The 422,199-nt window shown below is 34.6% G+C and overlaps 24 protein-coding genes across 31 annotated transcripts; 10 read left to right on the top strand and 14 right to left on the bottom strand.

Moving 5' to 3' along the window:
* Positions 1–4,375: 4,375 nt before the first annotated feature.
* LOC106133885 (G-protein coupled receptor 52) lies at positions 4,376–26,056 on the bottom strand. The gene is made up of 5 exons (XM_060953756.1): positions 25,983–26,056; positions 12,769–12,853; positions 9,076–9,252; positions 5,336–5,592; positions 4,376–4,980 (listed from the first exon to the last, which is right to left on the bottom strand). The coding sequence occupies exons 3-5, from the start codon at positions 9,248–9,250 to the stop codon at positions 4,384–4,386; spliced, it is 1,029 nt and encodes a 342-aa protein (XP_060809739.1). The 5' UTR covers positions 9,251–9,252; positions 12,769–12,853; positions 25,983–26,056; the 3' UTR covers positions 4,376–4,383.
* Positions 26,057–29,707: 3,651 nt separating this feature from the next.
* LOC106133832 (ras-specific guanine nucleotide-releasing factor RalGPS1) lies at positions 29,708–51,131 on the bottom strand. Of its 3 annotated transcripts, none has more exons than XM_060953519.1 (12): positions 51,079–51,131; positions 50,432–50,527; positions 50,014–50,150; positions 49,346–49,625; positions 48,998–49,161; positions 48,769–48,911; positions 48,260–48,470; positions 47,762–47,971; positions 42,237–42,374; positions 41,048–41,212; positions 38,888–39,022; positions 29,708–38,372 (listed from the first exon to the last, which is right to left on the bottom strand). In XM_060953519.1, exons 2-12 carry the CDS (start codon positions 50,480–50,482, stop codon positions 38,270–38,272), a joined length of 1,737 nt encoding a protein of 578 aa, XP_060809502.1. In that variant the 5' UTR covers positions 50,483–50,527; positions 51,079–51,131; the 3' UTR covers positions 29,708–38,269. The 3 variants fall into 3 exon arrangements, with proteins under 3 accessions (XP_060809502.1, XP_013189125.1, XP_060809503.1); XM_013333671.2 differs by having other exon boundaries at positions 50,983–51,107; XM_060953520.1 differs by lacking the exon at positions 51,079–51,131 and adding an exon at positions 50,628–50,774.
* A 726-nt stretch (positions 51,132–51,857) lies between these two features.
* On the top strand, positions 51,858–65,296 carry LOC106134010 (uncharacterized). Of its 2 annotated transcripts, none has more exons than XM_060953533.1 (10): positions 51,858–51,936; positions 52,336–52,424; positions 52,514–52,639; positions 52,856–53,061; positions 53,265–53,600; positions 56,224–56,394; positions 57,717–57,980; positions 59,099–59,361; positions 59,562–59,759; positions 59,889–65,296. In XM_060953533.1, the coding sequence occupies exons 1-10, from the start codon at positions 51,930–51,932 to the stop codon at positions 64,238–64,240; spliced, it is 6,012 nt and encodes a 2,003-aa protein (XP_060809516.1). In that variant the 5' UTR covers positions 51,858–51,929; the 3' UTR covers positions 64,241–65,296. The 2 variants fall into 2 exon arrangements, with proteins under 2 accessions (XP_060809516.1, XP_013189404.2); XM_013333950.2 differs by lacking the exon at positions 51,858–51,936 and adding an exon at positions 52,039–52,233.
* Positions 65,297–66,638: 1,342 nt separating this feature from the next.
* LOC106135618 (prefoldin subunit 1) lies at positions 66,639–67,236 on the bottom strand. The gene has a single exon (XM_013336007.2). It carries the CDS (start codon positions 67,147–67,149, stop codon positions 66,763–66,765), a length of 387 nt encoding a protein of 128 aa, XP_013191461.1. The 5' UTR covers positions 67,150–67,236; the 3' UTR covers positions 66,639–66,762.
* A 1,505-nt stretch (positions 67,237–68,741) lies between these two features.
* On the top strand, positions 68,742–93,290 carry LOC106134069 (WW domain-containing adapter protein with coiled-coil homolog). Of its 2 annotated transcripts, none has more exons than XM_013334025.2 (10): positions 68,742–68,936; positions 69,045–69,078; positions 69,612–69,852; positions 71,334–71,648; positions 83,853–84,017; positions 84,448–84,605; positions 85,191–85,383; positions 86,982–87,127; positions 90,379–90,506; positions 91,147–93,290. In XM_013334025.2, the coding sequence occupies exons 1-10, from the start codon at positions 68,896–68,898 to the stop codon at positions 91,220–91,222; spliced, it is 1,497 nt and encodes a 498-aa protein (XP_013189479.1). In that variant the 5' UTR covers positions 68,742–68,895; the 3' UTR covers positions 91,223–93,290. The 2 variants fall into 2 exon arrangements, with proteins under 2 accessions (XP_013189479.1, XP_060809535.1); XM_060953552.1 differs by having other exon boundaries at positions 69,615–69,852.
* A 2,276-nt stretch (positions 93,291–95,566) lies between these two features.
* Positions 95,567–146,922, bottom strand: LOC106133762 (dynein axonemal heavy chain 6). The gene is made up of 66 exons (XM_060953773.1): positions 146,822–146,922; positions 146,435–146,519; positions 145,487–145,571; positions 144,463–144,688; positions 143,757–143,898; positions 142,821–143,060; positions 142,238–142,455; positions 141,798–141,981; positions 141,021–141,592; positions 140,677–140,909; positions 139,316–139,464; positions 138,643–138,771; positions 138,087–138,193; positions 137,846–137,996; positions 137,125–137,334; positions 136,646–136,858; positions 136,259–136,405; positions 135,783–135,959; positions 135,352–135,606; positions 135,026–135,172; positions 134,539–134,792; positions 134,193–134,311; positions 133,783–133,956; positions 133,212–133,371; positions 132,853–132,998; positions 132,275–132,426; positions 130,817–131,009; positions 130,349–130,488; positions 129,768–129,953; positions 129,064–129,219; positions 128,578–128,805; positions 128,124–128,344; positions 127,720–127,931; positions 127,236–127,348; positions 127,000–127,142; positions 126,526–126,718; positions 125,741–125,964; positions 125,403–125,658; positions 124,900–125,090; positions 124,471–124,643; positions 122,943–123,126; positions 121,610–121,775; positions 120,854–121,015; positions 118,681–118,857; positions 117,537–117,733; positions 116,507–116,669; positions 115,927–116,009; positions 115,497–115,608; positions 114,963–115,088; positions 114,150–114,310; positions 113,637–113,778; positions 113,218–113,403; positions 111,621–111,793; positions 110,394–110,574; positions 109,804–109,983; positions 108,743–108,976; positions 108,031–108,177; positions 107,135–107,325; positions 102,607–103,049; positions 102,278–102,478; positions 101,517–101,758; positions 100,993–101,283; positions 100,604–100,756; positions 96,727–96,924; positions 96,251–96,374; positions 95,567–95,915 (listed from the first exon to the last, which is right to left on the bottom strand). Exons 1-66 carry the CDS (start codon positions 146,920–146,922, stop codon positions 95,686–95,688), a joined length of 12,252 nt encoding a protein of 4,083 aa, XP_060809756.1. The 3' UTR covers positions 95,567–95,685.
* LOC106133940 (uncharacterized oxidoreductase YtbE) lies at positions 103,598–107,021 on the top strand. Its single transcript, XM_013333829.2, has 6 exons — positions 103,598–103,885; positions 104,034–104,149; positions 104,394–104,474; positions 104,715–104,822; positions 105,004–105,290; positions 105,769–107,021. The coding sequence occupies exons 2-6, from the start codon at positions 104,071–104,073 to the stop codon at positions 106,120–106,122; spliced, it is 909 nt and encodes a 302-aa protein (XP_013189283.2). The 5' UTR covers positions 103,598–103,885; positions 104,034–104,070; the 3' UTR covers positions 106,123–107,021.
* Positions 146,923–148,145: 1,223 nt separating the features above from the next.
* Positions 148,146–160,571, top strand: LOC106134060 (ras-GEF domain-containing family member 1B). The gene is made up of 12 exons (XM_013334016.2): positions 148,146–148,490; positions 150,667–150,923; positions 151,164–151,283; positions 151,361–151,615; positions 151,783–151,928; positions 152,605–152,749; positions 153,018–153,275; positions 154,229–154,372; positions 154,667–154,746; positions 154,984–155,085; positions 155,753–155,925; positions 156,046–160,571. Exons 2-12 carry the CDS (start codon positions 150,750–150,752, stop codon positions 156,129–156,131), a joined length of 1,683 nt encoding a protein of 560 aa, XP_013189470.2. The 5' UTR covers positions 148,146–148,490; positions 150,667–150,749; the 3' UTR covers positions 156,132–160,571.
* Positions 160,572–160,955: 384 nt separating this feature from the next.
* On the bottom strand, positions 160,956–170,559 carry LOC106133763 (uncharacterized PE-PGRS family protein PE_PGRS54). The gene is made up of 6 exons (XM_060953774.1): positions 170,419–170,559; positions 170,102–170,269; positions 166,662–166,923; positions 163,177–166,097; positions 162,994–163,021; positions 160,956–162,770 (listed from the first exon to the last, which is right to left on the bottom strand). The coding sequence occupies exons 1-6, from the start codon at positions 170,557–170,559 to the stop codon at positions 161,065–161,067; spliced, it is 5,226 nt and encodes a 1,741-aa protein (XP_060809757.1). The 3' UTR covers positions 160,956–161,064.
* Positions 170,560–171,389: 830 nt separating this feature from the next.
* LOC106133764 (uncharacterized) lies at positions 171,390–174,784 on the bottom strand. The gene is made up of 3 exons (XM_060953619.1): positions 174,236–174,784; positions 174,018–174,149; positions 171,390–173,503 (listed from the first exon to the last, which is right to left on the bottom strand). The coding sequence occupies exons 1-3, from the start codon at positions 174,332–174,334 to the stop codon at positions 171,863–171,865; spliced, it is 1,872 nt and encodes a 623-aa protein (XP_060809602.1). The 5' UTR covers positions 174,335–174,784; the 3' UTR covers positions 171,390–171,862.
* Positions 174,785–174,876: 92 nt separating this feature from the next.
* Positions 174,877–189,900, bottom strand: LOC106133765 (uncharacterized). The gene is made up of 5 exons (XM_060953903.1): positions 189,859–189,900; positions 177,664–177,758; positions 177,421–177,498; positions 177,095–177,294; positions 174,877–175,225 (listed from the first exon to the last, which is right to left on the bottom strand). The coding sequence occupies exons 2-5, from the start codon at positions 177,750–177,752 to the stop codon at positions 174,915–174,917; spliced, it is 678 nt and encodes a 225-aa protein (XP_060809886.1). The 5' UTR covers positions 177,753–177,758; positions 189,859–189,900; the 3' UTR covers positions 174,877–174,914.
* LOC106133848 (uncharacterized) lies at positions 178,978–188,919 on the top strand. Its single transcript, XM_013333689.2, has 11 exons — positions 178,978–179,150; positions 184,089–184,206; positions 184,611–184,784; positions 184,871–184,995; positions 185,217–185,417; positions 185,840–186,045; positions 186,477–186,582; positions 186,858–186,964; positions 187,337–187,491; positions 187,628–187,696; positions 187,868–188,919. The coding sequence occupies exons 1-11, from the start codon at positions 179,106–179,108 to the stop codon at positions 187,897–187,899; spliced, it is 1,338 nt and encodes a 445-aa protein (XP_013189143.2). The 5' UTR covers positions 178,978–179,105; the 3' UTR covers positions 187,900–188,919.
* Positions 189,654–194,527, top strand: LOC106133971 (uncharacterized). The gene is made up of 10 exons (XM_013333896.2): positions 189,654–189,834; positions 190,810–190,945; positions 191,324–191,452; positions 191,807–191,946; positions 192,188–192,364; positions 192,650–192,687; positions 192,970–193,023; positions 193,200–193,265; positions 193,802–193,885; positions 194,262–194,527. Exons 1-10 carry the CDS (start codon positions 189,751–189,753, stop codon positions 194,497–194,499), a joined length of 1,146 nt encoding a protein of 381 aa, XP_013189350.2. The 5' UTR covers positions 189,654–189,750; the 3' UTR covers positions 194,500–194,527.
* A 321-nt stretch (positions 194,528–194,848) lies between these two features.
* On the bottom strand, positions 194,849–206,599 carry LOC106133970 (ER degradation-enhancing alpha-mannosidase-like protein 3). The gene is made up of 11 exons (XM_060953901.1): positions 206,237–206,599; positions 205,615–205,761; positions 201,804–201,956; positions 200,938–201,091; positions 200,047–200,216; positions 199,482–199,703; positions 198,751–198,916; positions 198,242–198,414; positions 197,594–197,809; positions 196,349–196,550; positions 194,849–196,165 (listed from the first exon to the last, which is right to left on the bottom strand). Exons 1-11 carry the CDS (start codon positions 206,350–206,352, stop codon positions 195,326–195,328), a joined length of 2,559 nt encoding a protein of 852 aa, XP_060809884.1. The 5' UTR covers positions 206,353–206,599; the 3' UTR covers positions 194,849–195,325.
* Positions 206,600–209,731: 3,132 nt separating this feature from the next.
* LOC106133767 (myb-like protein X) lies at positions 209,732–223,380 on the top strand. Its single transcript, XM_060953801.1, has 9 exons — positions 209,732–210,011; positions 210,577–211,085; positions 212,189–213,260; positions 213,575–214,320; positions 214,599–214,829; positions 215,095–215,348; positions 215,480–215,600; positions 215,828–216,122; positions 218,641–223,380. Exons 2-8 carry the CDS (start codon positions 210,609–210,611, stop codon positions 216,119–216,121), a joined length of 3,195 nt encoding a protein of 1,064 aa, XP_060809784.1. The 5' UTR covers positions 209,732–210,011; positions 210,577–210,608; the 3' UTR covers position 216,122; positions 218,641–223,380.
* Positions 222,033–228,414, top strand: LOC106133920 (uncharacterized). Its single transcript, XM_060953776.1, has 4 exons — positions 222,033–222,090; positions 225,188–225,401; positions 227,320–227,380; positions 227,469–228,414. The coding sequence occupies exons 2-4, from the start codon at positions 225,300–225,302 to the stop codon at positions 228,029–228,031; spliced, it is 726 nt and encodes a 241-aa protein (XP_060809759.1). The 5' UTR covers positions 222,033–222,090; positions 225,188–225,299; the 3' UTR covers positions 228,032–228,414.
* Positions 228,415–230,044: 1,630 nt separating this feature from the next.
* On the bottom strand, positions 230,045–239,099 carry LOC106133918 (sodium/potassium/calcium exchanger 4). 2 transcript variants are annotated; one of them, XM_013333786.2, is made up of 11 exons: positions 238,974–239,099; positions 238,032–238,153; positions 236,477–236,579; positions 235,680–235,867; positions 234,944–235,091; positions 234,423–234,524; positions 233,428–233,535; positions 232,564–232,782; positions 231,974–232,075; positions 231,340–231,461; positions 230,045–230,866 (listed from the first exon to the last, which is right to left on the bottom strand). In XM_013333786.2, the coding sequence occupies exons 3-11, from the start codon at positions 236,487–236,489 to the stop codon at positions 230,654–230,656; spliced, it is 1,215 nt and encodes a 404-aa protein (XP_013189240.1). In that variant the 5' UTR covers positions 236,490–236,579; positions 238,032–238,153; positions 238,974–239,099; the 3' UTR covers positions 230,045–230,653. The 2 variants fall into 2 exon arrangements, with proteins under 2 accessions (XP_013189240.1, XP_013189238.2); XM_013333784.2 differs by having other exon boundaries at positions 238,660–239,004.
* A 2,306-nt stretch (positions 239,100–241,405) lies between these two features.
* LOC106133919 (sodium/potassium/calcium exchanger 5) lies at positions 241,406–249,542 on the top strand. The gene is made up of 10 exons (XM_013333787.2): positions 241,406–241,496; positions 244,756–244,938; positions 246,329–246,516; positions 246,869–247,055; positions 247,139–247,198; positions 247,292–247,635; positions 247,875–248,037; positions 248,197–248,298; positions 248,477–248,598; positions 248,892–249,542. Exons 1-10 carry the CDS (start codon positions 241,478–241,480, stop codon positions 249,117–249,119), a joined length of 1,596 nt encoding a protein of 531 aa, XP_013189241.2. The 5' UTR covers positions 241,406–241,477; the 3' UTR covers positions 249,120–249,542.
* Positions 249,543–250,642: 1,100 nt separating this feature from the next.
* Positions 250,643–256,400, bottom strand: LOC106133768 (sodium-coupled monocarboxylate transporter 1-like). The gene is made up of 13 exons (XM_060953778.1): positions 256,219–256,400; positions 255,982–256,141; positions 255,515–255,632; positions 255,365–255,432; positions 254,792–254,946; positions 254,563–254,703; positions 254,201–254,419; positions 253,991–254,118; positions 253,444–253,586; positions 252,894–253,081; positions 252,475–252,595; positions 251,900–252,046; positions 250,643–250,699 (listed from the first exon to the last, which is right to left on the bottom strand). Exons 1-13 carry the CDS (start codon positions 256,398–256,400, stop codon positions 250,643–250,645), a joined length of 1,827 nt encoding a protein of 608 aa, XP_060809761.1.
* A 1,231-nt stretch (positions 256,401–257,631) lies between these two features.
* Positions 257,632–274,658, bottom strand: LOC106134058 (voltage-gated potassium channel subunit beta-2). 3 transcript variants are annotated; one of them, XM_060953721.1, is made up of 19 exons: positions 274,455–274,658; positions 274,012–274,106; positions 273,560–273,661; positions 272,775–272,909; positions 270,979–271,093; positions 270,461–270,590; positions 266,313–266,386; positions 265,244–265,477; positions 265,063–265,156; positions 264,199–264,347; positions 264,035–264,114; positions 263,822–263,954; positions 263,604–263,758; positions 262,900–262,996; positions 262,473–262,588; positions 261,964–262,100; positions 261,338–261,512; positions 260,773–260,839; positions 257,632–260,487 (listed from the first exon to the last, which is right to left on the bottom strand). In XM_060953721.1, the coding sequence occupies exons 2-17, from the start codon at positions 274,018–274,020 to the stop codon at positions 261,398–261,400; spliced, it is 1,875 nt and encodes a 624-aa protein (XP_060809704.1). In that variant the 5' UTR covers positions 274,021–274,106; positions 274,455–274,658; the 3' UTR covers positions 257,632–260,487; positions 260,773–260,839; positions 261,338–261,397. The 3 variants fall into 3 exon arrangements, with proteins under 3 accessions (XP_060809704.1, XP_060809705.1, XP_013189466.1); XM_060953722.1 differs by having other exon boundaries at positions 264,199–264,326; positions 274,455–274,657; XM_013334012.2 differs by having other exon boundaries at positions 263,604–263,740; positions 264,199–264,326; positions 274,455–274,656.
* Positions 274,659–277,056: 2,398 nt separating this feature from the next.
* On the top strand, positions 277,057–288,878 carry LOC106134034 (uncharacterized). The gene is made up of 11 exons (XM_013333982.2): positions 277,057–277,917; positions 281,026–281,160; positions 281,399–281,531; positions 281,851–282,007; positions 282,169–282,284; positions 282,431–283,146; positions 283,721–283,871; positions 284,007–284,170; positions 284,468–284,592; positions 284,764–284,967; positions 285,175–288,878. Exons 1-11 carry the CDS (start codon positions 277,516–277,518, stop codon positions 285,245–285,247), a joined length of 2,376 nt encoding a protein of 791 aa, XP_013189436.1. The 5' UTR covers positions 277,057–277,515; the 3' UTR covers positions 285,248–288,878.
* On the bottom strand, positions 288,872–296,609 carry LOC106133847 (secernin-3). The gene is made up of 6 exons (XM_013333688.2): positions 296,224–296,609; positions 295,721–295,917; positions 295,078–295,384; positions 294,356–294,547; positions 293,755–293,889; positions 288,872–293,492 (listed from the first exon to the last, which is right to left on the bottom strand). Exons 1-6 carry the CDS (start codon positions 296,374–296,376, stop codon positions 293,277–293,279), a joined length of 1,200 nt encoding a protein of 399 aa, XP_013189142.2. The 5' UTR covers positions 296,377–296,609; the 3' UTR covers positions 288,872–293,276.
* Positions 296,610–351,938: 55,329 nt separating this feature from the next.
* LOC106133770 (NADH dehydrogenase (ubiquinone) 23 kDa subunit-like) lies at positions 351,939–354,488 on the bottom strand. Its single transcript, XM_013333604.2, has 2 exons — positions 354,176–354,488; positions 351,939–352,372 (listed from the first exon to the last, which is right to left on the bottom strand). The coding sequence occupies exons 1-2, from the start codon at positions 354,486–354,488 to the stop codon at positions 351,939–351,941; spliced, it is 747 nt and encodes a 248-aa protein (XP_013189058.1).
* Positions 354,489–362,900: 8,412 nt separating this feature from the next.
* LOC106133893 (chondroadherin-like) lies at positions 362,901–364,574 on the bottom strand. The gene is made up of 2 exons (XM_013333746.2): positions 364,002–364,574; positions 362,901–363,392 (listed from the first exon to the last, which is right to left on the bottom strand). The coding sequence occupies exons 1-2, from the start codon at positions 364,572–364,574 to the stop codon at positions 362,901–362,903; spliced, it is 1,065 nt and encodes a 354-aa protein (XP_013189200.1).
* Between the last annotated feature and the right edge of the window lie 57,625 nt (positions 364,575–422,199).

The following is a 422,199-nucleotide window of genomic DNA, read 5'->3' on the forward strand; positions in this document are numbered from 1 at the left end:
AACTGTTTGATTAAACGTTAAAAAATCAGTTATTTCTTGTATTTTATAAGTATGCTTATGTTGCTCTTATCACATTAATCCTGATTAACATTGTTATGTAATGAAATTGTTTGTAGTGCCATTTTAAACATGAATGTATTGTATTAACAGTAATAGGGTCTAGGAGTGGTGTAGGGAATGAAATTTCTTAAATGTATTACAGATACCCTTTCTCACGAAGGCATTAGACCACAACTTCCGGTATCTCTATCGCATAAATATCCAAATATGTAAACCCAATGGAGCTCTTTGATTTTAAATCACGCTTTAATCACTGCTGTGTGATGGCTTCGTGGGAAAACATATCTGATCAGTAAATTTATATTACTTTAACAACTACTAACAAACTTAGCGCTAGTACAAAAAATAAACTGTCAAGTTTATGTACCAAATATCACCTTATAAATGTCATCATTATTTTAGTTCTAAAGTTTAAAATACATTAATGTTACTAAAATAAATGCTTTTATTTGTTTGATAAGTATTCTAGCGAGGAAATTGACTAGAGCAAAACTGGGGTAAATTCGGATAATTAAAGTTAAAAAAGCGAAACATTAACATAATTTGTGCAAGATTTTTACAATAAATCAATACACATAATAAAAACAATGAGCATAATAAATTTATTAAAGAAAGCAGAAAAGGCTCCAGTGATATTTTCTCTCGTTCGTAGTAAATTACAAAGTAACAACTTAGATAGATATTTTATCTTAATTAGATTTATATAAAAATCTGATGAATTGAAATAGAGTAACATAATCAGATGATCGTATTTTCGTGTGAATTTCATGTTCACTGGAGCGTCTGCTACATTTCAGTTTACAATATTCTATTAATTTATTTTTGATTATTCACAACCATAATGGGATGGTATATCAGTCAAATCATTTTATGATCACAACATCATTGCAGAATAATGCAATTATAATTTAAAACATTGATATATTTTCAAGTAAGTACATGGGTATTGTATTAGGATTTCGTAATTGCAATCATAAATAGGGAATGTAGATATTTATCTTTAGAATGATGTAGACTGAATGGTATTTACTTTTCAGTTTTCGAATACGTAAGGTAAGTAAGTAAGACCATGTTAATCGTAGTGTAGGTACTAATTTTAATGTGTTTGGAATATTTGCCTTTAACATCCCGTAAAGGTAAACGAGCTGCTAACTGTAGCAAGATTGTTAATTCAACTTATTATCATAATGAAACAAGATCAAAACTTCACCTGTTTGGCAGCATTTATGGACGAATTTAATTACAACAAAATTAGTATGCCTACAGCTTACTCAAATATTTCCAACAAACCTAATCCGAAACTTACAAAAACACACGTAGTAGACAAACTTCGACTAGAAAACTAAACCCTATAAAAAAAATTTCGTTGTTAACTAAAGTGCCGATTATGAAGACATAGACATGTGAGAAATTTTATTTTCAGGTTCTATTTAGACACCCAGTCGAGATTTAGATTTAAGGAAAAGCGCAAATTGAAGCTACCTCTATCGATTCCCAAAACCTAGCGTAACGTATTTTTATTTTTGTTGTAGGTTTAACGTACACAAATACACTTATGTATTCTCTCAGCACGTTAAAAATTTAATCAATATCTAAATATTATTTAACACACAAATTCGACTCATACATTGACAAGATTTGATTCATACCAATGATTTATACTTTTATATTACGTATTGTCTGATAGATAATAACTTTAATATTACTTAATAATCAAAACCTAGAAATATAATAAAAACTATACGTGTAACTTACTAATTATTGAAGTGATGTGCAATCGTTAACGCAAACAAAACAATTTCCGGATTTACCTCAGTTTTCTTACCTAACCAAGTAGATCTAATATTAGAAAAAACATAACTAAGGTTAAACATTATATTATGTTCTCTTTCTCAATAGAGTTTTTTTAATTTTATTCCATCTTTTGGTGTCAAAGCTCGAGGTCACAACTTTCTTTTGTGTGATACTTTACATGCCGTGAGTATTTGTCGTTTGACATTTACAATGAGATGGAAAAGTCTTTTTCTACCTAAAAGTACCTGGTTCTAGTACCCACATACCATCTAGTATATACCTACAGATTACTAGTTCGTACTCATCTTTAATGATGAAAATGATGAAAGCATATTTGAATATTTTTTGTATTATGTAGATATATTTTGTTCGCGAATTTTATAATACATAACAAATAACTAACAATACTAAGATACTTACATATGTTTAGCATTAAGATTTAAAGTATTTTTAAATAAAAACAGCAAATCTATGGTCGTGAATTTCATGCCTTATATACTTATTTAATTATTTATGTTACGGTATAATTTGAAATAATAATTATAACAGTGTACAACAGGAACTTGAATAATTTATTTGTATATTTCTGTAAGCTATTGCAGTACTTGTCACGTGCATTCATCAAACTATAGGTAACTTATTCATTGTAAAGTATTGAAAAAGGCATTTTTCTTCGAGCCAATCTGAGGTAAGTACATATATGTATGTATAGGTTACTTATTTGTTATTTCCAGGCTTTTAACCACATAAAATATTAGGATCCCGCAGTACTTACTATGTGCGTATTTTATCTCAATCTTTACTACTCGTAAGATCATGATCCTACTTATAGATGATTTAATGGCGATAAATCTCAGGTCAGGCAGTCAGCAGTATAAGCTACATAACAAACCAAAAACATGGTTCCTTTTTTTGATGTATATGAACAATTTAACTTCAAAGTACTTATATCAATACCGAAAAAAATGCACACGTTTATTGCAATTTTACTCAACAGAACAGATCAAACTATAAAACTAACGATTTAAATTAAATCACGGTTATTCCCTCGAACGCTATGCAATAACATTTATATAGAAAATATTATAACTAAAATATTCAACATGTGTAATTTAAATCTAACACACCAAATATGATAAGCACAGCCTTTAATTTGAGAAAACAGTTTGAACACTCCTAGCCATCTCGTGAACTTAGATAATACATAACACCATACAACACATTCCCTAACAACATATGCTCTTGCCCTTAGCACGAATTATACATTTTACAGACATAAAGAAGTTCATTTATATGTCTTATTTATATGTTTTTCGAAAAAGGCTGCAAGAAAACAAAGTAACAAACATCTACAAAACCTCAAAAGGCATTCATACTCGTACTAAGGGAATGCTCTATATCAAATCATCTACTACTTTAAAAAAGTACTAATAAAATGCATTTCATTGCGAACTTTGTTTGACCTATACCTACCTAATATTCTACACATTTAAAAAAACTACACTATTGTACTTATAAACCGAAATAGTCATAAAATGTAGGTAGTGAAATTGGCTTTCTACTATGGTTGCTTTCAAATGTAGGAAATTTTTATCAATCATGCAATGCACAGCTTTTTATATGCAAACATTTTCACAATAGTCTACAATTATAAATTGTTACAATGCATTTGTTAGTAAATAAATATTTATCGGTAATAATGGCATTATGGCACATTGAATTTAATTAAGAATTAAGTTTACAGTATTAAAAACACGGTATGGCTAATCCAAAAATTTGTTTATCAGAAGTACTTTTTAACATAGGAATAAATCATAATTTTTACTACAAGTTTAACTACACTATCCGACCCTGATTTACTTAATATACACAAATAGAAACATAACACTCATAGCTAAATGATATGATGAGAATTATTGCAAATGTGACGCCTCAAACATGAACGTACACATTATTGTCAGTACGATGATATTATTTTTTGCGTTTAACAAAAATTTCTTATACACAATAATTTAGAACACTAAGTTACAAAAAATCACACTTTGCAAAACCACAAAAACATTGCTGCTTACTACTATTGTAATTCTAACAGCAAGGATCAACCAAAATCTATTATTTAATATCAAACCTGCATTCCTCAGACAAGGTAGGCGAAAAGTTTATTCAGAGTCTCAACATAAATGTTTATAAAGAAATGCTTATCCAATTATTTGAAATCATTGACAAAGAACTTGAATATAAAAGTTTACTGGTTAACCCTTTACAAATGTTAAACTTACTATTTATTGATCAACCTTGCATATTATCATAAATCAAAAATAAATTCTCCATTGCTTAAGAAAAAATGATATTACTGCAAAGTTATTGTTAAAATGTAGGTATGCTTATAAAAACATTCGGAGAAAAATCTATTTGTATTTTCTTACATCAATTGTATTATCTTAAGGGTATAATATAGGTTGAAAAAAAGTGGAAATTAAAATATTTTTTGCAAAAAATATATAAGGAGGTACTTAGCATACAATAAACCTAATCATCGTTATCCATGCCTATGAGTTCGGCTTGCAGGCGTCCCTTGGTGCGGCAGCAAGCGGTGAGGCACAGAATTCTGAGCGCGAGGCGGAATTGAGGACTCAACGATATCAAAATGACAATTTTCCAAAACGAGTTCAGTATCCCGAGCCACACAACCCCAAAGTGCAACATGGGAATTTTGAGCTCTTGGTCAGTGATATACTCATAGAACCTAACACCTGCGTAGGGAGCCCAACTCAACCAAAAAGCACAAACAAGTATAAAGCTCATCCAATGACTGGGATTGGCGAGGTTTTCCGCTAACGCAGTTGCGTACTCCTTGTCATGAATAGGCGCTCCACTGTTCAGTTTTCGTTTCATTGAAAATATGTAAAAATAGTTATATACGATCGATATGACACTGGGACCAAGAACTAAAATTCCCAAGGTAGCAGTATAGGCATACGTAGTGCCCCAGTCCAGCATGCAAATAAAAGTTTCCTTGTCGAAGTTAGCTTCCTTTTTGTATCCGAGCAGAGGCGGGCAGCACAGCATAGCGGCGGAGATCCAAGTAAACACCATCCAGCATTGGCTTCTAGTACGAGTTTGAACCTGATCATTCGCAAATTATGTTATACAAAATGTTAAAACAATAGCAGACCTACCAGAGACTTTCAAGGAGGATTATTTGTTATTTCCAAAATTGTTTGCAAAATTGGTGTAAATTTAAAAAAATATGAATCAAAATCTAAGAATACCTGTGCTAGTATAAAAAATAGCGACTCATAAACTATTTTATTTAATCTACTTTTAATGCAATCAAGCCTTTCGGTACAAGTTTGTATTGTAATTTAATAAACTACGTATCGTTTAATTCTACAGGAAACTAGATAAATGAACAAGGCTGAGTGTGGGGGCATTCAATGCTGCTTAAAATATAAGTAGAAAAATATAAAAGGATAACTACCGTTGCACTAACCGTCTCATAACGCAGTGGCTTTCGGACTGCGAGGTATCTGTCCACTGATATCCACATGAACGTATATACTGAGACGGACCACAAAGTGACTTCCACGTATCCGGCCAGGCGGCACATAAGGTCCCCGAACATCCAGCGGCCCGTGATCGCGGGATACACCGACAGGGGCACCACGAACAAGCCGCAAAGTAAATCTGCCACAGCTAGGGATAGTAGGTAGTAGTTGATCACTTCGTTGGATAGACCTGAAATAAATAAATAACTGTAAAAGTGGATTGTACTCGTATAAAAACATTCCAATACACTCCCTCTAAATAGATTATTTAAAAAGCAGTATTTATTACTCTCTGGCTCCGTAAGCAGCTTAGTCTGCGACGAGTCATATTTTCTTGTTAAAAAGCCTGCTACATCGGAAAATATGAAAATATTTTCTAGATTTGTTGAAAATGTCGGGGAAAAATTTATTAGCAGATACATCACAGCGCACCTTGGAAAGAAATATAGAGTTATTTGAAAAGTTTTAGATTTTTGATATATTTTAGCATTGGCCGTTTCGTAATAGAAACTGTAAACCGTTATTAAACTCTATATAGCTATTTTTCTTTAAACATAGATTTATTCCTGATCCTATAATTAAAATCAAATATTAGTATTTATTATTTAAAGTTGTTTTTTGATGTAAAATATACTGCAAAATAAGATGATGAAGCCGGCGGCCGACCGTTCTCCTTTTCCCGCTCCCAGCGAGTAAAGTATCACGTGCATGTTGACATCTTTAACGGTGCCCGATATTATACTGACAGCTGAGATTGCAGTCTAGAATACGCTGCTTGATAAAATAAACTAGATTTTTCAACGGGCTCCTTACATGGGATCTCGTCTATCTCTGTGCCACTTTTATCAAAATCAGTTCAGACTTTGTTCAATTTAGACTGTATTTTATAAAATCAAATATTATAAAACACATATCTTTGTGTGTATAATACTAGCTTTTCCACGAGGCTAAGTTTTGTTTTATCTGCAGTTATTCGTTTCAAACAAAAAATCCATATATATATCGATACCACAAGTATATACAGATTAGACAGATAAAGGGGACACTATAGCAAAAACTATAAACCATTTGCTCAAGCGCTCGCAGCCACAATGAATGCAATATTGCATTTGCAGCTGCGGCCGGCTCCGTACTGCAATAACAATACATCGTCACAATACAATGTGAAATGGCACGAGCATATCACAATATACATTATATTCCGTTAGTATAGCTCTGCTGAATTATTTGCTTTGATTAATTAAACAAATTTATCCCTAAAATACAGTGTCATACGATTAATAAAGTGTGATACATAGTCGTCATTAAAGCTAACAGTTTTACAAATTGTAAGCTTAGATTACCCATGCATAATTAAAAAAATAGTAGAAATTTAATCTTTTTTGATAAAAGGTACTAACAATACAAAATCCTATTTATCCCTCAACTGAAACCATTCTACCAAAATGGTGGCAGGTGTGCGCTATTTTAGATTTTGCTTTCTAGAAAAATTCACCTTTTCTTCTATTTAATGCTTCAAAATCTAAAGGGGAAAGTGTATCAAAGTCGTAGACGACCGGCGCTTCGACTGCAAAAGTTCCTTGAGTTGTTAATTATGAAGTGTAAATTTATTACAATTTTTCAAGAAGTCTTTAATTTCGAGTCGCAAGATACCACCTGGATATCCCAATATCAAAGCATGTAAAAACATAAATAATATATCAAAGTCGTAACTCGTAGCTACGAGTGCTACAAGTGGCGCCCACGACTTCCAAAGTTTGATGCGATGTAAGCTACATTGCAATATCCCAAGAACTAAATATACGTGCTTTGCTAAAAATAAATAACAAGATTCCATCCGAAACATTGGGACACAGTTACATTGCTAGTAATTAATGCATCAAAATATGCGTAGCTCGTAGCTACAAGTGCTACGAACGTCGCTACGACTGCCGAAGTTTCGTAACTTGTTAATTTATGAAAATTAATACAATGTAACTAAATTATAAATTTTGGAATGTTTCAAGGATAAATTTAAATAAGATTAAATATATGGCCGCAATTATTACAATAAATATTCATTAATAAAAAAAAGCTTTCAAGAAAAATTACTTTTCTTTTAAAAATTTATATACGCCAGTACAATTCTTATACAATCAGAAAAATAAGACACAGAACAAATACAAATACTAATAAAACATCGTCCATTCTGTGTTTTAATTAAGGAGCCGAGACAATCTTAGGACGCCGGTAAGTGTCGACCTATTTTATGATATTAAAGAAGCGTCGGCGTCGCAGAATATCTTTCTTTTTTTTCAACACGGTTGAAATTCCTTCGGACTAGTAGCGAGCAATTTCAAGAGTAGTTAAACGGATTTTTTCACAGAATGAAGAAAAACGAACTACTGCTATATTTTGCGTTCGACATCGCTACAAAATCTTAAACCTTTTGGGTGTAATACGAAATGTTTTAAAAGTGTTACCACCTACTATTTGCCACACTTGTTTCGTGAGTAAAGACAAACCCGGAAATAATATAATGCTGTTATTATTATTATATTAATAATTAATATAACAGTGAGGTTATGTAAGTGAAAGAGTGCAAGAACGTTGGTCGCGTTAAAACACTTGTTTTAAGTCGGAAGTTAAATACGTGTTAATCGCCGAAAATCAAATGTTTACAGTAGAAAACACACTTGAATATACACCACACCGAACCTTTACCACCAAAGCCGTATGTAAATTGAATCATATTAACAGTAAATAATTATTTTCTCATATAAATTCCATCGAAATTTATAATAAAACAGATCGCTTTTGCGAAACTCATCCGATTAAATATCGTTTCATTTTTGCTAGAAATTATTATCTCTGCGGTGGCTTTAGATTAAATAGGAGCCAATCGCTGCTACCTGCCTTTCCAGACTATTTTACAGAGTTTAAAACAAAGGCATCCTCAGCCTTTGTCTCTAAGCTTTCATCTTTCTAATCACGCCAACGATTGTGAAGTTTTCACTGTTTAAATACATACGTCTTTATCTCTTACCGGATAGAGTCAATTGTGTTACAGTTTTAAAGACCACGCTCATCTATGGAGACTGATTTTAAACAAGAATCTCAAGTTTTTTAATTTATAAGCTTTTGCCCTTATTGAATTTTGCAATCTTTGTGAGAAGAGAAGCAACTGGCTGATATTTTGCTTCACCATTATCGTCCCAGCTTGGAGGTTCTTTGACCATGAAATAAAGGAGAGTAGGTAGTGGTTAAGTCAGGTCATGACACCACTGATCTTCATTACTCTATTAAAGCGGGGACCTAATTCAGCTCCAATCATGGTGTTTTTACTTGAAAAAAGAGAGCACTGATGCCTTTAGTCGTCTAAAAGTACATGAACAACGAAGAGATAGAGTAGTCCTATTTTAAAGTGTTGGGAACTATACGAAACCCATAGAAATCCAAGGCATCTCTTGCTTTTGAGAGCTATTATGTAAATATAATTTAAAAAATATTAAACTTCTAATTAGATCCTATGTTTAGCTATCCTGGAAACTTTTCAGTTTATTAGAATATGACATTGTTAATGTGCCCCTCTAATTTGGTTCACTACGTTATAATTGGAGACGGCGGTCTGAGTCAGCAGTGTGAACGTGGTTAGTGCGGACTTCTACTAGAGTAAAGTAAGCTATCAACATACCCTTGAAGTTGAGGAAAGCGGCAATGATAAGCAAGTTAGAGACGACGATAGCGACGCCCATGACTGCGATGACGGCCGCCTGCGTCAGCGACTCGAACGTGGCGAGCGGACTGTCCGCCACGCTCACCTCGCCGCCGCCGGCGCCGGCGCGAGCGCCCATCATTCTAGCAGGCATGTCTGTACAAAAGTAACCAAAGTCATTAATACGCATGATGAAAAATTTTTGTTTGGGTATTAATTAATTTAATTTCACAACAACTAAAACATTAGTCAAAAAATGTCATCAATAAACAATAAAAAACCTGAGATATAAGAAGTAACATAACACACACACCTGAGTTTCTTGTTAGTGTCATGAACTTTATTTTTTGGCAATTGCGTTTATGGATATGATGACTTAATAAAAATTATTCCATATTTTTTTCATTCACTAAGGAAAGGTTATGTGAAAATAATTTTATTTTGAATGAATGTAAAACATTTATAGCGTGAAAATTAAAAATTTAAATTCTCGTAATTTTTTTTATTACTTGTATTCTATAAACTATATACTAATTTATATTGTTTAAGGATCTGGTCATCATCGCAATTATCTAGTTGGTACACACAGAAGGATTTGAAGAACGGAGGTAACGGAGGTTTAAGTATAGAATCTTAGGGGCGATCATTCGTCGATGGCAATGTTAAAACTTTCGTCAGCCCACTAGAAAAATTTATGAGTAAAAAGGAAATAAAGCGATACTAAAAAAAGTGACAGAGAAAACAAAAGTTTGCAAATATCCGTTTGATTGGATACAAGAGAAATCAAATCTACCAAAAGAAAAGGGTAACGTGCCTACGCCAACGCTATCCATTTCAAATTTCCTTTCAATATTTAACGTCGTTTAAAGCAATTCCACTATAGAAATTAAAATTACCTAAAATAGAAAACATTTTTTGCCGGGTGCACAATTAAATATTTGTCACGAACTGTAATTTAAAAATATTATCCACAAACCGAAGCTAACTCTGTATAGACTAGACGGGACATCCACCGATCATTTAATGCAAAGTCATTTAAATTAAAAGACAAGTTGTCCCAGGTATTTACCCCGGACAACTTGTCTTACGTAAACCAATGTTATCATATATGTAGGTACGAACTATTCCTGTTTGCTGTACTGTAAGTAAATCACAAACTATTAATGAAAGTTAGCACTGGAAGCGAGCGAGAATAACTTCTGTCGCAACCGCAATATCTACTAAGCATCTAAAACATACGCAAGCTAGTTACTAGTTTGTACTAGATACAAATAACACATCAGAACATCGGTGGTTGACCGGTTAAAATGCCGGAAAAAAAAATTATGCTCCGGTTCAAATCTTACCGTAGAAAGACTTTCCTGAGTTGTGTGCATTAGTTTGATATTTGACTGATGCATTTAACTTTAAGATGTTGTTAAACAACCTGAAGAAACTTGCATATGGCAATTAACATGGCAACTTAACCTGGCAACCAGATGTTGTAACCATGATGCAATATGAGTACGTTTCCCCTACAAAAAAGTTTGCGGAGCCTCGACGGGAATCGCCTCATGTAAAAAGCTGACTTACCCACTACTTGATACTAGAGTGGTCGATCGGGTTCCTTTCAAGAGAAGTGAATACTAATGAAAAGTCCCTTAAACATAACGAGGACTACCACGAAGAATTTACCTAAAGTCAAACAGAACCTACATATGTACCTTGATATTAATAAAACCTGTAGGTAATAATTTGGTTATTTTTCATTCAATAACTCTTTGGAAAGCCTTCAAACCGCTGAAAGTCAATTACGTATCGGATATTATCACCTCTCGGGCTTTATATTTCATTAATTAATTTTGAAAGCTTCAATATGGTATTGGTTACAATATTTTGCTAGCAAAAATTTAAGAGCTTTTCGATGTTATTGTGAATTTTACCGTGAATCAACAGTAACAGTACATTTATAAAGACTGTCAATGATAAAGTATGTAATTTGCTGTGACTACTATATAGTTAGACGTTCCACCATACAACAAAAAGGTACCGTTAAACGTTGGCTTTGATTTTTGTTTCTGTAAATAAATTAAAAAGAAATGATGGATGGATGGATGAATTTCAAAGAATACAGTGATTTAAATTTTTCATGGTTTTTATTTTAGAAAAATGACATTTTATACAATTCAAAATAAATATTATTGCAGGTATCAATTTGAATATTTATAGGTGTTTAATTTTTTCCCAAAAGCCAATAAAATATTTTGAACTTTAGTACTGCTATAAAGGCAAATGCAATATTTGAAATAATCCTAAACCGAAATGAACTGTCCGACGATTCAAATAAGTGACCTAAATAATTGACATAGAATTATACGAGTACATACATTGGATAAGCTGCTCTGAATATTTGGCATATTTACAGACAGATTTATGCACCAATGAATGATAGGAGCAACTATTGGTATTGCCGACAATTTGACCGTGTTGACACGTTCGAGGTCGCGAAATTATTGGCCCACAACATATTATGATAGTTCATCAGAAGTAAAAATAAGTATTACTTATCCATTTCGTATTTAAAATTTACATTTGCGTGACCTTTCGGTCAGTATCGTAACGTGCCAGTTAAACGTATTGTAAGTATTGACATGACTATTTATTGTATTAATTCACAATTAATTCATTGTTGCTTATCTCAATAAATATATCTATAGATTTCACGCCTTTATTGAGATAAGCAACAATTCTATAATAGCAGCTCAATTAAATGTTCAAGTATGTTTAAATGTAATTGAAATTCAATTTTATTATGTATTGATGACCTACTACATAAATGATTGTAGCCATTTAATAAATTGAAAAACATTAAAATAATTGATGTCATGCCATGCCCATTAAAACGTTTGATGTCAGTTTAATGGACCAAGTAACCAACAAGAATCTGAGGAAACGTAGCAAGGGTAAATTTTGGTTGGTTTAAAAGTAGCGAAACTGGGTTGTTCATATACCCAAAAAACACAAAGAAAACTGACGCAAAAGGTTGGTATAGGACTAATAGCAAATCAAATTACCTTGAAATTTGGATATTCTCTAAGTTTACTCTTGATAATTGTGCGTCTATATTATTTATTTTTATTAAATTTCTTATTAAAAAAGATTAGATACCATCATAAAAATCGATATAATATCCGACAATATATTATTCCGATTTCTATAATTACCATGAAACAACAAATATAGTATGAGACACAAATATAAAAAAAAATACAGTAAACACTAAGAAAATGAAAAACACCACGCCACATTGGGGTAGGACAATCCACTTTTTAATTATCAGTTCCTTTATTGCTTGCCCGTTAACTGCAAGAGATCTCTTAATTAAGCCTTAAGCCCGCCGTTGCAGTTTTCATTTTAACATTGTTCTGCTGGCTTTTATCTAAGACTTCACTTCAGGGGCATTATTTAATCCTTTCTTTACCGACTTTATCATAATATATTTATCACAACTTCTAACGTTTCCATTCACATACTCCCTGTATAATTGAATTTTAGTATTCTATATTTTCTATTCCCGTCACTGTATCTTGCACACTACAGCATTCCATTATACCAATTGCAATACTACTACTATACTACTAAGAGGTTTAATGGACTCAACTAACCAATGCTTTGTATACTAAAACGGCTTACCATTAACGATGAAGCTGTGGCCAGTAAAGCTTAATCGGATATCCCGCCATGACTGCGGAGCCGGCAACGCGGGGTACTATTGTGTCTGTGGAAGGATAAATATTTATTTTAACTTGCATCATTATACAACTTTAATTTCATAACTCCAACAAGGTCTCACATTATCCACGGTTATTTTACAAAGTTATTTTGCAAGGAATCAACCTGAGTCTGATCTACTACATATTTAAATTTTCAAAATCTTAATAAACGAATTTAATCATATGATCCTAATCATATGATAAAATAAAATATAGTAGATATTAAATTAAAAATAAATAACACACGTACATATTTACACATATTTTAACCTACATGTTCAGAATACGAAATTTACAAAGCAGCCAAACCAATATCAAACCTTTATCAAAAATCAACCACAACAAATTCCAATATAACTTTCAAAGAATTTTGCAGCGGGATATTTATATTATATTCAGAATATTTGCGAAATAAGCGACCATTATCTAACACAAAGAGTTTACATCGAACAACTGGATAGGAATTTTACTTTGTAAAGGAATTTATTTTCCACGCAAATAGCTATTAGATTTTATACTACGACGGCGATTTTATTTCATCGTTTGCTTTGTGTTTCCTTTTACTGCTCTTGTTTATTTTTATAATATTTCACACAGAGAAATTAGAATACTTAACTATTTATATTTCTATATTTTGTATAGCATTTAATTTGCTTGTCTTGAATAAATGCTTCATTATTTTATATATAATTAACACTGGATGTAAGAAAACTTTTATAAGAAAATTTTGTAATAGTAATTTTCTTTTAGTTACCTTTAGTTTACTTTACCTCATAAAAGTCATCGAAATTATTTGAATGCCAAAACGAAGCGGTGGTCCTATTTTTTTTTTTATTGGTGCCGGGAACCACACGGCACCAATTAAAAAAAATATATAATTAATTCATTCTTGGCCATTCAGTCTTTTCAAGACTTTTGGCTCTGTCTACCCCGCTAAGGGATATAGACGTGACCATATGTATGTATGTATGTATGTATAAAATTTATATTATTAATCTGATATATTAATGATATTAAGAAATAATTCGAAATTTAATGTAAACAAAATTTATTAAAACCTATGAGTAGAGGCAAACTTAGAACAGGCTAGACATGTAACTAAGTACTATAGAAGATAGCGAAAGTGTCCCTGCTTGTACTAAAATAAACTAGCTCGGAGGCAAGCCAGAAGTCGATGACCTGCGGGAAATAGGCCAGACACAGCCACCGAATATAATATGAGTTTATTTCAACGCGGCCAAAATAGATACTACTACCTTTGGACATTTCTATTCAGATCGTCGGGTATTTGATCCCAATATAAAGTGCTTAACCCCGTTTCCCTTAGTATGACTACGAATCGATGTCCGTCGATAGTCCTTAATTGTCATGCTGTGTGCTTGAAATAATTGTACTGGCTTAAATTTAAGTGGGGGCTGTGAGTATTCCGCCCTTATTTCGTAAAGGTAGATAATTTTTATGGCAAGATTTTTTTCACCTATTTATATATCTATTAAAATGTGGACAAATATGTATCAAAATTGTTTATATTTGATTTTGAATTGTATCATACTCTTAATTAAACTTTAAATAAGGTAAGATTTTCCAAAAGAAGAATAGTAATTAGAAATTGAATTTTTAAGTCCTTCAGGTCAACGTCAGTTGTGTAATATAATGATCTTACAATTCACGTTTTTGACATAAACCTTTCCGATAGACTTCTTTTACGTGATTTACTTGCTTACCATCTCCTTTCTATGTACCTTATATAATTTAAAAAAAATGTAGACATGTATAGAATTTCTATGTAATCTCATAAATCTTGCAACAGAGTACATAGGTATATATTTAATATTGTACCAAAGCTTTGAATCTAGAAGGGTTCATCAAAAGCATCACAGATATTGGCAGGTGCAAACGCTACATCAGAAAACGGTCAAGTTGACCACTTCCGGTCACTTAACAAAAGCGTTGAAGCATAATAATGTTACGGGCCACACTACCTTGGTTAGCTTGGCGAGTTCAAATTTATGTAGTACTCCCAAGAGGTTCATTAATTTTGACCTAAATGAAGCTTCTTTCAACATAGACAGGTACGCCATTATTTTAATATGAGCTTAGCGACCCACATTGTCCCGGGTTATAACATGCAATGTTAAACATTGGTTTCTACCGCGGAAATTGCATTCTGGGCCAAATATACATAGTTTATTTCCATTAACGTAATTTTAACAAAAAGTACGCACAACTACACAACAAATGTACACAAACAAATTAGAATATATTTCCTTTTGTTCGTCAAAAATTATGGTAAACATGTTTATTAAAAAGTATTTAGTTGCAAGCTTAATTAACCAGTTATTTATTAAGTATATAGCTGAATATTTAGAGCCCAATTATAACAGGCATAATGGCTCACGATGTATTAAATTAATCTGGATAGAAATTTGCTGACATCGGCCGGACATGAAATAACGCAGTGCAAAATCCACGTCAATTTATCGAAATACACAGGATTATCTGATGGCGTGAATAAATCATCCCTTGAATTATTAATGTTCTCAAGCATATTGAAATATGGTTTATTTAACACACGTTTTTTATCTATTGGTTAAACGAAATAATATTTAAAATATATTCTTAAATTTAAATTTATGCAACTTATCTATACTAATATTATAAAGCTGAAGAGTTTGTTTGTTTGAACGCGCTAATCTCAGGAACTACTGGATCTAATTGAAAAAATCTTTTTGTGTTAAATAGACCATTTATTGAGGAAGGCTTTAGGCTATATAACATCACGCTGCAACTATAAGGAACAAAGAAATAATGGAAAATCTGAAAAAAAAAACGGGGAAATTTATTCATCCTTGAGGGCTTCAATGACGCCCAAAATATTAATATACTATTCCACGCGGACGAAGTCGCGCTCACAGCATATAAAATAGACTTTAACCAATAATAGTTAAAGCGACTTGCAATTCTACAACTGTAGAGAGTGTGACGTCATTAAAGCAATAAATAGATACAACAAAGATTACAAATCTACTGTTTCTGACTTAAATACAAGAATGTTTCATGATCACTATTTTTTGAAATAGGTATTAGTGTCCCATTACTTATGTGAGCTTAAATTTACCTCTTGTTTTTTACGCATATTAATATTTTAGCCTCACATACATAACAACCCTAACTAAACAACATACCAAAACTTCATATTTCGAATCTCAGAGTAATACAAATGGGAAAATTCATTTATATAATATTTCATGAATATCACTACATAGTATAAAACAAAGTCGCTTTCTCTGTCCCTATGTCCCATTGTATGCGTAAATCTTTAAAACTACGCACCGGAATTTGATGCGGTATTTTTAATAGATAGAGTGATTCAAGAGAAAGGTTTATATGTATAATAACATCCATTAAATAGTGGGGAAATACTGTTATTTTTGAGGTTTCTAATGTGATGTCGTTAATTATCATATTTTTTTCCGCTTAGCTGGCTGAACTCTACGAGATTTATCAAAATTATGTACTAATTATTTGTACACATTGAAAAGGTCTTCCGAAAACTCCGCGATGGTATATGTCTATCTCGCATGGATATCCCACAATAACATTTTTTGTCATTTACTTTTTACGACAATCAGCATTGCAGCCGTGCGAAGCCGGGACGGGTCGCTAGTTTAGTATATTCGCGAAACTGATGTCGCTGCACTCGCGCATTAGTAACTCATTGACATGTGATTTAACTTCGCAAATAGGTCAAATGAACTGATAGTTAGGCCACTCGGGAACTTGTACCTACTGGCAAGATTCCATGAGGCGAGGCTTAGCGAGTTTGTGGTGTCATGATAGTTTACACGCATAATACGAGTAGTTTCTCCTTAGGTTCCTTGGACATCGGTAATCAAAACTATCTCACAACTCGGGGCTGGGGAAGATCGGCGCAAAATAAAACATTACCTAGATGGAACGATTAAATAAGACAAAAATAGACGGCCACGTACAGGTGAAAGAATAAAACAGAACAGAAGCTGTGACGTTAAGGGGTGTCAAATGAATGGCAGAATAAAAAGTGGTTTGGAAGAGCTGGAAAAAGCGAGCAACTGAAAATTCGTTCACGCTGACTATTGGGGCAGGAGCTGATTTCGACAAAAAATGTTTTCCGTCGGCTCTGTCAATGTCAAAACTCTAAAAGGAAGAACAGTTATAAAAATTATAACCAAATAACTCTTCGCAATATTCTTTATTTTATGATTCAAAAGAAAATCTACTCGTGCACAGAATTATAATTTGGCAAGTATATTTATAAGAACTAATTAGAAAGGTTTATATTTTAGTTTTCTTTTGGCAACTAAGTATACCTAACTACTCGAATGGTTAAAAGACTGTTTAGTTAAAATTTTATGAAATGTTATAAAATTAAATACATCAATAGGTGAATCTGTTTTCCCCGCAAAGATTACATATGTATGTATGTATTTGTAAACTTCCAGGTCAATCATATCATTTTGTATCTTGACCTGAAAACGTTGCCACTGTGCCAAGAGGCTGCATTGCATATTCTTTATGTCGTCGGTCGTAGTAAATCTTCATCCTTAAGAAAACGAACAAAGATACCTAAATTCCTAAGGGAATGGTTGTCTTTCATCTTATTCAAACTTCCATACTGGTCTTGTGGTCCATTACACGCTTGGTCAACTTTACCTTGATAAAAATAAAGATCGAATTTTAGCGACATTGATGAAGGAATAAAGATTAAAAAATTTCGAGATATATTAATTAAAACTAACAGAATAATTTGTCCATTTATTGTTTTAAATATTTATAACTTATAAATTAGGCGATAAAAACTGATTGCCGCATACGGAACTTCAATGGCTTTCCTTTGAGATTCACCTTATCTGAACCTTATGAGTTTCGAAGATAGGGATCAATTTCGATTCCGGTTATATCATTGGCAAGAGAACATTTAACCTTGAAGGAAAAGAAACGTCTGAGGTCAACGCAAACTCAAATAATAAATATTTGCTTTTCTCTTGAAATTTGAACGTACGAGTGTTGGAAATCGTTAAATACATACATAAAAAATCACGTTTCTTTTTTAATGGGATAGACAGAGACTCCATCTTTCTACTTGCCACATCCCCTAGGTTTTTCGCTTCATCCCCTTTCACAAGTCGGTTCATTCAAGCTCGTTGGTTTCAGGATCAAGGCATGAGATGCGGACATATCTCATATCTTAGCTGCATTAAGTACAATAAGCTTGATTCTTCTTGTATACTTCACTGGACCTCAATTTGCTTCCCTCAAGCAATTTCAGCAAATTTTTGTTTTCAACTTATTTTCTTACTATATTTTTTTTGTTATATATATAAATTCAGGCTATTCTTCAGAACTATCATTATAAAGAAAAAATATTTGTATTTTTGTTCTTCTTCACGAAACAAGCACCTACGCACGTATTAATTAAGTAATGAATAAACTGAAAAATCTGTACTATTTTTTTATTTTATCTTTGCACCAGAGAAAGAAAACAACTAGGAGTAACATGGACATGCTGTATTTCTAGAATATTCCATGAACGCAAAGCCGTGGCCAAAAGTCTAGTTTTAGATAAAATTAATTACACATCCGTCATATATTTATTTAGTTTAGTACGACGTATGTATAAATCCTGTTACTACGCTATAAATCAGTGTCCAGTGCACGTCAACCGCTAAAACAAACGGTCCATGAAGTGAACATATAAATCAATATATGACAAATTTTCAATTTTCCATGCTATCATTTTTATCGCAGGGAATTTTTATTACATTTTACATTTTTCCAGTGGAACAAAAGTCGTGAAACAAACAGCGCTTCAAAGAGAACGAACGCTATTGACGCATTTTGTTGGATTTTTTGTTTACCGTCCGCAGTATGTAGCCGTCAACTCCACTACTCGATCGCTTTTAATGCCCTCCGACAGGCTCTTCGTGTAATGTGTGTTATTGCTTTTTATCGCTTCCATTATTTGATTAAATTTTTCTTGATTTTTCCAACTTTTAATTGTCGAAATAATTTTACTTTGAACTTTTTATTATAACTCAATTGATAAGTCCATGTATTGATGATACTGTATTACGAAGTTTAATAAATCAGAAATATTGTAACATTTACACATACAGCTTTAACTGTTAATAAAATAACGTGTTTGTTACATCTGAGTATGCACACACATACTACATAACTAGAGGAACACAAAGCACAAGTGCACACAGTAACCTTAAACGAGTTATTTATAACTCTTGGACGGCTCTCCATGTACATGTACGACTGTAAGCGCTACAGATCGTAGCCACCGCTACGAAATAAACCGCGTAGCTACGACCTCGTAGCTTGCAGGTAACATTACTAAAACTTCGAAGAAGATTTTTAAAAGCTACCTTATTGGCACTTACGGATCGATAAACTCCAATTTCATACATAAAATAATTTTAACACACTTCACTGTCAAATTTTCTACTGAACTCACGAACTACGCAGATGGTTCGCGGAATAATACTTCACACAAACTGACCCTAGAAATCGCCGCACATGAAATATCACTGACGTAACATATATTCCACTTTATTTCCACACATGGACAAATTCTAGCACAAATTCATATCATTTTTTCAGTAAAACGTTCTGCCTGAAATGCAGCTTTGTAAAGAGAATCACATTGCGCAGCTGCAATAGTTGAAGGTCAAGTTAAGCCCTAGCAACGTCAAGGTTATGGTTACTAAATTATCAATACTTTCAGAAAACTTTGCACTAAAACCCTGTCAGAGACGAGGCACTGGATGGTTTCTCTTTCTAAAATTCTAGTGTCCCCATGCAGCTGAACTACATTCTAATTGATAATTTGCAAGTTTCTCACTAGGTATTCACCTCTATCGAAGGCGCCACTCGCAGCCATTAAACTTGCGGAAATCGAACTAGACTCGTTATTTGCCGCTCTAAACACATTCACTAGACTGTCGGTTTACGGAAATTTCTACTTTTGGGTATCACTTGTGGGTTGGGGTTGTATTATGATTATTTTCGAGCTACATCGAGACAAAGCGTGAGGACAAGATATTTTTGTTAGCGCTAGCTGTGGACTGTGGCGCAGCGCACGCGGTATTGGGGAGTCAAGGTTAGCCCGTGGGAGCTCCGCTGGCGGCCGGGCGCTCCAAGGTCGCCTGGCACCCGCACCCCTCACCTCACACAATCGATACCAAATTACGAACATGAATGCACACCCTTATAAATACTTAGACAAAGCCTAACTTTTCGTCTTAGAGCGGCGTGAATGGTCTTATTTTAGAAATTGAGGAAACATCAGCCTTTTCGTTTTCAGTGGGGAGACAAGGAGCGTGTTCTATTTCATGTTTTCATTAAGCAACAGGAACTTATTTCTACCGCAGAAGTGGAGTTTGGTCACTTGTTAGCTTCCTAACTGAGTATCCAAAAATATTTGTAGGTTTCGTAAGGAGACTTTGAGACTTTATTGTTTTTTATAAATAGATAAATAGAAAATTAAGAATTCAACTGGTTCATATTTATAAAAATGATACGGAAAAAAATAAATTGTTAAAAAAAATATGAGTACATAAAATGTACTCAATACGCTGGCAAGTTTCACGAGTCGCGCAGGACTGTTATGACCAAATAAACATACATATTACTCTTTTTCTTCTAACATTGCTTCTCTTTATGGAACAAGTCAATTTTTTTTTATTTTTGACCGATTGGAGCTGGAGCATCGTTGTCATGCTATCGTTATACTCTTACGAATATAGAGAAATCGAAAGTTTCACACGTTATACTGAAAAAAATCATAATCATATACAGTCGCTTAGGAACAGAGATTGATTTCATATACAATTACATGATTGACAATTACATGACATAAGCTCATATTTTCACTTGCCGTGATCACTTTGCCTGCCTTTGTTGTATTTTACGGCTCCGTACCTAAAAGATAAAAAAGGACCGCCTTCGTTGTCTGTCTGTCACCAGGCTGTATCTCATAAACCGTGATAGCTACAAAGCTCAAATATTCACAAATTAAGTATTTCTGTTGCCGCTAATCAAGATACTTACATAATTTAAGAAACAATAATTTGTAATTATTAAAAGGCCATAACAAACGTAAAATTTTGGTCATTTTGGTCGATTTACATAACCAGGTATAACGCCCAAGTAAGTGTATATTACAAAATTAATATTTAAGTAACAAACTTGCTGATGGTACGTGACCCGCCGTTTCGCACTTGGCCGGTTTTTTCACATTCATCACTCTTAACTTGCATTGATTGATACTCGTATACTCAGGAAACGAACAACACTGCAGGAATAGTTTGTTACCCTGAACGCTTTCATCTCTCAAACTTTTAAACTCTTTAACAGTTTGATATGTATGTAACTAAACGTTTTCTCTTACGGCGGGTGAAACTCCTTTATAGGGGATTATGCCTGGTTAAAAAAATATGGGTATACTACGTCTCCGCATGCAAAGCCAGGTCACTGATCAAAGATAAACGAGAGTGGGGTAAAAAACAGATCCTGAACTGAAAAAATATTTAATGGATTTGTTTTACAGATTTGATTTGAATTATGTGCTCCATTTTTTTTTAATGATTCATAATTGATTGATTCCGTATAGTATATATAGTACTCGTATATTCATTGTTCGCATTATTATATTTTTTTATAAATTGTAAAGTGTAAGTTACAATTTCAAATTTGGACTAGACATAAATGTTGACACGTTTGATCATAATAGTACTCGTAAGTACGTACTGTAACAATTTCTTTTCTTATTTTAAAAGCCTTATTTTATTCAATTTTCTTATCTCAAACTAGCTGTGCCCGTGACTTCGTCCGCGTGGAATAGTTATTTTATGCATCATTGAAGTCCTCAAGAATGAATAATTTTCCTTATAGTTGCAGGGTGATGTTATATAGCCTAAAGCCTTCCTCAATAAATGGTCTATTCAACGCAAAAAGAACTTTTCAATTTGAAGCAGTAGTTCTTGAGATTAGCGCGTTCAAACAAACAAACTCTTCAGCTTTATAATATTAGTATAGATGTGCCTAATAAACGTTATTCTTTCTTTCTAACACCCATAAAACAGAGTTAAAAATCTACAAAGCGTAATACATGACATTACAATGAGCGGCCTCATCTTTCTGGAAGGGATAGGTAGGACAAAGTAGGTTTTACGCTTGACGTGACCTTTCGCCCGAACGTTCCCAATTCGATTTAGACACGTTCGTCTAGGCGTTAAATTTCTAACGTGTCTATTTACACTCGCCGTGCATACCTGTTTACTCAATGTAGGGTTTAAACATTTATGAATGACTTAGAAAGACTTATGCTTTTCTTTCCTTCTACCGTATGTATTTGTACGACTGTCCGTACAAGGCACAAACCTTGTACGAACAGTCATAAAACGACGTATAAAATAGTGATTTCAATCTTAAGATTATGTTATATATTATAACATTGTTTATATATAAGTTCACTACTACTTCTCATGTTCTGTAAAAATGAATATTTACATATATTTCATACCTACCTTACTTACCTATTACGAGTACCATAGAAATACAACTAAGTACAGAAATCTGTTTGTTCTTTAAACTTAGTCCCATGGAAATGGTCGTCGAATTTCAAAATATGCGCCCTTATTTATAAAGAGCTCCGTAATTACATACGAGTAGTTATTTTTACAACACTTAGTAAGATATATGCAATACATTAAGGGCGATTAGATGTGTGTGCGGCGGCGTCCCCAACTGGAATAAATTATTTAAGTGAGAGTGGGCAACTATCAGTGTAAACAGAACCTGATAAATACTACTTAGACTTGTACTCTTAATGGTTAAGTAACAATTTGATTTTAGACAGAAAATAAGTTCATAGAAACTAGGATATTTTTAATATTTAATTTTGTTAGCCGTATCTTTTCAAATTTTATTATTCTAGGTCAACGGAAAACAAACGATGTAAAGGATTATAGCTTTTCAACTCGTTGATTTCGGAGTTTGCTTAATAACGCGATTGTTTGGTGATTCTGATTTTTTCCGTTTGTTATACAGATTGCCTTATAGATATGTATATCAGAGTACGAGGAGCATTGGCTCATACTCAGTGCTTAGGTATAAGGTTGGAACTTTTTAGAGAGGTAAGTGGAAAGATGCAGTCTCTGCCAATTCCCATAAATGTTATATATATTGTTTTGTAAAAATGTGGTGATCTGTACACGGTAGCGTTACCTGACCTTACTACCCCGAATTGAAGTCATAAGCAGATGGAAATTACTAACACATGTGAATGGTGACCGCAGTCCTCCCCAAGGGAGGCACGACCAGGACTAACGCTAGCGTTTCTTTTTTTATTAATTTTATTTTATAAAAAAAAATTTGTTCAAAGTTTAACTTATTTTTATTATAATTGTAGCACCCGGAGCCTGGTGGTAAACAATTCGCCGGACGTTGGGGTGTGTCGGCGTAATCAACATTACCACGGACCGTTTCAATTTTGCGTGTGAATTTATTTTTATTTTACATACATACTGCCAGCAAAACAAACAAATGGTCACGGTAGTAGTTCGTTGCTAATAGATTAACTTGTGTTACCACACTATACGAGTATATACCTAAGCATTAAAGTTTATCAAAAGTTTGCGAAGTGATAAAATATTTAGAAGGAAATAATTGACAGCGTCGGTAGTCCAATTAAAAAATTGTGACACAGGGAGGCACAGGGAGTAAGTATTTTAAAAGTTATGTACCTACTTACATTTGTTTAAGTGCTAGCATCCTACCCCCTTACGAATGGTATAACCACAAACCAATACGGATTAGCTTCTCCTGCAAAGGTTGTCGAGGTCAGTCTGGAGTCGTTTTGTGTAAATATCTAACTTACCCAATCTAAGATCATGGTCAAAAGGTGTACCTTTTGACCATGATCTTAGATTGGGTGTGTCTTTAAAGAGGAGCTCGAGGTGTACCTCGAGCTCCTCTTTAAAGACACTGGTATTTAACTAATGCCACGTTTAGCTGATGTGATTGAGATACATAATGATAGGATACAAGCCCATCGCTAAAAAGAGGAATCTCAAGTTTTGTTGCCATTGTTGACTTATCTTTAAGATTCTGTGCGTGAAAAGAAGCAGCTGGCTCACGTTTTTCTTCGCTATATATGCTATAAATAAATGAAGATTCTAAGTAAAAGTCATTATAATGTGAAGTAAGTCTGATAGTTCACTAGTAACAAAGGGAATAGTCTTCTTTCTGGAATACAATAGTATTGTCCACCTAGCTATTAGACTTAGCCTATATTATATTTAAGAAGAATGAAGGTCTCCTTCCTTTTGTATAACTACTTAAACAGTACTCGCAGGTTTTATGAAAACGAATAAATGTTTTTGTTACAATTTTTCACATTTGAACTGTTGATTGGATATTTTTCCTATTATAAAAAATAACGTTTCGTTCCGTAAGTCTTTAATCCTGTTTCAATTTTATAAACCTTTCCACCCAATTATGTTGTTAACTTTTTTCCGCACGGGATTTTCTTGCATTCCCGTTACCATCCTGGCGTTCCAGGTCGCAGGGTCCGAGGTCAGCCTATGACCACGATCCTGAATCGGGTAATTCATATTTTTACAAAACCACTCTCGTCTGACCTCCGCAACTTTTGCAAGGGTCCCTTAAACTCACATTGGAACATGGTGACATAGCTTGTTAGGATTTGAGTAGGTTCCTTCGCGATGTCTTCCTTCACCGTAAGAGCATTGGTTTACAATTAAACTAGTTTTATGAGTCTACATGGTCTCTGAAGGATTGAACCAAAGCATCATGCTTTTTCAGGATGGTTGGGGTTTTCTTGATTATTTTGTACAAAATAAAACCTTGGCTTGAAATTTGTAACAAGTTTACATTTACCGTTTGTTTTTGTTTTTGATTACATTTTGTTTTAAATTAATACGGACATTTAATTTTACAGTGTATTCACATAAATACAGTGTAAAATTACTCACCTGTATTTTTTCGAACCCAGTAAATATTTATGACTTTTAATGATAATGCCTAAAATGTCTATGTGACGGTGTTGCAGATTTATAATTTTTATTTACAGACCAACAATTGACAATAACTTTATGTATAAATTCTCAAAAATATTGCGAAAATTTTTAATAAAAGAATGTTATGGCGTAATATGACATGTCCGAAAACTAATAGTGAGTATGTAACTGTATGTGTAGTGAGTATTATTTCATTGATTTAATTTAGCGCTTAATGTAATTTGTAAATTTTTATTCGTTTGCAATGAAAGTGTCTTAAATAAACATTTATTATTATTGTTGCTTTTTATATCTTTATATGATACGACGCACAGATACTTATTTTTGTGTTTTTATTATTTAGTTTCCTTTTTCTTCTGACTACAATATAGATTGTATGGGGTTTTGACTACCAATGAAGTATTTCATGAATGGTTATGATTGGTAATATAAAGCTATTGCATTATGTTTCATATTAGGTGCCAAGGCGGGTCGTATATAATTAAAAATATATTTTTATACATATATTTCGCTTAGCAGAACTCATAAAATAAAAATTAAGATGAAATAAATCTATAAAGGGCCGTACAAATTAAGTACAGATATGGATATATTGAGAGATAGAGGATACGGACTTAGTACTTATCTAATTTCAATTTTTACAAGGAGAAAATAAAAACAATCTTCCAATATTCCATATAAATAAACATGGTAAATGGACTTATTTTAATAGCTGTAATATGTATATACCTACAGAGATACGTTTATTAACAAAAAACAGTTTCCTTAACATAATAATATTTATCCTTCACATATGACATAATTTGAACGGAAACTATTCATTTTATATTTATAATATATATAATAGATATATATAATAGATATTAAAATAAAAAAAAATCAATATATTTTATAAGACGACACAAAATTTTGTATTTCACTCTCATTATTTCGCGTCCCGCGACCCAAAGTAAAATAATACAAATAATTCAGAAAATTCGTTCCGTAAAAAGTTTTCGCAGAAGTTTTTAAACTACATGGAACTTAATAAAAGTTTGTAACTTACTTTAAAATCATATTGGAAGGATTTTGTGATGTAGAAAGAGTACCAGCGTCGTGCGCGCGTGGTGTCGAACCGCCGGCGCCGCGTCGTGAGTTCGCGTCCGTCGCTCTCAACCACCGCGCCACCGTAAAACTCTTGCCGACTGTACCAAAACCGCTTACTGCGGAGACAACGGCGCGCGCAATCCCGACCCCCCACCACTCCGCATCACCTCGCGCACAACCTCTCCTACATCGATTCATCGTTAAGCCACTTTTTATCACTGAAACTAAAGCTCAGTCCACGAATTGGGTCACTCGTGATACACGCACCGATGGAAACCCCCTAAATCATATAGGATTAGGTGGCAATAAGTCTGAAGAGCGCCCGCCGGCTCTGCACCGAGCGCCGCATCGATGCAATGCACGCACGCTGCATACAGATCACAGATATAAGCACTAACTAGACTACAACCGGCAATTTCAAGTTAATAAAACTTTTACAAAACTTTTCTTGTTTATCATGAACTTCTTGAATTAATATGATCTAGGTTTTTAGGCTGTAAATATCTTTTTCTCTCATAACTTACTGAAAACAGTAGAATTTTATAATTAGCATGCTTATTAACAGCATAAACATTTTAACTTCGGTACAATTCAAGGTCTTCGTATAATAAATATAATTAGGAAGAACCAGCCGACTGTAACAACAAGGACGAGACATATTACAAAAATAATTTCCAGAATAAAATTAATATACCTTCCTAAATCATTTACGTTGGTCTTTTACGAACGAAAGTAAAAGTACTGTTTAACATCTACGAAAAGCTACGAAGTTGCTACGAAAAGGCTACGATTAACTACGAAAGTCCGAGATGCATTGGAGATGTTTCTAGCGAAAACTTATCCAATATCAAACTACTCGCTTCCACAGAAATTATTCCTTACATTTTCAACAATACTTGTTTTGGATGGCGATTTCACTTCCGTGATAAATTTATTAATAAAAATAAAATTTTTATATTCGTTTCCATTAGTTTTTACTTTACGTATTCCATACAAAAAAATAAAGGTACCTACAACTATTTTGATATTAAAAATTGATAGTCTAAGAATGCTTAGTTTTAATTAAATAAAAGGTAACTCTAAGGTTCGTCTGAAGATAGACCTCATAATGTTATTATTATACATATTTTAGTTGTCTTCAGACTTCGTAACTTTCTTTCTGATCTTTGTGTATTCCAAGTTGCTTCCCCGCGACTTCGAAAGCATTTTTTTTTTTCAACGCTGATACCTTTATAATTATACGAGCCTTTAAGAGCAATCCACATGAAATTATTTTGAGTACCTAATGTTCCTATTTATTTTAATTGCTTTAACAAAACAATAAATTATACAAATAAACTGCATAAAAATAATAAAAGAATAAGGTGAACTTATCCCATTAAGGATTTATATCCTGGCAATACCCAAATCAATCTAGTTTTCCCACATGAACATCGTAGGTAATGGATACAAATTGCGTGTGTGTACCCATCTCTCATGACACCAGTTTAGCTTACTCTAGCTTGAGCTTTCCTCTTACGTAAACCTACTGCCGGCTAGTTTCCACGGATTTGGAAATCGCTACGTTGAAAGCTGCTGTAATGTGTTCCCAGACTAGAACTAATACTCGATAGTAAACACCCGACCGAGCGTTGGCAAACATCAGCTTGGAGTATTGATATGTCGGCTTTGGATACATAATATTTATACGAGTACATATACCGCTCTCAACATATAGGTACGACGTCGCTATCTCTTCGCTAAAACAGCAGAAAATTATAGTTTATTCCAATTTGGTCATCTGGGTGATCAAATTCCACATTACAAACATTTTGTTTGCATATTATAAGAACCTAAATCGGCCTAGAGTCAATTCACTAATTTGAAGATTACCTCACTACCTTTTCCCTCACTCTAAGAGCATCGATCAGTAATCTTAGGTGCTGCGGTAAGATTCGAACTTGTGTACCTTTGAATTTTAATGCACTACCTACTTGTATTGTTCCTCCTGATATGATGTGATCCTTATATACCTCGTTATTTTCGTGTATTCTCTTATTATTGTGCAATCATCTTGGATCTTCTTACCTCGTTGCTGCTAAAGTGATTTTTTATAATTTTAGTGTAAAACAATTCCACGAGCGGAGTAACGAATAAATGAAATAAAAGTTAATTCCATAACGTTCACTGTAGAACAAGTACTTATTAATTAAAATGTTATAAAGCTCCGACGTAAACTCTAGTCACTACCCAACTTATTCGCTGAGACTTTTCCAATTAACGCTAGACGATAAGTCTCCTGTAAGTTGCCGAAGATTGCAAGGCGTTTGGTATCACCGAGTCACATTTAAGGCTTGAAATATTACTTTAGTTTCTGTCGCAAAATATTAATTTCATTTGGGACAGATCTTTCTCCTTGAACTTACGCGACTGCAAATAAGAATATTTGTATTAAATTCCGATTTTCTTGAATAATATTATAAATGCAAAAGTAAGTTTTTAAGTTACCTCTTCGGACAAATCGCTGCGAAATTTTACTAACATAAAGTGTAGAGTATCTTAAAGACAAATACGTGGACGGAGTCGCGGGCGAAAATGATACATAAAGTGCAAAAATTTAATACAACCAAGTAGCTTTACGTAGTTGAAATTCTTTTCCGATTCGACCTTCAACGCAGACATTCTCAGAATGTGCGGGACAAGGTTCCTGATAACTGTGCGAAGGTCGTCACAAGGACGGCTTGGTCCTGCAGGTAAGTATCTTCAAGGACTCTTTAACTTCGCGCAATCTCCGTATATAGGTACCGGAAATACAGGTTCATTCATAAGATGTGTTTGTTAAAAAAAGGATTTGATTTTTGTTACGTTTTCACAGAAACAGCGGAGCAAATGCAAATATGAATCCTATTTTCCTCGTGGACCAACTGATATGCACAACTAATTATGCCGTTCCATTGTGTTCCTATTAACTAACCTAACGAAATACATCTACAGTGTCAAATAGTTGTGCCACTCCTGATGAGTATTCCTAATAATAATAGCGAATAATAAAAATGTAACAAAACAAAATTCACACAAAAGAAGCCAGTCTTGTCAATGCTGGTTTGAGACGAATGCACAAAATAAGCACACCTCAGACGCAAACCGCTATTCTTAAATCGTAAATGTAGGTCGACGGAGAGGGTCAGATTAATTTCTGCAGACGTTGCAACATGTTTCGGATTTGGCAAATTCAGTGAAGTGCGTTCAACAAGTCAAAGTTACATTTTCACATATTTGTCAGCTAATACTCCGACAGCGAACTAAAATATATTTGTATGAAATACACGAATCGTTCCGCCCTGTTACACAAATTATGAAGGCTATGTAGGCCACCACGGCGCTTTCGGTACAGAGGCGCAGCTGTGGAGCTGTGACTATACAGTGTATACTTACGTATGACTTGTTGTGTTGATTTGATCACGACTTATAGGTTGAATGGTTTTTTGTTACCTCTCGATGGATAATCGATTTGGGAACTTGGTAGGTAAGTAGTTGCTTAAAATGTTGGGGAAAACTCCTTCTTAGTTCGCACAAAGCAAACTTTTTGTATGTATGGTCAAAATGCAACACAACTAGTAAATCTTGATGAAAAATGTGTAGAAGTAGAAGGATAAAGAAACCAAAAAAATCATGTATTTGATAATATTTTTTATTGAACACGAGAGCACAGAGTGCCATATATATAGTTACAAAGCTCAATATCATTTTATTGCTGCTATATAGGGAAGCTTTTAACAATGTGTATGTACTTCAGCGATACTGATAGTTATTATTTTTAGTTACATCAGCTTACTTTCCCTAGTTAACCAAGATTACTTTTAAGTGCAAATAATATCCTAAATACAAAATGTATAATAATTACAAATCATTTAATTAATTGATTGATAAATATGAGATACACATTATGCCAATTCACACATTGATTTCATAATAATATAGTTAACTTATATTTGCAATAATACAAAAAAATAATTACTTGAAACACTTGCGTAATTACTATATAGGACAATTTTAACATCAGTCGAATACATTAGCCTCAGCATATCTAACTAGTTTTAATCTATATAATTAAGAATTTTAACACATAGCTTTGGTTAAACGCATATATAATAAATAACAGAGAGCAGTATCGTAAATAAACATAATTGAGAATTTGTAACTGCAATGAAATACTTTTTGTTTCACTCATAAGGAGGTTTTAAAGTTTCACGGTCAACGAATATTCAAAATTTCAGCACTACTCAGCACCGCTAAATAATACTTATAAAAAGCATAATAAAGGAGTTAATAGATAAGACTAAAACGTCACTTTATCCCTAGAGCCACATTGTACCATTACACAAGCCAATTATATTCAAGTAATAAATAATGACTTCGTACAACATAGCGAATCAAATTGACTTTATTCGTTGACTACATTCACAAAAATAAACGTTTTAGTGAGCATTAAAGTGTTTTATCTATTTTGCTATTTTAATGAATAGATTTTTTTGTTTTATAAAATTCGAGTAAGAATAAATTCCCTTATCGCGAATTATTGCTTACAATATCAAAGTATGTGATCCATCGACACGATATGTCATTCATACAGTAAAGGCATCACTTATTATAGACGCTAAAAATTTGTACGAAACATTTAATACCACTCTGAAAGCTAATTAAGGCAAGATCTTATACGACATAATAGCAGACAAATAAGATTTTTATTTTATCCGACTAGAAGAATTCCCCTTGAATAAATCCCTAAGATATGAGCAAAATGACTGGCAACTTCTAGTTTCTAGAAAAAACATATAAGCCCGGAACAAACTAAGTTGTATAAACATTCCGACGCTCTGCTACAAAGGAACCTGTAGAGCGAACTGCAAACTATAGAAGCCTGAGTACCACTCCTTTCAATCCATATCAAGCGCAAATAGCACTTCGGAGGTGAGAATCTGAGGAGCGCCTTTGATACTCAGGGATGCGTACTGATAGTATTGTTTACTTACACTCTTACGAAAGTTGTTCAATGCAAGTTGCATTGAGCGACGTACAATTTTTATAATAAAATTTCATGCAACTAGTAAATAACCTCATATATATTATCCGCCCATGTATTTGAAAAAACAATCCCATCTTTTCCTAAAAGTAACGGTAAGCCAAATTTCATGATGAAATACGTAAATGTACAAGTATAAACCAAAACCGGGTTCATGCGCGTTTTCTAGTTTATTCTGAATGCCATTTAGAAGAAATACTTAGAAAACGATTTAAATGAATTTTCTACAATTCTCTTAATAATTTATTTATTGTATATTTATTAGGTATCTTAAAGACGACCTTACCTCAGTTCGTGTTTTATCAGTAACACAAGTTTAACCTTTCCATAGAAAACTATTGTGTACAACGATACAAAAGTAGTTTACAGGCTAGGTCAGATGATGTCGTTCTAAGCCAATTAATCAAAGTAGCAAAATTCAACGGCTTCGCTGACCCTTCTATTTTGTTAGATCCTTAGCATTAACTGTTAACCAAACATGAATGCATGGAAATTGAAAAAATAAATGTGTTTCTTTACATATTCAAATATTTCTTAATTACTTTTTGTGTTTTTGACTAATGGTAGAGACAATATCGTATTCACAACGTTGAGAGTGGAGAAAGCACGTATCATTCGAATACTGTGCTTAGTGTTAGTGTTCGTTGTTTGCGCCACAACCTCAAGTAAGACTAAAGTTTCATAATTTGCAATAGTAACATTGGATGAACAAGGTATTTTAATAAAATGTGTTTATTCCCGGATCTCCATAATGAATTCACCGAAAAAAAAAACTCAACGCAAATTCACCGGCAGCGGACGAGATAAATTTATGGTAAACACTCAGCGGACGTAGTAACAATCGCAAGCTGACAGCTAATGAGAGTTATTAATCGAATTAGTAGTTGATGGTGGCCGCTTCAAAATAAACGGACGATGCTCGCCTCGCATTCCTGGTACCGCCGGCGGAAATTCACAGCGGAAGTGCAGCACCGCGCCACCTCGATAACGGCCACTTACAGCGAAAACCAGCTTGTATTTATGACCAACCATTTATATTTTAAACCAACATTTTTAATATTTTACATCAAACAGATTAACTATGTTGACTTAGTGTATTTTACTAACTTGTTTGTGTTTTACACTAAATGGCGTCGTTTACCCTTGTCTCACCAGGAGGACCATGGGTAAAGGACACAAAAAATGTTAATCTGCCTTAAATCGCGACTGATTTCACATCGGAAATTACGTAGGTATTTTAAAATTATTTTCTTGTTTTAATAATTACATGAATCACCCTTACCAAGAAAAGGGCAGTTGTTAAGAACGTATCTAGTTTATATGTATCTACATTACATGCATTACATTTAATGTCATTATTTTTTGTCTATTTATATTTTTTTGCCTTTCTGACTAAACTGCCGACATATACAAAGACGACATTCATTATCTCTTAGTTCGGTCTAATGTATTCTATCCAGGCAATATAGTCAACGTCCAAACATATAAAAATCGTTATCTTTATGAAGTCAGAGTTAGTATTTACGGAAGTCTTTGATTACAATAAGCAATAAAGATTTCATTTCATTTCAATTTAAAAGTATAATGTCAATATATGTCAATTGAAATAGTTCAAATATAATATTTGCTTTAATAAACGAATCAAACGTTTATTATTTTCGCACCATGGTCAAAAGGCGCATCTCGGTCTCCTCTCCATTTAGGTGAGGATGTAGGTAAACGGGATTTGAGCCAGGAGAAGAATAAACGTATCTAGCGTTTTTTCTATATGAATATTATATATTGTATCGTCTTAAATATCTACAAATTCGCGAAGTCACCGAAGGCAGGCGTGGTGAAGCAAAACTGCTTTAGTATATAAATAGAATTCGGATGAATATAATACCATAGAAGTGCAAGTACTGGTGAATGTGTCGTGGCAACTCCTGATTGTTAGAAACATTAGTCGCCATATCGATTTTATCTTGCTTGGCATGTTTTATTTTATTTTACAGTGTTAGAACTGCACAAAAAAAATTTGTGTTATGCCATAAAGAAAAGATAAGTTAATTATTCTTATAGTTCCAAGTGCAATATGACATTTCTTTTGTTTTATATTATTCAGATTAATATATTTTTACAAAAAATACCCAATCATATTAAATCGCCAGTAGCAAATTTTTCTGAAAATTAACCAGATATTATCACTTTAATGTATTAAATCAAACGTATATATAATCTGGGCGACTAATATTTTGTTCGATAAATTTATCTTGATAATAGGATATTTAAATCAAATACATACTTAATACGTGCCTGCTCGAGGCAGCCGTCATATGCAGTTATCCAATTAACAATACTGGCAACAAGGTTTATTGACTAAAAATTTTAGGTTCCAAATAGAATCAATAAAAGCAATTAATTGCAACGAGGCGATTATTATAACTAAGGATAAGATTTTGAATGTAATGGATTATGCATTTGATTGCATACGTCGTCACAACGATGTTCCATTTTACGAACCACAAGAGTACGCCCGCGGCTTCGCCCTCGTAAACCGAATAATCCCTTTAATAATCCGTTCAGAATTTCGGTATTTCTTCTCTTAATGCACACCAATGCCACATGAGGAACATACATGACAAATTTCAAACCTCTAGACTTCACGGTCTCTTTTATATATTTAGTTGCGAAATTAGGCCTTGCAAATAAGGTATTTCCCCAGCACATCAATTCACGATAAAAATATATTTTAGTATTTCAAATATTCGCAAAACTGCATTATTCGCATAACTGCAATTATGGGAAACTTTAATAATACAAAAAAAAAATAAAAAAATAAACAAAGTGAATATGTTTATTATATTTTTATTTTCGTGAAGAAGTTAACGTTGTTAGAATATGCTATATCATACCCATCAAATTTGAAATAGTATGTATGGGTTGCGATTGAAGTGATCAGTGCAGTTTCATTTGTTGCTCAGTTATACTAAATATTGCACTTCTTTTTATTAAAATTTCTATTTTAATTCAATTTCGCCAAAGATGTACCAATAAACATCAAAGCAGTGCCACCGCATTAAGAATTTTTTAATGTTTCATTCAAACCTTCGAATTTTAAGATTATTATATATCCTACACCTTCTCGCAATTAATAAAATGTACCTATGTAGAAATTCAGAAAAGAGATTTTTAAATCTTGACTTAAATCTTTAAAACTAGGTTCTTAAAGTCAGATAACGTAACGTTCGTGCCTCTAAACGTTAACTTTAAGTACTTATAAAAAGAAAACTAAATTAAAATGTTAACTTTGTTTCTGCATATAACGGACCAAGTGCGTGTAGGGATCGCGAACCGGGGGTTACAGACTTGCATCATTGCTCTACTAAAAAGAACTAGGTTGGACAAATCCAACTTTGCCTCTCAATTCCAGGACAAGGTTTATAAAACTGCAAAAAAGTTTGTAAAAGGAACAGCGCTGTTTTGAGAGACTTGTACCCATAATAATGTAATAGTATTTGTGTTTAATATTAATAACCGAGTAGGTAGATACCCTACGTAGTTTTCTTAATTATGTGGAGTGTCAATAAAATGTAAAGATTTTTTTGCTGATTTTTTTAACAATTTTTTAATGAAAATTGCAACACCACCATAAGAATGGGCCAAATAAACACAAATGTTTTCTGCAAAATACTAATTTTCCTAATCACCTTACATGCAGATAAAGCTTCATCGATAAAGCATCTGTGAAGCTTTCATGACTTTAAGCATCCTGTAGGCGAAACCATCTGTTCGTAAGAGAAGTTAGCGGCATTAAATTTTCATTCAAGGTTCTATAAATCATTCGGAGTATATTAATTTCAAATGAAATAAATATTGAGAGAAAATTGATTGAAAACTAAGACAGAAAAATTGAGAATACATGTTGGTTAGGGTGTCCCTTATATGACAAAAAAAATTTTTTTTTGGAATTTTGAAATGCATACCCTCTATATTTTTTACTAATGCTATAAGATACTTAAATATAAAATTTTATCAATCTAGCATAACTGCAACCAATGCCGACCGAGCTTCAAAGTTTAGTAAAAAACGTGTTTCCTTCTAAAATTTCGGTCTGCTGTAAAATCACTATAAATGCAATGGATGAAGTGAATGAAAATAAAAAAATAAATTAATAGAACATGAATCTTTAATTAAAAACATAAATTAATAACAATCACTCAGGGTAACTTCATTTTAGAGTAGTTTTTTTACAGTCCGGATACAATTTTCTATGTTCCTGGACACAGCGCAGTAAGAACTGTTATTGTTCTTCTTCAACCGTGATAAGTCCGTTATAATCTTGCAATTATTTAACAGCCCTTTCAGCAGTATCATTTACAACTCCCAAATAACTTTTTTTAGCTTCCAGAAAAGCAGAATTGTTATTCCAAGAAGATGCAACTTTCTTTAGAAAACTGTTGTCGATCTGCAGTCGCGATAAAAATTGTGTGCTCTTTTCCGATACGAAATCATCCAGTGTTTTGTCTGAAAAAAGTAGAAATCAGTAAAATAAAAATTCAACAACAATTTAAAAAAAATAACAAAATGTTTATTTAAATTACAAAATAACTTTTGAGTCAGTTTTTCCTTCGACGGGTCATGCTAAAATCTGAGTTTTTGTCCTTGTTGAAGTTGGCAATAATTTTCTTCTTAGTTTGGTTATAAACTTCATCATCACATAGTAAAGAATGACTGTCTCTTCACATAAGTACTACAAGTGATGGCTGGACTTGCTTAAAGCTTAAGATGTTGTTGCGTCAACGTTTTCGTACTCTTTTAACATGTGCTTTGGGCGCCACTGTAAGTACTCGTACATTTGAACATCCGGCAAGCTGAGTATAGAATTCAAGATCTGTTCTTCGTCTGAATCTCCCAGACTTTCTAAGGAATTTATGGTGGAAGTAGATGCAACAACTAGTGATTCTCTTTGTCTTACAATTCTTGCCTCTTCTTCCAATCGTCGTTGTCCAGATCTTCCTTTTTTTTCCGCCAATTTTTTATCTACACCACCTAAGCATCCCGGGCGACCTGGAACTCTCTGTTTCATTAAAAAATATTTATGTCCCTCTATTTTCATTCTCTCAAAAGCATCAGCATATCAAACAAATTATCAAGCTTAATTTCGAATTGCTCTCACGGCTCTGAAACGTTACCTGAGTTTTCTTACAATTTTTTTGCAACTTTCTCCAAACATGATACTGATGATGATGTTTCTTCACGCAGTTCGGAAATACCCTTGTTAGAATTCTTGCATTTTCTCACTATATGATGCACTCTTTAATCACAAAATTTGCAATTTCACTAACAGTCAATTTAACCTAACGAATATTGTAAAATAGGACTGTGAGAACTCTTGTCGATTAAATGGTAATTTTGCACCATTTATTTGGTAGCTAGGCAATCCGATAAGAAAAATATTTTGTTTATCACCCGTTATTCCACCGACATGTTAAGCCCTAAAAATGGAGCACTAATAGTTTTAAAAAATTACTTAGGAAATGGCAAATAAAACTGGTAGTTACAAGTCACAGCGCAGTACGTTGCGCAACTTGTATAGAAAAGTTTAAATAGCAAGTCGGCACGGGTTATCGTTTATAAATTGAACTAATATTTTTTTCTAGACAATATAGGGTTATTACGAAACTTTTAAGAAGGTATGCGTAAAAAAATATCGAACTTGAAATTTAAGGGACACCCTAATGTTGGTATTTTAAGTACAAAAAATATTTCAAAGGGTTTTATATCAATACAGAGTAATTGGATCCACATGTCCAACTCTAAAGGCACTCCAATTAATTTGGTTTTGCTGTTTTTGCTTTGAGGGATTACTGCTATACGATAGCGCCGCAGAAATAGGAGTTTTTACTTATATTTGTAACAGCAAAAATTATACTTGATAAAAGTAATAGTAATAGTAAGATTCGACAAAGATTTTTTTATGATTTTTTTTAATTATACAAGAGATATTTTGTTTTTTTTTGTTTATTTTCTTGTAATTAAAATTGCAAGAAATTGTTAAGGTTCACATCAGTTATTTAGCTCACTTTTATTTAAAAGAATATATTACTTTCTTCCACTTCGCGTCATTTGCCAACTCCAATGAATTGAATTGAACTGAACTCACTGATACTTTCATCGTACTCCATCTTACATCGTTCACTTACGTCACAAGCTCTTTTTTCTTGATATCACTACCAAAACGATATCTTTCTTATTTTATAATTTAAATAAGAAAAATTTGTCACTATTTGAATCTCGGTTCTATCATTAAGCCAAATAGCTGAACGTGGCCATTCAGTCTTTTCAAGACTGTTGGCTCTGTCTACCCCGCAAGGGATATAGACGTGATCATATGTATGTATGTATGTTTATAATTTACTTACCTTTGGTTGTTGTAAATTTCAATTTGATCGAGTGAATTAATTCAGCTCATTTTCTCTCACCTACGGATATAAAGGAATACATGATTCATCATAATTTTGTAGCCAAAAGCCTATTAGTACCAAGTCAAACTAATAGAAGTAAATCTCAATAGAGAAAAGTCAGCTCAGGTCCTCGACACTAAAAACAAGACCTTATGAGAAAATGTGATGCTATTTATTGTATCTATGTACCTACTAACTAAAAAAATATTGTTCGGTGGATTGAGTATACATGTCCAGTCCATATTATTTCTTAAATAACGCACATCATATCTAAAAAAGAAGTTTAATAGTCCTACCTAATGATAGCTTTTATTTTCCATCTTCCTCTACTTGTGATTCGTGTTATCTTAACGTGATGTATTTGTTACAGTTTAAAATTTATGGGTCTAATCTCAACACATTTTGTGACAAACGATAGAATAATATCCGTTCTCTATATTTACAATACAAATAGTGCGTTACATTACTATAAGTACTAAAGTATAATTACAAATAATATTAAACTGTTTAAAATTTGTTCAAATCCAGACTTGCATTTAATAAAAATAAAATATGCAGTCAAAATGCGACACAATCAATTCGAGATTGAATCAGATCACAAAGTAACTAAATTAAGACCGTCATGTGAAACCAATATAAGCTTATCTCGCTTTGTGTACAGATCTGACTGAGATGCAAGATCAGCTTATAATGGTCTTCGTGTGACAGACTATGCGGTCACCGGAGCACGCGCACATGTTATTCGAACGACATCAAGTTGGCCGGCAGCGGCTTTACCAATTTATACGAGACGTTTTCTATTAACGATACCCATTCCTTAGCTTCCAACTCCGTAACGGTCCTGAAACAAAGTGCTTCACATTACTCCATCTATCACTATGGTCTAACAAACTAGATAATACCTAGTATATAAAACTAATAGGCACGGCAAAGATACGTGAATAAACAAAGGTGACAGACATATTATTGTAATAAATCATATAATTATTGTAAATTCGCTGTTTAGTTATTATTAATATAATTACATAGTTTATATCAGAATTTGCGGCAAATTTTGTGAAATGAAGTACCACTTGGTAATAAGATGAAGTGTGCTGCGCATCTTCAATTAAGGTACTAAAGCGGTGATAGTAGGAAGATTTTCAATTACTCTAACACTTTTACCCGCGGCTTCACTCCCATCGGTACGTCCAGGTGTAAAAATAACCTTTATTATTCCTAAAGGTTTAGTCTATCTCTGTGTTTATTCATTAAAAAATAAAAATCAAAGATTCAAATTACAAACTTCTTTATAATTAAAGGCTCATTTTTTGCGGTCAAAATGTGTTAAGTAAAAAGTTTTTTTCATTGACTTACTTGAACTTGTAGAGAGTGCCGGCGTGATGGTTGACCAACTGGAAGGCCAGGGCGGAGTGGCCGTCCCGCGCGGCCGCCCAGCCCTCTAGCGGCAACATTTTGCAACGTTCTATGCGAAAGTCGCTGCGATTTGTACTGCAAAAAAGGAATAATTTATTGTCCGTCATCTGTCAGAGACTAACGAATGAGAGGATTTATAAGAAAGGAAATCGATTTAGAAACCATATTTCATTAACATCATGCCACGTGTTTCGTCCACAATATGCGTGCATTCAGTCAATCTTTTGAAAACCAATTGTTAATGAGTGATTGGCTGACAGCCCAAATGTTTCTTATGTGATCTAGGGGCGCACCAAAAGGAATTAATGTGATATTTCGGTCACGCGGGCAAAGCCGCGGGCGTTCTCCAGTTTGATCACAGAACTCAGACTCAGACACAACGGGAAAAGGCTTATATGCCGATAACTAATGGTGATGTAAAGGAGATGGCCGGACTCACTATTGTTTATGACATGGCAAAAGATATCTCCATGAACACATACATAATAAATATCACGTTTCTCTCTTACGGGGTAAACAGAGACGACAGTAACAAAAATATGAGTCATATTTCAGCTGGATTATTTAGACCGAATCAATTGTAACAAATGTCCATATAAAAAAATATATATTACAGAATAATTATGTTTCCGGTTTAATTTTTTCAATTACAGCTGTGTTTGGTTGGTCGTTGCCATAGCTGGCAGGAATTCAATGACATCACTTAATAATGAATCATGGAATAATAAAACCTTGCTATCGGCAAATATAAAGAAAATTGCTAAGGAATCTTAACTAGGACGCGCTTGTTACGGTAAATTAGAGAGCACTCGAGCTATTAGCAGAAGCAGCCTTCCTTTATTTACTTAGTTCCACAATCGGAAATTCATTATCATCATATTACATAGTTATTACAGGATTTGTTAATAACTTTTACGTTCTATATGGGTAGAACTAATGGTGTAGAAAACATTTGAAACTCTTTATCATTTCAGAATTGAATCATAAAAACAAAAATATGTAATAAAAACTTCACAACTTAATAAAGAGCAAACTGTTTCCATTCACGAATACCTTCCACTATCAAACAACGTGGTAATGAATGAAAACCAGTTTACGTATACGTAATTGCCACACTAACAAGTTGCAGTGTAGCCGGAGAGTTGCGGACTCTCGTTTACTCGTGAAACTAACGTATGCAGATAGAAATGTAAATTTTGATGGAAGTTATAAACGGCATTAGTGCAGTTTCCGCGAGTTGGTTCATTCAGCGCCAGTTTGTCCATTCAGACAAACAGCGCCGAGTCAGCAAACTTTATGAAAATGACAATTTTTCTTTCTATCTATCTCATCGCGGGTAAATTGCGTATACTGATTGTCTAAATCGGATTGTATAGATCGGCTAACGACTTGATATTCAATCACAAAGGTTTTTTTTAGTTTTGTGCAACACACTACCTTCGTCACTCCTAACACACTGCCCTCGTAGTATGGTACGCAGGACGCCGTAATTATCGCGCGAAAAACTATCGCTGTCCCGTTACAGGTTATAATCAAAAGTGAAACAGCGATAAAAACGGCATTTCGCGTGTCATGCTTTAGGGGCTAGCGGTAGAATATTATACACATACATACATAAATCACGCCTCTTTCCCGAAGGGGTAGGCAGAGACCACTTCTTTCCACTTGCCACGATTCCTGCATACTTCTTTCGCTACATCCACATTCATAACTCTCTTCGTGGAAGCTCGTCGGTTTCGGATACTCTTGACCTTTTACTAGAACGTCTCGATTTGATCAAGGTACGTTCGTCTAGGTCTTCCCACTCCAACAGTCCCAATCACACTGCCTTTGTGTATTTGCTTAGTCAACCTGCTTTCCTGCATCCTCTCGACATGACCAAACCATCTAGCATTCCCTTTTCTATTCCTGTCACAACACAACATTCCCTTATCACACTGCTTCTTATCCTCACTCACTCAATTTTACACCTGTCATTCTCGTAAGCGCTCTCATTTCCACCGCGTTTATTCCACTTTCGTAATATTATAAAAATTGTTACACTTAAAGTATACGCTGTAAATATATATATTTATTTGAATTAACACTTCTTGTACTGACCCTTTGAATGACTTAGATGCATAAAATACGAGGATGTTCCCAGAGATTTGCAACCAATATCTCTGCCACGACGAGAGTGATATCTTTCTGCCGTCCTTCAAGATTGTTTTTCTTCGAACGAATCCCTCGTATTCACAATCGATCTCTTCCGCTTTCGATAAATCACTGGAAATAGTCATGTTTTAAATAAAAAGGAACATAAACATTAGTACCACAACCAGCCAAACAAAGCCAGACCTAGTCTAGCTGGATACACCAGGGGGCACAGATTTTATAGGGAGTAACATGCTCAGGGATGGAAAATAAGGCCGACCAGCCGCAACCAGTCGACCGCAATCGACCGACTTATAGCCAATATAGGAATTGAGGCAGACGGGTATTGCAACGGAGGAGAGCGTTGATGTGTTGCGTCTTTCCTTCTTTCTTATTTTCTAATTCTTCTTTTAATGGTTCGTTATCAGTTTTATTTATGTTTTAATAAAAAAAAACTATTAAAAACAAGAACTTTCAATTAGAGAAGCTTATTATTTACGTAACATATACATCTACCAGTCACTTAAATCTACTAAATGCCATATTCAGTAGTTTTTAAGTATATTACAAATAAAAAAAAACCGGCCAAGTGCGAGTCGGACTCGTGCACCAAAAGATCCTTAAATATTTATTTTTTATGTTCACTTTTCTACCCGTTTATTAAAAACCGACCAAAAAATTGCTTAAAAATAACATATGTTGTATGGGTAGATCTTTAGTAATTAGTGGAAGTTAATATTCTGCGAATTTTTTAGCGTTTAGCCTGTTACCGTTATTAATATTGAGCAAAGAAAGAACGTAACGTAACGTAACGTTGATTGTACAGGGACACCCCATTTTTATATTTTAAAAACGTCAAATCCTAGAAACCCGTAAAAAGACAGTCAGTCTTCTTCCTGCAAAGTTAATCCCTGATACCTCACTCCTCCGGAGAGGAGCACTTTGACTATGGTTCTGATTTCAGTGTCATCTTTATACACGAAGCGAGTCCGGTCCAGTCTTACCCCCGCCACCTTTACAGAGAAACCTAACCTTTATTAAATCATGGTAAAAGCTGCATTTTATGAATGCCCTTGATCGTCTGTAACGACTTCCATTTCATTTTAAAGTTTCCACGCGGCACTTTTCTCTTTGTCAATATGGGTATATTACTTACCCACGAGGCAATGACTGTGACATCTTATCGCAGGCCACAGAGCCGGGCGACTCCAATAACGTGTCGTCCAACAGGTTCACAGACCCAGCCGGCGTCTTTTCATCCATCTTCTCGTCTGTGTGACTTTTGCCAAATATGCTGTAATTCATAAAACGTGTTATTATTCAAAAATAAAAAAATATGTGAGTGATATTTAACTTAATTACTCTTTTCAAACATCTATGTATTTAGCTGATAATAGTAGTAGAAGAGACTAGACTAGACTGTATTTTGAGAAAGTAATTATTATTAAAACTGAATAAAAGCCTATATAAACCTACATATCGAGAACTAAATAAATATCTCTGCAACATTCTTGCAAAATTACGTTATTTATTTTTAACAAACTCAAGTTATCTTTCTCTTAGCATTAACAATAACAATAGTCTTTCTTCTAATAATAAAAAAACAAAATAATTTTTGCGGCTAGCTGAATATCTAACCAAAGTCTTGTTGTATAAAATCATCATCATGGTACTGAATTTTGTCCTAATTGCGTCGTCACTGAGTGGACTCGAAATCCACCCACAACCACAGACCAAGAGTTGGACGAGGAGGGATTTCTTAATTACAATGAGGTAAGAGTGGGGTAAGATTTCGTTATCACAATTAACTACTGCCAGCCTAAAAAGGATCGTGGATTAAGTTCCCAAAATATACACATTTCCCTCCCTACAATATATGACTGGACTACTCAATAATTGACGTGTTTGGAATCGTCTTTTCGATGTGCCCGGATGCAGTAAAAGTGCACCTTAATGTGCGAAATCACACAATATGCATCCTTCATACATTTGGTGGCATGGTTAAAAGCAATACATGTATATGTTGAGGTATTTATTATTATTCTAATATATTACTTATTTTACAACAAGAAGTAAGGAAAAGTATGCATTTGTAAAAACAGAATTTCTCTTAATCGGACAATAATTATAGGTTAAGTACAGACACATTTCATAAGCGCAATTCTTTACAAAATAATGTTCTAATATAATTTATTGTACAGAGCACTGTACATTTTCTGGCTGATCTAATTGTATTAAAAACTAATTCAGTCGTAATTATAACCAAACAAAGCGACATTTGTACAAAGCAAGAGAATATTTATTACTTACAAGCCCGATCTACCCATGACTTCCTCATACATGGAGTGCACACTAGGTTATATTTTATAAAATTATACGTGTTTTAACAAAATCGTTAGCATACAATTGGAAAGTTATTTCATTTAAATGCCTTTATGTCTAATACATTTTGCACTAGAGAACAGTAACATTTTATTTACTTATATAACTTACCGTGGACAAAATACAAATTATTTAATATTAAAAATTCTATTATTTCAAGCTTAAATCTCTATCTACGCAAAACACACGTAAGTATAATACCGATAAGCCTGGCGTTTCCATGGAACAATATAAAAATAATGTCCAAAACTCGATAGTAATATAATTGCATATTTACATATTAATACATAAATATTATTGTTCAAACAAAATTAATAGAAGGTATAATACGAGGGCGACACTGAAAGTTTTTATAACTGGCCATTTGTTATTTATATAATAAAAAAATGAATTCGGATTTAAATAATGGAACTCTTTAGCAATAATAATGAGTATAAATTTCATTCCATTGTCATTATTTTTTGTAATTTGGCGGCAAAGTGAAAATAATTCGTGCCAAAAATATGAATTTAACGTGAGAAAATTTTCGTGCAATGATTTTTTATGACTTTCGGTGTAAGTTAACTCAACAAGAAAATTACAATAGACTTCGATTGGCCTTTCATAATGAAGCCCCATCTCATGCCACTGTTTACAACTGGTTCAATGAATTTAAGCGTGGTCGGTCTAATCTCACCGATGATCTGCGTGAGGGACGCCCTTCTACGGCGACGACTAAAGAAAACATCAGTGTTGTGCGGCGTATGATAGAGGCTGACAAAAGAGTTACCTATCAGCAGATTCGGACAAATCTAGGCATTGGTATGAGCCAAATTCATAAAATCCTCCATGAACATTTAGAGGTCAGGAAGCTTTGTGCCCGGTGGATACCCCATAATTTGACTGAGGCCCAAAAACTCCGCCGTGTTAATTGGTGCCGTGATATGATTGAAAAATTTAACGGAGGTGACTCAAATGACGAATTCGACATACTTACGGGTGACGAAAGCTGGATTTATTGTTATGATCCAGAAACTAAAAGGCAGTCGGCCCAGTGGGAGTTTCCGTTCGAGGAGTTGCCCACAAAAGCGAAAAGAGGTCGAAGTGTGGGAAAAAAGATGGTGGCTTCGTTCTTCGGAAGGACAGGCCATTAAGTAACAATTGTTTTAGAGGATCAAAAAACAGTTAATGCAGAGTGGTACACTTGTCTTTAAAAAAGTTCGGGAGAAACGACCTCGCAGCAGAATCCTCCTTCGTCACGACAACGCCTCGGCGCACACCGCCAGGCGAACCATCGACTTTTTAGAGACATCAAATGTGGAATTACTGGGTCACCCGCCATACAGCCCCGACCTTGCACCTTGCGATTTCTATTTATTCCCCAAAATAAAAGAAAAACTTCGCGGTAAACGTTTTGTGAACGCTGAGGAAGCAGTCGCTGCTTTTGAAAGGGCCGTCGAAGAGACACCTAAGGAAGAGTGGGCAAGGTGCTTCTCCCAATGGTTCCATCGGATGCAGCGATGTATTGACGTAACACTATTTTGAAAAGATATAATTAAACTAATATTATAGTAGAATGCTCAGTTTTTGACTTTCTAAAAACATTTAGTTTGACCCTCGTAGGTACATTATCATAAAACAAAAAAATCTGTTTTCTTGACTCTTTCGAGACTCAAAATTTATTAATTATATTCTAATGCTTCTTTACTTATAGATAGTGAATAATGAGCTTGTGTATATTTTATATCTTCAAAAGAGGGATGGGATGCTATCATAAATTTTGCACACGTTCTCGGAGGAAAAGAGAGGGAAAGAGGCGCGATTTATGTAAGTATGCGCTCATAAATCGCTATGTTCATTGACATGGTTCGATTAGTTTCCACTACTTAATGGTTTATCCACGAACAAGTTGTAAAAGCGCCCATAGTCATATTCCCATGACCGAGAAGAACAAGTAGAACTCTCTTCTATATCTTTTAAAAATACCGTGTTACTTATTATAAGTGCCTAATCAAAATTATTAAGTACTTTAATGATATGATTCATCCATTAGTTATATTTCTTATTAGTGGAAATAACAAATGTCTCAAAACCAAAAATAATCTTAGAATGAAGCTCTAAAAATGCTAAGTACCGTTGCAGTCAATTACTGAGGAGTAAATAAATTCAGGAGAGAATCATACTTTGCTCAATTCGAATTTGCCGTCACTTCACTATACAAAAGTTATAGCTTCATGTGATATCTATCGTTCACCTAATAAATAATTTTATGTGCTTGAGCTACCACAGAAACATGCTTTTTTGCAAATCCCAAACTGCGAACTGACAATGCAATCGAAAATGCGCCATAATGAAATAGTTACCGCCGAATTAAATATCGTCGAAAGACATGAATGGTTATTGGTCACCTATATTTTCAAGATTTTACTATTAATAGAAAGGTACTGAATCATAGGAGAGTGAATTTAGGAAACTGAAAAGACCTGAAGATTCATCATCAAATTGTGACTGGATACAACCGAAAACATTCACAAAATCTAATACGAATTTTATCGCCTCAAAATAAACAAAAAGTCTATTTATGTATAATATATCAATATCTAAATTTTATAAAGCTATACGCAATCGACGTTACTACATCTGCTCTGAATTTTGTGTAGAGCTTAAAAAGCTATGTAACCAAAATTGTATTTTTTGTAAAAAATTCATATGCACTATTATTATACCAAGTTGAAGCGCAACCAAATGTATATTTGTTCAAAATAAAAATTACTCTAACTTATTAATCAAAGAAGGCATATTGAGACTCGATTCATGTATAAAATTAACTCAAGTTCATACTTGCGTTTTAATTTTATACATATATAATTATACCTACCTTAGTATGAGACCATGCACATTCCAATTTGCATATGTTATATCAAGGTGCCTTCTTAAGAGGGCGTACACAGTTCAGTGTTGCCCAACAAATCAAAATAAAATTCTTAGTAATAGCGATAATAATTTAAAAAAATAACCCAACAACTATTATAAGTCATGTGTTTGATGAATTTGTTAATTCTTTCTTATCCTTATTCCATATTATAATTCGTCTGGTAAACCATACTCAAGAATTTTGCCATCAGAAAAGTTGAATTCTATTCCTCAACTTTAATAATATCATTTTCTAATTCTTTCGTAGTAAATGTCAAATAAAAAATACTTTTGTTTGTTAATCTCTTTCCTCAGCGATAACACGAAAAATCATCGAATCACGATAAAGAAACAAATACTTTACGTTTTGTACAATTCAACGTTATTGAGCTTATAACATTTTAATTTATTGTGGCTATTTCAGAAAGTTTCAATTTAATTTGTTAGAAGCAACACTGAGTTCTTAATACGCCCCCTTAATTACTATTCATAATCACGATTGAGCACAAAGCATGCTTGTACATCATTTTGCTGTCGTTAGTTTCAACAGAAGCCATGATTACGAAAAGGTCAAGAAACTTGAGATATAATCGTTAACAAATACTTATTTTTTACCCTCCTTGCGTTCCCTTCCCTCCTATAGTAACACCTCTAAAATTACGTGTCACTTTATAAGTATAAAGTTATACATATTAAGTAGCCCCAGTACCTATTTAGAATATGATATACCTTGTACAAATGTTAAAAAAATATGTAATTACAACATATACAGCTTAAAATACAATTAGCGCCACATTGATATACTAAAATTATCACAAAACGAAGCGCATTTGTTCTTGACCTTTTCATCAATGTCTCCTGTCAATACGACCATCCAGCATACTTTACGTCATCTACGTAATACCACAATACAAGCCATCGTGACCATCAACCAATATAATTCACTCACCCCACACCAAAATTGACCTTGTGAAAATTTCTTGGCAAGCTGGCACTACGAAACCTATGTACCCGACCGCAACGAGAAAAATATATATTTTACACAATTACAAAGGTAAATATATAACTTAAAACATTATAATCGCTTAAACTAAAACTCAGTAAATTTTTTCACGAAATACATTTATAAAAATAACAAGTACATGATGGATAATGTAATAATACGAAGATATAAATAATTTTAATGAAGTCAATCAAGTTCAATCTATACCATCACTTTCAAAAAGTCGGCGATCGCATTATCATTATTATAAATCCAATACTATATTATTTTCATAAGGTTAAAAGTAAGTTATAGTTAAAACTATTTCATTAGAGTTTAAAAAAAAACAGTGAACAAAATACATAATTACTAAATGGAATGTTAGTAACAGGGTATTATGTTATTAGAAAACAGTAGATACGTACTTGGAGCCAAGTGAACGGCATTTGCGATGGGTCGGTATAAACTTGGACTGCTGGTAGGTCCCTTGCAACCGCAATGAGCCTGAGCCCAGTCTGTGGGAAGGTGATAGTGTGAAGGGTGTGGACGTCCCGGCTGGGATAACTTCTTTCACGGATTCCTTGGAACCTGTACAACTACCGACTGGCGATGGAGGCTCAAGCTTCTTGGATAATCTACATAGAAATCAAAAATAATATTATCACACTAAAACTAAAGAAAAATTACGTAATGACAAAAAACTTGGAGAACACAGTCAAACACAATGTATAAAATAAAGATAAAAAAAATTAAATATTAAAAGGTTTAACATCCTTTATGAAAATTTTGTCTTATAAAATATCTTTTATGTTATAATGGATGATTCGACCAGTTTTATTGCAGCATCATCATGTGATGAGAGTTTGATTGCCAAGTTCAAGTAATTCTTGATAAATAATTTTAATATGTACTAATATGCTTACTTGTATTGATCATCTTCAACAAATTTTTGCAGCTCCTCGATATAGCGAACACTATTCAAGTAATCAGCTACATGCGGCAAAGGAGCAATGTCATATTCCGAGGTCTGGTACCTGACGACAGCCTTTAGCACCACAGCCATCTTCGATATCCTGTGTGGGGAGCCTTCGGGATGAGCTATAGATATGTATGTGAGATCTGTCAAAAATAAACCTAAAAACAACAGTGACTTTTATTTATTTATATGGAAAGCTTACACCATTCACTTATTAAGGAAATACATTTTTCCAAACTGGATGGACAGAATCAGCTTTATAAGTTGCTAGTGTTCCCAACAATTAACAATAATGTTACAAGCAAAGACAACATTCTTTAAGTAGAATAATTATATTTAAAACTGATCCTTTAATGCAATGAATAAGCTTCAAGCCCAGAAGACCATAATTTTGTTATTATTTAAAAATATTTTATAAGGAAAACCTCACAATGTTGCTGATTGAGTTTATCTTACCAAGATAAGGTATACAAGGCAAGGATATAGACTTTAAATATTCTCTCAGTGCATTCCAGTTATCCTTCTCTCCAAATAACTCTGCAAGCTTATCAAACTGCTGCTTATCCTTTTTTGATAAACATGCCCATGTTTTAGTTAACCTATAAAAAACAAAACAAAGTATGTATAGAGATGATTTACATGGCTTTCATTCAAAATGTTGTAAAGACTAAAAGTAACTACTAACCTGTATATACTAGCACTATGCAGTGCTGAAATTACTGCAAAGAGAGAATGTAAATTGTTAAGATCATGTAGCTTTTTGGCTACTTTTATAAAATGTGTCATAGTTTCAGCCCTTGATTTTGGAGTTTGCCCATTTAATATCTCTTGCACAGTCCAAAAGCTGACCTAAAATCATTCAAAATGACAGAATTAATTGCAGAATAAAGCTAAATTAAAGTTAATTTTAGTAAAACCAATTTATTTTAACAACAATTTTGCCTATCAATAGTCTTTATATTCAATTCTCCATTATATCTTATAAAGTGAAAAATAATGAACTAAAGTAGAATCAATAAAAAAAAAAAATTACCCTATTGAATCGCTTAGTGAATGCAACTACATTGGGTGCAACAGTCAACTTGTTTGATTTGTTCCAGCCACAAGTAGTCAGTTCTTCAGGTTTAATTGATTTAAAACATGGCAAGTCCAGCAGGGTAAGTTGGTTGGCAATATCTTCAGGTGTCAGCCTCAGTGCTGAGCGCACTACTTTGTCCCAAGTTTGGTTAAGGGATGATGCTCCAGCTGGCAAGCTGCTGGTTTTGTACTGGTAAAGTGGATCACTCTGTCGATTGGTTCCAGAATCTCCATGGCTAAAACCAATAGAATTTTTTAACTTATAACTATCTTATAAAAAAAAAATTTTGAAACCATCTTATAGCAAGGGTAGACTTTGGTTGGGCTACACTTGTATGAGAAAAAAATACTGGTTCAAGTCTCATTAAGTTGCCTATAAAAGACATACTCTTAGAAACAATTATTCAATAAATTATAAGTTAAAATTCCTCAGTACTCCACGGCATTCACATGCTAAATAGCAGCTGTAGTAATAAAAGAATGCTCATTAAATTTCCTGTAAAAATTTATTGAGAGATGATAACAAAGGAACGTAACATTGTTTTTTAGTGTGATTTAACAGTATCAAAGAAGTGGATGATATCCACAAACACATGCATCCCAAATATTAGGAAAAAGACGTACGCATAATTATAATAACAGGCACAGTCATCCTTCGGGTACGATATAGACTGGCTGTTTAATGGCACATTCGACAGTTTCTTATTATTTTGTTTAAAAGATGGCTTTTCATCAAGCGGCCAGCTTTCTTCCTCTTCATGCTGAAAAAATTAATGTAAAAAATAAGGTAAAATTTTAATCATTTTTATATTTTTACATGTACAATATTATTATTTAAAGAACTTTACAAAGGAAAACTTTGATGTGATAAGCCATATTCAGACAACCTATGTACATTTTTTCTTGTTTTTATTATTCCTTTATGTCTTCTGTGTAGATGAATTGGTAAATAAATAAACAGTGTAAACCAAAGTCACATTGCCACCAAGTTACTAAGATAATTAAAAGTAAACACTGAGGAAATAAGAAAAAAACAACTTACTTCAACAATGCTGAGGACTGCCAGACTGTCACTCAAAATATCCCGCGGCATCTCGACCCAATGTGCAACATAGTTTTATAAATTTACTGAAGTCACCTAAAAGACATAGCAAAATTAGGCAATGAAGAATCTAATTGTAAATAAACAATGCACTATCTCTTTTCTTGATAAATAATATGATCAATTAACTAATTACCTTAACAATAAAGACATGACTGTACACAAGAATCAACTAGGCCCCAAATAAGGACAAAAATAATGAAGAACACGGACATCGTCAAATATGATTATCTATAATGTTTGGAATGGATTGCAAATTATTAATTTTACCGTAAATTGAATTGCAGTATTAACAGTTTTTCGCATAATGTCATGTGCCTAGTAGTATGTTACTTATTATTTGTAACAAATTAAATTAGCGACACATTGTAGAAATATGACCTTCTATCGATTGTTTACTTCTAAGAGAAAAGTTTTACACATCTTTGTCAAATCGAAAGTCTTATAATACGCCAGTCAACCTTCGTATAATGTCTTTTACAATTACTCACCCGGTTATTTAAACACAAATATAAACTTGAATTAAATTCAATAGGTTTATATCAAAATTAGTTATTAAAACAATAAAGTGATAGGTAATTAGGTACCTTTAATGGCGATGGCGGCGCCACCCACATTATGTAGATACCTACTTAAATTCATCATCTGACTATGACAGCTGTCTAACTAACATTTTTTTATTTTTTTGGTCATAGTCGTAAAGACGCACCCCAACGTGGAAATATGAAAATCTATTTTTTTAATTGAATAAAAACATCTTTGCTTTTCGTCTCGTTAGATAAATTTCAGTTATTAATTTCTGTTAAGGTACTTAGACTATGGCATGATTAAATTTAATTTTAAGTTTCTACTGAAAATATCTGATATAAAGGTGAGTGGAACCTTTTTGGTAGCATATAAGTTAGAATAAGATTTTTAAGTTATGTTTACTGGTATTTTATGTTCCAAAAAAACAATTTATTTCTTTCTTCTAATTTAACAGAGATCATTTAAATGATCTAACAAAGCTTAGGTATCAACATCATCTCATCATCATCATCAACATCAAGACTTAGAGTAGAGAGTACCGTGCGCTTCCGTCCAGAGACGGTACTTTTACTTTCACGCTCACAGAAACACGGCTGAAAGCTAGTTTGGGGTTTAACTATGACTACTACAATGATACTCATAATTTATGCCAAAGTTATGAAGCTACGTCATGAAGATTACATTATTGGTTTTGATTAAAATCATGCCAAATTGAGATAAAACAAAACAAATCCTACTGTACTCCTTATTTGCCTACTCCAGATACCATAGATATCATGGCATAGAGGCAAATTGATGAAACGGTTGATTGTGGTGGTCCAAACTTCCGTTACAATAGTAATCGTTTCATATCTCTTAATTGTTGTTTACTGTTAATCAAGCGTTTTGTGTATAAATAAAACAGAAGAAAATGGAAGGTAAATAATTTCATCTGCAAAGTACGTATAAGTATTCAGCATAAAAATTTAAAACAATCATATCTATGTGAGTGATACATTTGTATCTTTTGTAAACTGTTATGGCGTTTGTGTCTTGGTACACAACGCATTATTCTATCTTGGCTTCGTAACATAAAGATATTTGTGTTTATGGTGGTCGAATTGTTTGAAATAATTGCTCGTATTATGGAAATAAGTATTTCTTAAAATAAAAACGATTGAAAGTGACATTGCAGGGTTTTTAGGTTATGTTTCCATCTTTTATTGGTATTTTAGGTGGGTTTCAGTAAGACAGTAAACTAATTAATGCCTTTCGGTCGAAATAATATCTTTAAAATTAACATCTCATTGTCTGAATGAATTTGTCACAATTTTCAGACATTCAATCATGGTGGGAAGTCCCCAGCATCGCGTACTTTTGTTCCCTATTCAGGACTGCATTCAATCTTCTGGATTTTGACATCGAAGTAAGTTCTATTTTCTTATTTTGCGTTTTCTTTTCAGATATTTCTGTGACTTCTCCGGTTAGTCCTTGTTAATTGTTATCTTATTGTAGGAATTGGAAGAAGCACTTCTAACAGATGGAACAGAAGAATCGGCTAGTTCCCTCCTGACTGAACTGATAGTACGCCTTCTAAATGGTTGTTTAGGCAACAATGACATCTCCGCCTTTAATTATCAGGTAATTTATGATCCCTTTTTGATACTGTACCTAAAAATTATTTCAATCTGGACAAATCTTGCACATACATATTATACATTGCAAATATTTAGCATAATCTATGTTACCAATGGTATTCATTAATTAATTACTATAATTTGTGATGAGTAAAATGGATCAATTTTTATGTATTCTAATGAATTTAGGTAATACTATAATTATAAAATTTCATTACAGATGTATTTGAGGCGTCTCTTCAGAAGAAAATGTCAAGAAACAGGAAGGTACAACCCATTCAATACTGACATCGATTTTCAGTTTCTGCCACTGCGGACAAAAGTGGAGATTTTATATGCATTATGTGATTTCCGTTTAGAGGCAGAAGATGTATTTGATTTGTTCAAGAATCTAGAAGCTGAGAGTTTGAGAGTGGAACCACTGGGGTAAGTTTGTACTTTAAATATTTTACTAAAGCTTTTAATATTTTACAACTTAATATTGTACAAAGCTTTAAAATGTGCAAGAAGTTACTTCAGGTTTTGTTTCTCAAAATCTGTTAAAAAGGAACATGTAGAATTCTAATTAAAATCCTTGTTTTGTCCCTTTTTAAAAGATGTTTGAATTTACAAATTTAATTATTTAATAGATGGGATGACAACTCATCAGCTTACTGGTATTTTTATGGAACAAGATTATATAGAGAAGACATTATAAAGAAATCAAAAGGAAAAAATAAGAAGAAGAAGAGCAAAGAAAGCAAGAAGCGGGGCTGGTTTTATGGTGATGACTGGCTTGATGATGATGATACGGAAAGAGTGTGGCAGGTGGTGTGCTTCACAGAAGAGGACTGGAGCCACCTGACAGAAAAGTTTAGTAAAGCCACCAGCAAAGTTGAGAAAGAGCTGTACCGATCACTGTCACAGAACTTTTTACCAGAAATTCCAAGACTTTTCCAAGAGAAAGAGCGACTGCAGCGAAAAAGGTTAGTTTATAATGACATGTTATTCTGTCATAATCATACATCTTTGTCAAATTGTCAGTGGGTTTTATATATTCAGTAAAAATGAAGCAGACAAAGTCTTTAGAAACAGAGTTCATTACAAACCCAGAAATGCAAACATTTTCTTTTTATTATATTAGGGTAGACTTATAGGTATTTGCTTTTTTGCTGATCTGAAGATAAAGAAAACAGTCTTCTTCATTTCATCAATCAATACATATGCTTAATTTTATAACTTGGGATTTGCCTCGAAGCAGCAATGGGTAAGCAATTTATTACTATCAAAAATTCTATTCCATCATTACAAAACCTGTGACCTTTAATCTATGATGGTAAGCTCTGTCTGCCGAATACAAGATAAAGATGTGATATGTGTATGTAGATACTTTGAAAAAATTTTTAAAATTAATATTGTATATTGATGATATTGCTTTATTATGACTCTTTAAATTTAGGACTTATTATTTATTCATTGTCTATGAGTGATTGAACTGCCTTTATAGTTAAAGTTGCCCACTGTTTTATTTTTATTAATTATAATACTGCATTGCGATATTGTTTTTACTTATCCCTTTGTGAACAATATAAATGAAAAGTTTCTTCTTTTTTATATTTATAGGTATTTTAGTGAACCAGAATCAAATGTACTAGCAGTTTAGGCTATATCAATTCTCCAAATTTGTCATAAGGATGATATGGAAATTTGTCCAGTAAATAATTAATATTTTTTTATAAAGAAAATGATTCTTTAATGGATGTTTATGTTTCGATGCAACATGTTGCATTTGCGAATTCATCTTGAAATAGAACACGAATGCAAGCAAAATAATGTTAAAAGATACCAATATTTATACAAAGTAACAGAAATTCGTTTGTACATGTTGAAACTCCTAGATCAATATAATTTTTTTATTTTCATTCATAATGAAATTTCCGGGATACAAATCCTTTTTGTTTTTCAGAACCGTTAACGGAAATAGGTGTTCTATTCCCGAGAGCTAAGCAGATGGGTATCTCAGACTGCGAAATGTATTTTTTGTTTACTGCTGTGCAAGTGCGTAATCAATAAGTAGTCGTCATTAATCTGGTCGCCTTTACACAAAAAAAAAAAAACAAAATAATTCTGATTTTATTACGTTACGATTTACCTACAAATCACATTAAAGTTAAAATCTATTCAATAGTGTGACCTGTCCTTTAAAAGAGCGAATTACCATCACTTACGTTAGAGGGATTTCGATACGCTAAAAAGATCACTTATTTTTACTCAGTGCGAATTCAAAATTTCAATAGCTACCTACTATGCTAAGCGAATTAACGACTGTAAATTTGGTGTATATAAAAACCTATAGAATAGATTTACATTAAAATAGATTTATTTTCAAAAGTGAATACAAGATATTACTTATCACTTAAATCTAATTACAACTACTACATATATTGTATTGTTCAATGTTTTTAGTTGTTGTAAAAAACAGTGTTAGTACCATGGTGTTAGCGCGTGAAGGATTTCGTTTCATTTAACTTTTAATTTAACTATCCCATTTGTCATAAAATTACTTGATTGAATAGATTATGTTGTTATTATGATCAAATCTAAAAACTCTTAAAAGACTTATAGCTTTCATTTCTAAGTTGTCAATGTGTTTTTTTTTTATTTTAACCGATACTCTTAGTTGAGAGAAAGCTTCACGAGGAAACTAACATAATCACTATGATTCATTACTTAAGGTCCTTTTAAGTGTGGGGAAGGCAGACGGGAGTCGCTTTTTGAATAAGCTGACTTACCCACTCCAAAATCTAGGTCACAGACGGTTCCCGGGCTTGGGTTACTCTTCATGGGAGGGATAGTATTATTTACGTCAAACATAAAACACGCCTATCTCTCGGAAAGGTAGGCACAGACAGACAACATTTTTCCACTTGCCAAGACTACACTATCACAGTGGTCATAAAGTAAATTTTTGACGGTCCTGTGAAAAACGGTCAAGTCATAGTTATGAACCAGCTTTATTTTGGCTTTCCACATGGCACATGGCCTCTAAATGGTATCATATTTCAATTTGGACCAAATATGCAAAGGAGGGTATTTTTAAATTGATTCATTTGTAAGTAGTCGCTGAACTCGTGATTTCTGGAGACTGTTTTCTACAAACTGATTCGCGTCTTAGCTTGCGACACAAACCGTACGTAACTATATAAAAATAAGTCTGAACGTTCTTTGACACCAATTATGGCCTGACATTGAATTGAATCGCACAATTGCTGCAATTTGTATTCTATTGGAATTGGCTCTCGTGTTTCTACTGTTTTCATCCAATATGAAATGATACTATTCAACGTTATTTTCTTTAAGTCGAGGGTGTTTTTCGTTTTTATTTTGAAGAAGCAGTCATCTGCGAATAGATCATGAACTTCTTATTTGGATCTTTACAGCAATTACCCCATAGCACTAAGGCGAAATCATTCTTGCTCTGTTGACTAATTTTGTTTAGGTTCTTGATGAAATCATGCTCATCACATAACATATTTTTTACCTGGCAAACAGTTCTTGTACACGCAATCTTGATCAGTATGATAAAGTGTATAATTATGTTACTTAAAGGTTATTAGAGCTACTACCACGACGTACATCAAGCCGCGTACTTCAGAAGATCAAACAAAAGGAGGAAGAAGAGAAGCAGAGTACGCATGAGGTCAAAGAGGAAGAGGAGGACAGCAAAGAAACGCCAGACCTTGCACGCGAGAATAGAGCTAAGAGAAGGAACTTGATTCGGTGGGTACTTACTCAAATAGGAACAAGTGTGTACTTATTTGTTTTTGGGATTGTTGGAACTTTTGACGTGCATAGTATAAAATGTCGGTAAATTTTAAATTTCGATAACAAACATCAAACATAATACAAATCTTTCCGATATAGTGAAATATTTAGGACGATTTTTCATGAGGATTTTTCAAACTTTATATAGTTCTCTTTTGTTAGTGCACTGCATGCTTTATAACGCTAGTTTCTCTTCCAAGCTAGTTACCTACAACGAAGAAACTTCTTCCTTGTTTTTCTTCTGTAACCTCTGCATTCGATACGCGGTTTCTCTACAAAAATTGCAAGCTAATTTTTGTAGAAAAACCCCGTATCGAATAACTCGGAAATAAATCTTCCACAGTGAAATTTGACCCCTCTCTGGTTTTGGTTTGTTTAGTTTCCATATTTTTTATTTAATAGCGAGTATTGAATTCTTTAAAAAAAGTGAATGGAACGAGTTGCAAAAAAAGAACCCGCAACGAAATACGATGAGTAGTTTTAAAAAATACAAGTTTACGTAGCGACACACAGGGTGAAGTTACTTTGTTTTTACCCGACTACGGCCACGCAAAAAGGAGGGTTATGATTTTGATCTATATGGTTGTTCAACAGATTTCCTCATAACTCATACTTAAACTAATTATCATAATTAGAAGATTAACTCTTACAAATTAACTTTATCTCTTTGTAATATTAATAGCTTTTTCCTGCGTAAAAAGTGTTTGTCTATCCGTCTTTCATTTCTTCTCCTGGCTTTTAGTCCCGGTTGCATCCTCACGACTCTGGAGAGAAGCCCAGGATATGCTTTTGACCATGGAACCTGGATTGAGTGAGTCAGGTTATTACACGAAGCGTCTCCCGTCTGACTTTCGCAACCTTTGCAGGGGAACCTAACCTGTATTGGATTGATCATGGTTACACATCCAGTGCCACACTCGTTTTAACCAGGCACCTTACCGATTCGACCACCGACGCGTTTCTCCGCCTTTCACGTCAATATATAATTTAAAATTAACCACCTGTGGTCGAATAAAATAGGGTGGTGCGTGTACAGATTCGTTCGTAGTGAAAACGTCGTGAGGTAACATGCACATTATGGCGTCTGTAAGTTCCCATGCAGAGGTTGCGGAGGTCAGACGATAGTCGCTTTGTGTAAAAACCTGACTTAAATCCAGGATCGTGGTCTTGAGCGCACCCCGTGCTCCTCTCCAGGAAAGTAAGGATGATACAGGACACAACCGTGACTAACGGAATAAATATAATGATGATATGCAGTTTCAAATTTGTTTCTTTAGATCAAAGTCAGAGTCATCTGATTCTTCACAAAACACAGAAAGCGAAAAAGAAGAAATGCCTCAAAAGGTGTCAAAGCGGTCCAAGAGCCAGGACAAGCGGTCAAAAAACTCGTCGGCTACACAAAAAGGCGAGCCGCCACCAGAGCCTCTAATAAAAACAGGAAGAAAAACAAATAATTCGTTAGCGTCCGCTACGGGGCAAATCTTGATTTCCGATAATGAACCCGTCAACAGTACCAGGAAGAAACTTAAGACTTCGCAAATGTAAGTGTTTTCATATCTATACTAATATTATAAAGCTGAAGAGTTTGTTTGTTTGAACGCGCTAATCTCAGGAACTACAGTATGCAGTATGCAGAGATCGTGGCAAGTGGAAAGAGGTAGTCTCTGCCTACCCCTCCAGGAAAGAGGCGTGATTTTATGTATGTATGTATGTAAAATTAAGCATCATAAGCTTAAGGGCTTCAATGATGCCTAAAATAACTATTCCACGCGGACGAAGTCGCGAGCACAGCTAGTTGATTGATAAGTCGAATTAAAATACAGTTTGTTTTTCGAACTAGGAGTCCCAGAGTGACTTTGTTTTTTTAAGTGGCATAAGCTCTGAACAAACGTTTTGCGACGCTATGTTTAAGCTACTGGAATGCTATTGTTGTGTATATTTCATAAACTATTTTTTTAATGTTTCTTTATTAAGTAATTGTGCTGTAACATAAAAAAAATACCCATTTTCAGCACGACATCATGTATGTATGTATTGTCTACGTTCAATTTGCATTAGCTATCAATACTTAGATACTAATTAAATGATCGCTTCATGTTTTTGACTGCCTCTGTGGTGCAACTATAGTGCGCTTGTCTGTGACACAAAAGCTCGATTTTTTTCGGTTCGAAATCTGGTCAGAGCATGATGAAAAACTGACTTTTCCGATTTGACACACACTCTTTCCAACTTTGCTATTGCAAATAGGAAAAAAATACGTTCATATCTTGCCGGAATTAGCTCATACATAGAAGACAGACAAAATAAGTGGACTTTATAATACATACTGATTTATTATGAAATATAGTATCGTTCAATTAGTATCTCATGTCACAATTCTCGAATTTACTTTGAGGTTAATTCAATCAGTATAATTTGTCTCATATATATTATATATACATTCGTATCTAGATATATAAAAATCTTCTGTTACCGAGTGACTGACTAACAACCATAACCAACTGGGTTAACACGTAGGCTGCCATAGTAGATTTGCTAATACAAAGATTATATACCTGTCAGTCACCGGTGACTGACATGGCAGGCTATGTGTTAAGAGATTTGGAATGTTATATTTATCTTTACATGTTTATTAATGTTGCAATGTTTTTATTATCAGCTTTAGTCAAATGGATGAAGATGTACAGACTGACATGTATAAAGTCCTAGAACAACTGACTGCTCACGAAGATGCGTGGCCATTCATGGATCCTGTTGATGAAAAGTTTGCTCCAAATTACTATGCTGTAATAAGACGACCCATGGACTTAAAGAAAATGGAAGAACGCCTCGACAGTGGCTATTATACAGATTTTTCTTTGTTCAAGGCAGATTTCAAATTGATTGTGAATAACTGTCGATTATTTAACGGACAAGATAATGGTAAGACATCAAACATGTATAAATATTGAAACCACTTTTTGCTGAAGTCAGATGACCTTGTGGCCTTATGTCTGTTTCTGAGTCTGAATTACTATTTCTTTTCCATAAAACATAATTCCAAAACTTCTCTGCATTTCTTTACTTTTTTCTATAATACAATCTTCAAAATTATTTAACTCAAATCTGTTTTCATTTTTCAGAGTATACAATGATGGTTGATAATCTGCAAGTAGCTTTTGACCGCCTAACAGAAAAGTATATACATAGGTTATCGTCATCAGATGAAGAAATTGCTGTAGAATATCAGTTGCCAACACCTTCTCGAAAACATAAGTTAAAATCTAGTGAATCTCCCAATCGCCATAAAAGGAAAAAACGGAAATCTCATTCAGAAACAGGTAACAAATATTTGTCATGTAAATATTTAAAGTGCACAGAAAGGTACATTGATTTATGTTTTATAATATGTCATGTCATGTCTTCATGTCATGGTATTTTTTTAATGAATTTATTTTTTATATTTCCAGGTGAACCAAAATCAAGTACATCTGTTCAAGTACAAGAAACACAAGACGATGATCTCGATCTTAAAACATCAGAAACGAAGAAATCCAAAGATTCTCACAAAGACGGTAAAGGAAAAAAGAAACGAAAGGGTCATCGACATGGTAAACATTCCAAAAATCACAAGAAAGATTCTCATAAATCTGGCCATGGTGAATCTTCGAAAAAACAAAGAAAACACAACAAAAATAAAGATAAAGAAGGTAAGAAGTCAAAGAAAAAAAAGACTAAACATCCAGAGTCTGATACCGAAGAGATTATTAAGCGCGCGCCATCACAAGAATCTTTGGAAAGCTCTAACAGAAGCAGAAGTGCTAGCCCCTTACCATCTATACATACACCTTCACCATCGCCCACAGAACTTGACAAGCCTGAACAGGCAGATCAGTTATCTGATCCCGATTTCTTCAAAGACAAATATGATAAAATTAAAGAAAGAAGACGCCATGCTGCTAAAGATGCGTGGGAATCACTCTTTGATTACAAACAAAAGGCTGCAGACAAGCAAAATCTGCACATACCAGAAAAAGACAAGAATCAAAAACTGAGGGAAACAATTGAAAAACTTAAAGCTAAAAATGAAAAATACAAAGATCCATCTATTTTCAATAGTTTGTTTACACCTGGGCAAAGTAAAGTAGAAAAAATCTCTGACAGTGACAAAGATGCTAATAAGAATGGTGACAATGACTTCTCAGATAGCGATACCCCGAAAAGCAAAATGACTACTAAAAAGAATAATAAAAAGAATGCGGCTAAAAATGAATCTGCCTCTGAAGCACTGGAACAAGCTGTAAAAGATATAAGCAAGTGGTTAGATGACGCTCCGAAAGGATCAGCTGTAAGCTCGCCTTGTGACAGTCCTTCTCAAACAATATCTACGGAAGAACACGAGAATAGTCGCCTAGATGACGAATTTTCACAAGGTGAGAAAACTCTATTTATGAGGAAGGAAACACGAAAGCGCCCATCTTCTCGTGAACCGAAAATGGTTAAAAGAAGAGAAATTCAAAGAACTATTGATAGATTACAACCTGGTAAAGGTAAGGGAAATTTACTGACAAATATAAGCAACAAAAATTCTGAAAAACTTGAAGAAAGTGCCCCCCTTGGTTCACTAAATAAAACACGGGATACAAACAAAACAGAAGAATCTAGTCCAAAGCTAAGCCTTGGATCTGTGTTGCCGACTGTCGAATTTGCTCTTGGGAAAGATCACAACTTTACCGATGAAAATAAATCTGAAGAATTGAAAGATAATAGTAAAATGCTAGAAAATGAAAAATCTGTTCAAAAAGAAGATTTGACACAAGAGAATAAAAACGAAGAGACAATGGCACAGTGCACTAAGAAAGATGCTGAAGTTGAAACTGAAGCACCCATAATTACAAAACCCAGTCAAGAAAAAGCCACTCCTAATTTAAGCGCATGGTTCAAAGCATTTGGTGCACCTAAAAGTACTTCGACAATAACTGTTGTAAAGAAAAAGGTTGAGGATAACACCGATGTCGATGAAAAGGCAGAAAATACAAATAATGATAACAAATCTTCCAGTCCTAAAACTGCTACTAAGTATGATTCACCAACTGATCCAGAAACGCCAAATCCTGATGGAGGAGATAGTCCTTTGCCTAATACAATAGCGACACCTAGACAACGGCGCACCAGCACGGGAAGCTCTGTATCGGAGAGATCTTCTTTCAGTCAAGATCTTGATTCACCTAGACATCAAATGTCGCACACTTCGCCTTTGCTTCGTTCGCCAGCTTCTCCAAGAACAGATGACTTCCAAAAGATAACATATCCAATTATAAATGGCACAGTTAGAGCTGGATTTTATCAAGACACAACATCAATTAAAAGTAGTCCTGAAAAGAGTTGCAGTCCTCGTGAAGGCCCACAGTCACCGTATTCTCCATATTCCCAACATGTTTATGCATCTAATACTAATACTGTGTTAGGATCTACAACGCCGAATTATTTTGTAGACCATAACAAAAGCCCTATTGCAACATATAATCATAATAATCCACCTCCGTATTATGATGCAACTAAAGGACCCTTAACAAACAAGCCTACTGGCCCTCATGGAGATTATACTGCACTTGGCCCAGAATCCTATCAGCCAGCTCCTTTTGGTGGATCATTCTCACCAGCTCATACAACATATCCACAACCTTCATCATCTAATTATTCTCAGACTCAGCCCTCACCTCAACCTGTTACATCAATACAGACTCCATTAGTTAATACATCACAAATTATATCTGACTCTAAACCTTCTCTTTATCCTGTCAAGAAAAGAACTTACAATGAGCCTGAAATACCAATTGTGCCAACTAAAAAGATTGCAGACAACAAAGAAACTATAGCCCCTGCTCAAAACAAGAATGACTTTCAGAAAATCTCTCAGACTCATTCAATAACACCTTCTGTGGATGACATTGCACTTGCATTGACTGAAAAATCTGAATTGGCTAAATTAAACAGTTTGCGCGAGAAACAAAGTGCAATTGAGTACTTAGAACGAAGATCTACAGACAACAGAGAGAATAATACTTTTGACAACATTGAGAATATCCATGACAGTAAGAAAGACAATTATGACACTGCTAAACCTATTGGAATAACCAAAAAAGATAATGTAGACATGGTTAACATGGGGTACATGAATCCAGACTGTGACAGAAGAAGTAGTGGAGACATTGATTTTACTTCAACCCGTGATGTATCAAAAACATCCATAAATCAGCAAAAGGGTTATGAAGTTGAAGCCATTGCTATTAACCTTGGATTAAATAATCAACAATTGCAAAAATCTATGACACCAAAAGTCAGCACCAATTCTAATAATATACCTCTTGCACATTCACATGATCGCTCTGAGATGATGTCTCAAAACTTGGTTCATGCTCACCATAATCAATATGAAACCATGCCAACTGGTCAATCTATAAGTAATTTCTCTTTAAATGATATAGAATTGGCTAATAAAAAATTGTATACTTGTAATACAACATCAGCAGGTGCCATTGATTATGGTAATTGGAAAATGAATAATCCTGCTCGAAAACAAGATATGGTGCCACCTGAATATCCAACCAACTACAGTGCAAGCAGTTCAGAGAAAACGAAATCGGATTTAAGTGCCCCTAACCATAATATAGTACACTATAATAAGAATGTGCAAAATCAGCAGTTTAGTAACTATGTTGCAGCTCAGAGGAGCAACATTCAAAGGACACAGGAGCTGCAACAAAATTTGCCTGCTGAATTGAGAATCCCTAACCCAAGAGGTCTTCTCAAGAATGATCATATGAGTGTAACTTCCTCTATAAGTGATAGTGAATTGATTGCCAAAAATATTGATACACTTGCCAAATCTCAAAAAACTGATAAACTTGTGCAAAATCATCCACTGGTTAATTCTATTCAATACAAAGCGCCCTACAGCGCGCATTCTTCGCTTCCATTGGAAAGTCTTCGTAATTTACCCAAGATTCCGCAAATGTTAGAGCGTTACACCAATGAAGAGAGATATTTGTCAACCTTTGCAGGTGGTTCTGCCACTTCCTTATATCACCATGATAAGACTTTCCAAATGGCACAAATGTTCAATAAAAGCATAGCTTCTGAGGTGCACCCAGCAAGTACCTCGGTCAGTATATATTCCCAGCCACCTGCAGCATTGAGTAAAGACAACAGTATTCAAAAATCTAGCAGTATTTCTTCTACTTCTTCTGATTCAAAAGCCAAGAATAAAAGAAAACGAACCACAGACTCTAATAAACAAGCTCAAATTGTTGGTAATCAGGCATATCATACGTCGCCATGTGCCACTGACGTATTGTCTTCTGTTAAAACGGGTATGATGCCGAGTAGCGCATTCAATTTTGGAGCTTCCACAAATATGGCTTTAGGCAGCGGACTTTACGGGGATAATGGAGGATTTTCTATTGAGGATTTCCGAAATACAAATTTAATGGCAGCAAATTATATGGCAGCAGCTGTAGCACATCAGCAACAACGAAACAACGCCGAGACAAGTGCGGATAAACTGGTGAAACCGGCGCATCAGAATACCAGCCATCCTACTAGCTCATTTCCGTTCATAGGGCATTCCCAAGTGCGCGGCGGGTACGGGTACGTGGGCGCGGACGGGTCGCCGCTGTACCAGCAGTACCTGCAGCGGCACCAGGAGGAACTATTCCGGCAGACAGGCGCACAGATCATGGGCCTGTACCCGCCCGGCTACCCCGCTGGACTCGGCGTCCGGCAGCCCTACGACTCTATCAACAGACCCTCGTGGCTCTAGGCGCCAATCTAGAATTAGTTTTAAATGAAAACTCATTAATATAATCATAAATGTGACAATTATTGTTATAGGAATTGTAATTTATATTGTTTGTAGAATTTAAATAGCATTTTTGTGACTTTTATATTTATATTTTTTTATTATTTGCGATCATGACAACCTTCCAATTGCAATTTATTTTCTATAATTTTTGACAATAGCTTTTCTTTTTACAGTAAATTTGCGATCCCTGCCCGTTTTATAGAAAATATCCTCCGTGGCATCCCTGCCTGTTATTGATTGTCAACGAGCAGGGATGCCAACAAAGAACTTGCCTACTATGAAACTCAATAAACTATCACACTGGTATAACGTGTAACGAAAAGAAAGAAAAACATTTATTAGTTATTTAAAATGTATTGTTGTGTGTCCGAGGAAGAATTCAATTAAGATATTGCATTGGTTACTTTCCGTTTTATGCTCTTGACAGAATTGCTTACGTCTTGATTTGGGAGTTTTTGAGTTCAACTGGGTTAATTTTTCCCCCTGAAATTTATTATTAAATCATAGCATGTCAAACCAGTGTGACGTGTATCTTAAGCTTGTATAATAATTTAAATAATTAACTGCTTTTATTATAATTGGTTTTACTACCTGTGGTATCAGTGCTTATGTGAAGAAACCTAAGCCTGAAACTTAATTTAGTTCTATTAATATAAATTAGCAGTAAGCTAACTCGAACAAATGATTGTGTGCGTTTATGTACCGTACAATACCAATTTTGTGCGTTTATGTACCGTACAATACCAATTTTGTGTATATTTTTGTTGTAGCGTGCTTACAGATAATCACAATAAGAATTGTCTTTTGTCAGTTGTAAAGAGAAATCGCAATATCACTATCTAATAATATAAATATATTATGTAATTTAACGTAATTATCGAGATTTATCATTTAATTGTGCTTCTAAGCTTTGGCTTTAATATTTTACTCAAATATTTGCTTTTAAGGTCACATAAGTTGTAACTGTTATATAATACCTTTAAATTTTATTTTATAGCGTATTAATTTAGATTGTTGTGTAAATATTTCACTATTTTGTTTATTTTATTAGAATTTGACTTTATTCTTTAAGATTTAATTTTAATTAACATTAAGTTCAAGAATAGTATTAAGAAGTTTCTTTAAGGAATATTGAAAAAAACTTCTTGTGTAAAAAAGAAAATAAACATTTTCGAAATAGGTGGTTGAATTTACATTTTAGTTCATTTAGATATTAGAGGCGGGTTGTTATTGTGTACTTCAGTCTACAAGCAAAAGAGATCAGTGCAATAGCTCGCGTCGCTTTTTATTAAGTTGCCATAAAATCAATTTTTATATAGGTATTGACCATTAAAATCCAAATAAAAGATAAATCTGCAAAAAATCAAAGCACGCAGTTGTCATGCAGCCAATAAAGATTCTTCAATAATCAAATTTTCCCACTAGTATCGTCTAAATCACGCCATAATATTCTACTAATATTTTTATATGAAACATGGTGCAATATGAAAACATTGTGAACGACTGATGGTGGTGATTACCATCAGTTATACCAGTACCTACCACTTCTAGTCTTATTTCCGAATTCTATGTATTATACTTACATGTCGTTTGGTTCCTGCATCAATATAAAAAAAAGAACACCCCATCTCCTTTCCCATGACAGATGTCGTTAAAGGCGACTAAGGGATAGGCTTATAAACTTGGGATTATTTTTTTAGGCGATGGGCTAGCAACCTGTCACTATTTGAATCTCAATTCTATTATTAAGCCTAACAGCTGAATTTGGACTATCAGTCTTTCAAGACTGCTGGCTCTGTCTGCCCCGCAAGGGATATAGACTTGATTATACATTTGTATTTATGTAAGTTTAACTGCCCATGTACAACATTTTGTCTATCATTATTTTTACACCTGAACATAAACATAGTCTAAAATTTACCACTTACAAAGTGATGTAGAAATCCTTTGTTTTGCTCAGTACATATACTGTGGATAACATGCTCCTGCTGGCTTCAAAGGATAATAATTGACCTTTGTCTACACAGCATGAAAAGTATGTGTATCAAAATACATACTTTTAAAAAGATAATCAGACAGCCTGCAACCTTCCTTGAAGACCAAATTGCTTTATGGCAGATTTGCTTTACATTTACTAATTTACACACCTACCTACCTATGTAATTTGCGTTTGTATGTAAAAAAATGTACTCTCACCAATCTAATAGTAATGCTTAAATCTTTCCAAAGCTCTGGATGGAGGATCAGTCCACTTGACAGATCCTCATGTCATTAGTTTACTGAACCGAGTACAGCCCTCAACTGTTGAATATATGTAGCACATTGTGCCTTCTGGCGCTTAGTAAATAACACAAGGTAAAGGTAAGTTGTGATTTATTTAAACAATGCCATTTTGTGAAATTTGGACAGAAAAGGTAAGCAAATACATGGATTATAAAAAGATGCGACCTTATCACTACATATATGTTATCATTTATAAATTAATTCGCCTTGGTATCGCTCTGCTCCTTTCGTTGCTGCACCATCTCCCTTATATTGTCTTCACTTTCTTTGAGATTTTTTTCCAAATAATGTTTTGTGCCTTCAAGTTCTTTAGTGCGGCTTGTAAGTTGTGATTCTCTGTTTTTAAGATTACTCTTAACTTCATCCAAATCTGTTAAAAGAAACATTCTACCAACAGATTCGTAGGTTTTTGTACCAGGTGGTAAAGTACTAATCTCGTGTTGAGTAATATCTACATGTTGCATGTAGCGTTTAAGTACACTTATCTGAGTATCTATATCTTTAATTTTTTTGCTTGTTTCCACCATTTTGACTTGTAATTCAAAAAAGGCTTTTTTCAGTTCTAAATCTACGGGTTTTGCCATTTTCTCAACCTGCTTTCTTGCTAGGTATTCTCAAATTAGGGTGACTTGATTGATATTGACACTTGATATAAACCTAAGACAGGAGCAATTTGACATTTAACCAAACAAAGAGGTTATAATTTTTTCGTCTACGATTGCACAGGCAAAGATAATGCGGCCTTATCATGTAAATAAGGGGCCCGCCAGTGTGCCGTCAACTTGGTCTCACGGACTCGGACAGAATTTGAACGACTAAAACCAGATTGAATTTAAAGGCACACACCTGGTCTTAGTACATACTTTTGTTGAATTTTGTTATTCGAATTTTTCGTAACTCAACTAATATTTAAACAAAAATAAGTTTTCTTTTTACCCTTTCATAGTTAAATTAAGTTTTATAAAACTACATTACTTTTACTGTTTTCTGGACTGGGGACCTGACATCATACATTGTATAACAATAACAATAGAAATATACCAGATGCCAATGTTACGATCTCAGCTATAGATGTGTTTAGTAAGTTTGGTTTTTGAAGATTTGTTGCTTTGTTGTTATGATTTAACCAGTGGACCAACTCATGAAATTTTGCATACATAATAGTATGGAATATAGAGAAGGACGTATGTGATCACATCTGCTCATATATTTTTTTGCAATAACTCTTTAAGCATAGATTGTAAACACATGAATGTGTTTACAATCTATGCTTAAAGAGTTATTGCAAAAAAATATTGTTTCATTCGTTAAATTCCATACTGTCTGTCCGATCGGTCAGACCTAGGTCGGACGGCACGCTGCACGGGCCTGTACAAGGTTCATCGTACAAGTGGCTCAATCATGGCTCTCAACTTAATTAATCGGGGCAATCTATGGCTTCTCAAGAGTCTTGGAGATTTTCTAGCATTATTGAATACGTGAGCTTTATATTATATCTGTTTAGCTTCACAACTGTATGCACAGCAGGGCTATAGCACGTGCGACGCCGTTTTTATCGCGCGATTATCTATCGCTCTTGCGCTTTATTTTATGTCGTGAAAAGATATAGCGATAGTTTTTCGTCATGTTAGCCCCGCAATGCAGGGATATTTAGACGATGGAAAGAAAAAAAACCATCCAACCGCCCTAAGACTTTATAATGGCGGTAAATAAAAAAACATTTTCTACTGATTTTTACTATTCTGGCGCTGTTTGCACTTATGTGGGCATAAGTGTCCGTGGAAATACTTGTGGAAAACACAAATAAAAAAAAATACATTTGCAAATAACTGCCATGTATCTTATCCGCCACTTGGTGGTGGCGGCCATCTTGGACTGATTTTCTTAAAACATAGCTAAGAATACTTATCCATTGAAGTAAAAACATCCAAAATCAAAATCGGTTTATTCGTTCCGTAGCTACAATTCGCAGACATAAAGAAAATATAATCTCATAAATTACCTCGTCATTTACGTCGGGGATTAAAATTATGAGTGGTCCAGCGTACTTATAGTATCACGTCAGTGGAGTTACTGAAACCATAGCCAATAATTATTTGTTTTCATTTTACCGTTTCTCGTTTGGGTTGTTTTGTTGGTCATTCATTCATCGATATACATTTTTTATCTCTTTCGTGTCTCTACTATTGACTCTTTCTTGAGTGTCTTGACTTGATTGTGACATGGCGTCCATCAAGTTAAATCACGGCCTCCTGTAAAACTGTATTAATGACAGTGGTTTCATTTTGCATTTTATTACTGAGGCCGCAATAAATCGTACATTTGCATTGATGGTAATGCATGCAAGGAAACCTCAGCGAATAAGCGATGGGTATGATATGATTTCAGATGCTTCGGCTTAGCAATCTGTAGATGGCGGTCGCCGATTGAGTTTTGCTGTAAATTAGGTGAAGGTATTAACCGTTTTATTTGTTTTCAGGTACTTTGAGAAGCACCAAGCCCATCCGTATCAGGTAAGTTTCACTAAAAAGTTACAGGGATGAAATTGGAACTATTTGTATTTTTCGTCAAATGTAGCCCATTCTTGCTTGAATTATGGACTTCTCTACGTAATAAGCAATCCCGACCATTCTTTTCCTGTTTAGGTTTCTACAAAGTCTGACGTTGATTCCAATTTCCTCGTATTTCATCGCTATATTTGCCCTAAAACTGCATTGGTTGATAATCTAATTACAAGGATCTGTTGGGATTTATTTCATTTTCACTTCTGGAACAATGAAAATAACATTAAAATACAAATAATACAGGCTAAAATATGAAAAAAAATATTTTCATTCTTACCTATTGTAGAATGTTTTTATGAACAGCTGCATATGCTATCTTTGTCACCCAACATTGTAAATTTGCCTTAAATCTCATTTATCATCATTTTATGAACATTATTCAAGTGATTTTTTATTACTATTCTATGAAGGTAATCAAAACTTATAGTTTACTGTATACATCTCCCTGGGTACATATTTAATAATATTATGAATTTTCTCAGAAGTATAATTCAAAAAGGACTGCAAGTGAGTATGTCTCTTCTGACAACCGGTACACACCGCTTCGATCCCCCAATGGCAATGTGTCCACACATGGCCATGGCACTCACACCAGTTATTCTGGCCATGGACATCATCACTACGCTCATGTGGCAGATGAAAGAGGATACTCAACATCCAGAAGTTCTTATTTACAAAAGGAGAGAGATAGAGACTATAAATCCTCTAGAAATAAGTACACAGGTAAGATTGTATTATTTTACATTATTTTTCAATTAGTTATTGTGACCTTGTCTACACCAGAACTAAATGTCTTGCCGCTGTGATGTGCCCACAATATAACTTTGTAAATGTAGTGGATCAAATCTCTGGATATATTGGGGTCATTAGGCAGTCAGCATTCTATAAATATTTTTCAATTATAATCATTGAATGTTTATTGTTTAAATTCTGCATTTAATAACCCTGGCTTTGATGCAGAGAGCTCTAAATCATGAGTATCCATATAATCAGAAGGAACCTTTTGTTAATATAGTAATTATACTTTCTGAATTATTCATTATAGATTTATATTCTGCATACCTATACATCATGTTTTACAAAGGTATAAAGAATATATTATTTTTTTTTATAAAATTTTGATTATAAACAGGGAAGGAGGCATAATTTTATGAATGTGTTTGTATACAATATCAGACAGTATTAAACTTGCCTTTTGTCTGTAAGAAACAGAGACAATACAAAAGTCAAGCTTCCTTCTTTTGAAGGATCCAATTGATTTTGATTCAGTTAAGTTTTATTTACATTATTCATTTTGGAATGTTATACATAAGATAAATTTTTCAAATGACACCCTGCAATGGCAGTTTGATTGGCTTGTTACAATAACAGTAATCTGTTATATGTCTAGTTGCTTTATGATAGGCAAATTTGCTTGCATTAAAATTGTCTATTTGAAGTGTTACCTGTGTAAAGTTTCATCCAAATCAATTCAAAGTAACTACTTACTTATTTGTGTGGTGTTAAACTTTCATACATTCAAACTTTTGCATTTATAATATAAAGTATGATAAGATATAATGTTTATCTTAGTTTAGTTAATATTAATTTTAAGTTGTTATAATCATAGGCTACAATTTAAAAACGTTTCCGCTCATAGTTTGTCTTGCGTGTATATTGAAGCTTATTTGTTATTCTGATGTTGATTTACTGGAAAAATTCATCCAAACCCTTTCATTATTTTTACATATAATAGTAACAAATAGACAGTCATGCATACTCACAAACTTTTTAATTTGTAATATTAGAATTAACTATCTTTACCATGTAAAAATGGTTTACTTTGTTGTTGACATTAATAATCTCATTTATAAATTTCAGAAAATAGTTTTCATAATGTTTATTCAGTATTTTGCACATGACTGTTTTCTAAAGCTTAAGAATCAAGTATTTAAATTGGATAAGCTAATTAACCTGTTACAAACTGCTTACTAGTATAACGTTTGAGCTGGTTATCATATAAAGATGAAAGAAAATATTATTTATTTAATGTTATGTATGATTTTTATATGCGATGTTTATATGCCATGCTGTTTTTCAATAACAATATTGGTAATCTGCCATTGCGAATGGTTATTATACATGCGAGTGTTTCATTTATATTATCATTAATCTTGGAATTAAAATTAACATATTATTATAACATTGTTTTATTAATATTTCAGATAGTGTCAGATCACCGAAGGAGAAACGTATCAAAGATAGTGAAAGAGAGAGAAGCAATCATGAGCGAAGTGACTCGGAGAAAAAGAATAGGACTAGTTCCATGAACATTAGTGTTAGTAGGAGTAGTAAATATGATAAAAGAAGTGCACCACCAACGACAGTGCCTTCTGGCAGTGAATGGTCCGAACATATTAGTTCATCTGGAAAAAGATACTATTATAACTGTATCAGTGAAGTGTCACAGTGGGAAAAACCTAGGGAATGGGACTCGCGGCGGACTTCATCCAAAGATTCAACATATTCTTCAAGAAACAGTAAGTACATGCTTTAAAACTACTTATATCGCGAGGAACTAAATGACATTCTGGATTTTTGAAAATTGACATGTGTCTCTTACTTGTTGTCGTAAACAGAATTGAAACTTTAAAGCTTCATCTGATAAGCAATAAGGAAAGTGGAAGTGTGTATAAAAATCAAGTAGAATATGCAACAGTTGATAAGTCCTCAATGAATTACTGCGCCAAGAAATAGAAATGTATAAACACTATAACACCATGGGTTATTATTCATTTATATATTTATCTACATGTAATTCATATTTTACCAACACATAGACTCTATCAACATTGTGAAGTGAAATCAGTTAAATATTTAATGCAGCTTCTTATTTTGTTGTTTGTTTCGACTTAATGATTTTATCAATAACCATACCCCCCACTCTATCTTCTCATATCAGCGATTAGTCTGTATTGTTTCTACTGTAGTGTGACTCAGAAAAATCAAAAACAGTTTACATCTGAAAAAATATATAAAATTAATCCTCTTGACAAATATGTCTTGAATTTTTCACTTCTTTCACCCTTGTCCAAAAAAAGGAGTGACTTCCATGGGGTTCTCAATACATACTTTTAGTACTATTTTACTGTTTTTGCTGAAGATTATTTTTCTCCTGCTGCTGGCTTGGAATCAAAAGAGTCGTTCAGTTATTTTATGTACATTATTTTACAGATTTATGTTCGCCAAATCAAGTATTTATAGTCAATTATTTTGTTTATCTATTTAAGCTATTATAACTCGAGATGGCGATATGATTGCTGCAAATTTGCATGTACTACACCAACTACCAATGCGCCTTGTTATTTTAACCGTTCAAGGGCCATCCTTATCTCGTTACAAGCTGATGTCCGAGATCTCTTCACAGTATAGTGTCGTTTTAGTTTGGTTTTTGGTTTGCTTGGCTTACTAACAGTAGACTATCACTAATTAAGCATACAATTTCGATCTTCCCAAGTATTTTAGCCCCCTTCGATGCTATGGTACCATTGACCGTCGCACGATAGTACAGCTTTCAGACCCTAAGATAATATTTCCGAAATCGTTTAGTAAAGTTTTGACTCACACCTTAGATTTGCTACTGATGTTGTTGATTTCAGATCTGAATTAATGGATTTGTCAAATGACTTTGTCGTGCCTTCACCGGTGACTATTATAAAATACTCGATTTTTAAATTGGTCAATTAGGTTTATGATGGATGGAGGACGTTTTAGCTTCGAAGAAGAGCTCGCTTGACTACTTAGACTCTAATAGGTAATTTTTAAATCTGCGCCATAAGTTATAATACATAAAATCGGAATATATTTTCAATCAATATGTTTGCAATGCAGACTAAACTGTATCACAAATGTGGTATTATGGTATCAGGTCTAAGCCTGGTGTTTTAGTACGTAGGTCAAGGAAGTCGCCGTTAAATTCACAGTAGGTAGCTAACATTTTGTTCATACATCACAAGATTCATCATAAATATTTTGAATATTTTGTTTCACTATCGTAGATTTATTTAATCTGTCGTTAATTGTTTTTTAAATAAATAGGAAATAGATTTCTGGAACCATGGGCGTGGAACGGGATGCTGGTTACTATATATAACTTTACAAGTACCATTAACAATAAGAATGCGTACATATCCGGTAAATATCATTAAATATAATACTACTTACACTAAAAGTATATAAAATAATTCAAATCTATTAAAAAGAACACCTCAGACTCCTTTGCATTCCTGTCATCCCTAATAAAATTATAAATACATAGTAACTCTGTCCCGTTTGTAACTTTCACGCCTAAACCTCTGATGAAATTTGGTATAGAGATAGAGTTGATCCTGAGGAAACTTATAGGCTTATATTATTGCGAATTAAAGGGGAGAATTGATAAGTAGTTTCTGAGATATTTAATTTTGTAAAAGTTTTAAGTATTGCCGAAATTAGCAATGACGGGGCGATTTGCTACTTGTAGTTTTGAAATGTTTGTCGTAGATCAATCACTGATGCCGTGTGGTTCCCGGCACCAATACAAAAAAGAATAGGCACACTCCATCTCTTTCCCATGGATGTCGTAAAAGGCGACTAAGGGATAGGCTTACAAACTTGAGATTCTTTCTTTGGCAATGGGCTTGCAACCTGTCACTATTTGAATCTCAATTCTATCACTAAGCCAAATAGCTGAACGTGGCCATTCAGTCTTTTCAAGACTGTTGGCTCTGTCTACCCCGCAAGGGATATAGACGTGACCATACGTATGTATGTATGTATGCTAGTAGATAAAGAGAACGATATGCCCTGCTTGTACTTTCCACTCTTACAGCAATATTAAACTTCGCTCTAGTTAGTCTCTCGTTACTGTAGGTCTTGGTCAATGGAATAAATCAACCTCAGAATCTTTCTCCATCGATTCTGGTTTGAAGTAGATATTGTACTACCCTGTCGAACCTAGATAGCGATTTAAATTGGTCAGACCATCATCGTGTGGGTGACTTGGTCTCGTGGTATGTTTATTTCGGTATTGTCAACCCTATAATATTATATACCCTAAATAGGATAGTACTAGAGGCCGCCCGCGACTTCGTCCGCATGGAAACCCTATCAATCCCGCGGGAACTCTGGGATAAAAAGTAGCCTATGTGTTATTCTGGGTCTTCAGCTACCTACATACCAAATTTCATGGTAATCGGTTCAGTAGTTTTTGCGTGAAAGAGTAACAAACATCCATACATCCATACAAACTTTCGCCTTTATAATAGTAGTAGGATAATCATTGTATTGCATTGTAGTCATAATTCACACTCTTAATTCCATTTTAATACCTAATTTCATTCATGACCGTGCGTCATCGTCTGGTACGGAGCATCCAGAACTACATTTCAAACGAATTTACTGTGTCTCTAGAAGTCAAGGTTAGAGCCCTTAAAAAATAAAGGTATTCGGGAATAATGTACATATAATAAACAGAACGTGCCTTAAACCTTAATCCCCTGTTTTACCAGATGTTCTGGAGAGGAGTCGTCTCATCATCTTTGGCCATGGCTAGTCTGTCTTCCTTCTAGTCAGCCTTAGGTAGGTAGTTAGGTGTAACTTTCCTTCCTTCCTTTCAATTTCACACTATCCATCTGCTATAAACATTGATCATAGATATACTAACTCTTTCATTCGCTCCACTATACTGCTCTTATTGAAAATATTACAATCTGATCTTCATCTGACACCAATCTTGTGTTGTGGTGCTCAACCGTTTATCGAGCAGAAATTAAAAACTTGGTCCAATTAACTCGTAAATAAATGGTTATTAATTAGAAGTTTTGCTCGATCCTGTAGGCACAAAAACATCGTCCGAAACATCTACATTGATATCAGTCAGGTCGGTCGGTGTTCACCAAGGCTCGGTCCTCATTTCTCAGTCCAATTTAGGTGTGATATTTATTTGAGGTATCTAAAGACATCAAAGAAACTCGTGATAAGTCCCTACGCTAGTCTATAGAGATACACTGGAGCCACATACGAACGCGTGGTAGTAGTCAATTGCGAACGATGGTCTCAAGCTAAATGTAGCTTAGACTAGTTTTATAGCTTGTAATACAGATTCCTTATCTGTACGCATAGGTGAAGATGTTTTTTAGTATACTACTTATACTTCTTTTCTGGTACTTCTCGGAGAGTTCGGGATTCGGGAGGAATTCGGGAGTTCGGAGACACCGATTGTGATGTCATACAGTCCCAAAACAGCGTCTCTGATAAAGTGACGTTGGGTGACGGGTATCATATGTGGTCCTGGAATGCCGGTAATGCTGAAAGGGAGGTCTACAAATCCATGATTAGGTCTGTCTTGTTGTACGACAGTGAAGTTTAGCCCATGCTAGAGCGGCAAAAGCTGGGTCTGCGTGTAATGTGTGTAGCGGTGGATGTCTGAAGTTTCGCAGAGAGACAGTGTTCTCTCTTGCATTCGATAGTGGTTTTTTATTATTTTTGTCAAATAGCAGTGCCTGCTTCAATGCGATAATGCACACCCTGTCAATTGCCTTCAATCAAAATTTCTGCCATATGCGTTTAGTACCATAGTTATTGAGAATCTGCGCAATTGCATAAATTAAATGATAAAAAGTTACGTCAAGGAGTGTTGATCAACTTATTTTTACTTAATTTTAGTAATGCTAATGTTTAAAGAATGATGGATGAAACTATTAATTGTAAAAACTTATTACTTCAGGAACTTAATAATTATCCGAAAGCTTATTAATAAACTCGATATAGAAATATGTCAATTCATACAAGTATATCGATCACCACGAAACATTTATATTTTGTTTTCACATTATATAGAATCTGTCTTATGCAGAATCTGTCACCAGTGCCAGCAAATCTACTCGCCAATAAATAGAACATAAAACAAAATAACCTTGTTTGTATACCTCCAGCAACAATTTATTTTTTCAAAGATACCCATTACACAAGCTGTGTTTCCTCTTTGGATGGGTATGGATATCCTTCGTACCAGGGACAATCCGGATCATACCATCACGTAAACGGCGTCCTATTTCACTAACGCAGCTTTTCGCTTCCGGGCACCACGGGTCAGCTGATGACTCTCGACGGAGATGTTGTCCATTGACAGAATAGTTGTCCTGCCACCGTAGCGTGACACACCCGACGCCGTTATTATCTCGCAAAAAACTATCACTGTCCTGTTTCTGTTTCTTATTAAAAAGCGAAACGACGATAGTTATTCGCGCGATAAAAAGCCGTCGCGTGTGCCATGCTGTGGGTGCTAAAGGTTGTCTTAAGTTCAACTCTAAGCTAACTTTTAAAGATTCCAATTATTTGCAGTTACTGTTGGACTTTTGGAGAAATAACCTAAGTTTGCATAATTATGGCAATGACATCTTAATTTTTTAGGCATTAATAATATCCTACTCGTAGCTGTTTTTGATATACCTTAGCTAAATCTACTCTGACATTTTTAAGGGAATTTTCACCGCTCGAATCTCCACGCTTTCAAACACTCAAATACAAAATTTCAAATTCAAAATTTTTTTTTTTCATTATTATAGGACACTTCATATCATTAATACATTAAATAAAACAGTAAAAAAAAAATTGTCTGTACATTAAGTAAATTTTAAAAAAGTAATTTATAGTTATATAAAAACTAGCTGTCCCGGCAAACGTTGTTTTGCCATATAAATATTTTTAAAGTAATTTCTATGTTTAGGGTGGACGACCCTTAACACTTAGGGGTATGAAAAATAGATGTTAGCCGATTCTCAGACCTACTGAATATGCATGCAAAATTTGGTTAAAATCGGTAAAGCCGTTTCGGAGGAGTACGGAGACAAACATTGTGACACGAGAATTTTATATATAAGATAGTAAGCGAGCATGAATTTGAACAGTCTGTCTGTTTGTATGTTTGTTTGTACCGCTAATCTCCGGAACTACTGAACGGATTTGAATTACACTTTTTTTGTTGTATACTCTTATGCCTGGCCAACATATAAGGTGATTTATTTTGAAATCTGGTACAGCTGATATCGAACTATAACAACTCAACTACAGGAAATTTCGAAATGACGTCTTAACAAAGTGTTCAATCTGATGAGCATTTTCTGTTGGCGTATAAAAATCGAAGATCTGGAACACCTGATGCAGAATCATGATATACCAGCTAAATCAACCGAATTATGGAAAAGACGTCTTAACAAAAGTTGTTCAACTTGATAAGCATTTTCTGTAAGCATATAAAAATTGAAGATCTGGAACGAAATTTGAGTAAATTCGTTAACCTTCGTATTTTCAATAACACGCAATCGGAGTTGCGGGTGTCAACTTGTCACTTAATAATGGTCATATATTTTGGTTTCACAACATTTGCAACCAATATAACAACTATTTTATCTATTCTTATAAGTAAGAAACTTGGAATTAGGCTATTAATTGTTAAATTTTAACGGTGTAATAATTTATGTTCTTGGAAGTAAGAAGGATAATTAGTTTTATTAAATGACCTTGACAAATTAGAAAAAAAATCTAATATTATCAAAACGATTCAAAAAACTTCATGGGTGTTTTTATAAGCTAGATAGATAGATAAATTTAAGTTTTATTTATTATAACGGTTAATTAGAGTTTAATCTTTTAAATTTACCAATAAAACCTAGCCGCATCTGAGGTCAAATAATACACGGTGCAGCGCTTTCGGTATCTTATTGATTTTGATGCAGTTATCAGTTATCTCTGCTATTTACAGAATTCATTATCGAACGGTTATGTATATCTAGGTCATAACATTTTAACTAAATAAAGAAAGAAAACTTTATATTTTCATATAGGTGGTGTGGGCGCAGAAAGCAATTTAAAATTTAGTCATCCATAACTGACAAACGTTAGCGTAACATACACCGAAACCAAAAAGTCATGGGTTCAAATTCTTTGTCATTGATGTGGTTTTGTATTAACTCTTTATCTGCTTAGTTGCTTTAGTTTATTTTTTAACATAATTTTTAATTTATTCCGAATTAATCCAACGTTTGTTGAAATTCCTACTCGAGGAAGACCGAAGTTCTTCAATAATTTATTTATTTGGAAATAAGGTCGTTTCGCATTTCTCTTCTCTCTTGCAGATCGCTTTTCTAATAGAAATTGCTTTTGATGGTTAATATTAAAGAGATCTTTATGAAATATTTGTCAAAAAATCATGCATGCACAATAACATACATAATATGCCATACAATATCTAATATAGGACTATTTTTAGGCCTATTAGTATATTTTAATCGACTTCAAAAAAGGAGGAGGTTCTCAGTTCGGCCGTATTTGTTTTTATTTAAGTTACTGAATGAAAAATTATTTTTTCGTTCAAAAGAGTAAAGTCCCATAGAAATTATGTTAAGGTCTGGTCATAAATGTGGAAGGTAATCTAGGGAATCAAATAGAATAAGCTCTGTTTTTTATGTATATCTCCGGTATTTATAATCTGATTTGTAAAATTATTTTTGCATTCAAAAGAGAAGAGTGTTTGATTGGTCCCATAGAAATTTGGTTAAGGTCTAGCCATAAATATAAAAGATATTCGACTATTAAGCACTAATCACATAAATGTGCTCACACTATAAAACAATATAAGAAGTCTTAAAAAAATATTATAATAATCAAACATATAATAACGAAACAATTGAAAAGATTTTTAGTACGTACTTACTAATATGGCGTACCTAGGCGATTAGTGACCTGGTGCCTAACCTACCTACAGGAATTTTTGGTGTCGATGCCCGAAAATACAAATAATACCAATACAATATATGTATATACTACATTTGTTTGTCAATTACTAATAGATTGCACTCAATATACAAGTCGAATGTACACGAAACAACTTCCATCTTCCGCAGCCTTCGCAGGTAAACCTTATCCGTATTAGATCGATCATTGTTACACATCCAGTTGCCTAAATGTGCAGGTTTCCTCACAATGTTTTCCCTCACTGTAAGATCATCGGTTAGTATAATATAAAAGTGTTTGTCTACTAAAAGTATTTATAATACATCAATATCGCAAAGTTCTGTAGGTAGTAACTTTATTCTTGTATTATTGTAAATTTAGTTGTTCAATTTTCATTTATTACTTTTGTTTTATTACTTATATATTTTTTATTGTTTTAAAATATTCTACTAATTCTACTATTGTTTCTAATGGTAATTCTAAATGGAGCGATGCGATGAAATAAAAAAGCCTCAGGTTAATAGTAACATTATATGGAAATATATTGTAATATATAATTATACGTCAGAACTTCTTGGTTTCTTGTATGGAGATTACTGGCACTGGTGCTATCTCTGTCTCTCTTACTCTCATACGAAGGATCTAAAAATGAATTTATTAATCCTGGCAGTTTTAATAAGGATAATGAGAAACTCTTATCAAAATATTGCATTGTCATCGGTCCTTGATACGTGTACAAAGTTCCAAGTTGATCAGACGTTTAGAAACCAGTGAAAAAAAAAAGCTCAAAGATTCCGTTACATACATACATACTTACATACATACATACAACCCAAGCTAATAAAAGCGTAGTAAAAATAGGACCTCTCCATCTCTTTCCCATGGATGCTGCAAGAGGCGAAAAAGGGTTTTGCTTTTATATTTGAAATTCCTCTTTTAGGCGATGAGCTAGCAACCTATCTCAATAGGGATGTGGACTATTTTTGGGATAGTGTTTAAAACCAATGCATAAGTACCAAATATAACCCAAACTATTTATTATTATTTTTTTATTATAAGTTATAGGTACCTTTAAAATTATTTATTTAAAATTTCGCGCCAAAACGCGGATACCTGTCAAACGCCCGTTGTGACGTCACGTGTTGCAACTTGTCGAAGTTGTATGTAATGAATAGTTATTTCGTAGTTATGTGATGAAAATATGGATTATATATTTTATAAATGTTGTAAACGGTACCGCAGTGTGAAAGTACAACTATACAACACCTGAAAAAAACCACCTAAACACCTTTTTTTTCACGTTCCCCGTACAAAAAAGATGCGGTAAATGTGGCTTCAATTAGCCCGTCGGGATCCGGCACTTGTATTTACACAGAGTAAAATGTATTTCTGTGAGGATCATTTTGATGTAAGTTTAACTGTGCACAATTTTGCATCTCGACGAAGTTGAACATATCCCACAGCATCGTCTCCGTATGACTGCCTTGAGGAACTAAAAAAAATGAAACAATTTGTTAAAAAGATGCAAAATAACATCAAAATCATATTATTTTATTTTTCCCTTATAATTTACCTTTTCGAGTTTAAAAATACCTGCTATTATAATGTATCTTGAGTATATTACTTACATGGATGTCTTTACATTTCTAAATTCAGCAGAGCAGAAGTTACTATTCGTTACGAAGAAATTAGCCACCGCAAAACAATCAATTCTTGTCAAATTTCAACTATCTGCTTTAATATCCACTTTCCATTATGGGAAAACCTTTAAAAATTTATTCAAAAAGATAATCAAGCAAATAACGAAGAAGTTACACGGAAATCACAGTAATAATATTATCCAAATATCAACAAACACCATAGTACTTGACATCAAAAATGCTTGTTTGGCAACACGTCACGCATTTGGATTGGTGTTCATTGTCACGTAACTTGAGGGTGAAATATTTTATCACATTTTATTTAATAATCCCTTGTTTATTGAGAAAAATATTTCGTTTTTTATTATTTTAACTATAGAAACTACCTTTTCGTGGTAAAATTTTATACTAATTTGAGTACCACATCCACGTGGACCACATCTGAATTATATAATTAAGCCAAGCAGCTGGGCGTGGCCTTTCTGTCTTTTGGTGACTATTGGCTGTGTCTACCCCGCAAGGGATGTAGACGTAATAAAAGGTTATGTTATATAATTCAATTTAAAAACAAAAACCCGGTTGTTTTAATATACATTTATTCAGGAAAGATTTAACATTCTTATTTTCATTGATTTTTTTAATAAATTACGCTGGGTTATATATTTTTCAAATCCTTATGTTAATATATTTTTTCTTATTTCACACAATATCATGTAACTGCCGCCATTTGGTATTATTACTTAAGAACACTTGGGCTAGCAGGACGACCTAACGATACCTCAATTGTAACTAGAAATTCGTTATATACTCTTTATTCGAACGAAAAACATAACTAATCATTGTTCCATGCAACAGTTCTATCCCATTGTTTTGGTCCATACTCCATGTTCTCTTTTATTAGGACTACTTCTTCAACAAGATTGGTCACAGTCAAGGTGACATTGCAGCATGAGTGTCAGGGTCTAATTAGTTTGAATGTTAAGTGATGCTCTTATCTATACATATAATAAATTTGTGGAAGGGTCAATTCTGTACCTTGAAAATATTGAAAAAATAAATAGCAGGGGGTGTTACTGGATCGACATCAAACCTAAATATGTGATTAAATAAATTTTTGTCTGTCTGTATGTTCACGCATCACGTGAAAACTAACGGTTCGATTTCGATGAAACTTGGAATAATTATACCTTATTATCCTAGGCATAAAATGGAATACTTTTTATCCTGGAAAAATACGTACAAAAAAGAATTTTAATTTTTCAGTTTAAGCGATCTTCTCTTACTAAAACATCGAAACATGCATCCAATAGATATTAATAAGATGTCATAGTAAGAGTTACTCAAAATGGAGAAATAAACCATCCACGCGAAGACCGACATCCGCGCGGACGGAGTCGTGGGCGGAAGCTAGTGGTGAATAAAAATCTGAAATCTGCACATTCATGCAACTGGATGTGTAACCATGGTCCAACAAGTGTTATAATCAGTTTTAAGGTTTTTTTATTTACAGTGGCATCGAATAATTTCTTGGGAACTGTCAATATTGTTAGACGAATATTTAAAGGACAGATAAAAGGTAGAAAATAGGCATCCTGAAATTAAACAACGAAGTTGTAAATAAACTTAACTGAGATTGAAAGAAAGTATTAACATTGTCATAAAAATATAATAAGTGCGACATTTTTAGAGTTCATAATAATGATTTATTATGTGACGTGCATAAGAAATATTGATTGTTTATAGTTTTTTTCATTGGCTTTTATTTTTCTTATAATAGCGATAAAGTGAAAAAGGGTTAGAATAAAAATCTTAAATATTAAATTCTCGTGTCACAATGTTCGTTACCGTACTCCTCCGAAACGGCTTGACCGATTCTCATGAAATTTTGTGAGCATATTGAGTAGGTCTGAGAATCAGCCACCACCTTTTTTCATACCCCTTAGTGATAAGGGTAGTCCACCCTAACCTAACCTAACATTTTATTTTAACTAGAAATTACTTTAAATAAATTTAAATGGTAAAACAACGTTTGCCGGGACAGTTAATCGTTAAATAAAAATACATACATACATACATATAATCACATCTATATCCCTTGCGGGGTAGACAGAGCCAACAGTCTTGTAAAGACTAATAGGCCACGTTCAGCTGTTTGGCTTTAAGATGGAATTGAGATTCAAATAGTGACAGGTTGCTAGCCCATCGCCTAAAAGAAGAATCCCAAGTTTATAAGCCTACCCCTTAGTCGCCTTTTACGACATCCATGGGAAAGAGATGGAGTGGTCCTATTCTTTTTTCTATTCGTGCCGGGAACCACACGGCAACTATTAAATAAAAATCATACAATATTGAATCTAAACAGAGGTACAAATTATAAAAAATGTGTCGTAAATAAAAAAGTTGCGGTCACAGCTTTTGCCTGGTAGCGACTCAAATTCAAAATCAATACATATTTTATTCAGGTCTCTCGTGACCAGGGGGCTGGTCTTTCAAAATATAAGCATTGCTATTCATTCAACGTGGTATTGCTGCCAGCCTTCTGAGAACTATACCTTGGGAATCATATCTGAAAGAAAGAAAGAAAAAATAATAAAAATGTTAATTTGGTACATAATAATATATCAAGAACAGAAACCTTAATCAATAACAAATTTGTACCAAAATGGCCCCCCCTCAGCATTTGTCGTGGTATATACCACAAAGCTGGTCTTCCGTGGGCACCAACGTGGAAAATAAAATAATAAAATAAAAATAACATAAATTAAAATTTGGCTGCTCTCTCGGTACACTATTGCTCGTTCGTTTTACAATAAGAAAATATCACATAAAAATTAAAAATTAAGAAATTGAATTGAAATCTGCCGGGACATGCATTTTTGTAGATAAGTGTTAATTTTATATTAAGGTGTATTTATAGGTTTATTTATTTTATTATTAGAATTATTTATATTAACTTTCTTTTGTTTGCGCGATTTAGATTCTTCACCGCTATTAGCTGAGCGCGTCAATTCTTCTTCACTATGATTGACAGATGTATGTGACATTAGTGAACTATTCAAAAGTTTCAGAAAAAAGTCTTCGCAGGCATTTTTTCACTTCAGTTTACATTACAATAAATTAAATTTTAGTTATATGTAACATATTAATAATTATATTATATATATTTGTTGGAAAGCTACAAGCTAATAGCCAAAGCACTTAACCCGCTTGGGGCTAGTGTCCCTTTTAAAGAACAGTACAGAACAGAACGTTCTTCAAAATGGACACAATCTCTCTAAAGAACAGAATCGAAACTCTGTCAAAATCACTTAATTATGTTTTCTGATTTAGATCGTGATAAGAGATCAAGCTCCAGGTCGGGGAGAAGAGAGGTGGACAAGACGAGTAAAAGAACGAATAACACATCAGAGAGGTATTGGAATAACAGTAGCAGAGAAGACGAGCCTCACGACCGAACAAGACCAAAACATCCAGCCCCAACACACGAAGGCAAGGGTACGTCCTAATTATATAAGTGTAACTATTTTTATTACAGGGTCATGATAGAATGTTTATAAATTTCACAACGCAGTAGCAAAGAACATTTATTTGCCTGATTAAGCAAACTAATATAATGTTACTCATTGGTACATACATGGCTGCTTTGGAATTCAAACCCGGTACCTCTTTCTTATCAGTTTTATTCCTTAACAGTTCGCCCGTAGTCAACAACTTATTTCGACAGTAGCTGTGGCATTTATTTTATATTAAATTTTATTTGATTTCGCCTTCCACCGCAGTTAAAATTATAGTTTTTTTTTTTCAATATACGCTGAGTTTGAACGATCGATTTAATAAGTTATTATACAAAATTATAATAAATTTATACAACACAAATTACCCCACAATAAGCATGTCCTGTTAAACTATGAATTGTGTGTTACAGATGGACAATCATTACAAGACATGGACATCTCTCCCGATCGGAGTACGCCGTTGTCGGAAAACTCGTACGGTGGGCGCGAGAACAACGCGGCCGCGCGGAACAACGCTGAGACCAACGCCGTGCCACCCGTTGTTGTACTCGACAACTCCAACCAGCCGGTAACAGTTTGAACAAGTGGTCGCATGCGCAGAAATAGGATCCCCTGTACAAACCAAAAACATTATTATGGGGGTAAAATAACTTTGCAAGCGACCATCTTACGTATTCTTACTTGCATTCGTAATTGTATTGCTTCAAGGTAAAAACATAGATGTATCAAGACTTTGTGAAAATATGTTCTATGTTTCTTAAATAGCGTTTATCAAGACTTGCGCCGTGCCCGTACCCGACGTTCTCGATAATTGTAACATATTTTGCGCATCATATACCAAAGATGTGTATCTACAAATTTGCATTTAGTCCAATTGCTTACTTCACGATAGGTAAATTGGTTCACGGTTCACGGTTGGTTCTTAAATATTCTTTTCATTCCAGAAAGAATAGGATTTTTGTTGTTAGTGAGACATCACGCGCTCAATAGAATAATGCCACAGGGTGTTACATTGTGGATAATGGGTAATTACATACATACGGTACAGCTGGGTGTCTACTCGGTTACAGTTCACTTTTTAATAAAGTTTTGCCCAATTTTTGCCATTTTGATCTAAAATATAATGAGGTTTTTCAATTCACATATCTTGCAGAGTGGATCTCTTCTGGCCGCGGCTCTACCCCGCATCGTGGCGCCACCGCCGGTGACGGCGAACAACGGGGGCGCATCTCCCGGCAGCGGGGGGACCCCTCACCGCGATGCCGGCCCCCCTACCCCAACCCACTCCGAGAATACCGACCCCCACGCACCACCATTACATCTTGATCAAGCATTACCTAGAAAGAGTGAGTTTTTAGCAGACTTACTATAGTGTTTTAAATATCTAGATTTAAAGGTCGGATCCTCCTTGCAATGCCGGGCAACCTCAAGAATACCGATCTCCACACGCCACCATTGCATCTCCATCAAGCTCTACCTAGGAAGAGGAAATTTACAAATATATAAATATCAAAAGCTTAACAAATATCTCAACACCGAAAATACCGATCAGGTGCCACCATTGTATTTGATAAAGTGTTCTCTAGAAATAGAAAGTCACCACCAACGTAAGTCTAGCAAATATCTTCAAGGTATGAAGTGCTAAGCCACATCCCGACGCCACAAATATAAATTTATGGCGAATAAAATAGTCTGATGACATTTGAGATTAGTCTTTACTATGAAATGCTTTTTAACAATCAAAACAATCTGGATTTGTAGATAAATAACTCGATGGGCATCCCACTTCATTGCCATTGACGATAAATTTACATTATCTTTTGTGAGACATCCCTCTCATTTCAATAATATTGCTAGACCTACAAAGGTCAAAGATTCCTAAATGATAAAACACATACAATTACTAATCTATATATATGTATGCGAAATTTCAAGAAGATTGATTTTAAATTCACTCCGCGCATTTAGCGCCATCTACGTAAGAGTGTACAGGTTTTTCACTAATCCCGTGGGAACGATAGTTGTTTTCAGAATGAAAGGTACCTTATGTCCTTCTCCATACTCTGAACTATATGCGAAATTTCAAGAAGATTGTTTGTGTAGATATCGCGTGAAAAGAAAACAAACAAACAAATTTACATTCGCATTTTATTAATATGTATATTATTTATAGTTTAACTCATCCTTGTCTAACGCCTTTCTCAATCTTAAACCACTCAGTGTGCGCTCCGTTTATCCTAACACAAGCACTCGAATCCTCATTATAAGGATTTCAGTGCTCGTATTAAGAGACTGCTCACCCCATGCATAGAAAGTGCTGACCACAATTCATTCCTCTCAACTCTGTCACAGGCCTTTTCCAGATCTACGAATGAGCAATAGACTTTTTGACTCTTGGCCAAAAACTTTTCGGCTATACATCGCAATGAAAAGATCTGATCAGTACATTCCATTCCCTTTCGAAATCCCGCTTGAACATCCCATATTTTGTCATCCGTTTCATTCCTGACTATTAATCAATACCTTAGCATACAATTTGCCGACGACGCTAAGCAGGTTTATACCACGATATTTTTTGCAGTCCAGCTGTTACCCTTTTCCTTTGTAAAGTGGCACGATAACAGCCTTACACCAATCCAACACAAATTGAAAAGGCAGTACAACTGACTAGCTACTACGCCTTTTCCTGATTTTAGCATCTCGACCGACACTATCATACCCAGCAGCCTTACCCGCTTTCATACTCTTAAGTGCTTCCACAATTTCGAACATTTCAATTTCGCCTTCCATCTCATTCTCTTTTTCTTCGCTAAAGCTATATATATTAGAAAGAGAGAGAAATGTGTTATATTTGAGACAAAATTACTCACTTATACAGTTATAACCAATACCTTTAAAATACATTTGTATTGGTTTTCACAGTAAATAAATAAAATAATTTCAGTGGAATGCCTTGGGAGCTATTCGTCGGTAGTGGGCGGAGCGCTGCCGCACGCGCCGCCGATGTTAACGCCATCTCTCGTCAACTACGTGCGCAGTGATCTCACCACGCACGTCACCGGCTGGCCAGCCGATATCCTGGAGAAACAGGTACATTTGCGCTGCCAACTGCTTAATTTTGATGGTATTTTACTATTCTAGATCTTAAAAAATATTAAATGTGTCATATATCGATGAATTTTTGAGAAAATTGAGAAATCTGAAAGGCCTCGTTCAGCTATATGGCTTCATGATAGAATTGAGATTCAAATAATGACAGCTTGCTAGCCTATCGCCTACAACAGGAATCCCAAGTTTATAAGCCTATCCACCAGTCGCCTTTTATGAAATCCAAGGGTATCTATGCTAAAGTAAATTCTTTTGTAAATTTTAGATTTTTGTATTCGTCTTTTTGAGTCAAGTCGTAAATTACGAAAATAATAATGGATAATTATTGTTAATTTGACCTGTTAAAACTACACATAAAAGAGAAAACAAAATAATTTATAGGGTTTTCGTATATAAAACGCCTGCTGTCAGTGTAAATAATGTCAAGTGGTTTGTTTTTAAAGACCGACAATTACTTTGGCAAAGGTTTAAAACTCGATAAGTTCATACAGATGGTTTTATTGTCGTTTCGTTCTTGTAGAATGAGCCAGATTTTAAAACAATAAATTTTATATGTTACCGACCTCAAATAATAAAATCAAAAAATATGGGTGTCTTTATTATGGTGTTTCATAATATAAAATTATAAACGAAATATGTTAGATATTTGAAATATTGTTAATTTTGCGAAAACACAGCTTTAAGGTAAAAAATTCCATACATGTCATACATACATATACATACATTAAAATGTCAAAATAAGAGGGCAATTTGCAGGGTTAGCACCTTATTGTCATTGAACTAGTCACATAGATTCATTCAGGTCTTCCACTTTTATAAGTTACATCGACATTGTTCGACGGCGCAGAATAGTACAACCGACCGCCGAATCTGGCCGAATGAAAACATTAGTGAAATAACGAACTTATTGCTACTACATAGGATTTTAAATCCCAAAACAACAGGAGTCGTGTATCTCGCTCATTAAAGTTGTACAATATTACACTTGAGGGCAAAGAAAACTATCATGTAAATATTGTATTCATGTAAACGGCCTCTGTGGCTCAGCGGTAGTACGCTTGTCTGTGACACCGGAGGTCCCGGGTTCGAATCCCGGTCAGGGCATGATGAGAAAAGAACTTTTTCTGATTGTCCTGGGTCTTGGATGTTTATCTATATAAGTATTTATTATAAAATATAGTATCGTTGAGTTAGTATCTCGTAACACAAGTGTCGAACTTACTTCGAGGCTAACTCAATCAGTGTAATTTGTCCCGTATATATTTGTCCCGTATATATTTATCTAATGTTTATTTTAATTTGAAGTTTATATTAAATTAAAAATACATTCCTTAGTATTATTCCAGTGGAACTATTCCTGTCATATCATCATCGCTTATGTTAAGAAGAAAATGATGATGATGATGAATCTGAATCTTCAGTGTTGATGACGAATTGGTCGAAACGTTCGTCAATAGCGTCCTCAAGTGTCATAAATTCGTCCTCACATTTAATAGCATGATCGACTGACTACACGTCGCCAAGGTTCCTCATCAATCGAAGCAAATTTTTCAATCAATAGCCGCGTTATTTCGGTAATATTCATTGCAACATTATGTTTGCTCACATGATTCTTTACGTGCGCCCAAATATTTTCTATGGGATTGAAATCGGGATGATATGGTGGCAACCTTAACACTGTGTGGCCATGTTCCTCCATTATCTTATCTATACAGTACTTAATGTAGTTATTCTTGTGTCTTTTATCTGGTTTTTTAAATCTGGGATTATAATCTATATTCTTACTGGTGACTTATCCTTATATCCTTATTATATCCTTGCATATCTGCTTTTCTTGAGTTACAATTAGGTGGTTTTTTTCAGGGTATTATGGTATGCTGCGTTGTCTATCACGAAAACGGACTGTGGCGGTATATTAGGAATCAGCTGATTTTTTACCCACTTTTCATAATTTTCCGTATTCATCTCGTTATGGTAGTCACCGGTCGACTGTGATAATTTATATATTAACTAGAGGCCGCCCGCGACTTCGTCCGCATGGAAACCCTATCAATCCCGCGGGAACTCTGGGATAAAAAGTAGCCTATGTGTTATTCTGGGTCTTCAGCTACCTACATACCAAATTTCATGGTAATCGGTTCAGTAGTTTTTGCGTGAAAGAGTAACAAACATCCATACATCCATACAAACTTTCGCCTTTATAATAGTAGTAGGATAATCCTCCAGGGATGAAGCCATTTGAAACACCAGCGTGGACGATTATAAGCCTTTGTCCTTTAGAAACGGGTTTTTTAAGCCTTTTCCGCTTTTATCGGACCATGTACTTTCTTTGGTATGCGAAGTATGGACATATGTTTCACCGCCATAAACAATATTTCTTCCCTCATCTTTGTATTTTTGTATTTTTCTTAAATATCCAATTCTTAACAAACGTACTTCTTCTTTTTCTGCAAGAACTTTTCTGATTGTCTCAGTTTTTTTTAATCTAAAACCAAGCTCTCTTATAATTTTTCTCAGCGTTTCGCGTCCGCAACTTAATTTAATACATGTAGTAAAGCTTTTACAGTAGGCACTTGTTTTTCCACCGTATGAAAGTCATATATTTTTCGACGTATGGCCTGATAATCGAAATCGTCTAATTTTGCACGATATACCAATTCACGGCGACCCTTTTTAGGGGTTCTGAAACTACGACCACTCGTTGATGGTTGCGATGTAGCACAATCTTTTTCCTTTATTCAACTGTTTTGCGAGATATACCTGTAGCAACTGCAGTACGTTCCATGACTGTTTGAAAATGGTTTGCGCTAAATACCTGGTTTTTAGCACGCTGGGGTTCATTTCGCATGAACTGATGCACATTATATTACTATTTCCCTGCTTTGACCCCTCAAATGTTTTCCTCTTTTAAGTAAAGGCATTGTAAAGTGTTTAGAATCTTTGCACTCAAGTGTACGTTAGAGCTACGAACGCGTTCACTCCGTAAGCCAGACAAATACCGACTACCGCGACGCCGCGACGGCGTGGCGCTCCTGCGAACACCAGACATGGCGCGTACGCAATTAGCCAATAGCGAACGGTTTTGATCCCGCGTTCAAATGGCGCACTATGATTGGCGCAGATATTTTCGCGCCATGACAAAAATTGATTTCTGCGCAGGTACATCGGTGTAACTTATTAAAGTGCTAGTACTGTAGTACCTACCAAGTTTATAAATAAGTGTGTGTTGTCAGGCTAACAAGTTTACGGAGGAGGCGTACCAGCTGGGCTGCCTGCAGTGCACGCGGGTTTCGGCTGAGCTCAAATGTTCCCGCTCGCTGGTGCGCCACACAGAAATACAGGCCACGCTACAGGAGCAAAAGTACGTATATACGTAATGAAATACAATTTTTGACTCTCGAACCGAAACCATTAGGTTCGTGGTTCCACCTTCAATTAAAAAATGTTTGTTGCTTCTTGTCATATATTTGTGAGGATTTATATAAATGGACGAGTGTTTTACAGTCATTAACTATTATTGATCTTCCAATTAAAATAAAAATGCCGAGACTCACAATATGCTTTTTGTCTTTTTGTAACAAGTAGAAAATTCCCACCCAAAATGGTTCCTAATGTAAAAGGGGTTTTGACCGATCCATTTGAATGCAGCATATTAGTTATTTCCAGTGTTGAATCAGTCTACCCCATAAGGGATGTGATTCTTTACGCTTTATACAGGACTTGGGCACATTGCGATAAAAAATTGTATAGCGAGTAAAGTGTTTACGTTCACGTCATCATCATTATCATCTTGGGAACACATTCATGTGCATCAGTTAGCAATCAAACTTAAGTACGTAACTATATGGAAGGTATGCGATCAGGTGAACCACGCTAATATCCTTGTCTCTTTATGATTGTTGCATATTGGATACATTAACTAAATCAACGACCATTGCTCTTTTAGAAAATCCATTTTTAAAGTTGTAAACATATATAAATTAAAGAAATGTTGTCTATAGAATAATGTACCTGCGGCAGCAAATCTCGCGGCTAGAGGAGCTGAAGTCGCAGAACTCTTTCATGTCGGAGGACTAGGAGTCGTGGTGGGGCGTGTCTCGCACGTCTCAACACGCCGCCGCCGGACAACGCCGCATTTCCCACCCCTAGCCGGGACATTTCACCCATCAATGCTAAATATTGTTCATTCCGTTCTTTTTCTGTGTAACTTAGATCGAATGGTTACTTATTGTGTTGTGTGATTTGATGTTAAATTTTAAGATTCATTCTTGTGAGATTCGCCAGAATTTGAATTACATGTATTTCTATATATTTCCAATAATTACAACATTGATTTCAATTATCGTTTATGGTAGGTAGATTAGTCGATAGGAGCGTCGCGACTGAGACAGTGGCACATGTGAAGCAATGTTCTCTTTCGTATGTGTTAATTAATGTAGCATGTTCCAAAAGTGTATTATAACTTCAATAATAACTTAAGTTGCATCTTTAATTAGAAAACTCATGGATCAAGAAAGTTTTCTATTCGTATTCTGCATGCAGTCAGTTTCTTATTGTGTAAGTACACTATTCATCGGTCAGTTCTAAGGGTAACTGTGTTTTGTAATGTGTTTATTGTAAAGTTTAAATTATTTAAATAATAATTTCTTAGAAAATTATTTTTTCTGTTTGTTTTTATATTAGCCATTACAAATAGCCTATTACTGCAGCACTAATTGTAAAATATTAATAAAAAATTACTTGACGAAATGAAGAAATACTACTGTTGACTTAATGTTTCCTATTTAATATGATTGACGGATTTATTTCATAAATACTGCTGCTGCAGGTACTAACTCTGCCCCACAAAAATGTTGCGGGCGCAGAGTAAGTGCTGCTATATTATTTACTGTTATCATATTTAATTTGATTGACGGATTTATATTTCTTATATTTCTGTTGATTCAGTGACTAACTCTGCCCCACATAAATGTGGCGGGCGCAGGTTAGTGCTGCCATATTATTTACTGCTATCTATTCAATTTCATTGACGGATTTATATTTCACTAGCGACCCGCCCCGGCTTCGCACGGGTGCAAAATTATAAATGTTATTATACATAAAAACCTTCCTCTTGAATCACTACCTGTTACAAAAAACCGCATCAAAATCTGTTGCGTAATTTTAAAGATTTAAGCATACAGACAAACAGACTATAATAGCGACTTTGTTTTATACTATGTAGTGATATATTCCTGATGTTTCGGTGACTAAATCTGCCCCGCGTAAAATATTGCGGACGCAGAGTTAATGTTGCTCTCTCGTCGTGCTATGTTATATTTACGCGTGGTTACGTTTCGTACCTGTAAAGCGTGCCTGCACGTGCACTCGCAGTTTCAATGTAAACGGGGCCTTATATCTTAGAGTTCGTAACCGCGTTTGACTCGACCGAAAATTTCTCAGCGCGCCTGCATTAAATAAATTACTTTGATTCTGATTATATTATAAAAAGATTTTATTGAATTACCAAGTCTTTAATTGAATTTCTTGAAGTAGGTACCATAAATAGCAATATTAAATTAGGCCTTCTGCCCGATGTGAAAAAGTGACACAAATGATAAATGAACCCAACGCATTTCACGAGTTGGTTATAGAATCATGATTTAGGTTAACTAAATCCGGTTTTAGGAATTCTTTGTTTTTTTTTTATATAGGGCTAATATAATTTAATAGAATACATTATATACATTTCAACACCAACCTAACAGAAGTAAGTACTGTGATATTCATTCACTTTCACACTTAAATAATAGCAAATTATGTTGTATGTGTAGATCTGTGTGGAGATAATTGTAATTATTTAGTTGCACGATGTTTATAAATCACGTAATTTATATTATTTACGGCGGGACGCAGACAAAGCTTGGCGCCCTTAGCTGTTGGCGCCGCTTGTCGACCCGCCCGCCCTTACTCTAGTGTAGCGTAATACCATAATAAGAGAGTATAAGGTTAATCGCGACTTGTTCGTCGCCTCCACACAGGCCTCGCCCTATTTAATATTTCCTTTCCATGTTCTTCATAACAATCGTATTTTTATTTTTTTTGTCATTGTTCGACGTATGAAAATTTAAACCAGTTTAAATAAATAAAATCAGTTTCAATCAAATTATTCGTCTCATTTGTATCCTTTTGAGTTATAAAATTTAAAAATTCTAAGGTAATTTCTTATCGAAACAAAAGCCATTTCAAGAAGTGATAATATTTTTACCCTTTAATGTTTATCAAAATTGATAACATTACTTTCGTGTTCATCATTCCTACATCACTATCTTTCGGAATATTAGTTTTAGTCGCGTCAATGAATACCTACATAAAAAGGGCTTTTGTCGGAAGTCCTCACGAACAGCTCCGATTTTTATGAGGTTTTTTTTTTTAAAATTTTGTTTTTTTATTTTATTTAAAATCAGAAATAAATCAAGAGGGGGAAATAATTATTTATATTGTTTAAACAATATATGTACTTTTTGTGTGAGATTTTTTTTACGAAAGATGCAATTACAATTATGTATAAAAAATATTTATTATGTAAATTATAATGTTACTATTAGTATAATAATAATCCCCTTGGGTCACCTTCCCAGTGCAATCAATCTCCGCAGGGCAGCTTGTGGCGAGCTATTGGGGAGTAGCGACCCCACGGACCTGAATGCTCCCAGGGGAGGCCCCTGTTCCTCGCCTCCGATCTTCCTTCGCCAAGGTCGGAGTGGAAACCGATAAAGGACCAGGACCCCTACCTCTGGCTTGCCTTAACCGGCCGGTCAGAGTGGAGTCGCGAGAGCTATACGCTCGAAGGATGGAAGTGTAAAATGTCATAACGCCGGGGGTGCCTGACTGGATCACCACGATTTCACGCCCCGCAGTCTCACCTCTCGACATCCTTAGCCACCCACGTTTCCTCTGGAATATCCAAATCCAGCACCAAGTTGCCTCTTTGTTGCTAATCATGGTGACTGATTTGAGAGGCCCAATTAGTGAGTGGCGAGTCACCACCTGCCACATAATAGTCACGTATCGTCTATTGATATGCCCGGGAACGGGTTTTGGCAGGAGAACAACATAACATCAACTTCTCAAAAGGGCAGAGTTGCTTGTTTCTAACATTTGTTTTAAATAAAATAAATAAATCCTTATTTACATAAAACATAATGAATCATGTATGTGTCTGTAGGCACGTGTATCTAGAATATTTTGAATTATTTAGATTTTCCATTCAGAAGGAGTTTTATATATAAGTTATAGTTTATAAAGTTACTTCTTTGAACACGGGAATATATAACACATACCTAACTGTGAATAGATATCTCCTGTTTACATATTCTATAATAACACAACTAAATAAATAAATCTCTAAAATGATGCAAAAAGGTTTACAACACCTAATAAAAAACAATCACTTACCTTCCATTTCCTTAAAAACACACAGATTATCTCCTTTCGATGCATTACACAAATTTACTAACCGGTTACGTTTGATATTGGGTCGCAAATAACTGAATGAATTTAACAAGAGAAACACGAGGAAAAGCTAAAAGTTACATTACATAGCGGATGATTCCCCAGGGGAAACATCAAGTTCTCTGGCGCATGGTGCTCCAGAGGCATCCTAAAATGTTGAAGAAATCCTGAATCTGAAGGGGATCCCTAATCTGATAATTAAAGAAACATTTATTTTTATTATCTATTTAATTCATTGAACTAATTGAAAAGCTCAATAGATAACCACGTTTTCCTCGTGGACCAACTGATATGTACAGCTAGTGACAAGCATATAAAAAAGTGTAGTGTTTAGTGAAGTGTGTTTTTTATGTAGGTAGAGTATTTTTATAAAAAATAAATTTAGTATTTTTTTAATTATGATCTTAATCGGTAGAATCATCCTTTGACGACGTTGGAAATGCCTATGTTGCAAACAATTACATGGTAAAATGAGTCTGTATGATCCTTCGATCAACTATAAACAACTGTTGTATAAACAGTTGTTTATAGTACGTCAATGGTATGATCAGATTTTATGGCGCCATGGCAACCTTACGTGTAGCCACTTAATTATACATAATATGGTAAAAGAAAGTAAGTGATAGAAATCCCCTCTTTGGGTTCCTACTATTATGCACGAACTTTCTAGGTTTGAAGATATTTTTTATAAATATTATTTAAATTATTACATAAAAGTATGTCTATTCTTTTGTAATATACATTTTTTTAGCAATTTACATAAATATTTTACTGTTTTCCGCATTACTAGACACAATAGTAAATCAATATGATTACACGGCGCTCTACAGATGTTTGTGTGTAGAAGATGAAAAGTTTGGATGGATATGGATGAAATAAATGCAGACTTCACTTAATAAGTAATAAAATACTAATACTTCACCATGGTTGCAGGAAATCAAACATTTTATTTTGATTGATTTTAGTATAAATTTAACTAAGAAATATGCGAATAATTTAGTAGATTTTCCTTGAAGTCACAAATCGCTCTCCACTGAACATTTTATTTAATCCGTTATTTGAGTAAGGAGTGCCGTGCCCCGGATGATCCAGAAGGAGGCCGGCTCAGTCGCAGGAAGTAAAACCGGGAGCACGAAGTTTGTACTATGTCCCGTGGTGGAAAGTGTGCCAGCGCGCTCGGAAGTTTTGTACAGCGGGGCGTCATAGCGTGGGTCGGGCTTGGGTAGTTCGAGCACTGGCCGGAACCATACAACTGGCAGTGGTGGATTCATTTGACCTGCAGTTATATAAAGCTATGTAAATTTAATACGCTTCCTGCGCAGAACATCAGTCAAGTACCTAATTATAACGTGATTTTAGCAGAATGAGATTCGTGTAGACGATGACTAGCTGCTGTCACATCTACAAAATTATGCCATTTTACTAAATGTGACTTTTCACTACGTAATGTGACTGCCGGCACTATCTACCCCGGTAGAAATAAAGACGTTCAGTAAGGTAATTCAAGATCTTTCTTTTATAAGTGCATTAATCATGAGAGCAAAATATATTTTAAACAAACAATTCAATTTAAAGACTCGAGTCATGATTGCTTTGTAGTGATTATTTTACCTGGCAAAGCATCTACCAAGCAGTTGTTCTGCATGTCCCATCGCCCAGCGTCAATGAAGAGGCCGTGGATATTGACACCGTCCTCTGGCAACTCCAAATCTCCATACACGTCTTCAGCATCTTCCTGGAATTAGGTACGTATAATATGCTATAAATGTAATAGTGTTTTTTTTTGTTTAGGTTGGAACATTCCATTAGGTATACAATTCTATCATTAAGCTAGGTATACAGCTTAACGTGCCCTTTCACTCTTTTCGAGAAAGACTTCACTTTGTTAGGTGTGGAAATATCTACATTAAGGAATTAACCACTTTGTAAGAAATCAAATTTTACCGCTATATTTCCAATGTCATTATCGGTTATTTAGGGGTGTTAACCGTAACAAGCATAATCAATAATCGATATTTGGCGATTTAACTAACTTAATCAATCAAATCAAGAGTCAATTATGTACCTATGTATGTAGAATTATGTACCTTATGTTTTTTCTTATTTTGCTTGTAGACATCATCTTGAGAAAGTAAGAAAGGTATTGGCATAAAATCAAACAATAACGCATCAATGGGCACTCGGTAGCGGCGAGCATACGATTGAAGTGAACCAGTCAATAATCCTTGAGGAAAAAACAATCCTGACACCCAACTACTAGGTTGCTTTCCATCAATAAGCCATTTCTGAAATGTTTTACTACCACTAAAATTTGCACGTAAAAATTGTTATTGCAGGTACCTACATTAATTCTTTGAAGAAATAAACGATAAAATCTGTTATTTTAAAAAGATGTCGGTATAATTTTTAGTTTTAAATATTTTCACATTTTTATTTAGCCGTGTGGTTCCCGGCACCATTACAAAAGAATAGGACCACTCCATCTCTTTCCCACGGATGTCGTAAGAGCCGACTAAGGGATAGACTTGGGATTCCTCTTTAATGTAAATCCCTGCCAATCTAAGGTCTGCCGCGCCGATGGATGCATGGCTAGGGGCGAGCCTAGTCTCGAGCGTGCCACTTCCGCCATGGGGTTGGGCGACCCCCAGGTAATGGCTAGCCTTACCCTGGCATGCGGGGCTCTGCTGGGGCGGACAAAATTTTTCCCTAGCGTCTCGTGGGAATCGCATGGATGCAAATTTTTTGAAAGAGCACCTAGATGGCGGCGATGGTGTCCGCACCCCATCACGTCTCGTTCCCGGCGGGAGCGGTATGCGGTCTGCTGAAAGCCGCTTTGCGACGATGAATGTAAGAGGAGGAATGAAGGATAAGATTGAGGAAGTATGCCAGATGATGGATGAAAGACGTTTGGATGTGTTGTGCGTGAATGAAACGAAGCGGAAAGGATGCGACGCGACGCAGCACGGCCCTTACACGGCGTATTGGTCTGGAATTTCCAGTACCAGCCGAGGCTGTCAAGGGGTCGGTCTAATTCTTTCTGCACGAATGGCTGAGTGCGTGAATGAGTATGAGTGTGTCAGCCCTCGTCTTCTATGGATTAGGCTGAAAGTTGGAATCACTCGGATCTTCGTTTTAGGTGTTTATGCACCGTGGGATGTGGGTTCGAGGGGTACAACATCAGCAAAAAGCGAAAACGAGGAGTTCTGGAATAGTGTAAGAGAAGTATTGAAAGTTACCAAGCCAAATGAGAAGATTATTATGTTAGGTGATTTTAATGGATGGGTGGGTGTAAAGCGTGATGGATATGAAAAGGTGCTTGGTGCGTTTGGTGACGAAAAGGTGAATGATAATGGAAGAAGTGTATTAGAAATTTGTCTAGAGTGGGATCTTTTTGTGTCGAACTCAATGTTTCAACATAAAGAGATCCACACCTACACAAGAGTGGAAGGTATTTTAAAAAGTATGATAGACTTTGTGATTGTAGATGAAAGATTGAAGAACAAAGTGCTGGATACCCGTGCATATCGCGGTGCTGGCATTGACTCGGACCATTTACTGGTGATATCCCGGATAAGGGGTATCTTCAATCGCTGGCGGCACAGGGTAAGGGAGCAAACCAGCGCTTTGGAAAGAGTAAAAGTAGAAAATTTGCAAGATATGGATGTAGGTAAGAAGTATATTAATAGACTGAAGGATGAATTTGAAGATTTAGATGAAATGAGCGATATTGAAGATGGATGGAAGGAATTTAAAGAAAGAATTGTGAAAGTAGCTGTTGAAGTGTGTGGTGTAAGTAGAAGAAGGAAAGGAAAAAATCACAAAAATGCGTGGATGAGTAAAGATGTGCAAGAACTTGTGCGATTAAAGAAGAAAGCATGGCTGGATTTGTTAGCAGCAAAAGCTAACTTAAGAATGCAAGAGGTTATAGATGAAGATGTGAATGAAGCACGTAAGGAATATAAGAAAATGAAAGATTTGGTTAAGAAAGCTGTGATTAGAAAGAAAGAAGAGTATAAAGAGGATTTTGATAAAAGGCTATCAGAAGACTTTCAGTCAAATCTGAAAGTATTCTGGAAATCCGTAAGGTCAGCCCGAGGAAATACTATAACCAGAGAGCTGACTAGGATCAGATGCCAGGATGGTAGCGTTGTGAAAGGAGAAGAATGTGTACTAAAGATATGGAAGGACTATTTTGAAAGTTTATTTGAAAAAAAGGAAGGAAATAAGAAAGATTTCTGCTATAGCGAAGAAAAAGAGAATGAGATGGAAGGCGAAATTGAAATGTTCGAAATTGTGGAAGCACTTAAGAGTATGAAAGCGGGAAAGGCTGCTGGGTGTGATAGAGTGTCGGTCGAGATGCTTAAAGCAGGAAAAGGCGTAGTAGCTAGTCAGTTGTACTGCCTTTTCAATTTGTGTTGGAGAAGCGGCCGAGTACCAAAAGATTGGTGTAAGGCTGTTATCGTGCCACTTTACAAAGGAAAAGGGTCACAGCTGGACTGCAAAAATTATCGTGGTATAAGCCTGCTTAGCGTCGTCGGCAAATTGTATGCTAAGGTATTGATTAATAGAGTCAGGAATGAAACTGATGACAAAATATGGGATGCTCAAGCGGGATTTCGAAAGGGAATGGGATGTACTGATCAGGTCTTTTCCTTGCGGTGCATAGCCGAAAAGTTTTTGGCCAAGAGTCAAAAAGTCTATTGCACATTCGTAGATCTGGAAAAGGCCTATGACAGAGTTGAGAGGAATGAATTGTGGTCAGCACTTTCTATGCATGGGGTGAGCAGTCTCTTAATACGAGCACTGAAATCCTTATATGAGGATTCGAGTGCTTGTGTCAGGATAAACGGAGCGCACACTGAGTGGTTTAAGATTGAGAAAGGCGTTAGGCAAGGATGTGTTGCGTCACCGTGGCTGTTCAACCTATTTATGGATAGCTGTTTGACAGATTTGAAAGAGTCTAAAAGTGGATTAAGGATGAATGAGTTACTCGTCAAATGTCTGCTCTATGCCGACGATCAGGTTATACTGGCGTCATCAGCGGAGGAGTTACAGGAGATGGTAAACTGTATGCATGAAGCTTTAAAAGAGAAAGGAATGAAAGTGAACGTAAGTAAAACTAAAACACTGGTTTTTGAAATGGAGAAAGAAATGACAGCATGTAATATTTTGATTGGAGGAGAAAAAGTGGAGCAAGTGAAAGAGTTTGTATATCTAGGATCAAAGTTTACATCAGATGGCAAGTATGATAGTGATATTGAAAGGAGAGTGAACGCGGGGAACATGGTGAATGGAGCTTTGCATGCCTTTATGAGCAGTCAGAAACTATCCAAAAAGGCTCGACTGGCTGTGCACAGGGGCGTGTTGGTCCCGACATTAATGTATGGGAGTGAAAGTTGGGTATGGCAAAAGAAGCATGAAAGCAGAATAAATGCAGTGGAAATGAGAGCGTTAAGGAGTATGATGGGTGTGAAATTGAGTGACAGGATAAGGAACAGCGTGATAAGGGAATGTTGTGATGTGAAAGAAGATGTAGTTACAGGAATAGAAAAGGGTATGTTAAGATGGTTCGGTCATGTGGAGAGGATGAATGAAAGCAGGTTGACTAAGCAGATATACAAGGAGAGTGTGGAGGGAAAGGTCGGAGTGGGAAGACCTAGACGAACGTATCTTGATCAAATTAAGGACGTCCTGGTAAAGGGTCAGGTCAAAAGTACCCGAAACCGCCGAGCTTGTATGAAGAGAGTTATGAATGTGGACGAAGCGAAAGAAGTATGCAGAGATCGTGGCAAGTGGAAAGAGGTAGTCTCTGCCTACCCCTCCGGGAAGGAGGCGTGATTTTATGTATGTATGTATTATTTAGCTTCATTTAAATGAGATAATGAGGCAATATGCGTAGAAGCAATGGTTCGATTCCTTTATTACCTTCGCAATCTTAACCCATTTTAGATTGATGAATATTACCTCTATAAAATCCACTCTCAAAGTTAAATCGTGAATCCAACTACCAAGGGATTTCAGAGAATTGTAACCTTTCTTATGCCACATAGCAGGCACCCTGTTATTTAGAAAAGCATTGAATACTGCTTCAAAATCTTCAGACATAACGACGATTCCCTAAAAAAGAGTAATCATTTCCAATTGTGAACATGAAGAGAGATTTGACAACATTGCAAGTGTACCTTTTACTTCAAGCTTCATTAAACAACTAACAACATTAGATGAAATGAAAGAACATTAAATATATATTTTATTCTATTCTACTAGATAGTAGGGCGAATTTGCAAATCTTTCTCTCGCAAGTTCTGTTTTGTATAAAAACTATGAATCGTGATAGAAATAGTTAAGTTTACCTTAATTGCTTTTTGTAATTCATTTAGCGACGAATGTATTAATGCTAACAGAGTGTTAAATCGGTCTGTTTCATGAATTAGAACTGTTGTTAGCGAATGCAGTTGGCCTGCGTCATCTGGTATCATCAATTCAGGATTTATTTGTGACTTATCTATTTTATTCGGTACAGTGACACGAGTTTGATCACAGATACGCCAAACTATTTGATCCGGTGTATCGCCGCCTCCACCTCCACCTGAACGGGGCTGGACGTCTACTATCGTTTGTATCAATGTATTAGTTTCTTTGTTCTATCAACAGGACACAAACTTGACATTATTATCACAATATTATTGATATAACATTGTATACAAACTTAGAAATGAATTTAAATGGGTATAAGTAAAATCCTAGGAAAATTGCGAATACCTAGGGCTATTCGTACACTCTATGTTATTGAAAGTTTTGGAAAATGCGACTGATGTTATTTATTTCACGATTTTCAAGGCGATTTTAAATTGAATAATATGATATTAAATATTACCTCAAAAGCTATGTTGGCGTTATCATGCATTCCGAATACTTCTGGACTTTCAATAACTGGTAAAGTCTCTATGTATTCGCGGTATTCTTCTAATTTTTCCGCTGCAGGACAGTAATAAATACCAGACTTTGAATAAGTATAACCGACTTCTAAAATGGGTGGAGAAAAAAACAATTTCAAAATTGTAGTGAGGCAACGTTGATCCCACATATCTGTCACACGTCCACCATACGTTATAGAACCTAAAAATAATAATAATTAATTAATTCATATAAACATACCCCAAGTTATATTTATGGAAAAAATAGCATTGAATTTACATAGGTAGTTATAATACAATTGATACCAATATCAGTAGTTTCCTACTAGCACACTAAAAAGTAGACAAAATATATTGAACAAATTAATAATCCTGACTGCCCCAAATCTAATATATATTTTTTAAATAAAATACGGAAGTATTATTATTTTGAGAAGAAAAATACGCGGTTGGTATGAGAGACAATGGAATAGAAAACTAAAGATGCCCAAAATCGATCAAGGTAAGAAAGGTGACTCCGGGCCGCGAACGGTAACGGGTAATGCAGTCAGGAAACATGGAAATATATAAGGGAAATGTGTATATTATCGTAAAATAAGTATGTAACAAAAGGAACCACCTTCAAACAAAGAAACTTCTTTACTAAGCTCAGTTTGTGTAGTACCTACAATATACACGTACATATCTTGATTGTGTTTTGAACCAAAAATATTAAACTTACTCGTTATATATTCCAAAGCATCCCAAGGTATACGTCCCTCTTCGCAAAACATTTGAAGATTCAGCATGGCACATTCGCGATCGCTGTTATTAAATTCATACGTTATATTCCAACCCAGAGGCCCGAATTTCTTTCGTTCTTGAATAATAGCGTGAAACATGCAAATACCAAATAACATTGTTCGCCAATCTTGACCAAGAACTGTAAATAAAATAGTATGAAATTGTATCCGCGAAGATTTTTCATATATTTTTAATTGAATTGCATCGGTTTATCTGACATTGAATCGATGAAAAAGAAAAAAATGTGAAAAATCAATAATTAAGTACCATGATTTTCAAAAAAGTCTTCTTCCATTTCTATTAGGGCTCGTTTAACATTAGCTTTCAACCCTTTTGGTGGCTCATTTGTAACTTTGACAGAATTTTGCAGTACTGACACGGGAAACTTTGGGGTTGGCATTGAGCTCAGGTATAGCCTGAAGTCATTATGAGGTAAACTTTGTTCATTTCCTAAGTTTGCCACTATCAACTCTAGATTAAGCATCCACGATGCTGCTAAGTGGCAATTCTGCAAGAAAACCCAGTCTCCTTTTGGTTTAGCTATATTTATCATTTTTTCTGCCACTGGCCCTTGCCCTTGACCTAATGATATAGATCGCACTCGTTCGCGCATTCCCATTTCTGTTGCGAATTTTTGAAATGCTCCAAAGGGATCTGACCCCGTGCTTAATACAAATACCAACGGAATTATATTTGTAGTATCTGCATAGCTGAAATGCAAGAAAAACTATAATTACTACAATTTAAGTAGTTCACGACAACTAAGAGTTGGCAGACTCTGTGGTCCGATTCTAAGTGTGGATATTTCACACGTAGTAACATTACGCTCCCATTAATACCTTACATACGTCACGTCTATATCCATTGCGGGGTAGACAGAGCCAACAGTCTTTAAAAGACTGAATGGCCACGTTCAGCTATTTGGCTTACTGATAGAATTGAGATTCAAATAGTGACAGGTTGCTAATTCATCACTTAAAAAAGAATCCCAAGTCTGTAAGCCTATCCCTTAGTCGCCTTTTACAACATCCATGGATATTGGTGCCGGGAACCACACGGCTAATAATTAATCCCTTCGCTGTGGATAATACGCCTCTCTTGTTGAATGATAATGCGACGTCTGTGCGGCAATGTTAAAGGAAAGTGACGGCAGTTAACATCAAAAATAACTTTAAATCAGATCTGATCGATTCAGAATGATGAAGTTCAACCCTATTTGGAAACTGTCAAACATAAATTGACGTCACACTTTGACAGTTTTGACACTGTTAGCGCAGTCGTAGTCGCAGTAGTCGTCGTCGTGCGAGGTACAGACGGATTATTATCAAAACAGTCAAAAATAGTAGTGGGTGCTTCAGTTAGTAGCAGGCTTCCCAATTCTACAATGTATTCATTTCATGTTTGAACTCTGACGGGTGTAGTTGTCCCAGCTCAACTAAGAGCTTATAACCGATATTGCTAAGTGATTGGACTGTAGTGAATGTACAAATCGAGGTCAGCCTTTGATTCTCTGTGAAAGTACGGAACTAGTTCCACCAAGAACCAGGTGAGTACCACCTAATAATTTACGTATTACGTTTATTTATTTTATATTTTTTTATTTATTCATATTGCAAAGGTATAGGAGGTACATACAATTACTAACTATAATAAGAATCTTTTACCTACTCTAAAAGGCACCCTTTTTATTTTAGCTTTTGTGGAAGGTAGACTGGTAATACGTTGTCGACTATGGCTTCTTCTACAAAGTCTTCTGCATACACTGCCAAATTCACCCTGAACAATGGGACTATTATGCCTGCTATTGGATGTAAGTAGTTAAACCAATTTACACATTCTTTTTTAAATTTACTTTCCTGCTTTTAAAGGTCATTCAGAATGTGAAACCTATTTTTTTGGTTGACAATTGGCAATAATTTCATTGGGTAATAAAAGTTATTTTAAATTAAAATTTTAACTTTAATTTAAAATAACTTTTATTTAAATAATTAAAACAAATAACACTTTGAAAATTTGTATGAAGATTATTTCAGAATACCATTATTTTGTTACAGTGGGCACCTACAGAATGCGGACTGGGGATGTTATAATGAGAGTTGTGGATTGGGCTTTGGCTGCTGGCTATCGCATGTTTGGTGAGTGATTGTCCATTTTAAAAGAACTCTAATAGGAACAGTTGATCCCATACTTTATAAGTTTATTTTTTTTGTCTATTAAGACCCATTTTATGAAGTATCAAGTTGAAATCACTATTAAACACAGCCACGTACATACCACAATCATAAATGAAATCAATGTCTTACAGCATATGTTAGGAAACAAAATTTAAAAACTGAAGAAATATTATAATCTTTATCATTGGATTTTTGTTTTAGACACAGCAGCAGTTTATGGAAATGAAATTCATTTAGGGGCAGCGTTTAAAACCTTGCTTCCTAAATATGAATTAGAACGTGATGACATATTTGTAACAACTAAGCTATGTAAGTAATTTCCTTATGGTTGACTAATTCTTATGTACCAAAACATAGTAAATACAAGCAAACTTAAAAGTGTTTATTCAGTTAAAATCTTTCTGATAATGTCCTGTAATTATGAGTTGACATACTAATAATGGAATTAATGACTGTTACTGTCTAAACAAGTTGTTGTTTTTATTTTCAGCACCCTCTGACTATGGCAATAAAGAAATTGTCGAAAGTGCTTACACGAAATCACTTGATAATTTAGGTCTAGATTATGTAGACCTCTATTTAATACATTTCCCTGGCGCTAGCAAGATCCCTGCTACCGACTTAAATAACAAGCGTCTCCGCGATGTAACTTGGCAAGCTCTCACGGAGCTATATGATGATGGGCGTGTAAACGCAATAGGTGTATCCAACTTTACTGTAAGCCACTTGGAGCAGTTGATGTTAAATAACCATGGTGTTATACCGGCTGTTAACCAAGTAAGATTAAAAGTTGAATGTAGACCTCACATAAATTAACAACATATATTTTTTTATTTTCGTCATAATTTGACTCGCATTTCCTTAGTAATTGGATATTTTTTATACATACATACATACCGTCACGTCTATATCCCTTGCGGGGTAGACAGAGCCAACAGTCTTGAAAAGACTGAATGGCCACGTTCAGCTATTTGGCTTAACGATAGAATTGAGATTCAACTAGTGACAGGTTGCTAGCCCATCGCCTAAAAAAGAGTCCCAAGTTTGTAAGCATATCCCTTAGTCTCCTTTTTCGACATCCATGGGAAAGAGATGGAGTGGTCCTATTCTTTTTTGTATTGGTGCCGGGAACCACACGGCGAATATTTTTTATCACTCTCAAAACTATGTTAAATCTGGGAATTCTTACAATATATCATACATATTTATATTTAACTACATTTGGCGCCAATATAAAAATAATAATAATTTACAGGTGGAATGGCACCCCTACTATTACCAAGAGAGCTTACTAAATTACTGCAAACAAAATGATATTTTGCTGCAAGCTTACTGCTCCTTTGGTGGGACTTCGGCATCAAACATGGCGTTGATGCATGATCCAGTTGTGCAAAAGATTGCCAGAACACTGAATGTGACATGTGCTCAGGTCCTTCTAGCTTGGGCTTTGCAGCAGGATGTTGCCGTGATTCCGAAGACGACTTCGCAAGTCCATCTTAAGGATAATATTTCCCTCAATTTTACCATTCCCAATGAAGAAATGAAAGCATTAAATGCTTTGGGTGGTCTTAAAATCAAATACGCCTGGGATCCTACTGCAGTCGTTTAAACTGTATACTAAAAGCTTTTTCAATATTATCATGTATTAATGTGCATTTAAATATAACCAAGTTATTCTAAGCATTGTTAGTATTCGGATGTGCTTATTCAAATAAATAGCGGTTCTTAGTGCTTCATTACCGTTCATGTATTTAGCAAGTAAATGCGATATTGTGCGTTTAACGCAAAGCCATTCCATATTGGCCAATAAATATTTTCTTGTATTAGGGTAAGTTAAACAAATTTAAAAAAAAATTACAAACTTAACGTTTTAATCTATTTACTGGACCTGGTTTTCAAAAAGATTTTATGGATAGGCTTAAGGAGTGAAGTGATATGATGAGCTTAGTTGTTGGGTAAGAATATCAATTATCTATTTGGTGCTCTCTAAGGAACGTTTTTCGACGTCTCTGTTCCGCCTATGAAATAAATTTGAATAAGTTAAATTATATTTTAAGGTGACTTTCAAACTAAACTTAAATTGATGATTGGGAGCGTTCAGCAATTTAGATACTGCTTTTTATGATTTGCGAAAATTGTTTTTAGCTTTATACTAAATATTATTGTACCTATCGATGTCTAATAAAAAGTATTAAACGCAAACAATGCTTTATTACTACACCAAAATTAGAAGAATAAACATAATTAAAAATGTTTATTAAACTATTTCTTGAACCACCATATAACAGTTTACGGTAGCGACTGTCAACGAGTCAATTAGGTACCTATCTTGCATAGCGGTCAACTGTATCGATTAAACGTTTATGGAAGTATTATTACCGATTTTATAGAATTAATCTAAGCAAACAAAGCAAGTATCTGAATGCTTTTCTGAATTTAAAACTGTCATCCAAATCGATAATGATAAAGTATACAGTGATATACTGATATTTGGAATAACGCTGTGAGATATCAAATAAATTTAATTGAAGAAATCCTAATTTTTGATTTCATGCTACTCTTTCTGAAGAAGTTATGTCAAAAACGAGGTCTACTAAACTACTACTCGTAGAAATACTTACAGAGTGTTTAACTGGACAGTTGGGCTTTCAATAAAAACGGATCCTAGGCTAGTGCTGACGTACTGCGCAATGGCGAACACCAACTTCTCCTCTTTCAAGGACTTTATTATCATCAACTTCTCAAACGGTGTCAGCTTCTCATTCCAATTGGTATTAGGAACACCTTTTTCCTTGAGATTCACGTGAATATCCTACAATGTATGTTCATTCTTAATAAGTATAGTTGAATAGTGGCTTTGCGCTTTGCGAAAAGATTATGTGTGGATTTTAGAATACATTGTAGCCAAATGCTTGTTCTATGCAACTGCGATCTTATTTTAACAAATGCGCAAATAGCGAATTACCACCTCGGATCATGTCAAAGCAGTCAATAAAAATAAAATGATCTATTATATTATTAAAAATAAAGCACGTATACATAATTTTCTAAAAACATTTCTTTCGCTTACAAGCTAGACAGAGCAGTCTAGAGAGGACTGGTTGACTTAATTATGAAAGTGAGAGTCATAATGATGGATAGTGACAGACTGCCCTTCGAGTAAAAAATAACTCTTTCCATTTCCCTTCATTAACTTTTATAATCTGCACAGGAGAAGAAGCAGCTGACATTTCGCTTCCAGGTGCATGGAATAAAATATTATCATTCTATGAAATCATGAAATTAGCGGACAATTATGGAAAGAATATCGGAGATCTTATTTTCCCTTGTGCCCGTTTTTCTCTCCTGGCTAGACAAACATGGGATAGACTCCAACATTTGTCATTGGTTTGTCTTAGAGCAAATTTTGGTAATGCTCTCACTACGCGTAAGTGCTTTACCAGAACTTACATTACCAGTAAAAAGTATCCCCTTATTTGATTTCCTAATACATATTATAAGAGTCGAAAATTCTTACCACGCTGAATGATCCTAAAGTTATCGGTATTTTTTTGAGGCAGTCTTCAACCAAGCCCACGAAACTTGGGTCATTTTCTTGCAAATGATTAGCTGATAACCACATTGCGTCAGATAATGTCTCTATTAGTGGTTTCTTAGGAGGCACCTGCGAAACATTGACACTAATAACTAAAACCTAAACCAGAAAATTTAAGCTACGCACCGTATGAAGCAACTGCTGAACGAGAAGTATCATCTTCCACTATGCCACTATGAGCTACTGAACTATGAGCACTATGTCTTAACTATTATTTTCATATTCTGGAGTGAGTAAGATAAATGATTATCTACTTACTAATCAACGTATGTTTGTAACGTGATTTTGTAACCGTTAAGTCTGATTTTGATAAAATTAAAAGTTAAGATCTGTCAAAATATTTTTCAAGTTTGTGGCATATCAAAATCGGTTAAGTAGTTTTTGAGACATTCACAATTTTGTTAAAAAAGAAAAAGTGTTCAGAAGGTCTTAAGTTCGTGGCGAACAAGGAGGTAGTCTGAAACAATTCCTGCCTAACCCCCACAACCTTGCAGTTGACAGAATGTGAAAGTTTGATTGTGTTATGTTTTCCATCGCTGAATAAGCAGCTATTCGCAACAAAACAAACAACAAAACCAGAGGGATTTGAAGCACCACGAAAGGTGCCAGTACGAGTACGATTTTTATAACTTACCGTTTTAGTGCCTGCTGGACCCCGCAGAATAAAGTTCCACTGATCGGGTCGTACGATGCCCGCGTCCAGGTAGATAGCCATGTTCAGCAAAAAGCTAAATACCAACTTGTGCCTCTCGAACAGGCCTCGGGAAACATTCCTATACACGGACAACGTGATCTCCCGGTAAAGTATTTGCAGTCTCGTTTCAAGAACGTCACATTTCTCGCTCTTTTCTATTACCAAGTTGAACACCTAAGATTTTAAATGTTTCATTAATAGGTAGTTACATTTTGGGCTTCTTATAAAATGAAAAGCAGTAAAATATTCAATACAATTATCCATAGCAAGAAGACATGATCTTTACTCCAAAACGTCGTAATCAATAAAATATTTCAGATGTATTTTCCATTAAATACTCTTCTTTTCATGAAGTTTAAGAGTAAGTGAGTATACTAGAATAAGAACTCTATTTTCTCCTAAGGGAATGGATTCATATTTTCTTTTGTTACTAATGAATTTTTTATAATAAATTATAAGTAGATATTAGGTACATACAGGTGCCGCGTGGGTTCCGACACCAAAATAAAAAAGAATCTTCTTCCCATGAATGTTAAAGGCGACTAAGGGATAGGATTACAAACTTTAGCGTCGCGTGATTTTGTTTTTTGTGATTTGTGGCGTAAAGATGTCGCCACACTTTTAGTAGCAACCTGTCACAATATATATGTATATGTGCGTGGTATATACGTGCTCATATGAATGAATGAATAATTCATTACGGCAAAATAACATTTAAATACAGAGAGAAAAAGTAAATGTATGGATGCCATATCAAGTCTTGGTTCGGTGTTACGCGGAACATGATCAGCACAAATTTTTTGCCAGTACCTTTTGTGGCAATACGGACACTACAACACTAGCAATACGGTATATTGTACTTAACGTTTGACAAGAATTATGGCCCTGTACCGTTCTTTTCAATCAGCTTTCAATATAAATTTTTACTAGTATCCGCCTTACCCCTGTAGCTGGTCAACAATTAACGCCAGGATGAACACTCAAACAAAGTTTCGGCTTACTTGGTTGAAATATTTGAGCGAGAACTGATACATGGGGTCGATATCAGCCAGTTGGGCGACTGCGAAGTATAACACGGCGCCGCGGGTGGCCACGGCGCGGTACTTCTCTCGAGCCGCCGATATGCTTATCTCAGTCGCCTCGGTCTCTTCTAAACGAGCATTTATTATTTCTGACGTTTCCTAGAGCAAAATTTGTAAAATTAGTAATTGCTGCTAACTTTTCTGGTTTCTTAACAACATAAAGTAATAGCTTTGAGGCAACTGGGTGACGGCTGTGGAGGATGTTAGATACCTGAACGAATTACCTGATAAAAAGTTTATGAATATGACTTTTATTTAGACAGTCCCTTATGATTATTAGGTAGGTACATTGATCAATTAACCACTAGTTAAAAGAAAAGTTGTTTTCTGTACAACTTGCAGTTTCAAATAAATACAATAAACGAGTATCGGATAGGTATATACTTTATGCATCAATATTTTTTTATAGTCGTTAGTACCTACAAATCATATTACAAGTCTAACTGAATCAGTATAATTTTTAAAAAAATATTAAAAAAATAGATGTCTATCTGCGGCATTTCTGGCACCTTGCTCTCGTTGAGCGTCTCAATGAGCTCCTCGTCGTCTAGAATGTTCCCGGAGGAGGCGTACAGAAGCCTCAGAATCTTGTCCTCGATCTCCAACAACGTTGCCTTGTCCGCGTTGATGCGCACGATCAGCTCCGTACGCAACAACTCCAGATCCGGACGTTCCAGTCTCACCACGTCACTGTTATATTAAGAGACGATTAAGACAATAGTCACATTGATCAAATGCAGCTTTAACCATGCTCTAATAAACGTTGCAGAGTTCAGACAAGAGTCGCTTCGTATAAAAATCTGGTCAAAAAGAGCTCAGCCCTGAGAGATCTGGACGAAACCGGGTTTAACGCCAGGAAGAAGAAGCGGATAAGTCGAAGTATAACAAATTAATTCGGTTATGACTTTATACTTATTTGGTAGCTAAAACCAATCTTTATAATAATCTTTAGTTTTCTTCTCTCACATAGAATTACACTACACAGTTAAAAAAAATAAGAAGTAAGGTGAACCATGCAGTTACAAAATAATGATCAATGTGAGAGACTGGTGTCTGTGCTCTGTCTCGTTCAAAATAATATAATAGAAAAATTTGCTGTTCTACTAAAGTGTAAGATTTTTGTTTCTCCAACTCGGGAACCGTGACGGTGAAGTTCTTCTAAGTGACCTGGATGCAGATCACAGGCAAGTAGTGGGGGTGTAATATAGGTTTAATAAAATCACATCTAAGTTTGTGCTAACTACATAATTTTTTTAACATACTACAGCAATATTTAAAAATTTTAAATGAAAACTATATAATTGATTGTGTTCGAAATCGTGGACACTTCGTAAGGTGCTGTTATATAAAAATGTACGACTAACGCCAACAGTTGGTCCTCTAAGCCGGATAGGGTGACTGTGAAGTATCTTGGATGCAGCTTTTAGGCAAGTTGTGGATAATATAGGTTTAATGAAATTACACCAATGTTTGTCATAACTACATAATTTATTGAACATACTTTACTGAAAAAGTTTAGTTAAAATGCTCTATAACTAAAACTACGTAATTTATTGTATTTAAAATCGTGGTACTTATTATTGTATTTAAATACGATACTTGTAAATGTGCTGTAATACTCGTATTTTATCTATAACCGACGCCAGCATTTAGTACTTCGAGCCGGAGACGGTTATTACAATTTTATTGTGGTTAATATTACAAAATTTGTTGGTATATTATTATTTTCGACTAACGCCAGAAGTTGGTCCTCCAAGCCGGATAGGGTGACGGTGAAGTTGACTAAAGTGACCTGGATACAAATCTCTGGCAAGTAGTGGGGGTTGGCTAGTTTGGTCGTGAGGTACAGCCTGAAGTTCGTGTCGTATTCTATGTCGCTGTCCCCCAGGTGAATCAGCAGACGACCAGCCTTACAATAAGAAAATGTTTGATTATTGACCTGTATGTTTACACTAGCTGTGCCCGCGACTTTGTCGGCGTGGAACAGTTATTATGGGCATTATTGAAGCCCTCAAGGATAAATAATTTTTCCCGTTTTTTTCACATATTATTTCTTTGCTCCTTACAATTGCAGCGCGATGTATTATAATAGTCTAAAGCCTTCCTCTATAAATGGTCTATTGGTCGCAAAAAGAATTTTTCAATTCGAACCAGTTGTTCCTGAGATAAGCGCTTTCAAACAAACTCTTCAGCTTTATAATATTACTCGCAGTATAGATAACTGCACGACGTTAATTTTACGTAAGCGGTGTATGATTTAGTTTGAAATTATATTTGCACATTATATAACTTTTAGGCTTTAGTACAGTGACAGAGTAAGGACATAGGTATGGTATGAAACACAATTTTAAATACCTACAGATCGGTAAGTAAATAAAGATGAAGTAGCGTCTATCGTTCGATTATTATTAAGATTTTGTTTTCTTTTTGTAATTCTGTTTCTGTTTTTGTATGTTTTGTGGTGCAATGGGGATTAACCTCAAACATTAATCATGGTGACAAGTCAAGATAACACTTTTTTTTCAATGTTTATCAATCTTAATCTTTAAAAAATGTACTGCTGCGCTACTGAAATGAACTTTACTATTAAATCCATATTTTGTTTTATGTTCCTGTAGAAATTACCTGAAGAGCCAAAGTTTCATTATTGATATGATACAGTACCTGTCTATTATGTAAATGACCCGTTAAATATGAAAATGAGAGAGTACAATCGATAGATACCTATTTGTTACGAAATTGCATGTCATCAATTTACAACCATACAAGTTATATATTTATTTGCGGACAAAGCTCCTACGTACCTGGATGAGTGATGTGATGGTACTAGTAATTTTGATTAGGTAACGAGTAATTATAATTTAATTTAATTTAGTAATTATATGGTTAATTTTTAGCGTGGACTGCGTGAAGTCTTTTTTATATTTAGCAAAGTCGATTATTTTAAACTAGAGGCCGCCCGCGACTTCGTCCGCATGGAAACCCTATCAATCCCGCGGGAACTCCGGGATAAAAAGGAGCCTTTATGTTATTCTGGGTCTTCAGCTACCTACATACTAAATTTCGTCGTAATCGGTTCAGTAGTTTTTGCGTGAAAGAGTAACAAACATCCATACATCCATACAAACTTTCGCCTTTATAATAGTAGTAGGATAACGCAATGGATAACTTTTTGTAAGGGCATATCTTCAGGAATACTGTAACTATCATGAAAAGTTTTACCGTTAAAAAGGTACCTACATTATCTGCAGTACAACACCTGCTATGGCTATGTAAGTACCATGGGCGAGGCCGCGGCAAATCAATGTCAATAAGAAATGTCACACATAGTACCTGCAAAAAGGTTTGCTTGAGTAACACCGGCGCTAAAGTTGCTTCCAACGTCTCCCCCAGGTCTTCAATGAGCATTGGCCAGCCCAGGCGGATGCAGTTCTCCAGAACCCTCAGGTACGAAGGGTCGTTCAACTTCGTGATCATCAACCCATGGTCTCGTTCCATATTCTTTATCCATCTGTTCGCCTGTATTGTACAGTTTGGAATTCATGCTAGACTTAATACCTACCGATCAATCCAAATATTCCGGAATATTCCGATTTCTATGACATAAAAAGATTAAATTTTTGTAAGAAATAGGTAAGTAGGTACATATCATTTTTGTTATTTATGTTAAACCAAAGAACACTGTAACATTGAATCAAGATCAAATTACATAATGCGAGTAAAAGGGTGTCCACTCAGTATAAAAATATTACCTGTTCTTGAGGATCGATGGTGAGCGGCCATCGCCCCGCTCTGGTCACGAGGATGCCGTTCTCCGTGGACACGGCATCGCGAGGTAGACCCTGGGAGTTCCACTGCCGCACCGTATAAGAGTCCGCCATTATAGCGATTAGGCTGCGTGAAAAATTTATAATTGAGAAAACCGGTCCAATCTTTTCTAAACTTAAGTACCTACTGTGAGATAGGTCTCACCTTCACCTCGCTCCACTTCAGGTTCAAATGAAATAACCTAGGTAGTTCCTTAAAATAAAATAATTTTTGAACGTGAAGGCAAAACAATGGCACATATTTTCCCACTTTTATATAACAGTATGGACGTGTTAATAAAATTTCTCTTTAAATTTCAGAAAAATCAATTAAATACTTTAACTTGAAATGATTTCGAATTCAAAGCGCAAAATAAATACACAACAACGTTCGGCACGAAACGGACAAGAACAATTAAGCTCACTCGTGAATAGCTTCTAAAACAGTGAAATACGAACTCAAAGCTATCCGAGGAGGGTATTTCCAATTCGCTGCACTGCTTTATCCACTTGATTTCCAGTTCCCGGCGGAAACTCGACGGGAACGCGCCGAAATACGCGATGCAACCAGATGCGACTATTATGTCGCCCGTAGTGCAGTACAGTTGGTGTGTCGCTGTCTAAATAGAAAAATAGTTATTTTCAAAATAGGATGTAAGGTACATATCACTTTCTTTATAAGTAGAAAAAGCGGCAGAACAAACTACATATAAATTATTACCTGCACACTCATTTGGCAAGGTTCAAAACAACATTATTATGTATTTAGGTATTATTACACATAAAGGAAGGAAAATAAAATAAAAGTTTAAATGGATAACTACCTTCTTAGCATTAGCTACGTTGTAAAGTTTAGACACCAAATAAATTTACAGAATAAATTTAATATTCCTCACACAAAAACTTTCGACAGTTTAAAGTTGTAAAATAACTTAGTATTCCGAGTTCATTCAACATTTGCCCCGATATTTTAAATTAATAATATCGGATTTTTAAGAAAAATTGTTCAGGCTCATGAACAACTTCTTCCTCCTGGCTTTAGTACCAGTTGTATCCTAACCACTCTGGAGAGGAGCCCGGGGTATGCCTTTAACGATTGAACCTGGATTGGATGAGACAGGTTTTTACACGAAGCAATTGCCATCTCCATCTCTTCATCTTCCGCAACCGTTGCAGGCTCATGAACAACTATTGAAATGAAATGCTATATTATCATTGAAACTAGGTATCTTACCTTAGCAGATGGAGTATAGTTATAAGTAGATTCCTCACCTTAACGCTATCCTCCCACCTGGTCTGCTCGTCTGCCAATGCCTGGGTCAGCTTGCCAGCGCGGGACAACCGCGCCGCAGCCAGGTCCACGTCGGCTTGCAGTTTGATACGCTCTTCTTCTACCACCTTTATGTTAATTTTTATTTAAGTACTACATCTGGTAATGTGTCGTCCTAAGTGCACACTTACATATATATATTAATTTATTTAAATTCTTTATTGTGCATTGAAGCTACAAAATGCGAACTTATGATACAAGCGTTCTCAGCTAGTGTACCTTCGGAAAATAACGAACAAACATATCTTAACATTGTAACAATAAAAGTATTAAACTGAGGACACTGAAGACTCGATAAAGTAGAGGAGAATAGACTTCAATCCACGCGAACAATCCACTATATGGATTTAATTTAATACTGGGAAATAGGTGTTATAATTTCTAATTTCAAAAAGTAGGTTGGTGTCAAGAAGCAACAAAGGAAAGTGATGATATTAGAGAAATAAAAGCAAGTAAAAATACAATAACACGATTACCCTCAATTCGTCCAACATTTTGGCCAATTGGGCTTCTATAGCTTCCACTTCTTTCTGTTTGGCTCTCAAAACGGCCATCACGCTTTTCAGGACTGCTGCTGCTTCTTTGTGCCTATCAAAGAGATTCTTATAGGTTTGCATTAATTTATTTGACACCAGACCCGGAGTTTATCGATTGCTTCGATAAAGGTTATCCCAGTCAAACAGTAGATCAGTTAAACTGAACGAGGCTTTTATTAAAATTAATGGAGTCACAAAACATTGGCCATAAGTCCCAAAATATTCTTATGATCAGATGTGCTTCGCACGTCTTTTCCATGACGTCGCTTTATTTATCATTTAAATTTAGGAAAAAAGTTCCCAGTACAAGAGCTTATATAACCCAAAATTTGTGTTTTGAGGGTTTCAATTTAATGACATATATACTTACGCAATGATTTTTGGTTCAACAATCCGGAACACTTTTGCATACATATCAATAGCTTGCACCCACAGGACCATGGAACGGCACACCTAGTAAAATTTATGGTATAAAATCAAATGGAATACGAACACTAGGCACCAACCAACTTTCCACAACAGAGCTTTATATCCTGTACATATTATTCTTATTAGAAATAGTATCGAATTTGTACTTATTTGAAGACTTCTTTTCAAAACGCCCCTTATATAAATCGTGTGTGGGCAAACGAATACGCCGTAGAGAAGTTGCAGTCGTGAAAAGTTCGAAATTGTAAGTCTTTGAAACTACCTCATGTTTGCACTTCATGCAATATGCATGACTAAAAATTTATTTCAAAATCGTGTGAAAAATAAATATCAAAATCGAAGGTGATAAATTAAGTGGAATTCTCCTGTGAATTTTAGAAATTATAAAAGTTTTAGAGTTATTCGGACGGTTAGGTGCCTTATATTATAAAGTTAACACGTGCATTTCAAACTTGAACTGCTAATATAAGTAAAGTATATTACTTCTGAAAATATCAATGTTTGAAGTAAATTGATCTCACCTTAGAGACTTTGACGACAGTGTCAGGATTAAAGTCTTTATGAACCAAATACACTTTGATCTTTTTGAGAGTTGCATCTGGAATGTGATCCTTGTCGTACTCTTCCAGCTTTCCAATGAAATTCACATCGGCTAACAACTTCTTTGTACTGTCCCAGTCAGGCCTGTTTTGTTAAAGAAATGATGAATAGGTACTCTCTTTTCTATCAGTAAAAGTGAAATCCTGAGCAAAAGCTAGTTAAAAGTAGATATTTTTCACTCATCATTTCCACGCACATCCCATCTTACGCTTTGAACACCATTTAGTTCAACACAACAATCTGACGGCAGCCAATATTACGCTGGATTTAACTCGATATAATTCCTAAAACTAAATATAAATAGGTATACTAGTGTTAACAATTTTCTGAGAAACTTATGCCTTATTTGCCATCAATAAAATATAAATCTCTTGTGCCGGTTTATTGGATCATAAATTTCTTCATCGAGTGGAAAACTTTTGTCTGCAAACACAATAAGTAGCTTCTCTGGAATAGCCAGCGTTTCATGCAATAAGGATTTCAAATTTTCAAGTGCTGGAAACTATTGAATTAAGTGTTACGATTGCAGATTGATACCATAGAGGAGTGCATTTATTTCTTAGTATAATGAATCCAAACTTAGGTAAGTATGTTAAAAGGCACATTTTAAGTTTAAAGTCTTAATAAATAAAGAATGTGGGTTTGCACATATACGTAGGTACATGTATTAAACTACTCGTAATACAAAATTAGAAATTTAATACTTGTTCGTATATGTTTCAGAAATACACATTGGCCATTCATGTTAAAACAACTATGATGCATTTTTGTGAAACGGGCACATCGTTTCACGTCTCTTAAAGCGTAAGTTTTAGAAAAATGTTTATCTTGCTTCTGGTTTTAACTATATATATTTAAATATATGTATCTTATAATTATTAAATCATAGAGTTGGTAAGTACCTATGCCTATAAGTAATTCTTAATAACACATTTAAATCTGAGTACTTACTTAGCATTAAATAATATACAAATGGGCTCCATGACAAAGCGTACAAGGGCGGGTGGTTTCTGAAAGGCCTTCAGTTCGTTGATGTCAGCCTTGTTGAGGGCCTTCAAGGCTTGCTGGGCAGCCTCCATTGCTGGCATCGCTAACGCCAGGTCGGCCTTGGCCTCGTCTGCGATCGCCTTCACTTCTTCGGCTTTTATCTATTTCAAGTTGTACTGATTTATTTGATTTAATCACTGTTACACGGAAGCCTACAATTGTTGTCAAGTGCCAAGAAAGTGATCCAATTCACTTTGTTTCAATATATTATCAACAAAAAAGGCAACCCTTTCTCAATTAAATTGGAATTTAAAAATATGAAGACATCAATAAAATTTTATTAAAACTCTAATAGAAAATTACTATGTCCAAAGCGAAAGACGTAATAACGGTGAATTGGTTACAAGTTATTTTTGTGTAGTTTATGAAAACAAAGAAATGTAGCCTATGCATTACATAGGTATAGTTTATTCACTCAGGCGTTAGTTTCAGAAATACTCAGAACTTTGAAACTGCATTTCATTGCTTTGTGCTAGAACTTCGAGCTAATGCGGACTATTGGCCGGGCTCGCAATCCCCTGTTATTCCCGGAATGTCGGCTACAAATCAATAAAGCTAGGTAGGTACTAAGAAGATTAGCCTATAAATATTGCATTTAATAGTTGTCGTTAAGGAAGTTTCATGTCGTCGGGATAAAGCTATCCTTAACCTGTCTTATTGTCCAAGTAGCTGTTGTTACAAGTGTATTAAATAAATAGCTGACTTTTCAAGACTCTAGGATCTGTCTACCCCGCAAGGGATATAGACGTGGTTATTTGTATGTATGTAAGTGTATTCCCGAGGGTTTGTTAGCGTATTATAAAAAATTGTTAATTCCCGTCCATGAAGAAATTTCGAGAAATCCTTACTTAGTACATCCCTAGATCACATTTCTTATGGAACCTATAATAAAATTAAATTTAGACCTATTGGTTTGGACTGTAGGTATGTGCTCTCTCTTTTATATTTATAAATTACAAGGCATTCTAATAATACCTACGTTGAAAAATAAAGGGACTAACAACAATATTTGTAGTATTGACATGGCGTACTAAAAGTGTTGGTATACCTTAGCTTCGGCCTCGTCTTTCATGACTGCCTGCTTGACAAGGTCAGCCGCCTTCTGTTCCACCTTAAGGCGGTTCACCAGCGCTATGCCCTCCTCCGCCTTTCGTGCTAATATCGGCTCCATATCGCGAACCTGTTGCTCCATCACGCCCACAACTTCATAGGTCTCGTAAAGTTTCTAGCAAATCAACTTCAGTAAGAAATGTGTCGCCTTTCGATTAAAAAAATAATTAATAAATATATACGGGACAAATAGTTTGGGGCTTGTGTTAAGAGATACTAATAATATTTTATGATAAATATAGATACATATATGAGACTCAGACCAGTAAAAAAGTTCTTAAATGATCACCACCTGGCCGTGATACGAACCCGCGACGGGACCTATTGTATGACAGCCAAAGGCACAAACATAAACGCCATTTCCCGGAGGTGATGCAGACACTACATTATATCCACTCGTCACAATCCCTGTATATTTCACTCGTTTCATCCAAATTCATTACCTTTTTATACAAACTGATCGTCAAGTCAAGAACAAGTTTGTTCATTGTTCGTTTAGGCCTTCCTTTATTCATACTCTCTTTTGAAATAAACACATATTGCAGTAACAGGTACCTATATTAAAAGATTCCAATTATTTATTAGCTTTGCCCTAATAACAAAGCACTGACATCTGAACCTGCAATCCGATTACACAACATCCAGCTTGAGATTTCAGCCCAATCAAGCAACGGGATTGCATTTGATTACAAACAAACACCGAGACAGGCGCATTGATAGAAACTGTAATTGAAATGTCCGATGCAAGCTCGTTACAATGGTACATCGAACGTTAATATTTTTAATTATTTATCTTTCATGCCCACTTACATAAGGTATTTTTAATGCAAGAACAAGTTTGTTCATTGTTCGTTTAGGCCTTCCTTTATTCATACTCTCTTTTGAAATAAACACATATTGCAGTAACAGGTACCTATATTAAAAGATTCCAATTATTTATTAGCTTTGCCCTAATAACAAAGCACTGACATCTGAACCTGCAATCCGATTACACAACATCCAGCTTGAGATTTCAGCCCAATCAAGCAACGGGATTGCATTTGATTACAAACAAACACCGAGACAGGCGCATTGATAGAAACTGTAATTGAAATGTCCGATGCAAGCTCGTTACAATGGTACATCGAACGTTAGTATTTTTAATTATTTATCTTTCATGCCTACTTACATAAGGTATTTTTAATGCAAGAGAAGATAAATTTTATGTAAGCACGTCAATTTATTGAAAACGAAAAACAATTTATTGAATTTGAATAAAAAATACTATGTTAAGAGTGCCTGTAATCGTCGAGTGTGGAGTAATCAGGACAGGTCTATAAGGATCGTAGCAAGTGGAAATCCATAGTCTCTGCCTACTCCAATGGGAAACAGGCATATATATATATATATGTATGAATCTATATATGTTGACATGTTGGCCTTTCACTTTAAAACTACTGAACGACATATGATGAAGTTATAAACCCTATTGGGTTTATCTGATGCATTCATCAGAATAACAATTCTAAACGTTCATTGCAATTTGCAAACCCGAACAAAAAAATATAATCAGGTTTATGCTATAGAGAATGAAATAAAGTAATTCTCACGTCAGAGCAGGTATTATCAAAGCTGAGTAATTAGGTAAAGCTCACTAATTTATGCATAAATTATTAATAAGACAATGATCCGCTATAGTTGTGGGAACTGCAGGATATTAAATATGCTTGTAAATTAGCATCAATTTGTGTTTGATGGTCTCTTCAATTCAAATGGTCTATTCAACACAAAAAGAATTTTTCAATTTGATCCAGTAGTTCCTGAGATTAGCACGCAATTCAAATAAACAAAATCTTCAGCTTTATAATATTAGTATAGATTATTGTACAAACATTAACCCCTGCCTCTTTTGCAGAGGGATAGGCAGAGACCAATTCTTACCATTTACCACGATCTTGGCATACCTTTTCTACTTCTTCCACATTGATCATTTCTTCATGCAAAATAGTTTGGGTAAGACGTTTTGGGGTACAACTAAACAACTTTCACCAGTCCATTATACAAGGTTCGTTTGTCTATCCGTCACCCTTATCAAACTAAAATAACCTACGAGTTATTCTACATCAGCTAACCTGTAACCCACACGATATCCGGTCTCTGCCTCGTATGATCTGCTGCTGCTTCTTGTCAAGCAGGTCGAGGTATAACGTGAGAAGGGCCAAGTAACTGCTTGGGGTCGTGTAGAAGTACCGGCGCATCTCGTTGTACAGCCTGTCCGTCATTTTGTCTACGTCCTATTTTATTATACGATTTCAATTACAATTTGTTTTTAATACTATAGTAAGAGGCCTTCATCGATAATAGGTAAGTACATTAATATTGGGAACAGGCCTTAGCCTAAAGTGTATAACTTGATTTCTGCGGTCATTTTATGGCCTATTTTATTTGTAGCTACGTCAAAGCTATAGTTACATATGCTGTCAGCATCAAGTTATGTTGTATTTAAAAATGTTATTGTCCAATTTAATTATATGATTTTACTTTCTTTCATTTTCGACGTTTCTTGCGAAGTCACGTTGAATTGGACGACAAACATGATAACTGTATAAACACGGGAGCATAATTATTTCTCGGAAAATTTATTGTAAGACAGAAAAATTAGTTGCTTAAGCAGCTATAGAGAAATTCCGGGAATGAACCCCTCTCTTCGTGCACCTCTAGACCACATAAGGAATATATATGCCAAATTTCTTTACTTAGCGGTTTGGGCTGTTAGTCGCGTTGTCAGTTAGTCATGCAGCAGTTTCAAGCAGGTTGGAACACGAATCAGCGAATACCCATCAACCAGCCCTGTATCTTACGCGGGTCTTTCCTGGAAATACACTTACCTCATGCATCGCAACACAGAGTGGCGATATTTTCCGTATCATGTCGCGATCACCGAGTGGTTGTAGACATTGTTCCGCCACCGACAGCAACGCCTCTGGTGGCCACTTGGTGAACCAGTCGATGGTACAGCAGTTCACCAGAGATGGGAACATACGGCAACGGCGTCTGGAGATACACACATATACCTATATACTAATATATATTAGGTATAAAGCTGAAGAGTTTGTTTGTTTGTTTGAACACGCTAATCTCAGGAACTACTGGTTCGAATTAAAAAAATATTTTTGTGTTGAATAGACTTTTTATCGAGGAAGGCTTTAGGCTATATAACATCACGCTGCAACTATTAGGAGCAAAGATATAATGGAAAATGTGAAAAAAACGGGGAAAATTATTCATCCTTGAGGGCTTCAATGATGCCCAAAATAACTATTCCACGCGGACGAAGTCATAGGCACAGCTAGTAGTCACATATGTATATAAAATCACGCTTCTTCTCAGTGAGGCTGCATATTTCCACTGGCCACAATCCCTCTATATTTTTTTAGCTTCATCCACATTTTTCACTCTCTTATTTTTAAACATACTCGTATACAAGGACAGATAACACAAAAGAACTACTCGGAGCTTCATACCAAACTCCAAGTCCAAATAATAATCATAACGCATGTAGTCCATTGCCGGTATTAGATGGTTGGACCACCCAGTTTTCAGGATTTCCTACGTTTTACCTTGAAGTACCTACATAATTTCAATTCTAGAAACTTTTGCTGTATCGATCGCCCGTCCTGCGCGCTAAGTGCCCTTCTCTGAGCCACTTCAGCAAAATTATTTGTTCATGTTTGTGATTTTCTTTAAGCAAATAGTCCCAACAAATATTATAAATGCGAAAGTAAGTTTATTTATTTGTTCGTTATCTGTTCACGCGTCACATATATAACTGAACCAATCTTGTTAAAATTTTGCGTATATGCAATAACAAGTCCGGAAATAATACCTAATAACAAAGGACATAGGGTACTTTTCATCCCGATGAAAAACATACATATATGCTTTTGTAGTTGGAGCTAAATTTCCTCACCGTTTCTGATAATCTCAAACTAATGTACCTACCTAACTCTTAAAATAGTCATAGGTCAGAAAAGTAGTCATATATGGCTGAGGTAGAATTTGAATTTCTACCGCGTGCCACGAATGTAATCGATCATCAGTCTTACCGATTCGACTACCGACGCTCAAAATTTTACAGTATTAAATGAGTTACTTTTTTTTGGGTATACGTTACACTTCATGAGAGTATATTAAGCTACATTTTTGGAAAAACATGACAACCTGAAGGCCTCTCCCACCGGACTCATGCAGATGCAAAGGTGCAGTTTCCCCCGCACCCGGTTGATAAAGAAGTAGTACACTGCATCCCTGTCAGCGGGGTTGATTCCCGACTTGCCCGCCTCGTTGCGACAACCTGTCTGGACTTGCTCATACGTGTCCCCTTCGAAAAGGTTCGGCACTTCACCTAGTATATAATAAAAAAAATAATTTACTTTATTATTATATATATTGCACACTATAATATATATAATATTAAGGAATATTAATATCCAGTTGATAAAGAAGTAGTTAACGGCGCCCAGGTCAGCGGGAATGATTCCCGACTTGCCCGCCTCGTTGCGGCACCCTGTCTGGGATGGTTATATAATAAATAACTGCACAGTTAAATTATATATAGAGAAATTCTTAATCCAAAATTTACAAACACCAAAATGTTCAAATTAGTATTCAAAATTTTCAATAATAAACAACTAATTGAGTTATTTTTATTCAAGATAAATCATTTAGTTGTGTGTAATGTAAAGATAATTTTGTTAATGCTACGTCGTAGGCATCGTAGCTTGTAGCGTCGTTGTCTACGAGTTTGGAAGCAAAGCAAGAAAACTTTTCAAAAGACATTAAACATCAAAGTAAATCAGTGCTACGCCTTAGCTGAAAGCATAAGGTCTTCTTTTAATAAACCAGCCAATACAATTTTTTTTTAAATAAGCTTAAATATAATATTATCATTTCAAATTAGTTTATAAATGCTACGCAGTAGCTTGTAGCATTGTAGATGTTCGCTTTTTATGATAATTTCAACAATAAAATAATTTTTAAGCTGCCCTGACCTTTGGAAATTAAATCTGCAGTGGTTAATATTTAAATTGCAATAAAAATTTCCATTATAAGGTCTCTAGGTACCACGCCTTAGCAATAAGAACACTTTGTAAGCTGCAAAGATAATTCAAAACCACAAACTTGGAGAAACATGCAAGTTCGTCGCGTATGATTTAATATAGTTTTCAATGCTCTTTAGTACTTTGACTTAGTTCTCGATCGATATTCATAAGATTTCGTAGTTGTACGTGTAAACTTTGTAAGCTACTTAGCCGTAGCAAGCACCTTACCTACAGTTTCCAGATTAGTGTATGTAAACTAAGTAAGATTGCTTGCTTTTCGAAAGGGTGGTGGGAATATTCTATCTAGTTATTCTATCCATTTTAGTTAGGTGTCGTGCCTTTGTTATCCTAAGAAGTCACTCACGACCGCTTAAGATGAACAACAACTGACCATATCAGAAGACATGTAAAGAAATCGTTATTATCTTGAAATCGTTGTTATGTATGTTTGAACTAAACTGTAGAAATTATGGGTCGTCTTACGCAGTTTAAAGCAATATTAAAACGTTGTTGTAGCTGTTGGTGATTATTATTACCACTTGCAATGACAACCAGTACCCAGGTCTCCTTTCCTTAGGTGAGGATGCAACCGTGACTAATGCCATGAATAGTAGGTACCTTAAAAAATAATCCGTCGTGAATACTACCTGAATTAAGCATGTTATTGATGTCTTCCAAGAACTCCTCTTTAGTGATCTGTGTGTCGGTGAACAGAAACACCGTATCTTCATAGTTGACACCGGCGCGCATGTACATCTTGCGAAGGTCGTCGTGAAACTCGGGAGTGTCGTAGTTGCGCTTTAGTTCCATGCCCATACACCTTAAATGAATATTGATGAGATGAAAGAGGATTATTTCAAACTATTGGCAGACTTCGAGTTGGCAAGTCGGAAAGCAAACTACAACGTTGTAATAACACGTCTTAGAGTTCAGTGAAAGTTCGCTGGAAAATGGTGACTTTTCCCAGAATGCACAATACTATTATAAAGCTGCATGTTTCTGATCTTCGAAAGATGTTCTAGAATCGACATAAATGCAAACGAATTGAATATTTAAAAGCATAAAATACGACTCACTTGCATTCATTGACATGTCCGGCGAGGGTGGCTACGCTTCTTCGACCGGAACCCCCGGGACCCACCATGAGGCAGTGGCCACGTTCAGCTCGCAGCACCCTGGCGACTCGAACCACATGCTCCACGCAGTCTTGGAACAACACCAAATGCATCTCCGAACGAGACGTCGAGTTGTACTCCTCTAGATATTCCTGACGAATATTTATGAAGAAATTTCTTTCTACACATCTTGTAACGTACGTGTAAATCACGCATGTACATTTATATTAAAGTTATAGCTCGGCATCACTCAATCAGCGCTTGACAAGAGTGGTGTATGTGTGTATATGATGTTTTATCCACTCTTGGAGGAGCGTAACCTGTAACTCTTCTCCAAGACCACTCATGAGACGGTCACTCCAAAGGTACTTTAACTTTTACACGTGCTCTTTTTGGGAAATATACACTCTGGCTAAGGGACATTCCGGCTTTAAGACCTGTCATGCCGATAGGGATTTACTTACCTTCAAAACAATCATAAGTTTCGATATATCAGGAATCTCTTGATATATTCGATTTTCTTTTGGGATCGAGGAGTTAAGGAAGTCGCCGAACATAAGCAACGGTGGATGTTCGATGATGGGATCGTCAGGGACCTCGAGAATGGGCGTCTGAAAGTTCTTCGTGCAGACAGTACTCATGAGATGGTAGAAGTAACTCTTGTCTTGAATGTTGATGAGGCGATCATGAAATACGCGCAAGCACTCGTGGTAGAACAATCTAAACACAAACATGAAAACTGTCGGTGAATTAGAGTAAAAGTTTATCTCTAATATTTAAACTGCCAAATATGTTTACTTGCCGTAACATGCCCTGTGGCGCTCTCATATAGGCCGCGTTGGCTTGCAATACACCTTGCATGGATTTAGATAAATCCCGAAGGTTGAACACATAGTGCGACTTGGCGGGTGTAGGCAACAATTCTGCGCAAATCTTCAAATATACGTCGACGGAAGCATTCACTATGGGGTCGCATAATATAGATACTTCTGTTACAAAATCCTCCATGTGACCCCCAAGAATAGCCTGTTTGAAAAGAAACATTGTTAGTGTGTAAATTTGTGAGATAACAGATAGAGGATAATACGAGCTATTACTTCTTCAATGACAAAATAGTTTCTTAATCTTTTAAGTTAAACAAAATTCGGACGTTACTGTCCGTTTACTTCGTTTTTGTCGGATTCGAAACAAATATATTGAATTGCTTTCCAAACTTAGATTTGTAATTTAGAGTAGAATTTACGCCACATGATCTCTCGGCTTCCGTAGTTGGGAGGTAGAAGAGATTCTTTTGGAATCTACGGTGAGAAGTTATTTATTGCCCTAGACCTAGATGGACTGAATAAATGTAATAATAATGTGGATGAAGCGAAGGAAGTATGCAGAGATCGTGGCAAGTGGAAAGAGGTAGTCTCTGCCTACCCCTCCGGGAAAGAGGCGTGATTTTTATGTATGTATGGACTAAATAATAGATGGATGATTTTACAAAAAGTTTTAAAAGCCTTTAGGATTATTACGACCTTAAAGAAAGTTTGTAAAGTGAATAAGAATGACTATTATGTCAAGAGAATTAGTTTTTATTGAGACCTTGAAGATAGTCTTCATAGCGTCAGCGCTGGGCGCGGATATGTAGAACATTGCGAAGTGGCGCACAAACCGCGCGGTGAGTGGGTTTCGCCCCCCGCCCGGCGGTGCGCACGCACATGATAATACCACATCCAGGATATCCTTCCAGTAGAGCTTGTCCCGGTCGTAGACGCCGCCGAAATCCAAGAATTGTCTATGTGTGAACAATATGTATTGTTTAGGAAAAAGTGAAGCTGTTGTGTTCAGATATTCTTCGTTAAGTATAATCACAGAATAAGTAAAACAAAAATCCGGTTACGTTTCCTTCGCGCCGCTATTTCGGGAAACCTACATAGCAAATTTTAAGACCAACAGTTTGGACTATGCATTGATATGTCAGTCAGCGTCCTATTAAATGTATATATTTAAAAAAACTACACTTTCTCTAACAAAGCAAGAGAACTATATAAGCACCGAGGTGGTACATTACCATACCTAAGAAGTTCTATAGTCGGTTGAGCGCCATAGACATCCAGGCGCGGCATATTGACGTCGTCTATGAATATAATCACTTTTTTTCCGAGCGGGGCGCCAATGGCTTTACGCGGCCTCTTATCCAAGCGAAGCTCGATTACTTCCTGCACGACAAATAAACAATATAATAACACAATAGCTATAGAACTTTGAATATTACAAAACAATTCAATTTCAATGATTTTTCATTTGATTACCTGCGTACGAGAGCTGCTAGTCTGTGCTGAGAAGTTGAGAATGACGGGAATGTAATATCCTGTAGCAGACATTCTATTCAGTACTTCAGCTGCAATACAAGTCTTGCCGACACCTGTAATATCATGCACATTCACATATGCATTCTCTCTAGTTCTCTTATCTCTGTCCTCGTGTCTAGTATTTCGTATTCTTAGGTCGAGTCAATTGGCTCGAATTTCATGTATCGTGACGTCTAGCCAGGATTCGGATATACACTGCTGCTATCATTCAATTAAATAACAAACAACACAACAGAAAGTAAAAAATAAAAACAAGGTGCTTTGACAAGCGAAAACTCATATCACGCATAATGGAAAACACCAACAGGAAAATGGGTGACTTTTTATGGTTGATCTTTTAGCCGATCTGCTGAACAATCATGGCGTTAATAATGTACAGTTTTGACACCGGCGAAGCAATAGACAAAGGAAATTTCCACATCACCTGTATTCCCAGTAAACATGACAGGCTTGCCAGTTCCTAGCAGTTTGTCGAACAGGTACCCATAGCGAACGGTGTCTATGGTTGGCACCAAGGTCTCGAAAAATGGCCGATTGCAGTCGTAGAGGAACTCCGGAATTATCTCTGCCCACACTTTCAATCTGCGCTGTTTCGTGTCCATAAACATGTCGAAGAAGTTGAACCCTTGCGGAAAGCTATACAAAAACAATTTATAAAATTATATCATAATGACAGCCTTAAATTTTATGTAACAATACAAATGTATTGTACAAAGGATAATATATAAAGGAGCAAGATTAAATAAGTTAACAGCAAACAAGATCAAGTAAAAAAGGGTGGACAGTCGATATAAATGTAGTTTTCATAGAAATTTGAATAATACTAACTATTCAGCTTCCTCAAAGTTCTCAAACTGCCTTTTGATAACTTCCTCAAAGGCCTTCCTGTTACTCTCCAGAATGTTACCTCCTATACACCATACGTAGCAGAATATGAAGCAATGGGCAATGTAAGTCTTGATGGCCGCTTTATCTGGGAATCGCTCGCCTGGTTCCGACAGCAGAGCACCCATTAGGTAACATATAGCCGACACTTTGCTTATATCCACCTGCGTATATAAAGAAGCCATAAAATTAATTACCCCAAAATATTTACAAAGTTGACCAACTTAATTATTTCCTCGAAAATGCTTACAAAGCTGACAGTAAGACTGATTGGTGCTTATTTGAAGAAATTTCGCTTTTTCCTCAATTACAAGATTTAAGGTTAACGATAAATATTTTAGCAAATTCAATGGTAATAAAAATAACCACAATGAGTTCTTATTAAGCTAAATCTTACCTGTCTGATACCAACGATGCACTTGGTATTTACAAAAGTTACGCCGCTTTCAAGCATTTGGAAGAGTTCGTACAAGAAATCCGAGTTTTCCTGGTTAAATGTGTTCTTCTCTACACCTTCTTCCAGCCAGGACCTTACGTAGGGAAGATATCCCATTTCATGGGGATCTATGTACACCATGCCGCATCGAGATACAGTGGCAGGAGATGCTTGGGCTAAGTCCGCTACCTTTAGTAATAAATAATAATGCAGTTCTTTAAATAAAGGTTCTGGTTGTAACAAGGTTCTTTTCCATGCGTAAAAAAGGTGACTCCGATTTTGGCAGCTGACATTGTGCAGTACTTTTAACTTTGTTAAGTACATATGCGAATAAAACTTAAATATTTAAATTGAAATTAGTAATTAGTTAATTGAAGTATGTAGAGTAATTGACGGAAATACTATGTGTTTTATAAATTTAAAGTAATAACAACTCAGATAGATCACCTCAAAGACCATATGCACGTAGGGCGTAAGTTTGATTCGCTCAGAGTTGGATAGGCACAACATCTTGTTGTCGTCTAGCACCGTATTCATGTTCTCTATCCACACGGCGTCTACCGGCCCGTCGCATATCAACCATTGGTGGTCGGGTTTCTCGCACTAGATAGACCATATAAATCTCTCATTTTGATTCTTGATTCGTGTACTTTTAAACTTTGAAATAGTATTGGTATTATTAAATCGACAAATAAAATTAAAAAAACCTAGATAATCATTGTTCTTCTGGGGTTTGTCCTAGTTGCGTCCTCTCTCCAGCCCAGTGTGTCTATTACCACTAGGAGTCATAGAATTTCAAGTAAATTCTTTAAAGCGTAAGTTGCAAAAATTAATAGAAGGTAATCATCAACATCGAAACAACAAAAAGTAATTGATTCTTGGAATAAAAAAAAAATTGGATGAAAATCACTGTATAAAATTAAATCTTTTAAGTTTCACTTATTAAGATTCCTGGCATGACGTCTGGCTGGGGGATTAATTTTCTCGATTTATAATTTTTCCAACTAAAATTCAGGTTACTTACGTCATGGTGACCTAAAAGTGATATTAAGTACATCTCCGATATGCAGTATTAGCCATGATAAAGTTTATTTATGTATTTTATTTTCAACAGCAACCCCTATATTTTACACCATACTTAATATTCTTACCTGCACGGCGGTTCTTAGACATAGAGGCAAGATTCCATCATGCCACTCGAGAGTCTGAAGGTTTACCTCCCCATATAGTTCGCCAATAGTCAAGCTTTTTGGGTTCATTATGTACTTGCGTACAAACTGGTATTGCGGGCCGGGGACTTCGTTTTCGCAGAGTCGAGTATACGTGTCGGCCAATGTCTGTCATCAACCAACATTTGATTTTATTAATTTATTGATTATAGTATAGTTGTATCAAAATTTGCAACATTCTGATCTTATGATTTCGAATTTCAATTTCCTAATCCTAAATGATTCTTTTTCGAGACTCAGATAATTTTCCAGAGAGATATTAATGACATTATTACCTACCCTTATATCTTTGTTTTCTATGACAATAGATTTTTATAATTTTTTCACGAACAATCGTGTATGACTCTCTCAGGAGGGCCTATATATAAGTCTACGAGTATTTCCTTCTCAAAATGATGATGACGAAAATCCGTATATGTTTTGACTATAGCTTTCTCTGAATCTTATTGTTGAATTCACCGTTAGCAACAGATATATTAAATAAGTAAGAAAAGAATACTCACATGAAGTACCACAGTCTTCCCGCCCCCAGTGGGACCGACAAGCATAACTCCCCACCGAACTATCATGGTTTCGTGAAGCTGGATAACCTTTCTGATTTGGCATATTTCTATTTGTTTCTTCTTTTCCAATAGTATTTGTCCTGGTAAACGTTATTTTCATTTTTTATTTATTTTCCTATGTATGAATCAGTGTAGTGTAAATAAGCTACGTGGTACTAGATGTAAATAGGTACGCTAAAACGGGAAGGCTAAGACAAATGTGTCTTTTTTTATCAAATTGGAAGTTTTGATTAAAGGATTAAAAGACCCTTACCATATATACTCTATTGCCATCGAGATTTTCATGCACGCTCGTCTAGAGCGTGCATGAAAATCTCGATGGCAATAGAAGTAGAAAAATCAAGCCCCTGCCTTCACGTTCGGGCAAGAACAATGTACGTACGTACGTAATCACAAATGGATACTTACTGATAACTTCCTCCATCACTCCATAATCCCTGAAAGGTAGATCCACACCGGGGAACAGATCTGACAATATCCCGGCGAAGAGAATGGCGTCGGCCGCCAAGAACTTTGGCAAGTTGCTGTCGTTAAGTGCGCAAAGCAATGTCTTTTCTTCGTGCTGGTCAGGGCTGGCTCGCTTTAATGCTCCTGCCATTACCTGATCATCGAAAGGAATACATCTAAGTAAGTAAGTAAAAACCTTATTCATTCAGTTCATTAAAAAAGCGCACATTAAAAATATGAAACAATACAGTGCAAAGGCTAGGTTATCTTTAATTGGTTATTATTACTTTTGTGTATATTGATTTATCACAAGTTTTTACGGTCAGCTCCGAGTATCACGCCAAACTGCGGTAGAAATTCAGATTCGCTAGTTGTCTTTCGCTATTACCTTTTTGCCTGTAGATATACAAAAAAAACATAACTGCCAATAAATTTGATAAACATGCGTTTGAAGTTTTTGCTTTACGAGTATGCAGAGCGTTTAGTCTCATTTCCTACGTAAGAATAGACGTACTCATATTGATAGCGGAAATTGGATTCGAGCTTCGCATCATACACATTTCGTTATTTTGCTTTGATATTGCATGCATGCTGCGCTGCATGAGGCGATGGAGCCGTGTAATTGCATTTATGGAATAAAAGGATGTTTGAAAGGTTCCTCGTATGTTTTAAAACTAAAATTTTAAAAGTTTTAGAGGCGAAGTAATATCCAGTATACATGAGAACGGACCCCTTCGGCCTACTAATTTGTTTTCGAGTTTGAAACCGGTGGAGGACATATATCAATTTACATTAAGGAGTTATGTAGAATAATTAAACGCTTACCGATGTTCTTGTGGTCAGGGGGATACTATAGCGACTGAACGGAAGATTTAGAGACAAATTGGCGCGGTAATTATCTACCATCTTACTGATAGAGTGTTTGTCATAAGCTGATAAACTAACAAGCAGATACACAAAATATTCTCAAGCAAAAAGTAACAGTAATTAAAGTTATATTTATCCGAATTCAAGAAACAAATATTTTATGCTAACCTAATAATCTCTTAGTCATTACTTGAGTTTCCATCATCAGTTCTTAACGTGATGAGTATGGGATAACCTCGGGAGTAACATTATTTACAAATAATTAGCCCTATACCTGCTTCAAAATATGTGTTTCAGGGTATTTTGTTTAAAACTACATATTGTTAAACTAAAAACCAGTCCACGTGCAGTATCACCCACGTGAATCGTACACCTATGCTTAACAAGAGGATAAAAAGTAGTGTTGTCACTACTGTAAATAATTTTTGGAAATTATCTCTCTGCTTAATTTCTTTAAAATAGTTTTAATAATTTTTCAGTTAATTCGTAACAAACAAAAATACTAAGAAACACTTGCCTCTTTATAATATTAGTATGGATCAAAGAGCTCACCAACACACTTTTGACGGCACGCATCCCGAAGTCGTAGTGGTCCTGTTTCGAGAGCTGTTCACTGGACAGCTTGTACATTTGCACCATCTTTTTAGCGAGACCCTTCGATGATTCAAACCCTTCTGAGTATAGAATTACCTCAGCGATCAGAGCTGGTAAAGGTTATTACATTGTTAAGATTATTATGTATAAGTAAATATAATTGCCGTGTGGTTCCCGGCATTGATACAAAAAAGAATAGGACCACTCCATCTCTTTCCCATGGATGTCGTAAAAGGCGACTAAGGGATAGGCTTACAAACTTGGGATTCCGTTTTAGGCGATGGGCTAGCAACCTGTCATTATTTGAATCTCAATTCTATCATTAAGCCAAATAGCTGAACGTGGTCATTCAGTCTTTTCAAGACAGTTGGCTCTGTCTACCCCGCAAGGGATATAGACGTGACCATATGTATGTATGTATGTAAATATAATTATCGATTGAAAAGCCTCTGCGAAAAGTTTAGTAATTATTAATTGCTCAACATCTCAAGAGTATCGAATGGGAGCAAATGACGAGGCTTAGTATTTAATCTCACCATAATCAGGCACCATCATGGATATTGGTCTGAATAGGGCCTTCAAGTTATCTGGTAGTTCAGTTCTCCCGGCGTACCCCGGATTCATTGTTATGAAGGCTGCGCATGTGCGCACCAACTTGATCTCGCGACCCTCGAACATAAACCTGCAAATAGTGTAACTGAAGATACAAAGGAATAAGACCAGCTTTCAGTCATAGATATGCAACTACATACAAAAAACTAAAAAGGAATTTATAAATTACTAATAGTACTCAATTTATTAATATGGACTTTTCGAACTTTTAGAACAGCCAACTTTTAAAACTCTGGTGTCTCTATTATGAACACTAGTGAACCACATAATTATAATTTTCCACCTGGTCTGTTTGGCGACCTTCGCGTTTCTTATAGTGATAAGTTGCTGGGCGATGACAGACAACACTTCGATGTCAATTCGGTTGAACTCGTCGAAGCAGCACCAAGCGCCAGACGTAGCCAGGCCAGAAAAGAATCGACCCATCATTTTGTAGTCGAGGCCTGTTTTTAAAAACTTTTAACCAACTTGACTTGTAGTATTTTAAGTACAAATCTTGCAAGCTCAATAGGAAGCATTTCCTCTCAATGTAAAGATTTTTTTTTACATTAATTAATTGAGTATTGTGATAAATTTATTATTGATTGTCATATTAGTAATAATAAACACTGAAATCAAGCTAAATAACAAAAGCAAATAAATATATTTAAGGCAAAGCAAAATGTATTGAAGGCAAATTATATTATTTAAACAAAACTATCTTGTGATCATGAACTAACAATCACGGAATGACTTAAAGCTGGTAAGCACTTTGGCGCAGGAAAGGCGGATTATGTATAATGGGATTAAGTATTGTTAAATGGTTTAACTAAATTTGTACGATTAAACATAAACGATAAGTCAAATTACATCACCTTCGGAGCAGTTGAACACAACGCACTGGATTGCGAGCGATTTGGCCAAGTCCTTGGTGGTCTCTGTCTTCCCAGTACCGGCAGGGCCTGCCGGGGCCCCGCCCAGATCAAGCTGAAGGGCCCCCATTAGACACAAATAGCAGCGATCGGTCAATGGAGTTATCACCAATACACCTAGTGGTACCAAAAATAAAAGAATATACATTACTATTATTTTATCATATTAGATTGCAAAAGGAAGGTTGGAGAAAGGTCAGGTCGAAACCAATTATATACACTAAATGTATAACACAAATGAAGTATGTAAGGATCGGCGCAAATAATTAGATGTAATCTCTACTTTGCCTACACCTCCGGAAAAGAATGGAATGGCAGTGCATTTAAATCATTATGTTCAATTTGTAACTTACCTCCAGCACCTAGATATTCGTGACCATAAATGTACATAGCACTGGACATGCGAGCGACACAGTTGTCTATTTCCTCTTCCCAGTAGTAACGGATCATTTTTAGCCATTCAAAATCGCCCCTGCAATTAATAGTATTAAGCCAGTTGATTTTTATTGTATAGAGAACGCAAAATCAAATCTTTGTTTTTAACAACAAAGTCTTTTTCCACAAGAAATATCGCTTTGAAATTTTTTTTTTATTTGTTTAAAGGTAGTGATTTGCGTATATGTTTTTTTGCATCGAAAAGTTATATAGTTCTATTACGGGTATACTTTATATTTTAAGGTATTTATCACTGATACTCACGCTCGCTGCACATGTTTCTCGACCATATGCTCTATCGTATCTCTGGCGTGTACGTCTACAGTAATCAATGCACAAAGCACTTTCCTGAACAAAGACGACAGATCTTTGCGTGTCAACGCTGCCAGGTCGTTTAGATCCGACACGCATTTGCGTAAGTAGTCAAGTAAGCCCGTGTCTATGCGAAGTGGTAACTCAAGATCGAATACTTCATGAACGCCTTTGGCCCACATTATTTGTGACACTGTTAGGATCACCTGGGAAATTTAACGCAGATAAAACCTTCTACTATTTAAAATATACCAAAGAAGAATTTTAACAAGGAACAACAACTACTTTAATTTATAAATTATCACCTTCGTCGCCCTTTTAAATGGAGTGAGAAGTAAAGACAGGGACAGGTTGCTAGTCAACCGCCTAAATGAAAAACCTATGATTAGACCTTTCCATTACATTAACAATCATCAAGTATTTTTTTTAATTTACTTACTTGATTAGGATGAAGTTCAACCCATTCGACGCGTGGCCGCATCATATAGTCTTTCAGAGCGTGTTTCATCGATCGTTTTACAGACGCAAACATAGCTTCTTCAACTTTTCCAAGCCAATCTTCAACGTTGCCGCGAGCTTTTAGACCCTGCAGGATATTAAAGTTACCAATAAATTGTGAATTTTCAAAATACTCTTACAATATCCATATTGTAAAATGTTTATATGTTTGTTAGTATACTCAACTGAGATACACAACACAAACAATGTTAATATGATGTAGATTTAAGATATATCAGCTTCTTATAAAATTTTAAAGGCGCTTACCTTTCCCAAATTAACCCTCTCTCCTTCTGGTGACAACATAGCAATAATGTCTGTTGTAAGGTCCTCCGGAGACGCAGTTTTAGCCAATTTGGCTTGCAACATATCTCGAGTTTGAAAGGACATCTCCTTCTCTACCAAAGTGCCATCTTCTGTTATTTCCATCTCGCTTTCCGGCAATTTTACTCCAAATTCTAATTTAGCGATAGCGTCAAAGCATTTGCGTAAGTGAGGCTGCACCGCGTGTGGGTTGCGCGTCTGAATACAAAACGCATTAAAGTTTATATTTCAAAATATAATAATTCACGGTACCTAATGCGAGTGAATAATGTTAGAATATTAGAACCGATAGGTTTGAAATATATAATTACACATATCATCAGAGAATAAATTAGGAGTCATATTCATGGGATTTCTAAAGTAACAGTACTTACCTGTGCCAATATTTCCAGTAGTTCATCGTTTGACAAGAAGAAAAATCTCGGGAAAGCTACTCTCTTTGTCTCAAGGTATGCTTCCAGGCATTTCATAATTTGGTCTAGCATTTCGTTGTTGCGTACAAATTCCTCGTACAATTTTGGCTGGGTCGCGGCTGGCATCGCTAATGGTACCTATAGAAAGTTAGTGCAATCTTAGTTTGGTTATATTTATCGTAAGTGTTTTCATTATAAAAGTGCAAGCCTAATAATAACAATGCAAGCTTATTACATATATTCTTCTAACAATTATTTACCAAGTGGAAATCAATTTCCATGCAATTCAACAAACAAAAAATTTCCGGAAGGAAACTGGGATGGTAGGTACGATTGAATAGGAAACACTCCCCGTAACGTAAAGGGCCGTGGAAGGATAGTGGTTTTCTTAAGAAGTTAGTTATAACAGATTTTTACAGGCCATTCTACTTTCTTACCTTGGCCAATTTGCGCATGATATCCTTCCAGGACTTGTCCACAATGGTGAACAGTCTGGTCTCGTTGGGCAGCTGTCTCTGGATGTCGGGTGCAGAAAAGATCACCTCCAAGTATATCCACGTTTGTTGGCATGCGTACCATTCTTCCTAAGAATACAATATAAATATTCAAAGAGAAAAGAGATGAGAGAATTGTATTACGGAATTAGTAGTTTGCACTTGACAAAAATAAAGGTTTAGGTACTATTGAAATGGTTTCCTACCAACGTATATTTTAACGGAGCATAGACAAATAACAAAATGGAGGTTTAATTACAAATCGAAAGATTTCAAACTATATATGTGCCATAATTTAGTATATGAATTTACAGACGACAACATAATTACCAGGGTCCTCGCGAACAAGTCAAGATTCTTGGCCCACTCTTCGACCCTGCTCTTTATTGGGCCACAGTTCCTAGAACTGAGTATGGTGCCGATGTGTATGTTGCTCTCGTCCAGAGCGGCCTGAATTTCTTCTAGACCACCCAGAACGTAGACATCGCGAGCGTCCTTGTGTAACAGTACTGGGAACTCCAGAGCTGCCCACATTTCTTCTACCTATTGTTTGATAAAAAGAGAATATGTATTATAGGATCTTTAGTATATCTGCGTTAAGTATCTTTGTAAAATTTTCATCTTGACTAGATGAGAGCGTGCAACCATCGTTTTCGGAAATTTAAGAGAAAAGTTATACCACCTTGTGGATGGTTATCCTATACTGTGCCACTCATTATGTATATTCCATAACTCCGCCTACATATTGCTAAATCATTGAACTTATTCTCTAGACTATTTCAATTTGACGTCACTGAAGATTAATTTACCTTCTTGAGCAACGCCTCAAGGCCTGCTTCTGAGCTGGCCTGACCAGCCACTTCCATCAGCTCTTCGGCATGTTGGAAAGCATGTAACTCCTCAAACAGCTGCAATGTCATCTGGACCTCTGGAGTGAAGCGAGTGTGGAGGATCTCCTCAATCTTCACCCAGTGGCGCGGTTTCAACGCTGGGTTACGTAAGTATGACATCACTGGTATCTGCCATATTTTATGAATCGACAGTAAATTTCTGTATACTTTTGTTTCAAAACAAATTGGTTTTCAGCATCTGTCTATTATTCGCCAACCCCTAAACCGTCAATGGAATTGTTATGCGGTTTCCACGGCATATTGAATATCCACGAAAATTGGATATTGTTTCACGAAAATTTCAATTTAACAATAGCGGATCAAGCTTCAAACCTTTATGTAACATTGCAACTGCATATCATACGTGTGAAACAGTGGTAATATTAAATTTCGCAAATGGATTATTTGTACAAAACGTAGACAGAGGGTTAGAGCGGCTGGTTGCGATGACCATATAATAACACGTGAGATAGGTACTCGTATATGCTTGTCACCTTATATCAAAACATAAAAACTTTTATTACTCTACGTTATTTTGCTTGTGAAAATCTAGCCGACCAGAATGTGACACTATTTGAAATTACATCATAATTGGTTCAAAAATATATGTGACAAACTAAAATAGAAAGTATCTAAGTACCTTTTCCTTGATGATATCGATGGTTTCTTTGCATTTAGGTAGGATCTTATTAGCCGGGAGTCCTTTGTCAAGTTGATTGAATATCTTTCCATACGAAATGGTGGTATTCTGTATGTCTTCCATATCTAGGGTGTTAAATGGTGCATCGTTCCTGGGAAATTTTGTTGCTATATAAATGTATTCCAATAAATAAGTACTGACATTAAACCCCAATCATTCAATTTACACTTAAATTACTAACCATGAGTGATACAAGTCAATCCACTCTTTAGACGATTTCCATAAGGATTGTCTAAGTTTCACATCATTTATAGCTTCATCCAGTGCTTCCATTCTCGCTGGCGGTATCTACCGATATAAGTTATATTACATAATCATAACAACACAGATTAAAATCGCAATCAATTTATTTTTTACACTAGCTGTGTCCGCGACTTCGTCCGCGTGGAATAGTTATTTGGGGCATCATTGAAGCCCTCAAAGATGAAGAATTTTCCCCGTTTTTTTCACATTTTCCATTATTTCTTCGCTATTAAAAGTTGCAGCGTGATATAATATAGCCTAAAGCCTTCCTCGATAAATGGTCTATTCAACACAAAAATAATTTTTCAGTTTGAACCAGTAGTTCCTGAGATTAGAGCGTTCAAACAAACAAACAAACTCTTCAGCTTTATAATATTAGTATAGATTTATGAGAAAATAATAATGTAAACAGAATCGCGCATACCTAAGTCAACTTCAGCTAACAAGCAAGTTGTCTACGCTGTAACGAGGTACCTACTCGTATTGAAAATCACCTTGAATATTTTCTGCCAGTCGCGTATTTGTTTCTCGCGTGCCGAGCAAGCAGCAAGTTTCTCCGCTAAATCATTGAGGGTTTCCATCACTTTCTCCATATCAGATTTTTCATCATACAGCCACGGCGCCTGTCGAATTTTGGGGTATAGGTAGATAGTGCAGAGATTAACGTAGATAGGTACACTTAACAACATAAATAAGTGGCCCGAGCCCAAAATTTGACAAGATTTAAAAATATCAATGAAATCCGATTTGGTCAAATAAGTGCTTTTCATGTTAAAATACTCTTTCCTTTGATAAAAAAAATATAAACAACAATTTGATATGAAAAAAAATCTGATTTCGGTTAAATCCAATAAGCATAATCTTTATATATTTGAAGTTTTTTTTTGGTTTGGTGAATACAGCCCTCAATACTTACGTACTCACTACGAATTACAAGCATATCGAAAGCTATTTTCTGACCGAGACCCCCTATTCGCACTTAGCTAAATCGACAATGCGTTTTGCATTTGTTTTTTAAACCTACTAAGTATCATCATCCACACATGCTGTGAAAATATTCCAAAAAAAGTTAATTTTCCGCTACAGGGTAGGCTAGACAGTTAACAATTGCATGACTACCAATAATTTCTTCATGGTAGTAATGGTAGTAATGCAAAGCAATCTCACCGCGACTTCGTCCCTAAGTTTGTTGACGTCCATCATGAGATCCATGATGTCTTTGCCGATCTGACTGGCGAACAAGCCGGCTAGTTTCGACCTCGTTTCCAGGCGAGCGTCCACGTTGGTTCGTAGAGTGCCTAAAGCGACACTCAGACCTGTGTGGAAAATACATGCAGATGCAAATCAATCACATTTATAATATTTTATTACCAACTTGCTAGCAAACAAGCCGGCTAGTTTCGACCTCGTTCCCAGGCGAGCGTCATCGTCATTTCGAGGAGTCACCAAACATTCAGACCCGTGGGGAAACCCCATTAATTACATATTTACATATAAGAGGTCCAATATTATTTAGGGCAAAATTTATAATGAACCATCACTGAGACACCCAAATCCAAGGGTTACTTCAATTAATTTACAAAACATAAAATAAAATTTTCTACGAAGCCTTTCAGCGAAATAAGAATTTAGTTCCTGAAGTGCTACTCAAGCTCTGAGCATTGGAAAATTGCATTACGTAAGAAAATCTTCTTCAAACATTTATTTGTCGGGCCGGCGCATTTTAGGTATATTTTTTACATTTTAGGTAGGTATATTTGGGGAAAGGCTATTATGGATACTTAGTAAGTCTGTAAGGTGTAGGAACGATTTACATCGTAACTACAAAATAAAAAACCGGCTAAGGGTGAGTCGGTGAGTCTTTCGTATAAACGAAAGAGTCCGAAAGGTCCTTTGTTCATGCAAGTCATTAAACGTTAGTGTCTTTTATGTAAATTCAGTAAAGAAGCGTATTTTCTACACGATGACATCCAAAGCAAGACAAGTCGATTACAGCGAGGCACACTCTTAAGTATTTCTTAGATCGTCACGTTCCTCTTAAGAAGTTTCAGTTCATATTTGCAATGGAAAATCTATGCATCAACACGACCAAATTCTTATTGTATTTTTTAAACCTATGTTAAAATATAGTTTTTATGCACGTTTTATTTACTATACCTATCTTTTATTAGTTAATATAACTTGAGTATTCACTGGTGTTATTGATTTTCATTGTTTAATAAAAATTTTTGGTTTAATATGTACTTAGGTACTATTTAAGGATCGCCGTTCATTAGGTAAGGAAGACCATTTGAATAATTAAGGTACGTCAAAAACTTATACTAACTTCTATCGGATTAGTCCCAGTTGCATCCTATCTAAAAGAGGTCTCGGCGTCCATCTTTTCACCTACACACAATCTGAGAGTGGATTATTAAGGTTTCTACTCGAAACGATTTGTCTGAATACCGCGACTCTGCACCATCACCTAAAGTATAGTTTGCAATTAAATTTATCTACCAAACAAAAAATCCTTTATTTATACTTACCCAAATATTCAGTCATATCATCAGGTGGTATGGGAATATTGAACTCTCCCATGAGATCATAGAGTTCCCTTAGATACTCCAGTCTTTCCTCGAGGCCGACCACTCTGCCTTCGAGCCCGTCCATCATGAAGTTGAAGGCAACTAGTTCACCCGCTGTTTCTGGCTCTTTGCTGATGTCGTTCGTTATGGCATCTATACCCTCCAGGATTTCGTCTATGCAGTTGCGCGCGATGCTGTAAATTTGCCACGGTTAGATATTTCAAGATATTACAACTGTACTGCCCCGAACATAGACTATTCAAAATACTGTCTAATATTAGTAGTTCCAAATAAAGAAAACTCACTCTGGGGTAGTAGTGGATACCACATCAAACAGCCTCCTAGGCTGCGGCCTGAACAACTCTTGGAATGGACACAAGCACAAGAATATCATCCCGAGCGGCTGGTAGCTCACAACATCCTCTATCTCATTTATTTGCTTGTTAAACTTCTCGCAAAGTATCCTGAATTGCATCACATCTCTCTCTTGTTTTATAATATCAATGTTCATCTCGTGAGCTTCTCTAAAATTGTCCATGAAGCCATTCATGCGTTTAAGGAAAAGCCACACACAGTCGTATGCGTTTTGGATTGCGAAAGGTATAAAAGCTATTTCGTCTAGCATTTTCTTGTCCTGATTCATTAGGAAGTACAAGTTTGGCGATACTCCTGCTGACCATTCCACTTGCTTGCCCATAATTGTTGGTTGCACGAAAATCTGCAGAGATTCCTCATTGAGATAGTTGTGGAAGGTCCTCACGTATTGATCCCAGTAGCCCGTGATTCGCTCCATGTACGTCGTCACTACCTGTTGACTGGGATTCAGTTCGACCTCGCCACTAACTTGTACATAAGCATCTACTTGGAATAGAGCCCACTGCAATAAAAATGTCTCATTATCATTCTCAATCATGTCAATATTTTCTACCAAGAGTCAATTAAATAGAGAAATTTATGAATTAGTGTTTATGTAGTTACTAACCAGTGGCATATAATATACTTAATTAAAATACATATGATGTATATATATATGTTTGCTCGCATCATACTCATATCATGCAATGGTTAGTTTAATCCTTTACCTTGCAAGTTTCAACAGGTCTTGGTATGACTTCAAGCACTTCATCAACTTCAGTGCCCTCCAGTAAGGCATTTTCTGGCGTGAATTCCACGTGCTTTCGAAACATTTCCGCCATCATAGAATTGGACCGCTTCGTGAGACGATAGAGCATGTAGTTGGTCATGTAATCGATTTGTTTGATGAAACTGCAGATAAGACAGACAAAATCTGAGGAAAATTTTATCTTTATTCCATAGCTTTTGTTGGAACTTTGCTGTGTGCTTGTACAAACCAAAAATCAGTGCAACTAAAATTCAAGCGCTGGTCATTATTAGACGGTTGACAACAAAAAAATCTAAAATAATTTTACATCATGATGACCTGGAAAGGCAGTATGTTGCGGTCTTCGAACACAAAATCCTGCTGGAACAACACAGTATGGACAAATATAGAATCTCTTACGCGGCCAATCGTTCGCAGTACTTCCTCTTGTTCGCCTTCTCCGTGTAAGACATGCCTCCAGTTGGCTTCCCCCGGATGACCTGGAAGGGCGGTATGTTGCGGTCGTCAAACACAAAGCCCTGCTGGAACAACGCTGTATGGCAAGCCTGAGTCACCACGTCTAGAACCACCGCCCGGAATTCAAATAGTTTCTCGCGAATATATTCGACGCGTTTCATCTGAAGTCGTTATAAATAAGGTATTATATTCTAATGAGGTACGTAAGTAATAGGAAGGATACTGACATTTTAAAACTAAGGTGTTACTGATTTTTGGCGTTTAAAAATATTTAAGCATACAACTGTAAAAATATTTTGAATGAAAAGAATGATTGTATCTAACTCTAATGTAAAAATCCCGCGTGTCCACTCGCTCGTCGCAAATCAATAATTGGAATAGAATCATTTTAATTTCGGTAAACTTAACTCAATATAAGCGACCGCTACATGGATTTCAAATACTTAGATTTTAATTTTGGTGGTCTATCTACTTCTTGTCGCTAAATCTACTTCTAAACGTGCGTTAAATATCAGAAATGTGTCACCTGCACTTCAATGAAATAGAAGAATGCCGTATCCATATCTCTGGACAAATCGGCAAAGGTTTTCATGTACATTTCGCAGCACATGGCTTGTACATTCAGTAAAGCCTTCGCCAACACGGGGGTCAGAATGAATAAGTTCTTGGCAAGCTTATTGCGTAATTTGCTATACTTCCGGAAAAGTATAGACTTACGCCACACATAAAAAGCTTTCCAATATCTGTATACTTTGAAAAATTTGATCTAAAATAGAACAAGAAAATGTACATAAGTATTAGATATTTATAGAAACTAGATCGCGCCATGAATCGTAAAATCTGTATGAGAATTTTCCATGCACATACAGATTTTAAAGTTCATTTTCTGGAAATTTTATGGAAAACAATCACGAGATAAAAGTTAAAGTTAATTTATTTGTTAATAGCTGTTGCCCGCGACTTCGTCCGCGTAAATTTCGAATTTTTCCGCGTAAACTTATTTGCAGGCAAACTCATGCCTTGAGTTCATTCAAATGACGATAACTAATTTTTTAGTTAACCGATTTTGATGAAACAAACTTTAAATGCTTTCCTGAGTTAAAAAAAGCAATTGGTGAAAGTTTTAAGAAAATCGGTTTAGTACTTTCGTAGATAAGCGTAATCATACCATACAGACAGACAGACAAGAAATTAAAAAAAAATATTTTTGCTTTCTATTATTCATTTTAAGTGTCCATCCATTTCAATTAAAAAAACTAAATGTACAGACAAAATATTTTTACTGTTTTATTATATGTATAGACTTTTTCCTTAAAATTATTTGATTTTGATTTGATTTGATTTTGATTTGATTGAGCTAGTCTTTAGATTGAACTAAAGTAAGATATAATGATATTTGTGTGAGTTCTATACATATGTATTAAGCTTAAGAATGCAATAGGTAGGTAAGTAAAAATCTTACGTCAGTAAGCTTGACAAATATCGTATACTCTTGTTCCCAGTCCGGCAGTTTAGTAAATACCATTTCATTGGTGTAGTGCGTCACTCCACACGGGCTGATTGTGAGATAATTCTTCTTATCAATACCTTCGTATGGCACAACACTAGATAATAAATAAATATAAGTTGTGTAACAGTACACGACAAATAGTTGCTTTTTCTAAAGCCGAGCTAACGACATGGCACGAATAGCCTGCGTTAAACCAAAAAGTCATTAACTTCCGTTAAGAACCTACATGCTAAATATCAAGTTTCTAGACCCACCGGTTTGAGCTGTGCGTTGTGTGTCAGTCAGTCAAACAGTAATGGAAGTTTTATGTCGTCGAAAAATAGTAAACAAGAACTTTAACGAATCCCATTATTTGGCTCGGTGTTGGGGTTCGGTTAAACGGACTAGATAAATAAATTATATAGTATTTATAAAATTCTGTGTTCAGGTGCTAGGGGCAACAAATGTATTCAAAATATAGGCGTAAGCGTTTGCCAAAACGTCTACCAAATGAAAGCTGACGAAATAGGTACTTTCGTTGTCCTGATGTGTATGCAGCTTCATAAAGTAATTTGAATAGTAAAATAGGTAGCTATTATAATGTCATTCAAAGAATTAAGGTTTTATTTTTGTGAAAAAAAACAAAGAAGAACCTAGATTAATAGAAGCTCATACGTACTTAAGGTAATACGGGGTGAAATAAACGTTTTCGGGATGTACTGCGTATATCATATAGAGGAAGCCACAGGATGGATTTTTCCTCACATATTCTATTACTTCTTTTTGTGAGGCCACCTCAGGTTTGACCTTCAAAGGATCACTGGTCACATACATCTCAATATTTTGATCACTACTTGGTCTTCTTGGTTCAATCTTTATCTGAATTTTCTTCTTTTTCTCTTTGACTGCGGAGAAGTGAGATCCATAATTAACATAGATATTCGCAGATTTTTTTTTATTTCTGCTAATGATATGTTTTAAACGAAAAACATGCAAGAAATATTATAAACTAGTTGACGCCCGCATCTCCGTTTTCGTGTTAATGGAAATACAAAGGTTAAGATTATTAAATTAACTCAAATTTCGGTACATATTACAAAGTAGCTGGTCCCATTGGCTTCAACATCACATGATCCAGGTCATCCAATTTTTTTTCCCAAAGAAACTGCTCATCAGTTTGAACAAATTTTGTCAAGACGTCTTTTCCATAAATCGGATGATTTAGCTGGTCTATAATGGTTCTGCATCGGGTGTTCCAGATCTTCGATTTTTATACGCTATCGGAAAATGCTCATCAGGTTGAACAACTTTTGTAAAGACGTCACTTCGATATTTCCTATAGTTAAGCTGAGTTGTTATGGTTTGATATCAGCTGTACCAGATTCCAAAATAAATTATACCCAGTGCCAGTATAATATATGATGGCCAGGTATAAGAACTATACAACAAAAAAAGTTTAATTCAAATCCGTTTAGTAGTTTCGGAGATTATCGTGTACAAACAAACATACAAACAGACAGACTTTATTTTCAAATTCATACTCGGTTACTATAAATAATTGTTTGAAAATATACTAAATGTACATACAACATTTTTTTACTGTTTTATTATATGTATTGATGATCTAGCTGTAATCCACGACATTGCCTGAGATAATGATATTATTGGTGTTGCTATAAATATATAGTGAGTGAAGGTCATACCAAGGGTGTCTAAATTGATAGGCTCCAATTGTTTATCTTTTCTTTCTTTCCGGTAACGCTCCTGTTGGGCTGCATCAAATCCAGTCTGTGAAAGAAATGATATGGGATAGTGAAATTTTTTTAAGTGTGGCGACGTCTCTACTCCACAAGTCACGAAAACAAATCACGCGACTTATTAGTCAAAAACAGCGTAATGTCTAAATCGCGCAAGCAAAGATTTCACGGATTAGAGCATAAATACAACCTCCTCCGAAAGGTTGAACCTCTACCTTTTGGTGGCGGTCTAGCCGAATCATCCTGCTGCCACAGTATTTAATCCCAGAGGAAGGTCTTGGTTGAGCAATTTTATAAAGAGTGTTGGCGTCAAGTAGCCGGCTTGGCTTACAATTAAAATGTTAAATAGAAAATAAATGAGAAAAATTATCCAGAATAAAGTCTTTGCGCCTGATAATAGTTTAAAAGGGCAGTGTGGAAATCCAGTAATGGTAAAGACTGTTTTTATATGTGTCAATGAAAAGTACCTGGTCGTAAATAAATTTATACAGGACAAATTACACTGATTGAGTTAGCCTTGAAGTAAGTTCGAGGCTTGTGTTACTACTATAATGCTAGATACTAACTTAACTATACTAGATTTTATAATAAATACTTATATAGATAACATCCAAGACCCAGGCCAATCAGAAAAAGTTCTTTTCTCATCATGCCCTGGCCGGGATTCGAAACCGGGACCTCCGATGTCACAGACGTACTTGTATGTAAGTGTACTACCGCTGCGCCACAGAGGCCGTCTAAAGGTCGGTAAGAAAGCATTTACGAAAAGGCCCTACTTGTTCCCATATTCGTCATAAATAAAATCCAATGAAAAAAGATGAAGATGGTGTACCTACCGGCAAAAGAAACCGAACAGGAAATAAAAAATTATGAATTTAATTATTACATACTTACCAATGGCTCTGGTTGTTGTTTCACAAACTCAATTTTATCCAACAACTTTCTGTGAGGCAAATGAAATGGTATATCCCTGGATTTTCTATAAGACAAAATAATATTATATTAATAAATAATTATTCACAAAAAAAACGCACGTGTACTTTACAAAAATGAATCACAAACAGAAAAATATTTAGGTACATCTGCGTGCATTGTAAAGTATGTATATTATTTGTATAGGTAATTAATTTAGTATCTATAAAAATGTTTAATACATACAGAATTTTCAAACAATCAAGATCAAAAATAGCTCATAGTCTGTGTGTATATAAAAACAAGCAGTTAGTTACAAATTTGGGCATCAATCAACAGAATCCTATTCTATTACGAAATATAAAGTACCTCGAATAATACGTGGGCACTTTGCGAATATTTCTTTGCAAAGTTTCTATAGCAGGCAAAGTTGTGGCTGGTGACCTACGTCGCGAATTTCCGTTCATCATATTTTACACATTTAAATCGTTATAATGAGCAATATTGTATTATTGAGGTATTTGATTAAAATACATATACGATTATATGCTGATTGTTATATAAATAATTAATCTTAGGAGATAAATAATCAATATTTATCAACTGTTTATAAATATCCTTGGATACCTGCGTTGTTAAATCAGGCAAGTTTAAATTTTAATAGAACCCCGCGCTGTCAAACAACGCTAACATGACGCGTAAGCTTTGACGCCTTGATGAGGGAAATTAAAAAAAATATTTTGCAGTGATGCGCGTATACCTAAACGACAGCAACATACTCACCAAGATTTTCATAAATACCAATGAATTTTGTTTTAATATACATAAGTGCTAAACGTGAAACTTCGCTTCGTCTATTAAGACGCGTGAGTCTTAACTGTGGCTTTAAGTTGGCTACTCCTACATCAGGTTTTCATAATGTACATACACATAAGTAAAATAAAGCGCCAGATTTTGTGCGATTTGGTGCAGCCAGCGCTATGTTGGCAACACTGGCCGTCGCTCATAGGGATGTGAGTAACGAAAAGAACTTTAAAATAAAAATTATACATGTATTACTTGTTGTCGAGAGTCTCATGATTTTCTCTCAACGGCTTTATTCTCAGGCAATAAAATGTAAAATTATTGATCTGAAGTAATTATAATTTGTATATTATTAATATGTATATTTAAAAGACAAAAGTACCCGAAACCGCCGAGCTTGCATGAAGAGAGTTATGAATGTGGATGAAGCGAAGGAAATATGCAGAGATCGTGGCAAGTGGAAAGAGGTAGTCTCTGCCTACCCCTCCGGGAAAGAGGCGTGATTTTATGTATGTATGTATGTATATTTAAACGGCCCCAGCGCCGCGTGCTCTCGACCGACTACTAGTGGTCCGACGACCTGCAAAGACCAGTCTGAGACATGAGATGATAAAAACGGCGAGACCCCATTCGCTTGTTAATCTTGTTATTAGATTTAAACTTACTGCTTAATTGCATATTTCTGCTGCATTTTCTAACGAATAAAGTTTGAATGTTGGCCGAAAAATAGTGCATCCAAAATTAAGTTGTGCATCTAATACTTTATTCTGCAGATATAAGTGCGCTGCAAAAGTAAACGAAAGAATATCATAATAGTTAACGCGAATAAGCAATATAGCAAAAAGCATGTGGTTAACTGAGAGTGCGCTTAATAAGTGCGTTTCGTTGAAATACTCATCTCTACTGCTACACTCACACTCACATCACACGTCAGTAGCGGCATCTTGAGGAAATATTTAGCGGGTGGTAAGCGTGTGAAGGGTGCACGTCCAACAAAAAACATTGAATTCTGAATTCAGCTTGCTTGCTTCGTAATCTGTGGCTGGTTTGGTTCTCTGTTGCTCGCCTCTGCCTGTGCGATAGATGCCAAGCGAGCGTAGTAATTTTATTTTCAAAACGTAGTTTATTGTAAAAATTTAATATAAATTTCTGTGATCTTCTATAGAAAAAAATATTTTAATCGCAAATTGATACACGAATTAAGTGCATTGATTTTTGTTATCAGGTTGATTGGGTAAGATACATTTTTTATACATTATTCTAATAAAACAAACAACTTTCACCAACCGTACCTGTTTGCCTTTTCCAACAGGACTCTATGAGAAAAGTAAAAGTTTATTTTATAAATTTATTTACAAATAAAACTGAATATATCCACCTAAATTTTATAGGATTAAAACGAATTTAGGCGTAATAAAATGGATAGATCGCAGTACCATTGCAAGCAAGTAACTTATTCATCACTATATGTGATGAATAAGTTATCTGCATGCGATGGTTCTTGAGCTTATAAAATTGTAAAATTCATCAAAAGGATGCATTTAAAAAAAAGGACTTACCCCTATCGTAAATAATACAGAAATTTTCACCAGCCTTCTTCCTGTAGATGTTTATCCCGGTGAGATTCTCACTTTTTTTAATTGCCCCTTTTTACCTGTGATAAATAATAATAAATTAGATTTGAGATCTACATATATAGAGTAAATGAAATAATGACAACAGAATATAAAGCCCTTCTGGTGAGTAGGCGAACAATACTGGAGGAAATTCTGCTGCCTGTATATCTTCTAATTCCAATGGTTGATTTGTTTGCGCGAAGTACCATTACCCTTTCAGAGAGGTTGTCCATTTTAAAGTGTGTTTTGTTCTATTCTTTGAAGTGAATCTGTGTTCATTTTGAAGAACATTCTGTTGTGTTCTTTGAAAGAGACGCAAGCCTAAGGGTGTTAAGTGCTTAGGTAGTTTGTAGCTTGTAAATTTTTGACTTACAGTAGATATAACTAATATATTTTAATTATATGTATGTGATACATATGTAACTCAAATTTAATTTATTAAATGTAATATGATAATAACAATTTTATACATAGTAGCTATTAGTGGTTTAATTGTGTTTTAAATTACATGAAAATCCACAAAAAAGTATAAGAAGTATGTTTTTTAGTCCATGCACTTAAAAAACTATATTTTATACCACTGTCAAACAGTTCTACTCACATGTAGTAATTATCATATCCTTTGAAGTGGGAACATGATTTTGAGTGAAAATATGGGAATAATAATTAGCAGTTGCAAAAAAAAAGAATGCAAGAACAAATATTTGATAGTGTACTCATTGACAAATTATTGATTCACTGACCTATGCATGGAATGACCACTGTATGTTGAGATTTGAAATTCGGCATTTGGGTTCCTCTCTTAGAGCACCCCTAGACCACATAAGGATGTAGTCCAGAAGTGATTGTTTGCTTTACATGGGCAATGCCATTGGTGTACTGTAATCAAACTATATAATACATGCAAAAGGTTGTAAGGATCTATGAATGTGTGAGTGTTTGTTACTCTTTCACATAAAATCATCTAAATAGTTTTTATGAAACCTTGGATTATATATATTAGCATAATAATATAAAAAAATAATTATAAATTTTAGAAATTGAAGATGAAGTCGCGGGCATCAAAAGTTTATTTAAAAAAAAGGATATCTTTTTAGTTGATCATTTAAGAAATCTTTTTTCTCTTATCTCTACATACCTACTAAGAAAATATAGAATGAGTATAAATATTCGAACAGGATGGGATCTTTTCTTAGGTGTTTGTATGAATAAATTTATCAATCAAGGGTTTTTCCTTGGCTAAGTCATATAAGATTTATATTATTATTTTTTATATATAAAATATATAAATTATTATATTTTTGCACAAGATAATGCAAGGTGTTTTATTGTGTTCATTAATACTGCTGAAAATAAAACATTGTTATAAAGACTTATTTTTTATAAAAGCTGGCTGGCTAACTGGGTTATTAGCCAAACTAGGCAAGTTACATCTACTTTTCTCTTTGTGGTAAGCAAATAATAAAGTTCATGAATTTAAATGAAGTCTCCACTTAACCTTCCTCCAAGAAAGTGGCATATTTTATGTATTTCGGTAACCTACATAAAAAGCATGCTTTGACATAATCTATGAATTAATAAAAAATACATACATACATCGATATCCCTTCCGTAGTAGACAGAGCCAACAGTCTTTAAAAGACTGAAAGGCCCGTTTTCCTATGAGGCTTTATAATAGAATTGAGATTTAAATGGCAGAAAAGGTTGTTAAAAAAGGAAAAAATAATTTTATTTAATAACCAGTTCTCCATTTAATGTTATCATAATTTAAAAATAAGATTGATATTGTTTCAGTATATCCGATGGGTTCCTTGACATAAATGTTCCAGTGAAGCTTCATAGGAAGCTATTAGGGTTAATTGCCATCAAGGAATTGAATGGCTATGTATTATTACGCAAGTAAATTGAATGAAGCCTCATGTAGCGGTTGCAGTATGAAGGTGCCCCCGGCACCGTCCGAGCCAGCGCCCGCGCCCCCGCCGCCCACAGACCACGCTCCACTTCCTCCCGACTCTGCAATCTTACATGGAACTGGATTATCTTATTATGATGTAAGTTTATTTTCACAAAATTAAAAGGATGGATATGGTTGTGTGGATAATATACTTAACTGTATGTTATTTAAAGTTAATTATAATCTATATAGTACAACAAAATAAATCGAAATTTAAAAATAAACTCATTTTCGTTTCGTCAATCTCCAGACATGCTCTGCATATTATGATAAGATTCAAATGTATGTGCTAAGATATGAATATAATGTTATTAAAATATTTCTTAATAATTTTTAGAATGACGATTACTACTCAATGGTTCGAGGCAATAAGTTCATAACAGAAACATCATGTAAACACATTGTTGTGAATGGCGGCATCAATTTTATGTCAACTCAAAAAGTAGAAACACCACAGGTAATTTTATTGACTTAAATAAATTACTACTATTTAGTGAAATCTATATGTTCTACTTATTTCGTATGATTTTGCAGCTGTCCACTATGTTGGCACCTGGTAATAAAGCAGTGGTTGGGCTCAACTATGCTCATTGTCCCTCAGAAAAGGACATTGAGTATAAAGATGGTCAAATAATCAGCGCTACACTTGAAACTTTAGTGGATATGCTCCGTCCGGGAGCAAGCAAGTCGTTTACATTTACTTTTTTACTGTGCTCGCGGCTCTTTGTCAAGCCTCACGAATTGCTCAATAAATTGTGCAAAAGATACTTTAAAACTTATGACAAAATAGTGAGTATACTTTTTGTTTAGATGCTATTTATTACTCAACATTTGTGAATTATTTTAGTTCTGATAGCTATATATGAATTATATCTTAGGAAGTGTTCTAGATTAGATTATTAGATTTGCTAATTTTGAATACGTAATAATGTGTATAAAATTAATATAATTTTCAGGGAAAAGTTGAAGTAAAGGATATGATTGAAAAGGAGCTAAATGATATGGTGTGCTTGGTGCGTGTGCTTAACCAGTGGACCAGTATGTTCCCTTATGATTTTCGCGATGATAGAGTAATGGCGCTTGTAAGGAGCATAACTCAAAGGTAAGCAGGGCTATATAAAACATTTTATATTACTAGAGAACTACCACAACCAGTTCATATAAACTTCTACTGGCCGACACACAGTCTATTCTTTTTGTATTTTATTTTATTCAGTCACTCGCATGATGGCCGCGCGTTGGCACTAACCAAGTAAGTTTTTTATTGGCACCATTGTCGAAAACCGTAATCATTCTTAGATCTTTGTTTAAACGCCGGTAATGATTTTCTAATTGCAATATTTACGCAGTGCCTTAAGCTTTCCATAAGTCATGCTTCTGTGACTATGACACTTTCTATTCTCCTCTTATTTTAATCGCGAGTTACTGGTGCAACAAAAGTTACGAAAGGCATTATTACAGTTTGAATCATGAGAAATATCAAAGAGCCTTCTTATACATTCATATAATCACGTATGTAATCCCTTGCGGGGTAGATAGAGCCTGCAGTCGTGAAAAGATTTAAAGGCCTCATTACTGTACGGCTTAATGATAGAAGTGACGGGTTGCTAGCCCATCGTCTACAAGAAGAATCCCAAGTTTATTAGATTTGCCTTTAATCGCATTTACGCCATCCAGGGCAAACCAGTGGTAGGTCCACACTTTTAAATGTCTTACAGAGTCAAAGTGTTACATTTGAGGTACCATCATGATACATTTTGCCTATTTTAAAACAACAGATGTGCAGCAGAACATATGGGTTCAGTACGCGTGGAAGTATCGACGATGTTAGAGAAACTCTTGGATAAGTTGACTGCTTTGGAACAGTACGAGGAGTCGCTGGTAGATTTACCACAAGTTACCTCGGTAGATTCTTTACCACAGGTACATATGCAATTACATTTTAGAAGGTGTACATATGTATGAATACTTTTAATCACCTCAGCCTACTTTCACCGCCAAGGGAAACCTTGGCCATCTTTTCTTTGGTCCCAATAAAATATGATATGATTGATTTCGTAGTCGTTTCGTGGCTAAAATATGAGTCAATTTTATCCGTGGCTTCGATACCTTTCCAGAAATAAAGGTCTTCTTATCTATTTGTAATTTAATTGAGTTAATGTAGATAAAACCCAACGCACACAATTTTCAGGGCGACATATTAACGCTGGGTCTGACGCCAGTGGAGTTAGCCAACCAACTGACCTCAGTTGAACTCCGGCGACTCTCATTCGTGGGCCCCGAAGAATTTGTGCAGACCTTTGCACCCGCCCAGCCTCCGCAGTCCACCTCCTGCGGGAAGTCTGCCATCAACCTGCATCATGTGGAAACTAAGTCCACGAGGAATCTGGAGGCTTATGCGGACTGGTTCAACAGACTTAGCTATTTAGTGGCTACTGATATTTTGAAGGTAAGATATACATAAAAATTGTGCCCCTGTCCCAGAGGGGATCTATCTATATCTACATACAACATCTTTCCACTTTCCACGATCCCTGCATACTGCTTTCGCGAACAAGGTAACAACTAAAAACTATTCTTAATAATAAGTCACACGTCTTATATACGTGAGTCACCCTCCCTGACTCAGATTAATGAATACTCTATTCAGTTTTTAGGCAAGGAATTCTGAAAAAGGAATGCATTTTTAAGACACACCATGTTAGATTTTACTAATTGTTTATAGCACCTAACAATGACGTCAAACGCATTGCGTGTCGTTACACTCTTAATAAAACTCAAATCAGTGCATAATTTGATGCGACACTAATTTGATGCGCACATTTAAATTTCATAATATTAACCTTTAACATAAGTACTCGTAATATCTTACATGTTCATCTATTATTTAGCTTACATTAAGCGGACGTGCTCTTATATTTCTATCTTTCTAAATCAACTCGTTATCCTTCGAGGAGCCCCATATGATAATTACTTTTGGAGTGAAACCAATGCATAGTATTTATTCATTATACTGTCCTGTTTGCGTCTTCACCTCTCTGAAGAAGACCCCGGGGTGCACCTATTACCACGATCCTAGATGGGTAAGTCCGGATCTTACCCATATTGGATCATGATAACAAATTTAGATGTATGAGTGAGTGTATAACCGTAAAAGCATCAATTAGCTATACATATAACTAATGTATCAGAAACGAGTAATAAGTATCTACATCACGCATTGAATTTGATCATATTCATCGCGCTTTTCTATTCTGACATTTAAACCGTTCAACTATCGATGCTCACTATTTACATTTATTTACATTTTGATTTTATTTATATTTATTTAAATGATATATACATTTGGAATGTTAAGTATAAAAAATGCGAAGAGTTAGCCAGTATATTTATTTTTAACAGTCCGCAAAGAGCAAATACCGAGCGCGCGTGATCGAGCAGTGGGTGATGACGGCGCGCGAATGCTTCAACCTGGGCAACTTCAACTCGCTGATGGCGATCATTAGCGCGCTCAACATGGCCGCCGTCACCAGGCTGAAGAAAACGGTAACTTTTATAAAGGCATTTATCAAAAAACTAGTTTTTGAGTTTCGTTACAAAGAAGAAAAAATATTTAAAATATTTTCTCTTTATATTAATTAACCTTTTTTTTTTTTAAATCTTGTCAAAATTTTGTCTGTGCCTTAACACGAACCATAAGCCACAGACGTTCCTATGTTCCATTACAGATCGTTTGAATACTTTTCACTAGGAAATAACATGTAAATCAACTACAACGCTTTTTTTATAATGTCTAAAGGGAAAAGTTTTAGTCCATAATGAAGTATTATTATATCGCAGTGGAGTCGCACGTCTGCCGTTTGTGGGCAGCAGCTGAGGCAGCTGGAGTTGTGTGTGGAGCCCAGTGGGAACCATGCAAGGTGAGTATATAAATAGTTCATGAGATTCACAATTTATTATAGTATACACTAAACCGACTGCCAATTAGGGAAATCTAAATCATGATGGTTACGCGAAACCGCGTATATATTAGTCGCTTTCACGACATTTTAATTTCTGATGTACTAGGAATTTCTTTTCTCACAAACGTTTTCTTCATTTAAATCCTCTTGTGGGTAAGTATGTTGGACAATTAGCACCAATTATTTCTGTGTCAGGTATCGCGCAGCGTTGGCCGCGGCGCCGACGGAGACCGCAGTTCCACTGTTGTCGGTCACGTGCCGGGATTTACATTTCGCCAACCAGGGATCCCCCTCCAAGTAATAATTGTTAATTTATTATAATATTATCACCAACTTTTATAGTTCTTAAGGTATGGTTACCAATACACGTTACACGTAAGTTAAGCATACCAGAACAATTTCAATTGGTGTAATTCATAAATACTAGCTGTTGCACGTCAATTAGTTCGCCGTAAAAGATCACAAAAAAGCGGAGTTAAGGGGAGGGAGTGAGAAATGGTAGTAGAACAGTCTTCATACAAAAATCATTCTTTTTAATTTTCTGGAAAGAGAGAGTAAGTAACACAACTCCTTTTCTGTACACACTGTTTGCAAAATGTCATGAAGATTGTTTAAATGTGAAAGAAACTTTTATAGATATAAAATTAGTATGTAGGTATGTATACTATATAAGAGTAACATTCATAGTACGGATCTATTATTGCAGTGCCGTGTGGTTCCCGGTACCAATCCAAAAACGATAGGACCACTCCATCTCTTTCCCATGGATGTCGTATAAGGCGACTGAAGGATAGGCATATTTGGGATTCTTTTTAGGCGATGAGCTAGCAACCTGTCACTATTTGAATCTCAATTCTTTCTTAAAGCCAAATAGCTGAACGTGGCCTATCAGTATTCACAAGACTGTTGGCTCTGTCTACCCCGCAAGGGATATAGACGTGATTATATGTTTCTATTATTGCAGACTGGCCGGCAACCGCGTGAACTTCGAGAAGTGTTCGCTGCTAGCCCGCCATGTGAGCTCTCAGCTAGCGTCGCGGCGGCTGACATCAGACGACGCTCCCGCGAGCCCCCCGCCGCCCCCCCTCGCACCCGTCTGGAGGTTCCTCAACGACCGACCGGCCCTCACTGACACTGGTGAGTCACTTGGTTGTATGAGAAGTGTACCGTTACTAGTTCGCCATATAAGCTCTCGGCTAGCTAGCTATCTAGGTATCTTGTTTACGATTTATATTTATTAAATATTGAATGTTTCAGCATTGGAACTCACGTCGTTCGAGCGCGAGCCCCCTGTTGACCATTTGGAGAAAGAAAGATTGAAACGTCTACGCGGAGCTACTTAAAAGGTGAACCAGATTTATGATTTTAACATTTTACATACCAGTTTTCTTTTGGAAATAAGAAATTGAAATTGTATTTTATGTTTGCGACTTGATTGTTGTTAAAACAGCAATCAAGATTATAGTATAGTTTGATGTTTGTAACAACAAATGAACAATCTGAATTATTTAAATCCTGAACAAGTATAAGTCAATAGATTCATTGATAGAATGTCAAATTGACGCTAACTTGGCGTTTCAATATTTAATAATATTATATTAAATAATACCGTCGTTGCAGCTGTTTGATTATAAAAGTACATTATTTACTTTCGACTACTTATTTTCAAATGCCCATAGATAAAATATGAGCACAAATGAATTATAACTAAATTAAAACATGTCGTTTAAAATACTTGATGTTTGTTCAATCTATGGAATTTGCTATTGAGGTTAAGTATTTGACATATAAATTTAAAGTTTTATCAAAAAGATTTATAGTGGACGTAATTAGAGCCCTTCAAAATCTTAGTTCCTTAATCTTCAGTATTTTTAAACAGTGTTTTACTAGCCATTTTAATGAATCTCGTACTTAATCGTTCTGATGTTTGATCTCATTTAAAATTGATGTTATATTTCGGATATTTTATATATTGTGTTCGTGTGTGGTCTGGGTGTAAATGCGAGGAACAGATATATGTAAATAAATCTAAACTCTCTCATATAACTAATTGGAATCCTTCGTGTGTGTTATTGGAACTACTTGGTTTAGTGTCTCTTGTTAATAAGAATTTAAATATTTTTGCCATAATTTTTCAAAGGATAATCTATATAATTTAGGAATAACTATTAAAAATAGTTAAATAAACAATATAATGTTATGTTTAAGTAAGGAACGGGGAGACTCCCATTTTAAGCAACTTTCGTCGTATATTTACTATCGTGCCATGCTCCTTGTGTTCGGTCAGTTTCTTATGTTAAGAACTACTGATACAATAGAAATGGGATCGCTTTATTTTTATTTTATAGAATAATTCAAAATCAGTGCTAGTCTATTATGGAATTCTGTCTATCTTCAGTTCAGATCGTATGCAATATGCGTATTATCGTAATAATAATAGTTCCTCAAAAAGCACCCAGTGATGGATGTGTACAGTTTTTGTATAAATTCACATCCCATATGACTGCCCAGCCCACAAAAGCAATCTGTACTTATCTAGCATAGCTATAATAGTAATACAAAAAATCCTTATGCGATAAATGCAGCGTTTTAAATGGAATAATGTATTTCCCTTGACAAGAGGCTACATATTTTTCATCGTTTTTACTTTAAGTCGTAAAAATAGTATTAAATTAATTGGTAATTATTAAATAAGATTTTATTTTAAGTGACCACTCATAAAGCAGCATCTGTCATTTATATCAGATACTTCACTGTGTATTTATATCGTAGATTAGAATTATTATTGAAATAATTGTATTTTAAATTAAAATATATTTTTTGGTAGTATAAAAATTAAAAATGATACCCATGATAGCTGTGTACAAACCTTCGTTGCCATGTTTAGGTTTATTATTTCGAAATATGTTAGCAATCGTTTATTTATGTTAAATTGTTATTATTTTTAAATATTTCGTGTTATTTTGTGCTAGATGTATCTACTTAATTTAGCCCTAATTTATATTGAAGGGATTTGCAAGTGCAATTCTCAGTTCGATAGGTTCATTGACTCTTGGTGTAACGATTTTAAGCATGGATCAATCTCTATCCGATTAGCCCCATAAAAAAAAGAATAAAGCATAGCAACCTCGCTATAATAACCTAAAATATATTGGTACCACTAATTTAAATTTTCATTTTATATATGAACAATAATGAAAGATACTGCTATTAAATGATGGAAGGCATTGGACCATTGAAATCGGGTAAAATTCTCATTCCGAATTCTATGTGTAGGATCTATATGAAGCGTATATAGACTAAACATATTGCCAAGGGCGCTTTAGCAATTATAGCGAATTTTAGATTTATTTTTAAACTTATTTGATTAAGCGAACTGATTCTCTAAAAGCTGAAGGCTAATGCAACACCTACCAATTTCCTCCTCGCTAACTGCGTAACAAGCGCTCATATAAAAACAACCGACACATTCAGAAACTTGTGTTTGATTTACAATTAAATCGTAAATTGGCAATTATCAATGCTGCTTGTATAACAAGTGACAAACACCATCACATCATGAGTTATGAGATAATTTGGGACCTGTGGGACACCTAGATGAACCACCTAGGTGTTCCACGCTTAGCTTTTAGTACACCTGGTCGTCGAAACTTAAAAAACCTTTTTAAAATTATTTTCTTAAGAAAATAGAAATGCCAAAGTGAGGGGCAGCCGTGCTTTTTTATAGTGGCATTTTTATCACTTGCTCGCCTTTAACATCATTCATAGATGATACATGCTTTATTCTTATTTGCAAGGTATTTGAAAAAAAAACGTAGATTCAGACACCATAGATCTGGGACTCTTAACGAAAGTTCTAATTGAGCTATTGTTCATTTCCGATTTGATAAAATCATTCTTCATCGTTCACATTTGATCCGACGTCATGCAGCTGAACGCTTGTTACTATTGGCACTGGTAATCGTTACGGATACATTATGATTTAATGTAATTGAACTAGAATTTAAACCAAACATAGTGTCGGGTTTCTATGTTTTATTAATTGTAATGAGCGCTGCCCTCTACCCAAATCAACATTAGAGAATAGTTTTCCTGGACCTTTTAGGTTGCCTGGACTTTTGGCTTAAATATTATTTTAACAGTCTTTAATTTGTTAATATGAATAAATATCAACTGTACCTTATTACCCAATACATTCCTTTCAAATCAGACTGAAGTTTTTAATATTAGCTTGGAATATATAAATATAAGTAATATAGTAATGTTATGACGTGTTGGAAATATCAATCAGTATTAAATTATGTATACCTAATATTCGATAATACTCAAATATTACTGAATCCGAATACCTGTAATTCAACGATAGGTATAGTGTTTATTTATGTTGATATTATGTGTATTGTAATAATTATAAAATTCAGATACTTAAAATATTGAAACCTGTGATTTTTGTCTTAGTGTCCCAAACATTCCAATTGTTTACTTACTTTTATTGTCGTAATATTGTTACTTTTTCAAACATATGACTGAATTTACTATAAATAAAATACTCAAAGTTGACAAAAACCAACAAAATTTTATGTATTATAATTTATATTAAAATAGATTGTAAATGGTATACAAAAGTTTCAAGTTAATAGAATATTTACTTGTTACTGTCATGAAATCATATATACGTCGTCCTATCTAAGGAACCTAATTGTAAGACCAGATGAACCGTCATATTTTATAATAACTGTTTTAATTTATCAAAGTTCATTTATGTCTTTCAGTCACCTTATTCCCACCGATTCCGTTTTTCGGTGACTTTGAATAAACTAGGTTTTGTATTTATGTTATATAAAATATTAATATATTTTAATTCAAACACGTTTCAACAGTAACATACGTAAAATTTCTTACATGTCACCTTGCTTATTCGGACAATGCATAAAGAATGCACAATGAATAAAATTTTTTAATGTAGTAAGAGATTGATTTTGATTTGTTGGAGAAGAAATTTGGTTTTAGTCACCAGTGCTAATTTAATATTATCTATATGAAATGCAAATAAAAATCGTTGTGGGACAAATCGATTTTAAATCATTTAATCTAGGCACTATAAATAATTATTTAGAGGTTATATTTTAAGAGCTCAAATATTTTAAATAAATCTGCGCAGATATTACCAATATTTTTTTTTATTTCAGTATCATCTTTTGCACATTTTAAAATAATATGCTAGTATTAGAAAAAAATCAAACCATTATTAGGTATGAGAGCCATAATATTGTTTTTCATGCATTGTACTTTTTATATCGCCTTCTGGTAAAATAAGCGTTTCAGTAGAACTCAAGTCCTTAATTGCATGATTTTCAATCGTTGCCGATGTGGTTTTATTTGTTCGTCACTAAATGCAGTTACAAAGGTACTAAAAGGACCATCTAAACGAAGTACTCTGGTTATTAAATCCTATTTGATAGCATTTTTGATTAGGTATTTCTGTGTAAGCAAAACATTTACCATAAATTATACTTAACTCGCTTCCATCCTTAATATTCAGTTTAATTACTTCGTTGGACATATATAATTTACAACTGAATGGATGATTTAAGCAGGTGGTGACATTAACAAATGTGTGCGTTACTAGTAAAAGTTTAAATATTTATTAAGAGTGTGGTATATTGTGAATTGTTCATAATATACAAGTGTTCATTTAATTATTCTAAGAATATGTGTACTTTCAATAAATTTATTTGATGTTCTTTACTGTCGATATGATGTTTTTATTGTATATCTAAACAATATATATATACCTAATCAAATCCAATAAAATGTATGAATCATCTTATTGTATTTTTATTTGACTGAAACGACATTAAGACCTAGGGTAATAGTTATGAGCCGCAATATTGATATAATTGCTTTTGGTTGCAGCAAGATAAGGGCTTTTGCCCGCATTGCCATAGGAAATTTCAGAATTTGTGACATAAATTTTTGCATCAATTATATAGGTACATCTCTTTTATTCTCATCAAGTCTTTTGTGGATATTACTGGTGAGTTGAATAAAAATTTCAATAGGGTATTTATTTACTTATAATTTGTAAATCATATTTCTCATTACATATACATAATTATCAGTAGCTTAACTATAACTTATTTTATAATTACTGAACACGTTATAACTTGGTTTAACATAAAACTGAGTCAGCGCTCTTAACGTTTCCTTTTTATTCCATTCTTTTCTTTAAAATTATATCAATACTAAACTAGGTTAAATTAATTAAAATAACTATTAGCACCTCATTGGTGTTCCATCTGGGTTAGTTGGAATCTTTGGTCTACATATTTTTTTCTTTCCTTCTGCGCTACTTACCATGGTGCATGTAAAAGTAAAATATCCACAGGAAGAAGATTTAGTATAATAAGTATGAGAGTACTGTTTCCTAATATTGTTTTCGCTGTCTAGATCACGTGCTACTGATTTAGAAACGGAAACATAGCGATTATCATCCGCCCGTGGGTTGTAAAGAGACCTCAAGTCCTTTGGGTGGATATTATTTCTTCCGTAGCGTTCCGGATAAGCATATTTCACTTTTCCCGTTCCTGGTGTTAATGTCACGGTCTGTGCTTGCGATGGGGAGTGTTTTGTTCCAACTACGTAAGTCTTTTCTTTAGAAGACACTGACTTAACACTTCCTGTAAAACCCAGTGGTATAATATAACCGCCCATACCGGGCACGCGTTCACCAGGCTGGTAAACTCTACTTTCGTCAGGGCGTTCAGATTTTATTTGAGTAATTTTGGCATCTTGATTTTTCAATGATCCGATTAAAATATGTTGTGTGCTACCACCAGTAGTTTGCCTAACTTCTAAACCTTTTCTTGATGAACTAAGCTGTCTCTGTGACTGGTGTGTACTTTCAGTCTCTCTACCGTAATTATCGTAATTTGTATATTCGTTTTGAATGTTGTCTGCTCCTTCGGCAACTTCTTCTACATCATATTCGTCTGTTGGAGTGTCATCTACATTGTAATCGTAATCGCCACCATTATTATTATTACTATAGGATGGTGAGAATGCGCGTCTGTTACTGGGTAACGGGAGTACATTGGTCATATTAATTTCTTCAGTAGGCCTATGATGATCATAGTGAGTGTGATCATTGTAATTTACATTTGTATCTTGAACCGAATTTTCCTCATTTTTATCTAATTCTTCAATTACTGTAGATGTTTCAAGTGGGAAATCTGTACTAGGTGAGTCTTCATTCTCTAAATTGATGTTGATATTTGTATTATTTTGATCAAATACATCAATCTTGTCAAATGTGGTAAAATTTGAAAAAACCGCGTCTTTATCGAGACTTGAACCAGCTTGTGCCGCGCCGTTATATGTTATTCCATACTTGAACGTTCCACGTAGTTGTGACTGAGATGTACCCATACGACCACTAGACTGCGCTGACGCCGTGCCTCCTCCTTCGAATGGAGCTTTCATTATTTCGTGCGCTTTATCTCCCTCCTTATAAGGAGTAAATCCGATCTGAGCTTGAGATGAAGTACTTCCTGGTCCACGAGCCTGAGCGTCGGCTACACCACCTTTGACACTTCCTTGCACTTGTGTGTTAGATGAATGCATAATTCCACCACTTTGTGATTCAGTCTGAATAGAGCCAGTTTCTGATCCCAATTTTACAGCTGCTTGGGACTTATTTTTTCTTCCCCTACCTTCAGCATTACTGGAAGCTCCTTTTTTACTTCCCGAGACTTGACTCTCTGCACCTTTATTGTCATCACTAATTGATGCTTGTGCGTTAAATGACCCACTATCTGTATATGTACCTTGAACATTCGTTTGTGCATGACCTTTTTCGTTTCCACCTTGAGATGAAGCTGACGCCGTAGTTCCATTGGAACCTTGATAAACTGATGCTAAAGCTTGGGAATCGTCGTTCTCTTCTATTATAGAATTTGGATCCATGACATTTTGTGGTTCACCTAAAATTAAAAATTATAGAACTCGTCAATTTTACATTTTGTACTGAATTGCGGAAAAAGGTGTAAAATGTCGCATAAAATATTCAACCTTCGAATACTATTATTACCTCTCTACAGATTTTCTAATTTAAGACAAAAAATGTTTATAATTAAATGTCCTAATTAAATCAGTCATCTACATTTAATGAGTTGTTTTTATGCAAATAAATATGGCATTACTTACCTATATAACCTGGTCTTTGTTCAGTACCCTGTAACAACAGAAATATTATCAAAATTGACATTATTATGACTAAATCATTTCCATTTTGAACACTTGCAACATTTTATGTAAAAAGGGTAATCTGTTAAAAATAATAATAAGCTAATATCATCAATCAGTAATAACACATCTGAAAATATTTACCGGCGGACTTATATATCCATTGATTTGTTGGCCTTGCCCAGTTCCACTTTGATCCAACGTATACCCAGGACCCTGCTGATTATTTCCACCGCCACTTTGATAAGAATTTTGTGAAGCGGTATTAAGAGGAGGATGAAGCCCATCTTCAGTTTGTCCATAAGTATTACTAGGTCCACTGGAGCCATACGTAGAAACTGGACCTTTTTGGCCGTTCATACCATGACCATATGTTTGAGGTCCTTCGGACCCATATGTTCCTCCGGGACTTTGTTTACCAGAATCAACCATACCATAAGAGTAATCTGGACCATGTTGACCATATCCATTCTGTCCATAAGCATGTTTTTGTCCTTGTGCTGCTGCACCTTGTGGGCCATTCCCTTGACTATAAATATCACCCGGACTAGGCTGCCCTGTACCACCCAGAGTGTAATTAGGAGTTTGACCATTTGGCAGTTGCGACCCTGACCCTGTGTAAGGTTGAGAATCACCGCCTGTTTGCCCATAGATTCCCATTTGATTTGGGCTACGTGGTGGTTCGTAATTATAGTCTGTATGTGGTGGGCCATTACTACCGCCTCTGTTTATTGTTTGTTGTCCACCATTGGGCTGCCCGTATGTTCCATCTGGACCAACTCCACCAGATTGATATGGAGTTTGTGAAGTATCTGTTTGTCCATATTCACGAGGTGTTTGTTGCTGATCTCTTCCACCAGTGCCATAAGTATAATTAGGAACATGTTGACTTCCTTGGCCATATGTATGGCTAGTTTGTTGTCCAGTACTGCTAGGAGATTGCGGGCCAGATTGTCCATATATTCCATCAGCGTTCGATTGGCTGTTTCCTCCAGGTCCGTAATTGTAATTACTTTGTTGATCATAAGGACCACCTGATTGCGCGTTTGAATTTGGGTGGTTGTTTCCCCCAGAACCATAATTGTACGGATGTTCAGTACCGCCAGAAGACGGCCGCCCTCTTTCCTGCCCATACCAATTTGGATGGGGAGTACCGCCAGTACCGTAATTGTAAAGAGGACCTTGTTGGCCTGGGCTTTGTGGATTTACTCCCTGCAAATACGTTCCACCAGAACTTGGTGGCGTAGTAACACCACTACCATAATTATAACCAGGATGACTACCACTTCCAGTACCATACCTAGGTGGCTGACCAGTGCCTCCAGCTAGCTGCGGAATGCCACCTGTCTGGCCGTAACTACCGTCAAGAGTCTGTTTGTTGTCACCCAAATTTGATCCGAAGGACCCTTGATTTGGGTTTACAACACAACAATAATAAAGTAGTCCATCCGCCCCTCTTATGGGCCCATTTCCACTTGGAACCAGCGAAGTGTCGTACGGAGGTAAACCTGCAATTCCATTCTGACCTACTGGAACCTGACCATGTCCAGTTTGACTTGGTATCACCATACTCCCGACTCCAACTTGATTTGGAATGCCATTACCGCCAATTACTCCTTGGTTTGGTATACTTTGACTACCAATTCCGCCGTGTCCCGGTATTCTCTGGCCCCCATTGCCTTGAGCAGGTATTCCTTGGCTTCCAATTGCGCCTTGGTTTGGTATACTTTGACTACCGATTCCTCCATGGACTGGAATGCCCTGGCTCCCCATGCCACCTTGTCCCGGTATTCTCTGGCCCCCATTAACCCCTTGATTAGGTATTCCACGACCTCCAGTACTATCCTGTCCAGGAATTCCTATACCCCCAATTCCGCCTTGGTTTGGTATGCCCTGGCTACCAATCCCTCCTTGCCCTGGTATAACTTGCCCAACAATCGGGCCCTGTCCCGGTGTGCCTTGCCCACCAATCCCGCCTTGTCCTGGTATATCGTGTCCACCCATTCCGCCATGTCCTGGTATTCCTTGCCCAACAATTCCGCCTTGACCTGGTCGGAGGATTATTCCGCCTTGCCCGGGTATCCCTTGTCCGTTTATTCCGCCTTGCCCTGGTAAACCTTGACCGTTAATTCCGCCTTGCCCTGGTAAACCTTGACCGTTAATTCCCCCTTGCCCTGGTAAACCTTGACCGTTTATTCCCCCTTGCACTGGTAAACCTTGGCCGTTAATTCTCTCTTGCCCTGGTAAACCTTGACCGTTTATTCCCCCTTGCACTGGTAAACCTTGCCCGTTAATCCCCCCTTGCCGTGGTAAACCTTGATTGTTAATTCCCCCTTGCCCTGGTAAACCTTGACTGTTAATTCCCCCTTGCCGTGGTAAACCTTGGCCGTTAATTCCCCCTTGCCCTGGTAAACCTTGGCCGTTAATTCCTCCTCGCCCTGGTAAACCTTGGCCGTTAATTTCCCCTTGCCCTGGTAAACCTTGACCGTAAATTCCCCCTTGCCCTGGTAAACCTTGGCCGTGAATTCTCCCATGCCCTGGTATACCTTGACCGTTAAGTCCACCTTGCCCTGGTAAACCTTGGCCGTGGATTCTCCCTTGCCCAGGTAAACCTTGACCGTCAATTCCCCCTGGCCCTGGTAAACCTTGGCCGTAAATTCCCCCTTGCCCTGGTGAACCTTGACCGTTAAGTCCACCTTGCCCTGGTATACCTTGGCCGTTAATTACGCCTTGTCCTGGTATGCCCTGGCTACCAATACCACTTTGCCCTGGTATTCTGTTACCATCAAACCCGCCATTTTGTGGTATTCCATGATTTTCTCCGTATCCTGGTACTTTTGGGGCATTAATGCCGTTTTGGCCAAATGTTTCTTGTAGAGCCACCCCTCCCTGACTGGGTATTCGTGGGCCTCCATTTCTTCCCCCTAGAATTCCATTACCGTCGTGGCTTTGCTCTGGACGTCGTAAATTTGAAGCTTCCATATCGCTACGACCACCATAACACTCATCACAGCTTGGGTCATATATCGTTTGACTTTGTGCTTGGCCCATCCCACTATTCCCACCTTAAACAATAAATATAAATTAATATGTATGTACGAGACGAATCACAAAGTAAGTTTGAGCGAGACTTGCATTAACTAACTCTACGATACAAAATTTTATAATCACTACATAAATAGATATACATTGAAGACACAGGCCAATAAGCAAAATATTTATCAATCATGATCTGACTGGGGATCGAACGATGCATAATATCAATTAAATTCGTAGGTAATTTCTATCACTAATACTAACTATATTAACATCGCTCACAAGTTTATAATATATACTTATCTATCTTATATAGTATAAGTGATACGCCCCGGCTTAGCAGTATGGTTTGCATTCATAAATATAAACTTTCCTCGGAAAACCCTCTTTCCAACATTTCAAACAGGAAAATATACTATTTACAACTTTTCTAATTGCCGCATACACACAGACAGAAAAAAAGGAGGATTTACTTTAAAATATGTAGTAAAGTTATTATTATGTAATGCTGAAGTAATATCTACCTTTTTTGAATTGAAAAAAGCCATCTTAGGAAAATTATTATGTATGTATAAATTCTAAGAACCACTTACTGACGCTGGCCCTAGAAGAATCGGCTGCGGAGTGTGCCTCAGCTTTGCCTTCATCTTTCCCGTTTCCTCCGTCTATTGCTAAATATTGTGACTGTGTCTGGCCCCTGTATCGACCTCTATAGTTGTATCCTGTTTGTCTCCTTTCTCGGTACAAACTTGAGAAAGATCCAGTGTATCGGGCTAGACGAGTAGGGTCATCCGTTAACACGTTCACGTTTTTGCAGTATACCTTTGAGATTTCACTAATCCCAAACGGTGTAAGCTGTTGGAAAACAATCATAAGATTATTTTTCTATAATATAATGAGCAAATAGGTATCTATTTCTTTTTTTTTTTTTTTTTTTAATCTTTATTTAAATTAAGGACTTTTGTCTTAAAGACATGTCAGTCCCATTGTAACAAATCTTAAATTTAACACAAGGTGCTAATAGAATCGTAAATTACATTACATACCTACAGGTTTGATACTTGTGTGGATTATTATCAAAAGTCCAATAACCCACACAAGCACAAGGAAGCATCAGAAGCAGGTTTGCTCAGAATACATTGTATGCTACCTACATCAAGCCTATTAATCTTAAATTTATCTATAAAAAGATTTTTGTATGACATTTTGTCAACTCAATAATATTTACCTGTGCTAAAAACTAACAGTTTTATCTGAATGGTACATAGGGTGTGGTGTATATAGAGCTGTGATTTAACACAGAGATAAGTAAGTCAGGAGCAGTCAGGCATTCGAGAGCTTCGATGGTCGAATCAGTAAGGTGCCCACTTATAATGCGTGATGCGCAGAAAGGCACAGGTACGAATTCCACCATGGCTATGTACCAATGACGATTTTTGAAAATTATGCACATTAGTTTGAATACTAACCGATGCTCTTACGGTGAGGGAAAACTTCTAGAAGGAACGTGCACAATAAGGAAACTGGATGTGTGACCATGATTGATCCTATACGGGTTAGGTTTATCTACAAATGTAAATACCTGACTTACCCATTTCAGGGTCCATAGTCAAAGGCATACCCAGGGCATCTCTCCAGAGTGGTGAGGATGCAACCGGGACGAAAAGCCAGGAAGAAGAATAATGAGTGAGTCAGGTTTTTACATGAAGCGAGTCCTGTCTAATCTCCACAACATCTGTAAGATGACTTTATCAATATTGGATGCCAGAGTGTGCTGGTTTCACGATGATTATCTTCGAGTAATTAGAAATCAAACTAATAGTCAGATAGGGAGACAGTATTTTGGAGTAGCATTTGCGGATTATTATGTTTATATACTGCTCGTGTGGCGGTCATTGAGTCGCCATGGCAAAAGTATATAATTAACCCAGTGGAGATATGGTACATTTATTAAATAATTAATTAAGAAGCGTTATTTTTATCAGTTAATTTTAATATTATCTTTGTTAACCTACGCCTTTTTTGAGATCATAAATGTAACTAATGTTGGACAAATTTAATACCTTAACCCAATTAAATCTATTGTTTATTCTATTAACGATAAAGTATTGTGCAATAAAATAGGCCAAGGAAATATGCTCGCTCAACCTTGACAGAAGAAGTTATCACCTAAATTACTACGATAAGTAAAAAAATCTGGCTGCAGCTTTAGATGTGTGCCAAAGGTTAATAGCAATCAGTGTTTATTATAAGGAAGATGAATGATTTATATCAGCTGTCCGTTAGTCTTAAATTTAAAACGGTTTTTATCTTTGTAACTGAAGTAACGGAATTAATCTTTATTTTGAAATTTTCATCGCCACGCTCACGCGACACACTACAATTAGTCTGACCGTAGTCTTATGTCTCATAAAATTAATGAGAAGACTGGAAATGTTCCTATTTTGCTGTTATCACTGCTTGTTCTACATATTTAACCCTAAGTTATAATTCAAAATTGTAACGGATCAATAAATCTTCTCCTTATTGGTCTGAACAAATTAAATAGTATGTAGTAGAATCTTTAAGAAAGACATGTTTTTGGGACCATTTCAAATGATAGAAATTCGTGTTTTGACATGGGCAGACATTACACTACAGAATTGCTCTATTTCGAAATTTCTATATCGTATTTTAAAAAAATACATTATTTAGTAGTAAAGAAATGGATGGTATATATATACTAATATTATAAAGCTGAAGAGTTTGTTTTGTTTGTTTGTTTAAACGCGCTAATCTCAGAAACTACTGGACCGATTTGAATAATTCTTTCACTGTTAGATAGTCTATTTATCGAGGAAGGCTATAGGCTACATTTTATCCCGGATTTCCTACGGGAAACATCAACAATGCAGGTGAAAGTTGAATGAGTCGGCCATCTGCGAGCTTTCCACGCGAACGCTGCGCAAACCAGCAAAGATATAGTAAAACAATGTACTAAAGATGTGAAGTACTCATTTTTTGCCACAAAAAAGTCCGCGAGAGCATATATCTATCTCTTAAGGTTTACTTACAATAACCACTTTTATGTTCATTTTATAAGATTATTTTTTCATTATAAACATAAGTTATTTTGAAACCAATTTTCTTTAATTCAGTATTAATCCTTATCCGAATAAATATGTTTATTACTTTCGACTTTTCATGTAGACTAAAATTGCCATTTACAGTATATAAATCAGACGAATAGGTTTTGAGATACGAGTATAGTCGTTATAAGCAATTTCGGTCGCGGGTAATGATATGGGCCAAGTCGTCGCCAAGTCGCATAACAATTAGCAGCTATAATTGAAAGAGGATGTTTGCAAAAATAAATATGATGCCCAAAATAACTATTCCACGCGGACGAAGTCGCGGGCACAGCTAGTTATTCATAATTCCCAATAAGCGTTATGAAATGTTCATTTAATCTGCAAAAATCTTAATAAGTAATTAATTTACACTTTTAATAAGAGGCCACAGGGTAACTGATTTTGGCTTATTTTTGACACGAAGGTTGCGGGTGTGTATGTCTACATTCTTAGCATTTTATGAAATTGATTTACGGAGTTAATTAATTTATATCCAATTTCTCCTCCACTCAAAATTAATTTAACATTTAGTTTTTATGGAATTAGATCAAAATTTGTCCACAACAGATCAAAGATAGCCCTAATAGAGCCCTATTGGTAAAGATTTAATACTATCGCTAATAACTTCGCATAGCAACACAAGGTAGAGGTGAAGACATTATTATATTCGCACAGCTGAAATTTTAATAAAAAAATATCTACATTTCTCCGTTAAAATAACCCATGGTTATTATTTCTACTCCTCTTTTTTATTCAGTTCCCGACGATTTCAACGAATAATTTAAATTTTACACCGAATTTTTGTAAAAATAATAATTTGTAAAATTATTATTAATACGTATATGATAAAATAGGTAAAATTAACCATTGTGGAGCTCTATTTTAAAATTAATAGTCATTTAAAAATAAAACGTGACACTTACTGATATAACTTTTCGGTGTGGGGCAATTGGTTTCAAATCACTCAAACCGCAGACTTGAGATGGTCGACTTAGTGGCTTTAACTCATTAGTTAATTGTCTATCGCTTTCCACGTCCAATAACCATGTTACGCATGTATTGGACTGCAGATTTTTACAGACGACGTAAAGCTGAAAAATTATGTTCATATTGTATCTTATTGTATCTATAAACCATGCAAACTTTTTCTCTTCCTCTATACAAATAGGAACGCATTCACACAGAACACAACTGGTAAAAAAATTACTTAAGTTGGGCATGTGTAAGTGTTTATTGTTACCTGATCGGTCGGACCGGGTGGCAAGTTATTCGGTGAGGAATGTGCACGGTGCACGAGAGCAAACAATATGTAGAGAAGCGGAAGCCGGGCTCGGCGCTGGTGGCCGGAGCCGGTCGCGGGAAGCGATGTGTCGCGACGCATGCCGACGGGGTGGTGCGCGGCGGCACTCTGCCACGCAGCCGATGTCGCAAGCGCACTGCCCGCCATCTGACCCGCGCTCGCCACTCGCAACCCAAGATGAACCCGCATTAGATATAAGTTCACCCACCCAATTTCGGCGATAGCAAACAAATTCGCTAGTTTCAAATCGACCACGAGGAAGTGGGTTCCTTAGGTGATTTAAGGCTTATGTAGACGCGATTTGAATTTGAGTTTTCTTAAACAACTTTATCCTGTGAATATATATACTATTTTTAACCCCGTATAAAAAATCGCTGCTGTGAAATTTGCAATCCTTGCTGTGAAATTCGCAATACTCAAGAGGCGCAAGTCCGCACCGAAACTAGGTCAGTTCATTGATTATAATTTACGTACCGTCTTAGATAATTATTTTATTCTTATTTAAAATAGGTTGAATTTTTAATAATAAAGAATGATAATAAAGGTTTGTTTGTATATAGTAAAAACTCATAAAAAATTGAGTATTACAGTTTATTTTGATGATCATTTCGATTTCAGAATCTTCAGCTGTTTCTTGGGTGCACTAAACTGTAAATTATACTGCCTGCGAAAGTTGGCAAAGTTTGTGGTGAGCTGCCTACCTGATAACAACCCTCCCTCAGTGGTTAACTAAAGCTTACATTTCGCTGTCAGTTGGAATTTTATTTTTTGTTGCATTTAAGGTCCAAGGTCGTCGTCAAAGTATCGTGAATTAAATAAAATTACAAATTGAACTTTAATTTATTATTAAATTTTGTTATTAAACTATAAGTCAACAAGTATAAAGCGGTTAAAATCTTATTATGATAAAATACAAAATATGATGTAAGTACGTTGTTTTTATAGTAGGTACAGTATTCGACAACTCTAGGGGCTCACATGTCATGCTGCGAAAAGCTAGATCAAAAGTCGAAACTATGCAAAGCGTCTACTTTTTATTTGTTCATATTTAACTTTCTTTAATACCATAAAATTGTTTTACTGCAGGATACACGTACTCGTATGTTTTAGGTAGGTATATTAAATACTGAATATGATGGTCTTTCGGGCTTCTAAAAGCTTGCATAATAGGACGAACAATTTCAACCATCACAATTGAATAGTAAAACAATATTTTTACATTGCATGAGTGAGTCGTCCACCTAGACTTCTAGTGTTGTCGCAAGGATAATGTATCACAAGCAATTACATATCTATTATTAAAAAATTGCAACTTGGCAATAATACTAGGCCATATTTTGAGCATGAAAACAAATATTATACATACAGTGAAAATTTAATCTAATTATAGCCTTGTAATTTCTGAGCTCACGTTAGCTTCTTTCTTCTTATATGAATGTGCAGGATACATGAAATGTTGATAGTAGGCATTAGAATGTGAATCCCCTGGACTCTTCGTGATGCTAATACGTCGATAATATTCTATTGACTCAGCACATTCACAAGCGAGACGTGTTTCGGACCCACTGCTTTCTAATTGGTATTTAGGTACCACAATGAGGCTTTCGGTGGACTTTGTAGGAGCACAGCGACTGTGGTTCCTAGTGTAAACCGAGTAATGGTGAGGCGTTGCGCTCTGTCGATGAGAATGTTTTTCTTGACCATGATGTTGGTACTCGTGATGGCTCTGCGTACTCCGGCCGCTGTGGCTTCGTCCGTGACTTTTTGATCGGTTTGAGTGTTTATTGCTCGTGTCCAAGTACCCATATCCAAAGCCGTAACCTCCGAATGCTTTAGTGGTTAAATTATCCCATGATTTGGGCTTGACGTGTTGATGAGAACTTTGATATTGTACTTTCGGCGAAGATTTAGCCTCGGATCGGTCATTATCCCAAAATAAGGTGTCGCTACTTAAAGATGTACTGTAGCTAGAAGCAGAATTGTCACATTGCACAGTAGCATTACTGGTAGCGTAAGATTGTAGACTACATTGACTAGTTTGGGTAGATTCAGTCGCCAAATAACGGTACCGGCTTGAACAATGACCAGATGAGCAGACTTTCTTGGTACGAGTGTGAGAACAGCCATCGGGTTTCTGGGTCGACTTATCGACTTGCTGACATTTTTCTTTTCTTTTGTGCTCTTTAGAGCATTCTTTCTTCCGTCGTGTCTTCTTCCTAGCGTTGGGCACGCAGTGTGGATCACAACAGGGACTTGCGAGATCATATGCTTCCAAACTATTCGCATCTTGATTACTATAATTAGGCATACATGGAGTACAACTGTGACTGTGGCTGTTTCTGTGCACCTTGGGGTGTTTGCTGTTAACAGAACTCTTATTATACCCGTCGGGCACTACTCGGTGACACTCTCCTGGAGCTTTTACCACATAATGCTGACAGTCACGGCGGTTTCGCGGAGAGCCGACGGTTATCACGAAACTACCTGAATGTATACTTGGCTGTATTAGACAGGCCCCGTACCTCGGATCTAAATATTGATACATAAAAACATTGGGTTGCGGAGGTTTGGCTGCAGTAACATTCTCACTCGACAGCGTGGGTCTACAATAAGTTCCATTGATGTTGTCACCTGCGTTGTTTTCTTCGCCATCGGATATGACATCTGAAGGTGAGTTTTTCTTTTTTTGGGAGGGAAGACTATGAGTTTTCCAGTTGGTATCGAATAGTTGTCTTTCGCGCAATGTTAATTGTTCAAGTTCTCTCATTTTGGATTGTATCGCTCTTTGAAGGTTGATGTATTTGAGATGGAGTTCTACTTTGCGCACACAGTCTTCGAATATGACGACCATGCGCATGCGTGAGTCGCAGGCGCTGATGGCGTCTACGATGGCGGCGTGGTCGGCACGCTCGACGTCGCCACCATTGATGGAGAGGATGACGTCGCCCTCGCGCATGCCGGCCAGCGCTGCGGGTCCGTCCGGCTCCACGTGGTCCACGTAAGTTATCACCTCTATCTCTTGTTCCTTACAACAAAATAAAAAGTTGTTAAAGATAGTCATAATATTATTATAGAGCGAAACATCTGCATTAATAATAATGCAATAACCAGAACATATATAATAGATAATTTGTTTTTTTTTAATTGTTAACTTTTTTACTCTTGTAGTCCTACGTAATAAAATACTAAGTAAGGACCTACATATTTGCTCTTATAAGTCAAGAAATAGCCATTATTTTTACCTAATAATTTTTCGCACCGCATGCTAGATTTAATAATTTGTAGGTACCTATCAGGTTTCAGAATTATTCCTTGGTATTATAACTTTCTGGTTTGTTTTCTTAATTTCTGTATACATATATAGCTGTAGCAACGATTTAATTGCGTTAAAAATTAGAATGTAGTTATAGAATACAGATTTCGCATAGCGATCACATTGTGTTAAAGATCTCGCTATTTAAATATAAATTGCGGTCATAACTTATAGCTACCTATAGCGTAAAAATTAGAGAGTTCGAAAATTTATTTTGATTGCTTACCTTTTTGTAATGTATCCCGTAACTTTGCAACGTAAACCCATAACTTCCATTTTTCTTTTCAACAATAATTGTGCGCCTCCTCCAATCTTCTTCACCCTTTCCTGGTCTTTCCGATTTAACCGATTCTCGTATCTAAAAAATAGTACACACAAACCATCAGTCATATTAGTCGATTCTAATTCTCAATCATTTATATAAAAATATTTCAAAATACTTACAGAATTATCCAAGGAATCTTCCTTACAGTCATTGCTAAGCAGTTTTTTCCCATTACTCATGCTACTTGGACATCTTTCATTTAACTTGGGTGAGCTCATCTCGCCTATCTGTCTATTAGTGCCTTGTTTAGATATACACAAATTTTGCTATTCACTTATTTAAATACACTGTTATATTGTTATAAATCCACGTTTTATTGCACGGTTATACATGGTTGGGGCTTCGCCACCTGCCGCCGGCTCAGATAGGGCGCGTCTAATCATTACGATACGTTCACGCATGCGTGAATCTGCGTGAACACATACAAGACTACAATAATGAAAACTATCTATAACATTACTAATTGATATTGGTTTATCTCATGAAACTAGGCTTTTACACTTTGATTATCAATAATAAATAAACTATTATGTGCCCCTTAGGCATAACTGTTTACTGAAAACTTTGCACATGCGCGCTGCATGTCACCTATTCCCGCTGGTGTATCAAACAAAGCATGAATTACATTTATATTTAACCGTAATTGTTTAAGAATTAACTTATTGTTCGTCATGAAGAAACGAAAAGACAAAATAAAAATTATCTATGAATGTATCTACATGATAGAATGAATTCAAAAACTTATAAAACTACGTTTTGCGTTACGGCTAAACTTATTTTTACGGCTCAAGTATAGTTTTATGGCGAGCGCACTAACGTATTTATTTTAGCATAATGTACCACCGAAGTATTCGGTATTGGTATTGGAATATCGGAAAAATTGTTGTTTAATGTCAGAAGGGGGGGAAACGCGATGGACTGTACTCCAGCTTCCTCAGGGATCGCTGCCATCCCTCTTACAATTTTCACTGTATCATTTCCGATTAAATCTCGTTTAAACAGTGATTTCAAATTATCACCCGAAGATTTCTTGAGTTTTGCAGTTAAATCATCAGAGTTTCCATCGTTATAAGTTTTATCATTTTCGGATACAGTCCATTGACCAGCATCTGAAATTTAATTATTATAATTAAACTGTAGTGTAGAAGTGTAGAAGAGTATAAGGTTTATTTATTTATTTATTTATTTATTCTTTATTGTAACAATTACAATTTGTAAAGTACAATAGGCGGACTTAATGCTAATAGCATTATCTAACAGTCTACCATTGGGTAAAGCGGAGAACCTTTGTGTGGGTGATAATAATAATGTATAACAAACATACTTACTATACGATATATACTAAAAACCTATACATAATATATACCTATATACTACACTAAACATACACATATACATATATATATATACATATACATATATTTGCAGCAGATTACATACAGAGATTATTTACTCTCTCATGACTGGGTCAGGAACAACTGGACCACGTGCGACTTAAAACTGGCGCGGCTCGGAGAAGCTTGAACGGAATCGGGAAGTGCATTCCAAAGTCTAACAGCTGTAGCAGCGAAAGAATTCGAATAAAAACCTGTACGGTGAAAAGGTGTTGCAAGGGTCAACCTGTTAGAGGAACGTAGGATTTTTTCATGAGTGGAACTTAAAAGTTGAAATTCAGATCTAAGATAACCTGGAGCTAGGGGATTATTAAGAATATTATAAAGTTGGCAAAGAATATGAAGATTCCTACGTTGTCGGATGGGCAGCCACTTAAGCTGAGAACGGAATTCAGAGACATGGTCATACTTACGAAGACAGAAAATAAATCTGATACAATTATTGAGAAGACGTTCAAGCTTATTCAGTTGTTCTTCAGTTAGATCCAGACAACACACATCAGCATAATCAATAATGGGTATAACAAGTGCTTGAGCTAGCATTACTTTAGTTTTGATGGGAAGAAAATGTTTCAGACGTTGCAGGTAATGTAGAGATCCGTAGACCTTTCGACTGAGCTCAACGACATATGGGTTCCAACAAAGGTTTGAATCGATGAGAAGACCGAGGTCTTTGACAGTAGGACTAAAAGGTATCGGAGTCCCGTCGAACATCAGAGGCAGCGTACTATTGAGGTCTAAATAATTAATTTGATAGGTACTTCCAACTACAACCGCCTGACACTTTTTAACATTAACCTGGATCCCAAAGTTTTTAGACCACCCCAGTATAATATTTAAATTGTTATTTATTACGGATATTGACTTATCTATGTCGTCTATATTAGTATGTGTATAAAGCTGCAAGTCGTCTGCATAAAAGTGATAAGAGCATGTAATCTGAGACGATAGAAGATTAATAAAAATAGAAAAAAGGATAGGAGATAAAATGCCGCCTTGCGGTACGCCGGCTTTCAGATCACACCAGTCGGATGACTCCGCGCCGTTGCGAACCCGCTGCCGACGACCGCGAAGATAACTCGAGAACCAATCAATCACCGATTTATTTTTCTTTCTAATATTTTTTTTGTACCCTGTGGTTCCTGGCAGAAATATAAAAAAAAATAGGACCACTATTTCCCATGGATGTCTTAAAAGGCGACTAAGGGATAGGCTTATCAACTTGGGATTATTCATTTAGGTGAAAGGCTATTTGAATTTAAATTTTTCCTAATCCTTTCAGTTTTTCTGTTGGCTCTATCTACCCCACAAGGGATATAGAAGTGAATTAATGAATATGAATATGACAATGTTTTGCAAAATATTCAGAAGAATCTCAATGAATATCGGTTTTTAATTGGTACACTTCATTGTTGTAAACTAATGTCTTAAAATAAAGATGATACAATTTTTACCTATTTAAATTTGCCACTTAGTTTTTCTTTTCATTTTGTCATTGACTAAAATCATTTGTGATAGGTAATAGTTAATAACCATAATAACCATTCTCACAAATAAAAATAACAACGATCCTAATTAACTCACCTGAAGATCCATTGTGATTCGGATTAGACAGGGCGTTTAAGTCCGACCAAAGTAACTGACGCGATTGCATATCATCAGCCTTAGGAGCAACTCCTATTAGACTTTGAGCAGTTATATTGGTCAGTAGAGGCGAAGTTATTTGACTCAAATCTATATTTGAACCATTTGTGTGGTAAAATGTAATGGCTTCTTGATTTCCCCTAAAAATAACTTGAATATAAGAATTACATGACAAGGGTACCTACTCGTAAATAGAAGGTTTTTCAGTATCTGCCTAGAATAGACCATGAAACTGCTAAATTAAACAATATTTTAACAATACTTGCGTAGTAGCATTCAAAGCATCATCGTCGGTTTTGTTGGTTATTATACCAACTTGGTATACCGTAGCATGTATGACATACCTGAAAATATTATTTAGCTATATATCATGCCTAAGATTAGGGGGACTCGTGAGCTTTATATAAAGGGAGTTGTTTATACATTATCAAATATTAACTATAACTATATTAAAAAAAAATCAAGCATTACTTACTACAACAACAATATTATTACGTGCATTCACTTACATGTCTTTATTTGGGTCGGTAAAATTACTCGTGACTTCCCCATTTTCTTGGCAAAGTCCTGGTGTTATAGATAAAATAAGTGGCATCATCCATACCTGAAAGCATAACTTAAAATTTTTGTGTTTGCTAAGTTCACTGTTTACAAATTATGTAATCGACAATATATTACGTAATGTTATATACCGTACATATATAATTTTATATAAATTGACCATTTGTTTATGCATTAATTGTAATGGCGTGAGGCTATGTATGTTCTGATTTTATTAGGTGAAAACATATTTTCTTCCTAAAGTCAGTGAGAACATCCTCAATACTTGTAATATTCAAATATGAAAACTTATTAACATAAATTAATATTTTTTTATTATTGGTATTTGTAGAATTCCGTTTTAAATAGTAAATTGATAAATAAAATCTTACTGACAAGGATCTCCATGACTGTGCTGTTGATAGGTATTCCGCAGGTTTATCTATCTGACTCCGTTGCAAATTAACTTATATGTTGCTGTTATTTAGCGGAGGCATGAGATTGTGTGAGAATTTACATTATTGCTAATTATTCGTATCTCCGTGATGAATGGTTAGTGCCGCGAACTCTATTTATAATTGTTGCCTGTTTATATTGTCTTGCATTCGTATAAGTTTGTGTCGTCATTACCTATTTAGTTATCACTGTGGAAAGTTATCTAGGACCGTGTCGGGTCTAGACACGAATTCCTGTAAATAACTTTGATATAATTAATAATTATATTATTTATAGAACCAAGAAAACATAGTATGAATAAAATATTGTAACATTCATCATGCGGTGGCTTTATAATGAAAAACAGTGCTAGTCGGTTAGCGCAAGAAGAGTTTTTAACCATTATGTATAAAAAATTGCGTTTTTTGTATAGGAGCCTTTATTTTATTTTGAAAGTTAACGTACATACAAAAAGTACAAAAAATCACGTTTTGAAACACGAATTGTATGGAGACCCCTTGATATTTTCATTTTTTTTCCAACGGAAATATGAAAATGTGATTGTTCATTTTCTAGCTCTCACGGTTTATGAGATTTATGGTGAGTTGTGACGAACGATCGGCCAGACAGACAGCGGAGGCTTAGTAATATGGTATTTATTTTAATTAGCACGTATTTTTTACTTAAGGGCTAGTTTTTTATTGGTGTTACTGTAACGCGCATATTCGATAACATCCATAAAAAAACTAAGTATTATTATTACATTTGGTACATATTACATTAGAGCATGATGGAAATACAAAATTCAATACCGACTCAAATATCATTGATCTTATCATTTATCTGGATATCTTGATTCGATCGGTGAGATTCAGTATGACGGTCTCTCGTTAGCGAATACGACTGGGAGTGACGTGCCAAGTTATTCCGAGTACTCGCTTCCCCTAGCCCTAGTGTTGATCCGAATAGCACCAATATGATCAGAAACAAAATTATGGTCACAGCAGGAGTCGTCACACTGGTAAGCTTTGTTAAGATTTTTCCTGTTTTGGCCTGGCGAATGTTAAAGATTGTTCTTGTAAATATAGTCTTTGTACAGAAATACAATTTATTCCATGTTTCCGAAAAATGGCATTTGGTATAAAGTGACTACCCTAAGTTTGTTACCTATACTTTTTTCCTTTGTTTATTTAAAACTAAGACTGTCAATATTCTATTTTGCTATTTTAACTTATTTCGCCATGGGGTGTACAACCCACCGTATCGTTAATTTTGATTAGCGTAAATAAATAAATAAATTATTCATCACTATTTATCTATAACTAGTTACCTACCTGTCTAGTTTTGCGATGCGATGTTTTTATATTTTTGCTTCTATAAATTATAGATTTAATCTTCCTTTAATGTGTATTAATTATATCTCTATCCTTGATTTAATATTATCTACTAGCTGTCACCCGCGACTTCATTCGCCGACAATCTAAATACATAAATAAAAGCTGACCCCCTGTGTCGGCCTCTCAGAAGGTTGGGGGGATATTTTTATACCCAAAGTATTATATCTTATATTATATTATTTATATCTTATACATCTGTGAAAACCGCATTCAAATCGGAGCAATAGATTTCGCGTGATGTGAGTCCAAACATACAGTAATACAAGAAAAAACATTTTTGTCTTCCTTTGGTCTTATATAGATCCCCCATATACGAGTATATAGTTGTTTATACAATATTTTTTAAGTCGGTACAGTCATCGGTTAATTTTTTTACATTACGGTTTCGGTTAAAATTTCAGAATAAGTTTGTAATAATAGTTCCTAATTAAACAGAATTTATGAAAATAAATAAAAAAGTTATCATTTTGTAGGGCAAAGAACATTAAATAAACTGAAGCAAAAATTAAAAAAATGCCATCCAGTACGGTACGACGTCATGATAACAGAGATATACAGTGAGCCACATAAAACGATAACTCCTGCAAAACGTAGACGAAAAGACGGTGGAATATATTTTAACTCGCTGCGGTACATGAAATTGTTACTCCTAATAAAGAAAGTTCTCATGGTATCGTAACCGGGACAAGTGTAACGATAATGCCGTCAATAGTTAAGAATATCTGATATTTACCACTTGAGAATCTATCACTGATAAAAAAAGGATCGCCTGAGGTGTTGTTGATCACGTTTTCACCATGGGCAGGTTAAAAAAAATCCGGATACAATACTAAAATTTGTGTACAAAATTGGTACAAAAGAGTTATCCATATTAAATACTACACATTAATAGAAACCGGAACAATATATTGATTGTAACTATTCTTTTTTTGTTTGTAATGGAAACCTAACGATATTTGACAGAAAGAAAAAAAAACCTTTACATTTAACCTGGTAGCCTCTGAAAAAGCTAGTTACAATGTTATATAAGATATTTTTGTAATATATAAGTACAAGTTTTTGTTCTAAATAACCTATTTACACTACTAATTATAGGAACTTATGAAAAATTGGGAATTGTGTCATAGACATCATTGTTAACCATAATGATAATGTTGATTTATGTTTATCAAACTTAGATACTAACTTCCTTAGAAATAGGTCATGAAGCACGCGTATGACGAATACGAATGAACGATATTTCTTATCCTAAACTGAGTTGTTCTAAATTTATCTAATGAAACCTTATAAATAAACAACACAACATTTATTACTATCACTAGTAAGTACTAACTACTGAAATGAAACATAACACTGAAATGTAATGAATTATCACATTTTATCAGCATACACTATTCGTCGTATTAGGCATTTGACGGTTATGGCAACTGCTAAGCTAGTAAATTTTAGTTATTTTCATAGTTTAATGTCGTATGGTCTACTGCTTCGGGGAGCAACAGCAGACATACAAACTATCTTCATTCTACAGAAAAGGGCAATTCGAGGTATCTACGGTCTAAAACAAAAAGATTCGTTTAGAGAATTTTTCAATAGGTACATATTCGATAACATTATGCATGTTAGGAAAAACTTAGACTCTTTCAAAAAGTAAGTGAATTAACTAGTAAGTCACAGTTGTTGACCTCAGCGCATCGGCTAGCTAAGGTAGGAAAATCATTTCTGATTAATTGTATAAGATTTTGTACAGTGTGTACATATCTTGTTTTATCTTTATTTATTTGACGAAATACTCGTATTGAAATAATTCGTTTTATATTCATTCACGTTTTTTAATGTAGACAATGTGCATTCGTCCACTTTTTATATTTAAGAGATCTATATTGGTAAATTGACGTCCGGTAAAATGCTGCAGTGTAGTTTGTTCCGCCACTTCTTCTACACATGTGTGCTTTGGAAGCGGTAGTAGTAATAATTAGATTTAAGTGATGTGACGTCAATAAGTGATACCTTGTACCCAATTTTGAAAAAAAAAAACTATTCTATCCTATTCTAATATGAATCGAGGTAAAGAAGATGATTACAGTAGGAAGAATACTTAACCAACCTGTAAGGCGTACAGATGTGATAATATACATTCAGTCAGAAAAGTATCGGGAATGGATTATTTATTTATGGTTCCAAATTCAAATTTTTGTTTTTTTTGTTGTTGTTAGATTGGCACAACTGTTTTCCATTTTGGCGCGGAGTTTGAGTTGCATCTGTTGTTTACATTAAATACAGTGCTATTTTTAGTTATATCATATCTAGTGTGTATTGCTAATTTCATAATGGATAAAAACATCGAACAAAGAGTTTGTCTTAAATTTTGCATTGCCAATGGAATATCGTGTTCGGAGTCACTGAAAATGTTACAGAAGGCTTACGGTGAATCGACTTTATCAAAAACTCGTGCTTATGAGTGGTACAAAGCGTTCAAAAGCGGTCGAGATGTGATGGAAGATTTGCCTCGCTCTGGTAGGCCATCAACGTCTGCAACTGAAGTTAACATCGCAAAAGTGAAGGAAATTGTGACTGAAAATCCTCATTCAACTTTGAGAGAGATAGCCACCGAACTTTCTGTATCTCACGAGTCGATCCGTACCATTTTAACTAATAATTTGGGTATGAAACATGTTGCCGCTCGGCTAGTCCCAAAAGACCTGAATTTTTTTCAAAAACTCAATCGCATGAGAGTCGCTGAGGACATGCTAGACCGAGTCAATTCCGACCCAACATTCATGAAACGCATTGTTACTGGTGACGAGACGTGGGTTTACGAGTTTGACATGCAAACTAGTCAACAAGCTTCGGAGTGGCGCCTTCCAACTGAACCGAAACCGAAAAAACCACGCCAAAGTCGTTCAAAAGTCAAAGTCATGTTGACTGTTTTCTTTGACTATCGCGGTGTTGTGCACTCGGAATTCTTGCCGGAAGGTCAAACGGTAAATAAGGAATATTATTTGAGGGTTATGCGGCGTTTAAGAGAGCAAATCCGACGAAAAAGGCCAGATTTGTGGAAAGAAAATTCTTGGATTTTGCACCATGATAATGCACCTTCGCACAAGGCCATCATTGTGAACGAATTTTTAACCAAACACTCAACAAATACCATCGAGCAACCACCATATTCACCAGATATGGCTCCAGCCGACTTTTTTCTTTTTCCTAAACTCAAATTACCACTTCGTGGCACCCGTTTTCAATCGGTAGAAGACATAAAAGAGAATTCGCGGCGAGAACTGACCTCAATTCCGGAAACAGCGTTTAAAAAATGTTTTGATGATTGGATTATTCGTTGGCGTAAGTGTATCGTTTCTAAAGGAGCATATTTTGAAGGTGATAAAATAAATTTGGATGAATAACAAACAGTTTGTGTATTATTGATCTTTTCCCGCTACTTTCTTGACAGAGTAGTATATCTCAAAAATCAATCCCGTCTATCATTTGCTCGTGATTTGCAATCGCTTTACCTTATATCTTTCTTATGTTATAAATACGAATTTCGAGGATCTGGTAAATAAAACAGACTTTAGGTACCTACCTTAAATGCAACTAAAATGCGAATCGTAAGAACTCTCGCTTTCTCCATTTTTCTTTACGGCTCCGAATCATGGTTAATTCGCACAGTTGTGGATGTGCTGGAGAAGAATGTTGCATACCTCAGTATAAAAACTAAACTCTCTACAACATGTTATTAACGAGTCCTAAGTTATTTCGGTCATATAGCTCGTAGACAGCGCGAAAATCTTGACAAACTAGTTGTGGTTGGGAAAGAAGATGATAAAAGACCATGGGGCAGATCTCTTCCCGCTGGTCTGACAGAGTGAAACTAATAACAAGACAAACTACTTATAGCAGCACTACCCTGAGAAAAGCCGAAGACAGAAACATTATGGAAACAGCTTGTCAACGAATTCGTCAAAGCGTGTCAGTACGGACACGACCTTCAGTAATGAAGAACACGATCAGGAACAGTTAACGAAAGTTCGTTAAGATGTGTATGAGTTCGTTACGTCGCGGAACGTAGTTAGTGAACTTGTAATGTAAAACATAGAGTCACCAATCGTTTAATTTTATCGAGATTCCGTCGCGCGCGTTCATGCCTGCATATTTCAATGGATGTAGGAATTCGTATTAGATCTAATCTTATCTTATCATATTGTAGTCAGAACCATCAGGAGAAACTTGTGAGACTCCACGGCAATGTTCTTATCCATTATTACGACACTAGAATGCGATAAACTTGTTAAGCCCACGATTTAAAACTAATAGCTACACATACAAATCATATTTTTAATTTATTGTTATTTCATTAATGAAAAATACGGTTAGGTACTACATACATATCATTCACCCAGTCTGGAAATAGGATTTTAAGAATGGTTCCTAGGGACCATAACGACGAAGTGACTGCTGTGTTTGAGCACAAAATTTTAATTAAATTGGGCACGTATTTTGAAATTTGATTTTTCATACTTCATGTGGCAAATTATATTTTCTTTAATAATATACTTCTGTCACAGTTGCAAGCACTGGGGCAACTATTCTTCTCTTCATTATGTCTGGCGCAGTATTTCTGCATTATCGACTTTCTGAGAGGACTGCCGCTTCTTCTCTACGTTAGAATACTCTACTTTCACAGTGAGTACACTATCAATATACAAAATATAACGTTTAAAAAACTAAAAATAAACCGTAGTTAACAGATTTAAATCCTTACATTATTCTGTTAACTACGGTTTATTTTCATTCAGTCATCTAACATGTATTTCTACTATTATTCTATTCGTGCTGCGTGGTTCTCGGCATTAGTATGAAAAAGAATAGGACCACTCCATCTCTTTCCCATGGATGTCGTAAAAGGTGGCTAAGGGATAGGCTTATAAACTTGGGTTTCTTCTTTTAGGCGATGGGCTAGCAACCTGACACTATTTGAATCTTAATTCTATAATTCAGCCGAACGTGGAGCCTTTCAAGACTGTTGGCTCTGTCTACCCTGCCAGGGATATAGACGATATGAATAAATCTCTACTTTCAACTTTCAGATCCGGGACCTTGCGGTGTTAGAGTAAACATCGGCGAAGTTATAGACGGCATTGCTAACCAAGCATTCGTCTTGATAACTCAAGAATCAATGCCAGTATTTCGGACATTTCTCATAAACTGCATCAGCTTAGGGCTCAGTGTGCCATGGGTCCTTTCAAGCATATTTATCATCAGTGAGTTTTAATACTTATCATATTCGTGTTCATTCCTTTAAAGGACACTCTGGCAGCTATAGAACTTAAGTTTCGCAATTTTGCAGTGGGAGGGGCGCGGAACGACAAATCAAAGGGAGTGCGATTTCCTTGGATCATGACGACGCTAACGGTTTGCGCCCTAGACTTAGTGGCTACTGTCATTTACGCGAATGATTCTTTCCATACTAGGGTAAGTATTAACATCAAGATCTTGAATTATAATCACATCAAAAAGAATCACAATTAGATCGTTCACGAAAGGTCAGGTCTGGTTCGGCGTGATATTAATTTAGTCTATAGTCTCATGTCAAGATATAATGGAAATATTTTTTTATTTAAAAGATCAGCTTTCACTTCACATCAAATCACACAGTGCTTATCAATGAGGTCAATTTCGTCCCCGATTTTCAGACATTGTCCGACATAATGGAGTTCGTGAACGGCGTGGCCAGCGGACTGGGTGGTGCCAACCTTGACACGAGCTGGGCAGCTTGGATCATGGTGTTGGTGTACTCCCGCCTGGTGGTGCTGTTCGTGTTCAACCTGCTCCTGCTTGTCTTCGTCATCGTGGACTGCAATGCGGACCGGCGGGTGGAGGTCGACACTGGTGTCGTGAGTGACGTTTACAAAGTTAATCCATACTGACATTATAAATGCCAGAGTAACAGTCTGTGATACAATTTTATGCCATAACTACAGAACCAATTTGGATGTACTTGATATTGATGGTTTGATATAGATAGCTCGAGGGCCTGGGAAAGGCTACTTTTTACCACGAGAAAACAAGGCAATAAATATGACATCTGATATTTGAGATTCTTCATCTTTTCGTGATTATGCATTGACTCTGTGTAGGGTACCTACACACGTGAGATTTTAAAACAATCTCAAGTTTTATTTTTTATTTACGTTTTATTATCTGCTCAAAATAAATATTTTGTAGCACAAACAAGTCAAACCTTGGATCAAACAATCTTTACTAGCCATTAAATGTGAAAGTCAACTATTGCCAGCATGAAAATATTTTATTCCAGCAAGTAGAAGCCCCTACAATATCCACACAGACAACCAGCGACAAGGACTTGGACACGGACAGTCTCACAAGCGAGCCCCCGAGGATCCCGCGGCCTTTTCTGAGCCGCTCCTTCAGGAGAATGAAAGAGTTTTTGTTTAAGAAACCTTCTCCGCCCCCACAAAGGACTACGTCTGTCCCGGAGTCGATAAACGAATCGCCACACAGGTAGTTACTGCCAAGTCAAAGTATATTTCGTCTTTTTCATTTTCAAATAGGTATTCTCTATCTTCTTTTATAAAATCACGCCTCCTTCTCTTTTCTTCTCTCCATCTGAATCTCAATTCCACTATTGAACCATACCTACAGCTGAACGTGGCCTTTCAGACTGTTGTATATTTAATTTTCAAGATATCTTTGAATTTCATTAAAAAAGATTTCTTTGCATAATTAAGTATACACTTTTCTGTGTTCGAATTGATCTTGTTTTTATTTTGGCGTGAAGAAAATTCTGCATTTTAATTTGTGGCTCCCAGCATATCACATAAGTTTAAACCTTTATTGCGCTTATGTTGGAGTTAAATTTAAAATTACTGTGGGTATGTTTTTGTTGCTAAACCCTGCCTAGTGAAGTACAATTTTATTTACTTCTTGATCAGGTCACTACATGCGCAACATGTCAACATCGACAAGAAGACCGTGAATTTCCCCGAAAATTTACTGTCACTGCCTCAAAGGCTCGAAAACATGATCGCAGAACAACAAGTAAGAATTATAATTTATTTAACCACGTTAATGTTTCCTACATTTACTGAAATAAGTGTGAAATAACTTTGATTACTTACTACTTTTATCAGTTGGTTGATTTTAAGAGTATAAAATTTTCTTTAAAGAGCTGCGCCATGTAATTACAGCACTTTGTATCCAACTGTGATTGTGAATTTATACTCTTATTAGTCACCTCTCTGGAAAGAAGTCCGGGGGTGCGCTAGTAAGTAATAAATTATATTTTCGGTGCGTACATATATTTCTGATTTTAGCGGAGACTAGACAACGCAGTGATCGACACGTCTGGGCGGCGCAGCCCACCACGAACATCGCAGTCTATGCCGCATCTCAACCTTGCCTCCGCTCAGGATAACCACGGGTAACTTTAATACAATACCTACTTCAAAAGTAAACTTACTCAATATATATTTTTAATATTTTATTATTATTCTTTTATATCTGAAGAAATGTCATTAGATTACGTTATAGCCATGACCAAGCAAAAATTTTTTGCGTTATTAAGATTTTATTTGGGAAACTATCATAGAACATGAATTGTGTCCTTTTATTTAATTGCCCATGTGTAATAGAAAAAAAAGCTTTTATAATAATTCTGATTAGCTGTACATGTATAAATAGAAATACAGACGGGATGTTTATTCCCCTCAGAATATATTATTCCTATTCATATAACCTGCCTACTGCTATTCCTTAGTTGCCTCTGTTTTTTTTAATATTTCTCATCGCGCAGTCGTCGCGGTACTGCAGCAGAACTGCAAGGTCAGTTGCCGTGGGCCTACATTCCGGCGCCTGCGCATCGCATGCGGGACCAGCTGCCTCCCGACGAGGACCTGCCGCCCGTCCCGCTGCCGGACTACACCGCCATACAGCCCTTTAGGAAAGCCTGTGAGTTGTTGAGTTAAAAAAGGACGACTTCATTTCTTTCTGTAATTATCGTAGAAAGCGCCGCCAAATGAAAATAAATTGTCCATCTTCTATTTCTGTCTTCTGTCAGTAACATTTATTATTTTTTGTCATACAGCGGTCCACCGCGCAGCCTCCAGTCTCAGTTCCCTCATACAGAAACGAGAAGCCCTAGGCCAATCACGACGTAAGTTATTGCATCATTCTTAATTCATTTTGATTATAATTAATACGAAACCCTTTCATCACATTTTCTCATTCTCCAAAAGTGTACTTTAACGCTAGCAAGCTAGCATTATTTCAAAATGCTATTCAAGTTTATATAAGTGTAAGACATCATTAGTATTTTTTGTTGCAGCCACACTAAATCAATCGGATGTTTTGTACTAAGCAACGGTAAATGAAGATTACTTGTTTGTAAAATGAAATGAATACCTATAAGGTTATGAATGAGCGAAATGTATTCTTGAATGTGTGCTTCAGTGGAACAATGTTTTAAATAATAAGGTGATTGTGTAAAATTTTAAAAACGGGGCTCCTTTTCCGTCTGCGATATAAACCAACAAGTTTTTTTTCAAAATTAACAGTGATGTGCTTGTAACTTAGATTAAGAATATTTTTTGATCGTTCGTTCTTTTGTTCGTTACTTTCAATTGTTTACCTACCAATTGTTATGTTAGCGAATGTAGGAAATTTTAAATCAGAGACTTTTAAAACAGTGAAATATCTAATAAATTATAAGTGTCCTCTATCTGGGACCGACCTTTTCTCAATAATAAAGAAACGGTCAAGTTTATCTCCATTCGTCACTTTTTGTTTCCTCACTTTACTTTGACATCAAAGTTTAGAAATTAAATTGTAGACAATTTAAGCGAAGACTTTTTTCGAACACTTATATATCATGTTTGCACCTATGGAATACATTGTTACTTTCCTTTCTATTGTTTAATAGATAGCGTAAAGCATTTCCACAACTGCCCTAAAAATAATTTCACTAAGGGAGAAACTACAGCGCACATTTACGCGTACTATGGCAACGCCCTTTCTTCAGATTAAAAATTTACATAAGATCGTGACATTCTGTCAGCTTTTAAAAACCTAGGGTAAACTGAGTAATATCCCGATACTCAACTTTTTATTTAAATTTATGTCGTGATGTGTATAACATATAGACAGCCTATATTAACAACCCTGGTTTAAATTACTCATACATGTTAAATACGACCAGTCTACAATGACTTTGACTACTCTGTAAAAGTGCCTTCAAGTCAGTGCATTTAATATTATGATGTTGATTGTATGTAAGCATATCTAGTTATTAATTGTTATTATCTTGCAATGACAATACTAAGATGATTTTATTATTTTAGCTTTTAATGTAACAGGTTAAGTTTGTACAAATTAAATATTTTTTATGCTAATCTTTTAAGTTTATTACCTTGTATACCCAAAGTTATCATAATTCTTACACTGGATAATCCCAAAAACATTTTACATTCATAATGAATTACTCACATTATATCTATGTAGATAATAGTCGGTCATCATTTTGTATTGTTTGATTTGAGTCATATCAATTTCCGTTATTTGTCAAAAGCAATCTTGAATATCACATTGTCCATAAACATTCCTACGTATAAATCTTCCCAAATAGGTTCTCCCCATTATACTAGCAATAGTTTATTGCACGATATTTATATTCATATAATTTTAGCAAACACCACGGAAAAAATTGCTTTTACCGGAATGAAAGGTACCCTTTGTCCTTCACTACTCTATACTACTCTTAATTATAGGTATACTTGAAATTTTAAAGAAGATTGGCACAGAATAGGTATAATGCGTGAAGAGAACAAACAAACAAACTTCCTTTGCATTTATAATAAGTATCCATAGGGATACTTAGGCACCTAAGATTTATGATAAGTACTTCTAATTAACAGCATTGGGAAGCCTTTATTTTCTTAAAAACAACTACTACAGTTGAGCTACAGAAAAATGTATAGGTGTTTATACCATAGGTTTGCGGACCACTCAATCAACAGTAAATGTCAATACCAACAACACCTGCCGAGTAAAAATTCATAAGGTACTTTCAGAGATAGTACGCGAATTAATACTCATATTCAGCGATAACAATTATCACGACGCGATTAACACATCGATTCGTAGTCCCTTCAGAAACGCACACTTTTTGGACATGACGTGTTTTCATGTGAGCAGGAAAAAGTAGGAAAGAAAATGAACAAAAACGAGAAGGGAGGCAGCGTAGGACCTTCACCGGGGCTTACCCTGATCGGGGTGCTGTCTGGAGGCTTGACAATCGTAAGTAAAAACTTTCTACGTTACCTGTGTTGCTAAAGGCAGTTTATTTGTGGCGACAGCGATCGATATTGATTGGTAACAAAGCAACTAGCTGCTGTTTAGTTAGTCATTCTGATATATTTTTATCAACTTTTGTTTTGCTTAATTGGATTTTTGCAAATTCAGTTGCTGGTTTCTGCGAATTTTAGTTAGAAAATACGTTTTATAGCTTGAGAACTATATGTACACAAAAGGTCGACAACGACGATTAAAAAAAATTACTGGTAGGTATGTTTTACCTAATGCATTTTGCGTCTTAAGTTTTGAACGAGAGGAAAGCGCCACGATGAGAGAGAAATATACATTGGCACTCAGAAAAAGGGCTTCTATTATTTTTTTATAGCAGTTACCTTTTACCCCCATATCCACGTGTATATTACTAGTACTCTTATATCTGTACATGAAATAACTTTCCGCCTTTTGAAAAGCTATCTCCTGCTGGTAAATCCCCCTTAGAATATGAATGTCCTTAAAAAGGCTGCTAGCTGCTTTGTTAGGGAACCAAACAAGGTGATTCTCCTGCAACATCAACATGTGATGATGATTTACTGGTTTTTTCTGTTCAAAATTCCTTGCTCACTATGTTAATAGAGCGATCGTCGTATTTTGTCATAGCATTTCATGTTATTTACCGGCAGTTGGAAATTGTGGTTGCCTTCGTTGCAATGATATGTGCCCGGGTTGCAGTCTGAAAAGAAACCCAGGTTCTCCTATGACCACGATTGACGAATGGTTAAGTCAGTTAATTGAAGTGAATCTCGTCTGACCTACGTGATCCTGTTTCATATTACTATTAATGACGCTAGCTGGATAAGGTTCCTTTACTCAGGTAGATTCATGCTTGTCGTGATTATGGGAACTGAGTGGTGCTATTCTAAATATGCTGAGAACCACACGGCAATTTGACTAATCCTCAATCCTTACATACATTTCCAGGTCCTCAGCGTGGTATACATCACACTATATTCGCTTGCCGTTCACGTCCGCAACAATTGCGATGCTGGCATAACATCACAGTCCGGGCCAGGCAGTACATTCTTTATAAACATACTTCTACAATTATATTTTAAACGTATGTATCTTCTATAAGTACTTACTATATTAATGTTTACTTGATTTATCAATTTTGCCCAAAGAGATAAACTGTACCTACGCTCTTGTTTAACAAACAAAAGAAGAAATGGCACCTTATGTACGTTTGGTACTAGGTTCTCGGTTTAGCTTATACATTTCCTTAAGTCTTACGACGTCCTCGGATACTTTTGGGAAGCGTTGCTACATTGCCGGAAACACGCTGCTCAATTTTGCTAAGGTACCTTCATATACCTAACGTACCTAAAAATTTCAGAATTAACAGCCGTGTAGATGAAGTTAACAAGAACGTACCTACACCTAGGCCTATCGCCAGGTGACCTACGTTTTCCTTCAATACGTGAATTTAAAATTTCAGAGGATGATTGCCCGCACGCCCTGTTATTAAATCTGGATATCACACAAGAACATACAGTGTTCGTAATGGCGTGCCTCTCGCTTACAGTTTCGATCCTTTGTTTACTGTTGGCGATCGGTTTCATTGCAGGTAACAGAAGAGTCCTAATTCATATGTAGTGTCTTAGTTATCTAACCAAAGGTATTTAGATTTCTGTGCTTTCTTAGTACATTTAGATAAATAAAGCATTCGATAATTTATTTTGGTGAGATTTTTTATCTGCGTCGTAACTTAATTAACTGAATGTTTACAATATATTTAGTACCTGTACTTAAATCATGTCTCATGCTGAAAGTTAAAACAGAACATATTTGTAAAAATGTACCTAATAAAGTTACTTTTAAAGTTAAAGTTTTAATCTGAAACACCCCAACATCATAAAGGATAAACCCTTGGTTTTTGATGTTGCGCTTGCGGCTGTTTCAAACCATTTTTTTATTACAGCTTTGAAAACTGAAAGCGCCTTGAAATATATAGAACCCTTGGGGTACTGCTACATTGTATCGATAATCTTGTCCATAGCCATTGACCTAGCAGCGACGATTCACTTTGGAATGGATTACAATACATTTACTGAAAACATGGTAAGATAATTTACTCTGATATTATATGTAAAAGGTAGTCAACGGCTTGCAGACACTGAGTTTGTATCGTAGGTATGACGTGTGAACGAAACAGAATAAAATAAACAAAATATTTGCCTGGCTGGGAATCCAACCTAGGACATGTTAACGAACGCCTAATTTGTCTTATTTCCCTTTTTAAATCTATTATCTGATGAACTCTGATACTACTTCTATAACTATCTATTTAAATACATTCCAGAATAATTCATCGCCAGGAGTGAGTATAAACTACGTTCGAGATATGTACAGACTGGGAGCTCTGTTATTAATGCTTGTCTCAGCGAAGGGATTCTTAGCTCCTGTTTTTAACATTATTTTTATATCACTGTTAATCTTTTACCTAGTGGAATTCAGACAGAAAATTCAAAGCGAAGAGGTAAGTACTTAGCAAGTTGCTTGCATAATATTGTGTTATACCGTACAAAATGCTTTTCAGCATTTATTCATCAACATCACATAAGCCGCAAGAAGTCACTGCTGGCTGACCCTAAGCTTTCTCCAAAAATTTGTATTCCAAAAGTTGATTCCCCGATTTCCTTATGGTACCGTTTCTACCTCATTGTCCGTTTTCGTGTGTGCTTGGCTCACTAGCACAATTTTTTTTATTTTTCCCTTAACACACAGAGAACAGCTTAACAAATTTGTAAATTTTTTCTTTCAGCATTCCATACATAAAGTGGGAGCTTTAAGAGCATACGAGTAAGCAAAACACCTTATTTTGTTTCTTAATGATATTTACTTCCGAATTCAATCAAACTTGTACCTATCTCAATGAAAAATTCAAGAACCAAAGAATACCAATGTTTGCTTTTATATGACTATGTGTAATTTTCCAAAAATTAAACCTTATGTGTCTGTGTTCATCACAGTGTGCACATATTTTATCCTTGCTTTTTATATTTATTACGTTAAATCTGTTTCCTTCTTATAAATATAGATATATATGGACATTTTATTAAATTTTACGCCCTTACTTTTCAGTCAACCAAGAAGAATTGACGAGCAATCAGAAAATTCGTTTCAACAATTCAGAGCGTCAGTAGCTTTTTTTATTAGTTATCAAATCTGTTTAAGTAACTATTTTAATCTTCAGAAATCCTGGTAGTTATATCTTCTACTCTTTAATCTTTTTGCATGTTCTATAGAAATAAAAAACTGAGTTTTACTCATTGTGTATGTAGCCAATTATTTTATTTATTTTTTTGTTGCAGACAGCCGAAAAGAAATGATGATCCATGGCAAAACGGATCAGAGAGCACCTACGCGCCGTATAGAGGGCGAGTATAATGCAAACATTTAAGATTATACCTACATACATATTAACAGGCTGTATGGTAAATTGCGTTTCATATTTAAAGACGTAGACATGAACATGATTAACTTTATGAAATATAAAACCAACAAAATACAGTGCGTATTTTGTTATTTTAAAAGATAAATAAAGTCAAAATAGTGCATAGTCTCAGAATGTTTGGACACTTCCAGCGAGGCGGCTTGCTATCGGCCCCGCCCGCGCTTTCAACTTGTCTGATTTCCACACTTCTTTTAGTTGGTTGATTAGGTAAAATTTTCAGCCCCTATTTTTTTTCTAATTATTTGGAACGAATCAAAAACTGAATATGCAAAGCAATTTAACAGACATCCTTTATATAACAAATTTATAATATGAATAGAAATAATCAAGATTGTTACTAGATTGACCCAGAATCTAAAAATGAGGTTATTGCCTTGTTTAAGCATCATGAAAAAATTTGAGATTCGATAACGATGCATCTTCGTAATTGAAAGTTTAACGTAGCAACTGTTTCCGCAGGCCCCAGGTGAACCCTATGTTTGTGAACGATGAAGACCACTCCCGCATGCCAAGCCGTGAGCCGCCACGTTCAGAATATACAAAGTATGTGTACATTCACTGTCTATACTTGACAAATATCCATATTAAATCTGCGCATTACTGATTAACTCTGGATTCTATGCGGCGATGGGCTGCAACGTAAATCTGAATTTCATCACTTAGACATACAGCCTTGGCCAAAAGTCTTAGGCACCCCCAACTTTTATTAAAATAATGAAGTTAAACTACTTTTATAACCCTGGCAATACATTAGAAATAAGTATTTATTCATCGTTTCAATAGTAAACATGCATTGTGTATTTTTATGGGGTGCCTAAGACTTTTGGCCAAGGCTGTACTTCTGAACGCGGCCTTTCTGTCTTTGTTCTGTCTATCCCATAGAGGATAAAGACGTGATTATATTTATAATGTGTTACAGCCCATCATACGAACGCTACCCTTCGCACCACAACCACCAACCGTCGCTCGCATCGCGGCCTTTCTCCTACCTAGAAGACATCAAGCGGCAGCCGGCACTCAAATCCCCCAGTCCGACCAGGGAGCCCCAATGGCCGCGTGACCCCTGGGACGCGCAGGCGCCCCCCGTGCCAGCGCCAGATTATAGCCCGGAAACACCGAGACGGCTAAAGTCTGCGCTTAAATCTTCATTCATGTAGAATTGATAAATAAATGACTAAGTGGAAAGTAATTCTTGTACATTTGGGATGCGCAAGCACACCCCGCGCCAGCTGATTATTGCCCCGAAACATCAAGGCGGACCGTCTACACTGAACTCTTCCTTTTTATAATATCTACAATTAAATTCCTAAATAAAATGGGCATTCTAACGTTTTGGAACGCGTAGGCTTTATAACCCAGAAATACCGGGGGATCAAAAATAAAAGTGTAAACTCTATAACATGAATGACGAATTACCTGCATTATATCGGAACAATAAATCAAAAGTATCGCTACTAATCAAGAACTCCTATTTTTAAGAAGTTGAAAATGCAAGAAAAGAAAAAAATGTTTTGTTATCATTTATTTATGATCATGTAACTAAAAGTATGAAATATAAATAGTAAGATTTTATCGTTAAAACAGCCTTTATCTAATTTAGTCTCTGAATAGTACATGTATTGCTCATATCTTCCGACCATGGAAGGTGCGTTACAATTAATGTTTAGATGGAAAATTATTATTGCAACAGAATTGCTACATCGAAACTGAACACGTTGTTTTTGCCTTAGCCTACTTATATAACTCAATCGAATTTACCAAAATAAAGTATGAACTAATAATTTACAAAATAGTTCATGTGCCATGATAATAATGAGCCTGATAAAAAATACTAAAAATATAAATTTAAATAATTGAACCAAATGCTAGACTTTGAAAAGGCACAAATATTCACCAGGTTCACTTATAGATATACATTATGTACACTATACACATACATTCAAAAAAATGTTATGTACAATTAACAATAAACTAAAACAAATCTCATGGTTTGTTGGCGGGCGGCTCCGTCGTCCTCGGATGCCTCTCTTTTTGTTCACTTTTCATTGTTGAACACATGCTTGGTGGTCCTTCTACTCTGCGTTCGTCGCTAACGAACTTTTCTTTAGATATGTTTAAACCTTCAAGTGGTTCCTGGCAGGATTTCTGCCCACTCGGCTCCTCGTTGGATAGAGATAACTCGAACTGCGTCACAAGTTGACTAAGTACATGTTTTAAATGATCAATCGATTCCTTATCAATCGTTTCGGGTTGAGTAGTAAGTACGGTATCACAGTCCCCATCGTCACAGAGGTTCTCGTATTTTTTCTGTAACGACTTGAGCTCTCCGACGATGAGAACGAGGTCGGGGTTAACTTTTAGAGCATCAATGAGAAACTTGGCTTCCTGCGAGAAGAGAAACACCGCGGGGATTTTGATGTCGTCCTTCCCGTCGCCGGACATTGCGAAAAGGGCGGTGGTCTCGTGAGTCGAGTCGGGGATGTTGTCGTAGATGATGGCCAGCCTGGCGCCGGCGGCTTGGATGTTGCGCACTTTCTGTGCGAAAGTGCAGAGGCCTCTTTGGGCGATGGCGAATTTGTTTTCAACGTGGTTTTTGTTGCTGATAGGATGGCAGGCGTCGGGCGGGTCGGCAAAGGCGGCGGTGCCGTGGAGGTGGGCGGCGTCGAGCTCCTTGCCGAAGTGTCCGGGCCCGGCCGGGAACACGCGGTCCAGAACCCGCACGCCGGCTGGAATCACGCCGTTCTCGATATCGCTCAGCGAGTTCCACTTCGACATCTCGCGCATAAATGTCAACCCTTCAGCTGCGTCTTTCGCTGATTTTGCCTAGAAACATACAATTTTTTATAAAATTTCTGTTTTACACAATCATAAGTAAGGACGCCTACTTTCATTGATTGTAAGATGCTTAGTTTATTTTTAACATCAAACATGATCAATCGGCGAAGAGTTTAAAGGTCGTCGGAAGGCGCTTACTGTCAAATATACTACTATAAAAATATAACACACCGTTGACGTCGTATACAGCAGTTGTACTCTGCCATCTGGAAGCGTTATGACTGATATGCCCATGTCAGCGAGGGCGAGTATCTGCCGCGGGTCGTTGAGCGGCCGCAGCCGCGCGGGCGGCCTCGCCGCAGTGGATCCGAGGAGCTGACGCATTGGCTGCCGAACCTTCTCAGCGATTAAGGAGGCGGTGTTCGGACATGTCCTGCAATAAAAGATAATTCACTTATGAACTACTAGTTGTTTTCGCTTCAGTAAGTACCTACTTCTTTTTACAATCAACGTATTTCATTTAGGGTCTGTAATGTACTTTCTCCGAGCGCCGTTTGTACACCTGGCGATCTATCTTTTGTTCGTTAGCTGTTCTGAATAATTGTGTTTTTGACTGTTATATTGGACAGCTTCCTTCGATCATATATTCAAATATATGATAATTCCTTATACAATACATATAGTAGAACGCTTAAATTTTTTTAATTAATAATTAAGAGTAGATTTTGGTCAGTCTAGTTTTAGAAAAAATAATCAGCAACATGCCTTGTTGATTACAGTAGGTACTCAGTTGTATAACGAACCTACGTAATGGCCGTCACCTTACGTCACGATGATTTTAATAACTTGGATTGAAGCTTTTTCAGCCGTCACATAAGCGATTCAATTATCGATATGCATATTGTTATAGAATTTATAAAAACCGAGACAAATTAATATAGGATTTATAATTTGCCTTTCTTACTTTTTATTATATAAATTGAGTTACAAAGATCGTCTTCAAAATTTAAAAATAACTAATAGACAAGGAAAGTTGACTGTGATTTCGAAATTATTTCATTGTCTTGGTTATTTAGCTTAGTTAATTTTAATCAGCCTTACAATATTTATTTAATTTGCGAAAGTTAATTAAACAATGGGCCAAAGCAATATCGATACAAATTTATTAAACGGGAAACTATGTTTATTAGTTACGGTTAATCATTATTATTCTTATAAAGCATGAAGACCTTTAAATCAAATTTAAAAGGTTATAAATAGAACGAAGGCTTAATTAACCTTACAAAATTACAGATAGTCGAAAAAAAATTATAACTATTAATTTTTATTTTTTGCAACGCCGAGCCACGCCGCCACCTACAAACACACACACATGTCAAACTTATAACACTCCGTCTTTTTTTCGTCGGAGGATAAATATACATTTAATAACAAAACTTAAATGTAGACTAGGAACACCTGAAGTACAAAACTTACTTTCTATATTTATCTTCGTCGTCGTCGTCTATCTTCAATGAGAAGTAGGATGTGTTCTTCCCGGCGTTGGCCAATGAAAGTGGCAGGAAATGAGCCTCTGTAGTGAGTAGATAGTCTTCCAACTTGACCGGCAAGTCTCTGTCTTCTCCAAACAACATGTAGAGGTACTTGAACGTTTCCGCTAGCACGAACGAGTCCATTCTGTCTTCATGTAACCTTCAAAATTTAATTTGAAAATGTTATATGTTTGAATCTTCTCTGTCGTCAATAGGATTCCACTTGACCATTTAATACTTCATCCGTATCGCTCATAAATTCATTTAAAATTATTATACTAGGCAATTGTTTAACTCTCAATGGAACAAAGAAAAAATACAAAATCCAAATTTCGGTTCACGGCCTAAACACTGAGGCAATTTGTATCACTGATAAAATTTTGTTTGAATAAAGTCAATTACCCAGGTCTAACCAACGTTACTGTTTTGTGACAATTCCCACAGGGACGGGGAATACTAGAATTGGGAGTAAAACGCGGACGAAATTAAGGGTAATATAAGCTTTTAATAAATGAATTAATGACTTATTTTTTATCAAAAGAACTTAGTAACAGAAACAATTATTACATGAATTTAAATTAACGAACAGTACCTAGTCCTAACATCGTTGACGGCGGCATACCCGCACGGCACCCTGGCGTGCTGCTGCAAGGCTTTGAGAACCGCCTTGCCGACGTGGAGGTAATGCGCGTCGCCGGTCGCGCGGTGCAGGAAGTACGTGGACTCGAGGAATTCCGGCCGGAGGGGGTGGTGTCCCCAGTGGACCTTTGGCATATTTATAATTATGCATACATACATAAAATCACGCCTCTTTCCCGGAGGGGTAGGCAGAGACTACCTCTTTCCACTTGCCACGATCTCTGCATACTTCCTTCGCTTCATCCACATTCATAACTCTCTTCATACAAGCTCGGCGGTTTCGGGTACTTTTGACCTGACCCTTTACCAGGACGTCCTAATATCTTAATTATTATTCCTATAATTATGCATCTTTCATCAAAACTTAAAATATTTTTTTATAAATTTTTTTCAGTACCCTCAAAATATAGATAACATTATTCAGATCAGTGACCTCTGTTTTAAAAAGAAAAGTGTAATCACCTGGAAGTCTGTGGTGAAGGCTTCTGGTATGAAGGTGTGTCGCTGCATGACTTGGTAGAGCATCTCGTGCGTCTCCACAGCGGGCCGAACGTCGCCCAGTAACACCTGGAGACCAGGCCAGAACGCCTGCAACGCGTCCATGAAGTTCCGCGACTGAAGGTGCGGCCTGAAAGGAAAACTAGGTAAGAAAAACAATACTAAATTGGTAAAGCATCAATGTAGTTACGGGTCGTAAAAGTGGCATGGATAGAAAAAATTGGGACAAAACATAGAAACACAACCCTCTAAACCACGCGTACACATAGGACCTGTTGGGGTGATTTGATTAGCCGTCGTTGGTACCTTTTTGAAATAAAATTCAAATTCAAAATTTTATTCGTTTTTATATACACTCCATTTCACTTAATAATTGTCATGTCTTTTGTTTTGCTTTCACAACAATGGTTGATTTCAAATAAATTACTTAATACTAAGTTTACTGCCGCTTTCAAAGCGTCAGTGCAGAAGAAGCGGTAACAAACTGCACTGCAGCATTGCACTAAAACAATTCATATAAGAAAACCTCTCAACTGCGAGTATGACAGGCTGCTGATGTACTTCTTGACCCTATTGTAATGACGGTTGAACTTCACGAGGTATTTCTCGTCTCCTAACAGAACGCCTTGAATATGTTTTCCTAGTAATATCGGGAAAGCAACTAATGTTAAAGCATTCTTAGACAACTAAAATACCTGTGCATATGAACGGCGAGCATGACAGGACCCCTGCTGATGTACTTCATGACCGCGTTGTAGTGACGGTTGAACCGCGCCAGATACTTCTCGTCCCCTAACAGAATGTACGCCTTGAGGCAGTACTCGTAGTAGGAATCGATGCCCGCGCCTACGCCAGAGTCTTTGCGGACCCAGTCCCCAGAGTGGATGTTGATCACTGTGCCCATTAAATCCGATGTCCTGATAGAGAAACAATATAAATGTAATGCGTAAACATTCGATCAACTAATATATCTGAATAAGTCACACAGATGCTTGGGTCATGCAGTAGTAATTAAATGATACCGTAGTAAAGAAGACAAAACTTTTAAAACGAAAGCTATTAGGCGGTCTTTTCACTAATGTGAAAAGGCGTATATGTCTCCTCTTTCATTTGATCTCTATGGTTAATCTAAGGCCCCGAGATAACGTTGGTTCAAAATGTTTATCGATACTGTTGGCTCTGTCTACCCCGTAAGGGACAAACCTGTATGTTTGGTACAAATAAGAGCAAGAGAAGATAAATCCGTTTATAATTAATTACCTATGTCTAATCTTCCACAGTCTGTCCATGGCTTTGTGTGCTTTCTGCTCGTAGATAGGGTTGCCAGTGAGCCGCGACAATGCCGCCATCTCCAGGATCATGGTTCCCGCGCAAGCGGTACACGTTTCGCGGGATTCCGACATCCCTCGGATGCCGTGTCTTAGGTTTACCTGAGTAAAAAATTAATTTACCACTTTGATCAACTATGTACTACGTCCACCGATGTGAATCACACACACAATCCTACAAAACATGTTTAGATCCAGTTTTGAACAGATGGACATATTTGTTTGTTTCGTGCAAATTTTCAGCAGGATTGAGTCTATAAATTGTTGTAGTGTATGATTTACCATGTCGGAGAGAATGCATGACATTTCAATACAAACAGTATTTTTAAAGACATGCATGTTTTGAAATTATAATTAGAGTAATGTTAATGATTATACCATTACCATTGTCACCGTCACTTTTACTTTATTTATTATTTCCGGTAATTATAATTGCATAATATGTAATTAATATATTTGCAAAATCCCCTAATGACACTGCATTATTCCCTTTTGTGTTATTATCTATATCTACCTACACGTCCTTTTAGCTAGATGTTTATTGTGCTGGATGAAGGTTTTATATGCTGGTTTTATGTGTGCTCGATATATAAATCACTACATTAGACTAGGGAAAAGGAAAACTATTCCCAAGTAGCGACGTTCCAAAAACTTGTATTGTATACCTAACTTTTGTGTTATATGTATTGTAGTGATACAAATTAATGAAAATTACGTTTTCTTATTCACAGTCTATCTTCTAATCAAAATGCCACCTATGAATGTGACAGCTGTAACTTTAATGATCCTAAAATTTAAGGAGCATAGGAGTAACTGTACTTACATTAGCATGAGGTATTCCAGTAGAAGTGTTGAAGGCGGGCAGCAGCCTCTTGCCCAGATCCTCGGCCATGGCCAGCAGCTCCCCGGCGTACCACTGCAGCACCGGAACTTCCGGCTGCAGGGACGTCGCTATCACGTGAGCTGACAGCAAACCCCTGGAAACATGAGCTTTCGTACGCCTGACTTTGGAACTGACGTTATCTTTAACTTCGACTCCTGTCGTACCTAAATCCCGATAACATCGAAAAAAGCCCAGGGCGTGACTTCTTACTATGATCCTGAATTAGGGTAAGTCATGTTTTGACACGAAGCAACTCCGGTGTGTCTTACGCAATCTTTTCAGAGGAACCTTACCTATGTTTGACAATGCGGTTGGTGACAATATCCGTAACTTGAAAGTTGAAACCCGAATTGGGATCTTCTTACAAGGGGACATGAACCAAGTACAAATAATAGTCTCTATGAAATGATAAAAAAAGGGGAAGGAATTTAAAAGAAAGAAAGAAAGTAAGTGGAAATCAACAGTTTTTGCTTTCCCTATGAAAAAAAGAAATGATAGTGTGTAGGTATGTATGTAGAAAACCATGAATGTCGCAAAATTTTGGTGCTATTAAAAATAATAAAATAAAAATTAGTAAATAAAATAAACTATGTAAATAGAAAAAGTGACGGTACTAATATAAAATCAAAACGAACTTGGTTTTAACTTACACACTGGTCTAAGATATGGTAATTTCTCATCCATAGATCAATTAAATACCTGGCATGTATTCCTCAGGCTTAAAAAAAAATATTCTTTTGGCTAAACGATGAAAGTCAGTACTTCAAAAAGTGATGTACGGCATGTAATGGACCTATCAAACTTACCCAATAACTCGTATATTAGTCTCAAAGACAGATACGACAATGTCGTGGTCGAAGGTTACATCCTTGATGACCAGCTGCATCGCCCGGCTGAATTCTGAGAAGTCGCCCATCACTGCCAGCGTATCCAGGCTATCCACGAGAGTGAGAGAAAAGCTAGAAACAATTGGCATATTTAGTGGTAGGTTTTTGTTAACTTTATGAAGGTGATAGTAAAAAAATATACGAGTATTAGATTTAGCTGTCGCTTTTTGAGTCGACAGTGGAAGTCGCGTCATTCTTGACTAAATAACTCGTAGTCTGAAGCCATTGGCATAGTAGAAGAAGAGGTACATACGTCATCATTATCTTAGTGTATTCTAAGTTTCGCTCTTAGCCCGTTAGCCCTTGTGTTGCTCATATAGGTTGTCTAGTAGTACGGAGTAACCTTCTTTTTGCACAAAGCGTCCAGCATTTGACTTTCGTAACAGGAAGGGCTCTACCAGATAAGATAAGGACAAGTGTCGTTATTTTGTTTTGTATAGCTTACTTTTTCCTACGTCGCCTCTTAAACCCTAGGAAAGATTTGAAGTCGTTAAATATTACTCGTCAAACAACACGTCCCTCAAGACTGACTGATAGGCAACGCGCAGACCAGTGGGTCTACTGACATAAAATTAGGCATGTAGGTTCCTTATGTGATCTACCGGTGCACTTAGAGAGGACCCGGGGCTTTTCGTTATGATGCGAGCCCAGCCGCACAGGCGTACTCGTCTAAGTCGTTGCAGGTAGGTTTTGTCTACTCCGAAAGAAAAGAAGACGTGAACATTTGGTTCATTAATTAAATAAAATACCAAAAATATACTTCTGACGTGTAGTCCTACGAAAAGCGAAAGTAGGTCACTGCTGTTCCTAACCACTTAAAAAACAAGAACCTTGAATATAACAGTCTATATTATTCGAACAATGCAAGTAGTGCGTTGCATTGCATTGCTTGCAGTCATCTACTTTACTAACACAGAAAAAATAATTTTAACACCATAACTTTGTTTATATTGAACACAATTCGTACCTAACTTCAAAGACGTACTTATACCAAATACTCAGTACAGTTCTAAGGTATACTTCTAAAGAGGATTTAGAATTTTACATACATACATATAAACACGTCTACATCCCTTGCGGGGGTAAATAGAGCCAACAGTCTTGGTAAGAATGAAAGGCCACAATCAGCTGTATGGCTTAATAATAGAATTGAGATTCAAATAGGACACGTTGCTAGCCCATCGCCTATAAGAAGAATCTCAAGTTTATTAGTCTATCCCTTAGTCGCCTTATTCAACATCCCTGGGAAAGGATGAGATGGTCCTATTCTAAAGTGCCGGAGTGAAAATTCAGGAGATTTGAGAAAGAAAATACCGTTATTTTTTATTTTATTTACTTAGTTAAAATAAGCCATTTCTCATATATGTTTATCTATGAAATATTGAAAGAACAAGAACAAGGGAATGCTGTAATATGAAAGAAGATGTGACAGGAATGGAAACGGGATAGCTGCTAATCAAGCTTGCTGCTTGATCAAACAAATATACTAGGAGGCTCTACAAGACTAACAGAATCAAAATCAGACAGGCTTGCATGAAATGAGCAATGAATGTGGATGAAGTGAAAGAAGTATGATCATGACAAGTACATAATTTTTTTTCTTTCACGTATGGAAAAGAGGCGTAATTTTGGTATGTTACAAAAAACAGCGTAAGAGCATTGATGGTCGAATCGCTGCCCGGTTGAAATGCGTGATGCGCATAAAAGGCACAGGTTCAAATTCGACCTCGGCCGTCTACCAATAACTATTTTAGCAGTTATGTACATTAGTTGGACTACTAACCGACGTTCTTATGGTCTTAGTGCCGTGTGGTTCCCGGCACCAATAAAAAAAAGAATAGGACCACTCCATCTCGTTCCCATGGATGTCGTAAAAGGCGACTAAGGGATAGGCTTATATAATTACTTGGGATTCTTCTTTTAGGCGATGGGCTAGCAACCTGTCACTATTTGAATCTCAATTCCATCATAAAGCCAAACAGCTGAACGTGGCCTATCAGTCTTTTCAAGACTGTTGGCTCTGTCTACCCCGCAAGGGATATAGACGTGATTATATGTCTGTATGTATGTTCTTATGGTGAAGGAAAATATCTTGAGGAAACCTGAACATTCACGCAACTGGATGTGTAACCAGGATCTATTGAATACTGGTTAGCTTCCCTGGCAAAGGGTGCGGAGGTCAATTAAACCTGACTCACCCTATTCAAGTTCCATGGACAAAAACACCGGGATTCTTTCCTGAGTGGTAAGATTGCAACCGGGACTAAAGCCAGGAGGAAGAAGACAACAAACATCATTCGTCATGAGCAATAAAAAAACAGATTCTCAGGAATATAATTTCACGATATATAAAAAGTGATACAATTCTGAAACAGTATAGACTATTAGAAATAGCCAATCAATTAACTGCCAAGCTAATGTGTCGTGAGTTTGTTTTATTGCCATATTTAAATTTAAGGGTAGAGAAGACATCTTGAGACAGTTACATGAGAGAAGAAATGTGCTTCCTGCGGCTGTGACAAAGTTGTTTATGTACAATTAACTTTTGTTGTTAAAAGAACCACGCGCTTGCTGGCTGTTATCAGAGTATTCTAGAAAATTCTCTGTATAGTTAATGAAAATTGCTAGGAATTTCTTTATCAGAAGTAATAAAAAAACTGTGTTGGCGAAACTATGTTAGGTAGATATTTTTATATGAAGATAGGTACTCGTAGTTGGACATTTCTGCATGACTGTTCCATTTTCTTTTTTTGTATGTCCTGTAAGAGCACTTGATAGTATTCAACTAAAAATTAAGATCTAAGAGTATAAGTTCATGTAAAAAAAAAACATCCAGCTAGCCAAACACCAATATTCATGGAAGCAAAGAAGAAGTGAAACAAGGATCTTTTAATAAAATATTGAAGTAATCTTGTGGTGTTATCTCAAGAAAGATACTCATAACAGTATAAAACCTTGATAAAATGAAAATTAAAACAAGGTCATCTAACTAGCAATTGCAATAATGTACCTATCTGTTTAAATAAAAATATTCATATCTTCAACAGTGAATAATTTTGTATAGATAGCATATCCAATCAACATATTTGTGTCATTACAACTTCATATATCATATGCATAGGTATTTTTACCGTGTTTAATTTATTAAGTTGATTTGGATATATAACAAGAACATTTGGTATACAATGCTACAGTTTACCTATGATAACCAAGGATATGATGCCGGAATACAACTATTCTGGCATCATATCCTTGGAACAAGAAATATACATAAAACATATAAACTAAATAAACAAAAATACTTGTTAAACTATTCCTTACATGAGAGTTATGAATGTAGATGAAGTGAACGAAGTATGCAAGGATTGTGGGAAGTGGAAAAATGTAGACTCTACCTACAAGACATAATTTTATGTCTACACACTGTACATAGTCAATGAGTGACTATAGTACAGTGTGTAGACATAAAATTATGTCATGAGACATCTTTTAATGCTGTATAAATATTGCCATTGAGGTAGATGTTCATAATTTTCATTCCCTTTAATGTGTCACAGACAAGCACACTATTTCAAATTAATTTAAAAAAAGTCCCTATTCATAATGTCTTATCACCTGCAAACTGTAGGTCACAAAATGTCTAGACCACTAGATAACAGATGTGCATCAATCTGTCCCACAACAAAATATGAATTATCATTTCATGAGATATAGCCATTATCACACTTACTTGCCAAGGGTATCATCCATGTCTCCCCTGCTTGGTGTGATGCCTTTCCACCTTCCCTTGCAGCTTAATGGCATCAGCTCATCAGCAGGGTATGCATTATTCATGTATGCATCATAAGCATGATAAAACATCTTCCTTGCTTCCTCCCTGGGTATCAGAAATGATTAGTTGGCATGGTATCTAATTCCCTTCATGCAAGATAAAGGAACTATACCTTTAAACAGTAAGTCAACTTTGCGATACTGACTTACCAAGAACATCAGAAAATCCATGAACAAGAAAGTAATACCTCTAATTGTGTAAGTAATATGTGTTGTTGGTCTATTTTCATAATAGATCAGTCCAGTACAAAAGTAAGAATGAAAGAGAATTTAGGATTAATGGAAAATTATATCCTAAATGTGCGTAGGGATGTACAAATTCTAGTTTGTGAATTATATTATTGTTTATTTTACTCATTTGCTTAACATTTGTGTAGTTACTTTTGACAATGACCTACCCATTTCCAAGATTACAGAAAGATTGTATCGATTGTTAAAGTAGATCATTTTAAGAGTGTCTTGCACAATACCCATGTAGTTAAAATTAATTTAAGAATACTTAGTAAAGGCTCAGTTCTTACCTTAGATTAAATCTTTCTACTGTTGTCATACGGGAAGCTGTTGATTCTTCTTCTGTCTTAACACATATAGCGAAAATAAAAACTAACAAAACTCGATATGCCATTATTATCACCATATCACAATGTTTTCGAATGACTAGCGCTCACTTCTTTAAACAGGCAGGTAAGATTTTTATTTACAAAGAAAATTAAACAAAATTATTAAAAGTTAGTATTAAATTATACAAAACTCACATTTTAAAGAAAATGAAACAAACACCTTGTTTTCCTACAACTAGTTACAAAACCACCATGACACTTAAGTTGACCTGTCCTGCTGAGCTGCCTGCCCTGCCTGCTGTCTGTTTGATAGGGATGTAAAAAAATAATTGAATGAAACGATTACATGAACATTGATTAACATTACAAGTACTCGATAACATTTAAGTCGATTATCGACTGCCACACCAATATTTCACGCCTCACGCACATTGACAATCTTTGAGTCAAAAAAGATAATCACTACGTTTTACTTTGAGTAAATGTCACACCATTAGTCAAGAAATAAATAAAATCAATTGCGCATGCATAATGAAAGTATTTTCAATCTATATCTATTACATATAATAAAACAGTAAAAATATTTTGTCTGTACATTAAGTATTTTGGACTGAAATGGATAGAAGAACACTTAGAATGAATATTAGAAAGCAAAAATATATTTTTTAAATTTCTTGTCTGTCTGTCTGTATGTATGATCACAATTATCTCCGAAAGTACTGAACCGATTTACTTAAACGATTTACATCAAAATCGGTTCACTAAAAAAAAGTTATCGACATTTGAATGAACTCAAGGCATGAGTTTGCCTGCAAATAAGTTACGAAATTTAAAATTCAAAGTCATTTTATCATTATACAACAGAATTATACCTATAACATATAAATATAAATATAAGTGAAAGGCGACTAAGGGATAGGCTTACAAACATGGGATTCTTTTTTAGGCGATGGGCGAGCAACCTATCACAATTTGAATCTGATGCTGAACGTGGCCATTCAGTCTTTATAAGCCTTCTTTTCTGTTTTTTTTTCTGTGATTTTATTAAATCACTGTCACTTAATGAAGTGATGACTTACCTATAACGGCTTCTGAACACCTACACTTCTAAAACGGCTTGTGAATCTACTAATATAACAAAACAAAAATAAAACGTAAACACTAGAAATTTGTCAAAACAGAAAATTATTCCCAACTAGCTATTGCCCGCGACTTCGCCCGCGAAAATTGCGACTTGAATCTACAAAAATGTGAACCCAACCCAACTTCACAGCCTCACGCGCCAACCACTGACCCATGGTTACAGTGGTGTCGAAATTAAAGTAGACTTACAAACCAAAAATCTTTTTACGTGAGAATTACGCATGTTATGTGTGGCAAAAGCAGGATATTATCAAACTATAATTAACATATAGGTATAATGCTGTCGTACAATGATAAATTACTTTGAATTTAAAATTTCGTAACCTATTTGCAGGCAAATTCATGCCTTGAGTTAATTCAAATGACGCTAACTTTTAATGAACCGATTTTGATGAAACAAACTTTAAATGTTTGTCTGAGTTAAAACAAAGTAATTGGAGAAAGTTTTAAGTAAATCGGTTCAGTACTTTCGGAGATAAGCATGATCATTCATACAGACAGAGAGACAGACAAAAATTTAAAAAAAAATGTTTGCTTTCTTATTGTCCCTCTATCTATTTCAGTTAAAAATAAAAAATACTAAATATACAGACAAAATATTTTTACTGTTTTATTATATTTTTAGATAACCGAAAACGTCAACAAGATAGTAGGTTCAAATCAAAATTCGGCACACACTGTACATCAAAGTATTTAACGCTGACATTCCATTAAATATTATATAAATTTCAATTAATTCAATTCATCTATTCAAGTTAACAATATATTCTCTCGTCCACATTTCTATTCTAATTCTAAGTTAAGTCAATTGTGAAGTTGAGGTTGTTGAAGAAAATGCTGCCGTGCAGTTTGTGCACTGGCGCTTTAGAAGCGACAGTAAATTTACTTTTAAGTCATTCGACATCAACCAATGTCGTGAAACTTAAAAATAAAGAACAGTTATTAACAGATGTCTGAAATATTAATGAATATTTTTTTTAGAATTTTGAGTAAAACATTTTTGCGATCACCAAGTCGGACGTACATACTTCTTGGTGACCGCAATAATATATGTAAGACGTTTCGTTACACGCGGGCAAAGAAAGGCAGAAAACCGCTGCGCGGGGGCAATGCACTCAAATAAAAAAGGAACGCATTTAAACTTTGTGGATTCTCTTTCGGAACGACTTTTGGGTTTCGTGAGCATTCTAGTGTTGTTAATAATTTTGTGGATGACTGATGTTTTTGTTTGGTTTTTATATCAGAAATAAGTCTATATGAGTTTAACGAGCCTTTTTCTGAGGAACCCAATTGAGACACCACTTCCATAATTATTATGCGTATCCTCTCTTACCGCCACTCCAGTTAAATCTAAACGTAGAAAAGGAGAGAAGACTAGACATACTGACTTACTTTCATTTCTGTCTAGGTTTGGGCTTTGATGAGGTAAAATTTATAAATGAGTGGATACTTTTAGGGCAAAATTAAATGTTTCCAGGTAATTTAAATTGCTAAAAAAAAAGAATACACATATGGCCTCAACCTGAGACATGTCGACAAGATATTCTTCATCTTCCCTCTTTTTTTTACTTTGTGGTTAACATTAAATTAAAGACAGAGAAAATACATATTCTATCAACGGTGGTGAATATAAACAATAGGTAGCTTGACAGAACTTTTTTTTAACATTTTTTCGATTTCTGTCAGCTGATCTTTCCTATATTGTAAAGAAGAAGCAGACAGATGTACGCTTAAGCATTCATCATAAATAATAAATAAAGGTCATTTTCACGAAGACAATTAAAATTAAAATTGGCAATGCTGCCAGCCTTCTGGGCACTCTCCCGCAAGTTGATGCTATGCAGGGACTGTACAATTTGTAAATTTAATTTAAGTTTGTAATTCGTTTATTTCTTTTTATAAGAAGTTTTATTTTTTATTTTGCTTATTCCAAAATGATGTATTTAATGAAGACATAATTTGATATTTAGCTATACTAATATTATAAACCTGAAGAGTTTGTTTGTTTGAACGCGCTATCTCAGGAACTACTGGTTCGAATTGAAAAAATATTTTTGTGTATTACATTACGCTGCAACTATTAGAAGCGAAGAAATAATGGAAAATAAAAAAAAGGGGGAATATTATTCATCTCTGAGGGCTTCAACGATGCCCAAAATAACTATGCCACGCGGACTAAGTCGAGCTAATCAGCTCAGTTCACCAATCAGCAATCGCTCTTAACCAAAAGAGCAATCGCACTTCCAGTTAGTATATTTCCGTGGTACTTACCTAGCCAACAATGTTCGGTTCGGGTTCGGGTCACGTGACTAAACATTAATACTATATTTCAAGCCGCCATATTGCATTTGTGCGGTGGTCAAAAGATTGTGCTGGCGCCTAATTTTGTAATTTATTATATTACATAAATTAAAAATTACTGTTCTAACACTGTAAATTGGTGTTCTGAAGACTGTTATTTGAAATTATTTACAAAAGTATACTGTGCGAAAAAGTTTTGTGTGTAATTTTTTTTAAGAAATAGTTGTGAGTTCCACCATTGAAGTAACCAAGTGGTGAACCAGAAAAGCATCACCTACATCATCCCGTAGAGGTGAGTTTGTATTCCATTGAATAAGTACCGTACTGAAAATTGAAAAGAATATAACAGTTTTTATTGTCTTGTCGAGTTAGAAATTAATGTACCGGCTTGAATTGTTTACATAAAGATCTCTAAAGCTACTGTTCTTGTGCATATAAAATATCAGTAGAGTGGTTAACGGTATTATCATAAAAAAGATAATGATTAAGTATTCTGATGATTGCTGTTTTGTTTATTATTTCAATTTGGAGCGAAATTTATATGCTGTCTTTTGGTTTTCGAGTTGAGTATACACACGTAAATATGTAAACAAAGTTAGAGACCTATAGTTTTTAGTTGATTTTTAATGTTTTCTTGTATTGGATGTGACCTTTGAATAAATAGGATATTTTGTACACGTAGCTGTAAAGTGCGGTACCATGGAACCGCCATTTTGATTGCTAGTGCCTTGCCAGGGGGGGAAGAGGGGCGGCGGGAGGGGGCAGGTTCACTATAAAAAATATGACGCTCAGACACTAGGTATCTCATTCTCATAATCATGACTATTAGAAACATAACCTATTATTTGTTTTGACAGGTGTAGGACATGGAATGTAGCATTGAGACATTATGAATGGCACTATGGATGAGCCCATGAATACCTCACTTCCAGAGTCCCCTGAAAAGCAGCTTAATGTAAAGGAAGTCACCAGTGAGAATTTTGAGGATGGTTCAAACCATTGTGAAAATAGCAACAATACTGAAAATGACAACCACTTAGATAGTGAGGCCAGCCAGGAGGGTCCTGCCCATACCAATGTTGAGGATTCGGCCAATGATAACAGTAATGACAGTAAAACTGCCATAAAAGATTTAGAATCATTAAATACTGAATCACTTTCACCTAGAACCGAGCCTGTACAGGAAAACGGCACTAATGTTCCTGTACATAATCACTGTGTTAATAGCAATGAATCCAATCCAGAATCAACAACAAGCTTAAAAAGTAAATCAGAATTAGAAGACAATAATGAGCATGATACTGAAGGTTTGCAAAATGAATCAAAGAAGAAGGAATCCCCAAATATTGCCATTGACTATCCTGAGGTAAACATATTTTAATTTTACTATAAACTTTATTTATTAAATATTGTACATTTTTTCATGTTTACTTAGCAATACAAATTTCAAGATACAAGTCCCAATAATAAAATTATTATAAAAAAAATTAAAGACTATTTGTATTAATACCTATTTACTCTTCAGCTATACATATTTAACAAGGTAGGAGCCACGGATTTCCCTGATTTCCCTGCTCTTGAATTTTCTGTAATAATACCCTGTAAATTTAATTTATTTCTGTGTAAAACATACATACATACATATGGTCACGTCTATATCCCTTGCGAGGTAGACAGGGCCAACAGTCTTTTCAAGACTAAATGGCCTCATTCAGCTATTTGGCTTAATAATATAATTGAAATTCAAATACTGACAGGTTGCTAATCCATCGCCTATAAAAGAATCCCAAGTTTGTGAGCCTAAAGCCCTGTGTAAAATTCTATCAAAATCTGTCTATTACTTATTGAATATTTTTATTAAATAATATTAGTATGAATAAAAGTAAACTAATTATGTAATCTTTTTGGATTTTATAAGGTATTAGTAAAGTTATCTAAAGTCCAAACACACTCCAGTTTTACTGTATGAAGGGTTTATATGTTCAAACAGTTAATGTCATAGTCTATTCTGTGGGGGTACGAAAATGCTTAATGTGTACAACTAAAACAATAAACAACTAACTAAATGAGAAACATATTTATATTATGGGAGATTCTTAGAGTTCGGAAAATCACATAAACTATACTAACACTAGATTTTAATTAAAATCTTAAAATTGGTAGTTTTTTATAAATATTGTCCGCGACTTCATTCACCATAAGAGTTTACTGAAAAGCTGAGCCCTGGTTAAAATATATCCAAGAAACATTTTTCGAAAGATTTAATCAGTCTCGTATGCTTGTATTCTACATATTATGCGTTAAAAACACTAATTAAAAGTCACAGGACTGAAACATTGAAAGAAATGTTTTTGAACATAGATTTCTAAATGTTTTTCAAATCTGCTACATACTTTAAATGTTTTCGACATAACCAATTACTAGACATAATTTAACATAAAAATAAATTTAACATTTACCATGTTTCAGGAAACAGATGAGGTTGATTCTGAAGAAGACTCATCAGATGAAGGTTCAGAAGTATCTGCCGTACCTAAGCCTGAAGACACTGTGAGTATCAACTCTGATTCAGATGTTGATGGTGGAGATGAAACTTCACAAGAAAGCACTAATAGAAATAAAAGTAATGATGTAATTATAATAGATAATGAGAAATTAACTGAAAACCACAATGGTAATTCTGAGGACTGTCGTAGTCCAGAGATACATGAAATAAACAGTGATAATGATGATGACTGTGTAGTAGCTGAAGACGTGAAACCAACTCCAAAAGTCATCAAAAAAGTTGAAAATAAAGTACAGTTGCGTCGTAGTAGTAGGTCAATTAAACGCAAAAGATATACTGATGAAAATGGGGATGAATCTGATATAGAAGAAATTGAATTAGACGACCCATTGACCCGCAAAAAGCCTATTGTTATTAATGATACTAGAGGTTTAGTTGAGATGGCAAGTAAACAAGCAAAAATGAACCATGGAATTCGCCAAAAGAAAGAGCCAACTGTAGTCATAATAGATACAAATTCTATGTTATCAGGGAAAAACTCAAACCAACAGGGTAAAAAATCAAATACATCTATAAGCTCTGCCCTGACTGCACAGAACTTGTACCAGAGCATTGTGGCCCGCGGCACAACTGTCACACCTGTGAGCAGTAAATCCAATACTAATAACACTAATATTCCTGTGGGCACACAGATTACAACTCCTTCGATATTACCATCATTGACTGATGATATGTTTGTCGTAGAAGCTCCTTCGTTTATAGTACCTTATGTTTATGAAAAGCCTTCATTGAAGCCATTTAGAGAATTCGTAGATATATTGGGGAAGGAACTTGAAGAACAGAAAGCCAAAGAAGAGAAAGAACGCCTAGAGAGAGAAAAGATTGAAAAAGAGAAAAGAGAAAAAGAAAGACAAGAAAAACGAGATAGAGGCGAAGAAGTAGAAGAATCAGAGGATGAGAAGGAGGTGACAGTTGAAAGCGTCAAAACAGATGAACATGAAGATGAAAAAAGGAAGAAGAAAGAAAAAAAGAGAGGTAGGTTTGCTTTTCCTAATCCTTTTTCTAATATTCCCGATTATTTCTGCCATTCTATTTTGGAGTAATGGATTTTATCAATAAAAATTATTAATGTTAAAGTTTAAAAGTATTATTATTTCACATGTTATGTATATATATATAACAAATATATAACAGAATAATGTTATATTAAATTAATGTTTTTGAAATAAGATGGCACAGATTTTAGCTAGCTAACCTTGATTGATCAATTTTCAAGTAGGTATCTTTCGCTTATATTTTGGGACTACGTTATAAAGAAACAATCATTATAAATTAGTTTTGTTGTGCAGCTCGAAGGAATCAACCAAATGATGATGATGATGCATCTTGGGATGGAGAAAGTTCTTCAGAATCCGAAGATGACATAATAAGTGATGAGGAAAACACCACTATTGTCATTAAAGATAAGGCAGATTCAATTGAAGAGATCAAGGATGTTACAGATTTGACTGTAGAGAAAGTTATCTCTGGCAAATCAGACAATTATTTTGATTGCTCATTAGGCAAGTTCTTTGTCAATATTGGACTGAATCTAGTCCAAGAATATGTACAGAATGATTTATTGAAACAACAGAATCGTAAACTTTATAGAGAGAAAAAGTCTGGACAGAACACTAAGGCCACAGAGTCATCTATTGCATCCCTTATGAAAAATGTAGAATTTAGTAAAGAAAATAATGCCCCTTACAAATTTTCACAGAAAAAATGTGAACACTGTAGTTTTAAAAGTGAATCGATGTTGGCTATGGCACATCATTTAGAAACACCTCATATGAAAAATAATTTGTACAAATGTAATTATTGTACTTTCGAAATTAAAAGTCCTCATGATATTTTGTACCATATGGAGGCAGAACATAATGTAAGAGGGAAATTAGAAAGGGCCCCAGCATACCACCAATGTGCAAATTGTCCATTTGAAGACAATGGCAAGGGTAAACTTGCACGGCACTTGATTCCTTGTGCTAAGAAGTTCAAACCTGAGCTGAATCTAGCTCCTCCAGTTGAGTGGGAACCTCCAGCAAAAATACCAAAGGTAATTTACTACTTATAATGTGGATATTTTAGTAAATATTGTAAGCTAAATAAAAAAAATTGAGGCCTATTAGAAAATGTGTATAGTGAAGTAACCTATCTACTTTTGAAATCTTATTAGCCAGTTAACAGTTCCACTTACTTTAATGAGATATTATTACACTTCGTAGATAAGCATGTCTTGACTATTTATTGATTCAATCTCAAATTGTTTCTTAAAATTTTTATTAGTTTCCTATTTTTTCATGTGTTTTTATAGAAAATAATTTTTAACTCCAGATTGCACGGGCTCGTAATAACATGATGAGTCCTTACCAAAACCCGTTCAACCGCACCATCGGCAACAATATCCACAGGCCGCCAATGAACATGGGCAATATGATGGCGGGTGTGAGTTCCTCATTCAGGCCACGCGGCCGCTCGCCCTTGGCCCCAGGTCCGCGGGGCAATGTGCACGGCATACCCATTCTGAGAGGAGGAGTAATGATTCGAAATACCCCACCTGTACAGGTATGTCTAGAAAACTTCTTTCTTAGGCACAAATACCAAATGATATGTGAATTTTATAATCATAAAAGCATTATGATTATAAAATTCACATATCACAATGATTAATCATAAGAAATTTTAGTTATATATTCATTTTATTTTGGGATTGTATTATTTCACATACTTCAGAAACATTTTGAGAAAAAAATATTACCTTAACGAAGAGCAGACTTTCTAAATAGGTATTTAGAAAGTCTGCTCTTAATTGCGTCTATTGTTATTTCAGAATAATGGCAAACCAAAGTCGTCACATCAGCCTTCTATCTCGATAACTCCGCTTCCTCGACACGCGTCTCCGGTACTCCCTCCACTGCCATCGCAGCATGCCAAGAGCGCTTTCGTTATCTGTGAAATATGTGACGGTTACATCAAAGACTTAGAACAACTGAGGAACCACATGCAATGGATCCACAAAGTCAAGATTCATCCTAAAATGATATACAACAGGCCACCGTTAAACTGTCAGAAATGTCAATTTAGGTATGTTATTTTTAATCAGAGTTCATTAATTAAAATCTAAAATCTGTTTACAACTGAGCCCTACATACAATTATTATTTATTTATTTGTAAGAATATCATTGTATATATATAAGATTGTTTTCTATTTCAGGTTCTTCACAGATCAAGGTCTGGAAAGGCACTTATTAGGGTCTCATGGTTTAGTCACCAGTTCCATGCAGGAAGCTGCGAACAAGGGAAAAGATGCGGGGAGGTGCCCTGTTTGTGGCAGGGTAAGTAACATATCTAATTAACATTAAGAAGTCTCTTATAATCTTTGTGCCTTAATGTTCGAGAAATGCATTTTTTCAGGGTTGTCGTCCAGAGAAAATTCTGTCATTATAGTATAAGTTTCAATGATTTTCAACATGTAGGGAAACTTATTAACCACATTTTCCATTTATTTTATAACTAATTAAATATTAAATACTAATAGCAATCAATAATGTGTTTTACACAGGTTTACCAATGGAAATTACTCAACCATGTATCGAGGGATCACAACCTTACTCTCAAGCCAGCACATCTCTCATACAAATGTACCGTATGTACGGCGACGTTCGGCATGTACAAACAGTTTGAGAACCACGTGTACTCGGCGCACAGCGTGGTGGCCAAACGCGTTATGGATAAGAGCAAGCCAAGCCAACCCCCGGCCAAAACGAGCGACTCCCTTCTCAAGCCACTGAAAATTAATGACGAGATTACCATCATCCCACAACCCGCGAAGGCTGCCTCAGCTAAAGACAAATAAGGTATAAATCATTGATTAATTCTCATTTACATAAAAACAAAGTTAAAAGTATTTCATTTTGTTTCAGTATCAAAGTTTACTTGGTCCTCCTAGAGGTGACTGACTCTTGAGTAACACCCTCACTTCTATAATTTTTAGTTGCTGTTAATACTTAGGTAACAGTTGAGAAATATTTCCTAGTATTTTCCAATCCAGACGTGAAATGGTTTAAATTGCGTATCAGAATAGTGTTGAAGCTGTATTTTCTGTTTTGGTACCGTGTGGTTCCCGGCAATTTTATAATAGTACCATTCCATATTTTTTCCTATGCATGTCGTTAAAAGTGACAATTCAACACATACATAAAGCTGAATTCAACTTTTCAGTCTTTTCAAGACTGTTGGCTCTGTTTACCCCGCAAGGGTAAAAGACGAGATTAATGTTGTGTATGTCTATTTTGTCTTTTGGTTGAAATTTTCCTCGCAGTTTGTACGAAAACTAACTTTTTACTATAAAGATGAAATTATAAGAACACAATGTTTGTTTATGATGTCATACTTCAGAACATGCTTTTGCGAATGTGTATAAGAAATGCTTAACCGCAAATGCAAGAAAATGATAATCATAGGATTTTTCTGAACATCAAAATTTAAGCAATTGTGTTAAGACTAAAGAATATACAACATAATATACAATAGCTCACAAGCGCTTTATAAGATGTATGTGATTTCCCAATAAAATGCGACATTCCATACAATAAGCGATATAAGTATAATATGATGACTTTAATATGATTTCAAAGATGGGTCTCGTTAGTTCTTAGCAGGAGAGAGCGCCATGCGATAGTCAATAGTATATCACCACATTAACTGCTACATTAAAATTATAAATGCGAAAGTTTGTTTTAGGTATAAACATATGTTTGTTAAATTTACCCAACGGACTTGGATGACACTTCGAAATAAATACTACAATTTTCACGCAAGCGATTGACTAAAACCACCTATGAACTAAAAGTTTCATGTCATTTCAGCAGCTGTAAGGTGCAATTTCTTTTTATCGAATAGTAAGATTTGTCTCGCAAGCAAAGCATCGCAGTTAACAGATTTAGTTTCTATAAGAATTAACGATTGTTAGGCAGAAGATAAATTTTTTCGCAAGACTTCTGCGAATGTTAACATATTTTGTGTGCTGTTTCTAAAGCGAAGACGTAATTTACGAATGAAATAGTGCTTGCAGCGAATATTACATTGCGTTAGGATTTTTTTTGCTATAGTGTAATAAAATGTAAAAAACATATAATTTGTTTGACATGTCTAAATATTCCAAATGTCTAAATTGGAAATGGTTATACTATTACTATTAATGGGATTCTTATCCAATTTTCATAAAATTATAAAAAGGGTGAAGAAGGACTTATATAAATGTACCTTTTATCCCGGAAAAAGGACGCATGGGATTATTATAAAAGACAATATACGCGGGTGAACATAGTTGCGTCGGATGAAGACACGTCAAGATGAGAGAGGTTAGCCAATGGGCAAATGATAGATAGATAGATTTTTATAATCGTTTGACTTTAATAGGTTATATTATATTTTATTTATACTTGATTATGTAACCTGTTTTAATAAAAGTACTATTTTTATTTGCTTTAACCTGCCCTGGCGATATTCATAATTTTGTATTGTTTTATTGTTTAGACACTAAAATGTGCCCACGTAAAAGTATATTCTCAATGAGAAAAGTCCCTCTTCTTCTGAGACGGATATAATCTTACTATAATAGCCAACATGCCATATGGTTCCCGGCACTTTAGAATAGGAACACTCCATCTATTTGCCAGGGATATCATATAAGGCGATTAAGGGATAGGTCAATAAACTTGGGATTCTTGTAGGCGATGAGCTAGCAACCTGTCACTATTTGAATTTCAATTCCATCATTAAGCTATACATCTGAGCATGGCTTTTCGCGGGGCCTGAGTAACACAGCCCATAGGCTGTGTAGATATAGATTCCTCCGCGAGGGATATAGACGTGATTATATTTATGTATGTAGCTTACGAAATCAATCGACACACATTTTTTTTTAATTATATGTTATTGAACGATAAAAATCTGAATCCCGCTTTAATTTCGGGAAGTCCTCTCCGAGTGCATTCGTAGACCACATAAGAACGTACAATGCCAAATTTCAATTGTCTAGGATCAGTGTTTTGGGCTGTGCGTTGTCTGTCAGTCACTCAGTAATGAAACAGTTTTATAAAGATTTATTATTTTATGTACTGACCTTTGCTCCTCTTTACTCAGCGTTTTTATGTGATTTTCATTTTGCCCTGGAAGAATTATATTATTTTAATTATCACATTGTAAATAGTCGATCATAATTATGTCAACATTCAAGTATTGTGTGTATGTTTGAGTTTTCATGTTCTATACATGATCATGACATGACAGTATTATTCTCCTTTTTTTAGCAATTCCATAATATGACGACCAGTTTAAGAAGATAATAAGTTAGATGCGGTTTTGTTTCAGGTGTGCTTGTGGCGGGAAGTCATTGATCGGGCGCGGCCTGGCTGCATATTGTACAAGCGCGTGTTGTGATCCCGCGTTGAGCTCATCTCATACCACAATTAGTGTGCATTCCGATAATATGATAATGATAGCCACTGTCACAAAACTATAATAAGCACTAATTAAATGTAATTCTCCTATTTAAAATAATATACAAAAACGTCTTTTGATACTTTAAGTGCCGTCAAAGTTATCGAAGTTCCAAAGGAACTTTCACTGCCCAGGCTTTCGAAGCCAGTGATACAAGATTCAAATTGTCTTAGCTGTATTTAGTTTTTATAGTTAAGTGTACCAAAAATAACAAATCAGTAAAATATTAGTTATATGGGCATTGGGATCATTGTAATGAATATTAATTGTAATGTTATTGTCTATATAAATGTTAAATTGGAATGTTTACTAATTGTGAGTATATTTATCTCACCATTTCGTAGTAGTACCTCTGCAGAACACCGGTAGTGTCTGCATAGTTTGTGATTATTGTTTGTGCAAATCATTTGATGTTTGAAGTTTATAGAGTGTTATTATTACAAACGTGTCTCGTAGATCTAATATGCAAGGTTTAACTTTAATATTGGAAATGTGGAGTCTGTCTAGTACTAAGTTCAATTAACGTGGATCAAATCAGCAGATATATAAATAAAGTTGAGGATATATTGACTGTGACGCTATCGCCGAAAGATACAGTTTTTACTAACTTTTTGTAATTATAGTTAGAAGTCAACTCTAATTGTGAGGTTCGCTTGGTGAGAAGCATAGCTCGAGATCGTTGCAATGTCGCTTGTTGTGTTGCTAGACGACGCATCTGACATTAAGCGATTCACGCATTGTTTCCTAGATCGTGACATCATGCCATGTTTTAGTTACATTCTTGGTTAACGACGTCGGCGGCAAAAAATCTACTTATTTTGTATTGCGTCCAAAATATACTATACCAATGCAATCTAGAGAAGAAAACTAGTTACATCTGAAAGTATGTACCACATCGTAGTGCCCTTTAATGTGTAAATTGAAACCCCTTGAACTTGAGCAAAAACTAAACGAGTAGTCATAGATTGATGAATTTTTTTATCGATGCTTAGTTTCATGAATACATAGAAATGTGAACGTATCGATACAGTCAAAGAATTTTTATATAGAAACTTTTGGGAAAAGCTGTAAAGAGTACAGCTTTTGTGTGTTGAATTCATATTTAAAATTTTTAATAATCTGCAGACAAGACCTAGGGTTGAAGCACACTTTACTTTGTATAATAATATACCTCCTTAAGTATAATGTACATAATTATACAAAATAGATATAATGAATGTCTGGTTGATTATGAAAACATTTACATGTAGGTTTTTACGCGGTGTTAAAATAATATTTATACTTTTTGTAATAGTTTTTCAAATATATGGATTTAATATAAATCTAGTATAAGTACATACTGCGCTTGAAAACAGATAAAACGTGAGTTCAAATTTTAAATAATACGGAAGAACTCAAAATATCCCATTAGTGAAATGAATAAAATTTACTACAAAAAAAATTATAGGGTTTTCGTTTTGTCGGGGACCAGGTTCTAATAGCATCTATCATTTCATGCTAATACATATAAGAAATTATTTTTCTTTAAAAAATGTCTACTTGTTTGATTGATAGTCTTTTAAGAAACGTTTTGTGGCCATTAAACAATCTGAATTATGCTCAAAATATCTTTCACAACCTTCAAACCGATGTGGAAAAGTTTTAAGTATGAACTCATACAATCGAACAAAAATTGTCAAAAATCTAAACATATTTAATTTTTTTTTTGCGGTATTGGGTTATTGAATGAGGGCTTATTATTTAAGATTATGTACACGCCCCGTCGCGCCATATAATATTTACCAGTATATAATACGATACTAGTAAAATAAATAACGGTAGTAAAATATTGGTATGGCCATATATAAAAAGTCTAAACTCGAAAATTAATATTAATAAACGTAAATAATACAACTTGTTATTTCGTATCGAAACCGTTTTATGAACCCTGCTTCGCACTAATCTGTCATTACTCATTACACAAAATTAAAATCTGTATTTTTTAGGTACCTACTACGTTTTCTTTCTTATATTGATTATATTTCCTAATAGTCGAGACTCGATGAGTCATGCAAAATGATTACTGGCTCTACACCGAAATTAAGAGATTTCAAATTCATGAATCACTTTTGACTGATTATTACTTGTTGATTATTATATCTTATTCCAAATGACGATAGTCTTAAATTTGTCAATCTTGCCAAGTGTTAATTTATCTTGTTGACTATAAAATAAATCAAATAGGCAATAATGTACTGATTTCCGAAATGAATCATATATGACTTTATTGCGGAATTAATAAATTATGGAAATCGGTTCACGGAAATAAAATAATTTATTGTTTAATTTCATTTTCCCAATATGAACCATGTTTACCAGTTGTATAAATTTTGAAATGGTGGGGGTGACTGACTTCAAATAGGTACTTGCGATTTACATATTTTTTTTAATTCCTATTGTAAAAAAATATGCGTGTCCATATACATATAATATCCATTTGTCGCACACACAATATGTAACGAAAGCTCTGTCCGACCCACGGTCTTTTAGACGGTTCATAATCTCACAAGAAACATTTAAACTTGCCGATTGTCCTTGTCAGTCTAACGCATAGAGTTCGTAATAACTTAAGACCATCAGTGATAAGTACTGGTGAATGTGACGAGTGTTGACTGTGTTTTGTTTTCATCTTACATCTCGGTCCGAGTTCTAAATTCAATTTATTTTGGTATTTTAATTTTGTAACAAATAAAAATAAGCAAACCTAATTGCCATCTCTAGCATATTTAACAGATATTCGAATTTGACATTTTAGATGTTTATAATTGGTATATATAATAAATTTTGTCACACTAAAGTTAATTAACAAAGAAAAAACTTACTTGGTCGTTAACCAAATAACTGGTATATTCCTAATTGTCAATATATGCGTAGTTTTTAGTTGGCTCTTTTATTTTTGTGTATTTTTGCTAATTGAGTTCATAAGCCAATGTAAAATTTATTATAATCTTATCTACCCGACAAAGTCAAAATTATGTGTCGTTAGTCGATAGAAAAGAGAAAATAATATATAACCCTCCCCCAAAAAAAAAATGCCTTTATAGGTATAAAGTAATTAAAATGTGAAACGTCTTTCATAAGAATTATTGATAACAATATTCGCGTTCGTACTATCAGCAGAAGTTTGTGATTTATTGCAATACTATGTATGTTATCTTGCTAAGACTATTCAGGCTCAGCTACGTATGCAATAAAGTTGATAAAATTGGAATTGTAAATTGTGACGACCTGTTGGTAACTTGGTGCATTTCTGTGGAAATGTTTATTATTTAGTTGCTCAAGGTTTGTATAGAATTTTATATAATTATAAATATTTATTTTGCTTAATCTTCAGTGTTTGAGTAGTCGAGTAGTACTCAGCGATTTTTTTTGTCAGTAAGCTTATGGGTTAAACTAAAATCTGAAAGCCTGCTCTACGCTTGTGCTTAATGTTTATTCTCCGAAAATAGTTATATTGTCCAAAACCTGGAAGTTTTATTTTTATATTTTACACCTTTTTTTTTCCGGACTAGATGTTTATTAAAATTATTTTTTAAATAACAAACTTAGCAGTCAGCTTTCGTATTTTAAAAATCCTTGCTTGATTTATTAAGTCAGGAACAGATTGTTTGTTGTGTCTGTAGGCGCTATATTGTGTCTAAGAAGGCCTAATTTTAATTAAACTGCGTAGGTACGTATTACATCATTAAACATTTAAAATTTTACTTACATGTGAAGTAAATTAATTTTAAAATTCATTTATCAGTTGTTATTTCTTGGGTAAAACAATTAGATAAAAAATGTAAAAAGAAGAGAAGCGTTAAAGTATGTACGTATGTAATACAGGGCAATTTTTTTTATAATTACGTGCGTTATAAAGAGTTTTGTTAAAATAATGCACATTCTGAATCGACCTAGAGAAAAAGGACAGCGAGATGTCACTGCGTAGTTGACAAGTTTGGTTATTTATTCCAGCTGATTATAATTTAGTTTGGGCTTCACTTATATGGAACTTGTGAAATTGTCTTGGCCAATAAAGCGCAGCAAACAGGTCACGTGGTCCAAATGCAATGCGCGGCCGCTCGCGAAGCCACATTCCTATAAGGTTTCTTTCTCTAGTTAAATCGGAGGTGCGTGGTAAATATTTATTATTTAAATTTAATTAAGGTTTTTTAAATTAGCTACTAGTTTGAACGAAAATTGAAGAAAACATTTCCATATATTTTTTTGTGAGAGTCAATAAACTGGTTATCGTTTCTGTGTAGGTTCAACCTTAAAATAATTTAAAGCTGTATTCAAAACTAATGTAACATTTTGTTATTTTGTAAATATTACGTAGCTATTTTAAGTATTTGTAATAAAGGTACCATGATGGATGTTTAATTGATGGCTATATTCGTGATTATATAATAACAGTCCTGACATAGAACTTCTCGTTCTATGCTTACTTAAAATGTTATGAGGACTCGGATTTGATCGAAGACAAGTCTTATTTTATTATTCTACCTGAAAATAACGAAAAAAGTTTCTTTTTATAATACATACTTTTTCTGTCTTTTTGTTAATAAATATAAATTATCGAGTTAGAAAGTATTCTGCTTTTTATTGCTTCCTTATTTTAATTATTTATATAAATTGTACGTAATGTATTTATATAATACTAGAGGCCGCCCGCGACTTCGTCCGCATGGAAACCCTATCAATCCTGCGGGAACTCTGGGATAAAAAGTAGCCTATGTGTTATTCTGGGTCTTCAGCTACCTACATACCAAATTTCATGGTAATCGGTTCAGTAGTTTTTGCGTGAAAGAGTAACAAACATCCATACATCCATACAAACTTTCGCCTTTATACTAGAGGCCGCCCGCGACTTCGTCCGCATGGAAACCCTATCAATCCCGCGGGAACTCTGGGATAAAAAGTAGCCTATGTGTTATTCTGGGTCTTCAGCTACCTACATACCAAATTTCATGGTAATCGGTTCAGTAGTTTTTGCGTCAAAGAGTAACAAACATCCATACATCCATACAAACTTTCGCCTTTATAATAGTAGTAGGATAATACGGTCTTAAATATTGCAATTAAAACAATTTCTGTTTACATGTGGGAAATTTTAAAAAACTCCGGTAATATCATTATAAGTTGTTCTAGTGCATATAACTGTATTATTAATATTTTGTTCCGTTTTGCTATACTACATGGGTTAAGTTTAACTCACATAGACATTCACTTAAAAATTGTAGTTGAATTTATCAGCTTCTTAATGAAAATAAAGAAGTCAAGGCAACACATTGATATCTAGCAAAGTTTATTTTGTGTCATGCCGTGTGGTGTCCGGCACTTAACAATAAGACCATGCCTTACCTTTTCCATGAATATGGTTATAGCCGACAAATAGAAAGTTGGGATTTTTGTAGGCGATCGGCTAGCAAACTAACTATTTGAATCTTAATTCAATTTATAACCCTATCATAGGAACGTGGCCTTTCATTCTTTTCAAAACGTTTGCTCTGTCTACCCGCAAAGGGTTGTATCTATCTTATTTTGTGTAAGTATTTTACGGCGTCTTGGTTCACACAAAACGTATAAATTTTATTACAGTAAAAAAGAAAATGGTTATGAAGATCAGTTTTTTACGAGACTGAAAAACAAACTCATTAACTATCTCAAAGTTTACGCCTTACCTAAGGAATTTAACTACAGTCACTCCTTCCAAACCAAGATAAGAAAATTATGGTACGCTCTCAGATTTTGAATTTTTGTTAAAATAAAACATAGGTCAAATTCTTACTCAAATGAATTTCCTGCATCTCATAACGTCTTTTATGGATATCTTTAAAATAAACAGTGAAGCGTCGCAATCGTACTCAATCTCGTTAGAGGAGCCCTCTAACGAGGGAACTCTCGGCCAACTTTATGTTTGATAGTTCGTTCCTCACAACTCGAGTGAGGAAATTCCTCTTAAGTCGAGGGCGCCGGAGCCGACTTATAATACTGATATTTTCGAGTTGAGGTTGAGTCGAGTCAAGAAAATCTCGAGGTGACTTGTTTATCGCAGAGTATACAGGATAAGTAAAGGAAATCATAAGGCCATTGGAATGGAAGGAATCATTGCTGTGGTTTGAACAATCAGGGTTTGCATTAGGCGTTTCGACGCTTGTCATATACGAGTATGCTTCGAAGATACCTGGACCACCTCTCATACACCAATCAAGGCAAGACAGCTATCTCCTTATGAAATTGTTTTCCTTTTAAATGGTTTTATTAGTAAGTAGATAGTTAAATACAAGAACATTTATTGCAAAATCCAGAGCCTGGAATTACAGCTATTCGATTTTATATCACGATTTCCTTGTTTTATTTCAAACGTACTGCTGACAATCACGCTACTGCTATGAAGGAAGGAACAAACGTGTTACGAGTTGTATGTAGAAGGGAAAAATTGTCCGTGGTGGAAAATGCGCCGGCGCCGGCTTTTACCGCAGTGAGTCAGAGTGTGTTGCTGTGGAAACATGTGGCAGTGGGCGACGGTGTGGCAGGTCGGCACCCTCGTGCTTGTCGCAGGGACCATCGACTTTTCCTTTTTTACACAGAAGCGTTTCGCACCATCGCGGGTAAGGTTTATTTTATATTATCTTTCGCCCACGTTAAATGTACCCTATTTTCCATTTCCGTACTTCCACACTATAAGAGGGAAAGATGTACAAACAAACATTTTAATATTTGTAATATTAGTATGAATCAATACGGTGTCTTTTTAAGATTTGATGAGAAAATGAAATCATTCTACCTTTGCGAATGAAGATTTATGTTTTGAACTATGTATCAAAATCGATATGTTCGATTTATAAAAAAGAATTATGTTCAAAATAAATTTTTAATGTCATAGTAACAGAAATTTAAAAGACAAAATATTTGTCAAACAAACAAAAACTTCGTGTCAGGCAGGTTGGTTATTATACGGCACATAATAAAATTAAAACAGTAATGTTAAGAAGTTATGTTATCGCAATATGTCTATTAAAATATGTGTTATATTTCTAAGATACCTTATATTCTTTTTGATTAATACAAAAAATAAGAATTCTTACCTTATTAAAATCTATGATTACTGACTGAATATTTTTAAAATCTCCACTGAAGTTATAGTATCGAATCCGAGTTTTAGTAATAGTAACCTGATTTAGCTTGTCTGAACAACATACATGATTTTCACACCTGGATAGAGTTTTTATAAAATAATTCTAGAGTGGTATCAGGGATACCTAATTATTATATATAAAATAACAATATAAAAAGTAACTTGTGTTAAGAAGAAAGAAAAAATATAGAATGATCTTGTTATGGAGAAAACTAGGTAATCGAATATTTCCTATATGTTTTTATTTTGCTTTTTTGGGTAACATTATTTTAGTGGAATTAAGTACCTCACAAAAATGTTTGGCTTTTGACTAAGACTCTGCCTGCACCGTTAAATATTTAATAAATTTCTTTACTGCAATTAAGAGCTTCAGCATAATGAATAATCTTTAACTTACATGATTACGAAAATCATCTTACTTATAAATTGGTTCAGTTAAGATAAGATCTTTGTATATAAATAAGAATGATCAGCGGCGAACGCAGAGGCATTGGCTCGTGGAAGTTTAAACACCGGTGGTAACTTTATTTCCCCAGCTCGCGACGAATGTCAATGTTTACACATTATTTTTAAAGCATTATTGGATATTACAGAATTATTAAAAGTAAATAATTAATCACGTTAATATATTTCTATTGAAATATACATATTTATGCTTATTATTGAGTGGAGGGTTCAATCGATCCACCACACCCTCGAGTCTATCGTTTATTGTAAGCAATTTTAAAATATTTACTCCTCGCGTGAGAATTTTTTTTTAATTTGACATAATAACGTTTAACAATGATTGATCACAAACAATACGGAACTAGATGGATATGTAGGTAATTACGTTAACGTTTTTTGATGCGAAATTATGATAGGCAAAAGTGATGGTTCTGTTCAGGAAATTAAGACGAGCAGTGTTAATTAGTAGTCACGCCAACTCGACTTTAATCAATTACACTATAATTATTGTGTTACAATTACAGTTTACATATATTTTTCTAACGTTATTTTATTTGTCTTATCCAAAATAGCTACTGACTTAACTATTATGTATCTAGTATCCCACAAATTGCTTCGTGTCAGTTTGTTTAAATAGAAATAATTGTTACTTTCAAGGATTCTTAACAACTGTCTGTTGAATTTGAGATGTCGACGATTATTTAGGATAATAAAAGATTGTAAATAAGAACTATTTTAAGTAATTAATTGCCCAAGCGAAATTCGAACTTAATGATACTGTACGTCGTTTTATTACCGAAATAATTTTTGCGACTTACTAATTTTAAGCATTTTGTTTGAACACATATGTACTTACCTGGAGCTAGCGTTTTAATTTGGTTTTGTATCAGTTTTCAAGCGTTGTACAAGCTCTTGTTTATTGCTAACATTAGTTATTGTTTCAGGTCGACTGTTATGATGTTCCTGCGATGACTCCTCATAGATTTGCACGTTCTTTAAATAATGGTAAGATTTATCTCGGTCACAAATATTTTTCAGGTAGTTGTCAAGTTTTTCTTGTTAAATTTTAGTACCATTTTTTTATTTCGTGCAGGGTGGCGTCCAATTCACAACCCCAGTAAAATAACTATGAGTACACCTGTTTATCCGCCGAATCCATTACTTAACCCAAATGAAATATTGTCCCGGCGAATAGACATTCTGCTTCCGGGTGGTAAGGAAATAGTAAAGGAGCATGCGAAACTGGTACAAGATATCAACAGTCTCAAACAAGTAGTGTTTATATCTCCTCTCGTAGATGAGAATCGAGATTATGATGACTCAGTCTTCCATGAAATGATCGAGACGTCCACTACGGCCCGGCCTACACCTTATCCTTCGAAACAGTATAAAACTACTTCGTTTCCTATAATCCTAGTGGGCGGGGAAAGCCAGAACGATCTCATCAAAACGCAACCTATGAAGTTTTCGAAGCCAATAAGTCTGGTGGGAACGTCCGTATCCCCGTTATTGAAACATCCATATCCTTTTGTGATGCAGGCGAAATCCCAACGGCCTTTCAAATTTTGTATGCATCCGATGCCGGCCATGTACACCACTACGACTCGACGTCCCAGTCTACTACAGAGACTAATTAATGCTATTATTCCGAGGTAGCTTTAGAATATTTGCAAAATGCTGTGATAAAGTCTGCTTTTCTATTACTAAAGTACAGTTGCGGGCATAAGTAGTATTGTTCTTACAACGGTTACAATATAATATCAAACTGCTGGTAACTTTGATGACATCAATACAGAGCTGTAAAACTGCAATATAATGAGAGACAAAATATGAATATTAATAACAAATGTTAAATCTTACTTTTGGAATATGTAAAAAATATCTCGTTTCAGTTTTTTGACAATTGTTTTTGTGTTACTTTTTTAGGTACTCCTGTTTAGCCTGAAATATTTTTTCATAGTAGATTAAGTCATTACAAGAAACATAAATTTATTGAATATACATGAATTTCCTATTTTAAACCTACATTTAATGTTGCATTATGCCAATTAAGTTAATAATTGTAAACTAAATAATTTTTATTGTAAATAGATGCATTTTGTACAGTAACCCCGTGTTTCTTTTATCAGCTTTAAGTCGTGTAGATCGGAAGTGTGATACAAACCTATATTGAAGAGATGACATTTTGGTCAGCCGTCGTTCAAACGATCCCGTTAACAACATTGGGTAACACACAACATGCGCGCGAGTCTATAGAACCATTCGCGTGTGCTACTTCTAATTACTGATGCCAATTATGTATTGTCTGATTTTTTACACTTTTACGCAGCGAAATGGAAAAGTTGAACGTCTTATGCATTATGACGAAATTCAATTTTTTATGCGTTTTACACGTTCTAGTGATGTAATTATTATGGTTGTCGCATTCGATCACGAAGCTTTATGTGCAATATTACATAAGTATCTCGTTGTGACACAGGTTTTTAGCACCTATTAGTGCTACAAATTTAATCTAAATGATAGTCCTAGATTTTAGCAGATGTACTATATCCTAATTAGGTATTAACCCTACAAATATTATAAATGCGAAAGTTTGTAGGTAAGGATGTGTGGCTGTGTTCGTGAGTCTTTAACATTTGCGTGAAAGATAAAGAAGGTTAGAGATTTTTCTTTGTTCACGTGAATCCTGTTTCTTTGTTCACGCGGACGAAGACGCGGGCACAGCTAGCATTTAATATACTTTTTTATGTACCATTTGTTTCCTAAACCTCGACCTCGTTGCATCTTCACCTTTTTAAAGAGGAGCCGCGGGGTCCCATTGTGACCACGATGCGATCCTTACTCCAGTAAGGAATGTTTTCCCCCCAAGCGACTCCCGTCTTTCCCCCAGCAACATTTGCAGTGGATCGAAACCATACAAAATCATGGTTATATTTTACACGCGAGCGCAGTTGCGGGCATAAGTAGTATTGCACTTATTGCCAGCGATAAATAAGTCGATGTAGAGCATCAGTATGATGGCACAATGAAAGGCTTTTTTCATCGCTGTTTTGTAACGTCAATGTACTGCTCTTGCGAAAGTTCATGGGAATTTTATGTCTAGATAAGCTAGATGTTTGAGCTAAGATACTGTTTCGTGTTTAAAAGAAGTTTAAAAAGGTTAAGATCCATTAATTTTTATGGCTTATACTTGCCATTAATTTTTAATTTTTGCCATTGATGTCGTAAAAGGCGACTAAGGGATAGGCTTACATGCTTGTGATTCTTTTTTTAGGCGATGGGCTAGCAACCTGTCACTATTTGGATCTCAATTCCATCATTAAGCCGAGCAGCTGAACGTGGCCATTCAGTCGTTTCGGGACTATTGGCTCTGTCTACCCCTTAAGGGATATAGACGACACTATATGTATGTATGTATGTATGTATTAATTTTTATGACTTGCTTGTCAATAAGTGCAGATACATATACATCTCTCTGAACATTATTGACCGTTAGTTAGAAAAGACAATGAATTTTAATTATATCTTGAAAATACAAAGAAGGATATCTATAATCCTAGTTATTGATGTATGAATATGTGTACCTACATTGTGGAAACATGGGTTTCCTACCCATGTTTCTTACAAATTTGCAAGGATATTATGTATACTGTTACTGAAACAAACATGTATTTTTGAATATATCATTCATATATTAGGTAAGTACATATTTCTAAAAAGAACTATTCTTATTTCTATGAGACCTTGACTAAATATAATTTGGAAATACATTTGAAAAAAATTACAAACGTTCTTATCTTGTATGTACTATAACAATTACTCTAGAAAAAACTTATAAGGAACTTTGTCGAAATATTATAAAATATGTATATAATAAAAATTTTAACAACTAGATCTTACGTCACTACTTACTAACAAAGTTAAGTATAACACATTAGGGTTTAGGATAATTATTGTGTTGACCTTATAATAAAAATTCGCATGTCAAGTAAAGGGTCATATATCATATTTCATCATATGTATTTTAATTACTTTATTTAAGTACCATTAATGATTGTTATTTTATTAATAATTGTTTTTATTCAGGTTTCTAAAACATCAATGGAAACAAAAGGTTGGCAAAGAAGAATACATTCATTTTTGTTGTGAGGGTGGCGAATAAGTTTAAACCTAGGAGTACAAAAGTGCACATGTAACACTACATTTTGGCTTAATAGTTAATTTATTATTATTTATTGTTATTTAACAAACAATGTAAATATTCAGATTTCCACCACATCAATGGAAACACGTCGGGAGGTTGACTACGAAAAAGACATTCATTTCTATGAGTGTAGCGAAGATGATAAAACCGACGTACACCACAGAGCATGTGATGCCGACGCGCCAGTCCAGCTGGAACTTGTTGAGGGCCAGGCTGCCGTACAGGGCGAATAGGGTAGACAAAAGGGATATAGCACTGTATGATATTCCGCTAGAGTTCATTGCCACCTATGAGTAAAGATAATAATATATTTATTTATTGACAATATTCAGTGTTATTGTAAAAGTTAGGCGGTGTTCATCCGCCGTCCGCTCCGCCATGAACCATGTTTCTTATGTGATTTATTAATTTTCTAATAATATTGTTAGTACTGGATATTGTCATTAAATAAAAATTCATGGTACAAGTACTAATATTTTAATGATCTTGTAGTTAGTTTTCCTTTTAATAATTTTCATTTGATATTAATAAATTGTAAAGAATTATATTATAACAACACATTACACAAAGTAAACAATGAATAATTAAAATTACCAATGACGATGATGCGCAAAAGGCTTATCGCATTACGCAATCTCTTTCAGGCTTTTAGGAGATTGTATTAGAATATAAGCTTGTATGCAATAAGCGGATAACGTAGGTTTTTGTCAAAAAGAAGTATGATGTGTGTACCTAACACTTAACAATAAAAGTTACTCACGTAATGCTTGCCGGGCGTAGTAGGGTAGAACAACGCCTTAACAAGCCAGGGCAATCCCAAACACAACAGAATGTCGAAGGTGTTAGAGCCAATGGAATTACTGATACCCATCGTGCCATTGCCTGGAATAAAATATTAATATATCGTATTGTGAGTATGTTGGCGTGACGTTCTTTATAGAATCAAAGAATATCACGAATTAAAGAGTAGGTAAATTTTTGTTTTAGTTAGTAATTCTTATATCAATTATCGCAAATGCCACGGGAGTATTCTTCTCTATGTGTATGCACTGGACTAGGTACGTTTGTGGGCAATTTCTTGAAAACATTTCAAGTTCATACAGGATTTATTAGCCAAAAAATAAAGTGTAGGTATGCAGATACCCAATAAGTAGTTTTTATCATAATTGTCGTGGTTTGAAACTGAACATGTAACATCATTAGTTTTTCCCTTTCATTTTCTTGTGTTTTTTCTTTGGCGTGAAGGGCTATCTGAACTTTAATGCCACCAGCAAACCAGCTGAACGTGGTCTTCGGATCATTTCGAAACAGTAGTTGTTGCTTTGTCTATCTTCTAAATGTCAAAGACATGATATTTGGTTATTTTTATGCTTGTATGCTAAAATATTAATTACCATGATTAGTAACCAGTACACTTGATACTGCTTCTGGGAGACTCGTGCCAGCCGCTAAGATCGTGAGGCCAGTGATGCTATCCGGCAAATTTAAAGTGTCCCCTGCAAATTAACAATCTCATTTTCAGCTCCTGTTTCACAACATGTAGGTAAGTACTAAACGCTCGCATCTGCATGAGGATAAGCAAATCACATGCTGCATTGCAGTTTAAATTCAATTGCTCTAGCATCGTATTACTCTCGCATTTTGCTTGGTTATTTAATAGATTCGCAGATACAATCACAAGAAAATTGCAAAATTCACAAAGTTACAAAAAATTGAGGTATTTAAAAAGAAATTGAAAAACGGAACATTTTTATTTGTGTAACAACGCTCAAAATCAAAATCGTTAGGTAAACATAGATAAAAAAAGGTAAACATAGATAAGAGGCAGTTGATTAAAAGCATTTTGTCAATAAGCAGTTTTCCTTAAAACACCGAACTGAAATTATAGAAGCAATATTAGTCGTAGCTTGTTTAATCTAACGTCCTGGTTATCTTAAATACCTATTTCAAATTTATTTTCTTGCCGCAGTAATTTTGAAATTACCTAATATAGTGATTATCCAAGCAACCAAGTAAGACACTCCTCCGATCCAAGATATGCACATAATGAAGGTAAGTGGGTAGAGCGAGGGGTGACGGCGGCAGTCGGGGATGGTCAACCAGAGAAGCAGACTGATGGGCCAGGTTAGCAGCCATAGGAACTTCTTCGCGATTGAAGTCTTCTCGTCTGGCCAAGACCAGATGGAACTATCGCTGCTGGTGTCTGAAAAGGTATAAGGCATCGATTGGCGCGTCTGGGAACCGAATATATTTTTACAAACTGCACAAATAAGTGACTATAAGTTCTCTCGTTGTGAACTAATTGAGGGGACTTTGAAGGATACTAAAGATACTACTCGTACATACATTCCACTGATTTGCAGGAATATCCATATAAGGTCCTGCAAATTATTAGTAAAAATAGTATGCATGAAGATTAAAGTAACATTAACTCTGTGTTGATTATCTGAGCGAGGGTACAAGGCGTAACAAACACCATTGTTTTTTAAAGTAACAGTTATCAAATGACTGCAATTGTATGGAGTGTCCGGGATTACTGTAGGATATCCTTTATAAGATAAGATTTAAGAGCGCCGGTGATCGCAAAGATAAGGAGCGTGGGTGGTTCAAATCCTACTCCGGCAACGTAACAATGTCTCTATTCTGTGTTAATGAGAGAAAATATCGAAAGGAAACCTGCACATCCAGGCGACAGCATGTGTGTGTAACCATGATCCATGGTGTTAAGGTTTCCTTGCAAAGATTGCGTACGTCAGACAGGATTCGTGTAATAACCTGACTCACCTAATCCAAGGTCGTGGTCGTAAGCGCACCTCGGGATTTGTAATAAGAGGTAGATCCTACTCACCAGAACCAGTAGAGTTGTGACGACGTGTCATCTCCATGCCTTCCTCCAAGTCCAAGTTAGGGTTGGTGCGACTCAGGCGGCGCGATACATCTTTCGCGTGTTGTTTTTCTGAAAACAGGTACATAAATTATAGCAAACTAACTGTAGCCGTATTTAAATATCTATAGATAAAGTCAACCTTCATTAGTTTGATTCCTACTTGATGTTCAATAGTAATAGAAAACAGTGAAGAAACCTGTATATTCAGGCAACTGGACGTATAAATGTTATCCGATGTGGGTAAAGTTTCCCCTAAAGAAAAGGTTGTGAAGGTCAGACGGGAGTTGCTTTGTATCGTCGACCTTTCTTATCCAATTCAGGATCACATGCACCCCGGGCTCCGAAGGTATAACCAAGACTAAGGCCAGGAAAATTATAAATATACATAACATTTTTCCTACGAGTTTCAATTAGCTAACTATTATAAATAATATATTCTGTCTAATTAAAAAGATTATATAATTGTTAGCGATATTTACACTATACAATCCATTATTATTAATATTGCGTTTGTAACGATAAAAAAGGGAAAAATAATGAGTTGACCATACGTGTGAGATTTGATTATATTTCTCTATGACTAATATGACTAACGAGTAGTAGTAGTATTGCATAATTGTATCGGCATGTATTGTATGACAGCGTCTGTTGTGATGAGAAACAAACTTTCTCTGATAGACCTGGGTCTAGGAAGTCTTTATGTTTTTATTATTAAATATTTACAATTTTAGAACTTACTTCGATTCTAACTCACTCTGTGTTATTTATCCCGTATATATATTTATGATTGCTAAAAGGTGCGGGTGCACTAAATGGAATCTGAGTTTTAGGAATCACTGAGTATTTGTGATTTTTGGCTCTGTAAATGACCTGAAATGTGCGTGTGTGTTTTTATACATGAAAGCAGAAATTGACAAAACATTCAGTATAATTATTGGGTTAAAATATCTACCTACCTTTTATTAGTAGCGGAGTGATTTCTGTATATATTTTAGGTTTCTTGAAAATGCAACACCCTCCTTTGACAAAGTTGCCCAAGCGGCTGTTGAAGATCATCGCTGAAATTGTTGAAACATTGTTATTTTTAATCAAAAACAAAGAAGATCAAATACATTTATTTTTTCCTTCTGTTAGTCATGTTAAGTTAATGACTAAGGGATAGGCTTACAAACTTGGGATTCTTCTTTAGGCGATGGGCTAGCAAACTGTCACTATTTGAATCTCAATTCTATCTATCATTAAACCAAATAGCTGAACGTGGCCATTCACTCTTTTCAAGACTGTTGGCTCTGTCTACCCCGCAAGGGATATAGAAGTGACGATAAGTATGTATGTAAGTAATTTTCTTCTTTATATTAATTAAAAAAAACTTATTAAGATTTTTATTCAAAAAAGAAATTAAGAATAAAATATCTCCCAGAATTTTAATATTTTAACATGAAATTATTTAATATGTATATTATAAATGGATTCTTACTTAAAATGTATACAGTATACATAAGCACAAGCAGCAACGCCTCGTGCCAGTACACCTTGTTGTCCAGCAGTGTCAGGATCAGGGTCACCACGGCCACCGCGTACATCATGCAGTCCCGCGATATCGACCACCAGTCCAGGTTTATGACCTGGTTGACAAAGGAAGTATAAATAAAAACATTTACAAAATACGACTGAACGCATTTGACATACCTACATAAATATTAACTTTTATACCACAATCCATAGCTGTACCCATACCAATCTTACGGTTACATTATTATATGAGCCGAATCATGGGAGGAGTACGATGGTGTGTATACAACATGAACATAAAGAAGGTTAATGTTCAAAAAAAAAATAAAGTTGTGATAAATTTACTTGCTACGAACTACGACGTAGCAATCTACGATTTTCGAGTACTAAAATTTATTTTTTTGTAATTTTTTTCCATGTTTCATCCGAATTGTTTTTTTAAAACGAAAAAGGAGTTATAATAATAAAATTTTGTAGTCTGCATTGTGTAGAACGATTATTGAAGAGACCAACACTAACCACAACGGCATCGCACATGATTTGTTGCAGTGGTTTAAAATTGTAGGTATTTATAATTTCATATTTCCTTGTTTACATATTCAATACTTGTTTGTTGAAAATGCAAACAGCTACATACATGACACAAAGCACTCAAAATTAAGAGCTAACAATATTTGTTTAAATAAATTCAGTGAACATACTCTGCCAGCAAAGAAAGCGCAACAGGCTGGCACAGCTAGTACGTTGAAGACCGCGGACCCAACGATAGCTCCCACGCCCAGGTCTCCCTGGGTCACGAAGGTACCCACGCAGTTAATGAACAGCTCTGGGCTAGAACTAGCAGCCGCCATGAAAGTGGCTCCAGCGATGTCTGGCTCCATTGTTAGACCTGGAATTGTTTTTTTATACTTATGTCATAATTTCTTTCTTTCTTTCACGAAAAGACCATCATGCCTAAATAAATAATAGTACCATTCCATCTATTTCCCATGGATGTCGTAAAAGGCGGCTAAGGGATAGCCTAACAAAATTTCGGAATTCCGTGACTCAGGTTTTTATTGGACTCCGGTCTGTTTGAACTCCGCAACCATTGCAGGGCAACCTAAACAATTTCAGATCATCGTTATCCAATTACAGGTTTCTTCCCGATGTTTTTTCCTTATCGTAAAGTATTCCATTATTTCTCCTCTCTCTCTCCGAGCTCTGGTACACCCTCTGTTGGGTATAGGCATCCATTGTTATATAAAATAAACATAGTAATTGAAAATAATGTGTAAATACATACATACCTTTTGTTCTTGGTCAATACCAAGAACAATCGTTCACAGAGAAACATCCCCCCTTCTGTTCATACAAACCAAAAGCACGGGGAGTCAAGTTATTTGCAGGCTACTGTGCGTAAACTTTAAATATTTATACCCAGGCGTCAAAGGCTTTACACATACCTCAAAGACTAACATGCATTCAAGTATAACACTCTATTAACTTTGTCACTTACGATCGCATATCATGTCGATGGCAGGCACGAAGTATTGCTCGCAGACCGCCCCGAGCAGGAGGAAACAGTACACGGCCAGGACACAATGCACCACGATGAAGCCCTGGAAATTTATTTATTAGAGATAAATTTCCAGGACATATGTACACAGGATAAGACACGGAAGTTTATTTTACCAACGGTGAAATGCTACAACGTACATACATACATATCGTCACGTCTATATCCCTTGTGGGGTAGACAGAGCCAACAGTCCTGAAAAGACTGATCGGTCACGTTCAGCTATTTGGCTTAATGATCTTTCAAGTCTTTATTTATTGTTATTATTTACTAGTTGTTGCTCGCAACTCCATTTGCTATTATTAAATTTACTCAAATATCCGTACATATTACACAGTAGGGACCAGCCCTTTGGCTTCTACATCACATGATCCAGATCTTCTATTTTTTTGCCAAAGAAATGCTTAAAGAGTAAACAACTTTTGTTAAGACGTCTTTTTCATAATTCGGATGTTTTAAATCACGTGTTTCAGACTTTCGACTTTTATACGCCAACAGAAAATGTTCATCAGGTTGAACAACTTTTGTTAAGATGTAATTTCAATATTATATATAGATTGGCTGAAATGTTAGGGTTCGATATCAGCTGTTCCAGATTACAAAATAAATTATACTTTATATGTTGGCCAGGCATAAGAGCTAAGCAACAAAAAATGTTTCATGCAAATATGTTTAGTAGTTCCGGAGATTAATGTGTACAAACAAACATACAAACCGACAGACTTTCTTTTTCAAATTCATGATTGGTTTCTATTTCTTCATCGTTATAAATTGTTTTTTTTTAATATACTCAATGTACACAATTACAATTTTATTTTACTGTTTTATTATATGTATTGATTCCTACTTATTTTCTAATATGCCGTGGCATATTAGGATTAGATACTAAATCTTTTTCTTATTGATGTTGTCAGAAGCAAGTAAGGGAATAAACACTATTCTGAAAATACATGCATTAACAATAAGTAGCGACTAGCTACTTATTGTTTCTTCTTATGTTAATAAATGAATTTAATTCATATTGTTTTCCTTTGGGAATCTTTATTACTCACTCACATCATGCTCTTTTAGTATTGTAACTTTCTGCTTATTTAATAATACTTACTATATCTCTAACGACAGACTTTTATCTTTTCTACTCGATAAAGTCACTCTACACACAAGTTATCAGTCTTAACAGACAGTTTATATACTACAAGATATTGCCACTCGCATGAGGCAACATACATATTTTTATTACGTCTACATCACTTGCAGGGTAGACAGAGCCAACAGTCTTGAAAAGACTGAAATAAGCCACATCCATAATTGAGATTCCAATAGTGACAGGTTGCAACCCCATCGCGTAGGTACAAGAAGAATCTCATGGTAAAACCTATGGTGCGACGATAAATTTGACCAATTAAATTCTTGTCAATTATCTCGTCTAAATTTCCTTCACGCTGATGAAACGTAAGATGCTATTGCTATGATTGATGTATCTAGTGGACCTTACATGTTGCCTCTGCGCACGGCTGAGCCCGTCGGAAGGGAACTCTAGTATGGCGGCTGGCGTGCAGTTTTTGCCGCTTTCCAAAACACCCAATAGTTTCCGTGGAGAAAATCTCTCCACTGCACCTAGAACAGAAGGCGATACGAATATGAAGGTCATATAGGAATTAAATTTTTAAATGATATTTCAGTTATATATTCTGTCTATTATTTTCTGTTTATAATTTATTTAGACATGTTTTGTCTATCTGTCAAAATATAGAATTAGTTTAACATTTTTTATAAATAATTCAGAATAAGAAGCCATGCGTACCTATATGGCCGCGTTGAAACTGAACCTGGTATTGCTCGTATAATGGAACAGTAACTTAATAAATCTAAAAATATTTTGTAAAAAGCCTTCACCATTGGTAAGAGTAGATTATGAGTAAGATTATTTCTTGAATTTGATAAATTTTTCAAAGAAAGACAAAATTTAATTTCATCAAATTAAGCGTAAAGTTGTGAACTTTTTTCTTATATATAAATTACTATGAGAGGTATTTGAGTCCTATGTTTAAAAATTATTAAGAAAATTGTCTGGTATTCAAAGTATGTTGCTTAAAGTGATAAATATTATTTTTAGTCGTTACCTGATGCAGTTTCAGAAAAATCTTTGAAATAATCTGAATTAGAAATTGACCCTAGAAACACCATGTAGAAAATAGGAATACCGAAAAACAGTATCACTCTGACTTTTGTCGCTAGTCTAGTTTTGCACACATTTTGTCTAGTCCTTATCAACATTTTTTCCATTTAAATACAAATCTATGAAATAATTTCTATACACGAATAAATTCTAGGATCACTAAGAGTTTTGGTTATTAAAGCGTTCGTCAAATGAAAAACTCAAATAATTTGCTGCGTATACAGTTCAACAGCATTAGTATGATGTTGGTCAACATACGCGCACTGCTGAGCCCGATGACGGAATATTACTGCTTCAAATCAGTTCTGCGGTCCTTGTAGCAAATAAATATTTATCAAGTAAGTAGTATTATTAGTGGTATCATATCAGTGTTATCGGCAGGAGTGTAAATAAAACTGCTTACTGTCCGCAGGTAGGTTGTGGTGTCGCACGGCGCCGGCGGCAGCCCGGGCGCGGTCGGCGGGTCTTTCCGGCCACTTTGGTGATGTGCAAGCTACGCTGCGCTACGGACCTATTGCAATCACTGTTGTATAGGTACTTTTTGATATGAGAAAAGCACATTGACAAAAAAAGATATGTTTTTAGAAGAACTAATAAAATTTTAGCCAAAATAAATGTACAAGTAGTACACTCGATAATTGATGGTCAAATAAATCGTGATGACAAAGATACCATCAAAACATAACTGATTATTATCAGCTATTGCTTCCACACACAGGTGAATGCCACATCTTCTTCTTACGTCTTCTTCGTCAGCTTCTTGTTACGTCAATAATTGTTACGACAATCAGTGTAAAATAATAATAGGGCATTCAAAATTATAATTAAGTATAAAGGCTGCGAAATAATTCGAGTAAAGGACTAATTTTATTTTTATTTCTACGGGCTACTGTTATATAAAAAATTTTTGTCTGTAATATTAATTTAAATAACAGAATTAGATATCTATTTAGAATAACGTTTCAAAACCATTAAGGTTTCATTTGAAAAATAAAAACATAATGATAAGCTATTGTAATACCTAATTGATGGTATCATCACAGATTGCCATCATATAAGTTCTAATAGATATCAAATAAATTCGATCCTGATTAAAGTTGTTACAAATTTGATAATTTTTATTATTTACTCACCTGGACTTAAAATATTCCATTTATTATATTAATCTGTAGATTATGTTGTCGGTGAAGTGGCGAGGAACTTTCCACTATTTGCGCTTAGTATGTTTACATCAATATCTATATTTAATAATATTGATAAAGTGGTATGTGTTTGATATTGGTAACACAATTACAAGGGATTTTGAAGACATTATATTGATATCATTCATGTAACGCAAACTTTTGATCAAGGAGTCGTGGCTATGACGAAATATACCTACTTTTTTCGAATCTTACTTGTATATTATGTTCCTACGTAAAAGTTCCTTTTCAAGTAGTTGATATTAAAAATATTGTTTTGGTGGTATATCCTACATTTGAAACTCAATGTATAAGTTTTTTTGTTATTAATCAAATCCTGTTGGCCATGCCATCTAACAACCTCAATAACTTTTTGGTTTGGCAAATGTCTCCTGTAACCTGTTGTAAACATTTTTCTAACCTCGATGCTGACACCCACTCTTATAATTGTCGGCGGCGGTGGCCACTGTTCTCTGCGGACGAGCACAAATCTCTCTTAATTAGATTTAATTGTCGCGTGCCGCTATGAACTGAGTCGCTTTAGGGCAGGGTGTATGACCGGTTCATCAATTCTACTTAGTCAAGATGATTATAAAGTGTTAACGAACAATGCGTTAGGTTTCCGGAAGAAAATAATAGGACCACGCCAAGTGTTCACGCGAATGGCTTAAACGATGTATGAGGAAAAAGATAAAAGAAGTTCGCCTCAAACTCATGGAAAGAGTAGGTTGAAACCATCGATTTTCCCAGTGTGAAATATGGCGAGGAGTCAAGATTTAGTCGTGTCAAGCGTCGTATTCCCCGCTTTTCCAGATAAAGGTACTCTTAGATGTAGTAGAAAAAGAAACACTATAAAATTTACAAAGAAACTTCGAAACTAAGTATATAAGTTAGATTTTACTGCAGGGAATCCTTATTCACTGTCACTTGCCTGAAATTTCTAGTAAGTGACAAATAAACATATGTTCTCTTACCATATGAACATTAGCTTGTATTCAGAGAAAAAAAAATCCTTTTCTTGGAAAAAAAATACACAATGACGAATATCTATCACTTGACCTACGACACTCTACTAATTGTATATTCATATTATCGTAAGTATATTAAAAGTAAAAGTAAGTATATTGAATTAAGTTCTCAGTCACTAACGCCAAACTGCTTACAGCATCCCAGTTCCTAACCGAGGCATTATTCAAATATACCTACATAGATTAACATCTACGACCCATAAGCTTGGAAAAAGGCACTTAAGTTTTCTCAATTAATACACATTGTCTTTGACATACTATCTGATAAATCAATCAATGCTTTGTGAAGCATTGGTTGATGTGTACGATGAGCGTAGAGGCGGAGGCGGGCTGGACCGCGATGATCTCGCTGGAGTCACTCCCGCACTGCGCCTGAGTGCCGCTCGACGTACCTCTACGTGTATTGTATGGAAATAAATAATTGGCCCCCGTATTCTTCTTTTGACGAGCTCTCCGGCGGGTCCATTATGTCCGTTTGAGTGAGCGGTGGCATTCGGACGCCGGTGGCGACGTCCTCGGTTGCCTGTGTCGCGCTCCACAACATCACGGCAACATGAATACCTCCGAACGAGGTACTTTCCTCCCTTTCATTTAAAAACTCGACCACTCAGACCCCGGCATTTAGTGCTGACCGGAGCTGGCGCCGTGCTTGTACCGACCAAGGTTAACGAAGGAGGTCGGAAGTGCGTCTAATTCCCGGTGAATGGCTAGGTCACTCTGTAAGTGTTTCCAATAGGCTAGAGAAGAAGATGGTGCCATCGCTTGGAATGCAGAATTTGAAAGTGAATTAAGTGCCTCGTAGTGTGACGTCCGCCGATCAACGTTTTTTATGAAACCGGGTAAACAGTAAGTATGGAAGACTAGAGAGAAGATCATCGATTCTCACCATGTCTTACAATGACCCAGGTAAACATGTTTTTATCTTATACAAACATTGCTGTAGGTTCAGTAATCAGTATGTAAGATAAACATTGACAAATTTCAAAACGCTGGTCAAATACTCATACTTTACTAACAAAACAAGGGCGTGGCGTGGCTATCGAAGTCGACTCTACAATAACCTAATGACCTTTCTGAAAACGAATTGGAGTCTAATATACATTAATGTACTTAGCTACCTTTATCAGCTACACAAACGGTAATAGGGAAAAGTGACTGACCTGCCACAATAAGTACAAATGTAGTTATGATGTAAAGCGAAATCGTAAAAAAGATGTAGATAGATAGATAGATAGATAAAACTCTTTATTGCACCATAAGAGAAAACATACAAAACAACACAAAGCAGATATAGTATATGGTACAAAGGCGGACTTATCGCTAAAGCAATCTCTTCCAGTCAACCTTTGGGTGGAAGGAAACCAAACAGGAGATCGGCGTTGGCGCAGAACAAGATAAATAAATGTTTGAACATAATAAGATACATACTACTAATAAAATATATTATATATATATACATACATACAGAATATATATCTAAATATAATACATATAAATACATACAAATACGCATAAATACAGATAAATACATATAATAATAACATATACTTAGGATAGAGTAGAAAGATAATGAGACTTAACGAGATTTCTGAAACTATTAATAGTCTGGGCTTTCCTGATATCGACAGGGAGAGCATTCCATAGACGGACAGCTTGTACAGTAAAAGAGTGGGAGTAAAAATTGGTGCTGGATGTCGGTAGTCTTAGTCGATGTACTCGTAAGTAATAAAGTTTTAAAATAACCGTGACTTTCTTTCTTTATTTTATTTCAAAGAATACCCAGTCAATTCATAGGAGTAATTACGTGATGTCAATTGACAATGCACCGATAAAATCAAGGATCATATCATCTATGACATCGGCTGAAAATTGGCTTTGAAATTGCTTGATCTATTCTTAGCTAAATGCTAAACCAACTTATTGGAAGCTTTGGGATATCTAAATAAACCTGAAGAAAATGTTGAAAAGCCTTTTTTATGTCATACATTAGGAAAATTTTATTGTTTCTAGGCTTGTCGGTTTTGGTGATTAGGGGAATTACTTCATAGTAATTTGGCGTGATTAGGCCGGTTCGGTAAGTTAGAAGGGGAGGCATGAGCACCGACTCGGCGCCTCATCCGGTCGCTCCTGGCGCAAATTGTCAATTGCTCGTCGTCGCCTCAGGGCTGTCAGCGCGCAAGGTTGAGCTCTGTCGGGCTTCACGTGATCTCTAGGTGCCGCCGGCGTCCAAAATCGTAACCCAAATTTCCTAAAACATCTTAACTTGGAAATGGCATGAGAAATCAAGAAAGCGCCGTTTATCATCATTGGTGTCTTAAACACATTTTTAACTAGATTCTGTTACGGTTTTAATGGTATTGTATCAAGTGAAAAATATACGAAGTTTGGAAAGTAGAAAGTATTGACTGAACTGCCAGACATTGATAATTCTAAGTGCATGTAAAGCTATCAAATAGGTTGAGTAAATCGAAAGCCGACTTATGCGACGTTAATGCGGACTTCCTGCCTTCTTTGATCTGTCAATTTCCTTCATAGTGCACTTGGGGATGTGCGAGCGAAGTCTAAACGAGACTTGACACGCACAATTTGGCACAAACAGATCTCGCAATCAGAAGTACCACATCGGCGGCGGCATTGAAACGTCGTGTTTTCTAAAATCAGTTAATTCAGTTAAACATGTTAGTGCAGTGGTCATTTGAGACAATTTGCCTACGATTTGCTTGTTGACTTTGCCAATTGCTCGAGACGATTTTAGAAGTGCTGTATCAAGTGCTTGCGTTAATTTTGAACAATATGACCGTTTTCTTCAATAGTACGTTTTAACTACTATAGTTAATAATCTCGTAATATTAAAGCATTGTATAAATGGAATTGTCGAAATTTCTTTGACAAAAGTAATACGTTACATTGTCTTGCTATGTATGAGGAAGCAATTAAATATTATTTATCTACCTCGTTATAACACTTTTACTTGAAGAACATGATTATCGTTACAATGTCACTACTCCAGTTAACGGAAATAATTCAAATAAGGAAAAATATTGCTGTAATAAAATCTACACCTTATATTTTTTAAGACATCTAAGAAAAGCTATAAATGCATTCTTTGTATTGTGCAAAATTAAGTGTACCAATTTAGCTGCATTTACTTTGTAGAGCATTTTTCATTCAGCACGAACTTAACATCTAGAGACAGTAAATCAATTGACATTGATATGGGTTAACAAAGAGGTCAGAAGAGTCCGTGTCCCTTTAAATGTACAATTGGATTGGTTGCTTTATTATATCTTCGAATAAAGCGTATCCCATGGTTCTATCTCACGCTACGTACTTTTCTTTTCATACATAGTTTTATCTTACTGTGTGTTAGTATACACGCAAAAATATACTTTTAAATACTACGTACAAAGTATTATATGAAGAAAAATTTATTCCCTTAAAGTAAATTTACAATTTATGTAATGTAGGCATATACGTAAACACGAAAACAATAACTGATCTTAGAAAAAACAAAAAATAAATAAAAGCGTTAGCAACAAGCGCATTTAAATTTACAAAGCGTACATTATATATTTAGTTTTAGGCAGGCAGTCAACAGTTAATATTTGCCAAATAATTTAATAGCATGTAAATATTAATAACTGCTTTTGCGAACCTCTCCCTAGCTTTGCGTTCAATTGCTAAGAACGCAATCGAGATAATGATAATCTTATCTTAAGAGGGAGAAAAGAAGTTTAACAAGACAAGTCTTTCCCTAATTAATTAAAATTAAAATTGTAACAAATGATAATGTATGCAAGTTTGTGCACATTATGTGTCTGTGCGTTTCAGAGACGGTTCTCCGCAACTGCACGCCGCCAGCTATCGACGACTTCCCCGCGGGCGTGTTCACGGAGCTCCAACGACAACATGGCGCCATAGTGCTGCACGCGCTGATCTCCCTCTATCTCTTCATAGCCCTTGCCGTCGTCTGTGACAAGTTCTTCGTGCCCGCCGTCGATAGGATATGTCATGGTACTTATTTTTTATTCCGTTGAATACTGCCCGCATCCTTGTTTTAATAACAGTTAATATATTTTAGTTTAAAGGTACCTATTTGTTTCTACGGACTATTGTATCAATGTATTTTGTAAGTGCATACATAAATGAATTATTAATAGTATTATCGAAGTCTGACTTTGCGAAAGTCAGCTGGGAATCGCTTCGTGTAAAACCTGATTTACTCAATCCAGGATCTGGATCTGCGCTTCTGGCCATAGAGTTAAAGATATAACGGGAGTAAAGATATCGATGACATATTTAAGCAGCAAAGAAGGATAAATACACGGAACCCAAGCTTCAAAAATGGAACACTACTACATCGCAAAACATCTCTAGGCAACACTATGATCTGATGATATGCCTGTCCACTTGAACGGAAGACAATTGTCTCGATGCTCGTACATGTGATCGCTTACATTAATTAATTCGTGACAAACAGGGATAAACACACCAGTCGAATATTTAGAAAAATACACATATTGCGCACATATATTTTCACAATCATACATAGTCTCGTCTTTAACTTATTCGGGGTAGACATAGTCAATAACGACGAGATAAAGCGACGAATGGCAATCACAAGATCGGCAATGGACAGAATGAGAAAAGTATGGAGGAATCGTAGCATCACTAAGACCACAAAGACCAGACTGGTGCGCACGCTTATTTTCCCCATATTTTTGTATGCTGCTGAAACCTGGACATTGCGAGAAGTGGAAAGAAAAAAGATAGACGCCCTAGAGATGTGGTGCTGGAGGAGAATGCTTGGTGTGTCTTGGACAGAGTTCCGCACTAACGTCTCGATACTCCAAGAGCTCGGTATTAAGCAGCGACTATTTCCCTTAGTACAATCTCGCATTTTGTCATTCTTTGGACACGTTACAAGGAGAGGCAACCGATCCATAGAACGGCTTGTTGTCCAGGGTAAAGTGGAAGGCTCTCGACCGCGCGGGAGGTCACCCATGCGATGGACCGACCAAATAAAGTCTGTGATTGGCGGTTCACTTAACGAGTGCAGCAGGATGACTTCCAGCAGGGAGAAATGGCGTGACATCGTAAGGCGCACATTGGCGCCCGCCTCCAACACTACATGATGACCACGACCACTCTGTCAAGAGTGACACGACTAAGAAGAAGAAGAAGAATAGTCAATAAATAGTCTCGAAAAATCTTCTTGACACACATATAAAATCTAGTCTCTTTCCCGGTGGTAGGTGAGATATATCTTTCCACTTGCTACGATCCTTGCAAACTTTTTTCGCTTCATCCAGATCACACTCCATGCACGCTCATTTATTTAAGGTACTCATGACCTGACCTTTCACCAGGACGTTTCAAATGACAAATATGCATACTTTTACAGCATTGAACATGACAAACGACGTAGCAGGCGCTACCTTCATGGCCGCCGCCACGTCAGCCCCGGAGCTGTTCGTGAACGTAATCGGGACCTTCATCACCGAAGGAGATATCGGGGTCGGCACCATAGTGGGCTCAGCCGTCTTCAACATCCTCGCCGTCGCGGCTTGTTGCGGCATCGGCGCTGGGATGGTAAAACATTCGATTTTAAACAAATACGTACATATTCTCCGTCTTTATCCTAAAAAGTGGTAAAAGACTCAAAAGACCCGTTTACCTGGAGGGCTTATGATGAAATTCAAATAATACTTATTATATTTTAATTCATAATTTTGTTTATAAGAAGTGAAGTTACTGGCAGAGAAGAATGGCACCACTACTATAACAAATTTAGTTTTTGTTATTAGAGATCCCTTTCTGGAAACATCATTCAACGTCGCTATTTTTCTCAATTTTTACTGACTTAAACTTTGGTAGCCAAGTTTACAAAGCATATTCTTTTCAAGCATATTCAAAATCCGTTGTAATAATTGTTCAATTTCAGGTGGTACCCCTGGATTGGTGGCCTTTGACCAGGGACTGTCTAGCGTACGGAATCACGGTCTCGATACTTATTTGCATTATGCACGATGAATACGTGCAGTGGTATGAAGCATTTTTGTTGGTCCTTCTTTACGGAGTTTACATTTGCATCATGTATTATGACAAATCTATTCAAAATTTTGCAAGAGGTAAGATTTTTAGCAGATAATATACCCTTGTTTTACTTATGATATATATTTCATGCTTAGTTACTTAATTTGTAATTTTACAGGTAGTTGGAAGTGGTTTCATAACATGTTCAATAAAACAAATGAAAAAAATTCCGATAATGGTAAGTTTATAGGTAAATAAATATTAAATTATTTTGCTAGAAAAAAAAAATATACTTATGTATGCTTATTTAAATTTAAACCATTCATTTTAGACGTCAAAGATGTGAAATGTATTTCTACTGGCGGAAAGAATGAATCACTACCAGATCACCACCAACATAACGGCAATCTTAAGATTCCCATGACTCCACATTCAGCGATCACTGAAAAAGACACAGATTTAGTGTTTCCGCATATTGACAAATTAGTTATAGCTACTAGTGAAGACTCTAGTAAAAATATTGAAGATACTGACTCCAAAACTATCGACATGGAAATTGTAACACCGGAGGAAATTGCTGACAATGCCAATACTGAAGAGGCTGATAAAGAAACTGTTGATGAGTATGAACATTCACTATGGAAATGGCCATCCGGGCGAAGTTGTTTGACTAAGGTATTTCTTGAACTCCGATTGATATTGTTTGTAGCATATAATCCCATCAAGTGTTTTGGACCAAATTTTATTTTCTGCAAAAGCAGTAAGTAGGTACTTACAAGTTTCGAAGATAAAGAATGAAGCACGTAGGTGTTATAGTGGTAGATGTGTTTAACGTAAATGTTATATTTGTTATATCAGTGCGGTTTTGTTGTAACAACTGATAATAAAGTAATATTAATTTGTTCTTTTTACAGACAACTTGGATAGTAACATGGCCTATACATCTGGTATTTTTATTCACAATACCGGATTGTGAAAAGCCGCGATTTAAAAATTGGTTTCCGCTTACTTTCATCATGTGCATCGTCTGGATAGGATCTCTTTCTTATGTTGTAGCATGGATGATTACTATAATTGGTAAGAACATTCAAATTTTAATACTGCATTCAATAGTTTTTTGGTATTTTCAATAATAATAATAAGGCTTGATATTATTGTCTAACAAACATAGTTAACTGACAATATAGTTTCGTTGTTATAAGTTAGTAAGATATATTTTGTTTATATTATTTTCAGGTGATACGTTAATGATACCAGATTCTGTAATGGGTATAACTTTCTTGGCTGCTGGCACCTCAGTACCCGAAGCAGTTTCAAGCGTGATTGTTGCGAAACAAGGTAAACCATTATTTATATACAAAAAGTGTAAAATAACTTTCAGAAGTGAAATACTAATGTATATATTGTATTTTAATTATTATCCAAGGTTAAAAGATAAATAAGGCTAGTACTGAGATTAGTTACAATTCAATCGATAATTGCAAGATATAAGGATAAATATATTTTTATCTTACAGGGCACGGTTCAATGGGCATCAGTAATTCTATTGGATCCAACACTTTTGACATACTTCTGTGTCTGGGTCTGCCCTGGCTGATCAAGGCGTCGCTGACACCTGCGGAACCGGGCCACTACTGGGTAAGAAGTTATATTTTTTCCAAGATCCAAGCTACAAATGCGAATATTTTGAATTTTCGTAATAAAAAAACTTTTTTGCTTCGCGAATTATTATTATAATAGTAATTATTCTAATATCCAGCCAAGCGAACTGTTGCTTTTAAGTATATATTTTCAATTTATTAATTGTCATATTCTGTTCTTTAATTTGATTTAGTAATGCTGTGTACTTGCGACATAATTCATGTTAACAATACTTTCATAAGGTTCACCTAAAAAAACCAGAGCGTCTAACATTTTAACAATTTTAACAGGTGAAGATAAATTCCATGGGTTTGGAGTACTCCGCAATATCCCTGCTTTCGACCCTGCTGTTGTTGTACTTGACGTTTTGGTTCAATAAGTTCAAACTGGACGCAGCGGTGGGTCGCGCTTGCCTGGCGATGTACGCCATGTTTCTGGTGCTGGCAACGCTTATAGAACTCAACGTGTTCTTCCCAGTGAACATGCGCACGTGCAAGAGAACGGAACTCAAATCTTAGACCAGTGGTTGGACTTGTAAGACATGAACTGTGTAACCGGCGAGCCGTGGTACCACCACGTGTGTTACTAATAGATAAGTGGGTTTGAGCTATTCGACCAATTATCTTTTACGTACTTTTTTGTATGACTGTTTGTCTTTCAAAGTGTCCGATACAACTATATTCCATAGAATCAACAAATTCAGGAATTTATAATTTAAGAAAACGTGGAATAAGATCTATGTAGATTATTACTTTAGTTAATGTGACAATTAAACTCGATTGATCACATTTCTTAAAATCATATTTTACTTTTTTATTGTTAAGATTTATTGATTATTTTAAATTAGTATTTCAGTATTAAAACAAACGTAAGTTTTAAAATATTCTCACCAAAGATATCTACTATTTTTATAATTTTACACATTTGGAATTCTCTAAATACTGGTCAAGTTGTTATCAAGAATCTCAGCAATTCTTTTGTTGTACATAATATACGATGTAATATTATAACAGCATTTTAAGAATACCTAATTAAATAATCTTATTTAAAATGTTTATTTTATTGACAGAACTCTCCTATGCTATTCTAATGTTGAGAAATTATTATGCCACATTCTAATCAGTAGTTTCTTGTAATCAGATTTTTTCTTATAGCTCTTCCATTCCTTTATGTAAACTCAGATTTTTAATTAAATTGCCACTACATATTTTATTCATAATCTTATAATTAATAATAAATACTATGTGATATAATATTTATATTTGCTGAAGTAAGCAAAAGTTGTCGTAGCGCTACGAATTACCAAAAACTACAATCCTTTGTCGTAGTACATTTCGTAGCATATAATTATGCTACAAAATTATTAAAGCGGTTTAGGTAGCCACCTCTGATTTTAAGCCAATAGTTTAAAATGTAACATTGAATAAGCTACAATGAGTATTTGTTACCTAAACTGAATAGGTTTTAATAAAGTTTGCCATACAAATTGCAAAGGCCGAGGCACAATTAAAGATTTTTTGGCTGTTAACTCCCAAGAAACGTATTATAATGTTATGGATAATGTTATGAATATATGTAGTTCTACATATTGTTCATATGAATAACTACATGTAGTTGACTTCTGTGCATAATATTTTTATTTAACTCTATATTTATAAAGAAAATCTATGTTAAATATAAATGAATAATGTGACTGATACAGCCTTAACCACTATGTCTAGATATTTAAATTTTGGCACGTTCCTTAAGTAGACTAGGGTAGCTAAAATTATAGATGATATCGGGGGATGTCGCCGAGAATGGCAATTAATAGGATTTTCCGCTTTACGCGGCCCGAGTCCAGCCGCAGGCGACGGTACTTTGGTAGCGAATAAACTTGAAAACTACTTGAGCAATGTTATTCAGAGATGTAGAGATAGAACAAATCTTCTGGATTATAATTTCCCTAAAAAAATTGTGGAAAAATCCCCAGGCAACAATCTACCATTATAATATAAAGGCTGATAATAAAAAAAATAGTGAACTCAAACTATATTTCTCTTTAATAATTACTTCTTCGACTCATTCGACTGGTTTCGCGACCGCAGCTGTCCACTTTCTGAAAAGTAAATTAGAGCTTAATGACTTGTAAGTAGGTTCATATACTCTTCTTACCCTCTTAAACCTTGCCATCATGGTCAAATACAACGGATTATTTGTAAATGTACAACCACTACTGATGTAATTAATCCTTCAGGGAGTTACGCTTTCACATAAAATACAGGCGTTTCACTCAATTCTTTTATCAGTTTTAAATGCCTCACCGCCTTTTATTTAGGAGTAACATGTTAATGATTAATATAGTTCAGTGTTTACCATGATCCGATATGGTTTAGGTTGCGGAGGTTAGACAGGAGACGCTTCGTGTAAAAATCTTACTAAGGTATCGGGTAAGCTCAATCCAGAATCGGAACCGACGACAACTAAAGGACGCAACCCCGGGTTCCACACCAGATAGATAACGTAACTGGGACTTATGTGAGGATGAAGAAGAATAAAGGTATAGTGTGATGCTAAACAGATTAGCTTACACGTGATGTTATGTCACGTGTCTGGGGTGAGTAGCCGTTATTGATCGAAATCACTGCACTTCTCTCTTGGACTCATTATAACGTATCGTGATCGAGGATCTTTGACTTTGGTTTTAAAGCTCAATTTCGCTAAAATGGCATGCAAGTAACAGCTGTTGAAGGCTATAAATAGATTTGATAAAGTAATTACAGTTTGAAGCACTAGCTAGTTGAATAGTCAGTGCTTCTGTTGATAAGTCGCTTCTTATAATATCCTCACAGAAAGAGATATCTGAAGCCCTACATTCAAAATGGTGAGAATAGATGTTTTTTAAGTCAGGTATATGACGTTGGTGTATCGATATTAAATTCAAAGTTGAGCGGAGTGAACAGAGTCAAATCTATTCAGGGACTATATATTGCTTGGGCAATATATATTTATCTAAAGAAAAAACTGATTGTCTGACTGCCTGACATTTAGGAGATTAACTCAAACCGCTGGGTAAAGAGAGAGAAATTTAGTAAAAATGTTTACTAAAAGCGATATCCTGAAATTTTAATAGGATTTTTAGATAGCGTGCTGAGCCCCTGACAAAAGCTTGTACACAATTTAAATACTACAGGTATTAAAGGCACACGCAACGTACCTTTATTGTATTTCGGTCGTCCCGAATCATGTTGCAATGATCAATGTAAATGCAACGCGAAAGTTTGAAATCAGTTAAAGCTAGCATTGTATAAAAACTAACGGTATAAGCCGTGCGTGATCGCAGCTGGTCCAGCTCTCTGGCGTGCGTGAGTTCGATGTCGTGCTGGGTGAGTCGCGGGCGCAGGCAGTGCGGGTTCTGCGTCGGCAGCCAGCGGTGGATCATCGGGGTTAGCAGGTCTCGGTGCACCTGGGAAGAAGTGGATTTTTTTTGTTTTAACAGAATCCTACAGAAACATCGATAATGAGTAATAGTTATTTTATTAATAATCACAATATATAGAAGAGGACTCTGATTGATTGTGCCGCGTGGTTCCCGGCACCAAAAAAAAAAAGAATAGGATCACTCCTTCTCGTTCCCATGGATGTCGTAAATGGCGACTAAGGGGTAGGTTTATAAACTTGGGATTCTTCTTTTAAGCGATAGGCAGGCAACCTGTCACTATGAATACTGAAACTCAACTATAGACGTTATATATATTTTATTATTCACTGACATATTAAAGGACAGCCCACCCCAATCGAAACCGGTTTAAAAGAGAATTTCTCGAAATTCCCGCAGAAATCAAACGTCGCCGCCAATGGGCTTTCGCTAGTAGGAATAAACTGAAGTCTTACCAAAGCCGGATCATTAGGCTGAGTGAAATATGACACGACGACACCAACAAACACGCAAACAATCATCCCCACAAAGGTATAATACAAATAACTCAATCTGTACAAGAAAAATGTACCGGACCTGGAATTTAAAAAGAATTTGAAATAAATAAATAATATAATTATTTGCTAGATATTATTTCAATTTAGTTTTACGTATATAGTTACTTTAACACTAACATATGAATTTCAGGGTTTTATAGGCAACGGTATTGTATTTTTTGTGGGCGTTAAGCCACCCGGCTAATAATAGCCTTATATGTAGTCCTGTGGGTATTGGCTCTGTTTACCTCGTAAGAGATAAATATGACTTTTAATGGTAGTTCTAACTGATGTAGCTTTTTCTTAATAATGACCTTTATAAATTAGGAATTACCCACCGATCAAATTCGACCGTGTACTCTGGCAGTGGCGCTGAGGTAGTGGGCAAAGTGAAGTTATCAGGACAACCATCAATGGAAACTGGTTTAGGCATTATTACTATATCACCCCGCATCATGGCAGCTTGAGTGCCTATGGATATCCAACCAACAAGTAAAGTCGAAGTTATTCCTCCAACAAGAGCACCCTATAAATATACAAGTTGTGACAATAAAATTTGTATAAAGTATTTATGGATTTGCTTACATATGTAAATAAGATTGAGTTGAATAGGCATGTCACATAGTTCATATTAGTTAATATAATTGCAGTGCTATCCAGTCGCTTTAATTTATTTTTATCGTTGGCAAAGCAATGTAGTCGTCATTTATTTTAGATAGATATAATAGAAATCTTTTAAAAACTTTGAATCATAATTAATCGTAGTATAGCTTTATTAAACCAGCTAGAATGTTAGATATTGCCGAACTACGTGAGTAATACGTGCTTCCGTTCCGAAAACGCCGAAACATTAGGCGATTTGTTTTTTTATTTTAAAATGAAACATACCGTAGCATTGGTCCATGGTAGGAATAACCCCATAGAGAACAGACCTAGAAGGCTGCCTGCTGTAATACCGGCTAGGCTTTTACCGGCTTGAATTAGGGCGCCCATGTGTTCCACTAGGAAAACTAAAGCTACGCAAACGGCACCTATAATTAACAGAAAAACCATTTTTGAACTCGGAATGATTACAGAAAATAATATGAGTTGAGTCTTGGCTAACAGGTAGTTATTTCAATAGCAAAAGCTACATGTTTGTCATTTTGTTAGGCCTGTTTTTCTTTGTGTACGAATTAACCTTGAAAGTGAAAACCAAGAAAGTGGAATTGGTTAACCCACAACTAATAATGATGAATGTAATTTATATGAATTTAGTGTAAGTATATGTGGTGTAGAAGATAATATGACAAGATTCATGACTGTATAAAAAATATTGCAGGATTGTTAATAGTGGACGCGAATCCAAATTGAAAAGGAGAATGTCCCCGGTTTAGTTTTTATATAGTTCAAAAATTTATGATGTTTAAAAAAATATAAAATGTATATAACAAACCAATAACAACCACAATTATTTTCATAATCAAACTCGCTGTGCGCTCCGAAATAGGTTTGTTATACGCAGGTCTTATGAGGTCCTCAAAAATAACACCGCATAATGAATTTAGTCCTGTTGACATTGAACTGAAAGAAATGATGTTGGATTAAAATCCTAACATAGATATAGGGTTGTATAACTTATAGCGTATTTTCACCGGAGTTATACCTCAAAGCGGCGCTGAAAACACCACTCATGAATATTCCTGGCAACGCTGGTATGGATCCCGTGATGGTCATGACGAAATAAGGCAAAAGTTGGTCACTTTTTCTGATTGCCCCAGTCGTAAGAGGGTCGCAGGTGGCGAAAGTGGCGTATATGACTAGGCCAGTGTAACAACATAACGAGACGATGATGAAGATGCCGGCAGCCATTATAAATATCGTTCTAAAAAACATAAGTCAAATGAAGAAAAATAATTAAAAACATGTTTTGTTATTTATTGACTTTAATGCTACATTTACGATAGAAAAGTTTATTAAATTCTTATAAGTTAGTCAATAAAAATAATATAAAAAAATACAACTTACATCCTGGCTCTTTTGAGAGAGGACAATGCAAGACATCGTTGTACCATCGCTTGATTAACCGAACATGAAGCTAACCAACTGAAATAATTACCGAAGACTGTCGACCAGAACGTATGTCGTATTGTAGGATCAGGATCCATGCTGAAATTTAAAAGATGTCCATTGTATCTGCATGTATGTTAGAAGTAATATGTTTGTAAGTGATAAAATTACAATAAAAGACAATTACTTGAAAAAATCAAGGCGGTCTCCTTTATCGTTAATTTGAAGAACTTCAGTTATGCCCCCGAGTCTCCACGTGCCATATACCAGGACAAATATTACACCAAAGTACATAAGTACAGTTTGTAGTGTGTCAGTCCATACGACAGCTTTCAGCCCACCCTAAAAGGAAGAATAAAATTAAACATACATACATAGTGATTTAAGGCATAAACAGATTTTTTTATTATTATTATTACTTTGTTTTTATGATGCTTATTTTTGTTAAAACTTTCTTTACTAAAGTGTGTGATATGTTTTTAAATCTTTTTGAATTATTTCTTCGCACAAGGGTTGAGGAACTCAAAATCATAGTTACAGTCTTAATTTAAAAGGAGGCTAATCAACATTCTATATATAAATAATTTGTTTTACCTAGTAGTTCTCAGCAGTTCAACAATGTATGATCTAGTTGACCTCGATATGAGATAGCTCTTAGACAAGCAATTGGTATGATTCGGTAGGGGTTAAAATAAGGTCAGTATGAACATTTGTAGGTACGTACATGTCCGAACAATAGATTACTTTTTTAAATACTTACGAGAGTAGTGTAGAATATACAAACAATACACACTATAGGTGTAATTAAATGGAGATTTATTCCAGTTACTGAAAATAAAAAAATCATATAGTCTTGTTTTTTTTGTACAGTAAAATGCAAAAAAAATAATGGTAGCTTGTAAAACATTACCTTGACTGAAAGCTAATGCTGGAACATATATCACTATAGGTATGTATAATAACATCTTGATTATGAATATTACAGACCCGAGTAGACGCACATTTTGACTGAATCGTAGTCGCAAGTACTGTAAATACATTAAAGTGAACCTTTAACTACAAATCAAAGTACTGTGGGATAGTTACTTATTTATTTTAAATTTCATTAAACATAAACATTTGAGGCCTATCAAGGATTCTGCGTATGTTTATTTGCTTCATATGAACATACTGCATCAGTTCCATTTAGCGTCTATATTTTTTTTATTTTTATTATGGCACGAATCGTCAAAAACAGAAAAATCATGGCGTATACTAAGTTTACTTCACCTTGTTTATTATTAATAGTATATAATTCAAAAGATCACTTTAGGCTTATGGTAATAAAGATTGTATGTTAGGCATACTAAGTACGCAAGTAACCCCTAACCAAAATACCTCATATGTTGATGTTATTTGTAAATTGTAGAAAACAGGAAGGTAAACAATAGCTATGGTCAATGATACAGCCCACTCGGATAGTACTATAGTCCACAATTGAGTGCCGTATGTATACATTTCAGCAGGCAGTCCCAGTAGCGAGATCCCAGAAATGTAACTGAAAGAATACATACGCCGTAAACATACGTACATAATAATTATATCAGCAAGCGATGTTAAGGATTATTGCGATACCTGGCTATGAGTGACATCGATATAGGGAACATGCCCATTGTTTTTCCGCCCATAAGGTACTCAGCAGTAGTATTCTGCTTCTTGCTCGCGAAGAAGGCGAAGTATACGCCGATAAGCGCAGAAAGGAGCAGCATCGCTCCAAATACGAGATAATCTAACCAATCAAAGTATACCACCGTCATTTTGGACACGTGTGGAGCTCTGAGCCAGGTCACACGTCCGTCCACTCTGACACTTTTACTCCATGTCGGTGCAATAGGCATTTACCGAGCGGAACTTGTAGCTTGACGTTGCTATATTTATCCTTAGAAGGATCTCGGACTCGGCCTGTCCCATTGGAGGGATGAGACGGGCAATTGGCTAGTTACCGGTGTCGGTTGGAGCGCTGATTCCGGTCGTCCGCTGGCGATATCTAATACCTTTGTAACTTTAATCACGAGTGGACGTGGTGACGCGCGTTTAAAAATAACGTAGTGTCTTCATTCATCTTGTTACCAAATGAAAAAAAAAGCGTAGTAACAATCAAGATTTTGAACAGGATGGATAATTTCTTGCAGAGGACCTAATTTTTTTAAACCTGATCGGTCATCAGGAAATGAAATGATATTTAAGATTCACATCTACCTACATTTATCTGTGTCATGTCGCAGCACTCGTAGCAAGCAGGTCGAGATTTTTTTCATTAATCGCCTTGATTGTCTGAGCTATAATATAATATAATATAAATATAGATATCATAGAAATCGTCTCAGTAACTACAGAAAAAGATATACCTTACTTTAGTTTTTTACTAAATTACTAAATATAGGTACATATCTTTTAATAATCGTTCGTTTTAACGTTTTGAAATTTTAAGATATATTTTCTTAAGATAACCTTCTTTCGGAACGGAAAGATAATTTCGATTTTTTGAACTGAACCGAATATTTAGAACTGAAACCGCCCGTCCATACATACATACATATGGTCACGTCTATATCCCTTGCGGGGTAGACAGAGCCAACAGTCTTGAAAAGGCTAAATGGCCACGTTCAGCTATTTGGCTTAATGATAGAATTGAGATTTAAATAGTGACGGGTTGCTAACCAATCGCCTAAAAAAAGAATCTCAAGTTTGTAAGCCTATCCCTTAGTTCGAGTCCCAAACTTACTTCGAGGCTAACTCAATCTGTGTAATTTGTCCCGTATATATATATATTTAGTCGTCTTGTACGACATCCATGGGAAAGAGATGGAGTGGCCCTATTCTTTTTGATATTGGTGCCGGGAACCACACGGCCTTCCATTTAAACAAAAAATAATTTCGAACCCATTGCATGTCGCTAGTTAATATTTAATCATTGATATAAACTGAACGTAGGTATTATAATTTCAGGGAAAAATATACCACTGTAATTGTTTTGCATACTTTATTTCATAATTGTGTCAATTATCATGTATGTTTACTGGCTTAAACATTTAAACATAGTATTCTAAGCCGCGTAGATAAATATTATAATACTGAATGTAAATTTAAATGTATTGATATGAATATCTTAGAAGTGAAAAAGTTCCATACGGGTAGGATCCTAATAATGTGTTGAATATTTTTGCAGTACGAAATGGGATAGGTATGTAAATTGTATTAATATTTCTCGATAGGTAAATCAAACTTGCAGTGGAAAGCATATATACTTAGTCTTACGGGTGTTCTTCAAGTTTGACATTCACACAAAAATTTGACACAATGTGTTAATATAAAAAAAATATGATGTTTTACATACATGTATGTATTTGTTGATATTTTTATGTTGTTTAACATACATGTATTTGTGGACATTTAAGCAGTACGCTTTTCTGATGCAGATTTAACAATATGTATAAATAAACCCACTCTATTTTAGCTGGTATCACACCATTGAACATTTATATATGACAAAATATGAACTCTAATATTATGTGCATAAATATTATTTTTTTAACAAATTTTATATATATGTTTTAGTATTTTACATATATTTCACTACATTTTATATCACTCATCATAACAATTTGTACCATACATATTCATTAGCATACATAACAATTAAATTACAAGACAGATTGATGAAAATGTGTGTAAGTTAGTGATAACACGATTGAAAAATGAAAATACGACTAAGCTAGAGAACTTCAAATCTTACAAATGGGAAAGCAGAACTTTGCCAATGTAATCCAAATTATGTGAAACCAAAACTGATGGTAAATAGTGAATGGGTTAAAAAAAAGTGGCTGTTGTTATTTGACGATTTCATTAAATTAAACATAAATAAAATCATACCTCTTTCCTGGAAGAGTAGGCATAGACTACATAATTCCACTTGTCACGATATCTGCATACTTCATTAAATTAACAAAAATACTTAGATCAATACACTGGCAAAGTATACTTTTTATTTTATTTTGAAACGTTTGTATGTAAACGATGGAGATAGCTGCTAACAAAGTTTGTAAACAATTTAGAACGTGGTGAAATAATCTAGTAGGAAAGTATGTTTCTTATATACTAATTACTGTTTAACATTTGTATAACAATAATCTGACAAAGTGTATTACGTTAATGACGATTAAGACAACATTAAGAATATAAAATTATAGACAACAAATTTGTAATAAAATTAATTTTGATACTTAAATACCTAGAAACTACAATTTATAATGTCATAAATAGATAATTCTAAAAATTAAGTAAGTTAAACTGTACTTGTATAAAAAGGTCAAAATGTTACTTTTACCACATCAAATAAATCATATCAAAAAGCCTATGCATGCAAATTGCGACTTGAATGTATCTACCGCGTGGTAGTAATTTCATTTTGTGGAGCGTCTACTCCTAGGGCCTAATGCTAGCGGACCTATTGAAGCGCTGATGTCAAAAGGATTACAATAGGTACCGATTATTGTGTCGAAACCAACAAATCAGGCCACCGACTGTGGCTTAGATCAATCTACCAATACAAATATTATAAATGCAAGTGCACATTACAAAAATATATATCTCTATATTAGTTATTTAGCATACTAACGTGAATATTTTATCGAAATGTCTACGTCAGCATAACAATCCATAAACTATGAAACTTCTAACGTGGTGCTCACTATTACAAATGTTAGGTACTTAAATTGACATCGTTATGGAAAGCATGCAGGAATTAAAATATGTTTAAGCCAGAGTTAGTTAGAGGAAGTGCGAGTCTGTGGAAGCAATATCATATTGAGAAGTCATTAATTAATCTAGTGAGTACAAAATACTTAGCTTCGGAACCTAGATTGTTCAAAGGAATCATTAGAATTCGTTACAATACCCAATTTGAACCATTCAATTTTAAAAAGTCGTAAAGTCGAGATATTTAGCCTAAAAATCGAACTACAAGTTTTTTAATGGATACATTCCAAAAGAACATGCCGCCTTTAATTTTCTAAGGAAAACATCATAAGATTGTTTGTAATTGTAGGAAGGTATACACTGATAGTATTTTACTACATCATAAAAGGTTAAAAACTATCCTGGTTTATTATAACCTTTAACTATAGTACATATACACACATTAATTAGATGTTAACTATTTACCAAGGGTTTCTTTATCGTCCATTTTACAAGCATAGAACATACGTAAGTACTTCCCTGTTTCTAAATTTTACGAATCACGATTCTAGTTCACGAATAGCTACAGCTATTTGCTGTTTGATAACAGTACAAAAATACACCTTTTCGTTGAGAGGTTGCGCTCATAAGATTTTAGTAAACCATGGAAGCATTTGTAAATGCAATTATTTATTTGTTTTGTCATTTTCCTATAGAAATTTTACAAAAGATTTCTATATTTTTCACATTGACGTTTTATTGATTAGCTACTTACTTACGACTGTCTGTGTTCAGAACGTTGTGTCTCGCTTTCATTTGCAAAATAATCATTTGATTTCTATGAATTTTTTCTATGAAAGAGAGATAACATAATGACATCGTAATTTTAATCCATATATTTTGCGAGATTTTATGGAAATCCAGTGTTTCACTTACAAATGTTTTCATTACAGGCTTAAATGTCTGCTGGAGACGACAGATCTAGTCGGGATCTGCGACGGTCGCGGGAGGCGGAGAGTTGTCCTGAAGACGACCTTTGTAAAGAAGCGGACCGCGGGCGAGCCGTGTCGGTCTTGGATTTCTTCACCTTGCTGCCCCCGCTGGCTGGCTGCTTGCCTTTCAGTGAGGACACTGACACTACTATATCCGTCGATACCCCATCTTGTTCTAAAAATTATGATCTGTCAGTATTTTTAAAACTTTTGCAATAACATTGCCATTTTTCTGTAAATAACACAGTTAGGAGAAAAAATAAACTTGAGAAGATGAAGATTTCGCTGAGCTTAGATATCTCAATAATACACTTTATGGATCGTTAAAAGTTAAGTCATAACCACGGCCAATGAAACGCGATAGAAACGTCGACAATTAATGGTACATGTACATTAAAACCTGTGTTATTTAGAGTATATGAACGCATATTATTAGTAATTTTACTATTATTAGATTTACCTGTTCGCTTTATAACCTCGCCGGCATTGTTTAAGAAATATTTAGGTTTATTATCCTTTGGTGATTCCTAAAAAAAGGACAATATCATTATACTACCAACACTAATTGATCGACATACATTACTTATTTCATGTTAAGTAATCTTTTTAATGATATAAGCAATACCACGAATGAAAATATACATACTAAATACACTGACTGGCCCTCATAATGGCCCGCCAATCTTCAAAAAAAAAATTATTATACTCCATTTGTCTAGGTAATTAAATAAAAGTAAACAATTTTGAAATGTCTTATAAATTATCAAATTATACATTTCTCAAATAAAGTATGATTATTGCAAAAGTAATTTTATGCGTCTGTTATTTAATTTTCTTTTTTTTTCTCACGGCTTTAAATTATTAAAGCCATGTCCATGCCTTTAAATGTATTTTTCTACAAAAACAGGTGTATCATGATGGTTTACTTTTATTTATGTGCCTATAGAATAGGGCTATACGCACTTTGATTTTTTATTCAACATAGTATAGCGTGCAACATAAAACTAGGTGATTTCCATACGTACTGCCGACACCTTTGATTTACTAGATTTGGAAGCAGAGTCAGTGCTTCCCCGCCACCACGGTCACTGAATCTCACAGAAGGCCCGCCCGGACTCTTTCCCGGGGGTAGCAGACTCGCCCTCCACAGCGTTGTCACCCTCGGGCTTCGGTGACCCAGTTCCTGATGTGGTGGCACCGCTGAAATGCCAAATTGTTCAAATAAATATTCCTATTAAAATTATAAATAATTTGTAAGGATACACTTTGCAGTATTAGGTAAAGTTTAGACATTCGAATAACATATGTATTTAAACAGTTAGCTTTTGAGGCGGGCGAAGTAACGGACAACAGCAGATATAAAAAGAAATAAACCTTTGTAGACTTTTCTTGTGTTTATTTTTATTTATTTTAATTTACATTTTCAATGTTTTCAGTAAATTTTACATTTTTGTATTGAAATAAAAATAGGTCAGATTCTAAAGTATTTTAGTTCATGTAGGTGTCACTTTTACAGTCTCATATCAACTTATATGTCCACCGTGTATTATTAAGTATGGCATAGGGTGCAACTGGGAACGCGCCAGGTTTAGAGAGAGTGTATTATTTTTATAAATATAGTATGTAATTGATTAGCTAATAAGAAACTTACGTCATGTCCACTCGAACAGTATTATTATTCTGTTGGTTGCGCATTGCCAGCGTGGAGACCATGGGAGGCCGCTGTGGTTTATTGGACAATAGCCTCTCAATCTCCACCATCACCGACGGCGTCAACTGCGGCACAATCTGAAAAGAGATGGTAAATTTTCTTTGAAAATTATACTTAAATTATGCTTAAAAATTCAGTGCATAAAATCTTAGTTAATATTATATAGTAGACGACTGTTAGTAATTATATAATAGTTATATAATTACTAACAGTCGTCTACTGTAACTTTATTTTAATCTATTTAAATACTACGTGGTTTGTGCTCGGGTTCCTTTCTCAGAATGGTAGGCAAAAAGACTTCCAAATGACACGATCCCGGCATACTTCTTTTGCATCATCACCATATCAATTTATTAAATCAATTCAATAATCAATTTATTCATTTTAGCTCGTCGGCTAAGGGGAACTCTTGACCATACCAGAAGCTAATTAAAATTTTAGTTTAATACCTGTAAAGCATGAATATTCTCTTTGAACTGTTCTACGCTTGTTGCCCCCAACAATAAGCAATTAACTGACTCATTCTTCAAACACCAAGCAACTGCCAATTGGCTCATGGAGCAATCTGGAATTTAAACCATAAATTTTTGAACATAATATTTATATTTCGACTAAAATACGTGCAAAAATATTAAGGTCTTTATAGATAATGTAATTTTTTTCCATAATTGTAATAATGTTCGTACCCCACTATATATTATCCGTAATTGAATGACGCAATTACTTAGATAAAAGTTTTTGGCGTAATCAACATTTAATTTACCTTTTTAAAAGTGTATGCGATTCCGCTATTCGGCTATTAAAATACTTGCATTGCTTCAAACCGGAACTTAAAAGAACTAAATAATGACATAGTAAGAGGACTACATAACGCACTGAGAGAATTGGCGAGGTTGGACAAGTCGCGGAGTTTGTCGCCGTAAGTCCTTGGCTCTTCCCCAGTCAGTTGCTCCTTGCTGCCGGAGCTCCGCATCTAGGTACATAAAAAATATAGTAAAGGCAATGAATTTTTGTAACAGAAATACTTATAAAAAAACGCAATTATTAAGCTATAAACTAGTGAAATGTAAAATAAAATTTCTTACCTTGTCCTACATATTATTACCATGAAGCAACGCCATGAAAAAAGCATGAGCACTGTATATTTTATTTGCCAGTAAAGTACGGTACAAACGAATCCTACGGTTTTCACTGAAGAATAAGGTCACTTCATCTTTTCCTGTAGATGTCTTAGGAAAGGATAGGATCTGGGTACTTAAGTAGTGAATCAAATATTTCCAGAGTTTCTGGCAGGAAGGTGACCGTGAAATAGTCGCGAATATTTTTTTTACATTGGAAGTATCACTTACATGTTATTTTATATTATGACTACAGACTATATGATTGTTTCCAAGGTTTGGTACCAAGGCAAACGGATTCGAGAACGCAATGTGATGAGTGAGAAAGGGAGCTCGAAAATAAACAATTTGAACCCAGGAAGAGAATGAAAATAAAGCCGGCGTTGTAAAAAAAAATAGTGAAAAGTTAAATAAACAAAAGAAGTGAAAACATGATAAAGGTGATAAAGAGTCAAAGTTTACTTCAGGCACAGCGAGATCTTCTTCGCACCAACTGAAAGTACTATATTTTCTATTGAAGCGCGATTTGGCAAAGAGACCAGTGATCTCCTCGCGGCCGAGGCCTTTGCCCGTTGTAATAGCAGACCAGACCATCATTCCTGGTAAACAATTAATACCTATAAAAGTGTTACATAAATGGTTACTTAACTACATTGCTCAATAATAAGTTTAAGACTTACCAACGCCAATTTTGTGATATAGCTCAGGCATGTACAACTCTGGTTTTTCACGACAGAACATGTGATATTCTGTTTGTTCCATTATGGGTGTGATGCAATTGAACTGACGACAATTTGTGTAGGCATCCATTATCTGAAATATAACATTTATCGCAAACTTAGTAGATATAACCAGAAATTACCATTATATCTTCTACTCGTCATAAATATTACCTCGGAAGGTGACCAGCGTGCAGTTCCCCAATACATGACCCATCCTTGGCTTATTACAAAATTCATCGCTCGGACTAATTCTGTAAAATATAAATATAAGTTAATAATACATTGTACATATAAGTAATTAAATTTGAATAATTAGAAAACAAATACAATTTTACCTTCCATTGGACAAACAGGATCTACTTTGTGTAATAGAACCACATCGATATATTCCACTTGAAGTCTAGCTAGTGACGCTTTCACACTCTCAACTATATGTTTACGGGACAATCCCCGCTCATCAGACCTGTTATTAGTATGAGCAAACCTAGTGAATGAGAGTTCAAAATTCATTAGGTGCTAGCTGCGCCAAGCATTAATTTAAGCATAGTGTTAACAGTGAAATAAGCAGTATATCTACCAGCAATGAAGCATTAGTAACTCATCTTTGTATTAATTTAAGGTTTCGAAGTCAATGACAAACCCAGGCTACTGCAGTCGCTAGTTGCTACAGATCAAAATGTTACCAAAACATATTATTTACTGCTTTATACAAAACTTGAACAAAATAAAATACAAATATCAAACACTAAATTACATAAAATTAGTAAAATTAATTAAAATCTTCGCATTAACGGTGGATTTGATGCACGTATCATCTACAAACTACCTACGCTAAGTTGTCAATTGTTTTGTATTTATAATCATTTATGTAAAGTACAACTTGATATTGTATTTTCCATGCTACTATTGTTGCATTAACTTGACAGTTTCAGTGAAGTAAACGGATGAATCAATCGGAGTTTAAACAACTAGTGATACTTCATTTACTTCTGTACATATTTTTTAACTTAAGCACATAGAGTTGAATGCAAATTGAATCAATTTACCTCATTGAATTACTATTAGTAGTTCAAGCATAACTAGCAAATATCTAAATAAATATTTCATATCTTTCTCCGTCTAGGGAGATGATTGTAATAATTTTGTAACATGGTGAACGATTAGATTTGAGTGCCTAATTTTTAAAATTGAAAACTTACTTTGTGCTCCAATAAATTTTTGTAGTTATTATTATGCTTGTCCTTCGGACATTTCTCTTTTTAAGAATACGTCCTAATTCAACCTCACCCTTTGCTGTAAAACAAAAATAATATTTAAATTCTGAATTATTTCTGGAAGAAGATATTTTTTAATAACGATGATAGATGATTAGTAAATTACCACAATGAGCTTCCGACAAATCAAAGAGATTAATTCCATTTTCAATTGCAGTCATAATGACATCTTCTGCGCAATCTTCATTTAGCATCGTCCATATGCCCAGGCCAATATTGGGCACTCTCAGTCCAGACTTGCCCAGGTTCTTGTAGCGCAGACCAGGAGTTACCACCGATGGCATAGTTGTGTGATTTCCCATATAAGTGGACATGTGCCGAGAAACTGTTATTTCCCCTGCTGTTAAATAGCAAATTGATGGTGAGTTAACATTAAACATTATCCCCCTGGATTTGGTAGAACCGTCCTGAACCGCCGAGAAAAGCTCGCGGTCCACTTGTGACCTTGATCTTGAAGTGTTTTTTACATGATTACCATATTTGATCAAGATTGGTTTTTTAAAAATTTTTTTTTAGAATCATAGTTTTATAATTAAACTTAAAGCTGAATTGAAAGTAATGAAACAATCAAGCGAACTGTACTTGTACGCATCTACGAGAATGCTACGAAATACCAGTTACCAGTACTTCAGTTTAAGTTTGGTATGTACGATAAAAATTTGAATTGTTTTTCGTGGTTGTTAAGAAAGATATTTCCCATTTTCATCTGGTAGTTTCTATTCATTCCATATACATAGAATTGAAATCCACAGCCAGGCTCCGACCTTGACACAATTCCTTGGCCAACGCTGCATTCTGCCCTTGTATCGCATCGATTTGTTGCTATAGAAACTGTGTGTCGTATCACTTGGATACTATTATATATTTGACATTTAATTTAGGAATTTGTCTCCGTCGTTTTGCTGTATTATTTAAAATATGAACGAACAAAAAATGTTTGAAGCCAAGTTTTACGTTATACGGTTGCATTTTCAACCGTTCAAAAATTTTAAAGTTCAAAGGTTGCTGAGAATGTTTTTTGAATTCTGTGATAAGATATGGCAAAGTTTATACACGTAATTACACGGCAGAATAGAAACTATTTCTTTGCAAAAATGTAGTCTAAATGGAATGGTAAATTCTTAGGTAGGTAAGATGTGAAATAGCTTCTTCAAGAAAGATTTAATTACACTTACCTTGATCTAACATTTGCTGCGAGTTTGCACTAAAATCGTCCATACAATCCAGCGAGGCTATTGGAGCGCGACATCTGAACAATAAAAATATTTAAAAATAAAACTAGTGCTAAATTTATCTAGCCATAAGTAATAAATAGTCCGCTTTATAGTTCCTTACGTTTGGAAGTGTGAATTTCTGTACGTTAAATGAATTTAGATAGCTATACCTAGCCTATATTAATTTTTGTTATTAATTTAAATCAATATAAAAAAATACATTTTAGGGTCCACGTCAATGAACATTTGTTCTATTATCTTAAAAATTAATTATGCCAATTTAATTTATTTAACTTAGTTTTATGTACTACCATATTTTCTAATCTACAAAGTAATTTTTTACTTTACTATCATCTATCTAATATTCGACAACTAAGTAATCTATGATGACTTACTTACTTCATTTCTAACAAAATTTTATTACAAAACTATTTGACAACTGTTTTAGTTATCATAAACCACTATCATATCTATCATGCTTTTTGGATAGACACGACCCAAGAGTCAGGTTATTACAGAAAAGGATTGCCATCTGACCTTCAATATCCTATCAAGAGGATTGGATTTTAAATCTCATTATAAGGCCGTGGTATCTATCTATTCTCTGTTCCGAAAAAAGTGAACTGTCGACTTGTACAGCTTAATTAATCAGAATATAAAAAGAAAGCTTGCTAGATAGAGAAAGTGAGGGGATATGAAAAGGTGTGCTATTAAGAAGGCGGGTGAGAAGCAACGGGTTGACAACAACTTGGAGGAAACGTACCTGAGACTTACCAGCAGTTCTCGACCGGCGGCATCAGCATGAGTAAGCGAAGCGCTCGGAAAACTATGCACTTTGCGGTCGGCAAACTGTTAATATTCATTAACCTTATAAATAGTCTATGTAATTAATAATTCAATACTTTTCACGAAAGACTACATGAATGTTTTTAACAGTTTGCTTACTCACAGGGCTTCTATGGTGGTACCTACTCGCATGCGACGTTCGCGGTGCGCGATGCGGGCGGAGTGTGCTCTCGGCTTTACTTCCCATTGGTAAAATACGTATATTCATACTTTCTTATTTTTTATTCAAATCACAAGGAGAACCTATCTGTAGATTATCTCAAATTTTTGAATCACATAGTTTACGATAATATCAAATTTTGTAGTCTTATTTTGAAGCGATTACGAGCGTGTGAGCGCGTTCTATGGGTGAATATACGTGTTTTTCCTAACGGGCTAGTGTGAAGTGTCCAGTTACCGATATATGGTCGGCATGGGGTTGGAGTCAACGCTGGCACTGTCGGGCGGGCCGAGCGGCGTGTGCGGCGTGCAGCGGCTGATCGTGGACTCGCTGCGAGACATCTGCGAGCCTTCCTTGCCGCCGCCGGCCTCTGCGCCCTTGCACTGCATCTCGTGCCTCCTCATTCCGCTCCTACGCTTAGTAACGGCATCTTAACTCCCTACAAACACCTTAATTGTAATCAAACGTTCATTCGACTCCATGCGCCGGTCCCGGAACGGAACCCGAGGTAAACACGCCCAAGTTGTCTCTTATTAACACTCAGGGATAGTAAGGTAAACATAGAGAAGCATGCATGTCCTAACGCTAACATCTAGACCGCTAAAGGTAATATTACGAAGTCGAGTGATTCACACTGCAACATCTAAGCACTGGACTATATTCACGAAAAAATTCAACAATTATGTCAAAGTTAAACAGTCGTGTTAGAGTGGACACTAAGAGACCAATATTTTATCAACAAGGTCGAATTTCACTCACCGGGAACGATGTGAATTGACTACGTACGCGTCAGCCTGAGAGTACCGCGGTGGTGATCTGCAAACTGCGAAGTTAGAGGTCCGTAGTGGAGCATGGACTGCGCGGCGACGACGTCGCGACGGCGGCGGCGCGGCGCTGGCGGGCGCAGGGCGGTGCAGGTGCGGCGGTACCCGTCCGGACCTGCGCACTCTGCACGCCCTGACCTATTTCTATACTCACCCCGGAATCATGGCCGAAACAAATTCAAAATACTTACCCATATGTTTCAATCTCCATGTCTTCTATTCCATTGTTTTTCTTTTTCGTTATGAAAAATCTCACTATTGATTTGAACATGTTTCTTTGTTATTATTTTAATTTAGCCGGCGAGCAGGAAATCAGCACTTACGTAATGCATCACTGATGTGCCTGTAAATCGATGAAGGTACCTAGGTATCCTGGGAAGCTGCGTAATATAGGAACTCGCGACGTTGTAATGCGCAATAAATTTTATGCTATCAAACGATTTTAAATGCCAAACTATTTATTTTGAACTGCAATTTAATAATTATATGTTAAATTTATATTTTGTATTAATTTTTAAATACTAGCTACACCTGAAGGGCTTTGTACATAGAGATAAAATAATAAAGGAACATTCGAACAAGCAGGTATCTAGATAAGGGAAGATGCAGTCTATATGCAGCTGCGAGCGGTGAAGCATCGAATCGCGGTCATCGCAAATAAAATTTATAACGATTTTCTGCTAAAATTGTTGCGCTCCCATCGAATTCAATTTGTTTGAGATGGTATAAACCTGAGCTCGTGCGACGGTTACGATTAAACGGCTTAAGTGAAATTTGGATCATGGAAGTGCTTGATTATATTTTTAAGGTACGCAACTTTTTCGTTTGTCATCACATGCCCGCCAAATTTTATGTCGTAGGGGATATTGTAGATAACTGTAAGTATCAAGATCTGTCTCCCCCTTCTGACACTTGTTGCTCCTTGCTTTGAGGATTATCACTTTTGTAAGTGCCGTTCACTATGGGCATAAGGAATATTTTTGACTGCAATTTCAGCGCGATTCTATTTCCATAGCGTATGTCGGTCGTTGTGTTAAGTGGTATTGGTGCAACCCTTCTGGTTACTTTGACCATCTTATTTTGTTAATTATGTTTTTTTTTTTATTTGAATAAACTTAACAGTGAATTTTTTCGTTAAGTCTTCGCAGCATTTAATAATATGCCCATAGTTACGTCTCTATCTCTTACGGGGTAAACAGAGCCGACAGTCTCGTACAGACTGAAAAGCCGTGTTCAGCTTTTTGGCTTAATAATGGAATTAAGATTCAAATAGTTACAGGGTGCTAATCCTCGATGGGTAAATAAACAATCTTTAGTTTGTAAACCTACTCCTTGGTCGCCTTTTAAGACATCTATGGAAATGGTCCCATTTTAAAGTACCACATAGCACTTTAGCGTTAGCAATTTAGTTTTGAATTATTTTAAAGTCATAAAATTTGAAAGGGCTCTACCAAATTTCACTTACCTAACTCTGATGTCTGTATTAATAATCTCCCTAAAGTTGAGGCTGTCACTTGCAAGGCATTTTTAGCAAATTATTAGTATGTATGTGCATGGTCGTTGTTCGATTTTATTAATATTGTTGCGATACCTTTATGAAGTTTTTCGATTTATAAAAAAAATCAGAAAGCAAGACAATATATAGCTATGAATTTTTTTTTCCTTTTTGTAGTAAATAGGATTTTTTCAAAGTACATACATATATTCTCGCCACACAAAAAAAATCTTCGGTTGTGATTTTTGATTCAATAACAAAGAGACCGATGAATGAGTGGTATTCAATTCTATTAACATAGCATATTCCCGGCTGCATTATCAATTTTTAAAATCCGGGTTCGCTGAATACAACATGTAGGTGGGACGTATTGATATTTTGAAGTGATTCGTAATCGATGAAGACTGTTATATTTCGGGTTATGGCATAATAAAATGGCGTCTTTAAAATTCATACTGTGGATTAAATAGTGCTAACTTACCTATTATAGTTTTTATTCCATAAAACTTGAGTTTTCTGTTGGCATCCCTGTGGTGGATACTTTTGAATAGGCTCCGTCGTGGATCTTAATCCACCCCACAGGTGACAAAAGATAAAGTGATAGTACGATACCTTTATTATTAGTTTTGCAAGCTCGATGGTTAATAATGCAAACGGGTTAGGATCACTTATAAAGATTGCGGAAGTTAAGCGGGAGCCACTTCATGTTATGATTACCAGACAAGAATCCAGGACTAATGGCAAGAGGGCGATGAAGTTAAAATAACTTTGAAAAGCAACCTACCCAGGGCACGATGGGGCCCGAACTAAGTGTCCAAGGCTAATATCGTTGGCCGAAGCTCTCCAATCCCTGGCGTTGGGGGTGGCGGTGCACCCGGGGGTTCCACAGCAAGCGTCGCTATCCAAAGAGGCATCTTTGGAAAAGAAATATATATATTATTAATTATTAAGTATCTATACACAATTTTGTATAATATTTTTCTATAATAAACTTGGGGTTTTTCTTGAAAGCAATGGGCCAGCAACCTGTCACTATTTGAATTTCTATTCCATCATTAAGCCAATAGCTGAACGTAGGCCTTTCAGTATTTTCAAGACTGTTGGCTATGACTACCCTGCAAGGGTCAAAGTCGTGATTATTTGTGTTTATGACTTCACTTTGTTTAATATATTTTCTATGTAGGCAGTTTGTTATTGGAGTTCATAATTTATTCAGAGATAATTCTTATGATTTTAGGATCATTCTTATGATCAAGGAATGAATTATGAATAAGAAAAAAATGCTAAGGCTATAATCATTACCTCTCCGTGGTCCTATCCTCGACATGTTGATGAAAATTCCGTCATTTTCACTGATAATGCTCTGACTGGACTGTGGTTTAGTCAACTGAGCACTACACGCTTTTTTCAGGGCACTCTATAAAAAAATGACTTAATTACAATTGTATCTATTTGCCTTTACTAATTTATTTATAGACTACTTTTACCTTAGACAGATAGACTAGCGAATTTTTAAAATAAAGTATGGATTTAATATAAGTTTCGTTGGATTGAACTGGATCGTTGTCGAAGAATAGTTCTAAAATTACAATTATTAGAATTGGTCATAATCTCTTACTGCTAGATCATAATATCACTTAAATAACAGCAGAAAAATGTACATATCTTTTTCCACCATTTGTACCAAGGTAATTTAAAATTATTAAAAATTATATTTCAATCCACACTCGCAAGCTCTTCTTGTCGCGCCTTTAGAGAAAATCTCCTCTCTAAAATGTCATATTCTTTTCTTAGCATATTCCGTGATTTCCTACGATGCACTTGGAAAATTCGATATTCAATTGGCACTCGGGAGTGCCACAGAACTTTACTTCTCTAGGGAGGCAATGCTTTACTTTACGTCGACCGAAATTGAATGATTGGTAGTGCTGAGAAACTTGGCGTGGAAATGGATATTATTCTGCATTTTTGTGCTTTAAAGTGAAATAATATAGACATCATAAGGTTAAGATGCATTTTTTCAGCGGCGTATAATAAGCATTTTAAATTTTTATATAATGGTCAAAATTGTTGTACTTATTTTTTTTTAATTTCTCATGCGTCTTGTTAAAGATATAAAAAAAATTGACTTTGTAAACTTCGAGCAGATAGTTTCGTATTTCTTTACAGTGTCGTTAATACATGTTACAAAACAGGAGGAAAACTTTGTCTGTCTATTTAATAAATTGAAATATAAATATTGGATGTGATTTAGAAATAACAGTAGCATAATAAAAAGGAAATAAATCCTGTCGGTTTATCTGTTCATACGTATGTTTGTTTGTTCATTCTACTCATTAAACAATTTTTTAAAATTTTATTTTGTATAGCCATTAAGCCTGGGCATAGGTAGGTATATAAGACATAATTAATTTTGGTTGCTAGAAAACCCTAAAAACTATTCTAGTTAGTAACAAATAAACTAATAGGTAAATTATAACAAAAAAAAGTTGTTACGTATGGAACGATATAGACGACATTTTTCCCCGACGGTCAGCATTCGATCCTCACGACAAACAAGAGTTTTTCACTTGAATAGTTTCACGCACTTATTTGCATAATTATTCAATGCTAACATAATATTTACATCGGTTCTGAAATGTTAATTTTACAATGATTTCCGCAAAATTTTGTGTTGACACGATTGCTACTAAACTTTGTTTTGACAGGTTGATAACGGCTAATTTCTAATCAACTTTAATTGAGATGGTTCTTGGTTAATTAAATTGAATGATAGTTCTATGTGTCTAATTTGTGTAGAATATTTTCTGGTCTTATCAAACAGTGTTGTTGTTTACCATCTTCTTCTACTTATACTTTTTCTTAATTACCTACGACTACTTATACAAAGGAGCAGTGTTAAGATATGTACCTACTTTAGATATTTTTATAAGATTGACAAGGGTGACCGACTCAAGTGATTACTTCGCTTAATAGTGTAATGTCTTATCTAATAGTCAAGTTAAGCATAAGGGTGTATCATGGAGTGGACCATTTCCCTGCACCGGTGCATTTCTAGTAAATCTCTTAAGGCGGCACACATCCTTTTGACAAAATACCTTATATGGCCTGGCTGTATCTGGTATGGATGGTCGGCTGTGTCGCCATCTCGCCGCTTGGCGCTGCAAGTCACACAGTCCATGGTGCGACCACGAAGTGTTCATCCCTCGGAGGCCCTCCACAGCTTCTGCGATCTATGGATTATTTGTATTATATTTTTTTAAAGACATTTTTTAATAACTTTATTAACAATAAACTAAAACTTACCAAACTAGGCCGAACTATAATATTACTTAAGAATAAATATATGTAATATTATTTAATAATTAAAAAGAAAAAACTATTCTACATTATAAAGTACAAAAAATATTATTTAAATTTTGACTTCTTGGAAGGGTTCCCATCACGCAGGCAGCATTCCCGCGCTGTATTGCAATAGCAATACGCTGCGCAAGATAGCTGCCCGCTCGAGGGTCACAAAGTTATCAGGCTTGTTCTTAATTCAATAGCCTTGCAAAAAATGTTTATAAAACAGACAGTTTAGTTTTTGTACATAAATTTAAATGCTACATCAGTATTATTTTATTCCTACTAGTTTCACAAGTCAAACAAGCTACCACGCGAAGTTGATTCTGAAGTCTCATAGAATTTTCAAATCTTTAGGATACAATGTTTTACTTTACGTTGAGTTACTTAAATGAAACGTTTTTGATCTTTGAAGGTTACGTGGTGTGAAGAATTTACTTATAAATTTATTGTTTCTCGGCTTTTCAACTGCTCTTTAAAATTTTGATTCTCATATGTACGAGTAGTAAGTAAAACTTAAGTTCTTAGATAAATATACCTCCCTCTTCTGTTCCTCCTCTGCCTCGATAGCTCGCTGATGTAATAGTTCCTTGTCCAGTTGTGCCACTTCTTCGGCTTCTCTGGCTTGTTCCTCCTTTTCCTGAGAAATAATATTTAAGCTCATAATCACAGAATAGGGGGTGATAATACAGTACTAAATGATCAGTAAAGAGATTTTGCAGGTTAACTCCCTGCAAAAAAGAGAGGGTGCTCTGTAGAAGAAAGCAAACATGAGAGCGACGCTACCATCCAATGATTCGGCTCGTGTAACCGGAAGGTTGATAAAACCATGAGTGGTGGTGTGAAAGTTACTCTTTCGTCTACCATTATAACGAAATGCAAGAGTTTAAAAGAACCTAAAAATGATATATTATATTCTATGATATTTTCGGTTAAGTTACTAAGTTTTCGAAAGTTATATTTTGAAAGAATTCCTTTGTTTTTACTTACCTTTTGCATTTGACGTTCATGTTCAATTTTCTGTTGCTCAAGTTCTTCTTCTGGTATAGGGGGCGTGTCGTCCCCACTAGATGTGTGCTTTGTTCCTACAACAAGGATCTTAATGAAATTAACCGCATTACTTGTACGGTTAATTCAATTTAATATCAATTCAATCAATTTAAATTATCTTGGAAAAAAAGCAGTGTAGTTTATTATTAGCGGAAGTAATTCCGCTCTATAAATATCGTAGGTTAAAATAAAACAATATTCTTAATATATATCTTCTTTAGAAGACAATGTCTTGTAAACGTTCACGATAAGATTTGCATTAACTTTTGCTAAGTCCAGCCTGAATGCGTGTTTATCAGATGAATTACAATTAAAAGATAGTTCAAAACATGGTAGGTACAATGAATATGTTCTGGGCATTAAATAGTTGATACTTGTCTTACCAGGAGGGGGGTGGTACGATATCCAAAATTGATGCGCCAGCTTGACTGTTTAGAAGAACCTATTAAAAAATAAACAATTTCAAGGTTAAAGTCAGCGTACGTGACGGAGTCTCAGACGTATACTGAATCGCGGGTAACGTGTGAATTTATTCATAGAAGTTTATTTTCACGGTTACATATACACACTGATGCTACGTATGGAGCCATTGGCAATGGGCCAGCATTGGCTGACTAATAATCATTGCCCTAATTTTTTTGGAAATTAATAAATAGTGACATCATAATAAATATTTAATTTCTCAAATTTAGTTTATATTGAATTTTTGGATAGCTCAACTTTGAAAACATGCATTTGTTTGTGCCGTATGTTTCCCGGTACACACCATTTCTTTATAAAGCTCATACATCTAGTGCCACTTCTGCCATGAGCCAACGTAGATTAGATTCTCCTGCAAGGGTGGCGAAGGTCAGGCGGGATTCGCTACATATAATAAAATAGATAGATAATCACTTTATTTGTAAATCTGTAACACATTGTACTTATACTTAGGTACTTACATCACGTACATAATAGATGTTTAGTAGGTATAAATAGTTAATCGAAGACGACGTAGGTACAATAAACAGCGTAAGTAACATTCCTTGAAACCTAAATGATCAGGATCATTGTTAACAGGCACACCCTGGGTTCTTCTCGAAGCCGACGGTATTTAATAGCTTTACGAGTAGGTACCAATCATAGCGGATTACTTCGAGAGTTCTTATACCGAACCATGACATATAGGTATATGTGCATAATACATCCGTACACGTTACACCTACTTATCTACCACGACTTGTAAGACACTAAAATTTTAAGTAATGCGGTGCGGGTGTGTATATTTGCTGTTTTTGCTTTGCTGTCGGACTTAATAAAATAATATTATTGTTTTAGCATCCTAATTCATTTATTATTCTTAAGCTAACAATATATAGCTTTTAGTTTAATTATAATAAAAAGAATACTCTTAATTTTAAATAGTTTAGATACTTCTAAATACAACATAAAATGTAATGTAAGAAGATAATTTTATAATTCGGGTGGCATTATTGACAAATTCTTTAATTATACATTACTACCTAAGTTGTTGTAATCATTCTCGAACTAAACGCTTCTTATCCCAAAAGATAAATCTATATCTACTTAAATTTATATTGTGTTTACCTGTTTGCATATAATGAACCTGTTTTTATTCGTACAACACAGGTAAAGTACCTACCTATGTACCTATAAGTACGAATAAAAACAGGTACAAATAAAAAGCTACAAATTTCATAAGTACATATAAGTAGGTATTTTGATTTAACTATCCTATCCTATTTATTATAAAGCGACTCTTGCTTTTGAGTAACCTAATTTCTATTGATAAAACCTAACGGATTTTTTTACCAGGAACACACTGAAATGACAAAGAGTGTATAATACCATTAATCAATGCAAATTTAGATGTGAAAGTAATGCTAACTATTGGGACAAATTATGATGAGAGGTTAAATGAGTGTAATCGATACTCCATACTTATATTAGAAATGCTGGGTTTGTCTGTTTTTCACATCAAAACCATTGTACCGATCCTCCAGAAATTGCGTTTATGTACATACATATATTGAAGAATATGGAGAAAGGCTGTACTTTCATGCGGGTGGAGCCGCGGGCGAAAAGTAGTCTAGGTACCTACAATGAATTGCAAAATAAATTTTTGCTGCTAATAGTTGCATCCGACAGAATTCGAAATAAAATACAATATTATTTATTCGAAATATAATATCCTACAAAAACTGACAATTTCTGTTTTTTTTTTTATTTTCCCTCCAAAACTTCTCTTCCTTTAATGTTACTTCTGTTCGATGTATTTTTTGACATAAAACCGGATGTTTATTCGTTAGCCAACCTCAGCGGGTTAATTCACGCACGATAATCATGAGAATTCAAGGTCTTTGTCTGCAATGTGTTCTACAATGTTATTCACAAACAGACGATTTCATTGTTCACTCTTTCTCATATTTTAAGATATTAGATAAAAAGACATGACATTTCTTTGATAGGTACAAGTAAAAATCGCAATTTTGCATAGACCTACAATACTTTTAAATATATTTAAAATGTTTGTTAAACGAAATTCAGACAAGTACGATCATATCTCACTGATGTCTATTTATTATATATGAATTTTAGTAATAGTATTAAAAAACAATTAATTATTCATAAAAGCACATTATTCTATTTATTAGTTTTAAAAAACACATTTAGGTTTGGAATAATTTTACCATACTATATATAAATAATATAACATCAATATCCCTTAAAAGGAAAAGACTGAAAAGCCACTTTAAACTGTATAACTTTTAAGTGTTAAGTAACACAAAAATAGGTAAGTAAAGTTTGGAATGTAATACTCCTATAACTGTCCCAAAATATCGGATTTACTATCAAATAATGCTATATCGATAACGAAATGCTATCGATGGTGGTGTGAACACATTAATAGTGTCTATGGTTGCGCAGAGCGAAGCACTATGGTCGATATTGACTAGTTGACAACTAAAAGATAAAAATAAAAAATAAAAATGTCTACGGTTGACGCCTTGACGCTATGAATTTTTACTAGGTACCTACCTACAATTAACTCAGTAAACTCCAAGTTGATTAAAATCGAGTGATCAAATCAATTTTTTTTAAATAATTAGTTATATATATCTTCTCTACAAATGATTTACGTAAGAATCCGTTTAAGACACGTTAATTGTGATCTGACCAACTGTATTGCTAATTATGCGTCTTTTATCATTTTGCATGTGCATGAAACAAATGTCAGAATAGAATAAACGTCGATTTCAAGCTGTTTTGACAATGTAATGCAGAATGTGTGTTTATTTTATTGAATTGTAAGTCGGAACTTGTAAAGTGAGATCGATAATAAATGGACTTGTAATGATACGAACATAAGTGTTGTGTCGGTTTGTTAATTTTTGACAGCCGGCAGGCTTGTCGTAGATAACTTACGATTGGTTCCTTATAAAAATGAACAGTCGCAGTAGTGTAAATGAAACGAATTTGGTGAATTTCTGCGGAACGGCAGCGGAACTTTCGACATTAAATCAGTTGGATGCTAAGGACGGTTTACTCAGTTTTCCATTCGATCATATTTACGCCTGCCATTCGGAAAGTGCGGACAGAAGACAGACCCTGCAGCTAGATAAGGAAGTTGAGATCTCTACGCATTGCGTTGTCACTGAAGAAAAGGATTTGCTGTCTACCAGCTTAGAAGTGAGCCGGCTTTCTGAGAAGTTGACAGCCTCTGAAAATCAGAACAAGAAATTGAAGGACCTTCTGATATATCATCTAGATTTGATACAGCAGCAAAACGATATCATTACTAAGAGGGAAAAGTCTTACCAGGCACTAAAACAGGAGAATGATACAGTAAGTTTCAACTTATTTCTGTGGCTTATTACTAGTTTGTTATAATAATAGTTAATTTAAGCTACATATATTCTGCGCTATATACATTTGTTTTAGAAAAATATGTGAATTAGGATTTGTATACAACTAGATAATCATTATTATGTACATAAGTTAAGTTGCTCTGGCTCATATTGGCTTTAAATACGACATAACCTTATTATTTTATTTGTATTGCATTATTCATAATACTATAACTAAATATTTATATATAATGTGTGCATTTTACTATATAATGTGTGCATTTTACTTTTGCGAATTATGTTCATACTTTTGTAAGTTATTATGTAAATTAGATTTTTGCCCCTCATAAACTGACAAGAGTGGTTCCTTATGTGATACATTGGTATTTTTGATATAAAACATACATACATATAATCACGCCCATATCCTTTGCGGGGTAGACAGAGCCAACAGTCTTGAAGACCTGACATACAAATAGTGACAGGTTGCTAGCTTATCCCCTTAAACAAGAATCCCACGTTTATCAGCCTAACCCTTAGTCCCCTTTTTCAACATCTATGGTAATGAGACTGAGTGGTTCTATTATACAATTGGTCCCAGGAACCGACCACACTGCATTGATATAAAAAACAATGATAAATGTTTTATGTCAGACTAAGTTCTAACAATATTTTTTTCTTTATAAGCTGTTATTAAGATCATATCCATAAATGCAATAATTAAGGTAGCTGCCATACAAATAAGGTTCATGATGCGAACAAGAAACACAGATGTGATGTCACACTTGAGTAGCATTTTGTAAGGAGCATTTTGGACTCCCCAAAGAATGTGTTATGTTACTTCGTATATCTCAGGTAGATTATTGTTTATAGATGCCATTATTTGACCAATGTTTTAGTTGTCACACACAGCAGTACACACACAGTAGACAGAGCCAACAGTCTTGAAAAGACTGATAGGCCATGTTCAGCTATTTGGCTTAGTGATAGAATTGAGATTCATATAGAGACGGGTTGCTAGCCCACCGCCCTAAGAATAGGATGATGACAATAATCTTCATTTAATGTTAACCTTTACTTTAGGTAAAATATACCTATGTTGTTTTATGCATGTGCTTGGCAATTGATCCAATTCATTATATTATAGTATTTCTTTCAATAAGCACTGCATAATGCATATGCCTTTATTCTACGCTCTGCGAATATAGTTTAAGAAAATCTTAGTTACTGTGTAAATAGAATAAACATAGTAGAAGTGTGGACTTTCAGTTCGTCTCATCCTCTTAGTGTTTACCCTGGTTGCACCTATGGCCTGGGAAGTAGCCTGACTTGTCCAAGGATCAGATCTTGGAGAGGATAAATCAGGTTTTTACACCATTGTTATATCAATAACAGACTGTATTGAAAGAACCATATAGTTTTAAAACAAAGACTTGAGAACACACTAGCTTTTAGGCAGTTTTAGTGATGCAGGTATTGCGAATGAAGGATTTTAAAAAATCCTTAGAAGAGAGATCAGATTTTAACCCGTAGGTAAAAGTTGGTTGCAAGTTTTATTGCACTTGCAGTCCATATTTTTGTGAGTAATAATAAGCAATTTGTCTACATTCAGCTATTACACATTTTACTTGTATGATCTAAACTACTACGACTGACATTAGGCAAGGAACTTAATTAAAATTTTTGTTGTTTGATTTAGGTTAGCTAGTAAATTCTATTAACATTGATTGTATGCCAAGCAAGAAGAGGCGAAATATTTGTTTTTTTTAACCATTTGACATTATTCTTCTATTCTTTATACAGCTTGATATCCAAATGCTTTGCTAGCAATTATGGCTATTACTAGCCAGATCTATTCAGGTTATGGTATTGTAGCGGGAGCAATGATTCGGCTCGACCGCCACCAAAGGGAAGATCTTCCGCCAGGCTAGGTGTGACGCCTGGGGAACCGCGGCTCCGACGATGTTGTGTCGGAGGTTGTATATATAGCTCCAATCCGTGAAATCTCTGAAATCGCGATTTGGGTTCTTCGCTGCTATTGGCTGAGCGCGTCGATTTCTTCGAGATGATTGACAGTTGTTGTGTGATTTGATGTTGTGACGAGTGGCGTAGAGATGTCGCCACAGTACTCCCCCCCAAGACCGGAGGTCTGAAGTCTTGATCTTGCTGTGCAATCTGTGCTTCAGTAGCTTGCAAGTGCCAGTTGTCTTCCAGTGAGTCGGAAGTTGCTCGAAGTCCTAGTGAGTCAGGAGTGAGCCGTTGCGTTGCTCGTAGTCTGCGGTGAGTCGAGACAGTAGAGAGCGAAGTCGACTTGTTGGCGCCGGTAGGAGTCGTGCAGAGCTGCCACGCTGGAGAGAAGAGCGGCCGTCGAAGAGATCCAGGCGTGGGCTGCGGTAGATGCGTCGGTCGCTGAAGTCGATGAGAGTGAGTGCGGGTGGAGACAGGACCAGGAAGCTCGTTGCGTTGGCTGCGATGGACCTGCTGCGATACCCAGTTGCTGGCTTGCTGTGAGACTGCTTGCAGAGTGAGGAGTGATGCTGAGGATTGGAGTTGATGATGATGGTGGAGAAGGTTGCTTCCAATCACGTCGGGGTCACCAATGTAGCGGGAGCAATGATTCGGCTCGACCGCCACCAAAGGGAAGATCTTCCGCCAGGCTAGGTGTGACGCCTGGGGAACCGCGGCTCCGACGATGTTGTGTCGGAGGTTGTATATATAGCTCCAATCCGTGAAATCTCTGAAATCGCGATTTGGGTTCTTCGCTGCTATTGGCTGAGCGCGTCGATTTCTTCGAGATGATTGACAGTTGTTGTGTGATTTGATGTTGTGACGAGTGGCGTAGAGATGTCGCCACAGTATAGAAGTTACCTAACAGATGAAATGTTTATAATTTATTAGTTAGTCCAAATAAAAGAGTGAATAAATTATGAGGAAGATTTTCAGTGATTAATATCATGTTTTAGGTTTGAGACATGGATGTTTAATATATATTATATAGAAATGTTGTCTTGGAATTAAATTCTTCAAAAACCTACAATTAGAAACACAGAACATAATATTGTGTTCCCGTGTCTATGATACTAAATATGATATGAAACATTTTCAGCTTAGAACAAAGCTGGCCCGAAGAATAGCTCTTGGCAGACAAGGAGTGCCCAACCCGAGCTCATTGCTGCATCCTCCGGCTCCATCTAATGTTACATCAACTGTGGTGAAAACTGAACCCACTTCTAGCTCCCAGGTAATAAAATATGATTTATAATTTGATAGTTTGTTTTTATTTCTAGACTTATGTTTGTTAATATGCTAACTTACAGTTCTAGTTATTAGAATTTTGATAAATTTTAAGTCAGTGCTTTTTTATGTAAGTAGAGAAACTACCTAGGTGTTATTCCAACAAGATCCAGTGTAAATTCAAAAAAATATTTATATGAATTAAATAAAAACTATTTAAATTATGAATTTTCATAATTTTTCAGGTTATGCTAAATAGTTTTCCTGACTTGCTGTTGCCAGAGACGAACAGACCAAATTCATTTATATTTGATGAAGATGTCAAGAAAACATTTACTCCAGATTACAGTTTGCCTAGAACTTCAACACAAGAATCAGGTAATCATGTTGTATAGAATAGAATATTTATTTGCTTATGACTAGTAGTATAGACTGTAGTTTGATTGAACGATATTCTAATTGGATATAATTACATACTTATGTCTTGTTTTTTTAGTAGTAGGTCTTTATTTTTGACCGGATATACAGAGTCAATACACAAAAGACCTAGGTCATGTTTAGTGGATGAGTGATGGATTTGAGACTGATAAGTTGCTAGCTCATTAGCTTAAAAGAAGAATCCTAGATTTAGAATCTAATTTACAGTTTTAATGTTAAAAACGCACACATACCTTCAGCAACATTTATTGTATTACAGATGTAACAAATTTTATGCCACATGAACTAGGTGTTTCCTCCATTTTGGATAATAATATAAAGAATTACGCAATGATTGAAAGCAAGCGTTCGTTTGTCAAAAAAGAAATGAAGACTGAAAATCGCTCTGAACCTTTGTACACTGTGACATCTAACAGGTATTGTATTCATCTTTTAAATTAAGTGTTGGAATTAAAATTTGCTATTATTTATCTGACTGCCAAGAGAAGAGAATATGTTTTTTTATTTGTTACCAATTTTTTTTTAAATTGTTTCTTAACTGTAATTTTTAACTTTTATGACGTCTCATTTCTTTTAGTGGCAACACTGTTATCCAAAGAATACAAAGGAACAGAAGGAGGATCTCTTCTGGAATAGGATGTTTAAGTAGGATGTCTAAAAGCCCAGGGGCAAAGCTCGAGACGCCCGAAAGTAGTAAGTTCCAAATTATATTGGCTAAAATGATATTTTTATTGACATTGTTTGATTGGTTGTGTATTGCGTAAAGAAAATTTAAGAAATTTATTAAACACTGTATCTTTTGTCCTGAATAAAACAATTAATCCTTTTTTAATTTACAGGTAAAATGCTAGAGGATGATAAAAATTTCGAGCGTAATTTCAGTGTCAATAAGAAGTCAAAAATGATTAATACTTATGGTAAATCCAAAGCGGTGAATCTAAAAAGGACGAGCCAGTTAACGGGGTCCCTGTCGGACAGACTTCAGCTGATCGACACCACGCCCACCGGCGAGGACCCCTACCAGCTGGGAGAAGCGGATATGCGCGAGCAGTCGCCCATCCCAAAGCTCATGCTCCAGAAGACCAATCATGGCCGGATGAAGGTCTGCACCGACACCATGGGCGAAAGCACCACCTCCAGGCGCATCTATGACAATCCTGATGGTCCCACCAAAAAAATTAACAGGCTAAGTCTAATGGATTCGTACATGCATAAAGACATCAAGAAAGAAGCCAAGACGATGATAGTCGAGGAACCCGACTTAGATATAGTCAAAACTGAACCTGAAATAGATTGGCGTATGTACAACCCTAACAAGCCAGGATGTGAGACGAGTCTTTGTGACTTTTCATATGGAGAGAACTCTGACAACCTGCCGTCCCAAATCATGCCGACGCTTGAGGGGGTGGGCTTGCCGGACCTTTTCGGAGAATCCTCCCTGCCGTTAGATAGTTTGAATACTGTCGAATATTCCGGGACTGAAAAGAGTGCCACAGAGAAATCGAAAAAAAGGGGAGCGAGGACTACAAGCTTAGTAGCCGCAAATGTACCCAGTGTAAGTACCGTAAAATGGGGGTACTTTGATCGATTTTGAAATTCAAATGACCATATTTTCTCAAAAATAGTCATACCGGACACGAAAAAAAATGAGAATATCGGTTTTTTATTTCCTATTATAGGTGTATAGTAAAAAAAAAATATAGCTCATTTTTCTAAAATAAAAAAATCAAATTCACCTGATCAACTTTAAACCGTTTTTGGGGCTTCTTTGATCACCCTATACTTTATAACTGGATTCGAAAGTAAACCCATAGCTAACAACAATAAAAAAGAAATCAGAAGTATCTTCTAAAACAATTTTATTTTATAGAAAACACCGGCACGATGCAAACAATATGGACGCTATTTGCTTTTCGCACTATCAATTCTGCCAACCTAATAAAAAAAACCTGTCGGGTGCGTTAAGAAACCGATATATTTAAGTTTTATTTTAATTTGAAGTTGTTATCAATGTAACCCCGTAATGTCAAAGTAACCCCATTTTACGGTATTAAAAAAATATGCAGCGGGTATGTTATTTTCGGCCAGGGAATTAGGCAGGTTATAATTGATGTTTCGTGTTGATACAGGAGGAAACCCCAGAAACAAAAGCGCGCGGTGGAGACAGCAAACGTGGCAGAAAACGGGCTCTGTCTACTACTGGTCTAGCTAAAGGGGTCAAACGAGAAAATTGCCAAAAACCTCTTGCTGCCCCAAAACCAAAGTTAGTTAAGGGAAAAGGTAAGCATACAGGTCGTTTTTAAAATATAATGCATAACCATGTAATAAAAATGCAAGTAAAAAAGAAAATCTTTCAAAAACAAATTTCATAATTAAGTAGGTATTTAATGAAAAACATAAAATATTTTGTTTCAGCTGCCTTACGTGGTAAGAAGTCTCCACTGCCGGGCATGGTGACTAACAAGCCGTATCACACGCTTGTAGGAGATCCGGATCTATCTTGGTACTTAGGTCTGGACCCTCACATCAAGCCGGAGGACATTGACCCGCCATCTGACACCAAAGCTTCTACTGTAGAGGTTTGCGCACAATATTGTTACTAACTAGCGTTATCTCGGTGCATTGCATCAGACTCAACATGAATTTACCCACGTCAGAGGCTCCAATACATTCTGGAACTTTGTCACCCAGACCTAACATCAAGCCAGAGATCATTGAAGCTACTGCAGGCACAGAACCTATGCCTATGCCACATTTTAGCTTAACTAAAACTCAATCGGACATTTAAGTTGTATCTGAATTAAATTAAAATGATTAATGACTTGTGCGGTTATTTTCTCTTGTTTTTATTCATCCATTTTCTTCTTTATATGCAGGTGCCACGATGGAGAGAAAAACCTTACACAAGCTGTTATACGCTTGAAGGCACAGAAAACTTGGATGATAAGGTTTTTGAAAAACGACATCAAAAATTAGAAGCTGAAGAAAGGCGACAGTTGAGGTAACTTAATGGGTTTTATTCTTTGATTGTCTTTGTTTTTGAATTCTTTCACTTGTAATGGTTTTATCATTGTGGCGTTCTTTATAGCTCTGATAATGTTAAATTAATGTTTTGGAATCAAAGAGGAAAAAAAAAATCAGCAGAGAAATAGTTTAATTGTTCGATTCGTAGGTGGCACATGCGACGGATCCGGGAGCAAAGGCACATCGAGAGGCTGCGGCAGCGGCAACGCGACTCTTGGTGCAACACGTCTCAGAGCATGCCGTCGACGTTCACGGTGTGGCCGCAGCCGCAACGAGACGTGCGATTTATAGAGATCACCGACACACTGCCCGTCATGGCTTTTGGGGAGATACTGCCGGCCATACCTGACGCGTAAGTTTGAATTTGGAACGTTCTGACTAGTGATTCAACGTGTGGTCGCAGCCGCAACGAGACATACACTTCATAGAGATACTGACGGCCATACCTGACCTAAGTTTGAATTAACCTAAAATCATATAAAAATAGTTTTTATTTCTTAATTTATCTTTGTTCTTTAATGTATTTTTGCAGAAATCTTACTCATGTATATAATTTCAGAGACTTCGTGCTGCCTTGGGTGCGAACTTCAAAAGCGCAGAAAAGGTCGAAACGATCCAAAACCCTGCATTAAATGCGACATTTGCAAGTGGTGTTAATTATATGTGGTTACATCCAGCTGATTTTTTCACTGGTATGAGACAGTACCTTTTGAATGAACTCGTTTATTTTAACTAAATTGTCGGTGTTTGATGTCACAACAGTTTAAATTCGTAGAGAGTAGACCTGTTCGTCTTTATGGTAGTAGTCAAGAGCTTGATAGTTCATCGCAAAGCGAAGCTCTCTAAAGGCCCGGTTCTTGTAAATATGCTTATTATTAATGAAATTGAGGAATGGACTGAATATTGTAAATATCTGATGTTTGTGATATGATGAGATGAGAATCGTTATCTTTTCCATTTTATGTTATACTTAAATTAATGTTTGGCTGAAATGAGATCACAGAAGCAGAGTGTCTAAGTTCTTGACTTGACATTGTTTGTAAAATTTCCAACATGACGTCATGCTATTGATTTCATTAGTATCTTGAGATTTTTCTTTAAGTAAGTTTCTACAAAATGTGTTTAACGGATTTTTCGTTAAGGACAACTTTTGGCTGTTATGAAAACACTACTATTTAATGTTGATTACTTTCTGTTTTTGTTTGTCAATATGGACTCTTATTTGAATTCTGTAGGAGTAATTATGAGTCAAAGTAGAAAGTCGGAAAAAATAAACTCGTCGGAACTACAGCGAGGGTAGTCAGTAACAAATTTGAAAACCACACTAATAGTGAGTTAGTAGTCGATTTTTGGATTCAGTAGTTAGTTCAGCCAGTTAGCTCGTATGATGTGCTCTATACAAAATCTTAAAATGTGAAACGTACATGAAGTTGCATGCTAGTGTTATAGACGTTTACCTATGAGCATATTTTTAAATAATTTAAACATTTTACTGAATCGGATTAAGAGTTCTAGAACGAGCTTATCTTTTCTCTTAAATTATCAACACGCTAGGCTAATCATCGTACCTACTATCCGGATGAAATTATCACGACTTATCTTGCGCACATGAAATAATTTAAAGATAATGATGATAAGGAACCTGGCTCTGATGGTGGTCTAGACTTTCGGTACAAAGTTCCTTAGTCAACAACGATATTGATCATGCTTCTATTATTTTAACACTCAGTCGTTAATCAAATATTCCGTTTCATCATGTAAAACGTAGGATTGCACTCGTTTTGAGGGTTCAGTAGCCATAGTCAAAATAGATTCCTCCTAATAACTCTAATTGTTTCATAATGCCCTATCAAAAACGAATAATTTATTGAGATATGAGATAATTTAGATATTAACAGATTCAGATTTTTTTTAAATAAAATTTTTACTTATTATTTAATGCCATGAAACCCTTAACACTTGAGGTTGATTTTCATTTGGCCTATTTTTAGTAAACCGAAATTCAATGCAATAATACTAATTTAATATTGTTCTAATATTTTTCTTTACTGCTAAATATAGTCAATGATTCATATACGAGGTCCGCGCGAATGAAGTACAAAATTCTCGTCATATTAGACATTTAATGAATTTAAACTTTGCTACTACAGTATGTAAAATACCAGTAGCTAATATGAATATTATGAATAAGCAGAATGAAAATAACCAGATATTGATATAGTAATGAATTCTCCATAGTTTTTAAGGCTCAAATTTTTAAAGCCTTTTTGCCTAATTTACATGTTGAACGAAATTCAATTCTTAAAACTTTTGATGTTTACAAAGGAATTTGCCTGCACCGCATTCCTTCTGTTATTAAGTTGTCTTGCCTTGCTAGTAAATCATGGTTTTTATTATCTGGGGGGCTTGAAACGCGTCTATGTACTTATGTTATGGATTTATTGAGGACACAAAATGTCTTTGAAATTTAACTTACTTTTTTTATTTTCACATTCATATGTTACATACAATATTTATTATAAACAAATTTATTTATACAACGTGTGCTGTTGAACTGTAAATATTACTTTGTCTTATAAAACCTTTGCGAGCCAAAAATATTATTATAGTAGAATTCATGATGTAAATACTTCTTAAATTGTTTAAAATTAATGAAGGAACATATTTGAATTTATTTTGTAAATATAAGACGTCACTCAAATGAAATTGTTTTACATGTACTTACCGAGAAACTACGGGTAACCGGGTAAAAAAAAATCGGGTTAGCCAATATGTCTACATTGGCAAATGAAATCATGATTCATCTATCACCTATGTTTTTGAATATGAGATTGCATGACCAAACCGAATCTATTTACATTTAAGGCAGCAGCCTTAAATGTAAATAGATTCGGTTTGGTTATTATAATTTTTTATAAAGAGAACAAAACGTTAATGTATTCATTAGGTTTTGTGGATGGTTCCGCATACTATGCATTTTTCATAAACAAAGACAATAAAAGTTGTCTCTTATCATCCGATATGTAGAATGTCGACGAGGCATTCAGTATTGTTTCGAAATCACTGGTGTACTTAAAGTGATATTGAACTTTTAACGTTTTGAAATTCTTGGCTAATTGTCCGGCGTTTTTTTAAATATATTTATATATAGTTTCAAGACTGAATTTATTCTTTGTATCGTATTGTCATCGTAGTGTCATAGATGAAGTCGATTTCTTCAGTAGATCATTTCCTCGTTGAGAGTCCCTTGTCTAAATATAATAGTATAGTAATCTGATGGAATTGCATGACAATGTTTAACAATACGTTTCCGCATGTATTCGGTTATTAATCGTCTAATAGATAGCAAAATAGCTCGAATAAGTCATAGTTGTGTGTCTGTATACCCCACAACCTTAAAGTTATAATTACAATAATTCTCTCGATCGATCGATGTTCTTAAAAATATATAATTAAACAAAGTAATTGTAGGATCTATCTATATGTATAGTAAAGTAGGATTATTATCTTACATTAAGTATTACTTGTACATAATTGTTTTTTTCTTAAGATAAATTTCCAAAAATGTTTTGTAAAAAATAGTGCTTGAAATTAACTTTTAGGTAACATAAAATGGTCTAAATAGGAGTTTAATACTTTGTCTTTTTTGATTTATAAATGGCTAAATATCGAGATCTCATTAATTGTTAATATTGGGTTTAAAAAAATCATAAAATTTCAAGAATTTTAATATCATGGTTGAACTTTTGTTTAATTATCAATAAAATATGGTGTGAAAAATTTATACCAGTGTGTAAAAGTAGTTTGTTCCGTCCTGCTTCGCACTTTTATTTTTGTAATGATAACGGACAGTGGCGTGTTACATCGTTTTTACCCGATGATTGCATATCATATAGAACATGTAGACAAAAGTAATATAATATCAGCACACGGTTCTTTTTTGTTATACTACTCGCGTTCTTCGCGATTGTAACTTCAGATCAGGAATCATGTTTGTTGTAATATACATTTTTTTTATAATCTTAAAATGTTGTTGTAAATTAACTTAGAATAGGTATAATGTGGCATTTATTAAAAAATCTCAAAAAGATATGTTTCACTGTACAAGTTAGTAGTGTGTACGACCACTATTGAATTAAGTAGTTTGAATATTTATCTTCCCCTAATAATAAGGACTTACTTCGGTTTAATTACGAATTCATGTGATACTTCAAACTAAGTTGTATAAGTACATGGAAATAAAGGACTTTCGACTTTAGAAAATAGTTTTATTCTGACTAATCACAGAGGTTCCGGCTACAGACGATTCTAGTGGATAGATTGATGCCATAGATGTATAACTAGCTAACTTTTACCAACAGCTTCCAGCTGCAGCAGCTGCGCAGATTGTGTCCATACAGGTCAAGATACTGGGCAGAATTTACATGAAATATTTGATCGAAGTAAAATATAGAAAACATTTTACACACACACATAACAGAATACAACATTGTACATATAATAAAAAAATATTACAATTAGATCTGGGGCCTATTCCACGGGATGTGTTTACACAAAAAACAAAAGGAAATGGTTCACATTAGTTCCATGCGTTAAAATTCGTTATATTACAATCAAATCAAAACAAGCCTTTATATGTTTAACAAAAAACAGCTAAATACAAACGATATTATTTAAACATTTGAGGATTTAACTTAATTATTACATATAAAATTATACATATTACATTAATAACTGAGATAAAATTATTTAATATGATGCAAATTATTAAAAGAAATGATCAGTTTTTACCCCATTGCGACATGGTTATTTTGTCAGTCAGTCTGATTGTACATTTCAGTCCTAACTTCTATATGAACCCCGTAGGGTATTGCAAAATTAAGATTGGAACGGCAAGCGGTTTTGTCGATTAAGTATTGTGTGATTTGATTTTTTTGGGTTGTCGCTTATGACTATTATGGCCTATTGAATGCTGTGGGTTGTGGTTATGTCTACTCTTTCCTTTTGGCTTTAGATAGATAAATAGATAAAACTCTATTGCACCATAAAAGTAAAACATACAAAACAACATAAAACAGATAGAGGTGGTACAGAGGCGGACTTATCGCTAATGCAATCACTTCCAGGTCAACCTTTGGGTGGAAGGAAACCAAACAGGAGATTGGCGTTGGCGCAGAGCAAGATAAATAAATCTTTAAAAATAATAAAATGCACACAGAATATATATCTATATATAATATATATAAATATGCATAAATACACAAAGTAAACATAGATAAATACATAATAATAACATATACTTAGGATAGAGTAGAAAGATAATGAGGCCTAACGAGATTTTTGAAACTATTAAAAGTCTGGGCTTTCCTGATATCGACTGGGAGAGCATTCCATAGACAGACAGCTTGTACAGTAAAAGAGTGGGAGTAAAAATTAGTGTTGGATGTCATAGTCTTAGGGTAACCGTGCTACGCAGACTGCGGGTGTTCTTTGCGCATCGCTATAAAAATAGAAGCGCTCCTTTAAGTAAGATGGAGAAAACGGATTAAATAAGACCGAATAGAGCATTGTCACAATATGCAAATTGCGACGGAGTCGGATAGAAAGCCACTTTAGCTGCGAACGGAAAGAAGAAACGTGATCATATTTGTGAAGCCCAAATATGAAACGAATAGAAAGTTTTTTGAAGACGCTCGAGTTTGTTTTACTGTTCCTCTGTCACTGATGACATCGAGATAAACAGTATCAGCGTAATCAAGGAGGGGGAGAAGAAGGGGTTGTGTCAGCGCAATTTTAGTATTATTTAAAATAAGAGCTACCGATTATGATTGCCTGCGTTTTAGACGGATTCACCTTAATTCCAAAAGATCTTCTCCAGTCAGATATTCGCATCAAATCACCATCAATAGAGGAAATCGCTAATGGAGAGTGGCATTAAATTTGCAGATCATCCGCATATAAGATGGTAGGAAGACCGAAGGATATCAGTGAAACGGTTAATAAAAAGCGCGAACAACAAAGGAGAGAGAACACCGCCTTGAGGTACCCCAGCCGAGATGTGGCACCATGATGATAGGTTATCATCAATACGGATGCCCTGCTGACGGCCACTGAGGTACGAACTGAACCAAATAATTACCGATGGAGATATGTTCACAGTGCGCATCAAACTGAGTTGAACATCATGATCGACAGTATTGAATGCATTTGTAAAATCAAGCAATGTGAGGATTGTCAACTGCGAATTGTCCATGGCAAGTTGTATGTCGTCACCGATAGTGGTAAGTGCAGAGGCGGTACTGTGCCCTGCACGAAATCCTGACTGGGAAGGATTAAGGATTTGATTTTTCGAAGAAAATAATTTAATTGTGACTGAACTAAACGTTCAAGGATTTTTGACAAAAATGGTAGAATAGATAGGATAGGGTGGGGTGGGTTTTTTGGGTAATTGAATAATATATAATAAAACAGTAAAAATATTTTGTCTGTACATTTAGTATTTTTGACTGATATGGATAGAGGGACACTTAGAATAAATAATAGTAAGCAAAAATATATTTTTTTAATTTCTTGTATGTCTGTCTGTATGTATGATCACGATTATTTCCGAAAGTACTGAACCGATTTACTTAAAACTTTCAACAATTGCTTTGTTTTAATTCAGAAAAACATTTAAAGTTTGTTTAATCAAAATTGGTTCACTAAAAAAAAAGTTATCGACATTTGAATGAACTCAAGGCATGAGTTTGCCTGCAAATAAGTTACGAAATAAAAAATTTAAAGTATGTAAGAAAATGGTAAAAATATTTTGTCTGTACATTTAATATTTTGACTGAAGCCGATAGAATTTTTTTTTTACATTTTTTGTCTGTCTGTATCTGACTGTATGATCAATATTCAACTAGAAATTTACGCGGATGAAGTCGCGGGCAACAGCTAGTGGAATAATAAAACCATTTTTCCAAATAGAGGGAAAGCAACCAGTGGAAAGGGAGTTGTTGAAGAGTTGGGTTAAAGCAGGGAGGATAATGTCATGTATGGGCAAAACAATTTTACGTCATCAGCCCCTACAGCATTCGAGGTTACAGCAAGGAAACACTTCTGAACATCGGTTATTAGGTTAAACGAAAAAGGAGGATAGTCGGGAGGTGGAAAGAGCATCGGTTAGTATTCAAACTAATGTACATAACATAACTTCGAAAATAATCATTGGCGGTGGGATTCGATTACTCGTTTTACCTTACCGATTCGACCACCGACGCTCGGCTGTGTCTACAACTTCAAGTAAAACTACGTCACAGTAGGTTTTTATTTATTTGCAAGCCAAGTTAAATATTTACAATAAAAGTATCACAGAATTAAATAAATAAAAAAAAGCACCACAATGAAAAGCTGTAGCGAAATTGTGAGTGATAAAATATTTTCATATAGGTATTTGCCATACTATAGGCTACTGCCTAACAGTCACATCCTGACCACCTTGGCGAGGTGACCGGGATGCGCCTTTTATTACTATGATCCTGGATTGGGAAAGTCAGGTTTTTACCTTGAGAATTCTTATTTTGTTAAAGATTGATACATCATATTTTCAAAGAATTAAATTGATAGGAAAAATATCAAATACATCATTTGTTTACCGTATCGGTACCTATATACGAAGATTAATTAAAAAAGAAAAGTCACGATATCCGAATTCTAAAGTCTTGATTATAAATAGGCACTTTAATCTAAATAAATAATACTAAACACATTTCTATAGTGAAATTTTATATAACAAGTACTTTTAATAAACATCTGAATAAATTAACACGATTATGGCTTTAAAGTAAACAGCATCATCACACAAATAGTCTCTAATAGAATATATAGAAACATTACTGAATAATCAACATTAAATCTTCGTCATCACTGACAATAATCCAAAGCCTCTCAATATTAATATGTAATAATATCTAATAATGTAACCACTTTGACAAAAGCGTACGAAGTTCTCTAAATCATCTTTAATATTCATTTTAAATTATCTACTTCATAAAATCTTTCTCAAACGTTTTTTTTTAAACTTACCTATATATCTATATATCGCTCTACAATACTTCAACTAAAGAAATACAATAAATCCGTGTCAACTCCACTAGTCCCATTAGTTTGTCCCATGTAACGATTCAGTTAATGTCACTTTCCCACGGGACTACTGGGAAATAATAGTCCCACTTGTTACACCATGGTATAACTCAGTGGGATGCGTGGCAAAAACGGAAATTATTTCTGTAGTAATACGAGTAGGTACTAGTATTTGTCTTAAGTCTACGCAGGCACCACATAAGCCTCTTATTTTATGAACTGTTAACAAATGCGTATCAGCAATTGCCTAATTGTTGTTTTTCACTTACTCTTATAAATTAAAGATACTTAGCTTAACATGGGTAAACTTAAAAAATTGTTTAAATTTATTGCTCTCAAATTTTTCAATGACTTCATATAAATATCAAATTATTCTTTTCTTTAATTTATAGGTTCTATTTTTTTATTATCTCAAGTATGAATTAAAAACTGAATAAAGTTTTGAAAAACTTATATAACTACACCAAATATTAAGGATTCTATTTGAGATTTAAAACCTTGATGACATATCACATTCATTCAATTGACCAGTAGGCCTTATTGTAGTAAATTGATTTCTGCTTCCGCCGAATTTTTCATCAAATCTTTAAAATCATCCAGGGAGCATTTATTATTCTTGAGGTTTTCGTCAATATTTTCTAAATCTTTAAGAAAGTTTTTTTCTTCACCTCGCAGTTGCTTTATTGTGTGTTCTTTATTAAAACTACTTACAAATTTTGAATGAAGCTTGTACAAATGATGTTCCCTTAATGGCTGAAAAGAAATATAGTGTTTAGTTGTAATATTTGTCTGACCATTTAGTAACTTATTTGCTATGATTTGATTGCAGTCTGCAGCTCTTATTTATTAAAAAGAGAAATACTGAAACTGACTGATATGACACTTAATATTCGGTATTCGACCGATTTCTCAAAATGCCGGCTGAAACGGAAATAAGCTATCTTTTTCGTTTTGCGCGGGTGGAGCCGCAGGCAGACACTTATGAAATTAGAATAATTGATAGTGAAATGTATACCTCGTCAGGACTGGCTGTGTGCGGTGACACCTGGGCGCTGGGTACAAATACAAAGGGCTTGAAAAAGGACACGCTGGGGTCAGGAGTTGCCGTGAACCAGTGAACGTTTACACCCGTGGAGGACAGCCTCGACACCTAAAAACACGTATAAAAACAAAATATTCAAGTCAATAAAAATTTAGACCTTCATTTCTTTAGGTATGGTAAAATGCTAACAGCCAGAGTGGACAAAGCAATTAAGGTTTTGGGGTTTTGTTCCTACATATTGATATGTTGGTAGCCATCATAACTATGGGTACACTCAGCTTGGTTCTCCAGCCAACGCTCATACGTCACATTCTGGCGACGAGAATAAATTCGAGAATATATCTCATTGAACATAGTGTTTGAATGTTTAAAGTGATGCTTAGTGTTCATATGTATAAAGACAACAAACACATTTCATAAAACTATCACTACAGAGGGTATTGAAATAAATGTAGCACTTGAATAGTATTCTATAAATATGGTTGTATACCACCAAATGATAAACTATTCTACTGAGTCTATCAACACACTATTTATTACTACATGAATTTGAAAGAAATGATTTCATTTATACCTGGCTGCCTTGAGTAGGGAATGTGTCGTCACACTCCCGACAAATGCCACTCTCTTTGTCCCTCAATACATCGAACATGTTATGAACATCGAATAAAGCTTTGGAACTAAGTTTTTTCAAGAGTTTCTCGCCCTCAAGTTGCCGGAACTCGTCGCCACCCGATGAAAAACATTTGGTGAAGTTGAATTCACTCTACAACAACAAAAAGAAGAATTCTTGTTTCTTTAAAGATTGATACATCATATTTTCAATAGATACCAGAGTTGATAGGATATATATTTAATCCATCACTTGTTTTACCGATAAGGTGAAATATACGAAGATTAATCAAAAAAGAAAAACATTTTGTGAATGCTGCAATAACGAAGAGCAGAAGTATAATATTTCTCAGTCATATAATTAACCGATTTCCTCACCTCATTTTTTTAATTAATACATAGTAACATGTTGTAGAATTTACATGTTTACGCAAGTGTTTTTAAACATTTGTATTTTGTATGGAAATGTTGAGCCAATTACAAAACAAATAAAATGATGTTTTAGCCAATTTCAAAATATTATGGATTTTCAATTCCTTTTTTGGTGTTTGATTAGTGATTAAGTACCTGCCTAGCTAATGATAAGACTTTGATTATTCTTTTGTAAAAAAACATACTTTCATAAGTATTATTACAATAATTGAACTTTTTTTTATATTTAGAAAAGATGTAAGGTATTCTGACCTGTCCATCCCACAAACTCATGGCTTTTGCTTTCTCAAGTAAGTTCTCTGAATGTTTGTCTATTTTAGTGGTAATAGTTAATCCATTAGATATATTTCTATAACCATTTTCAATTTTTTCAGCTGCCCATAATCTACCGCTTGTCTCCAAAACCCAAGCGTCACAAGGATCAGCTATTAAAAAGGAATTGTGATAGAAATGACTATCATCAAACTCTGAACATGGCCCACCTTGACCATGTTTTTCAAGGAGGCTGGTTATGACATTTAGGGCATCTTCTGCTGAGTTACCTCTCTCAAGACCTAACCTGAAATAATAATTAGAATTTTTTAAGCAATTCCCAATTTTTTGATACTTGTATTTTTTTTTTTTAAGCAATTCCCAATTTTTTGATACTTGTATTTAGATTTTCCAGCTATTTTATGGTCATCATTATCAGAAAAAATGTGGAAAGAAGGACATAAAAATTTGTGAATAAAGTATAATGTAGGCTTCCATTACTTATGTACCCTAATGAATAACCTAGGTATTGAAGAGCTTTCAAGTGATTTAGCATAAATTATGTATCTTTGATTATTGAGAGATTGTAGATTAGAAACTCCAAAGTAGTAGTTGATGCCTTAAAATTTACAAACATCCTTACCGAACAAGATCCATTCCTAACAATCTCTTTTGCCTTGCATCACCGCTTCCCTCATTATTGCAGGTCCATACAGCTTCATTGCCTATCACTACATTCTTATCATTGGCGCCCATCTCGGCCCCCCACATCCAGGCAGGTTTGCTCAATATTACACTGTTTATGATGTCGGGACTTTCATCAATTGTTATGTATGTACACTAAAAGTGTAAACATTAGGCTGATAAGCTATAAATATGACTTAACAATGCAATTATAAAAGTAAGTGACATAATGTCTTTCTGCTTATAAGAAAGAAACATTAAAATAAATGAAAAATTCTTCTTTCTTATTATCAACAAGTATTATTCAATATAATGTTTTGAAATATATGAAAGCAGGCCACAAAAAGACTTCATTTGATTACTAGTCAATTGGAAACCCAAAACCATATTAATGTAAATGAAACTTATTTTATGATAATACAGATAATCTTTCCCCACCAAAATTTTACAAAAAATACTAACCTTAAGCTTTGGTTCTCTAGCACCTCCTTTTACATAAATAACTTCTTGTACTTCATTCTGTGGACGGTCTGAATTTTTTCCAAATATCATTGAACCGTGTTTCGTCAAACAAGGCATCACAACGAATGTATCACAGGATTTAAGAAAAGGCATTTTTAAGACACTGAAATATCTGATAATTTTTTTAATGTAAATAATTTCTGCCGTGTAAGTAAGTACCTATCTTACTTATAATCCTGTGCTTGTCTTTCTAAGAAACAGTGTGTAGATTTATATGGTATTTTGGTTGGATAGATATGAATAGTTACACTTAGTCAAACTATATAGAAACTCGATGAAAAATCCTGAAAACACAGCTGTGATCTGTGAGAACACATCAAACAAAATTTTATTTTCACGAAAAAGAATCTGAAGGCCATGACATTGACAACTGGTTATTTTTGCCGCAACACTCCGCAGTCGGCACAGAAAATATGCTATACTGCCTCTATGTTTTTTTTAATGATCGATTGAATTACTTAATTAACTAGATAGGAAATCCGTGGTTAGGACCTGACCTCCGTTGAAAAGTGAAAGCGTTTTCGACGGAAATATCAGTAATTACTTACATTATTTAAGAAGGTAGTGTACTATAAGTGAAACGTTCATCGATTGAAGATAACTCTTATTTATTTACTTTGTCAATGATGATGATTATGGAGGCGGACCTCACAGACTGACATAGGAAGTAATTCCGGTAACATCCTCAACTTCCTGGAGAGGAGTAAATTTTTTGACAATCACCCTGGACTGGATAAGTCAGGTTTTTACAGGAAGCGACTCCCGTGCTACCTTCGCAACTTAACCTATATTGGATCATGGTAAAAGCTATATCTATTGGGCGAATGTCCTCTTTCACTTATTATGAATATGAATGACGATGATTATGGAGGCGGACCTCACAGACTGACATAGGAAGTAATTCCGGTAACATCCTCAACTTCCTGGAGAGGAGTCAATTTTTTGACAATCACCCTGGACTGGATAAGTCAGGTTTTTACAGGAAGCGACTCCCGTGCTACCTTCGCAACTTAACCTATATTGGATCATGGTAAAAGCTGTATCTATTGGGCGAATGTCCTCTTTCACTTAATGCCTTTTAAAATATCAAGAGATGGAGTGGTCCTATTCTAAAAAGAGGAGAAACACACGGCCTAAGCCCCCAATCAAGTTAAGTGTTGAAAAACGAATCCCATGATCTTTAGAAATGTGAGGTGCGACTCGAGGCCCGAGGCTAACGCCAAAAAGAATAAAATGATTTACACTTGGTACTTGTAATTACCATGATTGTACCTACATATATGTGGGCGTATGCCTTTACATAACGTAAGTAAAAGTACTTTCAGCTATAATTTTATGCATAAATATTATGTAAATTTTTATGCTACGCTCGGTATTCTATTATATAGTGACAATATTAATGGTAACTGCGTAAGCTGCTTCCATGCCAGCTAGTAATTAGTCATATACATATAAGTTGTGTACCTACTTGCCAACGTCGGTGGCCGAATCGATGAAGTGCCCGATGCGTATGTAGGCACAGGTTGAAATCCTGCCTCGGTTATGTACCAAACTTGCACTTTCAGTACTGATCGAAAAATAAGTTTCCTTTGCAAAAGGTTGCGTATCAGATGGAAGTCACTACATATAAAAACCCGACTCATCACATCTAGGATCCATGGCATCCCAGGGAATATGCACATTCATGGACTGCAACATTTACCATGATCCAGTAGGTATAGGTTGCCCTCAAAATGTCAAGAAAAGCGCACAGAGGGGTTTTAATGGGTAGGCTGACACACTAGGTGCCATAAGTTTCACACTGTCCCGGATGAAGACCCGGGAGTCGTCCGTTAAGAGGATTACCCCTCCATTGACAAAAAAAAAATGTTCTCCTGTATAGGTTGTGGAGGCCGGACGAGAATCGCTTCGTCTAAAAACCTTAGCCAATCAAGGATCATCATGGCCAAAGGCGCACTGCTGACTTCTCTTCAAATAGGTCAGGAAAGTAGAAGAATAAGATTATTATTCTCAACTTTCTGCCATTTGTTCTCGGTCGATCAATGATTTTAAACTATGTAATAACACCTAACCTGGCGGAAGATCTTCCTTTGGTGGCGGTCGAGCCAAATCATCGCTCCCGCTAAACACACAAAGTGATGGGCGCGGAATTATGAGGCATTTATGTTCATTTTTAATGTAAGTTCGCCGACGGCAAACGGGCAATCAATTCCCTCGTTTACAGGCAGAATATCGATTAAAATCTTACTTTTTCCACTAGAGAACTTTTTTATTTCATTACGAGCTATCTATTTGCAATTTACATATTTTGTACATTACTGTCTCTGAAAGGTGGGTGGGCAGGGTAACGTAACGACCCGTTAGTGTAGCGGTTTGGATGCCTTCCGGTAGTTACAGGTAATGTAAACCAAAATATGAGGCCCATAGTTCATATTGCTATTGCTTACTCTAGCCGCCCTCGTAAAGATAGCCCTGCCAATGTGAATCCCTTCCGGCGATACTGTTATGGCGCATCGTAGGCGCTTAATTGTCGTTTAAAAACTGAAGTTTTACTAGATATTACATACATGCATACATAAAATCCAGAGGGGTAGGCAGAAACTATAATCTTTCCACTTGTCACGATTCTTGCATAGGTACTTCTTACGCATCATCCACATTCTTTTTCTCTTCGTGCAGCCACGTCAGTTTCGAGGTATTGAACTATACTATATATAACTTTATCTTCTACTTGTTATTTAATTGTTTTATACTCATTTACTACCGGTTGCCTGATACTTGGTACGCGTTATTCATGGTACGTCATAAATAAACAAAACAGTAATTAAAAAGGTGCTCCTAATTGGCTTAAGTACCTATGTATTTTTAAACAATAATAAATATGTAATATGATGTGATCGAACACTGAACTCATTATGCATATTTCGAAACATGAAACAGGTGTGGGTCCAAAGTGTATCTCATCAATTAATGTTTTCGTGGAGCCCAAAGAAACCTCTGGCCATAAATCATTTATGCAAATAGCCACAACAATGAGCCGAAATATAGAGAGTACTCCATAGAGCCTCACACCGGAGGTACGGGGAGTCCCGCCGACTTCCCGCCACTTTCTGACGGTTTTACCTACCGTTTCCGGTTTTGGTCGGATCTCGACGATGTTTCACAGCGGATGCGAACTCTACTTCCACTCCTTTGTTCTTATTCAGCCAATTTATTATCTAATAGGCCTGAATTAAAAACATGAAAATGAAGAGATGCTAATCTCGATATTACTCCGCAAACTTTCCCCAATAATGTAATGGACTTTTTAGTAGTAGATACTGATTACCTATTTATACATCATTTATCATTCGAAAACTTGAGATTGAAGACTTGACAATCTTGACAGATCCCATTTGATCTTTTTAAAGTGGTCTGATACACTCTTCATTGAACCAATTAAGTTGGTAAGTTGATCCCATTGACACCTAAGGTTGACTGCCCCAGTGTTCATAAGCATGTAAGGGAAATTCAAAGGACCCGTCTCATATGAAAAGTCAGTTATCAATAAATTATTAAACTATGCTGTTTAAAAATATCCTATTTTAATTCATTTATGTTAAACTAATGCTACGTAATAAGAAAGAAAGTACGTAAAAAAAATTGTTAAACTGGCTTGCGTTGTTACGCTGTGTTTTGCTCTGAAATTTTATGTACAGACCAACACCAGTTTCGACCCTCGTTTTCCCTGAGTATTTTTTTATTTTTGTTGAAGTACGGGAACTAGCTTTTCATTGCAAGTACCTGAAGTTACCCATGTCTTAAGGGTCTACAGAGGTCTCATGTATACACTAATTACAGTAATTCAGTGATATAGCACTGAAAATTCCTATTAAATTTTTGGTTACATTGAATACAAAAGGCAGTATTGGATTGGGGAACAAATGAACAGTTATGTATCTATATCTACATCTAAAAGCTTTATTTATATTAGACTTAGTTGAAGGAAAAGTAGAGGATGTTGGTAAGTACTTACTTATTTCTTATAAATGAATTGTTTTTGAAATGTAAATAAGATAATTATATTATAGATTAGTATAAATTCATTCCTAATACATTTTCTTTTTAAACTCGTTTGTGTTCCTACTACTAACTTTAACCCTGGCGTGGTGGGTACGGCGCAATCAGGTAGTCATTCATCAAACAGCATTGGGTGACGCAATTCATGTCCCGTCCCATATCATTTATCAAAAGAATATTCAATATGAAAACCCGCCAAAATGTTGACGATTGAACCAAAACCGGTAGGAATAACAATAACATATAAGTATTACGTTTATATCCCTCACGAGGTAGATAGAGTCAAAAGTCTTATGGTTTAGTATTAAAATGATAGATGTGTGACATGTTGCCACTGGTTTAAAAGACGAATTCCTAATTGAATCTTTCCTTTGATTGATTTTACAGTCTACACTGGGAGAGAAGCAGTTGGCACATACAATGTTGTTTCACCGCTGCCAGACCAGGATACAAGCAAATAACATATTGAGTACATATCGTTAGGTTTGGATTACCTACATCGGCGAACAGTTTTGACTTGTAGTTTGTAGTGTTTGTCTAACGATATTATGTTTGCTAAAGCTGGATCGACAGACCGCCACCATTCGATGAAAGCAGATCTGGCATATCAGTACCTGAAATTTTATACATGTATCTACTCAGTTATTAGGTACGTTAAATAGCGGAGTCTAAGCGTACCTATATTGTAAATGCCAAAGTTTTTGTATATTAATTTTACGCAAAATATTAAAATATCTAACTATGAAATAGTAAATAGTTTCTCATTTCCTAAGAAGTAGGTTTCACCGTTAACTGAAACGGTTTTTTTTTCTTCGTTGTCGTTCACATCTAGTTATTGAATTTTTTAAACGTCGTCTGTTTTAATTTTAAAGTTAAAGTTCCGCTTGTGCCATCAAAGCAGTTCGCTAGCTAACTTTGTGATATAAAAAGTGTTTTCCTGTCTTAGCGGTATCGTTTAGGTATCAGGCAGGTACTAGGTAAAGAACGCAAGGCAAAAATATTTTTTTGTATGAATGTAAGAAACGCTCTGATTTTGATGAAATTTAATATGTACGTAGGTAGCATCTTTCAATAGAATTTTCAAGTAGGGCATCAAAATCGGTCAATAGATATTTGAAATATTCAAATTTCGTAAAAAATGTCCGCGAGTTTAAATTGGCCGGGAATGACTAGTGATACAATAATTCATAATCCCAGCTTTGTTGCTAAGTAGCTAGGATTAACCCACGACCTACACTACAAGAGCGGTGAAAACAATTTCTATTTTTAACAAATTACGTAAGAACTTATTTAGCTTGCTATGATTTCTTTTTCATTTTACCAAAATTTTTCTATTTTTAATAAGATTTATTTTCCAAACTGCAAAAATATTAACAAGACTAAAAAATCTCAGAAAATTACATAGGTAGAAATGCAAAGTAAAACTTTTATGTTATGCTGAAGTGGTTAATTTATTTATTGGTTGGGAATTCCAGTGGATTCTAAGTTTCTTGTCGCAATCGAAGTTTGGGATTTGCTTTCTCCTTAGGGAGGTGCATAGGTACGATGCTGCGCCGCATACGATATTACACATCGCAGTTGGCACATTGCCGACTGCCGCTGTAAATTTTGCTGTTCAGACCAAAATCAAGGTAAGTAACCAGATCACGCGCAGCCATCCGTTAAGACATTAAATTAGGTATTGTCGCTAATATTATAATTAGGTATGTGTTTAGTGTTAGTGTTTTAGTTTGACAACAAACTCAAAAATATAAGAACATTGATATAATTCATATAATTTTTTTTATTTAGTAATATACATATACACGTACCTATTGTTGATTGTTATCGTTGTTGCCCTTTCTGTCTGTTAGTCGGCTCATCTGTTAACCATTTGGATACTAATGCTCACGATGCATACTAACATACATATAATTACGTCTATATCCCTTGCGGGGTGGACAGAGCCAACAGTCTTGAAAATACTGATAGGCCACGATCAGCTGTTTAGCTTAATGAGAGTAAGTTGCTAGTTCATCGCCTAAAAGAAGAATCCCAAGTTAAGCCTATCCCTTAGTCGCCATTTACGGCATCCATTGGAACGAGATGGAGTGGTCCTTTTTTTAATTGGTGCCGGTGACCACATGTTCATGATTAGTGTAAAAACCCTTTATCTACAAACAAAATTGTTCAATGAAATATTAACCTATTAGCCTTATTTGTACTTGGTTTTTTTTTCAAATATCAGTCGGCGTGAGTTCAACATTACCTAAATATTTTTTAAATAAACAAAATGAATCCATGCTGGTCTAGTCTGGTAGCGCAGGAAAAACGTAGTATGTATTGTAAAATTTAATCAAGACAAAAGGCTTATATTCTCTAACAAGCCAGACAACAAATGTGGCCTTTCAGTCTTTTAAAACTCTGTATGTAGCAAAAAAAACATTGAACAATTAAAGAAACTATCAACAAACTGTAGTCTACAAAACAAAAAAGTTTTTCAAACTAACATTCGGTTTAGTTAGTCCGCAAAATTCGCATATATAGAGCCTAAGTAAGTAGTTTATTAGCGGCTTTTCACTAGCTGCGTTATTCTGTTTTAAACTTTTTACTGCTTTTATTAACAAGAGAAAACATTCAGTGTTATATTTGAAATTCCATTCCTCGCATCATGTTCCGCGTTCAAATGTTGCATATCACAAAAAACATACTCAAAAATGCATTACAAGTTGCGCCCTTACCTACGTCGCGGTATGGAATCGTATGAAGCTAAAAGCTTTTTGTGTACAAGGGACCATAATTTAATACTAACACAGTATTTGTGTTTTCGCGAGAGAAAGGTATCCAAAGCCAAACTAATATGGTTTTTGAAAAGCTGTATTTTTAAGTTACTTATTGCATTTACGCTGGTGTTAGCAAAAATAATAGTGTAGGTACTAGCTTCCTCCCGCGACTCGGCCCGTAATAAATTACCATGTCCTTCTCCGCACTCCACACTACATGTATGCATAATATCAGTTCACGCAGATATAATGCACATAAAATTTCAATTAAAAAATTAATGACAATGTACGAGTATTTATCCAGTATCTATTCTAAGTTTGAATAATTGTGACGTTGACGTTATTAAAGAAAATTCTGCAGTGTAGTTTGTTACCGCTTCTTCTATACTGCAAGGGACAGTACTATTAGTTTTAAGTAATTTATTTGATGTCAACCAATGTTGTGAATCCAAAAGATATGACAAGTATTAAGTGATGTTGAAATGTCCCATAATAGTAAATAAATTTTTTTGAATAGATAAGTCACTCGAGGCCCTTAGTTAAATTGGCCGTCGTGTCTTGCCACTGTTGTTCAGTCTCTCTTTCCCTCTGTATGTGTTTGTCTCATCCCGTATTACATTTAGATAGGTAGGTTTATTATGAACTAGCTTTTGCCCGCGGCTTCGCCTGCGTTAATTTCGCTTTCATAAAAAGATTGCTTAGATAAAGAGCCTTACATTGACATAAACTAATATTATGTAAAAAAAATAGATGTACCGACGTGAGTGCGTGTTTGAGGATGCTATTCAATCACGCAAATTCTACTGGATGGATTTTGATGAAACTTACGTACACGGGAAGAAAAAAAAAGTCAAAAAACGCAGCTGTTAAAAAACGAATAAATTCTAAAGACAAAAAAGGAAATTATAATAATGGAAAGTTAAAGTATCTCTTTGTATACAACATTTGCTGTCTTGCCCATTGGAGACATCACAAATAAACTGTCACAGCTGGTGACCCGCGAGCAAGCGACGTAGAGCTGTCCGTGTGAGAAGCAAATCGTCCTGAGGTCGACTCCGGCTGCTCCAAGTGTTTGACCTTGCGATTTGTTAATTGTCATCGCGAAACATATAGCCATTGGAAACTGTACACGCTTAATTTGAAATGGAAAGTTGTTGGGAATGAGGGGAATGCGCGGTATAAAAACAATTTCACCAGCTGCACAACCAGTAAGAATTTTAGCTTCTATTATAATGTTATGAAGCGACACCACTTTAAGGCAGTCCCATTACAAAATGGAATGTCTACACATACATACATACATACATAAACTCACGCCTCTTTCCCGGAGGGGTAGGCAGAGACTACCTCTTTCCACTTGCCACGATCCCTGCATACTTCCTTTGCTTCATCCACATTCATAACTCTCTTCATGCAAGCTCGGCGGTTTCGGGCACTTTTGACCACTTTTGGAATGTCTATTTTTAGAGCAATTGTATGCGCGGGCAGTCCAGATGCCGAAAGTGAAATAAGGAACTCTACCGAATAACTATCTAATCTTGCCAGCGGCTATAAACTATCTAATTTTGCCAGCGGCTACAATCGCGTTATTTCTTAAATTCTCGTGGCGCCATCTCGTATCGGATGGTCAAAAAATAAATATCTTAACCACGGGAACTAAATCAATGGTGAAATGGTAAGTACTGGCGTTACTACATGTGTGTTATTCCTGCTAATCTTGAGTAGCATGGCAACCGTCGCCGATGCGGGGCGCGTCAAACTACCTACATAAAAAAAAATTCTTCTCAAAGATGTGGTGAAACGGTAAGTGCTGGCGAAACTAAATCAATGAATAAAAGAAATTTTAATTATATAATTAATTAAAAAATTTGCCAGCGGCTACAATTGTGTTATTTCTTAAATTCTCATGAGGCGCCATCTCGTGTCGGGTGGGCAAAAAATAAATATCTAAACCACGGGAACTAAATAAATAAACAAAGCATAATTAATTTAATCAATAAAATGCTATTTTTTCAATCATAATAAATATGATAATTAATTATTTATAGCTTTTTATATCGATTCAAAAATGACGAAGTTCCATACAAACTTGCACCCCCTATTTCATTCCCTTGGGATAGAATTTCAGGATAAAAAGTAGCCTATATTCTAATCCAGGTTACTAACTATATCTGTGCCGAATTTCGTTCAGATCCGTTCGGTAGATTTTGCGTGATGCGCGTACAAACATACAGACAGACAGACGGACAGACACAGACAGACAGACAGACAAAAATTAAAAAAAATTGTTTTGGCTTCTATTGACCCTAAAAAGACCCCTTACAATATTTTTTCTTAAATATCTTCAATGTACAGACAATGTTCAGTTACAGTTTTATTATATGTATGGATAACTGAATGAGCATAGTGGCTAAACATAGGATACTTGCAATTCACTATCTGTTGAATCCTGTAAACCGTAAGTTTGGCTGTAAGGTTATATTAATTTGATGTCCAATTCGGTCAGTGGCAAGGCACGGAGTCATGGCTACCTACCTCGTTAAAAGGCGCTTCGCTCATCTGACAGTAACGATGATCGATGGGTTGGGACTTCCTCTTTAATATCCGCCCCGCACCCCGCATTCCTGATGCCAGCAAACTACACAATTACCTACACCACCCCAATAGACTAGCACCAATTTAAGATTTTAAAATGTTTCCTGTACTATAGAAATCTGGCTAGTATAGTATTATAAGTAAATTCGTTCTAAGAAATATTGGTAGGGTATGAAATTGAATATATGTAATTTCCCGGAGCGAACTACAGTGTTGATGCACAGCAAACATGCAAAGCAAACTCTATAGATGAAAATTGTGCAAAGAAATTATCGATAATAGGAAAAAATGCTTCTTTTTAATATATGAATTAACATGTAATTACTGTTTTAGGGTTCAAGGTAGCTTCCACTTAAGCCATGTGCTTTGACAGCCCAATGAACATTTTCACAAATCTTACTTTACAGCACTCGCGCTTTATACCTTGTACGCAGTGGCGGCACAAGGCCTAAACTCTAAACAATATTTGGGGAAGGTGCCTATGGCCAGGCCCCCTGAAGGTGTAAGAACAATGAAGAGGGTGTACTACCTAACCATTGGCAAATTTTTGCATTGAATAAACCTATTAATTACAATATCTAAGAATTTAAAGATTCCATCCAAGAATTTTCCCTCTTGACTCATTACTTGATACTATTATATCGCTTAATAATTGTCAAAACGTATGTTTGAACAACATTGGTTGACGTTAAATAAATTACTTAAAACTAAGTTTACTGCCGCTTCCAAGGCCTCAGTGCAGAAGAAGCGGTAACAAACTGCATTGCAGCATTTTATTCAACAACTTCAACTTCATTTGGAAGATACTAAAAGATATTTGAAATTGCAAAGTACGGGGATACTTGTAAAGTGAAATATGAGATTCTCATCTTATAACCGTCTTATAACACTTAAGTATATTATAATGCTGTACAGTTTGCTTCTATTACTTGATCCCCTTATTTTAAGTCAGAGAAATGCATTTTAAGTATCATTATCTTCAAAATTTAAACAGAACTATATTATTTTTGTAAAGTAGATCCATAATCTTAAAACCAAATTTTGGAACAGATGTTTACAATGTCGGATCGTTCAATTTGTACCGGTGCTAACCATATTTCTGGATTTATCGCTTTAGATTATTTTGAAAAGTTAATCATATTCGTAAACAAACCTGGCTCAGAAAGTTTCGCTGCAGACAATTATAAACCTCCCTGTGATATAAATGTATCAAGATATCATAAAATTCGTTGAATTTAGAATTCATAAGCATGCCTATTTTTAACCGTTGTTAAAAAAAGACGCTTAAAATTAACTGCGAATCAAAAACACATTTTCTGGCTCGATGAGTTTGTTTGCCTACAACAAGTCCTTTCAAAACCACTCACGTGTTTGCTACAGAATCCATTTCTTGCACAAAAACTGTCGTTTTGTTGATGTTCGTCCCTTGTAAGAAAAACGGAATCTATCTTTGACTGTAGTCACTGTTTAAGTTGTTCTTTTATTAATTAAATGTATATATGGAATTTATACCATTTGGTTCCCGGCACAAATAAAACAAAGAATAGGACCACTCCATCTCGTTCCCATGGATGTCGTAAAAGGCGACTAAGGAAAAGGCTTATAAACTTGAGATTCTTCTTTTAGGCGATGGGCTAGCAACCTGTCACTATTTGAATCTCAATTCCATCATAAAGCCCAACAGCTGAGCGTGGGCTGTCAGTCTTTTCAGGACTGTTGGCTCTGTCTACCCGCAAGGGAGACGTGATTATATGTATATTTATGGAATTTATTTATATTTATGCTATACGCTTGTTTCAACAGTGTTACTGTTTGTAAAAAGAAACCGTAAATAATTCAACTCCAGTAGAAACTTCCTGTGTAGTAGGTACTAGAAAAACAATAAGAAACCCTTTGAATGCAGACGTTGGCCCCGAGCTCCAGACTGCAGCATTAATTTCCTTACATTAGCAAAAACACAATTTGATGCCGACAGTCAAATTGTATAGCAATTACAAGTTGATTGTGTCGGATATAGTATGTATAACGAATGTAAGAAATTGCTAGCAACCTGTAACTATTTGAATCTGAATTTCAACATTAAGCCATTCAGCTGAATGCGTCCTTTCAGCCTTTTCGAGTTTGTTGGCTCTGTCTACCCAGTTAAGGATAAAGACTTTTTTAAGTACGTACCTGTACATAATTACCTTTTAGTTCCTCATAGGCCATGAAGGAATACCGAAAACCAAATTACTTACCCTAAATTCAGTAAATATTGTGTTTTATATATTAAATTCTGTAGAAGCATGTGACCAAACCTAGAATGTTTATGATAAACGGTCGATTTATCAGATTTTTTTTTTGAAGCTGTTTATGGGACGTATCTTATGTCTTTTAATTTTACATTCCTATACAAAGTTTATTTATAAATTCATTTTCCGTCTGGCTCTTTTTGTCACAATTGCTCCTATTCGTTACTCAGACTTATACTATGTATCTCTAACTCTATTCAAAAGTGTTTAAATTTTACTGTGCGCGAGGCTCACTTATGGAATGCTAGAAAGTGCGATAAAGTTTGAACGCGTCATAGTAAAGAGTGTTACTGCATTCTATTACGACGCGCTCAAACTTTATTCAACTCGAAATTCCATTCTCTTACCTTATAACAAAAATATAATACCTATTTAAATAACGAAATAACACGCAAATTTTCTCTTCATTTTGTATTTATTTCTTAGTTTATAAAAATACTCGTTATTCCTTCTCCTGCAGTAGGTATATATGTATGTCAATGTTTTCTTGCCCTGTCTTTTTTTATTATATATGAAGAACATTGTTGCCTGCTAGAGATGTGTGATGTATCTGTATAAAGTAATAAAATAATTTATGCTAAATTTCTAAAGCACAAAAAAGGTTTACTTTTTCTTTCAAGTAAAAAAAATGCGGTCTTTTTTCACTTCCACGAGTTTCGAAGTAATTTTAGCTGCTTCACTTGTTTTGCTATTCCACAAAGATTAAACAAATCAAGTGTATAATCTAATTAAGACACAGGTAATTGTCTTAGTCAAGCCCTAAAAAGAAAAAAATGTAACGCAAAATTTAATAAAATTCCTTTTTGTTATAAAATCTTCGTTGAAATACCGCACATGAGTTTTAGATCGAGTTAATTACATGCCCAGAAAAATAATGGATATCAATCAAACATATTAAAAATGTATTTATTAGATACTCCAATTATTTAGGCTTAGTATTGGAGTTGTCCTAGAACTATAACTAACGATCAATCAATATTCCGTTCGGAGACAGATCGTTATAGTTCACTTGACTCAGAGGAGCAATGCAGCTTTGTGTACTGAGTTTCAATTATTAGCTTGCCATTTCTCTTGGATTTCCTCTCGCTAATCCTACTCAATTCCTTGGTGCTCCAGTTATAAGCCGCGCAATAACGTACAACGACCGAGAGGACAATTGTATTGTTATGGCACAACACAAGTGATCCTCGTAAATGAAAACACGGAAATCAATGTCCGCAGAGACAGCCGCCATTTCTATGCTGGCTAAGAATTTCAAATATCAGTTATATGTATTCTACAAGCAGATATTGTAGTAAAAGTGTCTCATACTCAAAGCTACAAACTTTTTCACTCAAATAAAACGCATAATGGTCATCATTGTAGTGACGTTAGAACCGGTTGGTCTCCGCTTTATTTTTAAAATGTATTCCGAGGTTGATATGTGACCACTACCTCTGGAGTAGGTAAGTTTGTTTTTATACGGAGCAGCTCTAGTTTTAACTGCGCAACCTTGTCTCAGAATGTCACCCTGATTAGATTGTAGTTTCTTTATGATATTTTTCATCGCAGTATTAAGAAAATTCCCAAGGCAGATTGGTATCGGTAAAGAGCCGGCCATGGAAACTTTTAGCACTTACTAAATAAATAAATATCACAACAAATACTCATTTCATGTGCGACAGCAAAACATTTCCCATAACAAGCTCATTAAAAATTGATTCAATTTAACTTTTTGTTACAAACATGTTACGGATTTCGATTCTTCAAGAACTCGGGGAAAACAAAATAACAATCTGTATCATTTGATCCCCAATCCATTAGTCAATTTCAGAGAAATTATTGATTTATTTTAACTTTAAGTACGTTAAATGTACAACAGGTGGACTTAATGCCACAAGGCATTCTCTGCTAGTCGAATGATGAGATTATTAGGTACCTACGTTTGCATGAAACTAAAAAGATGATTAATTAAACCAAGTACTTGAATATACGTTATTATAAGCCAAGTAAATCATTAAGTTAATGAATGTTATGAAAAAATAGGTTAATAAAAAGTAAAGTATTACTAAGTAAAATAAGGATTTATATCAGTAGATTAATTTAGCTGAGTATCTATGTACAAAGTAAGCTAAGTTATAAAATTAGGGTAATTTTTAACCCTTTTTTAAGAGGATTTCAAGGAAAGATTACTCACTTAAATATTTCTTTAAGTTTAGTTTTATTATTAAAATGCACATAATATCTGAGCAGTAAGAACCACCATAAGGAAAACAATTAACTTTCTTGTAAAATTATCGGTTAGCAATCAAACTGTCACATGTTTATAATTCATAAAACAGTAATTGGTACAAAGCTGCCTTAGGATTTGAACTTGTGTCATTTATGCATTACGTTTTTTATTTGGGCGCCTTAGCGATTCGACCACTGAGAATCGTTCTACTAAATCGCTTAAGTACCATATTTTTACCGCTTTTCTATTGTAAAAAGTAATTCCGTTGATTAATGTTGACGATGTCACAACTAGGAAACATGTAAGAAAAAAATCGTTAAACCAATAAAGCGCACTTGGATGAGTTGTCGATTTTGAAAAGTGGATTCTTTCTTTGTAGTTGCCAGCGTTCGAGGAAAGCTTATATGACGGGGCATGACATGACATGATGTGATAAGACCTCAAGACGTAGGATGTACTGACATGACGTCTTGACGGGTAATAGGATGTCTTGTGCAGCCTTTAAATCTTATAAATAATTCAGCAAGTTCTTCTTTTTATTTATTATGTTGGTACATGTAAAATGTGCACGGACCCGGTCATTTGGGAGGCGTTTATGGGGCCGAAGCCAACATGAAGTTACAACTTTTGTTCTAAAGTGAGATGGCTGCAGCTATGGAGATCTGTCTCTTAATGAACCATTGGTATACGCCAACGGACAGCCCTCCACAGCTGCCAAACTATTGCCAGGGGGGGATTTACTTAGTCTGGGTCATGCGGATGGGATGCTAGTGCTATACTTCGATTAGGCAGATGGTGACTAGCTGCTCATTGAATATACAGCAGCCTGTGGGCACCCTAAATAAGCTACCATGCGGCGGCCAGGGCGCAACACGTTAAAAGCAGCTATAGGATGCCGAGAAGTGCGGTCCCGGTCCCGGCACGAGGTATGACCCGGTGCTGGTTTCCCCGCTATTACGCCATTTCGTGCAATACACTTCCCCTTGAGACTCCACTCTGGCCGGACGGCCAAGGCAAGCCAGAGGCAGGGATAGTGTCACTGTGTGTATGTATGTGTATAGTACATGTCTGTATGTTTCCCAGGAGGTAGGGTCCGTGGTGTCGTCACTCACCAACGGCTTCGCCAAGCCGCCCCGTGGAGACTGACTGCACTGGGAAGGAAACCCTTCCACAGAGGGCGATGGGGTCGTTACGTCCCTACGCCTTTATTTATGGTTATATTGTTGAGTACGTGTATTGGGATCACATCATTGAAGATCAAGACACTTAATTATGCAAGAAGTTACAATAAAATCGGACTCTTTTCCAGTTTGACCGAGGACTGCCAAAGTAGTCATATGTGATCAAAAGACGTGCATCGGATTTTTACAATCTGACTGTGCGGAGTATTGGTAGTACATATTCGTGCGTGCTTGACGCCACAAACATGTTGGGAACCATGGATAGGGATAGCCATGCATAGCGTTACCCGCTTGCCTCTTCTCCCACAAGTGGTTCTTTGGTTTAGAAAGTGGAAAATTTATACCAATACGTTACAACCGCGTCATTAAATAGACAAAGACAATAAAGCGTCCCAATGAAAATCTCCGACAAAGTCTTTTCCCTACTACTGAAACTCTAGAGACTGACTATACTAAAACTCTTCGGAGATTTATTACTCTTTAGCTTAGCTTAACATGTGTGTTCCACGTTGGGATAGTTTCGGTGCTAGGAAATTAATTACTCGTCTTCCCGTTAAAATCAAGACAAACGGCCGTACAATTGCAAACACGTAACTTATGACGTTAATCCACTAATCTCACTTAGAAACTACTTTTAAAGTATATAAATGAAGTAAACATATATTAAATACGTCGTAAAGGATTAGCTATCTCCAAAAGCCTTTTGGCAAATTTACATTCAAATTTAATGTAAAATATCACTTATACTCTGTAATAAACTAACTCCAGGATTTAAAGCAGACAGCTGAGATTTTAAACGGGAACAAGTAGGTACTCTTTGAAAGACATAGGTAAATACTTTGTTAGTATGCCAAAGTTTCAAACTGAAGCAAAAGAAAATAAATGGTTTCCCTGGAAACTGTAATTGATGACAATTGCTGTGTCTTGTTATGTGTGACCGCGACGAAACGCTAGATTAGTATCCTATTTTGTAACGTATAGAAAAACTGACGGTCGCCTTCCAGCTAGCTGAAACACAAATAAAAAATATTTAAACACTGTAAGATTCTTTTGGCATAGATAATAGTTGATTATAGTTTTATATTCATTTTAAAAGTACGGGATTGTTCATTGCCAAAAAAATCTTACATATTACATAAAATCTATGAAATGAATGTCTACTTTACTTATTTGAAATGCTTTATGAAAATATTAAATCAAAAATAGACGAGCAAATCTTAAGTACGGTACTTAGATTGAATTTCCCGATGATCCTTCAACCATTTAGGTATATCACTAATAGCAGATGATATTCATAGCGCCGTCGTAAATGTTCGTGCCTATACATTAACTGGAGATTTCTGTGAATTGCCGCTCATCAATCAATTACCATTAATTTCACACATGTCTAGAACTAATGTTATTGCTACACTGTAAATTAATAGATCTTAGATTTACCGTCGATATACGTATAGATTAAGGTAGAATATATATTACTATTCTATGCTTTTAATTATTGATTAAATTTAATTGGTTTATTTTTGTTTTTCGTAATTATTAATTATTAGTTTTTAATAGCTATGATTGACATACATATCTATGATGAGGGATTTGAAGACTGGTTAGCAACCTTTATTCTGAATGTCACTTCCATCATTAATCTATTTAGAAAAACGTGGCCTTTGACAAGCATTGTGACCATTGGTTGCATCTGACCTTTAAGGGATAAAGACGTGATACACCTATATCTATGTATGGAAATCAAAATAATGTAAGATAAAGGAAAAAGGTATTAATAGTGGTGATTTTCATCAGTCGTGTTTTGTTATTTCGAAATCATTATATGTTTTACTGGAATTAAACTGAATCGCACCTACAGTTTAAATAATCGTTACACTTGTTTGCCGGGAGAACGAAGCCGAATCTAAATAAAGAGCTATAATAATTATTCTCGAAGAGAAAAGGCAGCGTTGCAATTTTTATTTGTTTCGAGCAACGAAACCGTTATAATGACTATCGTTAATTTTGAGCTCAGCAATCTCGATTCCGTTACATCTCTGCTTTTATTATATTTGCGAAAGATAATCCGAAAAACATGTTTTTGTTCTTGAGGTGCCTGCGGACTTTTCTAACGTTTTTCCTGTACATTAGTTACGGCTTACTGAAAGGACATTGAAGGTAAAAAGTTATTTTTACCTTGGGTAGGTTCGGATTTATTTATGTTTCCCTTCAGATACGAAAAGAAATAAGATTTTTTTAAACATATTTTATTATGTACAAGACTAAGACCTACTATATAAAATATGACATCTATAAATAACTACGAACTGATTAATACTTGGATATTGCGATAGGTTTGGTTGAAATATTTTATACAAATCGGGAAATATTTATATCATTCCGAATACTATGAAAAATATATAAAAACATAAAAACAAAATTAGGTAGATAATATGAAACACATAAATCACAGATTCAATGAACCCAATTATTTTTTCTTGCTGAAAGAAGCTAAGAAGTACGTCATATCCTTCAATATGGTCGTTATAAAACGGCACGCGCCAACCAGTCTTACAAAACAGATACTATGCAGAAATAATTCTTTCAATATGTGTTCAAAAATTATAACAATACGGTGCAACTACATTCACCTATTACAGAAATCATAGTCGTTTTTATCGATAGTAATCTTATTACTATTCACTTTTGCGCATTTTTTTGGGAATAAGACACCCGCGAATATAATATAACTACTACTAGCAACTATAATATAATAAAGTGCAATTAAATTCTAAATTATATATACAAACAATGTTTTGATAAAGATATAATTTAACTCTACAGATATCTTTATTTTAAATTGAATTAACATAATACGTACGTACGTACATACGACTACATTATGAATGTGACATCATAACGTTGTCATATTCAGTGACTTATTTCACAGATTTATAGTTTAGAGTGTATCATGCAGCTATCTGTGTTCTTTAAGGTCTGTGCAGAAAAAACTGCACGGAAAGCTACATGCGATGCAAGACGACATTCCCACAGATTTAAGTAAAATGCATTTCTAATATCTTATTTTATTCCGATTTAGCCTTAACTCTTTTCTCTGCTGTTTTGCGCAGTGTCAAATCGGCGCAATTGTTTCAGCAGCACGAGGGCGACTGCGGTCACATTCAGCAAAATAGCGCAGCCCTAGAATTATGGTTTGACGACTGTCTATTATATTATTCCTACAAAGCTTTAACACTATACTCTGCTGTTTTGCACAGTGTCGAATCGGCGCTATTGTTTCAGCAGCACGCGGACTACTGCGGTCCCATCCAGCAGAATAGTGCAGTTCTAGAAATACGGATTAACGACTGTATTTGACAGAGCGCTTTGAGGAAGAGCTTTTGTATTATCCACCGACCGATATATTTTTTGTTTCAATATTTCTTGTACATGAAATGTTGAAATAAGATTAATAAAGAATAGAATTTAAGTAAACTTTATGCGACTCGTTAACTAGGTGGTAATTTATCAATTACTGGTTTCTGCCTAAAAATAAGTTTACAGGGCTACAATAAGAACCCACATATTTACAATATGTAAAAATGTTTTATGTATGTGTTGTGTGTGTATTTTGAAAATAGCATGGCCTCTTGTGATTTATACCTACTTAACATCGTCTTTTTGTAGATAATAATGATTTTTGAACTTTCTTCACCAACAGGCACGACCGAGAACTCAAGGATCACTAATCACGAGCCGATCTGTCCGCCCTCCTATCCATCGTCTGTCATAAGCAAGTTTTTCAAAAACAGTACAAAATAACAGAGAAAACATTGTAAGTTATTGTTGATGCGCAAATTTAAAAAGATGTTTATGCATCATTTCTTATAAAGAAGCTTGGTGTCTTAAGACAAATCTTATTTTAACGTCAAATTACCTACTTAGAACCGCTGGCAACCTTGTTTAATTAATAAAGTTAAATCTTCGACTAGTTAGTGAAGGGTCGAGTTTACTCTAAACTACTGATTCGCAAACTATAAAAACAAAATATTGATCGATGATACGATATCGTCGCGTAAGTAACAAAATAATTGTTCTTTCTATTATTATCGATTATGATTCCTACTTAGCTAACACGAAATAAGGTAAGCAACAAAAATGGAAGTATTTTATATTGTGCTCCGGAAATTTTATGTTATTTTTCAATTATGTATCGTAATGATTCAGTTTCCCAGAAAAAAGAATTAAACAAGATCTAATTATTTCGTCAGAATCGCAAAATTAATAATGTTTATTACGTAAAAATAATTCCCTTTCGGCGAGAAAATGATTCTTATTTGATATTTTTTTCAATTACGAAGCAAAATATGTTCTTGTTACTGAATAAATAATAAAATTTTGACAGCTAGACAGACTAGGTAGGCGGACATCATAAAGTGTTTCTAATAAAAGTACATCAATTTTATATAAAATGAAAAGGTATTTTTTATATAAGGATGAATTATATAATAGGAAAATTTTATAAAATAACTTATAAAATAATTTTATTTGCAAACGTAATATAAAAAAATACTTACTCATTTTTTGTTTGTAGATCGAAAAAATATTTAAAAATGTTTATAAATTTTTTGATTTCAAATTATAATGATAACGCCAGTTTTTTTAGTGTATTGAAATCGGTCTTGCCTCTAGAACTAAAAAATCTTCAATTGGATCGCTCAATTAAGTCATCGAAATAGTAAGTACTAAAGTAATTAGCTATCGAAAAGGTTTTCTATTTAACTACTTATTGACACTTAGCTGATTATTATTTACTTAATATGCAAAATTTTCTGAATGTAACAAATATTATGCTTTATTTATCTGCACTAATAATAAAGAACAAGATTTGTATCTTTGTATGTTTGTAACGAAAAAACTTAAAACTGCTGGACTGATTCCCGATATTCGGCACAGATTCGGAAGTAACATAGGCTACTTTTATTTTGAAATTTCCCACGGGAGCGAAACCCGCTCAAAAGGAAGTCATACATAAACAGACAAAAATATTGATTTGGCACATGGTTAAAACAACAATCTTTTAAAATACCAACCAAATTTTGATAATTTAAAATTCAAAAGAAATCCTAATGAAATTTGGAAACATTTGAACTCGTTGATGTATTCAATGACTTAATTTGAGTGTAGTTTTTGTTTAATTTTCCTGTACATACATTACGGTTAATTTTTTGGTAAAATACCAAATGTCCATAGTAAATCATTACCGTTAATCGGGACCGTTGGTGATGTCTCGTCCCGTGTCTCGTGATGTGAGTGACGTCGACAAATACGTGTCACTCCGGCTACGTCATTGTCGTCACGTCGTCAGTGCCAAGGACACAGATCTAGCTAGACACCGCTGTACTGCAGAGCTAGGTAAGTTAGAGTTAAGTACATTTATAACATGTGCGGGACAAAACAGAACGTCGGTAGTCAAACCGTTAATGCTCCTGATTAAAAATGTGCAATGCTGATAGGTTATCTGTGCGATGAGGGCACAGGTTTAAATCCTACCGCAGTCATGTACCAATTACTCTTTTCTGAATTATGTTCATTAGTTTGATTGATAACCGACACTCTTACGATGAGAGAAAACACCGTGACTAAACTTGCACATTCAAACAACTGAATGTGTAAACATGATCCAAAATAGATAGATTTCTCCGCAAAGCTTGCCAAGATCAGAGGTCACTTCGTGTAAAATTGTGCCTTATCGACTCAAAAATCGTGTTCTGCTTCTTTTGTGAGAGGAACGGACGTAACTGATATTAATGCAAGAAAGAGGATGATTATGGATGAAGTGTTTCATACATACATATAGTCTATATCCCTTGCGGGGTAGACAGAGTCAACAGTCTTAAAAAACTGAAAGGCCACATTCAGCTGTTTGCCTTAATGATGGAATTGCAATTCAAATTGTGACAGGTTGTTTGCCCATCGCGTAAATGAAGAATCCCAAGTTTATAAACCCTAGCCCTTAGTCGCCTTTTACGACATCCGATGACAGACATGAAGTGACCCTATTCTTTTTTATATTTTATGGATGAAGTATTGGTATTTATATTTAAGTTCGTACCCCGCTGTGCTATGCTTACTAAACAGTAATCAGAACAAACTTTGTACGATTTGTTTTCATACGGATGGGTGTAGGTGGTAGGTATCTATCTAGTTTCATGTCAGCGTCTGTCACGTTCGTCAGCACCATCGCATCATGCCCCGTCATCGGAGGTTGGCGATTACGCGAGTTGTTGACTTCCCCAAATTGCTGTGTCATCATGACCCGATAACTTTGTATAAGTATTTTAATACGATTCTTTAATTAAATTGACAGAACCTTTTTCAAATCAATTTAAACATCCCCTACGTGAGGGTTTTGAAATAAATCAAACACTAAACGAAGGGAAGCCTACTGATATATACATTACTCTAAATCAGTCCAGCCTTTTTTAGTTTCTAAAGCTTAAATTATAACTTTGTGTGTCTGTTGCAGCTTTGTATTGCATTAATGAAGACCCAGTATTACTTTTTGCAATTAACTTTTATGAACAGACACAACTTGTCTAAAATATGTACTTTAGCTGTTTCTTTCCTTATAGTTATTATTGTGTGAGGTATCTTATTTCTGTTTATTTATAAACAATTAAATAATTATTATATGAGCTCTTATATAAGCTGCGAATTCGTCCGCTAAATATGTTAAGTTAAAACATTAGTATAAGAGTGGAATATTATTGCTAGATTAGACTTAGACATATGACCATATAAAATACAATTTTTAGAAGGCTGGCATACTAAATGGTGCGGTTAACAGTATGCCCATTTTTTTATCGACAACGTCAATTTATGTGGAAACAGCCCATTACAATTTGATGATTCTATTTTTTTTCTGATGCCGCAAATTTATTTCATATGTATGAGTTCCTATTTTAGGTAAGTAATATCATAATTAAAGATTATAAAAAGTTGAGAATAGTATCTTAGTTGCTCTGTTGTTGAAAGAAAAAGTAGTAGGTATATGTTGCAAAATGACATAAAATGTATAAAAATATTTAGAATATTAAGAAGACATTGTCTGCTAGGTAGGTATGTCACTTACTTTCACAAAATAGAAATTTGAATAACCAGATTATAGTTCAAACTAAATAAAAGTAAATTGGCAATAAAGCCAAGCATTATGGTACCACACCTCATAAACCCTCAATTTTGCTGACCGAATTCTGAAACTTAATATTATGCTATTAACCCTTAGTAGTAATCGCTGACAGACCATAGTCGATGATACTTTGCTTATATGTATTACATTATTTTAGTTAATATTTTAGTACATAAATATTTTTTATTATTTCAAAGAGCCATGAGAGAGAGAACATGATCAATGTTACCTCACGACCATAAAGCTGAAAACTTTTGCATCAAAGGACAGGCATTGCCATCAAATGATATTGCAACCACCCATGGGGGGGATAACATGGACAAATATTATGTATATAATTTTTTGTTTTTTTTTTTTTTTTTTATTTAAAGCCTCGGAGTATGGAAATAAATGAATTAGCACAAGAAGACGTACCATTGAAATTTTTGTGTACTTAACTATAAGTTCTGCTTAATAAAATTAAATATTAGTCTGCGTCATAAAGGCTTGCGAAACGTGATTTTGATGCTGTTAGCCGAATTTGACAAGGGTATTAAATGAGCAAGACGGTATGATCCAAGGTTCTGTTCTTAGTGTCCACAATACCTCATTTTGTTATGGAGAAATGACAGACTAACATTTATTCTCAGAGTATAATATTGATCCTTACTTATGAAATTGGCGTTTGTTGTACTACGAGTGACCACTTTAATCACCAATTTCTCCTCATTGATTAGGAATTCCAAATTCAGATTTATACAGCTATTTACACATGTATTTGTGTTTCGTTAACCGTCATTCATTTGTGTTTTTTTCTTTGATAGGTACTTGTATTTGCGTCACTCAGTTTAAAATTGAATTCAAAATGGAAAACTTGAAATATCGCGTTATTTATGAGTACGAGTTCCACCGTGGCACTACTGCTGCGGAAATGGCTTGAAGGGTTAATGATGTGTATGGGTCACGCCGCAAAAGAAAACACAGTGCATTTTGGGTTGCAACGTTTTCATTCTGGAAATTTCGATCTGGATAACAAGTCTCGTGGAAGGCCGGACTTAGTTGATAATGAAGAATTAAAGGAATTTTATGGAAGCGGATTTATCGTCAACCAAGTCCGAGTAAGCTTCAGACGGCTACCAAATAAAGATCTTTAATTGGAATGACTAAGACATCCACCGTACTTCCCGGATCTTGCTCCAACTGATTACCATTTATCAAATATGGCTTTTTGTTCTTCTGCTATACCAAAAGACAATTTTATAGATAAGGACCTAATATTATATTACTTTGATTGATTCTCAACTATTAAGAGAATAGAAACGTTGAAAGTTATAATTAATGTATATAGTGGTAGGTATTACTTATGTAATAATATAGTGCTTTTTAACTGAGAGTGTACTCGACTGTACAGGAACACGTAAATCGATGATAAGTAAGTACTAATTATATATATAATCACAATAAAGGGTTTTATCTACCTAGTAAAAGATAGGAATGTCGTCCGGTGAAATATCACCACCCTCTACATTTAACAAATTAGAGAACTCTCTAAATTACTGAAACGTTGCCTAACGCAGTTAAGTCTTCTTGGCTAAAGGAGGTCCACTTAAAAAGGCTTTTATTAAGTTAACGATACCAGGGAAATAAGACAATAATATATTTAAGTAGTATTATAAAAATATGATTTGTTCACCTAAAACTTGACTAGCTTTCGCCTGCGTGAAATATATTGATATTAGTATATCCTACGTTATGTACGAGTATTTGTCCGTACTGCACACTATAATTTTATGAACATATGTAGGTTCAGTGGTTTGACTGTGAAGAAGTTATATACAAACTTACATTCGCATATTCTAATAATATCAGTATGGATTAATAATGAAAAACACGGGCTGATTTTTGTTGCTAATTTTTTTTATAACTAAGAGTAGTGCCTTTGTCCAAAGTTTTCTTTAGCTGTTAAGTTTTATTTCATAAATATAGTTATATAAGTAACGTATTGACGCCTGCCTGATGAAGACAGAACTAATAGTATCAAATTGACTTGAAGGTAACGTTCAGCTAGATGACTTAATCATATAATTGCAATACAGATTTCAGGTTGACTACAACCTGAGGTTATTTAGGAAGGTAGCTCATATTGCCTAAAATTCATTTCATATACTGGTGTCCCAATAACATTATAAATGCGAAAGTAAGTTTATTTGCTTGTTGTCTCTTCACGCGTTATATATTCAACCTTTTTTTTTAAATTTTAAATTTTAATAATTAAGAATCTGGGGAAGAAGAGAAGGGTATTTTCCGGTAAAAACTGTAGTTCCCGTGGGGTTTGCGGAAAACTTGTATTCTTTAAAGGTGGCACTTAATTCGTTGCTTTATGTAGGTGATAATATTAACAAAAAAAAAGGATCAACAAAAGAATAATATAAATAATAAAAAACAGCTTTGTTCTTTACATTGTTAAAAAAATTACATTTTTAAAATATTTTCAGTACATTGGTATGTACTGGTTTATTTCCATTTTAATTGACAAGTTAAAATTGTATCGAAATCCGATCAGGGGAACGTCGACGTATACCTAAATAATGTGCATATGTTTGCATCACAAATTTGTTTTGCATTGTGTGGATAATTGCATTGCAGGTTTATGTTTTCAATGCAATTCATACCCCATAGTGATCTTACATTTTCTGGTTTCGAAACTATTTATGTTCTATTCGTTTTAATAAATAAATTTATCATACTTACTTTATTTATTAACGCAAGATTTATATTAAATAACAAACTAAAAACATTATTATTTAAGTTTTGCCCCCTAGGAAGATATAATATATAAATTGATATATATATATAATATATATATATATATATATATATATATATATATATAATATATATATATATATTTATTATATATCTAAAGGCCACTGCCTTTCTCGCAAGTGTACTGATGTGGTCACTGCTCCACTGGTTTGATTTTGTGTATATATTAGTCAAAAGCAGTATGAGTAAAAAGTCAGTATAAGCAGCACATATAATCCATACTAATATATATCAATGTAAAAGTTGTTTGTTTTTCCGTCTTTCACTTTAAAAACTACTAAATACAAAATTTTTCATATTTGACTATAATGTGGAATACGGAGAAGGACATGGGTACTCTTCATGCGAGAAACCGCGCGCGATAGCTAGTTGGTTATAAAAACATTTAGCATTGAAATTTTTATTTGTTTTCACCGTGAACGGTCTCGTAATGGCAGCCATTAATTTAGCCGTCGCCAATCTGAAATGCTTTCGCTGGATCGTGGCATTTCTTATTCGCATTCCATTTGGCAATGGGAATTTTAGGAAAAATAATTGGATTTAGTAGTACTTATGACAGTAAATAATGATAATTGACTTGTCTCTCAATATTTTCTGTGATCGCGACAGGTCCGTGGAAATTAATACTCTACCATCTTTTGTACGCACGTTTGTTTTTATGTGAAACGATAAGATACCGTGCATAGAATATATTTTTCATTTTTTATATTGGTACAATAATGAAACGGGCAAAAAATTAAAAATGTTTATCTTTCTACCAGTAGAGACAGTATTTTTTTGACAGCGTCATACTCTGGCATTTGTCCGGGTTCCTCCTTCTCCAGACAGGAGTTCGGGGAAAAGTCCTGAGCCTGTCTTATATTCACACTTATCGAGGAAAAAAAGTCATGTTATATTTACTTCATAGAGTGACCGTCTGACCCGTCTGATCTCCGTTAATAGGGCAGCTTAACCTAGCTTGGATAATGGATCCAATTGAATAAATGTGCAAGTTTCCTCAAGAACTGTAAGAGCATCGGTTAATATTATTATATTAACTGATGTACAGTTCAACAGCACAGAAACATTACCCCCTGCTTATTTAAACCAAAACCGATCAAGCTTTGTTGGCGTCGTAAGTACTTATAATAAATGTTTATGACACGGCTGCAGGTTTAGAACGGAATCCCCTTAACACTTTGAAACATGTTCAATGTCTAGAAACTGCAGCTGTAAAAGACAACAGGCATGTAGGGCCGCATGTACACACGGCTATTGTGCCTTTATTAAAATGTGCATGCATCTGAATAAATTTCTGTGTGAGTTCGAGATGGTGTGCAATGCAATCAGGTCAGGCCACGTTCTGTCGAATTGAGCGACGAAGCTACTACATGCATTGGTATTCGACACCTATTTCCCGTTTTCAGCAAGTTAAATTTTAACCTTCACATGAAGTAGTCGGGCTCTTTTCAATATAAAATAATTTTATGCTTTAACGAAATATGTATTTTAATAATTTCAGTAATTAATTTAAAAATAATAAGCTAATCGTATTTATTTTATCTAAAATAGTTACATATGAATGCCATTATGAATCCTGTAATAATCAACAAAATAGACAGTGCACGGAATATACCTTTTTTATGTTTCACACTAAACTCCGAAAACAAATTTGCTTCTACTAGCATTTGTTGAAACATCAATTCAAACTTAAGACACCACCGGACAACTGATTTATGTTTTGAGATAGCTTCAAGAATATATCCTCTTATGAGGTGAGAAATCGTATATTGTGCTCTATCGGGTTGGACGCGGTTTCGGGCACTTAAGCCGTGGCACAGTCAGGACGGGACAAATGCCCAATCATCAATTTTCATTCTACATACTGAACACTTCTCACGGTTCTCACCTCAAGTCGTATCCTTATTGTGTAGGAGCCGAGCTGAACAAATTATGCTATTACTCGTTGTGTTGCGACCGCGCGGGAAACTCGCCGAAATAAATAAATGTACAATACCATCGGGATTGCGCAAAGCGAAATCGAATGCTTTGAGGGAAAAGAAACGCGAGTGAAATAATTTTATCAATCTTGATATAGGATGTACAGAATTTAGGTAAGCTTCTATCAAGAATTCATCTGTAATGTAAGTAAGAAGCATAATTTGTAAACATGTTATCAAATCTATATTTTTTAAACTAAATAATAGACTGCAATATAACAATGAAGTTAGACAAGAAATATAAGGAATAAACTATATTAAGAGCATTTGTTGTTCTACTATTTTTAAAATATACATACAAAAATAAACTCTATTATCAACCGTAATATATAAACCTAGATGAAAAATTGTAACGTTACGTTGAAGATATAAGTAAGTTTCAAGAAATAACATAATGCTTATCGTGTTTGAAATGTGCCGTTATAGATTTTCGTTCGGTAATGATGCGGTCCGGCCAGAAATCTAGATAAACGTGATAAATGATCAGCTTCCTCGCCACGAGCTGCCATTCGTTTTCACTTTTGATGGAAGTTTCTAAAATTTTTGTATTATTGCTTCATATAAGACAAGTCGCGAATTTGGTTTGGTTTTCAGTCTGTATGAATTGTCTTGGATATTTTTTAATTCATATTCATATTTCTTTCTTCAACTTTATTTTATGGTTAATCCAAAAGTAATCCATATATATGTAGAAGAAGGCAGAGACTATATATATACATCTTTTCACATTCCACGGTCCCTGCATACTTCTTTCGCTTCATTCATATTCATAACTTCCCAGTTATGAATATAGTTCCCACTAACTGGGACTTTTCGGTAAAAATGTTGGTAAAATCTATAAAAACCTTTCTACCTATATTATAGCCGTCCCACTTAAAAGTCCTACTTGGAACAGCATAATCTCGAGGATCGTAATAAAATAAGCTGTTATCATATTTATAATTAAGATGACATCTAGACAATTTCTTGGCAATTGTTTTACTGGAAAAGTCCCGACTAATATTAAAAATGTAAAAGCTTTTTTTTTACGCATTATCTTTTTATTGATTGAATTTTGCGTATTTTTCATAGAGTCTGGGGAAGGACATGGTACATTTCCTCCCTGTTAAAATTATAGTTTCTGTGGATTTTGCGGAAAACCTTAGACAGTTAAACAATTCGGTACGATCTAATATTATATAAATATTAATAAAACTCAGCGAAATACCAAAGTAATGCATTCTAGGAAAGCGATTTTTAATGCACGAGCAATGAACTGGAAAGTCGAGTTAAGGTGCCGCAACCTGGTACCTGCGGCAGTGGAGGGTGCAGTGGTACAGAACCATTACAATCTATATACATACATACATATGGTCACGTCTATGTCCCTTGCGGGGTAGACAGAGCCATTAGTCTTGAAAAGACTGAATGGCCACGTTCACCTATTTGGCTTAATGATAGAATTGAGATTCAAATAGTGACAGGTTGCCAGCCTATCCCTTAGTCGCCTTTTACGACATCCATGGGAAAGAGATGGAGTGGTCCTATTCTTTTTTGTATTGGTGCCGGGGACCACACGGCACAATAATTAATCAAACAATTTATTCAATACATATTACATTAATGATTTATTTACCATAAATAATTAAATAAAGGTTATCATAAATTTATTTTATTTATTTTTATTTAAATAAAAATGTAGCATCTTATTGAAGACAAAAATGTGCCAGCGCCAGCTATTTCTCCAACCACGCAGATTTAATTTATTTAGACCACTTTAAGGTGAAACACATGATAAAATGTGTGTGTGTGTGTGTGTTAATTTTTTATGCATATTTAACTCGTGAATCACCTTAGTATAATTTCATACTCGATTCGGTTTGCTTTAGGTACAGATCGAAAAGTTGATCGATGGATATTCTATTCACTTGTTGTTTAGGCTGGAGTTAATAAAAAACATGCCTACACAAATAACGTATGATTCCCTTAGTTTTCTTACAGTCATTACACGCTTGTCAGTTGCGAGTTATCTTGATATCACATTCCGCCCGTATATGCTCATCTGCTTTTAAAGTTTTTATCCGAATCCCAAGATATACTACCTTCCCTTGATCGGACTTTATAATCTGCACGGGATGAGACCAGACAGCATAGAAATAAGGTATTGTTATTTCTACGTTCACAAAATCACGTCAATATCCCTTGCGGAGTTGATAGAGCCAACAGTCTTAAAGAGATTGAAAGGCCACGTTCAGCTGTATGACTTACTGATGGAATTGAGATTCAAATGGTAACAGGTTACTAGCTTATCGTCTAAATCATAGGCTTATTTAGCCTCTCCCTTAGTAACCTTTTATGACATCCACGGGAAGATAACAAGTGGTCCAATTGTAAAGTTCCGAGATCCACACGGCAATTTATTTTATTTTTAAACTCTGGGTTACATTTAACAACCTGCGCAGGACAAGTAGAAATACACACTATCTATTTTCTTCGTTATCAATCCTGCGTGGAAGCAAGGCCCTGTCATTTCAACTTTATTTAAAGTGAAATCCCGGCACACGGCGGGCACCATAGTCTAGTTGAGTGACTTTCTTATCCTTCTTATTCCTTTTAAGATTTACCGAGTGACTGGCCGCGGTAATAGGCGAACAAAAGCACCATAATCAATCATCAGCGACTATCGGCTGCGGGCGGAGTCGAAATCGTTTCACCATTACCGGGATGGAGAAGATATCAAATGATTTGTCTTGACTTAAAATCGTAAACAGATAAAATAAAATGTATGTCCGAAATCTCCAACTATCAAAGAGCAAATTGTAGGAATCGAAAGGCATTGCTTTTAATTGTTATATTGTTTCTATATTTCTTATATTTAATATAAATATTGTAAATTCAAAAGTCTGCCTTATACGCTTTCGCGTCGATATCGCTGCACCAATTTTTATGTAATTAATTAGAAATAGCTTGAGAACAGAGATTTAACATAGGCTACATATTTTGTGAAAATAAGTTATCGCGCTTAACAGCTACTTACTTGTAAATGAATAAATAAATTATCTTTACTATGTAAAACAAATGCAACATTTTATTTCTTAGAATCATTCCCTCAGATATTTTCTCTCAAGGCGCGGATAATATAAGAATATAATAAAACTGCCTTATTTACAAAATATAGTTAAAAAAAAATTTTTTTTTTTGACTTTACAAGTTTCCAGCCCTCTGGTCACAGGAATCCTCGATCAGGCTCTTGGAAAGAAATAAAACACTATTACATTCATTGTATTTCCATCTTAAATTTGTGGTCAAGCATTAACAGTGATTGAGAATTACGTAGTTCCAATAGGTACCTAATTCAATTTGCAATCAAACAGAACCTGACATCATTTGGGAAACTGTCGAATTCTCAGCGCGTTAATCCGGTGATCCAGTGATGTGTAAACCTGGAAATCCATTGCTGCATACATTTACACGTCTATGTGCACTTGGTTTTACTCTGAGGGTAAACCTATGGGCAGCGTATGGATCGATACCTTTACATTTGATAAATACATAGATTTACAACTAGAATTTTAATAAAAAGGGAATCACACCCATCTGCTAAGAAGCTTGATGTATAAAAAAGGATCCTATTTGCAAGTTACATAAGTCAAAAACGTTCGAGAAGAGTAAGCATAACTTTATTTAGATGGCCGGATTAATTAAATTAACTTTTTTTTATTAATCTAGAGGTAAATATAAAATTTAATCCTGAACGTGGGTTCCAAGTAAATCTATGGTAATTTTGCATGGATTACTTGATCAGAGGATCAACTATAGAATTCATCAACATTAAGAACAATTAAATCTATAAATATTTCAGACCACAAAATCCATACCACATAGTTTATGAGTATTACCTATCCATTGCGTATGTACTATGTATGTATGCATTGCGCAAAGGCTCGAGTGACATTTTCGTCAATGCACTTATTCAAAGCAAATTAAGTACATTCAACGTGCGATTGGACAGCTATGGACTGATTTTACCTCAGGGATTAATTGGATTCACCCTCCGTCACAGGCATCCCTGTACGGATGCAGCTGTCGGAAGTTTCTCGCTCCCAATCAGCATGCGTCTATCACAACCACAGTCACGACGACATTAATTAGCATTTACGCAATCAGGATCTGCGCAATATGCAACCCGACTGACATAAAAATTCAGCAATTACGTGCTATACTTCAACTACATTTAAAAATTTTCATTAAATTGGTTTAACTTGACTGAGTTTATACTATGTACATATAATATAAGCTTGTACGTTGACGAGTAACAACGTATTGACGAAAAAATCTGGGAGTAATCCCCCTATTTAGCATGCTTGTTACAAAGAGGAATTTAAACTATTTTTAGGTACATAAAATGACAATGTTTGTACTTTGTTTAATTAGGTAATTAATTAGGTACAATTTAAATTAACAACAATTAAGTCAACACGAAATAATAAATAATGCCTACTTTTACATGCTTTGGTTTGTTGTAACAGATACGACGATGTGTTAGAAGAGGCGGCAGCTGCCAGATGTCTAGCAAACTTCATTACTCCAGCAACGCCGAATTTCCTAGCACATTTGTGCCATATTATGTTGAGAACAGATTCATATGCTCGCAAATGTATATCTTGTATGTCGCAAGAATAAAGACTGCGATTCGGGAGAATAATTTTTTTTACTTGGCTTTATGGGCTGCTAGCCCATAATCCTACTACTATTATAAAGGCGAAAGTTTGTATGGATGTTTGTTACTCTTTCACGCAAAAACTACTGAACCGATTACCATGAAATTTGGTATGTAGGTAGCTGAAGACCCAGAATAACACATAGGCTACTTTTTATCCCAGAGTTCCCGCGGGATTGATAGGGTTTCCATGCGGACGAAGTCGCGGGCGGCCTCTAGTGTTACATAATGAAAAATGTAAAGTATATGTATATATACTTTTGGAATCTTTTAATAAATTAAATATTCTTATCAAAATGACAAACAGGTGTCGCTACATATTTTTCGCCTTTGAAGAAATAAAGAGTAGAACGAATATTTATTATACAAAATCTGAAACCAGCACAAAAATATTTTACAAAGAATCACTTAAGTGTGTCGTTTAAAATAAAAATAGCTACACCTTTTGCGCGCGTAGATAAGTAATCGCCTTAACTAATGAAAATAAAATTCGCCAGTTTTACTTGTTTTCTTCCTTCCCGAGAATCGCGAAGTGGGTACTTAGAGACACAGCACCTAAATCTCTTTGTGTTCTTGGAAACTAAAGAATAAATAAATACACTTTGATCCCAGTTTTTCTCTTTTTCTATTTCTTTTTTGTATGAACACTTAAAGTCAGAATAGATTGAACTTGAATAAATTAAATTTACTAAAACGGCTTATTTCGTATTAATTAAAGTCTCATGTTTGAAATTCAATCAGCGATAAATGATGTTATTGAAGAAGTAAAGCCCGATGACCTTAAACTCTACGCTAGAATCAGTTGATAAGAAGTTTTATAATAACTACTTATTAGTTCATATTGCTTTCAAGCAACTTTTTAGTCCATATTCATAATTTAGGTTAGAATATAAATGTTAGAAGCTTAGCTTTAAAACTACTTATCTCCTTGTTTTAAAGCTAAGTAAAATTTATTTCATTTTGTGCAATGCATTTTCTGGCAGTGAGTACAGTAATTCCATCAGAGCTCGGACTCCGGAAGCCTGCATAATGCATATACATATGAAGCAAACGGAAACCATCCACATACCTACATCAGATAGGTTTAAACATCTCACACTACCCTCACCACACAACAGATAAGGCGATTACACTCATGAAAATGAAGATTTTAATTAAAATAATTAATTAAAAGGTAAAGGATGACAATTGAACAAGTGAAACTAAATGGAATTTTAAAATACGAGTAGTATTTGCTTAATTATACTTCTCTCTTGACTTTTAATGAAAAATGTAGACCACACTATCTTCGGGTATTAAAATATAATCTATTTTTTCTAGTGTACATTTTTACCAGTTATGGTTACTTTAAATAGGATAAAAAATTTGCTGAATTAATTGCAAATAAACAGTGTGTGTGTGTTGGGCAAAAATGTGCTGTTTTTGAGTAGAGACAGAGTAGTAGTTTAGAGTAGTAGACAATAAATAATATAATATTTTATTCAATAATAAAGTAAAAACTCTGCAATGATATACGGTTTATACAACATTGTATAACCTTGTGCTATCAGGCGTCGCGCTGGTACAAATTGACTTTTAGTCGGCTTACTTCTTGTATAAATGGCAAAAAGTTTAGTGGGCGTGCCGCAATAACATAGCAGGGTCGCCTGCGTCATCCACAACAAACCAGTCGCTTATGTGCAAAATAAAGGAAGATCAGAAAAATACATGGAAGAGATCACTTCATGGGATAAGTCCGCCATAGGTATATACTTTTCTTTTTATACTCGTATATGTTATTTAATATTTTGTTTTATGCAATAAAGACAAAATTATCGCCATACCTATCTCAAGATCTTATCTTAATATGGGCGTGAAAATATTACTTAAATTACAAAATTGTACATCTGATATTGATAGGTTATATATCAGACTGTCAAAATGTCAAATAAACGTACATTTCGTATGATTTATTACAACAAAATTATTGTTAATTTCACGTACACACGGACATCATAATAAAGTGTACGCTCTATTCTGTACGTTCGTTGTGATGGCTCTTGTTTACTTAGGCGGATCATTATTGGCAGCCGGGCTGTGCTTGCTGTATCCTTAAAGTCTTTTGTACATAATACGTGACAACAACTCTAATATAAACTATGTTTGGGAGAAGGCTGTTAGCTCTAAATGTGTCATGTTATATTGTGCTCGTAAAACAGATAAGCAATTTTATTTGTTGTACCACTGTAAACAAGAATGCCCAGCCTTCAAAGCCTTAGACAATTTCGAATTTTTAAAATACATGTGGTGTTATTTTCAATTCAATTAAAATGAAAATACAGAATTTAAATTACTTGTATTAAAATGGTTATAACGTAAAATACTGTAATTGAATACTGGTTTGCATAGTTTTTAAAACCACCTGAACGCTATATATACTTATTTTAATGCAGTGAAATAACGTGAAAATGAAAATATTTTACGACGTTTTGGTGGTTTTAGCTTGATGGTCAGTATCATAATGGTTTGACTTTTTACGACTTTGGGACTAAGAGACTTGAATAAATTCAATGCGGCAGTGGATAAACTAAAGGAGGATTTACGAGTTTCATAGAATTAAGAGAGATTTCGTATAGTCCGGGATCCGAGAAACAGAAATGGGTGTGAGGAGAAGTAGTGGAGGGGTTAAAGAGTGCCTCAACCGCTCCGCAAACACAATTACGTTCCAACCGTGATCCCATCATGCACTTGAACCGAAACTTCTTTAATTGAGAGGCTTTCCAGTGATTTCGTGTGGTCTCATTGTGTTGATGACTTTGGTTGAGTATGCGATTACAAATTCCTTTGTGTTGTGCATTTTATAATAGTAAAATCACTAAGGAAAATAATACATGATTTATACACCGTGTATTTTGAAAATAAATTAATAAATAAACAAACGATGTGCGAGCGAAGGCGCTTTAAAGTCAGGCCAAGGACTAAAATAAAAAACAGAGTACACGAGTAAATTCCTTTTTTTAAGCCATTGCCTAACAATTGCATGTTGAAGTCGTATTTTTACTTCCACATAATGGCTGCCTGCTGTCTCTCTCATCTTCTTTCTACCTTATTTGCGTACAATTATACATATTATACAATTCTACAACATACTTTTTATTTTGGTTGACTGCAAGAAATCCCGATCAGGATAAGACATTGTACTGTACATATTCTTCTAAATCCAATGAATGTTTATATTATGTTATATTTCTTTTTATGTGCAATTAAGAGTTTACAAAAAATTTAAGAAATTATGTTTTAAATATTTTTTTATCTCTTATATAGAAAAGCAGATATTAATTGATTTGCAAAACAACACGTTTCTTAATGATAAAAAAAAAATTTCGGCTTATGATAAACTAATTAATTGCCCGAATTCTTTGTAAATATATTTTAGTAGAAAAAGTCATTGCATAATTCATAATAGGTTTGTAAAAAAATCCTCTTATTATCAGTATTATATTGTTAAGGAACAAACTGTTGCTCATTTGAGCAGCCAACAAACTTCACTGATCTCAGGAGAAATCATACCTTACTTACTTAACAAGGCCAGGCGAACCTCATAAAATAGAACAAAAAAAGTTCATATTTTTCGGTAAGACTGCTTATATAATTTATATATGAACAAATCAAAAAGTAAAACTTAAAAGATAAAAATGTATAAATATCAAGTTCCATAACAATATGGTCGTGGCAAAAGTTTAAAAACACGCTAACTTTCCGACATGGTACGCACAGTGCTACCCGTTGCTACGAGACTTCTACGAGTGACTACGCCGTAGTTTAGCTACAATATAGTATGATCACCCACATGGGAATATCAGAAAGTAAAGACCGCATGCGTTTTGAATTACAACTTACCAGTATATTCTCATACAAGATAGTATGATGAAATATTCTCGGAACAAACCTCCATGGTTTCTAGTTTGTATTGAATTGAAAGTTACTCAGTTTTTTTTTGACTGACTGACACAAATCTAAAAGTATAACTCACATCGTGGGTTAAAAATTAGACATATATTATTATTACCTTATAGGTATTTGTGGTCTAGAAGTGCGCTACAAAAAGAAAGACTTGGAATGAGCTTATTTGTCACAGAACTTTGCAACGAAATAAAAATCAAATAAGACAGCAGAAGTAGTGGGATGGTATCTTATGAAATGATGTCGTCTCTGATTTAAAAATAAAGAATTAAAAAAAGAGATCTCAAAACTGTAATTTATTTGACAGTTTTACAATAATATTAAGACTGCTGACCATATCTATTCAATCTTCTTAACACTGTTGTCTCCGACTACTTCGTAAGGGACAAAGACGTGGTATTTTTTATTTATTTATTTATTCTTGATTGTAACAATTACAATTTGTAAAGTACAATACGTCTTTATAGTAAAGACGTGGTATTATTTAATGACCAGATAATAATTCTGTCTGCTATTTTCCAAAGGTTGATTGGTAGAGAATGCTTATTGGACCTTTGAGGCTGAATATAGTTTTAAAATAAACAAATATGAATATACTAGCTTTCGCCCGCGGCTCCGCTGGCTTAAGAAGTACCATACGTGCTTCTCCCTACGGGAAGATAATTGAGCAGAGGACTGCATTAGTTGCAAGACGACACATCATTTTATACATCTGATTTCTATGGAGCCCAGCTTTCAGAGCTCTGTGGTTGCAAGCTACTTCTCTTTGAAAAGCTCACAAAATATATACGGGTACGTGAAAATGATAAGAGTATTTTGCAGACTTCAGAAATTTAATACTATGAACGCTAACGTAGTGTAGACATGTCTACATTATAACCATCAAAACTAATATTATAAATTAGTTTTTTTGTTTGTTTGTAATTTTTTCACTTAGATAATCTTCTCGAAATAATGCGAACGAAATTGAAGAAAAAAGTTTATTATCCCTTTAAAAATCAACGGGTTCTTATTAACTTGATAAATCTCGACAGTCACGGTTTGAGGGATGGCCTTACTCATGAAATTGAGATTCATTTAGTGACAAAGGTTGCTATTGGTTGTCTATCCCCTTAAACACTTCCCTTGATTGACTTTTTCAATCACCGAAGGAAGAGATGCAGCTGGCAACCACTTTGCTTTTTATTCTACCATGCCAGCATAGAAGATCTCATAGAATTTACTATAAACAACTACACGCTCCGGACATACTAGGACATATAAGGACGTGATATGTGAATACGCGTGCAGAGCCGCGGGCAAAAGCGAGATATTAATAACATATATATATACATCTTCAAGCTCTAACGGATGAACGGAGTTTATTGAATTTGGTACACTGGAACATAGTGCCTGGAATTAGCACTATATATGATGCCGGTCAAGAAGTAAATCTATATTATATACTGATGTTGTGCCGTGTGGTTTTTGGCACTTAAATAGAATGGGAATAGGATCATTCATCTACTGCGGGTTATAACAAGATCCATTATAGGTTGGGTTACAGTGCAACGGTTGCGGAGGTCAGATGGTAGTCGCTTCGTATAAACTGACTTACCCAATCCAGGATCAAAGTCAGATCAAAAGGTGCACCCCGGTGTACTCCAGTGGTAAAATTCTTGTCTTTCAAAAAACCTAACAAGAACAAATACCGGGCCACTACCCGTCACAAGAACACGCTAATGTATTTTCTTCTTTTTGTCTCGGAAATTTATCTTGTTTACAAGCTGTTGACACCTGATGACGAGGTTTCCATTTATTATACCTAAATGCGAAACTCTGGGTAATATATATGTAGTTCTAAATAGAGTAATCATAAGTACATGATTATCATAAATTTCTACACGCCGATTTACGTAAACTCATGCGAAATCTATAAACAACGCGTAAAACCAGAAAAAGGATAGTATGCTTATGCTTATGCAATTTGTTACGAAAATCTTTTATAAAAAATCCGACAGGATAAATTATTAAAATAAATACCCATACCTGAAAAAAAAATTATAGAGATACAAAATATGGATAAAGTTAATTATCAAATGTTAAGAATGTGATTCTTTGTAGCAAGTAAATAAATAAAATAGTTATATAATTACCTTCCAAAATTATGGTTCAAATTAATAAAAGAAAAACATCTTCCCTAACATTATGCACGGCATATGCTTCGTGCATAGTTCGAGCTAAGCGAAAATCGTTTTGCCTTGCAAATCAGGTAATAATAACACACGTATTGTTTGGTTTCCAATTATAATAATTACCTGACACTGCAGTAGTTCCCTCGTGTGGTAACGTTAAATTCCTAATTGGTAACATTGGATTGTTTTGCTGATAGTCGAAAACAAAAAATAAATAATAAAAAAATAAAGGGATTCGGGTTGATTAACATTATAATATTAGTTTACTGATAAATTATGCAAAATTACTTTATGATTTGATAATTGACTTTATAAACAAATATATGACGCACGCTAGATTTAACTTTTGTTTTTAAACTGTTATTTTGGTTGTAGTAAAGAAATGTCAGCATGTATTAATATTTTGATTGGAGGAGAAAAAGTTGAGCAAGTGAAAAGTTTGTATATCTAGGATCAAAGTTTACATCAGATGGCAAGTGTGATAGTGATATTGAAAGGAGAGTGAACGCAGGGATCATGGTAAATGGAGCTTTGCACGCCTTTATGAGCAGTCAGAAACTATCCAAAAAGGCTCGACTGGCTGTGCATAGGGGCGTGTTGGTCCCGACATTAATGTATGGGAGTGAAAGTTGGGTATGGCAAAAGAAGCACGAAAGCAGAATAAATGCAGTGGAAATGAGAGCGTTAAGGAGTATGATGGGTGTGAAATTGAGTGACCGGATAAGGAACAGCGTGATAAAGGAATATTGTGATGTGAAAGAATATGTAGTTACAGGAATAGAAAAGGGTATGTTAAGATGGTTTGGTCATGTGGAGAGGATGAATAAAAGCAGGTTGACTAAGCAGATATACAAGGAGAGTGTGGAGAAAAAGGTCGGAGTGGGAAGACCTAGACGAACGTATCTTGATCAAATTAAGGACGTCCGGGTAAAGGGTCTGGTCAAGAGTACCCGAAACCGCCGAGCTTGCATGAAGAGAGTTATGAATGTAGATGAAGCAGAGGAAGTATGCAGAGATCGTGGCAAGTGGAAAGATGTAGTCTCTGCTTACCCCTCCGGGAAAGAGGCGTGATTATATGTATGTATGTAGTTTGGTTACTTAACATAATTTTTCTGTTTGTTAATAATTTCTCTGTTAAAATAGAAACCTTGCCGCCTAAAAAAGAACATTTCTTGTTAATATTCTCACGAACAGGGGCTCCGTAAGTTGGTAACAGTTTAATGCCGCGACTTAATTTCCAGTGTTAATTTAGGAGTAGGAAGTTAAATGCAGGCAGACCATTAATGTCAACGACGGACTCGTTATATGAGAAAACTTTGTCTAGACAAGAAATTACTACACGAAATTTATCACTTGATGCCCATTTCAGAAATAACTTGAGTTTACATACTCGTAACAATTATCTACTTGCACATCAGTAAAAGTTACTTGATTTAGTTCGTTACTAGCACATATTAAGTATTTAAAGTTATTTTCGTGCAAAAACAGTTATGCTATAAAAGCTGAACTAGTTTTTCGCATATATAGAAAAGAATCTTAAGCTCGAGCCCTAGAGCGACTGATGCATTCTATTCAAGAAAAGAGAACCTGCGTGGTATTAAATGTTCGATTATATTTATGTTATTAAATAGTAAAGAATACAGCATCAAAAAATATTTACCATATCGGTAAACATGGAATTTTATATCAAAACGGAATCCTTTTACAGAATATTGGTATTTTGCACAGGATGTGAAGCAGTTATTGGTTTTTCGCATAAAGTAAATAGAAAATATTTTGTTTATTTACTGTATACTGAAAAACCAATACAAATGAGAGCACAGTTACAATTTAATTTTATAAAATATCCCTTTACCAAAAGCCACGTAATATTTATATGCCTTAGCTTTACTGTAATCGATATAGAAGTGAACAAAAGCAGTGTATTTGTTGATAATTAATTATTATGTACACAAGCCAATGCTTTTGTTTACACTTTCCTGTCGTGGGCCTGCTGGAAAAAATTTATCTAGAAATAAGTAGTGTTCTTGTACTTAATTTATCTTTATTTTAAATTTTATTCTTATTTACCTTGATGTATATAAAAAAAATATAGGCGGAAAATATAGCTTTCAAAAATATACATATATTAAGTTATCTCGGAAGTCAAGCCGGAAGGTCTTCGACAGTACATGCCATATGTTTAGGACGAAATAGATACTTAAAGACGACAAATAGCTTGCGGAGGTTTGGACTTGACACGTGGAAGTAAATATAAATAAAACTGTTGCCACTTCTTAAACCAGTCACATAAGTTCGTTTACCTTATATTTATTTATATATATTTATACCTTATATATATTTGCTACAAGGTTTTTTATATTTCAATATACATATTGGCATATAAGTATTCGTCTAGACTTGTAGTGGCACAAATATTAATTTGTGACGCTGCATGTCTTAGTGTTAACTAAGAATTAAATTAAGTTAAAAGCACAGTGAAGTTTATCAATTGAATCTCAGTCTCAAGGCCCGTCTGAAAGAACGGACATTATTTCAATACCTAATGTGAGCCTGAAATTAACAATACAAAATGTTACATGTTAAATAATTATGTTCCCCTGCAATTTACACTCAGAACCTCCTGATTATTAACCAAATTTGACGGCCTCTGTGGCGCAGCGGTAGTGCGCTTTTCTGTGACACCGGAGGTCCCGGGTTCGAATCCCGGTCAGGGCATGATGAGAAAAGAACTTTTTCTGTTTTGCCTGGGTCTTGGATGTTTATCTATATAAGTATTTATTATAAAATATAGTATCGTTGAGCTAGTATCTCGTAACACAAGTCTCGAACTTACTTCGAGGCTAACTCAATCTGTGTAATTTGTCCCAAAAAAAAAAAAATCCATTAGATTACAGAGCCAGTTAATAAGGTGATTTTTATGCGCAATTTCAGATAATTCCATAGCACAACTAAGCATTCATTCTTATTGAGTGAGCTTCAAGCCTCTCGTTTCAGAAATAACGTTCTCCTGATAACTTGGTATAATAAATTATTTTCTAGCTAACTAATAAACTCATAAGCATCTGTTCCCGAAAACGCTGTAAAATATCATGGGATGTTTAAGAGGCTTATATCGTAATTGGTACATATACAATGATACTCATTTTCTGTATTATGAGTGGGGCGGGTATTATAGCTTTAATTTAATTTCAAGTTAGTCGTTTAAATAAGAAGAAAGATTTTGCTATGATTTGATGATGCGTTCGACATATTTATATACTACATATAGATAGTACAGTTAATACACATTTAAAACTGCGTTAAAAAACGCGTCCTACGTTTAAAAACGACGATGCTGTTGTTTATTATTGTTTCAAATATAACTAGTACTTCAATTGATTTATATTATCCGATTCATATATAACCATATTAATAGATTCTTGCGCTTCAAATATTTTCAACTCGGAAATATTTTCACATTCTTTACATACTCGTATCTTTAAATATTAAATTATAAGACACCTTACAAATGAAGCCGATACTTTTGCCGCGTTAATTTATAATCATGCTATTCTAATTATTTTTATATCCCTTTAGGCGTAATAGAAACTAGCCCGTATTTGTTGTGTTATTAAAATGTGTTGAATGCAAGTGACATTTGAATTAAAATAATACGAGAGCAATTTATATTAGTAAACAATGGATAATATTCGTCGAATATTATATACTAGCTGTTGTATAAGTGGGGAAAGTATTTTTTTTTAATTTCGGTGTAATAGTTTTTTCCGTGATGCGAATACAAACAAAGACAGAAATTAAAACATCACACTTTGGCTTCTGTAGGTCAGATATAGATCCTCATATCAAGATTTTGGTAATATCTTTCAAATACAGAAATCGGCCTGTTACAATTTTATTATATGGATGGATATGGATAGCTAGTACAATAATAAACATTGTATATTAAGGTGCTGAAATTAATAATTCAACATTGATGACGGCACCGGGCGATATGCCGTCGTTGAGTTGTCCAATTTTGTAGGAAACTATGTGATTATCAAATTTATGGCGAACGTGTCGCTCCGTCCACATGGCCGCTCGCCAATCGAATGTTAACAAGCTAATTACCTGCTAAAATGTATCAGTGAAGATCATTCTATCATTTTCATTTGGTCGATAGGCATTGAAAGGACAGTTTCATTTAATTATAAGTTAGTTTTAGGTTTAGATCGCAAAAGTGAGTAAACCGAGCGAGATAAAATTTGACATGCAGATTGTTACAATAATGTAGGCGTCAGTTAAAAAATAGGTTTTCCTGAAATTCCTACGGGAATGGAAATAAGCGGGAATATTACATACGTAGGGACGAACTGTAGATTAAGTATATAAAATAGGGCAGTGACTGACTGACATATCAATGCACAGCACACTACCCTGGGTCAAGAGACTTGAAATTTGAAATTTGGCATGTGTTAAGGTTCCTTATGTTGTCTCTCGAGGGGTTGTACTAAGACAGGATTTCCCGAAATTCCGACTGGAATTTTAGTTTCTCTCATCAAAATAGATTCAAGGTATAAAGAACAACTAAATTAAAATGGGTACAATTTAAGGGCTCACCAAAATAGCTTTTGTTTTCCAAATTTTAGTACCCAGTAAAATAAATTAACTCCATATAAATTAAAATCAATCTATACTTAGTTTCCCAAAGTAAAACGTATTAAGCTTCAAAATAAGTATACACACGTCAGAATAATCGTACGTTGTGTACAAATATTCTTTTTGATTGCCAAAATGGATAAATGCTCACCAAATATTGTTTCACTAAAACAGTAACATTGATACCAAAATGTACAGTTCAAATTTGCTTTATTGTAATCAAATTATGTAACCAAAATCCAAAATATATTATGGTCAAGCTAAGATTACGTAATATAAACGTAATATATACGTAAAATATAAAGTGCCATTGATTATTTTTAAGTACAAATTAATCTTATAAGATAAGATTGTATAAGACTGTAATTATTGTGTTCCTTTTGAAGTGCCATTGATTATTCTTAAATTAATCTTATGAACACTTTAATAAAATTTCTGTTTTAATTTAGATTTTTTATTTCCTCATCTACCAATGGTTTGTTTCATTGTATACCTTAGTCATTATGTGTTGCAATAATTGACAACAAAGTAATTATGTAACTGCATAAAAATATATAATTAAATGCATAATGCATTAATTATGTAACTTGTGTTTGATGTAATCAATATTATATTTGGTATGAAAAAAATATTTGCGGTTGACTGTAATTTTTTCCCTCAGCATAGATATGTAACTAAAATGAAAGTAATAACATAAAATATTGGTAACATCTCCTTAGCGATAATTTACAAAATTTGGACTCAAATTGACTTTAAAGGTGTGTATTTATTTTTATAGAATGTAATAAAAAGCAAAATAGCTTTATTTCTAGAATATTTTGTGATACACAATTTGGTGAGCATTTATCCGTTATGGCAGGCACTTCGAATTTATTGGAAGTAATATAGGTGCATTTCTGGTAGGCGTTTAAACACAAGCCAATTAAAATAACTTAAATTAAAATTGAATTCGAAGGTTCTATATTAAGTTCTTAATAGTAAAAAGTTCTTGATGACATACGATTTCGAATTCCCAAGTTTCTGCTAAGTACTTGCTCCCGCCGCGGCGTAATTAACGAAAGCTAACTTCGCATCCGACCGTTTTGCATATTATCCGACTAGCTAGACACGTCATAGTTGGAGGAAATTATAACATACATATCACGTCTTCATCATTTACAGACAAATCAAATCTATTTATTCCAAATTCATCCTTTTCCAGTGCAAATTGTAAAAGTTAGTTGGTGTCTTCCAGGCCAGCGAAAAAGACTTTGAGATAGGAAGTACGAGTATACATAAGGGTATATATTTTGGTGTGAAAGAAGCAAGATGCGGTCGTAGAGGGACCAAGTGTCAAACAAACGTGCAATTTTCTTTAGTTATTGTGCTGAATTGTCGTTATTTTGAACTATAACTTAGAGATGTTCTCGTATCTTGTAATTTATTACTTTTTAGTGTAGTTGTTTAAAGTCGGTGCCATCTAAAAAAAAATCTTTTTCAAATCTATATACATATAATAAAACAGTATCAATATTTTGTCTGTACATTTCGTATTTTTGATTGAAATGGATAGAGAATTTTTGTTTTTACATTTTTTGTCTGTCTGTCTGTATCTGAGTGTATGATCAAGATTCCACTGGAAATTTACGCGAACGAAGTCGCGGGCAACAGCTAGTTTATGAATAAGAAAGAATACGACAATAATACTTGATGTACAACAACGTGGCTTGCGCTACCTTCTTTATAGTGATTTAATCGAAATACTGGAGTTAATACTCAAACCGTAGGTAATACTCAATTTCCCACAGCCGCCTCTCGGCCGCGGCAATTAATTCAACACCGTGTAGTGGCGAGGTTATGCAATAATCGTGCCATGCGAACAAAACAATCAACGATCTACATTTTAATTGAATAATCGTTTGATGAAACATTTTGTACTTAGTTGCTTTATAATGTTTTTGTTGAAGTGTATTGCGGATTTTATTTTATTGAAGCGGCAACTCAGGGAACGTAGTGGTCATTAATCCTTTTTGACTGAGGACTGATATGAAGACAAAATATTAATTTTGATTTTTCATCAACCAAAAGACTCAATTAAACCAGAGTTTGAAATTGACGTATTTGCTTTACGTTTATAACCAAGATTAATAAGATTCATTGGTTTAATTATAATCAACGCGAAGGAACTAGAGGTACGAGTATACCTTCTCAGAACTCAAACAGTTTGATTATAGTAGACATGTCGTCTCTCGTCAGAGGTATAAGTTTTAAGGTAGGGGGATATCTCACATTTATCAAAGTAAGAATGACATGTTTTGTGATTGTTTTACAAATGCGTACAAACAAAAAGTAAAAACGCATTATAATTTCGTTTGTGATCGGTATCCATACGTTTTTCGTTTACTGAAAAACAAAGGCCTGACATCGATATCTGTGCGATAATAGAAATCCTTCCATTCAGTGCATGAATAGAAAATGTATTGTATATCTCTTTGATGGTTCAATCACTGCACGTGGACAGCAGGTATCGAAAACAAATTCAACTAAACAAACAGTTATTCATACATAAATATGAGTTTTGATGTAAGATCAAATTACTCAGTGCTGAACTAACTAGTTATTATACACGAAAAACGATAAAATTTTTAATTTCAATACTTTTTTTGTAAAGGCCAATCTTCAGAAATTTGAACCAATCATGAAAATTCTATCACTGCTTCTTCTTCTTAGTCGTGTCACTCTTGACAGAGTGGTCGTGGTCATCATGTAGTGTTGGAGGCGGGCGCCAATGTGCGCCTTACGATGTCCCGCCATTTCTCCCTGCTGGAAGTCATCCTGCTGCACTCGTTAAGTGAACCGCCAATCACAGACTTTATTTGGTCGGTCCATCGCATGGGTGACCTTCCGCGCGGTCGAGAGCATTCCACTTTACCCTGGACAACAAGCCGTTCTATGGATCCGTTGCCTCTCCTCTATCACTGCTAAAAAGCTACATTATTTGCGAGTGTTATGGGTTATGTTTGAACATAGCGAAACAGCCGCTAAAATGAAATATTTTAAAACATCTCGGACAAAAGTATTTAATATATCATTATGCCGTGCCGTGTGGTACCCGGCATCAATAGAAAAAAAGGATAGGACCAATCCATCTCTTTCCTATGGATGTCGTAAAGGGCGACTAAGGGATAGGCTTATAAACTTGAAATTCTCCTTTTACGCGATAGGCTAGCAACCTGTTGCTTAATGATAGAATCTCAATTCTATCATTAAGCCAAACAGCTGAACGTGGCCTATCATTCTTGTTATGACTGTTGGCTTTGTCTACCCCGCAAGTGATGTAGACGTGATTAAATATGTATATATGTATTATATATAATAAACAGATATATACTGGAAAAGCGTAGTAAAAATCAAACAAATTGAACTAGCCTTAAATTAAGTTCAATACACAAAGTAATCAAAAATAACTCTATAGTTATTTTACGATTAAGTAGTACAATAACGATACCTATTTTACTGTGCAGATGTAAATTGAACAGCGAAAGCGCCTTCAAAGGCTATTGTAGTTACTGATTAAACTTTTGACTTTGATTTGAAAGTCGTTGGAAGTCGATATCGTGAAGTGTCGGTTAAGGTATAGGACTCGTAAGCGGGAGGAATCTGGTTCGAATTCCAACGCGGCAGTATAACCTATTCTTTTCTGAGTTACATGTACATATGTATAGTGAGTTCTTACCGGTGCTGTTACTGTTTTGGAAGTAAAGTGAAGGTTCTAATATATATATACTTCTTAATAGGCATAATTTCGGCAAAAAATTCGCTTAGTGTGCGTGGGACAGAAAATAATATTTTTTACTTATCGACGAATAGTAATTGCTCAAAAAACCTTCGCTGGATATTTTTATACAGCGAAGGTCAGGAAGAGAGCAAGACATTCGCCATCCATGACATTACTTCAAGTTTATAGCGAAGCACTGCTTTTAATTATTTTGCAGCAGGGCGGGCTCTCTGTCTGAGGGAGGTATTACGACGCAAAAATATTACAAAAAAGTCCACACCGAACTTAACAAAGAAGGATGTAATGTACGTAGATATTTGCGGATGTAGATAAATGTACATATATTTGTACATAGTAAAATAAATGAAAAATTAATGTCTTAATTTTCAAAAATTTGAAGGGTGGTTAGTAAATACCAAAAAATAGTAATAAGTAAATATTAAAAAATTCTTAAATAAGAATTTTTTAAAATATGTTTATACTTAATAAATAGTGATATTTTTTTTAATGCAGATTACTAGAAATTTACTTTGACGGACGAACATACATAGTGATACAAGAACGACCGTACACGTATTTTTATTTAAGGCAGTGAATTAAGTAAAACTTAAGCTAGTATTAGCCTTACAGTAAGAACTAATCAAGGCTAGCTCTCCCCTCTGTACGAATCAACGTTCGGTTATTGCATTATTATCAAAGCTATTTCGTCAGTTGGGTAGTTACGCCTGTTACATATACGAGTAATACAGCAACATTTGTGTTTACCTTCCTGTTATTTCCCAGGGGGAAAGGATTTGCTCCCATTTGACATTTTCTCTATGGCCATGTGGTAAGTGGTAGGTATTAGATCATAATGATATTCAAGTTTTTTTCAGACGTTGCATTTCTCGGATAGATGCCCGTTTATTACTCGATTCCGAGGAAATTTCGAGATATTTTTAGTGCTTCCCTATATTTTTCAAGAGACATTCATGCTACGTTTCGACTTTCTACATCTAGTTATTTATATCAGTCAGTCATGTCACGCAATAAAGTTTACTTAACCATATATTTTGATTGATTCATAACTATGTGGTTATCACCAGACTTTATAATCTGATCTACTTAAATCTTACCACAATTTTTTTAAGATGTACTTTAAGATATTATACAATTTGTGAAGACATGTTAGAACTGTCATAGACACAATTATAGTATTGTGAATACATAAGACAAATATGTAAACATAACGTATTAGGTAAAACCTAATACTTTGTCAAAATTAATTGAATCGACAATACTAAGGTGCCGTAACAATTTTCCTTAGAAAATAGGTCAAAATAACAGCAAAGGCTTATTTTCGAAGTGAAATATAACGTTTTGATTTAATGTTTGATAACAATTACTTAAAGCAACAAAAAGTAAGTTTGTTTGTCGAAGGGATTTATATTTAATTAAGTAATTACAATTATAACTTTCTTCAACTGTGTTATGCTACCAATTTATGTTTTAGTTGATAGAAAATTTATAACAGCGAAAAAGCTTACTTCTACCTTCTTATATATAAGTATAACTTTGTTTTTCGTCTATATATGAATGTTTAATATCTGTATTTTATATATGTTAAGTCGTTGTAAATCAAGAGCTCAAAAATATATTTTCTTTCGCTACTATCGTTTTGTAATGTCTAAACATCTAAAAGGCCAACCAGACAACCGCAACAAATCCCTAGTAGAAGGAAGGCTATAAATATCGGCCCTTACTTATAAGTAATGTTAACAAAAGGGACCACACGTTACTAACTAGAAATTTGAGCTTAGTCAGCCCAGGGGAAATCTGAGGTTCCATACTTGCTTGAACTCTCATTATATGCTATAGATAAAGCAAACCTTTTTATTAGCACGTAATTCGATTGCAAAATCCCGTGACTATTTACATTCGAAGGGAACTTGCATCGACTTCCAATCCAAGTTATTGCAATCTGCTGGCGCCTCGCGACTTAGTAGTTTTATAATTCAGTGCAGTGCTTGACGTAATTATATAGGTACTTTATTTATTTAGGCGTAGCAACGAACTTCCTAGCTGATTATTTTATATACTTGTATTACTTCTTATTTATTTAAGTTTAATGCACACAATATTAACCGAACCCATACAACATATTTAAATAAGAATGCCTACTATGCTTAAAATATAATAACTATTTAACTTTTTAGTTATTTCTACTTGTGTATGAATTTCAAAGACCTGACGTCACTGACACAATTTGTATACGAAAAAAACTAATGTGCACAATCTTAAATGAAATAATTTGTTACCGGTATTCAAATATTTAATTTCAAAGAGAATTACTTTTTCTGCTCTAGTTGGAATGACACCTATTAAATTGTGCTGTAAAGAAGAAATTTACTATTTTAATGAATAAAGTGACGCTTTATTCATTAAAATAGTAATCACTTTCTCCCGCCTTCTTCGTTAAGATTTTACCCACTTACTCTTTAACAATTCAACGTTTCACTCTTAAACGCTGCAAAGGTCTTAAGTTGAAAAAGTCACTTAAACTTTCCCCGTGAAACTACGAAGCGAGTTATTATTATTGTGTGAAACAGCGTGTTATTCGGATGTGAGAAAGTCGATATCAATAAAGTTAAATAAAATCCTTAATAAAAAAAATATGTGAAGTGAATGTCCACTTCTATGATAAAACAAGAGAAATATCACGCTTTATGAAAGGTTTATTTTATTGTATTTGCTCGGATCCAGTTAGTCGTACTTTTTTCGATGCTTGTTATCGAAAACCATGATGAGAATTATTACCAAACAAATGTTGTTCAAAATAAATAAATACTTATCTTTTTTCTTTAGACTAATTAAACATTAATGGATAAACATGGATAATAAAGGTAAACCGATGTTGAGTGATGAGTGTACATGTACACTCACTCATGTACACAAGATAAACAGAAAGACATATCCCATAGAGAACTTTTCTTTTCATTCAGAGAATGAATGCATGCAGAATGCAAGTTTATCATCGCCTTTGCAACACAAACACTGGCATTAAATTTACAATGGTCTATAGACCATTGTAAATTTAATGCCAGTGTTTGTTCATTAGGATTACAATTGATTGTAACAAAAAACCAAAAATAACTAGCGGTACCAAACCTACAATACTTGTTTAGTTTACTCACCTTTTTTATAAATATATTAATATAGATATTTATATAGTCTACACTGCCTGTGAAATAAATATACAGAATTGTAAGGAATAAAATCAACTTCAGCCACAGCCTCGCTTCAACAGATATAGGATAAGCCTTGACTCAATAGACCAGTTCCAGATTTTACTAGTACTTACCCAGAAATTCTATCTGCATGCATAGATTTATTTATTTCAATAAAGGCTCTCAAATTTTCAATCAATTTCTTTTTAATTTTTGACCGGTTGTAAAACATGCTACTGAATCAAAATTAGTTATTCCAAAAACATTGTTTCAGCGTTCAGCGTGAAAAGTATTCATTCAATGCTGTTGATCATCATACCTTATTTCGTGAAACGCAACATGCGAATTATTTGGAAATTTGCAATGGAATGAAGTTGGAAACACAGAAATCGGCAGCACGATTTTAGTTAATGAATAAGCCAGTAATGAAGAAAAAAGAAATAAAACAACACGATCTAGAACAGTTTATTTCCTGATTGCACATTTTTTCACGAAAATAAAGTCGCATAGACTTCCTCATTAAATGGCCCATCAATGATCACAACGAAGGGACCGCTTCCATTGGCCAATACTCTGTATTTCGAATTGCATAAAGACGAAATTATTCAGCCTCTGTTCTTGCTACAATTCTTAAATATGTCAAATAATCCTAGGTTTACTTAGGTAAATAGGCTTACTGTATATTGGTTGAAGAGATTTAAAAGTTCTGAAAGGGACCGGACCGGACATGCTGGCTGTCGTTTATAAAAAGCGATTAGCGACATTTATTTCATGATGAAGTGGCTAAAAAATACTCGTATTAATTACGAGTATATTTTTTATCTGTTTAGTTGAAATAATGAGCCAGCCATTTAGATCGCCATTTTCCTAATTACTACTAAAATATTTCATGGTATCAAAATTAATAATAGACTAAAAAACTTCTGTTTGTCAAACAAAGATGCCTATTTAAAAACAACTACAAAGTAAACAGGGGCGAAAAATAATGGGATTCACTCCCAGTTTGAGGCTTCGCGTGTCACGGCTTCATGAATTTGCCATAAAATATCCATACAGACATATGAAACACATTGTACAGTGTTTGTTTTTAAGAATGAACTTTAGATTCTGACTTGATTTCACTCATTCAACGGTAGAGAGTGGCTCTGCCTGTGATTAATGCAAAAAGGTTTTATATATCTGAAAAATGCTGGAGCGTGTTAAATTTCCAAAATTTACTCCTATGTTACCTTGCTTTTGTTGGTTTTGCATAAACATATTTAAAAAAGCTTAAATATGATTATGCAAAACCACTGTGACGATTGAGACAAAATTCACGCTGAGAGTTTTTATCGGAGATAAGCCCTAGGAATTTTCAACTTAAATATATTTTTACTGCTTTGGATCGACTACCTATTCAAAAGTACTTAAATAGCGTGAATTTTTCATAAATTTTTGCCAGATTTATAATTTGTGGTGTTTGAATGCAAGGGCGGGTACTTTGTGTTCCTTTTAAATAAAAAAAAACAGCAAAATACAGAACAGCATTACTGAAAAGAAATCCAGTAAATCTCAAGAGATGTGAAACAATCGGAAGCCCGATTGAGCGGAACAGACAAGGCTTTATCTAACAATTGCGTTAAAATGCCTACTTTACATATTCTTAGGTAACATTTTAAAATTCCCTCTCTCATCATCCCCTTTTTAAAATAATTATATCGAATTTTAAATGTACTTTATTGTTGTTTATAAAGATTTAGATCCGAATACACCAAGTTATTGACTAAGATTATCTTGGTCAAAATTCTTTACTGCTAGAGTCTAGAGTGTTTAGTTATTCGTAGAACTAGTGTAATGTAAGTTTACCATCTATTCTTAATCTGATAGTTAACATTTAGCATAGGTTCTTTAAAAGATTTCAGTACATTGGCATTGTAGAAAATGGAATCTTTAGCGCATTGTATGCGGGCTCTATCTACGAAATACAAACCTTAATGAAATGAAGATACCATCTGGAACTCAACCTTTTCAATATCCATCCATTACTTGACTACAATTTATTTTCTTCTTGTTGCTTGTATGAATCAGGTCTGTAGCAATATTAAATAAACCTATATTGTATTCCAATACCAAAGCGAAAACAAATTTGGGATTACATAAAGATATTTTGGCAAATGAAGATTTCACTGTAATTTAGCACTTGGGGTCATAGAGTTTCTCGAGTTGCGCAATAAGATACTCGACAGGGAAGTAATTAGCATAAAAGTTTCCTGGATAATTGCCAAAAGTTGACATTTACTTAGTTGGAAATGCTATTGACAAAAGAGAAAATTTATCTAAATTACATCTTGTAGTTCTATCTATCTATTTAGTCGGGATTTTAAGAGAATCTAAGGACGTTTTTATTTCACTTAATTTATCATTTTCAGTGAGTATCAGTTTTCGTACTTCTTATTACAAAAGTTGCAAAAATGTAGCTTGGATTTGCTTACTTTAGTTAAACGGGAACTGAGCAGCAGCAAGATACAATTTTGCTCATTTTTCGCCTCAGACATTTCAAAGCTAAGGTCTTCAATTTCAAGCATCTTCAAGATAAGATGAATCTGGTCTTAATACAAATAGTTAAATTGATACCTAAATTTAATGTTTATGGCCACGTCCAATGGCGACTTAAATTATCTTCTTTTTCTTTATAAATTTTACAACTTAGTAAACACCTAAAACTTCCGATGTTGCTCCCGAAGGTATTTGTGCCAAATTTTTATATAAATCGATTGAGTAATTCTTCAGATTTTTTATTTTAAGATACATCATTTTTTAATATGAGTAGAGTATGGGTTAGGATTAAAAAACCTATAGAATAAAAATACAATTTAAATAAAATGTAACCAAAACAAGAGGCAACTGAGCGTCGCAAACCGTCTTCGAGATCCGAGTGCTTGCTGTGTTGAGAAAAGTGAAATAAGTCTAACTTTGCTCTTGGTTTCAAGGATCGGATTCCCGAGCAAATATTTGTGCCAAGTATTTACACGAGTTAAAGAATAGGACAAGTAAGCAACTGCTGGCCGTCCTTTGAGATACAGCTAAGTGAACCTCTAAAATCACAAATTTGTCCGTTATGAGTAATTTTAATTTATTCTAAGTAGACCTTACTTACTCTACCTAAATCATATAACATGCATGAATGTATCTTTATTGCTCAATTATACCAGACCAATAATATCAAATATTATTATAAATTTTTAGTCATATTATTGAAGTAACGAATTACACACGTACAAGCGATCACGCCTATCTCTCGAAGGGCTACCTATAGGGTAGTGACTACATCTTTTCACTCGCCTCGATCCCTACATACTTCAAGAATTGTAACGAAATACAGTAAGTGACTAACAGGACTAAGTAATTAGGTTATTGGAACTAAAACATTAAGGACGGCCAGGATTATGTTATTCTCGAAATTTGTGTGACAAGTGTGAAAAGTCGATATGGAAGACCGAAACGATGGTAACTAGTTCTATTAATTTATAAAAAATAAATATAATCAACTAACTTATCTTAAAAAAATAAATGAAAAGTAAGTAAATATCATCATTTATTCAATTACGAACATGTGAATAGCTCTAATTTTTACCGTAGCGCAGCGAAGTGAGATTCTTCGTAAGGCACCACATTTTACAATTCAGCTACACTAAACTTTTTCAACTCATTTGGTATGCAGCTCAGCTTTGCCAAGTGTTAGAAGAAAAATATATTTTGTTGATTTCTCCTGTGATATGCGGGATTTTTTACAATACAACAATAAAAAGTTTTCACCTTTGAGGCGCTTCGCTTTTGCTTACTTTACCAGTGTTTACAGTTCCGCAGAAAAGTTCTTTTTATCAAAAACTTTATGGTAATTGAGGTATAGACAAAGTAAAACATGCTACATTAATAGTCCTACATACAAACTTTGTCCTCCTTTTGAACGGAACTAAAAAAATTGCAACATACCGGCGTTACTGCAAAATGTTTTTATTTCTGACGTCTGTCATACGAGAATTGCAGATAAATCCGACAAAGATAACGTATTAAATAGAGTATATACCACGAATAAACGCAAAATTATGATTTGTTGCTGCATCGTGAGGAAACCTATGTACATTCAAGCAAATGGGTGTGCTATCATAATCCAATATGCGTTAGGTTCCCTTGCACAGTTTACTGATCTCAGAAGTCGTTTCGCCTAAAAATATGTCTCACCCAATCCAGGTTCAAAGCCAAAAGTGCACCCCCAGGTTCCTTTCCAAAGATGGTATGTAACCAGACCATCATCAGTGAAAAAAAATAAATCAAATCAAATGCAAGCATCTTATAAATAAAAACATTCTTCGCTCAGATCTAGATTTTACACACGACTTAGTACCGATTCTTTTCATTGCGGTCGTCTAGAATACAATTACAACTGCAAATAGGTCAGTTCACACTTCCTGCAAATGGAAATTTCAACAAAAGGACAAACAGGAAGTCATTCCTGTCTTACGGGCGTGTTGACAGGCTGATATGGCCCGCTCCGTACTGACTCAACTCCTACAAATGGTTTTACGAGGATGGCCGAGCCAGTCAATTTTCTTTTGATAAAAAAACCACCACGTGCGAGTCGATTTATGTATAGCAAAATGTTGAAAGAATCCTTACTAATATGATAAATGCGAAATTGAGTTGTTTGTTACCTCTTCACAGTTAAGCCAATGATCCGTACTGCATGAATTTTTAAGTACATATAGTGTGTATAGTTCGTAGAAAATTTACCCGGTAAAAACTAAAATAACCATGGGATTTTTTTAATATTGATAGGTGAGTACAGCCATTACTTGAAAAATTTATAGGTGGGGTTTTATTTTTATCACACTGTACATCGGAGTGAGTAGTTCTTATTTGGAATAAAATCCGTATGTCCAAATAATTCGAAATGAAAAACAATAAAAAAAAATATCCAAACAGTTCGTAGAACTAGATGAAATATAAGATTTATATTCATGTAAAAATGGTCTGGCATCTAAGTATAATCCATTGTGTTCCATACTGTTGCTTCTTTTTTAGCGCAGTATATGAAAGTCAATAAAGGAAAATAAACTTGGGATTCTTATTTTAGGCGATGTACCATTATTTTTCTCATTGGAGCGATGGACTAGCAATCTATCTGATTTTATTGTTTAATTAGCAATTCAGCAGATAAAAAAATAATTATATTTTGTACTATATCATCACGAAACTGTTATTTCACAATACTTTGATTTCGATGCAGTAATTTAACATATAAACTTTAAAATTAAAAATAACGTTTTGTTTTACTTTATTGCCTTACTACTTTTCAAAAATTATCTTATGGGTGGAAGGAAAGTATAGCTCGAAATAAATTGGATTATCCAATGTCAATGACTTTATGAGGGCGCCGGTCAGGCAGGATCATCGTCTTGCAGAACATAATGACTTAAGGAAAATAGATACATACTAACGTAGGTTAAATTATCTATCAAAATACTGAAGTATACTATTGTTATATATAATCGTAATAGTTATTTAGTGACGTGTGGTGCCCGGCACCAATAAAGAATTGAATAGGACAAGTTTTCAAGTTGGCTCTGTCTACCCCGCAAGGGAAAGATAATATATATATGTATGTAATTTAGTTATACATTTGATGTATTGAATAATTGATATATTTTAAAAAACAGATTAATTTTAAGTAATAACTTATTCTAAAACAAATTAAGCTATAAACGATAATGGATTGAACATTGAACATGCAAGGAGAAGACCAAAACGTGTCAATTAATATAGTAATAATTACATACATACATATATAGTCACGTCTATATCCCTTATGGGGTAGACAGAGCCAGTAACGTTCAGCTGCTCGGCTTAATGATGGAATTGAGATCCAAATAGTGACAGGTTGCTAGCCCATCGCCTAAAAAAAAGGATCGCAATTTTATAAGCCTATCCCTTAGTCGCCTTTTATGACATCCATGGGAAAGAGATGGAGTGGTCCTATTCTTTTTTGTATTGGTGCCGGGAACCACACGGCACGTAGTAGTATAATTACGTAGTAGTATAATAACATAGTAATAATTTATTTTCGACATAAGTTACCTACTACAAATTTCACACGCCTCAACTATTTTAGTAAATACACTAACCAAATTTTCGATTCAAATCCAACCTAACGATAAAGGTGGTTATCTTTAATATTGCTGGCAATTTCAGCCTCCCAGCGGTCGCCGTTGAAGAGCAACTTTTCTTTGTTGTACAAAAGTTCTTCATGGGTTTCGGTGCTGTATTCGAAATTGGGGCCTTCCACAATGGCGTCGACAGGGCAGGCCTCTTGGCAGTATCCGCAGAAAATGCATTTGGTTAAATCGATATCGTAGCGTGTAGCCCGGCGGGATCCGTCGCTCCTTTCTTCAGCGTCGATGGTGATAGCCTGCGCCGGGCATATTGCCTCGCATAGTTTGCATGCGATGCACCGCTCCTCTCCCGAAGGATATCTACGTAAAGCGTGCTCACCCCTGAATCGAGGAGAGAGAGGACCTTTCTCGAACGGATAGTTTATAGTTGCCGGTTCTTTGAACACGTGTCCTAGAGTGACTGCGAAGCCTAAAAATCAAGGGTTCAATGAAACATGGCATCATTAAATATTTTCAGGTTAGGCTAAAAGCCAATTTTGAGTACAAAGTTGGTGTAACTCAGTTTATACAAAGAGCATCGATAACAAACATTTCAAAGTGAACTGTAATGTCGTCAAACAAACAATATCATTTCAAGGTTCCATCACAAAAAAATACCCAGATCCATTTCATAATGATTAAGCTGTTGTACAATAAACAAATTACCTTTGTATGGGGAACGCGGAAATGAGCAATTCCCTGGGCAACGGAATTCGAAAGCAAAGTTGCTGATAAATAAGTGGCCATGACATGCATAGCTATTACATGTATCCTCACCGGAGTACATATTTGTAAAAGAGTGTAGTCCTAGCATTATAAACTCAAATTAAATTTTTTAACAATGAGTTTATAATGCCAATAACATTAAACATCACATGATGATTGATGTACTAAGGTACTACTATTTTAGTTGCAGCAAGTAGATACGATAATACCCAAAACCGTCGCTTTCATGAAGATAATGATGAATTTTGATGAAGCGATAGAAGTAAAAGGGATCGTGGAAAGATTTAGTATAGAGGTACCCCTCTGGAAAAGCGGCGCCTGGAGAACCTAAACTCGTATTCGAGCATGATTACATATCCAGTTGCCTGAATGTGCAGGTTTCCTTACGATGTTTTCCCTCACTGTAAGAGAATCGGATAATATTCAAACTACGTATATATTAGTTTCAGCGATGGTTATTATCTGGTCTTGAAAGTAAATAATACTGCACAATCAAATCTAAACCGAACATCTAACTTGTACGGAGCTATTAGTAGTGCTCCTGAAGTTTCAGGGAGTTCAGTGTTTCCGAGACGACCTACATTTCCTAAAACTTTGTGCATTGCGATAGCCATCCACAATATATTTCTTAGAGTTAAATAGAAGATATAACTTGAATAAATTTTCAACTCGGTGCGAATGTGCGATGTCCACAGAAAATGCTTAACATGATACATTTACTGTCACTTTCATGGCGTAAAGATACCTCAAAAGTATAAGTGAGCTCAAATATTGTAACCAAAAGTCAAATATTTTTATGCTTTTCTGCCAATTTATAATTCACTTTTTTTAAGTATACAGTGCGAAAGCTACGCCCAAAAATGAAAACATCGAATAGACTTCTCGGCTCCGTGACGCATTCAACTCTCTTGTCAGAGAGGCATGCTCCCGGTTTTATATTCCGGTTGCTCCAGTTCGTTTACCAATTTTTCTGATTATTTATATATTTGCTATCATAAAATACTGTAAATTCAAGTTAACATTCCACTTAGAAATTTAGGTCAAGCCCAGCTAAATGTAATTGATTAAAACAATGTGATTTGTGATAACATAGCCACTAGGGCGGCTTTGGAAGTTCCATGTGTCCTAGAAAGCCATATGAAGTAACCGCAAAGCTGTGTATTTGGTTGGGTGTTGAAATCCCGTGGCTCATCCCTAAACTTTATTTGTTAAACATACATATCCATAAATATCAACCTTATTCGAATGAACGCTTCTGTGGCAACGTAGGTTCCTAATTTATACTGACAGTTCTTATATTATGCTATTAATAAATTAAATAAACGATTTTTTTTTTACCGTATTACTCAGACTCTTTCGAAAAGGAGCTCTTAAGCTCTTCTCTGTGATTGTCGCAAGTCCATGAACTTGTTTAGATTATAATTACCTAGGGTGATCAAGAGGGACTCGGAGGCCAGACAAGTTGTCGGACCTCAGGGCCCCGAATTAATTTTCTTACAGTAATTACCTCGAACAAGCTCCGTCCAAAACCAAATTTGAGTAGCACGGTCAAAGAAGTCTCTCAAAGTCGTGGTAGGCGGCTGATCGTTCACGTAAACCCAATTAACGTCGTATTTAGTTCTGGGGCAGCAGTAGTGAGGAGGACACATTGGCGGAGGGCACGGCGGCGGCGGCGGCGGGCAGGGCGGGCACGGCGGGATAGGGGGACACTCCGGGACGCATGGATTTGTATCTCCTGCAAATCTAACTGCATGATGTGGCCAAATAGAAGGTCTATTGAATAAGAAAAACTTGAGACCAACACGTTTTATTGTATTCATTTTGTCATAGATTTTGACAACTTCAAAACATAAATAACGTAATCATACCTATTTTGTCAGTTAAGTATGATCTGAGGTTACGATTCTACGAAAGATTGTAGATTCTAATTAGGTAATTCCTTAACCTTCAGTTCTGATTCGGTTTGTTTCCTGAAGCTGTTTCTAATTAATTGTTTGACTCCCTTATTTTTAAAATCGATGGAATGAGGATTAATTAAAAAATGTCCGAGAAGCAACGACAGAAAGCCGCATTATCTCACATGTTCCATTCCAATAAATTGTCCAATTTTAAAGTATTAAGCCTAATCTTGAGCTACGTTAAAGCGATTACAGTTTAGTTAAAGTCTCAGATATTTACTTCAAATTTCATGAACTCGTAAAAAATTAAATATTACACATCGAACTGAAATGAGCGCCAATTCAAATTCATTGATTTTAAACAATACAAAATGTATTTTTATCCTCAATCATTTAATTTGCCGTATAGTGATTATTTATTCATAAAAGTGATTGTGTCCCAGATCGCAGTCTACTGTTCCAATGACATTTCACGCAAATAGATCTCACACGTACGCCTTTGTATGACTAGACCACAATCTCCTTGACTAGACCTTAGTTAATCTAAATATACTATTTACACTTTTGGAATGGGTCAACTTGCTGAAAATAGAATGTTTGCATCCAATGTCAAGTTACTTTTAGTTGTGTTACTATGTAAGTTGAAATAAGCACTCAAGTCGGTTTTCATGTTTATTCAGTAGTCTGCCGTCTGCAAAATTTATTTATAATTTTGACGCTGATTACTTCTAAATATGCATAGTTTGTAGATTTTTGTTGACCAACAAGTATTACAGAGTTTGGTTTTTCGATAAAATTCGAAGTGTTGTTAGAGTAGGTAAAATATTAAAAGATATAATATGGGATTAAAACGTTTAGACTAAAACACTGTCTCCCTTAAAGGTTTGAATATCATTGCGTTTTTTACTACTATTGTACAAAATTATAATATTATTTTATATTGAGATTCAGATAGTGACAAAATCTTGCCCACTGCATGAAGAAAGTAAAAAATATATAATAAGGGTTATATATAAAAGCCATGTTTCCCATGATTCTCACAATCTGCGCTAAAGAAACCACTGGCAGACCATCTGACAAAATAGCAAATACCATATAAAATAGCTAAATAATTTTTAAATAGCAATGAATTGTTGTCTGCACACATATCAAAGATGTCGCCTCGTCACGTGTTTGGTGTCGTCGTTAGCTGGTCGTTATGCTAATAGCTCCCATACTCCCATACCCTAATGCGTATTATATACCCACCCCACGTATGAATCGATTCAAAATTTTTACAACTACGTAATGTGTAATGCATATTGTGAAAGATATTGTTAGCGGCTAAATGATAAATTGGTGTTTTGACACTCCAATGTGTTGGTAAGAGTTGATAATTGTAACAAGTTCATTTTCTCTAACAGCGCAACCTTGATTGTCTCCCTTAAAAACGTCTTTAGTGTCCCTTTAGTTATTTATTATTTACCTCCTATTCTAGAAGCGGCTGTAATTACACAAGGTAGAAGTGCTTATTCCCTTAGGCGTTTTATATAATATGATTTATAAAAGAGACGTAGTGGTCCTGTTGTCAAGAGCCGGAAATCACAAAGCACATTAATTCACCGACAGTACTGTAAACTGACGAATTAAATTTTCGAAGTGGCAGTGAAATCCGCACCAAGCGGATAAACCGAGTGTTAGAGGCGAAAAGCAACTTTGTTTGCTGCGTATGCACTGACTGCCTGCTGTCATTCAATTTGCAAAGCTTTGTGCACCAAATTTATACATTTATTTATATATTATAGGCCAGCGGGATCCAATAATAAAAGATGATTCAAAGTGTATATACTTAATAAAGGAACCGACTAAGACATTACAGCCTTATTGTTGATTATATTTTCTTTTTCGCAAGTTATTAATATAATCTTAAGAATTAAGAAAAAATGTAATAATAACCTTAAGGTAAAACAGGAAAAAGTCGAACATGGAATTAATATATTTCCAAATCAATAAAAATTATTTCGTGGAAATTATCATTCAGTAAAGAATCTTTTGTTATTCTCTTTTCGCGCCTCACCCTCCGAAAATACTGAAATGACAAAAGAAATGAAAGAATCACTCAACTTGTCATGGCTTCAATCTGTAAAGGTGTAAATAAAATGTTGAAATTAAAACAATTTTGCAAATTAATATTTAATGAACATAATAAATAGTGATCTTTACTTAAATATACACATCCTGATACTAAATTAATTGATAGTTTAAGTCGTGTAATTTCAAGAACTTAGGTAAATCAAATTAATTTAATTATTTAATTTGTACCGAAAATAAAAAAGTTTTAACTTACATTAAATGTTATGGTAATTCACCGACAATTGAAACGGATATGTTATTTATCACAATAAGTAATTAATACATTAAAAATATTGTCACTTGAAATAATATTTGATAAAACACATGTACTTAACTAAATTCCTAAAGTAGGTGCGTTATGAATGGAATGTAATAATGAATTTAAATAAATTATTATATCATAAACTTAGTTTATAAGTTAAATCATAAAAATATGACATGTTACAAATAAGGTGATTTAACACGTAGGTAGGTAAATGACAAGCAATTTCCAATGAGTTGACGTGAAAAAAAAACCCTTTGTTAAAGTCCTTGTTGTTTTCATCACAGCATCATCCATATACATGACCATCCGTATTCAATTCATCATTCCCATTAACCACTTGCTTGGTATAAGCCTTCTTCTGTCTACTCTATCCTTCTCATGGAAGTAAAACCAACATTTAAAAAAAACTATTAGGAAACTTCAGACGAAAAAATGATCACAATTTTTTCCGCATTCCTTTATCTCTTTCTACAGGCCGATTCTTTATTACTTATGATAATTTTCCCAAAATTTTTGAACGTCGAAATTGGCCAGGTTTCCAGAAAAACAAAAAACAAATATCAAGAAGTTAATTTTTTTTACCCTCCCATACTAATTCATTTAACAGCTGATCGGCCAAAGTAAAAAAGTCCTCAGTTTCATCGTTCAAACACGCTGTGAAAATATCTTTAATGGATCAAAATTCATGCAGAATGAGAAATGCATTTGAAAAAATCTGCATCCTTCTAATAAACCTATTTTGAAAGAGATGAAGAGAAGTAAGGATAGGTAATTTTTTTCATTCGCTCTTTTTTGTTTTGTTGGTTTACCAGGTTGTTAAACTTTCGTGAACTTTCCATATCCGTGGTGCTTGCTAACTTATATTATTTTGCAATTATGTTAAGATACGGTTAAAGTCATAAGAAATGAGCTTCAAAATGTAAGAGCATCAACATAATACTGCATGATTATTTCGAACGATACCTACATAAGAATATTTAGCAAAATATACAGCATTAGTGCCTAAGCGTAACAAACTTATAAAACGGAATGCCTATGTTTTTAACGGAATTTTCAAGATACCTACTTGGAAAATAAAAATATATTCATTAATAACAAAGTGTTTTTACAGAAATGTCGAAGTAGGACTTAAATATAATAGCAATCAAGTGATTATCTTAATTTAATGCTTAATCTAAGATTATTTTATGATGTACATACCTATTACCCCAAACTCCGCATATTATTTGTTAAAAAATTAAAATTAATTTTTGTGTTTTTGTTTTTTGGCTAGAAAACCTTACGAAAACAAGTATCAAGGCAGAATTTATGAACAGAAAACCTTATGAAAACAACAACTCGTCAAAACGCCGTTCGCGCCAACTCTCAAAAATGAAATTATTAATGCAGATAAAGTTAGTTGGAAATTTGAACCTTTTAATGAGAAAAGTTACCTTTTAAGACAAATAAATTACATCGTGATCTGAATGAAGTTTGATGATAGGTAAATGAAATAACTGAAATATCATAATAATCATAAACGGTGCATGACGTTGTAAGTAACATTCCCATTTTCCGATATTTTGAATAAGGAGATCTGTGAATAAACCACTGAATTAATCTTAGAATCACCAAAGAAAAATCAATGTAATTAATGAGTTCGAAATATAATACAAGTAAGATCGAACCATATTAAAATACTATGTAACTCGAAGTTAAGCTCAATGAAATAAACAGTAATAAGCAGTAATACAATTTGTGTGATGCTTTTAAAAGATGTTTGAAAGTTTTACTAAATACCTAGTGTCAATATTTTCAATGCTTGCTTGTCACTTTAAAGTAATTAAAAGACTGGGTCAAAATACGAAAATAATAATTAGCAATGTAAACTTTTGTGAGATTGCTTAAATGAACTGAATCAGTGGCAATTGGTGCATGCGGAAAGTAAATAAAAGTATGCGTGTCATTGATTTCCGACAGGATTTTAAGTTAAAAGCGATGTGTTTTTTCTCTGGTTTGTAACGTTATAAAAAATACTTAATAAAAATATTTTCAATTAAAAATCTCTCTCCTTATTCAAATTCGAATCCAGCTCTTTATGATTATAGTAAATGGCATAGAAACCTTTAATATAGCTAAGATTTCTATGAGGCTATGTTAACTATGGTTAAGTTGTGTGAATTTTTACTAAATACGGGCATATTGCGTCAGTTTTAATAGAAATTCGCATTTTACAACATGACATAGGTTAATCTATTTTAAATATGTATATACTTGGATATATTTATTTATATGCTACTTGATTGGTGTTCTGCTTACAGTGACGACGATTTCTCAATCGCCAAAACCAAAAAAAATACTTACAAACCTATATTGTGTTAGATATGCTATTTTGTTAAGAACTATGTATTTTTTTGTCATTTATTTTCATTTTTCAACACACATTTATTAACAGCTATGGGAAACATAACTATAATATGTACACAAATTAAATCTGATAAAAGCGTTTTATGAAGTCATAAACAATATAATGCTAAATATAAATTAGGAATGGATTCTATTTATAAGGATAAGACTAAGGGATTTAATATTGGACAAATAAGGCGCGGAAAATATTATTTTGTAATATCAGAAATCAGTTAATTACTTTATTGCATGTTATGTTGCGTAAACATTGTAATATTAACTTATACTTAAAATGGAAGGGAAGTATTTTTATAATATATGGTGGTGATTATCATCTAAGAAAATTTTTCTTACAATTTATTATTATATAGTTACCTACTAAGCTCACAGATCAAATTTATTTTTAATGTCATGTATTTACATTTAGAACCATGCAATGCAATAAGAGAAACATAAAATAACACATCACTGCAAATAAAATTAATATGATTAACAGATATTTCTTTTATTTAGTTATTTATAAAACGAAATATAATAAAATTGTTTGCTACGTTCTGAAGTAACGAGATGAATGTCAGTAATATAGACTTAAAAAACAAAAAAATATAAAACAATCCCATCTAAAATTATATTGTAGGTTGATGTTATAAAAATCGGTATTTTGGCATTCCAGATATTTCTCTTCTGTTCTGTTATTCCATGACAAGTAAACAATGTTCAGCTATTAAGGTTCTTAATGCTTATATCGTACACAATACCTCAATAGTGAAACCGTTTCGTCAGTCCTTAAGTATTGTATGTTGAAAGCACATACAAATAAAGATGGTCATTTGAATTTTTGGGTAACATGGTAAACTTTACTTCATCAATTCATTATGTACATAATTAGTGCATACAATTTTTTTAATACAATTATACTGAGATTTTTTTCATAAGTATAAAAAAATATAGCTTATATTATCAAATCAAGGACAAGTTCGATTACAGGTAATAACTATTTTCAGACACAATGACAATGAACAATGAACTAATTATCTATTCATCCTTACCAGCATTCAGCAGCTTATTTAATATTAGTAGAATAGAATTTCCCTTTCTATTGATAATTGGCTCACATGTGCTGCAGTAAACATTTATGCCAAATCTGTTACTCTCAGGGGTGTAAATGAAATACCCGATATTAATTACTGGATCAACATCAGAACTCAGTTTAAACAGGTTGTTCTACATACAGTGAAGCCCAAACGAATGTAATTTCATCATATCAAACATTGTGAATTGGTGAAGTAAAATAAATGTGCAGTAATCGGTAGTAAGATGCTGTCTGCCTATCTCTCCGGAAAAAAGACAATCAAGATCATAGCTTCTTTTATAGTCATATACTTTTTTATCAGACAAATGTATTACATAAGTTGTTTTCACTCAAGCAGCAATTCTATGTTATATTCACTTTAACCAATTAGTAAAAAGGCACCGCGGTTGTAATAATTTCCATCTAAAGACAAAGTACTTGTCTTTAGATGTCTTGCCACGGAGAAGAAAGAAAATTGTGAGAAAGATACCACTTTACAAAATCTATTTTCAGTAAGTTAAAAGTACCTACTTAATGCATTTGAAACAGCAATTACAATCTGATGTAATGAACAGTCTACTTAGTCAAATTCAAAAATTATTTATTTGTGAATTTGACGTTTTTATAACACAAAAGTAATTTAATCATTGTATTTACTTTTGTTCAAAAAGTATAACACTCATTTTTAACATCACACAAAAAAAAATACTTTTATTGAGGTAATCCCGCGCGCTGTAATTTTCTGTTAGAGAGGGGAATTGTATAAATATTCAATAGCCACTTTGTAAAAACTGTAGTCTGAATGTAAATACATGACAACATATGTACTAAAATTCTTCATTTTGATGTTTGACAACATTTAAAAACTGTTAAACCTATTGCAATTAACACTTTGCGATTGCTATGAGTTAATTAAGATTTCTGCAGCCTTATCAAACCTACTTGAGATACAAAATCTTCTACACTACGTGAGATGATCTCACGCCAAATATAGTGGAATAAAGGACATCCTCCTTATTTTTTAACAATTGTATTACGATTAAAGTATTATGACTTGCAGTCAGCATCTACATTAATTATTGACTTATTAGCGTATGCAATTATTAAAACTGGTATATGCAGCCGACTGAAAATCGACAGTTAATTAAGAATATAGGTACGTCAAACAATCATCGTACGCATGCCGTTATATTGACAGTGTTATAATTATTAATTTAATAAATTGTTTCAATAATCATATTCATATTTATAAAATCTAAAAATAGTCTTATTTGTTAGGAATATACAAAAACTATCTGGCCAAGTCGTTTAGAATATTTTAAGATATGACATCAAGAGCAATCAGGGATAGCAAAGTTCAGAATATGATAATATGAAGTATTTCATACGATATCTATGAAAGCAGTCAACTACAAATTGTTACTTTCAGGATGCAGAATGTTAGTCGATACCTGTAGGCTGTCAGAACGGAAGGCTGAATCATCATTACCCCTGATGCCGGAAATTTGGCACTCTGCCTTATCCGATTAAAACCAAAGTCTTTTAATATCAACCTAAGTCTACAAGTAAAATCACAATATTTTCTTATTATTCGAAACTTACAGGAAAATGTTTTATATCAAGCCATTCATAAAGATACATATATTATTATTCCTTATCAATTTATGCAGCTTTTATTGTTTGGCTGAGAGTTCTTCAATTATTGTGAAGTTTAATCAAAATTGATACAGTACATTCGCGTGAAAGGGTCCACATGCGCATCCATCTTCAATAACCCAGTTTGATTTAAAATTCAAATTAGATTTAGAATGAGATCTATTATGCTATGTACAAAAATGCATGCGATTGAACACTAATTTTATTGGAGTAGGTATCTAGTTTCCTTAGTATCAGTTTGGTAAACTAAGAATGATAAACAAGTTAATTCACCAAAAGATGACAGCAAACTTTTTTTCCTTCATATATAATAATGAATTATTTATCGCATTTAATACTTATTTACTTTTCAAGATTTATACATACCGCCCTATGTCTAACGAAAATAAATATTCGTAATACTAGACGCTCTTAGATTATAAATAATAACAGTCCTGTTTCAGGTAAAGTTTTGATACATTTATATAATAAAATTTTAAGTATAGAAAAATATTTCTTAATAATAAGAAGAAGTTCGTAATCATTTTCAAATATCAACTAATAAAAACTCTTAGACGTTTTAATTTTTCTTCCTTTTTAATGTCCGCTTAGAAATAATTCATTTCATAATTATTTTAAGAAAGTTCTTATTTCTTTGGCCTTAAACTAGATCGTCTTCATATTCATATTCGTATCACAAATCGTTCATGTCTGACAGGGATGGAGGTAGCGGTGGAGGAGGGAAGCAGCGGCGCGAGGTCGGTCGAGGAGGCGCGGGCGCAGTCGTAGAGTGTGGGGGATCTAACACTACACACACCGTTTGATGAGTAGTCGGCGCCGGCGCTGCCGACGAAACGGCTCGTTGTTAGCTGCCTTTTGAGACCAGGTGGTAAGGAGCATGGATAGTCGCCACACTTCCTAGCTCGGTACGGCTTAGCAGCTCCTCGGGGTGTTCGTGCTCATGCTCGCGCCGTTTCTCCTCGTTGGTGTAGTAGTGAGCGGCGCGGCGTCGCGTGCAGCACAGCGCGCCCGCGATGGCTGCCAGTACTGCGACGCAAAGCAACATCAGTCCCGCTAACACACTCATTTGAGCCTCGTGAGTACTAGGACATTGCTCCAGCCGATTAAATGTCATATCGCTGAAACTTACGCCACGTAGTCGCAAAGGAGAATAACATTTCAGGTTTCTTATGGTTCCGTTCAAAACAGTGGTCGTCATATAAACTAGCATCGTTCCCGCAGAACACTGGTCGCAGTGCCATTTATTTTTAGCCAAATTGACCTGAGATATGGCTTCCAATCTTTGCAACTCCTCTTCGGACAGAGTTTGTAAATTATTATGCGATATATCGAGACGCTGCAGAAATTTAGTTTTTGTCAATAATTTGTAAGGGAATTCTGTCATTTTGTTCCAAGATATATCCAATCCGACAAGATGTTCATTGTAAGTGAAAAAATTCGGTGGTATTTTTTCCAAGGACAAGTTAGCGAGGCCCACTCCGTGAATATCGGGCAAAATCTGAAGAACAATAGCAATTTCGTTGAGCGGTAAATTATTACCGCTGAAATTTATGGTTTTTAAAGACTCTACTACAGGAGCAAAGGTTTGTAAATGGAACCTGTCAATTTTATTGTGACTTATGTCCAAATGCACGAGGGCGGTTAAATTGGTGAGGGCCGCGGGCGCCAGCAGGGCGAGGCGGTTGCGTGCGAGCGCCAGCACGCGCAGCTCGCGGTTCTTGCTGAACATGTTGTCCACTATCACCGACAATTGATTGCCGTCCAATTTTAACTTTTTTAGCTTTTTTAAACTTATAAACTCATCTGATGTTAGATACTTGAATAAATTTTCGCCTAAATCAAGTTCTTCCAAATGAGGCGCTAAATGATATATTTGCGTATTGATTCTTCTCAAAAGACACCTTCGGCATCGAAATATTCTTAAATGTTGTATGTCTTTAAATACTTCTGGATTCAAATCAGCTAGAGGATTATCACTCAAATCCAAAGTAGTAAGTTTCACCAGCATTCTAAATAATCTGGGAACGAGTGTCGATATCTTATTATTGGATAATATTAATATTTTCAAAGAGGTAAGATGCATAAATGTTTCACTCGGCATCTGTTCAATGTTATTATGATCTAAATGCAATTCGGTTAGATTTATTAGTCCCCGAAAATTGTCTGCGTCGATGCTCGTTAAATTGTTATGTGTCATATTTATCAGTCTCAAGTTTTGTAAACCCCAAAACGAGTATTTGCCGATCGAGGGCACATTGGAGTTGACGATGTGCAACTCTCTTAAGTTGGCGAAGGGCACAGGTTGTGTGAAAATAGGGCCGATGTTGAGAAAGTTAGGGTTACCAGGTGGGGCGGATATGACGAGTACGTGCGCGCTTTTATCGAGGAAGTCGATGGGAACGGCGCGCATACTCCCGCGCGTGCACAGTACGATCAGCGAGGTGCCGTCCTCCGTGTTGAAGGCGGTGCGGCACGAGCATTCTTCAGGGCACGAGATCTCGGCACCCTCGTAACTCATCAACAGGAGAAACGTTGTGTATCCAAGCACCCATAAATGCCATAACGATTTTCTGAAACAAAACAAAGTATATTCAATGATGTTATATAACAAACATTCTCATTTCATGATATATTTTCTTATTTGTAAAATTAACGTTTTTTATTTGTCATATAATTCACCAACTTTTACCTAATATAATTTTTTTAAAGTACAGGTAGTTGCATACATTATTTTATTTTAAACTAGCTGTTGTCCGCGACTTTGTCCGCGTAAATTTCGAGATGAATCTGAAAAATGTAATATTTTGATTTTAAGTTTTTTTAAATGAAATACTCAAACAACACAAAAAAAATATTTTTAATAAAAAAAATTCCTTGTTTTTGTTGGGGCTCGAACTTGGACCGCCAGCTTCACAGTCTCACGCGCCAGCAACTGGACCATCGAGGCCGTTGCGGTGGTGTCAAAATTAAATAAGACTACATGCATAAATATGGTCACGTCTATATCCCTTGCGGGGTAGACAGAGCCAACAGGCTTGGAAAGACTGGATGGCCACGTTCAGCTATTTGGCTTAATGATAGAATTGAGATCCAAATAGTGACAGGTTGCTCGCCCATCGCATAAAAACGAATCCCAAATTTGTAAGCCTATCCCTTAGTTGGCTTTTTACCACATCCATGGGAAAGAGATGGAGTGGTCCTATTCTTTTTTGTATTGGTGCCGGGAACCACACGGTACTAAAGTAGACTAACAAACCAAAAATCTTTTTACATGAGAATTACGCATGTTATGTGCGGCAAAACCAGAATTTTATCAAACTGATTTTCGCTTATATTTTTATGTTATAGGAATTATGCTATCGTAAGATGATAAAAGACTTTGAATTTTAAATTTGGTTTTTTTTGGAATTTTAACTTATTTGCAGGCAAACTTGCCTTGAGATCATTCAAATGTCAATAATTTTTTTTAGTGAACCGATTTTGATGAAACAAACTTTAAATGTTTTTCGGAGTTAAAACAAAGCAATTGGTAAAAGTTTTACGTAAATCGGTTTAGTACTTTCGGAGATAATCGTGATCATAAATACATACAGACAGATATGAAATTCTAAAAATATATTTTTGCTTTCTATTATTCATTCTAAGTGTCCCTCTATCCATTTCAGTCAAAAATACTAAATGTACAGACAAAATATTTTTACTGTTTTATTATATGTATTGATTAATGACGTCACTTTACGAATATCTTGAGTACTTTATAATATATCCACCCTAAAATACAAGTCATATATATAGTCATATATTCCATTACATTGCTGTTTACATTAAACATGAGATTTTGAATGTAACTGATATAAAATGTATAGATAAAATTATTAATAAAATTCACTGGTTGTGCTATAATTTAGGATTCCAACAACATTTTAGCACAGAATTATTTAGTTCAAAATTTGGACGCACTAAATAGCAAACTCGAATCCGAAACTGTTCCCTCGAGATCTGTCGGGAGCGACAGAATTAATCATTTTGAATTAACGCGGCAAAGTGTAAAAAAACTTGACTAAATCCTGTGAACTAGGCACGAGATTACGGTCTGGTGAAATATGCGCATCGCTTTGTTCGTGGGATTCAACCCCTGAAAAATAACGCACAGATAACAAAAGGCTTTTTGACACGACGAATAACCGGGATTCATTACGCTTAATTTCTAAATATTCTTTCCACCTTAATGGGCTCTATGATTTTTGTATACCTCTATTATAAGTATTTTGATCTACGTTCACTTCTGAAATATATATGTTTTTGTTTGTCGGTTTGTTTTTTATACTGTAAATAAATGTATATAGTTACAAGTTTAGCGATTGATGCTTAATAATTAAAAATAAGCAATTTATCACAAGCCCGTTTATTTTGTACATAAGTAACTTATTTGTCTCGTTTAAAGTTATATTATTTACTTTCTAAACATTCCATATTTGCTATTTGGGGGCTCATTTATGGTTAAAAGTTTGCTCCCTTACTGACGTTCTACCTATCCACTTTAACGAATAAGGAGGCCTTTCCATGCGTCGTCGATAAGCAGCACCCAAATCTTTCCTACGGGCTGAACCAACACAAAATGTCACGAATATTAAAAGATATAATATTAAACAACTATATCTGCTTCACAGCTTAAGAGTGATAAACTAACATCTATTAAACTATCACGTACATTGGTTTATTGGCCAGCTAGCTCCTAGTAAGAAAATTTTAAATAAAATTATAAATTTAATATTTAATAGAATAAAAACAAATCACGAACAACTCACTTAAAATTGAATCGGGTTTCATTTGCAGCATGTTTTCACAACTTTTGTAACATTTCAAATTACTTTATAATTTGTCTTTAAAAGAATTGTAGTCAAATATAAACATTTTGTTCTTTGTTTTTATTTCTGTGATTGTTGTTTTTCTGAAAGTCTACAAAACTTTTCAGCAAGCATCTAATTTAAATATTGAACAATTTAGGTAATCAAATGAAATTCTTAAATATACCTGAATGTGTTGTAAATAATAATATATACCTGTAAATTTTTGATAGTATACATAAAATGCGTTATAAAACTAAACGAACAATCTCTCCAAAGGTGAACTTATGCTTACACGTAAGAGGGTTATGTAGAAGAATATAAATTCCCCATAACCTTCCTGATGATAAAAGTATATCCTTTTTGGTAGAGATAAATACAATATCTGAAAAAAGGGGACTAACTATAAAACAATAAATAAATAATAAACAATAAATAAGTAAACGTATTTAAGTCATCTAAACCAAGAACTAAAAAACAAAGTATCTGAAAAATATTGTTCCATTGAAAATTAAATCAGACCTTTTCTGAGTATGTCAACGGCACGGGGTAAAAGCATTCTCTACATTTCGATCTCCATTCAATTGAATTGTATCCCCTCTGTATCTCCATCCAGAGAAGACGAAGCCAAGCAACGGAAAATTGCTAAATTAAGATGGTTACGGCGAAACCTGCATTCACTGAAAGCTAAGTAGTTTCAATAAGATTTATTCTCACATCGCACACGTTTCCTGTAAGCGATATAATGAAATTGTTTTATGAATAGAAATTCATTTTAAGATCGCAGTTTCTGCTCGGGCACCGGGACCAAGCTTGTAATTCCAAGCAATGTGTGTTCCAACTGCAACATTTAAATTGAATGTATGAACATGAACTCTAAGACGATAGAAATAAATTATATAAGTAAAATAAAATTACTTTTGAATTAATAGAAACCTTAACTTCTTGAACAGAAAAGTTTTCATCAATTTAATTCATTGTAATAAAAAAAAAAACTTAAACGTTATACGTACCTACTTAAAAATTATTATCTCACTTTGTAGAATGAACTCTTAGTTGACCTACCCAATTTCACAGTGGAACAGTTCCCAATAAATTGATAGAGGCCGAGCCCGAACGCCTCGTGAATATGGAGCAGGTATTTAAAAGGACGGTAAGGTTCTTACAGCCTTCCTAAACAATTCAATAAGTTCACAGATAGGCTAAGGTCTACGTGTTATCGATGTTGATTTACAGATAATTTAAATTTAATTAATAGATTTGTAAAATTGCATATTACTACTGTTAAATATAATTAACATATAGCTCTGGACGTGTATATGTGCAATACGCTTTAGTTTCCGGTATATGATTGCAAACATTGTTATTTCCTCCTAGCCATTAGGATGGCATTCTGAAACATAATATAGGACTTACTAAATCTCAAAGCTATCAATATCTTTCTTTTGGTATTTGTTCCGGTTGGGACTGCACTGAAGAAGACTAGGGTCCGCCTATCTATGGCAATTCCGAAAGTGGGAACGGAAAGTTTTTTCACAGAGCACTGGCATCAGGTACGGGAATTACTGTATATGAAAAGGAGTTTAATGGACTATAATCACTCGAAGCTGTGGAAAGTGTGATAAGTGTCAAGTTTCGTAGTTGGAAGCTAAATCCTGTGCTTTCAATAAACATTGCATCAAACCTTATCTCCCAATAGTTTACAGACTGGCGGATTCGAATCAATTAAGTACGTATTTATCAATGTTATTGAGCGTTCTAAGGACTTGCCTTTCACAGAACCCTTCCTTGAACTAATAACGAATTGCGTATAACTAATTCTATGTATACCTACTTATTTCTCGTGGAAACTAAATGTATAGATAGATACACTAACGGTCCATTTAACAGTGATTGCGCTTCCGTCTATCAGTCCGCAATTAATGGTGTTTCAAATCCATGTATGCTTATACAAATAGCAGATACAAGTTGAACATAAGAGCTGTGTTTAGAAAGCGATCTAGTGCTCACTTTATGCAACCGTTGTTTAAACTATTTCGCTTCTACTTAAAATATAATCACTCAAATAAAAAATGCCTCCTAAAAATTATCAAAGACAAAGACTTATTTATTATTTTCTAATTGATCTTTAAGGTTGATACCTTAAAGATAACTTTTAACTCTTTATACTGTTATAAGCATGGAGGATAACTACGCGTAATGTTTAGTAGTGCTACAGAATGAAAATTAATCCTCACTACTACAAAGAGGTACCTACATCTATTGGCATTTCTGGCAATGCCTCACACTTTAACGAAGGTACCTGTTACTAATTAATACTTATCGAACCTCACCCTCTATTTCCAATGTACAATTTGGCTTTGATCATTACGTACTGCCATACTTGAATATATTGGTCCATTTAATAGGACTTTCGTAGTCTGAAAATAACAAGAACTTTTCTACAAAGTCTTTAAATATTTAAAAAAGATTGTGATTTCCGAGATTACTATTAATATTACCCCTTCGCAGTTGCTCATTTCAAAAACTCTATTTAAGAGGACTGGTAATGAGATAGAAATTAGCTTTGGAAATGAATTCTTAGTAAATTAAATGTTGAAAAGAGTGTATTTCTCGTTTCTGCGGTCAAATTAATGTTTCTCTTTCCTACTGCAAAAACTACGCAATAACTTTGATAGCCGGTGCCCAAATGTATAATATTTTGCAGGACGTGGGTAAAAGACAAATAGGTGCTCTACTGTGGAATCACGGAACGCCGACCAGTGAAACCGGAAAAACTTTGATCAATTTATTAACCCAACTTTTCTCATTAAAACATAACTGGAAACATTGTTATCTCTCATAATATTAATCAAACTATATCATTGCTTGCCCTTTTTTATAATCCTTAATGAAGGTTTTATGACTTCGACCGAAATAAAAAAAAATTACCGCTATAATTTTTTATTATACTTTTACAAATGTTGTATTTTAAGGACTAGCTAAGCAGCACATAGGTCATAAGGCGGGAACCGATTGCTTTGTGCGTTTGATTTGAGGACGTGAAACAAATTCTAATGCGTTATAAAATTCACTCACGTTCCACAAAGTGACATAAATAAAGACTGTTTTGAAGTTGAATTTTAAGTGTTGAACGACCAATGTTACCGTCAAAAACTCCATAGCATATTTCAAATTAAACTTTTTCTTCTTTTAATAAGTATTCAAAGTTTGTATTAGCTACCGCGAAAAATAAATATGCACATTGACTTCACATTTGTTTTCCAAATAAAATTAAAAAAATATAAAACCTTTTTATAGCGCGATAAACTTGCTGTCCCGTTCACGTCATAATAAAAAGCGAAACAGTGATAGTTTACCGCGCGATAAAAACGTCGTCGCGTGTGCCATGCTAGCCTCGCGAAACATTCCTATCTAAGGAAACAGCATTACGAAAAAAAAGAAAAAATCTTTATTTGCCAATAGAACGCAGTTTACAATACAAATAACAAACATTATTGGAGTCATGCCTACGTGACAGGACATCTCCGAACCAGACGTATAAGTCTGTATGTCACAGTCTGTCCCACTACTTGCAAGCTGATGGTAAGCGTTTAGTATGTTTAAACTGAGTGTAAAATTAATGGCTACTTAAGTAAATGGAATTGCACAACTTCAACCCGCTAGGTAATACAGTATCAGGGTTGCAGTTTCATGATACTTTATGAAGAAAGGTTTTCATGATGGTGTACATGATGATTTCTTAACCTGATAATTTTAATGGACCTCTATATTGATCAAGATTCGTTCGTCTAAGCCTTCCCACATCATATTTAAGACATAGACGTGACCATATGTATGTATGTAATTTCATATTTGCTTGTATCTCTTAAAATATATATCTAAGGTCGTTTAATTTCAGGCAGGTAGCCGAAGTCATATAGGAATGATAGGGGCGAAACAATAATAGGTTGCTAGCCAGCGTTTATATAGAAATCTTTAGTCTTAGTTTTACGATCTGCGCGGGAAGAACGGCAGCTGGGCTTTTCTATATTTTCTTCACTCCCAGACGAACACGGAAGCTTTTGAGTACTAGAATGAACCTTAGATATTAAAGTAGTTACTTGTTTTATTTGAAATGTGCTTTTCTAGAAAAATACACACATTCACCTCACTTCTCTATCTTTTACGTGGTCGACAGAGTATTGACAATAAACAAGACAATAGTCATATTCATCCACGTAAAGTTTTTATGCTAGCGAGGAAATACATGTGAATAGTGTGTCTAACTGCCTTTCTCCCAATATCGATCAAGGGAGCGGCTTATAAACTTGAGATAGAAATTCTTCTCTTCAAATCTGAATATTCCGATTGCTTATTCTTGTTTCGGTATTTTCTTTTATTTCATAGATTGAGTAACTTGAAATCTTGGAACTATGCGCGAAACCTTGCTTACAACTAAACAGTCCGAGAGAAATTGTGAGGATTCCTTGCAAGTTACCGAGATCTGCTACCATTTACTGTGAAAGTGTAACTCTAGTATTAAAAGGTTGGATTTTCAACTTGTTAACAAGGGTTAAAGGATTAACTTTGGTTTTATTCAGAGAAGTTATTTTCTTTGAACATTTTAACACAATCTATACTTTATGTACTTTTCCCAAAAAAATTGTATTTACAGCGATGCAAAGTGCGTTGCCAGCATTTTGGGCACGTTATCAGATTTTAAAGATCGTATGACTTAACCGATTTATTTTAATTTAGAGTTTACTATTGTTTGAAATTAAATAAATCCTTAAAATTATGTTAAAATAAAAAAAATCTTTAGCTTAAATCGCTTGCTTAAACTTACTTAAGTACATAGAGTAATCAGGGTTATAATTGAATTGTGAATAGTATATGACTATATAAAGTGAAGTACTGGTTTATGCTACTTTCAAATGATGGTTGTCATACAGTTTTCATTCTGCATCTTAATTCTGAGATTTATAGGACAGTGTTACAACTGAACAGAACATTGAGTGCGATACAAGACGAGACCATTTATTCCTAAAGTTTCAAGTACGGTACCTATAAATGACATTATCTCCGTAGCAAATATGATAGAATTGGCATCAGAACTCGATAAATCGGTTTATTTCAGACTATATTATGGAAAAAATATATTGCAAAATACTAAATAGAGTATAGTAAATTCAAATTAAAACTAAAACTATTTATAAAAAAGAGAGAAAATAAATACCTATTAAGATTACAAACTAAAATTAAATTTACAAATTTACTTTCTGCATGCAGGCTCGTCGATTTTGGGTACTCCTGACCTTTCGCCCAGGACATCCCTGATATCATCAAGATTTTATTTGAATTAAAATAGGAACATTAATAATTTTTCTAATTAAATTTCCAGTTTATGATAAAAGTGAAGAAAAGAGGCCAGCTGAGCAGCGATTTGCCGGCTTTATTGGCGCCGGCACGTGCGGCCACGCCGCCGCCGCGCCGCACGCTTTGTCGGTCCGGACGTGATCCCATCACGCAAAAAATACACTAGTTATTGCATAATACGTTCATACGTTCACGAAGACATGCGGTTCGCCAATAAATAAATATCAGCCTCCTGGCGTTGGTAACGGTTGACTCCTCAACTTTCCGAAGAGGAGACAAATTTAACCTAACCACGTCCCTAGATTGAATTAATCTAGTTTTTGCACGAAGCGACTCACATCTGATCACCGCAAATGAACAACAGAAAACCCCAACCTATGAGTCACCTATATGCACTCCGATATAAATTTGAGACTTGTGATGAGGTTTTTACTCTCAATATGTAGGTAAGATTAGTTATCAAATTAATGAAAATTTTTAACTTTTACCTATTTGAATTAAAATTAACAACACAAGTTACGTGGCTCCAAATTTTGAAATAGCCGTAACAATCCTACAGATGGTCACGATTTCCGGCGTAGATGAGTTTATCACATATCACAGTTATGGGACATGTCTACGAGGACGACAAACAATACATATTAATTGAAAATTTGCCCTACCGACTGGCCCTTAAAGCGGGCTATGTTTGCGTTTGAGGCCCTATTATGCAGGTGAAGTATTATATGCATAATTCATGCGTTAAACTGTTATCTAATGAATATTCCTTGCAGTGTTTCTATATTATAAAAGGAATGAGTGAAGACATTTATGTAATTCTTGACGAACTTTGAAAGGCTTGCCTTTCTCTCTCGGCACAGCGTATTCCCCATTGCATTCCCGACTGATGGCTTCAATTGACGTCCTCCAATAAATGAAAAACGTAAAGGGTCATTCAATGAAATAAAATTATGAAGTACAAAAAGAATTCTAATCAATAAGTTGTTAAAGTTAAATCATATAAATTCCTTTTATTAAGTAAGAACAAATGTTATTGCAAAATCTTAAACTGATTAGGTAACCCGTCAATAAACAGCAACTAGGTATCTATGGCGCACCAGTACAAAATGCAAACTCATTATACGAAATAGCACATCCGATATTTGTCATAGATTATAGCAAGACCAGTAAAGCCAGGTCATCTTTTTACGAACTTGACCAACCATGAAAAATGCAATGGAAGATTTACGACCATTTTATGCCCAGATTCCGGAACAGCCCAACAAAAATGTAATTTGTCTAGGCGCTCGGCTTTGTGGGTGGTAGGGTTAGTGATGACTCCACACGATCGCTATTACATATTTTGAAGGCAACCTTGGCTAAATGACGAGTTGGCTATTCTTCTCTCTTTTATTTCTACTCAGCGTTATAACAAAAAGAAGATGCTCTTCTATGACTTTTTCTTGTGATCCTTTACGTGTGTGATACCAAAGCAAAAAATGTTATAGATTATCTGCAAGTATAAAAAGCCGTATAATTTTTTTGGCCGAAAATCTCTAAAACTTCACGACCAATTGCGATATATTTTGGCTAAAATATCTTAAATAGAAATTAAGAAAAGGTACTTCTGATATTCTTGGAATTCCCACGACAGCAACGACACAGGTTAAAAGCTAGTGTTAATACTCGTATTATTGCTCGACATGTTAAATCACACATAGCTGCACTAGAATAAATTTCACTGACATGGCTGGCTGAATAGAGGAAATGGAGCAAATACAGCAGTATTTCTGTGGGATTGAAATGTCTATCAAAATTAAATAGTGATCTTTCGTACATCTGAGGCTTTGTGCTCCGTCTAGGGCACAGAAGAATTTTAGTACAGATGTGGTTATAAATAAGATATAACGCGGTTGTTATATTTGACCTCCATTGCTCATTAGATTCGACTAACGGACGTGAAAAATATATTTTGTAAATTATTTGGGTTTTGGATATCTATCCCCTTTTTTATCTTAGGTATAGATATATTCTAGGTATGACAGCGAAGAGATATTCTAGGTATGATAACTAGAAACTGTTTGCTTTTTCAATGTTGACTATAAAAGAGTGAATTTTCGCGTTAAATTCGCATTTAAAATTTTCAGGCTCGAGTAAATAAATTAAACAAATGTACCGAAATAAATCTTCAACAACAACTAAATCTGAGTGTCTCAATTTCACATCTGTGGTCTTTATAATTTGGGCCATAAGCATTAGGGGCGACGACGCCTCCGTCCACCACCACACTACGAAGCATGCCCGATTCGATTCCACCACCTAACAAAAGAATAGTCGATAGTCTTTTTATGTCCAACAGGCACACAATGCGATAAGACATTAAATAAAGAATGTTCTCCATGGGTCGAAATGAAGGGCTTTATCGTTATTATTTATCTTCGAAACACATTTGGAGGAGCTTCTGTATATATCCCTTTATTTTACATGACGACGACGCGATACAAATTGATTTCCCGGGCTCCCCCAGGACAAGGGGCGCGATAAGGTACAAACAGGCACGCTTCGATGATTTTTAGTAGTTTTACTTCGCTTCATTGAAAGTTGTTTCTCAGTTGAACACTTTAGTGATTTATATTGATGCGTCTCCATACGAATACATCTCATGAGTTACGGAACACTGTTCGATTTCGATCCGTGAAAATAAATAGCAGCAGGTAGAGAAAAACTGAACACACAATATAAGGCTACTGGTACATTTACTCGCAATGAGTATGCATAGGATACTTAGAACTCTTACTAACTGAGCTACTGACTGTCTTTACGCATGAACGGAAATGGTTTTCGTAAAATATATTTAGTTAATTGTAAAGTGTAATTTTTTAGAACCAACAACAACTTCTTTTTTCAACGAAAATTGATTCTCAAAAAATACAATTGAAACTCTTAACGCATAAAAAAACAGTTTTCAGCTAATGCAAAGAGCAGTAAATGTTTATAAAATAAATGGAAGATTTTTTGGATGTAAGTATCTATCTAGTGCTGGTCGGCAGTTGGCTTACGTAACAGCTTTTAACTCCCCCTAGAGATAAATGTTAAGTAAACTTTTTTAATGCGCACTAAGTTGTCTATCTGTACATTTCACGTAAGTACAACACGAAACTCTCGGTTACAGTTTCACTGGTAACTTTACTTTTTACGTTTTTGCCGTTTTGTTTTTTATTTATTTCAATTTAAGTAACTTTTTATAAACAAAATCTACAGCACGCGATTTTGAAATAATATGTCCTTCAAAATCCATGTATTTACACGACACGATACGATATGAATACTTAACTTACCTATAACAAATTGATTTGGATGCAAATTTATAAATGACTGTCATAAATTACGACTAAAAAACTGGAGATATTATTACGGTAAATTAAACACATTATAACATGCATAGTTTTATCCAAGTCTAAGGAAGAATAACGACCAAAACTCTGCTGAGACTTGGCACTAAACTCCAGTTGAGTAGCTGAATTCAGCACAAATACTTACACATTTTTCATTCTGTAGAGTCCTTTGTGCCTTCAAGCCATTTTATACGGATATACCTTTTGTAAGAAACCAAAACTGAATGTAGATAGTATGGTATCTATCTACCTATTCCATACAAGAGCTGACGTCAACGTTTTATTGCGTCGCTTACACCCTTACAATGCGTGTTGTGAATAGAAAGACGAAAAAGTACCCTTTTGTGTATAAACTGGGCTGCAGTCGGGTGTTCAATGCTCAGTACAAACTGCTCAAGCGCTTAGTACAAAACACTTTTACGAGTAAAAAAAAATGACGAAAATGGCGACCGTTCCGAAAATCAAACATAAGCAAATCGTATGGATTGTTAAATTTGATAAGAATACACATGTACATAAAATATATATTCGTCTGATATTTTGTATACAAAAGCATTATCAATCATAAAATAAAATTAGTTAAAAATGTTCTTTACTGATTTAGAAATGTTTCAAAGTTACAGTATCACTTATTATGCATATTTGATACGATTTATTAATCTTCGCAAGCCAGCTGTCGGCGAGAGCGTTTTAATCGAAATGTCCACTGCAGAGCACATTATTATGCAAATATCATTTATTAGAAGGGGAAATAAAAGAACCAAATGCCACACTGATTATACAGGGACAAAAACGACAACATAATAGGAATCAAACCAGTTTTGGTCCATGATGAAAAATGTAAGTATTTGACTACATTAATGTACCTACAGCGATTTGCTTTTTTATTAATATAAAATCCGTGACCTCTTTGGGACTTAAAAATGAACACGTGCGTCGTATCATAAATATTTCTTTTATATCTGAAATCAAAAGATATTTTTATAAAAGCGAATTAGCAAGGATGATTTTAGTTAATATCAATAATGAAGAACTAGGTAAGTACGCAGATTAAACCGGCACTGTACGTAGTTACAGAACCATGTAAGAAGATTTCCTTTATAAAAAGATTTTACAAACGAATAGGTTTTTATTTAGATTAACATAGTGTGGTTTATGAGAATTTTCTTATTGGGTATTCCGTTACTATTTCATTTATCTCGTTAAAATAATTAAATGCCAATTTTGAAAATCCAAATCCAAATAAAACTATATAATTGGTACATATACAGCACATTTAACTGCTACTGTAGCAGTAATTACATACGAAAAGTATTTTAGTTTCGCAGTTGGCAAGGGAAACAATGAAAGCCATTCTCCGAACTATTAGAGGAAATAACATGATTAGGGTCACGTTTTATGCTTTACTAAACTTGTATCGAAATCGATCCAGTAGTTTTTACGATCTATGACGTCAAACAAGCCTACAAACTTTATCAATAAAGCCGCCAACCTCGTAAAAAATAGTATGACCCTTAGGAAAAAGATCAACAAGAAAATATTGGAGTAAGTTAGAAAGTTACGACAATCAGAGATGAAAAATTACGGATGTATCAATTGATAACGCGCGTACAGTGTGGATTCCCGTGAGGGTTCATGAATGACGTTTAAGGAATGTCGTAATTCAAACTCCGTGAAGCCGCAGGAACGACGCACGCATTTGTAAGGAGGCCTATTGATATTCAAAAAGAGATTTTAAATGGAATAAAAGTAGGTATTGATGCGTGTGTGAGGGCGGACGGCACAGATCGGCGTTCGGTAATAAGAATACCGTTGAGGGTAATAGGGTAGGATTTGAGTTCATGGAGAAAAGATTACGAGCCCCACGGAGGGCCCTTTGGTAACCACTGCTTGTCAATATCTACTCGAGTTTGGTTGCAAGGAACTTTTATAACCGCCATTAAATTCATGTATAGTATAAGTCAAGTCAAGGATCATGACAATTAAATGAATACAAATAAATTGAACAACAAACGCCCCAAATAAAAAAGGGTATAAAAGTAGCAAGCCATACACATATATCAGTGAACGAATTAATTGTTTTTAAGCGGCTCAAGCGCTAAAAGTTGGATATTGGCAGTAAAAATAAAAAGCCACGATTTGTTACTGGCTTTTTCAATTAATTAATGAATTTCCACCAATATAACTTTTCATATTTATTTCACACGTGTCGTATGTAACTCAGTGCTTCGCTCTTCTCACGTGCTTCGTACAAAAATATTTTTCTAGTGTATTTACGATGAAATTACAATGTTATTTTTTCTATTATTTATGACAAACCCCGCTCCTCCCCCATTTGATGATTTTTATAATTTACAAAATAATAAATTAGGGATGGGTCACACAACTACAAATGTTGAATAACACTGACAAAAAGGTTTATTTCCAACAACTTGAGTAGATCATCTAAGACTTTTAAAACTTTCATAGCTATATCAATCAATATTAAGTCAAGCCAGATGATATCACCTGTGTGATCAAAGTGGAATCAACTGATTATATGACGCATTATTATGTAAAAAAATATGCACGTGCTTCAGAGCCATTAAATAGAGGTCACTGGTTTTCATAAATCTATAGAGTAGTTATTTCACGTATTTTAACACCCTAATTAATCAAAGCTGGTCAAGGTAATAACACGAACAATGTTTATAAATCATAATAATATAATTGAAAGCCTTTTATAAGAGGGGAATGGTGATAAATAGGTACGTATAGCATTGACATACTAACTAATATAGTCTACTAATCTGAAGTTAATTTTTAGCGTTTGACAGTATTATTTTTATATAAATTACGCATCTTTATAGATAATATAAATAAATAACATATATAACACTTTTGTGTACATACATAACGATCTTTAAATAAGCCACCACGATGTGCAGTATCAGTATATCTGAAACCCATTCCAGTTAATAGTTCGAGATCCGTAAAAATAGACATGTCATGTTTGTATGTCATATTTTCTCTACCCTTTTTACAAAAATAAACGTGTTTTTATTTGGATGCTGATTGTCAGCATGTAACTTAATATTATGGAAATATAAATGGCTACATTTTTACAAACAAATTAATTGATGGAAATAGTAATTTAATCTTCATTTATAAAAAACTTCGTTATCCTCTAAGTAACATTTAACGAAATATAAAACTGTACTTATTTTCAAGACATGTCTGTTCAGAAACTGGCTAGGAGCCAATATTTTTTAGAAAACGTTATTCTATAGAGAGAAAAGTGTCAAGTGTCACAATAAATAATAGAAGGTTCTATTACTGACCGGTACAGATCCGGCAGTAACTCAGGAATATTATACCCGTATGTCAGGGCTTTATATTGAATAATAGTGTTACGCCAATAAACTATGCAAATCAGTAAATCTTTGGTAGAAAGTTTTTTATTTATTTATGAATTTGTACTTTATCGCAACAAAAATAATGTACTAGTAGAGTAAATACCATAAAGAATTATCTGCGAGAAGAACCCTTATATAAAATTGAGATTGTAATTGAGGTGGTAAAATAAATATTGAAAAAAGATCTATCGATCATAAGTTTTTTTTTTATTTGTTTCTGTTTCTATGTCAGCAATTTAACCGATGAAGTACCTACCCCAAATGGTTTTCAGAATACTAAGAAATAACCAAATCCCACACTTACGTAATAGGTACCTAAAGTTTTTTTGAAAGTTTTTTCTGTTTGGTCAGCTGGTTGACTGGTAAAGAATGCCAAGCGGCATTAAGTCCGCCTTTTGTACATTTTTGTTTTTGTGCAATAAAGTTTAAATAAATAAGTACCTATTGAAAATACCTTCGTTCTTTTGGACATGCTGAAAAAAGTCTGTCCGCAAACCACTTATAGCTTTAATCTTAGACATATTTAAGGGTTGCCTAAACTTAATGATTTTCAACTTCAATAATGCTTTTTTCCCCCATAAACTAACCATAACGAAGGTAATAAAACGTGTAGGCCGCCGAGTGGGCCTTCAACATTTGCAGACCCAATAATATTACTGGTTAATTTTCCACATCTCTTCATAGAAAACCAACCAAGCACGGGTCAAGTTAAAAGGGGATGAATAATTTCTATTAGATTACACAGCATTATGAATAAGGAGTAAGAGGTAGTTTGTGGAAAGGACCGACACAGATTTGATTTAATGAAAATTATCAATTTAAATTCACATCTAGTTAAATAGCATTAACTTTATAAAAATTATACTATTTTTTAAATAAATAATATTTGTTACTTAGTTACAGAAACCAAGCACAGCCGGAACTACTGCGGTCGTAGAAAGCTGAGATTCGTTAAATAGGTGCCTGGGGACTTGGGCTTTGATAGGGTAGTATTAAGTGAGAATTTTCCGAAATGATCACAGAACCCGTTTCCAAAAGCTATATCACATACCTAATATAAATACAAGTAACATCGCTTATTATTAAGTATTGTTACAACAAATGTCTATAAAATTATTAATATCAAGGGTATTCAACACATTATGATTGTATATTGACTGTAACATAGTAGTAAAAACCACAAGTATAACCGCAATCGACTGAGCAATTCAATCCAAGTGGACATGACGTATATGTGTATTTATACTCGGATTGCCTTAGCGTCTGTCCGTCAAGTACCACTTGAGACATCGATTCCCTATTAAAATTATGTTTAGAGATCAAAGGGCCAGCTCTTAATTAACCCCGACCCATATGTTCAATTGCTATCATATAAATTATTCAATTCTTTGAGGAAGTTACACGAGTGTCAATAAAATTTGTACTAAGTATATGTTGTTTGCTATATCTGGTAACTTGTTTTGCAATACTTATATATAGAGATATATAACTCTCGCGCTAATAAGTGACTGACAATAATACAAATGTAACAAATACCTTATCGTAAAAGTATGTTTGGCATATACATATCTTCCTTGGATATTATAAAGATGCACTGAACAAAAAATAAATTGAGAATTTAAAAGCAGTGGAAACTGCAGTCGTTATACATAATATGGTACCAAATGAATTAAAAACAAATTTGAGTTATCGCAGTAAAAGATATAGTTTTGTCCTTATGTCATTTAATTTTTCGAGACTCGATACTACATCACACAAAGTATTTATAACGGTACATAATGTTAGAAAATGAACCTACAATGTCGGGGCACGAAGTATTTATTGTGCTAACAAAACAACTGTTATACGTTTAAAAGGATTATTTACGTTATGCCACAAAGGTTCAATCCCCTTTTCATACATACCAAAGCAGCTAACGCCTACATTATTCTACACCCAACTAAATCAAATATCTGTAGAGTATGTACACGTGCCAATTAACAATTCTAAATATTGCCAATATTTATTCGTCTTGCCGCGAAATTTGGAATGGGGTAAAGATGTTGATTAACAACGAAATTATGCGGGAAGAATATTTTGAAGAACAATGTTTTAGGAGAAAACCGTACTTAATATTCTAATTTTAATACGTGGATTAATAATGGAAATATAAGGAAAATAATTTAATATTTTTGATATTTTCAGATACATTCCACCGAATTTCATTACATAGCCACTGAAATAAATATACAAGCATTGTAATTACATACAAAAGCGTTCCTTTGAGCGCAATATAAACAATTGCCAATATTAAGGTTTAACAGTTTGTTTATCCCCCTTGCTGTCATACCATTAGTATTGCGAGTTAAGGGGCGAATCAAACCCGACAAAGGTTCCTCGTTCCGGCGCGGCGAGTAAGTAAACTTTACACGGAGCTTTTAAGCTGGTTTAGTATTTCAGGAGACTCTCTGCGTACATGTTAACTCGGTCGCGACATGTTTTCCCCTGTTATATAAGCGGATTGAGAAGGACCTTCGGACAGAATCCCGAGGGTTTGAAGGACAACAGCCCACAATCTTATTTAGCTACCAAATGTTTTACATTCATACAATTAACAAGTGCCGAATAAGGTTAAATGTTTACTTAAATAATAGAAACCAATGTTTGAGCAGAGAATAAAAATAGACATTAAAAATAACTTTCGTGTAAGCTTGACCTTTGTATATCTTAGAGACCAGAGGACGTATCACGTCTTTATTCGTTACAGCCAGAGAGACCCTGTGATCAGGGTCATAAAACTCGACGGCCAGGTTTAGCTGGTTAACATAAAGATGGAATTAAGATTCAGACATAGTAATTATTGCTTGCCTTTTATATGATTCACTCATACAATTGACAAAAATAGACGTAAATAGGTATGCAGCTGGCACATATTAGGTTCTTATTAAATTAAAAGCTATCAAATTTAACGCCACCTACCTGCAAGTTATTTCAAGAAGATTGATTTAGTGAATAACGCGTGAATAGAAAACAAAAAAAAAATTACTTTCGCATTTATAATATAAGTTCGGATCAAAATTTATTTTTCATATTATCCTACACATTTCTTTGTGTGACGAAATAGTATGGACGTATGTGATATAAATGAACTCTTACATAAAACATAACTAGTTAAAATAGGCCTATAGATTCAACTGTATGTTCTAAACTAACTGTATAAATGATACGCGGTTTGGGTTTATGTCGTATGTAGATGGGGATGAATATTGACTTTTTATCACATCGGACGTTCAATCGCATGTTGAATAAATTCAGCCAAATTGTATTAAATTTCATTAAAAAATTGTTAACTGAAATAGAGACGCCATAAAAATATTTTCTAAATTATAGATGAATGCGCCTATACTAATTTATATATTAAAAAAAGACTCTCTTATATATCTAATACCCTTTGACGGTAAAAGAATTAATGGTTATTTTGTTTTAATATACTAGTTATGCTTATCTGATATTTTAACGTGAAAAATGGTAATTCACAAAATGGCTTAGTCGTATTCGTTAAAAATCGTCATTTTTAAATGTAAAAACGATGAAAATCGCTTTAGCTCGTTTGACAGTGAACTATCACTGCATTCGAGCGATACAATAAATCTAATAGGCTTTGCATAAAGCAAAAAGTAATTCACAATTTTTTTTAAATGCACGTTGATGTTTAAATAATAAAGTTTATTGGTGCTCAAATTCATTCATAAAGATACGTATTGAACGAGTTACTAATATCGACTATACTTATTTGCGAGAGAAAATCTGCCTCATGATATCGTTGGAGATGGTAACTGTTGGTTTTCTTAATTTATTTAAAGCTTAAGTCAAGTTAAATAAGTTTATGCCATAATATATCACCGTTTTTTACTGTCGTCTATTCAGAGATAATTGTCGCAAAAGTAATAAAAATATTTGATTTCACGAAAATTACGTCCAAATAAATCCGTTCGGGTTATCATTTCTTACGTCAAACCTTTTTAACGAAAAAGGGAAAATCCCTTCGACCATTTGGTTGTACTAACAAACAAATCACCTTTGCTTGGTGAGTTAACAAACAACGATTGTCACCAGTGCCTCCCCTAAACGAGCTACATACCTAACGACTAAGAGATGGGGCGGGCTGAAATTATTACCAGGTAAGTAAAAAGCAATCTGCCGCGTCTACTCGATTATCCAGCCATTTTCAGCCTGAAACAAACCACTTTAATCTGATATAAAAGTGATTTAGAGAATACTGTTTTACACAGTTATTTGATAAAACTATGCAGACCGTGGGTCATGAGATCCGCACTGCCTAGAATGTGTTCAAAGTGGACATTTGTTAACAAATACAAACAAATAACCTAATCCATCTCATCACGTACTGTGCTGTAAAAAAAAAACAAAATGTTTTGGAATATCGCCTGCGCCTGACCTACCTACTTCTCTGTCATATCATGTTACCTTTTTATTCAAACTCGAAACGAACAAAGTAAAGTTCAAGTCTCACAAAGAAACACAAATACTATATTAAACCCTTAGTAAGTACATTGAGGGTGTAAGTATACAGTTTGTATGTTATTGCTACAATGATTCTGGTATAACTTAATCCGTCCCTGTGTAAAAGGAAGGTACACGACAGGCGCGGTCCGCCACGTAAGCAATGCTTGCTCTTTGTGTAGTTGGCCACGCGGCGAGCATTAGCAAGGCGCGGGATACGAAACGGTTCTTTTTATTCCCCTCTTTCTTTACAAATGGGAAATCGTACCGACATTATTACGTGTCTCTGGCTCTGCAAAGATACACTGACAACTTTTGTGTACATTATTTCATTTCAAATCTAAGAAAGAAAATCGGTTTCGGAAATGGAAATGCTTTTATTGTAATCCGAAGTATACATTAAAAATGAAGAGTACAATAAAAACAAGGATAAGATAAGATCAACACGTTTGATAAAGTAGTCACAAAAATGACAGCCTTTTAAATTGGTTTGGTATTAAACTCGGCACAGGTTGGTGGTTTTATCACGAAAATAACCTACTGCAATGATAAATCTTCCAAATACATTTTCTGACTAAACTCGCTCAAATTCAAAATTCAAAAATTTTATTCATTATTATGGTAATGTAAAAATATACTTTAATCCCTTATATATTACAAATTAACACCTCTTAAAACCTCGGAACGATCCCAAATTGGTAGTTGTCTTTTGTAATTTGGCAAAAAATCTGCAGAAAAAGCGCTCTGGGACTATGTTGTAATTTACATTTTAAAGGAAAAAAATCAGCTCATGTTTCCTCAGTTAAATGGAGTAATTTATTGCAACCCTCTAGTACGCATTCTGTATCATTTTGTAATAATATACTCGTAGGTACTGGTACCCTTTATGTCCTGATGAAATTTTCCAAAAGAAATCTTAACACTTCATACAGGTGTTTCCATTTGTGTAATTCTTCAGACAATAATTTATTCATTGCGGAATCAGTCACGAAAATTGAATCCATTTTTATGTTTAAATTCTGAATGTAGAAAGTTTGAGCATAAACTTATATATATATATTAACAGGATTGTTATTGAAATGTATAACCAATTATGATCTATTATAATACGACTTAAATCATGATAAAAAACATGTGCACTTCACCGCCAATGACGTAGTATTGTGTTTCTAATTGCTAATCATATATGTATCTACCCATACATATGACTGTACAATACACATTAGAGATTATACAAGCATATTCCGTAGATTTGGGCGACATGACATCATGCGAAATTGCTAATTGTACATAATTTATGTGCTGAAGATTATAATTATGTCACAAGGTTATGTACTCGTATTAATAAATTGTTAATTTTAGTTTAAACTTAGCGCTTACAAAAAACTAAATAAAAACATTGTTTAAAACGTAATAAATAAAATCTTGAATAGAATGTGAAGTTTTAGTAGGTACTATTTTGAAACAATTTATATTTTTTATCAACTATCCATCCAATTAATAGAAGAATAACAATAATAGCGAAAAAGTACAATACTCGTTATCGCCTTGTAATTTTTTTCGAAAGTCTACCATCGTCAAACAGTAATGAGCGGCTGGCAATTGTTGACTTACTTGCTGTTAACTCGGTGGCTACTCAGATTCCTGTTCCGTAACCGATCTCAAAACTTTCTATAAACCCTCATTACGACCACTTCAGCCATCAAATTGAAATCTAACCAATCAGAATCAAAAAATATTACATAGTTTCACATAATAAACATTTTTAATTATTTTCATATAAGTATTTAATGTAGCACATATAAACTTTTTAAAAGGGTCCACAACATTAAGTGTTCATCAAATGTCATCATTACCGGTATTGTGGACTCAAATGGCGTTGCGATTTCCCATGTCTCATTAAAGCGGCGTTTATGTCCCATTTGTGTGTACACCCTAAACTTATTTCATCATAGTGTACGGAATTAGGACCATTGCGTTACGTATTCTGGATTTGATGCTAGCCTATCCCATTCTGACCTTCATGTGGTACCGTCCATTTAGTGGGTGGGCAACGCAACGGTACGTCATTAAATCACTCGCGAGCCGACGTGGCTTGCAACCGCAATCCTCGCCGATGAGAGCGCTGACTGAAACCCAAACTACAGAATATAGAGAGAAAGCTTCACACCGGCGATCAACATCTAAAATATTTTTTTTAAAAAGCCCCTTTATATAAAATGTGTATGTTCGATGCTAAGTAGAGTCCATCTTGTACGTAGATAACACCGTTTAATGTCGTTACTTTGCCCTTGTGGAGGGGGTTATACGAGTTGGAAAAGTTCTAACACGATCCGTAAGTAGTTATTACCAAGAGTACTTTACCCTTCGTACAATTTTCATCATATTTTTACTTCTTGAACGGACACGCCATGGCAAAAACATATCTTCTAAAAATATGTTTTAAGTATATATTTGATCGCCGATGTTTCTATTCACGAAGAAAATTATAAATGCAAATATCAACAAAGAACAAGATATTGGAAAGTAAACAAGTCATTAAAATGGATTATCCCGGCAAAATATACGATTTTAAGGATATTTTAATTCAAACAAGGGAAAACACGGAAATTAAAGAGAGAAATTTAATACCAATATTCATTAGGGCATATTTTACCTGCATGTTTTTCTTAACATGTACTGTATTGCAGATTCTTTTTAAGGGATGATGCGATCTATGGATGTGATAAGGGGTATTTCTTTTCAAATTTCAAAGTCCAAGCTTAAAGTATCTACTTAATTATAAATAAATGAAGCCAAGTAACAAGTAATCTTTAATTTATTTCTTTTTGCATTTTATTGACATATTTTTTTAGGAAACGTTTATACTCGTACACGGATCTCTGTGGTGGGTCGGCAATACCGGCCGCGGTTCAAATTTTGTCTCCACGTCAAACGGCTCAAAAGTTATGACAAACGAGTGATCCCACGAGGCACCTTTTTACCTTTTTGTGGAATGAATTCTAAAAATCTTTACTAATTTTACGTTCAAATACAAACGCAATATTTCTGGAGCAACAGCGGATTGCCTCGAAATAACAAAACTGGAATATTAAAGAACAAACACTTAATTCTAAACACTTGTAACATATTAATAGTTGATTTGAGTTGAGCAATGAATTTTTCAATATATGTACTAGCAAAAATCAATATATTTTTACTACATAATACTTAAGTAGTTTGAACGCTTGATAGAGATTTTTTTTGTGAATCCAAATCCCAGATATCGCTGTCAACTGCAAAAGATTTCAAAGTTGGAAAAATTGTGTAAAAAGTTAAGCAACTTTTAGAATTAAACTTATCTTAAACAAAAACGTGGCTTATTATTTTATTCGCATTTATTTAAATTTAGGTATCCATTTATTTGTGTGAATCAAAGTGCCAGCCAGCTGCGTGGCCGTCACAAAAACTTGGCCCTACACGCTCCCCTCCGCGCTGCTATCCCTCGTATTTTAATCGACGTTTTTAAGGGTTTGGATGGCGAAGGGTCGCGCTACTGGGTCCTGTCCCTGTGTAATGGCTTCGCGAATGACATGTCAAACATTTCAAAATCGATACAGATCTAATTTCGCACGATAAAAGCCGAGCCTAAGCTTTCCTACGTCAATTTTCTTTGATACATCATTGTTTTCGTTTCTTTGTCATAAAATATGTTAGAGTTTTATAACACAGATCAATAAACATTGCCCAAGAAGTACTAAGTTGTGTATACAAATCATGTTGTAGGTACATATTAATTGAAGTTTATGTGCTTATCTTTCACTTTAATCTAATAACTTTCAGCATACTAGCACAAAATCAATTTACACCTTACAAGGTTTAGAAACTTTTACTAAAGAAGTAATTTAGAAAATAAAAAGCAGGAATATTAAAAATGGTAGATTTTCAAAAAATGCCTAATTTATCTTTTTATATAAATATTTACATCAGAAACGTCGTGTCTTTCTGACAAAGAGAGGTAAATAACATTACTCCACTTCTTAAATAAATGCTGTATCGAAAATAATGTATGTCTTTTTTGTCATACATACATATAGTCACGTCTATATCCCTTTCGGGGTAGACAGAGCCAACAGTCTCGAAAAGACTGATAGGCCACGTTCAGCTTTTTGGCTTGATGATTGAATTGAGACCCAAATAGTAATAGGTTGCTAGCCCATCGCCAAAAAGAAGAATCCCAAGTTTAAAAGCCTATCCCTTAGTCGTCTTTTACGACATCCATGGGAACGAGATGGAGTGGTCCTGTTCTTTTGTTTTTATTGGTGCTGGGAACCACACGGAACTGCCGGTAACCACACGACTTTTTTTTTCATTGCACTAAATTACACGCAACTATGGTCATTAGAAGCAGTATGTGCTCATATCTATAGCTTTATGTATTATTCTTCATTTATTAATGAGAGAAACTGTAATGACCTTCCAGTCGTTTCAAGACTGTTTTCTACCCCGTAAGGGATAACAACGTGGTTGTATGAATATAAGAAAAACTAATAGTAAAAATACTTATTTTTTGACTAACATTGGCATTTTCATTGACACAATAATGAGTAAATATCTCTAAGTATTTAATATCCGCTTCTAGAAATGATTAAGTATTAATAAAATACGAATACGAGTATGTATAAACATAAACATTCCAATATAAATACGTGTAACTAAAAACTCATCATATCGGAAAGGAAATGATGCGGTCTGCAATAAAATAAGGTCGCAATTTCATATTATATTCAAATCGTAGTCGATTTTCTACTGCGGAAGAAAGCAATAAGGTGCACGCCGTTGTACTTAAGCGTTTAGCTTATAAAAATGGATGTGCACTCAGAGCTGAGCATTTCTTGTAAAGTGTCCGGCTTTGTATTGCGGTCTTCCATTTCGTATGAAGTCATTCTGAACGATACTCTAGCCATATTGACTACGAGTATTATCTGACATACTTGAATGCTTACTGATGCTCGTATGGTCAGGTGAGAAAATTGTTTATGAGAATTTGTTGCATTGTAAGGATTATACGGTGCACCATCTGGTGGAACCAGGATAAAATTTGGTTAAGTTCAGGGAAGGACACGGCACTCAGTACACTATTCATATCTGACGCCAGGATGACAAGACATCTAAATAAAACTAATTGATACGAATAAAGGTAAAATCGTATTTGGAAGTAACGTTTGAAATAATAATTAAATTAAAATATACGTAAATCGATTTAGTTTAACTGGGGCCATGCTACCGTGGAAATTTACAAAAAAATAGCCTTTGGTTGCCCTCAAATTATGAAAGCCGTAAAAGCGTAATAGACAGACCTTTTTTATAAATATCAGTATGGATGAATCATTAAATAAACTTAACAATAGATTTAATATTTTATTGTATAATTTGTAAAAGAGACATATAAAAAATCAATTCATGGATCAGGAAGAAGCGAGCAAAAGACCTAAAAAGGAATTAATTCCTGTCAATTCGCGGTTTACGAAAGACAAAAATACAATCACATTCAAATCTCGATACTAACTTTCACGTTGATTAAATTGAAATATAAGTACACATTTACTTTAGTAAGTATTTAAAGTCTCGTAGAGACGTTTGATTTCTATCATTAAAAATATAACAGATAACAACTTCCCACTATCTCTCTGTCTCTCCCTCTTCACTCTTCTCTTTCTCTGCCTATTTGAAAAAGTGGTGTAATTTAATTTATGTATGTATCAAAAAAGATGATTTTTGATAAGGTATATTATTTATTATATGATTCCCCACAATGAGAATACAAAACACAATAACAACACAAGCGTACCTAATTTGCTGCATCCACGTGGTTTGAGGTCACGTAGGCAATTTACACTGAATGAGTGGAAACGGGGATCACGAGATGACGATATATAATTTATCTTTACATGTATCATAAAAAGTCGTAATGTGTCAATAGTGTTTATTCATTCTGTGAACAGAATTCATTTAATACAAACTCGAAATATCGGAAAGCAAAATTGTAAATTATAAATATACATATTTAAGTTTTTAGTAGGTAAGGTGTGATTTTAAGGTTTATTCGAATTAAAGATTTTAAGGTTTTAAAACAAATTTATCAAATATTTTAAACTTCCGCCTCCCTAATCGTTCGCTGACTGATTATTTGACTCGGAGTTAAATAAAGATAAGAGGTAAGTTATACTTCAAGTTATGAAAATATAATGGAAGATGAAATTGAAAAGTTTCCCACCCATCTTGAAAATATTTGACTGTTTTCGTCATACGAGTACCTTCCACAGGAAGAAAGCGAGCGCCCTAATTTATTCTGCCGGATTCCATGTAACCATAGTTAGCATATTGTATTAAACACGCACTCGTTATATTCCATTTTGTTCAACTGGATGATCAAATTTCACATTTTTGTGTCGTGAACGGCAAATCATCCGTGAGTTCGAAATCAAGAATTTTTTATTTTAACCTGGGAGAACAAAATTCACAAGATTTTTACTACCTATATTTATTTTGTTTCTTTAATTTACCTTGGTAATAAACTAAACTGATTAAGAAAAAACATGATGATTTATGTATAAAATAATAACCGTTTCATGTATTGTTACCCTTGTTGCCTTTCCTTATATTTACGCTTACGTAGAACATCGCGTTATATATGGCAAAAATTCAAGCTCCAATGCGCGCAGTTGAAGAGGATTTTGTCGAAAAATAGAAACAATATTTACTTCAGACAATACCATATACCTGTATGGTTTATAAAGCTAGTAATAACATCTACGAAAGGTATGTTCAATGTTTTGGACGCACTCGTAAATGGGAGAATAGAACGCATGAAAGATCACTTTGTTGTATTGTATGTCAAGAAATAAATACTACAACGCGAACAAAGCATTTATTACATACTTTAGCTTTTGCTGTATCTTACAAAGGTCCCATAGAGTGTGAGCACAATACAACTACTTCTATATTATAAAAACCCTATAAATTAGTTACAGCCAAAATAAATTGATTAAAATCGAGAGAATATCATAAAAAACAAATCAAATTACAGTTATTTTAAAGAATTCCTTATTATTTTCTCAATGGTGCATGTCCTCAGCTTCTATGTTTCAAAGCCAAAGGCCCGATTTAATTTAATCAGCATTTATAATCATCAAAAGCCTATCAAAAGGCTCAAATGTTCAATCTCCTCTTAGAAGTTATTTTGAATAATAATAATAATTAAGAATATAAGAATATGTACGATTTCTATTCAAAACGAATTGAATATTCATTATCGTATTTAATGAAATTAAACAAATTTGTTACAAAAAATAGAAAGAATCATAAAAGATTTTTAGTTCGTGTGATCGGAACAGTTGATCACCTCTAAAATATACTTTCATTTGAGTACATCAATAATTGACAAAAGGTGAAGTTATTAACAAGGGAAAAGGAACGTTCTCCATGCACATATGAGAGATAAATAGGTATCATAGTGTTCATCAGTTTAACAATATAGGTATACTCGTTCAGGGTATTCATTCCTTACACGTAGTGGGACATTGCCGCAATTAGGAACAGGCACGCTTAGAGACATAGATCTAGCTAGATACCAACAGTTCATCTGTATCAAAACCAAGCATGTCAAAATTTTTCTCGTGACTGTGCGCGAGTCAACACAAAATCTTATTTCAACCGACTTTAGAGTAAATTTTGCTAATACATCATTTATATACTTTTATAAATTTGGCAACGATGAAAAGGTACATTAATAAAGTTTCGAATAGATTCATAGTACACTTTTTAAAATGATTGGTATAAAATAAAAGCGATTGCGAATAACATACACTTAAGGTGTCTATGTACGAGTATATGTAAGCGCGCTAATGCACGCACCGTCGGCAGTGACACGGAACCCTGTAATTGTAGGTGAAGTGTGCAAAAATACGAGCCGTATCAATCTTCACGGCAGGTTACCTCGCCGACTTCTCAACCGCGACAGTTCACTTAAGAGCTCAATTTCGTATCATCTACTTCAAATACATTAGGCAATCCGATCTCGTTTTTAACACGACACTGTTAAATGTTTCTTTTTATATCACTTTATCTCTATCATGTTAACACAATAGGTAATGAGAATATTTTCATATAATACCTTAATCACCGTCGAAATTTGATTCGAATCTAGTGATTCGTTTTGGCCATACCCTACAATAATAATAAAAAGAACGGAAAAGGACGCCATTTTTTGCGGAAATCAAACTCCATTAATTTGCTGCAAGCCAGGAGTTTTGTCGGGCGTCGAACGGTGCGTACCTACCTATCAATAACTAGCAGTCTTTATTCATTTGCTTTCAAACGACTCCTTCTCCTTCATGCCAAATTACCATTTTTTATGTGCGACGCGTAAATATGTTATTTCTTTTTTAGTTTTGATGAAAAAGTATTTTTCTGTGTATGAAATAACAACAGCGGGGAATTCATAAATATATGAATTTTATGTGATTTGATTAGATACCCAAAGAAAATAATTGAGTACATCGTAGTTTTAAATGATTTCTATTATATAAAAACGTATATGAAAAAGTTTAACGGGACTCTGGATCTAAGGTAAGAAAGATACTCAAAGAATAATTGCGTAACAGCATATCCCTTTTTTAATTAGGGAAAATGTGAATTCGTTTTTCTATTCATTAGAGGATAGATAAAGATCCATCTTTTTCACTGATGTGTCACGGAGGCCACGATTATTTACGGGGCCTGAAAATAGAAACTAACAAGGGAATGTGGGCCAAAAATAAGAAGTAAATTTAATGATACTGAATATTTCGCTAGTTTTGACAGGAAAGATGCTAGAATAACCGGATGGTAAATCCATGGATTTACGAAGGAATAGTTATGTATGATGGGAATAATATTATCAGAAAATGAAGGAATATGAAGTAACTGAAAAACACGGAGACATGAGTTGTAGAGAGAAAGAGAAAGAATAGAATAGATTTATTTACAAAATTGGTTACAAATATCACTTATTGACCTCATATCACTTAAATCTACTCGTAATTATAAATACTACCGCTAATATAGGAATTGACATTTGAAAATCGCTGAGCTTTTTTGATTGAACTTTAAAACAGAGACATTATTATCGATTTAGGCAAACAGCTTGCCGACTCTTAATGTAAGAGTCGGCAAGCTGGTTTATATATATATATATGTAGATTTGCTATTTCTTAGTTTACAAACTGCAATCTCCTGGAATACTTTACTTAATCCGAGACTAAGAAAATATGCCGCAAACCGCAATAAAAATTGTAGCCTCTATAGCCATCTGGATGTTTAAAAGTACATTAACAGTTTTTTTCTGATTTTAAGGCAACCAATTCTCATGCAATCCAAAAAAAGTTTATATTTGATGCAAAAAAATTTCGAATCTTTCGCGATATTGACCTGTACGACCCTGGGAGTAGTTGAATACTGCCAAGGTCTGCCTTGAAATAAGCTATAACAATTTTTGTTTCAATAAGTAATTTTTATCATGTATGTTAGTGATGGAGAAAAAATACTTAGCATAATTCTGTCTTTTTATAAAAACAAACTAATTATTGAAAGTAATTTAATATTGTTTTTGTTTGTATAAAATATTTTAAATCCGGAAAAGCATTTGTGCAATGTGAATGACAAGCAGTAGTACACAAATCTTCAATGGCGACGAGAATTTAATAATGACAAAGACGAAAATAATAACCGATACAAAGCAATTAGGCGCTAATTGAATCGTAAGAACCTAAGTATGGGACAACGCGACCACACTCTAACAAATGGATTTTCGTATCATCATATATAACAAATATATTTCGTATCGATCGGGCCTAAGTCTTGTAACAATTGCCTTGTTTAAGACGGTTAGAAATGATTTAAAACGGTAAAACTAATTTAAAAATGTAGTTTACTTATGCTACTTATAAGTAGAGATTAAACATATTGACTCTTTACTATGCTACTGAAACATTTAATCATTTTGTTTGATTATTTAAAAAAAGTTAGATATCAATACTCCGAAAATGTCAAAGGAAGCAATAGGAAACTGTGCAAAATCAAATAAACTCAAAATAAAACGTCCGTTCAAAAACAAAGTCATGGAAGGAATTTGCCCGCCAATTAATAAAACAATTTTTTTACCTGTGATTTTAAAAACTGCACAAAGGATTTTCTTTATAATGTTATTTGCAAAAACAATCTAAATACCCTTTAATTTCTTCCATGAAATAGAAAATCATTGATGGGATATTTAGGTTCAGACATTATAACCTACCCTATAAAAGCGGCAAAGCTTTGATTCTTTGTATTTATTGTGTAGCAGGAATGCAGGAATCCGGCGACACCACGTATTTTCACAGTGGCAATATACATAGATCCTTTACTTTTGCAGTGAACTTAAATTTTGTGCAGATTGTGGAGATTAACCTTATTTGAGGAAAATCTGTTTTTCTTAAATTTCAATTCACATAAAAATATATAAATAAATCATTTAATAAATTGTTAACATTTTTATCGTATTTTCTGATACTGCAGCATACAAAAAACCTTATTCTATTACAACTACTAAGTACTTCTTTATTAAGTCACACTTTAAATATTTTTATGATATTTTTCAACACAAACAAATTTACATTGTTGATGACGTTTGCTCTTTTTCATTCAGGTGTTCTTAAAAGTAGTCTCTTGATTGTACCTACTCTACATTTACTTTAAAAAACTTGGAGAGCCAACACTTAATTAAGTTTCATAAGATTTTTATTTTTCGTTACTGGTGGACGAATTTGATTTTATTTTTACTGGACAAGGGAAAACATGAGACCATTTTATGAGAAAGTTAAGACTAATTTACCTTTAAAAGTTGTTCTGCATGTTAAGCATATCCTTGTGAGGAATAAAACTCAAATAGGTATCTGGAACTTCTGATATAGGACTCGGAGACACCAGCTTCACTAACGAAACGAAAATCACGTACAACGTGACCGCAGTTTGAAAAGAAACCAAATAAGGTCCCGAATACATATTAAGCATTTGCCAGCAATGCGGCGTCTTTAAGAAACACTATTGCGAAAAACTTCCGAACTACATCAAACATGGCAAAATTATGCCCCTCTTGTTGAAAAGTTACGCGTTTCAATGTTGTAAGTTTGCGCCCAAACTTGTGTAAATGAAGACATAGTAGCATTCCTTTGTTGTTTATTGTCTTGTGGCAACTATGTGTAATATATAAAGATATGTGTGTATATATATATAATATATACAAAACGTGTTCTGGCTACCATGGACCACGGGCGGAGCTGCCAACTTTGTGGCGGGCGCAACAATGTAGTCCTACTGGTTTCGTAATGCAGACAACGTAATTCTATATTACCTACCCTATAAACTGAAACTAAACGCAGTACTTAAAACTAACAATGTTATCGCACTTGCTAGAGAAATTGTTGCCATGAAACAATTTATAAAAGTAGGATATGAGTAAATTTGAATACTCAACCGGCTTCATTACGGCCCATAAAATTAATTTCAGCAGTTCCAGTAACGGCTTTGGCGAATATAGACTAGGGTATTAATTGAAAATGTCTAGCAACAATAACGTAATTATTTTCGGCCTGAAAATGTCAGTTTAAAATGAAAATGTCAATAAACTGAATACAGTTTAGTAAATTGTTCTGAGAGTTAAATGTATAATCATTTCCTATTTAATAGACGCTCCATTTCCATACACTGATTCCTTGTTAATATAGGGACTTTATCCTTGATTTCATATTTTGTTGCTCTAAAATAAATGCTAAATTCCCTTAGCCGCCTCTATCATGGGAAAATCCGTCTAGCTTTTCTCTCCTTTTGTTTCCTGCTACAGTCTCATATGACTTCTGGGGGCTCCATTCTTAGGTTTTGCTGAGGAGTTAATATGGGGTCATAGGTTTTCAATTAATTCCGCGTAGCATACCATCAATTCAATCTTCTTCTAAATAGCGTCTCCTCTGCTCATTACAAAAGCAAAAATATAATTTTGAGACATTGCTGTGCGATCAATAGTCGTGTGTAAAAGACTCATTGTAAACTTGGAATCATAAAAAATACCTACATTAAGCATTCATGGTATTATCGTCTATATATATTCTCTTTTATTTTCCAACTCCAATCAGATTCGTTAATTTCATTGTTAATTCGCTTGTTGACGGTAATCTTTTGTAATTAACGTCTGATGTCCCTTATTGGTCGTAAAGTCACAGTAATAAATTGGAAATTTGCCATTAAATGAGCACACTGTAGCTGTGACAATTTAATATCGTCGCCGAAAATGTTCCTACAAGGCTGAGATATAATAATGCAGGCGCCTGTATGAGGTCAGGATATATTTTTATTAGCTTCGATCCAATATATGTGATTGGATTCATCCGGATTCGGGAAATCGATTTATTTCTCAATTGGAACTACTTTGTGTCCCGAACTTATTGGTGCCTTTTTAACTAAAAGACTATCTCAGGCTGATTTTGAACCGAAAAAAATATACGTAAGACGCACTTAGTACCTATAGCAAAATATTCATTAAAAATAAAAAACCTATTTAATTTTCTTTCATATTTCACCTTTTTTTTATTCACGGAACTAATGACAAAGTGTAATATTAATTATTTTTAAAATTTACTCCTGTAAGCCGGAATTAACTTTTGTAATTTTTTTTTATTATGAAAATTTGTACCTTTTATTTGAACAATGTCTAAAGTTTCTATACACTTTACTTTTCATTGCTGTATAAAAGTTTTAGCAATTAAATTATTTTGCACCGCGTGTGAATTATTTTTTTTATAAGATGTGTCAAATAATATAATCGCATAGCACAAAAATGATCGCTTGCACCAAAACAAACATTTCGCGAACAGCCGAATACCAGCTGAAGTAAAAGTAAACAGCAACTTGTGACAAAAAAATACGTTGTTAATAACATGACAAAATTACAAACCTCGAGAATCTGCGGGCAGGGCTGCGAGTGCGAGCAGGCCAAGTTTCTCTCATTTTGCACAAATTTAGTTAGCGTCCGCATAAAGTTTGTGCGTGCACATGGCAAGAGCTTCGCGATCGCGAATGGTGCCGCGTGCGCGACGGTCGGGGATCGCCCTACGGACTGCCGAGTCCGCCGAGCGGCAGCCCTCGTGGAGGGTGGCTCTGTGCCCCCCGCTGCCCGCATCGCTGTTCGCCTTTCGTCGCACTCTTCCTACTAACACCCGCTCGCCCCTAGCTTTAAGGCATTATTCTACGCCGGACACTAAGCTTCCTAAAAGGTGAACGTGATAGCACCCATTTTTTGGTAGAGTAGCAGTTAATGTATTTTATTAAACTTAAGAATACAAATAACAAGTTTATTTATTGTAACTTTCGGTAACTTTATTATCAACCCCATTAAGGATCATCAACCCGACTTGCGAAGCGAAATGTATAAAAATGTTTATCTAACCGACCGACCAACCCACAATTCATATTTTCAGAAAGTAGGTACGTATGTAGAATACCTAGGACACAAAACAGTTAAAAATACTTATAATTTTAAGGGCGAATACTGGAAAAGTTAAACTGAACATTAGCTGGTTACTTTACTATTCAGTAAAACCCAATGTGAGACCGTTGGGGCTTTTGACAAGTTTTTTAAAGTAACAAGGTAATAATAACACCGTCCAACAGGTCAGGATTGGCGGAGTCGCTTTAAAACTTTAACCTTCTAAAGTCTGCTAGTATTAATAAAACATTTTTTAAGTAAATTAAATAAAGTTTAATTCCAAATAAAAGAAGGGTGGCACTCTTTAATCTGATTGAGGAAATATCTGTTCCTTAAGAACGCAGCTACTTAACACAAGTCTTATGTGATTGCCAGTTCCCACTATATGTGTATAGGTAGAAAAGTGATTTTTTTCTTTGAAAATGCCAGTATTGTAGCAATTCTTACTTCTAGACATTGTCAGCTTGATGGTCCTGGATTGTTCAAGTCAGGTTTTCACACGAAGCGAGCTCGTCTGACCTTTACAACCTTCGCCTAACCTAACCCTTATTCATGCTATTATAGCTTGAAAATGTGCAGGCAAACTAATGTATATAATTCAAAAAGGGTCCTTAGTACAGGCTGTGGTAATATTTGAATCCGCTTTTTATTCGGGTATCTTTAGTCTTAACTGAATAAAACGTGTGATGAATGGGTTTTATGTATCACTATTTTATGGTTATAATTTGATAAGTAATAAATTTTATATAGGTTATTCACACAAAGGATGCAATATGTAGATTACTTAATTTATATTCATAGTATATAAGTATAAGTATTCCGCTTTGACTAAGCACGGTGACGCTTCGCACACAATTACCACGGATCGGCTTAAATGGCATTGTACCTATAAGAAGAGAAATCAAAAATCTTTATTTGAGATAAATAACAGGAATTATTGTACAAATATGTATATTCAAATGAAGAGACAGAGACTACATAATTTCACTTGCCAAAATCCTTGCATACAAGATATACTTACATAAATTTAAGTATGTTATGTATTAAATTAATCTATAAGTAATAATTTATACACCTATCTTACGGTGAGGGGAAACATTGTGAGGAAACCGGCACGTTCAGCCAACTAGATGTGTAACCATGATCGATCCAATACTAGTTTAGTTCCACTGCAAAGTTAAGATTGGAGTTGCTGCGAGTCAGGTTTTTAACCTGACTCACTCAATCCAGAGTCTTTGGTCTAAACTTCAGGTCCTCTCCAGAAAGATAAAGATGCCATTTATTCCCGCGAGAGTTTCGGGAAACCCCCTTTTAAAATACCACAAGGGCACATAAGGATTCTATTCTGTTCTACATACCAAATTTCATATTTCTAGACCCAGCAGTTCGCGCTGCGCGTTATCTGTCAGTCAGTAACGGATGCCTACTGGAAGGTTTTACCCGTGATGATACTTAAATACTTTTAAATTTATTCGTGGTAAAATGTTCCATAAAGATACTTTAATATTTATTTCATTTAAAAAACAAAACAATTCCCGGTTTACCATTTCAATGAAATGTTGTACGAATTGTCGATGCGACAATATTGTAATATCTTCTATAAAGAAAAATATAGGTACACCTAGTTTTCTTTTGCCGGCGGCTATGCTCGCGCACATTGCCGTTTATTGATAGATAGTTACATAAAACATACATGTACTTCAAACACAAAACAAATAATACAATAACTAAACCATATGGTAAGGGTATAGGGAACAGTAAGTTTTTCCGGAATGAAAGGTATCCAAAGTCCTTCTCAGTAATGGCTAAAATGCACAAACGTGTGGCAGCATAAACGACTACTTACATCCTTAGATGATCCCTATAAACACACCACCGTACTATCAGTTAATATAAATTATTATTTTTTTAGTTCTATAGCATAAATGAACCTTAACCAAATAATAGGATATTTTTTCCAATTAGCTATTCATCAATTATTATCTTCTATGTAAAGACACGAACCGTACGATCGTTTCATGTGCATACCTAAATATTTTCAGTAAGCAAATAAATATTTTTATAAAATCCGGTATCGGAATACTAAATTTATTTTTGAAATAATACTTACTGAAGTAATAAAATATGTGCCGTTGTGTGTATATTTTCGAAATAATCTTTACAAAGTATTCATAAAATTTATAAAATAATTTGTTAAAATAACGAGTGCATTTGGTAGTAAAAGCAAAACATTTTCCATGGGTACAATTCCCAGCATAATTGCATTGTTTGGCGTGTTTCGTAATTACCCTAGATAAACGAGAAAATTAGTTTGTATAAGTATCAAATTTCAGTTTTAGATTTAATTTTGTTTCAAAAATAACCCTCTTTATAGCTTTTGTGAATATTATTTTTCCTCTATTTGTCGAATGCAAATAAATATATTAAATTTAAATAATAATAAAATTTTATACATTTTTTCACTCACCCAGTACTGTTTCAACCATAGTTACAACCAAAGCTTTGTAATCTGATTTGATAGACATCAAATAAGTAGGTATGTATTTTGTTTTTTAAAAATGACACAAAATAATTATTCATTGTAATTATTTCAGAGGCGGTTGTTCCATTTTCATATCTATGGACATTTTTCATTCTGTTGGTAATTTTAACTTCATACCAACAAGTTAAGCGCGAAATGAAAAAGGATTTTTATTTTCGGGCCAATGGACCCTATTATTTAAAATATAATTAAACTTGATGAGGTTTTCCATTAATACATTTCCATTAAACAAATTAGTAAGCACATATCTTCATTATTGTTAACTTAAATGTACTTATAAATGATTGATTAATTGATTAATAGAATAATAATTTCCCATTCATATAGGTAGCTATTATAATGTTTTACGACTAATTCGTTTTTGTTACATCTATGAACGAAGATACCTCTTCCTCTTCACGTGATATTAATAATATATCAGACACCGTGCCATTTAGGTTTTTTGAAACAAATTGAAATGCATAAGAAAATTATCAAACCATTTTACCTTATAATGAGCTAAAGCGTTTGCTTAATGAGGGGGAGGTCAAAACGCTCAGGAAGCAATCTATTTCGTTTCATTGTTTCCTGTTTGAATAAACCATTATCAGGCTTGAATCACCTGACTTGCTTTTGAGAAGATTAAGATTAGAAACGCTGATACCTGGATGTATCGGTTCATCCGACACCCACTCAATAAAGAAGAATCGTTTTCCTATAAAAGAGAACGCTGACTGATTGACATATCAACACAGAGGAAACTGCTGAACGTAAAAGCGTGATTTTGCAGAGACTTTATTTATATAATAGTAGCTCTATAATAGGAGTCTAGCTCTAAATCTGGTATTAAATAACTTTACAGATATATTCGATATTATCGATATGAATCTAAAAAGTATGCAGGGAATCGCGGCATGTTGAAAGATGTAGTCTCTGCCTACCCTTCGAGAAAGAGACGTCATTTTAAGACATTTATGATTTTTTAAAACATAAAAAATTTGAAATTTTTAAGCAAGCTACAGTGATACGCGGTTTAAATATGTTTTCTTTGAAACGTGATTACGGATTTGTTTCCTTTTAGCAAATTATTCCTGAATCCTGCTTATATATAATATGCCTATAGCTTTGACCCTTTTACACGCGCGAAATTAGCGTCACCTACAAAAGAATATTAGATATACGCAAAATTTCAAGAATATTGGTATAGTAGGTACAAACAAACTTACATTCGCATTTATAATATTTGTTGGGAGTAGCCTAAACTACTTTTATATTTTAAATGTCGTTAAATTTTTATTTTTAACTAAGTATTTATGATACCGCCGCCAGCTACAAAATTTATACGTAATATTATAAAGTGTGTTTAAGGATATTGCGCTATTTTCCCAGAATAAGACTCTTCAGACACAAAAGACCTTATTACCTCGTAAATGAAGTAAAGCCAAGCATGTTGTTTTCAAAAGTAATTTTGTCTATAATACCTACATTAGAGCTATTATAAATTTCATTTTATTACAAAGTCATTACTCAGGTATTACGGTAATGCTTGGAGCTACCTCCGCTAGACAGCCTGAACAATATCCTTTTAAAGAACTTTTTTTAATAATTTTACTACCTTGAAAATGAGACAAGTATTTCGTGTTTGTTTATAATTTTATAGCAAATGTAAGAGTTGTATTTCCAAGATTTCCAAATAATTAGATAATTATTCAACATAAAGGTACTTAAAGCTGTACCTATGCATAAAATTTAATTTATATAATACCTATACACAACACAAATTTTGTAGACGAACGAAAGTAACTGACATAGAAGGTTTGCAAACTAAAGAGGCAATGGGCAGGTCACATTTCTCGTACAGCTGATGGCCGATGGGGCTAAAAAGTTCTTGAGTGGAGACCACGTACCGAAAGCGCAGCGGAGGACGGCCCCTCGCAAAATGAACAGGTGACCTGGTAAGGTCCACGGGGAAACGTTGGATACAGGCCGCCTTTAACAAATCGACGTGTCATCATTGGGGGAGGCCTATGTTCAGCAGTGGACGTCCTACGGCTATTATGATTATGATGAAACACAAATTTCCAGTGAAGAATATTTTAATATTTTATTTGTTTTATATTATATTATATGTTCAACATTTAATGCATCAAAAATTACCAAAATAGGTAGTAATCAGGCAGAATTTTCTTTAACTACCAATATTTGAGAGAAGTTATCGGTAATATGCTATGATAAAAAATTTGAATATGTTTTCAATAAAAAGGAAACCTTCTTAAACCGCTTCAATGTATTTAATGGTACTTATATGATATAAAATCTTATATATACGTAGGTAGTACATCGGCGATCGATTAAATGTTTTCCTTACGGCCCTACCTACTCCACGCGGGTCAAGTGTCGTCACATAAAAAGCTGACTTAATAGCATTTATGTTGGGAAAACGAAATTCGGTTGCTGAAGTTTTGTTTGCACAAAACATCTCACATATCATGGAATTACCCTGTTGTCGTTCAGTACAAACTTAACTTGCCGTGTGGTTTCCGGCACATCAGAAAATACCACTCTATATCTTTGCCAAGCATGTCGTAAAAGGCGACTAAGAGACAGGCTTATATACTTGAAATTCCTATTGTAGGCAATAGGCTAGCCTGTCACTATTTGAATCACAATTCTAAAGCAAACCCCGACAGCTGAACGTGGCCTTTCAGTATTTTCAAGGCTCTGCCTACCTCGCAAGGGATGTAGACGTACCTAATAATATGTTTGTATGTATGTACAAACTTTAAGAAAAAAAATCATTTTTATCTCCAGAAAAGAACAACCATACATAATACTAAAAAATATACTATAGCAACTACTTATAGTATTAGGATACTGGTATCTGAAACAGGCTAAACCTGTGCTCAAGAGCTTTTCTGCAAATATATTGTCGTGGCCAAATAAATAAGTTCCTGGATTTGGTGCTGGATATGTATTAAACACTCATTAGAAACGACAACTGCCTCCGCCATGCCGCTTACCGCGCACGAGTAAGTCAGGGTAATTCTATTATACTTACCATAGCGATAAACAAATGAAAACGATAAACGAGTTACAAAGGGAAAATGCGGCATCCAGTAACAAGATATTGATTGAACAATTTTTTTTATTTTACATGATGCATTCCCAATCCCAACTAATATTATAAATGCAAAAGTAAATTTAATTGTTTGTTGGTTATATACGTATGTAATTAAGAATCTGGAGGAGGACATAAGATACCTTTCATCTCGGTAAAAAGTATCTAACCTGTGTATGCCGGTGGGGCTGAAGCCACGGGCAATATTTTTAAGATTAACCAAAAGTAAATGTCTATAAATTAATATTTTAAAAAATCTAAGCCTATGGGCGCTTTTTACATTTTCGTTGCATTGCGCTTCGTTTCAATAGAAATTGTCACAAGGCATACAGTAAACAGTCATGAAATATCTTAACTTTAAAATAAAGAATATTTAATACGAGTAATATGATATTAGTAGAAAAACGAATACAACACTGAGGTTAAAAATGTTATAAAAAAGCCATTGTCACATAATAAGTAAGAAAAACAAAACACTTCGGCGAAAAGCGAAAAATAAAACCAGGAAGACTTAATCCCATACAGGGACGAGATGTGACCAATAAAGCTTACGTTTAGATGCAGAATGGACATCCTTTTCAACCGACTTCAAAAAAGTATTATTATTTTTGTTACGCTATTTTCGGCCAAAAATCGATTTTGTAGATGCTTTTTGTTTTTTTAAGGATTAATACTTCCGTGATAGGTCAATATTCAATCTTCACGATATGATCTTTGGAAATTGGGGACATCGAGGGAAAATGAGGAGAACTGCTCACATAGCTAAAGCGATTACTTTAAATTTATTTAAACATCTGGTAGTCAAGTGCAAGAAGAATAAGGATTATGTTTTAAGTCAGTTGAGTGTTCATCAACAGAAGCTTGGGATTTTACATGTCTTGCAGCCTTTTCAAGATTGTTTTCTCTGTCTACCACGTAAGGGATAAAGATGTGATGATAAGTATCTATGATAAAATGTTTTCAGTGTATCACGTATCTACTTATATTACTATGAAAAATCAGGTATCCTTTAATATCTCAAATACCTATTTAAATTAGAAATTGTTATGGTTAGCTCCTACCCTAAAACACCGATATGTACCTGTATGATCAAAGTTCTTGAAATTCCAAAATTCTTAACAATTATTATAGTCCGCGGTTAGGACGTTAACAATTTCTTTTAACCATTTACAGTGATGTGTTGCCATCAATTTGTAAATAATCACTTACTAAACCATATCATACTCATTCAAACGAAACATATTTTTTTATCTTTTCATACATAATTTTATATTGAATATTTATTTTATTACCTTTAAAGAGTACTAAAGTAAGGAGCAATTGAAATATGCAAAATTGTAGCTATCCAGCGATGGAAGTTACACGGTTATTAACTGCTTTCCAACTTCCTAATTGGATGATCGTTATCGATATTCAATTGTTACTTTAATCATAATAGGTATTCCAATTACAGCGCGATGAAATTCATTTCAAACCAATACCAATTAAGTACTGTATTTATCATATCGTGTTATGAAAACGATTCCGGATTTGTTGAGCACTATCGATCCGCTCTAGGCCCGCTATCTGGACTTACTTCTGTATCATAATGGTGTTCATAGCCAAAAAATTACTATTATTATGCAACGATTACACGGACATTAGTAAAACACAGATTTCTAAAATATCACTGCCTATCTCACCATACGAAAATCGGAGAGACCGGCATTAAGACCAATGAAACGAAAAATGAATAATATTGGAATCGAAGAGCGAAACTTCAAAATCAATTTAATCGACCTATATCAACAAGTACGACCTTTGCAAATCCCCGAATAAATTGCGATAATACATATATATATAAATACATATATTTTGGGAAATTATGCCCACAAAATATGATCCATCCTACGATCTGCCGTTAACTTCTTATCGTGAAGTTGGGTGGGTAAGCGAAAGTTCACAAGCAAATTATTTTGATTCATTTCACAATTTTACCCAATAAACTTTATCAACGTTTATATTTAAAATGCATAAATGTTTTCATCTTGCCAGAGAGATCTACTGTGAGTACACTACTTTTGTTTGTACATTGTTGAATGGAATAAAAGCTCTTAAGTCATCATTTCTAAGAAAGTATTTCACATGAACCTATAGCTTCTAAATCTTTGTCTGAATTGATTCATTCGTTAGTTTCTTATACCGGCTTCGGTTAACCGGCTCGTTCGAAACTCCTTCGTATTTCGATTTAATATATTTCTCGCAAAAAGAACTACGCCGCATCGTCAACTAAAAGCCACAGATAATACCACTACAACATAAGTCCGTGACAAGCAACTATAAATTATTTTATTTTAATTTTATAACCGCCATAACTACTCATATATTCGCCGTAAAAACCTAGCTATTTAAAAAACTTATGATTTTACGAATTCAACAAAAGCAATAAAAATGTTTTATTCCAATTTGAAAGCGAAAAACATTTTTAAAAGTTTATTTTATTTTCGAGCGCCATTTTTACATGATACGTAAGTTGTATACCCTTCAGACGATTTTCAAAGACTATCAAATTGCTCTCGATAGTCCTAGAACTGTAGAACTAATTTTTCAAAAGTATGGTTATTATTTGAAAAACCAGACATGAAGATAATTTTTACGTATATTTTTAACAAAATTTTTTCCATTTATTTTCACAATTTTCCCAAAACATTAAATTACCCTTGTAAAATCTAATATGGTAATTTTAACAAACAATTTAGCTATCTCGGGTATAAAAAAATATTCATATCAGTCACCTTTTTCTTTTGTATAAACAGATTCTCAATACCATACAATCCATGTTGTGGAAGCTAGTATTGTAATATTATAATCGCCTTATCTCTATGGCAAGGATAACAAAAGGAGTTGAAAGGATTTGCTAACATACAAATATTTATTTTGCTGTTGCAATCTCCGTTTCCTATTATACGATCCGTGTACTTTGCAACACCTTATTTGATTAATTTTATTGGCGTAAAAAAAGCTTTTGAAGTGGCGAAACAACTCATTATGTTGATGAGTATTATAACATACATACATATGATCACGTCTTTATCCCTTACGGGGTAGACAGAGCCAACAGTCTTGTCAAGTACTGATAGGCCACGTTCAGCTGTTTGGCTTAATGATAGAGTTGAGATTCAAATAGTGACGGGTTGCTAGCCCATCGCCTAAAAGAAGAATCCCAAGTTTATAAGCCTATCCCTTAGTCGCCTTTTACGACCTCCATGGGAACGAGATGGAGTGGTCCTGTTCTTTTTTTTAATGGTGCCGGGAACCACACGGCATATTATAACATTTTAGTATAGGTAGATAACGTTTCGAGATAAAATATCTGATAAAAAGCATAGGTAGACCCAAGGCAGTTTTTCTACCAACGACGCCGATGAAATGAAATGAAATGAATTATTGAAGTGAATGAAAAATAAATCATGTTATATAAAACACATAAAGAATAATAATAATAAATTACATTACATAGGTTAGAAAAAAGTAATTTGCTTCCATAATTGGTCCCCGAAAACTCGTAAGAAGGTCTCAGACACATGCTCCTGACATTCTGTCATCTCGACATTTTAATCAGGGACCTGATTCGCCAACTTATGTGCACCTCGCTGTTGTGATATAATTGCTGCCTATTTTCCTTATAAGGCAGATTACATAAATGCCATTCAGGATGACTTTATCTCTCGCTTTCTCTCTCATCATTAGGTACGACTTCGCAGTTGTGCCCTCCGCGGCTTAGCTTCGAGACCCTTAGAATTTAATTCACTTTTATCTAGTAAATTAAATCCTGTATTGGAACCCTGAATACACCTGAATCATGCTTGAATCCTATTTATCGTGATAGGACTAGAATAATAAATTCACTTGAGCAATCTGAATATCTGAGTGACTCCTATAAAAAGGTTTATAAAACAATATAAAAAATACCTTCTTTCATATTATAAGTATATTCATACTAATCCTAACTTATATTATAAATGCGAAAGTAAATTTCGTTTGGGCAGGACATAGGGTAAATACTAAAGTAACATGGTAACTGTAGTATTTACCGGGATGAAAGGCACGTGGTTGGCGAAAAATCTGTATTCTTTTGTAGGCGGCGCTAAATTGGCGCGGGTAGACCAGTATTCCTTTGTAGGTGGTGCTACATTCGCGCTTCCTTTGTAAGTGCGGGGCCGAAGGTAAAAACTAGTATTATAAATAAGAAAGTGTGTTTGTCACTTCTTCACGTTCTATCTACATAAATAATGTTACAAAATTTCGCATACAAAGCTGTACAAATACATACGTTTTCATGGGATTTACGATAACGACAAAGCACAGCGCGCAAAGGCTATAGTCAAAATTATAATCTTGGAAACATTTTTATTTTACTTCTATGAAGATACGTTTCGTTATTGATACGCAAAATAATTATTTTACGTTATTAATTTAGGTTATCCAGACTATATACATTAGCGAGTATGTACCTAACTAAACACACGCATACATTGTAATGAAATTCACTCACACAATAGTATTTATTGATTCTGATGAAATTCATATGCAATGACGATGTGGATTATATCACTACATCCAATTTCCAAATGTAGATTTACCGATACACACATAAATACACCTACATACTTACACTATGCTATTAGATGTTTGTTCGTTCCATTATACACGGGCCTCGTGTATTGTCTAAGCCCGGATTACTTATGGAAAGCTCTAAATTGGCAATAAGTAGACATGTCGATAAACAACAACCTCTATGGTAAACTATTACTTACGTAACAACATAGGTGTACTGTTACATGTAAAGGTATAAGAAAGAAGGAAGAATGATTATGTGAACAAGTTTCTTTAAAAAAAATAGAATTGGGGTTTAATTTGGCAAATGTTAAACTGCATTTGAACTGCAAATTATGCGCTCTCAAACTTAATACAAATTATAATTGCGTTATTTTCTTATGTCAAGTGTGAGTCACAAACTAAGTTTATCATACATACATATGGTCACGTCTATGTCCCTTGCGGAGTAGACAGAGTCAACAGTCTTGAAAAGACTGAATGGCCACGTTCAGCTATTTGGCTTGATGATAGAATTTAGATTCAAATAGTGACAGGTTGCTAGCCCATCGCCTAAAAAAGAATCCCAAGTTAGTCTTTCTCTTAGTCGCCTTTTACAACATCTATAGGAAAGAGATGGAGTTATCCTATTCTTTTTTGTATTGGCTTATAATAAATTGATAAACTTAGTGCCGTGTGGTTCCCGGCACTAAGTTAAACAATTTAATCTTAACAATGTCACAAGTGCTATGTTTAATTGATTTTGTCATTCTTCTTCTATATTATAGAAAACCTAAATATGTAAAAAGAGTTTGTCATCAATTGAATCAAAAGAGAACTATACTAGTAGGAATGGCATGACCTTAACTGACTAAATAAGTATAAGAACAATCATCAGTCATGGCACATGGCTTGTTCATAAGAATTTTTTAGGTTCATTTGATAGAGAACTAGCCTGCGTTAATAGACAAAACCAGAGGAAATAACTATTTATAAGAAAGTCGCACCCTATTTGTTATAAAATAAATCAACTGCTTTCTTTCTTAAATAGTCCACCACTTATTTATTACGTTGTCCGTAAAAGCTGTGAAATTATTGTACTATCAACTTTCATGTCAGTGCACTGATAAAATATTCTTAAAAAGTTTAAACTAGTTCCATACACTATAGTTGTAGGTGAGTTTAAAATGAATTATTTCCGAAGATCTTTGTCATATCAGAAGGTTTAGATAAAATCAAGAAGATGACAACTAATACTCTTAAACTTACAACCGGGTCGAATACATTACCTCCATTTTTAGTCTGTATAATTCTTAGGAAATTATACCTACTCACCTAGCCACCCGTACTATTAATATTATTATTTGTGAAGATTGAATAGAAATTATTTCTCATGCGTTGCAGAATGCTTCAACACATGAGAGACTATCAAATTTCTTTTCAAAGATTTAATTAATAATGGCAATAGATTGACAATGTTATATGAAAAATACAAAATTATTACGGGCATAAATAAGTATACTATGTATATTTGTATGTGTTTGTTTACATATGGTGGGTTCATAGTTTGCATGTAGGTATGTTTGAACGTGTGTTTGTTTCTCTTTAACACATCATTTGATCAACAGATTTGAGTGTTTTTTTTTAAGTTATATTGTACGAGTAACATGCAAGCAAAACGGACGTTTTTAAGATTTTAAAACAAGTGTTGATTTCATTTTTGTTGATAAAAGTTAACAAAGGACAGCTAAACATAAAATAATTCTCCGTGCTTAGTCTGCTACGTTTAAGAGTTTAATATAAAACTTTTTGTTTGAAATACTCCTGTCTGAATAAATAACACAGGTATGAATAGCAAATTGCGAAACGTAGATGTGAAACACAGACGCAACCATTCGCGACGAGATTCATTGAGAAGTTTTAGCAACTTTTGAACAAATACGATATACTTCTCATTATTATCTACCTTCCATTACCTTCTTAAAATACTTTATGTGATATCCGATATCAATGTTACAAAGTAATATAGTATCTTATATATTAGGTCCTTACATATGAAGTTGGCGTTTGGTATAGGAAGAACAAAAAGTCGAATATTTTTAATAATAATATATTTATTAATTAAAAGAAATAACTATTATTATCTATGCACTTTTGTCATCTCATAGGTAGTTCATTGATCCCTTTAATAAAAAAACCCATTCGGATGGGAATCAAAAAAATCTTTCAAGGCGGTTCGGACTATATCCTGACTATCGGAGTTGAATTTTTCACTTGGAAGAAGTTATCCAAGTTTCGGAAAATGGTAATCTGTTGGAGCAAGGTTCGGGGAGTATGGCGAATGTCTTAGACATTCCAATTGAAGCTCCTCTAATTTGGTAGCCATCATCGATTGACTAACCTCGGTTACCTTAGCAGCTAGCTTTTTCATCATAGTTTGCAGTTGCTGACAATAGACGTCTGCCGTAATTGTCTAGCCAGATTTGAGATAATTGTAATGGACGACACTAGCCATTGCAATGAGCGTGTCCAATTATCGCAGAGAATCCTCTTTTCATCGGAGGTGATGATATGATTTAAAAACCCTTCTGTTAAAATAGTTTTATCACTAGCACAGGCCGTCGAGTGACGCAAACAGAAAAAAAGCAAATGATTGACGATTAAAGAAACACAAATACATGTGTAAATAGCTGTATAAATTTGAATTTAGAATACCCAACAAAATGGGGAGTTTGTGTATAAAATGGTCAGTACCTACAAGAAAACGCAATTTCACATGTAAGGACCTAATAAAATACAAATAGCTGGGCATAGACTACACTTGTCAATCTTCGAATAATTCTTTCGCTTCAAGTTTATAATACTTTATGTAATATCCGTATCCATATAAATACTTGTTAGTGTTGCTGGCTAAAAATGTATTCTTCTTCTAGTTAGCAATTCTAATATAGTCCTATGAAGTTATGTGACTACTTCAACATCAACCGCAAAATTTTCTGAAAAAAGATATAAGTCATTATTTTTGTAACTTATGTCTATCTGTAAAGAGAAAAGAGAGCTGCTTCCAAATAAAATGGATCTCTGTGTATATTAAATTAAAACTGTCTCTTACTAAAAAACATTTGGCATTCCAAACGACCAATTCGCATATGTCGTTAAATAAAATTCTTTACTGTTTCGTGCTAACACGATACTTTGGCAACTACGCATACACCATAAGCCAGTATATTTTTATATTAATCAAATTAAGCAGAGCTTTTGAAAGCTGCGTGACTTGGTAAAAAAGTACAAAAAATAAAAAAAAAAACATTTAGATATTAATCGAACTTCGAATACCTGGTTCGAAGAAACTTCTTTTCTTCACAACTTAATGCTCTAATGTATTTGGAAATACATTTGTTAGTACTCCGCAATGCAGACTTTTTCAACATGAACTTTTCTGGTTAGCATCTCGTTTATGTCGGTTTTTCCCATCTCAGCGAAGTACGAGTAACTTGCGACTCGTTGCTCGTTTCCTCAATTCGATTAATAAGAAACTTACCTGCTCGAGTACTTACTGTAACTTTCCGAATTGACTAAGTAAACGTGCATGATGACGTGCGCAGAACAAGTTTGCTTTTTCAAGAATAACTCGTTTAGTCTCTTAATGTAAGTTAAATAATCGTATGTCAGTTATTCATTCAAGAAATTCTCACGTTTGCGTCAAACTTTGAAATCTAACACACTATCTATCAACTTGAAACTAAGGTTGCTTTGAAATATATATTATTTCAATTTATTTTTGTTGAAAATTTTAATACTTAGTAAGTATATATCCAATAGTTTTTACAATGTTTGAAATGAAATGGAAAACGAGACGGAAACTATCAGCTTCCACAAAGTTCTATGGTCCTATACAACTGTTTGGCTTTACGAAACTTATTGCTTTCATATTAATTCTGATCGGAAAGTTTATAATACTAGTGTTATTAAGAAAAAGGAAACAAAAATTGGTGTTTTCATTTACATACTATGTTTTATCTATAGTAACTGCAAACAAACCGCCTACCATGACGCATATATGGATATCTGATTGAGCATGATTTTAGCACACCCATTCCGTGTGAAGTCGCAATAAATGAAAAGCACATCGTCGATAAAGGAATTTGCAAATAAAAGGTAGTACCAGCTACCACTGAAATTATTCATAAATATAAAAGCTCTTCGGATTAAAGAGTATTTTTATTAAGATCTTATGGTGGTACTCATTTAATGTGTTTTGTTTCTTATCTCTATCTGCTATTACCATGGCGTATGGAAGAGACGTATTAGTAAATAACTTATAATAACTGATTAATAAATCTTTCTCGTTATCTGAAAAACACTTACAAGGATAAAATCATAGTAATCAACTATGTCATTCTACTTCATGGCACATTTTTCAGACTTGAAATATCTTAAAAAACACAATGCTTTAAATGGAACGAAATAGCAAAAATGAACTTTATTTTTATTATATGAATTTCACGGCGCAGCATTTAACATCACGAATCATGACATGACTTATTCATGAATATGAGCTCGTTTCATACCATATTTTTGGGAAACAAGTGATGTTAAGTTTACTATTCACCTTTAACGTAAAAACTGGTCCACTGTGTTTCGAGCGACGTGCAATGGAGAATTTCGTAGTAATATCGTAGTTAAATTGATAACGTGTACAATTTCACAATGTATAAAGTATATTTTTATCCCTACTAAATCACTACATAGTATAAAACAAAGTCGCTATTTTAGTCTGTTTGTCTGTATGCTTTAATCTTTAAAATTACGCAACAGATTTTGATGCGGTTTTTTGTAACAGGTAGAGTGATTCAAGAGGAAGGTTTTTATGTATAATTTTTTCCGAATTTTGCACCCGTGCGAAGCCGGGGCGGGTCGCTAGTATAGTTATAAAATATTATATAGTAGGTATAGTTAAAAATAAGTTTCTCGACTATGACTTTAGGTCCACCTGGTTTAATATGAACTTTTTACGCCTCCTATAGCCACCCTCTAGGAGAAGGGAGAAATTGAATATTTTTGCTTTATTACTAGCTGTTGCCCGCGAATTCATTCGCGTTAACTCAAGGTACATTAATTGTTACTTAATATGTTATTCCAATGCGGAAGCTATACAAAATACTTATTAGCCTACTGCAAAGTTTTATGAAAATTCGTTCAGTAGTTATGCGTAAAAGAAGTAACAAATACACACATATCTACAAATTCATACAAACTTGCATATTACTTATGTCTATTGTAGAATTAGTAAAATTAAAAAAGCATTCCCTCATGCTTCTAGTAAACGAGCTGTAAATTGCATGTTTTCCCTAAATCTTTGGGCTAAACTAAGACGCACATACACTGACATGACATAATTATAAAGGATACTTAAAAACTACAAAAAGAACCCTAAAATTGGTTAACGTAAATATTAAAACATCCTTTTATGTTAATGTTAATGTAATATGGTCAGCTTTTAGCTCAAAAAGTAAGATTTGAATTTAATTCCGCAAAAGTAATATATCCTGTACTAATATTAACTTGAGCATGCCAGTATATCCTTTGAATCTTATAAAATAAAAACATAGGTATAAGTTGGTGAAGCTCTCAATGCAAGTATCAGTTGTATAATAATTAAATTCTCCTTAAACCACTTACTACTTATTAGAATTTGAACAGTGACATTATTTCTTTTATAGATTAAAGAAAATCAAGTAGACGCGGTAACAGTGGAAAATTGCCAAAGTAGGTCGTCATTTATCAACGCCAGTTGGTGACATTTTGCGCGTTCGTTGAATCTTAGACCCTTGGCGTAGACACTTCAGCCACAAATCTGTTGACACCAAGCTTGCTCCGTACCCTACAAAATGTTACATACATACTTATAGTCACATCTTTATTCCTTACGGGGTAGACAGAGACAGCAGTATTGCTGAGTCCACGTTTAACTAAATTGAGATTCCAACAGTGACAGATTGCTAGAATAAGAATCTCAAGTTTTTTGGTAACTTAACGTTATTTATCAAACACGCATTTTAAATAAATGGTTTTGAAACTTTTTACATTTTATACAGTGCAATTTGAATTTTTTAGCCTGTTATCATTTCCCATTAAGTGCTGGGCAAAAGCCTCCATCAATAAACTTCTGTCATAAGCAGAATTTTGGCATACCTTGAGAATAAGTTAATGTCATCCCGCCATCATATTCAATATCTTCCTCCGTCCTTCCAGAACCTAATCAGTTGCTATACAATTTAAACAGAATTTTAGGAAATGATGAGGTATATAACCAGTTGATATACTTAGATGTACCAAATTTTGTATAAATCTTAACTAGCAACGGTAACTTTTTTACTATTCATCGGTAATCTTTTTCTTACATCATTTCGAAGATTTGAATGCCTAAACTGAGTTTTGCAAACATTTAAATAATTTAAAAACTCTGTTCATGTTATGTTTTACCTAACTAAAACTTTAATATAACCCTATCATTTAGTAACATTTTTTACCTAAAACAGCATTTCAAATCTTGAATTTTGTAGCACGCTGCATATCTGTTCGTCGCTTGAAGTTTGTAGCAAATTTCATTCTGAGTTTCTCATTCGAACATTTTGAAATATTGAAAAGAAGCTGAAATTTTGCCCATAGTTTGCGAATAAATAATTAATTAAGAATAAGACATAAAAACAACCCACTGCGCTTTTGTGAATGTGCCACAAATTCGACTGAACTAATTGTTAAGACAACAGAATAAAAAACCTACTTTTCTTCTGAAATTTAAGAGCTAGCTCTTGTCGGTGGAGTTAAGTGGATCGTATTCCATTTTTTTCTTTTCTCTGTAATTTTTTTTTTGCACCGGCTGTTTTCAGCCATCTACAAATAGTAGGAATGAAGTCTTATATAAAGCAATAATTTAAATGGCTCTGGATTGTTGCGAAATACTCTGCGTCCGGGACCTGCCAACGTTATTGAATATGATAATTAAACTATTTGCATTTTACTCTCTCTTTGTTTGTAGTCAGATCTGGAAAAAAGACAAAACAAGCAAATCACGACCGTTAAGTAGATATATTATTTTTAATGGATACAGTATGCAGAGATCGTGGCAAGTGGAAAGATGGAGTTTATGTCTATCCCTCCGGGAGAAGGGCATGATTTTATGTATGTATTATTTTTAATAGATGAACTAGGTAATATCTAAGGATTCTACTGTGATTTTGTTAGAATAAGGCATTCCTTGAGTATCGTGCTTGCGTTATTACGAAAAGCATCAACATTAAAAAAAAAGTAAGAAGAACTAGAAAATCAAATAAGTACTTTTCTTAAAAATTTGCAGCATGGAAGTTCTTATTAAAGACAACCATCAAAGGTATACGTAAATTTATGTTCTGAAGATCATATCAATAAAATAAAAAATATCATGTTATTTTTTCAAATAGCAGTCTGACAATGTAATATACAATTCCTGTTTCATTTACTGTCTATTTAATTATAGGATATGTCAAGTTATCATTTTACAGCTACTATAGCGCGAATATAACGGTAAAAAAAAGGAAGGGACAAAGATATTTATACCAAAACATGACCGTTATGGTCATGTTTTGGTATAAATTTCCATATCGTATCCATATAAAAATAAAATAGATCATACACATACTAATCGGAATAATATCTGCCTGAATGAATCAACACATACATGTATTATATAGATTGTGCAACTGATGAGCACTGGGGCAGAATGCTACGATAAGCTAAAATTTGCAGTGGTAAGCGAATAATTTTAAATGCCAATTCCTAAATTTCAATGGGACGTCTTGATTTGAAGAACTGAACACAAAGTGTTGGGAATGGGAATACCACCTAATAGAGTAGAGGGTGTTTTTTTACAATGTTAGTAATAAGTGTTTTAACATAAAATATCCTCACTAATTCATATTTAAAAGATGCTCATCAAATTTCAACTTTGGAAACTCTTTTCACAGCATAAATTATCATTTGCATTATAAGTATTCATCTCAAACTTCGCTAATACCGAATAGAAGAAAGCAATAGGGAATATACTGTGTCACTTTCAGACAATGAAAGTTTTGCTAAAATGAAACGCGAAATGAAAGTTTTATTTTATTTACGTTATCTCGATTGCATTCAGCTTACTATCAAAAGCTTCGGCGAACCGTGGACACTCAGATAACATATTATATGCCGTTTTAAAGCTGGGAACTTTATGAATTACATTTCAGTTACAGTTGAATTTAATTTCCTATTTCAATCGGATTCCGAGCACAGAAAAGTATCTATTAACGGAGTCCGCTATTAAGACTTGATTACAGAGTCGGCCAAGTGTGATAATTTCGATTAACTTCAATTTATTGCAGAAGGAAGCCCGGACTGAAATGAAGTAAAGCAAAAAGAAATGCACTGATCAATAGTAACTAGTGAATTGAAGAAGTGCTATGCGATCTGATTAAAACCTGCTTGGAATATTAATGACATTCGCACCTGAGTAAGTCAAGACTTGAATTGAAATGAAGCACATTTAAGAACTACTAGACTACCTATTTACGACAATACAATTGTAACATTGTATTTTCATAATACAGCTTATCATAAATCCATTAATTTCTCTAGTGTGCTCCATTAGATATTTTCTCCTACTTTCCTCCTAAAACAATACCTATAAGAGTGATATGGATATCCAAAAGAAAGGCAACGCTCGCAATCTATTTTCCTCTCACGTGATTCTTATAATAATTTTCTTTCTTAATTGGAAAGACAGGTGTGTGTTTGTTTGAAACAAAAATGATTTCGTAGCTAAATGCAATATATTTCTACTTTTTTGTTAATTATACCCATTACGCCTTATCTTACTAAATAGAACCTGCAGAGCATGTAATCTAAGAAAATATACTAGTTTTCATACAATAAGTATGATAAGTATAAACATATATCACATCTTTATCCCTTACGGGGTAGAAAGAGTCTCAAAGACCCCACAGCTGAATTCGATATCCAGATAGCTTTGCAATGAAATGTTCTCTGCAGCCCTGAACCATACTTCCTATACATAGCAGTCACAACACAACGTCAATCACATTTCACACATAAACGCAGCATTCGTGTCGATTGTTTCGCCACGCCGCATTGACAGCAACAACATATCACTGAACGAACGCCCTAAAGGTCTATTCCCACACATCAGGGCCCGGCGACGGACGTAGATCGCCCCGAGTAAAATATATAATGATTAATAATTATTAATTGTAATTACATTTATTATACATATCTAAATTTGAATACCTTGCCCGAGCTGCCAACTGAGCTTCAGTATCAATCCTTTGGAAATGTGTGTTTTTTAGGCTCCGGACGAGACACGTCCCGGCCACATCACTGGCACGCCCCTGATGAGTGGAGATAGACCTTAACGCTACGGCTCTATGGCAGCAATGCATTTCCACTTCAAATCATCTATATTGCGATCGTCAATTGATACCTCAATATGATGAGACTCTACATAGCGGCACTAAAAGCAACCGTAAAAATATTTATTTAGTTACGTATGAAACGAGTTTCCATTCCGTTCGGTGCCGAAGCAAAAATGTTTATTGACTGTAGGTTTTAGGAGAAAATACATATGTGTTCAATATGAAAGTAAACATAAATTTTACATAAATACAGCCTAAATATGTGTGCCTACAGATTGACTAAGAATCAAATGCGATTGTTCATTCTTACATACATACAAATAATCACGTCTACGTCCTTACATTGCGGGGTAGACAGAGCCAACAGTCTAGAAAATATTGAAAGGCCAAAGTTTAACCATAGATTTGAAATCCAAATAGTGGCAGGTACTAGTCCATCGTCTACAAGAAGAATCCCAAGTAGAAAATGGCTAATAACGGGAAAGATAATGGAGTGGTCCTAAATGCCAAGAACCTATTTAACATTTATGTATTTAAGATATAATTTATGAAGGTATTTTAATATATGCAAGTGAAGAATGTCTAGGAGAAAGATAAAAATATCGCTTTTGCTCACCTTGGAGAACTAATTCCAAAATGAGTACCAACTTGGGATCCCCAGGTTATAGGTTATATAATAAATCCTTATAAGAGCATAACATAGAGTCTCGTTAAATTTAGTAATATAAACGATTAAAGCAGATGCTTACATGTTTACTTATACCTATTATTACTATTTGCCTACAATAAAATCATAACCATATCACAAAATCATAACCGGAATAAATACGGTTATGATTTTTGATTGTTACTGGCACAATTATATGATTCATTCATCTATAGTATTTTCTGTCATTGCTTATTCCGCTTTTGGGTTCCAAACTCAACATCTGTAAGTCTGCGACTTACAGACATACATCATGTAATTTATTTATTTATATGAGGTAGGTATGTAAGGACACTTAAGACATACAAGATTCGGAAAAATCTTAGATGTGTACACTATAATTTATTAGCACTTATGTCAATGGGTCGCCTCCTAAAGTTACACCCAGGAAAAGTAGTCAAAGTGAAAATGAAAACAGTTCTACTCGTAATCAATTCATTTATATACTTACTTCCAAGTAAATAATAAGTTTCGTACTTTATTATGTAATAACATTATGGACGACACGACTTTGCAAATCGTAATTAACTGTACCTACTGAGTGGAGCAACAATTTTAGTAGTCAGAAGTAGAAAATATCTACAAAGCTAATTGCATGCAAGCTCTGAAAATGGGCGGGAATGCGGCTAACACCTAGTTTCCATACCGGCTGAGCGTTTATCCAACCCTTAGTCTTTAGTCTTGAGACACTATGTTACAAGCTGTATGTATATAGAACAACTAAATTACACCCGCAGCCCCGTCCGTGAATAAAGATGAGTCGCGTTGATTGAAATTATGGGAAACCCTCTCTTAGTGCACTTCTGGAGCATGTAAGGAACCTGAAGACTAAATTTCTATACCCAGCGGTTTACCTTTTCTGTGCGTTGCATGTCTGTCATTCAGTTAAAAAGAAACTATTAACGAAAGAGTTTTTATTTAGATAGTAGGTTTTAATGTCTGGTTTTATAGTCTGATAGCGAAGATAAAACATAGTTTATGTCAGCTGCTTCACCTCGTGCCTATATCAAGGGAACGGTTGGGATTCTTCTTTTAAGTTATTGTTACTATCTTCTAAATCTCAATAACATTTAAATGAAGTCCCCAGCTGGATAGCTGATCGTGGGCTTTAAGTATTTATTACTTTAGCTAATGCTTGTACGAAATAAAAGATTAAATTTATGCTACTTTCGTTTATTTGGTATAGCATTGGAGCTAAAACAATACTGCATTAAAATTACTCAAAATATTTGATTTGGTTGCCTTTTCACATTCATAGACAAATTAATAGCCTACCTACTCCAATCATAAATGTTGCTTGTGCCACTCGAAACTATTGCATGCGAGCTAATAAAATGTGTTTGAAAATATCAGTTCTAACTGAAAATTTGAATTGACAAATGAAGTAGAGATATCAATAACTTGGATAAGTATTTTGAGTACGAATTACATTAGTTCTTACCAAAAAAATGCTGCTCAGAGGCCACGATGCGATTTATATTGCATTGATATCATATCTATATCTAGGGTAAAATATTGTTACACTGAAAACAATACCCACAATCAGATTTCAGCTGTATATTTTATTTGACTGCTTCAAACCGCAATACGTGTTTACTTTGTGAGTGGAACCATTGAATTTTGAATATTCACCTTTCACTACACTGGAAAATTGACCCACTTTAATAATTAATGTTAAACATGTTCATAATTATTTGATAAATACTCATACTTAATTTGTAAGGATATAAAGGTATTTTTCAAAAGCAAATTCAGTGTTTCCAAATTGTTCTTTTAGGGAAAATGATGTTATGGTCATTAGAATAAAAAATATTGTGGTAAATTATCATTGATTGGCTTCTGTTGTCGGCATGAAGTCAGTAATTAAGACTAAAGGAGGAAGGTGGGGGAACGCAGGAGACTGGCAGAGGTGGGTAGGTCGATTTTCAATTTGCATTTGAATCGGCATCACAGCCCGTGGAAGCCATGCTGTCAACAAAGGCCTCAGATTAATTTATATGCTATAAGAAACTTGTTCAATACACACATCAATTAGCTGACCTAGTTTAGTTTTGTTTCAATAACCCTTTGCAGAATTTAATGTCTTCAATGCTAAAATACCTAAGGTCATTATATAGCTAGTGGTAACGAGCTGCAGGGTAATATTTGAACTATTTATGATGTTCTCACACAGCTACTGCAAGCTATGTAATATTCAAACTATGTAATTCCAAGCGTGACGTGTGGTGTTTGCTCCGTTAATATCGTCAAAGATTTTACTTACAGCCGGTAAGAAGCGAAGGAGCATGATGAAATAAAGATACTTTACATACATATATTCGTTTACACCAAAAGTTTTCAATGTGGTAAATTAACGACGGTTAATAAAGTTCAAATGAAAAGTTTATTGTTTGCTTCCTGTCGAATACCTTTGATCATTTCTCAACTCACCTAAGACTAAATTCACAGAAACATAAGTTTTTAAATTACTTAATTGTCTTCAAAGAGGCCTATTATACCTGTTTTATCCATGTTGCTACCGCTACGAACACCTCGTACCCATGAAGAGTTTTCACTACAGAAAGCACTTAGCTTTTTGCAAACAAGAATCTAATTTTTTATACCCATCTAAGTGTACTGGGTACTTTTCTTACATTAGTAATCACAAGCATATATAATTATATATGATGATAAGCTGTAGTGTGATAACTGTGTCATACTTTATTCTATTTATCACTTATAAATTATTTAAATATAACTACTGAAGTGACCCTGAGATAAATCGTGAAATGCTTAGTGAGTCTTTCATCGCTAATCTAATTTACTGCCAAAAAAGGGGAAGTTTGTCTAGGAATGGCCAGCCCGCCGGTTATATATGAGCGTCTAATTAGACCGTTAAGGCAGTTACACTCACAAAAGGGACATTTATTTTCACCGCTCCCGATTTACTGTACTTTTTGTACACCGCAGCACCAGAAACTACGCTTTTAAAAAGTATTCAAACAATTTCGTGCGAATAAAAGTTACATTCAACTATATTTACTCAATCTTCTGGAGCTTTTAAATGTAGGTGTATCTATGGGTTATTATTAAAATGTTATGATTTAAGTTATATTGCCATTTGATACGAATTTAGGTATGCCAACAGTCAGTTGGTATACTCATCAAAGAACAGACAACGACAATTAAATTAGTAAAATGGAATTGAAATTTAACCGTAACAAATTAATTATTCTAAGTGAAAGTCCATGTTGATAAACCTTTTTAAAAGCTTTTATTTAGTTTGACTTGTATGTTAACAAATCTTTCAAGTTTAATTTTACCCACTTCCCAGTTTTTTATAATTATTTTATTTTATATTTTTTAGTTTCAATCGATAGTTATCGATCAATACGAAAGTCCTATAAAACGGAGAGTCCTTCAACAGAATAACTTAAAGAACAGGAAAACTATTATTAGGATAAACTATATTTATCCTAATAATAGTTTTCTATGTTATATTAACTACATTTTATTTTGATCAATTTAGGGCACTTTAATAAATGCTTGTTTTAGAGGTTTTTTATAATTATTTTATTTGTCAAAACTACTTGAATACTTTACAGGGCAGGCAAAAGACAGACTTCATGACTACAAACAAAATTTAATTCAATTTGTGGACTGTGTAGCTACGGTACGGTTAGATCTACCGCTTTTACCATGCTACTTAGTGTTAGAAATAAACTACACTTCTTTTTTTATTATCACAAGTGTTTTTATTTTTTCATACACACCTTGGTAATTAAAAAGTTCAAAAACCTTACGTTCAAGAAACTAACTCCTGGCTTTAGTCCCGGTTGCATCCTCACCACTCTGAGAAGAGCCCGGGGTATGCCTTGGACCATGGCTCCTAGATTGGATGAGTCAGGTTTTTACACGAAGCGACTCCCATCTAACCTCCGTAACTTTTGCAGGTTACCCGTATCGCATCCAGTGGTCTTAATGTGCAGGTTCCTCACGATGTTTTCCCTCACCGTAAGAGCATCGGTTAGTATTCAAACTAATATACACACCTACCTTTGAAAATAGTCATTGGTACATGACCGAGGTGGGATTTGAACCTGTGCCTTTTTGCGCATCAAGCATTTTAATCGGGCACCTTACCGATTCGACCACCGACGCTCTTACTATTCTCTACTATGCATCTATTAATAAATTACACATATGGGCTCAAATAAAAAAAATACTGTGTTGTTACTCTTTATTTGTTCAAAAATCTTAAGCGTCGCAAGCTAATGTTTCCATAGAATATATCTAAGTACATACATAATATTCTAGATTTTATCTGTATGCATGGTGTCGTTTAGAATAAGGAACTTTAAATAGATTGTCATGTCCCTGTTCTCATTTCAACAGCTCGACACTAAACTAACCCAAAGAAATAAAAGCAAGGCGCGGATCAAACAAGAGCTGTCTTGATCCAACTCCGTCCGGGGAATTTAATCTTTGGTAATCTGCTTTTTTGAAGTAAATACGACAAGACTCGGAAGTTTTTGCAGAGACTGGTCTGCCAGCTAAAGGATAAATTCTACTTGCGTATCTATCTAGAAAGCTGACATAGTAGCCAGTCCACTTGCTTCAAACACAAAAATATTGAATACATTTAAAATTTTTATAGCATAGACAATTTAAACTGAAAATTTTCAGTTAATTTTATCTCATTTTTCTTTGCGGTTGGTACCTAATTGAAGCAAAATGAGGTCTAAAGTTTTACATACAAGTTCCAATAATTTCAAAAATTCACT

The sequence above is a fragment of the Amyelois transitella genome, chromosome Z, assembly GCF_032362555.1.
Source record: "Amyelois transitella isolate CPQ chromosome Z, ilAmyTran1.1, whole genome shotgun sequence".
Taxonomy (NCBI): Eukaryota; Metazoa; Arthropoda; class Insecta; order Lepidoptera; family Pyralidae; genus Amyelois; species Amyelois transitella.

Coding starts and splice junctions, on each gene's coding strand:
- LOC106133885 (XM_060953756.1), bottom strand. CDS start 9,250: ATGCCTGCTAGAATGATGGGCGCTCGCGCCGGCGCCGGCGGCGGCGAG. Junction 5,593..9,075: donor CGCTTTCCTCAACTTCAAGG/GTATGTTGATAG, acceptor TATTTATTTCAG/GTCTATCCAACGAAGTGATC. Junction 4,981..5,335: donor ATGAGACGGTTAGTGCAACG/GTAGTTATCCTT, acceptor GCGAATGATCAG/GTTCAAACTCGTACTAGAAG.
- LOC106133832 (XM_060953519.1), bottom strand. CDS start 50,482: ATGCCGCGGGATATTTTGAGTGACAGTCTGGCAGTCCTCAGCATTGTT. Junction 48,471..48,768: donor GCCTTGTATACCTTATCTTG/GTAAGATAAACT, acceptor TGTTGTTTTTAG/GTTTATTTTTGACAGATCTC. Junction 42,375..47,761: donor TGCCGTTCACTTGGCTCCAA/GTACGTATCTAC, acceptor TATGAATTACAG/CATATTTGGCAAAAGTCACA.
- LOC106134010 (XM_013333950.2), top strand. CDS start 52,206: ATGTTTCCATCTTTTATTGGTATTTTAG. Junction 53,601..56,223: donor GAGCGACTGCAGCGAAAAAG/GTTAGTTTATAA, acceptor TGTTACTTAAAG/GTTATTAGAGCTACTACCAC. Junction 56,395..57,716: donor AAGAGAAGGAACTTGATTCG/GTGGGTACTTAC, acceptor TTGTTTCTTTAG/ATCAAAGTCAGAGTCATCTG.
- LOC106135618 (XM_013336007.2), bottom strand. CDS start 67,149: ATGGCAAAACCCGTAGATTTAGAACTGAAAAAAGCCTTTTTTGAATTA.
- LOC106134069 (XM_013334025.2), top strand. CDS start 68,896: ATGGTAATGCATGCAAGGAAACCTCAGCGAATAAGCGATGG. Junction 85,384..86,981: donor TCAAGCATTACCTAGAAAGA/GTGAGTTTTTAG, acceptor AAATAATTTCAG/TGGAATGCCTTGGGAGCTAT. Junction 87,128..90,378: donor CCGATATCCTGGAGAAACAG/GTACATTTGCGC, acceptor GTGTGTTGTCAG/GCTAACAAGTTTACGGAGGA.
- LOC106133940 (XM_013333829.2), top strand. CDS start 104,071: ATGGCTTCTTCTACAAAGTCTTCTGCATACACTGCCAAATTCACCCTG. Junction 104,823..105,003: donor ATTTGTAACAACTAAGCTAT/GTAAGTAATTTC, acceptor TTTTATTTTCAG/CACCCTCTGACTATGGCAAT. Junction 105,291..105,768: donor TTATACCGGCTGTTAACCAA/GTAAGATTAAAA, acceptor AATAATTTACAG/GTGGAATGGCACCCCTACTA.
- LOC106133762 (XM_060953773.1), bottom strand. CDS start 146,922: ATGATGAACGGAAATTCGCGACGTAGGTCACCAGCCACAACTTTGCCT. Junction 109,984..110,393: donor AGACGCTCAACGAGAGCAAG/GTGCCAGAAATG, acceptor ATTTTGCTCTAG/GAAACGTCAGAAATAATAAA. Junction 100,757..100,992: donor AATTACAAAAAGCAATTAAG/GTAAACTTAACT, acceptor ACTCTTTTTTAG/GGAATCGTCGTTATGTCTGA.
- LOC106134060 (XM_013334016.2), top strand. CDS start 150,750: ATGGCTATGTATTATTACGCAAGTAAATTGAATGAAGCCTCATGTAGC. Junction 152,750..153,017: donor CGGTAGATTCTTTACCACAG/GTACATATGCAA, acceptor CACAATTTTCAG/GGCGACATATTAACGCTGGG. Junction 155,926..156,045: donor ACCGGCCCTCACTGACACTG/GTGAGTCACTTG, acceptor TGAATGTTTCAG/CATTGGAACTCACGTCGTTC.
- LOC106133763 (XM_060953774.1), bottom strand. CDS start 170,559: ATGCGTCGCGACACATCGCTTCCCGCGACCGGCTCCGGCCACCAGCGC. Junction 163,022..163,176: donor ATGGATATATAAGTCCGCCG/GTAAATATTTTC, acceptor CTGTTGTTACAG/GGTACTGAACAAAGACCAGG. Junction 162,771..162,993: donor ACAAAGACCAGGTTATATAG/GTAAGTAATGCC, acceptor TTTTAATTTTAG/GTGAACCACAAAATGTCATG.
- LOC106133764 (XM_060953619.1), bottom strand. CDS start 174,334: ATGAGCTCACCCAAGTTAAATGAAAGATGTCCAAGTAGCATGAGTAAT. Junction 174,150..174,235: donor AAGATTCCTTGGATAATTCT/GTAAGTATTTTG, acceptor ACTATTTTTTAG/ATACGAGAATCGGTTAAATC. Junction 173,504..174,017: donor ACGGGATACATTACAAAAAG/GTAAGCAATCAA, acceptor TTTTGTTGTAAG/GAACAAGAGATAGAGGTGAT.
- LOC106133765 (XM_060953903.1), bottom strand. CDS start 177,752: ATGATGCCACTTATTTTATCTATAACACCAGGACTTTGCCAAGAAAAT. Junction 177,295..177,420: donor GATGCTTTGAATGCTACTAC/GCAAGTATTGTT, acceptor AGTTATTTTTAG/GGGAAATCAAGAAGCCATTA. Junction 175,226..177,094: donor GAATCACAATGGATCTTCAG/GTGAGTTAATTA, acceptor ATTAAATTTCAG/ATGCTGGTCAATGGACTGTA.
- LOC106133848 (XM_013333689.2), top strand. CDS start 179,106: ATGATCAGAAACAAAATTATGGTCACAGCAGGAGTCGTCACACTG. Junction 179,151..184,088: donor CAGCAGGAGTCGTCACACTG/GTAAGCTTTGTT, acceptor CTTCTGTCACAG/TTGCAAGCACTGGGGCAACT. Junction 184,207..184,610: donor TAGAATACTCTACTTTCACA/GTGAGTACACTA, acceptor TTCAACTTTCAG/ATCCGGGACCTTGCGGTGTT.
- LOC106133971 (XM_013333896.2), top strand. CDS start 189,751: ATGAACAAAAACGAGAAGGGAGGCAGCGTAGGACCTTCACCGGGGCTT. Junction 192,365..192,649: donor AGAAAATTCAAAGCGAAGAG/GTAAGTACTTAG, acceptor TTTTTCTTTCAG/CATTCCATACATAAAGTGGG. Junction 193,266..193,801: donor ACCTACGCGCCGTATAGAGG/GCGAGTATAATG, acceptor CTGTTTCCGCAG/GCCCCAGGTGAACCCTATGT.
- LOC106133970 (XM_060953901.1), bottom strand. CDS start 206,352: ATGGTGATAATAATGGCATATCGAGTTTTGTTAGTTTTTATTTTCGCT. Junction 201,957..205,614: donor ATGGATGATACCCTTGGCAA/GTAAGTGTGATA, acceptor AATTGTTTCTAG/CTTTTCTCTCACTCTCGTGG. Junction 196,551..197,593: donor GACGAAGATAAATATAGAAA/GTAAGTTTTGTA, acceptor CTTTTATTGCAG/GACATGTCCGAACACCGCCT.
- LOC106133767 (XM_060953801.1), top strand. CDS start 210,609: ATGAATGGCACTATGGATGAGCCCATGAATACCTCACTTCCAGAGTCC. Junction 213,261..213,574: donor GAAGAAAGAAAAAAAGAGAG/GTAGGTTTGCTT, acceptor TTTGTTGTGCAG/CTCGAAGGAATCAACCAAAT. Junction 214,321..214,598: donor CTCCAGCAAAAATACCAAAG/GTAATTTACTAC, acceptor TTTTAACTCCAG/ATTGCACGGGCTCGTAATAA.
- LOC106133920 (XM_060953776.1), top strand. CDS start 225,300: ATGTGGCAGTGGGCGACGGTGTGGCAGGTCGGCACCCTCGTGCTTGTC. Junction 225,402..227,319: donor AGCGTTTCGCACCATCGCGG/GTAAGGTTTATT, acceptor TTATTGTTTCAG/GTCGACTGTTATGATGTTCC. Junction 227,381..227,468: donor TGCACGTTCTTTAAATAATG/GTAAGATTTATC, acceptor TATTTCGTGCAG/GGTGGCGTCCAATTCACAAC.
- LOC106133918 (XM_013333784.2), bottom strand. CDS start 238,822: ATGGAAAAAATGTTGATAAGGACTAGACAAAATGTGTGCAAAACTAGA. Junction 235,092..235,679: donor GCGCTTTCTTTGCTGGCAGA/GTATGTTCACTG, acceptor TTTGTCAACCAG/GTCATAAACCTGGACTGGTG. Junction 234,525..234,943: donor GTATACTGTATACATTTTAA/GTAAGAATCCAT, acceptor CAACAATTTCAG/CGATGATCTTCAACAGCCGC.
- LOC106133919 (XM_013333787.2), top strand. Junction 247,056..247,138: donor TATTCAAAATTTTGCAAGAG/GTAAGATTTTTA, acceptor GTAATTTTACAG/GTAGTTGGAAGTGGTTTCAT. Junction 248,038..248,196: donor ATGGATGATTACTATAATTG/GTAAGAACATTC, acceptor TATTATTTTCAG/GTGATACGTTAATGATACCA.
- LOC106133768 (XM_060953778.1), bottom strand. CDS start 256,400: ATGACGGTGGTATACTTTGATTGGTTAGATTATCTCGTATTTGGAGCG. Junction 254,947..255,364: donor GTATATTCTACACTACTCTC/GTAAGTATTTAA, acceptor TCTTCCTTTTAG/GGTGGGCTGAAAGCTGTCGT. Junction 254,704..254,791: donor GACCGCCTTGATTTTTTCAA/GTAATTGTCTTT, acceptor TTTAAATTTCAG/CATGGATCCTGATCCTACAA.
- LOC106134058 (XM_060953721.1), bottom strand. Junction 272,910..273,559: donor AGGAGGAACAGAAGAGGGAG/GTATATTTATCT, acceptor AATAATCCATAG/ATCGCAGAAGCTGTGGAGGG. Junction 263,955..264,034: donor CACGCTGGTCACCTTCCGAG/GTAATATTTATG, acceptor GTTATATTTCAG/ATAATGGATGCCTACACAAA.
- LOC106134034 (XM_013333982.2), top strand. CDS start 277,516: ATGAACAGTCGCAGTAGTGTAAATGAAACGAATTTGGTGAATTTCTGC. Junction 282,008..282,168: donor TACACTGTGACATCTAACAG/GTATTGTATTCA, acceptor CATTTCTTTTAG/TGGCAACACTGTTATCCAAA. Junction 283,147..283,720: donor TAGCCGCAAATGTACCCAGT/GTAAGTACCGTA, acceptor GTGTTGATACAG/GAGGAAACCCCAGAAACAAA.
- LOC106133847 (XM_013333688.2), bottom strand. CDS start 296,376: ATGCCTTTTCTTAAATCCTGTGATACATTCGTTGTGATGCCTTGTTTG. Junction 294,548..295,077: donor TGAGTTTGTGGGATGGACAG/GTCAGAATACCT, acceptor TTGTTGTTGTAG/AGTGAATTCAACTTCACCAA. Junction 293,493..293,754: donor ACACAGCCAGTCCTGACGAG/GTATACATTTCA, acceptor ATTTCTTTTCAG/CCATTAAGGGAACATCATTT.
- LOC106133770 (XM_013333604.2), bottom strand. CDS start 354,488: ATGAATACAATAAAACGTGTTGGTCTCAAGTTTTTCTTATTCAATAGA. Junction 352,373..354,175: donor TTGGACGGAGCTTGTTCGAG/GTAATTACTGTA, acceptor CTTGATTTTTAG/GCTTCGCAGTCACTCTAGGA.
- LOC106133893 (XM_013333746.2), bottom strand. CDS start 364,574: ATGAGTTACGAGGGTGCCGAGATCTCGTGCCCTGAAGAATGCTCGTGC. Junction 363,393..364,001: donor TAGCTGATTTGAATCCAGAA/GTATTTAAAGAC, acceptor AAATTTCTGCAG/CGTCTCGATATATCGCATAA.